The 478,389-nt window shown below is 40.9% G+C and overlaps 9 protein-coding genes and 1 pseudogene across 13 annotated transcripts; 5 read left to right on the top strand and 5 right to left on the bottom strand.

The window, feature by feature from the left end:
- Positions 1-1,091: 1,091 nt before the first annotated feature.
- Positions 1,092-6,679, bottom strand: rbp1.1 (retinol binding protein 1, cellular, tandem duplicate 1). Its single transcript, XM_033650719.2, has 4 exons — positions 6,504-6,679; positions 5,879-6,057; positions 4,069-4,170; positions 1,092-1,671 (listed from the first exon to the last, which is right to left on the bottom strand). The coding sequence occupies exons 1-4, from the start codon at positions 6,574-6,576 to the stop codon at positions 1,621-1,623; spliced, it is 405 nt and encodes a 134-aa protein (XP_033506610.1). The 5' UTR covers positions 6,577-6,679; the 3' UTR covers positions 1,092-1,620.
- Positions 6,680-10,390: 3,711 nt separating this feature from the next.
- nmnat3 (nicotinamide nucleotide adenylyltransferase 3) lies at positions 10,391-25,480 on the bottom strand. The gene is made up of 5 exons (XM_033650872.2): positions 25,381-25,480; positions 22,782-22,928; positions 20,445-20,628; positions 16,272-16,357; positions 10,391-12,283 (listed from the first exon to the last, which is right to left on the bottom strand). The coding sequence occupies exons 2-5, from the start codon at positions 22,891-22,893 to the stop codon at positions 11,880-11,882; spliced, it is 786 nt and encodes a 261-aa protein (XP_033506763.2). The 5' UTR covers positions 22,894-22,928; positions 25,381-25,480; the 3' UTR covers positions 10,391-11,879.
- A 5,604-nt stretch (positions 25,481-31,084) lies between these two features.
- On the top strand, positions 31,085-269,620 carry clstn2a (calsyntenin 2a). Its single transcript, XM_033650856.2, has 18 exons — positions 31,085-31,268; positions 132,110-132,232; positions 185,711-185,906; positions 192,402-192,513; positions 194,057-194,153; positions 205,595-205,744; positions 211,983-212,168; positions 212,987-213,244; positions 215,984-216,105; positions 239,325-239,487; positions 250,570-250,736; positions 251,676-251,824; positions 259,669-259,874; positions 260,081-260,248; positions 260,521-260,666; positions 260,936-261,056; positions 262,980-263,170; positions 263,296-269,620. Exons 1-18 carry the CDS (start codon positions 31,196-31,198, stop codon positions 263,515-263,517), a joined length of 2,850 nt encoding a protein of 949 aa, XP_033506747.1. The 5' UTR covers positions 31,085-31,195; the 3' UTR covers positions 263,518-269,620.
- Positions 265,493-269,620, top strand: LOC117272106 (plasma membrane calcium-transporting ATPase 2 pseudogene; annotated as a pseudogene). Its single transcript, XR_013492456.1, has one exon. The product of XR_013492456.1 is annotated as a plasma membrane calcium-transporting ATPase 2 pseudogene (transcript).
- Positions 269,621-284,060: 14,440 nt separating this feature from the next.
- On the bottom strand, positions 284,061-403,767 carry LOC117272262 (SPRY domain-containing SOCS box protein 4-like). 4 transcript variants are annotated; one of them, XM_078173228.1, is made up of 4 exons: positions 403,554-403,767; positions 370,989-371,047; positions 338,166-339,117; positions 284,061-287,783 (listed from the first exon to the last, which is right to left on the bottom strand). In XM_078173228.1, the coding sequence occupies exons 3-4, from the start codon at positions 338,896-338,898 to the stop codon at positions 287,656-287,658; spliced, it is 861 nt and encodes a 286-aa protein (XP_078029354.1). In that variant the 5' UTR covers positions 338,899-339,117; positions 370,989-371,047; positions 403,554-403,767; the 3' UTR covers positions 284,061-287,655. The 4 variants fall into 4 exon arrangements, with proteins under 4 accessions (XP_078029354.1, XP_033506976.1, XP_078029353.1 ...); XM_033651085.2 differs by lacking the exon at positions 370,989-371,047; XM_078173227.1 differs by lacking the exons at positions 370,989-371,047; positions 403,554-403,767 and adding an exon at positions 354,340-354,781.
- On the top strand, positions 309,515-315,350 carry LOC117272261 (GTPase IMAP family member 7). The gene is made up of 2 exons (XM_033651083.2): positions 309,515-309,710; positions 310,245-315,350. The coding sequence occupies exons 1-2, from the start codon at positions 309,680-309,682 to the stop codon at positions 311,354-311,356; spliced, it is 1,143 nt and encodes a 380-aa protein (XP_033506974.2). The 5' UTR covers positions 309,515-309,679; the 3' UTR covers positions 311,357-315,350.
- Positions 403,768-408,948: 5,181 nt separating the features above from the next.
- slc25a36a (solute carrier family 25 member 36a) lies at positions 408,949-434,758 on the bottom strand. Its single transcript, XM_033649678.2, has 7 exons — positions 434,305-434,758; positions 431,617-431,781; positions 427,748-427,825; positions 423,096-423,196; positions 416,062-416,128; positions 415,664-415,953; positions 408,949-414,128 (listed from the first exon to the last, which is right to left on the bottom strand). The coding sequence occupies exons 1-7, from the start codon at positions 434,343-434,345 to the stop codon at positions 413,935-413,937; spliced, it is 936 nt and encodes a 311-aa protein (XP_033505569.1). The 5' UTR covers positions 434,346-434,758; the 3' UTR covers positions 408,949-413,934.
- A 12,291-nt stretch (positions 434,759-447,049) lies between these two features.
- Positions 447,050-454,438, top strand: LOC117271409 (E3 ubiquitin-protein ligase MARCHF2-like). The gene is made up of 5 exons (XM_033649540.2): positions 447,050-447,330; positions 449,631-449,931; positions 450,036-450,231; positions 450,646-450,855; positions 453,089-454,438. Exons 2-5 carry the CDS (start codon positions 449,747-449,749, stop codon positions 453,242-453,244), a joined length of 747 nt encoding a protein of 248 aa, XP_033505431.1. The 5' UTR covers positions 447,050-447,330; positions 449,631-449,746; the 3' UTR covers positions 453,245-454,438.
- A 2,634-nt stretch (positions 454,439-457,072) lies between these two features.
- LOC117271439 (ras-related protein Rab-11B) lies at positions 457,073-466,224 on the bottom strand. The gene is made up of 5 exons (XM_033649588.2): positions 466,013-466,224; positions 461,228-461,423; positions 459,423-459,616; positions 458,302-458,382; positions 457,073-457,787 (listed from the first exon to the last, which is right to left on the bottom strand). Exons 1-5 carry the CDS (start codon positions 466,050-466,052, stop codon positions 457,642-457,644), a joined length of 657 nt encoding a protein of 218 aa, XP_033505479.1. The 5' UTR covers positions 466,053-466,224; the 3' UTR covers positions 457,073-457,641.
- A 1,127-nt stretch (positions 466,225-467,351) lies between these two features.
- LOC117272294 (mitochondrial import inner membrane translocase subunit TIM44-like) lies at positions 467,352-478,079 on the top strand. Its single transcript, XM_033651139.2, has 13 exons — positions 467,352-467,453; positions 470,946-471,050; positions 471,261-471,428; positions 471,605-471,685; positions 472,260-472,409; positions 472,985-473,118; positions 473,806-473,891; positions 474,156-474,248; positions 474,508-474,632; positions 475,233-475,283; positions 475,612-475,701; positions 475,916-476,026; positions 476,938-478,079. Exons 1-13 carry the CDS (start codon positions 467,424-467,426, stop codon positions 477,055-477,057), a joined length of 1,344 nt encoding a protein of 447 aa, XP_033507030.1. The 5' UTR covers positions 467,352-467,423; the 3' UTR covers positions 477,058-478,079.
- The last annotated feature ends 310 nt before the right edge of the window (positions 478,080-478,389 follow it).

Raw genomic sequence — 478,389 nt, 5'->3', positions numbered from 1 at the left:
TGCTCATATATCTCCCTAAATCCTACTCAATAGACTTTTTACAGCTGGACAGAAGATGTCTCCTACTCACTGTCCACTCTCTGTGTACAGTATGTAAGTGTCCATGGAACCATGGTTTATTCTACAAGCAAGTTGTGATGTCACAAAATGATGCATACATGCCTTAAACACAGATTTAAAGTGTGCCCAGAGAAACTTTCCTTCTTTCAGCAGATAAATGTGAAAGCAGTCTCCTTGTGTCACATTCTGCACATACATCATTCTGTACAATAAAGGTCAAACACGGAAGTGAAATAGCAATAAGAAAAACATAATTTTCAGCAGAGTTGGACCAAAATCAATGGCTGAAAATCCTCTGCTGTATTGAGCTGCTAGCCTGTTGATTGCTGATAAAAATAAGAGTTGAGTTACTGACTTTCCGCCAGACCACCCCTGCACTTAGTGGAAACGTTTTATTGAGAATAAATGCAAATGCAGATTTTACCCTGGCGCCAGACTCCGTTTCGACCCCTCTCTGAGACCATAATTTTTTTCAACCAGCCAAAGCAAGAGCAGGGAGAGATCAATAACAACCCCCTGGGGAACCATAAATAAACAGAGCTCCGCAGGTAGACACAGGGGTGGTGGTGGGGCGTGAATGCACAAGAAGCGGCAGGAGGCTGAACAGCAGGGTGAGCAGCAGCAGCAGCAGCAGCAGCAGCAGTAGCAGCAAAGAATGAGCAAGTGAGTTGGACAGTTTATACAGACGGCCCAATTGGTAATGGCAATGCACAAAGTGAGCTGACAGATAAGCTGATTCAGAGCACAGCGTGGCTCGAGTTGTCTGGCCGAAGCTCCACAGGCTTCACTTCACTCACTGAAATTCTTAAGAAGAGGCCTTCAGATTCCTCGTGCATGTCTGGAAAGGCATTTTGTGATAAAAAGGAGCTTCAAACAGCTGATCTGTTGGCCTGTGAAACTTAACATCAACCAGTCATTTAAATGGTTTGCCTCTCTATGACTGAGCTGCCAAACAAATCATTTGCTTTCCCAGCAAGTCGGTTTAGCAAAATAAATGTCAGGTTTAAACTTTCAGAAAAAGACAAATCAAATTATTGAGCACTGCTTACTTTATTGGTTGATTCACTATCAATGGCACATTCCCAAAGCAATTAGGACGGATAAATACGCACATCATATCTGATATACATTCTGGAGACTAAACATCAGCAGCACAGATGTTTACAGCCCTCAAACACTTTCATTTTTCCATTCACAGCATTCAAAGAACTAAAACTGGACTAACCCACTGCTCTCTTGACGTCACTGCCATCCTTTACTTTCCCAGTGGTCACCCGTCAGATCAGCTGCATGCATCCAACACATCTAAACTTGTTAATCAGAAGAGCACCCACCCTGAGACAGATATACAGTACTGCATGTTACACACAGAGTAGAACAACAGTCTTGATGGAATATAAATGTGTGCTTCATGAAAATAATATGCATAACAGAAAACATGGGTGGACGGAGAGGTGAAGGAGTGTACAAATGAACCAAATGGAGGTTGGATGGTATGTGTCTGGTGTTTCTTTAAGTCGATGTCAGCCGGGAGCACTGTCTCGTCCAATAAGACCCATCTTAAGTCTTCTTGAAGACCTGCTTGCTAACAACTCCCGCAGCTCTCAGCTCCTGCAGAGAACAAAAGACAATTAGAGTTTTTAGACTGACACATTCTTAGATTCAAACAGACTCAGACTGTAATTTTGACTAATGGGAATGATCAGATGGAGGATCCTAGGCCCTACTGTCTTCCCTCAGTCATACAATCACTTACAAAGATTTGTCTGACTTAGCAACAGTTACTATGGGTGGGAGGGACTGAGCATTGGTCTATTGTTGGTAAAAGATGCATAGACACTAGCTCAACAACATGTCCAAACCCAAGTACGACACTGAATATATTAAACTGTGTGGACCTTGAACTAATGACCAAGGAGAAATCTGGACCCTGTGACTGGACCAGTTGGGTCAATCTGGACCTCTGATTAGGGTACAAAAAACAGCAACAACTTTCTATTGTGTTCAGATCCCCCATCTGTTCCAATGGATGTAACTTTTCCAGGACTTCTAGATCTATAGTTACTGTCCTCTGACTCAGCTCAAGTGTACAGACTTCTTTGATGGGATGTCTGTAAGCCAATTGCAGTGTTCCACACCAGCTAAAGTGGAAAGCAGTAGAGTCACACCTCCTTTTTCAACAAGCATGGCTGACTGTGAGGCGAGGAGAAAGCGCAAGGCTCGTTTCTGGCTGTTAATCATGTTAAAGTATATAATTTGTGTTCATACATGTGATATTATATTACTTATACATGTCAAAAATCATATGAAAGAGCTTTCACTAAGGATTTTTTCAAAAATATTTGTACATTAGAATGAACAGGAGTCTGAATGTCATCGAGAAATAGAAAGGGAAATACTGTTCAAATACGAAAATAGTGTTCTGATTACATTTTCTAAGAATACACTCAGGTTATAATGTATTCTATGGATTATGTCTACAAAATACAATTTTTTTTAACATACTATTTCTGTAGATAGTTCAGAAATTGAGCATATTTTGAGTTGTGATGGCAAACACAATACAAAATTAATATGCAATGTGTTTAAAATGATCACTTTATTTATTCATTCATTCACTTTCCATAACTGCTTATCCTGTTAGGGGTCGCAGGGGGGCTGGAGCCTATCCCAAATGACAGGGCGAGAGGCGGGGTATACCCTGGACAGGTCACCAGACTATCACAGGGCTGACACATAGAGACAGACAACCATTCACACTCACATTCACACCTACGGACAATTTAGAGTCACCAATTAACCTGCGTGTCTTTGGACTGTGGGAGGAAGCCGGAGTACCCGAAGAAATCCCACACTGACACGGGGAGAACACGCTGGGTCCGCACAGGACCCTGGGGTTCGGGCCCCCCACGTAGGTTCGAGCCAGGAACCCTCTTGCTGTGAGGTGACAATGCTAACCACTGCACCACCGTGCTATCCACTTCATTTTATTATTATTTTTTTTTAATTTACTTTATTTGTTGATATGCGTTAACCATTCATGAAAAATGAATAAACTCTGTTAGGGTGGGTGGGTCTGTTAGGCCATTTATTGTCATTTTTACTATTTGTTGATTTCTGCATTCACATTCTCCATTCATTGAAATGGACAGAAAAAACAACACATAATAAAGTATCCTAATAATGTTTTTTATATATATATATAATGATTTATGAGTGCATTTAGCATAGAAATCCACCATTAAAATACATTTGTGCTTGTGTGTGTCTGGGACACAATTCTTTCATCCACCTTGCAGTGTATTTCCTGCCACCAGAGGCCACTGTTGCTCCACATTCAAACCCTCCTCCAGCTCTTGGGAACTTCCAACTAATAACTAATTTCACGGCCGCTGATTGAAAACATCTGTTGGCATCACTTAAACCAAATAATTTGGCAGATTGTTTTGCTTATCTTTGATAGCAGTAATCACACAGAGGGAAATCTGATAATGCTGAGCTAATGAAAATGGTAATGTGCTAGTCATTACTTTAAAGTCTTTTCAGATGCTAATGGTTTCATTACAGGCCACACTGGGCCACACTATGAATTTCACAGAGGAGAAAATAAAAGTTATTGAAGTACTAACAGAAATGAGATTGAAAAAGTCAAGAGAATAACATGGCAGTGTTAGATGTTGATATGTGCCGGATCACTGGAGGTCTCAGTTAGTGGTGACAGACAGAAATACAGAATAAATGAGTTGCACTTAAGAAGCAAAATACTTAAGTGTGTTTTACCTTTAGAGGCAGTTCCTTATGCAGAAATAATATGATTTCCTTGGCAGTAAACGAGTTACACATGTACCTCACACGGTCTAATGTTAGTACCACCGGAGCTAGTGGGCCAATTCTCACACATAAAAATATATGCGCTGCACATACAGTGCTGAGAGGCATTTTGGATTTGGATTAAAGTGTCCAAATTGCATACATTAATATTCATGGCAGGAGCTGGTGTTTTCTTACCAGATGAAGCTCATCACCATCCACCCAGTGGGTCCAGCCTCTTCCTTCAATCTCTCCCTTCTGCACGCACACCAGCTTGTCTCCCTCCCAGGTGATGGTGGTCTGCATGAGGTCACAAGTCACAGAGAAAATGGGCTTATAACACACGATGCAACATTGGAGGCTTTAACAATGTGGATGCGTGAACATATAGATTCAAACATTTATATGCCGAGCGAGAGGCTCCGTATTCCTGCACCCTTATTAAAAATAATTACCGCGATACAATCTGCACATACAGACGCACATGACCCTTTTTCTCTCATCCAAACAGCTTATAGCTTATCTATAATCAGCCTATCAGCATACCAAAAAAAAAAAAAACCTTTTTCAAGGGGGACCACAGATAATCTTTGATCCTATTCAGTATTCAGGGACACAATCTGATTAAAAGAATGTGAGTCTTGACTCATTTCTTTGGCTCCCCCACTTCTTCTCGTGCAGTATCTGACACCGGTCTTCATTACATCAATTCACTGACACAGGTGTGAAAAGTTTGAGGAAAGTTTCGTAAGTAGAAAGTTTTGTATAAAACCTCAGCCCACCATATGCTCATTATAATCTGGAAGGACGCCACAGAGGAAAAGTTAGTTTACAGGGGTTTGCACTAATGGGAAAACGTGAAGGTTTAACAGGTTTCGTAGAAGTTTGAAACAGTAATGTATCACGTGTTTATTCATTAAAGGTCTCATACTGTGAGTTAGATATTACAGCAGGTTTAGGTGCTATATAAATACTGTGAGGATATCAAAAAGAAATGCACAGGCCATACTTAGAAACTGTTGGACCTTCCACATCCAGATACAGCGTGCAAGGTACCCTGGGTACGTTGGTTGTTGATGTTCTGGGACGCCATGTCAAGTTCTACCTCTCAAATGCATTGTCTTCTTTCAAAATACACTTCCATTTTCACAGGAAATTTACCGTTTACATACAGTCTCTTTCAAAATAGACGCACTACATCAGTACAACAACGCAAATTGACCTTTTTTTTTGTCCAAAAACTAACGCACGTTGTTGGGTTTAGGCAACAAAAGTAGGTGGCTAGGTTTAGGAAAAAAAATAGGGTTTGGCTTTAGAATCTTAAAGGACACAAACACTGCTCTCCCAGGTGACAGTTCGTGTTTGTTGGGCCCATCCACCACCCATCACGCCTGCCCTACTCTGACTTTCGTCGCCTTAACTTCCGTTCTTTTCCCGCCGTGTTTCCGCCCGACACTGCCGAGTGTCGTTAAATTATTATGGTGACCAGCTGCGTATCATGCCAACGTTAAAGGACCGTTTTTCGTCAGTGTCTGACACCGCAAGTCACTGCCCATGTATCGGATTTCGCTGACTTCTGAGTGAGACCAGGTCGCCATAAACATGCCGTCAGGACTTCCGTGAGGTTGTCATGCCACAACCATACTGTATAAAGGTAGAAACTGCTGCTACACTGTTGTTACTGTGATTACTCGGCTGCAATGATGGTGCAGAGATGCTGACACATGCAAAAAAACCCAGTAAAAACTGACCAATCGGAGCAGAGTGGGCTTTACAGGAGAGGGGCTTATAGAGACAGGAGCTAAAATGGAGCGTTCCAGACAGAGGGTGAGTACAGGTACATTCAGACCGACAGTATGAGACAAATATATTGTTTTATGAACATTAAAGCATGTAAACATGTTCTAGTAGAAACCCCAAATACAAGTGTGAACCTGAAAATGAGTTCAGTATGGGACCTTTAAATTGTATTAAATCCCCCCTGGATACATCAGCTCTAAATGCTCACCATGCACTTCCTGTCGTCCACTCCAGACAAATCCTCCTCAAACTCTTTGCCCACATAGAAGTCCATGTTGTAGTTTTTGAAGGTGCTGAGGGTTTTGATGATTATGTGGTCCCCATCGTGGGTGATGTCCTTGTCAGGCTTCAGCAGGGTGGCAATTTTCCTGATGGCAACGTTTACATCTGCAAGAGGAAAATGCATGAGAAACGTGACAAGAGACTCACACATGTATGCACAGATTTTTAAAGTTGTGTGATGCAGCTGTGTTGATATGACATTTTTCAATCCAGCTTGTTTATTTTGAGGTAAGGTAGAACATTTTTGTTGGGTTAAGATTTAATAAATGCCCAGTATTGCTGACAATAACTTTAGTTATTGCGTAAAAGTAACCGGAAGATATTAGGTATGTCAATAAATTTGGATGTCTCTCGTCATTGTGTGTATACAATGTGAGACATGAAACATAACACAAGATGGCTGCAGTCTTGTTCTACTACAGTTGAAATATTAGGATTTTATTTATCTAAAATGCCAACTTTGCTTTTAAGAGCTCTAATGATGGTATGTTTGCTCCCATGCTTTCATCTGTACCAGGCCTATCCTCCTTTATCGCCTCCTACAAACTCACCAAGAGCCTTCAGGTACTCCTCGAAGTTCTCATTGGAAATCATTTTCCAATATCCATTCAAGTCAACTGGCATGTTGGCTGTTGCTCTGCTGCCTTCCTTACTCCCAGTGAATGATGAAGAGGTCCGCTGTGGATGGCTACTTGTGACCGAGTGCAGAACCTGCTGTCAAAAGCCTCAATTTGAACCAAACTCACTTTAATCCGATTACCTCCCACTTCCCTCCCTCGGTCGACTCCACGTAACCCCTCAATCCTCCCCACGCTTTCCCTACATATTGTGTGCAGGGATACATGCGGCATGCATACATAATGTCGAATACACTTGTGTGCTTTATGTTGGAGAGTGCTTACTCCGCCTGCGTAGGATTAGGATGAATACACTTCCTTTATTAATTGACACAGGCCCACTTCTGCAGAGTTCCACGTGTGGCAGATTTGGCCTGCTTCTGTTGTATAAGATGAGGTTTTAATTTTGATGCAGGACGATCAACAATCAGCCTAATGGGGTAAAATCCCACAAAGATCTATCAAAACACAGATCAGCTTGAATGTGGCTGAGTGCAGCACACAGCGCAGATGATATGAACAGTACAAAAGCAGAATCACCTGAGCTTAAAATGATCCGACTGGAACAATTAAATGCAGCACAATAGGACTGTCATATCTTTTGTTTTGCCTAAATAACTCAATTAATTTGATAATCTCTCTTTTGGACCAGCTGCAGCAAACCCGCTGTCTAAATCCTTCAATGACTGGGACACAGACAAAGACACACACATACACACACATACACACCATCTTTCAAAGGATGCCAGTCAGTATCAGTCACAGTGGCGCTTTCAGCCATTGGCCTCAGCGAGAAAACACCTCCTGTAGCTGAGCAACTGTCAGGATTACTTTAAATCCTTTGGTGGAAAAAATACAGGCTCGCAGACACAGTGTGTGGATGATAATGGGGGAACTGAATAGATCCACAATGAATTGCTGTTGGGAGGCTGCTGCAGAGTAGACACACCAACAATGATCTTCATACGAGAGGAAATTTAAATCAGGATCCAGCTTAGATGTCTACAATTAAAATCCTACAAATGGGGCGGTCTGGTAGCCCGACGATTAAGATGTACACCGTCTAATATATATCATATATATACACACAAACACACGGTGGTTTTTTTCAAGTGTGATTCTCAGATTTTTACACATAGGGCCAACAAAAAATGAACACCTAATTAAAGACTTCAATAGTTCCCCACAGCTTTAAACAGCATATAGACCGGGGGTGTCAAAGTCATCTTAGTTAATGGGCCTAATTTGACCTCAAGTAGACGGGACCCGAGGGCACAGACAAGCAGAAGACCCCGCTGCCTTTCCTACGAAGGAGCTAAGACACAGACTTAACAGTTGTTTACCCTCTTTTTGTTGTTGTTTTGTGTCTCTTAGTAACCGTTACGCATCTCTCTGGGGTTTTGTGTCTCTATGTGGTACTGTTTCCGTTTCTCTGTAGTTTTTTGTGTCTGCGGTTGGTTTGTCCCTTTTGTAATTGTCACGTTGTGTCTCTTTGTCGTCATTTAGAATGTCTTTGTAGTTGCTTTGCATCTACAGTAATTTTAAGCCTTTTTCTGGTCATTTTGCATCTCTTTGTAGTTGTTCTGTGTCTCTTTGTGGTCTTTTTGTGTCTCTTTTTAGATGCTTTAAATCTCTTGGTGGTCATTTTTTGTGTCTTTGTGGTTGTTTTGCCCCTTTTTGAACTCATTGTGAGTCTCTTTGCAGCTCTTTACAGTCATTTTGTATCTCTTTGTAGCTGTTTTGCATCTCTTTGTAGCTGTTTTGTGTCTCTTTGTGATTGTTTTGTGTCTCTTTGTGGTCATTTTGTGTCTCATTGTAGCCATTATGCATGTCTTTGTAGCTTTTTTGTGCCTCTTTGTAGCTGTTTTGCATCTCTATGTAGCTGTTTTGTGTCTCTTTGTAGCTGTTTTGCATCTCTGTAGCTGTTTCGTGTCTCTTTGTAGCTGTTTTGCATCTCTTTGTAGCTGTTTTTTGTCTCTTTGTGGTCACTTCGTGTCTCTTTGTGGTCACTTTGTGTCTTTCTGTTGCCATTTTGCATCTCTTTGTAGATTGTATGTGTCTCTTTGTAGCTGTTTTGCATCTCTTTGTAGCTGTCTTTTGTCTCTTTGTGGTCACTTTGTGTCTCTTTGTGGCTGTTTTTTGTCTCTTTGTGGTCATTTTGTGTCTTTCTGTAGCCATTTTGCATCTCTTTGTAGATTTTATGTGTCTCTTTGTAGCTGTTTTGCATCTCTTTGTAGCTGTTTTTTTGTCTCTTTGTGGTCACTTTGTGTCTCTTTGTGGCTGTTTTGTGTCTCTTTGTGGTCATTTTGTGTCTTTCTGTAGCCATTTTGCATCTCTTTGTAGATTTTATGTGTCTCTTTGTAGCTGTTTTGCATCTCTTTGTAGCTGTTTTTTTGTCTCTTTGTGGTCACTTTGTGTCTCTTTGTGGCTGTTTTGTGTCTCTTTGTGGTCATTTTGTGTCTTTCTGTAGCCATTTTGCATCTCTTTGTAGATTTTATGTGTCTCTTTGTAGCTGTTTTGCATCTCTTTGTAGCTGTTTTTTGTCTCTTTGTAGCTGTTTAGCATCTCTTTGTGGTCTTTTTGCATCTCTTTATAGATGCGTTGAATCTCTAAATGGTCCATTTTTGTCTTTTTGTGGTTGTTTGCCCCTTTTTGAACTCATTGTGAATCTCTTTGCAGCTGTTTTGCATCTCTTTGTAGTTGCTTCGTGTCTTTGTGGTTATTTTGTGTCTCCTTGTAGTATCTATGCATTTTTAGTAGGCATTTTATGTCTCCTTTTTTGTCCCGTTTCATATCTGCTCTGAGTCTCTTTGTGTCTCTTGGCAGCTGTTTTGTGTCTCTTTGTAGTTGTGTTGTGTTTCTTTGTGGTCTTTTTGTGTCCCTTTGTAGATGCTATGCATCTCTTGGTAGTCACTTTATGTCTCTTTATGGTTGTTTTGCTTCCTTTCATATCTGTTTTGAGTCTCTTTGTGTGCTTTGCATTACGTAATGGTCATTTTTTGTCTTTTTGTGGTTGTCCCTTTTTGAACTCATTGTGAATCTCTTTGCAGCTGTTATGACTCTTTGTGGTCCTTTTGTGTCTCTTTTTTTTTTTAAGATATTTTTTGGGGCATTTTAGTCTTTAATTGACAGGACAGACAAGTGTGTAGGGGGGAGAGAGAGGGGGAGTGACATGCAGGAAATGGCCACAGGCTGGAGTCGAGCCCGGGCCCCTGTGGCAACAGCCTTGTACATGGGGCGCCTGCTCTATCCACTAAACCACCGACACCCCCTCCTTTTGTGTCTCTTTGTAGTCATTTAGAATCTCTTTGTAGTTCCTTTGCATCTTTGATCATTTTAAGCTTTTTTCTTGTCATTTTGTGTCTCTTTGTGGTTGCTATGCATTGCTCAAGAGTCATTTTGTGTCTCTTTATGGTCGTTTTGCTCCCTTTCAAAGCTGTCCTGAGTCTCTTTGTGTCTCTTTGCAGCTGTTTTGCTTTTCTTTGTAGCTGCGTTGTGTCTCTTCATGGTCTTTTTGTGTCTCCCTTTAGATGCTTAGTGGTCATTTTTTATCTCTTTGTGCTTGTTTTGCTAATTGTAAGTCTCTTTGTGTTTCTTTGCAGCTGTTTAGCATCTCTTTGTAATTGTTGTGTGTCATTTTATGTTTCTTTTTAGTCATTTTAAGCCTCCTCATGTGTGGATGTGTTAATTTGAGTGACATTTTACAGTTAAAGGTCAGGAGGGCCCCTGACATTTTGGGTCCCTGGGCCTGTTCATTTATCCATCCATGACCAGACCAATAAAACTACCAAATATCAACCTATAAATAACAACACCTCCCAAGTGTTTCCTTTTTTTAATGTAAAGAACATTCTGAAAATGTTCATCCATCTACAAAACAATGAACAGCCTGAGATGTATTAAGAAACATATGTTCAGTTTACAACAATATGTTTTAGTTTTACACATTCAGTCAGTCTACTCACTATCATTATGTGCACATTTTTCCACACATTTCCTCTCCTGTGTAATAATACTGGTATTACTAAACCAAACTAGAATGGAAGCTAATGAGGAAGCAGATTCTTGTCCGCCAAACATTTTGGCAATGCCGTAGCAATAGGGCTCCAACAATATTATTTTTAGTCTGATAAAGATTCTTTTGTACCAAAGCTGCTGATTGACATGACAACACTTTGCACAATGTTCAACATCCTTAAAAATAACTATAGTAAGTATTCATTGTTTTCATGTATTCTGGTCAGGGTGAAAAGCCTCTGAAACAGTATTTTACATGAAGTAGCTACTCACTGTTTCTTTTCCTGAAACCTGTCCACTCTTAGCCTTCATAAGTACATCAGTGTTAAGTGTATAAAGTCATGATTGGACCCTTTGGAGGGCTGGGTCTGGCCTGCGGGCCACATGTATGACACCCCTGAATTAGACATCATGTCACTCTTTAATTACAAAACATCTTAAGGGATATTTGCACCTTGAACTATGTTTCATAACCATTAAGTGATTTTTCTTGGTTGCTTTTTTACATTTTCTGCTTCTGAAAATAAAATCAATTATTTGCTCATATGACTCAGTTTTAAAGGTCTTTAGCTTTTATTTTCTAACATATCTTAATGCCAGGAACTGAATTCCTGTCTCTGTTTTAATAAAGGTTGGTCGACTGTGTAAACATCAAGGACAGAGATGAAAAAAAAGTCCAGGACTTTATCTTTTTATCTCTGACAAACTCTGATATGTATTTTTAGAAATATATTAGAATGATGTCGATAAACTGAAACCCTAGTAGTTTCTTTTTGTGTGTTTTTGTGGGTGGGATGTGGGTTGTTGGACTCATAACCTCATTATTTCTAAAATCCTGATTGTGGTTATTATTTCATATATTTATTCAGGAAAAGGAACAAACGTCAGTCAGTCAAAAAGACTTCAAATATACATGATATTATAAATATATGTATATACTACTATGATGTGAAATATGTAAAACTACAAAGGATGAAAACTTTTAGCAAACAAATGTTCATTGACACTGTGGCACAAAGATGAGGCTCAGTATTTGCAACACTCCATGAGTATGATTCAAAGACACCACAGCACTGTGTAGATGCTTCCTACTGAAAACAAGTGATGCTTTAAAAACACGTGATATGTGTTTCTCTGCATGTGGCGCAAACCCCTATCACACGGCAGTCCAGTCGACGTTAACAGAGCTTCCAGTCCCTGAAGAGACGCACTGATCTGTGAGTGACTTCACACTTCGAGGGCCAGCGTCCAGCTCAGCGCTGTAGCAGCTCATCTATCAGTCATCAAGACTCTTCACTGGCTGTTGTGTTGTTGTTGTTTGGTGAGCGGCCTCAGCACTGTGCCCTCATTTTTCCTCTCGCTGTCCTCCGTGTAGAGGTTGTGCTGGTGAATATATTCTATCACAGAGTCTGGGATCAGATATTTCACACTGTGATTCCGTCTCAGAGCCCGACGCACCTCGGTGGCGCTCGTCTCATTCCTCACCCATTCCTTTACGAAGAAAATGTTTTGCAGGTGGTGTGAGAGCATGTCCGATTCATTCACGGCTTGCTCGGGCTGTAGCTCCCCTCGACTGACGCAGACAAGGCCAAAACGTCCGGCCACCTCCTCCACATGGTTGTCCAGCCACATTCCAGGGATCTTGAAAGTGTTGAGGAAATCAGCTCCACACAGGAGCTTCAACTGGGGACGGGGGCCTGCGGGGAGAGGCGGAGTAAGACAGTGAAGAGGACCTTTGCTCTTTACTAACCAAGCTATCTTTTAATATTTCAAGGGCCGGTGCGAAGGATTTAGTGGCATCTAGTGGTGAGGTTGCAGAACTGAAACTTCTCCTGTGTGCCAAGTATGTAGGAGAACTATGGAGGCTGACACGACGGGCAAAAACATGAATGGCCTTATCTAAAGCCAGTGTTTGATTTGTCTGTTCTGGGCTACTGTAGAACAACATGGCAGACTGCATGAAAGAGGACCCGCACCGTGTGCAGATATAAACAGCTCATTCTAGGGCATCGAAAACAGATATTCTTATTTTCAGGTGGTTATAAACTAAAACTAACTAAAAACATAGTTAGGATCATTATACACCATTTCCGCTGATTGATGCCCCTAAATCCTCCACACTGGACCTTTAACATAAAAACTGTAAAACAATAAGACATGGCATGACATAAAGCTGAGAGAAGAGTTAATATGTAGTGAGGGGTTGCAGCAACTGCTTGATAGTACTCACTTTTAGACTAAAAAAATACACATACACTGGGCATGCACGTGCCGACGTAAACAGGAAGAAGATTGTCTGCTTTGAGGCTGGTTACTTGGTTATAGAAAATACTACGGAAATAGCAAAGCAAGGATGAAATCACCAAAGGTATAAAGCCCTAGCTATAATGTTCTGACTTGACATGTTGTGACTGTCAAGTCGTACGTGTCGGCTTCATCATTTCCAAAAAAATCCCCACCTGCTCGTCCAAACCGAAGATTAACCCCAGAGCTTTCAAGCAGCATTTTCAAAAGTCTCCATTTCAGGGTGCAGCTAACACCTGTGCATTGTATTGTTCAGCAAACCTGATGAGGCCATGGGCGAAACGCGTTGTTTGTAACGTTTTAAGTGAAGATTTAATTAAAAGAAGCAATTCAGCCCTCTTGCGTGTGAAGCATCTACTTATTCCTGCCATCACCTGCACCAAGTTACAAGGACTGACAGTGCTGTGCACGGGGCATGTGCCTTTGAATGAGCTCATATCCATTTTAGGGGTTCGGAAACACCAGAGAAGTGTGGATGCTAGGTGTTAACTTAGCATTAGTTAGGTGTTTCAAAACTAATATCGTTAGAATATCAACAGGTTTGCCTCATCTCAGTCCTCTTAATCCTTTTTTTATCCTCAACAGGTATTCACTCATCAGTCACTGGGGTCTGGTAACACTAATTTCCTTCAAATGATTTTACCCAAAAATAATCATTCTGTGATCAGCCTGTGCAATAAATCGTTGATATTTTTTTCTGAGCAATTACAATGGCAAAGAGTGACATAATCCTCAAGTGGTGCTTAGTTTTTAATTCCTGGAAACAGTCCAGTGGATGTGTGCCAACTGGCTAGTTCACAATCAAGCTAAAAAAAATTGCAATCCCCTAAGAAATTATTGAACAGTCTCTTCAAAGAGTGCTCATACTGCTGAGGAGAAAAAAAACTGGAGGCATTAATGATGTGAATATGGAGGAAAATAATTAGTGAGTATTTTGAGTCTGGAGCAGGCAAATGAAAAGTCTGAACATCACTAAAATGGACTCACTAGTTCTAAAAATTACACAACCAAGATATTCATGGTGCTCGAGGCTACATCAAAACATGGCAACACCAAACTCTCAGGGAGTTCAACCTTTCCCAATAAAACTCAAACTGAACTGTGACTTGACATAGGATTAACTAAAAATGAGACTAAAACAGCAAACTTTTCTTCCTAATTTTGGTTGCATACATATTTTATCCACTAAATTCACAACAGATCTCACAGTGACTCTTATTCACAATTTAATTTTTATTAAAGTTATTATGCAGTGTTGTGTTGGACTCAAACAAACATCCTTGTAAATGAGTTCAATAAATCATAGATAATCCTGAAAAACGTTCCTGAATACTGATTGGCTGGCTTCCAGTTACACAACAATCATCATGTTAACACATACTACAGCTATGCATTTGTGACTTTGTCCGTCCTTTGAGCATTTACACACACGCATGCATGCATGCATACAAAGTCTTCAAAGTATTAAACCTACTCCTAATACCCTGTAACCACCATTAGCCAGGTCCACAGAGCACCATTTGGGCCTCTACTTTGAACGTGTTAAGCACAGGCACATTATGTGGGAATGGTACAAATCCTTAACCCTAACACTGTTAGAGGGCTTGTTAAAGACGTGATGAAAATCAAGCAGTATGTGATTTATACATTAAAGAATATCATGATCATCTATACTCTTAGAGCCTACAGCCTATGACACACCATTTGTACTAGCATTTCCACAGACTATTGCAATGGAAAAACAATTCAACAATCTTAATATAAGAAACTGAATTTTAAAATATTCACAACTTCAATTCTGCTTGTCAAAATTAAATTTCAGATATTGTTGCATCTATCCATAATTCAGTTCTTCCTTGTCAAAGAGAACATTTCAGATTTGCTCATTGTCATTCTTCCTTAGATACATGGCATCCCTTTTAAATATTCATGTGTATTGAGCTTTTAGTGTCAGACATCCACAATGTCATTAGATATCCAGAATAAATATTCAGATATCTGCAGTAGAATTATTAGAAGGAAAAACTCCCATCAAAATATCTATTGTCCAATTGTTACTAGCCATATTTTTAATTTCAGATATCCAAAATAAAAAAACATTCCAGATATCCATAATGTTATTGTGAATATTTGAAAATACATTTTTTACTAGCAAAAATGTCATTACGTATATCCAAAACTGGCATTATGAAAAGTAAAAATGCCATATCTACAATTAAAATTAAGACTTGTAACAACGCAGATATCCAGATATGTGATGTGGGTGTCTGTTGGAATTACATTATTGATAGTTAAAATGACATTGTGGATATCTGAAATTAAAGGCCCAGTACACATGAATGGAAGTCCTTGGAAGGATGTCATTGTAGATATCAGAAATGTTCCTTTTGACTAGGCAGAACTCCTAAAACAGCTTGCCTTAACAGCCACGGCAGAGCAGTGGTTCTCAACCTTTTTGTGTCAAGGACTCCTAAATTGATCCACATTAGGTCACGGACCAATATTTGATAAGACTTCACTTCAGGGACCTCCATCTGAAAATACTAGTATATTATTAGTCAGATATGAATAAGACCAAAATTTTATAGTTGTTAACTACAGGAGAGGAGACAACCATGGAGGAAGTAAAACCAGCGTTCAGAATAGTCCTTTTATGACTCTTACCTTTATCAAGCTCACCTCTATAGTGAATTAAATAGTGAAAATAAACTTTTCCCTATTTTTCTGGGGACCCCCTGGAACTCCCTCAAGGACCCCTTTGTGAGCCCTTTGTCACATTTGTCACCAATGTGGACGACTCCAGTGATGAAACTTTGCCGTCTGTTCAAGACACCCAAGGAGGATCCTTTTGAGGTTTTATTGAGGTGGAAGGACCATGCTAAAATGTTTCCTAACCTGGCAGTGACTGCGCAGAATATTTTTGCATCTGGGCATCGAGCACAGCCAGTAAAAGAGACTTTTCCTCCGCTGGATTTGTAATTCAAAAATTGATAACCCAGCTTAATGTGAGCGACTGTAGCCTGTGATTGTTTAATCATGGCTACGGGTTGGGTCACGGCACTTTTATTAACAGGTGCGGGCAGGTGCAGCTTTGACTCAGACATAATGACGGATAACAGGTCGGTTCTTGTACTGAGCTTTACGGGTATGGGTAGGTTCAGGTTTTCAAAAATGGACCCGTAGGTTAGAATTTATCCTCTGGTGACCATGAATATCTGAACAAAACCTTTATTTTTTAATTATATTTGGACCAAAATGATAGACCAGCCAACCAAAATGCATGCACTTGACCACCACATATTAAAACCAAATATTAAAAGCCTGAAAACACTCAGAGGTCAAAGGGTTACTGAGCTGATCCCAACAGTAGGAGGTTCTTACTTGATAGGGGAGGGGTGTTTCCAATGGATTCATTGTGCGTCCCTGTGCTTTGTTCGTACTCCTTCAGAATCCGCCCATAATGATACCTGCCCAACAACAAAAGGTGTGAAAGAGTGAGACTTTGTTCCTTTCATTTTAGAAATGGTAACACATATTTTTCCTTATTCTGATTTTGAGCATCTCCATACTCCATGTATCTTCATGCATAAGCAACATGTTTGTCAATCTAAACATCAATCATGCCAATAAAGCCTCATCCAACAGAACTGATTTAGGAAAGAGAAATATCTATGAGTCACAGAGGAACTTGTGTAAAAAAACAACAACAAAAAAAAACCAAACTGTTTTCAAGTAAAGCTTCTTAGAGGTGTTATTTCTGTGTGTGAGTGTTGGGGAGTGAAAGGACTTGTGACGTGGCCTGTTCACAGCCTCTGGACAACAACAGGCCACTTCATGCCTTGATCAGCACCCACATTGCGCAAACACTCATGAGGGGATTTGTGAGAAACGAGAAGCAGGGAGGAAGGAGAGTGAATGAAACGGAAAGAGTTGAATGACGCAAGTGTAAGAGACCTTTCTAAAATAAGCCTATATACTCCTCACATACAGTAGGTGTGTGCAGTAATCCATTCATTCCTTGGGGTCAAACTCTTGATAAGGCCCGGCTGCAAATCCATTTCATATTTCTGCACAGTAAACTGCGATATGGAGCGAGCCAATCCTCAAAAAAGATGTTCCTTACTCACAGCACCTATGCCTGCCTCTCTTCACCCATATTCACGTCCAAGACTGCCTTCTGCAACTCCACCATTCCCACTCTGCCGGTAAATTTAACAGCAGGTGCCCCTGATTTCACCTCATGAAAAACCAGACCAGACATGAGTCCAGTCTAGTCTGGCAGCCCCAAGAGGCCAGAACCTGGCAACACTCTGTTACATAAGTAGTTGAAGTTGGTGAGAAGCCGGGCAGGCAGAGGAGCAGCAAAGGAGAGTACATCCCTGTGAGCTCTGCTGGTGCCGTGGTAAAACTAGGGCATGTCAGCAAAGTTCTACATCACTTTCCCAAAGCAAGACTGGCTAAAATATACCCTAAAACGGACGCAAGTGAAGACAGATGTCAAAATACCCCTGTTAAATTAAAGGGACACTTCACCCCCAAATCAAAAATACATATTTTTCTTCTTGCCTGTGGTGCTAGTTATCAATCTAGACTGTTGTGGTGTGAGTTGCTGAGAGATGGAGATATCGTCCTTGGAGATGTCTGCATTCTTTCCAATATAATGAAGCTAGATGGCACTCGGCTTGTGGGGCTAAAAAAAGTATGTTTAAAAAACTCGACAGCAATGTCTCTTTCCAGAAATCATGATTTGTTTACTCAGGATAATCCAAAGATCTTGTTGTGAGCAATTTCACGTAGGAACTATCTTCTTTCTACCAAACTGATATGGTGATACGGTTGGTGGGTGTAGGACTGCCCCCTAATAGTCGACCAAAGGTTAGTCGACCAGAAAGTTCATCAGAGTTTTTCAAATGTATTTTGTTGATACTTGGAGCACCACAAGCTGAGTGCCATCTAGTTCCATTATATTCGAGAGAAGGCAGACATCTCTACAGCTGACATCTCCCACACCCAGCAACTCACACCAAAACAATCTAGACTGATAAATAGCACGACTGCCCCTTTAACCCATGTTTGGCAATGCCCTGCTCTGGCAACTTTCTGGTCTGTGATCTTTAAAACAGCGAGGCACTTAATATTGATTTCCAACCCAGCAGCAGCCACATTTGGTATCACAGATAGAAAACAATCTATATTAAGGAAAAGACATAAAAACACCATTGCTTTTATGATGCAGCAAGTACGCAGAAGAATATTGGAACATTGGAAATCAATAAATCCACCTAACCACCATGTGGCTGAGTGATCTGATGTAATTCATCCAGTTAGAGAAGACAAAATACTCTCTTAGGGAGTTCAGGGAGAGACTTCTCCCCAATGGAGATCCTGTTTTAACATATCTAGGTAAACTTAAAGGAGCTATATGTAAGAAATCTAAAGCAAATAGTCGTAAAATCATCCTAATATGTCACAGAGACTAAGGAATAATGTTCAGATAACATACTGATCTCATCGACAACAATAGTACAGCCAGAATATTCACATTTAAAAAAAAATGTTTACGGTCCGCAAATCATGTTTATGTTTTGAATTTGTGTTTTGGCCTGTTGCGCCACCCACCGCCGTCTACCAGTCACGCAGTCAGTAGAGTCTCAGCATCAGTTACAGTTACGACTGAGCTACAGCAGCATGGCAAGCAGCATTAGCAGTGTCCCAGTACATAGCATTAGCAGCCGGCTTCTCCTCCGCTGTATCCCGGCAGCAGCGTTAGCAGCAGAGAAGCCGGACTTGCTCGAGTGGTCTGCTGGAAGACTGAAGATCAAGGACGTGGCGACGCGGCCCTGCCACGGCAGCCGCCCGTGGGCAAACAAATCAGTCTCCAGCGTGCCGCTGTCCAGCAACCTCAAATCTGTAGGGGAGGGGGGGCGGACACGACTCGTGGCAGTATTTTGAATTTGAGTGCAGTAACCGTTTTGGCCACATTCTTACATACAGCGCCTTTAAAACTACGCCTACTCTGTGTTCGTTTCGTCTGTATTTGTGCATGTTTTCTGAAAGCTTACGGATATGCACAAAACGGAGCAGTACCACCATAGGTTGTGGTACTGAGACCACAAAGACATTTAAAAAATGTCACAACAGTACAAATTGGTAATTAATTGGCCTCAAAGACCACTGCTGTCTGCAATGCTTCCTCCGTTAAAAGGTACATTATTATGACCTCCACCTTCGCCTCATCTGTTGTGCCAAACTTTTGACTCTGTCCTCTAGTGCAGTCTATTGGCTGTTGCTATGCTATCATAAAGACCCCATCGAAGTATGAGTCCTGTGACATTAGCAGTGTTTGAAATGGGGGTATCAATTTTAATACATAAAGGGAGTTGATTAAATAAGCTCTTACAGACTATGTACACCCCCTCATGGCAGCAGCACTCTCTGATGCCACACTGCAAAAACTACACAGCAATGGCCAAAGAAAGGTTACAGAGAGCCAAAGATATCGACCTGTCCCCAAAAGTCCCTAGATCCCAATCTGATTGTGCACCCGTTGGATTTGGCATCACCCCAGAGGTCCTGTGTTCATGCCTCGACAGGTCAGAGGCCCCACTGTAGATCGGAATTGGCTCTAACCTGTCGAGGCATGAACACAGGACCTCTGGGGGTGTCCTGTGGTGGCTGGCGCTGGGGTGTTGGAAGCAAATCCTTTGAGTCCTGTGGGGTGCGAAGTGGGGTACCAACACATCCCACGGATGCTCAATCAGATTGGGATCTGGGGAATTTAGAGGCCAGGTCAACGACTTGAGCTGCAATGACTTGTCACGTTCCTCAGGCCAGTCTTGAGCAGTTTTTGCGGGGTGGCATTGTCCTGCTGGTGGGGCCACTGCCATCGGGGAGTGTCACTGTCATTAAGTGGGGGTACTTGGTCCGCAGCAGTGTTTAGGTGGGTTAAGCACGTCAAGTGGCATCCACATGAATACAAGACCCAAGGTTTCCCAGCAGAACTTTGCACTGATAAGATAATCAAAGTTATTTACTTCACCTGTCAGTGCTTTTAATGTTTTGGCTGCTCGGTGTATATATTTGTATTTACATAATGACACTGGGTACAGCTAAATGTGACCTCATTCATTGTTTCTGTTTCTGCTCCTCTGGGTTATCATATTATGATTAGACAGGTACTTGTTCACTGAATTTGGTGCTTGTCAACATTTCCAAATAAAACATTTAAGAGGACATGTCAGCAAAGAGAAAATATTTCTCCCATCAAGAAAGAAGGATGTAACAGAGGACAGTTAAAGCTAATAAAAACAAATAGCACCTACTGAGTGGTGATTATAAACTGTGAACAAGATGTGCTTGGTTCTGTTGGCACAGAAAAACAAATAAAGGTACGGACACCTATTAATATTAAGATCCCAATACTTTGTCTAGCTGCAAACAAATTTCACAATGACAGCCCAGAGAGGCTTATATTCCCCAACATGTTCTTGCATGGAAACCTTTTTTCAAATGAAGCAGTGTGAACTCTAATGCTGCTATAAACTTGTTTTATACCTCATGGTGACCACAGTCTCCGTCCAGTCTGGCTGCTGGCTCTCCCATTCATCAACCGTGACCCAGTTGGAGCTCTGGAGCGCCAGCTTTGCCATTGCAATTCGGTGCTTAGCCAGTACCAGGCCTTGCTTTCCATAGCCGTCACTCACTGGAGACACGATGCCACCCACCACCTGGTACTGGCCTGAGGGGAGAGAGGAAGATTAATACAGTTTTTCTGGGTCATGACAGCTGATACAGAAACAGAATATAAATCAGCAGATAAAGTAATATCTGAGATACTGATGGTAATATTATTCATGCTTCGTCATATCTCACAGTTGAGGACAAATGTTACAATTGATCTTCTTAAAGGGACAGTTCACCCTGAAATAAAAAATACAGTGTGGGAGATATCAGCTGTAGAGATGTCTGCCTTCTCTCCAGTATAGTGGAAGTGGATGACTTTTGGCTTGTGGTGCTCAAAGCACCAGTAAAATCAGTTTGAAAAACTCTTTAGCAATGTCTTTTTCAAGAAATCTTGGCCCGCTCACTCAAGATAATACATAGTCCGTGTTGTAAGCAGTTTCATGTAGTTGTATTTTCTTTCGATCTAACTACACCAGCCAGCTATTTCCACAATAACTGAAATGCTCCCCTACACTTCAGCTGATAAACTTTGTCTTTAAATGCTGCCATTTTCTCACCAGTGCCCAAATGATATTGGTATGGTACAGAGATTAGAAAGAAGTGAGATGGCTCACTCCTTCGCTACTTCCATCATCAGCTCTAAAAATAGGTAATCGGGCAATCCCCATTGGTGAGGTCTACAATGCATGCTCCCTTCTGCACGGCGATATAGTTGGTGGGTGTAGTTTGGTAGAAAGAAAATAGTTCCAACATGAAACTGCTCACAACATGGTCTGTGGATTATCTTGAGTAACCCTGTCATGGTTTCTGGAAAGAGATATTGCTGTTGAGTTTTACAAATGTATTTTTGGCACTTTGAGCACCACAAGCTGAGTGCCATCTAGTTCCATTATATTGGAGAGAAGGCAGACATCTCTACAGCTGACATCTCCTGGATAACCTAGTTTGATAAAATAACACTGCAGGTAAGAAGAAAAACATGTACTTTGATTTTGGAGTGAACTGTCCCTTTCAAACATGGTGATGAGGGGCATCTTATACTGTGTAATCAGTCTGAAGGGTTTAGAAACTGCTTTGAGCAATTAATCAGACCAAAAGTTTGAAAATTAGAATTTGGATGGGGAGACACGGAAGAAAAATGTGCTACTTCTAATGTTTGAAAAAAAGAAAACAGATTAAAAACAGGCGTATTTGCAGTTGTAGCACATTCAGTTGCAGGAAAATAAAAACAGCTCCTGCACGCAACTTAATTTTCTGCTGGCTACCCTCAAATTAGTCAGGTTATGTGTTGTAGGTGAGAGGTCAAAGGGAAACTGTAAGAGCATTATTTATGTTCCTGCCCTCTGAAGTGCTGCACTGTGCACGGATTCATAAAGCATCTTAGACTCAAAGAGCTGACTCAGGAACAGTGTAAGGTATAATGATGTTGTTGTAACCATGTGACCGGGCCAGTACTCTTATGCAGAGCAGCTTTGGAAGGTATCTGCTGACATGCTTGTTACATGGTTTAATGGCAGCACATGACAATGCACAAAGCATAGGTTGACTGCGTCATACAAGAAGAGAACAAGGAGTGCAACCTAGGTCTCTGCAGCATCACACAAAATGGCATATAACTCTTTATGAACAATCAATGAAGTGATTTTTATTGATTATTCTTCTGTAGCTCAGCAAATGGACGAGAATGTGGAGCGTTTAAAGCTGCGTAAATTGATATTTGGGCCACTAGGGGGCAGAAGGGCTACACACCTATCTATCTATCTATCTATCTATCTATCTATCTATCTATTCAACTTTATTCTCTGGCTTGTCTCTAACTTTGTGCGCCTGCTGTTTGGTGCTGTACAGGTCAGAGACAGAAGGTTTATCTGGGTTTGATTTCTGGAAGGAGCAGCCTGCTGCTGCTGGAAATGAGGCTGATGAAAGTGGGGAGACAGAACCAAACAGTAAATTTTGACGCCATAAAAGAAAACCAATGAGCAGGAGCCTTAAAAAGCACCGTACAGCTGCAGGGTTGGGTCATAATTCTCGACAGGTTCATCACTGTGAGCTACCGCTGTTAAAATACACACTCGTTGGATTCATTGTTAATATAAAGAATAATAATTTTACTTTTACAGGAGCTTCTTCGGCCCTAAAGATTATCGAGACAGTCATATTAAACACACAAACAATTAGGAGGCACAGTGTGTGATGTCTGGATCTGACCTGTGCTGTGCATGTGGTCTCTGGCCAGCTCAAACAGCCTCATGTGCTGGTTGGTGATGGGATTAAAGGAGCCGCAGGCTAGCAAGACTAGTGGAACACGGCGGGTGACCATCTTGGTTGACTTCCTCACACCGCTGTCAAAGAACGCTGGAGGACAGCAGAAGACAGCGTTATTAGCATTGTTGGAAATTTGGATGCAAAGGTGAGAAGACTGAATGAAGCTAGCATCTAGAACATTCGACAGGGTACTGTGTAGAACAACTTCATATATCTACAAGTCATTTTGCAATTTAAGTACCTGCCACACTGTGCAGAGGTGTGCCTTTGTTGAATTTACCTTAATAACCTATTTGTCATGTCGTGGGAGTTTTTTTTTAATCCCAAAGCACCTCACAATATATGAGCACAGCGTGAGTATAGGAGGCCCCAGTGAGCAACACGTAGCATAGCCGTTCTCTGCTCATTCATCAGCGGGACACCCAAAGCAGTTAGAAACACTGGCAAGAATAAATGAGGCGGAGTCAGACACTGGAGGAGGGGAACAACCGCAGTGGCATTTTTTTTTTAATGTGTACATGAATGTGCAGAAAGCCTAGAGGGAAATTAACACCAGCCTCAGTTCACACATTGGTTGGAAAGATGGTTTATTGCAGCCAGCCTCTTGGGCGAGTATCCAGCCATCATTTAAAGAACTTGTTGCACTTTAAACATGGAATTTGTTAGTTAAAGGTCCAATATGTAGGATTTAGGGGGACATATTGGCAGAAATGGAAAGTAATATTCATAACTATTAGTTTAAGAATTGTTGTGTTTTGTTACCTTAGAATGAGCCTTTCATACCTTCACGCGAGCAGGTCTTCTTACAACCCAAACACAACTCAAACACTGGCTCTAGATGCCTTTTTACATTGGCCAACGAAGTTTTCCTACACACTTGGCATGTGGGTGAATTTTCATTTGGTTGCAATCTGCCACCTCACCACTAGATGCCACTAAAGCATACACACTAGACCTTTAACTGGTTACCTTCATGTACACCATAATGCCTTAAAATTACTTTTTTTATAGTGTGGTCTTTCTATGTGACCCCCAGGTTGAAATGATTCCTCTAAAATAGCTGATGTTCGTTAAGGTGCTGGATTTGCAGGGACTATGGACTATTTAAACTGTTTACCTGCCCCTTTTGATTTATCTATCTCTTTTTTTTTTTTTTAACAATAATTGGATTTTACATCCTCTCTATGTTGTGTTATAATGTCCACATGTTGTTTTAGTGTCCACAGGTCAGTCATGTGCAATATCAGTATATATCAATTCTACAATATCTACACTTTATTCATGCAATAATGTGAATCTAGTCTTCAGCCTGTTTATTATATCTTGCTTTTATTTTTACTGTTTACAATCATCAATCAGATGCAATATCAGTACATGCTAACTGTGCAATACCCAACGTTCATCAGCCTGCCAATTTATTATATTGCCATTTATTTTACTGTTTACTTATTATATTGCTCCCTGTTTTTTATTGTCAACTTATTATATTGCCTCTTTGATTTTTTACTGTTTACTTTTTATATTGTTCTTTTTTTTTTTTAAAACTGTCTACTTATTATAGTGTCCTGTTTTTTTTTAACTGTTTGCTGATTATATTGCTCTGTGTTTTTATTTTTATGGTTTACTTATTTAGTTGCTCCATGTTTTTTACTGTTTACTTATTAGACATATTAGAGATCTTTTTATTTGCATTCCTATTATATTGCTTTGTGGGGTTTTTTTGTATTTTACTGATGCTTTTTGCTTGTACTAATCCCTTTGCTGCTGTAAAGATGCCAATTTCCCCACTGTGGTTCTATTAAAGGATTATATTATCTTATCTTATGACTGTTTTAGTTGCATTTTATTCATTTTATTTCTCACTTCGTGCTTGCTTCAAAAGAGCGATACAAAGAAAAATAATTATCTTCTTTATTTAATGACAAATCCAAGGATTTATGATCGCTTTGCATTAGAGACATTGCTCATCTACTGCATGCAACTGATGTCTTGACATATGGCAGACCATAAACAAACTGCAATGACAGAAACACAAATTAAGTTTGTATGTTTTAACGTACTGTGACAACATAACTACCTGGCAATATGTGGACTTTCACTCATAAATAATCTCCTGTAATAAACCAAGAAAGCTATGTATAATTACCTTTTATATTCTAATTGTAAGAAACTGGATAATCCCTTAACACAGGGTTGTGACAGGTGCATGAGACATGCAGCAGACCTGAGACTGTCGCATTTCGCAGTTCAGCTGTAAGTTTACAGGTTTGATGCTATTAAACGTAGAAACTATGAGTTATACTGTGGTTTCTGGCAGTTAAAGTCAGATGACAGCAAACGAATTCCAATATATAAAGGTCAATGAAGCCTTGACATTGAACGAGCAGCTAACAGTTATTAGCTTAACTGACCAAACGACGTACAAAGCGACGAACTCGTATTCAAATTAATGTATAAATGAAACTGTAAAGTTGTCAATTCAAAGGGCCGTATTACAAATAACATAATATCTAAAGGTAGCAATGATAAATCATTTATTTACCTTCTTTTCACATTGTTACGGCTACTGTTTGGTGGTGTGTCACACTGTTACCATTCCCCCGCTCCGCAGAGCTACAGCTCGATGGTTCCGCTGAGAAAAACCTGCAGAAGCGCGACCCCTGCTGGAGGAAGGTTACTCTGAGCAGAGTGTCAGAGCTCTCCGTGGTGCTGAAATACACTGTACAAGAGGTTGGCAAGTCCTTTTAATCACACACAGTAAAGATGCCTAACATTGTCATTAATTAGCTACTTGTTTCCGACCAGTATTACATTGCTGCACTTTTATTTTAATACCTTCTTATGCTTCTGTGGGTACGGCCGCCTTCCCAGAAGAAAGCCACTATAATCATAAGCTGACCTTTACAGCGGTGCAGCATCAAACACCTACGTACTCCTGGTAACCTTTCATTCCATTGTTGTTAACTGCTTGTCAGATGGAAAGGAGAAGCTTTGTCGAACACTAATTGACTGTCTGACAAAATGGCTGTACAGCAAATGGTTTTTCCAATAACTGCTGTGTCGCAGGGGGGAAAAGAATAACATTAAAATAATACAAAGGTTCAAGTAAGTGCTGTGGCATTTCACAGACCAATGCTATATACCACTACAAAATACATTAAACTCTGCCCAGTAAGGACAGCTATGGCTACAGGAACTGCACATATGCAATGTATTTCACCTATTTTGTGGCACAGTAAATGCTGTTAATGTCAGTGTTAAACCCAACAATGGCCTTCTTAAGTCTGGGTTCATCAAACATTCCTTTAACAAGACATTAAGATAAGAAATTGTGTGCATGCATGCCCCGTATTGTCTGTGTGAAGAAACAAGCCATCATATTTCTGGGCTCAAACTTGTTATTGATTTGACTGCTCAGTCTGTATCAGTTAAAATCCACAACTCTCCTTATACCAGCAGAGAAGAGTTTGTCTCACCCAATAATCTGTGATGCCACACCAGAGTAAGTGCAGATAGACAGAAACAGAGCTCCAAGAATAATGTTCTTAATGCATTGTTTTTCCAGGGGTAATACCACTATAACATGTAACTTGGATGCATAGGCGTGGCAGGTGAGGCAGGGGACATGTTCCCCTCATTATCTGGGCAAATTAATAGATTTACGAAGTTATGGTCAAAATGGATCCCATATGTACGACAATCACTGCCACATTTTTGGTATTGACAAATTGATAGATCCCTACAAGAGTGCCTGGTCTCCTAACCAACTTAAAAATAATGTACTGGAACAACTCCCAATTTGATAATGTATGCCTTTAACATCCCTTTTTCACAATGTAAAATAGTTAGAGAAAACTTTACAGGGTACACACTGTTTAAAAAAGGATAATGAAATAATTTGGTAATTGGTAATCTGCTTGCAATTAACCCTTTAATAAAATAAATAAAAAAGAAAAAGAAAAGGCACAAATTGGTGCATAAAAAAATCACCCAAATGGATGAAATTAAGTCTTAAATGCTCTAGTTTTTTTGTTTGCCAGAAGACCCCCAACCCTCCATTTCAGAGATGCAAATGTGGAAATGAAACCTAAGCTCTTCTTTGGATGTTAATTTTGAGTTGTGAGAGTGAGACTGATTTTGAACTGTCTGGAATTTCAGGGTTAACATTTTTCAGTCCTGTGATTTTTTGGCTGTGTATTTTGTTTTTGGCAAATTAATGTTGTCATCACAGTGAGGATCCAGTACCATCAGTAATTACTGTATTAGTCACATGAAAAACTCAGCAGTCAAAACTGTTGAGTCATTTAGTAGTCATAAACTGGACTTAAAAGACAACAGGGAAAAAGTGGAAGGGCAAAAAGGCAACCAGCCTGCTTCACACAAGTAGGCTTCATGCTTTTGTACATTCTCAGTTATACTTTTTATTGTTTCCTCAACAGGGGTAGAAGAAGAAGAAGAATGAATGAATGAATGAATGAATGAATGAATGAATAAATGAATAGTTAAACAAGGTACATTTACACAACAGGTTCTCTATATTTCTATGATCCTGCTCCAGCTTTAGTTCACCTGCACAGGATAGATAAAATAAATAAAATATATATGTAGAAAAATGAAATACACAAAATAAAAAATAAAAAACTGATACAAATAATAATACTTCCACCCCCCATTCCCTGGAATGTATCAGAAATGGTTCCCAGATTTCCAAGAAGATGTCCAGTTTATTGTGTATCTTATTAATGAGGCACTTGTAGGGAAGCTGATTGCACTAGGGTATTAGGCCATTCTTGATACATCTCTTTCCAGTGTCTGAATCTGACCCTCTTGGCAGTAGCGGTGGCAACTTTTAACCATTTTACATACTTAAGGCTCACATTTTTCATATCTTTCGTAATGTTCAAGAGGCAGAGTTATCTGTGCTGTCACACATTCCCATATGTACTACTCCATATGAGCTTGTGTGAAACATTGAGAGTAAAATGTATATTTGTCAATAACAGAATGAGCAATTATTCAGTGACGCCACAGTGAATCTCTCCTTCTGTCCCCTGTCCTGAATGATTGCTGAGCTGATGGCTCGGTAGAAGGACAATCTGCTCATTACACCATCTTTCTCCCGTCACTGCTCTGCTGTAACTTAGCTGGCACTTCCCATGGAAACAGCCAATTGGGAGTATATGTGTGTGTAAGTGACCGTGTGCACATGTAAATATGGTCCTGCGTGTGTACATGTGTGTGTGTCGGTTCTATCTTTGTTATCCTCTTAACTCACTTGAGGTCTGCCCTCTCTCCCTCTCTTTCTCTAATCCCCAGAACACACACCCACACCCAACAGATGAAGAAGCATGGGGGAATAATTGAAGAACATACGGCCGTTAGAGAAAACCAGTCATTCTGCCACAGGGTGAAAACTGAAAGACTCAAATCTGTGAGGGGGAGTATAGCTTGCACTGCTCAGGCTCTTGTTAGGAGGATACAGCTGGAGAAACATCATACTCATACTGTAGCAGCTGCTTCATTCGATTATGAAAGGAATATCACTGTGAGAAAAAGAAAAAAGCACTGTTCGTGTTACTCCTTAATTAAAGTGATATATATTTTTCCCAAATGCAGCCTATTTTACACGGCAATTAATGGAAGGTAACAGCTAAGCTTTATCTTTTATTATTATGATAATGAACAAATGTTGAGCAAATGTTAGTCTGAAGATAATTAAGAACAGATATGTAGTCATACAGTCAGATTAATTATCCAGACTTCCCTTGAATCTTTGCTTTTTTTCTTATAAAATACCAAAGGCCATAGCCATGGAGTCAACGCTGGTGGCAACCAAGTCTGCCCCCACCCCCCTGAAAATGTGAAACAATGAACCATATGAATATAGCTTTTAATTTACTGGTCCATCCACGTCCTAACCATCACCTGTGGTCATGAGCTCTGGGTAGTGACTGTAAGAATGAGATCGCGAATACAAGCAGCCGAAATGAGTTTCGTCCATAGGGTGACTGGGCTCAGCCTTAGAGATAGGGTACAGAGCGCGGACATTTGGAGGGAGCTCGGAGTAGAGCCGCTACTCCTTTGCGTTGAAAGGGGTCAGTTGAGGTGGTTCGGGCATCTGACCAGGATCAGGGCGCCTCCTGTTAGGGGTGTTTCGGGCACGTCCCACTGGTAGGAGTCTCAGGGACACTTGAAATGCAATACATCGCTCGTGCAGTAGGGGGTAGCAGAGTCACCGGTACATTCCGGCTAGCTAGTACTGCTGTAGCTAGCTAGTACTGCTATTTTTTCTCTACAGGGCACTAGAACTGTCATATAAATGGAGGTGTGCCCATACAAGTTCACAAAGTTTTTCCTCCTCTGAGCCATATTTCATACCTGCTTCTTCTATGAATAACAAAAAGTGGTTAATTTCAAGTACGTCGCTTGCGTTATCACCCCCGCTGGCAATGTATGATATTACATGCGTTGCTGCCTTGCGTATCAAAAAAATGGACAACACATCTTGAGACGCAAACAGGCATCATGGCGGCCAATGCGTCTCGATGCATCCCTGTGCGTTTGTGTCTGCGTGCCTTTGGGCCGACTATGACTATAACTGTTCAGACAACTAAATGATCTGTATCGTATCATGGGCGGGGTTTAATCTGGAAGTGGTTGTGGTTTAATTTGAAAATGGGTCGGACTTAATCTGAAGGTGTTATTGAAGCCTGAAATTGATATGGGTTGATCAGAAGTTTAAATACTTATTATTTACTAGAAAACTATTTACATAAAAAATCTTAGATATGAGCTTTAGATCATTTTTGATCAGAAGAGTAATAGTTCAAACACAGCTACCCAAATGAGGATTTTCCTCAACGAGGAGTGCCGACATTGACACATTTTAATGGATGGTGCTTGTTTAAAGTATATTATCTGTACTGGATACTCATTTCATCCAAGTATGTGGCTCAACCCTAATAAATTACACATGCAACACAAACTAAATTATTGAAACTTAACTCAGCTTTCACCTGGGCTATCTGAAGAATACAACAAATATGCTGCAAATGTAACAAATCCACCATCATACTGTAAATGTTAGTAATAATAAAGGCAATTTATGTTTATTTATGATTATCATTAAGATAATCAAGAGGCTTCCTGGTTCAAACCCAGGATGGGGTTGTGGGTTTTATTTTCCGAGTACTCCAGTTTCCTCCCAGTTTAATTGGTGACTTTAAATTTGCGGTAGGTGTGAATGTGAGTGTGAATAGTTGTCTGTCTCTATGTGTCAGCCCTGTGATAGTCTGGTGACCTGTCCAGGGTGTACCCTGCCTTGCACCCAATGTCTGCTGGGATAGGCTCCAGCCCCTCCACTGACCCTTAACAGTATAATCATATACAGAAAATGAAAACGCTAATGCTTATTTTGGACAGCAGCGTGTACTTGCATATTTGAATATATATTAAAGCCTGATTACTGCCTTGGAAATACCTCCTCAGACAGTAGCAGCAGTAGACATCGCTTCAAGGTTGGAAGACACTGATTTTGAAGCTGTTTCCTGTGTTGAAAAACTTCTATCACCAGAGCATTAATGCTCCCTGTGTGCTCATGTCACTGTGCTTCTCTACCTCCCATAATAAATCAGTCATTGCTTCATTTTCTGGGCTTGTGGTAAGCCTCTGGTGCCCTACCCTGCCATAGCTTTGGGTTTATTGAATTGATTGAATAACTGTAGCTGTATTCCTCTGGAGGAATGCAATCTCTGACAGCAAATTCTCGGTTGCAGCAGAGCTCAAAATCAATCCTTTCCCCTCTTAACACCAAACTACCGACACACTCACACTCATCCCAGACAGATCCCCTCCCTATATTCCCTCCTCTCTTTCACTTGCTCCTTCTCATTAACAGATACACGTCAAGTTTGCTAAACAAAGCTAGATTTCCCCCGAAGAAGAAACCTTTTATTCTTCAAAATAAATGTATACGATTAGTCATGCTTGTGGAGAAACCTTTTTTTGAGGCAAAAATAACCACTAGTGTGAGAATGCACTTCATACGATAATTCATTTTTTATTCTGTATAAATGTAGCCTTGTTTTAATGCCTTTATTTGACATTATTTTACATTATCAGTCGATTGTTTTTTTTATTTTGAAAACCACAAACCGGAAGCTTTGTTTTATTGACGCAGTTTAAACGTCAGTACCCCTCGCTCTCTTTGCTCACAGTGCCCCGTGGTTGTCTCTCCACCGTTCGACTATCCCTCGCGCGCCCGACCACTTGAAAACATCCTCGCGCTTGGGAGGTGATCCAGGATTTCGGGAAGAGGAGAGGACGGGGAGACATCACCCACACACTGAGCGACAACCATGCAGACACTCGGGGTCCCTGTTGTGCTGCTCTGGCTCATCTGGGGCCACTCCTGCGCTCTCGGCGGAAAAGGTAGGAAGATGAAAAAGAAAAAGATGGACAAAAAAATCAACTTGGCTTCGGCGTGTTTGACCGCTTTATCGCGTTTGAGTTGCTCAAGTTGGCGAGGAGAGCACCAACCGTCCGTCCAACAACTTCGTCGCCATTTAGTTCTGTTTTTTTTTTTTTTGTCTTTTTTTTGTGAAGTTCTCCTTTATATTCAGAGCTTTTTTTCCGTCGCTAATTACTGCCTAGTTACTCAAAGTTCGTGTAATGGCGGACAGGGCAATTAACAGGACAGGTGTTCAGTTTACAGGGAAGTTACAGCTGTGTTGTAAAGCTAGGTAGTCTCACTGTGAAACGATGGGCGGAGGGATAAATGAAGAAAAGCTGTCAAATAACCGCCAACAGACAATTAGGGCTGCACCTGAAGATTATTTTAATCAGCAGTTAATCGATTAATCGTTTGTTTCAAACAATAGAATGACAGAAAATAGTGAAAATCACCCAACTTTCGAAAAACATCTCCATTTTGTTTTAACCTAATATACTCAATTTATACATTACATAAGTATCACAGATGAGTGAATCATTGGTATTTTAACTTGAAAAATGCCTTAAAAGATTAATTTAATAGACATAACTCACCAGTTACATTTGCTACACAAATAGGGGAGATAATCACTAGAAACAATATGATAGTATCACAGTGCTTAAGTCATGATACAGTATTATTGTGAACATATATTGCGATTTATTATCTTGAGCTTCAGCTGTAAATTATGTCCCAAAAAAACCCCCAAAACACTATGTCAGCATCTGATAGTGAAAATCACCTCAAACCCAAAGTGATATCTTCAAACTACTTGTTTTAACATGATAAAAGCAGCAAATACTCTCTAATGAGTGAATCGTTGCTATTTTAGCTAAATGACTTAAAAGATTAATTGATGACTAATAATTTCAGCTTTGATGATACGCATAACTCACCACAGTTACATTTGCTTATCAAATAGGGGAGAGAATCACTAGAGACCCCATGATATGATAGTATCACAATGCTTTAGTCATGATACAGCGTTATTGCAAACATATATTGCGATTTATTACCTTTTTTCAACTGTAAATTATGTCCCAAAAGAAACACTATGTTAGCATCTGTTTTTTATTTAATAAGATAGGGAAAATCACCTACAACCCAAAGTAATATCTTCAAACTACTTGTTTTAACATAAGAAAAGCAGCAAATACTCACTAATAAGTGAATCGTTGGTATTTTAGCTTGAAAAATGACTTAAAAGATTAATTGATGACTAATAATTTCAACTCTAATATAGACATAACTGACCACAATTTCATTTACTTATCAAATTGGGGACAGAACCACTAGAGACCCCATGATATGATAGCATCACGATGCTTAGCTCATGATACAGTGTTATCGCGAACATATATTGCGATTTAGTACCTTTTTTCAACTGGAAATTATGTCCTAAAAGAGAAACTTTGTCAGCATCTGTTTATATTTGATAGGTTCTCAGTAATTTTTGCAGCAAAATGTATCTCGTAGACTGAAAAAGCAATTTATTTAACTGTTATTATAGGCTACCAAAAGTTTAATTTGCATTGACAATATTGAAAATTTATATAATACCATATTGCCATGTAAAATATTGTGATACTCTGCTTTGTTGCCCCCCCCCCCCCACCCCTTTAACATATTGTAGGAATTCACATACTAGCAGTACATAAGTACTTATTTCACCCTCAGGTTGCGGGGAAACTCTTCCTCACATAACATTATGTCTCAGAGGCAACCTTACATGCCCCAGTTGCTTTTGAAATGATAAATAACACCATAAACATGACATTTATTGAAGATATCAGCGGTTATGTTGCTGGTCATGATTGGCTGGTTGGTCAGTGATCTGAGGATGATTTCTAACTATGATAATCGATTGGTGCTCGGGGAGGGCAGCCACGGTCAGGGCGTCGTATTCAATCACATCCTCACCCTGTGATACTCTCACATCTCTCTCTCTCTTTTTTCACTTACTCACACACACTTACTCACACACATACACTGCGTCGACTGGTATTGCCTATGAAGGGCAGCGGCAGTTTACAGTGGTATTAATTGGGTCTCTGGAGTGAGAGTGTTGGGCTGACTGGCTGTCTGCGCTCAACCAAACATTATCATTATTTTCCTTGTTTATGAAAGACCTCCATATGGCTGGGAGCCAGAGGGAAGGCTAACTAGGTTTAGATTAAGTTTAGAGAGGAGGCAGTTTTCTGTAGAGGCTTAAATGACTCATTCAGTTTCCAAAGGTGAATGTGATGTGTGAACTCTGCTTTGACTCAGTTAAGGAGTCATTGTAATTTCCTAGGATTTTATAAACCTCTGTATTGTTGAGTGAAGCCATTTCCTTGTAACATTCGAAAAGGAATAGATTAAGTCCTCTGTGTGCAGACTGGGTGTTTTCTAGCTATATAAGAGAGACAGAGTGAGTTTTTGTGTGTGTGTGTGTGTGTGTGTGTGTGTAGATTTTTGCATTTACAAGCTCTACAAGCTCAGCAGAATACAGTATATACATGAGACAAAGGCTTGCTGCTGAATACCTTTACATAAGAAGTCAGGAAATAGACCAGAGCAGATGAATGTCTGTTGAAAGGATTTGAGGGGTGCTGAAAGAGAAAGAATCGGGCCGAAAAAAAATCGAAAACAAGATCAGATTTATGGGTGTCTTTTCAACAGAGCCGTCTAGCTGCATTATCCTCGCCGGAACATAAATCGTGAAAGCGATGTGGAACGCAGAAGCATAACTCAGGTTCTCCTCTTCTGTGCAATGACTGGTGAAACAATGTCTGGCGGGAACTGCTCTGCGCGTCCTGTCGCTCTTTTCCTCTTTACTGTCATTCATGCCCTTTCTATTCTCTTTCTTTCCTCGGCTTTCTCACTTGTGTTTTTCCACCCTTTTTTCTCTCACTCTCTCCTCCTCCGACTCTCTCGCTTTTTGTTGCCTCGCTCTGTTGGGCTGATGCCATTCAGAGGGCAAATGTCACAGCGAGAGAGAAGTGTTTCGTCACTCCTCTTCTCACTTATTTTTCCAAGCTCGAGCAACCTTCATTCTGATTTCCAGAGCTGCTGCTCCTTCTCTCCACCGCCCTGGATTCAATTCCAAAGTTTTATGGGCTTAAGTGAGTTGTATAAATGGTGAGGCAGTCTTCTTTCTGTCTTACTTTGCCTTCTCTCATCTGGAGTGTGTGTCACATTCTCACTCTATCCTGGGTACCTGTATTACCAGCCCCCTCCTCAGTCCCATTTATATTCCCTCCCTTTCCTAGCTTGTCCAGAATCTCTCTTTCTTTTACTCCCCTTGTACCTTTTCTCAGCCTCCTTCCGCCTCAAGCCTTCTCTCTCCTTTGCTATCACCAGTTTTTGTTCTCTAATACCTCACAAAGGAGAAAAAAATACATGTTTGCCAAATATAAAAAGGTGTGTGCATGAGTTGTGATGGCAGGCAATTGCGTTGCAAAAGACTGAGTACCCTTGTGTTTTGTACTGGGATTTATAAGCGTGTGGAGGAATGTCAGGTATGCGTGTTGCTGGAAGTATATGCAAATGAGGGCATATATGCAAATGAATGTCCTAATTTGGATGTTAATTACTCAGCACGGCTAATTATAATATGTCTGATGAGGCGTAAGGTGGAGGAGAGGAGCGAAATGGAAGGGCTGCCATAGGATGATGTATGTGTGGTAAGGAGAGAATGAGTGTGTTTGTTGTGTGTGTATGAGAGAGAGAGAGAGAGAGAGGTGTTTGTGTGGGCTTGTGTGTACACCAGTATCACACCAGCTGGTCCAATGGCCCTGGTGGGGCTCTCTGGTCAGCACTGCTCAATATGTGGCGGATAAACATTGCATGCAGTGCTGACTTCTGAGAGACACCCTCTCACACACACACACTGCCCTGTTCTCTCGCTGATGCATGGTGGACACACATTTGCACACTTGGACACTGCTGTACGTCAAAACTATCTGAGTAAACACTTTTTTATTTCTTAATAAAGACACACACATATTTTTCTCTTCGCCAGGTGGCAGGTTGTCAGTAAAATGACTGAGGTGGTGCTGTTGAAGAGACAGACAGAGTGAGAGAGCAGAAACAGTAATGGAAAAGGAAAGAGCAGAAAGAGGCAAAAAAGGAAAAACATGATTCGAGAATCTGATGTGCAAGTGGATTCTCTGTAAGAATTTTTATCATTTCCCTTTTTACTTATTTTTATTTTTTGATTTGTTCATCATTTCCCACTATGTCCTTTAGGAACACAAATGTATGAGGCATAATGAGAGATAGAAACACAAATAATGGAACAGAAAGAATTAGACAGAGACAGAATTTCGTGTAACGGAAGATTGGGTTCATGGGTCAAGGCAGGGACGCATCAGAAGTGTTGAGCTGATAATGAAAATGATTTGGGCCTGATGTATGACCAGACCAACTTGGACCTGGTCTGTTCTAGTCTGGACCTCCAGTCGTTAACGTAAAGATTGTTTAGAAACGTTTATTTGGAACCGATATCGGCAACCGATGATGTCACTTGTGTGTTGTTGAGGAAATCATACTGGTAAAAAAACACCACCACCACCAACAACAAATGCATTACCTTACCTGAGGTCTGCTTTGTTTTCCAAAGTTCACTCAGCTCAGTTCTTTATGTAGACTAAACAGTCCTCCTTGCCAGGTCTGCCAGACGCTGTGCATTTTTCCTCTTTTTTTGGCCTTTTCAGTGCAATTGCTGCTAGTTGCCACCCATGTTTGTTTCGATACGAGAATGAAGGCTATCTTGCAGGATTTGCGAGGTCATCTACTGCCAGACTTCTAGTCATTAGTGACCATTTGTTCAGTGTGTTGTCTAGTGTATACTCAGTTGTCAGTAGGGTTGGGTGATACTGAAATTCCCCTGCTGATCATATTGCAAACAACGATATATGAAATAATCGCCCAAAAAACATCAAAAATATAATTTAAAAATATCGTCAATTACGCACTCTGACTGACTTACCCTGACATTCTTACACCAACCCTAACCCATCTCATTCCTCATGCCTAAACCTAACCAATCCAGCAAAAAAAAGGCAATGACTACTAGCCAATCAGAGAGACAGTAGGGTGAGCCATGCTCCACGCTGCTGCAACTCTTTTGAAATCGTACTTGATTTTATGATGCTATATAAACAACATTTTTATTATTATTAATGAAGAACAAAGACTGAAGAGAGAGAGGTATATAGATCCAAATATCTAAGGACTGAAGTTGCATATGTTGGAATACCCATAAGTGGCCACAACATGAAGGCAGTAAGTGCTATTTCGCAGAGAGATCATTTATACTCAACAGCATGTGTATCAGCTTTGATGTATGGAATGAGGATAACACAGATGTAGGCCTACTGCCTTTGCAAAAGCCCCGATGATTGACGGTTGATTGCTAGCCTTGGGTTTTGTGCTTGTGGCCCAAAGAAACACGAAACAAGCTATGAAAAATGGATTCTGAAGATAAATAAGTGGCCTCCATTGATTTTCTTTATTAAATATATGAATGTGGTCACCCAATGTATAATTTTACTAGTTTCATCATCTTCTTTAAAAAATCTTTGTCTCTGAAGTAATGTCTTACAACATTTTCCCGATGAGGCCAACTGATTCTTTTGTTTAAATTTAGCTCAATTGCTCTCACTGACATTACAGTAAAAACATTGGAAAATAGCTGTAGTGTTGGCAGCAAGAGCAGATCCAAGGTCAAATAAGAAGGAGGTTGAGTGCCCCTGGAACTCTATGGAGGTTTTTTGTTTGTGAAATCTTCTTTTGAGATATTCTTTTAGTATACAAGACTACCAATTTTGAAAATGTCTTGTCCTCAGTCAGAGTTTGGCTGAATAGAGCAACATTCAGCAGCAAGTTTTGACTAGACTGAGGCGCTGTGCCTCTGCTGTGTCCCATGAGCTGGTGTCATTGAAGCGTTATCTTATAGTCTCTATGTACACAAGCCTAGCAATCCTTTATTAAACAACAGACTGGGGTCTGTTGTGACTCATGATAAAGCCTGAAGTTATGAAGACATGCACCACTGCACACTGTTTTAATTATAATTCCAATACAAACTTATTAGCCTGCTGTGTATTTGTACACCTAATAAAATGTGTTAACACTGTAGTGTGTGCTCATTTCTAGCCAAATATAAGAAACACGCACAGATACACACGCGCACCCACTCACACATGGATTGAGTCATCTCCTTCATCTCCCTTTCAAGTTGTCCTGTGTGGGTTTCTTGTATAGTCAGTCCAAAGCCTTGCTATACGCTTTGAAATGGCTTTATATTTGATTTTTTTTATTGCTTCTTCTGATTCCCTCCAGTGGTAATCATGAAAGAGCCATGTATTTTCCATCATGAGATATGATTCTGGAGATGTTTTACAACCACAGGTTTGCGTGAATATTGGAGAGGTAGGCTACAAAGTGAAACTACATAGTGTAACATCACAGGTGCTACGGCAAGTCATGCCAAAGGGAATTCTTTTAAGTTTTCTAATACTTTGCCTACAAGGCAACTCAGTGTGTGACTGAAAAACAAATCACAACAAAAGAATATCTTGCGAGGAGACTGAACATAACCCTGTGTCTGTCTGCGTGTGTGTATGTGTGTGTGAAAAACAGACAAGAAAGCAAGTCTGTGTGGTTTTGCTCATACCTTCAGTCACGTCCGCATGCATACACAGACGCCTGCACCTGGTGTACCTGAAGCTACAATCGCTGCTCAGGAATAAAGGAATCACAGCAGGGAGGGAAAATGAAAGCATGTCCTCAAGAAGAAAGGTTTTAATTTTCACGAGTCATCAGTCAGAAGTGTTATCTCTGTTTCTCTCTGTCTATCTTCCTGTTTCTTCCTCCAGGACTCTACCACCCCACCTGTCTCTGTCTGTGTCACTGACTTTGTCTCTCTTTTCTTCTCCCCTCCTGGCAGCAGCACATTAGATATGAGGGTTTGGATTTGCGTGTGTCAGTGCAAATACCCCTGTTTCTCCTCTCTCGGATCACTTTCATATTTTCATCTTCTCCTTCCTTTGTAAATCTGCCATTCTCAAGCTTCACCTCACGACAGAGAGTATGTCCTCACCTCTGCCATCGTCCTTCATGTCTCCTCTTTGTTCTCTTCCTCGTCTACTCTCTATCCCTCACTCCCCGCACTCCTTCGCTGTAGCATTTATAAATCATTTAAATGATGTGGTTATGAAGTGTAGCTGTGTTTTGAGGTGACATTGCTGTGTCCAAATCTGTGTTTTTGTGTCTATCACATTTGTATATCGCGTCTCTGTTGTGTGTATAATGGATTGTTTGTGCAAAATCCATCTCAGTAGCTTATCAGGTACCAATATGCCTACCTGAGACACCTGCTAATTAGGTGCTTCATGCCTCTCGGGCTTATATTACATTTATGATGTGATGTTACATTGCATGAAAAGAAATGGAAATTTCTATTACAGGCATATTACAAACAGATTAGTTTGAAAACCAAACATATACTTTTATATTTTCTGTTAAAACAGCCAAGTCAAAAATTGTATTTAATTTTTCCTAATGTCCTGTTTTAATTTTCTCCTGAAAAATGACCTCTTTGATGGAATAGCAAATGAGTACTTTTTCATTTATTAAAGCCTTGTCAGGTGCAAAAACATGTGCCTGACATACTCAATGAATCCACACTGAAGTGCCAGAAGTTTTCAAGTTACAAAATTAATAATTATATACTGTAATAAGAAATGGGCAGTATTTCTTTTTTAAATGTTCTTGTGTGGAGATATTTGTTGTTTAATTAAAATTCCCTAGTGGGAATAAGAAACACACTTTCTTCTTCTTCTTTCTTCTTTCATGTAGCGTGTTTCGTGTTTTTTCCTGCTCACCTTGTCAGTGCTCTTCAGCTTTGATTGGGTACAGCACAGGTGAGGAAGTTATGACGTGTTTTTGGCAGAAATTGAATATATTAAATATGAAGGGACATTAAAAGGAGCTTTCTAGACTTTATTTCTTTTTGTTGTTGCAGAATTCTAGGTACAAATTAAAATAGTCTGAACACTGTATTTGTCAGGTCTTTAAAGGGAAACTTTGCCGATTTTTAATCAGCTCTGTGTCATCGCAGCGTGGGCAGTGTGTGCAGATGAACAGTGTTGGAACACCTGGAGCTCCCCGTCTATCAGCTGGTGAACGAAAGTCTGTCCAATGACATAAATAGGGTTGCAACGGCATACTGGTCTTAAAGTATACTGTGATGTTAAAATTGATAGTTATAATATCTTGTACATTTGCTTATCTACAATATTTATTTTTTGCTGATATCTGATATGCTGATATATAGCAATTTATTTGGCCGATAACTGATACCAATATCGATATATGGAATTAACATAATAATGTGCATGCATACTCTTATCGTGATGGCCCACCAGCAGATGGACACATGAAATACAATTCTTTTCAATGTATGTAATATTCATTCTTGTGCTGTATCGTGCATCCCTATTTATTTGAGTTATTTTGAAAAGGGAGACTTTGTACACAGACTTCCATTTAAAAAAATGGTTTCAAGTTTTAATAATATAATAAAACATGTGTTGAACCAAAATAACCACTCCGTTCTCATTTCTTTAAGGGTCATTTTGACTTGCAATAATCAATTCTGTAATACTGGTATATCGTGAAACCGTGTTATTTTCTGAGATGGTTATCGTAATTGTATCGAAAATCTCCTACCATCACAACCCTAGACACAAAATGTGTCACCAGTTTCACTTATTGAAGGTGAAGACGTTTGGCATACAAACACCAATCACCTGCACATGTTGCACACACTGTGATGACACAGAGCTTTTTGAAAATCAGCAAAGTTTTCTTTTAAATAAGTGTCCTCCTTGTATATTTACTCATATATTAGATCTCCCAAATTCCTGCTTATTTATCAGCTTTGTATTAAGCAGATCAAAACCTGCTATAGTTTAGCACATGCACAAATATTGACTTTTCCGTGTCACTAGTTATTATAACAGGAAGTGTTCCCCAGGGACTTAATGACCTCATTTGTGTTATCCGCAGTTTTGTTTATAATTTCAAAGTGTAATTTTTTGCATGTGTCCGCAGACGATGAACTGTAGGTATAGGGCGTATGAGGCAATTTACACTGTATTACCGTGAGTCACCTACTGCATGTTTCCCTGATCCATAAATTTGGATGTGTCAGAACGGAGCCTCAGTTTCCGACTTGTAATTTACTCTCCAGCTTTGCCTTTGTTTTTTCCATTTGCAGTGTTTTTGATGTATAGTCTGTTGCTGCCCTCGGAGTCATTTGGTCCTCCTCCTCTCTGCGCTCTTGCTATATACTCATCCGACCTTTCAACCTGAGTGCTGACTACTCATACGCAACCCCCCTGCTCTCCACCTTTCTTTATCTCTCTCTCCACCTCTCCCTCTGTTTGTCCCGAAAGGAATGGGTGGTATTTTACCACCCACAAGTCTTGTGTCAGCATAGCAACATTTCCCATCAAGTCCATGTCACAACAGATGAGTTTTAATTTTTACTTACTCTGGGGTAATGACATTTTCTGTTTATTTTATTCATGGTCCACAGCGTTTGCTATTACAACTCTGTTCCCTGTCAGCAAAAAATCCTATTAATCTTTCTGCAATTTCAGCATTGTTTTTGCACACTGTGATAATGGTGCTTACCCAGGTTTTTCAAGCTCATTATTGTTAATCGATTGACATTCGTCATCGCACAAGGAAAATGAAACATCCTTTTTATCAGCGAATGCTCCGCTGGGCCTTTGTGCATTCTAATGTTCAAATGTACAGATAGCACCTACTCTCACATACGACAATGACATTCTTTTTTTGGGTGATATTTCCTCCTGGGAGGTGTCAAGGAAAGACTGAGAAGAGGGTATTATTTACAGTTGATCGCACACAGTGTTCATACTGCTCTGTATTGTATTGATATGCAATGTGTGAGTGTGTGTGTGTGTGTTTTGTAATAGGTTAATTGAGGGTTTGTCATGAAAAGAAACTTGGTCTTTACACTGACAGTCATGTCTTGTCTGAGGGTTTGTTGAGTGCCTATATGAAGTACTGGTGTGTTGACTTGAATGATTGTATTCATTTTTTATTTGTACAATTCAACACATAAATGTCACCATTTGATGCATGGTGCCAGATTATAATTTTAAGATAATTTGCATCTGTAGTCCCTTGGCGGGTTAAAACAAAGAGACAGCCTAACAGAAAACAATACAGAGTGAAAATGTACTTTAATGTTACACACAAAAGAGAGCACAAGACAAGCAATAGAAAGCTACACACAATGGCAAATCACCAGTGTATGCCTGTCAAATAAAAGCAAGTCATGAAGACAATAAGATAGAATTCAAGGTCAGTGAGTGCAGAGCCAAGTAGCTTTTAACAGACTTTTTTAAGTTGGGTTTGATAGCGATAGAGCTGCTGCTCCTCAGGCTGTCAGGCTGGGTGTTCCACTGATTTGTGGCTTTTACAGAGAGAGCTGATTGCCTGAATGCAATGCGAAGAAATGGTACGGTACAATCTCATATATAGGATATTCTTGAGGATCTAATACTGAGTGAGTATGCACAAAGTCACGTAATTGAGGAGGTGCCAGACCATTTAAAATGTTATTAAGTAGGCACAAATTTGTGCAATCTGAAATTCTCAGAGGTCAGTGAATTGTATTTCTCCCAAGGTTGTAGCTATGGAGTCAATATTGTGGGGGGGCAAAACTGCTAAGGGGGTCTGGGGCTACCACCCACCCCCAAATTACATAAATTGAAAACTCATTTACTATTTTATTATATTATTTATCATAAGTAAATAGAGCTATACAGTATGAAAATGCAACGCCCCGAAAATTGTCATTTTCATAACACAATCTACAGTGCTAAAGCATTCTTTTACCAACATTTTTAGCCCCCAGTATATTTTAGAATTACAGGATGAAAATGCAATGGCTTTTTGTTCAAAGTTTTTAGAGTTTGTTTGTATAAGAACTCGAGGTCTGCCCCCACGTAATGTGGTAAAGCATATATGGGAAAGGATCCTCTAGAGAGAGACAGTTTCAAATACTTCTAAAGTTTGCCAAGTTGTACTTAATGGTGTTAACTAGGGCTGCACAGTTAATCAAATTGTAATCACGATCACGATTTTGGCTTCCCACAATTAAATGACATGATCAGCTGCGATACTGACATTTAAAATACTTGCTCTGCTCATAGAAAGCTCTAGTGCATGTCAAAAAATGAGCTCCCCAAACGAACAACCAGCCTCCACTTTGGGGGAGCTGCTTGCTACGTTCACCCTGCAGCTGCAGCCTGTAAAAAAAAAAATTCCTCAATATTGCAACTGCAGATGGGCTAAATGAAAATCATCCATCCATTAACTATCCATAGGATATCCACTGATCAAGGCGAAGAAGTACCTCATTTTGATGCAAGGATTTCTTTAATTAGCAGGAATGTAGCACTCTGTTGATTTAGTTTCGAGTAAAAAGTTTTGCCACCGTTTTATTTGTATTTTGCTTGTAGCAGATGCACTGAATTCAGGTGACCTGTCCTGTTAACATTTAGACTCGAATGAATGATCAAGCCAATGTGTGTTCCTTTACAATGCAGTTGTTGCTTGACAGCTGCTAACACTGCTGTTTTTCCATGTGTGTATACACTAGTGTCATCAGTGTACATTTGCAGTCCCACATAAGGGGGAGATTATTGATTTAGGGACATCATTGATACATAGACTGAATAATAGAGGGCCAAACACTGACCCTTTGTCAAATGAAAAGGTAAATACAGGAAAATAAATTAAAACAATTCTCCCTCCTCTTTCTCCGTCTGTCTCTTTTTCAAACACCGTCTGTCCTGTCTGATTAGACGGAGGCAGTATGTTTTGCGAGACAGTGAAATGACTCCTTCGTGTTAAATAAACTTTTATGCATTGTTTTTCGAAAGTCAAAGGCAGTCAGATCAAAGAAATGACGGTCCTCCAAACAAAAAGCCTGGCAAGAAGAAGCAAGAACGTCCTCATCAGTCTACCTGTCACAATTAACCCACGACTGAACTGTTAAATTTCTATTAAAATGCCAAGGCTTTGTGTGTGGATTGCTCACCCCCATATCTCTGTGGCACTTTTCCTCCATAATTATAGTCAATTTTCTTCACAAGCAGACAATACTTTATTGTACTGAGTTGAAAAGACAGCGCCACCACACTGGCACATCAGATTGGTGTGCAGAAATTACTTTTGGTAGTTGAAAACAAGGAAATACTTGAAACACCCAGCCCCCTTGCTATGGCAACATACTCTCAATATCCTTCTGAGACTAAATAATTTACTTTACACCAGAACACTATAGTCAGAAATGTGCTTTTCTCCTCCAGATTATTGGATGAGTAAATTTAACTCTACAGGCAATAAAAACTTTACAGCTTTCATTTTTCCATTTATGCAATCCACTGGCAACATCGACTATGTCACTGATATATGTTGTACATTTGTAAAGCGATGGGTTGACCTGGAGCACATTGCATTGATGAATGTGTCATTTAAAAGCCTGTTAGATCGTGTCGAATATCATCACCATTCACCTTTTAAAGTTCTGATTGGTGGTGCTTTGAACCTGTGATTACGCTTTATTACATGTCACAGGCGATAGATCTTTAGTGAGAGAAAACAGGATGTTTTTGTGAAGGAAAGCCAGAGCCCCAGAGGCAGTGGTGTGGAGAGGGAGGGGAGTAGAGGGGATGAGAGGGTCACAGATGAAATAACCAGAATGGAAGTGTATGGAAGTGAATAAGAGAGCACTGATCGCGCTGCTGATGTATTGGTTTGAGATGTATTAGCATTAAAACACATCATCAATCCTCTCTCCTCTCTCCCCTTGTGACCGCTCTCCCATTATACTTTATTTAAAGTAATTGACCAGAAAATGGTTCTGAGTTGTCATCAAAAAGGGAAGTGCTCTTTTAGCAGCTATGGCAGCTCCAGGCTCGCAACTTAGTGATGTAATGGCTGTTTGCCTTTATTGGACATTAGTGTGTGTGTTCTCTCTCCCTGCTTCCTTTATACCTTCCCTCCTTTAGCTGCCCTTTCCCCCATAGCCTTTGCACTGACATCCCTCTTTCCCTCGTGCACATTAAATGCACACATACACACACACAGGCGTACACATTCACTTAGCAGCTCCTCAGCGTCTGTAATAAGGCTGCTGTCCTCCCCAGTAATAGGGATCAGCTGTGAGCGGAGTGGTCCAAGATGGCAGCTCCACAAAGGATCTGACAGATGCTTGGGGAGGAGACAAATCAGGGAGAAGATGGCCAGCTAACTCCTCTTGTTAACCCCCTGACCTTTGTCTCTCTTCCCTCTCACTGCCCACTCGGGTGACCGATACCGCAAGATTGCTCACGTTGGCACTCACAGAGAGGCTGAGACGCCATACAGTATTAAAGAGCTACACTGTTTACCTTTCAAGGTGCCGTTTGCCTCTCAAGCATCATTTCTTTATTTAGACAGTAGCCTAGAGGAGCAAAGTGAAGGGGAAACACTGGTAATTGCCCGGGAAATCGTGACATAAATTCTCCATCTCGCATTTTACCAGCTCTTACGGGCATTCTGTCGAGTCGTATCATTATATTCGGAGGACTTTCTGCTTTTAGTTCTGTGTTATTTTGACTGTCTTTGAGAAATGAGGCCGATTTTGCAGCAGTGGTGTGATTTGGAAAAATCCAAGGCGGTGATGCTACCCTCTTTGTTTTTGCAGAATATGTAATTCATCCCCGTTGTCATGTATTGATTTTAGGAGAAAAGTGATGATAAACAGTGTTTTCTTTCCCACCCGGATCCCTGTGGTAGATTAAAACAAACTGCTGAGAGTAATGTGGCCTGGCTTAGTATTAAATTCAGAAAATGCCCTCCACAGTCTTCTTTCTCGTGACACGATGGGAGTATAATACTCCAAATATATCACATTCACCCCTGTAGCGACCTCACCACCAAAATTTCTTATGCTGAGAGATGACGTCGAAAACAAATGTCATGAAGAAAATATTGGCAACACTATGCAATTTCACATAAATGGCTTCCCTGCCTCAGAACTACAGTTCATCTGGAAAACCACAGATGTCTGAAGTCTGGTATCTTATTACTGGATGTACTACAGAGCAGAATAACGACGGTTCACATTGCAGCAGACTGACATCATTTGCCACTGAGTTATTCAAGAGCTTACTAGAATTTTTAAATATCAGTTTGACTATTATTGTTCGGTCTGTCACATGCAGGCGTAAGTCACCTCCAGTGTCCTTCGATGTATTGAACCTCCAGCTTTCTTTCTTTGGTGTCTGCCCCCCTTGAAGTTGAAAGAAGAGATGGAGGACAGAGATGCATCAGAAAATACAATAGAAAAAAAGAATCAGACCAGGCGAGAAAAGGAGGGTTAGGAGAGAGACGATGTGTAGAGGGAACAGAAGCCAAGGACAGAGGAGCAGCGAGATGTTAGAGAGGAAGAGAGAGGCAGAGATAATGAAAAAATGAGAGCATCATGACAGAGAAAAGAGGGAAGATAAAGGAAGAGAGGCTGCGTGGTGTGGTGATGTTTGCCATTGCCACTCATTGTTTGGCGGTGTGAGCGGTCGGCGGCAGGCCCCAGAGCGATTCATCATGATTATGTGGTGGTAGGCAGGTAATGTCACAGCAGGCAGGGCTGGGCACACAAGAGGCGGAGGCTGCTGCTATTTCTGGGCATCTCTTTGCCAGCCAGGATCTTGTTGGTCACATCAGCCTGGGTTGGCTCTCTGCTGTGCCCTCTGGATATCCCTCGGTTTGGCTCTTGAAAATGTCTGGTATTGGGTAGTGCTATTTGTTCTGCAGGCCTGTGTTGCTTTTACATTTTCAAATTGATGGTGTATTTTAGCTTCCTATGTCAATGTTTTCGGTTATTTTTTCCTCCCCACTCCTGTCTGCCGTGTCACATGTAGCGTCAGTGACTCATTAAAGACATTTAAAATGTCAAATGTCAGTTTCTGTCTCCATCTGTTTAGCTCTCTCCCTCACACCCTTTTTCTGTGATTCTGTATCTTCACCCTTCTCGTGTCTCTGACTTCCTCTGTGGCATTCGCTGTCATTTCCAACCTCGATCATTTACATCTCTTTAATGTTTCTGTCTTTACTGATCCCAGTCAGCCACCTCTCACTTCGTCTAAAACAGCTCACACTGTGCAGTGATGAACTCTGCTTGTTTGTCCAAATGTCAGCAGTTTTGTATATAAACCCAGTGTGTGTGTGTGTGTGTGTGTGTGTGTGTGTGTGTGCGCGTGTGTGTCAGGAAAAGTCCCGAGTGGATGTAACTTTTCGTGTGTATGCTTGCAGCTTTTCGTGTTCATCACATGGTTGTGGGTGGGAGTTTCTGGAGCAGTCAAACACACACAGTCACACACATGCATAGACATTTAATGTCATGTGTGCTTCCTGTGCACTAAGTCTCTAATGCACAGTGTGGTGGTAGGGAAGTGTAAATGATTAATGATTGCCTCTGTGGTGTGTCTGCCAAGGCTGCAGCTAAAACCAGTGTCATTCTCTCTTACTGCTATCACTCCATGAATATTGTATAGGTCATGGACTTGCTTGCCTCAAAAATAACGCCACCAGTTGGTCGTGTTTTAATCCATCCAATTGCCTAGCCGATTGTTTACTTAACCAACACAATAAAAGAAGGGATCTAAAACATTTTCATTGAAGCAATGCTCCTCTTTACCGGTCCCTGCTGCCAACTTATGTCCTGCAATATTAACTCAAGTTATACTCAGCTCATGAAAGCTTTTTACATTTTCTGATCTCTCCTGGAAAAAAATCTTTGGAAAGAACAAATGGGCTTTTAACTGAGAGGAATGCAGACAAAGTATTATGAGACTAGGCATGTTACGATAACACGAGTTTAGGAGTCAATTCAAATACCAGTGAAATTCCACAATTCTCAATACCCAATTTGATACCGTGGTTAAAAAACAAAGATAAAACAATAATTCCCATGTACTTAAAGACACTGTCTGTAAATAAAAAATATTTTAATTGTATTTTATTTAAATAGATGATTCCTTCTTGAATGCAAGGTACTAGTTGATGTGGGTTGGTGGGGATGTCACAGTTTGTCTTTGCAGTAGGCTATTTGTCCTGCCACTCGTCCACATTGGATGTCTGGTTAAAAAATGACAGTAAAGAGTGCAGCATTTTACCTAAAGATAAACATGCTTTTGCTGACCAGAAAAAATTCGCCAAACATGCAGCGCTTGGCGCCTAATACACGCTCAGTGCCTCATAATGCTGCCGGCGTTTGTAGCAGAGTGTAAATACCCTTTTCAACGAGTCGAGTTGGAGCTGTAGCTCCAAAATATTTCCACTCTGCTGATTTATTCCCGGGTAAATAATGTCGTCAGGCGTTCTTCTTCTTCCTTTGGCATTCAGTGGTGGACTAGAACATTTGTAGGCGTATATACAGCCTCGTTAGGTTCAGATGAATTGCATTACCAGTATCTATGGTACTAGAGAAAAATGAGTACCATCACATTTTCAGAATTTTGGTATCGGTTTCATTTACATCTCTACAAGAGACGCATCTAGGGTTACAATGATGTGAGATTTTCACTCTAAGATAACCATCGTAGAAAACTTAGCTGTTTCACGGTGTCATTGCATTACAGAATTTATATTATTATCAGTCAGAATGACCCTTAAAGGAATGAACAAGGAAAGGTTATTTTTGGTCGAACAAACATTTATTGTATACCCTGAAACCAGTGTATCGCTACATAAAATCCATAAAAATAATTCGCTAAAAGGACAAATTCTGAATTGGTCATTTAATGGAAAAAGCCCTGACATCCTCAGAGTTATTTTTTCAAACATCAGAAGGCTCCCTCAAGAGCCACACAATGCATCCAGCAGGGTGAGTTGGGCTCCTGTTGACCAGTAAACTGAATTTAATGCGTCAAATTGATCCACTGCCCCTTTAAGACCAGTTATTTATAAAGGTGTTGCAGTTTTGAACTCTGTGTTGACTGATAAATAATTCCTGAACATGCAGTGCATGGAGATCATAGTGATGAACATTTAGCACCAAAGAGAAAACAGAGATGCAGCAACCGCTTCATGTTGACAATATCTATTAAACCATGTGTCTAAACTAGGCAGGTACTGTCAAAATCATTATCTGCTATAATCAGTCAGTTGATAGTCTATATAACTGAGAGTGTTAGTGTGTTAGCATGCTGCTATGTGCCCTCAGGTCCTCCTGAATATGATTACTTGTCTGCAGTGTTGCTCTGTCAGCACAATCTTGGAGGCAAACAGAGCAGAACGTCATTTAGATTTTTTTTTTTTTCTTAATCCTGACATACTGTGCTTGGACAGCTGTTTAGCTGAATATGTGTACTGTGTGCTTCTCTTCATAATATTATGCAGAAGTACTGATATATGTGTCTTGTATGCTCTGTTTTACTAATTTTTCTATAATTCTGCTTTTCAAGTTGGTGTTCACTCTAAGTTCTTAATTGCATCACACATAAACAATCGCAATTAACACCCTCTCACTCCCTATACTGTCATCAACACCTACAGTGCTCTCACTAGCATACATCTCTGGATAACATTTGAGATAATGAATAACGATTGCACTCGAGGTGAGAGTGATGTATGACTAATTGTTCCAATGAACAGTAATATCACAGTTGGGTTTGGGTTTTTTCCTTCAAATTTCCGTTTGAAAATGATTAAGTGGCCTAGCTATAACCCACATTATATGTAAGTGATGAAAAGTTTTATTTATTTCTGTAACTAGGTTGTCTGTGATGTTATTTAGAGCATCTTAGTTTCCAGAGAGAGAGTTTCCTACAGTGTTTTTAGTGTCTCCCAGTTCTCGTAAATAGGACTTTTCATAGTGTTTGGGTAGTGTCCCACAGTGAGCTGTATAATTTTGTGGAGGGTAGAGGCAGGCCAGTGGTGGATTGTTTGAGGATGACTGCCATCGGTATTGGAGAGTTAAAAAATCCATCTGAGATTTATATATCTGCCAACATTTCAGGGCTGTCCTGAATACCATTTTTTGGGCTCCGGAGCTGCAGTACTAATCAACAATGAATAACTAAAGCTTCGGCTGGGGTGGTTGCTGACGGGTTATAGTAATCATAATAGTTATAATAATCATAATTGTAGGCTCTGAATCCAAGACAAAGCCTGACAGAGCTTTAAAACAGAAGTTCAGAAATGGCATACTAAGATTTGATATTTGCATATTAAGGATGCGCACAAGTAGTGGACCAGATGATTAAACATTGCTCCCCTCGCTTGTCAGTATCAGAATTACCTGTCGGGTGAGCTAATTATGAAGATACCTAGAGGAAAGTGGGAGGAATTTGAATCAGCACGTGAAACTAACCAGTGGCTCTGATCATAAACAGTTCTCCCTGTCTCCCTTTACCAAACACACGTGCGCTCTCGGACTCAATGCATGGAAACGTGTGCATGTGATCGGTACAGGTCTGCAGCTGTCCGTGGACATTCGATGCGTGAAGTATATGTTTGATCCTTAGGCACTCTCGTGTCTTTTGTCTTCTTGCTAGGCTGAAAGAAAGAGGTGCTTTTGGGCACATGAGTCATTGAAAAATACAATTAGCCATTTCAAATGGCTCTTAAGATGTCGAAATATTTCTGCGGAAAATGTTTTAACCTTGTAGATAAAATTGTGCCCAATTTGAACTGTTTTCTGCGGGTTTTCTTGCTTTTTTACTTTCGACTAGTCCAAGTAAAAAATTCCTTTTAAACGTTAGGGAAATTAGTCATTAGGAATATCCCTAATATACTGTATATAGTATTTGTAATTAGGTTAGATGCAGTGCTGAAGGACCGTCTCTGGAGCTGTTCTCCTTTCTGTGGGTGATCAGTTCACTGTCTGCCCAGATAGCTTGAGCTAATGCTATGGCTAACACCAAGTTGTTAAATGCTACCCTACCCAACAAACATTCACCTACACTGAAACAGCTCGACACTGTTGTTAAAGCCATTAATAACAATTCATAACTACCCAACAACTGTTTTTTCTTTTAACATATTCACAGTACACAAACATATGTAGATTATGATCCCTTACATTTAGTTATTAAAGAACATTTAACACTGGAAACACTGTTTTTAAATTACCTAAAACTTGTTTAATCTCTGGCATATCTTGACTAGAATTTGCCAGCATCAATATAAATGTGATAAGATTATTCAGCTGATGTATGCACCATGTCTATATATTGGAAGGGGGATCTTTGTGGCAAAAAATTAGGCATGTTAAAAAAAAAAGAATCCAAATTGAAGGGATCAAAAATGTTTGTTCATGTGATGTGTTTATACATTAAAAAAACCTCTTACATTGATATTGGTACAGGCAGAATCCAATATAAATTCTCTAGTTTACAGCATTCATGACTTGACGTGTTGGGCCCTGTGATAAGGCCAGGCCAACAGATGTTTAAATATATGACTAAATTATACCCATTTGGGACCCCTCAACACTTCCAGTTCACCACTTTAGAGTATTTGGAAGTCAGCCATAGCCTCCACTTTGAGCTAAGACCATGAAAAGGTCCAAGCTTAACAGAGTTTTTAATAGATGAAGCACATTTGCCTTAAGTGTCTAAAAACTGATTAGCTATTCATCGCGCTTCACCCCTGTTTAGGCTTCAAACACCAAGCTGCATTTCACTGATGCAAAACAGTTTGAGAGACAGGCTCACGGTGCAGCTGTGGCAAAAACTAAAACATCTTTCAAGTCATAATTTGAGCAGATGCTGAATTAAAAACAGTATCACACCAGTGCTATTATTTCTACAAACACAGCTGAAAAAAAACAACCCTGCAGAGCGTCCTTTCTTTCACTGATAATGGCATCATTTTATTTCAAACTGTTAATGGGCTATTTGGACATGGGAATTGTTGTGGAGAATTAAAAGGAAGCTGCTGTGATTACCTTGATCACAGTTATTTCACTGAACAATATCAGTCAGTTTTTCCTCAGAGTATCTGGTCAACAAGGGACATTAATGGAGCCTGTTTCCTCTAATGCTTAGGTGAAGGGAGGCGGCAGCTTTCAGATAAATAGCTTGTAATTACTTAAATATTGTTCTCTTTTTATGCCTTCCTCTCTTTAAATGTTATGACCTTGGAGACGCACAAAGTCTCTGTGTTTTTCAGCCTTAACCACTTACCAACAACAATAAATGGAGTCAGGAATGATTCGGTTTGTCCACCACTGACATTGACCACTAGCTTTGAGAAGCTGAGCTATTCCTCTTTTATAGTGTCACATTATTTAGAAAATACAAGACAGAAATTACTCAAATTGAGAATCTGATTACATAAAGTAAATATGAGTACTTTGTAGTAATATGTGTAAGTGCAAAATCACTGTCACTCTCTCCTTATTTTACCCCATATACTCATCAATCTCTTTCAAACTCTCATTCACTCCTGAGTCCTGTAAGACCATTGGTAGATTGATACTTAACAGTTGGCTGCACATTTTATTAGTCTGAATAGTCTGAAAGGTAAATTCTTTACTAATGTGACTTTTTCCCTCACTTCCCAAGCTTTAATGTCTGGTCTCGCAGTGGCCCTTGAGGTGACATTTATTTTGCATAATCAAGAAGAATTAAAGGAGGTTAAACTCCAGAATAATGTGAAGCATCAGTGGCCACGCTGCTTTAAATATATGATCCACTGCAGACAGTACGGCCTCTGTATACAGATTGGGAGACTAAACTTGAAATGAAATGAAAGCCAGCCTCCAATTTCACATTCACTGCAGTTAGGGATGTCACTTTCTGTTAATTTTGCTTTCGATAGCTGACATCCATTAACTCGTAATTAACCGGTTAATTCAAAATGAAGTGAAATACAAGAGGCCTTTCTGTTTTGGTCGGGCGCTCCATTGAGAACCAGTGGGTGACAGCCTTAATGAAAATACTGCCAGAAAAATACATTTACACCCATGTTATGTGGTGTATATGTACTTCCTTTTATTTTATTTTCTGTTGGCTTTGCTGATAGACAGCAAAATAGCTGCGTTACGATGCGGAAACACAGTGCCACTGCCCTGCCTCTGGTGTCCACTGTTCAGCCTTGGCAGCTTTGTACTGCGCACAACCCAGGTTGGGTGGAGCTAGCTAGCTGTGTTATTCCAGGGTTTTCCCTGGGTTTTTTCGAGACCAAGGTGGCAAAGACCTGTGGTGGGGGGCATCTTGACAGCTGTACTTTTAGATACAGTCACCCCCTCTATTAAATATGAAAGGACGCCCCCACATGCTTGAGCTTTACACTGCTGACTTGTATAATCAGAACAGATATGTCCTGTGATTTTCAGCCTTCTATGATTATATTTACCCTTTACAGCAGGGACATCCTGACAGCTGAGAAAATTACTGTCAGGTATTGTCCCCCCTCTATTGAATATGAAAGGAGGCTGAAAATCACAGGACATGTCTGTTCTGTTGATACAAGTCAGCGGTCCTGAAATGTGTGTTTCTCTTCTATAATACACATTCTACGTCTCGGAGGCGACATCTTTCCACATACATGGGGGCAGAGCTCCGTGGGAAACAGTAGGAGAGACACAGCCTGAGGGGGAACCGGGATCTGACACAACACCGGAGGGAGAAGCAGGTCATTCATTACAGGAAAGTAATGGGTTTGTGTGCGCAAAAGACGCTACATCTGAACGCCCCTCATGCACACAGACACACTTTAACCAAGGCGGCGGCCAAAATCACCCAGGCGGCTCGCCTTTGTCTTTGATAGGCAGGGAAAACCCTGCATTCATTTGCAATAACTGCTGGTATCGCCATCCCAGTGTCGTAGCTTCAGAAAAATGGTGGCCAACCTCCAGTCTCGCCCTCAGGTAGCCTCAGTGAGTTAGCAGCTTCAATTTGAGGCGCAAAACCCTTGTAGAATTGTTAACTATATTTAAACCACTAGCCATGTTGATACTGCATAACAATGCTAAAGGGGGTTAGAAGCTCAAAATTGAGCCGCTGCACTGTTGTTCCAGGATGGTGTTACTAGTGGTAATTCTTGAGTGAGCTGTGCCGCTGGCTTGCTCCCACCCAACCCAGGTGGTGTGCAGTGCAGTAAATGGAGGAGTAGCAAAATTAACCTACAGGCTGACATGCATAACCAATCAAACATAATCTTGTCAGTTTACCGATTGACTGTAAACCGTTTATATCCCTAATTGTAGTAAAAAACAAACAAACAAACACATAAAACAGTCCAAAAGTCATATCTGGAAACCATTACACCCTCTCTGTAAATCAGTTATTTGTTCATAAAGTGTAATAACTGAAAACAATTGTTTGCTGCCTAATGTTTGTGCTGCCCAATGCTTGTTTTTAATGTCAGATTTAATACATGAACAATTTCCAGCGCAATTTGTTGAACCTTATCTGTGCTGTAGTCTTTCATTTTCCTCCTTCCTGTGGGATTTCAGCGTTGTCCTGCAGTATTAAATTAAATGTCGATAGGCAGCAGAGGAGGAAGGGAGGAAATTGACATTGAGCTTTCAGAAATCCTCCCTAGAGCGATTCTGTTCGGTGACAGTATTGGATGAGTGTGAAGGTTTCAGACTCACACAAGAGCTGTATCACTTCAACCGTGCACACTGTGCACACGTATGCACAAAACAGGCCAACAATTACCATAATGTTACAGCAGACTGACAGACTGAGTGAGACACAGGCGGGCCAGCAGGTGGTGGGAAGACAGACAGCACAAAGTCTGAGCGGAGGGGAAGGGCAGCCAATGTTTGACTTTCAGACAGTTAGAAGGACAGAGAAACAAGCAGATGAAAAGTTGCTCACAAGCTCAAACACACAAACAGATCGGCACACTTCACGGATAGGTATTCCCATTGGAGTGATATGGGGCAGTAATTGCTTTCTCTTTTGATCCAATGCCAAGTAAAAAGGTGGAAGTATTAGATTTTTTTTTTCTGTAAAAGCTTTTGAGTAAATAAACTGTTAGAATCTTTGCAGTCTGCTCATGGATTTTACAGACCTAACAGAAACATAACAGGCTTATTGATGGGTATTAATAAGCAGGCAAAGCTTTTTATTTTATATAACCTTAATTAACTTACAGTATATATAAAAGTGCCTTAATGAAGCACCATTTATCACATATTTTTGGTCTTCGAGCCAAACTGGAGGTATACTGCATCGGCCTCCAACCTGTTTTTGGGCTTGCCCTTGTCAACTGAGGTATCATCCTGATGGATGGAGCTGCTGGTTTATCTGGAGTATGTGTTGTTTTAAAGAAAAGTTTCTCTCTAATTATTCACCATACTTCTGTTTCAGACACTTTCAGGGTAATTTGTGCTGCATAATTTTGACTATAGGACCAGTTAACAAGCCTGTTATTCTGGCAATCAACGATTTTGCATTAAAAACTTAATGAAATATAAATGCAGGTCATAAATTTGATGCAGCATTCTGGGGAAAACACCACCTGTGTGGATTTATAATAGACTAAGGTTAATACAAGGGCGGTGGGCAGGATGCTTAATTTTCATAACATGTGCACCTCATCATTTATATGACCTGATTGTTAAGGGAATTATCTGTGGTAGGGGAAACACTGCCTGTACGTGCAACTCAGGTGTCTCTACAATACTCAAAAAGATGTGTTTGATTTGTCATGGACATCTTATAAGTAAGATAAAATGTGATTATATCTTTGGAAACAAGAAGTCTCAGTTGTATTGTGTGTATGTCCATAGTGGTTTCTCACCTCTCTGTCTTTTTGTCTTTTTTGGCCGTGTGTTTTCTCTCTCAGCTCTAACACAAGATAAGGGTAAAATACATTATTGGACAACTGAATGAATCCTGATTTGATTTCACTTCCTGGAAGAATGAGTCAGGCAGACCCAAAACAGCCTGGGAGACAAAAAGAAATAATCCTTCACTCCCTCTCCTTATTTCATCTCCTTCTTCCCAAATTCCTTTCTTCTCCCCTTTGTCTCCCTTTGTTCCTTCACCCTGAACAACTTTGTTTCTGAGAAGTGGGGGTGGGTTGTCACATTTAGTATTTCTGTGATGAATGTCTTTCTGTTGTAGAACTCGCAGATGCTCTGTTTTACTCTGCTCATCATTCAGGTTGAATATTCTGGAAAAATAAGACAAAGAATCATCCTTATTGTTCCTTAGCAGGCTACCACTGCCTATGTGCTATGGAGAGGTTGCATTAACCAAATATTCTCCATCATTGGCTGAATTCTTTTTAACAATGATGTTAAAATCTGAAGGATATCTGTCATTTTCAGGGATTAAAACACTGAGGGCAATCTACTTTAACCTAAAGTAAGTCACACCCTGTCCAATTTGGAGTGTGTGCATATTAATTAACTATTGTCTAAGCTTGTTTTCGATCTTACATGTATGATCTCATTGTCTAGCTGGCCTTAGCCATGGCACTGGTACGCTATAGCTGAGTGTCAAAAACTCAACTTTTCTTCCTATGCCTTTATAAATTTGTGTAAAAGTGCTGCCAGAGCACACTGGAACAATGTTTTTTACAACCCTGTTCATAGTTTTGACATCAAGAAAGTGTTGTGAAACCACTTGGTGCTGTATAAACTTAAACTTTAAATAATTTAACATTAGTATCTTGAGAATTGACAGCAGTGAGTTAATTATTATTGTACATTGAGCTATTTCTTTGAATAAGCCCCATGACATTAGAGATCAGCTAATTTGCCTCTGACTTGAATCAATGAATAATGAATTCCTAATTGCTGGACAGTGTATGCTCATCAGCGCTGCATGACAACATTTTTCTGTTCTTGCTCAAGAGTTGATGATGATGATGAAATGCCCTTATGTTTTCAACTTGATATTCTACATATTTTACTTTTAGCTTATTTTTTGTTTGTTTTTTTTTTTGTTTAGCTTTTTTCCCCCAGATGTATCAAAGTGTGGAGAGGCATGAATATTGGAATGGAGAGAGGTCCAGCCCAAATTTCAAACCCAGTATTACATGTCTAGACTACTAAGCCTCCACTATGCTTATCACAAACACTTATCTTGCAATGTCAAATGCACCCCTTTTGCAGGATTTGAGTACTACCCTCATTTGTCGTGTTTGTCTGGAAAAGGACAAAGACTCAACGTCAAGATGGTTATTTTTCTAACTCATCCCTCCCTCTTACCGACCCCTCAATCCTCTCGCTTTCTCTTACGAAAGCTGTCAGTTATCTTCTTCTCTTACGTTCACGCTTCTCTCTGAGTGTTTGATTTCTACTACATTTATTGTCTGCTTTGTGTCTTGGGTATACATTTTCTTGTCATTAGTCTGGAAATGGTTTTGCAATTATTCAGAAGTAATCCTGTTAGATGGAGGCCCTTCTTGCCTTCGAGTGTCACTACTTGTAAGAATGATAGGTGGTTTAGATGTAGCATCTGTGTGTGTGTTTGTGTTCGTGAAAATCTGACTGACACTCTGTGCCCTTGTTAAAATGGGTGGTTGGAATTGCAAAAGGATGAAATTGAAAATTCTGTGTCTGTTTGTGTGTAGTGGACGTCACTCTCAGCAAGCATTGTAATTTGGTGATGCATTGCCACAGTCCACTTCACAAAGACGCATTTCAATACGGTGAAAACATGAAGGAGCTTCGAGAGAATTAAATCAAGTCCTTCTGTGGACACATTTGTAGTCTGTGACTGTTTTTATAATTTTAGAAAATTTATTAAATCCAACCACAACTGTATCTTAATTTATACAGTGTTTGGTTTAAATATGAATGTCAGAATTTAAAGTCCCCCTCCAGACACGTTTTAAATATGAATGTATGTAAAAATACTTTGCTGTTAGTAATATTTTGTTCAACATGATTTTCCCACATGAAGTGGGGAAAAAAGGTTGACTGGTGAGAGAGCAGTGAGCATTCAGATAGCTAATGTTCTGAGAAATTCAGCGAAACATTAGCCTCACTCAAACTCAGATGAGGAGGCAGATCAGAATGGTATGTGTTGTTAGCATCTTTCATTTGTTTACGTTGTTTGTTAGCTTGTAGGCTAATTGGCAGAGACAGGTTTCTTTGCAGATATTGTGTCGAAGTCTGTTCTAATGTCGATATGTGTTCCCTGTATTAGACAGTGATTGCACGGGGTACGTTTTATTCTCAGAAATGCACAGACATCATCCCTAAAGTAGAGGAATGTGAAACCACCTGTACACCTCTCTAGTGACAAACTTTGCACAAATACAAGTCAGTATGGTCAAGGTCAGACATTTTAGACATAAACATCAGAACATTTTTGACTGGAGGGGATCTTTATTAAAATTCAGCACAAAAAGCACAACAGTGTTACAGTAGAAAATGTGTTCTTATGTTCTACCTCTTCCTCTCTGCATTGATCTTATTGATTGAGAGATAATGACTGTGTCAATACAGCTTTGAGCTGAAATGATTAAGTGTCCGAACAGACAAAGCTGCACAAAGCTTTGAGCTATTACTGTAAAAAGAATGTCAAAACTAACAATTGACTTCTCCATACAGAGGTCTGTGCAACTTTTTTCCAAACTGAATGAAAGTAGCAGCTCACATATTTTCCTCTTTATCCTCAAAACCTTCTCAGACAGAATTATTGGTATCAACAAAATGTCTTTATGTCTTCATTTTTACATCTGGACCACTTTAAGGAGACAGCAGATTCTCCTCTGATGGAAGAATGAAATGAAATGAAGTTTTTGTAAAGACAGAAACATTCAGATTCATCTTTGCGTCATATGCTGCTGTAGTATAGCTCTTTACCACATCTTTACCATCTTTACCACATCTATTTTTAGCACTCATATCCTTAACTCACGCTTTCACTATGTCTGATATGACACTCGTATTTATGTGTCTTAGAATAAGAATGATATGATAGAAGTTTAAGTCAAGTCCAGACAATGGAAATGTATTTTGTGTTATTATTTAAGCCTTGGGTTGTGAGTGTGTTGGTCGGATCAACAAACTTTTTTTGCATGTTTTTTTTTTGCGTGTGTCCCCTCTCTGGATTCAAAGTTTTCTGCGGTTACATGAACACAGCACAGGCAGAACTCTTCATGAGTTTTTGTTTTCTCAGCAGCAGTTTGTTGAGTTTGAGTGGTTTAGTGGAGAATTAATTGTCGTTCAGTTTGTGGTAAGATCAGTCAGTCAGTGCTGATCAGATTGATGGTTTACATTAGAGGAGCAGCTGCTGCAGAGGTGAGTGAAAGCAAACTTTTAGGCTTTGGAATGTGGGGTGCGCAATTTCCATGGGAATGCAGCTGGTTTCATCTAGATTAGGTTGGAAAAGCAATGGACAACTTCAAAATGAGAGCGCTGTTGTTCTAAGAAATATGTGAATATGAATTAATGTATGATTGAGTTTCACTTCTACAGGGCCTGGTGCTCTGCTGCTCTGTGTGTGCCCAGAGTGCGCTCTGCAATCTGAGAGTGTGGTGCTCTGAATAACCGAATGGTAAATATATATTAGTGGTGGGACACAATTAAAAAAGTTGATCTAATTAATTAGAGGCTTTGTAATTAGTTAATCACAATTATTCACATTTTTATCAAGCTGGGTCAGACGGCGCTATTTGTAGCACCTTTCCCAGCCTCTTATCCTGTACCACCGAGAGTGGTCTACAGTCCACTGCAATCCATTTCGCCAGGGAGTTTGTTAATTTGTCAGACGTAGACTTACTTATTTTGGCTCTAAAACCTGTCATCTGGTCTACTGTGGGCTGGCTACACCGTTTGCCTGTACTAGGAGTGTCATAGCTAACGTTAGCTCTAGTGTCCGTGCAACATGTTTTGCATTGAGGTGATACCGTAGGCTTGAAGGCCAGGGGAGAGGTCATGGATGTACACAGAGAAAGGCAGGGGGAAAAAGAGGGACAGTAAAACAGAGCTTCTGTAGCAATGCTGACAGGAGGGGTGTGTTTGTTTGGGTGCTCAGTTCAAATATCAACAATCTTTCTCCAGAATTGCAGACTCCACAGTTAATAACCTACTATAAATCTGTATGAGCTACTATCATAATTATTTTCTGTGGCATTACGACTTTCCCCTCCTTGGTTGTTGGATCCAGTTTTTTAATGGAAGCCATTTATTCATTTGGGCTAAAAATGGGCAGGTTGTTGCACGTTGGACAATTTCACTTGTTTCAAGTTGTCAGGCAATCTGTTCTGGAAAAGTTAATTTGATCCTTTGATTGAATCTGTTTAACATTCTGATCTCGCCCAGGTGTGTGAGTCATCCTGATAAAATCCCCTCTCATCCTTTCTCGATGACAATCCACACATGCCATCAGCCCAAAGTTAATGTTTAAAATGTCTAATTGAGACCCTTTCAAAATTAGAGGGAGAGAAAGGGTGACGAGACAGGGAAAATGAATAACACAAACTGCAGGAATGTAAAGCAGGGCCATTGATCATTTCAGACAGTTGACTTATGCATGAATAAATGATCGACAATGAAAAATACAACATTTACAAAGATAATGTAATCACTTGTCTTGAAATATGGTTAGAGCTTCTCCTGTTTTGAATCATTGCAGACTTTCTAATGTTAACTTACTTTCTTTATTTAAGGCCTAAATTTCTAATCCTTCACTGCTCGCCATTTTTACTCAGAAATCCTGCCTGTTATAACAATATTAAATTAAGAATATGACCTGCTAAAAACTCCCCACATTAGTGCTCTATTCCTTACTTACTCTTTTTTTTTATCCTTTTACCATCATCTACAGTAAAACTTAGTTTTGCCAGATTCACTTATGTGTCAGAATGAATAGCACTCTCCTCTGCACATTTGACATGTTAATGCAACGTCTCTCAATTATTCCTTCCACTCCAGTACTTGTCTCCTTTTCCTCCCTCTGTCTATCTGTCCACACGTCTTCAGTTGTTAATAATTTGGAGCAGTAACCAGAGCTGGCTACAGAATTAGTGACTACATCTGGAACAAAATTACTTTAAATTGGGACGAACTCCTTTTTGTGCTTCTACTTTCAACATCTACAAATATTAAAACAAAATACTTATTCAGAATACTGAGTGTAGCTGTTAGAAAAGTAGTTACAAAGACATGGTTTAAGCCAGACACCCCAATAATAGAGAACTGGTATGATATTGTTTATGAAATCTTGTGATGGAAAGAATAACATGCTCAAGGAGGCTTCTGGAAATTTAATTTGAGGAAGTTTATAATGTATATTTCCCTGAAATGCTCTAGTTCTGTATGGATTTATTTCTTTACTTTTTTCATTATAATTTAATTAAATCAAATTAAAAACACACCATATGATATTTTTGTGATATGTAAGTGAAATAATTACTTTGTATTAAGTACCTAACTTAAGAAGAATGTGTGAACTGCTGCTGTTATTTGTACTTTTTTGGGTACATTCTGAAGCTACCAGAAGTTCCTCAACTACTTTTAGAAAGGCAATAATTACAGAGAAGCCTTAAATGCAGTTTTTCTGTTATGGCACAGTGAGGAAGACATTCAATTTAAGTTGCTTTAAACTTTTCTCTGATAAGGCAGGGTCGTTACTGAAATGGAGATGAACCGGTTTGCAGTGTATAGTCTTTAAGAATAGTCGCAGTCAGGATGCCACATTTGCAAACTTTTCCCTGGAGCAACTCAGTAGGCGTAACTTACAGTAGTCTTCAAAATATGAAATTAAATGAAAAGTAATCTTGCGTCTAGGATGTCCTGGTTCTCTTTCCACCTTTGCAAGTGAACAGAAGGGATGCTTCAACTGAATGTGAGAACAGAGTCTTGCTCTTGAGGTTGCAGTCCACAGTCACGCGGTCCTGATACCCATGAAAGCTGGAGAACCCTGGCTGGACTTAAGTGGTATTACAGACTTAAGACACGAGTGTCCCTAGGTGCCCTGGAGGACTATCTGACAATCTGTCTACGTGACCTCACAGCACCTCCTCACCTCTCCTCCCCTTCCTCTGTCTTTACCTCTTTATCTACAGTTATAATACCCTTAGCCATTTGTGTCAGTCACAGTGACACTAATTCAAAAGCAGGGTGCAGACCAGTATCAAAATAATACTGTTGTTGAGAAGGTTCAGAGTGGCAACATGCAAACATGTGGTGTAACAAATATGTTGCCACAGATAAAATAATATTTGTGGAGATTCTAAATGTCTAGCCATGTTGCATTATTTTGTAGCTATACTGACAGTATTATCAACCATGTACATTGCAATGCCTCCTACTAGCAGTGCCATGTACATGAAATATCTGTCTTGTCCCACCTGGCACCATGCACACTGACTACAAAAACACCAAAGGGACTGGTAAGGTCAGGAATATAAAATTTCAAGGTCAGGAATACACACAGCACCACATAGACTGAAAATTGTATGTAATATGACCCTGATAGCCTGATATTGGGAGTACCTTGCCATTTTGTTTTACATTGATTTTGCACTTAAGTGGGTGACACATCTCTCCTGCCAATATCTTTTTCTGTCAACATGGAAGCTGCGTGAGTGATACTCAACTTGCACGAAAGGGTGTCAGGTGGCCCGCTGACCATTTTCTTATTCACAATTAATTTTAAATTGATTCACACTGAGATTTTTTTGTACTTTAAATGTGAATAAGGTGCCAAAATGCATAAAAAGTATTAAAATAGATTACAAAAAAAAGTGCCAGTGGAGGATTCCCAGGCCCCCCAACAGAGGTCTGGGCAATGATTTATTTATGCTTGTTTATTAAAAGGCCCCTGGCCTCCTGGCATTTTGTAAAAGTGCCCCCCAGGCAAAGCAAGTTAAGTATCCCTGAGTTAAGTTAATGTTTCTTACAATGATTGAAGAAATTTACTGATACAAGAGTTATTTCTGAAAGTCACTGTTCTGTTGGTGTCATCCAGGGCTGTGACAATAACTGCTTAACTGTAAGTCATGTGATGCCTGCTGTGCTGTCATCTGCACTTTAGTTTTTGGATAAAATAAATTAACTGAAAAATGCACTACTTTTGGCTCTGAAGTTGCCGCCTGTCTCTGTCTGCAGTTGCCACTCTGTAGCCTTGCTCAATGTCCTGTCCACAGCACTGCCTGATTGGTTACATGTCACGATTAATAGCCTATCAACACTGATGGCTGCTATGCCCCAAATGGCAAAGACCTACTGGAAGTGCTGCTCCTGCGAGCGAGCTGAGCTGTGTGTCGAACGTAAGGCAGCAGATATTCTTGCCATTGTAACAAACATCACTGTCCTTTACGTTGAAAGTTTACCCAGTGTTTCTGCTATTAACATTCTTTTGTTAGTAATAGTAGTTTCTAGAACTTCAGTTGTATGAGTATGACATCTGAGAGGGGGAATGAGATAATGCCTGCATGGTAGAGTTTGGTCAGTTTCTTGTTTTGACAGTCCGATGTACGAGCTTAAACCAGTTTGATTTTATGCAAACTGGCTGAACTGGCATTTGTCATCATGGCAAGCTCTGGCAAATTAAAAAGAAGCCTACATTAGCAACCTGTGCTGATGGCATCACAGCGCTAAATCCAACTCATATTGGATTAGTAATAAGCAACATGACAACATGATTAACATAATATTATGTTTATAAATGGCCTCAGAGAGCCACTAGTGTCTGATAGACTGTCCGCAATTTACTGCCGAGCCTAGGCTGGTGTCAGCAACATGAAGGAGATTAAATTCAGTAGAAGTGGGAGGAGGAAGAGCTGCACATACTGTGTTTGTTTACTGAAATTCATGTGTTTTTTGGGTGACGAGAGGAGACATGGCAGAGCCAGTCTGTCAAGAAAACTTTAACTGCAGCAGTATGGCAACATTTGGGATGTGAAGCCGATGAAAGAGGTATTTCAGCTGGTTGCAAGTGCTGTTTTGAGCTTAACTTTTGTCAGACATTGTGTTTCTGTTTTTATTTGTCGCTTACTTTAAAAGTGTTGCAATCGAAGAGTAACGGCTGATTCATGAAGTTGAAATAAGGAATCATCTGTATGATTTCATACACCAGACGTTTGCGTATTTAACCTTAGTTTCATCTTACCTGTGCTTGTTACTAGTTTTCACTGATGTAGCCATGCTCAGGCCCTCATACAAAGGTGGCTGAGTGGTTAATATTTATCCAGTGGGGCACATTTTGTGTAATTTTTCTCTCAGGACATTAAATTTGAAATTAAACAGTGACTTTGAGATTAAAGTGCAAAGCTTCACCATTAATTTGAGGGTGTTTACTTCTACACCAAACAATCAGTCTAGGAATTGTAGCCCCATGATACCCCAATTTTAGGGAACTGAAGTAGTCATATTTAAGATTATACAAACATGTATTTTCACGTATCCAATATTTTTGCTATGCCCCTTGTTTGTTTATTCAGTTTGTCATTATTGTTTTTATGCCTCTGTGAGACAGCACCAACAGAGAGATGACATGAAATAACGGAGAGCGAGAGATGCAATAAAGGTCTCCAGCCGGACTCAAACAGAGGATGTTGTGGTTCATGGTTGGCATTTTAACCCCTGAGCCACAGGGGCACCCCATTTATTTTGTAATATCAACAACCTTGTCATTTGCATACTTTCATGCTTTCTCTTAATGCTGTCTCTTAGAAAAAATAATGAGATAATCCTTTGTGCTGCTCCGCTGACACCAAATAATAGCCGGAGATGAATGTTTATTTGAACTTTCCCACCACCAAAATCACATCTTCCCTCCAAAATAAGCCTGTATGCCCCAAAACTAATAATCTCTATCTGATTTTCATTTTAAAAAAGCATTTATCCACCATAGTACCATTGAGCTCCAGGATATATTTTCCAATGATTTTTTTTATATTTTTCAGAGTGCATACAGCCACTTTACTGATAAGAGGAGCTTGTTGCTTTTTTCAAAATACAGGCAACAGCTACAAATGTTCACTCAAACTAGATTTGGGCACAAGTAAAAAGCATGCATTATTTACATTCACATTACTATTCCCTATACTATATTTAACTTACTTTTAAAACCCTCCTCTGTAAGTCCAGGTTCATTAAAACTGGTACTTTTCTTGCGCTGGAAACCAGTGTGCTAAATCTGTGACTGGGCTGAGTATTGAAAAGATGGGTTGAACATGCAACTGCATGGATCTATTGCTCATTAGAGTGTTAAGTTTCTGTCTTCATTAAAATTTAAATTACCTTCCCCCAGAAACCAGTGCTCCATTTTTACTTTTCACTGAGCTATGCATCTTCGACTGCACACACCTTCACTATCTAGGACAATGCACCCCTGGCCATGGAGTTACTGTAAGTGCTATATAACAAAGAAGCAAAAACTCAAATACACGCACACATAACACACGTACACTTTAGTACTATATTTGTGAGGCCCCTCACTGATTAATTGTATTTCCTTGCCCCTAACCCTTACTTTAACCATAACCTAATTCTAACCTTAATCCTAAAACCTCAAAGCCTCAGAGTACCTTATGAAGGAATCTGATTTCCCTCAGGAGAACTATTGCATCATGATCCTTACGCAAGATTTACTTTTTTTCCTTAATGTGATAGGGATGGGAATTGAGAACCAATTTTACTTGAGAACTGGTTCCAAATGATCCGATCCATTGGAATTGTATGCCTCAAAACATATCAGTTCCTTTTATTAATGCTGGCATGTTATTCTGACCGTTGCACATTGGAAAACAATGATGTCATTTCATCTACATTGTGTTCAGACTCAGATAATAAAACAGTTGTGTCCATGCTGAAAACCTGTGTAGGTCTACGTATTTTTTCACACAGAAAATTGGTCAGGAAAGAACGAGGGATGTGATAAAGACTTGGACTGATAAGCAGAATCGATGATGGCATATGTATCAATGAAATCTTATCAGTGCCCTTCCCTGTGATGTGATTTTCTAAAGTTATGCATTTGTAATTCAGCCAGTAAAAAACACAGCATTACAGTTAGACTTAGACTTATTTCCATTTATGTGCAAAAGACTTTCATAATGCCCAAGGTTGCAGCATTGTAATTCACATCTTGACGGCACCATGTGACATTTCGCCAGTGAAACAGTATGAAAGTATGAAAACAGCATAGTTAAGAAATGTAGGCTGCTTTAGTCACCAGTATAATGACAGCAAAGAATTGTCACTCATGACAAAACTAAGTTTGTAAGTGCTGCTGTTGGTTGAAAGCTGCTCTTGAACTATATTTGTTCATGCTAGAAAGGCTGTCTGAATCCAGTCCAAATAACCTTCCTGCCACAACAGATCAATAGACCTACAGACAAATTACTACAGGACACTGTACAACATATTATGGGAAGCCATCTGGAAATCCTGCGCTGCTCGCAATAATTAAAACAAAAGATACCATGTTCCCTCCTACTCAAGGCCTAAAACTCAAACTGGTCCTCACAAACATGGACATACACACACAAACACACACGCACGGACAACCTGCAGTGTCAGCTGTGCTGCTGGTAGTGCCAGCCAGACACGGCCAACCCCTCTGTCTGGCTGTGTGTCCAGGAATAGCTGTGTGTGTGTGTTAGTAAATGTGTGTGTGTTTGTAAATGTGCATGTGCATTGTCCCAGTAGAAACAGAATGTGTTCCTATCCAGGAATAGATCACTGCTGGATGCAGGAGCTTTATCATCTGCAGGATGTTTACTCAGAGTCACCCATACACTCCATTAGTCTACCAGAACCCCCAATACATCACACTGGACTATAACAACACGCAGGGTAGTCCAATAAAAATGAATGCGGTGCCGCATGTATGACACACCAATATTTTAATACCCAGGCTTAGGCTGTGTGATATATTCCTGCATGTATTGTATCTAGTGTTATTTCCTCTTGTATTGTTCCACTAATACTAAGCTATTTTGCCAATTTCAGCCATATACACTGATATGTTTGTGTTCTCTGTCACACATGCAGGTTCACACAGCTTCTTTAGCAACAGTGTAAGACTTTGAAACCAGGGCATACTAAAGGCTAGGTATATGCTAGCGTGGTAAATGGGAGGATCGGCAGAAATTGTGGTGGTCAAGTTTCACTGTTAGACCGATAACTGTGGGCTAACTAATAACGCTTTGCCATGACCTGTGTGGAAGAGAGTGCACTCACAGGCCCTAAAAATGCAGACATACAGTACTTAAATGTTGCAACTTAGTCTACATTTACAGAGGTATAGTGTATATATATATATATATATTGTAGATAAACACATATTTTGCAAAAAAAAAAAACAGGATTCAGGAGACTCCTAGTGAATACATTTAGCATGTTGAACTGTTGCAGACTATTTTCTATTTAGCTCAGAAGTGAAGACTCCTCAGGTGACAGTTTTGTGAACCAGAGAGTGGGGTATAACTGGCAGTCAAGTACACGTTGTACAGACGAAGTAAGGGTACTCTGGGTGACTTTGTGGCTGCAGGCAAGTGGTGCATGCATGCACATGGAGACAGGGTGGAATTAGAACAATTTTAATAACCTCACATGATCAGTCAGTGTCGGTGCAAAACAGTGTCAGTCTAGACATCAGAAAAACAGTGTGCAGTGTGCTTTCAGACCTAGAGTTGTCTTGCTTGGTCTGAATCAGGGACTAATGACAAATGACTTTGTGACAAAGTTGCTGCCTAGAGTTGGTTCGTATTCTCACAGCAGCATTTACAAGCGGACCAGATCAAATGCCTTGTGCGACAAAGCTGCACTTGATTGGTCAGAATTTCCATACAGGATCCAGGAAGTAAACAAAACGTTGAAGAAGAGTACACTTGCAAGATAAATGTGACACTTTCTAATGTCACAATGGAGGGACAACTATGCAGGTTGATTTTAGCGCTGCTCATCGTGGACTATATTGCTGTCATTGTTCATTTTAGTCAAACCATACAGTTTGAAAACGAGGTGCGGCTCCAACTAGAAAACAATGTTTTGATGCATTGGATGAGCTGAATGTGCATATTAAGGCAGTACAGGAGGAGGTGCACATTAATAATCCTCCAGGACTGTAACATCCCATGTTTAACCCAAACAATGTGTAATGTCAGATCCAGGTCAGAACATGTTCTCACCACAAACGAACCGCACCAAATTTCATATGTAACCGAAGACCACCTCTTCAAGAAGGTCTCGGTCCGGTTGTTTTGGTGCACACCAGAATGCGATTTCAGAGTTCACACTTGCCCAAACGAACCGCAGTTAGGGGGCAAACAAACTTGAGTTTGATTGAACCGAACCATGTATTACTGCGTGGTTCTAGTGGGCACAGGCCAAAGGACCCAACATGTCAGGGCCCTCCTGGCCTTCACTTGCAAAATGTCCCTCAAATTAACACGTGCTGGAGAGGAAGAGACTCAAAACGACCATAAAGAGATACAAAGGACACACAAAATGAGTATAAGGCAACACAAGACAACCAAAAAAGACAGAATAACCTCAAAGAGACATAACATTACCTCGATTAGACACAAAATTACCTCAAAGAGACCCAAATGACTACAAAAAGGACACAAAACAACCACAAGGAGACACCAAGGAGAGGTGTAAGAAAGGTTCTGGTGGGGCCCTTTGTATATCTGTGCCTAGGGGCCCATTGTCTCATAACCCATCCATGGTCACTTCCCCTGTACAGTGCTTCTTGCCCCACACTGTGAGATACACAGAAAAACAGGTGCAGGTTAGTGAAAAGCGCTGGCTGCTCCCGCACATGTCCAGTCAGGATTTTAACTTAATTTTGGAGAAAATAAGATTGAATGCCATTGCGTTTTTTTTCCTTCTTGTCACAATAAATGCGAAGTTACTTGGTGTCACTTCAGAAGTATGTAATCTCTTACTTTTTTCCAAATTTAATGTTGTACAGCTGTGTCCATGACAGAAAAAAAGATTCAGCACATTTCCAAATCTCACCTGCTGCCAACAGTTTGGTTTGATTGAACCTGATTTCTCTAGTTCAAAGACTGGCAGAACTTCAAATGACACCCATCCAATATGCTGTACTGGTAGAGTATGTGAAAATTTGGAACTGAACAGGAAACCAAAATTTTTTAAATCGGCTTAACAGCAGTCAGTACATGTATTTCAATGAAAGTATACAACCTAATGTAGTAATGTTGTTATACTTTTTTCAAACACAATTTCTTTGAACACATTTTTTTAGCAAATCACTGCAGCTGGCTTTCCAGAGTGGAGTTTATACATTCAGATGCGCAGATGTTTTTCTCACAGCTGCAGCTGTTTGATTCCTGTTTCTTAACTGTCATTTTATAATGAATGTGTCCAATGCCCTACTGATAGTGACATCAAATCTTAGCGTTTGTTAAAAGAACTCTAGATGGCTGATGATTCTTTCCTACCCTCGGGTGTACAGGTATAATCACAATCACAACACAACACTAATACCACTGCAGAAACATGACATGCTATTTACCTACCCCTTCTCTCCGGTGTATTATATCTACAATACTGTCACATTCTGTTAAATGTTGTCCTGACAATAGCTGGTATGCTGTTTGACAATACAGTCTGAGCCTGGCGGCGGTACAAGGACGATAAAGACTATCAGCACATGTACACACAAGATGTTTACTAATGTAAGAAAACGGTGCGGTCAATCCTGTGTAGCAGTGATCATCAACTGGCGGCCCGTGGGCCACATCCAGCCCACCAAGGCTTACCATCTGGCCCACGGAGTGTTAATTAACTCAGAAAATTTGAGGAGAATCCCCCAAATAATTGAGACGGAAACAGTTTTATTAGGATTTACCAAACCCAAATATGTGAGTTTGACCCGCAGGTACTAAAGACGTAAATAAATTCATCTGTCAGCTTGTTATTAGTGGTAGTGATGCGGCAGGTTCTATAAGCTTACTAGAAAAATATCAAATGATAAAAGGTGACAAAGCAGCACCCTGAGTAACTTATTAATGACTTACAGGAACATTGTATGCAGTAGTTCACCTTCCACCCTCTCGTCCTCTCTGTGTGCCACTCTTTCTCTCTCACACACACACACACACACATATACACACGCTGCAGCGCTCAGCCTGCATCTCAGTCAATGTCTCTGTCCTCAGTCCTGACAATTCTGCTACTATAATGCATAAAGTTTGTGATTTGCAGGTCAGGTTAGGTATGGGTGGTTGATTAACCCATATTCTGCCAGTATGGCAGTGCGGATTAGATAAGTGGATGCTGCTTGCACCATGTCTTCATGCAAAATTGGGGACAAACTCATAGCTCTCACTTAACATTTTGTTTTATTTTTTACATATGAACTTCCATCAATCCATCCGTTTTCATAACCGCTTATCCTCTTGAGGGTCGCGGGGGGGCTGGAGCCTATCCTAGCTGACATTGGGTGAGAGGCAGGGTACAAGTCACCAGACTATCACAGGGCTGACACATAGAGACAGACAACCATTCACGCTCACATTCACACCTACGGCCAATTTAGAGTCACCAATTAACCTGCATGTCTTTGGACTGTGGGAGGAAGCTGGAGTTCTTACTGTGGGGTGCCAATGCTAACTACCGCACCACCATGTGTTTCATTATTATAATTATCATTATTTCCATTATTAAAGTAATTTGAAAGTCCGGCCCCCACAGTGTCTGCTTAGAAAAATTTTAGCCCCGGACAAATCTAGTTGATGCCCCCTGCTTTATAGTGTCCGTGTAAGTGTTTGTTTGCCTTTACAGTACATGCCTGCACATACATAGAAGAATGGCTGGTACAGAAGCTGTTTCATGTTTCAGCAGTTATTCTTCTGTGTTTGTATGTGTGTTCGACCTAAAAAAAGGTCCACTTCGCTTAATTTGTTTGTGATTATGAATATGTGCTGACTATGATTCATAGAAAAAAATTCTCAATTACAACCAAGTTGTAAATGTAAAATATTGTTTTCACACCAGCAGTACAACTTTGCCTAAATAAAATAGTCTGAAAATTAATTCACTTGCAAGGTATCAAAGCTGAATTACAAATTTGCTGAGACGCCTTCTCAGTACTTGACAGTTTTCTGCTTATCAGTACTTACAAACACATCGCTGTTGGTACTAAAAAGGTGTTGAGACCTAAAAAGTTTGAAAAACAAACTAAAGACAGAAAATTACTTTTATTATCACGTTTCGTTTTTATAGTTTTTAATCCTTCAGTGTATCCGGAAACTTAATTAACATGCACAGTTTCACTTTGACAACAATGGTACATGTGTTTTTACAATGAACAGGCCTCAATTAATCCACATATGCACGCCAGCACGTGGGCACACACACACACACACACACACACACACACACACACCATTGGCCACAGTTAGCCCCTCAGGCAGCCGTAGACTAGAATTTGATATGGCAGCTTTTAAGATAATGTCTTGGAACATTAGCCTTTATAAGTAACATCACTGCGTGAAAGTAGAGCTGCAAAGGCAGGTAGAGAGACACAACACTAAAATCATCATGCTCCATGAAAACTGTGCCGCTGGAGTTTAATAACATTTTCTTTTCTCCAGTTTTCATCCCAACAGGGAATCCGAGAAACTCACTCCTCTACTCTGCAGCATAAAATCTAAATTAAGCGTAATATCCAAGTAGTGCCCTAAATCCCTGCTAATACTTATACTTCAACTACTACTGCTCTACTGCTGTATCCATTACCACCAATGATAACTATGAGGAAAAAGGACCTAAAGGCATATTAATAAACCCTGCGTCACTTGTAAATCATGGAACAAGCTTGGTGCTGCAGTTTTATGTTTACCATACTCATAACAGAGTGCTGACACTCTGAGCAGATTGCTTGGAGTACTATGTCAACACATCTTCTTTCATTTATAAATGTCGACCTCCTAGTGTAGTGCTAAATGATAAAATTGTCTTTCTGTCATCAATTGGTTTTAGTGTCTACCATCCATCTATCCATAACCACAGCCACTGATGATACACGCCCCTCTATTGAGTTAGACGGGTCCAAGTGGTGATTATCATTAGCAGAAGCACTCCTTTTGTCAGGCAAGGAGGGATAAAATCCAGCCATTTCCTGTCACTTATCTGAGTCCAAGTAGCTGTGGCAACATGGTAAGTGAGATAGCCATGTCCTCTAGCACATATTTTGGGATCCCTCCGAGATCCACCTTGTTGTGGTTGAGGGATTTGGATGCCCCCGTGATCCTGGGAGCTGTTGTCGTTTGGAGCTACAGTACAGTTGGTCTCCTGAGGCAAAGTGGTCCTAGAGGGGGGCCAGGCTGAGAGCGATTTCAAGACCCCTGAATAACTGCAACCTTTGGAATGATCAAGCTCACCTGGACCAGGCAGAATGGGGCCCTCTGCTGGAGCCCGACTCGGCAGGGGAGTTTGTTATGACTATGAGTGTTTGGGATTGTACGGCAGCCCAAAGAGCAGCATGGAGCTGCTGCCATATGGGCACACCACCTGCAAGGCAAGGTGCTGGGATCTGATGCGTTGCCAATCAGGCAGCAGACAAAGGCAGGGGTCTTGGCATACTGACCCATATCACCACAAACAAGCATATCATGCTGGAAATTGCTGCTTGAGATGCAGATGCTCACGACCGCCAACAACACTGATGACTTGGATTAATATCGTTATAGTATGCAGGATTTTCTCTAAGGGAAAAAAACACAAAAAAAATCTCATGTTTTGCAAGTTTATGGTGACTTTGACCTTTGACCAATTTCTAATCAGGTCATTTTTGAGTCCAAGTGGACGTTTGTGCCGAAACTGGGGAACTCCCTCAAGGCCTTCTTGAAATACTGTGTTCACTAGAATGAGAGGTCACAGTGACAGTCACAGTGAGTCTATCATAAGAATTGGTAGACTAATACAAAAGTAATCCCTCTCAATCATCACTTTTGACCAATCAAAGTGTGTAGTTGGTGCGTTTGTCTGCAGAGACTCTGCCCTTTGCCCTCTGCCTGTATTGTCCTATTTTTTCATTGCTTGCTGTGTTGTTGACATTCTTTGGCACAGTGCACAGGCAAGGTCAAGGCTTCATGAAGAGATAGTGACCAGGTTCAGGTTCATCCAAGAGGAAGCTACAAAAATTGCAGTTAGAGTACCAAAAAAACCCCACAAATCTAGCCAAGCAGAAAAAGCAGCTTAATCCCGTGCGGACCTGCCTTGTTCATAATTTGCCAAGTAACAATTCCACCGCAAATTGCCTACCATATTTTGTCAAATGCAGTGGTTGTGTGATAATAGCAGTTCCCTGTGAATTAACATCTTTTGTGATGTGGGGTTGTTTTTTGGTTTTCTGATTTCTCCACGCCTCATTTCTGCCTCTTCCCTGGTTCAGAGGCAGGGTTGGCAATCATAAATAAAGGTTTTGACAGCATTTTGGCAACAGGAGGCTCATCTCGGTACACAGCATGGAGACCCATTTTCGGAAAAAGCAAGCTCAGATCAATCAGAAGAGCGAAATATCAAAAGATAAGATGGATGACGTGACAATGTCTAGCAGAATTGGTTATGTTAATTTAACCCACATTTGAAAGGAAAAAGGAAGCTAACATTGTACACCACCGCTAGCAGTGCTGTGTAGTGTTTCTGCATTAGGTAGAGTGGAGTTGCTGAGGATAATGTCAGTAAATTCTAGTAAAATAGAGACTTAAATAATCCTGTGTGAATGCACTGCAAGAAACACAGATGTGGGGGGTAATTTCTAAATCACACGAGGTCCCCTGGTAATACTGTTCCCATGTGAACAGAGCTTAAGTGAGGATAAATTGCTCTGAAGATATGTAATGAAAAAAAAAAGCCTGAAATGGATTATGATCAACAAGTAGAGGTAACTCTTATTTCCATTTGTAGTTCCAGCTCTATAAGGATCTATCTGCTTACCTACACCCATGAGCTCCACATTATCTTTTTAAATGGAGAGTTTAGGGTGGTTTGTCCTCTTTTGATCTTGCATCACTGCTTTCCCCCTGTGGTCATTGAAGTCAGTGAGTGACACTGACAGCCTTAACGCATCAATAAGCTGCTGCCTGAACTCTGCTGAAGCGTGACCCACCACCGGCTACAAAACTTTAAAGCTACTTTAGACTGTTGATGAGATGCAAGAAAGCATGAGTGCAATAATCTTTTCGACAAATACCACATTCAGAATGCTTTGATTATTTGCAGTGTTTAATTTCAGGGTGGTCCTGCTCAAATCAGGATTATTTTCTTTATCTAAACGACCCATTACAGTTCATGCAGACTGATTTTCAAGGTGAAATGAAAACATAAATTTCTTCTATGTATGCATGGTTGCTAAGATGATATAATGCAGGTTTCCTAATTAAGCCTGGACAAAACACACAGAGCTTCAGTATCTGTCTGCAGCTTAGATGTAGTAGATCAAAACCAAATATACACACATCTACTTTGTCATATCGGCTCATTTAAATGTCACTGAGATTAAAAGACAGGATTTGAATATATTGGGAGACTTAAAAGAATGTTTCTTTTTACTTGTAGATATAATTCAGGCTCGTTAAAACAAATTAGGGCATGGAGATGACGGAACACTGCATATCCAACATCTGTCCTTTTTACCCAGTGTGGACAATGTGGGAGAGCCACGTGAGCATGAGGTGATAAGGCTGTGCATGAATTTTCGCTTAAGCCATGTGGTAGAGATGCCCACAGTCACGCACCAAAACACAGCCTTGGAAAAAAAGACACTGTGAAAAACTCCAAAAACAGGCTGGAGAAACTGGCTGCTTGAAGAAATTGGAGAAATTGACATTTGGTTTGGTGCAGAGAGATGATAAGGCATAACACTGTTGCACAAATCATCGCTAATGGCTGTGAAGAATGCAGCCATCCCAACGGCCGTATACCGGTGAATACTGGAAAGAACAGACAATTGGATTGATTTCTGTTTTTAGTGAAAGTGCCAATGCCACTGTCAATTGCTTTTGTTAATGTTGTGTTTTTTGTAGAAAATCTAAAGAACACAATTTGACAACGTGATCTAATATTCAGTGCCAGAAACAAACAGTGTAAGCTTTTCACCAAGATGCTTTTAAGCTGATTTGAATGTCTTATTGAATCAAGGAGCTGGTGGCATGCTGCCAGGATGTAAGGGGATTTTAATTTGCTTTTATTGGTGAAAAGTGGAGGAGCGTTTCTGTTCCACTCAGCATTGTGAAATACCACCTATAAAATCTTGTTGCGCTGGTGTGTATGTTGGTTGTGTGTGTGTAAAATCGTGCAGTTTCCCCATCTAAATACCCCGGAGGCTTCTGAGGAGATGAACAACAATGGGAGTTACAGTACAGGGATATTAGTGAGAGTTATAAGTTTATTTTACAGGGAAGGTACAGATAAACATTGTTATGTAAGACATAGGCTTGGGTACATGTTTTTATGAATTAAACATGGCTCTGTATACACTCACATATTGGTGTGAAAGTTTGTGTGGGTGGCTGTAAACATGTGTAGGCATACATGTACTGCGTGTGACAAGTGGATCTATTCAGAAGACATTGAAGAGACTGTTATGTTTAAGATGTAGTTAAATATTTCAAGTCTTATTGTTTTGGGGGATGGTGAGGCGTTCTGTAGTTCTGTGCCATTTACTCGAAAAGGTGAATAGCAAAAAGGGGTTCTGTGCCTTCAGTTACAAATTGTTGCTCTTCTCATGGTGACTCTTTTGCTTCCTTAGACCATTTATGCACCTAAATAAGTTCTACATTTAATAAGTTCTGCATTTTTTAGGGATATTCATGGCTTCTGCACTACATTTCTTAATTACCTTCCTGAAAGAAAAGGCAAATATTCTTAATACCTTTGAAATGGGTTGTAATTTAACATCTGGCTATGGATTAGGGATGGGCATTTTAAGTAACGTCCATATTCATAGGGTTTTCTACACATTTATTTATTTGTGGTGGCTCACCACGATCACAACACTTGCCACCACAGATAGATTTTCTATTTTTGTAGGTGGGCCATTCATTAGGAGCACTGTTGAAATATATGTACTGTTAAATATAGCACCACACTGTTGGAGCACAGAGCGTACTCTTTGCAACAGAGCAGCAGTACGTCATTGAAAGTGAAACTTAATCATTCATTCTACTGGGTCTAACTTGCCTCTGCATACTTTGATAGTTCCTGTTGCTGTCATTATTGTCTGTTATGTAGGTTAGATGCACTGCTTAAGGAGTCTGGAGCTGCTCTCTTCCCGGTCAGTTTAACTTATGCCCCATTAACACTGCAGCAGCGGCTAACATCCGACACTGAGCCGTTTAATGGTCCCAACAAACTCACTTGGAGACCGAAACGGCTGGACACTGTTAAGACATTAACAACCATTATCTAACCTTAGCTGTGTGATGCTAACGGTTAGCCCTGTCCCTGTATGTGTGTGGGCTGACCAACCACTCATTAGCTATTCCCCGGTGCGGAGCTCACACTCCTGTAGCAGTAGTCTCATGAAAAACAGTGCCGACAAGGAAAGGAGGCGTTGAGCGAAGCAATACAGTGGACAAAGCTCTACAGTGAAATAAGATTTTTACCATTTTGAATAGAAAAAAATCTATATAAAAGTCATGTTTACACGTGGGAGGTTCGGAGGCCATTACTCAAAGTTTCTTTTGAAGAGTTTATATATAAATGTGCTCTCAACAGTACGGTGGTCTAAAAGTGGATCCAACCTTTGCATGTATTTGCATGTAAATGCATAGAAACAGAACATATGTGTGTCATGTATGTTGTCACAAGATAAATTTAATCTTCCCACCATCCGTTTACAGCCATATCATCCATATTTCTACAGACAGTACTGTGCCTATTATTACTCCTACTACTACAAGTGAAATTATTGAAATTTATTGTGATGAAATAATGTGGGTAGATGATGTAATTAAATGGTTTGAAGGAGGTCTTTCCATCTCGTAAATTACACACTAAATGTATGCTGCTTTCAGATGAGTGGGCTAGTTTTGTACAGGAGGTCCTTTAAATGTGTGCACATTAAACAACAGAGGAAATACAACTGTTGTCAGTAATTAATACGAATTGTATTTACTAATGAATCTGCCAGATATAAAGACATTTTATTTAAAATGATTGTTGTGCTTTGAGAATGTAGGTGATGACATTAACCCTTTCTATACATGTATGTCAGGACACAATCTAACATTTCACTTAAATGAAAACGATCTGCTTATGTGTTCACCAAGAACCTTGTTCGGCTTTTCTACTGTATGAAAGAAATACAAAAGTCTATATGCGACTGAGGGTGGGACAGTATTTCATCACACAAGGGAACATTTCGTCATACACAATGAGATCCTCTTTCTCTCTGCTCTGTATCTGAAAGGTCAGGACAAGAGCCATTTTTTTTAGAGCAATGAGCTTTGCAGCTCTCTGCTTCTTGCTATTTCCATCCAGACTTATGAATCCATGCTTTATCATCTCTAATAAAATTTGCCCGTTCTCCCTATTGCATTACTTTCCATCCCTGTCCGCTCTGTAAGACGACGCCAGGCTGATAGGGCGCTATCAGACCACAGCAAAGGCTGGGACAATTATTCAACCATTAGACCAAGCAGGAAGTCTGATTAGCTCCATCGTCAGACATCTGCCATCCCACCTGCAACTCAAGGTCTAAATAACCTCAGCTCCAACACAGAAACATCTGAAGAAGGATTGCTTTGGGGCCTTTATTCTTATCGGTCCCCAGAAGAAATTCTCTCTACTTATGTAGGATCAAAATAACATTATTGTTATTTTTTATTGCATTGTTTGCATTATTGATCCAGTTTCAGGCAGTTTCGGGTGCTATTGTTTTGCCTGGTGAAAATGAATAGGATTTATATTTATTTGTTTACCAAAATGTTTGTGCAGACGATCGATTACAGGACTCCTAACTTTTTTCATTGTGGCTTTAAAACTGTTCTGTTCAGTGTAAGTGAAACAGTCCCAAACAAAGTGAGATTTGTCCTTGGACATACTGCATATTCTTAGAAATAATGTGTCATTTAAACACGTGTGTGTCTTCTTTTGGACAGCATGCATACATTACTTCAACAAATGTACACTAATGAATAATGCATGTTGTTTGCGATTTACATATTTTGAATTATCACTAAAAAGACACGTCGAAAATGAGATATCCCTTTTCTCAGTGTAATTTGAGTCAGTTAATCACTTTACATCCTTTTCATTTTAGATGTTCGAGGCGAGATCCTTTATATAGTCAGAAAACGTATGTCACACTTCAGTGATCTATTCGTGGGGCTGGTGTTGTCAGCCACTCGAGCAAAATTGCAGCTCACCTCCCTGTGAAGTCAGTCACTGACTTAATTTAACTACTTCAGTTAAAGTTTAATTAAAATGTTTTTTTTTTCTTACAGTTTGATGGAAAACAAGTAAAAATCATTCAACTAAATCACTAAAATGAAAGCTGCTATGAGGCAGGAAGCAGAGCACAGAAACCTGCTGTGCTGTCAAATAGGAAAACCGTTATGATGAATATGAGACAGAAACACCAAAGAAGATGCCGTCACTCTCTATATAACTCTTTATAACTATAAATCTGTCATTGTATAGGGGTTTTAACCCAAGCATTTTTTCTTGTTCAGCGTGGCCTTGTGCAGATCAACAGGATATGCAATAAGCCAGCACATTCAGAGACTACAATACAGTTCACACTGTTTTGTTACAGTGCGCGGTTTGGTGCTGTACGACTTTACAGATGAGCTAACCCACAACAACAATTTGGAATTCAGCTACCCAAGCAATTTTACACAAGCTACTCATCTTCCCCTGGAATGGCTGGTACAGCTAAAGAATATGCACTGTAGGTACTTTTGAATGTGCATGTCCTTTAATCTATTCCCCGACTATATGGCTCACTTATAGGCTAAATGTTCGATGAGTTCATTAGAGCCTGCTTCTCCCAAAGACAATAAACACAGCCAATGTTATGAAGAGACCGTGCTGATCCCCTGCATTTCTATAATTAACCAGCAAATTAGCAAGCGGCAAACGGGGAAGGAGGGTAAAGAGGACAGATGGCAGGGTTGCCACCCATGCCGATGCTATATGAGTGTGTGAGTGAGCAAGAGACTGAAAATAGACAGATCAATAAACAGACTGAAGGAGGTAGAGAACAAAAACACATTATAGGAGAATGAGAGGAAACTAAGACCACAGACAAGGCAGATGTGCAGTACAGGGCACCACGTACTAGAAGAGACTGCACGGGACATTGCAGACAAGTGCAGACACACTGGGTGTGTGCTGTAAAGAATACACAAGTATACACAGTATAGCCGCCTTACTTTTTAATTGCCAGCAGGGTACATTTTCACAGCACCACTGAGACACAACAGAAGTGAACCCTTTAAGTGCCCCCCATGAGCTCCATTTGACCCACCTCAACATGCCACAGAGGGTTAGACGTTTTTGTGACAAATCAATAACAGACCCAATTCTCAAAAAAGCAATTAAGGGGAGATGATACATCAAATCAGTACACATGTAATAAAGGAATATTAAAGTGAACGACGAATCACAAACTCTCACACAACTCGTGCAGTATAGTCTCATTTTTTTTTTTTTTTTTTAAGATTTGTTTATTCAAAAAAAATGTTCAGTACAGCATTGCTTATAGTAGAGTACAATACGAATGTCTTTTTTCTTTTTTATAACCTAACCAAAATATAATATATATACTAACATGTTATAGAGCAGTATAGTCTCATTTATCAAGTTGTATGCTCATTTTTTCCTAACACATGCATTTTCGCTAAAATGTTAAAATACAATGCACTTACGCCTATGAGTAGTGTGGCCTGAGCGTGTCTGAGCTACTTGGTTACTTGACCATGAGACTGTTTGTATTGACGTGTTTTAAATTGTAAGGTTTTCAGTAAATGTTTGTGTTAGGGACGTACTGAGCATACAACTAGATAAATGAGACTTGGGCTGCGTTTTGAATCACATACTTTTTCTTTTTACTTATAGTAAGTACTGCTGTTGCCCTTACAAAGTATGTACTGTTGCATGCAGTACGCACACAATCGAGACATACTACTTGGTCATAACATTATAGGCTTGTCACGATACCAGAACCCCCCTTGACGGCGCCACTGGCTGCGCACATGTGAGTGATCAACGGTGACAACGTGTGTGTCGGCTTCGTCAAGTGTACCAAGTGCAGCGCGATGCTGGCATATGACATCAAAAAGACGGGGACCTCGACACTTAAGAGGCACATGACGAAGGCTTGCCATGGACAGAAAGACGAGAGTCAGTCTTCAATGTCCATGTTCGTATCGTTAAAAAAAGTCGGGTTTAAACTGGGCTCGGGCTCGTAATTACAGTTAAAGTGAACATGCATGGGCTCGGGTGGGGTCGGGCTGGATTTTTTGAGCCCAATCTAATCTAGCACTTGTAGAAGCCATTGTTTCTAGCGAAGACGGTGGAGAACAGGCGTTCTTCTTCGGCACTCGTCCTCGGCACAGACTGATGCGCGTATGCTGCCCATGTCAGTTCCAACAGGAATTGACACGACACACTGAGGTCAAAGTTGTGTCCGGTACTTACAGTACCGGAAAAAAAAAAACAGGTACCGATGTGTTTTTTTGCGTTTTGGAATTGACTTGGTACCGAAGTATCGGTTCTCATGACAACCCTATGACATTATGCCCTGAACTTTGACCCTCTTGCTTATATATCAGTTACCTTGGAGATAAAACAAAACAGCATTTGCCAAGCTTGCAAGAGACAGAGGTCATCCATGAGAGCTCTGCTGTTGTTACATTGCAGTGTATCTAATTTTAACCTTTAAGTTATAACTGCATACATTGTAGATTCTAACATTACATCACAACAGGGAAATTACATAGGCTATGCATTTCTCCATCATTGTTATTTTCAGGGTTATGTCTTTGTGTTGTAAGTTATTTTTATGGTTATTTTGTTAACTGTAACAATTAATATTCCTATTATTACTATTCAACTGGTCTTAGGACACTTGAATGCGCTGTCATCTGTCACTGCAGCTTCTGTCAGCTGTCAATGAGCTGTCAAGTTGTCATCTGTTTGCAGCTCAGTCGGTGTGACGTGTTTTCCACTGCACAGATTCCACTGATTGTGGGTCAGAACAGCCAGAAAAGCATGTTGCCTTGCATACTGCAAAATCTGACCTTAAACAGTAGGACATCCTGGTCTTTTTTGGCAAACTGCATCTGACATACAGTACAGGCCAAAAGTTTGGACACACCTTCTCATTCAATGCGTTTTCTTTATTTTCATGACTATTTACATTGTAGATTCTCACTGAAGGCATCAAAACTATGAATGAACACATGTGGAGTTATGTACTTAACAAAAAAAGGTGAAATAACTGAAAACATGTTTTATATTCTAGTTTCTTCAAAATAGCCACCCTTTGCTCTGATTACTGCTTTGCACACTCTTGGCATTCTCTCGATGAACTTCAAGAGGTAGTCACCTGAAATGGTTTTCCAACAGTCTTGAAGGAGTTCCCAGAGGTGTTTAGCACTTGTTGGCCCCTTTGCCTTCACTCTGCGGTCCAGCTCACCCCAAACCATCTCGATTGGGTTCAGGTCCGGTGACTGTGGAGGCCAGGTCATCTGCCGCAGCACTCCATCACTCTCCTTCTTGGTCAAATAGCCCTTACACAGCCTGGAGGTGTGTTTGGGGTCATTGTCCTGTTGAAAAATAAATGATCGTCCAACTAAACGCAAACCAGATGGGATGGCATGTCGCTGCAGGATGCTGTGGTAGCCATGCTGGTTCAGTGTGCCTTCAATTTTGAATAAATCCCCAACAGTGTCACCAACAAAACATCCCCACACCATCACACCTCCTCCTCCATGCTTCACAGTGGGAACCAGGCATGTGGAATCCATCCGTTCACCTTTTCTGCGTCTCACAAAGACACGGCGGTTGGAACCAAAGATCTCAAATTTGGACTCATCAGACCAAAGCACAGATTTCCACTGGTCTAATGTCCATTCCTTGTGTTTCTTGGCCCAAACAAATCTCTTCTGCTTGTTGCCTCTCCTTAGCAGTGGTTTCCTAGCAGCTATTTGACCATGAAGGCCTGATTCGCGCAGTCTCCTCTTAACAGTTGTTCTAGAGATGGGTCTGCTGCTAGAACTCTGTGTGGCATTCATCTGGTCTCTGATCTGAGCTGCTGTTAACTTGCGATTTCTGAGGCTGGTGACTTGGATGAACTTATCCTCAGAAGCAGAGGTGACTCTTGGTCTTCCTTTCCTGGGTCGGTCCTCATGTGTGCCAGTTTCGTTGTAGCGCTTGATGGTTTTTGCGACTCCACTTGGGGACACATTTAAAGTTTTTGCAATTTTCCGGACTGACTGACCTTCATTTCTTAAAGTAATGATGGCCACTCGTTTTTCTTTAGTTAGCTGATTGGTTCTTGCCATAATACGAATTTTAACAGTTGTCCAGTAGGGCTGTCGGCTGTGTATTAACCTGACTTCTGCACAACACGACTGATGGTCCCAACCCCATTGATAAAGCAAGAAATTCCACTAATTAACCCTGATAAGGCACACCTGTGAAGTGGAAACCATTTCAGGTGACTACCTCTTGAAGCTCATGGAGAGAATGCCAAGAGTGTGCAAAGCAGTAATCAGAGCAAAGGGTGGCTATTTTGAAGAAACTAGAATATAAAACATGTTTTCAGTTATTTCACCTTTTTTTGTTAAGTACATAACTCCACATGTGTTCATTCATAGTTTTGATGCCTTCAGTGAGAATCTACAATGTAAATAGTCATGAAAATAAAGAAAACGCATTGAATGAGAAGGTGTGTCCAAACTTTTGGCCTGTACTGTATACATATTAGGACATATGAAATCTTTTTTCTGGCTCACTAAATAGTATGATAGTATGGGAAGACACAGTCAGATTGTACTGCGCATGTGAATTTAACATAACATGTGGTGAATATACACAAATGTCATTTTGTGGATGAAATATTCCTTTAATCAACAGCCACAGTAAAGACACAGATCCATTTACACTGTATGATTTGATTCAAAAGCAGACATCTCCATATAGTCAGAAGCCAGAGTAAAGTGTTCTGGGAAATCTGTACCATGTCTGGTCTGTTTCAGGCCTGGGGGAACACAGCGTGATAAAGACAGACAGCTAATGGTCCTATCCCCCAGCAACATCCTTCTTCCTGATTCTGAACAGCTTGTATCAGTTTATCTGGACACCATTGAGGAAATGCTCAGAACAGAACAGAACAGAACAAAGCTTTACTTGAGGAAGAAATCTTGGGTAACAATGTAGAGAGAAATGTAGAAGTGCAAATCATTCTTTACACTGGATGCCTACATCATTTATCACCTTAACACATGTTAATTAATTCACTTTTTTGTGTCCATGAACACACATGCACACACACGCATTAGCATTATGGCTGTGACCTTTCCTGATAACAGTCTGATGGCTATCTGCTGACCTTGCTGTGTTAACAGTTTGTCCGCTAGCTATATTTTCTCCCCCTTTAGTTTGCACCTAATGGACCTAATGTGATCGTTCCTAAGTGGGAGAGAGAGAAACGAAACGAGCGGTAATACAGTGTATGAGAGAGAGCGAGAGTGGAGGGATGGAGAAAATGTGCAAAATGAGCTGAGCTCTGACTGAGAGATGACACTTATGACTGCATCTTGAAAGTTAATGCTATTTTTAAGTACACTCTTAGAAAAAAAAAACAAACAACTAAAAATAAAGCGTGCAGCTGTTTCTAATTCTCCGGCTAATTTAACAACACAAGTGCTGTAATTGGCACAACCAGTTTTGCAGTTGTCACAAATGGAGGTCATGACTTAGCTCCTTTGTGTTTTAACTATAGGCTTCATGAGTTTGAATGTTACATCCTGTAGTCTTTAAAAAAAAAAAAAAAGAATCTAGGCTTTGCGTGCGCACACACTCAAAAAACAAGGCCTGTATGATTTGGTCGTAACCTTGGAGCTGTACTCTAAAGCACATGACCTCAGTGACCTATTATCACACCACGGGAACTGCACAAACAACATGGGGTAAGATCCTCAGTCCTGATTGGGTGAGATTTAATTAATGTCAGGACCTATTGATGATGAAACCAACAGTGTATGGAAAGAGAGCAGGGAGACGTTTTTAAGGTTCCTATGTTGCTTTGGTGTATCGCAGCTCTTCAGGCATATAAAATACACTGTATGCGTTTGAAATTAACTCACTTGAATGATTAATACACACTCAACAACTAACAATCTGAGTCCTCTACTCGAAAAGTACTGTGACTGTTCTTAGAGTGTGTCAGGGGGCAACAAGGAGAGGATGATGAAAACATGAGAAAGATAGCAAGTATGTAAAACAGCAAGAAGTGGTAGCATTTTTTGACAGTCACCTCAAGGGAAATCTACGAGTTTAGTTTTCTACCTTGGGAAATTACCTGCAGATGATTAGTGTCTATTGTATTCATGATCGCAGTAGCTGCAAAAGCATTTGAATTCGCCCATGTGAAAATGAAAGTATTTGAAGACACGCAGGGAAGCATCACAGCGCTCAGTATGGGCTGATGGAAGAGAAGGACTGCCCAACTGATGTCTTGTAATATCAAAGCAAACACAGAAACTGAAGGAGGTTTGTGTACAAGTGGATGTAGGAAAAAGGCAACTTGGGAGACGGGGAGTCGGAAATTCAATTTGATTGTAATCTGATGTACACATTCTACTGTTTGTGAGTTAAATTAGATTTTAGATTTGTTTTCTCTGTCCCTCCCATCTACCCCTTACAGTATTAGAGTGGGGGATTTATCTGGAAAGATCTATGGTTGTGTCTGATTGAAGAATCATGCCGTGGGAATACTTGGCAGATGGTAATCTATCAAACGGACAACAAAATGTTTTATTTCTTCGCAAAGGCACTGAAGAACAAACAGTCTTTTTTTACCCTCAATTATAAAACCTTTGGTTCATGGACAGACTGTTGTCCGTGTCACTGGCTTATTACACCAAAAGCCGGGCTCAGACTACAGGAGTTACGGGCAAATTTATCCCCAACTCACCCCTCCCAACAATTGTAGAAATCTGGTCTGGGACTTTGGGCGGTCCCGATGTTTAGCCTGGATTATTTAGTAATATGAGAAGTTCGCAAATCCAGTCCTAAACCTCTCAAACTGCTCACAGACTCATTGGGGCTGCCCTGATAATTTCAAACGTGTTTGATGTTTAGGAATAAACATATAGGAAAATAGGAAAAGTCTGGATGATTATAGTTATGATTTATGTCAGTATGCAGCAGCTGATGGTGCTGCCAAGCAATGGGCTGGGCAATATGTTGATATTATATTGATACTGTAATATGAGACTATTGTCTTGATAATATCATAACTGTTGTCTTTCCCTTGTTTTAAAGGCTGCATTTCAGCAAAGTGATGTCATTTAATGAACTAGCCAGACTGTTCTAGCTGCTCTATTGCTTGTCTTTACTTACTTCATCATTATATCCACATTATACAATGAGATTTTTGATAGATAAACATCAATAATAATCAGTAAATATTTTGTGAAAGCATCAAAAGTCGAGCCCATAGTATGACCTTCTGCTTTTGTTTCTCTAACTGTAAAGCACTGTTATCGTTACAGCAAACTGTCACACAGTCCCTGTTGGTTTACATCTGCTCTCACATGAGATCACATGAGGTGGTGCATTCACACTCCTTCACACTTGGTGCAATAATGTTAATATCCTGTAGTCTGTAGGGTTGGGTACACATTTGAACTGAGAATGGTATCTGTTCCAGTACATGTCGTCCAGTACCGGTACCCAACAGTAGCTCTTTTTGTTACTTTACTTTGTTTGTAATAACAGAAATGTAACTTTTGAACAAACTGCAGGAGTGGCGTAGTAAACTAAAAAACAATTCTACTACTTTGCTCTTCACCAGTCACACATAGAGCTGTCTCGCGATGGAAGGCTATTACTACAATAATAAAGGAAAGAAAATACACCACACGCTGAGGCTATCGCAGCAGATCAGCGCTGCAGCGATAGCTTTGGCCTACTGGAAGCTAAAGGGAGCTGGCCTTTTCCTGTTTGAAATCAAATCTGGCAGATCCACGGAGCTCCGTTGCCGGTCTTGGAGGTTCATGACTAGCTTCCAGGTTTTAGGGTGCTTGACAGCGCTTATGCCTCTTGTCTAAACCTGGTGTTCTTACCCAGTTGTGCTCTTAGGTACTGAAATATGGCCCTGATGGATCGATATCCTGTAGTGACGCAATTCGGTTGCTATTCTTTATAGTACCAAGTTTATCACCCAGCCCTAGTTGTGTGTGATTCCCCATTATTTCATAACTTGTGATGTGTGCATGTGTGAGCTCAGAGAGAAGAACATCTGTGACGATGATGCAGCCTGTTTTCTAAATTGGTTAGGACTTGAAAACTCCTGCATCGTGCTTATGTAACTGTTTCATACATGATTTTAGTTCATAGAATGCACCATAGTTCAATATGTTTACCATAGCACTGTTTCTTATTGTTGGTTTCACGCCTTCTGCCTGTCTAATTCTTTCTCTGTTCCATTCTCTTATTAACCAAAACATTATTCTAGATGCACATGGCCCCAATGGCGTTTTAGCGTGCATGATATGCAGTATTTCTGTGGTAATTTCCCCTAAACTTATTGATTCAATATGTTCCAATTAACTGCTTAAATGATGTGCTCTGTACAGCGATGTGGAAGCTGTGGTTGGGCATGCATTTTACAATCAAAATACTGAATATTAAATAGCTTTTTTTTTTTTTTAGCTTTTTTTTAATATTTTGTACAAAGAAGACAGGAAGTAAATTGTTTTTCAGATTTGCCTTGCTCTTGTTCTTGTGTGTTTTTTTAGCCTAGTGAGCCCATGTTTGTGTTGTGTTGGGTTTGCAGTACACACATACCGACTCACACACCCTAGTTGCCAGAGAGAAAATTGATATTGGACAATTCTGCAAAACACAGGATTACGTCCAGTGACAAAGCTATTCAATGTCCAGTGCCAGTGATTTTAAGACCTTGCTTTCAACAGTTTCTGCAAATGGCATCAATGTTACAGTTATGGAAAGATTGTAGTTATGGCAAATGAACAGGTTATTACAGTTAAAGTATCTGAAAATTTCTGTAACTTCACAAAAGTAGCAGTCCTACAATAATGCTCATTGGCTAAGTGTGTGGTGTGAGAAAGTAAGCAAGGTTTGAACTTCTCTCTCAAGGACTCCTCTTTCATTCCTGAATATTTTATTTCGGGTTAAATTTTTTTTTTTTTTTTTGTCATTTTTGTCATTTTTCACACAACTCATGTCACAGTTTGTATGAGTGCAACACTATGAATACTGTCCAAATGTGTGTGCTCTTATCCTTGTATTTGTACAGTTATTGTTTGCCATCCCTCTCTAAGACACTCTTAAGCTTAGGTTACTAAAACCCATGGTTAGGGTTGTGGAAAGATTTTGGTTACATTAAGAAAGCAAACATTTCCTGCAAGACCGTGACAAGACAACTCCAGTCTCCTGCACCAAAGTCTAATTTACTACATGCCCACGCACCACATCCTTACTTTACACTTTGCTACATTAAGGGCACACTGCATTTTGCATTAACACTGCATGTTGGCACTGGACATAAATCATGCTTTGCACATCTGTGTTTCATTTTTGAGGTCTGGCTGCACACACACATTTGTTCCAAGTATTTTTGGCTTTTAGTAGATAGTAGAGAGCTGACAGGAAAATGAGGGCAGAGATGGGGGATGACAGGCAACCAGGGTCCCCAGCTGGACTTGAACCAGTGATGTTGTGATTACATAATCAGTGTCTTAAACCCCAAGGCCACCTGGACGTACAAACCTCTACATTCCTTTCTGTTTCTGGTCCGCCTGCTGCCCGGCTTGGCTGGAAAAAACTGAATTGTGTCCCTCTGACTGAGTCCAAGGGTAGTGAGGACAAATCACCCGCCGTAAACCTCAGCCGTGCACTCTGCTCACTGTTCCCTGTCTAAATTCAAATCAAGAGCCAAAAGCCAGAGAAAAAGTGATGGGGCGGAGTGCAGGGAGGGACAGGGGGGCAGTCAGAGTAGGGCGAGAGGAATGTTATGTGGAGAAATGAAAATTACCTGTTTCATCTTTTCACAGTCTGGTTTACTCCCTCCCCCTATTTCTTATGTCTTCCTATTTTAAGTTTTCTTTCTGCCTCTTTCTCTATGTTTGTCTTTCACACACACATGCACACATTTCACCACCTCCATCATCTAAATGGTTTGTCTAATAAGCAGTTTCCTCCTGTTCTCTGACCTTGGCTGGTGGTTTGCTCCCTTCTCTCACTGCCTCATGCTTTCTCTGCCCCTTCACATGTGTGTCTGATGGTGTTATCCATTTTCATCCACCATGGTTGAAGGCTTCATTTCAGAGGAATTTCTTGTGAGTTATTTGACCTGGAGTCACACTGCCACTCGTTTAGCTTTCACGGCACAGCAATCATTTTTAAATAATTGACACAGCTTATACAAAAAGGGACCTGCTTGAAAGAAGAAGCTTTTATTTCTATAACTCCTCAATAAAAACGTATCTCTTTACCTGCAAAGGTAGGAGTGATGTAATGTAACGCAATGAGTAGTGTTCCCTCAGCTAGCCCCTGAATCCCTCGCTCTCTTTTTTCCCTGAAATTCTCTTTCAAAGTGAAGTCAAACATGACTTCAGATTGTCTTATCTGACTTAAGCCCTTACACAGCATCTCAGTTAGCATAAATTGAAGCCAGCCAGAGATGGATTTAAAGACCTCGGTGCTGTGAGACTAAAACAAACACAGATGTCAGACTTAAAAGCTTGATGTGCAGTCACAGTATTGGAATAAGTGAGCAGTGTGTTGAATGACTACACTTCTGCACTTGCTTGAGATGCAGTTCCCCAATGAGGGAATCCTCTTATTTGAAAGACCTGAATTGACCTCTTATCAATGCAGCAGACAGCATACACATGCTATGCAACTTCCAAACCATAGCCGCAGCTGTAAGAGAGGCTGGACTCCCCTCGTTAGACATTGTGAGTCATCTGTTCAGTTTTTCAGTTTCAGTGGACTACGAGTACACACAGAATCACAACTGCCGCACCACATAACATTTGGTTCAAGAAAACTCGAGCCTTACTCGTAGCTATTTTGCATTCTGGCCCTGATGCCTTTATCAAGTGGCTGTGAAGCAGTTGCCATGCAGTGATGCTGTGTAGTCTTTTTGAGCACAAAGGCCTAATGACTGCTGCATAACCACTGTGTCGCTATGTCAGGAGCGCCGAATAAAGCAGCAGGCCAAGCATAATACTAGAAAGTTGCATAGGTAGCAGCAGCATGAATACCAGCTAAAAAACTTTGTTTTGATTCACCTTATTGTTCCCTTTCCAGTTCTCTTGCATTTGCAGCCAATTACAGTGCCAACAATGTGTAGTGCGGAGAGACAGCAATCTGCAGCAGTTCTGAGGTTCTCCTACTTCGTGTCCTGCATTTAAGTAGATATTTCTGCACAGTGTTTAATTGACTATAGATTAAAATGATAGTGGCAGAATACATTAAGTGTATTGTGTTTGGCTGAGTAGCTTTCGTGACTTGCTTTTTGTACAAAGAATCAGTGTAAAGCTGAATAGACACAACTGCCTCATAAATTGTTTGACAGTTTGTTAAACCGTCATTTATTTGACAGTTTGAGAGCTGAATTTGAGGTTGCTTAAAGCTTAGTTAGGTTTCAAGAAGTTTTTTAGATTGCATATAAGGGTTAAACATTTTGGGGGGAAATGTTTAACTGAGATTTTTTCTGACCAGTGCTGTGATTGCAATTTAAATTGACAGACTTACTCTGTTATCTTATTCTGTCTAAACATTTAAACACTCTGATAAAACTAGAGACCATCTTCTGATTGGATCTCTACAGCTGCAATACAGCAGTCCGCTGGTGTGTGCCAGGGGTGTAAAGTGAGGCAGCCAATAGTGCCTTCCCTACTTCCTACCCCTGAACTTCTGGCCCCCTTGCTCGGACCACATCCATCTTTGAATTCAACGAATTCAGTGCGACGTGTTTGACTGTGCGTAACAGCAGCCTTTTGATGGTCATTTACACACTGCCCATATGTGATCACCGTAAACAGACAAGCTGGTAACAATAACTATGTCAGGTTATAAACTTCATCGGGTTCGGACCGGGCTCAGTTATAACTGTCTCGGACTCGAGCCGCGCTCTAGTTCCAGCTACAATTAGAGTCACAGGTCTGGACCACATTTCGCCATCATGACACACCCAGACTAGCATACACACACACACACACACTCACACAGATTCACAAGTTGTAAACTGTACCAGCCATCACGATGTTGTCGCAGCTGACAGTAATGCAGTTGTTGTTGAGGCCATTCCAGGGTTCCTTTTTTTTTACGCAGTTAAGCCGATTACTGGAACGTCAGAGTCATTCAGATGCATCTGTCACATATTCGTATCTAGTGACCACATACAAATGACACACTGAGTATGCTCTCACCACATCTTTCTTCGCACATCTCTACTCTAAGCCAGATTCTCTTCCGGGTGTCTGTCAGAGCACAAAGGAAGTGAACAGAATTCGATAGGAAAGATCGGAGAAAGAGCAACGAGCAGCTGCAAGCTGAGAGCTGGCTGATCCCACGGTGTGAGCTTAGAGTCTGCCGTGCCAAAGAGAAATACAATGACTTCAAAACACTCGTGTTTCCCTCAATGCTGTAACTCCTCTGGATAAAGCACTCCCTGGTGATGAACACCGTCTCTATGTGAGCAACTCACTTGTCACTGACTTTGCCTCGTCTGTCCTTCTGCTTATCGGATTATTGACTGGTCTTCACACCATGCTGTGGTCCCTTTTTGCTCTCACATAATGTATCAAGGCTGAAGCTACCGCTGAGGACACCAAGGTCATGTCCATGGATTTTTTTATTGCATGTCCATTTCCATTTTTCAATCAATGATGAAATTCGTTTTAAAGGAAAATTCAAGTCTTATCGTGTAGAAAGAAATTCAATTTTGTATCTCAACCCCTCTGTATTTTTAATGTCATGGCTACAGCACTGTGATATGTAACTGCCACCACACACCTACAGGACAAGTCATTTTTTTTAAGTCAAAGCCTTTTATACACCTTTTATGAGAGAACACACAGTCAGAAGGAAACTTTTTTGTTTGTTTAATGACACAGAAAGGAAGCAAAAAGACTGAGAGGAGGTGTTGGTTAAGAATTTCCATTTCCAGAGGTTGTTAAACCAAATACAACCACAGTTTGTGTTGGTTCAGGGCGCTCAGTGAAAGCCCCAGTGTTTGTAGCCAAAACTGCATGTAGGGATTCAAATATTGCCTATATTTTTTATAACAACATAGAACTAATAAATTTGGACAGTTGCCATAATGTATTTCTGTACAACACATACAGATAACAGGTAACAATTGCATGGCAAGGATGATTTTAGCTTAAAAATTTCCCACACAGCAGAAACACAGCATCCAATTGATCATAACGTAGCATCGGGCCAGCTTAGACCAGGGTCCGTCAACAACACAGCTGTGCTCCTCTGACTCTAATGCAGTTGTTTCAGATTTTCTTCATTTTCAGGATGGTTTTGTGGATTTGGAGCTAAATGTTGGTGCTTGGGGCACGTTGTGTATTAATGATACTTGTTACCTGGAGAGGTTGGAAAAAGATATACGTTTCTTCCCTGTTCCAAAATCAGACCCTGAAAAGTGTAGGGTTAGCTAGCTAGCTACTGAAGATATAGCCTACTGAATGTATACACATGCTGCTTTTGCTTTTTAATGATTATGATAGTGAAAAAAAGACCGACCCTGCTGTACAGGAGCCAGTGAAGGGAAGCAGGGAAACTTTGCTGATATTCAACCAGCTGTGTGTCATCACAGTGTGCGCAGATGAACGTTGCTTGAGTTCCCTTGGAGATCACTGCCCGTCTGGCAGCGCAGGCTTGGGTGCTGGCAGCAGCACGGGGGCAAAGCAAACCACCATTCATCTGCACACTTTGCGATGACACACAGCTGGTTCAGTATCAGCAAAGTTTCTCTCTATATTCATTGTCTTGTGTGGAGATCACCAGTGATGTGGTGGTTCACCTTTAGCTTGTGATCTGTAGCTGTCAAGCATTAATGCCAAGCCCTGGGTTTTTTGAATTGTGCGAATTTGGTTTATATGGTAATTCTTGCAGTTTTTTATCACTCGTTGGGTATATTAGTCAGGATATGACGATGCACCTGCTGGTATCCTGATGATTATTTTTTTTGTAAATGAAGCCCTAAATTGTACACATTATATTTCATCTTGATTTTTATGTAAACCCCTAACCCTAAAGTTCAAACTGCACTGATGAATGCAACCATTATCAAAAGTCATTGTGTCCTTTTTTTTGATAAAGAACTCCATTATCAGTTCAAACAAGTTATAATCATTCAAAAGCAGAAACAGTGTCTTTTTTTTTTTTTTTTTTTAACAAAAGTCAGTTATTATAACAGGATGAACTAATTCCAGAACATTATTAATTGGTCGTTTCAGCAGTGACAGTAGCCTCAACAGACCAGAATTTAACACAGCATGTTGTATTTTTTGTAAAGGGTGGAGAAAGTGCAAGAGAGCTGGTTAACAAGAAGTCATATTCTGAATGCGGAAAGGTCAGGCATGCTCCATGAGGGTTGTTTGGGGAATGTTGTAAATTACACAATAGAGTTAAAGTAGACAAGGCAGGGTAGCCTGCGCTCACAATACAATTCTTAAAAAAAAAGAAAAAAAAAAGTTATTGAAGAAAATTCTGTAACATCAGTCATTATGGACTTACACCAGTGTGCTGTATCTGGATGGATTATTCCTTTTAACGCTACACTGTCTCCAGGCACGTTTGTGCAGAAAGAGGAAGTGGAGAGAGGATGGAGGAGAATGATCGAAGGGTGTGGAGTTGGTGGGAAAGTAGGTGAGAGGGGGAGAAGGAGAGGAGAGCAATAAAAAATTAATGAAGACCTCCAGCTTTCGTGTAGTGTAATCTCATAACCAATCACTTTATGAAACGACAGTATAACAAACAGGAAGGGTCGGACTTTGGTGGGATTCAACACTTGACTTAGCAGCCATTTCTCAAAACCAAATCTTTGACTGTTAGAGGAAACAAATACAGGCACTTAATACATTTTAATGTGATGGGAATTGTGGCAACATTTCTACCAAACACATATCGGTAACAATTTGTAACATTAATCCAATAGAAGTATTCAAAAGTGTTTTGAAGTGACTTGAAATAAGGTAATAGAACACGCAGATCAATGACATAAAATACATAATTTGACCGTCTCTGATTTTATCATGAGAAACATCATGCCCTCACCCCTGAGAATACATTGTGGTGGGAAAGCGAGGCTGTTTCTGCCCGAGGGGTGGAGTTTGAAAACACTGCTCTTCCTAAATGTTTCATGCGAGGATGGATGTGTGTGTGTGTGTGTTTGTGTTTGCATGAGAGTGAGAGAGAGAAAGATATTTTACAAACTCATGTTGTAAAATATAGTAGTGCAGCACTGTGTGGAGTTGTGTGTATTTGTGTGTTGTATTTGTTGTGTATCACCTTGTAAATGTCCCGCTGTTCCTCATTCGGTGTGGCTGCTGTTGCACTTGCAATTTTTGCAGTAACTTATCAAGATGTCAGATTTTTGTGTCTGCAATTCCTATAGGAATTGTTACATCTTTATCAAAACAGAGCTAATAAACAGCAGTCATGTTCAGCTGTGGATCATGGCAAAAATCATAATCACGATTATTTTGATCAAAATTAAAATCACGATTATTTAACATAATTACTCATCAACCTTGGAAACAGCATGCATTCATTAAACTTAAACAAACTGGTCTTTAACTTTAAATATAATTCAGTTGTAGGTGGCTAATTGGCTGTGATTCTGACTGCCTCTGTACTCAAATACTGACATTGGGTCAGTTTGAAAAAAACACAACTCAAATGCAAGTAACCTAATTCTCTGTCATAAAACTCTGCCCTGTTGATCATTCTTGAACTGCAGCTTGCACTCATTTATACAGGCTCAGGCACAACTGATTGACTGAAATGCACATGTGAAGGCACATTGTAGCAGAGCCAAAGCACTTTGACCATAATCATGCTTTAATTCAGTGTTTACTCTGATGTGCAGGATTTGTGAGTGTGGTTTGATATCTGCGGTGATTAACACTCCATGGCAATAGTTTTTAATTTGGCATGGTCTGAATCTGCAGTGTGAGGCTGCCTGAGCGTTGTGGGGAGAAGGACTTGCCTGCCATTCGGTTTATGTCTTGTTGTGCTAATTGACGGATGCAGGTGATGCCTGATTGAAGTGTTGTGCACTCTAGCTCCATATGCATTTCTTTTATGTTGATGATGTTTTGGCCTTTGGGCCTTCTTCAAGATCAACAAGCAGGTGGATGCAGGTGATGCCAGTGTAAATTAATTGTTAGCAGCCATCCTGAGAGCTTCACCTTGTAGCTAATGATGTAAATCTAGCGAGGAAGTCACCAAATTGGCAACACTAAGTGCACTGCTGTAAAGGACAGGGGTATGCAGGATTTGTAACACAAGACAAAATAAGAGCACAAATTGCAAAATTATTAATTTTATCTCGATTATCTTGTTTTCATAATTATTGGAAGCCAAAATTGTAATTGAAAATCAAATTTGTGTAATCGCTCAGCCCTCCTCCTGACTCTTTTTTAAGTCTTAAAAAAGTGAATATGATGAGGCAGAGACAGAGGAGAATCAGGGGGTAGAAAACAATGAAATTAGATATTAACATTTAAATTAATTTAGGAATGATCAATATAGTATCATGCTGTCACAGTTATCCTCGCCACAAGGCTCTAGTTTTTGATGCCTTTAGTTGCGGTTATTCAGACTCACGTCTCCCCTCTCAGCTTCAAAAGAAAAATCCCCCGAGTTGTCACCCAGTCCTCTGACTCCTCTCCTCTCCTCTGCTGACATCTACACAACATGTCTGAGTCCATGAGCCTTATAAAAGTTATTGTAAATATACTTGCACCTGCAGTGTCATCATTTTGACAGAAATAGATCTTCTTTATGGCTTCACAACACTACATAGAGAACACAGTGTTTTTTGAAATTTGTAAATTTGCTTTTGTCATGACATAATGACCAAATGGTTAGTGAAGACAAAAAGCAACTCAATCGCCAGAGTAAATGTTGCCATAGTATGTTTCTGCAAACCACAGATATATAACATTTGCACATGATTATGAAGCACATATATTAAACTTTATGCATCTTTACATTCCAGCGATGCAGTGGTTAACATGTGGTTATTTTTAGGCACAAATATTACTTAGTCATGTTAGGAATGGATCTTGTTTCGGCACAGTCATGGCTGAAAAACCCCAACCACGCTCTCCTCTGTCTATAACAAAATCTGCTCATATACATGTAATCAGAACTATGTCACTTTAGAAATGTTGATTTAATACATATGAAGTGTAAAAATGTAACATATCTGTGGTTTGCAGAATTGCCAATGCCAACATTTTCTTCTGCCAACTGGTCTGCATAAAGGAACCTCACATTCCCCTGTTCCAGAACAAATAAATTACATTTAGAGACTAATTTTTCCTCACCCTAAATAATAATTGAGCTTAGGGTTATTTAGACCTGCATGCCTGCTGGTATGTAGCCGTTTTTAAGCAGTGGCTGCACAGAACAGAGACAGTCAAGAATTTTATTACAAAGTGAAAAATGTTCATGTAGAAAATATAATGCTTTGAAGCCACCACAATAATTTTTAAGTTTAATTTGCAACCCTGACCCAGGCGTTGCTGTGGCACGACGGAAACCTTTGTGTTTGAGCCCAGAGGGAAACATGATGTAACATTGCATAAAACTTTCTCACTGTTACTGCAGGCAGTTTTCACTATATGACATTAGTTCAGTTGAGTGTTATTCAGCCTCTCAAAACTTATTATGTGAACCTCATGGTTCCTCCGAGTAGAGGCTCCCTAATTAACTCTCCCTATTTCTGTTCCTTCCCTTTCTTTGTCTTTTTACTTTTACGCCTCTCTCACTTTCTTTTGTTTCTCAAAGCTTCTTGCTGTTGGCAATTGTTACCTCTCTCCCGAGCACCCACAGCTCTCTGAGCAGCTAAACAACTTTTGAAAAATGCCAGGAGAATGAAATCACACTGGGAGGTGTGTGGATGTTTCATATGCCCATGTCAAGAGTAGCTGCTGTTTATAAGCAATGTTATACAAGCCCTGACAAATAAATGATGCCAGTCATGGCTCTAATGCTTTTTTGGCACTGCATGCCCATGAGAGTTAAAGTTTTTGATAAATGTGTTTTGTGTGTGTGTGTGTGTGTGTGTTTAAAATGCATGTACTCAGACCAGAATCCACTTTAGGGTGTTAGTTAGGGTAAGGTGATCTATGTATATGGCCTCAAAGTAGGGCTGGATGATATAACATCTATGTACGATATATCGATATATTATTAAAGCCGCTACAAGAACTTTTAACTGGATATGCAAAACTTTCTCGTTTCTGCTGATGTCTGTGCGTGACCTACAACAGCAAATGAGACCATCAGTGTGAAGATAAGCTATTTCTATTTAGTGTATATCCATACCTCTAGGAAACTGTCTCCGGGTCCGCCCCAGGTCGCTTCCAGGACGAGGCGATTTACGGCACTCGGACGGCACACTTCATCTTACCTAGCTGCTTACATTTAGTGACTCTTATAAACAGTCGCTATTCCTCCTCCTCGACCTGACATCCACGGGGAGTTAAAATAGCAGCAATCATCGGATAAAAGTTCTGTGAAAGCACTGGACTCACCAACAGTTAGCCATGTCTCAGTCACACAGAGAAAATTCAATCCTCGGGAAGTCAGAAAATCCTTCAGGATAAACATTTTGTTTGCTAGCAATCTAGCATTTACCAGCCCAATCCTGGCAGGAGCCGGTGGATCCACGGCGGTAGCTGTCCGGGGAGCCGCACACAGAGGCCGCAGGTTGCGCAGATTCACCCCACGCCAGCAGGGATGAGGAGAGCAGGGGCCGCGGGGCTGGAACACCTCATCCGGGCCGACGACAGGTACCAGCCAGGTGTCGACAGGGTCCAGCGAGTGCCGAGAAATAAAGAGGCGAGGCACCGCTCCATACTCAGTCCAAGAAGCCGTGGAAGTGCTCGTGAAACAGGCTTTCATCCTTACCAGCGGACCGCTGCGTTTACCCCGGCGGCATTGGCGCCTACGCCGGAGAGGTGGAGCTGGGGTGCGGCAGAGGTGAGCTGGGATCCCCGATAGGAGCGGGGGCAAAGTTTTCCCTTCTTGTTGTTTCATTCATCCCCAAAACAAACACATGCGCGAGCCAGGTAAGTGTCTTTACGACAATACGCGCTGGAGCTCATGGGAAATGTAGGCTTTATTCTGGCAAAACACTACCGCTTTCGTCCACAGGGTCGCCAAAATCAACTCAAAATGAAAGTTCCTTGTAGGGGCTTAAAGCAAGACATAAGTTAAGACAACACCGTTAATATCTATACAGGATCAAGTTGCTTTACATAATGCGTACCAGTGTGAATCTCTCCTCTCACACACACTCCTCGCACCTCCGCCCCACTCAATCACAAGTTCTACAGCAACACTAAGAGAGACACAGAGCTGCTCCACTGTTAAAGCTGTCTGTTAATTAGTCTACAGTCTGACTTTGGTCTCTATGTTGCACGTGCTATGCTAAATCAGTCTGTGAGATGAATGACATTAGTGCAGCAGCACAGGTGCAATCCAGCGCTGCTAGTTTGTATGTGAGGTGGATCACAGCGTGTCGCCGTTCTTCTTGGTAGTTGCAGGTGACAGATGTGCTTAAAAAAATGCAGTGATGACGTTTCATATGCAAGACGTATATAACACGGACAAAATGTCTCCTTCCCTCCCTCGGCCTCTCTGTTGATGCTTTGTGCATAAATAAGATGACTAGCCTAAATAAATACAAATATTTAAATAATTTTCCAGCACTAGATTCATTGGAAAGGCCATGAAAACGACTTTTTAGCTCCCCCACAATGACTTTTAATTGTTCCAAACTACAGTGGATTTAGACCTACTTAATAATTTTATAGTCATGTTACAGTTTTGTGTCCTGTGCTGCAAACCTTTAAACCTTTGTAGCTCCACTGCAATGTACAAAAATGTGAACATACAGCCCTGCTTTTTATTTTATATAACTTTTTATTTACATTGTGCAGCTGTATATTTTCAAACAACCGAATAAAATCCCAGTCTTTGCATTTTATTTACAGTCTGTTCTTGTTAAAGTGCTTGTGACATCTCAAATGTGGCTGACTTGCAACTGAAAGCCCATTTTGTGGAAAATACGGAGCTATATATTGTGTATCGCCAGTGAGCCTGTAAATACCAGGATATGAGTATTTGTTCATATTGCCCAGCCCTACCTCAAAGTTGGACATTCTTATATCTAAATACAGTCATTTTTCCCTGTAAGATAAATGTGACATGTGGTAATGTAAGCTAATACCAACCAGTTTCAACCAATAACATCACAACATGCAACCGTCAATCAATCTGCAGCTTTTAGCCACATGGAGGTAAAAAGAACTAAGCTAGCTAGCAACAGCATGCTAAGTAGGTGTGTCTTTGTTTCCCCAAGATACTGTGGTTTCCGGTCGCTGGATAGAAATTAATTCACTTTGAGGAAACTGGTATCATTTACAGCTCAAGATTATGGGCAAGGCATTTTACAGTGGACTGCTTCAGCAACTAGTGCTACATGGAGTATATGATGGGCTTGGTTTCTCTCTCCTTGATGGATACTATAATCCTGTCGGTGTTACACCACCTCACTGTTACGTTGCCCACTTTTCAATGATCCAACCTTTGTTTTTTTATTACCAAAATGTGTTGAAGAAGGTCTAATTTGTTCGTTCATTCATCTCTCACTTGTCATCATCCTCATCTAATGTGTGTGGGAAGTGTGTGTGGAACCATTGGCCGTAGCTCCGCTAAACTCTTAACGCCCACTTTTTAGCAGTCTGATCAAAATCAGAAGCAAAAGAATTCGATTTAAATCCGTCGTGTAACTGTACACTGATCGAATATTTTGTTTCAGTGGGAAGTACGTCACAGGCCAAAAGCTAAAGATTCTCTAACTTCCGTTTCACTGGGACTTTAAGGAATACTACTACCCTATAAAAAGGACATTTGTAAATTTCAGTGACTCATGCAGATTTATCAAATCATGCCAACCACTGGTGATGTTTTGGTTTCAGTAAAACAAACAGAGTCGTCCTGAGCAAGCTGTTTGGAGCAACTTCATGCTCTTGTTTTGAAACAAAGCCACACATAACTCACAATGTGTTCTAAATACCATGTTGTTTTAGCAGTGTGTTTGAACAGACATGTTTTGACAGAGCTGTCAGAATATGCTGTTTTTCACCCTCTGATATTACATTCCTGCAATATGTAACTTTTCCCTGGGAGAAGAAGCCTTGAGGCAGTGAAGTGTATTGTTGTTTCCCTACTCTTCCTCCTCAGTTGGTCAACTTCCCCCAGCACATGTTGCCTATCCTGATACTGTAGCATGTAGCCCGAGGCAGAGATAACCAGCAGCTGTTGTTGAAGGAGGCAGTGTGTTGCCTGCTGCAGGTTTCTTTTTTACAGAAAAGGATTTTAAGACAAATGTTGGGATGTAGGCATGTTCACAACAGAGTCACAGAGCAGTGTATGCGGCCTCTCTTGTTGTCTTGCAGTCCTTTGTTTCATGCTGCTTCTTGGACATGTGTTTTCATATGAGCTCCCAATGTGTAACAATTATTTGAAACAATGCTAAGATGTTAAGCAAAGGGAAGCTTTTTCTCTTCCTTTCCGCCTAACTGGATCCAGTATTAGAGGGCTGCCATTGGATTGCAGTCATTTATCTTTCCTATGTGTATATGGCATTATGAGTAATGGTACTTTCACGCTTTTCAGCTCCCTTGATTACTTTGGCCCCCACTTCTCCTCCCACATGCCTTTTTATTCCAATGACATATTCTTTCATATGTAATGCAGACAACTTTGACAAAGTCAGATGCAAACTGCAGAGGATTGAAAGTGAACAGAAGTCTGGCAGTGAGGCCAGAGGTTTTGAAAATCGCATAACTATAGAGCAACACGAATGAAAAGGATTCACTTGCTATTTTTAACTGCATTTTCTTGAATTTTTATCCTTGAAGTCAGCCAGTTTACATATTTCAGAATGTTGTCTCATTCTCCATTCATCATGTTTTTGTTGAGAATTTATGGTACGGTACATCCTCTCACAGTCTCTGGTTTTCCCTGTCTGCTGTTTCCTTTTTGTCTTTTTAACAATTATTCCACCAGGCAGCTTGGCAACAACTAAAAGGCAAAAAGCCTTTTTGAGCAGACACAGTTTTCAAAATAAGAGGCACAGCTAAGATAACAACAAAAGTTTGAAGCCGTTGGTACTCGATCTGACATGTCATTCTTTTTAAATAATCTGACTTCTCCATTGTTATCACTGGGTAGTTGAAGCAGTGCTGTAGCCATGGCAGCCCACGGTGAGTTGGCTGGTCGGCTGCCGGTCAGTGCCCAGTTCTTGGTACTTCTCCAGAGATGAATGCTGCCGGGGAAAGCCTGATTAGTGTTACTGACAGCCCATAGATCTTAGCTGGCTCGTCCCCGGCCCAGCATCCCTGCCTCTCCTTTGTCTCTCTAACTATCTATCCCTCACACACATGCACACAGCAGGCCAGCGTAAAGAATTTAAATTCAGATTGATCAATATTAGGTATTAGGGGTTATTCAATTGTGTTACATTTCAATCTATGAGGTCTCCTGACAAAAAGTCTTAACTCAAGGTCTAACGCTTTATTTAAGTTTTTATTACACATTACTGCAAGTTTGTATTTTATTAACTGGAACAAATACATTTGGTCCCCTTACTATTCAGACAGATTTCTAGCCAACCTGGTCTGGGTCAGGACAATCACAATCTTTTATCTAATATGGGGTGTGTTTGAGATGATGGCTAGCAACTTGCAGAGTGTTCATGCTTTGCACAAAATGCCTAATGATGTCAATTTTAGCTTGCACAACCTCGCACCAGGGACAGAAGCACTGTTTCTTAAACAACTCAGGTGGCTGCAGCTGATACTGCTACTATTTTGAAATTCTGATGGCAAAGCAACACACTCATTCACAGACATATTGATGCTACGCCATCTCAGCTCATATCTGAACGTTGTAGTCTGTTAACATTTGTCCATCGCTCAGTGCTGTGAGCTATGATGAGTATCAAATGATGTACTCTATGGGGCGTCGGTAGCGTAGTGGATAGTGCCGGTGCCCCATGTACAGAGGCATCGCCTTGCTGCAGCGGCCGCGGGCTCGAGTCCGGCTCATGGCCCTTTGCTGCACGTCAGTCCCCACTCTCTCTCTGTCTCCCCATTTCACTCTCTGTCCTGTCAATTAAGGCAAAAAAGCCCATAAAAATAATCTTTAAATGATGTACTCTATTTGTATAAGTGTCACTTTAAGGGTAGTGGTACTGGTACTGGTATTGTAATTTTTTTTAAAGGATACCCAGCTCTAGCTATGACACAATTGTTGCTCTGATTGGTTGTTGGTCTTTCCAAGTAGAGGCATATTAATTAAAGGCAGTTGATAACATCCACTGGCAATCAAAAATGAACTGAAAGTTCCCAGATTAACTCTCATTTGCAATTTGGCTAGGCGATGTCAGGCTAGCTTTCCACCACATGTCATGGTCTTTCTTAGCAGAAAGTTTAAAGGGGAGGAAGACTGTGACATACAGTTTCAATAGCTGTGATAAAAAAACTAGTTAGAGGACCTTAAGTTTAATTTTCTTTGTCTTTTGTTTCCAAGGTCAAAGTGATCTTCCAGACTTGTGATTTTCTGATGCACCTGCCTTTTCCCACATTCTAATAACACGCAGCTCGATGTGATATTGTGAAACTTCGATTTTTTTGTCATTATGGAGAACAGGGTTGTTATTTTTACTGCTCCGTCAGCCAGGGACACTTGTATATGAGAGAGGAGACACAGACTTGATGTCCTGGAGCGTGACTACTGAGCTGTGCTGGAACCTGCCTCACTGGGCATTGCTTCACAAGGAAACCTTGTGTTAAAAGATGAAGTACAAGATGTTCAGGATCTGTGAAAGTACTTCTTTTTGCTCACAGTTTTTTGTGGGATCCAAGATTCTGCAGCGGTCACCCTTTCTTCTTTTACAAAGCTGCCATTTGCAATTTATGACATTCACAATGATAAAGTCTGCTGTTTTTGTACAATATTTTAGAGCAGTACTATGGATGTCACAAGAACTGATACGTGGGTACCAAGTTGATGCCAAATTTTTCCTCCATTCTGAGATGCAATTCTTCAGGACCTGATGGAGCAGCATAGATATCAAAACTGTTTTTTGTACCAGGCTGTAAACATGTTTAAGTTTGGCATTTTGATATGGGGGTCTGTGGTGACTGACTGGCTTTTGGAGCCAGCCTCAAGTGGCCATTCAGAGAACTGCAGTTTTTGGCACTTAACACATTGGCTTCATTTTTCAGCCTCAGAGGTTGCTGCTTGGTTTTAAATAAATGGGTCTGTGCTTAAGTACATGAGATCTATTGTTTTGTTTTTGGGATTCAAGAATTGTGAAATTGTACTGCCGTTGTTATCAACTACCAAATTTCTGGTACCGTGTCATGCCGAGGCAACACCAGTAGAAACAATTACATTTGCTGAGGATTTGCTTCAATTGCCTCGGGAGCTAATTGACCTTCAGTAGATAAGATTAGTCAGACATCCAAGGCCAAACCTGCTGAGAAAGGGAATGAAAAATGACAAATGTACATCTCACAGAAACACACACTGTACACACAGTGTGGTCTTTTATCACTGACATGGCCGTGTGCATTCAGCAGTCCATCAGGATTCTCTTCTGTCTTCTGTTTGTGCCTCACCCTCTGTTGCAGAAAAGGCCCTTATGGTGTCCGCTCTTATCTGTCTTGGTACTTAAGGGTAAAGGAAGACAAGGCGGAGGAGCAGCATGTGCTCATATGGATTAAATGTATCAGTGTGTCTACTTAAGATAGTGGAAAAGATGAAAGTCTCTTACCATCATGACACTTGCAGCTTAAGGCTAGGTTGCCTAGCCTTTTTAGGTTCCTACTCTTTGCTCTTCTTTCGAGCAGCCTCTTGACAATGACTGATAAACTGGATCAGTCGCAGTTTGAGGTAGCGATGGCAGTGGTGTCAGTGTACTCTAGATGCCGGTTGTCATGCCACTGTAATGTTTCCTATGTCGATTTTTATATTGGAAATTTAGCCATTTCCTCTGGATCAAATCTAAAAACATGAGGGATACATTCAACACCCACCCTCTCCTGGCGCCATGAGATGGTGGTGATTTATCCACTGCTCTACCTCTCAGGCTGTAGCTAATCCCTGATATATTTGCGCCATCTTTCTGTCTCATTGGACTTAAATTCACTTTCATTTATCTGCCTTTTTCTTTCTTTGTCCCCCTTGCATTTATTCCCTGAGCTCCCATCTACACATGAAACACACAACGCACACATTTGTATAACCTACACACACCTCTACAGCCCCTGTGCTTTGCCAACCCCATCACATACATGAATGCAGCATCCCATCCCCCTAAATCCCACACATATTCAACTTTTATGCAGAGTAGACAATGTGTTCTGTCTGGCATGTTGTTCTTTTAAAGCCCACTGCCTCCACACTGTTGGCTGTTGGTCCAGTTTATCTTCACCTGTCAGACATCCTCCCAGTCACTCTCACAGGCTTCTGGGAGTTCCATTGGTCCGCAGAAAAAACACAAGCACACAAATCCTGATACACACAACACACACAGTGGGCAGGAGCAGGTTGCCCAAGGCTGTTGCTGAAATGACTGGCTAACCACCAAGTGTTACATGGACTGCTTGAACTCTATCAGTCAATAGACCATCACCCCTCGGCCTCTCTACCATGGTGGTTTGGATATAGCCTCGGGCTGTGTGTGTGTGTGTGTGTGTGGGACTGTGCGTTTGTGATTCTGGAGGCATAGCATGAAGCGGTAAAAGAGAAAGACTGACAGTTAATCACAGAGACTGATGGATACCTTAAAATATTTATTAACAGATTAAGAAAATAGTTTTCCAATAGTAAGAGCCTCATTGCAGTCCTAATGGCTCCACACAGGCTCGGTATCAACCATGATTATCTTCAGACCACAGTGAGAGGGGCCATCTGAGAAACAAGTGCAATAGGAGTGAAGATGAAACATTTACAATGTTGAAACATAACAAGTTCTCTCTTGGTTGCTGATCATTCGACTAATAAATAACATCACGGTATATGACTGATGTCTTTAGCTCTACAGAGACCTTTGCTCGCAAAATACACACCTACGCCAGCACTAAGATATGACCCACCATCTGTACATACACACACCAGTCTCTGGCCGTTTAATCAGGCTTTCACACACACACTCTGGATTCAGTGATGCCAGGTGAGCCAGGCAGTGTGCACTGTGACGTGTTGGATTACAAACAATTTCAAAATGTTGCATCTTTATTCTGCACATACATGCAAACATTTATCTGTGGGAGTATGTGGGCTTTAGTGCTTCTCTGTGGTTGTGTACACTTGCATGTGTATATTTCTTATTATGAGGAGGTAAATGTGCATCAGTGAGTTACATCACAGATGGTTAGGACTGCAGCAGTTGGATTTTTCATGTATTGTAATTGGACGGTACTGGATGATGCAGAACATTTGACTGATAATATACTGTACGTAAGATTTAGGCTTAGGCTGTGTACTTCTGAGTTCTCAGAATGGACTTTACAGAAATTAATCTAGTCTCTAAACAGTTGAACGCTCTTTTTAAAGACTTGTGCTGTATCTCAAATTGGATACCTCCGTTAGCACCCTTTAATGTAGTACACTGCGCACACAAACAGATATAAATTTTGAAATCAAACACATCTATTGCGCACTTACGGAAATGAAAACCACAAGATCTGACAGCTTTTCTCCTGCTTGATGAATTGCATCCAGATGGAGCTCACTTGTCTTCTTTTGTATTTATTTATTTATTGTATTAAAATTAATGTGTTTTTTCGTTGCATGTTTCCATATCTTTTAATGTCTATGGCTGATACTGTCCGGCTCTATTATCAGCTGATCTACAGAGTTAATGATAGCTGCCGCATTTAGCAAATATTTACAGCTTGTCAAACATCTGACCACAAATCTAATACTAAAATCTTCTAAAGTAAAGACAATAATTTAACACGCTGATATCCGATATCCACAACGTAGATATAACTTTTTGACCATTATGAGTACACCATTTGGATTGCCTACTCATAGTGCACTGCAATTTGTCATACTTCACAGTGTAAATGCACCTATATAAATTTAAAATATATTAAGTACTAGTCCATACCCATTGAGTGCACAGTTGCCCATGTACGGTTTCACATGGTGTGTGTTTGGGATACAGGTCATAGGAAATTGCAGATTAAATAGTCAAGTGAACCCATTAAGAAGAGCAATGTATTCAGACAGTTTTTGTGAATCTGATAGTACGATTGCTTTATTGAAAGTACAGTCTACAGATTGACCACGTCAGTGAGTAGAAAAATGTGGGACAGACAGAATGACTGACTGACAGAATTACACACTGACAGTTTCCGTGATTATGTACAACATACCATGCCATGACTTAGTCATACCAAAAATTGGAAAAAAAAAAACATTCCACCACAGGGGGAGCCACAGCGATCGGTCACATTTTAGCCATTTTAAAGCATTTTTCTGTTGTTATAGCGCCACCCAATCGCCAATTAGAGTTAAATTTCTCTAGTCACCTTGAGGCGTCCTGTTCTACATATCTACCAAGTTTAGTAAAAATCGATTTGGCAGTTAGGCCTAGATAGGAAATTAGCTCTGTAGCGCCCCCATTTTGTTTGATGGGGTCAATAATGGAGGGGTCCCCTCAGATTATGTGTGGTCATATGCCTACAAAGTTGCGTGGTGATTGGTGAAACCCTTGAGATGTTATACACCTTTATGTGATGAGCCACGCCCTCTGCAATATTCATTGCCTTATAGAAGCTCAGTTTTAGTTTTCCAACTTTTGCCAAGAGGGAACTTCAGATATTGGTCCCTCGATTATGTTCATCCAGTTTCATGCAGACCGGTCAAACTTCCTAGGAAGAGATCCATTTGAAGTGTTTTTCAAAAAATTCAAAATGCGGAAAATCTATATAACTGGAAGTTATGGGTTCTTGAGGCAAATTTGTTCCTCATGAGGAGAGGCATCTCTTTGCAAAGTTTCATGTCTCTACTAGAGTTGGGCGATCTTGTCCATATCCTATCGTCCTATCGCCATCTAGTGAAATCGCCGATGAACGCTGTCTTCGCCCGAGGGGGGGGGGTCATTACGCGTCGCCGCTGAAATGTTCACTTATATATAGCCTCTCTTTGGCGTTTGAGCAGCTTTATAAAACTCTTGAACATGTAATGGCTCCTTAATTAGCAAGTTGACTTTACATAGACGGCATATCTTTTCAATTTCTCCTGACATTGTGTTGTTTGGTTTGTTCACCGCTTGGCCCAAACATACTCGGGCGGAACATACGCGGAACGGACTCCGCGGAGGTCCGCGCGGACTCAAAGCGGATGTCCGCAAGCCCTGCGCGCACAAAGCTCAGATTTTACGACCGCGCGCACCAGTGACTGCTCGGCATGTATTTTTCACATCGCGGGGATTTTTCACGGACATTTTTTACAGGAAACTACAACGCGGAAGTGCGCTCGACTATGACTGCGGACATTCCTCGCGGAGTCCGCTCCGCTTATAGTACGTCCGAGTATGCTTGTGTCGAGCGGGCGGAGGCGTTGATCTCCCACCCCCCTCCCCCCACCCTCCGCTCTCTCACTAAGCAGCCTCCCTCTGTCTCCTCTCACTCAGCCTCGATCTCGTCAGCATGCTCCACACACGCGCTGTCTCCCCCACACACCTCGCGATTGCATCGTCATTTAAAAAAGACATCGTGAAACAACCCTTCTATCACCGATGGGTGATCGGATCGCCCATCTGCACAACCCTAGTCTCTACGACATACGGGGCATGAGATATGCCCATTCAAAGTTTGCAATTTCAGTCGGTTGCTGTAGCGCCCCCCTTTGGCCAATTGATGTAATATTGCTTCATTCACATCCTACCATCACCCTCTACCACTGTGCCAAATTTCACATGGATTGACCAAGTCAGTGAGGAGAAAAACGTGGAACAGGCACACCCACAGACATACCCACAGACAGAGTTTTCGTCATTATATACTCAGATAACAGACGTATCTGATTTGAGATACAGCATAGTACTCTCACCTGACGAATTCAGTAATCCAGGCTGAACAGAATTAAGGCTACAGAGAGGATGTGGCAGACTGGTGCATATTCCATGTTCATACCAACTGTAAGATTTAAGCTGTGAGCTAGGTAGCAGTGACTTTGTTTTAAACCCTCATATCAAGTGCAAATGTTTCGCAGTAGTTGAAATGATTTATACTCTGCCCAGGGTCATGTTGCTCCATTGAGACTCAGGCTAATAGGGAGCACGTGTGGAGGCTATTGATTGGTCAGATGTTTGTAAACGGAGCAGCATGACCTAGAACAGACTGGAAAAATATCTGATTTAAATTTAAGATATTAAACTGAATTCAGTTTCATGGAAAATTAGGTGCACTTGCATGTTTCTTGTATGAGCCAAACCCGCAGTGTGTCTGTTCTCTTGAGCATGCTCATAAACAACAGAGGTGAACATGTTGTTTTAGCCCTTCACTACGAGCATTGCTTTGAAATTATTTGTTCTGTTTAATCACCATAATCATTATGATTTATATTTGACCAGTTTTGAATAATGGACACAGTAAAGACCTGAACATACTCGGGCGGAATGTATGTGGAGCGGACTCCGCGGAGGTCCGTCCGGACCAAAAGCGGATGTCTGCAAGCCCTGTGCGAACAAAGCTCAGATTTTACGACGTATATAAAAAATGTATTTTTCACATCAAAGCGCAAGAATTGTGGGTAATGTAGTGTGTTTCACAGACATTTTTACAGGGAACTACAATGCGGAAGTGCGCTTGACTATGGAAGTGACTGCGGACATTCCTCGCGGAGTCCGCTCCGCTTATAGTACACCCGAGTATGTTCGGGCCTTAAAGGGGCAATAAGCGAAATCGTTTCACCGCTAGGTTCGCTGTTGTGCACTGCCTGTAGAGCAAAACAAAGCGTGTCATGAGCCACTCCTCCCTCTACCTCTGCTCTCCATGTCTTTCACTCACTTTCGGTCTCTGCTGTGTTTAGCTATTTCCCTGCTTTCCTGTTAGTGTTAGCACTACTCGGCTACCACGCTAACGCTCCAACTCCAACTGAGCCGGGAGCCGGGCTCACGGTCTCACGGAGAAGAGTTGGAACGTTAGCATGGCAGCCCATTAGTGCTAACGTCCCCATGCTTCTCTGCCAGGCTCAGTGAATTGGAGCCGAGAAGCGTGGGGACGTTAACGTAAGCACCAGTCAGCTGCCATGCTGACGTTCCGGGAGCCTGCTTCTCGGCTCCGGCAAGCTCTAGCGTGGAGCCTGGCAGGCTCATGGAGAAGAGAGGAATGTTAGCATTAGCTCCCAGAGTTAGCACTAGAGCTACTACGGCTATTGGAGTAGCTTGCAGCTATGGAGCGCTTCTACCAGCTCTTCTAGTCACTGAGCCTCGCCTCCATTTCAGCAAATATATTGCATTTATTACAGGGACCATCATCATTGAAGTAGGCAGGGGAATAGCTAAACACAGCCGCCAGGTTGCACGCCGGGCTACATTTTACAATGCTAATTGAAAATGTTAGCTGAGCTGCCGGGCTACTCAACTAACACAACTGAAACGCCTGACCCATTGCTGGGACTGAGCCACTAATAACTCAAGCTCCGGACATTAACCCATGCTACGATTGTAACATTAAATTTAATTGAATCGACATAGCGACATGTGCCTAACGTTACTGTAGCACTAAATAAAACAGACATTTGACTTTATGTTGTACCTGTCCAGGAGAAGAAGAGATAGCTCCGAGTCAGATTGTAGCCCCTTTAACTCTTGCAGTGCTCTCCACCTTGGAAATGCAAGGCCAATGTTAATCCGAGTTCTGTCCCTTTCTTTATCCAACAACTTCTTCGCCAACAACCGTTGTTTCTTTAGAGGTAATGTCAGATCCTGGTCGTATTCAGGTGGACGTTCCGCTCTCTGCCATTTCATTTCAAAAATACGCGCTGCCATTGCTCACCGGCTGTAGCCTTTTATAGGGAGGGAGGGCCAAGGGCTTCGAGAGGAGGAGGAGGAGGAGGGGGGGTGGGGGGGGGATTCACATGAACGTACATGAACGCACAGCCGGACCGGCTTGTAAACAATGGGCTGGAGATCAACACAGAGAGAGGGTGTGTGAGGTCATGCTATACTCCAGATGAAATTACACCTCTAGTTCTTCACATAGCAATTTTTTAATTCCTTCAATCTAGAAATGATGAATTTCGCTTATTGCTCCTTTAAGACAGACTGACCCTTCACACTACACTGATTATGTTATAGGAAATGAAAGGGGAAATGAAATAAGTATTGAAAATACAAGTATTGTTGATCTTAACAGTGATCTACAGTGTACATTTAGTGTATGCACTTTTTCCTTAGAAGAAGAAGAAAGAAGAAACAGCTCACCCAAGTGAATTGAAATCCACATTATACCGTAAAAACACACACATACACACGATTCAGCTCATTTGAGATCACAGTCCAATTACTTCTCACTGTATCTTTTTCAGCACCAGCTCCATCACTCAGGAGTCAGACGGTAGGATTTATAATACGGTTTCTTTTACCTTTGAGTCCTGGTGCTCAAAAAAGACACACACCACTGTGCACATCATTGTGACCAGAAGACTGTTGAGACAAAGTACTAAAACGGTACTTAAAAGCTCTAAACCCTCATTCCCAGTGGTGCAGTACTTACTTATTCTGTCAGTGTTGTTGGGTTACTGTGTGTTGGTGTGTTTGCATACACAGCTGTGTGCAGTAAATGAGTCTGCTGTGGAAAGTAACTGTTTTTTCATGCTCATACTTTTCTAGAGGGGCTTATAGGCCCCTTCAGCCATGACTAAAGCTTTTCTCCCGCTTTAAAAATGCCTCTGCCAGCAACTTTAACCTCCCTGGAGTGATTTCCCACTCTTTATCCACAGTACCATACGTGGATTTACAACTATTTTCCAGCCATATGTTATACCTTTATATTTCAAGTTCTTTAAGACATTATTCACTTTCTGAATTAATTCCACTACACATTTTTCCCCATCGAATGAGTTCACAGAATGGTTAAATATATAGTGGTGTGTGCATAGATATATCTTAAGCCATCACAATATGTGGAAACTCTGTTGAATGTGATAACATTGTTCAGTATTACGATGGTTTGCGATAATTCAATTCAAATCTTTATTGTCATTGTGAGTCAAGCAACCAATGAAATTGAGGTAGCAATCTCATGGTGTACATAAAAGAAAACAAAACGGACAAGAGCACAGGACAATAAAACAGTTATAAAAGACATAAGAACGGCAGTAATGTAATAAATAGATATAAAAAGTGCATTTAATAAAGTGCTAAAATGAGTAGCTGAGGTGCAAGAATGGCAGTGTAAATAAACAAATACTGAAGTGTGCACATTCCTATGTCTTTCTGCTTTAATAGGCACACTGTTAATATTGACCCCAAACATTGAATAGCTTACATTCACTGAAAGAAATTAAATTAAGTATTTTGAGCATGCATATTTTTACTTGCCAAAATGTATACATATTAGGTATGATTATTTTTAAAAAAAAATATTACTAAAATATTGTTTAACAGCTTGAAAATGATCACAGAGGTACTTGGAGACCTGTTCTACAAGAATATTGAGTTTACTGATAGCAAGTTGGACAATGAATGGAATATAGCTGTAATTTTTAGCATCTAAGGAAAGTAATGAAAGACATCACTAAATGACCAAGTCATGAGTGAGACCAGAGTGTATTGAGACGAAGGCAAGACCAAGACCAAACCAGTGCGAGTCCCACACTGTGTGACACACTTATGATAAAAACGGGAACATGCAAACCATAGGCACCCTCAAATTGATCTGGAAGATGATGATGATCATGATGATATATTGGATTTTTACAAACACATGGGAACTGAAATCAACTTTAACATCTTTATTCAGCGCTCCTTTTATGCATAGAAAGTTTAGTGACGTAGCCATAGTTGTGGTCTTGAAATAAAATCTGTAGTCTTCTTTGTCCAAGAACGAGTAAAAAATGCAGTAAAGTCTGAACCAAGACTGAGACCTCCAAAAAATGGTCTTCAGGCTGGTCTTGAAACCAAGGTCGATCTTGAATACTGCAACTTTAGATTCCTGAGTTTAGAAGGTGCACTTGAATTCACCATGAAGTCCTTGCCGATGCTCACATGCTTTTCCATACAAAGCAATCTAGATTTGTACAGTTGACATGCACCTGAATGCACCATGAAGTACTTGTTCCTGTGTGAGTGTCAATTATAACATAGTGTAATATAACAGTACCCTATTATTATTGGGCTGATGAAATTGTAGTGTTCTAACAACACATAATGATAGCCTACACTTGCAAACTGTTAGAAATGAGTAGTGGTTAATTGGAAAGTTAGGCAACCCTATTCATATATTTGCTTGCCAATGTGGCACAGACACCAGACAGCACAGGACAGAAGCAGAGCAACTGTAAATGGCATCAAAACACAGTAGAGACTCTCGGCTTAGTTTTTTATTACATGACTATTTTGGTACAAACATACACTTACCCACGGGGCTGATAGTCTCCTGAGATTTACTCAACTAACAGAAAATCTACCACATTTGGTGCGCCAAATGTGGCAGATTTTCCATGAACAGTGTTATCGCACATTGCAGGTTTCCACCATACTGTGCAGACCTCAGCTGAAGAACTTGTTAAAGGATAACTTCGGTATTTTTCAACCTGGGCCCTATTTCCCCATGTGTATGTGTGCGTATGATTCATAGGTACAACTCGTTTTAAAATTGGTTCAGTATTGAGGGAGGCAGATGCAGCTGGCAGCCGCGAGGTAGATATGGGGGCAAATGCGTCCCGTACAAGTTTGTGCATTAAAAGTGCTTTTTTTCGCCACTGACTGGTTCAGATCGCCAGTGCTATCTCTGTAAATAGCATACTAAGCGTTTCCCTTACCCTTCACTTCCTCTGGGCTGTGTGTGACATCATCTCGCGAGAGCCATGCTGAGCACCGCTCAGAGTGGCGCTGGTTGTCCCTGAGTACAGTTGAGAGTTTTACTGCATCGATTGAAAACAATGGTTCGTGTTTGTGCTTATCCAAATTGCAAGAACAGGATGTCGCGCAACACCCCATACAGCTTTCATAGGCTGCCTTTGTCGGACAGCGAGATGCTGAAGTTGTGGCTAGTTGTGCTACAAATGGATGCTAACACTCCTGTCCAGAAACTACGCCTTGCAGACCATCGGGTCTGCAGTGCTCACTTCTCCCAAGATGACTACTGCCAGCCGAAGAAGAGAAGACATCCAATCCCGAAACACCTCTTCTTCAAAAAAATGGCTGTCCCATGAGTAGAGAGAGCTACAGACACAGTGGAGGTAATGTTATATAAACAATGTTCGAAACGCTCAGTATGCTATTTACAAAGATAGCACTGGCGATCTGAAATGGTCAGTGGCAAAAAAAAAGCACTTCTAATGCGCAAACTTATATGGGACACATTTGCCCCCATATCTACCTCGCAGCTGCCGGCTGCATCCGCCTCCCTCAATACTGAACCAATTTTAAAAGGAGTTGTACCTATGAATCATACGCACACATACACATGGGGAAACAGGGCCCAGGTTGAAAAATACTGACGTTATCCTTTAACTATGAGAAGAATTAAGTTTGTTGTTATGGGACATTATGTGGACACAAGTAGTTCAGACACAGCGATAACAGCACCCACATGGCCTGTGACAGCAAATTTGATTGTGTTTATGGTAATTATTTGTTATGGGCATAGTTAAGTGTGGTCAGCAGCTCTGAAGACATATCCATACTTACACAGGAGGTTTAATGTATCAGCAGCAGTTGCAGTGTGCAGCAGTTTTTCTAATTAATTGAGTATCTTTTAGACTTTGTACATTATATTTCTTATCCTAAAAGTAATATCTGTATCCTGTTTTTTCAAAGAGGGAAAGTGGCAGCTTCAGGATGTATTTTCGTGACAGCTTCTTCACAAAGGGAACAGACTAGCCATTTTTAGACCCTCTGATGTAGTCACTGTGCTCGGCTATGGGCTCTGTTGAGGACACCACAGAGGAAGTAATTTCCTGCTCCCTTCTTGTTAGAGCGCTATTGAAACAGATTTTGTGCTGTAATTGAATCAGACATCTTGCAGCTTGGACAGATATAACAGACTTCCTGCTCTTTTTACTCCATTATTCCTCTGGTGGATTCGTAGATGTTAGACATTGTCCAGGGGAAACAGAACTGAGAGGCCAGGAGGAAGCAGGTCGCAAGCGGCTCGGTCTTTTATCTGTGTTAATCTCAAATCCACTTTCTCTGAGTTGGGACTGACTGTTTGGATACACAGTGTTTTAGTGATCAGAATACTAGTTTAGTAGAGGATTATAGTATTAATTTGATTTACAGTGCCAAGAAAGTAAACAGCAGCCCACATTTTGAAATCTGCTAATCCTCATCTGTTAGCCCACATTGGCCACGTCCATCTTTGTCATTATTATCATCTGGATCCAATATGTGCTGAACATTTCTCCCCTGTTTTAAGCTATGTCGCCTTCACTGACACTTCACTGTCACTCCTCGATTCTTTCCAGCTTGGTCGTTCAAGGGACATTTAATATAAGTCTTCATCGGGAAAAGTCCCAACAAATTGTCAGACTGACAGTTAACACCTGTTACCTGATGCCACTGACAGGTAGCGACAGAATGAGAGAGAGAGAGAGAGAGCAAGAGAGAGAGAGAGTGCAAAAGAAAGACACGGGTAAATGGCTTCAGATGACAGATTTACCATGGCAGACAGTGACAGACAGAAGATCTGAGACAGACGGCAGGAAAAGTCAGAGACAGTCAGACTCACAGCTGGTTCAGCTGCGATGTGAATCGGCAACAAAAAGGATAAGAAGTGCATCAACCAAACAGATGTCTGCCGGAGTACAACTTTCATGACTGGAGTGAATTGAGTGATGTGTCCCTCACCTGGCACGATGTCTTGAATGTCAAACTAAGCAATATGGCAGAGCAGTGAGACTTCTGAGCTCATATGACAAAATAGAAACATAAAGTGAGGTAGCCAGTTAGTTACCCAATTAGCATTTCATCAAGCTCAAATCCAGCATCAATTCTGCTCATTGAATCACTTCAGGCAATGAATCGAGTCAACAGGCTCAGCCTTCAACCTTTGCAAGTATAAAGTTATAAATGGCAGAAACTGAAAGATGTGCACTGGCTTGCACCAGCTTTGTGAATAAAACTTGCAGTGTACAAGAAATGAATCAATATTTGATTTAACAAAAGGCAGCAGCAAACAGAAACATCTTCAGCCTTGCTTTTAAAGAATTCAGAGTTGCAGCAGACCGACTGTTTTGTGGAACTTTGTTTCAGACATGTGGTGCAAACACTAAATGCTGCTTCTCCATGTGAGTCTTAAAGGGAAATTTCGGTTTATTTCAACCTGTTTCCTATCGTCCTAAATTTGTTTCAAGTGACTAGTGACATAAAAATAATAGTTAGCATGTTAGCCGTTAGCCTAGATACAGCCGGGGTGCATAGTAGCGTCAGACCTCTTAGGGGTGGGATAGATAATACCCCCAGGTGATCTCATACCTTTTGTAATCAAAACAGAAATTGAATGGGAGAGTCTAAACATGCAAAATAAAGTGCATACAAATAAAATAACACATAAAAGTAGGCGGGCAGTTACATTTAAATATCCATTGGAACACAAATTTATAAGGTTATCATAATGTGGTTGTAATAACGTTACAGTTTTATCTGCCCAATAATAGCAAACAGTTATATTACCCTATATTGCAGTTGACAGTTTCACCACTTGTTGTATAGCTAGCATCATAATTCTTTGTTATAATTTACAGACCTTATTGTTGTTGTGTGGGGATTGAGGATAGCTATTTTTAGATGTTAAACAGCATAGTGCTTTTCAATAATTGACCATTTATACAGGATCCAGGATACAGGAATTTATCGACTCCAGTTCTGATCAGCATTGATGAAAACACAACACCTTGGTAAACATGCTAACTTAAGCCCCTTAACCGGCGAGATGCAATGCGCACCACCACAGAATACCCCCTGTTTCCACCCAAGCAGCCTTCAAACATCCTACCGAAGTAGTCTGCTCCGAGTTTGAAAGAGACTCTGAATAGGCAGGAGATATATAAAAATAAGTTACCACCATAAAGCTTTACAAGCCTCCGTGCTGCTTTCTACTGTTTACTAACCTGTTTTCCGGCTTGTCTGTGACATCTAAAGTGACACACCCACAGAAAAACGCAGAGTCATCCGCAGCAGAGCTGTGTTACATGGTGCTGTTGTTGTCAGTGTTATTAAAGTTGCCTGTTTATTTATCTGAAAATTTCTGGACGGCATACAGGACTCATAAATATCTATCTACTGGCAACGGGAAAGGAGTGCATCAACAGTTATAGCTGGTTTTCCCATGTGGAAAGAAACCCCTATGTACATGTGCTAATTTTGATGGAAAAGGGGGTCTGAGATAAACCTTGTGTGGTCTGTGGTGCACCGAACATCAAGACAGCTTTATGATCAAACTTGTTTCAGCACATCGTTTAGTGTGGACTTTGCACTCTCATTTAAGAGAGAAGTTACTATGTATAGCTGGTGCAACTGGCCGCTGTTAGCACCTTCTGTTGAAAAGCTTTGAGTTGAAGCCAATTAATGTTGACTACAACCTGGAGATGACAATTAGCCAGGATGACAATTTATGAAATTTTGGTTTTCTAAAACCCTGAAGCAACAGCTGTGACCTACTTACTTTTACACCTTTTCCCACCACAAGTCACTTGTTTCAAATACTGGAGGTCCCAATGCACAAGTCACCAGTCTGCTGGTTGTTAACTGATGCTGATAGTGATGTTACTGTTCACTCATAATTGATATTTGGCTGAGCAGAGACACTGACTGTCAGAGAACACATGAAAATTTCATTTTAGTCAATATGGAATTGACAGTATCTGCTGCCTGTGATTATTATTATCATCTTATAAGAGGTCTGGTATTTTGCCAACTGGGACCCAGATCCCAAATGAAAACTAGTGATTGGAACCCATTCCTAACCAGGAAATGGAGCGTAGCTGACAAAATAGTACACATGGGCCAAAGGAAACAAATTCATTCATGAGTTGTTGATGAGCATCAGTTAATTATCAATGTTTGGTAATGATTTAATTCATAAATTTGACGGTACTGTAAGTTAAAGCACTTTAAACTGAAAGATATTTCAGAGTTACTGATGCATGATTAATTCTGTAATTTTGTCACATTGACATAGATTCACATAGCAGCCATTTCAGCAAACTTGAGGTGCATTTTATTTTCTCACCTCTTAAAATATTCGCCGTTTAACAGTGCAGCATTTCAATGAAACCATAAATACTGACAGTTACAAAATGGAGTCCAGATTGCTCCCTGTTGGTGTCAACACATATTCGGTGTAATTGGAGATATAAAGAGCTTCTTTTCACCCCCTCAGAGGAAACAGTCTGCTGCAGATCATGTTTGTTCATAAAACAACTTCAAAAAATGTCCAAAAACCTGAAACCAGAACTGAAACTGCCTGATTGAAACTGCAACAAAACAAACATTATCAAAAGATGCATCATGAAAATATTTTTGATTATGTAAACAAAATGCAGACAGCACTAAATAGATTTAAGTGTTTTCCATTAACCGTTCATTTGATATATCATGTGATGAACTGGCACACTCATTGTAGTCTTGTCACATATGTCTTCCTTGCTGGGGATTATAACCCTTCCACACTTTATAAATTTATTCAAACTGTCAACATTTGTTCTCATAGTCTTTTATGTCTGCTTTGCATTGAAGGTGTAAAATAGTGTCACTGAATATATGGTGCAAAACTAGACATAAACAGATGGAGGAATCACTCACAGCGGCCAGTCAGGGCGTGGAATTTCCATTTAAAGTTTTTTTGACACTCAGCAGATTGTCGTGTTTGAAGTGAGTTGAAATAAGTGCAAATGGTAGGCTGTTTACGTTGGTTGATCACCACATGAGGCTCAAGTCTGCAGAGTGGAACTGTTTCTTATTCAATCCAGTCAGTCACACTGCCATCCGTTTCTCCTCACCACAGCTCCTCTCGCCGCCTGCTGCTTTCTGTTAATGGAGATATCACCTCCTCCCTCCTCCTCCCTCCCGTCCCCTTCTCTGTTCTCTCTTTGTTGTCCTTTTCCCTGCACTCCACTTTCATTTCGCTCCTTTCAAATCCTTCTGTTGTGCCCCTTCATTGGCCCACTCAGTGAAACTAATTGACAGTAAGCCATCACTCAGAGCACTCTGCATCTCTTTTTCTGCAGAAACTAATCAGAGCCATTGCTGGTTATCCAAGACACGCGCCCTCCCTCTCTCATTGTACTGTAAGTCAAACAAATGGTTCATAACAAGTAGGAGAGGCAGACAAGGAAGAAAAACAAATAAGGTTTATTATTGAGTGCAATTCTGGAGGGCAGGCACACTGAATTTCTCTCAGCAGGGCTCAGTCTTTCCTTATAGTGAATGCCAAGCACTCTAATGGCAAACAATTGACATTTTGAGACTCCCCGGGTATCGCTTTGGCTCTGGCGTCAGGAAATGCCACCACCAGAAAAAAAGCCCTAATCAGGGAGTTAAACAAATTGCAATGTTTGCTTAAAAGTGTAATGATGGCAATTATTTTTCAAAGAATTGGTGCAATGCAATGCAAATAGCATATCCGTTGAATCAACCGAGGTGTCAGACTTGTCTTCTGTCTTAAGTGACATCGAAGCTCTCATAAGTCTTTCAGATGAAAGCCACGCTTTCATAAGCTGAAGGTTACCCATGCTGATGATGGTTATGTCTAGTCTGTTATGTGTTATACAGTTATTTTATGCATCGTGTCTTGGTCCTCAAGGTGAGCCTTCAATCTGTGATGTACTGTGGCCTGTCTGTTTCTGTGTGTCTGACTGGTAAATCCTGTGTGTCATATAGTAACCGACAGCAGGGCACAGATTGCCCCTCTCTGTGTTTTGGATGTGGATAATAGGTTTTTTTTCTGGTTCAAATTGTTGTCATTTTCTGTAACAACTCCACCCACTCACCCTCCATAGTCTCCATAGGGTTCTGCTGACTCATCAGATCCACCAGAATTAGAAACCTGCTGAGTTTCATCTCACGCTCACGAGGAGATACAATACCACCACAGACCATTAACTTTCTACCCTATATCCCCTCTTCCTTCTTGCATTCCTCTGTGATTATATGTATTTTTTTCAGCAGTAGGTAAATCAGTTCTCTCATTAACTTCTCCATGTGATTCTTTAATTTGTTCTCCATAGGTTTTGTCCACGGCCATCTACCGTATAAGCACACTCACACGCTTGCACTGTGTGTCAGCGGTGAGTTGGGTACTGAAACCCAGTGCCAATGAGGCTCCATTTCCTATATGACCAGTACCCACTGGACCGAATCACAACCTAGATTACGGTGCAGGACGTGTGTTTGACTGTGATGCGTGACAGTGAGGCTGTGGCGACCGGAGCAGAGAGTGTGAAGTTAAACTGTGTGGCTATATGTCAGCGAACAAATGCAATACACCCTCAAGAACCAAACCAAAAATGAAGTTAGCAAGTGGGGTTAGCCTCTCATGGAAACCTGACCTGGCTCACTTAAGGTGGACTGTTAAGGTGGACCAGCTATTCTCCATGTAGTGACAATCTCAGCTGCTCCTAAACAGATAATGGAGGAATGTGTGGCTGCTGGGAGACAGCTGATCCAAACTCCAAATGTATTTTGCTGTCATGTTACGCTGTTATGTCCTGTTATGTTATTGTAGTTGGGTTAGGTTTTATTTATTAGGTGAATTTGTTAATAATCAAAAGCTTCAGTCCAGCATCGGTTTAGGAAAAAACCCAAGTGATACCCTAGTCCTCCTTTATATCTCCACATTTTTTCTCACATGCCTATAGACGTTGCACTTGCGCGTGTAAAAGATTTGATGCCAATTAAACACAGTGGCTTTGCTCCCCTCCTCAGTTTGTTTGATGCAGTCAGCACCAGACTGGAGAAAAGCAAAAGGAGGGAGTTGTATGTCGCAATGCAATTATGGCACTTCTGTATCTCACACGTTGTTGTTTGGATAGGAAAGCATCCTCTGAATTGTCTTGATGGGATTGTGGGCAAAGCCAAATTAAATCAAAATCTCTGTAAACTAATTGTCTTCACAACTGGGGGGGGGGGCTTTATGGCTCGTGGTTGGTGGAGATCAGAGTTTATGGCCCTTTTAATGAGTTGTTAAGAGGAAAAAAACCCAACACTTAAAAACAACAACACTGCCTGCAAATCTAACTGTACAAGGAGGTAGGGTCCTGGGAGAGAGTGAGTGGGAAGACTTTATGTTCTGAAAATGACCCACTGGCCAGCTCTAACCTAGTTCTGTTTAAAGTGCAGGACTTATTCGCAGCAGTCAATATGCCTAATTACTCTGTTCTTGCTAACTGCATCTTACACTTCAGCGCTGGGACTGTAAAAGTCAGTGTTGATGCTCATAGTAATTATGGACATAATGTAATGATTTTGTCCCCTTCCTCTCCTGGGTGTTGGAGTTTCTCATGCCTAATCTACTGCTGTTGTAGTTTGCTCCCTTCTCAGCCATTGCTGTGAATGCTTTTAACAGTTGTGTTACTGTATATGTTGGTGTCTTCGAGCGTGTCTGGAAACCCATAGATGAATGGTCTATAAATTGTTCAACTTGCACCAAATACTGTATTTTGCGAGCAAGTCGTCGCTCCAGGTAGGAATGCTTTCTGGTCCCTGAAACAAACAAATCAATGACGGTGTTCTGAGAGAGAAATCAGGACAGTAAAGATAAAGTAAAGAAGCTGTACAAGGCTGTCCTGAAGATTAGTTTTGGGCATCAAGGAGAAATGTTCTTGATGAATTGAAGCTTAGATGCACCTTAACTAATGTCTCAATTAGCCACTTTGTTTGCATGCAGGTTTGCCATTAGCCATAATAGCCAGAAAAAAAAATACTTTGCAGGATGGCTAAGCTGTTACCCAACGAGTTCAGGTGAGTTGCCAAGCTCGATGTGGGTTTGTGACACCAGTTTCCTTTGGCATATCTGGCACTTGAGGTTCATCTTAGCAAATGTTGAAACTGATGTTTTTGACATCTTGCTAGTGTACCTGTAAGCCTGTCTTGTAGTCAGACTGTTCATTTTCAGCTGACGTTAGATGACAGCAAGTCGGAGTCAAAAAACTATCACTTAGTTTATACGTCCTTGTCTGAGAATAACTAAAAATAATTAATGCTGATTGGTACTGAATTATGTCGGATAACTATTTCCATATTTATGAGATTTTTGGGGGGTAATGGGGCAGTATATATATTAGGGCTGTCAAAAATAACGCCTTAATTTTGCCTAATTAATCACAGAGCATGTTATTAATTAGATTAGTTTTTTTAATTGCTTGACAGCCGTAATATTTACATATGAAAATAGAGCATACTGATTTTTACGTCGATTGTTATGGCAACAATCGAAGCTTTGAAGCATTCAGGTCAGCCTTAAAGTAGTAAAATTGATGATGATGTCTTATTTCCACTTTTGAAAATGGGAGACAAAAGGAGACAATAACCCAGCAATGAAATGATTTGAGGAAGTCAAAGTTGAAGTGAAAAAATCAAAGTGATTTATTTACAAACTTAGCAATCTTAACACAGTGTTCTCCAAATGTGGTGGAGGATGGGACAAGGGGGTTGGGCCAAACAAATAAAATCAATGTAACAAAACCAGGCCTAATTAAGCTCTACCAAAACAAATAAAAGGGTGGCACAAACCAATAAACCTAGTGTATTTAGACACAAAATAACTACATGAGTAAAAATGTATAGGGTACACAAACTCACCTGTTGTCCTCAACCTCCCACCACATATGTTTAATATTCTTAACAAGTTTCTTAAACAGTGCAGCAGCAGCTCAGACAGTCTGAGAGCAGAGGATCAGAGAGAAGGAACGTTCTAGGCGTGCTCCTTTTATTGAGGACCCCGAATGATGATTGGCAGGCTATAAACAGGAGGAAACCAATCAGGGTTTTATTTGGTGAAAGCTGCGTTAATTTATAGACACCTGACGTTGAATATCCCTGTAAAGTGTTTCTGCCAAATGCGTAAACCAAGTTGCCTATTTACACATCCAGTGGTGGGTAACAGTACTTGAGTAAAAAAAGATTTTTAAAGAAATTTTTACAACTAAGAGTAGTTTTGATAAAATATATGTAATTCTCGCTACTTATGCTAATATATTTAGCTGTACATGTATATAACTTTTAAATTAAGCTGAGCTCACACTCACAACAGTGATTGTCCGACAGTGAGCTTAAGATAACCTACTGTCGCAGCACGAATGAAACAGAGGATTTTGTTGTGGACACTGAGACAAAACACGATGCAGACTGTGTTAAAGCTTCTCCTTTGAGGATTCAATAACACCTGGATTCCACCGGGCGCAGCTGCATCGCAATTCTGTTGTGTCAAAGACTGTTTCGCTGTCAGCATGCATTCCCCCCTACCTAAATCTGAACACCAGAGCTCATCGCAGCCTCTCTAAACGATGCTTATGATTCTACCAGACGCACTAAAGCTTCCCAGAAGCAGCTCTCTGCTCTGCTTCACTCATGATAGAAGTTTTTTTGTGGCTGATTTGTTTGAAGAGATTGAACCGAGCTAAACAGCATGTATTCTGTCATTTGTCTCTGGGTATGGCACATTAATGGCAATTAATGTAATTCACTGATGATAAAAATTGCATCTAGTCAAATTAAGCCAAGTCACTTTACATAGTGTCAAATCATAACAAAAGTTATCACGGGACACTTTCCCTGTAGAGCAGGTCTAGCACCATACCCTTTAATTTCATTTACAGAGACCCAACAGTTTCCCCATGAGCAAGCACTTGGCAACTTCAGCGAGGAAAAACTTCTTTTTAAGAGACAGGAACAGTGAACAGCACCAGGCTCTAGGTGGGCAGCCATCTGCCTCCACCAGTCGGGTTGAGAAAGAGGGAGGGAGAAAAGATCTAGTAAGGTTACTCACCATTTAAGGCTTTTTTACCAGATGCTTTTTTACTTTTCTTTTTGTTTATACATTAACTTGTGCTTGAGTTCATATAATCATAAAGTAACAAAATATTTACTTGAGTGCAGTTTTTGTTTACTGACCACTGTGCACATCCAGCATACACATTAGCCTTCATTTAGAGTCTGGATCAACTGATGTATTTGAGAACAACATGTGGCTCTTTAGCTGCTGAATGCTACACTATGTTCTCCAGCTACAGTCGGCAAGCAAAACACTGAGTGATAAGATGCTAAAAGGCTCCATAGAGCCGAGGGCAACTGCAGATTTGGGTGATTTTCTGTGGGTTTGTCACTACAAGCGAACCCTTTTACATTACCCTTGTTAATATGAAATATATTGTAGATCAGTGCGGCTTTAAAGAAAATATATAACTCCCCTCAAGGAATTACTGAGTATCTAATTGCATCGTTGATTGGCAGCAACCAGAAATATAAAGTTGTTGGAGGTGTTTTTCTGTAAAAACTGACATCTGAAGAGTTATGCCGAGTATATTTTCAGACACACTAACGTCTTGTATTAATCATATCTGCTCATGCTGTATTGTAACTGCTACACATGATAAAATCCTTAAATCCTTAGGTTAAATTGCTGTCAATTAATGGTAGAGGTGCAGTGCAATAACAATCACTGTTCACCACTGAAGCAATTATCACCCACATGTATATCCACTAAATATCCTAAATGAGCTGAATTGCTTTGAATCTGCAGTTTTATTCTCTCTCTGCTTTTACTGTTAAACTAACAGCATCATAAACACTTCCCCACACGGACACATCCATATAAGAGACGAGTCTTGAATGAGGTTATTTGTTTAAACTGCCTCATTAGAGAAACCCAGGATAAAAGATATGGTTTAATATTGTGATAGCCGTCAGGGTGTCATGGGAGACTCCTGTTTTCTCAAATGTAGCAAATGAATGTGTAATCTTCTTTTGCGAGATAATTCAAATTGTCTCTCATGCTTTGAATTTCTGTGAAATTAACATGCAGTCAGTTAACAATAATTGAATGCAAGTCAGTAACTCTTTATTCTTGTTCTGTTAATGAAGCCAGAAATGAATAGAAAGAAGAGAAGGGCATTATTTCTGAGCTTCATGTCTAGACGGCAAAACTGTGGTTGAAATTAGATTGCATGAAAACAACACCAAAACTGATTAATATGGAGTTGTTTTACTCTTTTTTGTAATGATTGTATTTAGTTTCTTCTGTAATTTGATAACTGGCACTGAAGAGTGACAAACATCCATTACCAGACTCCAATCAGAGACATCACATTTCAGATCACATTACATCAAATCACTTTGAAGGACTGACCGATTTATTGTTTGGGCGGAATAATTGGCGCCAATAGGGAGTTTACAAACTGTCAGTATTTGAAGAGCTTGGCTCCGGTAGTAGCTGATGGTTAGCTGTGTTAAAGCAGGTCTCCTCTGCCATGTGACTGTGTCTAAGTGTATTGCTTCTCATTTTAACATGTATTTACATTAAGCTGACCTGGAACAGCAGGTCCAGCGCAAGAGCAAAAGTCTGTGAGTCTGACTCAGTGAATGCTGCCACTTCCTGTTTCAAATTAAAAGCTCTTGTTTCTCATTAAAAGCCCTTTTGCATTTCATACAGTCCATCCATATAGGTTTTGACTTAGTCTTGTTTTTTATGTTAAATGGATCATTGAGAAAGTATTTTAAAGAAATAAGATGACTCCACTCTATTTTTTTTACAGTCAGATATCATTACAAAATACTCAAAAGTAATTGAAATACATATTTCAAGTACAAGTGCCAGACATACTGCCCGTCTCTGATCACTGTTTGCATGGAGGCTTCGTACACAAAGTCGGAGAAGTGTTATTTTGTTCCTAAAAATCTTAGACTCACTTTGAGGAAAATTAATAGCTTAAAGAAATAAAAATCACTCTCACCTAGTTTTTTTTAATGTTCAGTACCATATTTATTAATTACTTTCAGTTTGATATTCTGTGATCCAGATTTATTTAATTATTCAGGTATTTATTAGGGCTGTAATCAACCCAAAAAAAATCTTGTTGACTGAAATTCTACCAATCGATTGGTCGATGGAGGAAAAAATGTGCACAGGTTATCTCTAAATTAACTAAATTGCCCCAATGCACTGACTGCACTCTACCTGGTAACATTGTGTGTCCACAATAACACGACATTGTCCGACCAATGAGACTTTGGTCTGACATGAGCATATTGACAAACAATCGACCAACTGACTAAAAGTTTACAGCCCTAGTATTTATTAGTTAGATGTTCAATTAACAGTTTCTTAAAAAGTCAAAGATTTTTCATTTCCAACACTGTCAAGTTTGTTCCGCGGGGTGTTGGGGGGTTGATATTGGCTTTTCCCTGTTCCAAACTATTGCTATTATATTGGCCTTTAAAAATCCAATATCTGTCGACCTTTTGTACTGTCCATCCAAGTTCTCACCCAAAGCTTGTTTTTGATATGAAGGCTACAGTGATAACACAAACCTGATGGTGTGATTGTCCTTCCTCCTGTGTCTTCAGTTTTTTTTTCTTCTGCTAACCAGGGGGGATTTTATTATTGGGACCTCATCGTCTCATCACCATCAAAGCGTTGGCGTCTCAAAGTCCTGTCCTAAATCATTATTTTTGGAGGCCTCTGCAAGGTCTTTCCTTACATGAAATGGCATGGAGCCCCCTTGGATCAGTGCTATTATTTGGTGATGTGTGATCTTTCCATTAGAAATTCAATTTAATATTTTAACAGGAAAATAAATTGGAGGATTTGTGAGGTCCTACAGGCGGCAGACTGTTCTTCATACAGGAAGTGCCTGCTATGCCTGCCCTCCCTTTTACCCTCAATTGCCCCATTTCCTCTCTGATTCCTTTCCGCCATTATCTCTCCCTACTCATCCCATCCCCTCCAGTATGGCTGCTTCTTATGTTCCCTTCCTCTTTGTTGCTCTCTTCTCCTGGTTAACCCTTTCATGTCCTTCCTTTAAATCACTTCCATCATGTTCTTTCACATTTCCCTTAGTGTCCTCTGTTGCTACTGTTAATGCAGTAAATCCATCTTTATGATCTACTTTTGTCTCTGGTGTTGAGTAATCGTGGCGTAGAGGTCCACAATCACACAAATTGTGTCAACAAGTCACCCATTAACATCAAGATGTATCTTTCTGAGGACACTCGTAGGTAAGAGAATAAGAGTGTGTGTGTGTTGGGGCTCACCCAAGTTTAATTACTGCTCATTCTAGCAGGGCACAGGGAGGTCACTGTGGATTTGCACATGCTCAGTCTGCTGCCTCATCTTTCATTAGCACTGAGGTTTTGTCATTATTCTGTTATATTACTGAAATTGTGATGCACCCCGTGGGACTGTTTTTTCCCTTATTTTTCTATTCTTAGCTCCCTGATCCACTCCACTTCTTTCATCCGCCTCTCACATTTTTTTTATTATGTGCGTAGTGTACATTATCTCACTTTCCCCTCCTGTCGAGGGATATTTATGATTTACACTGCATTAGAGAACCTCTAAATTCTAAATAGATTGTCAAGTGCCTCATGTAATTTGCATGAGAAGCAGAGAGGTTTTCCATTGTACTGGTTTTTCTGTGCAGGTTGTATTACCTCACCATTAGCAAATTTGCAAGGTTGGTTGCTCAGGAAAGATTCCTGGTTGTTCCAAAATCTAGGGATAAGTCTTGGCTCCTCAGCTTTGGCATGCCATTTTCTTACTTTCAGATAACATCTATTAAATCTCATCTCAAAACTTTCAGAGACAGAATTTAATGTGATGTCTTCTTCCGTCTAGCTTTTCATTTTTATCTTTTTCTACATCGTCTTTTTATCCCTAGTTTTAAAAGTTTCTTTTTGTCTTTTTCGTCTCCGCTTCTTTGTCTTCTAGTTGTTATTTGTTATTTTGCCTCACGGGAAGGGAGGGATTACATCTGTTCCACTGCAACATCATGTTATCAAATAAATGCTGCAAGAAATGGATTTGACATGACTTGAAATTGATCATTACATATCACAGTAATGCAGTGTCTTTTTGGATATGAGCTGGGACCCAAATTAAATATATTGTAGATTATCAACCGCCTGTGTCGCTACAGTAATATGTTTTCATGAGCCTCAGTCCCAGGGGAGGACACTAACAGATATTTTGATTTCAGTAGCAGGATGGACAAGCTGACAATCCCCCGCAGTAATGTTATTTACAGGAAAGCACAATCTTGTTTCTGGGGTTCTGTGCTGCTATATTACTGTCACATCAGATTTTATCCAGTGCTGTACTAGAGCCACTTTTGGACTGTTTCTTCTACTAAATGAATTAGTCCTTCATAATGTGCATCCTGACGCTGTAATGGCTGCAGATGGTTCTTAGGAAATGGACAAAGACGCCTTGAATATTACATTCAGTGGCACTTGAGACCTCAATATCGCAGGAACCATATGCTGCAACAATGGTGTTTATACAGCATGGCTCCACAGATGCCGATGCCTTTGTGTTGGTTGCTCAGTCCACTACTTTGGTCTAAACATCTGAACTACTGTCACATGGATTGCCATCAAATTCTGTCTCGACATTCATGGTACCCAGAAGATTATGACTGGTGACTGAGGTAATCCTCAAACTTTTCCTCTAGCAGCAGCATGAGGTTCAAATTTGTGGTTTTAATAAAACATTTCAAGAACAGTTAGCTTGATTGTTGTGAAATTTGGTACACGTGTTTGTGTTCCCCTCAGGAAGAATATTAACATCTTTGGTATTACTCTCACTTTTCCTTGAGCATCATCATCGGGACAGTTTTTAAAAATGTATCCAATATTTTGGTTTAGGATCAAATACCTGCAAATGAATGACCATCAGCCTTAACTGTACTTTTTATTAAGTGTATAGCAAGGCTGTTAAATGAAGGCTGGGGCGTGGTCTTTGATCCCACGAGAGCTATGGGATAGGACCATAGACTGTATAAATGATGGACATGGCTACCGTGACGTCACCCATTGGTTTGTAGGTTGATGTTTTGAAGCCTAGAATTTGGCATTTCAGCCATTGCCATCTGAAATTTTGGAGCCAGAAGTGACCATATTTGGACGAGAGGATGGAACTGTAGATAAGCAAGGGATGGAACGGACTCTTACACTCCTTTTCCACCGAAATTAGCACATGTATGCAGGCTTTTTCGGCAGGAATAGGCAATAGACTCTTTTATCATTGCCAGCAGACCAGAGTTGTGTTCATGGCTCTGCTGCAGAGGAGTAGGCTACACCTTTCTGTGTATGTTTTTTTTTTTTTTTTTTTATGTTATGTTTGGTGTCACAGACATCCTGGAAAACAGGTTAGTAAACAGCAGAAAGCAGCATGGAGGCCTGTGAAAACTTCAGGGTTGTTACTTCTTCTTATATACTGTATCTCTTAGCTATTCAGTCTCTTTCAAACTAAGCACAGACTAATTTGGATTAATGTTTGAGTGCTGCTTGGGCAGAGGTGGATGGTATTTGATTGTGCCATGTTATTGCATCTCGCGCTAAATTAAGCACTTTTACCAGGGGTTGTATGAGTGTGAATCCTACTTGTAACCTTTCCCATTACGTTAAAAAGCCAGATGTTAGCAGATTCTAGTACTTTTTTCTGCAGTGGGGCAGAGGCTATAGACTGTAATGATGCCTTACAGACAGCCTGTCACTCAAAGCGGCCCCACCCTCAAACAAGCGGAACTTTAAGCCTTAATAAAATGTAAACAGGTGAGTTATAAAATTTACCCCCTACAGTTAGAAGTTTAAATTATCCATAGAGACCAAAACCGTTTTTTGTACCAGGCTGTAAGCATGTTTATTTCTGCTGTAAAGTTAGGCATTTTAACATGGCCATCTATGGGGATTGACTTGCTTCTGGAGCCAGCCTCAAGTGGCCATTCAAGGAACTACAGTTTTTCACACTTCCACATTAGCCTCATTTTTTCTTTAGCCGCTTAGGACTTGTGCAGTGTAACCAGAGCTGTGGAGAGGCTCATGGTAGACGACACTAGAAATAAAGGTATGGTTTCTACTCAGGTGGCTGACTGCTAATATACAATAGGTTTTCAAATAGGAAGCATTTGTTTATTGTCTTTTATTAATTAAAGATCTTCTCAGTTACTGTGGAAATATAATTCTCACCCTTATCTTTTGTATAAAAATAGTCTAACAACATAAGCACATTAATTTAGTGAGGCCTCACAGAGCATGGCTGTAGACTCTTAGTTTCAGTTTCAGAGATGATCTTATGGAAAACCATTTAGCAGGTCTGACTTTGTTAAGGCAGCTGCTCCTGGCTGCAATTTTTCCTTTTCGAATGCAAGCGTACCTCAATTTTTGTTTCATCGCTGTGGCTCAGTAGAAGGATGTCAAGGATGAATGCCTTAAACGCATCACTAATGGCTTTACAGCACTACATGTCAAGAAAACCATTTTGGAAATAGCCCATTTCCATGGTCTGATGTGTGCTCTTTCTACAAAAGTGCTCTTATATTAGAAACCCTTTAAAGAGTCACAGCTCTGCTTCTGCAACCACCACTACTGTATTTGTTCGGGATAAATGTAAGACCTTGAACCAGAAATTGAACCTTCTCCATCCATGAGTAAACTGCAGTAGCTTAGGGCTGCTATTAGAGTTACTGAAGACATCTCCAAATGTAAATGAAATGCTTTGTGAGCACAATGGATTATTATGTATACCCTGGCAGGTGCAAGCGCACAGAAACAAAGACTCACTTGAATAATGTCCATTTTTATAGTTTGTTTTATAGTCACCTCAGTGCCGCAGTCTAGTATGTTCTTGGTTTTGAAGAGTCTCTTCATAAGATTGTTTCAGTTCATTTCACGTCTGCTTTTGGGTGGAAATTTTTACCGACACAGACGAGAGAAGCTGTACCTACAGTACAATGCAACCATAAAAGTGTATGTGCTAGTAGTACGCTTTAATGCACCGACTTTCCTTGATTGCAAGTAAAATACCCCAGGTGTAAAGATGCCTAAACACCAATCTAAGACAGACCTTCGCTCTCCACTATCCAGCAGAGCAGTGTCATGCTGTTTGCTGCAGTGCTTTCTATCTCCTGCATGAGCATGAGATGAAACTCCTTGTATGAATAATGTCTTCCCTTGTGGTTCTCTCTCACTCCCTATAATCCACTCTCTACTCTGTCTCAGCGGGGCGAGAGTCCCATCTAAAATAATCAGTAGGTCTCTGTCAGTGAATTGAAGGAGTAGAAGGCAAGTGTGAATGTGGAGTAATACAAAGGCACAATCGTTGTATTTTGGTAATATTTCATCCCATCGGTATATTGTGTTTTATGTCAATAAAATCAATACAAACCACTGAAAATAGTTTTGTCCCCAGTTGATAGTAAGTTGCCAAGGTTATTTATATTTTCACATTTCATTCCTTCAAAGAAATATTTTCTTTGTACAAGCTTACCTCATTTCTTATTTTATTATTACTATTTTTTTTTTTTTTTTAACTTTGACCCCTTTCTTTATACTGAGTATGATGACACGCAGGGAGAAAATGGAATAGTGGGACAAAACTACTGAAATTTGTCCAAACAGATGAAAAGCTGTGAGAAGGTTTTAGGAACAGTTTGATGCATTTTAAATCGCTGCCAGCTGGACATGTCATCTGCTCATTGGCATGAGACAAAGCGTTCCTCTTCAGTGGATCGAAAGGTCAAGTTGACATCCCAGGTCCCCACGGAGAGTGACACTTGTACACTAGAGATATGTGTGCATTTATGTGTGTGTGTCTGTGTGTACACAAAACTGCACATGCACATTTGGTTGTTGTGGCTTGTACACCGGTCTCTATCTACATGTGCAGCTCTGCAGCGGGAAAGTGGGAGGAAGTTTAATTTACAGTGCGAGTAACTACATGTGATGCTGATCTGCTTTAATCTCCGGCTCATCCTCCCGACCTTTCAATCACATTTATTGCAGGGTGGTTGAATTCTCCGTGTTGTAGAACACTAGCACAGACACAGAAACACCAACAGAGAGAGAGTGAAGGAGAGAAAAAGAAACAATGAAAATGCACTATAGAGAAGGATGATGGTGCTTGAGGAAGGGCAAAGATGTTGAGGTCAAAACACAGAGCTCTTCACAGAGTTGGATGGCTCCTGTAGTCTAGAACTCTATCTAAAAATAAGTGTTTATAGATGTAACAAGGATTTTAAAGATTTTCTAGCCTGCTGTTGTTTTCCCGACTAAGTCAAGGTATTAGAATTTCAGGCTTTGCTGCAAAGACTTGATTCAGTCCTTGAGTTGGTATAAAATGCCCATTGTGTAGCCCACTGTAGCCACTGGTGAGGAGACACATGCCTTTCTTCAACCTGCCCAGGCCAGCAGAGAGGTTAGCGCGACCAGAAATGACAGCAAAACGTGTCTCTGCATAGTTTTTAAGTTAGCGGTATAACAATATATGTATTCATTTCAAACCGTTTGGTACTGGGCTTTCGGTTCGGTACGCATTACCACCCAAATGATATGTTTAACTATCCTCTTAGATTTGGAAAATAAAATATACAGCTAAAACTGTGTTTATTACAATGTTTTCAGTGCCACTGCACTCAACAAGGCTGCCCACATAACGAAATAGGCAACATGCTGTCTTCCCCTCCCACCTCCAAACTAAAACGTTCTACTGCAAAGCTAACATTAGCGCATTGCAAGATGGTTAGTAACACCATTACCAGACCAGAAATAGAAGATCCTTGGATTACCTACAAGTTCTGATGCAATTTGATTTTGCTGTGGAAAAAAAACACACTGAGCCAAAGAATGAGCCACCGCACAGCTACTCTCCTCTTTTCAGCAGCTAACCCAGTAGCAAAGTAACATACGTGACCCTCAAGCCGAAACACGAGCTGCTGTGCGGTCACAGATTCTCTTTAGTTGCCGACCCAATCCTCACAAGCTCCTGTGTTGTTGGCCTGTCCTCGCAGCCTGTGGCAGTATGAACAAAAATTTTGAGTATTCTTTTTGATTTGGTCTCTTGTTTGAATTTGCACCATCTATCATCTGCTGATCGAATCGATGTGCATTTTTCCTACGCAACCTGAGGCGTGCATGCCTGCGACCAGCCGACCACACCAAGGCAGGGGGGGCATGTTGTCAGACAAGAACGCCTTTCAGTGCTGGAAATTCAACAATATTTTCCTTGTATTAGAAAAGGGCTCTAACATTACTGTACAGTGTAAGCTTATTAATAAGCAGTGAAAATGCAACCACAAGGAAGTCCAACATTAAATTTTGTGGGCAGTTTAAAATATGTTTAGAAAAGTAATCAAAGTAATAAGATGTAGTAAGTAAAATTGCTTATTAAATTTTTAACAGGGTAAAGAGTAATTTAAAACCTATTACATTTCAAAAGTTACCTTCCCAACACTGTCTGTTGGAGTGTCACGTCTTTGTGTTGAAATATTTAACACACAGCATGTGTTATTGTAATGTGCTAACACACTTACTATCTCGAGAGTGAGACAAAATGTGTTGTCCTTAACTAGACATGCTGGTATAGTGAAGTTAGCCCATGATGTGTCACTTTTAACATGTTTGTTTCGAGAGTCTACAGTGTAGGAAAAAGGAGGAAAAAACAAGTGGGAATACTAATGCAAAAGGCTTCTCGTCTTGAGGAATTGTGTTGTTTGTGCTCTCTAACAAAGCACTACAGAGAACCACAGAGTAATTTTTAAAGCCAGACAGTCACAGATGTAAAACTATACAACAAACATCAATATTTTTCCCCACAATGTTCCCACACAAACTTCCATTAGTTTTCCTGTCATGTGTAAAAACCTCAGAGATCTATCACAACCCACAGACATGATCACACAACATTATTTTTTTTAAAAGTTGGAGGTTTCCTTGCCCTCTGTTTTGTCATCCTCAGTCCTCTTGGAGTGACTCTGCACATTTCAGATACAGTAAGAAACAACAAAGCATGTAAAGTATGGTAACACGCCTTACAATAATGCTGTAAACTGTAACGTGCATTTCCTTCTCTCCCACAGTGAACAAGCACAAGCCGTGGATAGAAACATCATACCATGGTGTGATCACAGAGAACATGGACACGGTGCTGCTGGACCCTCCGCTGGTAGCTCTAGACAAGGATGCCCCAGTCCCCTATGCTGGTAGGAGAAACAAAAACACACACACACACACTCAGAAATAAAACATCCACTGTACAGTATCCACACATTTATAAAGTATAGCACATACATTATACACAACCTCCCAAATGTACGTTGACTCACACACACATTGGCACAGACAAAGATGCTTCTGTACTGCGTGCAGGAAACTGTGGCAACCTAACACCACGAGACAAAAACAGATGATCCAACAGTCCTCTGTGCTCACCGTTTGTCATGGAGACTGGATTCCATTTATCACCCTTAGCAGTGTAAAACAAATGTTGTTTTTTAGGAGTGCTTTGTTCTCATCATGTATAGAATTGCCCAAAAAACTCAAAAGAAAGAGGGTTTGTAAATAATTACATTTGTACCACAACTTTTTGATCCTATAGTGGATGGATATCAGTTTGTGTGTGTTAATTAAGATTAGATTACCTGAACTGTTTGAATCTACGGAGTTGCTCCACCACACGTATATGATTAAAATCAAACCTTCTAAATTGTTGTAATACATGAACGTCAGACCCTTCTGACTTAAAGGGATAGTTTGGATCTTTTGAAGTGGAGTTGTATGAGGTACTTTTCTGTAGTCAGTGTATTACATACAGTAGATGGCAGTCTACATGCCGCCAATTTGGAGAAGCAGGCAGGAGTACTGCCACGGAAGCTAAACAATGTACCACTGTGGACGGGCAGCAGCAAAATGTCTGAAAATGAACAAAAAATTATTTTTAGTGTTTTTACCTTTCCCTCAGACAGCCCATTATGCTAGGTAAGGAGCTAACAGTTTCAGTTCCCCATCTATGCTCTTATCAAATCCACCAGACTCGTTTGATAAAAACAGTAATTCAATCAGGACGACTTTAGTCAAAGAAAACTTAATGGCGCTGCTCTGGGAGCAAACCTCTCCACCCTCCCCACGCCTGTGTGGATAGCTTAAGGTGAAGAGAGCGCCTCTCTCTGCCCTTCCTAGGGTTGGGTCGGTTCTCGGTAATACCAATTCGGTTCGGTACTCCGTCTTGGACCGGGTGTTTTTTTTTAGACCGACCGGACCGCATACTCGGGCGGAACGTACGCAGAGCGGACACCACGGAGGTCCGCCCAGTAAAAGTGGACGTCCGCAAGCCCTGTACGCGCAAAGCACGGCTGCGCGGACTCTGCTCCGCGCACCAGTGTCACACAAAAGACTGTTGGGCATGTATTTTTCACATCGCGGGGATTTTTCACGGACATTTTTACACAGAGTCTGCTCCGCTTATAGTACACCCGAGTCTGTGGGCACCTGTGTCTGCCTCTTCGCCAAGCGCACAGCAAGCAGGAGAAAGAGGGGGTGGGGGTGGGGGTGGGGCGGGGACTGAGCTAGGGGGTGTGAGTGCGCATGCGCCGAGGCCTCTACTGTAGCCTGGAGTTTGTTTAATAGTGACGGGGAGTCGATAATGATGAACAATTTAGTCTCGACGAAATCAAAGAATGCGCCACTATGGCAGCACTTTGGCTTTGAGCCAAACGAAGGAGGCAACCCTTGTTTGCACTGATTGAGTAAGCTGCAAAATTTATTTCTAAGGAATAAAAGAAACAACTTGTTACTGTCACTCTGTTCTGTCACTCTGTTGTCCTAAGGTCGTTTTTATTTTAAATGAGTCAGTTGCGCCCCCAAGTGGCGAAAATCCGATATTACCAACTTGATGCGGGTTTTTTTTTTTTTTTTTTTTTTGTTTGTCATACCGACCCAACCCTAGCCCTTCCACACGCTGACTTCGAAAGCCAAAGGCAGAGAGAGCACACCTCTCTGTCCTCCATGCGCATGCCAGGAAAGCCTTAGGCAGAGTAAGCCAACCTCACCGCCCTTCCATGCGCCTACATGGAAAGCCTAGGCAGAAGAAGAGACCCCCCAGGTACAGAACAGGGGTGGAGGCGGGTTGCGAAGAGGCTTGCAGAGGAAGCAGCGACAGTAGGCAGGCTAAAGCAGTCTAAACAGGGTGCCCTGACTGAGATTTGGTTGTGTAGAAAGGAACCAGCTTATTGGCTGTTTGCGATTAGTTGATGTAGCTCGGATGTAAACGGAGCTTGACAACGTAGCCTGCCTGAACTAACGCTATGCTCAATTTGTAGCTTGCTGAACACAGGAGCTGCTGGTTACCGCTGCCTCAGTCAGTTAAATTGTATTGTTGTGTGACTTAAGTGAGTCTGAACTATCCCTTTTAAACACCAAAGTCACACAATAACATTAACAAAGTGATCAAAGAAGCGGTAGCCCAGGAACTCCTGTGTTCAGTGAGTACAAATAACTGCTTTTTTTAGTCTGGCTTTAACGAGAGCAACATAACAGCTTCAGATCACTGTTGGACAATGCTGTCTGACAACAAAGTAAAGTGGTGACAATATTCTAAACATAGCGTACACGTAAACTGATATTGATTTGTTCATGTGGCTAAAATAGGTTTTGGTGATGCCCCTGCCCCTGTGGTCGTATTGCTGCCTGCTTCTCCAAACTGCGGGTGTGCCAACTGCCAACCACTGTAACAAAACAAACTGACTATGGATAAATACTTAATTCATAAAATCCAAACTATCCCTTTAAGTGCTGTTCTTCAATATAAAACTTTTTATATGAGTTTTAGGTGGTTTAAATACACAATAGCAGGGGATTTGAGCTGGATGGTGGGAAGACAGCTGACTGATTTAAGCTTACGAGGGTTTATGAAACTGCATTTATTTTCATAACCTTGTTGTCAGGTCTCGAGTTTAGATACATCCTCTTCACTCCCCCTGACAGGGATCTATTCACGGCGGCTGCTAATTGAAGCCATGTGTCATCCTTTTTTCTTGCTGTTGAATTGCCCCATTTAACCTGACCGAGAGATTGTTCTCAAGAGTGGAAGAATATATTGCTGAGCTGTGTCAGCTTTTCATGATGACAATGCTCATGTTTGAGCCTAAATCTTAATCTGACACCGGGGAGCTGTTTTACAAGCTTGTCTACGATGTTAAAGTTACACTTTACTCGAAAATCAAAAGTTTTCTCTCTTACCTGTGGTGCTATTTATCTTTCTAGACTGTTTTGGGTTGTTTGGTGTGAGTTGTCAAGTGTTGGAGATAATAGCCTTAGAGTTGTCTGCCAAGAAACGGATTTGAAAAACTCAACAGCAATGTCTCTTTCCAGAAATCATGACCCGGTAACTCAAGATAATCCACAGACCGTGTGACATTACTGTTGAGCTTTTCAGATGCCTTTTTTTGATACTTTGAGCACCACAAGCTGGGTGCCATCTAGTTTCATTATATTTGAGAGAAGGCAGCCATCTTGACAGCCAATATCTTCAACACTCAGCAGCTCACACCAAAATAAAATACATTAATAAATAGCACTACAAGTAAAAGGAAAAATATGTATTTTGATTTTGGGGTGAACTGACAATTAAAACAGTTACAAAGCGCAGTTTTCATTTACAAAAATTGACATTACACAAGAAGCAAGACCATATTTTTTCTCTTTGTAACCCAGCTTGAGTTTCACTCGTTTATAAGATATAGTACTTTTTTTGGTCCTAGCCACAGTGCTATTCATTTACTGGTGTTCTGACTTCATAAATTAACCTCTAAATCTGTATAATTCTTCAGAAATGTATCATAATATGTCACACATAGCAAAAGCAGCAGTATTTGGTTTGTAGATGCTCTCCATTCACTGACAGTTTGGTTACTGTTGAACTCACTGAGGCTTATTAAGAACAAGTTATCACAGCCTAGTAGGCCAATAAAAAATCACTGAGAAGTCCATGAAAAACAACTCCAGGACAACACTTGTTTGTTTCAACTTTTTATGCTTCTCATGTTTGAGGCAAATATGCCACACACAGCCTATAATGGCTTTCCATTACACCGGGTGCTGGGAGCGTGGTGCTCAGTGAAAGTTGTCTGGTTGAGTCACAGAACAGGTACACGCTCAATAATAACAGTACGACATCATTATAAACCTCATCTCCAGATGATTGTTTCGGGTGCTGATTATGTTGTCTAACAAGAGCTGGAATCAGACAGCCGTCACGCAGGTACAGCAGAGCTGACAGTGACAGGAAGGAGAGAGACAGAGAGAGCTATTATAATTGGACAAAGTATTCTGAGACTCAAAGGCAAACGAAGAGGCTTTTTGGCAGCTAACACTTAACAGCTCATTATGGCGAAATGGCTCCTATTAATCCCAGCTCTGACAACCATGGAAAAATGATACTCAGCTATTTTTCTCCCTCTGTTTCCCTTTTTTGTGTTTTTTTGTTCTAATGCCACAGTCATAATTTAGTGTTTTTCACTGTTACATGTGAGCTGTTCTGTAAATAATGGATAAATATAGCTGACCTTGAGGAGTGTGGAAAAGCCTGGATCCATGTTAAAGGCTCTTTTGTTCTGCTTTTGCTCGTGGGGCTTTTAACTGGCCTGTATTGTACATATACTGTACAGTGTAACCCAAATACTGTGGAATATTTTACTGTATATGATGATTTAATGATGCTTCGGAGGGGTCTAGGAAAATGTAATTATCCAAAACATGAAACAAATATACAGAAATATTATGCAAAAATGCATTCATCTTTTAATTATATCGCAAAAGTGGAGATGCTGAAGATTCTCCTCACCAACATTGTTCCTCTGTAATCACGCAGTACTGACTTACAGTAATTTACAGTACATTGCTTTCCCCAGCAACCAAAATCCATGATGCAGTGACGGTTTAATTACTCTGCAACGAGCACCCAGACAAAAGAGGAAATTCATTTTGATTGTTTTTCTCCATGATTAACACTTGGTTTGTTGACTTGAGAAGGTCAAACCGGGTGAAATATGGCCCGAGAGGAAAAAGCAGCACTGTGCACTGGCTGCTGACTGGTGATATTTCTCTCCTTGTTTTTCATTGCATGCGGTCTAATGAATGAAACCCATACAATCGCTACCAAGGAGACTCTGAAAAAAATGGCCATCAAAAGAGCAGCTCTGTCCCAATTTATCTCCCTTTGCAATTGTCTACTGCTACAGCTCTCCCTGTGTTTTGCACACATACCTCCCCCTTCTCTTCTTGGACTCTAACTATTCTCTTGAATCTTTATCCCAATCTGTGCCACTGTTTGTGTCTCCACCAAGTGCCACATTCCTTCTTTCTCAACCCAACTATCCTTCCTCCTCCTCTCTCTCCATCTCGACACTTAGCTGCTAGCGAGGCCATATCCAGGCAGTCACTTATGCATTACAGATACTCTCATCAATACTGGTTTTGTTTTACTGCAGAAAAGAGTAGGCTGTCCTTCTGGCTCCACATTAATTGCAGTGTGGAAACATGGACCAGGATTGTTAAGTACTCGTCTGTGCTCTTCTCTCTTGTTCTCCTCTCTCATTCTTTTTTCCCTCTTCCATACCATGGCCCTCCATCACTCGTGCTTCTCCGAAGGCCTCATATATATCCCCTCATCTTTACTTTTTACCTCACCTCACCTTTTTACCTATATATTCTTTTTCTCGTTTCCTTCCTGTCTCTCGCTCAGTCTCGCCCTCTCCTGCGGCACCACATTTCACTTTGATGTAAACTACCCACAGTGGGCCTAACTTGAACATTATATGCTGAGACAGGCATCCTGGAGATAAATTGTTATTACTGCATGCCATGATGGCACCCTCTATCCTCTGCCCCCCTTCTTCAACACCTCCCTTGGAGCAAAGGTGTGTGGGTCGAGGAGTATGTGCTGATCAAGCGTTCTCAATCAAATTAGCATGAGGAATGGTGGCAGTGGACTCTAGGGTGCTACGAGGCAGGCAGGCAGTTTCATTTGCTTATTCTTTATCTCGAGGCCACAGTCAACAGGCACAGATTCTCCCCATTCATCATGGTACCAGAATAATGTGCTACGGTACATTGTTTCCTCTGCAGAACTCACACAGGGTAAAGGAACAAAAGTAGCTGGGAAAAAAATGTAGGAAAAAGGAGAATGGATTGCTGAGAGAAAAAATAGCGGAGACAGATGGACAATGAAAACGAGAGAGGGTCATCACAGGCAGCTGCCGTGAAAAAACATGTTTGATTTTCCCCGTCCGTTAGTTTACATTGTGTGTGTGTGTGTGTGCGCACAGGGGTGTGAATGTGTTTGTCGAAACTACAATTCTCAGCATTTATTACAATAAGTCCAAAGTTAGCGTCTTTTATGTTCTTGAACGTGTTTTGAGTGTGAGCCTGACTGCTTTGTTGGTACTCTGTGCTCTCTCTAGCTCATCATCATCATTATCATAATTATCAGTCGTATTATCTCCTAACAAGAGCTGATAAATTCTGTATCCACAGTCACTGTATTGTGTATTAAGTCCACCATCAGTGCAGTGAAACCTTTTTATTACACAAGCTGCAAAGCAAAAGCAGCATCTCACAGTGCAGCAGCAGAATCAGCTTCAGTCCTGCTGTGGACTCAGACCTGCCAATACACAATCACTGCAGTTATACCATCAGACTCAAGACAATACATTTTAATCCTAAACAGGGAGGTTAGGCTGCAGTTATGTAGAGTGAGATCCATTATGTTGTCAGTAGACAGCTGTATTGATTAGAATTTAAGTGTATCTGTTCTGTCAGACAGTTGTTGGCTGAAATGCCAATTCTGTGACAGCATTTAAGTTCACCCAGCCACCCCACAGAGGAATCACATTTTGGCTGCTTGTATCCGCAGTCTCATTCCTTTGGTCACTACCCAGAGCTCATGACCATAGGTGAGGGTTGGGATGTAGATGGACCAGAGAATCGAAAGCTTCGCCCTTCGGCTCAGCTCCCACTTCACCAGGACAGTCCAACGCAGCACCCCCATCACTGCAGATGCCATCTCACGCTCCATTCTACCCTCACTCAGGAACAAGACTCGAGATACTTGAACTCCGTTGCTTGGGGCAGTAATTCACTCCCAACCCGGAGGGGGCCATTCACTGTTTTTCAGAAGAGAACCATGGCCTCAGATTTGGAGGTGCTAGTTCTTATCCCGACCGCTTCACACTCGGCTCTTAAAGAGCTGAGTGTCCCATCAAATACATGCAAGCACATTTTCCTGGTGGATTACTTTGTGACATAGTATATTTCATGTCACAAAGTAGAGTGTTTATACTGTTAACCTCAAAATTATAACAACATTAGATAAAGTGGTAAAATTATGCCTCAAACTTTTCTATATAATAGTATGAAATGCTGTCCAATGATTTGGCAGCTGTTCCTCAAACTGGACTCCCTGGATTGTATTTTATGTCTCGCCAGCGACACAGCCCCGTGTTGTCTAATTGCAGGGCTGTTCTCAGTCTGAATGCACGCTTTTTAACAGAATTTTAATAAAACACTCCAGCTGGAAATACATATCTGGTGGTGAGAACACAAAAGCTATAACATCTATTTATTTGCATTGCTTGCTCTGATTATGATGACTATTTCTCAGTGGAAATATAATGCCCCAGGGTACCTCTATCAAAATTCAGCCAGCATCAGGCCAAAGTTAAGATGTTGGATTTTGGAAGGCTCTCACATATCTCAGTGGTCTATCAAATATATTTCGGACAACTAAAATAAAACACAGTGTTTATTTTGTCAAGAACACTTTATTTTATCCATGAGAGTTGAGCCATTCATCACCGTATGTGCAGGGGGCATGTTTGAGATGCCTCTGCTGTGCCTGTTTAACAGGATTTCTTCTATCCTCAAAACCTCTTGGTCAAGACTTAATGATGACTTCAGTGAGATAATATTTATATTAGACTTGATTGTTCCAGTCAAACTGTTGTGTCAATGAAGCTGACATATATTCCAAACCCCGCAGTTTTCCACTGTGGAGAGTTTCCTCCAGTTTCAGTCTGACTTTGTTGAGAAAAACAAAGAAAGAATAGACATAATTTAAATTTTTGTCAGTGACACTCATCCTATTTTTACCACACACACACCCACACCCACACACACACAGTCAAAATCTATTTATTTCTTGTAGTATGATATAGGACTTATTATCATAAGTTCAAAGCCAGTGGCGAGCAGAATTTTTTTGTAATGAACAGTATGCTATTTGAATTATATGAGCATGCAATATTTACAATACCTGACTCGGTAATGAGTCCAAGTGATGGATGGTTGAATAATTTCAAGTGAGAAGTTTTAATATTCCTGCACTTCTGTCAGGAACAATCACATCTTTTTTTTTTTTTTTTTTTTTTTTGCCAGCTGATGGAATGAATACCCGACGGGAAGTGGTCCATAGCTCTCCAAAACTTTCTCCAGTTATAATTAAAACTGCCAGGTGGATAGACAAGTTTTCATCACTGCCTAAGCTTTGCTTAGAGTTGTATTATCTTTTTCTTTTGTACAGAAACAAACCATGACAATAACAGCCTAAAATCTTTTCCATCTGCACAGGAACAGCAGGATGGATCATCTGAAAAGAAAGGCAGGACACTAAGAGTAGAATTGGAGTGAATAAAGAGAAACTAACGGCTGAATTGCATTGAAGTGCAGTTTTACACCAGATCATGACTATAATTTTGGCTGTGTTGCAGTTAAGCATCTTCACATGCTAACAATAGTGCGTTTCACTTTGCCAAATCCCAATCTACCTGCAGTGACTACCTGAGAGCGGAACTGCACCAAGGTGACAAAAGCAGAGGTGCTAATTAAATCCAACAAAGCAGCAGCTATGACAAACTTCAAAGGTGTGAAGGCAAAAAGAAAAACAAGGAGGGAGAGAGACAAAAAAAAAACCGTTAGAAAAAGGGATGAAAGAGAGACACAAAGGTTGAGGCAGGAAATAGGGATATGCAGCATGTATGTGTGTGAGGGAGAAAGAGAGACATAGAGGGGGAATAGAAAGGGATGATGTGATGGATCATCAAAGGATAAGTGAGAGTATTGAAGGGACAGTCTGATCAAACCACGCAGGTGTCTATCTGTCTACCCCGAGGTGAAGAGGAACATATCACTTTGCCTGCCTCTCTCTGTCTTTTTCCTCTATCCTCTTTGCCTTTGTGCAGCTCTTAAATTTCTGCAGTGGGTGCTTAGTCGTTAGGTAATAGTGAGGCAAGTCTGCAACATGAAACGGTTGCAGAACATCAAAGATTCTGTATGCTCTTTAGAGAGTTGACACCTACCTGCAAACCTGATTTCTCTCTACTGCAGTCAACATTAGCAGACCTGCACTAATACCTTGCTATATTTTGTCAGCATCTTGTCTGTTCATGCTAACCCATAAATAAAGTACAAACATCACAGCATTACCTTAAAGCACTAATTTATATTTTTATATTAGCAATGATTCAAATTACTGTGGAGTGTGAATGGTGTTGCTGATAGTAATGATTCCACAAGGAATTATCACCCAGCTCCGCTGTTCCTCTCGGCTCTACAGAGCTTTTCTTTTTTGTTGTCGTTCAGTCTCACGGCTCTCATCAACCTTGTTTCCAGCTGCAGCAGCCAGCTGTTTCCAGGGAGAAGCCCCTGTACACTAATTGTACTCTGCCTGCCCAGCACCAAACAGCATGCAGACAAAGGTAGTGACTAGGTGATGAACATAGTAGAGCATTTAGCAGCTCAACAGCCACATGGCAAGAATGCTAACACACTGGGCTGGACGATATGGCAAAAATATACTCTCGATTATTTTTTCCATGTTTATCAACGTTGATATTAATCACAGTATATAATAATAATAATGTTGGCAGTTTGAGAGTATCCTGATAATGACTAGAATATTTTTTTTTTTTTGGTAAAAGAATATATTGAATAACATCCAAATGTGAACATTTAACTTTGCAAGCATGCTTTATGTGCCTTAAAAAAACAATACAAATAAGCTTGCCTTTTTTCGGTGGCATAATGGTTGGCACCGACTGACAATATATTTTGCAGACCGCAAACCTTTGTTGCTTTTGAGATATCCAAACTACTACTATTGGCACTGTGCTGTCAACAATTTTCTCAGCTTTGGAGGATAACGTAATCAAGATAAATTCACTTTCAGCAGTTTAGCATAGTGAGATCCATGGCTGTGTAAAACAAAATGGTAGTGGATTAAGAGGAGACATCAAGTTACTGGGGACACAGTTTATGTTGCGCTTGTTCAACAGGTGTTCGATAAATTGATCTCACTGTCTCCCTCCCTACTGTTGCATTTGCGGATAATATGCATCATTGTTGTTGACTCCAGTAAAATATATCCTAAACTTTGTTTAATTCCCTCCACTGTGGGCTTTTGAAGTTACACTGCTATCCACTATGAGTGACGAGCATAGTCCCACCATCCTGCAAACCAGCAGCGAAACACAAAGGTAAAATGTCCAAAGCTTAACATTGTCATAGACATCACTTGTATCACATTTCCCGATCAAGGTTGTTTTATTGTCCAGCCCTACTAACACATTTGCTGCAACAACTTATACGATATCAGTGTTGTGCTTTGAAACCTGAGCAAACTGGCTTGGTTTCTTTCATAAACATGGGAAGAAGGCAGCATGCAACGAAAGAAGAAATGGCCCAGAAAATTTGCAAGAAATTGGAAAAAAGAGAAAATTTTAAAACAAACAAACAAAAAAATTGTTTAAAAAAAAAGTCAAAAAGAAACCAACAAGGAAATGACCTGGAAAAAATGCTTAAAAATAATAATTATTTTATTTTATTTATTTATTTAATTATTTTAACAATTTAATATTATTTTAAATATGTAATAATAATAATAATTATAAATATAATTTTCCTTAGCCTTTTGTCTTTTTTCTCTCCAGTTTCTTAAAATAATTTTCTGAATCTATTATTTATTTATTTATTTTATTTATTTTTTCTCCAATTTGTGGGACGTTTCTTACCAACTTGCTCATTGCCTTTTATTCCATGGTTTTTTTTTAAGAAATCAATTTTCTTGGGCTTCAAAGGTTTAAATACTTGTGAAAGGCGTATGAAAGCAGCACAAGAGTGATGTCGCTCCAGATTTCAAAGGGTTAAAAAAATAACCAAATTACGACCGCTTTAACCAGATATTATTACTGTATGTTGTTATGACCGCAAATTTTTTTTACATAAAGGTCCAGTGTGTAGGATTTGGGGACATCTATTGGCAGAAACGGAATATAATATTCATAATTACTTTTTCATTAGTTTATAATCACCTGAAAAAAATAATTTTTGTGTTTTTGTTACCTTGACGAAGTATCAAGTATTATCCCTTTTAAGGAAATTAATTTTTTTTTTCTTACTCAGATTGGATTGAATATACATTATGCTACACTTCCTACAATACCAGTGGTGGGTAGAGTATTGAAAATCCACGCTCATTTAAAAGTACAAGTTCTCCCATAAAAAAATCACTCAAGTTAAAGTTAAAATTGCCATTTTAAAAACCTACATAAGTAAAAGTAAAAAAGTACCTGGTTAATAAATTACTCAAAAGACATGTTACTTTCCATTTTTATATGTTTTTAAGGGTGTGGGGGCCATTTCAAAATAATGAAAAAACAGCACTTGTGCGTTATTTGTAATCCATTACCCACCCCTGTACAATGCTGTGAGTGTTGGATGTTCAGGAAAACGGATACATTCACTTTTAAAACTTTTGGCAGCCCCTGAAACACGTCCGCTGTGGTTTCATAGTTGTAGTACAGTTTTGTCTGTGCAAGGCTTTTTCTCCTCACACTGTCTTCCTCCATTTTTACTGGCTCTCCGTGAACTGTCAGAGTGTGTGTATTGATATTTCCTCCTTGCCTTAGGACATGAGGTTCAGCGCTACGCCTCCACACCTATTTCTCTGTGTTTGCTCCCAGCAGGACAGATACATTCCCCTTTTTTCCTCCCCCAGTCGTCTCAATCCTTCTTCTGGTTTCCCTTCTCCCCCACTGCCTTTCCCTTTCTCCTTCATCACGGTAGATCCTCATTTGAACTTTTCCACACAGTCACGTGCCGCAGACAATAACCTCCTTTCATTTCCAACCAGAAAGTTACCATGTTTATTACATTTTATTGATTCTGCTCTCGGTCGACCTTGTATCTGACCTGCACGCTTGGCCCCATGGTGGTTAGCTTGCCTGCTGTCCTTCTCCCTGCAGGGTCTGCTGTTTATACATGAAGAGCTTTGAAAGCTTTAAATTTTTTATTTAGATCAAATCAATGTTGGTTCACTTTGCCTCAGAACTGAATATAATTAAAGGAGAAAAGTGTTCTTCATCAGCAATTTTTGCTTCACGAGTTTCTCCAAATTATTCGCATCTCGTCCTAAATTTCATTCAGCTTTTTAAGGTTTTAATAAAGGACATTAAAGTATTGTGGGACAGTGCAGCAAATTGAAAAACACAGAGGGAAAATATAATGAATAACTCCTACATAATCATTTGCTTTTGCCTTTGCTATAGTGCCGCTGTTTTTAATTACTTAATGACTTCAGGTTAATGGAATTTCCACAAGTTTTATTAGCGTGTGGTCGACAGTGTTTAAATGTAGTCAAGGTTAAAGACAATGTGTCAAAGAGAGGAAAGCCACTGTCTTGTTTGACAACAATACTACCACATTCATGTTGCAGGCAGGTGAAATATTTACTGCTCATTTATAGGTTATGACTGTTGCTTTCTTCAGCTTATCCTCATTAGAATTGGAAATGGAACAGAGGATAATGTAACCTTGTCACTAAAAGCAGAAGGGGGATAAAGATGATCTAATAGATGCTGGAAAAAAATAAACATCTGTCCATCTAATCTTTAAAAATGTGATGTAAAAATGTCAAATCCTATTAACTCTGAGCTGAAATTATGTAAAATCACATCTGAATTATATCAGACCAGCTTTAAGTCTTATCTTTACATATTTACCCTGGATCAGTTTTGTATTGGACTATGGGCCATTGTATCTTAGAAATGTATGTAATAATCAAGGGAGAGAGACACACCCCTGATAAGATATGCAGCAACAAAGCTCATTAAATAGTTTTGTTTTTGGAGTATAGCCAGTGGAATCTTGTTATGAAAAGTCTTAAATAAAAACCCAATCGTTAAGATGCTTTTTAAAATATCAGACTAAACAATTGGTCTTGCGACTACAAATGGGAATCGAGGACTGATTTCAATTGAAAACTGGTTTCCTGTTGCACATTGTAAAATAATGACATCAAACTCCTGTGTGTATGCTGCAACAAGTCATGGCGGAGACGAAGAAACGCTCCAAAACTTGGCTTCATTTCACAAAAAAAGATGACAGCAGTGCCGCTTGTAGTGTCTGTAAAATGATAATTTTAAGTAAAGGCAGTAACCCACAGCAATATATTGAAACATCTGTCCACACAACATGGGCTTAAATTACAGGAATACCATTTCTTTGACACAACCGAGCAGCTCGTCCATTACCGGGGGGAAATATCTTGTTATGATAACATCAGTGACATGCGGGCAGGCAAAGTAGATGTTCTGACTCAGAGATTATTAAACGGTGGTGTTTGATGCTGAAAACCTGTGTAGGCCTACGTGGTTTCCACACAGACAGTTGATCAGGAATTAATTAGGGAATTGAAAACAAATCGTAATGATAAGCAGCGATAATGGCATTGGTATCAATTAAAGCTTATCAACTCCCATCCCTACTTGTGGCCACTTGGCCTGCAGGTGTTGTCTGTGTTTTTTGTCTGAGTGTGTGAATGTGTTTGTAGACTGCCTCCACAAAATGTTGAAATTAGTTTCATTCAGTGTGTAGCCTTCAGCTGTCAGCAGGCTGTGAAGGATTACACTCCATCCCTTTTAAAATCTGTCTGTTTTTTACTAGACTATTAAACTACTTAACTATTCTGCTGTTAAATCCCTGCAGTGTCGCTTTGCTAATTTACAAGTTGCACTCAAAAATGATAAATTAATTCTTAGTGTTGATAAAAACTAAATTCCTGTTGTTTCTTTAACCAGAGCCAAAAATCTTGATCATGACAATGTGAATAAACTGGTGAACACATTAAGGGGCAAAAAAAGGTTTCCTCTGCATTGTAGACGGTCACATATTGAGGCAACTTTCTGATCATACTGGAATTATGGTGACATTTTATACATGCATGCATCAGCTGCCACTTTGAAGCCCCTTGATGCTGTTTATCACTCTGCGCTAAGATTAATTAGCGGCGATAATTAAAATACTCATCATTTTGAACCACATGCTGAGGTTGGGTGGCCCTGTCTCTCTGTAAGACATGTTAGACACTGGAGTTTATTTATTTATATATTGGTTCTTCAGCCCCTCACGTCACTTTGTTGGTTTTTAATCAAACATGCTGATATGATTTGATTATGTGTGGGGTGCTGGCTGTTTTATTGAGCGGGGAAAATACTTGGAAAAGTTTTTCTCATTGTGCACCTGCACCTGCAACCTAGAACAATCTAAAGCTTACCTAATTTTTGTTCTTAGGCCAATTAAAATTTTTATTTTCATCCATTTTCACTTCTAGCTATTCTTTTTTTCAGTTGATACATTTGCTTTAAATTTTAATTGCTCATAATGTTTTATTACTTTACTCATTTCTTTTTATTATTTTTGCCTTTTTTATCACCATTTTAACTAAGTTTCTTATTTGTGTTCTTGGTGCCTATGATTTTTTATTTTTTACATTAGTGTATTTCCAAGTTAAAATAAAGGTTGAATTAGTCTCACACAGAGTCAATTAAGGTTTATTTTTTTGCATTCAGTGTATTACTTTAGACAGATGGAGTATATGACCTTAATTGACTATTGTTACGATGTCATCTTGTGTTCTGCTTTATTGAGTCATGCTACTCTCAGCTGACACTGATTGCATCCTTGTCATGTTTCAGTGAAAATACAGGATAAGTAACAAGGCAATTTCAACACCAAGAGGAAGGATTTTCCTACTATCTGGGAAAAATTGCACGCATCCGGTTTTACTATAATAGATACATGTAATTATCCAACCGGCTGTCTCAGGATCAGAGGAACTTTTCCAAAATAACCCGCATATAACGAAAAATGTCAAATAAGAAATTAAGCCATTTCCTGTCTCTGAAAAGATACACTAACAATTTAGTCTCGTTTTCCTGCACACTCTGACAAATGGGGGAAACCCATTTATATGATGGGAGTCACCATGCCTCTCCGCTGTTGAGGCGAGCTAATTGGATCCATATAAGATGGTCGGAGTAATTACTTGTCCAGTAATGCTCCACTGGAGCTCTGTCATCAATGCATTGTCAAGTTGCTCACAGCGTCAAACAACCTCTTAGCCTCTGATTGATTTTCCACAGGACCCAGTCCCGTCCCTTATTACCCTATTACCCCCTTTTTCTATTCTGCACTGGATCTATCTTTCATTTCTTGACACCATGTGATGATTTTCAATTTCTAGAATGTCTCACTTTTTGCGTGTGTGCGTCCACTCATAATGAGCTAAGGCTGTGTATGTGTGTGTTAAGGTGTGTCTGTGTCTGTAAGGTTAGAATGAATCCCCTGAACGTGGTCTACCATCTGTGGCAGCTTGTTTATTAAATGAAAAGGCATCATTTTGTATATATAAATCACTTTGTCCAACTGATGCTCCTACTTTTATATTCATGCTCTGGGGCAGTGTCCATATGACCATTATGTATTTTACCGCATACCATAATAACAGCCGTACAGAATGATATATCAATGCATACAAAGCACAGATTTAACATCTGTCAGACAAAACAGCTCACTACATTACGGGGTACAAATTAACACCTACCAAGCACCAATTGCAGGTAGATTTTCTGTTTTACAAGTAAATTTCTGAGGTCTACCTGCCACGCTGTCGGGTAAATATTTGTACCAAAATAGTAATGTAATAAAGAACTACACTGAGTCTCTGGGGCAGTTTGCAGGCAAGTGTAAAGTGGTCAAGATGAGAGTCAGCACCTCTAAATCTGAGGCCATGGTTCTCTGCCAGAAGACGGTGGATTGTTACTGCTTCATGCGAAGGAGTTCTAGTATCTCTTGGTCTTGTTCATGAGTTAGGGTGAAATGGAGCATAAGATGGACAGGTGATTTGATGTTGCGTCTGCAGTGATATAAGTGCTGCGCTGGACCATCGTGGTGAAGAGGGAGCTGAGCTGGAAGACGAAGCTTTTGATTTCCTGGTCTACATCCCAACCCTCAGCTATGGTCATGAGCTTGAGTAGTGACCAAAAGAATGAGATCGTGGATACAAGCAGCCAAAATGAGTTTCCTCTATGGGGTGTCTTGGCTCAGTCTTGGAGACTGGATGAGGAGCTCGGAGTAGAGATGCTGCTCCTTCACCTCAGAAGGGGTCAGTTGAGGTGGTTTGGGCGTCTGATTGGGATGCCTCCTCAGCGCTTCCTGTTAGAGGTGTTCCGGCAATTACATATTTCATCTGGCCTGGGAACGCCTTGGGGTTCCACCAGAGGAGCTGGAAAGCATCACTGGGACAGGGATGTCTGGGGTGCTTTGCTTGGCCTGATGCCTTCGCGTCTTGGCCTCAGATAAGCGGATGAAAATGTATGAAAGGATGGGCTAAGTCTCTTCCACGTTTTGGTGTTATTTAGGGGCATGCTGCTCTGCCACTCCTCTGCTGCTCCTCTCCTGTCAGTGTCTGAGTTTCAAAGACACATACACTACAGATGATTTTTTATGTGCATCTAAATAGTGCAACGAGCTGATCATTTCAAGCACTACTAGCTTTGCAGCACTGTTCAAGGTACAGGACACCAGCTGATCTGCTAAAGTACCACTTCCTGCCAGTCTGCTGCTAGCTTCCGTTAGGCTAAAATGTAGCTGAGGATTATGAATTGCCCTCACACTTACGATGGTAATAAAATGAAGACATGGAGGTTCTGTAGTCTAAACCAAGACCTGAAACTCTTAATGCCTCCAACATTGGAAACAGCAGCGCATTCTTAGTACTTTAACAAAAATTGCCCCAGACATAGACACTGCATCACTGCTTACCAGAGAAAACTTATTCACATACTGAGGCTGCCTTGAAGAGTTGGTAAATGTATTTAAATAATTTTGCTTGAAATTTTTCTCTGTCCTCTACATTAAGTTTTTATTTAAGGTAATACCTTATTATCTCAATGAAATGTACCGAAACAAATGTATATGTGACACAAAAAAGCAATTCACTATTTTATTTTATTTTATTATTGTGATATTCTTTTAATCCAAAAGGGTCCAACGATCAAAAGAATCAGTTTTTCATAAAAAATGTATTCAAGCTAAGAATATTTCTCTGAAGATGATAAAGAGACGTGTTGTGTGGGTAAACTGGTGCTGGTAAAATAAGTCGTTACGCAACTGTGCATGAGCTTGGCCTTGATGTGTTGCCATTAGGAGCTAGATTACATGAATATGAGTAACTGATATGTTCTTAGATAGCCTAAGTTATATTCTATCTGGTTTAAATCAATGATAATGACTATATTTCCTATCTTTGCTGAGCGAGAGCGTTGTGCAAAAGGGATTAAAGGCCTGTTTCATATAGATGCCAGTGGAGTTCAGTGATTGAAGTAAATAAAAGCCCAGGCCATTAATTTAAGTTCTACGGTGTTTATCTTTTAATAAAAGATTGAACTTGTATTGCCTCAATGTCAATTTTCCCTGTGGTATTGAAAATGGTTTCGAATACTGATAGTTGTCAAGGTATTGTATTAAAGTTAGAAATTCAGTATTGTTACAACACTGCTACGTTACGAACAATCTCGAACGCTAAATCTGCCATCATAATCACTGTAACTTTTGTATGTTCTGTGTGAGAACGGAAAGCTTGACAGGCGAATCAAACTGGAGCAAAGAGGGAGGAGGCTTAGCAAATGTTAGCACACTTAAATTCACTACTATAAGTTAAAAAGTAAATACTGACCTGAATTTGAATCTTGATTTAAAAATAGCACTTTGTACACAGATGTATTCCTGTTTTAATATTTTGTTTCATAGTAGTTTCTTTTCACCTCCTCTGCATTTAAATCTGTCCTCCATGTGCCATCTGCAGAGGAGGGAAGCCAGTGAAAACTTGTTTACTGGCAGAGTCTGTGTTTTTGGTAGAAGGAGACAGACAGGAGGTGGAAGGTAGAGCAGTGATGAGACGTGCTGCCTCTCTTTTTTTCCTCAAAATGGCGACTGACAGAACCTGCTCTTCAAGGATAGAGCACTGACCCATGGTCCTGATGTGAGCTGAAATTACTTAATGAAATGTGCAGTGAATGGCAGCTGAAACTAATCCAGTAATTCTCTGTGTTCTCCCGCTCGCGCCCGCTCTCTCTCTGACAGTGGGTTGACAGGGCCTCAGTATCCTGACAGGCCAATTAGACAGCAATTTGCATATCTTCCTCGCTCCATTTGCCTTGTTCATGTGAGCATAAAATAGGATAATCTGGCTTTTGGACCTGTGTACAACATCAGAGTCACACAGACTAACTTTATCCTCCATAATCCATGACCCCTCCACCCTTTTAACTCCACCCCATCTCTCTGTCATTGCAACTGACTCAGACCTCTGTTGTTCTGTCACCTTTTTCTCATCATTCCCATTCCTGTTTGTCTTAGCCTCTACTCCACCCTTTCAACCTCCTCTCCTCTCTCATAATTGTCATCATCCAAATTACACAAAGTAAACAGGGGGACAGCGCTTCCTGACTGAAGTTAATTGAAGATGTTAATGGCTTTTTTTCCCCTCAGTTACAATTGATATGTTACGCTCATTGTGCCATCTATGGTAAACTCTATCAAGATCATGTGTACAAACATTTGTTAGGAACTGATGGGCAATGGTGACAGTTTGAAAACAGCCAGCTCTTTCTTGAGAAATATAAAATTTAAGTGATAAAACTCAAACAAAGTCCCTTATTTAACAAATACCAGTCTTCATTTCCTGTGTATAAAATCACTGTTAATAGTCTGTGCCAATATTTGTGTCCACAAAAGGCGATGTTTGAAGTTAGTGTAATGTACATATTTGACTCTGTTTGTTCAAATTAAGTCTGTAGGGAAGACACTGCAGATGAAAACAGTCTTTTCATGCACTAGTCAGTTTTGAGATTTGGGGCTATTCTGCTTCAATACCGTGTCTTCTGTCAGACTAGTGGAAAGAAACATAAACATTTAAGTGTTTATTTAGGTTCAGATTTCTGCTCTGGAAGTTTAGGAAAAAGGGACAAAATTAACTAGATACTGTCGCATTTGTATGTTAAAACATAAAATTCCTTGTCTTAATATTGGTCTAAAAATGTATGGAATTTTACACACACACATTTTTTAAGGCCAAACTCTTAAAATGAGTTTTCTCTCATACTCTGAGCCTGAAATATCCACTTCAGTAGCACTTACTTCCACCAAAGTTTCCAGTTGAACTCCTCTGATCTATATTCTGAAGGTTTTTACAGAGGTGTTTTTGTTCATATATCATTCATAGCCTGATTTATATGATATCTTATTCCTAAGAACATGGATGAAGCTGATTTTTATCTCCACCTGGAGGGATCATACGTTTGGTCATGTGTATGTGTGGTTGTATCTGTCTGTCCACAGTTAAACTATTGGACCAATCAGCCTTATATTTTGCGTGCACTTTTATGAATGTGTGCTCAAGAACCTCTTGTGGTTTCGGTGATTATTATTTGTTAAAAACCTGCTGTATTGACTGTTTTATACTGTCATGGATGAAAGGGACATTTCCACTAGGCACAGCTGCCTAATTTTGTTCCGTCCACTGCATGGTGTCACCAGGAGCTTTTCAGAAACTGAGCTTTTGCCTGCCTGATTTTTTTGTAGACTTGCAGATTTTGTTGATTTGGTCATTTTTCCTAGATATTGTGCTCCTATCATAAGTAAGTAAGCAGGCTATGTAGTTAAATAGTTTCTGTTTTTGTTTGTTTTATCGGTATTTATTGTTATTATTTCCTGCTTTGTTGTGCAGTAACCTACGGACAAAGTTAATGCTATTAGTCATAATAACATCGTATCTATATTTCACATATAGTGCCTGTTAGCAGGAGAAATTGATCTGCTCTGTGAAGCTCACTGCAGCTCCATCAAAAATAGACGAGGCGTGTATTTGTATCAGTTTCTGTGACAGAGAGATGTGCACTCTTCTCAGTGCCATTTTCTAGTTTTATGGCTGTTGACAGTTTTTTCTGATTTATTGGGTGATAAAAAGAACTATCCAAAATTCCCTCTGTAAAAACCTTTGACTCTTAATGTGTCAACAAAATCAAACAAGGGTTTTAAACCTGGATTTATCCAATTTTTGGATTTCTGTTCTTGACATTTTTGTAAATTAGTGCATATTAATTAGATAATGCCTCATTTGCATATTTGAAGACAACATTTCTGCAACTTCTCATGCAAAAAATACTTGTCTTAATGTAAGCGAACAAGCGAAGTTTCATGGTGATACCTATTTAACATTTTACCATATTCACCTGTTGTGTCTCCACTTGAGTTTCTTTTACCTTACTGGCTGACATGAGTTGGTGCAGTTATAGTAAGTCCACGTCCATCTGATGCTGTTTTTTTTATGTTCTTCGCCATTTCATCACTACCACAAATGCACCTGTAGCCAGTATCTCACGGTCACTATCCTCATTCATATTTTAAGAAGCTACAAATTATATTCAGCCACAAAATAAGCCTGAAAAGCTGGAAATCAGAACAGAAGTACAGAGAGTTGTTGCATAGAGATGATACCCTGTCTCATCTCGTTGCATTGGTGTGAACCAGCAGGTTTTTAGAACGATGCAGAATGGCCCACCGCATCTTGTTGCCTGTTTCACCTCGTCTCTTGGCAAATCTTTGGTTTGAACTGGGCATTAGGACTCTTAGAACTTACAGGCATAGATCTAAATACATACAGCATTATCATATTCTTATTGATTTATGTAAAAAACATCCTGTTTGGTTGAGTCTCACAACAATCAGTCAAGCGAGTTTTTCATTACACTCGAATCAGTAAATGTTTAGAGATGCAGTTTGGTTTTGACAGTGTACAAGCTGATTAGTATTCAAGTCAAAGTAGAATGAAAGAAGTGCAGATGGACTCTTTTAAGATGTGATTTTTTTAAGTTGCTTTGTCACTGTATAAAACAGGCACTTTCCAGATGATGAACTATGGTTAAGACACGGGGTCACAGACCGGATTTGAAAAATGCGGTTTAAATCTGATGGATGTCTTGCAGTTTTCTGTCAAGGTGAAAGAGACAAACTGCCTTTTTATTCAATGATGCTTCAGCCTGAGAGACCTTGAGATTATATATCTGTGTTGGAGAGAGAGACAAGGACAGGGACAGAGGGAGACGGAGAAAGAGAGAGGTTAAATGAGGACTAATAAGTGCAAGAGAATGAAAGTGATGTTGACTATTCTGCTATATTCTTTCTTACTTTGCACATTTTCAGGATATACATCAAGTTGCAGGAACAAATGTGGAAGCAAAACAGTTTACAACTTGATCTTCACATTGCTACATAAATGTTATCTCAGTAATGATCCCCAAATGAATTGGATTATAAAAGTCACACTATTTTGTTTCAGGGAACACCACCATAACATTCAACCCTAACAGTTTCCATCACATCATGCTGCTCATCAAAGCCACCCGTCTACCTGCATTGTAATTAATGATGCAGAGCTCAAGGCCAGACTCATTAAAGAGATGACGCATGCAGCCGTTCCCCCTGTTTACCTGGTGTTTTGGATGCACACGCCAGGGACGGCCGGTCCCGGGGGAGTTATTAGCGGACAAAGAAGTTTTAATTGATCTACCTTTTTTTCACGAAGCTTTGTTTTCAATGTGTCCTCAATGCACCTGTTGACTAATTAATGATAATGACACGTTTAATGTGCACATAAGCAAGGACATCTCTGTGGTTATTTTATAACAGTCTGGTGCTGGTTGCACAAACTTTAACCAGCGGATTCGCTGTGTGTAATCGTGGCGTGGTAGAGCAACATCTTTCCAATTAGAGACAGAGATAATGCAGACACCTGCTGCCTTCAGATGGCTGTAAAAAGTAAAGAAAGGTTTTTTTTTCCCCTCTTCCCCACACCATCATCTTTTCCCCCAGCTATTCTTTTTGTACTCTGTAAAAGCATCTCAGCTATTCACCTCTCCAGAATGCTCCCAGTTTACTGCCAGTCAACTGTTGGATTGCTGCTGTTCAATAAATTAGATTTTATCCTCATGGTCCAATCTCCTCCTAATTAAGTGCCTCAAACACACAAACACACACATAACCTTAAGGCAGAGTGTGTACTGCTGGACATGGGTCTCCAGGGTTAATTATGGCAGTGTAATGATTGTAATTGGCTAATTTTCAGCCCATTACCCTATTTTATGTCTCATGCAGCGGGTTGTAATTTAGTGAAAGAGTGATGGCTGGTCTGGCTCTGGGTGATAGATGATAGTCAGTGCTAGAAAAGGGGAGCTCCGTCATTAATAGTGTATAGACATGAGCTGTCATGTCACCAGGCCCACACACAGGCAAAGAGTGGAGGGTGAGAGGCAGGAGAGACTACCCTTGACGAATGTGAAGGCTGTGACTTTAAGATTACAGGCAGAATACATGTATGTTTAAAGGTCCAGTGTGTGCAATTGAAAGAGGATTGCAGATTACATCCAGCTGAAACTTCTCCCAGTTAGGATTCCTTGAGTGCTTCAGAAGGTTTTCACTTGGAGCCAAATTATCTACAGAAATATTCTGATTTTTAAAACCATGCATACGCCAGACAGTGCGTGACAATTTCCTTTCATAAATCCCAAATCAACTTGGAATTTTCCACACGTGGGTCCACCTCATATCCCACCCTCTACACGCTCACATTCAACTATAAATGGTCAATTCAAAGCACCTCATGAATGCTGATGGATAGAAATGAGCCTGCTGATCAACTGGTCTTTACGGAGGAATCACGGTATTAGCCGAGTGTCGCCTCAGTGTTTATATTTTTACAGCATTTGGAGTGATTGCTTCACACCGTGCCAAAATGATCATGACAATCAGTGTATCCCAGACGCTGAGATATGAAGATGAAAGTTTGATAGGTGATCACAATTTATTTTTTCATCTAAACTTGTTATGGCGATTTTGGCCTGCATTATGATTAGGACTCAAAGTCAGGATATGGAGTCTAATAATTGTGCGAGTGCTAGCATTGCTTTTATTTCCAGACCTTACTCATTTACACAATCCATATGTGCAGGTGGTGAAAATGTACGTAAGGGGACTGGAGACAGAAAGAGTGAGTGGCAGCTACAGCAATGTCTCCAGTGCGTTTTGTGCTCGCGCAGTTGTGATCACTGCAGTAGTTTTACTCACAAAAATTATCTGAAAACCACCACTGTGCTTGGTGATACGTATTCACAGTATTGAAAGATATTATTGGAAACCGTTGATGCTGTGCTGTGCAATTATTTAAGCTTATAATCTTTACAATTAAAAGATGTTTATGGAAAAGTTCTGGCTCACTAGGACAAGCACTAATATTGCCGCTGGACCAAATGTTTATGGTGAAGTGCATCTATAAGTAATGTGTGATATGAGAGACATTATTATATGTATAATGATGCCTCTCACATTTATTTTCTACAATTTGACTTTAGTTCACCACCTTACCATCTGCATCGCCAATTTTCCACGTCTCTAAAATGTTTGTACACATGGGTGACAGTTTCTGTACAGGTGTGCACATTGTCCCATAGATCACAATTTTTGCGTGGGAAGTGGCGTACACAGTGTTTATAAATGAGACCAAGGTGATTAAAACTGTTGAAAACACTGAATAAAGCAGTTTTACGTTATAAATCAGTGTTTTTCCGATGCTCTTTGGCACATCGCATATGGCCCGTTTGCAAAGCACCTGCTAACGTGTGGCCACCTGTTTTTCTCTGATAACTTAATGTGTGCTAACCTTATCTCTGATCCAGATGTTCAGAAGGTAGTCAAATGATTCACAGAGGTCTCCTCCTTTCCAAAACAAACAGACCTGTTGGTTTAAACTGGTAAAAACACTGAATTGAGCAGTTTCATGTTGCAAGTCAGTGTTTCTCTGACACTGTTTGGCATGGCGGAAATGGGCTACTAGCCTAGCACCTGCTGCTTTTTTACTCTGATAATTTAATCCAGACGTTGAGGAGGTTTTTTCTGGGAGCCGAATTATCTGCAGAGGTCTCTTCCTCTCCAAAACAAGCAGACCTGGGGCCCTATTTAGATGGTCTAAAGCGGACGGCGGAGGGTGCATAATCCATGTCGCAATTGTCATTGCTATTTAGATGCAGGCGCAGTTGTCATTTTCACGCCCTGCGCCCTCGTCGTCTAACTAGCAAATGAACTTGCGCTTCTCTGGGTGTGTTGGTTTAAAAATGAGGAGTGGTCAGGCGCAGTCATGGCGCGTTGCTAGTTAGATGACGTAAAAAGCAAATGCGCCAGTGACCAACAAAAACCTGGTCTAAAGTCAACGGCGCAGTATTTCGCTGTTAAACAAGTTAGTAATATGTGTCTCTAGGCGGGTGCACAACGCGCGTACTGTACACTCTGCTCAGACACACACGGAGCAGCCACACATATGCAAAAGATAACAAATAAAAATATGATTACAATGTGAAAGGTTATTATTGTGCACATTAAAATATTTATCAGAAACACGTCTTAATGGTCAGTCATTAATCAGTATGATCTAATCACAGTAATAATGATCATCATAATTTGTAATAATGACAAATGAAATTGTGAAATTATCTGACCAATCAATCATTTTTTTAATTGAAAACAAAAGCCCACACACTGCATTTATTTTAACATGTTATACTAGGCTACATTATATTATTATATTGTTATCTGAGTGTAGAGAGGACACACAGGCAAATAAGAGGCAGAACACAGCTCTAGGAAACGTGAAAACAATTAACAAAAGTGGGTGGAGGAGAAAACGCTGAACAGGTCCTAGCTGCAGGAGCTCTGCGGCAGTCCTGACAGCTGTGCTCTGTTATATGATGAACAGTGTTGGGGAAGTTACTTTTAAAAAGTAGTGTTTGCTCGTTACTAGTTACTTCTTAAAAAAGTAATCCCTTACTTTACTTAGTTACCCTCTGTGAAAAGTAACTTTTTACGTTACTCGTTTCTTTTACGTTACTTTTATGGTGCTTGACTTTGGGTAGAACCCCATCTCATTTCCTAAATGTGAAAAAATCCAAGTTTCCCACTGGTATTTACCACTTTGGTGATAAAATAAAGATTAAAGAGTGAGAGTTAATTTGTGTTAACTAGGCTACATGAATTTGTTACATGACAGATTACTATTACTAATAGCCTATTTGCCAGACCTGCTGCATCACTGAATGAGGAAAATATTAATATTCACAGACACTATCTTTGAACAAATAGTGTCATATTCATGAATAAATCATTTTCTGTTCTGTTATTACGTGTGTAACTGTGAGACTGTGTTTGTGTAACAGTCTCATACTTTGCAGTAAGCTACAGACCTGCACGAATAAATTAATTCATTTTCTCTTCTGGTATGGTATGGTAGGTATTTTATTAACCCCTCGGGGGGATATTTCAATGTCACAGCAGCAATTTAAAATACACAAAATAGGAGCTGCTGCAACAGACTGCCGTTCACACAGCGCCAGGAAGGTAGGCAGGTTATGATTGTTCTGTTTTCTGTTAACACAATGCTGCATTTTATTGATGTTTTGGGGGTCGTTTTGATTTCCTTTGAGGTTCCGGGGTCGTATGTTGCCCATGTCTGAGGTCTGACTAGCGAGGTTAACGTTACATTAAACAAGATTTACCCAGCCATACAAGTGCAGTTCGCTGTCAGTATATAGTTGGTCGATTTGTTCAGAATCGCCCAGGTCTTGTACATTAGTTAACGTTACTGTTTTGTGTCCTTGTCGCTGGCTCGGCAGTACTTCGGTCCATAGAGCACAAAAACCATCAGATAAATCCTGGTATTCAATATCCTGGACATGACGGCAAAGTACAAAATTATACACATCAAGGGATTTATATGCCTTGAGTTTTTCATGCGTATAAATGCTGGGTTCCTCCACAAGATATAAAAAAATGTCCGGCCACTGTAGCTTAGGCCATTTCGTTGGGTCGGTGACCCACTGACCCGACATTAAGTACGGGTCAGGAAACCTCACTCCGTTGCTAATTGTTAGCTTATTACAATAAGCTAACCTGTCTTCGGTTGACACACCTTTAAAATAATCCGAGGAGGCGTGTGTATCTTCCATATTCCTCATACGATTCTTGATTTTGGCACTCCTGTCTGTACTGTTGACATGGCAACTGTCACAGTTCCTGCCTAGTGCGCAGCTGAGGCAGACAGGCAGTGTCACCGTCAAATCTGTCCCCGGGAAATGTAACGTTGTGCCCAACTGACAAAGTAACTACGTTCCGTTACCATATTTTCAGTAGTAACGCGTTACACTACTTTTTACCAAATAAAAGTAGTTACGTTACGTTACTGTAACGCGTTACTTTGTTACTTTGTAACGCGTTATACACAACACTGATGATGAAAACAGGTTTGAATAATATTCCACAGATATTTAGTAAGATCTTTCTTGTATTAGTGATCCCACGCCTGCTTTACCTCAGGGAGCTTGGGTGCTGTCCCCGTAGATCTGGTTCTGACGGGCCTTCACCTCCCGCACGAGGAGATCTGTCTCCTCAGCTGTAAAACGCTCACTCTTTCCAGTTGGTAGGTCCGCCATCTAACTAGCTTTCCGCCATGTGCTCCAATCGCGCCTCTTTTAAAGGGAATGAGAGGTGACACTCTGATTGGCTTATTGAATGATACGCCCAAAACACACCCATGACTAATTCACAGAGTAAGTCCAACCCTTTTACACTCTCCGCCATGGCGCACAGTCTAAAAACCCGCTGTCTAACTAGCAAGTGACTGGGACACGCCCATGCGCCGCGCGCCTGGCACTTCGGATTTTAGACCATCTAAATAGGGCCCCTGGTGTTTTAAACTGGTAAAACCACTGAAAAAAGCGGTTTTCCATCAAAAAGTCAGTGTTCTTCCAACACTCTTATTGCGGAGGGGCTCTTAACTACAGTGGCCAATGTGAAAATGCAAATGTTCTACCTAGAACCAATGTTTGGTTTGTCCATTCTGGGCTACTGTAGAAACATGGTGATTCAACACAGTGATTTCTGTGGACGAGGACCCTCTTCCTATGTAGATATAATGGCTCATTCTAAGGTAACAAAAACACGGCACTTCTTATACACTAAACAAGGCATTTATTATACTTATTAATTTATACTCCATTGCTGGCAGTACATCCCCCTTAATGCTACACACTGAACGTTTATTTAGGTTTAATGTATTCAGAGGCATAACATCCACATGGTTAGATTCAAAACTCTACATAAAGTCCAGTATTCTATAAATATACATTTCTAGATCATTCCTTTTCCTCAGTGCCTACTCACACATGTCATGTCGATTTCTAACACCCAGTCAAAAAGAGGGAGTGTAATGAGACCTTCACTTATGTCCACATTTCTCCTTGAGAATGTCAGTTACGTGTCTCCTCTAGTTATATTTCTGCAGCATGTATCTGCTTTTCTTTTTTGCCACTGTCCTTCCTAGCTTCTTTGCTCAGTGAATTCTGTTCACATTTTGGCATACCAATCACACTGCAGCGCTAGATCACCTCTTAAGTGGTCCCACAGGACCTGACAGCAAGTGAAATAAGATTTTTGTGCATCTTCACCTGCCACTCTGCCTTCTTTCAGCTATCTGGACAAAAAAGAGGAGTGCTCACTTTTCCATAAGTGCCAGAATGTGTGGAAGGCAATTCCAAACGAGTGACAGAGTAATGGATGAGGGCAGCGAGGGCCATCAGTCAAGTGCTGAACAGAACTAAGTCAGAGTTCTAGCTAACATATACTTACAGCCACTCTTATGGCTCGCCACTAGTTGCAGATGACTCCAGGCAGACCACTGTAGCAGGAAATTACTTTTCACAATACAGATATATTGTATGAAAAAGATATCTGTTAAGTTTTCTGAAAATGCTGTTATAGTGTCACTGTGATGCTGAACTGGTTTTAGAAAAGTCTCTCAAAACTGGTTCTCTACGGTGTCAGCGGCCATTTTAAAAGAAATGTGAAGAACATTGTAATGGCAAGCCCTTTTGACATTTTGACTAGTAGTGATTTAGTTTTTACAAGTGGAAATCATGTCAAAAGTTAAAATGTCAATGTGGGATATATAAAATAATTTTCATGTTACAAATATATTTTCACATATGGAAATTACATGTCTACCAGTCAAAACTGATTTACAAATAGCTTAAGTTTAATCATAGATCAGGAATTCCTCTCTCACTACTAGGAATAATGATTACAGATATTAACAATTCAATTTCCATATATTGAAAAAGGATTGAGACTAATGTCAATGTAATTTCAGTTATCAACAGTTGCATTTCCAAGAAAACCACTTCAGATATGTCGCCCATATTACCATATTCATTTCCAGTATGTCCAGCATATCAACAAACCATTTAGGATATGCTGTCCAACTTACCATCTTCATTTTGGATGTTACATCAATCACTAAAGACATATAATGACAATTTGACCAATGGAAATTCCTTTTCTGATATCTAAAACTTAATAGAGTGTGCCAGGGCTGACGTCAAGACCCGGAAGTTTAGCATCGCACTGGTTCCCGAAAGAGAAAGTGAATGTGATTTTTGCATTGTGTTTTGGATTATGTCAGAAAATAAGCTCTGTGGCTAACACAAGTTTATGATACTTACAGGTTTTGTTCAGTGAGATAATCTTCACATATAAACACTTTTCATACCGCATTTGAAGCTTAAATGCGATCGCCAGAAGTAAAAAGCTAACGTTAGGCTTTAACGGACTACATGACTACTCCACGGTCGCATGACTCTTGATGTCACCGCCACTAAGCTTTCAACTGATTTCGGCCGCTTTATTTTAAAAACATTGTATAATGGGGAAATCGGACTGTTTAAGCTAAATAAGAAGCTGTAATGGCGGACTGCCAGCACTCTCGCCTGTCCCCGACAGGGTTTGTAGTCGTATTGAGCAACTTGTTAGCAACCGCCTTTTATACGTCACGTAAAAGCTTTAAAATTCACAAGTAGGGTATTTACTGACGTGTTTCATGTCATAGAACAAAACCTGAAACTCGCTTAAGCTTTTGTTAACCACAGACCTTATTTGAGGCATTTTACCAAAATCCCATTCATTTTTAGACCATTCATTGACTTTTAGATGAGAGAACCGGAAGTGCTAAAAGCGCTAACAGAGTTTTGGGTTTACTGGCACACTCTATTCTGGCTAGTTATAAAAGAAATTGTAGATATCTCAATTATTGTGACTAGTATTATGTTCCAGTAGTTACAGTTGTATTTGAGATATCTGAAATGCAATTCTAGATATCTGAGATTATATTCTTACAATTTGAAGCCAACATATTAATTTAATTTTGATGCATCAGAATTGAGTTTTAAATATCAAGAATTCCATTTGTATCTATAATATAAGAACTATTGTAGATATCTACAGTGAACATTGGCAATAAGAAGAACTGAATTGTTGATATCCATAAGTGACATTTCCACTAGTGAGAACTTAAATGGAGATTTCAAGAATTAACATGTTGACTTGTGAGAATTAGGTTTTAGGTAGTACTTTTTATAAGAATTGCAACTAGCCATAATTACCTTTCAGATATGTCGACTTGGAATTATAATGCTTTAAAACTGAATCATAGATATCTGTAACTGAGTTTGAATAGAAGTCAATGGTTAAAGCTGACTAGTTGTACTGAAGTTACAGATATCTACTGTACAAACTCCATTTACACTGGTAAGAAATTAATTGTTGATATCAAGAATTAACATTTTGACTAGTGAGAAATAAATTGCAGATAGCTTTAATTAGAATTGCTACTTGTCAAAATTACATTATGGATATGTCGACTTGAAATTCTAAAGCATCAAAATTAAATCCGGCATATTTGATATTACATTCTAAGTTATGATTCCAAGCCGATATATCAACGATTTATTTTGGACTACTAAGTATCTCTGGGTCTTGTTCACGAGTGAGGGTAGAATGGTGTGTGAGATGGATTGGCGGTTTAGTGTGGCTTCTGCATTGATGCTGCACCTTTGTGGTGAAGAGGGAGCTGAGCTAGAAGGCAAAGCTTTGGATTTACTGGTCCATCTACGTCCCAACCCTCACCTATGGTCATGAGCTCTGGGTAGTGACCGAAAGAATGGGATGGCAGATACAGATGAGTTTCCTCCATGGGGTGGCTGGGATCAGCCTTAGAGATAGGGTAAGGAGCTTAGACATCCATAGGGAGTTCAGAGTAGAGCCGCTTCTTCTTTGCGTCGAAAGAGGTCAGTTGAGGTGGTTCAGGCATCTGATCGGGATGCCTCCTTGGCACCTTCCGTTAGAGGTGTTCTGGGCACGTTCCACTTGGCCTGCTGCCTCCGGGACCTGGCCCTGGATAAGCGGATGAAATGGTTGAATGGATGGATAGACTAGTAGCAATTCTAAATAAAGATATCTACAAATCACTTCTCACTAGTCAGAATGTAAATTCTTGATACCAACATCTATTTTCTTCCAGTGAAAATGTTCTTTGTAGACATCTTTACCTCAATTACAATTTGTAATTGTAATTGTGACTTCTATTCAAACTCTATTACAGATATCTGCAATTCGATTTTGACATGTTATAATTCCAAGTCGACATATGATGTAATTTTGACTAGTTGTAATTCTATTTAATGATATCTACATCTCACTTCTTAGTACTGGAAATGTCAATTGTTGATATCAACAACTGACTTGTTAATGGTGGAAATATTCATTGTAGATATCTACAGTAGTTCTTACATTACAGGTATCATAAATGGAATTCCAGATATCTAAAATTCAATTCCGACTAGTCAAAATTACATTATGGATATGTTGACTTTGAATACAAACTAGTCAAAAAGTAATTGTTGATATCTACAACTGCTATTACTTTTACTGATTAGTTGCGAAAAGGGCTTACCGTAACATTGCTGTACAGACATCAAGTGAAAGTGAAGCAATTAAGGGCCATTTTTCCTCTGTTCACATCCTGAGTGGACGCTGGAAATAACAGTAATGATATTAGCTCAAAGTAAATATTGATCAAATGTCCTTTGAGTGCTTTGCTTCCAGTAAGAAAAAGACCAACAGGTATTAGAGTATAATACTTTGAGCAGGGAGGTTTATGGGAATTTTATTGATAATTAGCGAGATAGATTAAGATGTAGTTCACTGCAGTCTGATGTGCTCAAGACCTGTATTAGTCATACAGTCATGATATGTAAAGCATGACACTTTGAGCTCTACAGCACTGCAGCTGCTGAAATTTCCAGTAATGTTATTGGTATTTTTCACAGGTTTTTAATCTAGTGTTACACCCCTGAGGATCTCTGTGTTTCTGCTAATTGTGTGAGAGAAAGTGAGAATAAAGGCACAAAGAAAAAAAACAGTGAGAAGGGGGAATAAGGAAAACTCTCTTATCTATGCTCCCCTACCTCCCCTGGCACCAACAGATGAAGACAGGCTAATACCAACCCCTTTCTGCCCTTCTAAGACCTTTAGTTGACCTTTTTGTGTCATTTAACTCTATCACAAGCGGGGCTGTCGCTATGAGGCGAGGATTTCATCAGCTCTCAGTCGATATGGGTGGGGTGTTATGCGGTGACATAATGTGTCTCATGAACGGAAAATAGATCTGTCCACTTCCAAAGAAATATTCACTGCACCGTTCTTTGATGGTTAAAATGGCCTCTGGCAGTCTGGCACGCTGACCATATTTGAATTGTCTCTTTCATGTGGCTGTATACACGTGGTGTTCCCAAAAGCAGGTTGAGGTTTAAAGGCTCGGACACATTAAACCGACATCAGAGAACTAGTGGAGACAAAGGCAGAATGTTGCGTTACCTCACGCCACCAGCCTCAGCCAAAAAGTTGCTCCTGAACATACCATAAAGATTACAGCATGCAAGCTCTGCACCTGCAGGAGAGTAAATAACTCTCCATAGCAGCAGGTAGCTGTAGTCTTATATTTGTCATTCAAAAAACTGGGAGCCCGACAGGATGAATGTAATATGCCAGTTAGCACACAACCCAGTAGACCCTTTTAGGCCTGATGTCACAATAACGTCAGTTTGTTAGCTGGAGGCAAAACACAACTCACCACTGCAGGGTTGTAGGCTACATAGGAGTCTTAAAATGTCGTCTTGTTGTGATTTTGGGTGCTAGAAAAGGAGTCATGGCTCAAAACTTAAATTTGAACACATACCAGCCACCACTGCCTGTCATCAATCAATCAATCAATCAATTCAGTCAATCAATTTTATTTATAAAGCCCAATATCACAAATCGCAATTTGCCTCACAGGGCTTTACAGCATATGACATCCCTCTGTCCTTTGGACCCTCACAGCGGATAAGGAAAAACTCCCCCCCACCCCCCCCAAAAAAAAAAACCCTTTAACGGGGGAAAAAACGGTAGAAACCTCAGGAAGAGCAACTGAGGAGGGATCCCTCTTCCAGGACGGACAGACAATAGATGTCGTACAGAACAGATCAGCATAATAAATTAACAGTAAACCGTATGACACAATGAGACAGAAAGAGAGAGACAGAGAGAGAGAGATGCAGGACAAACGGTAATGACAGTAGCTTACAACAACATTAATGAAAGTAATAATATTATAATTAATAATAATTTATTAATATCTGGTAGTATACATGTGTGACAATAATCATATGTGTATAAAAACAGTAGAAGTATGACTAATGACTAATGATAACAGCAGCAGCAGGGGGCATCTGGCAGGACCACGGCAGCAGCACAACCACACACGTCACACTATCCAGGCACCGCTGCAATATGAGTTAACCTGAGAGACAGTGGAGCACAAAGGCTCCGGAGAAGAAGCCGAGTTAGTGACAAAAACAACAACAACAAAAACAAAGACAACTATCGTTAAATGCAATAAGACAAAAGGACTGGACGGAGGCGATCATCAAAAATGCTCACATGTGCAGCGGACACTTCATATCAGGTTAGGGAAAAAGTATTTACTGTTGTTGAATAACGTGTATTAAGGGTTATCATGTCCACCTCATCAGAAATTGGGGAGGTATTAAGAGGAATATTGGATTTCTATGTAACACTAACTTCTTAGTGCATTAGCTAACGTTAGCTTCAATAACAAAACTGATGGAAACTGTTCCAAGTGTCGTCTTTTTTTGTTTGAAGAATGGTATAGTAATCAACCACTAAGCTGGCCATCCCACCTTCAGCAATCTTGTCAAATCATCCGTCCACTGAGTGAGAGCATACGGATCGGCCATTCTGGTCCCGTTGGTCAGTGTTAACTTTTTCAAGTAACACTGGCAGTCCCAGAGAGTGAGTGACCTGACATGGTGTGTTCGTAAATTTAGTCTGATGCTCTACACTAAAATGAGAGTCCTTTTGGTGGCAGAAACAAAAGCATTATATTTCTATATGAATTAATGACTGGTTAAGTTAATCACACATTCACTCCTCTCTGCACTCTAATGCTCTGTCTCCTCCGTCTCCGAGTGCTGAGAGTGCTCTCTGCCACTCTAAGAGTGCGGTGCTCCGGATAACTGAACGGTATATTCAGACAGCGTTCTGGATGAGTATTTCTGAATGTACCACCTTTATCATCTTCCTCCATTGTCCAAAACAAGCAATGAGAACTCACTATCTAAGGCTGGCTAATGTCTGTAGAGAATTGTTTTGCCTCTGGCTAAGCCCCGCCCACCAGAAAAGACATATAGTTTACTAACAGTAAAAGGGTCTATAAAGAGAAAAAAGGATATTTATTGTGCACTAGTGAACAGTAACACAATTACAAACTGTTTCTGCTGTAGAGCTCAGTGGCTAAAAACATCATCTTACCTGATAGTACACATTTGTTTTGATCTCACACCCTCTTCACTTTAGTTGTTTGTTTGCTTTCCTCACCTCCGCTTCTAGTGCACTGAGCTAAACACCGAGCCCCACCGTCTTCAACGCTGACTCAACATGCGGTATCCGCACAAAAGCCGCCAACAAAGGCCGACCGGGGTAAACGATGCAGGACATGCAGCAAAGACTCGGGTAACAGATGCTCACCGATGGCTGAACATTTACTGACACCTGACAATCGGCCTGGTGTGTCATGGCCTTTACAACGACAGAAAGAAAATATTGTTTACCAACAAGCATTGCAAGTAATTGATGCTCAGTATCTGCATCCGTCACAGATAGGTTCATATTCCAAGATCATGATTTCCACTCAGGTGCTTTGTGTCTCCAGTATGTTTTCTTTCACATGCATGTTTAATGTGATGTTATGTCCCCATCCTGCTTTGTAAATGATGTTATCACAGTATATTTAGGAGACAAAGTAAATATGACAGCTTAATGTGTACTAGGACTGAAATTCATTTATATGCACACAAACTGGCTGCTCATTTCCAGACTCACACTGTGATTCAAGATGGGAAATCAAATGAATGGAATTTTCTCTAAAAACAAAAAGACACCTTTGCATTTTCCTCAGCTGAAGAGCTGACAAATGATCAAACATGACAGCGACGCATGCATGAGCTATTGCCTGCCGTCTGTTATGACAAACATAACTAGCATGCAGAGATCAATGAGAGATGACAGATTAGGTTATCTTAACCTCCACAGCATATCAAAACTATTCTGCTCATTACCTCCTCTCAAGATGTTTTCTCTGAATTCACCTGATGAATGCAGCATGCGGTCTCACCCCACAGCCCACGCCCCTGCTGGCCCCCCTGACTGACAGCTCAGTTATGTCATTTCACTAAGCTTGCATTAGCATGCAAAAGGTCTCCTGGGGTTCTCAAATGCCACCTGTCAGATTCATTGATGTTTTTTTTGCTTTAACTCGTGCTTTAGTTAAACAACTATAAGAGATAATGTGAAAATGATTGTGTACCCAAGTTTTCATTAGAAATGTAGGAAACAAAACAGAGGACAATATGAGAGAGAGAGAAGAAAGAGAGTGATACAAAAGGGCCAGATAGATTTGTTTCAACCTAGCCTTGCCTGGTACCGTTTGTGAACTGCATACTGACACAGCAGCTCTATTGACATCTAACGTAGCAAATACCAAATAATTCTAAAGCTCCATTAAACTACATTTTTAAGATAAAAACTGTTTTAGGGAAAAATGAAACAGTGATTCCAGAGAGACTCTACAGTCTGTGTTTGAAGGATATATCCAGGAAGTCAAACTGACTCAGCAGCAACAACAGGTTAAAAAGACAAAGATAGTTAGAAGCTAAAGCCGAACTATAGGCTACAGATCACAGTGTAAAAGTGAACCACCACATCACTGCTGATCGCCACACAAGACAATGAATATAAAGGGAAACTTTGCTGATATTGAACCAGCTGTGTGGCATCACAGTGTGTGCTGATGAACGGTGTTTGGCTTCACCCGGGATGAGCAGGGATCTCCGGGAGAAGTCAAACAATGTTCATCTGCACACAATGCTATGTCACACAGCTGGTTGAATATCAGCAAAGTTTCCCTGCTTCCCTTCACTGGCTCCTGTACAGCAGGGTCGGTCTTTGTTTCACTGTTATAATCATTAAAAAGCAAAAGCAGCATGTTTATACATTCAGTAGGCTATATCTTCAGTAGCTAGCTAGCTAACCCTACACTTTTCAGTGTTTGATTTTGGTTTTGGAACAGGGAAGAAATGTATATCTTTTTCCAACCTCTCCAGGTAACGAGTATCATTAATACACGACGTGCCCCAGGCACGACATTTAGCTCCAAATCTACAAAACCAGCCTGAAAATGAAGGAAATCTGAATCAGTGGATTAGAGTCAATGGAGCACTGCTGTGTTGTTGTCGGACCCTGGTCTGAGCCGGCCTGATGATATGTAACGATTGATTCTACGGGGATGGGACTTAGTGAAGGGTCAATTGTGTGGTCATTTGGAGGCGCAGCTTGTGGTGCTGTTGAATTATTTTGCATCATAGAGAGATGTTCCTATTATTTTGTCCACTCTATTTATATTAATAAGGGTAGGCCAGCCTTCACAAAGGTACAGTAAGACTTGCTGCATTAGTTTGAGCTGTGTACTAATAAACTGCTAATAATAAATGCACAGCAGTGTATATTTATATGTAGTGCATATCTGTCATGACTTGATGTAAACCACAGCCCAGATACACTGTGGTTTTACATTTAGTCCTCCTAGATCTTTATAATGTGGGATGTGGTTCCATGATTCGTGGAGTTCGGCAGCTGGTCCGTTGTCAAAAAAATTGGGCAGTCATACTAGTTTTTCTTACCATTAAAGTAACTAGGCAGTAACAGTACCAGAGAGAATTTAATACATAGCCGAAGCCGTGGGCTGACATGAGTAGTTAAACAGGTCATTTGCATGGCTAAGTTGTCAAAATAAAACAAACTCAATGCTCATCAGAGGTGTACAAGTATGCATTAACATGTTAAACACTTACACATGCACTTGCAATGCAGTCACTTTTATGTCATTAATGAATGCGTCAAAATAACCCACACTTGAGCAGGCAAGTCAAGTCACTTTGTTTATATAGACTCAAATCTAATGTATGAATAAATAATTGGATCAGCAGGTAGTCTAAGAAGCCATCACACTATAATGGTCTCACCTCAGGGACTCTGTCTTCTTTTAGTTATTGGCTTTTTCGCCGTAATTGGACAGTTGACAGCTCTGTCGTGGTTCAGTAACAGACATCCTTAGAAGTTTGGTCTCATTTTGAACTGGAGCCTCTGCAGATTAATTCCATACTTGACATGTTATGATCCACTAAAGTTAGGCATGATGAGAGATGAATTAGTCCCTGTATTTATGGTGGGACAATCACAGCAGGAGCATTTCAGAAGCAGAGTATTTGCCTGCCCAATTTTATAAACTTACACATTTTTCTTGATTTGTTCATTTTTCCTTGATATATGTGCCTCTACCATCAGTAAGTAAGCAGGCTGTAGTTAAATGGGTTATTTTTTGTCTGTTTTAGTTGTGTTTATCGTTGTTATTTACAAATTTGTTGTGCTGTTCCCTACAGACAATTTTAATACCATTTAAAATCCAGTTATGAATGACATGGATCATAGATTTCTATTCTGTTTTTTTAAATTAAAAATACATTCATCCACAAAATTATATTGTATCTATTGATCACATAGGGTGCCTGTTAGCAGGAAAACTAAATTGCTTTATGCAGCGTACTGTAGCTCCATCGAAAATAGATGGGTGCGCATTTTTGTTCTGAAACATTCTGCGGCACGTCTGTTGAAATTACAAGAATTGTTTCCCCTGTACTATCACTACTTTGGCATGTGTGTGTGAGTGTGTGCATGTTTGTATATTTGTGTGCAGTGAAGCATGTGCATGAGACAGAAATTGTGTTGGTGTTGGTGTGTGTATATACGTATGCATGCGAGTGTGTGTCTTCTGTAAACCAGTGGGCCGTGTCCTTCTCTTCTCAGTGAGCTGCTGAGCTGACACAGGTCATAGTCAGAGACACTGTGACATTTACAGCTCAGAGGCTTATGGAGACTCCCTGCTGTACCTGGCAGTCTGTGATTATCTCAGAACCAACCATGCCGGCCCGCAGTGCAACAGGGGAGTGTCGAAAATGTAGAGAGAAAAAATCACAATGATATCACTGTCACTTAGAAGAGGAGAGGTGTGATTGTGTTGGAAAGATAACGAACAGGTGATGTTGGGTATGAAAAGATTGACTAGGAGAGCAGGTTGACCTCAGAGAGTGGTTGAAGTGGGGCTATGTTAATGAAGTGCAGAGCTTTTTTCTGTTTCCTGTGGAATTTCAAAAATGGTCATTGAAAATTACAAATGTTGATGCAGGCAACAAGCACAACCTTAAACAGACAAAGTCTTGGTTTTATTTGGCAGGAAATATTGTCCAAATGTTCTTTCCACTGCATGTAGACGGAAAGGACTGTTCTTTAGTCAAGCTAGTGGCATGACTGAGGATGCTGATGTCTGCTTGTTTGTCTCATCCATAATTGCATAGAAATAAGATTACATTTTGTATGGACATTTTTACATCTCCACATCTAAAGCCCCTCTCACACATGCAGTCTGAAATGTTAAACATAATTTCCTGCATGGGGTTGTGTGTGAATGGGAGCAAGGACTGATATTCAGGGAAGTCTGTACTGCCAATTTGCCACCTTAAGACCTGGTAACATTTTGGGGAAAAGGCCGCTATGGCCTTGTTGTGAATGAAAGCAGTAACATTACAGGGACAAGCACATAAAAGGGAACGTCCGACTGACCAAGGACGCGTTAATGGAGAGCAAGCAAGTTAATCACAAGACTTGAGAAGATGCTGATGACGTATTTGAATTAGCAACTTGTTTACAGTTTAGAAAAAACAACGCTTTTGCAGGTAAAATGTGATTTGACTCAATAAATACAAGAACACTGAAAAACAGCTCTTCGCCCGCAGCCTTGCCCAAGCTTCTCCTTCTGTTTAGTTTTATGGCGGTCGGCATCCACAAGTGTTGCATCACCATCTCCTTGACTGTCCCCTGCCCCATCTATTCCTGAATTGCCATGGCATGTGTGAAAAGGCACAAAACGGAAATGTTCCTGAAAAGTGCATGTGTAAATCATAGACTGTAAAAATAACGGACTTAACTACTGTGGCGTCACCTATTTGGCATTTTCACTGTTGCCATCTTGTTTTTTATTTTTAAGCCAGAGGTGACCATATTTCGGCAAGATGCTGGCGTTTTGGAAGACGCTATCGGCAAAGTGGTCTGCCCTTAATTATGCATAACTTTAATAATTTTAATAACTTAATAAAATGTAAATGGGTGGGTTGTATAAGAATTCAGCCTCTGTACAGTTGTCATGAATAGGGAAATTAGAGATTCAAATTGTTTTTTGTACCAGGCTGTAAACGTGTGTATTTCTGCTGTAAAGTTGGGCACATGGGGGTCTGTGGGAATTAACTGGCTTCTGGAGCCAGCCTCAAGTGGCTATTTGAGGAACTGCAGTTCTTGACACTTCTTTGCTGGCTTAATTTTTCAGCTCTGGAGGTTGCTGCTTGGTGTAAACAGTGAAAATCACTAGTGGTCCCTGAAAAGTAATCCCAGCAGGGCTCGACAGTGCGAGCGTTTCACTCGCATTTGCGACTAAAAATAGGTGTGTGCGAACTGTAAAAAATATTTAGGGGCACATGTGCGCATAAAAAAATCAGCCGAAGCAGCCTATATTTTTGTCAATAAAAAAATATGATAATCTAACCGCAAATGTTGGAGAAACTCCAGCCGTCTTCCCTCTTCCCTCTTGTCCGTGTGACACAGTTATGGGCGGTCCGACTCCAGGTCCAGTAATTTCCTCTTTCGTTGGTGTCATGACTGCCCAGTAGTACCTGGACAACCAAGCCATGGCGGCACACAGGTATGTGGCGTGTCAGAGGAGAACCGAGCCATTCACATTTCTCTCTTTGCTGGTAACAGCCCACAAACCTCACCACACTTTAGGGACTGTTCTTTACTTATGGAGGGACTGTCAGGGGAGGAGGGTGGCTGGTTGATTTTTATTTTATTTATTTATTTTATGTTAATCACTTATTGATGCAGGTAGGGACCGTTCTCCACGGCCAGGCTGTCGGCTGTCGGGCGGGAATAAGTCAAAGTGTGGTGGAGAAGAGGGACCGGGAAAAGCGGCGGACCTCCGGGGAAGCCTGCTCCGTTCTCCCCGCAGTTAGGGACCGTTCGCCACGGTACCGCTGCTGGGCAGGATGGAAATAAGTCCTGCAGAGTTTCGGAGGACCTGGAGAATGTTTTAGGATAGTAATAACATTATATAAGATAATCATATTGCAAAGATAATATGTATAAGATAATAACATTAAAGACAAAATTAAATTGCAATACTTTTTCAAAACTTGATGATTTTACCTTTCTGTACATTTTGTTTACAAATTCATTAAATAATTTTGCATGTAAATGTCTATTTGCATCACGTTTATTACGGAAAAAACATGATTTGATCAATTTACATTGTGCCCCTAAAGTTCTTTGTGTGCTCCTTACTTTTTCAACTTAGGAGCACATGTGCTCCTTGGGAAAAAAGTTAGCGTCAAGCCCTGCCCAGTACTTTAGCAGGAACTATGTGTGAAAGAGTTTTGAGAAATGGATTGAAATTCCAGGCATTTGTGATCCTATAGTGCTGCATTAGATAGACATTTATGGTTTTAAGTGAATCGCCTCAATGACTACTGAATGGATTTCCATGAAACTTGGTGTATACATTCATGTCATGTAATGTCAACACAATGAACTACAGTGTGTTAGCATTCAGCTCAAAGCACCACTGTGCCTAAGTCTAGCTCTGTGGCTCCTCGTGGCTATAGAATTGTCTTCCTGTTTAAATCAGTAGACTGAAATGAACAAATTGGGAAATAGAAGAAAACAAAAGAGATTTATGGTGTGCATTGATTGATGATACATTATTTGCATACCTCAATAATGGGGAGTCTCTCATTCTGATTTATTTAGTCTTCCGAAGCATAAATACAGATGAACTTTGAAAATACATCTTATATCTTCATGACTTAACAAACTACTAGTATACTTCCTCTTTCAGATGTAAGACAGCATATCTTTGTGTGCTTTTTGCTCCTTTACACCTCAGTTCAGAGCCAGCAGCAGCTCTCAGTGTGCCGCCCTTTCTCTTTTGTGTGTATTTTTATATATGTCTTTATGAGAGAGCACCTGCACACACATGCATCCTCAAACTGTAAAATTCCCCGTGTTCAAGAAGCCATTTAACTGTCAACTGGTGACCCTCGGAGAGCAGTGAACTGTCAGCTACGTAGAACAGCAGGCGTCTGTGGAACAGAGGAGGAAGGGGAAGGTGAGAAAGAGGGTAGAAACAAAGTGTGTGAGGCGTGTCAGGGGTAAGGTAGGGCAAGGTTGAGCGTTGCATCTGAGTGCCAATGTTAAGAGCTGAATAATTGCTTACCGCTGTGAAATCTGCTACAGAGGAAGAGAGAAGGAACATGGGGAGGAGAAGGTGAGGAAGAGGAGGGGAGGCACACTGAGATACTCAAGAGGGTGATAGTGATATTTATACCTGCATTAGTTATCTCCCACACTGTAGTTATCTCTTTATATCCTTCCTCCTTTTCCTCCTCCTCCTTTATCACCCCTGCAGCTTCTCCTTTCCTCTCAATCACCTTTTAATCCTCTCCTTTGTATCTCTTTGACCTCTCCGTACCACATGTCAGTGGTATCCTCTACAGTGATCATGTCTCTTGTGTTCTTCTGTTTTTTTTTTTTTCTCTTTCTCTCTATGGTCGTACCTGTGCCCCGGCTGTGATTTTTTTTTCTTTCAATTCTTTGAACAGCTGAAGTGAAAAACAAGGCTTGCTTTGTGGTCCAACGTTTGATGCACTCTGCCAGATCCCCACACACACAATTTGCACAATTTCCCGCTTAACTTGATAAATAACCTCCTGCCTCATTTACCTTTCTCATATTTTCACAGTAGCAGTTTGGGGTTAAAGGGACAGTTCACTCCAAAATCCAAATATCCATATTTTTCCTCTTACCTGTAGTGCTGTTTATCAGTTTAGATTGTTTTATTGTGAGTAGCAGAGTGTTGGAGATATCGGCTGCAGAGATGTCTGCCTTCTCTTGAATATAATGAAACTAAATGGCACTCAGCTTGTGGTGCTCAAAGCGCCAAAATAATAACTCAACAGCAGCGCAACCTTCCAGGAATCATGCACTGGTTACTCAAGATAGCCCACAGACCTTGTTGTGAGCAGTTTCATGTAGGAACTGTTTTCTTTTACCGACCTACACCTGCCAAACGCATTATCACGCAGAAGTAACTGTGTATCCACTCGTGGACAAGAGACTTGTGCTTGTAACAGTGCAAGATGTTAACAGTATTTGCTTCCTTGTCGACTGGGATGTAGGTGAGCTAGCAGTAGATGCATGCTTCCCTGCTGTGATAGGGTTGGCAGGTGTAATATGGTACAAGGAAAATAGTTCCTACTAGGGCTGGGCAATATGGAGAAAATAATAAGTCATGATATTTTTGACCAAATGTCAAGATATCGAAATTGCAAAAGTATTGCATGCGTAGCAGACAGCTCTTCCTAAATGGTTGATATCTAGTCTCATATCACGATATTGATATACTATCAATATACTGCCCAACCCGTTATAGAGAAGGCAGACATCTCTACAGACAATATCTTGGCAAGTCACACCAAAACAATCTAGACTGATAAATAGCACTACAGGTAAGAGGAAAAAAATATGTATTTTTGATTTGGGTGTGAACTGTCCCTTTAAGCACTGAGCTGAAGAGTTATTTCACAGTCTGTCATGGCACTTAAACTCAGGATCTTTCAGCCACAAGTAGCCTCTCTGAAACTATTCATTGTTATGTCTGACTCCAGCAGTTAACACTCCACTCCTTCGTATCAGTTTTGAACACTTACAGCCCAAAAGCTTTGCAGAGCTCCCCTCTTCAGCATTTAAGTCACACAACTACATCTTCACGCAGTTCAATTAACAGGCAACACTGACAGCCACAGTTCATCCGTTGAATTCTAATCCCACAACTTCAGAGGCTGCAATTAACACTAATTGCATAGCAGACCACCAAAGCCCCCAGCAGAATGAATGTGTATTGTCTGCGATATTGAATTCTCCCCGTTCCTATATTGTGTTGTCCAAGGCATCAGCGGTCCTGGGTGAATAGATAACCTGCAAAGTGTGTGTGTGTTTGCGTGTGTGCATGTGCTTCCCCTCTGTGCGAGCTGTTGATTTGTCACCCTGAGGTCAAGTGGATAGTGCGACAATCTCCCAAATGCAATTAGGAAGTGGCCGGCTATCTGAAGGAGCCCAGTGAGACTGTGATGAATTGCTCCTGCATGTCTCTCTTTAACTGACTGTGAGCCTGCCGTGACTGCGCCGGTCAACAAATGCATGCACCCGTGCGCACAGACACACACACCTCATAGAATACTAGCCTGTTCATTAAATTTGAGACTGCCAGACATACTCTAAAGAAACTGACAGAGACTGATATTTCTTTACAGTTCGACTTTTCATTGCAGTTTTCAGGAGGGGAATGAGACGGGAAAATAGATGCTGGTGTCGTTGACAACACTGAGTCATTAGACAACATTTCAGGGGTTATTTCCTGTTGTAGCTCGATTCTGAAGAACTGTAAATTATTGGTATGCTGCCTATAGGCTTTTCTTGATTTATTTTTGTGTGTGCGTGTGGGCATCTGTGTAAAGAAGTTTTTTCAATCAATACTGTATGTATTCTTCTGTGTTCAAAGAGTGGGAGACTATGTGGGTGCACATCCAGAACTTAAAACAGATCATGCTATGTAGCTTTGTAGCAAACACATTTTTTTTCTCAGTATTGACCTTTAATTCTTTTGTCACGAATTTCTAATCAATTAAATTTGCTTCTTGCGATGTGTCTCTTTTTATCAGGTTTCTTTAGTGTAGAGTAAAGCTTTGAGTGTAGATTTAAAAAGCCATGGAAGCCAAGGAAGTGACAAATCTACAGAGGCACCGCTGACATTTGACAACTTATCGTCAAATTAACTGCCTGCCGCTTAGTGTCCTCATCGTGTCCTCACCAAAAACCTTGAGGCAGTAGAGAGTAAATCCCATTAAGCCAACAGGAGAAAGGCATAGTGGAAGGCCATGAACCCTCATTTGTTTCTATCCTCATCCTCTTCCTCCACCCTCACTCATACAAAACAAGAACTGCAAAAGTAGAGAGAGGAAGTCTTTTTCTCATGTTTAGCCAGTGTAACTAATTTTTACATTTTCAGTCACTGTAAGGTTAAGAGCAAATTCAGTATATAGTAGATGTAATATCAGGGTTGGGCAACATGATAAAATATTCCACATGACCTGAGAATAAAGTCTGGACATCGTCTGGAGTTTCCTTGTCACACGTAGCACACAACAGGACATTGTCGTTGTCAGAAGCATTCTTCAGAGTTTGGTTCAGATGAGGCTTGAAATCAGAAGAGTCTCTTGCTGTTTCTTTAATTGGTCCGTTGACATCGGCTGCAGCCCTCACCCACAAAAGTTCCTGAATCACCTCATCTCTCCAGTTTGACATTTTTGTTGCCGTCTTCATGTAAGTGATTCTCTTCTTCACCTGCGGATGTTTGTTTTCTTCTGGTGTCGCATGAGCCTCATGATACAAACGTCATAAACGCCCCCTCGCTCACTGTAAATTCTCCAGATGATTATTTGCTCTATTCACAGATGGGTTCAGTTGGTCATTACACAGAGTTTGTATGTGGGAGCTGGCAGGATACAGTTTGTTTAATGTCCAGTTAAACAGATTTGGACATTTGCATTTTCACATACAGCTCCTCTGTGTAATTTCTACATAAATTCAATTTCACAGGGCATTTGTGAAAGTGCTTTTTTTTTGGTCCAAAATAAACTTGCAAAATGTCAAGAAAGGAAACATATTACACCTTTTTCTTTATTGAACAGAAAACTGTGCACCTCCTGAATTCCCCGAACTAAGACTAGCTTAATTGCTTGTTAACACACTTTGTTCAAACTCGCCAGAACAAAATTAAAACTCACAAAAAAAACATCTTGGTTAGTCTTGCCACTGTTCCAACAATTGCAAACGATAAACTCTTATTTCACCAAGTTAGATATGAAAATATTCTGGCCTCTTTGTGCTACTTGGCTGCTTGCTGAGTCTGTCGCTGAGTAGTCTTGCATCGCCAGACTTGTCTTGACACCTTGTTTTGGTGCTTTGCCAGCTGTGTGCTGAGCAGTGGGTCTCACTTGTTCTTTGAAGGTGGACCATTAAATAAGAAAAATAAAATTACAACCAGCAGCACCCTCCAACCGGCGATACTCAGCCGAATGTTGATAGTGGATATAATTTTCCAGTCGCCCAGTTCAATAAAATGGTGCCTACAATCAACAGCAATACAATACAACTAACAGAGCACAACCTATATTACCAAAAGAGCAAACCAATAACATTTTTTTTTCTTTTGAAGTATTTATTTCCATCATGCAAGTCATTTTTTGTGTAAAGTAGTCATCATAAGTCCACGTAATTTTAAACATACAATCAAGACTGTAAAGATTACTTAAAATTGGTTGTTCTTCTTAGATGGAACTTATTTTCCATATTCTTATATTTACAGTTCTTATTTTTCTCTGCCTCTCTGTAACATTATGTCACATGAAACTGTGTTGATTAGTGCATCCAGCCAGTTAATGAATGATAGCATAATTTGACTCCTATTTTTGAGTACCAGCCTAATTACTGGTTGTTGTTTTTACCCACATTCAAAATGCATTAAACTGAAATATGAATGCACAGAAGAGTGTTTTTTAGATGGCTGCTAAATCAAAATGAGAAGGTGACTGTTAAAAGGGATGACTAAATGGACTTTAATTAGGTTCATCCGCACAATCTAAAACAGTATAATACAATAGTCTTGTTACTAAATTCTACCTGAAGCTTCAAAAGTTCAGTTTGACACTTTGTTTGTTGACTCGACTGAGGCTTTTGTTGTTGTATTAGACTGCATCATACAGAGGTGTTTTTAATATTCTGTCTCAGATATATATGAATTAAATTAGACTGTACAGGCCTACCTAATAAAACTTGTAACTCAGCAGGGACTGAAACATAATGTCCATAAAAGCTCAGTCTGAGGCTGCCATAACAATGCAAAAAACACTTTCAGTCAGGCTGGAGGAGGTTTTGGAAGCTGTGAAAAGTTTTTCCTTCAGTTACATGTTCTTTCTTCGGCGAAATTAGCGGGGACAGCTGGAGTGTTTGGAGCTCCAGAGCAGGGGAAGACTTATAACACATGCCCTTGTTTGCTCAGTCACACACAGCCATGTGCTCCATATGCCACTGGGGTATTTAGAGCAAGGTGCTTCTTCATGGTGAAAATCTCTTTACACAAACATGTCAGCAAAGATTCTGTGCCACTGAAGACTGCAAAGTGAAGATATTTTTGAGTGTAAATTTTAAAAATCAGAGATTTTTTTAATAGAATATAAATATTTTCAATACCCTGCCGGCTACCTGAAGGAATCTTCCATAAATTTAGCTCATTTTTTTTATTTTCAACATGAAAAAAGCAAAGAGCAAAGCATATTCTCCGTCAATAAAGTCTCATTTAAATTTTAGCCAGTGTGATGAAGCCCTTTACCCTCTAAGAAATTTTCATTTTTACCCATAATGTGTTTTTTTGGAGCTCGCTGTGCATGATATACAGTATGTGTCTGCATGGAAGTCATGTATAAGTGTGTGTACACATGCTGTATATTGTGTGTGTAGTCAGGGTGTATCTGTGGGTCAGTAGTGGGATGAAGTGTAATCCAGTGATTAATTAAACGAGAGGAACGGGGGTGAGTGTGAGCTCAGTGCTGAAGGCAGGAGAGTGAAGGAATCAGGGCTTAAAACTGCCTGATACTCTGTCTGCTTAGAAACTCACTTTAATCAAGGTCTTACAGCTCCCCTCACCACACACACGCAAACACACACGCACACACAGAGTCAAATCTTGATTCTGAAGCTTTTATGTCTTATGCTCTACACAGAGACAGACAAACGGGCACAGACACACCAGATGGAGTCACAACAGTATTTGATTAAGATGAGGAATTAACATGATTGAATTTCCTCTTTCTCTGTTGAGGCCTGACTAAGAAAGCGGGCTCACTGGAGGCTTTAACCACTTTGGAAGTCACTCCTTAGATTTTTGCCGTGCAGGTCACAGAATCACAATCACGATGCAAGGTGATACATCACATTGTTAACTGCTAAAATCTAAAGAAGACGGATGTTTCCTTTTGTAGCGCGCTAATTGGTGAAGTATTAACTTGTCACTCCGGATATAAATTCAAGGCTTCATCCCTCGCCCTAATTTGTTTCCACTCGTGTTACCCGTGGGTCACATTATTGGACAGCATGACATATTCTTTCATTTTCATGCCGATGATACACAATTGTACCTCTCCTTTAACCCAAAGGACTTTTAACAGCCTGTCTATTTTACATAATTGTCTTCTTGGCATCAGGGGGTGAATCGCCCAGAACCTCCAGTTGAAGATGAAGACAGCAATTTAAATCACAGCTCCAGACCCCAGGTTGTCTTTTTATACTGTATGCTGGGTCCTGCTCACATTTTAATGAGTATGTTGTTGGCTTTTCTGAAGATCAGACCTGTAATTTTAAAGGAGCTATCTAGGCCTTTGTCACACCCTGATCGCATAATGGTTTACCTGCAGGTTCATCATCCTCACAGTATGTTATTCACATCTTGACTGATAATGCTGCTGCTGCCAGACTCTAGTTCTCAGTTACAGTCTTTGTCATTTGTGCACTGGTTCACATTAGATTTGGTACTGGTTTTTAAATTACTGAAAAGGCTTGCATGGCAGAGCTCCAATGTTTTGACCTGTCTTTATCACAAGAGTAACCTTAATGAAGTATTGGTTTGTGTGTGTTGGTGTAATGAAGCGCTGTAATGGAGCAGAGTCCTCGTTAATCTTATGAGCAACACCTGTGCTTTTTCTGCTGTGTAAAAATGACTGCTGAGAAAAAGATTTTCATGAGAATGGCTGAATTCATCAGTGTTGTTAAAGGTTCTGTATGCAACAAACAGCTATTTGCTTTGTAAATATGTAGAGTAATGGCGTCCTGAGCAGAGAATGAAATCATGTTACCTTTGTGTGTGTTGTTATCCAAGCTTCTCTGTGGTTTATTGTAGTAGATTGTCTGACCACACATGCATGTAAGTGTGTGTGTGTATCCCACTGGCTAGCTCATTGCCAGCACTCTGCTCTGTGCTCATACCTTATCTCTGCTATCTGGATGGTGCATTCATAGAATAGTAGCTCCCACCCTCCGGTTCTCCCCAGTTAACACCGTTAGCTCTGTCAGTCCTGCATAATATATCTTAAGGGCTTTTTAGAACTTTCTTTTATTAACAAAGACAAACAATTTCTTACGAGCTCAGTGATGGTAATAATAAGGCTGATTTGAAGTTTTTATCTAATTTTGTAGAAGTAGAAAGTTGGTCACTTGTGGATAACTACTCCATCTGTTTCCAGTGTGATTAAATTAAGATTAAAATACTACATAACAGACATTGCGAGCCACCAGAGCCAACAATATGTGAAAATATTGCTTAAGAAAATGCAACTGATGTATCTTCCGTCTCCAAAAAAACAAAATGCTGATCAGTAAACAGGGTTGGGTGTTGAATTTGGTACTTTTAAGAGTACCAACTGATTAACGTCGCTACTATCGTGTACCGATTATCGAGTACCTGAGGGCACACCTGGGTGAGAATGCAGAGTTCAGACATGAGGTTAGGGTTAGGGTTAGTGCCGCAAAGTGCCCCCAAGCCTGGAAGCCAGTCACGGCACCCCAAGGCCGGCAACAGAGCTCTACTGAGCCACCGTACAGGACAACTTCTGTGCCACAAAGCTGAGAAGCTACATTGACTTCTCAGCAAGCTGAAATGCCCATCTGCCACAGTAGTTTCAGCGTCTTGTCTATTTTACTTTCTATATTATATTAGTAAGGGACTAATATCACTGCTGTATGAGCAAACACACACACGCACACACACATACACAACTTAAGCAGACAGGCAGAGTAACACGTTTTCATTATTCATGTGTTCATTGATGTTAATATATAAATCAGTTTGGTTTCATTTGACACTTTTTTGGAAGCCCTGATTCATTTTTAATGACATGAAAATGAGTTCAGTGGAACCAGATTGTGAGCAAAATGCAAATATTTTATGTGGCATAGATTATTTGCTAAAAAAGTTTATTAAAACTTCAATAAATACAAGCAGGCACACCAACTCAGGTCACAAACACAAAGTACTTACACAAATTTACAGACTAATCATAACAGCCAAGTAATACAAATTAAAGTATACCCAAAGGCAGCAAAAATATCTATAAAAATCGGCCTCAGGAAAATATGTAAAGCTGATTCAGCCAGTTGGACTTTTGGAGTTTTGAGATTAAATCCTTGTTCTAAATCCGATTTTTGACATAGCAATTTTTCTACCCTTTAAAAACAGCCGTGGATATTAAAACTGAAGTGTAAGCAAGTGTAAAATCCAACAAGTATAAAAAAAATTGTAAGAAATTAAATGCTGTCAAGTACTGTTACTTACAGTAGGAATAGACAAATTTGTTTTGGCTCCTTATGATAACGTGTTTGTTTGCAGAGCATCATTTTCTCATTAACTGTATTCATCTTGGCCGTCTCCATTATATCGGCAATTTAACATCCCGTGAATTACATGTTCCCTGACAGCTTGACATTTTCGGTCGATGCCGTTTATGCCGCTCAAGCTTTCTGTGGAGTACCATCTATTTAAGATGAATGTTATTATCGAACCATTTTTTGCTGACTCTTCCACTTTGCTCTCAATCTGCCATGGCAAGAGGCCAACTCCCCGGAGCAAAAATCTATGATGTTTACTTTGAGACGCGACCCCTTTCCCTCATGACGTATAGGCCAAGAGATTAGACTCCACTTCATCCACACACCACAACAGGGTGAAATTATAGTGTTCCCTCCGGTTTGGGCTGGTGAGAAACTAAGTGGCAGGAAAGAAAATGTGTGCGTAAAGTACACATTTGCTGACACAGTAGGAAACCCCCTGAAATCTCTGTCATTACTATTTACATATACATTGGCACATCACATTCCTCCTCATCTCTCCCGTGTCTCTCCTATTGCTCTCGCTACCTTCCCTCCGCTCCGTGACTCTGTTACATTCTCCTGTAAAATGTAATCCAGAAAAATGAATTTGCCACAACAGATGGAGCGGAAAATGGATTTGCATCCAACCCCCAAACTGTTAAGTGGAAGCACCTTTTCCTGCTCCCCACCGCTAAGTCAAGGTTTATGTATAAAGGCTGCAGCAGTATATTATAATCACTGGTATTTTCAGACCAGATTCCCCTTCCTTTGGTCCCATCTAAGACCACATTTGCTCAGTTTGTATATACGAATGTGTGCGTGCAGGCGGGATCAAGGCCGTGCTTATCGCTTTCCCTCCATACCACCTGCTGTGTTCATTACTATTTTGCGGTACTTACACATTACATACCACAGCCATATTGGGGAGCTTTTCATCTGGGTGACATCTCAAAGGGGCCGATGTGAGGGCCAGGCGTCTTAAAAAAAGATTTGGGATCAAACCTTGAGGCCCACTAGGCCTTGCAGCATCACTATTTCACAAGGAAGGGTGTGTGAAACGTGTTAAAAGGAAGTCAGAGAGAGGAAATAAAAGACTGTGCGCATAACAATAGGATATGAAGATGAGGGAGGAGAGAAGTGGAAAGAAGCCATAGCAAGGGAGAACTTTGTCTTTGTATTTGTCAGTGGGGCTTGAGCATGCAAGAATTCCCATAGCTAGGAAGCTTTTTGTCCCCACTGTGTTCCACTATGTTCTGAGAGATATCAGCCAGCGCAGGGTCAGAGCGCTGCAGCTTTTTGTCTCCTGCGCAAGGAGATTTCCCAAATCCCTGAAATGAACACTTGTGCAGGGGATGAACACCACAGATGATTCAAGACTCACAAGCACATCTACACACAGAAACACACACTCACGTTAGGCAAACACAATGCACTCAGTGTGTACTGTAGAGCATTCTGCGGACACGACAGATTTCATCTTTTGTTGAGCTGGTACAGTTTGACACGTATCAGAAATTAGTTTTCTCTTCACTACACCCCAGGAGCTGCATACTGTGTTTTCGGGAGCAGCTCATGCTGACAGATCACTGTGTCCAGCAATGAGACTTAGACTGAAATATGAAGTGATAGCTGTGCTGCAAAGAAAATGTCAGCAGTGTGTATTGTTGGTTTTTACTTCATTAAACATAGTTTGATTCAGCCTCAGCTATCTAGTAGCTACTGCTGGGTTTGAGGAAATGACAGGGAGAAATAAAGGAAGAAACAAACAAGGCAAAATAAAAAAGCTTTTACCAGCAATGGCATGAAAGAAAAATGAGTGAATGAAAAAAAAAATCCAAATGTAAATGTTTCCCATGCCCATGTTTTTTCACTGTTTGTTCATGTGGTGTTGATGTGAAATTAAGTGCAATCTCAGCCTTTGTCTCTCACTGTGAGAGTTGTTGTGCTGGCTGCCTCCATATTAAGCACCCAGAGTCCTCGGTGTCGCACCATTGATGAACCACATGCTGAGCAACATTTTCACCCTCTGTTGGGGAACAGACATGTTGAAGACCGTTATGTTTCTTCTTTAGAGCTCACATGGTTCATTTCTCTTTTTCTCTGGGATAAAGATCAGGGATATTCAAGACGTCTGACTGATACACAAACTACTTTTCTCCTCAATATCATCTAAAAAAATCAAAGTGTTCAGTGTGCTGGCGCTTTTTAATTTTCACTTGATGGTTATCTCTCCCCCTCTCTTGCACTTGTCTTACCACTGTTTTTGTTTGTCTTTCTTAGTTTTCACTGGGTGACATTGGTGCTTACAAACTGAAAGTGTTGCCTTCATTTTTGGCACAAAAGCAGAATAAACAGTTTTTGGTGACACATTCTCACAAAGTGTGCCCAGTGAAGAAAGTCGAGCGTGGTTCCCTGCTACAGATAGGAAATACTGTCTAAAAAAACCTACAGTAGCTGTATTCTGTATTTTATCAATGTAACTGTCGAAGTAAAACATTACAGCCATGGCCAAAAGTTTTGAGAATTACACTAGTATTGGTTTTTACAAAGTTTGCTGCTTCAGTGTTTTTAGATCTTTTTGTCAGATGTTACTATAATATACTGAAGTATAATTACAAGCATTTCATAAGGGTCAAAGGCTTTTATTGACAATTACAGTAAGTTTATGCAAAGAGTCAATATTTGCAATGTTGACCCTTCTTTTTCAAGACCTCTGCAATTCGCCCTGGCATGCTATCAATTAACTTCTGGGCCACATCCTGACTGATGGTAGCCCATTCTTGCATAATCAATGCTTGGAGTTTGTCAGAATTTGTGGGTTTTTGTTTGTCCACCCGCCTCTTGAGGATTGACCACAAGTTCTCAATGGGATTAAGGTCTGGGGAGTTTCCTGGCCATGGACCCAAAATTTCGATGTTTTGTTCCCCGAGCCACGTAGTTATCACTTTTGCCTTATGGCAAGGCACTCCATCATGCTGGAAAAGGCATTGTTCGTCACCAAACTGTTCTTGGATGGTTGGGAGAAGTTGCTCTCAGAGGATGTTTTGGTACCATTCTTTATGGCTTCTTCATGGCTGTGTTCTTAGGCAAAATTGTGAGTGAGCCCACTCCCTTGGCTGAAAAGCAACCCCACACATGGATGGTCTCAGGATGCTTTACTGTTGGCATGACACAGGACTGATGGTAGCGCTCACCTTTTCTTCTCCGGTCAAGCTTTTTTCCAGAAGCCCCAAACAATCGGAAAGGGGATTCATCAGAGAAAATGACTTTACCCCAGTCCTCAGCAGTCCAATCCCTGTACTTTTTGCAGAATATCAGTCTGTCCCTGATGTTTTTCCTGGAGAGAAGTGGCTTCTTTGCTGCCCTTCTTGACACCAGGCCATCCTCCAAAAGTCTTCGCCTCACTGTGCGTGCAGATGCACTCACACCTGCCTGCTGCCATTCCTGAGCAAGCTCTGCACTGGTGGTGCCCCGATCCCGCAGCTGAATCAACTTTAGGAGACGGTCCTGGCGTTTGCTGGACTTTCTTGGGCGCCCTGAAGCCTTCTTCACAACAATTGAACCTCTCTCCTTGAAGTTCTTGATGATCCGATAAATGGTTGATTTAGGTGCAATCTTAGTATCAGCAATATCCTTGCCTGTAAAGCCCTTTTTGTACAAAGCAATGATGGCTGCACGTGTTTCCTTGCAGGTAACCATGGTTAACAGAGGAAGAACAATGATTTCAAGCACCACCCTCTTTTAAAGCTTCCAGTCTGTTATTCTAACTCAATCAGCATGACAAAGTGATCTCCACCTTGTCCTCATCAGCACTCTCACCTGTGTTAACGAGAGAATCACTGACATGATGTCAGCTGGTCCTTCTGTGGCAGGACTGAAATGCATTGGAAATGTTTTTGGGGGGATTAAGTTCATTTTCATGGCAAAGAGGGACTTTGCAATTAATTGCAATTCATCTGATCACTCTTCATAACATTCTGGAGTACATGCAAATTGCCATCATAAAAAATGAGGCAGTAGACTTTATGAAAATTAATATTTGTGTGATTCTCAAAACTTTTGGCCACGGCTGTATGTAATTTCTTCATCTGTCCTTGTCTTTTTAGGGGAGATTTGTGCCTTTAAGATCTATGGTCAAGATGCTCCGTTCGAGGCAGTTGTGTTGAATCGCACATCAGGAGAAGGAGTCCTGCGGGCCAGTCACCCTGTGGACTGTGAGAGCCAGAAAGAGTACACCTTCATAATCCAGGCCTATGACTGTGGGGCTGGACCCAGCGGGGCCGACTGGAAAAAATCCCACAAGTGAGTCAACCAGTGTCTGTTAATGTGTTGTTGGTGTTGTTGAACATGTTTTTTATGTGCTGTGTTGCCCAAACAATGTCTTCTGGTCTCCACATTGCTGCCATACTAGCGATAGCCGTGGTCACGTTTTTGGGTTGTACATCCATCTGTAAATATGTACATACTTCTGTCCCATACTTGTGAATGTAATATCTCAAGAATGCCTTGAGGGAATTTCTTAATTAATGATCAACTGATTAGATTTTGGTGGTCATAGGTCAAAGGTCAGGGTCACCTTGATGGAATTTCTTCAGATTTGGCAAAAACATCCACTTGGACTCACCAGTGAACTGATTAGAACTCGGTGGTCAAAGGTCAAGGTCACTGTGACCCTGCATCTGTCTCATTCTTTTGATATCTCAAAAGGACCTTGAGGGAAATTTCTCAGATTTGGCACAAACATCCCCTTGAACTTAAAGATGAACTCATTAGAATCTTGTGGTCAAAGGTCAAAGATCACTGTGACTTCACAAAACACGTCTTTGGCCATAACTCAAGAATTCATATGCTAAGTATAACGATATTTCCACAAAAATGTCTAATAGAATAAAATGATAATGTGATGATATTTTAAATACAGAAGGTCAAAGGTCAGCTTCACTGTGACATCACAATGCTCTGCAAAAACACTTTTCTGGCTTTTATGTAATGTCATAATTCAGAAACAGAAGGAGAGACATTTGGTCACAGACTAAACTGGTGACACTAATCTTAGGTGCTCGACTTGAAGCAGTGCTGATTGTTTAGATCTTCTGTGCTGCTGGGTTTAAGATGTGTGTGAAGAATCCATGTTTTTTACAGACATAGACCTAAATTGTAAGTTGATGTGTTCGCAGACATATAACTGTAAGGCGGTGTTTCTGGTTTTGGTGTGAGTTGCCAAGTGTTGGAGATATCGGTGTCAGATGTCTGCCTTTTCTCAAATATAATGTAACTAGATGGCACTCAGCTTTTGGTGCTCAAAAGAAAAAATACATTTGAAAATACATTGAAAAACAGCAATGTCTCTTTCTAGAAATCATAACCCAGTGACTCAAGATAATCCACTGACCTTGTTGTGAGCAGTTTCATGTTGTAACTATTCTCTTTCTACCAAACTACACCCACCAACCGTATCACTGTGCAGAAGGAAGTGTGCATCTACTCATGAAAGAGAGGCTCGTGCTCTTGATAGGCTGAGATGTAACTCTAATGACATCCGCCTTGGCTGAACTGTAACGTCAGCCAGCTCAGTGGTGCTAGGTCTCATGCACACTTCCTTCTGTGTGGTGGTATCATTGCAGGTTGTAGTTTGGTAGAAAGAAAATAGTTCCTACATGAAACTGCTCACAACAAGATCTGTGGATTATCTTGAGTAACCAGGTCGTAATTTCTGGAAAGAGATATTGCTGTTGAGTTTTTCAAATGTATTTTTTGGCACTTTGAGCACCACAAGCCGAGTGCCATCTAGTTCCATTATATTGGAGAGATCGTAGACATATCTATGGTCGATGCCTCCAGTGCTCAGAAACTCACACCAAAACTAGACTGATAAATAGCACTGAGTTACATGGGTTGACAGACATAGTACATAAGACATAACTTAACTATTTCATTTATAGCAGTTTGCGTTTGAAAAATATTTGCGTTTGAAAAATATGACCAAGTATTTGTTGGTTTAGTGAATCATTTAATTTATTAATCAAAGTAAAGTAATTAAATGTACAAGCAACATGTAACATATAACTGACTCTTTAGCCACTGACTGTCTGACATGTTTGTATCTCTGAAACTTTTTTTTATGCCGCATTTAAACTCTGTTATGACAATGGTAATTGTCAGAAAACATGACATACAAACATTGCTACAGAAACATGACATACAAACAAATATTAACTTCAGAGTGTACAAATGAAAGTTTACAAAGGCAGCTACACAAATGAGTCACATAAGTTCTCAAAGAGTCCTGACACCATTTGAAAAGAAAACGGAGGACAACTTTTATAAGTTGAGCTTCAACAGCACAAACACAAAGACAGCAGGATATTTATAACTATTTTTTTTTTTTATCACTTGAAATTAGCTACAGCTTTGAAAATGAGTTGAATTGGGGCGTTGGTGGCTTAATGGTAGAGCAGGTGCCCCATGTACCAGGCTGTTGCCGCAGTGGCCCGGGTTCGACTCCAGCCTCTGGCCCTTTGCTGCATGTCAATCCCTCTCTCTCTCCCCCCTTCACGCTCATCTGTCCTATCAATTAAAGGCTTAAAAATGCCCAAAAAATATCTTTAAAAAAAGAAAATGAGTTGAATTAACAGCTGACAGTTTTAATTAACATTGCAATTACAATAGAGTACACCACTGTGCTAGTCTGAATTACTCTGATGCTCTTGTTGTATTTCCTACCCACTGTTATACAAATGAATATTTAAAAAAAAACAGAAATCAGATTTACAGAAACTGTTGCTTGCTCAGGTTTTGTGTCATTTTCAAGCACGACTCTGGTGGATCTGAACTTGTTGACCCAACTCCAAAAGTAATTTGTCCACCTATGGTTTCAAGACCCTGCTAAATAGAAACTGGGCTGGAGTGTACTTTGGAAACTGTTTTTTTTTCTGAGTGCTTTTTTGTTTGTTTGTGCTCGTAGGACCCAAATAACCCAATCGTGCTGCAAGAATTGAGTCACATTTTTTGTGTCTGTAGATAGAGAAGATGCAATCATAGTCCAATACATGACAAGCAAACACGCTGTAACTTGTTAAGATTACTATATAACTATATCTCTCATTGTATATACTGTACAGTGTGTGCAATTTTATGTTCTCTTATCGGACCAACAGATGATGCCGTTAGAACAGCTCCTCACACAGCCCTTACACTCGTCAAGTGCTGCCTGTAGCACCACTAGGAAACCTCACACTACAGCATGTCAACAGAAAACCACACACAGTTATTACTACTATAAGATCTGTACTTTTCCCACTTATGCATTGTGTTAAAATCATGTGAGCACACCCACTAATTAAACTTGATTTCTCACCTGAACTGCCATTCTCCAGTTCTGTGGCTCACCAGGCATTACCTTTTTTGCCATTGTCTTATAATGACAGGATTGTGGGTCGTATAGCTCGAGATATTTCTCAGCCTTTACAGTTAGTCTCTCCTCATCTATTCTTTGACACATGACATGAGAGAAAGGGACAGCGAGAGGTGAGAGTTATCTTAAGTGGGGAGAGGGAGCAGAGAGGAAGCACTGCTACGGAACCTGGGATTTGCAAGCTGTGAGCGAATAGGGAAAAATTGCGTTTTTCTCAAGAGCGGCAAGGCTGGAAATAGGACAGTGACGTGAAGTGTCGCCGAGCGGCATGTCGACAAGAGCCACCAACCAGGAAGCAGCTACCGGCGTGCAATTGCACATAGAAAAAACTAGCGGTGGCTGTATTGACACGTGGTGTTTGGCCCAGGTATGTTTTGGCCTTTGCAAATCTAGTCTAGTCTAGTCTATTTTAGCTCAGCATTTAACACCATTATCCTGCACAAACTGATCCAAAAACTGAGCAACATGTGCTTGAACAGTTCACTGTGCTGGTGGATACTGGACTCTCTAGGCAACAGACCACAAAATGTCAGGATTGAAGGTCTCAACTCTGGTCTCGTCCACAAGAGCACTGCACGCGTGTGTCCTCAGCCCCCTCCTCTACTTCCTCTTTACAACGACGGTTCCTCCATTCACCCCTCCAACACCATCGTCAAATGGACACCACTATAGTAGGACTGATAACAGATCATAATGAAATGGCCTACAGGGAGGAAGTTCAGCATCTAACTGAGCAGAGTTCCCATAACAACCTTGAACTCATCACAACAAAAACTAATGAGATGATAATAGACTTGAGAAGATCAAGGCGAAGTGAGCACTTGAGAGGAGGTAGAGAGGGTGGAGAACTTCACATTCCTGTGAGTCTACACCTCAGCAAACCTCACCTGGTCTGTAAACATCTCTCACAGGGTGAGGAAGGCCCAGCCGAAACTATATTACCTCAGGATAACATTTCCACCTTCCACAGCAGCCACTGGTGAACTTTTACCTGACCACCATTGAGAGCCTCCTATGCTACTGCTGCACAGTGTAGTATGGCAACTGCTAAAGGACAGTTACACTGGTCGACTACAAAGAAAGCCAGCTGTATCATAAAATACCCATCCCACCCTGGACATGGTCTGTTTGTCCCCCTACCCTCCAGAAGAAGGTACAGGACAATGAAAAGCAGAATGAACAAACTAAAACAGCTTCTTTCCAAGAGCTTTTACCTTTTCACTCCCAGCCCAGACACCAGAACAAAATGTTCGCATTGTACGTTTCTGCAAACCATGAATATTACAACATTTCTAAGTGACGAGATAACTTTGTCAGTGGGAGGTGGAGGGATGGTGGATGGCATGTCACCTTGGCGAGACGCCTGCCAAGCTTCAGACCACTATTCGAGACCAACAAACAAAAACAGGTTGTTTTGGCGATACTTCACAGTGTTTCCCTCAGTGTGGCACCAAACCTGGTTGGAAGACAGTTCTGCATTCGAGCCCATTTCCCAGCCTCAACCCTTCTCTGTGGAGTTTACATGTTCCTCCCATGTCAGTGTGTGTTTTCTCCGACCTCCTCACAGTCCAAAGACATGCTGAATGTGAGCATGAATGGTTTCCTGTGTCTATTTGTCAGCCTTGTGTTAGTCTGGTGACTTGTCCAGTGTAGAGTGTAACCTACTTCTTGACCAGTGTCAGCAGAGATAGGCTCCAGCCCCTGCTGGACGTCGCAGCGTGTGAGCCACCAAACGTGGGCATTTTAAGCCAGAACATCTTTTCCAAACCATGACCAAGTGGTTTTTGTGCCTAAACCTAACCACAGCTTCACCACAGCTTTATTGAGAAAAGTGACGTTTCAGCATATACAAGTTTTTTGCACATACCACCCCATGTCTCTTTGTTTCATTCTTAACACCTGACTTTGTGTATATTTTACTTGTCTGTATATTTTCATATTTTTGCTTTTTTCTTTATTTTTGTTTGTTATTTGTTTGTTATTTGTTGACCCTTTATGCTACACAATATGCAAGAGCTGCTAAGCGTATTTTCATTGTTCTGAGCACAATGCCAAAAAAATCAATTCTATTCTCTCCCTTTCAATTAATTTCTAAGTAAAAATACCAACATGGTAATGGTTTTCAGGTGTTCACTACAAAAATAAACTTTGTTTACACTCACAGTTCAAAGTTATGAAGAAAAATAACCTTAGACTTTAATTAGATATTGTCTTCACTGTTTCTATGCTCTCTTCTTTCTTTATATAATTTTTTTCTTTTTCCCAAGATCTATCGGTACGGCAGCAGTGACAGCTGAGACTTGAAGTTCTGCTCTCAGGATATGTCCCCCTAATGGCCCATCAATATGTCCGCATGTGTGTGTGCGGCAGTGCTATGTGAATGAGATTGACAGTCAGGCAGAACGGCATGGACAGCAGCAAATCAAACCCTCTGGTCCTTTATTCAGAGACAAGGAGCTGCTAAAATAAGCTGCTGCAGGCCTGGTACCAAAAGGAAGGAGAGAGAGGGAGAAGTTTATCAGCTCAGGGATCTGTGATGAATTTCACCAGTGGATGATGAATGACACACAGTGAGTGTGTGTGTGTGTGTGTGTGTGTGTGTGTGAATGTGACATTATCACTGCATGACATTCTAAATAGGCCTCATTAAGCTAATGTCATTAATTAGCCAGATGTGCTTCTTCAGATACACTGCAAGTTGTTGTCAGAGAAGGTCACCGGTGAAGAAAATTTCATGATATGATCTGAATTATTGCGTCATTTATATACCTTAGTGCACAAATGTTATCAGAGTGCATAGTTAATAATAGCAGTCCCTTCCAGCAGATGAGATTGTTTATGTGTGTGTTTGCATCAGACTAAGTGGGGAAGACGGGGAAAAAAGGTAGAAAAACAAGAACCATGAAAAACAATCTGGCTTCGCAAGATCTGCCTGGGATGTGTCAGCAGACAAGGCTGTTAAATAAAAGTTCGATTGACATTAGATGATAATTGGAGCCCATTTCACACAGAAATACAGATAAACAAGACCTTATGTGAAGTACCTTTAAATCAACTCTTCTCAACCCTGTTTTTCTCGAATGAATCTATTTTCCGTATAAGCAGAGGAATTGTTTTCCTCACCCTCTCCTCTGGTTTTAACTGTCCTTAAGATAAACAGTGAAATACTTTAGGTCTTAATTAATTTTAATCATCTCTAATGACTTAAAGAGATGTTTCCCTCTCTTCTCTCTCCCCGCCTCCATCCATCTTTTCTCTCCCTGTGTCCTTTCTTTACCTTTTCCCCATCAATTATTTCCACTCCACTTTCTCTGCATGCTTCCTACTGTGCACCCTCTCTTTTCTCCCTGCGTCCTCTTTCTTTCATCCCTTCCTCCACTCAGGGCGGTGGTTCACATCCAGGTGGATGACGTCAATGAGTTCTGCCCCATGTTTCGGGAGCCGCTTTACAAGGCATCGGTAACAGAGGGCAAAATCTACGACAGCATTTTGCAGGTATTTAGATGTTATATCTTAAAGTTAGTATGATTTATTTGGCTCTGTTACATTTTGCATTGTTGTTTCATTGTTAAAATCAACCTGACAAATTAATGCATAGCCAAAAGAACCTATTGTGCTCCTCTGTATTTTCTGTCTAATATATAGTGTTAAAATGAAGGATTAACAAATTTTAAAACTGAATTAAATGTGGAGTAATTCCTGTGAGCAAAAATCTCAGGTTTCCTGCTGTTCTGAACACTCTGTTTCCAATAGTTTTTTTAGTCTACTTTGGCTACAGTATGATGTCATTGTGTGCTGAATTTCTTTATATGGTCATCTGCTCCAGGCACGCTTCGGCACATGTTTACATTACTTAGCCTACACCCGCTAAATGAAGCTACATGCTAACGTCAGGGATACGTTTAAACTGCGCCACAGATGTTGTAAATTTATTCCCGATACTGGATCATATTTCTGCTGGAATATGTCAGTTTGTGTTTAGATGCTTTTATTGGTGATTTTTCACGGTAGAAAGTGCTGCTATACTCTGTTCCAGTCTTTTTACAGCTGAAATGACAACGCAGAGACATAAAGATGTGGGAAAACACTGACTAATTAAAGCAGACTACGCTTTTTTAGGCAACCTTGCCTCACTCCCAACTCCTCAAATATCAATGCTTGGTCAATGGCCTGTCAGTGTTAGACAGTGACACAGAGAGGCACCCTGTTGCTGCAGTATGAGATGACCTGGGCAGCAGCATTTGTTGATGCTCCGGGCAACTGCCCAAGTATAATAGAAGTCTGAATAGGGTGAGTGGGAGGGGAGGTAAATGGGTCAAACAAACTCTGGACTTTCAGCCCAGAGCTCACTGTTCATGCCCAGTGTGAAACCAAGAGTCAATTGAGTTGTTTTAATATGGATGTAGTGTGTTAGTATGGTCGGCATACTATGCTAATGATAAATGTCACGTGACGTTCATGTCATATTATGTCATTAACAAGCCTACTTACTTTAAGTAAAAGAAGTACTTTGAGTTTAAGAAGTCTCTTACCTACATTCTAAGTTTATTTTGAACAAGACTAAGTATGTAAAGAGCAGAAACTGTACATTTCTTGTGAAAGGATAATTTTTTGTGTAAAGATACGATGCATGTAACAAGTCTATACTGACATGCTGTCCCAGAATGCAGAAGGGGTACCTAGCACATCATATTTTGATGTGACACACCACTAACCAAGCGTCTATATTTAAAAATTTGGGAGTGAGACTGTGTCGTTTTGGGAGTGGGGCTTAAAGACACAGGTGCTAAATGGAGCATCTGAGACAGAGTATGAATACAGGTGTTCCAGCAGACAGTATGAGCATATATGAGCATTTAAACATGTACTAGTACAAGTATAAATACAAGTATGAATCTGAAAATGAGCGTAATAGGTTCCCTTTAATGATGCCGTGAAAAAAATCATTTGGTCAGAAATTTAGGATACTATGATTGTCTGTGGTCTTCTTAGTGTTGCTGGAAGAACTGCGAGTGAACTCAGTGTCATAATGTTGCAGGTGGAAGCTTGGGACCAAGACTGTTCACCACAGTACAGCCAGATCTGCAACTATGAGATTGTCACTGCAGGGACGCCATTTGCCATAGACCGCAATGGTAAGTGTGTGCGCATTTATGTGTGTGTTGAATTTGGCTTGGCTGAATGAGAGACTGGGTCGCAGTTATTCTGTAAAAGCTGATGTGATTAGGTGTGAAGTATGTGTCTGAGAAACAGGGAGAAACTGGGATAGCACAGCGAGGGTCAGTCTGCATGCCTGGAGGCTTTATTCTTGGGAAGTTTCCATTAAATTGAATTATATTGAAGCACCATTATCCGTGTGACACACACATAAAATTGTACAGTAGGTCATCCTCAAGAATGAACTTTTAAATGCTGCTTTTAAGCCAACGTGGATAAGAAGTCTTTAAAGTGCTAAGAAAAAATCTAACTTTGAACATGAGCAGCTACTTAATGGACCTTGTGTTGAGATTGCATTTTCATCTGAACCATAGGTTATTTTAGGGATCATTTACTTTACATTTGGGTTAAATTTCATTTGAACCTTACCAGACACATGGTAAGTGTCAAATACACATATAGTGATGATGCTCTTGTTTCGCTTGAGCACCAACAACACAGTAAACGTCTTGATGAAAGCATAAAGCCAATATGTGGCTAAATTCGCATATATTATCTCCACAACCTTAGTCATCTAACCCTGCTATGGAGTAGGTGATTTGTTCATTTTGTTACAGGACAAGTGTCTAATGTCTGCTTGCATTATGATTCAGTGATTGTGACAAATTGACTGATTTGAACTATTTTATTTTCTGTGCCTTTAGTTCAGATTTGAGTGGGTATGTTGGCTCAAAAGATGTTCTATGCTTTATCTAGTAATGGGACTTTTAATAATCGCCACAGTCTTAGGAACGTATGATGAGATATGCTGGTTTTGAACTGCTCATGGGAAGACTGAACATCTAAGAGTCTGTCCATTCTTGATTGAAATCTCAGTTTTCGCTGTCTACCCATCTTCCGTTAGAGCATGGCATGTGAAAATGTCTCACTCATTTATTCCTTCAACTGTTGTCTTTCGTCTCGTCTCACCAATGTGTATGTATCTCACTCACTAGAGTCACAATACTGATCAGAATCATGGATGGATTATTGAACGGATGTACCAGGCACAGGCCCAGGGGCCTAAAGTGTGTGTCGGGGGGTCCACTGGCCTTCACCTGCAAAATGTCACTCGAAGAGCCACATACCAACCAAAAAACAACCATAAGAGATGCGAAACAGCTGCAAGGAGATACAAAATGATCACAAAGAGACTCAAAATTATTATGAGACACATAATATATTCTATGATATATGTCTTATGATTGCTATTTGTGTTGATTAATGTATGTTTTCAAATTCGTTCATTTGTGTGGTCTGTAAGGTTTAATATATGTTCTTAAATGTGGACCCCAGGAAGACTAGCTGTGCTCTTGGCCCAGCTAATAGGGATTGTAACAAATGAATTAACAAACAAACAAAATGACCACAAAGAGACACAAACAACTACAAAGAGGCACAAAGTACTTAAAAAAAAAGTGCAAAACAACAACAGACATCAAAAAACTGCAGAGACACAAATCAAAGAGATGTATAACATCTACAGAGAGACACCAAACCACAGGTAGATGGGTAACGACTACAAAGCGATGCAAAAAAAAAATCAGCTAAAAAGCTATTAAGTCAGTCTTTCTTGCCTCTGTGTAGCAGAGGGGGTGGGGCCTTACGCCTGGGCCACACTGCCTGTGTGACCAGCACATGAGACAACCCTGCTGAACTGCTGTGGCTTTCACCTGTGCAATGCTCACACTGACAGTGTTGCTGCTGTGGTGCTGTTGGAGAGCTGCCTGCTGCAATGAGAACTGTATTTACACAATGAAAGGCCAATATTCCACTAATTCATTGAGCTGTGCAAGCTAAAGCATTGTCAACAAAACGGTCCAGCAAATATTTCACAATAAAAAGCCCTGTGTTATAGGGCTGTCAAAGAATATTCTAAATTCGAATTTAAATTCGAATTTGAAAAAAAATTGGACCTTCAAATGTGAAAATTTATATTCGATTGTGGAGAGAAAAAAAACACCACCGCAGCTGTCCTCTTTGCGAGTGGCCGTTGGCCTGAGCCGCTGCACTGAAAGCACTGCACAAGGCCACACTGCCCGCGGAGGTGCTGCGAAGCGCAGCGCACTGAAATTCTCGCACGAGCCGGAGCACTTCCGTTCACATCAGACGAGCATTTCTCCGTGCTGGTCGACAAGCGTTTCTGCTCCCAGCTGTTGTCTCCGTCACCCGGCTTGACACATTCGCTCGCGCAGAAAATAGATCAGAGCCGGCCACGGAGCTGCGCGGCGCAGCCGGTGTGGAGGATGACACAATCAGTTAACATGGGCACCGAAAGGAAACTGGCTTCGCTTCGAGGCGCTTCGAGGCTCTTCGCAGCGCTTCCGTGAGCGGTGTGGCCTGACGGGTCAGAGAGGGGGGGGGGGCGAGCGAGAGGTCCGCGGTCGTTTCTAAAGTAATGTTATAGATAATTGTTTTATGTGTTTTAATGTGTAGGTATGTTTTCAAAGACGTTTATGTTGAAATAAAAATACCTACAAGTAGTTATGTTTCCTTGTATTAATACATATACAAGTATGTTTCCTTGTATTAGTTTGCCCTCTTGTGGACATAATGCGAAAAAAAAAAAATTCGAATGGTTCGAACCTATGAGTTATTTTTAGAAGGAATATTCAAATGTCATTTTTGAGCAATTTTGACAGCCCTACTGTGTTAACAAATGAAGGGATTCTGTCCACAGAAGGGTTGTCAAAGGGCTTCTGTTTAAAAACCTTAGATGTAAATATTTATATTTTTTCACGTTTGTGAGTGATCTAGAACTGCAGTGAAAGGGGGTACGATGTCAATATGATTATCAAAAGACCATTTTCATTTTATTTATATTTCTGTTTTGCTGAAGAACGTGCACGTCACACTGAATAAATAGATGAGACTCCTATTCTCTAGATTGGTGGTTCCCAACCGCTGTGCCGTGGTCCAAAAGTGGATTGCGGATACATTCTGAATGGACCACAAGTGACTGGCACACATGTCAAGTTTGTAAGAAACAAATTTTATTTTCAAAAAACAATAAATTTCTGGCACAGAGCTTTTCTTCTGAAGTGCCATTTCCTGCTGTCGAGTGAGTGACTAATGGACAGCTATTTGACAGAGAAAACAATATAGCTTGATGACGTTGCCAAATGCAAGTGGACCTTGAACTAATGACAAAGGAGCAATCTGGACCCCGTGGCTGGACCAGTTGGAAACCATCCCTCTAGATGTTCTGCAGCTGAGCAGCAGCCAAGCTGCACCTGAGCAGTGCTGCTTATGTGGGCAGTGTGGTTGCTCTAACCTGTTAACATGGGCACCAAAAAAGGAACCAAGATGTTTAACGATGCACACACACTGCCCATGCAGGCGGTGTGGCCCTGGTGTTACGTCTGTGCCCAGGGGCTCATTGTCACATAATCTGCCCATGATCAGAATGCAAAGATTATATTGGCTGAGTTGCATCACATGAGATAAATAACATATGGAACAGGTCTATGAGTTTCCTGGTTGCTAAATCAGTGCCACAAATGCTATAACTCTCAATACTCTGTCGATTATAGGTCAGTGTCCGGATAGGACCATTTCGGTCATTTTGCTAACAAGGGGATGGCAACCCTCCTCAAATCGCCCACTGCTCGTATGAACATGAAGAAGTGTCTGCTAAAGATAGACATGATAGACCAATACTCATACAGCTGGCTGTGGAGATAATTTGTGGAACAAACAATGAGTAGAAACCACCTTTGTGTAAAGAAATAGTACTGTCAAGGATAGCTTTAAGTGTAGGTTTGTAAAGTGTTGGAAAATGAAAGCTTTTGTTCATTCACAAATTGCTTTAAAACTTTGTTTTTGTCTGTATGTACAGTAGGCACTTCACAGTCTTCTTTTTATGGATGTACAGCAAACAGGTCAATGTGAATACACTTAAAGAAATACAATATGAAAATGTAAAAGCGGGCAGACAACTGTGGCTGATTCTTCTTTTTACTGCAATAATGTTGTAATCTGTGAAGTAGCTTTTTCTTCAGTGCATAGCTTAGATGTTATTTGACAGAGATCCATCTTCAGTTTCAACAGATTTTAGTATGTTCGTCTGTGGCTTTACACTAGTCCTAGTTGACTGGTGGAGTATATTTTATTCCTCATTGAGAGCTATCTGGAGCGTTTCTGCCTATATAAAATTTCAGCTTTGGGATTTGCGCTGCCTTCTTCTCCCTGAGCTTCCACATCCACGCTGTGCTGATCCAAGTGCAGCATCATCCAAACTGAAGTAAGACTGGAGGGCTTTGTGTGTGTGTGTGTGTGTGTGTGTGTGTGTGTGTGTGAGTATGTGTGTTGAATTCTAGCAATAGATCAGACAGAAGACAAAATTCACTTTCTTAACTGTATCTCTTTTTGTTCTCCCTCTGAGGGTCATATTTATTATTTTGTCTCATTGCTTTCTGACTTTAACCTTCTGGTCCTTTTCTCACTGTATTTTACAGTAGTCTGGCTCATTTGATTTGATCTCCTCCCAGGCACAATAATATTTTTTGGGTGAAACTCAAAGACAGGGGGCATTGTTTAGACCTACTTTATAGAACAAGGCAATTTTGTGCAGTGAGGGAAAAAATATAGATAGAATATGGAAGTAAATTGACTGTTCTGCAGCAGTATGTATCTCTTATTGAAGTCAATTGAAACCAAAACAAACAGTGAATTAAGAATAAATGGGTACATTTAGAAACACAACTTGCTTAGAAAAACAAACTGAAGTAAACCAGGGTTCCACCTGGACCTTTATGCTCTGCCATTTCTCCTCTAATCATCACGCTGTAACCTGTGACAGGCTATTATGATACCACAACTATCGCACATTCACATATATGTAGTTGTTCGTCAAGCCGCGAGCGTCACGTAGGTTTACATTACCAAAGCTTTATGACAAAATCACTTGACGACATTGACTCCAGTGTGCGTATGGCGAGAGAGGAGAGGGAGAGATGCTGTGCTGCTGCCAGAGGAGCTGCTGAATGAGTTCCCTCTGAGTGGTAACTCGCTTAAAGAGTCCGGGGCTGTTCATAAAACATTCAGGATGCCACAGTTTATTCCACACTACTGAAGCTGCTCCTCTTCTTGGAACCACCGTGGAGTCGGTAATAATTTAGCTTTCAGTCATGCTTGTTGTTGCCATGGGTAATAGTATGTCATCAATATGTCAAGTCGAGAAATTGCGGGTATCACCATATGAATCTTTCAGATCATAATGAAAATCAAACCGGTACAGCCACTGAAGGTCTCTGTCCTCGGACCATCTGCCATTTTCTGCTTTCTCACTTTGGCTGTTTTTCTTGAAACAAATTTGACATTATGCTACTTAAATATTACCACAATAAAAGTGGCGGCTTCTTTCCACCTCTGTGTTTCAATTTATCGATCAAGGCATTAAAATAGATTTTAAAAGCTTCAAGAAATCACAGTACTTATGTGATTGATTTTCTTCCCCATCCCTAAAATTCCGATGGGCATCATAGATTCCCAGAGAGGATGATATTAGAGGTTCTCTGTTAATGAATAAAGAACAGTAGTGTGTCTTTTTAAATGGAAACATCACCTTACATGTTGTTGAAAAAGTGGTGAGTGGTTGATATCCAGTTCTCTGTTACTGTTGTTCTCACCAGCTGTGGATCAAATAGTCACTGCAGGAGATGTTTGTATGAACTGTCTGACTCTGGCCTCATCACCTTTCTGCCTCTGACATTTCAAGATCAGCTCTTCTCTTTTCTGTACTGCTGTGCTCTGAACTGATTTCTTCTGTGCTCACTGCACCTCCTCTCCTCTGGCCTCCCCTCTTTTTCTCTCTTTTCATCTCCTCTGCACTCCTCTTCTCCCCGACAGCAATCAGAGTGACAGCCTTTCATACAGCCAAGCCTCCAGATGCAAACAACAAAAATAGCTTCAGTTGTCCTCATCGGTCCGGAGACAGACTGTGATGGCAGTGACTGATGCGAAAAATCTTTGACGGACTAAGAATATGACATTGTTTTAAAGCCTGCTGTTTATCACGGGGAACATCTGTATCCGTCTCACACATAAATAGTGTGTTTAATCACCAACTGGAAAATATTTTAGTGCAGTTTTCTTTCTGCTTTGATGCTCTTCAAGCATTCGTTGCAACCATCATCTCACTCTGTAGCTGTCATTGTTGAACACGACAGTAAAGACTTCATGCACCTCTCTGTTGCATTGTTAACGTTTAGCTCAGTCAGTGAACCATACTGTAGGATTGATGCAACCAGTCTTTCTGGAATGTAATCCCAAGTGAATCAATTTAGTCCTAATATTTTTTGTGCTCGCTCGCCTCCTCAAAGCATGTGGATCTACACACTTTTACAGTTTTACAGCTCATTATATAATTATTATATAGAGTATATTTATAATCATACTGTAATTTTCCACCCACACATAACTGGCCGAGCTCAGTCTTTAGATACAAGATCAAACATCCTGAAATTATCCCTTATATAAATTCATTTTGATTAGACAAATAAAAATATTACACTACTATAAAAGTTGTTAATGAGTCAGCAAGCTTTTGTCTTTAGAATCAAACAACTGCAACGCCGTACTAAAAACTCAAATAGAATAAGGTTGTGTATATGGCATCTAATTTATAAAATGTCCAGTGATCAGTTAAAATACTCTGGAGTCTCTTACTCCCTCTGTTTGCGTGGTTATTTGTATGTGTGTTGTCTATTTTTGACAAATATCCAACCATAAGCTTGGTGGCCACAGTTGAATAGACCTCACTCCACCTGGGGCCGATCTCATGAAGCAAGACCAGTAGGTTTCTGTACCTTATCTTAAACTTTGGGTTCAGTTGGAATCAGAAGACAAATGGACATGGCCATATTGGATGCTGCAAAGCCAACCTGCTCTAGCATTTTCACATACTGGTAACCTGTTTTAGGCATCAAATCAAGTTCATTTATATAGCACATTTAAAAACAACCGCAGTTGACCAAAGTGCTGCACCAAGTTAAAAGAATGACACACAAATATATAGCAATATAAAATGTACACAAATAAAAAATAGAATAAAACCGGTACAATTACAATTACAAACGTGAAAAGATGATAAAATACTAAAATATTAAAACCACTACAAACAACCAGAGGCCATTGAAAACATGTATATTTTAAGAATTGTCTTGAAAGTGTCAGTAGAGGGGGAGGATTTAATTGAGAGTGGAAGGCTACACCAAAGCTTTGGAGCAGCTACCGTAAAGGTACGATCTTCCTTACCCACCAGCCTCCATCTCTTTGTATATATTGGTTTGCACTTTGTTTGCACCTGATTGTTCTCTAGTTTTTCATTTTTGCATGCACAGCAATTTCCCTCGAGATAGATAAAGTTCTGTCATGTTTTATCTTACATCGAAATCTGTAAACAGCCTACAAACTAACTATTGGAGTCAGCACTCTGGAAAAATTAAGGATCTCACTGTGGACAAACATTTGGCTATCACAACGTCAAGCAGTTCTAATGGTCATATTGACTCCATTGTAATATTTTTTTTAATTTTTTTTTTTATTTTTATTTTTTTTAATTAATAAGTGAGTATGACTTACTTCACATGGAGTTATAAATTAAGTTGGGGTTTAGAGTCTAGACTTTATATATTCCAAAAATAGATCCCAGATTCTTGTAAATTTATCAGAAGAGCCATTTAATGAATCTTAAGCCCCCTTTACACTGCCAGATTTTGTGGTGAATGTTGGGCCTTTTTGCCGGCAAGCTGCGAGCGTTTAGACGCACAGAGCTGGATTGGTGAGTTGATCTGAGGTGCCCAATTTTTCGCCTCATAGGGTAAACATATTGGCGGAACCTTTTTGGTTTAAAACGAACAAGGTGCCCTTCAGCCACGGGAGGAACTGTTGATGACTTGTGGGATGGGCTGTTGATGACGCCGCAAGTGCGACCTACTGGCGGCAGATAAATAGGAAACAGGTGATAGCACAAATGAGCAGCTAGTACTAGTACCAAGAGGGAAACGCAAACCTGAAAGACACTGTAAAGATGAGGAACTGGGGAGACAAGGAATTGCGCGACCTCCTTGCCCTCACAAACGAAGAATGCTGAAAGAAGACTGATTGGGCTTTCCTGCAAATTTGCACAATTCCTATTTAAAAAGGGCTTTAGTTTCTCAAGTTGGAGATGTTGCATCACTTATCTCAACCAGCTGTGGAGTCCAGCTCCACAACAGTGACTTTAATACAATAGCAGGGCTCGAAATACCACGTGCATGTTCACAGGAATGCACGTAAAATTTGAGCTGTGCACGTACTCCTCAGCTCTACATACTCTGGTAACTTGGCACAGACGATATGTTGTGCAGGGCTGCCAACTCTCATGTATTGACCGTAAGACTCACATAGATAATACTTTTCTCACACTCTCACGTCTATCTCTTCTCACACAATGAAAACCAGATTTATAACATTGCGGAATGAGAAGAGGACACTGACAGCACACGGACGAAAATACAAAACAGCTGGCCTGATCGTGTGAAACCTGGTCAACCCAGCTGCTGTTGGATTTTTGATGTTTGTCTGTTCATGCTGTTACCATACAAGTACTTAGAGCAGCCATTAAGGGCAGAGCAATATTTTATTACACATCATATATCAATAAGTCTTGTTAAATATGTCACCAAAGAATTCCTTACATGATAAAAACCATTTAATCCTGTTCAGCATGACCCTGATCCTGACTTAACTGTATAGTTTTTGAGAAATTAAATGGAAAGTTACATCATAACACATCGACAAGATCTTAGAGATGGAGGGATAAATGTACCAAATGGTGCCAGAAAAAAACCCAGTTTCGGAGCAGGATAAGAAAGTGTATGCATGTAATTTTGAAAGTAGCATTCACCCGTGAATATACGCAGAAAATAAGTATTTTTAAGGCAGCCCTCAGATGAAAGGACAGTCGCACAGGACATAGAAAGGACAGAAGCCACAACAGAGCAGTGAGATATTGATAAGCTAAAAAAAATATATATATATATATAAAACTTAATTTGTGACACTTTATTCATCCCTGTAGGTAAAGTCTGAGGTAAGCAAGTTTGCTTAGAAAATGCACGTAAACAATTCAGGGCAGCTGTGGCTTAGGAGGTAAAATCTGTTTGTTGACTCATTGCAGGGTCAGCAGTTTGATCAAAGTGATAGTTGGACAGCACTTGGCATGGTAGCTTGCTGCCATCAGTATGTGTGAATGAGAGGCAAAGTTATAACACTAAAGAGATAAGATAAAATCACTACATAAATAAAATGCATTTACCATTTCATTCATCCACATAAGGGTGATTTTATATCTGTTGTTTAGTTCATTTGGTCCGCACCAAGAGGAAAAAAAATTATTGTTGCATTTAGTTCTTGTCCAGTTCCTGTTCACTCTGACATTTTACAAATGAACCAAGAAGAGTAAACGTGAAGTTATACTGACGGACATGTAAGTTGTTGATTGGACTGTTTTAGTGATTGTCATCTTGCATCATCAGGACCCACGTGCAGGAAATCAAATTCCATTGACTGACAGTGTCATGATCCTGGGTTTTTGTTGTGGAGATTACTGTTTGTGTTCCTTGTTTCATGTTATTCATTCATGTTTTTTCCGCATCGTGTGTTATTTTGTAGATTCTCCGCTCATGTGTCGTGTCTAGTTTTACTTCCTGTCTTTGTGTGTTTTCCCGTCTGCTTTCTGTCACACCTGTCTCACTAGTCCTTCCCTGTTCCCAGAGTCTTCCCTTCACACCTGCTCTGTATTCGTCTTGTCTGTTTCAGCCTAGTGTTCCCCTCCACACCCTTGTTGTTAGCAAGTCTCCATTTCCCTCCTTTTGTGTCCCCCTACTCCACCTGTGTCCCGTTCTTATGATTAGCTTTCTGTGTATATATACCTGTGGGTTTCCCTTTGTTCCTGGTCAGTTCATCCTGCATTCATCCTGCTTTCATTCCTGTGTTGATTCCTGTGCTCACCCCTGTGTTCTTGGTGTCATTCCCTGCTCCGTATCCTGCCTGATGTTCTGTTTGGATTTTGGATTTGAGGTCATTGTATTATCCGGATTTGTTTTCAGTTTACTTTTGGTTCTTTAATTTACCTGCCACCTACAGTATACCAGATGTTTTTTATCAGCTGCATTTAAGCTCGCCTTTTTTGTTAAAACTTGTTACTCTGCATTTGGCTCCTCCCTGAACTTTATGACAGACAGAAATTTATGCAGCACTTTAATGCTTCTGATGTGTGTATTTATGTTCTTTGGTGTCACAAAGAGCTCCCCAAGAAATAACTGGTTATGAGCATTATTAGTAGGCTGCAAATCAACCACATGTAATTCGGGGCTAATTACTGTGGGATCGCTGCCACATACTTTTCACTGGAGTTAATTAACTCACAAAGAAATCCGAGTCAGATACCACAGCAGTTTTAACAGCTTCTAGCGCTGACCTGCATACATGTCACCATGGTTACTAATTGCATAAATATGTCATATACATTATGCAGGTCAGTTCTAAGATTGCAGACATATTTTGTGTGTAGTTTCTTTTGAAATCATGCTAAAATCACATGTCTGCTATCATAAAATCCTGTGGTTGGTTCATCTCCTTTAACGCCACAAACGAACTGCACTGCACTGGTGGTTGTTTGGTCCACACAAGGGTTTGATTGACAGCTCCACACCAGCCCAAACGAGCCAGACTATCCGATCAAGTGCTCCATAAGTCTTTTATTAAAACAGAACTCACAGCGCAGGTGTGAAGGCACCCTTAAACTAATCTGAAAATACAAATGTGATGATGTCAGAAATAGCTGACATACACATGGGTTAATGTCAATCAGTAGCTGACCAACAAAATATTCAAAAAGGCCCTTTATCAATGTGAAAGTTAGAACATTACCGGAAAAAACACTATTAAACACCCATTAAAGTTAGCCAGCTGTGGGTTGGACTCTTACACGATAGTAACCTCAGAATATCACCTTCCTTAAGGCGTGTTTGTGAAAACCCACAGGCCTGTAGCATCTCCTCCATCTCACACTGCTCTTAGACTGTTACCCTGGTGACAGGTGAGGATAATCCATCATTGTAATTGTACATTGTCTGTTTACAGAGAGGCTTTGATATTCAAATGCGATACAAGGTTACTGGACCTTGAGCTTCCCGTAAAAGGCTTCAATAAATACAAAGAGTTCTGTTTGTTTTCAAGGAGCAGCTTCTTTATTGCAAAGTCAGTTTCACTTATTGCTCAGTGGAAAGTGTTTCTTGCTTTATTATTGTCAAATAAGCATAGCGTCTTCTTTTTTTTCCTCTGTCAGTGAATAATCATAATTACATTTCCTCCTTTCTTTGTGTCCTCTCAGGTAACATCAGAAACACAGAGCGGCTGAGCTATGACAAGCAGCAGAGCTACAAGATTATGGTGACGGCCTTTGACTGTGGTCAGAAGAGAGCAAAGGAAGATGTGGCTGTGCATATTGATGTCAAGCCTGTCTGCAAACCAGGATGGCAAGGTCAGAGATAAAGAGACAGCCACTGAAATGCTCTCACAATGCCTTAATATACCTGGTAATAATTGACAGAAATGTACTCATTACTATGCTGGTATAAAGTGCACTGACATATTGTTTAAACGTGCTTATATATAAAGCAGCACCATCAAAATTGAAGCAGACGGTGCAGTTTTTTAGCATATCCTTTCCCTCAAGGGAATTCTATCTCATTTTAGAATGAACGTCTCTCGAGGAAATCAGAAGACCTGACAAAAAACTCCAGAGGGGAAGTTGACTGGAGTGCATTTTTTTTTCTCCTTTAACATGTTAGCAGCTTGGCATTTGAGCCAGCCCGTTTCCCCTGCTGCTTCACCTGTCAGCACTGACAGCATCTCAGGAGTCAAGCTCACACAGGAATGAAAGAGGAAGACAGAGACAGATAAGAGGGGAGAGGGGAAATGGAGGAAGGAAGAGATAAAGAAAGAGCCCCAATGAACAGGCAACTCGAGGGAGGATAGAGAGAAATAAACTTATGGTAAACGAGAGAGGTGGTGGTTGGTCTTACAGTCTTTAAAAAAATCACAGTTAGTCAGTAAAACCACAGTCCCCTGCAAAGCTGCGGTTTCATTATCAGAAAGCACGTCTCTAAAACATCACAGTGAGTAGAGCTGTTTTTAAATCTACAAACAGATCCCCTTACCGGTTTCATTCACTCTCATCATATTATTACAAAGCTCCAAAGGAAGCGGAGCCAAGGATGATACGAAACTGTTTAATCATGGACCAATTTTGCTTCTTTTTTTGCCAGATTCTACAAACACCAAAACTCATATGGATGGCTTTTTTTTTTTTTTTTTGGCATTATTACACACATCCACAGGAAACGAAGGAAACGAAGGAGAGAGTGGGACAACAAAGGGTTCCGGCTGGACTCAAACCACAGATGTGGCTCATGTGTGTAAAGCAGTGATACTCAATTTATGGTGCGCGGGCTAAATCTGGCCCATTTTCTTATTCAAGATGAAAATAGATATGAAGTATATAAAGCATCAAAATAGAGCCTGATTGTTAAAAAAAAAAAAAAATGTTCCTGACTTCTCAAATCCTAGAAACACCCCTGTGTACAGGAAATGTCGAAAGGTTAAGAACAGGCAATTCATTTATTACATATATTGATAAATATTATTAATCGTTCTTTATTAACTGGTCCCCGGCCTCCTGTCGTTTTGCAAAAGTGGCCCCAAGACAAAGCAAGTTGAGTTAGCCAGCGTAGAGCTTTGATCTGTTCAAGCCTGACCCGAGCCCAAATTATGGCAGCAGTTTTGGGCCCAAGCCTGATTAAAAACCTGAATTTCCACTGTAAATGTATTTAGTTTGTTAATATTTAAACATTCATTAAAAACTTGACAACACAAGTCTTTTCAGTGCAGTAACAGATGTTTGTGTCACAGGGTGTGCTCGTGTCACAGGGTGTGCTCGTAAACAGCCACTCTGGTGCTCAGAGTGGCTGTTTAGGTCAGGGCGCTGTTGGAATATATAGTTGGGTTAAGAGCACCACACTCTTGGAGCGTAAGAGCACCGAGCGCTTTGAAAGTGAAACTTAACTGTTTGTTGATTCACATGGAAATGACACACTCTTACACCAGGATATTGGCAAGAACCTGTCCTGATTCAAGCCCAAGGGAATGTTGAGAAATTTCGGCCTGGCCCAAACCCAGCAGGTAAGGTTGGGCCCAATCAGGTTTGGGCACAGAATCAAAGCTCTACATGGGTGGCCTCTTAAGCAGTGAGCTACAGGGGCTCTGCACGTGGGGGGTATATAAAAACTTCTATAGTGGTTGTATATATGACGAAATCTGACTTGAGAATAACTTCAGCCAGTCAGAATAAACTTTATCCAACATGGTGAAGTTTCCAAATATGGCTGTCACTACATTCAGTTTTAAGCAATACTGTGATGCACAAAATACTTGATTGCTACAAAACTGTGACACTGTGTGGTTTGGAGTCAGATACATTTGTTTGTGATAATAATCATAATAATACTGTTGAGCTATTCGAAGATATATAATTAACAAAAAAAGTACTGAACATACGACTGGATAAATAAGACTTGGATTGAACTGCACGTTTTATGTGAGAGTTTGTTAACAGATGTTTTGATATCGTTTTGCTGTTGATGTTGGTTTTTGGATCCTTCTTTTCTTTGTGATACATGACCAAATGGTCATTTAGGGATGTGAAGTATTACTCCACACACAGAGAGGCTGGTCTAAAGAGAAGTATTGTAGTACCAAGTGAAAGGTTAGTGGTGAACCTCTGGTTGACAAATATCAAAGGCAGCCCTTCTCACCATCAAATACCTACTGTTTCTTAAAATATGTGAGGTGGAGTACAAAGTGTGGTGTCAGCTGCAAGAGACGGGTCAGACAGAAATATCTCATGTTATCCCCACACCGCAGTGAAACCACAACCAACGTGATGCTTCGATATCCCAGTGTGTTTGTAAGATCAATTTAGTCAGCTATTTAAAATGAACTACTCATCAGGTTTCATTTCAGATAAAGTAATGAATAAAGAATGAAATAATGTATGATATAGAGTCATACAAAAGTATTGAGTATGTATTTATCTGCAGAGACCCTGACCTCTGCTTGGATTTTTTTTTATTTCCTTCTTATTTTGCTGTGATCTGGACATTTATGGGCACAGTGTGTAGGTGTGGTTGGGACATTATAAAAAGGTAGTTACAAGCAGAACACATCCAAGAGAAAGCTACAGAAATCTTGGACACAGCAATGGAAAAACGTTATTCTTTTTAATCTAACCAGAAAACCCTCTTAAGATTAAAAATCTCCTTTTCCAGAGTGTCCTGGCAAAGGCAGGCAGCAACATAAATTACAAACAGACACGGAACAAAACTTCAGAATAAAGATGTACAACTCCAAAACAAGAAATGTGAAACATGAAATAAGATTACTACAAAGAAAAGCCCAAAAGTATGTTAATATATACTAGAAGTGAACCATAAAAATGCAAAAAAGGGCAACTACACAAATACAAAGACCACCTAAGATACACCGTGATATCTGCATATAGGAGATTGTGTACAAAAATCCGGCAATGGTACTTTGAAACGGCCGAGAGGACTTAAAGATTCCACATATAAGGAGCTGCGTACATAAATGCTAGCTTGCCAAACTCTGAGCATACCCTAGGTACAGACAATAAAAACATGTTCTGAGAATAGATAAACATTTTCAATTTTTTTCATTTTTGCTTTTAATGTACACACATAAGTATGCTGGAAGTAGGCCAAGAATAGCTTTGTAAACGAGAGAGTACCGATGAACAGTCTGCAAAATTGTAAGGAGAGCCGACACAAGCATACAGGATACATATATAGCGAGGCAAAGCAGCAAGCAGACAAAGCTGGGTTTGGCGATTCTGTTTACAAACAGTTACTGATACTTCCTGCATAGTATACCTTTAAATAATTGATTTCACCTCCTCCATATGCATTATTGCCATGTATCTAAACACTGAGAAAATCACTCTTACCATGACAGTCAGTATCTTTGGTTTAGAGTAAATCAGTCTGTTGACTGGAACAACATATATAAGGTCTGAATGCTGTATTGCATGGCCATGATGTAATTATACATGATGGTTTAATGGATGTTTTTCAGCTACCCTAATGCTAAGTCACATGTTTGATGTCTCACCCCATGTCTAATAGCATCATGTAATTGTGTGCTATATGATGAGAGAAGATAATTTAAGAGGAAATGCTTGATGTTACCGACAAGATCCATTAGTGCAAAGAGAGCAATGAAAACGACGTGAATGCCAGTTGTTTAGGCTTTAGGGACACTCATTGAGGGAAATGTCAGTGCACATCTCAGAGGGGTGGAGGTAGACAGAGAATCAGTGCAGTGTTGAGAAAGTTGTCTGGCATTCAACTTTATGTAAATGTCATCTTCATGTGCAGCAGAGCTCTGAGGACCACTGATTTCAGCACAGTACGCCTGAAAAGGAAAATACTCAAGAAAAGAGGGGGCATGTTCAGCTTTTGATCAAAAACATACCGATTTACAGAAAATAAAACCACTGACAACAAAACAGCAGCTGGATCTTCAAGATCTTGCTCTTTGGGGGAAGAAAAATTCAATCATTTCTGAGATCCAGATGGTACCACGGGGCTATCGACTTGCAGCATTTGAATCACAAAGGAGCACTTGCTATCATACCCGGCTAATATCCTCATCAATGTTGCATGATTCTTTGCAATTTTTGGCTCATAAAAGAGGCCTTACTGCATAATCCTGTTGTAAAACCATTAACCCATAGTAACTTTAAAGCCATGAATAAAACATAATGCAATTATGCATTCAAACATCAAGTCTTTTGTACACAACCTTATTTATCATGTGTGTGTAAAGGTCAGCAGTGCGTCTGCAGCTCTTTTTTTGAAGAAGGCTCTCTGGCATAAATAGAGGCTAAATACGTCTTGCTCCACCTCACCTCTCACTCCTCCTTGCCGACCTGATCGCAGTCCGCCTCTCTTCTTGTCTCAGGAGACTTGATATTATATTCTGTAGGCTTGGAAAGAGCTGCCAGGTGTCCGCCTACACACACAAGTGTGTGCACATTCACAGTCCTGTACATGATCATGCTTGTGAATCCCTTTCTCCACTGCGATTCATGAGTTCTCGTACATTGTGGATAGATATAACACCTGGGTAATGAAAATATAACACCTGGCAACAGTACTGACAGTTACAAGGAGGTCAGCTCCTCCTGTCATGTTACCAGCCCTTTCGGTCTCCTTTTGACTCGACACAGGGCAGGAAATCACTGAGACAATACCAAGCCTATGTGGTTGCCTGTCATTCTTTGAAGACCCACAGGCTCATTATGAAACCATAAACCACCTATAGTATAACCTAAATGTTATTTCTTACATCTCTGTGGACAGGTCTAATAACAATGTTAGCAGCAAGACATTTGTGCATCCTACAGTGAGCAATGTTTAAAGATATAAATATACTAAAACAGATGTGTTTGTTTAAAATACATGTGCTCATATTGCAGATGTGCATACTGTGATTAACTAATCATGTAAAATTTCCATTTCATGTTGCTCCAAAAGATTCCTGCGTTCTCTCGATTTTAATGTACCATAATGTAACAGAAAATTTGTAAAGTTTTTGCTAAAACATTATTATTTAAAAAACATAAACCAGTGGTTCCTGACTTGTCCAGTCATGGGGTCCAGATTAGTTGTTAGATCAAGGTCCACACAGTTTAACACATTCAGCGTCATACTTGCATTTGACCGTGTTGTCAAGCTCATTTGCTGTCTCTCAAGTAGCTGTCTGTTAGTCACTTAGTCTACAGAGGGAAGCAGCACTTCAAATTAAAGCTCTGTCCTGGATATTGACCGACACATTTGCCTGTCACTTGCGGTCCATTCAGATTGGACCTGTGACCCACTTTTTGACCACGACCCACCAGTTGGGAACCACTGACAAACAATGCAGGAGTGCAAAAGTGCTTTTAAAATTCCAGTTTTAGCAAAAATGCATGCCTTTGGGAAGCACTGAACATACGACTGGATAAATGAGACTTGGATTAAACTGCACGTTAACAGATGTTTTGATGTAGTTTTGCTGTTGTGGTTGGCTTTTGGATTTTTTGTTTTTTGTGATGAGTAATTCATAACCAAATGGTCATTGAGCGATGTGAAGTATTACTTAATACAAAGGCCAAAATCACCTCCACACACAGAGAGGCTGATCTAAAGTGAAGTATTGTAGTACAAAATGAAAGGTTAGTGGTGAACCTGTGGTTGTTTCAGAGAAGACAAATATCAAAGGCAGCCCCTCTCATCATCAAATACCTACTGTTTCTTAAAATATGTGAGGTGGAGTACAAAGTGTGGTGTCAGCTGCAAGAGACGGGTCAGACAGAAATAGCTCATGTTATCCCCACACCGCAGTGAAACCACAACCAACGTGATGCCTCGATATCCCAGTGTTTGTAAGATCAATTTATTGAGAGAACTACTATGAGATCTAAAATGAACTACTCATCAGGTTTCATTTCAGATAAAGTAAGAATGGAATAATGTTTGATGTATTTTGTTATGCAATGTGAAAAAAATACTTAATACATGTTACTAAAAACAACCATTGTTAACTGTGTGATACTAGATTACCTGTAATTGTCATGACTAAACAAATTGTGACCCTTAAAGGTTGGAACAAGCGGGTGGACTATGAGCCAGGGACTGGAAGCAGGCAGCTGTTTCCCAAGATGCACTTGGAAACGTGTGGTGGTCCCCTGTCTGGTGTGAAGGCGATGGTAGAGCTACAGACTAATCACATCGGGAAGGGCTGTGACCGGGAAACCTACTCTGAGAAATCTCTGCAGAAACTCTGTGGTAAGTGGAGAGAAAAGAAATTAGTTTCAGAGGCAGAAGTTCCATGAAATGATTTGTTAAAAATAGTGAGGTGCTATTTAAGAATTGGGGACTGTGAGAGCACACAGGGCGGTAATGGTAATAAGAGACAAGGAAAACTTCAATTTAAAGCAGAAATTACCTCTTGACATTATAGCCTCTCTTAATATACCAATTTCCGGTGTGCCATTTCAAGCCTGGAGACTATTTTGAAACTTATTTTTTTAATTTTGAATTAAATTTACAGGCTGTGACGTGTTTATTATTGCTTCAAGTTATACCCTGTAACATATCTACATGTAAAACATTACACGTACAGAATATTTGTGTTGAGAAATTCAGGAATCAGTTCATTGTTTTGGAAGAAGTCAAAATCAGTTATTTTCAACTTCAATTATTTGCTCTCAAAACATACTTTGAAGTTGCCATATTATGTTTGATGTGAGTGAAGTGGAGCCTCACTGCATTAACAGTATAAGGCCCACGCAAATCTTATTTCAAATTGTGTACATGGTTCATGTTGCCTGTGGAAATCAAATACATGTTTAATTCAAGCAGATTCACTTAGTAACCATGCTTGATGATATCAACAACCCTTTCTAAACATTCACTGATTCACACACATTTGTTTAATCCACAATTCTGACATGCAAAAACAACATTAGGTCATGAACTGATATCTGCTAACTTCTGGTATAAAGGAAGAGAAAGAAGAAAGTTGTGGAAAGGTAGTTTCTCTGCAGGTTGATTTTCTGTGCAGCCGTCTTGACAGTGTCGTGTTCTCTGATTGGCACATCAAGGTGCAGCATCAGGCAGCACCGACCTCCTTCCTGCTCCCAGCCCTTCCACAAACTGGACAGCATCTCTGCTGACTGACAGCGGCCGAGACAGTGACCTCATCTACAGATTCGACGGACGACAGGCTGCTAATGTTCCAGATCACGTGGTGCCCCAGAACTTGACGGACCAGTTCACCATAGCAACGTGGATGAAACACGGGCCCAGTCCAGGACTCAGAGCCGAGAAGGAAACCTTACTGTGTAACTCTGACAAGACCGGTGAGGAGACAATTTCACACGTACTCAATGTTAAGAAATTAATTTCCTCTGTCTGACATGTTAGAAGGAGAAAATTTATTTTTCACATCAATTTTCCTGTATTTTAGAAACATTTTTGCTCCACTTTATGAGGAAACTATGAGACTCTTGGCTTCCTTTGCTCAGACATTTCGCAGTTTTGACTTGTCCTCAGCATTTTAAACATAGTATGACCATAACATGGTCAAAAACAACAAGATTAGGGCAAAACTGAAGCCCACAATGGCAAATGGTCTTTGAAACTTTAAACTTTTTCCCCACTGCATGTCTAAACCGAGTTGCCTGAACTGTGTAATTAAGCGAGCCATCTGCACATTGCACACTCTCACAATGGTCTCACAGATGGCTTATTAGCTTACGAAATGTGTAGTCTGATCTTGTAATGCAAAACTGCAGAGTGGTTCGTGTTAAACCATCAGAATCTTATAAACCCTTTTTTCATTTGCAACTGTTTGGCTTAAGGATGTGAGCGGTACCAGAAGGCTAAGTGTGAAGGCCAGATCACCAAAACTGTGTAAAAAAAAGACACCCATGTCTTGTATCCCATCACTCATCTGGCTGAGCCTGGTGACATCAAAGACAGGAAACAAGGGCAAAGTAACTCTCATTATACTAATAATTTAGCAATCATACTGACATGTTGCTATCAAGACGTAAAGCTTTAATAATTATAATTATTAAAGCTTTACGTCTTGATAGCAACATGTCAGTATGATTGCTAAATTATTTATCAGAAGATCAAAAGTTATGCTTAGGCTTCTTCCACACTAGTAGGTTTTAGTTTAAAGATGCATAACTATTGCTATGTTTACTACTCAAACGTTTTGAACCCCTAAAACAGAGACTTTTGAAAAAGATACTGACCTTGTTTCAGTTTGAAAACTCCAGGGTTGCGTTTTAGTCTAGGGGACAGAAATTGAGACTTTTGAAAATGATAACACAGACACCCATGTTTGCTTTCCATTTTGGTCTTATCAGTCACAACTGTTTAGCCAAAACATCATAGCTTGGCCAACATACCTTTTGTGATTTTATTTTTTCTTGTGTAGTACTCCTTTCCCATTGCCATGGCTTCCTCCAGCAATGGCTAATGCTTCTGGTACCACTCTAATATGTTGCTGTATTTGCTTCACAGTGACTCTGAATATGTTTTCTGCTGCCTTGACCTCCTTATATTCACATGTAACTGTTCCACCTCGTCATTGGTCCAAGCACAGAAATCACTGGTCTTTACTTTCTGCCATCTATGTGGTATTTTCTATAAATAAGCAAACAACCACAGATTAGACAATCTGTTTCCTGTTTACACTAAATGGATGGTCATGTAATATGCCTTTTTAGGCATGTTAGTATGGACGAAGATTAATTTTGGTATGGTGCAACACTTGTGTGTACGGCAGTGTTGCCATAATAGTGGAATTTATAACTCCAATACAGAACCTTGAAAAATATCAACATTCGATACCTTTTTGGGGGGGCAAAACTGACACTGAGGGCCTAAAATTTAAAATGACTGTAGTTAACATTAATAATAATTAAACCTTTTTACAGTAATCAAAACAATATCCTTGTGGTAGTGCACGTGTTCAGAAGTGTCTGAGATTTGAATACATTAAAAAAAAAAAAAAAAAAAAAAAAAAGGTGCAAGTAAAAAACAAAACCGTGAAAAGCCAATCTGCAACCGGAGCAAATGAGACAACTGATGAGAAGACAGTGCTGTGTGGGAGCAGGTGTTACCTCACTGCTGGAGAGAAGAGAGTGAGAAAGTAGTATCAATAGCAATAGTATCGATACTGGAGAACATGAGTGTTGACACCTTTTCAAATATTCAGAAGCGATACATCAATATTTTGGAGAGATTGTTTTCGTCTTAAAATGAAAACGTATTAGTGTGGATGTAGCCTTAGATTCATCCCCCTACTGTGAGTAAAATGCTTCTTTACTATTTCACACAAAAACAAAACACAAATATTGTGACAGATTTTGGCAAAAATGACAATAAATGTTAATATTGACTTATCTCTCAGCCTGAAGTGAAATGGTAAAACAACAAATGTAAACACCTTTTTCCCCACATCTTAGAAGTGTATGAAAGCTCTCCGTTAACTTTATTATTACAAACTGAATAATCTTGACATTTCACAATATTGCTTAGATGCTGTTTTGAACTGCAGTTTTACAGGCAGGAAATGACAAACATCTGTTGCCATTTTATAACACTAAAACCAAAAAAGATGAGCAATGGCTCATTATTGTGGAGAATCTGTTGCACACCTCATCCCACCTCAGACTGAGTCAGTGTACTATAAAAGCAGAACAAGTGGGACTCACCTTTCATTGCCATCTCATACAGACACCAGTCGATACTCCACCAAATAGACATACCAGCAGCCTGCACTCTGTGACCATACTCACTGGACCCTTTCTGCCTTGCTGACAGCTGTGTTTTGTATGTGGAGAACCAATTTGAGGTAACTGGAAAGAGTTCAGTCTTTGACACAGCTGGGCTGTGTGACATTTTTTGGATGGTTACAGAAAGAAATCAATAGGAAAAGCTAAAGGAGCAGGTGCATCGATTTAATGTCCTCAAAGTGGAGGGCTTGTTGATTTATGCACTTCATCATGTTGAGATATGTTGAACTGTGTGCATGCATTTATGTCAGTATGTGACCACGCATGTTGGTGATCTTCCCGTTGCAGAAATGAACCGCCACCATTACTCTCTGTACGTCCACAACTGCCGCCTGGTATTCCTGCTCAGGAGAGATTTCACTCAGGTCGACACTTTCAGGCCTGCCGAGTTCCACTGGAAACTGGAGCAGGTGAGGAGTGTGTGTGTGTGTGTGTGTGTGTGTGTGTGTGTGTGTGTGTGTGTGTGTGTGCGTGTGTGTGTGCGTGTGTGTGTGTGTGTGTCTATGTGTGTGCTTGTCTGTGTCCTATTTGAGTGCAAGCATAGATTCAGGGTGATTTTCTACAGCAGGTGAAGGGCTATCATTATTTGTGTAGTGAAAGGAGAGGCTCTCCATTCTAATTACTGCAGGCCCTCCATCACTTTCTTCTGCTCACTGCAGGAGATAAGAGAGTAGAAGACACTGTTTTCATACGCATGCACACACACACACACACACACACGCACACACACATAGACCCAAAGTGGAAAGTCTGTTTAGTTATGGGTAATAGCTCACCCAGCAGCAGATCTCTATTATCTGTCACGCAGTTCTGGAGAGTTGTTGAACTAATTTGCAGTGAAGTTACTGTTTCAGTCCCACAGAAAGCCTTTGAAAGGGAGAAATTGCACCATATGAAGTTGCTTCAGCCAGGAAGATGCATATAATAATACTTATTTTTCTCTCTGTATATTGCACAGTGCTTTTCCTACTGTAATTATCCCGCGGATCTACACAATGGTTAATCACCCCCTGAAATTCACAAAACATTATGCACAGCAAGCAGGTGTTTTTCAGAACACAAGGATACGAATTTTAAGGTTTAGTCCTCAAAGTGACATCCGTTTTTTTACCCCATGCTTAAAAGTCCAGTGTGTACGTTTGAGCGGGATATATTGGCAGAAATGAATTATAATAAGTTATTTTCTTTAGTGTATAAGCACCTAAAAAAATAAGTTGTGTTTTTGTGACCTCAGAATGAGCTGTTCCTACATATGGAGCTGGTCCTCATCCACAGAGTCCGCCATGTTGCAGTGCCATGTGTCTACACTTGCTCTGAACAGACAAATCAAACACTGGCTCTAGACAGGAACATTTGTGTTTTTGCGTTGGCCACCGTAGTTAGCAGTCCCTCTGTGTCGAGACAGACAGCATTAAAAAAACACTGATTTTTTAACGTGACACTTCTTTATTCAGTGTTTTTATCAGATTGACTCATCAGGTCCGTTTGTTTTGGAGAGGAGGACATCTGTGGATAATTTTGCTCCTGCTAAATACCTTCTTACCTGGAGTTCACATGTAGAATACGGGAGAAGTCTCAGCTGGTTGCAATCTGCAATCCTCAACATTAGATGCCACTAAAACTTACACACTGTTCCTTTAAAGACATTACGATGCAGCGTGAGAACAGTGACTGTGGAGCTGAAAAATCTTGCTCAAGGACACCACAGTGAGGTGGACGCTTGAATGAGAATCATCCGGCTGAAGGGCGTCCAGTCACTCTAGCTCACCAGGCTGGTCACTGAGCAGAGAAAATCCTACTGTAAAAAGAAAAGAAAGTCCCCGGAGTCAAAATTATTTTCATGATAAGGCAATAAACTCTTGCTCAGGAATCTCCCCTTCCCACAGACTCTCCTCAGCTCCATAATAATGGATGGTTGATGTAAATCTAATCTAATTGTTTACCCTTGGGATACAGCATATGTCCACCTCATACTAAAATTATTAAAAAATGCTTCGTAATTACAGCAGGCTCGTAGGAGTTTTGCTCACTAAGCAGATTATAAGAGATTTGTTTTTTTCCTGTATGTGTGCTTGTGACTGTGTGACCATGCATCAGCATATGCGTCTACTTTAATGACTACTTTTAATATAGATTTGTCCAATTATATCATATTTTTTATCTTTGATGGAAAAATGACACACAAGGCTGAGGTCTTTTATGTGGTGCAGTCATTCATTGTGTGCATGCACACATCCCAGTGCGTTTCCCTGGCACTATCTCTGCTGGTGCTGGTGTGTACCTTCCAACCAGGTGGTTGTTTGTTCTAGGTCAAAGGTAGATTGAAAAGTGTTTTTCTCAGTCCAGTGTTCTTTCCTCCCGAGGCCCACGGAGGTGGATGTGACAAAAAGAAGGGCAGCCAAGCAGCAGACTGCTGAGTTTTCTTAGCAAACAAGCAAACAACCTCAAGACTCAGTTCTATTTCAGTCCTGCTTCCTCTCATTCGCTCTCTGTTTCTTATTATCTTTCACTTATTCTCTTTCTCCTCCTCTCCAAAACACACACATACAGTACATGACAGGAATCCCATTTGCTCCTTAAGTTGGATCTTGTGAAGGACCATAAAGGAAGCATGCAGTGCAGTCAGAGAATACGTGATGACTTACTCATCAGTACAAATCACTTGTGCAGAGACTCTCATTAAATATAAATGAAAACTGGTCTGAAATACTGGAGGTTAATGAGGTATATGACATCATAGCAGCACAATTTGGCAGACTGAAAGAAGAAACTACTGATAACTGAACTGTGATATACACTGAAGTTTGATGTATTGACCATTGGTCAATATGCATTTTTATGGTCGTGACTTCCTGCATATTTGGACATATCAAGCAGTTTACTGCAACAGGTACAGTGGTTTTACATGCAGGTGGAAAGAGCAGAACTTAAGTGAAACTGGTTGAAACATACAACTATCGACTAAAGGCTACTGCCTTCATAGTCTCTCATAGCCAGACCTATCTTGTGCAGTGCGAGTGCTGGAGGAAGGTCTGGCTGAACACATCATAATTGACCTATGGCTAAGCCACGCCCCCTCCACTCACTCGGACAAACTATCAACATTCAGTGACCAGCGCTATGGCAGGTGTCACAGTACAAGGCATTTCGCAGGAGGCAATTGATGATTTTTGGGGACATAACGATCAGATGTCATTGATAAGTAACCAAAAGGGCCTAAACTACGTATTGGAGGGATATATTAATCATTTTATTGTTGAGAAGGTCGATGAAAAGCTTAAATTACAAGCCAAAATTTACAGGTCACAGTGCTTGTGAACCGCATCTCGTTGCCGTCGCCATCAAAGACAACAAGTTAAAGTGCCACTGAAGTTAAGGTTTTTGGCTCAGAATATGGGAAAAGGATAACAGCCTTTTTACCATCTTTGCTAAGAGTATCTCTCCATTAGTTTGGTGCTACAATAGTTACATTGAATCATTCAGCATAATGTTTGCCAACCTTTGTTATCTCTGCGATTACAGATAAATTAATGAAGCTAAGCTCCAGGGCCTGTATTCACAAAGATTCTCAGAGTCCTCTCAGAGAGCTCCTAACTTAGCCTAAAAATTCCTAGCAAGGAATCTTAGTTTAAGAGTGATTCAGGAAGTTTCTGAGGGCAACCCTGAGCAAGGAGGGGACAGAAACTTTTATCTTAGTGAGGAGGTGTGGTTGACCCTGTTGCTAGGTATGACGCAGTCTTCTTAAAGCTGTGATTGGTTGTTACAAAAAAAAAGGCGCTCCTAGTAATGAATGGACAGTGAAATCAACCGATCATAGAATTTCGACTGTATTAAGAAATGTGTAATCGTGAAAATAATTTTATGTCATGATGATGAAACTCAGCAAAATTAAATTAATTGTTACACAGTTTCAAAATGTTTGAACGTACCTCATTCACATGCCGATTATTATAGCCTATTGATTTGCTTATTGTTATGTTTACTTGCCATGCTGGTAATTTTACTATTTAATCTATTTGATATTAACGGTGGAGGCAGACTCAGCTGTCAGCAATTACTGTGATTGCTGGCCTCCTTGTAAAAGCGGTTTGATTTGGCAGAATGACCAAAACAACGAACGAAATGGAGAAAAAAAGAACAAGAAAGCCGAACTGGACAGAAGAGCAGCACCTGCTGTTGGCACAGCTCGTCGAGAACAAAGGAGTTTTAAGAGGGAAATTCGGTCCCGGGATCACGGCACAAGGGAAGAGGTAGACTTGGGAGTGCATTGCCCGACGAATCAATGCATCGTTCCCTCTCCTTTTACGCACAAGCGATGAGTGTGAGAAGCGCTGGTATGTGCTGCAATCCAAAGCGGGCGTTATTGCATTACTATGCTGGGTGGGAAAAGTAAGCTCATCCCTGATGAGGTCAACCACAAACATTATTCCTGCTTGATCAAGCTGGTAGCGTCTTATTAAATCACTGTCGTTCAATAGGCCTATACGGAGAATATCTCTCCTTCCTCTCTGTCTTTCCGCCATCTTCTCTGTTTAAGACACTCTTAGGCTTCTTAAAAGTCCTCCTCCCTCCTCTTAACAGTTTTTCACCTTAGGAGCTCTCTTAAGGCCTAAGATGCTTTGTGAATAACTTTTATCTTACCAAGGGAAAATTCTAAGAAAAATCTTAGAATTCAAGTAATTCTAAGATTTTTCTTAAAATGACGTCACTAAGAGCTACTTTTAGTCTTAGGATTCTTTGTGAATACGGGCCCAGAAGTTAACGTTAGCTTAACTAGAGCCCTTTGGACAACAGCTAACAATGATGTACGATCACCAAAGTACAAAAACTAGAACAAAATAGGCTAATAAACTCCCAGCAAACAAGGTGACATGATGAACAACGCAGCTAGGAGCTAATGTTAGGCTAACTTTAGCTAACATTATCTAGAGATGTTAAAGATAACTTTCCAGCAAAGTGACAATATGTTGCCTCAAACACGATGTTGACTTACCTTAGAACAGATGTAGACATTATTGTTAATCTTATTCACGTTGAGCTGATGTTGTGGTCTAACGTTACCACACAACTTTATCCAAAGGAGACACTTTTCTCCTTTGACATGTGGTTTAAAGTGTGAAAAATACACCCCGTCGCCCAGCCTCTCAGGATACCTTGTGTTGGAGTTACATGTACCCCATTCACACTGTTTGACCATTTTTAAATTTCAAATCTCCGAAAAAGCTCATAAAACTGAACAAAACTGACTTTCTGTAATGCATTTCAATGAACATCCAGGCAGAGAATGTCCGAGTGTATGGGAATCACTGTTGCCAACTCCTCGGTAAGAAAAGTAGCTATTGGCTGTCCTAAAAGTTGCTAGAAGACGCTAAATGACATTATTCTGTCCTCACAATTGCGTTCTGACCAAGGCAAGACAGATAGCGAACAAAACCCCAATAAGCCGTGTTCTTGAGAAAGATGTGGCTTTACTGGTGGTCGTTTTTGTAAAACTGAAAAATACAATACAAAGCATTTATCAATGTACAGTACACAAAATATATATATGCAGATATGAAATAATAACGACAATGTACGTAAATAGTTCCATGTATGAAATGCTCATCAACTGAATGTAATGAAATGAAATAAACTACTTCTTAAATGACTATTTTTTTAACTCCTTCTTTTCACAGGTAACATGGCAGGTAAGTAGCATAAATTGTACAGCTTTTTAGCTTAGCATAGACCTGCATAGGAATAAGCTGAAAAGTGCAGCAAATGACCAGCATGCGTAGCCTACATTCATCTGACAGCTAAATAACATTCTTCTTTTTAGAACAATCCTCATGAAAACACTCTAGCAGTATTTCAGATCTTTACTTACAGACATATAAACCCCAAGGCTCAGTCGAAAGGAGAAAACTGTTTCTGCATCAACACGGTAGCTTGCTCTTTGTTCAACTGAAAACAACATGGAGGATAAAACAAAACATAAGAAAAAGCACTACCTAAAGTGTCCACTAGGGGTCAGTAAAGGACGAGTAACTAAACAGGGGCCAGAACAGACGTCATCACCTAATTTGCATAATTGTCCATATGCATGTAATTGTAATGGCTGCTGTAGGAGAGAGGAATAACATCGTGGGAGACACAAAAACTGAGTAAAAAAACACCCTGAATATGTTTAGAACTACAAATGAATCTTCTTTCAGTGATTTATATTAGACAAAGAAAATTTTACATTTATATCCCGCCCTGACTGTAAACCATGTCGGGATCAGCCAGTGGCGGTTCCGCGCATGCGCGATTCACTTGCAGTCTGGACGTGGAGGGGTTAACATCTCCTGCTCTGACTGCTGCTGGGAGGGAGGACTGGGCCGCTTTTGAGCGCTTTGGGGCGAGAGAGGAGTCCACGGCAGCATCCGCTGCTCGTTGAGAAGAATAAGAATGATATGTGCTGAGTCTCCAGAAGTCTTCAATAACATCAGAAAAAGTCGCTAGATTTGTTGCTAGTCGCTTTTTTGAAAAAGAGTCGCTAGAGGGGTCTGAAAAGTCGCTAAATATAGCGACAAAGTCGCTAAGTTGGCAACACTGATGGGAATGGCTATGCGCACTGTGATTGGCTCATCGCGTTTGAGGGCGGGACTCAGCCATAGGTCAATTCTGCACTCAGGGAAAAAATAACATGGGTTGTTTGTATTTCTTCAAATCAATCACAATCACCTTGGGCCACACTAAGGCCAGGATGCAGTGATGGTGCCATTGCAAAATAGTGTCAGTAGGGAAGTGGCATTAAAATGGCAAAACCTGTTTAGATGTTTTAGTGTATAGGTTGTTAGATCGGAGGTTATTGTTGTTATTAAGTGTGGGGATAAGTCAGGCTATGCGAGACTAGTTTCACGCAGCAATGGGGATTTACACACAGGGAGTATGTTACCATCTGTACAGTCTACATCCTGTGAGCTAAACAACTGCCTTCAAGAGACAAATGTTGTCTACCTCTTATTTCAGTGGTTTTTGGCCTCTGCTCAGTGCAAAATGGTGAGTCTGGGAAGAGACCACCTCTTTTTGAAACTGAAAAACTGAAATCAAAATCTGATGCGTGCCGTGGAGAAGCACATGGAATTTATGTTAAAAAAACAAACATGCATTGTCCTTGAAAACAGCTGCAGCCCTATGCTAATACAATATTTTTATTTATTTATTTATTTATTTATTTATTTATTTATTTTTTGAAGGTGCCAGAAGGTTTAGTGGACTATAAAACTAAATTGCAATGCAAGCACATGCATTTTTTATCATTTTAAATTGATGACTGCCAACTAAAACCAACAATATGGTTATGTTTTCTCAGTTGTTCTTAAAACCATGATCAGCTTTCAACAAAAACTATTGAATAGTATTGAAAGTTTAAAACATGTATAGCTGCAAACATGTATTAAACAGCAGACATGAAATATTAATCAAATACTTGTCAGTAAAGCTTTTTAGTCTTCAGACATTTTGACATGTCATAGCAGGAAAAACACACAGGTAATAGCATTATTAAGGCTGTATCCCATTCGGATGATCCAGCTCCAGTTCCTGGTTTCACTGTAGCTCAGTTAAAGGAACAGAGCCACTATGAATGTTGTTAGTTGTACCTGTGATTTTCCTGCTATGACAAGTCGAATGCTGTGTAACATCCAACGGTAACTTATCCATGGTTTACAGAGACGTACAATGCCAGCAGTTTTTTTTTATGGCAACTGGACTGAGTTTTTGGTCTCTCTTGTTAGAGAGATCTTGAACTCAATAAAACTTCCTGAATAAATAAAAGTTAAGCAGCAAACTAAATCATGAAGCCAGGAAAATGAAAGTGAGTTTAGTATCTGGCCTCAGTGACCTATTTTCCACACATTTCTTTACATTATACATTGTGTTACTTAGTTTTTGAAATACATGTCTCTTTCTCCCTTGTTCAGTATCTCTAGAAAATAACAAGACTAAACAGCAGGTAATTTAATACTTTGAGTTTCTGCAGTGCTTTGTGGTTGATAATGAGAACAAGCTCAGAGAGTCGTGGAGACTGTTGAAAAGGAGGCAAGAAGGAGAAGAGGTGACTGTGGGGTGTCACAGCTGCTTCTTACTGTCCTTGTTCCTCCAGCACTTAGAAAGGACACTCAATGGCTTCCGCAGCAACTCCATTTAGCTCTATTGATTTTGCAATTCTCACCCCGAGTGGGGAGGGGCAGAGAGGGATGAAAGGAAGCTGGCAAAGAGAGGGTGAAAGAAAGAGGCTTCCATTTTCCCTGTCGATCGAACACACTGAAGGAATGTCACATCTGACGGAAACCTTCACACACACACACACACACACACACACACACACACACACAAGCACTTAGTGATTTGTGAGTGTGTATGTCAGCATGACCACGCTCACAAACACACACACACAGGCCTGTTTTCCTTCCTCTTTTTCAGCCTTCATAATGGAGTCGAGGATGGATCTCTTCCCTCCAAGCACATCTTTCACTTTCCTTGAATCAGTTCAAAAGATGTTCACCCACAATCAAAGGCCTAAACCCATTTCTTATTTTTACCCCTACCCCTCATTTCCGAGTGTCCCTCTGCCACTTGGAACAGAGTCACAAAGGGTACTGGTTGAAAACTTCCCCTGTGAAATGGGAAAACCCTTCAAGACCTAGATACATCATCATTATTCATACTGTCACAATGGTATTTTCTATTTTTTAGATGGAGATAGAAAAGCATGGATGCTAACAATTCGTTCAGAACTTATGTTTCACACAATGAGTCATCTAATGAAAAAGAACACTGCTTCATGACTAATCCACTAACAGTGCTTTGCAGGCTAACGTTAGCGGCTGTGCTCCTACCCTGCCAGTCTGCACTGACATTAGAAGAGTGGCAACAAGTGCAGCAACTTCGCTCCTGGACTTAAGTCAAATCTGGGCGTCATATGCCATCAAACGTGGGGAATTCAACATGGAAATATGTCTGAATAAGGGACTGTCGTGCACAAATCAGCAATAACCATGGAATGATAGCTAGCTAGATAGTTAGCTTCAGAGACGTCATCATACTAGAGATTATTTTGTCATGCTTGTTATTAAGAAAAGGAGCATTGAAACAACATTAAACCAATGATAAAACAATGGTTTTCATAATTTTTACAGCTTTATTAACAAAGAAAATACACTTATGGGTTTCTTTTGTTGGTTGTGCAGCCATCTTTCTAGAGCTCTCTCATAACACTCAGTTAGTAGGGCCATGTAGCCAGAGCTGCCCCTGACTAAGAATATTCCTAGTTGACCAATAGTCGTCATTTAGGGCCATTAGTCGACTAGCCACCTGCATGTTTACAATATCAATTTAATTATTAAATTATACAAATTACGGCGGGGCAACACAATGGTTTGAGTTGAAGATGTGAGAAAGAATAGTATCAGTAACATTGTTAACACTGTGCTACATTACAGAGAAATACAAAACCGTACTAATGAACCTTCATTAATATAGGCCTATATTTTATCTACAAGTGCACGTCACACACTGAGCGAGCTGCCTGTTAATGACGCTGTGGGCTAACGGGCGTGTAGCTACTTCCATGTTTCATATGATACGTCATGTTTGTAGTCGACCAATGAAGATGAGTTTACATATCACCTTGGGTTCGTCCTTCACCTTCTCAAAATGATCCCACACTTTGGATTTCCTGCCTGACAACGAGCCTGTGGAATAACCACAGGTACCAGCCCTGGAAATTAGGGGCCGTACACATGCTGCGTCTTTAACCGTGTAGAAAACGTGAGGTCAGGCGCTGGGCGCTACTCTTGTGCCTTTTCTGTGCCAGCTTTCAAGAGCGCCCTGGCAGGTTGTGTCTGAGGTTACTAAGCAACCTTAACAAGTATCATATAACCTATTTACATGAAACCTGATTGCAAAGCTGATCCTCTTGCAGGCGCTGTTTGTAAGTGTGTATAGGCTTATCGTCTGTGGGACAAGTGTAAAGCTCTGGGTAGCTCTGCACTAACATGATCAACTTTTCTATATTTATCAGACTGAATATTTACGGAAGAAGGGAAAGATATCTGTCGGCTGTGATTGGTTGTAACATGTCTCCTGTCTGACTGTTGAGCGTGGCCTCTTCCTGTGTCTGTCCTTTCAAATTGAGTTCCCACATGGTGCAGTCATATAGGTCTTGATTTATTTTGATAAGGCACAGCACCTGATAGAGCTTCACGGTTTTTTTTTTTTAAATTTGTTTGTTTGTTTTTTCCGACTACGCGACCAATGAAATTCTGCTAATGACCGTTCTGGTTGACTGACATTTGGTCGACTGTTAGGGGGCAGCCCTACATGTATCCCTAACACTTTACCACTCTATCCCAACAAGAGTTGGGACACCCTACCCTTATAGGTGAATGTGCAAAATGGATGTGTAAGGGCTAAGTGGTATCCAAATCAAGATTCATTCTTTATATCGTCCTGTAAGCCAAAAACGGTAAGGATGGGTAATGCATGCAAACAAAGTCACACAAACAGAAGTTAAGTGGAAAAAGTGAATAAAGAAAAAGCCATTATTCACTGTCTGGGCCTTTTTATGCTATACCTACAGTTCAAGTTTGAACAGTCTTCTAAGTTTGCCCTGCATAGTAAGATAAAGAACAAGAGTAAGTGTGGGATGTGGCATTGATTTAAACCCTTACAAATGAGGTGTTATTTACTCACAGCAGGGTCCTTATAGATAGAGTAGTAAAAAATCTATGTTAACAGAAGAGGAGGGTTGAGACAAACATAGTATTTTTCTCACATTTCTCAGCTCAGAGATTTTTTTTTTTTTTAAAAAAAAAGATTAGTCAGGGCCAGAGATTTATTTGTGTTGGCAGCTGTTTCGCAGTAATTCCCGATAACTGTACTATTGACAGAATGGATCACATGTTGTGAATCACAGATAAACTTCCCAATTTCGCCAATTACACTGCAGGAAACAGCTGCAGAACCCTGTTATTTATCATTTATGTCAGAGCTGGATTGGAGGGACTGAATGTTGGAGTAGTACAAAATCACCCTCATTGCTTGTCTGTACAGCATCTACAATTATCTGCCTTATCTGCCTGCTATTACCATGCTTGTTGTGCCATGGCTTGTTCTCTGTCTTGTGTTGATTAGAAGCCTCCCTTTGTTTCTGAGGAGATTAATTGGATGGTGTTGGTGGCGTTGTGTGTGTGTGTGCGTGTGTCTGTGTCTGTGTCTGTGTCTGTGTGTGAGTGTGTCGCTTCTCTGCCTGTTTGTTGTAGATACCAGGAAGAGATTGAAGTGCCTATTCAGAGGGTGATTTAGTTTCACCTCAAGCACGAGAGACTAACTGATAAATGTTTCAGTTCAGTTAAATTTATTTGTAATTGATCAGTGCTTATAATGTTTAGAATGCAGTTATCAGTTTATTGGAGCACATTAGAGCTTGATTTTAAAGGTCAGAGCAAAAAGCATCAGTAATGAGAGTGCAAGAGGGACATGTTTGTTTACCACACTAGTCTACGTACATAGTGAGCAGGTCCTCATCCACTGAGATCGCCATGTTGCATCACCATATTTCTAGAGTAGCCCAGAACAGACAAACCTGTCGCGACTGACTGAACAACATCTATGTTTTTACCGCTTTAAATCACTGGGTCTGTTTGTATTTGAGAGCAAGAGACCATCCATTCCATCCATCCTTTTTCATTGCGAATCCGGGGCCGGGTCATGAGGGCAGCAGGCCAAGCAAAGCACCCCAGACGTCCCTCTCCCCAGCAGCACGTTCCATCTCCTCCTGGGGGACCTCAAGGTGTTCCCAGGCCAGGTGAGATACGTAATCTGTCCAGCGTGTTCTGGATCCTGCCAGTGGGACATGCCCAAAACACCTCCAGCTGGGGGCGCCCAGGAGGCATCCTGATCAGATGCCTCCTGGGCATCTGATCCACCTCAACTGACCCCTTTTGACATGAAGGAGCAGCGGCTCTACTCCGAGCTCCCTCCCGATGTCCGAGCTCCTTACCCTATCTCTAAGGCTGAGCCCAGCCACCCCACAGAGGAAACTCATTTCAGCTGCTTGTATCTGTGATTTCATTTCATCAGTCACTACCCAGAGCTCATGACCATAGGTGAGGGATGGGACGTAGATGGACCAGTAAAAACCCGCCCTGGGGGGGGCGTGCCATAGGGGGGTGTCACCCAGGGCGCCATTTAGGCTAGAACCGCCACTGACTAAATCGAAAGCTTTGCCTTCTGGCTCAGCTCCCTCTTCACCACAACAGTCCGGCACAGCGCCCACATCACTGCAGTAGGTAATTTGGCTCTCAGTAAAAACCTCCTGATTATCTGAATCTGAAGTTGTCAGTGAAAAAGATAAGCACACATCAAGTTATCAAAGAAAAATGTGCACACGCATTAGCAGGTGATCTGCGATGAGCAAAATGGGGTCGGAAAACACTGACTGGAAACTGCTTTATTCAGTGTTTTTACCGGTTTAAATCAGCCAGCCTGTATGCTTTGGAGAGGAAGAGACCTCTAAAGATAATTCAGCTCCAGGTAAAAACCTCCTGAACAATGAACACATGGGAGAAGTTTCAGATGGTTGCAGTCCTCACCTCTAGATGCCACTAAATCATACACACTGCTCCTTTCAGTGATCTGTTAATTGTCAGAGGGCATTTTCAAAACATCTTTCTAAAATGACACACTTGTTGTTGTGTGGAATCCTCCCACAAATCCATAATTTCTTTCATCATGTGTTCTCTGGCAGTGCTATCATAATTTTCTGGGTTGGTACCGTTTGCTTTAAATCACTCTAATTTTGCAAGCCACTCTTACAAGAACTCAATATGCAGCGTACTTTAGTATAAAAGAGCACAAACTGGCGATGATGGAACGCACATTTGTTCACTTTTCTGTGAGAGCAAAACAGAAAAAGACAAAGAGCAACAGAGAAAATATTGAGCATCGCCTCCAGCTTATACATCTTCAGTGTGTGTTTATTTTTTTCTCGGCTTCTATTTTTCAAATGACCTCATTTGAGAGCTCAGCTGTACTTTGTCCGCTTTAGGCGCTTCCTGTCTTACCCTTATGTAGAGCTACCGCATCTCACTAGATGTATATGTTTTCGCAGTGTGTGTGGTGAGATGAGTGTGTGTAATAGGCAGGGGGCTTAATGCCACTATCTGCTACTTATAGACCACTCAGCCGACATGCTGAGTGACATAAGCATCCCGTCAGCATACTAATGTATTGACAGCTTGTTTCTTACATCTCTTTATTTCCCATTTTCTCTCCCTCCATCTTGACCTCTCTCTCTACATCTGTCTCACTGCTTGTCTATTCTCCTCCATCTCTAACTTCCATCTTTACTTTAGGCACAAGAGGCTTTTGGTACAACTTAAATAATTCACTGGTATTATATCACCGCATTAAGTTGTTACTGTTGAGAATTCGTTTTCAATTCAACAGACAACGAGATTACAAAAAAATCCTGCTGCAAAACACACATTCAAAGCAGACCTTTGACTTGAAGTGGCAGTCATGTTATTTAATCTCATGCCTCACATCTCTCTTTGTTTAGCTTTTTCAGTCGTCGCTGACTTCAGTAAGCTCTTGCAGATAGCTTCTTTTTATCAACATATTCTGTACTGAACCATAACTTGACCTTTATGCAATTTTTATATATATATATTTCTTTTCAAATATTACAAAACTTCAGCTTTATTTCTTACAGTTGAGAGTTATATGGCCTGCGTGACAGCCGCATCTTACGTTAGGTTTAGGTCTGCCAAACAGGAATAAGCTGCTTTTGTATGACAAGATGTGTTTTATGTACATACTGTTCAGCATGTTAGCAAAGCTCTTTTCCTTTCTTTCTTTCTTTCACTGTTCTTTTTTTTTCTCTCTTTCTTTCACTATCCTTGTCTTTCCCTACCAGCACACTGACACATAATAAGCTTGCATCAATAATGCAGTGCCACAACAGTGGCAGAGGACAGGCGAGGAATGTGAATAGGAACAAAGGAGATGAAAAAAGAAAGAGAAGAGAGGTGCAAGTTAGGAAGGAGTGATGAGGTGGAGGTGGGGAAAGTAGGAGAAGGATAAACTGAAGAAAGTAGCTCAGATAAAGGGTATGGAATGGGAAAGATGAGGAGAGGAGGAAAGGAGGGTTGTGGTGCCTCAAGGCAAAGCTTGAGATTTCCTAAAATAATCTTGCGGATGCTAAATTCACAAAAGGTAAGCAATCAATATGTTTGGGGAGGACAACAGCAAAAATGTAAAAAAAGGTAAATTCATACACCAATCAATACAAATCATTATACCAGTTGTTATAAATGATATAATGTCTAATCAAAGATCAGTGGTTTAAACGGGCATGCAGATATACATATATATACACATATATACAGTTTCTATCCATATAAAGATATATACAGTTTCTGTCCATATAAAGATCTGTACAGTTTCTATCCATATAAAGAAGTCTCCTCCCGTCCCAAACCTCTCCAGTGCATCAAAATAAACTTGACCCTATTTAAGGGCTTCTCAGCAGCCAGCAGAATGTCCTCATTATTCTGTTTATGTCAGCAGATTTAAAATGCCCCATTGCTATCTGCAAATGGGGGGTTGTGTTTGGTTTTCTCACTGCACAATAAGCCAGCCCAGTATATTACCTGAATCCTATAACCTATGTTCCGCATAAAGAAAGATTTGGGTCTCTGCTCTCCTTGTTAGTAGTTGGTCTAACGCAGGGTGGGCAGCACCTAATTGTTTTGCCAGAGATCCTTTGGGTGACAGCCTAAATTCAGCCTTCAGACTGTATAGTATTTTCTAGGTCCAATTGGCTCTTGAGATCTTTCTCTCATGCCGATGTATAAGGTGTAATAGCCTCTCGTAAATACGCTGTGGCAGATTTCCGAAAGATAGACGGGCTTATCTCTGGTGTTTTATTCTCAGCAATAAAACGCTGCTATTGCACAGTAATATACTCGACAAAGGGAATCCGGCTCTGCAAGCTGAATCTTTAACGGGATCGGAGGTGGTTACAGTAATAGAGGGATGATCAGAGAGTGTCTGGGTACCAATTGTACAATCCTTGATCTTGTCCAACACACTTCTAAAACAAGGAAGTAGTCTATCCAAGAGAATAAACCCAGAGCAGGAGATTGCATAGTCTTCTATCTGAGGGATAGAAGATCTTCCACACTTGTGTTTTCTTAGATAAAAAGAAGTAAGTTGCTGTCACTTGGAATTGTGGGATATTTTGCACTTGTCATAGCAGGAAAAGCTCAAGTGGAGCAAATTTCATTAACAGTAGCTCACTTCCAGTAAGCCATGCCAGTGAGCCAGCATGCACAATACTAGGAACCTGAAAAGAGCTCACCAAAATTGGATTGCTGTCGTTAATAATGTCATAAATTACACCAGTGCTTTTCCTTGTATGACATGCCAAAATGTCCGCTGTTGGAAAAAAAATGTCTCTTTGAAAAATCCCACAAACTGACATATGTGTTTCCACTTACTCCTGCTGATTAGACTTCTGCTTTTATCGATGATGTGTGAATTACATGTTGTCACCCAACACTGTGTACTAAAAAGAATTTTTTGACACGTCAAAGTAGTAAAAAGCACAGGTGTAAATCTGTCTGTCAGTCTGTACATGCTTACAGAGTCCTGAGAAGAGGTCTAATGAAGATACTGTAAGTAATTGAAAGCGCCTATGTGACCATGTCATGCGTGTCAAAATTCTTTGAGTCAGAAAGCTGGGTTTCTTGACCCTATGCTATTTGACATTATGCCTTTTTAAAAGGATGCACTGCCAATTTTGAACCAGCTTTATATTATAACAGTGTGGGAAATAGGTGTAAATATCCTCCCTCCATCTTACTAGTCCCCAGATCTCCCCTCCCATTTGCCAGTGAAAATCTGTCAGATGATGTGTTTCGTGTCATCCGGCAGATTTTCACTGGCTTTTGGGCTGTTGCTTGAAATTCAGAGAGTACTTCTGTATTTTCATATGCCCGCCACCACGCACACAAAGAGTATAGAAGTGGATTGAGAGAGAAAGCTGCCCTCCCCTCTCTCCTTGGAACTCAGAGCAAACTCAGATTAAATGGTAAAACCAGGCAGCGTTGATTAAGTATAAGACAAGATTCTATTACTGTATTGCCTTTTCTTACCTAAAATGGTTTCAGAAGAGTATTTTAGTGCACTGTTTGGCTGTAATACAAGACTGTGTGAACAAGACTTGGGCGCCATACTGTTTCCTGTATTGTGAAAACAGGCTGAAAAAAAGATCAGATAGTGCTGATAAAATATGAACCAAGATTTGTTGCTTCATTGCCCTTTTCTCGCCTAAAATGTTTTTATAAACATGTTTAGCTTACTGTTAACTTTAATACGGGATTGTTTGTCATCAAACAGGCACCATATTGTTCTTAAGGACAAGCCAGTCAAAACCAACTCGCATTACGTCACCCACCAGGGAAGTGTTTATTGGTCTGGGGTGGTACAGTGCACTCTGGTAGTTGTGTCTTTCTACTGCATAGACAGCCTGTTTTTTTTTTGTTGTTGTTTTTTTATGAAAGAACCATATTTCCAGGAATTAAATACTTCTTTAAGCCAGAACAGAATTTTCTGATGTTTGATGACATGGTTATTATGTCCTCTACATTAGAAAAGTCATTGCGGGTAAAATAGAGCTTTGATTCCCTGCCCTAACCCAATTAGGCCTAACCTGCCAGGTTTGGGCAGGGCCAGACTCTAATTTCTTAATAATCCCCTGGACTTGAATTGGGGCGAGATCGCTCCGATTTCCTGGTGTTTTTGTTGTTGTTGTCTTTAAATGCAGACCTTATAGTCTGTGTAATGTCATGAATAATGTATGGGCTGTGTTGCCATCAACCCATCCCAACTCCTGCCTCTCATTAAAGAGGAGAAATGTGATACAACCTCTATTTAATGTATAAAGCTTGTGGGTTGTGCTAAACATTCAGTAGGAGATGTCGCATGCCTGAGATCGTGTCACCGATGTCATTTACCACATTATTTCCATATGAATTTAATCTTGGACAGAAACTATGCTAGTTCATGTAGGGTTAAGCCTGATTTTTTTGGGCGCAGTCATAGCTTGACACGTGTTCTGTGGAAGTACAGTAACAGTATGTATGAATTCCTAGATGCATCACATATAAAAGTGTGTTCCTTTTGCTATTAAAATGACTGATCACCTTCTTCATGTCCAATATTCTCATGTTTCTCAGCATCTTCTCTTTTCACTGTTGTTCAATTGAAGCTTTTAATCCTTCCCTAAGTTCAATGATCCTGCACGTCCCCAACACCACCCTCCAGGAGAGCATGTTATGTTTGTAGTTAGCTGAACTTCTGCTCCATCAGTGTGCAGATCTTCACTGTGCTGTAGCATTCTGAGCGATAAAAAAGAAGGAGGATAAGAAGTTTTAATAGGAAGAAATGTTGTTCACATTTTCCACAACAAACTTGGTTAAAAAAGCTTTTTAACAAATGTGGTTTTATCCATCAAAACAGTAGAAAGTAGTAACTTTTGAAGTGTGAGGGCAAAAATGATCACTATCTTCTCCCTGTGAGTGCATCATGTGACCTACATGGAAAATACTTTTCAAAATATTCTGTTTTAGGTGCTGGAAAACAGCAGTATAATTCTAAAGGAAGTCCAAAATGGAGCAGAGAAAAGTATTTTAAAATGCATCCACATGGCCTCAGTGTCTCTCTGCCTCTGCGGCTGCTTGCCTCTCTCTGTTTTGGGACCCCTCTGGTGATTGCGTTCATCCTAAGCAGGCCTGCAACTTGCTCGGGGACCAGCTCATTACAGTGTTTCAGCATTCATTGTCTTATTACACTGTTGAGGTGGAGAAATACTTTCAAGCTCCCACTGACTAATGTGCCTTCAGACAGGCAATGAGAATACAAACATGCCTCAGCAGCAGCAGAGAGAGTACTGCTGATGGTATCTGCTAATGAGGTGTGTACATGTGTGTGCATTTCTAAGTGTAAAGTATGATTGCTCAAGTTTAGACAGTCAGCAACATAAACAAATTGAGTTCTGGATTGGATTCAGGCTGTTTCTTAATTACAGTAGCCACATACTGTATGTGCACATGAATGATTGCTCTGCAAACCACGCAGTGAAGCTGATGTGTAACAACATGACAACAATGTTTTATTATTTACACGTGGCATCAGGTAGTAAATGAAAACACACACAACATTTTTACTTATTGTCTGTGCTTTGATATTCATGTAATAATGTCTGACTAGTGTACTAAAAGCTCCCAGTATGGATTTTCATATATAGACGTTGTTTGTTCATGCCCTCTATTTCTGCCATTCAGTTCAGCGCTCCTCTATCAGTTATTACAGTCAAGACACAGACAGAGGGAGAATGGTAGAGCACAAGATAAGAGATTAAGGGTGAAACAATCAGTGTCACTGTGTGAGAGAAATAATGTAACTCTGTTTGTTGCTGTCATATTTCCATACAAGAGCAACATGAAAATGTTTCTTGTTTTGTAGAAGTGGAGCTTTCGTGTTTATTTGTTTCCCATGCTAGCTGCATTGCCCTGTGTGGTTGGTCCACCTCTTTGGTTTGGACTGAAATATCTCTACAACTATTGGATTGATTGCCTTAAAATTTAGTGGAGACATTCATGGTCTACACGATGATGATCCCTTAATTTTTGGTCGACACTAAAATGGCTCAAGTCATATTTTATGCACTCCTTCATGTCCACTTCGGGATGATGTGGACAGGACTTTTAAGACTTTTATGATCTTTAATGATCTACTGACTTTTCATCTAGCTCCATCATCAGGTCTAAATTGTAATGACATTCTCATCAGCCTCAGCTGTGCTTAGTGCTAAGATACAGCAAGCGAGCAAACTCTGCCGGACCGAGCGTGAAAAGATGAAGATATACTACAGTCTACAACAGTCTAATTTAGGGATCCTAAAGTCCAAGCAATGGCATGCTGTTGCTCTGAAAATAGGTTGAGCATTTTTTTTCAAACACATAACATTCATTGTCTATGTAAGCAGCCGTGTAATGCATCCATAGACATGGTGTCTGCTTCACTTGTGCATGAAGCTGAATCTCTGCTACTTCATACAAATTAAGGGCATTCAATGCGACTCGACACCTCTGATAACTCCCAAAAACCTTTTAAACAAACAGTTGTCGATCTAAAATTAATAAAGATTCAGCAACTGCATGGCTTCCCTCTTAAATCAAATGTTTTAAGAAACACATTTCAGTGAATGTTTTTGTAATATAAAGATAGATATCAGAATAAGCCACCATGTTGGTCCAGTTCAAATCTGGGAGCAGACAGCTGGCACACCCATCAAACATCCAATGCTTGAAGCAAGGCGACCCCTCACATTTAAAAATGCCCCTGTGGACATGTACCATTAGCCTGTTTGCTGACACATAGAGCAGGTTAGGACATCTTCATTGGGAATAACTGAAAAAATCAGATGTTCCCTCTTTCATTCATTTACATTGCGTCCAGTTAAAAACATGATCCCTGCTAAACATCTGCATATTGCTCTCGTCACTGTGAGCATGAAGCTCTCCATTAACTACAGCCTCACTGAGCTGGGTGTAAATGTTTTGTTTCACACACGACAATATGAATTTTTATCAGATGTCTTGTAGCTCTGGCAGCATTACTGTAGCCTACACGAAAAACATCAAGCTCAACAAAGGGAGCTGCAACTAATGTCAAAGTCCAGCAAGTTCAGAAAGATCAAGATGCCTCTTGTAAGTCTACTTTTTCAGTGTCTGTCTTTTTCAGCGACCTCCGCAGGCAGTCAGCCGGCCAGCAGCTAAATGAAAGTGGCAATTCATTCTGCCTGTCTAGTCCAGTACACATACAAACCTTGAACGCGAGCTGATGAAACTAAAACACACTGTCATTGTTAATAACACATGCTTAGAATCATCAGATATCTCAATCTGAGTACAGTGCAGGAATCTGAAAAACAGAGCAAGTTATGCTTTTCCACTTTGACATAGTTTTTATGTATTCTGATTTTAATTTTCAAACTGTTCATCCTCATGTTGGACCAAGACTGTAGCAAAAGATTGCGATTTCACAATTAATTGGGATCACACCAAGATGTCGTTTTACTGAACACCAAAGCGTTGTAGTTGGAGCCAGATAAAACTGGGCCTTGATTTGTGAAGTTTAGATCTACTTTTGGCCAAAGAAGGAAGAAAGAGAAAAGCATATAACTAGGCATATTTATCCCAGTGTTTGCTGAGAGATGTGATACTGTGTGGTGGGAGGGGTGTCTGGAATATCCTGAGGGAATTTCTGTCCCTTCACACTCCTAAAGGCTGAGACTCTGCTTTCTAAATTGAACATCCCTGGGGATTCCTGGTTTCTCAAGCACAGGTCTCAACCCCATTAGTTCATATCACAGCTAGAATAAACTACCAGCGTGTATGTTTGTGTGTGTGGCTGTGGAGCTTTAGAGAGAAATCTTAACAAAATGGAAATCTATCTATGTTGTATCTGTTCCTGCTGTTTCTCCCTGTGCATCTCAAATTAGCAGATATTCTCCTCCTCAGTGCAAATAGATTGATGTTTGCTGTTAATTCAACCGAATCCTTCACAGCAGACTGATTACAGGAAAATGCATGTAATGGCCATAAGTGGAGAAGCAATAATGTGAGGAATCCTTTAAGACTTCACCAAGTTGCTAAGAACTTTTAAAACATTTTAAAAGGAAGAATGCTCACAGTTTAAATTGAGATTATGTGTGATTCAGATAACAGGCACTCTGGCACTCATGTGCTGTTGCTTTGAGGGCCGCGTGAAGTGTCATTCATCCTTTGCACTGTTAAAACAGGTGAAAGCAACATTTAGAAGAACAAAGACTTTAGCAATCCCTGAAGGGAAATTCAATTTTTTCACTCAGTTGTCATATACACACAGGCCAAAAATACACACACATGCATAAACAGGACCTATACATGCATAAGGGGAGGGATGTCAGGTCGAGGGGGCTGCCCGTGGTTGGGCACCCCGAGCAGTTGGGGGCGCCTTGTTTGTGCCTGGGCGGCACGCTGGCGCCTGTTCAGTTGCCAGTCCATGCCCCATATTTGGTCTGGATGGGGAGTTGAGTCATTTATTTGTTGTACCTGCTAAGGCTGTTTGTGGTGTCAGTGGACTGGAGCCAAAAAAAAGTACACACTGGGCCGGTCACCAGTCAGTCTCGAAGAAAACACCACATTCATGTCATACTAAAGTAATTATAATTACCAGTTTACTATTTGTAGCTATTTACCGACTTGTCAGTGGCAATCATGTCCCTAACTCTAACCCATAATTACAACTGAAAAGCCTTGATATATTTGATTAGGCTCTTAATAGTACAGACGTGCTCGAAAAGGGGAACATCCATCCATCCATCTGTTCTCTGTAAGTGTTTATCCTTTTTAGCTGACATTGGAGTAGAGACAGGGTACACCAGGAGAGGATGGCCCAAGCCGGCCAGCAGGTTTGATCCCGCAACCCTCTTGCTGCACTTTAATTTATAGATAAAGTGCTATAATGTCAATATGTGGTATTTTTAACTCTTACACAACCATCTGTGGATTACCAAAGACATGGATATTAACATTTGTATTCAACTTGATGTAGAGAATGTCAAGACATATCAAGATATATCAGTCATTTCCAGCTGTGTTTGTAGCGACAAAAGCAGGTATTTTTTAACAATAGTCCGGGACATTTCCAGCTGTGTTTGTAGCAACAAAAGCAGGTATTTTTTAACAATAGTCCGGGACATTTCCAGCTGTGTTTGTAGAGACAAAAGCTGGTATTTCTTAATGACAATCTGGTACATTTCAAGCTGTGTTTGTAGCAACAAAAGCAGGTATTTTTTAACAAGAGTCCAAGACATTTTCAGCTGTGTTTGTAGCGACAAAAGCAGGTATTTTTTAACAAGAGTCCAAGACATTTCCAGCTGTGTTTGTAGCGACAAAAGCAGGTATTTTTTAACAAAAGTCTGGGACATGTTCTAGCTGTATTTGTAGCGACAAAAGCAGTGATTTTTTAACAAGAGTCTGGGACATGTTCTAGCTGTATTTGTAGCGACAAAAGCAGGTATTTTTTAACAAGAGTCTGGGACATTTTCAGCTGTGTTTGTAGTGACAAAAGCAGGTCTTTTCTAGTGAGAACCCAGAACATTTCCAACTGTTTGTAGCGGGTGTTGTAGTGGGTATTTTAAGCCAAAACATGATGTATTCCCAACCCTAACCAAGCTGTTTAAGTGACTAAACCTAAGCTAATGTTCAGTAAGGATCACTCATACATTTAACCATTTATTGCAACAAATGTACATACAGTTAAGCTTGGCGCTGATGGCTCCACTCTTAAGATGCTCCCTGGATTAGAAAAGCAACATGATTAACCAAAACAGAGAGCACAGTGCAGGAACCCCCCCTCCTCCCCCGGGTGTACAAGAATGGGCCCAAAGCAAGACATAAAATACCTTTTTAACCTGAACCATGTTAGGACTCTGAATTAAGAAGGTGGAGGCTGGGGTGGAGGAAGCAAACCTTTGCCAGCAGCAGCTTTGGACCGCCTTGTTGTGAGAATGGGTTGTGATTGGTGTGTGACTGATTAGAAGCAATGATCCAGTCAGCTGATTACAGGAAGGGTTTATGACTTCCGTGTCCTGCATGAACTAAGGCAAAGCTTCATTTTAGTCAGGAACACTCTCGTCATAGTTTATAGAGTTAAGCTTGGGGCTGATGGCTCCACTCTTGAGATGCACTGTCACAACATGAAACTGGAAATGTTCAACATATCTGCCTCATATGAAACGCACAAATGTAACATATCCGTGGTTTGCAGAAACATACAACGCCAACATCCACTGTAGCAATTACGTTTGTCATAGACGTATATATCGTTCACATCTTTACCCTCTATCCTATATGAAGTGAACACAGAGTTATCGTTAGTTGTAGCCCTAAAGTCATAAAAGCAAAGTGGCAGATATGTTTTAACACATTCGTAGGGGGAAGTGTGTGTGTGTTTGTGGTGGGTAGGGAGGCAGGCAGAAAAAAAGCGAGAACAGGATGTGTCCTTACAAGTTTTCAAAAGAATGTTTGTGATGGCTAATAAAACTTGTGTGGCAGTGCAGCAGCCGTGTTTGTCACTCATCGCGTGTCTTTAATGAACAGCTCATTAGACAGAAACCTCATTAGCTATCTGACGACAGGGAGCAAGTGATTCTGAGAAGTGGAGAGGAAGCTGTTGCTTCTCTTTCATTGAAGGTAGGAAGGCGGGGAACGTTCAAGGATGTGCCTTAGGTTTCAGCTCCAGGCTCGGAGTAAACATCATCTTCATAACAGCCTCCCTATAAACATAATCCTCCACGGAAAAATGCTCCTAACCTAAATAAGACCACAGAAAAAGAGATGTAGTTGCCAGAGTAATATATTTTTAAAGCTGCCCTATTTTTGTTCATGTGCAAACCAGGAATGTTTTCTTATTTAAATGCATGAAGTGGACATGTAGCAGAAAGTACTGCAGCTTAATAACACCGTAACCTCTCTCTCCTTTACAGATCTGTGACAAGGAATGGCACTATTATGTGATCAACGTAGAATTTCCTGCAGTGACACTGTTTGTGGATGGTGTCACCTATGAACCCTACCTGGTGACGGATGACTGGCCCATCCACAGTGCCAAGATTGATACGCAGCTGACTGTGGGTGCCTGCTGGCAAGGTCAGTGTGTGTTTGTGTCTATCTAAAAATACACAGTAGCTCTAAAGCCATGCAGAAATTTGTTCACTGCATTAAAGAAGCTGAAATCAGGCAGGAATGGGACACAACTGTTATTAAATTGTGTCGTTTGGGTTGTTTACAGCTACACTATACACTCTGACAGTTGCTTTATATGCCGCAGCCTTTTCAGCTTGAGGTTGTGGTGTTTATTTCCTCCACATAAAATGAAGAAAACAGTTATTTATGGGCCCATTTTTACAAAATGGGAGCCACACCAGCGACAGCACAGGAAAAACATCATCTTTATTGTTTCATTTAAAAGAACTGTCGGTTGTTCTGTTAAGTAATTGGTTTATGGCTGCATATTGATAGTTACAGCTGCTTTAGTATTGTAAATGCTTGTTATGAAACCAGATAAACAAAGGGATAAAAGAGAAATAAAACACATTAAATGAGGGAATGAAGGAACATTTTTTAATTTAGGGATTAATTTGCTCCCTTTATCTGTTTTTAAGTGCATTGTTTTGTTTTTTATTTTTTATTTTGGAAGTTTTGTTTAAATATAAAATTGTACTTTTGTACCGCATTTTACAAAATAACCTAAATTTGTACCACTCCAAAATTAGAAGGAAAAAAAGAGGGAGAGAGAGAAAAGCACTGTATTTAGACATATCCAAGTATTTTGATCAGTAACTCATACTTATTGGCACAGAAAGAAAACTGAGAACAGATGAGGCATTTAATGCCTAAAGTGTAATGAAATATAATGTTTGTTTGTTTTTTCTTAAAGGGACAGTTCACCACAAAATCAAAATACATATCTTTCCTCTTACCTGTAGTGCTGTTTATCAGTCTAGATTGTTTATGAGTTGCAGAGTGTTGGAGATATCGGCTGTAGAGATGTCTGCCTTCTCTCCAATATAATGGAACTAGATGGCACTCAGCTTGTGGTGCTCACGGCGCTAAACAAAAAAAAAAAACATTAAAAAACTAAAATGCAGTGTCTCTTTTCAGTAATCGTGACCTGGTTACTCAAGATAATCCACAGACCTTGTTGTGAGCAGTTTCATGTAGGAACTATTTTATTTCTACCAAACTACACCCACTAGCTATATCATCGCGCAAAAGGAATCGTGCATCTACTCATGGACGAGAGGCTTACGAGATGTAAACATTAATGGCGTCCTCCTCGGCTGAACTGTAACATAAGCGGGGCGGCTGTGGATTAGAGGGAGAGCAGGTTATTCACCAATTGTAAGTTCAGTGGATCGACCCCCAACTCCTCCAGCCTGCATGTCGAAGCATCCTTGAACAAGACACCCCAGAATTGCACCTGATGGTTGTTCCATCGGTGTGTGAGTATGTCAAAAGCTGAGTAGCAGGTGGCACCCCGTATCGCAGCCTCAGCCAACAGTCTATGAATGTGTGTCTGAATGGGTAAACGTGATTAGTGGTGTAATAAAGCACTTTGAGTGGTCGGATGACTAGAAAGGCGCTATACAAGTGCAGGTCCAAGTTAGTTCAGTGGTGCTAGGTGAGCTCGCAGTAGATGCACGAATGCTTCTGCACGGTGATACAGTTGGCAGGTGTAAAGAAAATAGTTCCTACATGAAACTGCTCACAACAAATTCTGTGCATCATCTTGAGTAACCAGCTCATGATTTCTGGTAAGAGACATTGCTGTTGGCTACACTTTTAGCACCAAAAGCCAAGTGCCATCTAGCTCCTTTATATTTGAAACAAGGCAGACATCTCTACGGCTATTTCTCCAACACTCAGCAACTCACACCAAAACAATTTAGACTGATAAATAGCACTACAGGTAAGAGGAAAAATATGTGTTTTGGATTTTGGGGTGAGCTTTCCCTTTAATATGCAAAGGGTAACACCCTGGCCACGGGTGGTAGCATATGGCAAACAGAGAAACAGCATCAACAAAGAGACACATCAGCCAAAAGATGTTGAAAATTACATTTGAAGCACAAACGGAGAGAGAGGGGAAGCAGGAGACTTTGTGTTAAGATAAATAAAAAGATTAAGATTTATGCCCCAGGGCTACGAGTATTTCTTCTTTGAAATGGAGAGGCACGAGCGTAGTGGGTATCAAACAGGAAATTCTGCGTGTCAGTTCCAGCGGCAGGGAAAGAAAGCGAGCAGTGATCACATTGGAATGAATAAGAGCTGCCCTGCTGTCATGTTTATGACTTGAATAATTATACAAAAGGGCTTTACAGGAGGGCAGAATGAGACAGTAGTGATCCGCTCCGCAGCGTGCCTAAATCACGCTCATAACCCTCACCAGCCTCATCCAAAGCTTCAGTCCTGATGGCATTTTGGTTGCCGTTTAAATTTCCTTTCAGCCTGTGCTTGATTGCAATTTTCTTTTTGTCGTCATCATTTTCTTCCTTGCTTCATACAGGCCTCTCTTTCTGCCTCTTTCCATGAATCTCTGATTGTGAGAGAAAGCCCTGAAGGAAGGATTAGCTAGAGTGAATGGAGGACAACTTTGCCAGCTATTACATCCCAATGAAGCCGCTTTAAGCTTCACTAAGCCGCAACTGATAACTTTGCAGGCCATTAGCGAGCAAGATTGCCTTTCAGAGTCTCTCATTTCTCCATCCCCTTTTCCCCACAATCAACAACATAATGATGAGACATGTGGGATGAAAGGCATTCAGACTGTATTTTCACTGCCCTGAAAGCAAAAAAAGAAGACGCGTGTCGCCTTACAAGGTTAATAAGCAAATGGTTTGGTTGTTGTTGGAGGTTTTTTCTAAGCAGTTTCATGTCGAAACAAGCTGTTTGGATGGGAAAAATGTGTTTGCCATCTCATTTCATGTGCAACTGGAAAGTGAGTGTGAAATTTCAGAGCAACCCTCGCAGTACAGCATACTTAACTAATGAAGCACAGAGTAGGCATCAAGAGCAGGGGTTAGTTTTATGCTGATAATGAAAGGCATCAGTCAACATATATCATCAGTAAGTTTTAAATCATTTGCAGCTAAAGTAAAAGCACACTGGCTACTATTTCAGCATACTGTTAGCACACAGTAAAATGAGAAGAGAACAGTCACATTTTATATCCAAATGCATTTCTAAAAGAACAACCAGTATTTGTTTTCAGATTGACAATAATCCACCAGACCTTTTCCATTTTGACTCGTCAAAGCAGGAGCAGCACAGGTGTAATATTAATTAGTATAGCTCTATTTCATTAAGCTAGCACGTACAATACAAGACCCAAGGAGCTGGAACACCGAAATGAACTGCAGCAATTATTAATGTTGTTGGGTACACCTGTGTGTGTGACAATTCACAGCCTTTCAGGAGCCTTGAAAACCTCAAGCAAACCAGATTTACTGACTTATAATACACAAATCCAGTAAAATATAATCACACATTGCTCTGGACCTTACACTTCATGACCTGTGTGGGAGTGTGGGGGCTCTGAATGTGTGTCTCAACAAGTAATGGGGCCTTACACCAAACGACTTTTCAGTGTTGGACTAAAATCACAGGAGTTTTACCTCAGGAGGTTCACACTCGACTGTTTAGTGTAAGGTGGTCATAAAACGTAGTCCTTGAGACAGCTCATCTTAAGTCATTCTTTTTCTTATTTTGATGTCCGGACAAAATCAAACGTGTTTAACATTAGCATGTGTTTCCAGTCTTGGCTCATGCAAAGAGTAAAGTTCAGTGACATGAACACTTACAACAACCAATAGCTGTGCTCTCTCCAGCACCAAAGAGGAAGCAGCAAACTGGGTAGACAGTAAACATGTAGGGGACTCTGAGGAGGCGGAAGAACGTTAACAAGTCTCAATTCTTTTGGACTGGGGAAAAGAAAAAGAAACTGGTGAAGATGGAGTTAACATGAGTCAGTAGCCCCTTTTACACTGCCAGGGTTTCAGCGAATGGCCGTTTTGCAGGCAAGCTGCGAGCGTTTAGACACACAGAGCCGGATTGGCGAGTTGATCCGAGGTGCCCAATTTCCGCCGCGTAGGGTAAACATATTGGCAGAACCTTTTTGATTTAAAACGAACAAGGCCCCCCTTCCGCCACGGGAGGGGCTGTTGATGACTTGTGGGAGGAGCTGTTGATGACGCCGCACGTGCAACCCCCTGGCGGTGGACTAACAGGAAACAGCTGATAGCAGGAATGAGCAGCTAGTAGCAAGAGGAAACGTAAACCTGAAAGACACTGTAAAGATGAGCAACTGGGGAGACAAGGCATTGCGCACTCTCCTTGCCCTCGCAAACGAAGAGGCCATTAACTGTCAAATGGCGGGAACGGTGAAGGACGGGCCAACTTATGAGAGAATCGCCAAAGGACTGACCAGCCGCAGCTTCCCTCGGAGCATGTCACTGTTTACATCACACACTGAGCTACACGTTTTGTTACTTGCTCATGCCCTCCATTGCCCTGAAAAAGGCGCATTCTGTATGAACAAAAGTAGGCAGGCGGCATTTCGCTGCACTCCCCGATTTTGTTTTTATACTGCCAATGCTGAAAGAAGACTGATTGGGCTCTCCTGCAAATTTGCACAATTCCTATTTAAAAAGGGCTAGTGTTTAATTCAGCGTGTATCTGATCCACCAACCAGCACTTACTTTAGTGGGAAGTCTTAATTTTTGTAATGGTTCACCTCTCATTCCCATATTCTCCTCCCACTAACATAACAGCTAACCAATGGAGGCTGGTAGCAAGTTAAGGCGACAAATCCAAAATGTAAAGTTTGTACGCAAACACAGAATATCTTTATGGATTATACTGATGCCAAATTAAAAAGAATACTGTTGAACTATGATGCCTTTAATTTTGTGTTTCGAGAGTTATATGGTTTTGCTGATATATAAGGAATTGTTAATAAGTTTCTTAGAGGAAGTTTGGCGAACTATTTTCCACCAGGGGAAATGATCTCAGAACAGAATCTAGTTTTAGTGTGCAACTGAAATCTAACATTGTACTCAGATGTGAGAGAGTGTCAAACTTTAGTCTTTTCAAAGTCTTCTGGTGTAAGGTAGGCATAAGAAAATAGCAAGGTGAAACCTGTGGGCTCAATCACCTGAGAATCAAAGGGAACCACAATGGAAAGAACGAGGTCTGTGCAGCCTAAAGCCAAAAAATTAGACAGGAATGGTTTTTATGTTTTCATTTACACCCAAGGAGTGAAAATGTGCAACATCCTGTGGCACTGATGTCTGAAATCTAACTTATTCAGTGCACAGTATTACGTCAAATCAAAATAAGAATTAAAATGTTTCATTTTATTAAGCTATTCAATGTAAATCAGCACTGATTTTTTACTTACAAAAGACCATTGTTGTGAATGCTCTGTATGGTAATATGTATGCAAGACTTGCCGTGCAACACGTGACGTGCCCTCTTCCTTCTCTTCCATCCATTTATTCATTTCTCTCTTTTGTGAATCTTTAAAAAAACAAATATGCACATCTAGACACAGGCAATCCAAGAGTTCACTCCAGTTCATACTTAGTCACTGAATCACAAAGACACAAAACCTTTCAACGATGCATTTGTCAGAGGGATGAAGGAGACTAAAAGGCAGAATAATGACGAATATTTCTAAAGTTGTTTTCTGAAGCTGCCACATCAGCTTATAAGCATGTGATGTACTTCTATATTAAAGCCATACACTTAAAGGCAACCACAGCAATTTAGTTGTCAGATATCAACAAAGCTCACTAATAGACTATCACGGTATTTTCCATTGTGTCACTATGTTTGGGCTTGTGCTCTTGATGTAAAATAGAAAGAACAGTTCAAGGTGTGTGTGTTTTTGGACTTGAGGCTAAGCTGACCCTACATACAAAGAACAAATATAGGTCAGTCAATCAGTCAGTACCTCCAGGATTTCACAGGCTTTTTTGTGAGATTGTTGCAACCTGCAGCTTGAGTTCACTACAGCTTTTGTATAAAAAAATTTTTTTGCAGTGCATCTGCAATGTTTTTAGGCATTTGTTTGCAACAAAATGCAGAAGCAAGTGAAACTAGCAAAAGTAATTGTAATATTTTTGTATAACAGTACTGTTCTGAGTCTGTGAGTTATACTCTAACGTAACCACTAACCTGCATCTTTAATCCAACTCACCTTGATTCTTTCAACACTTGCAATAGATCTGGATGCAAAAGCTTCTGTCATGGTGATGTGTCTGTTGTCTATGCTTTCCAGCTATTTAATTTTATTTATAAAGCCCAATATCACAAATCACAGTTTGCCTCAGAGGGCTTTACAGCACACAACATTCCTCTGTCCTTTGGACCCTCACAGTGGATAAGGAAAAACTCCCCAAAGTAAATCTTTAACGGGGAAAAACAATAGTACAGTAGAAACCTCAGGAAGAGCAACTGAGGAGACCTATGACCAAATGACCAAATGATACATAAAGAGAGACAGAGACTGAGAGAGATGCAGGGCAGACAGTGTGACAATAGCAACAATAACATTGATTTTAGTAATAATATAATAATAATAATAATGATAACAGTAATTGCAGTAGCATATGTTTTAAGTATATATTGATATATGATACTATATGTATGTGACAATGATAATCATATGTGTGTAATAACAGTAGAAGGGTGTTTTGTCAATCAGTGACTCTTATTTGTGTTCCACCACAACGGTGCAAACATTGCAAAACAGTTTACCCTTGTTTGCCTTGCACAGTCTTTAGCAGTAACTTTCATTAGTAAATGTGAGATGTTTGTGTCGCTTATTGGTTGAATCTGTAGAAAACTTGTGGTAATTTGACCTAAGTGCAAGGTTGTGCAGAATTCACATAGATTGGTTGATTCTGTGCTAATAGTTGCAATCATAAAGCTCGGGCTGATTTGATCCTGAAACTTTGGGACAAGCATAGGATATATTTTGACGAGCTTGTTGATGATTCTGCGTGTAGTGTGGATGAACTGATTCAAATTTCTGCTGTCCAAAAGCATACCAGATGCTGCAATGTTGTTTACTGCAAATCATATGCTGTTGCTCCTAATGGTTCTTGGAGAACACGGACTGCATCCTAAAATGGCACCATCCTTCATCGGCATCATCAGTGTCCACCCTCTGCACCTCAGAGCGCCGGGAGATAAACATGTGACAAAGTGGACCGGTGCTTTGATTAAAAGGAGACGGATGATCACAGGCAACAGAAATATAAACAATCTGTGAGATGAAAGACTAAAGTGACTTAATTATTACCATGGAAATATTGTGGAGTAGAGAGCCTAACTTTCCCTCCACACATACTGACACCAATTAAGTAGATATTATTACACACAATAAAAGACTGTAGGTGAACGATTGTATTACCTCACTCTGTAAAATGTGCAGTATCAGTCTCCTGCTGCCTACCGTAGCATGCTGAAGGCAGTTGTTTGGTGTCTCTCTCACCTCTACATGTGTACACACCCCGGTATGATTCACAGTGACAGAGCTGAAAGAGTGGATGCCTCCAGCCCCATGCTGGCTGGTACTGTAGCTGCTCTTCACAATAACGTCTGCTGTTACCGTTCCCCTGAGCCTCACTGTACAGAACAGTTGAGTACAGGAAAGGAGGAGAACATCCGGCCCGTGTTATAGTGAGTAGGTTTGTAGCCTCAAACAACTAAATTACTTTGTCAACTTTCAGGCACTTTGAAGAACACATTCAGTGTGACAGTGGGGGGATTTTGCTGCAGCGGGTTGAAATATGGTGTATAAACAATGATGCTAATGGAAAGCAATATGCATGGAAGGTTTATTTTTATAGCACCTTTCACAGACAGCAGCCACAGAGAGCTTTGCAGTCAATTAGATGAAATCAAATACAGTCAAATAAAATAAAACAATGAGACACCGGATAAACTACACCAGGGGAACAGACAAAAGACACAAGTCAAAACATAAAATACAGCATGCTACTTAAATGCCTGTCTGAGCCTTTTTAAGAGTCCACTGACTCAAGCTTATTGGAAGAGGTTGGCATCAGCGGACCTGAGAGTGCGGGAGGGAGTGTGCCGATGGAGGAGCTCAGACAGGTAGAGGGGGGCCAGGTTGTGGAGAGCTTTGTAAGTGAAGTAGATAAGCTGGGGGATCGTTGTGAGGTTATAAAGGACAGGGGTGATGTGGTCACGGGTCCCGGAGTGTTTGCGAGAAGACGAGCAGCTGAGTTTTGGTTATACTGAAGTTTCATGAGTGGTTTGGCTGAAAAAAATGTAGAGGAGGCTATTGCAGTAGTCCAGTCTAGAAGTGATGAATGCGTAGGTGAGGGTCTGTGCAGCTTAAAAGGAGAGGGATGGACAGAGGCAGGCAGTGTTCCTGAGATGGAAGAAGGCAGTTTTGGTGATGTGTTTGATATGTTGGTCAAAACAGAGATTTTGATCGTAGATGACACCAAAGTTACAGACATAGGGGGAGGAGAGCACAGTGGAGCCATCGATGGAGGGTGAAAAGTTATGGGTGGATTTGATGAGAGATTAGGGGCTGATGTTGATGACTTCTGATTTGTCACAGTTGCGTTTGAGGAAGTTGGTTTGCATCTAGGATTTTATTTCGGTGATGCTGTTGGTGAGGTTAGAGTGAGTGGCAGGAGTGATGGCTTTGGTGGAGATGTGGATCTGAATGTCATCAGCAAAGCAGTGAAACTGAAGTCCATGACGGCAGATTATTTGACCGATGTGGAGAATGTACAGGATAAAGAGGAGGGAGCCGAGAGCTGAACCTTGGGGAACACCTTGGCAAAGGGGAGCAGTGGGGGATTTGCAATTGTTTATGTTGATGAACTGATATTTGTCGGAGAGGTAGGAATTGAGCCAAGAGAGAGCAGTGCCGGTGATGTTAAGATTGGTTTCAAGGCTGGAGAGAAGGATGGAATGGTTGATGGTGTCAAATGCTGCACTCAGGTCAAGTAGAATGAGTAATATAGTGATTGTTTCATAACTGTGACATGAGGGTAAGATGTGTGGTGGTTGGGTCACTCTTGTTGGGAGTACACAGCTAGATGGAGACGGATATTCTCTTAAGCAGCACTTTACTTTTCTCCACACTTCAGCAGCAACACAACCACACTTCCTGGTTACACTTCCTTGTTATAGGTCACATGTCTCTTAATTAACCAGTGAGAAGCTAGGAGGACTTAGACTGAGGTAAATGTGTGTGAGAATCACTGAGGCAGATCCAGCAAATTATTTGAGTGTTTTTAACAATGTTGCGAATATTTTAACATAGAAATATGTAAATAACAACTGTGAACATCCATCCATCCATCAAAAAAAAACATAAATTCATGTTAATAAACTAAATTATTTTAAGTGTCCTTTATGTTTTCAGTTTATTAACATTACCAAACACTGTTCTGTATTTGCATAAACATTTTTTAATGTTATGTTTTTTCTTAGTTATTATGAACCAATATCAATATTGTAAAGAGATTCTTTTCAAAATAGAATATTTCAGTTAACAGGAAAACACAATGCTTTATAAACTTTAAAAATCTGCCTACAAAACATAAAGATGTGTAATTTTAAAACAGGCTTTTACATATTTGTGTTTGCCATTTACTGAAACAGTACAGAGTATAATTGTAGGCTGAGTGGATTCATTGCTGGTGTTATTTGCATCACGGAGTCTTGACCTGACTTGACCATCCTTTCCCAAACTTTGTAAAAGTGTTTAAGCCACAGCCGACCCAAAAGATATGCTGGAGGTGATTTGTGTTAAGTGGAGTGGACCTTTATGATTTGGTGAAAAATGACACACTACATGAGAAGTGGTAAAATTTGCACCGCAGGGCAGAGCTGGCCTTTTTCTGCAGGAAACTCTGGTGAGTTGCATGAAAAAACTGTACACTCTTAAGAAGATGTAAGGGTTGACTGAATTTGTGATGGAGCTGACCCCACAGACTGCAGTGCACGCACAGACCGTGCCAGTGTGTGGGCTCGCACTGGAGGTTCCATTTAGCATGAAAGGATGTATTTCGCTCTCTCGCTCTGTGGCAGCTGCACAACATTTCGGGTCAAGCATGCGTTACATCTGTCAAACTCGTTCGTCGAATTCAATTCATAAACCTGACAGGAAGTGTCGGGATATCTGCAGTTGTGCCAGGTGTTGCAAGTGTGTCATATAGTAATTGAGTATTGCAGACTAACTTGTATTTGTGAACCTGTTTGCACAAATCTTGTAGTATGGTCGTAGTCATACAGACAGAAAAATGCAGAGATGTGAGAATGAATATTTCCTGCATGGTAAAAGATTTTTTGTTTAGATTTAAGTATGTAATTGTTCCAACACAAAAGCAGTTTAACATTCCCATCCTAAAATATGCTAATGAAAACTTCATTAGACATTAGAAAACTGTGAAAACACAAGGTCACTGTGATTCACTTATGTTTCTTTTTTTATTTGTCTGAACTCGTGTTAGAGTTGTTTTGCATGCCTCTTGTCTTACCTCCTTTGTGAACTCAGGGAAAAATAACCTCTAAATTCTTCATAGCTCGCATCCATTGGGGTGTTGTAAGCTTTTTCTGAAGCAGATTCACAGATGTTATTTTGAGCAAACTGTGTATGCTTTTCCCTTGAAGACATACATAATATATGTTGTTGTCTCAAAAACAGGTCAAAAACAGGCAAAAGTCAAAGCCAGGCAGGCAGAGGAGATGAGTCAAATTTGTCTAATAGGGGATCAGGCTCGAGAGCACGAGTCCAAAAGGCAGGCAGAGAAAATGGCTGGAATGCAAAGGCGAGAGCACAGCAGACGATCTGGCAAGGATTAATAGACGTGGGCAGGTATATAGTATGATACTGGGCTAATGGAGAAGTGGGAGCAGGTGGGCGGGGGAGGTCAGGTGATGGGTTGGTGGGATCACGGGTGTGAGTGGCAGGATCTGAAAAGACAGGAGAGTTAGAGCATGGCAGGGGGAAAAAAGCAGACAAGGAAACGTGAGACGAGGAATTGGCTGACATTGTGACATACCCAATCTGTTTCTATCCAACTGACCTTTTTTGCCCCACCTCTCCTCTCCGTCTTTTCACTTCTGTCCTCAACCCACTCATATCTCTCTCCTCCTCTCTGTCTCTTCCATTAGGTGGGGAGGTAGGGACCCCGAGGTTCACACAGTATTTCCGTGGCAGCCTGTCAGGTCTGACAATCCGACCAGGCCGCATTGAAACCCAGAAGGTTATTTCCTGTTTGCAAGCCTGCAAAGAAGGTCTTGATATTAACTCCCTTGAAAGTCTCGCAAAGGACATCAAGGTACGTCGAGACGAGGTTTCCAATTCAGAGCACACACATTCCACTCTTTCAGCTTTTGGTTGGTAGTATAGTAACTGCTTAAAATCTTGGCGGCACTATAGAATAACTTAGACACTGTGTCAAGCAGTGCAGGCTGATGTTTTTCGTCTAAAAGTAGCATTTGCTGAGATGCTACTCCACACATAGTATAGTTACATGCATCCTTTGATATCAAAGAAATTCTTGCATAACACAGTCCATGAATCTCCTCATTTAACCAAGACATAATGTCATTGGGCCTCATTCACCAACCATTCTTAAAAGGACATCTCTTCTTAAAATACACAGTTTTTACAAAGATTCTGACATTCACCAATGTTTATTTGAGATTTGTTCTTAGGTTAGAACAAAATCTAAGCACACACGAGGACAAAATGACACACATTTGAGTGCTGACGTGCTTGTGTAAAATAATGAGTTATTGTGTTTTTTATTAATTCTACAGTTGAATATGAATAAAAGATTTAGTTACACATATTCTTATGATTTGTAATATTTAAATAATATATATTTTTATTAATTTACAAAGCATTACAGTCCTTTAAAAAATAAACACTACATTAACATATCAGTGATGTTAATTGGGAACCACTCCATCCAATAATTAGTGATTGATTACGCTTTTATAGGCCCAAAGCAGACCTATTTCTGCACCTTAGGTCTTCTTACACAATGGCATATTTACTGCTGGCACAGATGCGAACGATTCTGCAGTGTAAGAACATGTCAAGAATCTGACTTGGACTTTTCTTAGAACCTTTCTTAGAATAAATTTAAGAAAAAAACTTGGGAAGATATTGGTGAATGAGGCCCATTGAGATACAGCATAAACATGTGGTTGAATTTGGATCTCTAGAAGTTTCTTTGAGGACGAATAATGTTTTTTGTGTGTGTGTCTAGTTTCATTTTAACCCTGCCCAGTCTGTGCTGGTGGTGGAGGGAGAGGATCTGGACAGCATCAACACAGCCATGACCAAGGTCTCCTACATTAACTCTCGCCAGTTCCCTACGCCAGGCCTGCGACGGCTACACATCACCACCTCAGTGCAGTAAGTGCCCATATACTTGGAATATGTGTTTTCACTCATGCTTACACTCACGTAGTTACATGTTTTCATATTTCCTGCCTGCAGTTCAGTCCTTGTCACTGAGCAGCTCTGCCGGATCAGTTGTGAGTTAATGCTCTTGCTCAAGAGCACATCTCAGACCTTTCTCTTTGCTGTTTACAGGCTCAGAGGGTTTTTAGATTTTCTGTTTCTGTGATGTTTGAATCAATTTATTCTCAAAGTGAACCAGCCTCCCAAGTGAGAAGCCACTGAAGCTATCAGAGTTGGACTGACCATCTGGCATACTGGGCAGTCTCCCACTGTGCTGACACAACTGTCTTCTTTTTTGTGTGTGTGTGACCAGCCAATAATACAGGTAGTCCGACCCATCTGTATATTTTCTTAATTGACACTGGGCAGGCCTCATCACATTTTTAAACCTCTCCGCCTTTGCACTCAGAAGCTTTATCAAACAGCATCTGCAACGAAAAGGGTGCCAAACCGGATCATACAAAATACAAGGGGGGCCCGGAAAAATTGCAGGTCAGAAAATTACTTTTAACCCGGACTTTTCACACCCTTTTAGCAACTTGCTGGCTGCATAGAGTTACTCCATCTAATCTCTTTCTCTCAGCTCTTGCCATGAATAGGCATACAGGAGAGAGTTACTGTGGTTATGCGAATTAGCATCGGCCGATGATTTTATCGTCAGCCTGTCATAATGTAAAACTATGTTTGACAGAAAATGTGATGCAGAGGTGACACAAGTTACAGCAGGAAGAGTCAAGTGTAGTAATATATATGTATGTATGTGTTTGGATTTTAACTGTCAAGGACACACATCTTGGAAGTGACGACTAAGGCAGACAATTTTACAGGTGTTCTGTTTGAGGGAGCTGAAAAAAGCATGAGGTCTTTGACTACCTCTAGAACACTGATGTGAAATGATGCATACATAATGCATAAGACAAGTTTGTTAACTTAAGTCACACAAGTTAAAAACAGCCAGAGGCGTGGTGGTTAAAGCATGAAATCAAGGCTCCGTCAGATGTGTTGTGTCTGTCTTTGACTTTAAGCCACAGAATTCCCAGGGAGATGGCAAAGGATGGATCATTAGTATAAAAAACTATTAAACCACTAAACAGACCAGCTGGCCATTAAGGACATTAAGCCTTCGGGTGAACAGAAAGACCATCTTGCTAGTGTCTACTTGTCCTTGCTTTTCCGTTTCTCTCTGTTTTGTTTTGTCTTTCATTTAATGTCTGTTTTTTCCTCTGTGTGTCTTTCTGTGATTCCATCTCTGGATTTAATTTGATTTGAATTGACTTTGTCCACTCCCAAGGACGGTGATGTCGGTCGGTCTGTTTTTCCAACATTTGTCCAAAGCACATTATCTTGACAGGTGCTAGCCACACAGTTATGAAATCAAATTACAAACACTTTGGTCCACAATAATGTGTCATAAAAATGTCTGGCCTTCCATGCTATTTGAAGAGCTAGTCTTTTTGGTGACTCCCGTGTATTTTCTATAATGCCGTCATCAGGCCAAAATTATACTTACACACAGGAAATTTGAAAAATGTAATAGCGTTGGGCCAGTGTAAAAAAGTTTTAACTGGTTTGATATTAAGCAAAACACTGGACCAGACGACTATACCATATTTCTACTAGATCTAGTTGCACATGACTCAGCAGCCGCTCCTGAGTGGAACATAATGACAACGTGTCCTAACAGCAAACAGGCGTCCAACTATCCCATTGCATTACCAAACATTGAAACTTTCTGTCCACGCTAATCCATTGAATATGCACTTCCGTTACATCCTGTAAACAAACGACAAAACCAATTAAAACTCTGACCTCCCTGGTGTTCTCCCTCCAGCCAGCTGCCACCTTATTTTGGTTTCTGTAGTAAAATAAGAATGTATTGTATGAATAAGTCCTCATTTCAACTTCATAAATCATCCGTCGCTTGTCCATTGTGGTGCTTTCAAAGCAGCTACAGGAATGAATAGATACAGGGCGTCCAATAAAAGTTAAAGGCTCTCTAAGTCTTCCTAAGCTTGAAAAGTTTTTGTCACATACAGCAAACATCTCCTCAGGATCCGCTAGCTACATGTCATCTGAATATGCTGTGAAAAAGTCCGGTCTCTGTAGGCAGCCCAGGCTCCGCAAATGGCAACAATAACACTTCACTTCTGTTTACGTTCAACAGTGTTATCAAACACAACAGAGCTAGCTCGCCTTTTAGCCTCATTGTAGCCTCTAGCTCTAACTGCCTCTCTGGGCACTGCGTTCACGTGTGCGCGTTTGCATGAGATCGTTAGACATGGGCACTGTGTTCATGTGTGTGTGCTTGATTTAGCTGGTCTCGCACTGGCTGGTTGGTGCAGCCTGGACCACAATGTTTTTGTTGCCATTTGCGGAGCCTGGGCTGCCTACAGAGACCGGACTTTTTCACAGCAGATTCAGAGGACATGTAGCTAGCGGATCCTGAGGAGATGTTTGCTGTATGTGACAAAAACTTTTCAAGCTTAGGAAGACTTAGAGAGCCTTTAAGCTCTAAATGGCGCCTTAAATCCAAAATGTTGTCATATTGCCGCAGTTTTAGTTTTCTTGATGGACTAACTCTGCATTGTGTCCTCTTGTCACCCCAAAAAACACATGAACTTCTATTAAACAAACACAAATTTGATCGCCTTCATGTTGCCGTGCTCAGCTCACAGCCTATCAGACACTAGCGGCTGCGTTATTCTGCTTATAAACAAGCACAATATGTTCATCATGTTGTTATATTGTGTTATACTAATGCAATACAAGTTGGATTTAGCATCGTGACACTGCTGGCACAACTTGATGATGTACGCTACTTTTTAATTAGCCAGAATGTGTCATTATGACAAATGCCAGTTCAGCCACTTGGCATAAAATCAAACCAGTTTAAGCTCATACACTGGATCAGACCAGCAAAACCGGAAATCGACCCAGCTCTAATTAACTGACTCATTAACAGACTTCTGCTGGCACAACTGGATATATTTTCCTCATTGCACAGACAGCAACACATGATATAGTGATATATGTGAACTGTAAACTGTAAATCATTGAACAGCACTGTAACACCAAGAGAAATACTTGACGTCCTCACAACTGCATCACATAGAGTGTAACATGCTTCATTGTATCTGTGTGTGACGGAGTGTGTGTGTGTGCTTGCTTCTCCTCACTTGTAAAGTATTTGTTCTTCCTCACACAACTTGTATGCCCATTTTTGTGTTTGTGTGTGTGTTTAGTTGTATGCTGCATGTGTGTACGGCAGCACATGTGTTTGTTCCTGTCTCCGCACCCATCCAGCGCCTGTTCATTTGTTGAGCAGCGAACGCAGACAGGTCAAATCAGCTTAGACGTGCGCTGGTCGATAAAGTGAAGAGAGCTCAGGGAGCAGCAATACAGGCTGTCTAACTCTGAACAACACTTCACAGCACCCCTCGAGATAAAGACAGATAGATCCGCCTTTACATTCAGCTGATATGTTGAATCTGCCGTCTGTGACTGAGGCAAAAACGATAATATGCTGTCTCATTACACATTGCTGATATTTTTTAAATTCTTTCCGAAGGTGTTGTGTTGTTTGAAGGCTGTGTGTGTGTTTTTTTTCTCTGTGTCACAAGTCCTGACGAGCAGCAAGAGTAGTTTAATGATAATTGCTACTTCAGTGTTGACAGGGTCGTTGGATTTAGCATTTCAAACAAGCCTGGCTGGATCCAAGACCTTAAAAGCTGTCTTTGTCTGTTATGCTTATTTTCAAATGGATTATTTTTCCTTTCCAAGATTTATTTCTGTATGGGTGAAAGCAGAGGTCAAGGCTAATTGCCCTCACATCAAACTTATAACTGATGCTTCACTTTATTGCAATATTGTATTTTTGTAACAGTGCAATTTTTTCTGCTGTCTTGATACATTGCTGGTCCCCAGTGGCAGGGATGCTGCAGTTTAATTTGGACTTTTCAGATACTTATATAGTAATCATGTGGAAAAAGTTTGGAATTTTGTTGCTGTTAGATGCACTTTTCAGAAAGCAGATAGTACAATATGGGCGACTGAGACTGAGGTAGAGATGGTCATCCACTAGTCAAAAGGTTGCTCCCGATGGCTGTTTTATCGGAGTGTGAGTCCATGTGAATGGTTACTGAGCAGCAGGTGGCACCATGTATGGTAGCCTTGGCCACTAGAGTCTGAATAGGTGAATAAATGGGGATGACATGACAGTCACGTTTGGGCCTTTGGGAGCTACTAGGTGATATTCACATTATCCAAAATTATCATTAACATGCAGCTAAATCCTTTGAATTAACATGTATTTGTTAAGGTTGGGCCAGTGTTAAAATGTTCAAAGTGGATTGATATTAAGCCAAACACTGCACCAAACCTGTATACCGAATTTAACCACTAGATCTAGTTGCACATGACTCAGCTGCCACTTCTGAGAGGAACATAACGACAAAGTGTCCCAACAGCAAACAAACATCCAGCTATTGCATTGCATCAGGTAACACTGGAGCTGTTCATCTACACGAATGCATTAAATATGCACTCCTGTTACGCCGTAAACAAACTAATTAAATATCAGCTGTGTGTTCCAGATTAGACTGGAGATGTAACCACGTAAAAGATAGGCGAGTAGCCTACTTGATGTCTTCTCATGTCTGTATCATTACTTTTTAAAATAGAGAGATTTACTAGAAAAGACATACAATATAGGCAACAGTAAGTAGCCTAGCGTGCTTTTAGCAATGGTCATTTAACTTGCCAGAAACTTTCAGCTACCTGGCGATCTCCCTCCTGTCTTCTTCCACCTTATTTAGGTTTTTGTAGTGAAATAAGGAGGTATCATACAAGGGGCGGCTGAGACTCAGAGGTAGAGCGGGTCATCCACTAATCGGAAGATCAGCGGTTTGATCCCCGGCTCCTCCAGGCCGCATGTCATAGCATCCTTGTAGCAAGATACTTCACCCCAATTTGCTCCCAGTGGCTGTTCCATCGCTGTGTAAGTGTGTTAAAAACTGAGTCGCTTGTATGGAGGCCTCAGCCACCAGTATCAGACTGGAAGACTAGAAAGGCGCTTTACGAGTGCAGGTCCATTTACAAATAATTCCACATTTCAAATTCATGAATCAGCTGAATCATCCTCGTCAATTGTGGTGCTTTCAAAGCGAGCGACAAATAAATGTGTCATAATGACAATGCTGATTCACCCAGTTTGCATAAAATCAGACCAGTTTAAGCTCGTACACCGGGCTGGACCTGCAAAACCAGAAATCAACCAAACTCAAGTATTTGTGTGCTGATGTGGAAAATGTGTGCTTCAGCTCAGTCCTCACTTAGATGATTACAAGGGGCTCAATGAGCCTTAGTTGTATTTTCTTAAATATATAAATTTACTTCACAAATCTGTTATCAGAGACGATCTAACACTTAAAGTATATTCGCTCAGCTTTATACAATATGTCCCATGTCACGGAGTCTTGTATAATCGTGCCACCATGGGAGGAGGTAAAACAATGCTGTGTAACCTTTTGTCCAGACTATTTACCATGGGAGTTGGGAACATCAAGGTCTTCATCCTGTCTTAACCTCCAGACACCCAGAGCCTCCTCACATAAAGCATGCCAAGCGTGAAGGACTCTGAGGCCTTTCAAAATACCAAACCATCACAATGCACAAATCACACACTCTTTCATGTCTAATGCATTTTCCACTACATATGTGTTTATAAAGCGACTGGCATTTGGGAGGGTTTCATTCTTGTCAGTTGAGAAGTGTTTATCACCAGCTTGTTCTGGCATTTAACAAACCTTGGAAGTGGTAATTCCTTATCATCCCATCCTGGAAGATGATTGGACAGACGAAGTCATGCGACTCATGCAGCATAAAGGGCCTGTAAATGTATTTTCTTAATCAGGTTCTTCCAAAGAGTCATCAGGTTCTACATGAGCACAAAGCTTTGTGGTCTCTTAATGACCGTAACGTCTTAATGGTTTGAAGTGAGCAGGACTCAGCTTGCAAAAGGTGATGTCACGTATATATCTCTGCACCAATCAGGATTCAGCAACATTTACATCAAAATCTTAAGACAGTTGGTGGTTGTTTGCTAATGTTGCCAGACTACTGTCAATCAAATCTCATCAAACCACACCCACACAGTGAAAATCTCTTTAACAAGAGAGACCTGGCTGAGGTAGCAGCCAATCAGAACACATTTAGATGCAACAAATACAACATGTAATATAAAAATCCACAATAAAACAACAACTATTCAAACATAGTGGCCTCTCAAGAAAAACAGGCACATGTCTCTGTCACAACATTCTTTAAGATGTCCTTAAATTCATCGATGGATATAAGTGTTTCTAATGTTGGGTCTTTTTGAAGATTGTTTTATGTCCAAGGTGCAGAGTGGGAAAATGCAGTTTTCCACAGATCTATTAAAACCTGGGGTTCATTAAAAAGCAACCACTTGAAGGAGCGTAGCTGTTACTACCAGTGCTGACACACAGAAGGGAGCAAGGGTCCTGATAAAGTACTAGTTTGGTCGTGTTAAACTTTTAACAAGATAACGGAGGATGTTTTTTCTCCATACATAATTTTTGGTTGTTGCTGCTTTTGTTATGAATATTTAATCTTATGGGAAAATGCTTAAGAATTAAAGCCAAGTTTTCCAGGGCTTTAAAAGGATACTTTGCCGATTTTCAAACAGGTCTTTGTCACCACAGTGTGTGCAGATAAACAGTGTTTGCTCCCCCACGGGAGCTCAGCCAAATGGCAGCTGACAGGGTGCCTTAACACTGTTTATCTGCACATACTGTTCTAACAGAGACCTAGTTGAAAAACTGCAAAGTATTCTTTTAATGCTAGGGGTGTAACAATACATCGATCTGGATCGATACATCAGTTCAATGATCAACATTCCAATAAGATAAGATATTAAGATATGCCTTTCGTTTGAAATTTCCAGGCTATGTCTGTGTCACTATTTCTTTCTAAATACACCTCCTGCCTAAATATTCACACAGTGCTAGCAACCTAGTGCCAGGCAGCCAAAGAGAAGACAATGGGATATTTACAGGTATCATCTAACATTGATCACAGGCCCTGAAATCGTATCGTGGCAGACTTTTTGATTTCAAATTTCGTATCGTTGTCCAACAAATCAACAAAGTATTTTATCATGATGAAACTAGTGTTTTACTCCCCAATTTAACACGTGCTTTCTATCCGTCAATGTTGTTCTTTCATCCTATAATCCGTAGATAAGACCACTTTTCTCCACCCAGAATACTAAAAAAACTGTATTTCTCACTTAGTGGTTTTTTTTTTTTTTCATTTTATGATAATTATTTGTGACAAAAATGCAACAAATACATGGAGAAGCCAACTTCAGTTTCCCTCAAAGTACAAAAATGATTTTTTTTCCCCCAGATTACTAAGTACTAAGACTAAGTACATCAAATTTAGAAGGTCAGATTTTAGCTGACTTGATAGAGTGCTTGAGTGAGAATATAATGCTATAACTGCTAATGTTATAAGAGCGAGGCTGTAAAATGGTGATCAAATGCACTACAAAATTTTTTGTTAAGTGATTACAATGCTGTTTGAATGTACATGCAGTTATACTGATAATTTGTGCAATGATGAATGTGAAATGAATAATTTTCCAGTATGAAAATAGAAAATGAAAAGCCAGCATGACACCAACAGAGTTAAAGCAAGACAGATAAGCAGTGAAGCAGTGATACTGGTGCTGTCCTGCTCTGTAACCTCGCTCTTCTTCTCTGTCTGTGTGTCAGGTGTTTCGGCGAGGACACATGTCTCTCCATCCCAGACATCAAGTCAGTAGTTATGGTCCTGCCGCCCAGTGAACCGAGAATCACCATTACAGGATCTAATCGGCTCGTCAGGCCTGCCAGTGACCTGCGGGGCCCGCTGGGTGTGGCACCCTTCAAAGAGCTTCACATCACCAGCACAGTAATGAAGGGAGACGGCTTCGGAGGATGTGAGTTGAGAGGCTGCCTGCGTTGTCTGGATACTCTCATGTCATAGCAGCATCATAATAATGTTTCAGTTAATGTTACAGGAAATGTGGGTAAAGGAAAAGGTTTTTTACAAGCTGTTTTGTCTGAATGTGCGCTGAATATTTATCATTTTAAATCTATTTGCATACATAACTAATTTGCTGTCATTTCGTGTGCATGCATACAGCTCGCAGACCAGGTGTGATGGAGGTGATGCATAACCTGGACTACTGCGATGTGCTGGTAATTGGCGACGAACTGAATCCGGAGAGAGAGAGTCTGGAGATTCATCACAGTGTCTTGTTAGGAAAACACCTGGATGCCACCAACTCCACCTCTGGAATATCAATATATGGTAGGCGGGGCCCTGGTAAGAGGGATGATGTGTGTCACTAATGCTCTGTGGTGGGAGGACATCATAAAAGGCACCATCTTTCCACCTTAAAATCTTGAAGAATACCTCTAAAAATGCTGTGCCCTTTATCCAGCAATGAGATGAACATCCACTCTTTATAGAGTGAGGCAGCTGTAAAGGTCCCTAAAATCTGCTGTCGTAACATATTACAGATACAAACTGACACGCCATGCTACATAACATATTTTAATATAACATGTTTTTCCTGCAAGGTGTGGACTCCATGGCCCACTATGAGCAAGCACTGCGACAGGTGCGCTACAGGAACTGGCGACCTGCCACCTTGAGTGAGCGCAAGTTCAGACTCACCTGCTCTGAACTCAACGGGCGTTACACCAGCAATGAGTTCAACTTGGAGGTCAGTAAAACGCAGTATCTGAACTCTTCTTCACCCTCTTCTTCTCTCCACGTCACAGACTGTTTATCTAGTCACTGTCATCTGTCATTTATCTGTTTCTTTGCTCCTTTTCTCCATTTGCTTGTATCTTGCTTGTTATCTTTCCCATGCTCGGTTAGTTCCTTTCATGCTGCATTGTCTTGCATCATCTTTTTATCTTCTTATTTTTGTCGTTGCGCAAATTATGGTTCTTTTTCTTAAAGATAATGGTCTCTGTCCCGCCTCTGTAGGTCAGTGTTCTTCACCACTCAGCACCTGTGGAACATGTCAATCATATGGCTGCCCAACCTCAGTACATGAGACCCGTCCATCACCCACTCATGATACACACTCTCAACACACACATGTCAGGTAAGCCACCAGTGTCATTACAATTTATTCTGTAGTGAAGATTATGAGCAGAGTGTTTTAACTAATGAATCTTCTGTACCAACTGTCAGCAAAAATCTACTACTTGGAGCTATTATTTGAAAATGAAGAGTTATCCTAACAGTCCATATATGTAAACCTCCATTAGATTTGCTTCCTATAGTTTCAGCTTTGACCTACTGTACTGTTCTGAGTGTCCAGTAGCTGGACTGTAAGGCTCTGTCTAACTGCAGTGGTACACCCCTGAATCTCAGCAAACACATTTGAGAATAAAACAAAAATAAGACAAGACTTGTAAAGAGAGGAAATTTTATTTACAAGTATGTTATGCGCCGATCAGCCAAAACATTTAAACCACTGACACGTGAAGTGAATAACTTTGATTGTTTTGTTCCATTGCATTGTTCTGCTGGGAAACCTTTGGTTCTGGCATCATGTGGATACCACCTGACATCTTCCATCCACTCAAACACAGTTGCAGACCATGTACACGCCCCCTCATGGCAACAATGCTCCCCAATGGCAGTGGCCCCCCAGCAGGATAATGCACCATGCCACACTACAAACATGGCTCAGTAATGGCCCAAGGAACGTGACGAAGACCTCAAAGTGTCATCCTGGCCTCCAAAGTCCCCTTATCCCAATCTGAATGAGCATCTGTGGCACGTGCCATTAACCCACTTCACAACCCACTGGACTAAATAGATCTGCCACCAACGCACTGGTGCCAGACACCGCAGGACACTCCCAGAGATCCTGTGCCCATGCCTCGACAGGTCAGAGCCAAGTCCGATCCAAGGAGGCCCCACCTTGGATTAGGGGTACATCTGGGGTACCGGCACATCACAAGAATCCTTGAGAAGATTGGGACCTGGGAAATTTAGAAGCTAGGTCGCCACCTTGAGCTTTTTGTCACGCTCCACAGGCCATTTCTAAACAGTTTTTGTAGTGTGGCATGGTGCTTTTTTCTGCTGGGGGCACTGCCATTGGGGAGTACTGTTGCCATGAGGGGGGGTGCTTGGTCTCCAACCGTGTTTGAGTGGGTGGTGGGTGGTAGGTGGTATCCACATGAATGCCAGAACCAGAACCAAAGGTTTCCCAACAGAACAATGCATTGGAACAAAATAATCAAAGTTATTCACTTCACCTGTCAGTGGTTTAAATGTTTTGGCTGAGAGGTGTATAACATAATGTCTAAAAAAGACTAGATCAGTGTTATAGATTTTTTAGAACTGTGTACTCATTAGCCCAAACATTTCCAACTTTATTCAAACCCAGAGAAATCTGTAATTTTATTCAAGATGCAATGTGTTTCATTTGGTCCCTTTTACCTCCCACTGCACGGCAAGCTGCCATGCAGTAGCTATAGAAAGCTGAGGCCAAATGATTCTGCTGCAGAGTGCTGCAAAACTAAAAACTGGGGATAGTTTAATTTCTAGCAGCGAAATGCAGCCAGATAATCAGTCCCGTGACATGTTGACCTATGTTACAAAGAATTTCTCCCCATCTGAAACACGTGAACATGCCTCGTGGTCACAGAAAAATGTAGCTATTTCGTTTGATTGAAATGACATAACGTGATGTGAATAAAACGCATTAACTCGTCCGTGAACAAGATTTCTGGCTGAGTCATGTCTGATAGATTTTCTTTTGTTTCACAAGGAAGACTGCCATGATCTTCAATCTAATTTATGACTCATGTTGTTGTTTTGATTTAGAGACCCCTTGCAGCGTAAATTACATAATATGCATTTAAGACTAAGTATGTAAATTAAAGTCACACACAGACACAGTTAATATCAGGGGGTACGGTATGTGTAGACTTAGCCGTACATTCATGAATATGATTTAATATACAGAGGTCTTTTGTATCTCCTCCTCCTCCTCCTCCTCCTCCTCCTCCAGGACCAGCACCTCCAGCAGCCACAGTGGTTATTGTGGTTTGTATCGCCGCCCTGGTGGTGATTGTGGTGATTGGCGTGTACAGGATCCACGCCACACATCAGGAGGGTTCTAGAGACGACGAGGACGAGGTCAAAGACAGCGAAGAAGACTGGGACAACTCTGCACTCACCATCACTGTCAACCCCATGGAGGTTGGATGACATTTTCACCCAAGCTTCTGGGTGTTAGGTTATTTATCTTACAAATAGTTGTTGCCACTGTAAACTGGATTTATGATGTGTGGTTACCTTTTATTGAGTCATGCTTTGTTTTCTAGAACATAAGAGGAGCTCAGGCGCAAGATGAGGAGGTAAAAGAAGAACGTGAGGAGGAGGAAGAAGAAGAGGAGGAGGAGGAACAGGTGGGAGGAATGACAAGTGCCGAGTCAGACAACAGTGACGAAGACGAAGAGGGTGGAGAAGATGTAGAGAGAGAAGAGATTAAAGAGAGGATGCAGAAGGGAAAACTAGAGTGGGACAGTTCCTCCATAACATACTGACCACACATCCATGTACCTGCACATATAAACACTCTTTACATGTTCGTCTATCTCTCCCTATGAAACACACACACATACACACACGCAGACATTCCCTCACATTGGTTACATCTTCTCACACACACACACGCTCACAGCAACAAAATCTCAAAATAAAATTATTTATAATTTGTTGCTGGGAAAAAAAAAAACACTTTGAATCTTCCCACGTTGTCATTTTTAATGACACATCTCCCTCTGCTGGACAAAGTCAGAACTACAGAATCAGCTGCTGCCCTGCAGTGCTGGAAAACATTGTCTGTACGTACATTATTATTATTCACATCACAGTCAATGAGGCAAAATATATGATGAATATCAAACAAGCACAGTCTTCTCATTACATGTGCAGAATTAACTGATTAAACTGGATCTAAACTCTTGAATATAGTGACACAAATTCTCTCCAGTTCCTACATTAACACAAAGATAATGACGGCTTTCATCCCAACTTTTAATACGTGCAAATACATGTGTCCTCAGATTACTGATATATTGTTTATGTTTTAAACCCAGTGTCCACAAGATGGTGAGTTATCAGCAGACTTATCTGCGAGATGTATCCATATACATATCCATTAGTTTACGTATCCATACACTGTTTTCAGATCTAATTCCTTTGGCCTATATAGTAGGTATAACATGGCTGTACTGTCACTCGCTGTATATCCTCTGTTCTCATCTTTGACTCAAACCGTTTCGTCTGTGTGATCAGTGCTGAGTTTCTCTAAGTACATCACAGTGCTGTGCTTCTGTGGCCTGGACACTAAAGAGAAACAACATCCTGGATATCTTATCTCTCACCGTGTACATTCCACATTTTGTCCTGAATTTATATACAAAGCAGAATTATTAACTGTTTAGTATCTTCCACCTTTGGTTTCTCAGAAGTATTTTGAAGCTAAAATGATCACTGCTCCGTCAGCTAATGAGCTGATGGAAAAAGCTGATCGTAGTTCTGATACTTGTAGAAACTAAAGAGCTGTTTGTTTGCATCTGTCTGTGTACCAAATCTATCCATACTGTGGCCTATTGTAGCTCTTACTGTTTAGGGTTAGAACAGTTATCTTTCTTTTTTCAGCAGATGAAATTATACAGAGATGTTGAATGCTACTGTTATACCGTCTTTACGTTGTTGTTTTTAGTTCCATGGTAATGGGAGCCCTCTATGCAATTATGGGCCCAGTCTAAAGGACCAGTACACAGAAACAGGGGTACTCCAGCAATTTAGTGCTAATGTTGGACTCATGAGGGACAGATTTGGAAAAAAAAGGCAGAGATATCCTGACTTTCGTGCCTAGTTTGGGTGAATCTCTAAAAACACTGGATCCTATACTTCCCATGATGCAACTCAGTAGCATCTTTTCTTAGATATGCCTGACAAATGCACATGGGCCGGTTTCACAAAGATAGACTTTGACCGTGACTTCAGACTTTCAGTCCTCAGATAGGTGTCGCTTTGCATGAAGTTGTCAAGTTCTTAAACATCTTGAGCTAAAACTAATTCGCCAATTTACTAAAAACAAAACACGACACGATTGTCTTAGCTTTCAGAATATGAACCACTTATCTCCAAATTCAGATGACAAATACAATTTTGAAGCTTGTAAAGGCATGATGACAAACTAGCACCACACTCTAGTCCAACTCAACACCACTGTCCCTCCCTCTATCAAATCAAATCAAATTTTTCTTTATATAGCACATTTTACACAAAGTAATCTCATTGCACTTTTGCATAAAACATCTGTGAGTAAAACAAATTAAGTCTTGAGAGCTGCACAGACATACCCAGTCACACACACAGAGAGATTTAACCAACTAGTGAAGTATCGTCAAAGTCACACAGTCCCTGTCAGACCAGATCTGCACCTCAGGCCGACCACTGAGTCCGTATTTTTTGGGAGGCCTCTGTCGAGAGCCAGAAGACGGAGACATGGCCAACAGTTCTTTTTGTGGGTCCATACCGACGTGGCGAGGCTGACCATGAGGCAAAGTTCAGCTGCTCGTTGCAGGAGCTGCACTCACTCATGGACCAAAGAGGAGCAGAAGCAGTAACTAAGATCAAGGAGAGTTATGGAGATGTTAAGGGCTGTGTGCCAGACTAAGAATGTCACCGGTCGAAGGTTTAAATGGAAAGTGGAGTTTGGACAGAACCTCAACTCTCTTAAAAAGCCAAAAACGTTTGTGCAGTTAGGGTGCAGGATGTGACGCTAATCCTCCTGGAGGTGGCAGCGGCTAGTCCTTTCTTTCTCTACTAGTGCTTTTTTACTACAGACCGCCCGATGGTAACAGAGAAAACTGTGGCATAGCGGCTGGCAGCGTGAAGGAGGAGGGTGAGGTGGAGACTGGATGGATCGAAGGCACTGCCATCCTGCTTTCGGTGGTCTGCGCGGTCCTGGTTACAGCATTTAATGACTGGAGCAAAGAGAAGCAGTTCCACGGCTTCCAGAGCAGGAGTAGAAGTTCATCATGGTCCGAGGGGGCGGGATAATAAGATCTAAGTATCAGAGATCATCGTCCGAGACATTGCAGAAGTCAAATATGGTGACCTCCTCGCTACTGACAACAATTTCAAGATTGATGGGAGCTGTCTGACTGGAGAGTCGAATCATGTCAAGAAGAGCTTCAACAAAGACCCCTTGTTGATGTCAGGTACTCACGTCATGGAAGGCTCTAGATGTTGGTCAAGGCTGTAGGTGCGAACTCTCCGACTGGAATCATCTTCACACAGAGAAGGAGAAGTCGATCCTCCAGGGGATGCTGACCAAACTGGCTGTGCAGATCAGCAAAGCAGGTCTGTTCATGTCGGCTCTCACTGTCATCATCCTCATCGATTGTTTCCTGATCGATACCTTCTGGATTCAGGGGAGTCACCTTTGCCAGCAAGTCTCTGCCCATCTACCTACAGTTCATAATCAAGTTCGTCATCATCAGTGTGACGGTGCCTGAAGGTCTCTCTCTATGCATCTTTTTATTTTGGATGCAGAGGGATGCCAGGTCAACAAGGAGGACGCAATTTGACAGTATCAATCATACACTGCACCGTACTCTAGATCCAAGCACCTACTGTCCTGTAGGTTGAACAGTTTGTTTTGCTTGCAGTGGCAAAATCGAGATCTGTTGGATACAGGAGTCTAGTTGAACATTACTGGACAAAATGATCATGATGTTATTGATTAACTCTCTCCAGATTTTGTCACACTCCCAAATACAATACTGCATAAATCTTCCTTAAGTCCTGTTAGATTTAAAACAAGTGTCAGGTGTGTTGCAGTTTTATTTATTCAGTTGGAGAGGGGTAACATAAGTCTGTATCAAGCAATTGTATTGAAGTAGCTTTAGATTAGTGTTGGCTGTCTGTGTCCGAGCCTCCTCACAGGCTGTGTTCCAGTTATCATGAGAAATGTCCTCTTTAAAGTCTGCCCTCCGTACATCAAGTTATGATACTGGGGTCTCATTAGAAGCAGATGCGAGCCAGTTAATGAAATCAAATCATTACTATTTCAATCCTTGGTAATAATTTCTTCTAAGGATGAAAGTGCAGGAATTACCAATGCAGTTTTGCATTGACGAGATAAAACTCCTCGAATGCAGGTATTTAAAGTGATATTTCTTTGGGATGTTGTGTATTAGAGTCATTAAAACCTCCTCCTTAAAAAGGTCAGATAATTAACTTAAGCCTTTTTATGGTTGCAGGGCATTTTACTGGGAATTCAAGTGTGCAATAAAACAAAAATCTTCCAGTAGCATAAAATCTCCACACAATACAGACCTGTCACAGAGCTGAGATGCTGAGGATTAATAACGTGACAGGGCTCAATATTTCTGCTGAGTCATCAGTCAGACTCAGGAGAGCTTCTGCGGGCAAAAGGAAATGACTGACAGTGTCCTCGCTGCTGTATACTCCACTGCAGTCATTGAAGAACTCCTTCCCGTCTCATTACTCGCCCCACAACACTGTTAGCAAACCATATATTATGAGCCAAGTTCTCTTTTTCATCACTCGGCGCTGCTGATTAGCAGGTGTCACTGCTTGTTACCATGGAAACTCGGCTCTGAGTCCCGAGTTAGCCTGGGGATAGTGCGGCTAACTTCTTGAGGTGAAAAAAGTCTGTCTTTATTTTTGTGAAACTTGCATTAGACTCTAGTTTCGAACCTGGGGTGGGGGAGCCCTTCTGTGCAGAGTTTGCATGTTCTCCCCATGTCAGCGTGGGTTTTCTCCGGGTACTCCTGCTTCCTCCCACAGTCCAATGACATGCAAGTTAATTGGTGCCTCTAAACTGACGGTGAGTGTGAATGTGTCAGCCCTGTGATAGTCTGGTGATCTGTCCAGGGTGTTCCCTGCCTCTCACCCAGTGTCAGCTGGGATAGACGCCAGCCCCCACACAACCCTTAATAGGATAAGCAGTTACTTGATCTTGTTACAATCCAATGTTCTACTGGGAAACCTGAGGTCCTGGCACTTATGTGGATGCCACTTGATACACGTCACCCACTCAAACATTGTTGCAGACTAAGTACCCCTGCTCATGGCAGCTGCACTCCCTGATGGCAGCGGCCCCTCCAGCAGGACAATGCACAGTGCCACACTGCAAAAACTCTTCAGGAATGGCCCGAGGAATGTGACAAAGAGCTCCACCTGGCCTCCAATTTCACCAGATCCCAATCTGATCAGGCATTCAAGCCTTTGTGCTCCACTGTCTCCCGGGTTTCCTGCCGTGGTCCTGCCTGATACCTCCTACTACTGCTGTTATTATTAGTCATACATCTACTATTATTATACACATTATATATACTGTCTCTGTATCTCTTTATGTATCATTTTGTCATACAGATTATTGTAAATGTATTATGTTGATCTGTTCTGTACACATGACATCTATTGCACATCTGTCCGTCCTGGAAGAGGGATCCCTCCTCAGTTGCTCTTCCTCGTCAGCTGTGAGGGTCCAAGGACAGAGGGTTGTTGTTTGCTGTAAAGCCCTCTAAGGCAAATTGTGATTTGTGACAGTGGGCTAAATAAATAAAATTGCCAGTACCCAAGAGGTACCCCAGAGGTACCCCTATTCCATGGTGTGGCCTCCTTGTCTCCTTGTTAATGTGTCTCACTTCACCTGTTAGTGGTTTTAATGTTTTGGCTGATCGGTGTGTATGTAGATAAACTGTTATTTTTGAAGACAGGTCTAACACTATCGATCACCTCACTAAAATATCTTTGTGAAACCGACTCCAGGTCTTTTTGAAAGCCACGCTCCCGTTAGTAACGCAGGAATTCTGTTAGGAGTTTGTCTCATGTCCAAGCAAAGATAACCCCAGTTACATCATCAAGCTTATTTTCATAAGACAGATGACATTTTCATCAACATAGTAGTGATCCTTTTGATGAGTAAACTGAACTAAATTGGTGGAGTGCCCCTTTACAGTCAGGTGAAGACCTACAGAGCTAAATGCTGGAGAAAAAAGTGATTGTTTATCTCACTGTTGTTATCAAGTCGCCATTCCTGCACAACGTCACCACAACTCTCAGCAGGAGTGGTAACTTCATTGATATTAATTCCATTTTGTACCATCTTTAAAGCAGATGAAGTATACTTGCTCAGACAAAACTGAATCCCATTAAGTTTGTCTGCGTTCAAACGATCTTAAAGTGACTCCTCTGACATTCCCATTTCTACTCAGAGATCTCATCCTTTACCTTCTCATCATGTCCAGACGGTATCAGTGACTATTACTCCCTCTGAGCTCTCTAACTGATACCTCTCCTGTTCACCTGTCCCTCCCTCTGTTGGCCTTTAAGCACCTGTGATTGTGATGTCATCATTGTGAAACAACTGCCTTGTTTCCCTCGTCCCCCCCTTTGTCATATTGTGCTTCTGAAGGATTAAAGAGAAAAAGATTCTTTTACATATAAAAACAAACCCTGTAAAAATGTTCAAGACAGTTATTTTATATATCCGTTTCTTTTTCTTTTTGTAAACAAAATGGTTGGGATTTCTCTCTCTTTAGTGGTCATCCCACTGCTTTCTGTATATTGACCAATAAAGACTTGTTTTAGACTCTACACACGCTCCGTCTTGTTTCTGCACCAGGCCTCTGACATATGTGTGTGTGTGCTGGCAAACTGAGAGACTTACATAATTAATGAGCTGTCACTGTAGATGTTGGACAGCTGCCTGAATTCACATCACATGTTGCAGAAAGCTGACTGAGAGTTTCTTTTGTTTACATGATGAGCTTACATAGACAAAGGGGGTGTTATGTACAGGGCATTACTGAATATTTGCACAGTGGTTTGTATTTCTGATCCCACAAAGGCCTGATATGTACAGTAATGAGTTCTCTTCTACAATATGTGAGTAATGCATCATCAAACATTAACTATGTCAGAGGTGTTGAACGATCGAACAACAACCAAGGCTGCGTAATAGCATTTGGCCTCGATCTATAACATTTATAAGAGCTGCAAAAATCTGCAAATTCTGCAGTTTCACTATTCAGGCCTCAAAAGATCCTTGGCATCAAACTCTGACATCTGAAAAGAAAAACAAAACACACTTTGGTTATTGTATGGATTATTTTCTTACTGTGTACTAAAGATGACGACCAAAGTGTAAAAACATTTTGTGACGTTATTTCTTTGCCAGACTGGGAGTCTCATTTATAAACATTGCATACACACAAAACGAGGCCTGAAAGAGGCGTATGCCACTTCCCACACAAAAGTTGTGATCTATAGAAACGGACCTGATGGGAGAAACTTTGACCCATTCTTACAGATATTTTGGAGAAGGGAAATTGGCGACACAGATGGTGAGGTGGAAGCCTGATTGTACAAACTGCTTGTTAATGCAAATAGCTAATCAGCCAATCACGTGGCAGCAACTCCATGCATTTAGGCATGTAGACACGGTCAAGACGACTTGCTGAAGTTCAAACTGAGCATCAGAATGGGGAAGAAAAGGTGATTTAAGTGACTTTGAACGTGGCATGGTTGTTGGCGCCAGAGGTCAGAGGAGAATGGCCAGACTGGTTCAAGATGATAGAAAGGCAACCATAACTCAAATAACCACTGGTTACAACCAAGGTCTGCAGAAGACCATCTCTGAACCAACAACACGTCCAACCTTGAAGCAGATGGGCTACAGCAGCAGAAGACCACACCAGGTGCCACTCCTGTCAGCTAACAACAGGAAACTGAGTCTACAGTTCACACAGGCTCACCAAAACTGGACAATAGAAGATTGGAAAAATGTTGCCTGGTCTGATGAGTCTGGATTTCTGCTGCCACATTCAGATGGTAGGGTCAGAATTTGGTGTAAACAACATGAAAGCATGGATCCATCCTGCCTTGTATCAACGGTTCAGGCTGGTGGTGGTGGTGTAATGGTGTGGGGGAGATTTTCTTGGCACACTTTGGGCCCCTTAGTACCAACTGAGCATGGTTTAAACACCACAGCCTACCTGAGTATTGTTGCTGACCGTGTCCATCCCTTTATGACCACAGTGTACCCATCTTCTGATGGCTACTTCCAGCAGGATAACGCACCATGTCACAAAGCTCAAATCATCTCAAACTGGTTTCTTGAACATGACAATGAGTTCACTGTACTCCAATGGCCTCCACAGTCACCAGATCTAAATCCAATAGAGCACCTTTGGGATGTGGTGGAACGGGAGATTCGCTTCATGGATGTGCAGCCGACAGATCTGCAGCAACTGTGTGATGTCATCATGTCAATATGGACCAAAATCTCAGAGGAATGTTTCCAGCACCTTGTTGAATCTATGACACCAAGTTAAAGGCAGTTCTGAAGGCAAAATGGGTCCAACCTGGTACTAGCAAGGTGTACCTAATAAAGTGGTTGGTGAGTGTATGTTAGAAAAGAATCCCATGTAAGAGCAACTTATTTCATACAAAACAAACTGAACAAGAACCCTATAACAATGGTAAAAATGATTAAATAGAATAGAAAAGAAATATTTATGTGTCCAAATAACTTTTTTTTTTCAAACCAGAAGTTTGGAGATTTTAATGTCTGTACTAATTTTAGTTCCAGGTCAAACCAAACAAACAGATGATGAAGATGACAGAGAAGAGGCCTCAGTGAGGACCTTAATAAAGACTCCTGCAGTGTTGGCTTAGAAAACAGTGGCTGTGGTGGTGAAGACACACACTGGCACACATTTAATGATGTAACATTTTGCAATAATGTGGTGAACGGGGCCATGAAGAAACCAGTTTATAATCCGTTGTGGGCGTCTGGATCATTTACTACAGGTCCGACACAAACAAAGGCAACAGTATGAATATACTACAACGGTTGTTTGGAGAAGAGTGAGAGCTCTAACAGGAACAAATGACAAGAGAGGATATTGGAAAACACACCTCATTTTAGAAGGAGTGATCATCAGTGACGATTGATCCTCAGAGGCAAAAAAAAAAAAAAAAAAAAACCCACACATATAGCCAACTTAAATAAAGAATAAAAATCCCTGCTATTTATTTTAATATTGTGACATTTTTTGATTGACATATCTGTGTGTGGCCTCCCTTTTTGTGGCTAGCCTTGAGCCAGGTGGTAACAATATGTATATGTTGCTTCCTTAATCAGAGGAGATGATATTAACACCAAGTGTGTGTGTGTGTGTGTGTGTGTGTGTGTGTGTGTGTGTTTGGCAGAAATATACTCAGTATATCCAACAGGGTCCAACTCAGTGGTGGAGTTTTACTGATCTCTGCTGGTGGAAGGAAACATTAATAGTTACATTTCAATACCTTCGGACAAAAACCTGCAAGAAAATCTTAAATATGAAATTGATGGTGAATGAAAGCATCTACTTTTCAGTTGGGGAGAAAGTACTCAGATCTTTTACTCAAAGATATATTTCACCCACAGTTTGTAAATTAATCAGTTGTGCCATGTTACCTTGAATTTTGTGAAGAAAACTATTTCTTTTTCTTACATGCTTCGAGAGAAAACACTAACAAATTGATTTAATGGTTGATTTGGGAACAGGTTTAACAACAGCAAATCCGTATTAAATCATCTGTTTACAAGCTCTCACATCTGCTGCAGTATAATCCAAGTCTCATTTATCTAGTTGTGTGCTCAGGACTTTCCAAACATGCATTTTCACTAAAACCTTCTTTCTTAAAACTGAGAGTGAAAGCTATCAATGCTTTCTTCAAAGCCAGACTCCAGTACTAAGGTTTTATAGCAAAAACACATGAGTTTGGGAGGTACTGAGCATATGACTGAATAAATGAGATTCAGATTATTCTGCACCAGTTGTGTAAGAGAGGTGTTAGGGTATAGTTTTCTTCATGAATTCAAGGTAACACAACATTACTAACTGATATAGAAGTGGTCATATTGTGGGTGAAGTATTCCTTTACATTAAAGAAGCAACGCTACTGTGTGTACTAATAATACAAGTAAAAGTCCTGCGTTCAAAATCTTACTTTGAGTACAAAAGCATCAGCATCACAATATACTTCAAGTACAAAAAGTAAAAGTACTCATTATTCACATCAGCCCAGTGCTAAATCATGGATTATAATCACTGATGCATGTAATGTGTTCATCACTTTGATGCTGCAGCATGTTAATGTGGTGCTAATTTTGATTATTTATATACAGTTGGGTAGTTTAATTTATAACTATACATTATAACTTGATATTTGCAAAGTAACATAAGCTGTCAAATAAATGTAATGTTGAAGACAGTACAATACTTGCCACTGAAATGTAGTGGAGTAGAAGTATAACGTTGCATAAAATGGAAACACTCTAGTAAAGTACAAGTACCTTAAAAGTGTACTTAAGTACAGTACTTTTGTAAATGTACTGCGTTACTTTTTACCACTGCTGCTTTGTCCATCAAATCTGCAGGTTTAGTTTATGGAAAACATCCTGCAGTGAAAATAAATGGCACTTCTTTACCTTTAAATAATTCATGGTTTGTCATTATCCTCCAGAAAAAAACAAACTGCTTAATACTTCTCATTTTCACATAACTGTATTTGTTTCACATGTTACAGGAAACAATATTTAATTATTTAAACTGTCTGTTCTCAGAAAAAATGTTAAGTCAGAAACCCTCGTGTTGTATAAACCTGAGTATATATAGATTTTCAATCAGTCCCACTAAGCTTTTAATTGAGTTCATCTATTGGATGTGCAGCTCGTGCAGATGAAGAGTTGCAGCTCTGCTTCAGCTTCCCGCTCACGACAGTGCTGACTCTTCATTTCTGCACCCAGCCAGCAGGTCCCTGAGGATGAAGAAATACAATCGCCTAATTAGCAGCTTAATGTGCCTTTTTAACTGATGAGCACCACATGTTCAATGACACTCTGATGGACCTGTGCTGCAGAAAACTACACATGCAGTGCCACAGACTGGCAAGAAAACCATTAACTGCTATTGAGTTTGTTCAGATTTTTAGTTTGCAATAAGCCTTGAAAAATGCAAAGTGGTGTTTGTTTTAGGTAGTCACTGTTGTTAATATATTTAATGTTATCTCATTATATATTTGATGAATAGTATTATATAAGTATAATTTTTCACCATCACTGAGATGTTTTCAAACTCCCGTAATGGTAAATATCCAGAATAAATGTGTGTAAATAAAACTAGTACTGCTAATACTTCTAATTCTATGGTAACAAACTGATATATGTTGATATACTAATATATTACAAGTATTAAAACAGTACATGGTACACATCTCAATCATTTGGTAGAGGCCTATATTTAAAAAATATTTACATATATACATGGAGTCTGTTTAAAAAACAAACATTTTTGTTGTTATTGCCCCGAGGACATAAAATATGCAAAGACAAAAGTTTCCATTATCTTTTTCTTAGTGTGCACTTTAAAAGCTTAACAGTTTAGATCCAAGTATCTTGTCACATCCTATTTATACAGTCTGTGGTCAGATCTCTTGACCCAGTACAAACCTCCCAGACCTCCCAGTATGACTGGTTCTGGGTTACTGGTTGTTCCCAGAGTCAAAACTAAACATGATGAAGCTGCTTTTAGCTTTGATGCTTCAAATGTGGAACAAATTGTCAGAAGAGCTGAGACTTGAAACGATGCTGAGCACATTTATATCCTAGCTGAAGACTTAAAGATCTGCTCATCATTACTTTGAATTAATTCATTTTTAATCTCCTTTACTTGCTTGTTTTATTGTTTTTTATTCCATGTGTTTCGGTTTTACTCTTTGTGCTTTTGCCTGTTTGAATTTATGGTTTTTAATGATAATAAAAATGATGCATTTTATTTATGGGCGCCTTTCAGAGCACTCAAGGACACCTTACAAGATACACTTAATAAAAAACAAGCAGCAGTTTATCCATAGATAATAAAATCAAACAATTCTGTAATATACAATAAAAGTTACAACAATGACTAGACAAAAAAATCAAAATAAATATTAGATATAAAGATAATATGAGGTATTTTTATTCTATGTGCTTTTGATTGCTTGCTTTTACTATTTTTATCATTTGTTCCTTGTGTTTTTGTAATCTGTGATGCACTTTGGGTTGGGTTAGGGTATGAAATGTGTTAATGTGTTAAAAATAAATTTGCCTCACTTGTCTTATGAACTTTAATATTTTATGTGTCAGTCTTATATCTCATTTGCATGCCCTCTTCTTTAGATACAAACACATTTTAAGCCAAAAGGAAAAGCTGTAAATCAGGTTTAGGAAATTAACCATGAGAGGAACTGGAGGGACTCACTGCGACATAAATCAAACGCACCCTGTGAGAAGGGGCGGGATGTTTGAAGCAGCCACCTGCTGCACTGTTCACCTGAAAACATCACCGGAAACACCTGCAGAAGGTCATATAGCATCTCCAGAAACAAGCTAACCTGCGAACAGTTCATTCATGTCGCTTCAGGAATTATTTGTAGAGAAAATAAAACATGTTCAAGTGCCATAAAGTCGAGCTGAACGGAGGTTGACGAGTTTCCCTGAGTTTTAATTGGATTTAGTCTCCGCCGAGATACAGTTTCACCTCTTCACTTCTCAAAGGTAGGCAGAGTCCGCTGGTTTTCCTGACATATTGTGACTTGATGTTTTGTTGGTATTATTGTTAATCAGCATGTGCGTTATGATGCTTTCATGTTGATTTATAAAGTGGTCTACAGTGGAGGAATATAACTAAGTCACTATATTGTGTGTTAAGTGAGAGGAGTCTTCCACCCTGAGCAGGGGGCTCAGAGCAACAGAGGAAGTATTTAAATCCTTTACTCTAGTAAAAGTAACTGATGTAAAAAGTCCTGCATTCAAAATCTTACTTAAGTAAAAGTATTTAAGTATAAACAGGAAAATGTACTTAAATTATTACAAGTGAAAGTACTGTAAAAATGTCTCCTGTCACTGTTGTAGTCTTCGGCTATATCTGATCTCATTAGATGATTCTGACTCATGAATTAATTATTATTAGGACTTTACTGCTGTAGTTGGTTTAGGTGGAGCTCATTTTAAACTATTAACTAATGATTATTTTCATTATGGGTTCATCAGCCGATTAATTCCATTAATCGATTGATTGTTTGGTGTGTAAACATTCTGGAAATAGTGAGAGACAGTGTCACACTTACCTAGAGCCCAAAGTGACACCTTCATAATGTTTGTAATAAAAAGCAAAAGCAACAAAAAAAGCTGGGGTCATGAAAATGTTTTTGCATTTAAACAACTCAGATGATCCTCAAAATAATGGCAAATTTATTTATTTTCTATCGGTTCAATAACTGACTCGTAGTTCCAGCTGTACTCGTACATTTTCATATGTTTTGTGTGCAAAAATCTTAATTTGTAAAGTAACTAGTAACTAACGCTGTCAGATAAATGTAGTGGAGTAGAGGTGGAAAGTGGCACAAGAAAAAAAGACAGTCAGTGTGTGAGTGTGTGTGAATAGTAGCAGGCTGCACCTTGTATGGTAGCCTCGGCCATCAGTGTATGAATGTGTGAATGTGACAAGCAGTGTAAGTAAATTACATTCAAGCCTATAATATTAGTCCAGAGACATCATGTAGACTGTCCTGTCAGTGTAGCTAAATGCTGAATGCTGGTTTGAATCAACTAAATGGACAAACAGCAACATCTGAATATTTCATGTTGTGTCAGGGCTGATTTGATTTTTTTTTTTTTTTTTGTATAAAATTTATTTCATTCATGCAGTTTATTTCTCAGGGAGAGTTCATTTTAATAAACATTACTGTTCATATAACAACAATTATGGTGTGCTGTTACAGTTATCTGTAATAGTAGTGGTAGTGGGGTATTTCTACTTTTACTTCAGCACAGAATCTGGATACTTCCTCCACCACTGGCGGCCTTGTTGAGTGTCTTTAACCTTATAAGCTGAGCTGGTTTTTGTACCTGTTTCGCTTCAGGTCACAGCTGTTGTTCGGGGGAGTCTCTGTTCTTCTATTTACAAACTCAGGTGTCTAGATGGTGAATGTACCTGCACTCTAATTGAAATAGAAGCAGCACCACTGTCTTACAAACAGCCTGTTAGTGTAATTGTTTTACTGCAAAATCATCTGTCCGAAAATTGTTGGAGATAGATTAAAAAGATCTAGAGTCAGACGAGACAAAGCTATCCCAAGGAGGAAACCATCTTTTGGCACATATCCTTTAAAACTTGGCTTAAACACAATCAGACCTCATACCTCACCTCTACACGCTTGTCTGTTCTCGTGTGCTTGGCTTTTTGTCAGATTGCATCCCTTTTGGTTTCACTGCCTTCTGTAAAGTCATGTTTTACTGCTCGTGCTGATTGTCTGCGTGACATTGTTTTGTCTTACTCGTGCCGTTTTACAAGTCCTGATTTGCAGGATGCTGCTTCACTTCTCTGAGCTTGTTATCCTGCTTTTTAAGGTCTTCACGTTTTGATTTCTGCGGTTCTCATTTTATGTTGTGTGATTTAATGTTGTTATAATAGCCCGTTTAAGATCAGTTAAACAACAGCAGAAAATTAACCTTTAGGCCAACACTGGCACATTTACACTGATGCTGATCAACGTGCACTGCCTCTGAGAGTAAATGAATAAAAAATATACATGACTTTTCTAACACATCATATTCCTTTATGACTCAACAGTAATGTGCATCGCTCACCATCAAGACTTTTAAACCCACTGAATATCAGACAACACTAAAGGGTTACTGATTTGTGTTTGATCAACACACAATTAAAGGGTTACTCCAGGGATTTAGTATTGCAGTACCATAAAATTAGGGACAGCAACAGACTGATTTTAAAGAAAAAATCTGTGTGTATTACCAGTATGTGTGTTTTGGTTTGTCAGAAGAGGACATAGAGTATTTTCTGACTCTTTGTTGAGAACATTATACTTAAAAACTTGCACACACTAGCGTGACGCAGTCGACCATTACCCGTGATGAACCCTGCTATCAGGGCTCATGAGGGACCTTGTCCCTCTTGTTCAACTTATCCCTTTTTTGTAGAAATGAGCCACACACCTCCTCACTGCTGCTGCGTGTGTGGGAGCTATGTTTTGTCAGCATATTGATTAATTGTAGTAGTTGAGACATTGTAGCTGTCGTGTACTTCACCGAGCGTGTGTGGGGGCTCCAAATGACTAATTCTCTGAATAAGCATTATGGGCTTTCATTATCTATCATTACTTTCTGCAACAACGTGACATTTCCCTGTTTTTTATTTATTCAGGGTTTGTATTGGTAGCCTGAACGTACCACAGATGTGGCGGCAGAGCTTGAGCCAAAACAGCCCATGCAGTCCCAGATGGTCGCAGTCATAACAATTTTATCCGACAAGTGCTTTGGCTCAGTCATCTCGTAATGTTTGTTTCTCTCAGCACATTAGCCCAGCAAGTCTTTTTTTTTTTTTTGGTCAAAACCAACAGAGAGGCAAAATAATGAAGAGCATCACTGCTGTTTATTCTGATATTCCTCTGCATCATCTGTTAATCAGTAATACTTGGAAAACATCCTTGTTTTTCATCACGCAGCTCACCCCAGGAGAAGCGCATGTTGTGATGTGGACCCTTTTCACACCTCAGCTTCCTGTTAAAGGCCCAGAATAGAAGCTCAGTCCAGCTTTGTTCCTGCTCTAGTGAGCATCAGGGTTAAATGTTGGAAATGAATGCAGCAGCAGAGTCTGTGCACGGTCTGCACACAGGCAGAAATACACCATATAGTGTTTTCCTACAAGATTACTATACGTTTAAATGTGTTATTCAGTTGGTTAGTTTCTAGGGCTGAGGGGAAAAATCGATACAGCATAGTGTCACAGTATTTATGTGGGGTAATATTGTATTGTCACACAGTGCCAAGTATCTTTTTTATTGTATAAATCATTAATGTTACAAATACAAATTAAACTTTAGGTAGCCTACTAAAATAATATAATCAACTGCTATTTCAGTCCACTAGATCCATTTTGCTGCTACATTAAAAATGGCTGAGGTGAGAAACAGAATGAAAACTTAATCTTAGATTAAACAGATGTGACAAAGTTTTTCTTTGTGGATATAATTTACAGTTGAAAAAAGGTAATAAATTGCACTTTAAAGCTATAGTGCGTAACTTCTACATGTCTGTAAATGTCTGTTTCACCCAAGCCACTACTAGAGGAGATGACACAATGCTGATTAAGCCGATTGGCTCCTCTAACATCTCGCGGTATTTTTCAATATATATCATTTTTAGTTTGCGTGTCGACCGGCGACATTCCTGTGCTGGCGCACAGAAAATGCTTCCTCACAACAAGAAGGGAGGGGGAGGAAGAGCGAAGAGTGTCATAGCAAGAGGTAGAGCGCAGGTAGAAAGAGAAAGCAACATGGCGGAGAAGTGGCCGAGACACGGTTCAGAAGTGGATCCTACCACAAAGAAAAAGCCTGGACGTTCGGCTGAAGGTCTATTAGCAAAGAAGGAAAGTGACCGACGGAGAAGGCAAACAAGGATTTGTATTGGCATCACTTTTCCTCAGTGGAGAGCCCTGAAGGAAGAAATTGGGCTGAGGGCAGACACGGATGTTGCCTTGCTGCTGTTGGATAAGTAAGTGACTTGGTTTATAATTATATTATGAGTAGTATGTGTTGCTGTTACATGTACTGGACCTAGTACTTTATTATTTTCTTGGAAATGGTGCTATGAACGTAATGTAATGTTAGCAGCCTGGTGTTCGCCACGTTGCGTAGCACTGTGTACACGGTGTGTAGCGAGTGTTACTCTGTACATGGAAAGTGCCGGCTTATTTGTTGTAATAACGCATTATCCGCTGGGGGGCGACAGAAGTTACGCACTATAGCTTTAAGGTCTTTGTCACATTCCTTGGGCCATTCCTGAGTGATGTTTGTAGTGTGGCATTGTGCATTATCCTGCTGGGGGGCCACTGCCATTGGGGAGTACTGTTGCCATGAGAGGGGTACTTGGTCTGTAACGGTGTTTGAGTGGGTGGAACATGTCAGGTGGTATCCACGTGAATGCCAGAACCAAAGGTTTCCCATCAGAACAATGCATTGGAACAAGATAATCAAAGTTAATCACTTCACCTGTCAGTGGTTTTAATGTTTTGGCTGATCAGTGTATAGTTCGTTTTTTTTCCCCGTTAAAGGGTTTTTTCGTTGCGTTTTTCCTGTTAAGAGGAGACTGCGCGAATCAGGCCTTCATGGTCAAATAGCTGCTAGGAAACCACTGCTAAGGAGAGGCAACAAGCAGAAGAGATTTGTTTGGGCCAAGAAACACAAGGAATGGACATTAGACCAGTGGAAATCTGTGCTTTGGTCTGATGAGTCCAAATTTGAGATCTTTGGTTCCAACCGCCGTGTCTTTGTGAGACGCAGAAAAGGTGAACGGATGGATTCCACATGCCTGGTTCCCACTGTGAAGCATGGAGGAGGAGGTGTGATGGTGTGGGGATGTTTTGCTGGTGACACTGTTGGGGATTTATTCAAAATTGAAGGCACACTGAACCAGCATGGCTACCACAGCATCCTGCAGCGACATGCCATCCCATCCGGTTTGCGTTTAGTTGGACGATCATTTATTTTTCAACAGGACAATGACCCCAAACACACCTCCAGGCTGTGTAAGGGCTATTTGACCAAGAAGGAGAGTGATGGAGCGCTGCGGCAGATGACCTGGCCTCCACAGTCACCGGACCTGAACCCAATCGAGATGGTTTGGGGTGAGCTGGACCGCAGAGTGAAGGCAAAGGGGCCAACAAGTGCTAAACACCTCTGGGAACTCCTTCAAGACTGTTGGAAAACCATTTCAGGTGACTACCTCTTGAAGCTCATGGAGAGAATGCCAAGAGTGTGCAAAGCAGTAATCAGAGCAAAGGGTGGCTATTTTGAAGAAACTAGAATATAAAACATGTTTTCAGTTATTTCACCTTTTTTTGTTAAGTACATAACTCCACATGTGTTCATTCATAGTTTTGATGCCTTCAGTGAGAATCTACAATGTAAATAGTCATGAAAATAAAGAAAACGCATTGAATGAGAAGGTGTGTCCAAACTTTTGGCCTGTACTGTGTGTATATATATATATATATATATATATATATATGCACATAAACTAAATAAAAGAGGACATAATTTTTTTCTAAGTATAGCAATTTACTTCAGATTAGAGAGTCTTATCTTCCCTTTTAGTCTCCAATATCTTCCTAAACCTCTTCTGTTCTGTAATTAGTAATTGATAAGGAAACAATACATTATAATGCTTATAGCCTGTTTACCATTCTGATAAAATGTGTGTGAATGTACCTTTTATGGAGCGATCAGAGCATCAGACTGGATTTGACCTCTGTTTATTTAATTAAAGAAAGGTGTGAGACCCTCTGATGTTCAGCCAGGTTAGAGGTCAGTGGATCGACCTCTCGTTCAGGAAATATTGACTGTTTAAATTCTTGTTTTATTACTGCATGTTAAAAGCAGAAGACGGGGGAGGATGATTCCTGGATGTTGTGAGTGCAAAGACAGTGACAGGGAGTAATGACAGAAAAATGTTTGATAAGACAGTTCAACTGTGGGCCAGTTTCTTAAGCAATGTTCAATGGTGGGCTAGTATACTGTAGTTGTACACAGTATTTTATTGTTTGGATTGTCTGGATTGTATGTTTTTTCCCTTTTTACTTTGTGAGGGCTCTCAGGGTTACAGCAGCTTATGTTTATATACTCATTTGGCAATAAACATTTTATATACATAATGTAATCAACACTTAGTGAGATACTCAGTGGCCTGTTTTATTCATGGTTGAGTGAAAGTACTGTTGTTGTTCTTGTTCTCAGGCATTTTTATGACAAGGTCTCTAGCAGATATCTTCAACAGCAATTTTGGCAGGCTGGGTAGATGTGGTCAAAATGGTTGTTTTACCCAAATCTCTTTATCTTTCTCAATATATCCCCATACTAATGGGTTTTCTCCGGGTACTCCGGCTTCCTCCCACAGTCAAAACACATGCAGGTTAATTGGTGACTCTAAATTGTCCGTAGGTGTGAATGTGAGTGTGAATGGTTGTCTGTCTCTATGTGTCAGCCCTGTGGTAGTCTGGTGACCTGTCCAGGGTGTACCCTGTCTCTCGTCCAATGTGACCCCTAACAGGATAAGCAGTTAGGGGAAATGAATGAATGGACAAATAGGTATCTAAATTTCTTTGAGCCGGTAAACCAGTGCATATGCAGAGGAAAATCTTGCACCTTCTTAAAGTGTCAGGCGGCCTTTCCCCCCTCTTGAACTTGTTGTTACAAGGTCATGTTTATTGGGATTGTCATCTATTATAGAGAAGGTTTTGGTGCAAATTACAAAATGTAAAACTTATCAAACAGCTGTAGCCAGGCTAGCTCCCTCAGTTTTTGTTTAGAACCCTGGCCATCCTGTTTCCTATGGAAGCATAACCCATTCACCCATTCTTTATTTTTTATTATCTCATTAATTCAGAAAAATGAGCAGATTTTTTTCCCATGAAAACTTTTGTCAGAAGTCTGAGATAATAATCTTGTTAATTCAGAAGAAGAGCAGACTATTTGTCTTCTCTCAAGTGAATGCATTAAGTCTAATTTCCTGTCCAGCTTGTTTTGTTTTGTTTTTTTTTTCACGTTACACAACTAAACTTTCACCTGGCAGAATCTGGTCTGACTGCATGTACTGTGTTAGGGCGCATTCACCTTCATTTGGTTTCGGTTCACTTTCACACTGCACTTTTTAAAGCGGACCAAACCGCCTGGACAACGTCTCGCAGTTACAACAGCTGCTCAAGGGCGGTATTGCCCGAAACGACCACTGACCAGGAAGAAAAAAAGCACGAGGAAGAAGAAAACCCAGCTCATTGACTGGCCAGGAACGAAAACGGAAATCCATTGTGGGTAGCCACAAGCAACTGCGATATATAGTCCTCTGACCATATATCAATAAGCGGCTGCACCTCTTCACTACTCCACATCTGCCCACAAGACATTTTTCAGTTTTTTTTTTTTTTTCACCTCTGCTTCTCCTGGTTTGTGCTGTTGGCTTTGTTTTTTTTCTACCCAAAATGCACCGCGCTCTACGTCACTTTGGTTCACTGGATAGTCCGTTTGCATTTCCCACTGTAAGCAAACCGCACCAGGGTTCACTTGCAAGTGTCATCAGAACTCAACCCCTGTTATAAATCACACGGTGCTCTGCTGTGTGACCTTGTCAAAGTTTAGCTCCTGATGTCTGCACCACATACAGTATAATATTCTGTCAGTGTGTGGCTGGGAAAATGGATTGAACTGTTGTTGAACTCACTGCTGTCAGACACCGAGTGTGTGTTTGGTGCGGAGGCTCCGGTCCTATTATACTGTGAGTATTGGCTCTATCCCCAGTAGGATCGCCAGTGACTCGGGCAGCATCATTGCACCGTCTGTCTGCGATTGATTTCTCAAACATTCATCCTCCTGTGTGTTTGGATATGATGAGCTGGACCTGATGAGTCTGATCCCATATTGTGTGCTGTGGAAATATGAAGCCTGTAACCACGTCGACTAATGTCTGCTTTTTCGCTCAGCGGTGCCCTGCAGGTTTTCCTTTTAGACCCTGAGCGCGTCATTATCTCCCCAACTGAGTGCGAGAGTGTGAGCTGTATTTACAGCTGCAGGAGCTGATGAGCAGTGCATTAGCTGTTTACTTTCTGAAGTGGAAACTGCACACTTGACAATTGGGCGAACTTACAACCAAATACTTTACGGTCCAATTTTCCTCGCCAAGGCCTCCCTTGGTAGATTAAATGCTCCCTCAGACACAATTAAAGAAGCTGAAAATGTGTCAGCCCCAGTCGAACCATCGGGCTCTTTTGCATCTTACTGCAGCTCCAACTGTTCAGGGAAAGTGTCAGATGTACTTTGGACGACTTTATATTTTAGAAAGCATTCCTAAAAATCAGCGGTCAGGTTGTTTTTGGGCACAAAATGAGTCTCGGGTCACGAAGGAGTGAAGGGAAAGAAACACAAGGAAAACTTTGCAGACATTTTTCAAATTCACTTGGCTTTTATTCACATTTCATATCTGCTGACATCTCAACTGTCTGTCCTTACATTCCACTTCTTTTCTGAATGGTCCTTCTCTCCCCATCCTACGTGATGAAATCAGGAGGTGAGACCGCCACCATCTCAAACAATAATAAACTTAATAATAATAATAAAATAATAATAAAAGCAGCATCAAATAAACAACTGTTGATTTCTCTCTCCCTTCATCACCTGCGTCTTTGAATTAAATTTACCTGAATGTAACCATCAGTCATCCGTTAGAAAAACATAGAACTAGCTTGTGATAAACAATAATCATTATCATCGTTGTCATCATCATCATCGTCATCATCATCATCCTGCCATCATCAGAATCAGACTCCCCACTCACATTAATATTAATAATAATAATAATAATAATAATAATAATAATAATAATGATAATGTAGAATACAAACTCAAGACGTTAAAAAAAAAAGTGACTCAAGCCATTTTTTAGAAAGGAAAAAATGATTGGTCTACTGTGTGTGTGTGTGTGTGTGTGTGTGTGTGTGTGTGTGTGTGTGTGTGTGTGTGTGGTTGTGCATTGGTCATCTACATCCTATTCTGAGCAAGAAACACATCTGCAGCAGCAGTAATGTTCCTCCATCCTGCTCCAGCCTTTATTAGAGATCCAGTGAGACCAGATCTCCTCTGCTCCTGTTTGTTTTTGTTTGTTTGTTTGTTTGTTTATTTGTGGTCATTAAGACAGTTGTGCGGACAGCAGACAGATACTGTCTGGTACCAGTGAGCTACAGCAGGGTGCTACAACAGCAGGTGAGTCTCCTCTTAACTGCCAACAGCAGGTTAGCACTAGTTACACTGCGACAGGCCGCAACCTCCAGCTCCTACTGACACACTCCATGGCTTAGTATGAAATACTTTGGTTGTGACTGACATCGTAATACGTGACTTAGTGTCCTGTGAAGAGGAATGACTCCCAGTGCAGATTAACACTGTAAACAGTAAGCAGATTTGACCTGTTGGTTTCTGTGATGAAGCCCCTTTCAGACACGCAGCACGTTGCGTTAAAGTAACGATGGCAGAAGTAATATTTCCGTAACACCTCCCTATAAGTGGATACCATCAAATAATCATTAAGGCCACAGCAGCAGAAATTATGCACATAAAAGGATCAAATCCACGTCTTGTTTCCTTATTAAAGGCTCTTCAAAAGTATTTTGTCACTCAGCTTCTCGCAGTGATCGATGAAGTCCTAATGAGAACACAATTTTCAGTTAGAAGGTAGAAAAGTTTTGGTTATTTTACATCAGAGATTTATGTATTTCTTCCTCCGTCTGCTCTTCTGACTGGTTTAAATTGGGCGACGCTCATTTAGAAAAAGGTGCTTGCAACAATTTCCATCCACCAATCAAGATTCAGCAATATTTTAATTCAAATCCGATTGCGGCTGGTGGGTTGTTTGGAGTATCGTCAATCAGATCTAATCAAACCAAACCCACGGTCCTGATGAAGCAGAGTTTTTGAGCATTTTTTTCCAACTTTGATTAGTGCTTATTCAAGAGCTTTATGAGCACTTTAAACAAATTTATCACTTTAATATCGTCTCTTTTCTTTTCTTTTCTTTTCTTTTTTTAAATTAATGCACAAATAAAATACAATCCGTTTAAACAAGATTGAAACACTGTAAATGAGCCAGTGTCAACAAACTGGCAACATGATTAGGGCTGCACAGGTAATCAAAATATTATCAAAATCGCAATATGGCCAAGTGTGATGTCCAAATCGCAGGAGCTCTAATTGTTTGATTAAAATGTGTCACAACTAGGGTTGCAGCGATGTACCGATTTTTAAGGTATACCATGATATAAAAGTTAACCATTATCATACCATGCGTATTGGCTTATCTACTATATTGGGGAAAAAAGCATGCAACTTGACGGAGAATCTTGCCTTCATTTTCGTTATTTTCTAAGGGGAATTTTTTACCCATACTGCCGTTAACAGAATGGTTTCAAGTTTCAATTATAGTGATAAAACGTTTGTTTAATCAAAAATAACCCTTCCATGTTCATTCTTTTAAGGTTAAGGGTTATTCTGATTGATAATAATATAAATTCTGTATTATTGTGATACCATGAAACCTGAGACGGTTACTGTGCCATAAAAATCTCATACTGTTGCAACCTTAGTTGCAATGTACTTTTTGGTGTTGCAGGGATGCCCCGGCCTAAACATCATATTCTAGACATGAGGGAACATGCTAGTTTAGTAAAGACCCCAGCAAAAATCACATAATCATCATAATTTTATTTTTTTTTTTTTCTGTGAAAATTAAATGCAAAAATTAATATTCAAGATGAGATTGTTGTCATGTCCGATTAGACTTTGAAAAGTAAGTTTTTCTTTTTTTCCCCCCATGCAACGTGGGGCAAAAGAGGTAAAAAAAACAACCTTCAAACAATAACAATCATAAGTAGCTTCTTAATTTTAAATGCTTTAGATACAGCATATTGGCAAAAAGAGTCCCAATGCATTGTCTTGTCATTTTGTACTTGGCCATCTTAGTAGAAAATTTGCCGCAGAATAAAATAAATGTAATAAAAATAAACTAATAAAGGATAAAATTGGTAAGTGGGAATTTGGGGTGAGCGTCTCATGCTGACAGTGGTCAGTCATTAAGAAATGAATAGCAAAATTAATTTTAAAAATCCATCACTTAAGCACTTTTATTTCTTTGTATCTTCACTTTTCTAATCAACCAGAAGTTAATAAATACTAAATACTGTACAAGCATTGTGAATGAATCAGTAACAAACTTTAACGTAACCAAACAGTCATCACTTTGACTGATAGATGGAACTTGCTCCATGTCTGAAAAGGGCTTAACTTTCATCATGTGTCTGCATGAGGCCAGGAGATAAATTCAGCATTCCCTCTTACTAACCTTTGCATACACCTCACAGCCATGTTTCTGATCTACTCTGTATGCGCTGTGAGCTTTTGGTCGGGCCCCGAGTCAATCAGATAAAAACAACATTAGTGCTAAAACCCTCTCGGACGTCTGGGCTCTGCAGCCTGTCACCTGTGTCAGTGGAGACCATGAATACACACTATGGTATCCAACAGCAATGATATGGTCACTGACTGTGTGTCAGAAAGGCCTCCAGGGAAAGGATTAGTGTGCTTTCACGGCGCAGTTTTCATTCTCATCACTAGGTGGCGGTGGTCTCCTGAACACTGTCACCTCTTAATCACACCGGCTGGGTTCTCTGTCTGAATGAGTGAGACACTGATGGGATACCATCATCAATAATTTATTTCAAGTCAAAAACAAATGGGAAAGCAGCTCGAAATCCAAAAGAAGCTGGTGCTGTCTTTGTGTGAAAGCCTGGACCTCCTCCGTCAGTTCATCCACCATCTTTATCTCCACCCTTTAGTAGAGCCGTGGCGCCCTCAGTGTGGACATGCTCCCATCCATCATCCCCTCTTTGCCTCCTTTAATTATTTCTCATATCCATTCAGCTTTAGACTTCCTGGTGGTCTGGTTTGCGTGTCCTTGTACTCCCAGTTTGCTCTGCTGGTGGCAGTCACTGGTATTGGAGGTAATTTTTCAGGGACTGGGGCAGGGGGAGGCCCTCGATCTCCTGAAGCCGCTCACGACCCAACGCCAGGCGGGCCGCACGTCGACACAGGTCCATCAGAGGAAGAGGCTCAGCTGAGGGGAGGGAGAGAGAGGAAAACACTTTAGAAAATGAACAAAGCCAAACTTATGATTGTTTTAGTGTTCTGTTGGGTTTGTTTATGTTTATACCTGCACCTCTGCCTTTAATACATGCATAATACATCTTAATATTCACTATGCATGAATTAATGAGAGACAGAAGTAGAGGGGTGGAGAGAGTGATGATGCACACCTCTAAATATTTAAACCTCCTCCTCATACGCACACATACATGCTGACAACCTGCTTGTTTATGATCACATTATTCTGTGTCCAGTTTGAACACCATCTGTCTCTCTGACCTTCTGTCCTGCTGATAAACGTATTTAAAGAAAGTAAAAAATATACATCATAAATTGAAAAGATTTTGAAAACTAGTGCAAATATCTACATTAGTGTCACTTTGCTCTCTATACTGAGCAGCTGGTCAGCCTCGTCTTTGTCCTTGATCTTTACTCCAGGGTTAAGGAGGTAACAGATACAGGAGGCTGCGGTCTGAGCTGCAGGACACACAGAGGAGAGGAGGTGGAGGTGGAGGTGGAGGGATGGTGCTTTAAAGAGACCTGTGTGAATCATGTTGTTGTTGTCATCTAATATTCGTCTGCAGTGATATAAATTCCCCATGTGACTTTAATGAGCACATCCACCTGTATCAACTTGTCGTAATGACTCTGTATAAAATCTGTACACTATTGTAAAAAAACAAAACCCACAAAATCTATTTGCCACCAGAGCCCGACCAAAACATCAGCTAATTTTAGCCTCGCTTGGATACTGGGGTTTCAGTTGCCTGCTCCATTTTGGCTGCAGGTTGACAAAATACCCTGATGTCTCTGCACACTTTTCCTTTTCCTTGCTCTTTTTCACAACATAGTGGCCATGAAGAAAACATTTACAGTAGGAGGCATCTTCTTATTTTGTTGGGAACTTTGCCAGTTCCATTAAAACTAAAATTACTTTTAACTTTGGCTGCTGTCTCCACAACTGCAAGGGTGTTGTGTAGTTTAACAAGACCAACAGGGTGATGAGTCCATTTCAGTAGAATCTTTTATTCTGTATTTTATGCTTATCATATTATATACTGTATATTGCAAATGCCTTCTATAACAAAACATACTTAATTAATACTTAATATAATCTGCTGCTCATCTCAAGTTTAGTTGAGATGAGTTGTTAACATTAATGAGGCCGCCACTAGGGAGGACACAGTTTGTGGTGTCATGATAAACCTCTGTAAAATTCCACCTGTACAGTATAACTGTTTCAAATTTTAATTATCATTATAACCGTGTTTGATTACTGCTCTTTGGAAGACTCTTGGTAAATACTGTCCAGCATCAAAGTTGGCAACAGTCTGCCAGATGCAGACACCGCACACAACGTGGGTTTGTTTTGTTGTTCCCTTGTTTACAGAGTGGGCGTGCAGCAGGCAAACCCAGTGATACTGCTGCTGGTCCCTTGGTCCTCATGTATAGGAACACAAAGACTCAAGCAAGCATTTCAAAGCCAGGCTATCTTTAACGTTAATCTACATCCAATTTGGTTTTTCATATGTTTACGTAAGACATTGGCTATGTAATTATTTTAATGTTTCTGCAAACATTAATGTGAATAGTGCTGCTAATTTTAGGGGAGGGGGAAATAATTGATTTTTAGATGCATCACAATGGGCATGTGGACCATTCATCATCTAAATGTTTGTTAATAACCAAACTCAACTGTGAGGGCAGTGCAGCACCTGGAAAGTCTAGAGCAGTGGTTCCCAACGGATGGGTCACGGCCCAAACGTGGGTCACAGGTCCACTCTGAATGGACTGCAAGTGACTCATAAACGTGTCAAGTTTGTAAAAAATATACTTCTTATTTTGAAGTGCCGTTTCCTGCTGTAGAGTGAGTTAAAGAATGGACAGCTACTTGACAGAGACAGCAAACTAGCTAACTAACGACATGGCCAAAACCCAGTGTGATTCTGAATAAATTACACTGTGTGGACCTTGAACTAATGACTAAGGAGAAATCTGGACCCTGTGGACTGGACACTGTGAGGCGAACTATGCTGTGAATACTTTCTACGCCATCACCCAGAGATGTTAACAGAGCAGCGATCAGCAGTAACGTTGAAGAACGAGACCGGCTGACTCAGTATGCTCTGCTCAGTGTGTTTCACCTCAAAAACCCCTGCAGCTGGCCCGCTCAGTGTCTCCATTTTTCCCAGTAAATTTATTGCATATTTCTTTTGGTGAAATAGTACAGTATACAAACACAAGACACTACATCGACATGAATATCCCACAGTGGGTTAGCATGTGCAGCTGCAGATGGATACAATCTGACTGGCACGCCCTGGTTTAAAGACGCTGTATGCAAATAAATTAATCTGTTGTGTAATTGTGGATCATGACAAATACAGTATGTGAGGTTTTAAAAGTGTCAGTGAGAAAAATAAATCGTGTAGAAATCAAAAATTTTGATGCATCAAAAATGGTCTTATGATTGATTGTCCTCTGAATCGTAATTGAATCCTGCTCATTTTATTTGTAGTTTTCAATATTAAACTTAAAATAATATGTGAGTGTATCAGTACTTCTTGGACTTTTTAAGCACATTTTAACAATACTGTGATAATACTGGTCACTAAAAGCGTGATATGAAATTTTCATACCTTTTCATTTAAAGCCACCACTTTAAGTTAATTTCTCAGACAACAAAAACTGATGACAGATTAGTTACCTACAAATGTTGAAAGCTAAACATAGTTAAGTTCGCGAGGGATTTTAACAGAATTGTCTGGATTAAATGCTTTCAAACCTCACCCAGTGCAGATATATTGGTATCACTATATGTTGGCAGATGTGTAACAAGAAATTATGGTTCAGAAATGTTTGCGGTAACTTAGAAACAGTGCCATTACATAATTTATCCACCAGAGGCACAGAACCCCCAACTGCTCTGGGCGCCTGTCCATGGGCAGTCCCCTCTCTCTGACGTCTCTCCATTTGATACATGTATAGGTCCTGTTTGTGCTGCATGTGTGTGTATTTCAGGCCTGTGTGACAACAGAGTGGACAAATAAGGTATAGCTTCTTCTTCTAACAACTCTTAAAGTCTCAGTTCACATCTTAGTCACAATTCTTTAGTAACTAAATTGGATCTTTTACGGGGGTGTATTGGGATGTGGACAGGAAGTACAATGGTGTGAATCGCTGATAAATGTGTTGACCAGTACTGTTTTTACTGGCTCAGTTCTTGTGAACGTCTCCTCATTAGTTCTGTTATTGTTAATGTTTCATCTGGCAACAAAGTCAGATAATAAGCCTGGCTGGTCTGCAGCTCAGTAACTATCAGAGGTAGAGAAGATAGGAGGAGGATATTGCTGAAATCTGGTGGAAGAATGCTCCAGGGATTCGTTGATTTGATTTTGGTGACTGTCTGGATGTTGTGTATCTGGTCGGATGTGTTTGTGCACTGAAGGAAAATCTGACATTCAGTTTCCTACCATCAAACAATAAACAAACCCAAACTACAAACTTAAACTTGCTAATTTACTACCAATTATCTCCTCTTTGTCCTTCTCCCTTCATTGAGTGTTAACAACATGGCCTCATAGCTTCCTCCACACGCATTTTATAGTATCATCAGTTTAAATTAACAGTAATGACCACGTCTGATTGGCCTAATTACACAGCAGAGTGGGAGAAAGAGGGACACGCTACTGAAATGAACTCCATGATCCCGGCAGCCCCCCCACCATCCTCAAACCCTTCCACCTGAGGAAACACTCTCAGTCGGGCACACCATATGCACACATGGCTTACTGAACATGCAAAAGCCTTTTGAAACTAGTGACCCCCACTGACACAATGGCACCCAATCACCGGTATGCCAACTGGAAGAAAATGCAGGGAAATGGGGCAGAACAACAACGGAAGTCGTTCAGATGGAACGGAGAGGAGGGAGAAACAGTAAAAAGTAAAGAGGAGGGATGAAAAAGACAGATTTGTAGTCAAACAGGAGCAGAGAGAAGGAAATCTCCATCTCTGGATGTGTGAAGTTGCAGAAAAAGAGCTCCCATCAGTGGAGATACCCTCTGAGATAATGTCTTTATCATGTAACAGGATGTAATTAGCTGTGTGTATCTTATTTTGGAGGTGTGAAGTGCCTTGCGAGGATCTTGAGTGACATTAGAGCACAGCTAGTCTATCTGTCCGACTCTCCCTGCTGTTCATGTTAAGGAAAAAACCCACACTTCCATCAACTGTTGTAATTCTGAACATCCTCTACCACCTGCTTCTGGATCTGTACTGCTGTGTGTGTGTGTGTGTGTGTGTGTGTGTGTGTTCAAGGGTAAACCAACAGGATAAAGGACAACCCAACCTCTACACACGCACAACTCATACATCCACTTTAGCTCAACATAAGCGTGTCCTTGCAGTGTGACTGTCACATTAATGCTCGTCCACGCTCCTAGAAGCCGCAGTTCTTCACTTGCGTGCAGTCACGGTGACAGTGTTGGTTTTTAGTTTGGCCTCTGTTTGACTCTCAATTACACTGCCATTATGAGAGCTGCTCTCTTCACATTAACAGCACATACAGAAGATGAATGTGGCTGTATGGTGGCTGAGTGGAATCAAATTCAGATACAGTGAGCTGCAGACTGGTGACTCACAAGTCTTTTTTTGTGCTGAGAGGACCATGCATGTATGTTAGGGCTGCAAGGACTAATTATTTTCATTATAAATTCAACTGCTGATTATCTTTTGACAAATTCATTATTTCTCTAGTCTATTAAGTTTCAGCAAATAGTGAGAATGTCCATTGCAATATCTCAGAGTCCAAGGTGGACTCAGCGGCTATCAGTCTGATGAAAATAAGCCTCTGGGGCCAATGGGCAATATTTCAGGAGTTCTGGTGTTGTCAAGACTTCCCAATCAGCACACCTGCTATTCTTTACACTCCGATAAGCAATCTGAGACCCTATATACACAGTCCTGACACTATATACAACTAATATAAAGGTAAATCATTGTCAGTCGACAGCTGATGGCATAGACGTAGAATGAAAGTACAACTTTCCCATTCAAACCAACATAGCAGGATGGTCAGATCATTGACACTGCAAAGAGCTGTGACTGTTGTAGGATAACTTTCGTATAACCTGACTTGCGGCAAGTCTCAAACTCACTGAGGTGAGGTTTTGCAGTAACCAAACAAGCTATGAAGTTGTGCAAAACATGAAACAGCAGCTTAAGGATCATATGTACTCCCTTTACGTACAAATATAGATTCATTCGTTTCAAATGTTGTAAACGTCACTGTCCTCATACTGTACCTCAGAGTCAAAAGTTTCACTTAACAACAGATGAGGTGACAGTGGTTCGCGAGGCCATTAAATACATTGCAACATGTTGACTGAGAATTCTTTTCACTATTTTCTGATACTTTACGTTTTCGCCGTTATTTAAATTCCTTTGTCGTCTCCTAAGGCCGTATCTCATTTGAGCTACGCTACACTGCCCCCACTATCTCTGGTGGTACAGCTACGTTTCCTCATTATCTGTAAGCTTTCAAAAAACGTCCACAAATATGGACGAAGTGAACGCAGAGTACCAAAAGAAGGCTCTATCCATCTCCATATACATGTCTAATGTTGAGCATAATTGAGCCCTAACTTTATACAGTAGGCTAAAACAGAGTTCTCAACCTAGTGAGTATGACACTTCACAGACCCACTGACATGTGCTGTCACCATAACAACTAGCATCAGTCGCCATTTTCTTTTGAACTAGTCAAATGACCACGGCAAGCAGTTCAATTTCCGTTCTACTCTCTTTCTGTTTCTGTTTGATGTGCTTCGAGACTACATTGCGAACACTGTGTTCACCTCTTTTGCTCTCCACACGGATTGTTCACCTGCATGAAACCAAAGCCTGCTCGAACAAGACTGGTCGATACTTCTTGGACTACAAACAGACTACAAATGTACACCACAATGCTTCAGATACTGATTAATTTTACAATGACGTTTAATTGAGGAAAAGCAAAAAAATATTAACGTCTGACAGGCCTGAACCAGCCAACGTCTGGCACTTGATTGATTTTTTTTAAAAACAAGAAGCAGAAATACACACCACACTGGCAGTAATACAACATTGATCAGTTATGATACCAACTTTGAAACACCTTGCATATTTTCCTGCCCCACTGCAATACAGTTTACTCCTTCTCTTTGATCCACACACTTGATAAATGACTCCCGCAATTAATCAACTGTCAGAACTGTTGTTATTAATTTCCCAGAGAGTGACTGATCAATTAATAGACTCATAGTTTCAGTTCTGATGTATATCAACATACATAAACTGACTAACAAAGAGCAGCTCATAATAGTTCAGATAATTGCACTTAAATGTAGATAGAGAGTGAAAACTGGTGAACGACAGAGCAGGCTCTCATTAACAGCTCTAAATATAGGCTAGCATCAACAGAAACGGTGATGCTAAGCTGGCTTTACCACCACCCTGGCTGCTGACCAGAGACAGAAAGTGTTTACTGACACCTGCTTTCCATTCGCTAATGTCCTCATTTGCCACAAGAGTGGAACGATGAGCAAACTCTGCTGCTGCCAGAAGTATTTATCTTAATTTTATGCAGAATCAAAACTAATCTCACATAGAATTCAACAAAGAGTCTGCAAAAAACAAAAGTGTTGCGAGACCAAAAATACGATATATAGCTGTTACATAAGATTATCTACACAAACATGTTTTTACAGACGCACAAACACACACACACACACACACACACACACACTTGGCTCATTAGCTACTGAGCAGAACAATGTTCATTTGTTCTGCCAACTTCCAGAGAAAAGCAGCTGTTTGAGCGGAAGGGTCGACTGAAACCACCGCGACTACATCTGAAAATGTCAATTTGAGCTCACTGTGCTAAAATAATTTCTGAATCTTACTAAGTGAGCTCTGTGTGTGCTTGCCGTGTACATGTACCTATCGATGGGAGCAATTTTGTACCAGATCCAATTAATTTGAGCATGTTCATAGGCTCTTTCGTGCTCAGTTGTGTGGAGGTGATTTCAGCAGACAACACTGTGTTTCAGAGAGGAAGGAGACACTGACAACTCTGTTTCTTTCCCTCTGAGGAAAAACACTTGGAGAGCTTGAAACAAAAGTGAACTGTAGGAACGGAAAGTAAAAATTCACCAGATTTACCACAAAGTCTCTGAAGCCAAAATAGAGACTTAATTAGCTCCTGTTAGTGAAACAACAGGAAGACATCAGAACACCATCAAGTCTCCAGAGGCGTTTCCACTGCAATGTGAGATTATCCAAAACAGCATTGCTTTGTCTGCCAGATCATATCAGGAGCACTTTCTATGGAGCCCATACTTATAATGCATTATTAATAACTTCATAATGAAGTCTAATGATTATCTAATGTATTATAATAACTTCTATAGGCCTTTTATCACAATGCATTAAGATGTCCTGTAACAATGGCCATGAAGCATGATGTTTATAGGACTTTAACTTAAAAGCTGCATTAACTGATCTTTTGGAAACTAAGTTGTAAACGTGGGTATATTACATTTATGTTGCATTGGCATTCATCTGGCATCTTGTTTGAAGTGGGTGCTTGAGAGACGAAAACATCAGTTTTCAGTCTTTGCACCTAAACTAAGGTGACAGCCACTTTGTTAGCATGCAGGTTGCAGTAACATTTGCCATTATAGCTAGAAAATTAATACTTTACAAGACAACAGAGCTGTTGCTGACAGTTTTCAGGTGATTTGTCAAGCTCTTTTAGATTTGGCTGGGAGAGTGTTTCATAAGTGACACAACCACTGATCTAAATTTTATTTACCTTCACCCAGACCTTTTGCATGTTGAGCTGCTGCAGTAGGTGCACACTGAGACTCAAAATTCTTCATGTGATAACACGTAAGTTTTGCAAGAGAATGCAAATGTTTCTTTATTTTTCCACCCATCTGTTTTGTTTCTTCCCAATCTCCCCTTAAGGGCTCCGTAGTTTTGGTTGTCACAACAAGAGGGTTCCTGGTCTGAAGCCAGGATGGAGGGTTCAAACCCTGGGGTGGAGGAGCCCTTCTTTGTGGAGTTTGCATGTAGCATGGGTACTCCAGCTTCCTCCCACAGTCCAAAGACATGCAGGTTAATTGGTGACTCCACATTGGCCATAGGTGTGAATGGTTGTCTGTCTCTATGTGTCAGCCTTGTGATAGTCTGGTGACCTGTCCAGGGTGTACCCCGCCTCTCACCCATTGTCAGCTGGGATAGGCTCCAACCCCCCCACGACCCCTAACAGGATAAGCGGTTACAGATAAGGAATGCATATATGTTATAGGTTTGATTAGAAGACATCATAAAGTATTAAAAAAGCTTATAGCAGCAGTGTGGTATTTAGGTGTATACTGGTGTATGTAATGCATTAAAGGTGGGGACTCTACAAGAAGTAACATCCAGGTATCTGCTTATAATATTTTTGTAGCTCAGGTTGATCCACTATGCTTTTTACCATACGTCTGCCCCAGTGTTACTCATCCGCTGCCCTCCAGATGTGTATAACGACCTTGTATAGCATTATACAAGCAATTAACTGGGCTTAACAACTTCTAATGCAACACTCTGTGCATTAACAAAAAGATTTATTCTTAATGACACATTTTCCATCATGTTTTTATCCTATCAGCATCTTCTACAAGTGGTGAGAGATACTAATGAGGAGAGAAGCTGAGGATGATCAGCAGTAGGTCATTAACCCCTGGATCATTACATATTCAGTGCATTAAGAGGAATTATGCTTTACAATGCTGCAGGACTGAATATCATCTCTGGGTGAATTTCTTTACCTATAGTCCAGCACTGGGATACAGAGGAGTGTTTTGTAAGTGACGTTTCCATTAAAACACTTTAATAATAATAATAATAATAATAATAATAATAATAATAATAATATAGGTTTTCCTTCATTGATCTATGATGTAAAGTGCTTTTGGCAGTGCTGGGAATCAAACCAGTGACCTTTTAGCAACTAATTGTTTTCACCGCAATCTCTCGTGGTTGATTAATTTATATGAAGGTGGCGGACCTCTATGAATTTTGTAATAAGGTTTTACTGATGAGAACTGCTGGATTTGTGAAGTGATCCTGGCCAGTGAAGAACTTCTTCCCTGATGAGACATTTTATATGGATATGAATGGTGACCCCGGGTCTGCTGCGACGGGAACAAGAAGTAATAGGGCCACAGAGTGTGACATGACGCCTGTAATAAGATGCGGTGCACAGCAGTACAGAGCAGGATTTATTGTCTGTAGACAATGATAATGGGAGAGAGGGTGAAAATGGCAACAGCAGCATCACTTTTATGATGGATGTAAAAATTTGACCTGCGGGGAGGGCCGGGAGCTAAATAAAGCCTGACAGATGACAAGTGAGTTTAAAAGACAAAGTGGTGGAAAGTCAGCGAAAGAGAGGAAACTCTCAAAGCCAAACTGAAGCTCTTCTTTGTTGCTGTGTTAGGACACAGAAACTGTGATGAAGCTGCAGCTACGGTCCATTTTTTAATGGAGTGTAAAGTTTTTTTGGACATATCTGTGGAACAAGTGTCTAAGCTTTGGCTGGCTGACATTTTAAGAGAAGTGTTCGCAGTTGCACCTGACTGCAGCAGGGAGTGAGGCAGAGGGGCTGTGGGGTGTGTGGCTCGCTAATCCTTGTCTCATGTGTTATCTGATGAACAGTCAGAATGTTTGCATGACATTAGAGAAAATCGATTTATTGGGTTAGTCTGAATGAAACCGGACTTTTAAAATGAAAGTTAACATGTTAGTCCAACTAAAATTACTAACTAAACTAAATAGACTACTAAATACTAAATAGAATTTCTCAAAGTTGGACTAACACACCCAGATAACGTTATTGGGAGACGAATTACTCCTGCATGTATACAATCAATCTGACCCAAACTGGCCGGGGCAGTTGGCGCATGCTCCACAGTGTCTGCCCCGGTATTAAATACTAACAGAAGACGAAACCAGTAACAACATGGCGAAATCTACATTCAGAGCTGTGCATTTTTTGGAAGGACGAGCTGTGAAGTTGTCCACTATGGTACCAGTACCGCAGCTAACTTGTTCTTTGATTGTTTGGTCTGTGACGTTATAGGTCAACTGGAAAGGGGTCCAATACTAACAAGCTGAGAGGGGGCATATCGCCACCTATCATAGCCAAGTTGGACATACTACGGACAATAAATCAATTCCCCTCCCATGCTTGTAAACTGGGACAAGGACAGTAGTCCAATTAAATGGCCTAGTCGAGCTGTAACCGTAACTCCATTTAACTGTGCATGTATTCGTACTGACTGAGAGCAGGGCAAGGAGGGGTGAATCAATACGCTGCACGCAGCTCTATAATGGAATAAGATTTTGCCCATTTAAAAATACAGAAATGGAGATCAATGTTGATATTGTGACGGCTGCTACAACTAAATCAATGTGTGCAACACACTTTACTAGCCTGGTGAACAGGGGCAGCTAAATGTAGCAGTTTGAGTTTACCTCAAAAAGTATATATATTTAATTAATTCTATTGTATAAGTACGTATTAATAAGTAATTTAAGTTTATTTAATGCAGCACCTTTCCCAGAGCAAGGTCTCACAGTGCTTCACCTTGATAGACTTTTTAAAATAAGACCATAAAAACAGCCAGAATTCATTTTGCGTGTAGTATATGATGCTGCTGAAATGAAAGTGAGAAAAACTAACATCTGATGTGCATTGTTCTTGGACATATTCCTCATGATATACAGCCTCTGAAAGTGCATGATTCAAGTTTTTCCCATGGTCTAGTGAGGTCTAAGTGAGGAAAATTCCAATAAATTGTAGTATCGAAATACTGAAAATGCAATACATTTCAAATTGGCGTCCAAGATGGTATCAAATTCAGAGATAAGCCTATCATCCCAGCCCCAGCTAGTGACAATCATATCAAATTATGGTACTGTCCGTCAGTCACGACCAGAAATTCATGTCCCCTGAAGAACACTAACGTTTACTGCAGAAAAATAAATGAAACAATTCTGACCAAAGAAGTAGCCACGTTAAAAAACACTTAGGATAAATTTACTGATTTCTTAGCAAATTCATTTTACTTCCCTTTGAAGAAAATACTGAGCTGTGCAATGTCGAACACACACACGTTGCATATAGAATAGATGGCTCAGGAAAACATGATCCTCTCTAAAGTCTTCCTCCCTCCTTCTGCCACAGCTCCATCTCATTTGTAACAATACACCTCTCTCCTCTTTCCTCCTGCAACGTCGCTCCACCAGCAACTGCTGGCTTTCCTTTTTACTCCTCATTGCTTTTCTTCCCTGCCCTTCTTTCACCCTCTTCTTTTCATCTTTTTCCCTCTTTGTACTCTCCAAGGTCAGAGTGTCTGATCTTCTCTGGCACATTAGAAACCATCGCTGTCGGGTGAAAGCTGTTTTATCTTCAAAATGTCAACAAGAGACAAAAAACAGGTGTGCGTGTGTGATGACAATGCAGTTTTTATCATTAACTGGTTTGGAAATGCTTCTAAGCCCGAGAGGTTTTCAGAATTTAGAGGAGCATGTAATCCTTTAATCCTTTAATTAAAGTCAATATAATATGAAAACGAACAAAACTGCAATTACAAGGCTTTCACACGACAACAGTGGTAAAATGGTGACTAATATACAACCCAGTGCTGTGTACACGTACACAAAGTAATCAGTTACAGGTTAAAATTACCAAACGCCCAATTATGTGTTCTATTGTGGTATTTATTTCCCAATCTAACGGCACACTATCGACCCTCTGCAGGGTGGTTTCCCCTAAACGCGAAACACAAAACTACAAACATTTACAGAAAGGAAAGCCACAAACCTTGTTGTGCAAACATGTTGACAAGACAGAAAAACAGACCCAAAGAGCACACACATATGCAAGGTCACAAGTACAGGAAATCAAACCGACAAACATGCACATCTCCAAATCAAGAAAGTCAAATGGTGTGAAATAAACAAACACAAAATGCACATAAAATTCCTTGCTGTGCATATACAGAGGCTTCGAGCTAGTTAAGGGCAGATAGACCTGATAGTGTCACATGTAGGGTTACTGAACTTTTTGGTACAAACAGAGAAGTGTCTGTGGTTCCAGCTACCAAAAAAACAAAATGATATCCAGCTGTAGTCACATGAATTTGAGACGTTTTCTCCGTAGCTCACATCATGGCAGGCTAATAAAACCAGATCTCTCCAGCTGCATTGCAGATGTTAAAATAAGAGATTTAGAGGAGAATCTGAGGATTTTTTTCATGTTTTGCCTGTGTGTAACCTTCAGAGCTGCTCTGAGCTGTGTACACACTGTTACCAGAATTTCAGCTACTGTAACGTGTGCTGCTGAAGAAGAGCAAAGAAAGTAAAAACAGCATATCACAGCTAACAGTTTCCATACTGGAGTTACAGATGTTTTTTGCTTTTCTAACAGTGATCCAAGTTTATATCAGCTTTAAGGCAGTAAATCAGCAGATGAGCTCAAGTAGACATTTCAACATCTTTGACTTTTATCATCCTCAGTTGGAGACATGTCTCTGGCAGTCCCCTGGAGGCCTGCGCTCGACTCGAATACAAAAACATTTCACAAGAAAGACATAAGTTGCCTAATTAGGTAGCCACTTCAACAATCCCCAGATAAGAATACAGCTTTAATTGTCATATTGTCTTAAGAATGAGGACTTGTAGCTAAATCCTCTGCAGCAGCTGCATGCTCACTCATTACACCAAGTGTATATGTGAGCAGCTCTGCGGAGGAAGTTTGCAAAGGCTTGAAATTTCAAGCAACACGCTGATAAAGAGCGAGCTCAGACAACATCTTTATGCCTATTAAAATGAAGTAATTGGTAGATCAGAAAATCCATAAAATCCACTTTGTGCAATAGAAGTTAAACCTTATTTATTTTACTTTAACAGCTCTACTACACTACGTCCTGACCAGTGACCAACTTCCGTCAATGACCTTTCCTATAAACTCAACCTAGGTTACCACATGGGAAGCCATGTACACAATATACTTGGTGTTCAAGTGGTTTAGAAGTGAGAAAATTGCTGCTAGGCTATGACAACGCGGACGCTGCTGTCGGCCTCTCGGAGCCACCAAGGCTGACAATTTAGCAAGCTAGCAAGCAGGTCACATAATGCAGGAAATGCAAAGGCATAATGACGGGAGAAAAAATGAGACCGCTGGGAATATCAGCATTTTTCTAAGACATAAAATTACAAAGAACAACTCTTTACGACTAAAATGATAACATTCTAGCTTTCCATCCCTTGAAAAATTAACATGCACGGCCTCTGCCATTTCTGAAAATGTTGACAGACGGGTCACAACTCGTGAACTCGTAGCATTCAGAAAATTTCCACTTGCAATGTCGTGAAAACCTCAAGAGGGCAGCGTTGATGGACTCTTCTTATGAACAAGGTTAACATGACCACATTTGAAGGCAACATATGACTCTAAGGAGATTTTACATAAAGGACCAAGGCCCAGGTCCAAGTACACTTTACCACAAAGTCCAGTATGCTTGACTAGTGTGTACACTGTGTACCATACACCGAGCGGGGTCCGTCGATCTTTGCCCTGGTCCACTTGAAAAGGTGTTCTCGACTACAATTTATGTGTACTCAATTACGGTTCACATCAGGCGTGAAAACCAATGTTACTTAAGCATTGACGGACTGCTATTTAATGTCAGTAGCAGGTGGCGAGTAGACCGTACTCAGTGCCACCAGACCCCTGTGAAATCTGCATATGCACAAAGCATCTGCAGATTGCACTCTCTGAACGTGGAGTAGGAAGGCAGATAAGAGGTTTGTTCTTGACATTGTCTGTAAAATACAAACCATAGTCATAATGTAAAAGGCTGACTCCATGGTATAGGCCTGAGATCTTGCGATTGGCCCACTTTTCTACACTGTAGCGACAACATAAAGAAATTTGATAAATAACCTTTATTAATCCTTGTAGGGAAATCCAGGGGTCCGAGCAGCAACAGCAATAAGAATGAAACACAGGAAAGGTACAAGTAAGGTTATAGAGCCAAACCAAGGTGATAAGAATAACAAACTATAAGTACAAATATCTGATGATGACAGAAGTGTACTCCAGGAGCCGGGGTGTCGTATTTGGACACAGTATGAATCAAACAGTATGTAAAACAACACAATGCAGTGTAATAAATATTAGATTAGAGATTAGAGATCCACTGCAGTGCAGTAAAAACAGCTCAATAATGTTTCAAATGACAAAGTCAATTCTGAACATAAACAGCTGTATTGGGAAAGTGAGTCATTCCTCATGACACAACAAAGAGAGAAACTGAACAAAATAACCGTATTCAGACCTCATTCAAAACAACACAACAAAGGGAGGGATTAGCAGGAGGTGTGGAGCACAGTGTCCTCCTTTTCAAACACACGAGACGCTGAACTCCAAAAACCAGCGTCCTTCAAAGCCACCGAGGGAAGTTGCCGTTATCCGTAACTAATGTACCTCCGGTGGTGTCCTGTATCCTCTTCCCCAGCACATTGTGTAACACCGCCGGTTTTTAGCACAATCACACTTAAACACACACTGAAGCGGCGTGTTGTGCAGAACTAATGCAGTAATGTTGCTACAGTCCGTGGAGGATTTGTTAGAAAACCCTTTTGTACTAAAAAAAGGATGCAGCCGCAGGGTGGGAGGACTAATGGCTACAAACATAGTTGCACTAAGACCGTCCCACACAGCTTTAGGAGAGGAGGGTGTGAAAATCCCTTTTTTTCTGATGTCCTACCCGAGCAAACTCCGTCTTGAGATATTTGGCTAAAGCTAACTTTGGTGCTTAAATTGTTTGCACAGATCCAGCGGTATGAGTCATAATTTACCGGGCACATTAGTGTCACAGTGAAGGATGGGCACTGTGGGCAGAGCTGGCTACTAGAGAGGAGTTGGTGGTAATACAAGCCATGCCAGTGTTTCTTTTTAAAGCCCTGTTCTCTCTTTACCATCCCGCATTACTGTAAATCCACTGTTCACCGTCTCCTCTGGGATGAGAGGCTGAGTGATAAGAGAAACAGGAGGAGGGAAGATGTGAAGGAGAGGTGGAAAAATAAAGGGAGCGGAGGAGGAGGAGGAGGACAGGGGTGAGGAAGAGGAGAAAAGAGGAAAGTAGATGAATCAGAGAAAGATGGCAAGAGGTCATGAGATGAGAGAGGATGATGGACACGAAGAGGATGATAAATAGACAAGGAGGGAGCACAGCCGGCCCGTCTGACCCTCAGATATCCTTGACTGTTACAAACTGCAGGTAGGCGGACCTTTTCATAAAAATGTCAATATTAGAGGAAATCTGTTGGCATAATTCACTAAGCACACACTCAATTAATGTTCCTGCTTACGCACGGTTTTTCAAACATGACAAACCATCCTTCATCTCTGTGTGGGATCTGCAGAGAAACTGCTGATGTCGATCCACTGTGGCATTTTGTAAGTGTGCAATAAAAAATAACAATACTTTTCACAGTGTGACAGATTATGAATGTAAATAGTCATAGGAGAACCTTTTTTGAGATAAAATGAATAGTCCAAGGAAACATGATCGCTTAAAGCTGTGCTGATCAATACTTTTTTGTGAACAATAGAAAAGATGTGAAATATGAGAGGTGTTACTTGAAGTGACAAGCCCACAGAGAGTTATCACCAAACTCTGCAGTTCCCCTCAGCATCATGTAGCATTTCAGCATCTTTTAGCTCATTGTTTTGTTTTGTTTTTACAGCCGGCAGCTTCACTGTTTTGTTTTGTTTCTGACTTCTCTCATTAGCTTAATTTTCAGACAGCTGCATTAGCAACCTAAAGGCCCCAACACACCAAACTGAATTGAGAGAACAGTGGCTACGAGAGCCCCCTGCTGCATCAAATGTAATGAAATCATCACAAACACTTAAACCAACAGCCGACCAACATGTACGTTCTGTTCTTCTGTGAGAGGAAATAATTCTCCACACCAACAGCTGGCAGTCTGTAATTGCCATTCAAAAAGGGAAACCGAAAACCATCTTGACTGTTAGCACATCAACAACATAATCCAATGTTGGCAGGACAGAGCAAATTTACCGTGCGCTAGCGAACAATAACACAAACCATTACGAAGCATTTCTGCTAAAGAGCTCAATGGGTGAAGAAAAGTAATCTTACCTTTTATATAACAACTTTGTTTTGATCTCATGCTCTCTTGACTCTTTGTTTACTTTCCTCACTTCTGTTTCTCTTCTTGTGCACTGTGCTGAACTGCCAATCAGAGTGATTTCATTCATTGACGGATTCTGCAGTCACAAACGCTGATTCAACGTGCTGAATCGGCAAAAAAAAAAAAAAAAAAAAAAGCCAACTAGTGCCAATGTGGGTGAATGGTGCAGGACACACTGCAGTGACAAGAGCCACAGTCGCTCACCTACAGCCCAATACTGATCAACAGCTAACCCTCAGCTTAGTGTGTCAGGGCTTTATGAGCCAGATGTTTTTAAGAAGGGAGTCAGTATCTGTCAGTCAAACAAAGCAAACCTCTGGGGGGGGGGGGGGGGGGGGGGGTCTGCACATTATCTTTAGATTAACTAAATCAGTCATCTTGTTGTTGTTTTTTTTTGTTTTGTTTTGTTTTTTTTTTGCTGGCCAAGAATTGAAAAGTTCAACCATGCTGCTCTCGTCACTGTCACTTTTTACCTAGCCGTCCAATCACAGTTGGGGAGGCGGGGGAAAAGTACCACTAAGTCCAACTGTCAAACTACATGGAGAAGTCCTGAACAACAGTGGAGGAGAAATTTATATTGAACCCCCATTAACCGTCAGGGCCATCTTCTCTCCCTAAATGCTCCATCCTTTCCTTAATCTAGAGCACGTACTCCACCTTGTACCGACATTGTCACTTCTGCAGATTGATAACATGTTCGCTGTATCTTTAACGTGATAATATTATTTATGTTGTGTTAACAGGTCATAACCATGCCCCAAAGTGAGTGAAAAATAATAATTTATGCAGTTTAATGTCTGTTTACACTCAGTGCAGTACTGTATCACTTCCATATTATCTGTTCTAATGATAGTGTAAATTACTGAAATAAAGATGTAGCTGGTCAGATTAAGAGGAATAATCTGAAATTATTTGTCTTGTTTTATACATTACCGATTGAAAGCTGGTCTGAAAATGTATACTGTACATGCAAAAACTCTTTAAAAAAATCTTTTTATATTAGTGATTGCTTTAAAAAAAAAATCATATGGACAAAAAGAGGAGATCTTTTGTCCACGGTACTGTAAAAGATAAAAATAACCTTCACAAGGAAGAAACATCTAGAATTTATAGCAAGTGAATTGACTGAGGGACAACAAAACTGTACAAGGATGTGGAAATAAATAAATAAACATATCTACACACATAACCCAACATGTCCAGATGTGATGGGGAGCATCATTAGACAAGGCCGCCTAATTATATGGACAATTAGGAAAGCTTCCCGCAAGTGTGTGTGTGTCAGATAAAAGAACAAAGACAGCGGTGAAGACAAAACAGGTGAAGCTGGGTCAGATGAGGTAGAAAGGATCAAAGCGTAAAGATCAAAACAGAGCAGAGAAAAACACAGAGGGAGGAGAGAAAAGTTAAAGGTGAAATAGAGGAGAGAGACTTTAGGAAACTGCTCGTGCTACTGTAGCCTCAGTGGATTAAGTGTAAATGAAGGTGGGAAAACCACACGTGCAGTAACACGTACACAGGCATGAGCTCTCACACGTGCACACACGCAGCAGGAGGCCTCACACCGCCAACCTGACTGAGATAAAAACCTGGCTGATCTTTCGCTGGCTTTACCTGTCAGGTCAGAGTGTGTGTGTGTTTATCTGTATTTGGTCACACACACTGAAGATCAGAAAAAAAAAACAGAGGGAGAGGTGAGAGGCTGGAGGGAAGAGACAGAAAGGTGTCACTTTTCAGTGGAGTGTAATACTCCACCCCCACGGTTTTAAATTAGACATCAGCTGATTTACAGGAAGAGGTAAAAGACCTGCCTTTGAGGGCTGAATACAACTGTACATTATGTGTCATTATGCTCCCATCCACTTCCATTATAGGCACAACCTGCAGCTGAGCGCAACAAGTTTATACCTGCTGTCTGGAAATCGCCCCAAGTCATTCTGAGTAATGTCGGAAATCACCTAGCTGAAGTAAGCTGATGAGGTCAGAGGATACAAAGAGGTAAATTACAGCATTTCATCACATATGCTACACTCAAGTCATACAGTGGCAATTTAGGTGTGCACTTCCATAAAGTTCAGGGACTCACAAGAGTCTGATTTAAAATGAGAGCAGTCTGAGTTGGCATCACAGATGCTGAGGTATCCTGACTTCTTGTCCCTAGTATAGGCTGAGCTTCAAAAACACTGGCTCCTACAATTAAGGATGAAGACTGCCCAAAAACGAGATGACACATACTGTTGCACATGCATAAACATTCAGAGTAGGAGTAAACTATAATCTCTGAGGTGCACGAGCTCAGATTAAGGCAGCTGACTAACCAAACATGAGAACACTGATAATGACAGAGGGACGGACACTAGCAAACTCACACAAACAGATCATGTGGATGAGCCTTGGGACGGAAAAAGGACCACTGCTTTGAAAAACTGTTATGACAGCTGTAAAAATTGCTGGTGCTAGTAAATATGTAGCATGAGGCTACTGTGGACAACCAGGAACTCGAGATGGGTCAGATGATGGGTGTGTTTATGCTACTACGCTTCATTTGTTTACTGTGTTAATTTAACTAATAATAATTAGCAGATATTTTTTGCTGAAGTTGTGAATCATTCGTCAAAATTCACGTCAAAGTAGGGCTAGGGGATCTGGAGAAAAACAAGTATCACAATATTTTTGACCAAATACCTCCATCGATCATGTGACTTAACTGTTGGTTTGACTATTGGTGCTTTCACAAAATATTTTCACAATGAGATTTTTGATAAATACACATCAGTATTGAGGATATAATGTCTTTAAATGGATACAGGCAAATATAGAACAACTAGAACAATCTGATAGGTTCAGAAAATTAAAACAAAGTAATTTAGCCTTGAAAACCAGGAATAGACAAAGCTTACAGTACTACAATGTCCAAAATCTAAGAAGATGTCTCATGCCACAATATTGATATATAATATGAATATATTGCCCAGCTTTACATCAAAGTATTTCACACCTGCCCTGTTTGGTTCGGTTCAATCGAACCCAAGTTTGTTTGCCCACTAAGTGCGGTTCTTTTGGGCAGGTGTGAACACAGCAATCGCACTCAGGTGGGCACCAAAACAACTGGACTGAGTCCTTCTTGAAAAGGTGGTCTCGGTCCGGTTATAAACAAACCGGTGCGGTTTGTTTGTGGTGAGAACGTGTTCCGACCTCGATCTGAACCAACTGCAGTCCCATGACACATTGTTTGGGTTAAACATGGGATGTTACAGTCCTGGAGGATTATTAATGTGCACCTCCTCCTGTACTGCCTTAATATGCACATTCAGCACATCCAATGCATCAAAACATTGTTTTCTAGTTGGAGCTGAGCCTCGTTTTCAAACTGTATGGTTTGACTAAAATGAACAATGACAGCAATATAGTCCACGATGAGCAGCGCTAAAATCAACCTGCGTAGTTGTCCCTCCATTGTGACATTAGAAAGTGTCACATTTATCTTGCAAGTGTACTCTTCTTCAACGAAATTCTGACCACTCGAGCAGCTTTCTTGCACAGGCATTTGATCTGGTCCGCTTGTAAATGCTGCTGTGAGAACACGAACCAGCTCTTGGCAATTATGCTGATTCGGACCAAAGCAAGTGAACCCTAGGTCTGAAAGCACCCAAAGCCAGTGGTTCCCAACTGGTCCGGCCACAAGGCCTAAAATTCTCCTCAGTCATTAGTTCAAGGTCCCACTGTTACATACATTCTGCGTCATACTTGTGTTTGCCCATGTCGTTGAGCTAGTTTGCTGTCTGAGTTAAACAGCTGTCTGTTAGTCACTCACTCTACAGCAGAAAACGGCACTTCAAAATAAAAGCTCTGTGCTGGAAATTTGCTGAACTTAAAAATAAAGTGTTTTCTTGGCTAACTTTACACGTTTGCAAGTCACCTGCAGTCCATTCAGAATGGGCCCGCAACCCACCAGCTGGGAACCACTGCCCTAAGCTGCTGCACTGTACCCAACCTGCCATATTCATGCATACAGTAGTATCATAAAATACACTTGCTGCAACCAGTTACCTGCAATCACACACACACACACAAACTATGAGCATGTAAGAGGAATTATCTTTGGTGTTCAATCCAAATGACTACATGTCTTTGTAATTAACACATTAATTACTCCATCATGTAGTTATTAGTGTTGATCACTTTCTTCTCAAGAGTATTACATCGGACAATTAACTCATTGGCCCTAAATTAACTGCCTATAGTAAAGCTCTGCATGATGAGACTTACAGAGCTGTGATTACCATCACATCTACAGCAGGGCTGGGAAACAACAGCAGTTTCCACTTCACAACAATATGGTTCAAATTGTTCAATCCCTCTGAGTCGTATGCCTCGGAGCTTATTGATTCTTGTCGTTATGTTTTTCTGACTGTTGCAAAACAGTGTTTGCCAAACTCGTGCATCTACACTGCTAAAGACTTGCAACAAGAGGGAGTCATGGTAGAGAGGAAGAAATAGTCTGAAGCGAGGCTCCATGTCACAGAGAAAGATAACAATAGTGCTGCTTGTAATGTCTGTAAAATGATAGTTTTAAGTAAAGATAAAATCACCGGAAATATGTTGAAACATCTTTCTACACAACATGGCCTTCAGTTCCAGTAATGCTGTATGTTTCACACTCTATGCATGAAAGCCACTGCTTCCCAGCTGATCAGCACATCCAAGGGTAAGGCAGGCAGGCTTAGCAGATTTCTTCTCTGACTAAGAAACCTAAATGACAAAGAATGCTGCACAAATATTTTCTCTTTTCATCTATTTCAGATGATGACAGACAGACTGTTGCTACGGCTACAGCTAGCTCGACTCACCCATTAGCTCCCATTTTCACAAATGAGCAAAACGAGGGTGCAAAAGTGTCACTGCCATGATTCTCCACGCAGAAATTGATCACTAATTAGTAAGGGAACTCATTAAAAATTATTAAATAAGCAGAATCATTTTATTAATGGTATCAATACAATCTGATCAATTCCCATCCCTAATCCACCGTAATATCAGGATGAACCAGAATGTACTCTCACTGCTTTGACTTCTAGATAGAAGACTGTTGTGATGCAACTAACCATCAATACGACCTCCCTAAATGAAGACTAAATGAAGTCCCACTGTTGTAAAAAAGCTCTGTCACCCATTAGTATGCAACACTAGTTAAATAATGACAGACGTTGACAACAATCTTCAGTCTCTCTATAAAACAATAAAATGTCCAATGCAGTTTAAGCATTGAGAGTTGGACACCTGACAGGAATCATAAAACTTGTGATCGCTTTATGTTTCTAAAGAATGCAGAGGCAGCAAAAAAACCTGGGAGGCATGTCGGTCAGTGTTTTTATAAGAGGAAGGTTCACCTCAGGTGCTCAGACATCTAATAGTACGTGCAGAAGAAGGTTCAACTAGAAAGACAGTTCTCAAACAAGACCTATGTGAATCTGGTTTCAGTAACATTACTGTGGAGGAATATTAACAGCTGCAGCCTCTAGAAATCATCAATAAGAGAGAGGCACAATGGGAAGCTGGAGCCCACCAGGAGGTGTTGGTATGTTCATTTTTAAACCTCAATTACAAATCTGTTGAAATGATCTCAAATGCTGGATATGATTGCATGCAATTTAGTCAGAGATAAGGTTACATTTTGCCAAGCATATTTTACACATGTCCAGGATTCATACTTTTGATCCATGCTAACTATCAGGAGGTGCACGGCTTAGTGCCCTGCCATCAGCTCCAGATCAAAGACCAGTTCTGCAGTCAGATACAGCAGCGTGAATATGTCGGGAACAAATGTTTTCTCACTAAAGTATTGCTTATAAAACATGCAGTGAATTGCATCCTGTGTGACAAATACTGCAAGGAAGAGGAGTAAAAAAAGCCTAAAGATCACAGTAAATCGTTACAAGGTAATGAGATGGATAGATTCACTTCTATGTCTTTCTTTGCCTTTTATGACTTCAGTGAATGAGCAGATTCTGTAATGAGCATACTAGACAACACCAAATGCACAAGTGTTTAGACTCAAAGAAAGCTGAAGCCATTGGCTGCAGATTAAAAGCTTCTTCTCTTTTTCCAACAGCCTCAAGTGACCTTCATATTTTGCTGGTTGGTCCCAGACGTACAGGCAAGAGCTCTTCTGGTAACACCCTGCTGGGCCGGGGGCAGGTCTTTGAAACCAGAGGAGGCGGGGCCAACACAGCTGCCAGCGCCGTCACCAATGGACGTCACATCACAGTGGTGGATGCACAAGGTTGGGGTTCATCTGAGGAATTTGTGCCCCGAGAGGAGAAAATTGAACTGCAGAGAGCATTTTCTCTCTGTGGACTCGGAGGACCTCACGTTGTTCTGTTAGTGATCCCTCTGCTGGACTTTACTGAGCCTGAGAGGAGAGCGGTGGAGGGGAGGATGGAGATCATGACCTCTGCAGTGTGGAGACACACCATGGTGTTGTTCACATGCGCAGACTGGCTGAAGAGACGGGGGTGCAGTGTGGAGGAGCACATCAAATCAGGAGGCCCTGCCTTGCGTTGGCTGATGGAGAAGTGTTGCTACAGATATCATGTGTTTGATAACAAGGCAGCCGTCATTGGCGAGCAGGAGCAAAGGAAGCAGGAGGTGAAAGGAGGTGGGAAGAAACAGGAAGGGACTTGGCGGAAGAAAAGTGACAAGAGGGCCGGAAGGAAGTGCAGAGGAGGTGAGGCAGATGGGAGAAAGGGAGGAGAGCAGGAGCAGGTGAGAGAGCTGCTGCGTAAAGTGGAGGACATGTTGCAGGAGAACGGTGGGTGGCACTTCTCCCTTCACATGTACCGAAGGCTGGAGGAGGAATGGAGCCAGAGGGAGCAGAAGCTGAGAGCTCGACTGGAGGCAGAGACAGATGCGGGGAGCGAGAGGAGACAACAAAAGACAGCGGAGACAAAGATAAACATGGAGCCACAGCAAAAGCAGGGGTTAGAGACAGAAGAAGAAGAGCAGGGAGATAGCCTGAGGAAAGAGCAAGAGAACAAGGAGGAATGTGCAGAGAGGAAGATAAATAGAGGGGAGGATGAAGAGGAGAGAGCCAAGGTAGAGCTTAAGACACTGAGCAGTGAGGAGGACGCGTGGGATACAAGCTCTGACAACGGAGGAGGAAGGGAGGAGAGCACCGAAGCAAAAACTGGAATGATGGCTCCATGTCAGCCTAATGGGGGTTAAAGGTCGGCCTTTAGTCCTATCAGATGGCTTGCCTGAAGTTACTGTGATCACAATCACTGTTTTTGGTCCAGCTGGACAGCTTGGCTGACACGGCCATAGTGACTCCTCCTGAGAGTGGAAACAATTTTCTCTTTTGACTCTCAGCTAGAAAGTGAATATTTCCCTAAATCTCAAACTCTTCCTTTAAAGATACAGATGGTGACTTTTATTAAAAAATAAAAAAAGCTTTTAGTCATATTTGCTGTACATCGAAAAAATCAGTTTCTTCCTCCCACTCCTTGAGCTTCTAAAGGCTCAAACACCATTCTGACATCAAAGAACTTGTGGCAACGCAGGCTGTTGTGCCACCTCGTGTCGCCTGTGTCTCAGCCAAAAAGTTGCATTTGCACATCCCGCAAAGCTAACAGCTAACATGCATGTACGCTATGCACCTGGGTGATAGGAAATAACAATACCAGCAGCTAGCAGTCGTTTTTCAAACGTCTGTCAAAATGGGAAACCTGAAGACCGACGGGACGGATTCAAGAGCTCAATGGCCATGATCTCACACCCCCTTCACTTTGGCTGTTTGTTTCCTTCCCTCAGAGCTAAAATTTCAATCTGAGTGGTTTCACTCGCCGACAGGCTCAGCCAGCTTCGATGCCGATTCAACATGCTGAAGCGGGTGCCAACAGTGTGATACACGCCACAAAATCTAGGGCGACAGACGCTCATCAACAGCCTGACATTGACTGATGGCTGACCATCGGCTGACCATCGGCTGACCATCGGCTTTATGTGTCAGGCCCTACCGGCATTTGCTAGAATCTACCGCAGCTCACGGAAAACAAATGTAATCAAATATGAATTAAGACTGTTACTGCATTGCTTATTTCTCACCTCAAATATTTTCAGGAACATTTGTTGTTTCTGTTTCTGTTTCGCTATAAAATGAGACAGTTTGCTTGGTTTTTGGCTTGAGTGTTTCCAACATGGGTCATAAAGCTTCTCATTTTACAGCTAAACAGTAGACTAAAATATGTTTCTGAAAACATCTGAGGAAAGAAAAAGGCAATGCAGCTACAGAATCTTGATTCATATTGATTTAACAGCTGTCTTAGAGATTCCTCTGCTCTGATTGGTTGTTAAGTTATGTGTGGTAGTGCCATTACAGCACTAAGAGAAGGCAGAGAAACATTATTTGTTTTCACAGATCATCTGTCTCATGTACTTTTGTGTGTGGATATCGTGACAGTTCCAGCAAATATTTTAAAAAGTTATTTTTTAATAAAAGTTACCCACTGTAGCGTTAATGTACAGAAAGGACTGATACATCACTTTATGTAAAGCTATTTCATGTTTCTCATCCATACTTTTATGTCATGTGCTGCCAACTTTTGAAACAGTTTAAATCTCCCATTAGGCTCCATCTAACGATAAATTATTCATGTGCACTGCATGATAAATGAAATCCTTTTCTGCTCAAAGCCTTGTGGTTGGAATCGTTACCACGCTGCTCTGTGGTGAATCTATTGTTGGTCACATGTTCAGTTCCCATGCAGGTTTGTAATTACAAAGCCTCTCATAGACAGGACTGCTTAAATTGTATTGGTTTCGCTTCTATAATTATCAGGAATGTGAGACGTGTCATCCCAGACGTCAGCCATGACATTCCCAAACGCTGGAAACGCTTGTGAAACGTGAGAATATGCAACATTCTGGTAAACTAGAGTAATTAAAATCTTCTCTTTTTGCTTATAAAAGGTGTATAAGAAAAAAATAGCCATTAAAAAGTTAAGCAATAAACTGATAAAGGAGAAAGGTTGCTGAACATGGAGGTTGTCATTATTACTTTTTTTAAAATATTTTTTTGCTTTTTCAATTTGCATAAATGAGACATTCACTGTCACTGTTTTTATGGCAGAACTGAGGGACGTGTGGTCTGCCACCCATTTCATTACATCTGAACAAACTGTCAATTGGCTTCAGGGAATTGCTGTCTCTCCTTGGTTGACACAGACAGTTAATCCTCATCTCTGGCTCACAGTCATGATCCCACACAAGGTCAGTCGTGTTATAACCAACGAGGTCAGTCTCAGCCCGGGACATCAGGCCAGAAAAGCCCAGAATACACAAAATCACATAAAACAAATATCTCTGTGCCCTCACACTGGAATTGGTTCAGTTCATTCAAACTGTGCAGTTATAAATAATCTACCAAAAGGCCCAAACGCCTTGAGCTTGTCGGTCATTATTTGCAGCAATAAAAAGATTTCCAACACAGTATTAATTTGTGAGGTGCGGCAGAGCGCCGGAGTGAAGAAAGCCTGCGGACTACACGTTTGTTTGTTTTTTTTCTCAACAGTTTCCTTTAAGTAGACATGGAAAGCTGTTGTGACACTAATTTAGATTGAGACGTCATCTGTGAGTCATTGAGACATACAGTATGTTTACAGGGTGTCACTGCAACCAAACACTTCACCAGATGCTTTCAGCAGCGGGTTCCTCCTGGTTACACTGTGAAAGCTATCAATGAATTTATTTCCAAGTGTGTACAGTAGGTATCTCAACCTAAATGCACATCACTGCATGGCATGTGAATTTGTTAAAAACGTATTCTTTTGAGGTTGTTTTGGAGCCTTCAGTCATTTATGTTTAAGTCCCTAAAAACAAATTTTGTCAATTTTTGTCAGCTGAGTTTATGAGTGTCAAGTCTATTGACAGGTCTATTTACAGTATTACTGTTTGTATGAAATGGCTGTTTGAAGCACAAAGGGTGCAGCACAAAATCGTAACAGTCAGCAGTCAAGTTGCAAAGCGGGTGATGAAGGCACCAGGTATTGGCAAAAGAAGAATGCATGGAATAAAGGTGTTTACACACTGGGGGCTTGACAAATAAACAATATGAAAATGCAAAATAATGGGCTACATAAAAACTTTTTAAACCAGCAGCGATGCAAATTTGTTGCAAAGTGTCATGTTGTGACGTGCCATCTGTTTCACAAGACTTGATCGGTTGATGCCTTTATTTGTGATGCAGAAGTTCACAAAAATCCACCTTAATCCTGACAAAAATTACAATTAATTTGCTTTTTCACAGTGTAATATAAGCATTATGTGTGAAAGTACTCATGGCTAAAACAACAGTTTGATTAAAAATATTGACGTGCGAATTAATCGCATGAAAAGGGGATGATATTTCTATTTCTGCAGCCATGTTCATCCTTTTTTAGAAATTAGGCCTGTTTCCACCGCAGGAACTTCAGGGTAAATTTACGGGGCCGGGGCCGTTAGTGTGTGTCTCCACCGCAGGAACCACCCCCGAAGGACAGAGTTCTGGAACTTTTACGGGGGCTAAACAAGTCCCTGCCTTGGGGTAGGTACTCAGACGGCCCCGAAAGACTCCTGGCTGGGGCTTGGGATTTACTTGGTGCTGATTGGATATACTCAAGGAGGGATGTGATGTCAACAGAAAGCAACAAAATAGCCGGCATTTTTAAAACTCAGCAGACGAGGGTTAGCTCGTTCATATAGCTTCCGCTGCCATGTAAAAAAAACTCACTATTTTTTCCAGCGGATATCTTAGTTACAACATGATTGAGCTAGCAAAGCAGTTTTGTGTTGATATGTGTGGTATTTATTCAGTTATGGGAAATCACGATGTCTAGAAAGCATCAGCTAACAGCAGCATCAAAGCTAACATCAGGACGTCATCTGTTAAAAGCCTCCCGTTGTCGGATACGACATGAAACTACTCCATTTAGCTCAATCATGTTGTAACTAAGACATCCGCTGGAAAAAATATTTTCTTCACGGGCCATTTAGTGAGTTATTACAGACACCGCTATCGGCTAACGGCGTCCCTACGTCCCCCAGCCAAAATGGTCGCGCAACGATTACATCACATCCAGAGCCCGGTAACTTTACAAGAACTTTCCTCCTACTCTGCTCTCTCAGTGGAGACACGGCGGTTGAGAGGGCCGAGCGAGAGGACGTTCCTGTAGTAGTTTCTGCCCCCCAAATAGTATCAGGAACTTCTTCAGTGGAAACGGGCCTATTAAAGTCCATCTTGAGTCTGACAATGTTGTCAGAGTGCAAAGCTAAATCACTCAATAACTCTTTATATTAGTTTTAAATAAAACATGTCATTTTGCAAATTATACATCTAATTGCTGCTATTCATCTATTTATTTTATTAAATAATGAATGTTAAAAAGACAATTTTAAGATCATGTTTTCAGGAGCTTATCATTTCTAAGAGTTAAAAGGTTTTCAACCTAGGCTAGGATAAAACGAGTCTGCCTTTTATCCACAGATTTGACTTTACAGTATTAAAACTGACAAACATTTATAAGCATTTATTGTTGCCTTTTAAATGTGCGTCTATCCACCACACCAGAGCAGTAAATCTTCCCCCTCAAGGTCTTTGTCTTGACTCCTCTGACATAACTATGGATCAATTGGAATTTGATATCATATTCTCATTTTTATTGGGCTTTATTATGCAAGATAAAATCTTAGAGAACATGGACAACTAATACTGTGCCCTCCTTATTATCAGATTTATATCTGCTGTGAAAAATATGTACGCTTATGACACACACAGAGCACAAACTATCATGTGTTACACAATATTTACAGCAGTCATGTGGGCTTATATGAGGGCAAATTAAATGACATTATTATCAGAAATCTGTCTTATGTAATATCAATCACTGTTTGTCAGGAGTCCACTTCTCTAGCGTATCAAAAGAAAGTAAAAGTTAACTTACTAAGAAGAAGAAATGCCCATCTTGCATTGTAATGGCTTTCCCCTTCAAACAGCGAGCTAATATTAACAGAATGCTCTCTAAAGAAATTCACAAGAGCTAAAAACAACTTGGCTCTAAGATCCAGAGGCACCTTTTATCTATCTGGCAACGCAACAGCTGTTTCGGGGAAGCGCTTGTCATGGCTACTGCTGTTGCTATGAGACAACTGACAACCCATTTGATGTGTGGCATTCTTTGACTAAAAGCTGAGATGTTTTAACTTTTGGTGCTAAGTGCAAGAAATGTTCTCTGCTCAGAGCTGCGACAGGATGCACATCAGCATGTCTTTGCCCTTTGAATGCTCAGGATGAAGGACCCAGTGGTCTGGACACAATCCAATAAAGCGTCACCCATTCTGGTGTCACTTTTCTCACTTAGGTAACCTAGCAACGTGCATCTATCCCCAAGTTTCTGCATGTCTGTGCAATATCAACAGTGGTTTTTTAAAAGCAGTTCAAGATGACTTTAGTTGCTACAGTTCAGCTTGCAATGATTAAGTTATGTAGAATCATATTACTGTATATCCTGTGTGTAATACCCTTACATTATGCTACCGTCATCTAATGTGTTGCTGAGAAATGAACTCCTGAGCCTCAGGAGCCTTAGTGAGCAAGGGAGTGAGGAAAGGAAAGAAATCTTTTGCAAAAACAATCTTGGAGACTTACTTCCTTTCACCTTCCTCTCTTTCTTACTTACTTCCTTACTCACTTACCCCTCCTTCCTTCCTCCCTCACTTACTTACTTACTTACTTACCCCTCCCTCCCTCCTCTCGTTCGTTCATTTTTCTCTAAAATTCACTGAGCCTCGATAAGGATCGAACTTTCAACCTTATGATCTCCAAGCAGCCTGAGCTATCAGTCCTGCTAGAAACACCTGCCCCACAGCAAGTCCCTCAACAAGGACTGCGTCGGTTAGACCATGACTGGTGTCAGACATACAATCCTTCTAATTTCTACTCATGTTCATGAGAAGCAACAATTTATTTCATTAAGCTACAGCTCAATGAACTGATGGTGATGTCATGGTAACTACGTCCAATACCTTATACAGTCAATTTTTTTTTTTGCTGGCCATGATATTTCCAGTGCAAAGGTCTGCAAACCAAAAATATCGTTGTCATGTATTCTGTGTAAAGCTGCAAGGCAATACAAGTTGTCCGTCACTGTGTTAAACATGCGGCATATCAGATACATGGTCGTGATTGGTTTAGACCCGGGCCAGGTCGGTTTGAGATTCATCTGAGCAGGAGAAGGACCTGCTGCATCTGCCAGAATAAACAAAACATGAGCTCGCAGATTCATTTGGTTTCCAGGCTGACTCCTTTACATGTGAGCTGTTGCCATCAGCACCAAGGCCAAAGGAACCAACTGACAACATGAATCTGTGTGTCTAAACAAACAAGATGTGAAACACAAAAGAGTGTGTAATTATTGTACATTAACTGAGCACTTTTCCAGTCCATTTGTAAGGTGAAGTGTTTTGTTTTGAGAAATTTAGTTTTATTACCTGTTATGTTGCCTTTTTGTTTTACCTTGGTTACTGTTCAACTGTTATTTGTATGATAATCCAACACTGAACAATATAAAGTGAATGTGTCCCTATTTTAACTTCTTTTATATGTTAGGCCTGTTTTCAAGCATGTGTATAATCACGAGACACTCAGCACAGTTACTGAGACACAGTTTTGCATGATCACATGACCCAGTGGCCTAGTAAACCACATCTGTGGGCTACAAACATAACCTTGAGTAGTTAAACCCAGATACAAAGGTTGAACTGTTTTCTCAAGTTTATGTGAAGCAGCTAAAACAATAACGGATCGCTCAGCTTCAACAGGGGAAAGGAAGGAAACTGTTTGTCTTGGACGATGAGATCGATTTCAATTTCTTCGGTGTGCGTGCAGAACAGAGGCGGCTCAAGGACATGATTAGCCCAGCTTAGCACAAACACTGGCAGCAGGGGAAAACACAGAGCCCAGATTAATCAAAATTAAAAAATATAGTCCTAAGAAAATACTCCTAACAACTCCAAATCTGTCTTAATTACTCATTATTCTTTAATTTGCATATCTGATGTGTTTCATTGCTTCTGGGTGGATGATTTAACATGCAAATTAAACAATTAAAATGTTGTTGGAGGACACTTACTCGCCTGCTTTTTCTATTTTTATGCCACACACACACACACATTTGTAAAGTACACAGGATGTTCTTCATCATCAACTCATCTGCGTGAATCAATCATATAAGCTGTTCTGTGAGCCTACTCTTTTCAACAGAGGACCTGAGCTAATAATAGGAGAGGCCTTGTGTGTTTTTTAAGTATTTCATTTCAATGCAGATATTGTTGTCATTTCTGCGTGAGACTAGAAAGACTTACAACACATTAGAGAATCTACCTCTACCTTTGGGCTCATAAACAACTCGTACGCTATTCACCTTAGAGCCGTTGAGGTGAGACGACCTGCATTGCAGCTACATCCTCTGTCTGTGATGATTCACTGCAAGGCGACGTCCTCTTCTCTTTTATTCTCGCACACTCCACAATGAATGTCCTAACTGCATAAGAGTCATTCATCTCACAAACACAGCAGATTAAAGCACTTTGATGATGTTTTGTCACAATCAAGTCTTCGTAAGGTGAATGGTCATGAAAAATAAACATTAAATTAAAAAAAAGTACACGGGGATCAGAATGAGTTTTAAAGAAACTGATAATATCAGTTCAAAGGGAAGTACTGTAGACTTGTAACATCTAAAAAACCCACTAACTATGACTAAAGTACACTGTGTTGAAGATTAAAGCAGGATTAAAGATCTCTGACACAACTTTTCTTTGGTTCTTGGTAACTTCAGCAGTCAGTGTGAGACAGAGGACAGGGCAGGCCGTGACAGTACCAGCCAACAAAGCGAACTACAGGAGCTGCCTGGGCACAGCGGCCAGCAGTGGGTGAGGGGACAAAGGGGCAACGTGAACTAGATAGAGAGATGAAGTGATGGATAACTAGAAGCAGAATGACTGATAACACAGGGGAGGTACAGTAGGATGAAGGGACATACTGAGAAGATCAATGACTGTGACCTAAGAGATAAAAAACTACAAGGAAGATTGAGTCTTGAGATGAAAATGGCATCAGCAAAGAGATTTTACAGGAGATCATGCCATGCAAAAACAGCACAAAAACAAACACGAGATGATTAGGGCCAATATAGGTAAAAATAGAATAGAACAGTAATAGTAATAGGGGGTAATTGGGGTTTAATATTTAGAGAAAAAAAAAACTTAGAATTTCCCAGATTAAGGTCAGAAATTCATGACAAAAAACTTGGATATTTTCTGAGATTAAAGTGGAAAATTAACAAAACAAATAAGTCAAATTTATGAGAAAAACTTGCATATTCTCTGAAATTATTAAGTCTTAAATTTGCGAGGAAAAAACTCACAAACTGAGATTAAAGTCACAAATTCAGGAGAGAAAAAACTTGAAAAATAGTGTGATGTGTGAACCACATTGCTTCACTTTGCAAGGTTTGATCAACCTGATTTTTTTTCTTCATAAATTTATGACCTAATCATCTCAGAGAATATTTAAGGTTTTTTTCTTGTGAATTTGTCACTTAAAAAAATAAAATAATAAAAATAAAAATAATAATAAAAATTCTGAGTTTCTCAGCTGTTGCACACTCTTTTATCTCTCACATCTTTAGAAACGAGATTGCGTGTGCAGGATCAACCACACTGTGACCTTTGTATTTTTCCTTTGTGTCATAGTGTGTTTCAGAAAAAGACTAAGCCGAATCATTTAATGTGACGTACATTACCAGCAATATAAGACATGAACTGAGTAAAAAGGAAGCTCATCATAGGTGTTAGATCTTAATTTAGACCTTAACCTTTAGGTCATGTCTGACTTCCTTAATATGTGCAGGTTGAGGACACGTCAAAATGTTACAACATTTTTAACTACAAATAAAATGACTCAAGTGTTTCACATATTGTGAAAGAACTGATTATAGAAAGAACACACTGGTCTTTTAAAGGGGAACAAAAGGACAGGAGAGGCTGTTTGTGCTACTGAAGAGAAATGTGACAGAGGCCACATTCAGCCCTGCACACCACTTTGGTTTACTGGTCTTCAAGGTTACCACATGCGAAACTGCTGTAAGAATATTCACAACACTAATTGTAGACTTTAGTAAAGATTAAAATCCTGTGTGCATAATGCATGTTCATCAAGCTTTCAACACAGAAAAAAAAAACGATACCAGTGGAAAATGTTGGCCAGCTGCACTCTGAGTCGCAGATGTTTTTTCTTTTAATTACATTGACTTGAATATTAAAAGCAAAATATTGAAATGTACTATTCGCAACACATCCACATCCTGGCCTCATTAGGTTTACAACATAGCTACAACAGCAGGTGTCTGTGATTCATCGCAGTTCAAATAAACCTGATATGCACTCCATTATTTTGCTTACTTTGTGAGAATAAAAAACACCAGCCTGAGAGTGGTTAGTATGCTGTGCAGCAGGAAGTGGCTTACAGCTTACAGTCACCAGGTTTCTGGGTAGGGGATTGAGAAACCTGTTTTCCCCAGCCCAGATTCTTGGCTTTGTGTGTGTTTAACCAGGTTTCTCATCAGCTTGTCACATGTGCGCATGTGCATGACTAAAAACTTACTGTTTTAACATTACAGTGAAATGAAAGCAGTGTCTTACATCACCACAAACTGGTAAAATAACTAAGTAATAGGGCTGTGAATCTTTTCTCAGGATTTGATCCAAAGAAAATTCTCGATTTAGTACATAGGTGTGCTAATTTCAGGATCTACTTCAGACCACTTTGCACTACAAAAGGCAATGTGTCAAATTAGGGCATGAAAGCAGAGTAAAGTATGTACAAGATGATGACATTTTTATTTTTGAAAAGTTAAACCTTGCTTCATTTAGCTTCCATTGCTCATTTTAGACTCTGAGAGCTGATGTTAGCAGCAGTTGACTAGCCAGTAGCCATACTACTTACTGCAACTTTGCTTCCATAGAATTGACACAATATGCGGCTATGTAATCTTAAGCCTTTTTACCCAGATATCCCACAATAGGTCCGAAACAAAGACCCTTATTTACACTGGCTTTGTTTTTCATACAGAGCCAAATAAGGCAGACATTATGCTGCCCAGTGTGTGATTTTAGAAAGCGTGCTGGCGTTCAAGAGGCAAAAGAAGCATGACAGGTGTGACATGTAACAAACTACTATCAGCTTCAGTGTGACATATAAGATGCATGTTAGGCAGCACTCTCTAAACGATAATCATTTATCATCCTTGTTATATGGTGGCTGATCTCGTCCTTTGCTCGGAGGGTAAGAAAGTCCTGGACCTCACTGTCTCCCCAATTTGTGGATATTTTCCATCGCTGTTCTTCTTCGAGTTAGCTGCTCACTGCCTCTAGCTGCCATTTAAATCTCCCGGTGGCAGTTTGCAAACATAATACGTGGTCAAAACCTTGCACTTGCCCCGTCCTGTTGGCTGTCACTGGTACTGTTACCACCTCGGCTGCCAGCTAGAATGTGAGACACCTCTCTACCCCCATTCCAGCATCGTACCCTTTATAAAGAACGGCAAGGCGAAATAAGAGGGGCTTATGTAATCTACTAAGGAAGCCAGAAAGGTCTCACAGCAAGTCAACGTTGCCAGATGAGGAAAAAAAAGGTTTTAAAAGATCAATTTTTGGAAGTTGTGATGCAATTCAGAATCACAGACAATAAAAATCAAGATCCTTACAAGAAGAACTTTCCTGTCCCTAGTGCGTAACACTTTCAAAATAAGGTTGAGGTTAGGGACAAATCTGAGTACTGCACAGCTGCACGTACCTGTGGGCTTACAGTCACCAGGTTACAATGTACATATATGCATTTACCTGTGAAACAATTTTTCTGAATAACCTGGCTTCTTGTGAACTCACTGAATTAAAAAAAATGAAAAAGTGCATGAACAAGGCCACTTGGTTAGAAGAGAGTGTTGAGATGCCTTTGACGCGGCACTCTACCTTAAACGGCTCCAGCAGAGCTGCTGAGTGGCAAACAGCAGAGGACTACCCATGTGTGAAGGTGGGAAGGTGAGTGTGAACTAGGAAATTGCTGGAAAAGAGCGAGAGAGCTTTGTCAACTTTCCATGATCAAAAAAAGGTTAAAAGAAGGTTTTCTAAGGACATACAAAAAAACCCATTACGTCACGTCTCTGCTCTCTGCTGCACAGGACAAGATTCCTAAACGCTAAGACAAACCCTGCTCACCTGTCTTAAGTCATGACATCATTGTCACAAGATGTGCAAACAGGAAACGTTAAAGAAGTGTTGTCATGGAAATGGAGCAACTTGTCTCCAACACTAACACATGGATACAATTCAGAAAGAGTTCAGAGACAGACTTAAGTTCCCCTTTATGTGTCGCAAGAGAGACAACAGCAGCAGAACGGTCAACTCTAACAGAAACACAGTGTTGTTGACTGACTGAAGGTCTCAGTGCCCACAGGTAGCTCTGACTGAACTCTCTGCTTGTAGCGCAACAGCTCATGTGTTCACTGACAAAACTGAAAACACACATCTAATGTAACAAAGCCACAGAAGAGGGAGAAGTGAAGCAAAGGACGTTGAGTTTCCTTCACTGGGCAGAAGAATGCCAAAGAGAGGCCTAGAGAGCTTTAAATAGAGCTGAATCTATGAGAGCACACAAAGGAATCCAGCCTGTCGGCAAATTGGTGATGTCAGGAGGCCAAATTGAAGTGTTGATTAGAGGCCGAGCCAGCGGCATCCTGAACAAAGACCAAGGGAGACAAAGATTGGGGATGATTATCTTGCTCTCATTCATTACTGCCCACAATCATTACAGGGACCGAGGGTGATTGGATCAATCCGTTAATAAATCTGGACCTGTGTGTGTTTTGGTAGGTAGTGGATTTAATGAATGAAAACAGCGGCCTTATGAATCCATGGTGACCAAACACCAATGACAAACATTACATGCCACCATATTTTTATGCCTCTGTTCCATCCATAGCTGTGGCCGGAGGCATAGGGGGCCGTACACATGCTGAGTTTTTTGCGCCCTCAAATTCACTGTTTTCAATGTAGACACGTGGCAGGCGCACTCAAATGAGCGCCCATTTTTGAGGGCAGCTCTGAGATAAACCGAGTTCAACTTTTGGAACACAGCAGCGTGCGTGGTAGGAACACCCAGTCACAGCCGACAGATATCTTTCCCTTCTTCTGTGAATATCAATCTGTGATAAACACGGAAAAGTTGATCATTTTGGTGCAGAGCCGCCCATAGCTTTACATCTGTCCCACAGATGATATGCCCACACACTTATACACAGCGCCTGGAAGAAGATCAGCTCTGCACTCAGGATTTCAGGTAAGTAGGCTTTGATACAGTGCTTGTTAAGGTTGCTTAGCAACCTCAGACGCAACCTGCAGCTGCGCTCTTAAAAGTTGGCACAAAAAAGGCACGAGAGTAGCGCCCAGCACCTGACATCATGTTTCCCAGGCAGTTAAAGACGCGGCATGTGTACAGGCCTTAATGTCTGCAGGTTGTCCCTGCATCCATTCCTTCTTGTGAACACGCTATCTCAACACCTTGAGGGAATTTCCTCCGGCACAAACATCAACTAGGACTCAAGAATTAACTTTTGGTGGTCAAAGGTCACTGTGACCTCACAAAGCTTCAAACAAATGTCTAACAGGATAAAATGATGAAGTGATGACATTTTATACCCAAAAGGTCAAAGGTTAACTTCACTGTGACATCATAATGCTCTGCAAAAGCAATTTTCAGGCCATTATCCAGCGTCACATCTCGGAAACAGAAGGGGACATTTGGTCGGATGCTGAATTGATGACTCTAATCTTGGGTGTCCATCTTCAAACTGTGCTGATTGTATAGATCCTCTGTATTGTCACGTTGAAGATCTGTGTGAATCATTCATGTTTTAGAGTCTGCTTCTTTGCAGCCACATCCATACTTGAAGCATTGTTTACTGTTATGGCTACATACGAGTCTGGACAGACATGAATGTAAACTGTGACCTGGCTGGTTGGCTGAGGCTTACAATCCTGAAGCGGTAATTCTAGTTTTTCCAATGCATGTCAAACAGGTAATAGTCTTTTCCTCAGTCTATCTTTATAAAAACCCTAATCCAAAGAAGGCACTTACGTCTGGGAAAAGCGTGGCTCACAATCATAGTCTAGTCTGTGGCGGCGTTAAACGTGGGATTTATGGGTTCGTAAAAAGCGACTGCTGAGCTTTCAAAACTGATTTCAGCTCCTCAGCTTTCCTCATTCGCATGAATTTCTTTGAATCTGTTGTGGCTGGTGTTGTCGTGCATCAAAAGGTTTTATTGCTGTGTGGAGTGTATTTTTGGAAGTTAATTGCATTCAAATGAGTTTCCCACAGACTGACCTGCTCCTAAAAATGACACAGCTCTCACGTCCTAATACAGTGAATGCAGTATCTTTCCACCATGCAATGAGTCTGGATAGATCCTCTTTCCCTCTGTACTTTGGAAAAGATGAGGGGGAAATGGATCAGTCCTGACAGAGAAGGGGATAAATTGGGAGATAATCAGGTGTGAAATCACTCTGGTTTTCTTTCTGCAGTAATTCAGTCAGTCTCTCATCTTCTCTCTGTGTCTCCAAACACACAGGGCCATTTCTGTTTTACACAAAACTAATAACACTAATCACAGGGCTTTTAACACACTTACTGGTGATACAGTAGGGAAATGTGAACCGGTCGGCTCCCACAGGTGTGTGTCTTCTCCCAGGGGAGTGCCAGCATTCACCATTTCATGCTTTTTCTCTGCCTTCTTCTCCCTTCTTTCTCGGCCAATGAGCTTTGTATTATTCCCCCCCTCATGTTGATCAGTTGTTGCCTATCCATTCTTCTGTCCGCTCATCCCTCTCTATTCCTCCATCTCCACCCCTCCTTTTTCAGTCACTCTGTGGCTCAGGTTTTATACAAGCACATTAATATGAATATTAATGTGTTAGACGCTAAAGGGAGATCTTGCAATAAATGGTAATGTCAACTAAAAAATGATGCAACGTAGAAATACTTTCAATTTTTCCCCGAGGGTGGTTTTTTTTTCTGAAGTTCTCATTTTAAATTCAACAATCCAAAATTTGGGGTAAAAATATTCAGTTGACAGTTGGTAACTAAGCTGGCGTGCCTGCCACCATCTAGCTGTTATCTGGCAGCAGACTGGCAGAAAGCAAACAGTAGATTTGGTGATGCACATGGGCTCCTTGGAGAGTTAAAGCGTGTTTGCATGGAGAAACAAACACACACAAAAACACACAAAGTCCATCTAATGAGCTCTGCTGTTGCAAAGAAATATATGAATGTTGCTTAAAGTTAAAAATGTTTAATACACTGTATCTTGAATTGTGTATCATCTGAGAGGCATGGCGTTAAAAGCAGCTGCTGTAACAGATCACAACTGTTGTTACTGTGCTTAATTAATATATCAAACAATGTGTGCAAAGGTCACAACTGCCAAAACGAGATCTCTGGTTATCTGCTCACCAAACTTATGCTGCTATCATTGCATGATCTGTACTGAAACACAGAAAAAACATCTCTATTGTCTTGTGGTGTACACAAGCCTCCAGCATCCAGTTTTCATTCTCATCGAGGCACTCAGGTGAAGGTGTTGGCAGTTGGGTTGCTATAGAGACAGCTATATCTCTGAATCACCATCGTAATGATGCCAGTGGTTTCCTGTACAGGGACAGGGAGTTAATCTAGAGCAGCTCATCCAGGTTTCAAACACGGCTTTCTGAAACAGTTTCTCCAAATGTTATTCATTACATATGTTAAATGTGATTAATGTCAAGCACCTGTGTTAGGGCTCATTACTGAGAGCAGGTGCTCATGGCTCTGGCCTCGGGGCACTTGTAAAAGCTGGAATGGATCAATAAAAGTCATGTGGTGGAATCAATGAGAAGAAGCAGATAAAGAAATAGAAGCAGTACAAGAGTGAAAACAGAAATAGAACTGTATTGTCTGGCCACCAAATCACTGAAGATGAAAAGCAAATATATGGAGTCCTGTTTCAGGAAACTGGTTTAGTTAATCCAAGACTAGGTGGCATCAATTTGAGAAAACCAATGTCACTTAATCTGGTTTTACATGTATACAAGTGGTCTGCTGCACGTGATCTGGTTTAAAAATGCTAGTCTGCTAGCCTAGAACTTACTTTATTCTAAATCAGATCAGTGAGTCTATGCAACAGTCTATACTTGGCCTTAAAATGGGATCAAGTACAACAATTTACTTACTGACTTATGTCACTGAAAGGCCCAAGGCACACCATAGGGGCAAGCCAAAACCTCAAGGCATATCTATATTTATACCTGTGCACGATAGCATCTATATTGCGTGTTATCACTTTTATCACGACAATAAAAATACAGTAAAATAAGACTGGTAGCTCTTGTGATACTGTCTACCGTCGTCTTCGCTGGTGCTTTGTTGTAATTTGCACCGTACAATAAAGCAATCCATTGTCCCGCTCACAGCTTTATCCTTTTAATTGTAATCATCCCTCACACTGGCTGCCTATCAGGGCTTTTAATATGTCACACACTTATAAATCCCACGTGCAAAAAGCAACTGATAGGTACATTTTTTAGCTAGAGTTGCCTTTTTATTAGGAAATTGTTGCACACAACATACTGATACAGTCAATTTAAAATTCATTCATAACTTTTTGAATAGGCCCAGTTGAATATTGCGATAATAAGGTGTGGTTATCACAAAATCTCACAGCACATCTGATCAGTGGTTCTCAATGGCACACCATTTGAGAACCACTGATCTACATAATAAATACATTTATTGTTATCATTAAAACCCATTTGAACTTGTCATCTGATACTCCAACCCCCACAGTTGTTGTGAAAACAGCAGGTGGACTCAGTTTTAGATAGCGTGGAGATAAAAGATGACAGAACGCATCTATTGGTACCAAGCATTTCATGGTATCTTGTCCTAAGGGGCTAAATAATGCTCCACAGATAAATTGTGGTGATGGAAAAAAAAAGTGGCATTGTCATTTTTCAGAATGTTGTATTTGAATATTTCTGCACACTGGGGTTCATAAACTGTCTTGGATTAGCATAATTTAACATATTATAAACACTGGATTATATTAGACTAATAAACTATATTTCTTCAATAAATGTGTGATTTTACTTTTCTCTAATCCTTCATTGGAGGGCATTTTATTCTATCTTTGTTTGTTTTAAGGTAAAAGGAGGATTAAAACTGTCAGTCTGATCTTAAAGGGAAAAGAATCTATGAAATAACTGTCTTGATCCTTTGTATTTTGTCATTATATTGAGAATATGTACGCACAACAGAGCATGACCTGCATGGGTCTGAAACACCGGATTTGGAAATGGTTGTTATAGACTCCATCTCAGTCACCTCCGGGGCTAATGGCCGAGAGCTTATTTGAAATTGCCCATGTTGGTATTAGAGCTAAGGGTGGGTGTTGGTGATGCTGGAGTGGCCAAATTTGTAAATTGTTGTCCCCCTGTGTAAAATCCCTAATGGCTATACTGGCTGTACTTTGTGCTAATTAGCTAATGTTAGCATGCTACCTCGCTAAACTAAGATGGACATGCTAAACATTCATATATTTGCTATTAGTCCTGTAGTAGAAATATTGGTGTAGGCATTTTTAAATTCCGTAAGTGTGTGAATATGTGTCTAAAACACTAATTCATATTCCAGCACTCTTGCCTTCACTAATCAATCAAAGTTTTGCCCTGCAGCCGTTCATTAACAGCTTGTTTCTGCTTCTCTCGTCTCTGAGCAGCCCTCGTCCTTCATCCTTTCATCGCTGATCACTTTATGTGATCTCCACACAACTGACACCAGTCACTTGACATGACTTTCAATTTGCCCCTCGCTCACTCTTCACACCGCTCGTCTTCTTCATCTCTAATGTCTCCCCTTTCTTTCTTTGTCTTTTATCATCCTGTCTCTGTCACTATTTGTTCTGGCTGCCACACTTTGATCAGTCGCACATCTCACTGTTGCCTCTGTCTCACTGTTTGTTTATTGTGGTTTGTTTATCTTTTCACATCCTCTCCATTTTGGCCTCTCTTTCTCTTTACTCACTCTCCTTCTTGCTTTATTGACACCTTCTTTTTGTCTCTGAAAGCTACAGTGCGCCACTAGACAAAAATCACTATCTTCCCTTTTTAGGCTTCCCATGTAAAACATGTTTCTCTGTCTTCTCTTGCATGTCACCAGTTTCCCCACTCCTTTCCTTTCTCTGTTGTGTCTTATTTGTTATGTTTTTCTTTGCCTTTTTCCCCCTCTCCTCTATTCATCTCTGCTGTTAAATATTTGATTATGAGCGCGCTGGCATGACACCACTGTTCCCTGCTGGAGCTGGGGGTGTTTAGATCTCAAAGCAGAGGATGAAGAAGAAAACATGAGGCACTTTCAAACGTGCATCTGAGCCTTTTCTGTGCCACATAATCTTGTAGTGCAGCTTCGGAACACGCAATCGAAGACATTTAGTTAGATTATGTCAAGAAGAGCGAGGTCAAAGACACATAGAGGCATCAACACGGACATTAAAGACAGGGAGAATATCGGTTGATGTTGCTCCCACTCAGACGTTTTGCAGAAGCTATTAAGTAACTGCGTAGGCACTGTAAATTATCCACTATTAAATTAGCATAATCTGCCTGTAGGGTGTTTTGTCTAATGCAGGTGCAGACACAAACTGCTTTTTTCAATTTTAGGGGAGAATTTGCGTTTTTAAATATCGATCAAATCCGAACTGAATTGCTCTAAAACTTTGTGTTGCAGTCTCTCAAAATCAGGGTAAGAAGAACACACTGCATATACTTTTGTGTGTCTGTACAATGCGTGGGCACTAGAGAGAGGCTGCTGATGGCTTGTCTAAATGTGCTGGAGCCAACACTTGAGGAGGGAACCAACAAGAGAGAGAAAAGAAAGCCACCAAAGGGAGACAGACATGTGCATGTGACAGTAAAAAGCAAAGGGAGACAAATCAGGGAGGCATAAAAAGCAGAGTGTGAGCCGCTCTGCCTGCAGCGAGCAGCTAAGTTAAGCTAAAGAACTAACCCACTGACCCACATATCACACAGCCAGCAGTCAGTGCGAGACTCTGAGTACTAGCATGCTAACACTAGTAAGCTGAGTCACTCTGTCTAACAGGAAGATTTATAATTCAAACACATGGACGCACCTGTAATGGAACAGAGTGAAACTTAAGTGCACTGAACCAAGCAGAGCCGAGGTAAACACGACAGAAAACCTTCAGGAGATAAACTGATATGAAAGGATCACTTCACACAAATCAAAACATTTTCCTACTTACTGTAAGTGGCGTCTAAATGTATAGTTTCTAACTGTGACTGAAATTTCACAAACTTTGAAAAAGTTTCACAAGATTATCTACACACCTCACTGTAGAAACTTCTATGTGGGACTATTTCTTCAGAAGAAAGCAGTGAAAGAGTTTCTCTTTGTTCACTGTCACAAATTAAACATTGACTTCATTGTGTTGCAGTGGCAGTGGAAGTTTGAGAGATGAATATCTCAAAAAACCTCAGCAAATAAAATCCAAAATATCTGCGCTTAATATCACAAGGGCCAACTGAGAAAGTGTTTTCCTGTGATTCAGGTGACGCAATACTTTAACCCAAATTCCTATCTAGAACAAACACTGGATGAAGATGAATATGTGTAATGCACCGGGGAGCTGATACATTGCATCAGCGACAGGAAGATCTCATTTCAGATCTTTTAATGTCAGATAAGATTTTTGTTTTTTCAAACAGTTACGTCAACTAAACCAAACTTTTATACTGACAAATCTGCAAGAGGAGTAAAGTATACCAACAAAACCAAACTTATGAATAAAGAGCAGCTTTTAACATACACACCTTTTAAGTAGGGCTGGGCAATATGGCCTATAAATTATATCTTGATATCTTTAGGCAATGCCACAATATACAATACTGCTGGTTGATCTGCCCCTTTGATGCATATGATTATACCAATGTGACCATTCTAGTTAACAAATCTGAATTTAGAAGAAATCCTATCCCAGCTGACATTGGGCGAGAGGCAGGATACACCCTGGACAGGTCACCAGACTATCACAGGGCTGACACATAGAGACAGACAACCATTCACACTCACATTCACATTCACCAATTAACCAGCATGTCTTTGGACTGTGGGAGGAAGCTGGAGTACCTGGAGAAAACCCACACGGACACATAGAGAACATGCAAACTCTGCAAAAAAGGCCCCCCACCCCCCACCCTGGGTTCGCACCAGGAACCCTCTTGCTGTGAGGCCACAATGCTAACCACTGCAACACCGTGCAGCCAATGATTGATGTTAAACTGGTGGAAGTGGTTGATCAGTTTGGGGGGTCTGTGTGCGTGTGTGAAGGAGAGCAAGTCTCTTGCATGTAAACAAGTTCTGCTTTTAATGCAGAAATGAATTAGTAATATGCACAAGGCATATCCTGATATAACGATTTGGTCATCTGCCATATTGTACAAAGAATAACCATTATCAGCATCCATCGTTATCGCCCACCCCTACTTTTAAGGTGTAATGTGACAGCATGTTACCAGAACTTACCTGGTCTGGTATTTGTCTGTACTCTACAGGGTTAAGACAAAATAATCATAACACTGCAGTTCAGCCCTCCATACTGAATAAAACCAAAGCTTGGTACCTTATAATGCTATGATCTCATATTAATTTCATGAATGGCTCTCAATGTTCTTTAGTTTGTGTGAATGGGTGTCTGCATGCAACCCAACAGCTGGATCAGGTCTGATCTGGAGTATGTAAGCTCATGTGGCGCAGAGACTAAATAGTAGGTAAGAGGGAGGTCAGGCCAGCTTTCAGGGAGAAAAAAAAAGTGGGTCACTTCTCGTTGACAGATCTGCTGGAATGTGACGCCTGAATAAGCCTGCAATTGTGATTTTAACTATGAAGTATGAATTAAACCTTGCCAACAAAAACCCAGCGTTAGTGTTTGTGTCTGCACACTGCAAATGTTGCATTTCTTTCAGCAGAGTTGGAAGTCCAGCAGCCTTATGGTGTGTGTTTGACATTTTTCACACGGTGCGGTTAAAATAGACAAAGTGACGGTGCAGAGATGTGGGAGTGAACAAACGGTTTTGAAACTTCTTTGAAAATATGACATTTTTTCTGTCCAGTGTCTGTGTCACACTGCTTCATTCACATCATCCCACACAACTGCACGGCTCCGCTAGCTCTCTACTTTCTGTCCTTATTGTTCACACCCTCCCTCTCACTGCCTTTTGTATTCTGGCTCCATCCTTCTCCTGATAAGATTTCTGTGTGGTCCATGGTACATTTAGGATCTTATTCTGGTCCACATGAACACAGGTATATTTCAAATCTAGCTTTTTCTATGCGTTAGAGCCTTTCGTCCACACACAAAAACCATTATATGTCACAGAAACTCCATTTTCAGTCGCCCAGAGATCCTGTGATGAGGCTGCAACAAAGACCCTTCATTACGTCAGCTTTGTTTTTTTATACAGACCCAAACAACGGCAGCATAATGCCATCCTAATGTGTGATATTAGAAAGCATGTTGTAATTCTGGAAGCAAAAGAGGCGTGACGGGTGTGGCATATAACACAACTGCATCAGCCTCTTGTGTGTCAGATAATATAAGTGTCAGGCAGCACTTTCATAACAATAACAATGGAATAACATAGCAATAATTATCATTTACTGTCCTGGTTACATGGCGGCTGATCTCATCCTCTGCTCAGACTGTAAGGAGCTCCTGGACTTGATGGTTTTCCCAATTTGCGGACATTTTAAGCCGCTATTTTTTCTCACTGAGTTAGCTGCTAACTGCTATTAACTGCTTTTAAATCTCCCAGTGATCGCACACATAACATGTACGCTAGACGTCCCACCTGTTCCATCCATTGTCCCATCCCTTTTGCCCAGTGCTGTTACTACTTCCACTGCCAGCTTATAGGTGAGACAATTCTGTCCCCCCATTTCGCGTTGTGATTTTACCTTTTATACAGAGGAACGAGGCAGAATAATGGCGTGACATTCCTGCCTTGAACAGGCAGTGTAAAAGGAGCTAGTGTTGACTTGTAGACAAGGAAAATTGAGGTTTTAGCTTGAGCTGTCACAGATGAGGCAACATTTCAAGCAATGGCGGATGTGGCCAAAATAGTGCTTACTCTACACATAAATGTATAGTTATGCTTCCACTACATTCAGGAACAGGGCCAGGGAGCCCCCCAGTGATAGCTTTTGATTGGCCTTCTTCTTCTTGAAATTTTTTCTTCCGCTTGAGAGCAAGGAGGAGGAAACCCCCCATTTTCAAAAACACCCATGTACATGCAGACTAGGCCTTATTCTCACAGTAACTCTCTGTTTTTCTTCCATTCTGTCACCGTCTCCCTCGTCTTTTTTTACTTGTCTTTCCTTCTTTTCAACCCAGCTTCCCTGTTCCACACTGTTTTCTCCTCTCTTTGCTTTGCTCACAGCGTCTCAGAACAGTAATGATTGGTCCTGTCATCCGGTCAGCTACAGTAAACTGTCTGAGGCTGAAACTGGTTTGCGCTGGTGAATCATATCACAGCTGTTGGATAATGGACCTTTAATGTCAACTTTTCAGCAACTGCAGGGAATGAAAAACACACCAACATTGGCTTTACTACCAGGAAAGAAATATAATCCTTCAACTGAAGTTAAAACCAATCTCCCAAATTGGATTTACAAGGTCTTCACCTCATAAGAGTCGTATGTGCCCAGCAGTGGCCTCTGATGGTTTAGAAAGTGTCTATTCCGGGTGGTTTGTGCATTGGTTGATAAGAAAGGCAACATGAAACTGCCAGATTTCGCAGTGGAGTTTGGTGTGACGTATGTGTGAATACAAAGAGAAAAGAGGAGGAAAAAGAGAAAGAGAGGAAGTGGCACATATCAGGGCCCAAGCTAAGACAGCTCCTATTGTAGTGAATCAAAGCGCTGCTAATTGGTACAATTATAGAGACAGGATGAGGGAGAATACAGAGCTGTGTGTGTGTGAGAGAGATATTATGCACACACATTAGAGAGAAGCAGATGAGAAAATGCTTCAAGGTAGCAAAATAAATTAGTTACACATGTTTATGTAATTCAGCAACAATTAAGTGAAAATACACTATCTGGGAAACAGGGATCTGTTCACCTCTCAGTGGAAGAGGAGAAAGTCCTCACTCAGAGCGCTGGAAGGATGAATAATTTACATCACATTTACAGGATAATGCAGTTTGAACCTTGCTCAGCATTTATTTGCATTAGCACACGTACTTCCCTGACCCTGATTGCTTTGCGTGATCTTCCCAAAACTACCATAAACCTGCAGTGCTGCTGGTTATAGGTCTCACCGGTGTGTGTGTGTTGTGTTACTGCAGGAATGGGAGCAATGATCTGAGGTGGAGCAAAGTGATGATCAACTGCTGGCGGTGCAGCGGGGCCTGAGCCGGAGTGATGAGAAAAACAAACAGTTTGTGGCGAGGAGACGCCACGTCTATAAATCTCTTTTTAATACCCTGCAGTCATGTTGTTTCCCCTTTCAACGATAATTCACAAACAATCCAATAGTCGCTTCTCATGGGAAGGCCTGTTAGATAAAGTCATTACCGAGCTACCGAGAGGATTTTTTTTACGACCATACACTCATAAACACACAGAACAGATTTATATGATACATTCATTGAGATTTAAATGCACACACACACTTCACATTTGATACTCTGAGCAATTACCAAAGAAGACGGCATTAAAAGACAATTATATGATACAGCGTCTGTTATCTGACCACATCCAGCTGTACTGCCATTCACACACTCTCGGGCAATTATGACTTCATTCTCAGTATCCAAGTCATCTGTGGGGCAGACAAGCTGATTCAATTCAAAACTGATATTGAACGAAGCTGCTACACACACAGGCTGTAATCACACTCTGTTTGCCCACCCTGCAACAAAGAGAGCACCCCGAGGCTACTTACTTCACCTCTGAACCTGGAGATATTACTCTCATCGCAGTGTTTGTTTCAGCTTCAGAGCAACGACTGGAACACTAACAACCCAAAAAGACCTCTCAGCTACGAATGTGGTTATGTGTCAATGGAATGTGAAACCAAAAGCATTGTTTCAGGTTTGGTGGTCCAAGTGGGTTTCCCCTACCTACGGCCTGTCTCCCAAGTCAGGCATTGTTTTGTCTGTCTGCGCGCATATGATTTCATTTATTTTGTTTCAGTTTTGGGTTGCATAGCTGCATAATAATGTACCCTTTTAGACTGGCTTCTTACAGGAAACAGCAGTTTTACAGCTTGGTCAAACAGCAAACTACTGTGACAGTGGATTCGCTTGTGGGGGCTGAGTCAAATTTTGTATTTGGTGAACTTGTACTGTTGACCAACAACAAGCCATCTCAACAGTGTTGTCCTTTTCAAAGAAATGAGTTCAGGAGACTCCTAAATAGAGGAAGCTATCGTAGCTTAATTAGTTGTGTGTCACCTTCCACTTTTATTTTTTTATATATTACCTCTTCGGTCGAGGTATAAACTGCTCCACAACAGTTAGGAGACAGAAGTCAATAGTACAAATACATTTTGTTGCCTGATATTAGGCAGAAGGGACAACAGCATTAGTCCCTGCCATGGCACTGACTGGCTAATTGAGTCCCCCCAGGGTGCTTGTTGGATCGTTTTTTATTTCAACTGAGGAAGCCCCGTTTCATGTCAGGATGCCAGACGAATATGTCAACTTAGTGAAGTGGATGAATTCCAAGGTATGGATTCAGGCATCATCTTTTGAATAAAGCGTTTGAACTTACTGACCTGTTAGCAACAAGCTTATTAGTGACCCAGCTAACAAGCTTGCTGACAGACAGTAAACAAGTATTTTTCCCATCTTTAATATAACTATTTATTGAATGAAATTATGTGCAATCCCAGGAAAGAAGCTCATGGGGCTATCATGACTGTCTAGCATGTTTCTAGCTTCCTTTCGTGCTAGTAATTCGCTTACCAGCACGAGTAGCTCACCTAGTATGGTGAGTTGTCACTATGTCATCAACCTACGAGAAATAAGTGTTTGGCACAGACACAACAATTAATTGTTCTGTGCCACTAAGCTGTAACCTCAGCGGCTAAAAATGAAGCCAATGCCGAAGTTCCTTTTAAGGCCACTTGAGGCTGGCTCCAAGAGCGAGACAATCCCCATATGTCCCAAATTTAAATGCCCAACTTTACAGCCGAAATACAGGCTGGTACAAAAAAGAGTTCTGGTCTGTGCAGGGGTGAACTTACCCCTTTCAATTTTATTAAGGCCTAAAGTTACACATAATTAAGAGCGGGGCCCCTCTGCCTCAATCCTCTCATCCAAATATGGTCAACTCTGGCTCAAAATATCTCAAATGGCAACGGCCAAAATGCCCAACTAAAGGCTTCAAAATGGGAGTCGACAAACCAATGGGTGAGCTACTTTCTAGTGTGACAGACTTTTAGTCCTTTTCATTATTTTATGCTCTGATCACAAATCTGTATTTTTAAATTCCTTGGCTTTCTCGCTGTCTCACACACATCCCCACTTGCCTCCTTTTCACCACTACTCCCTCTTTTGCTATTCCATAAGACACACCTATCAGGACGAGCCTTTCAACCTTCACTCTCCTCCATGCATTAGGCTGAGCCCATTTTCAACAGTCAAACCTCATTTCACAGCATGAAGCATGTACGCTTGTAGAGGCGAGGGCTTTGAACGCACTCAATATTCTCCATATTCTCCTAGGTGGGCCATCACACAGACTCGCCATGAAATCCAGCAGATGGCTCCATAAATGGGAAGTGAGTGCGAGAGGTGCTTTCAACAGCCAAAGTATGTACTTTGAACTAAGCCTGAGTGTAGGAGATTACCAGACATCACACATACAGTCGGGCAGGACTTAAACCAGAGGTTAAGAATTTCAAGTCTTAAAATTCACTGTTTTATGTTTCATTCTGATTCATATTCTGGGTGGCCATCTGCAGTTTTAAGACCAAAAACATCCAATTTAAAGCTAGGATAAGGCCTGGGACCTCTTAAAGGGTGTAGAAGACAGGCTCTTGATGTTGTGGTGACCATTAAGAGCACAGAACTCCTAAGAAACATTTCAAAGTGTAATCTGGGGTGATTGGACAAAGAAAAAAATCAGACGTAACAAACTACAAAGAGAGAGATGGGTCTCTTCTCAACTTTCTGCCGGGTAACAGTCAAAAACACACCCTGTTGTGATATCAAATAACACCCATGGGGCTTTGCAAACACAGGGGGAGAGAAACGGACAGAGTCCGATCATAAGCGTGTTTTCATAACACACACTTTCCCTTCCTGGCAGGTGTGTGTCCATGTGTGTAGGTGTCCATGATGTGTGTCTAAGAGCTTTTCTAACAAGCTGTTCAAAGAGTTAATGTTTAGACTGCGATGGGAGGAAAAGCCTGTCTCTTCTCTCATAACACACACATGTGGATAGACAGACGGAGTCAACCAGAATGTAGAGTCTCCTGGGAACTAAACATATTCAAATACCTCAACCCCACATCCAGTCTACTCTTTATGAACTCATCTCCCTCTCATATCACCGAGAAACACAGCTGTTCTACACAGACACAACAACCTCCTGATACATTTATAATGCAAGATGTAGTGTTGCTACTATGTAGTGCTGAACAAAACCCTTCTAGCCATGACAGTGACCCAGAAGACTAACACTGAAACAGCCAAAAGGACCATGGTAATGAGGTGTTGATACCTGCAGGTACCATTTGTAAGACTACATTAGAAATTTATATTATTTCTTCCTCAGGCAACTAGCCCAAGAACTGCTTTGTAATATCTGAAGAAACGAGTCTGAGAAAAGCTCCAACATACGGAAAATGAACTCTACATTCAGGAGGTCAGCCCTGTACTTCAAGAAGTATTATAATGAAGTCAAAACAGAGGTCAGTCAAACACCCATCATTAATACTTAAAGGAATACTTCACCCCCCAAATGACCATTTGTATATCAGTTGCTCACTCGGTTTTACCTTGAATTTGTAAAGACAACTGTTTTTCTCACATGCCTCCATGGTGAACGAAGAATCCAAAAAAGAGAAATTATTTACAGATTAAAGTCATAGGGGTCTGCATTTACAGCCCAGTTCACACCAAAGATGTGTGGCAAGACGAGTTGTAACAGGCAACTACTTGCAATGCATCATTCTGCAACGTTCTTAAAACCTGCAAGTTCACACCAATGCATGTTGAATGTTTCGAATTAAATTCGTTCTGAGCTCTGAAGTTTTAAATGTCCATAAATGGATTCGAAGGTCAGCCCTAATGTTCGGTAGAGAACAAATTCCTATCTCCACCTTTTTAATACTGCCTTAACCAGAGAACCCAAATTCACAACAACAAATAACTTCTTCCACATATTTGCTGTTAAGGTAAAGAGAAAGCAGTGGCATAGAGAAGATTTCTAGAGAAACACAGGCCACACACACTTTCATATGACGACACATGATGAGCAGTTTAACTACTGCCTCATCGTTTCCAGTAGACAAACTGGTGTCATCACTCTCTTGAATATTGCAGAACATGTGAATTTCCTGTCCAACTTTCACCCTGTTCGATATCAAAGAAAGTGTGTCACTGTACAATCTCGACTTTACAGAGTTACATAACAAACTGAAAGTCTTACTACAGCCTGGGACGTGCGGTGACATGTTACGATTGGGCTACCACAGTGCTGTTTTTCTATTCTTGTGTTAACAGCCATCTTACCAACTACTGTAATAGTGTCATAAAAATTCCGCATTAAACACTCTTCATCAGTACTTAATCATAATGTGTTGTCAGTGTAGGATATGGTACTTACGATCCAAGCCGTTGATGTACTTCATGGCTATCTCACAATGTCCCCACACCGCGCTGACAACAGGATACAGCTTCTTGCCTTTCAGTCCTCTAAATGCAACTCCTAGATACTGTCCATCCACCATAAAGCTCAGCGTCCCTTCGTCCATGTCCAGAATCACTAGCAGAGAGTCCGGCAGGTTGAACGTCTCGTCTGACTCCAGGAAAGAAGGGTAAGTGGGCAGCGAGCTGTGGGCCCTGTTCTTACTGTCGTGGTAGAGCCTGTTGCGTCCCAGATCCCAGCCCCAGGATTCACAGTCCGACCCCACCAGCGCCGTGTAGCCAACAGAATGTAAAGCAGCCTCTGAGGTCGCCACCCCGACCACGGCATGGGTGCCCCTCTGTCGGGAGGGCCAGTGGATCCTCCACACATGCAGACCCCTTGTGTATCCAACCCGCCCCCGGATGCAGTCCGTGCTCTGAGCGACCGGGTGGCGGTGAAAGGTCAGTTTATCATCGTCTTTTATGAAGATGTTGAGCGAGCGGTCGTCAGGGTTCCACGCGTGACGGAGCTGGGTCTCCAGTCCAGCACATGGCATGTCCAATAGGAGATCTAGCCGTGGTGGTTTTGCGAAATCTGGGCCCCTCAATTCTGGGTGCTGACGGCGATGCGCTGAAGGCCGGTAGGACGGGGAGCCACCGCTTTCCCCGCGACCATCTACCGATTTGATGCCGCCAGAGATCTTCTGCCCCATGGCTGTGATGGAAAGGCTCACAGAAGGAGGGGAAGGAAAGGTGGGTGCTGCGCTGCGTAGAGCTTGACGTTACCTCATCAATGCGGTGGAGCTGAGGTGAGAGCTCCTAACTGAAGAGTGGTGGAGGGAGATGAAGGAGGTGGAGGTGATAAATGAAAGATGTGTGCGATTCAGTTTCATGCCACAAATGTCTTCAGAAAGACAGAGCTGCTGCCCCTCCTGTTAAGAGAAGAACAAGAGAAAGAACCATTAAAAAAAGAAGAAATTAACTGCTAATTACTAACCATAACTAGTTTCAGCAAACTAAAGTCTGAGCAATGAGCCTGAAAACAAACAAGGGCTAAAAAGAGAGATGATGATTGAAAGAGAAAAGAAAATTACGCCAGCGGCAAATGTTGGCGAACTCTTTGCTTCACAGATTTTGTGTGGCTTTGTTTTGAATAAACAATGAACAGGATGAACAAGCGCACGCACACACACACACACACACACACACACACACACACTGGCACATATACACACACACACACATTTCCTCTGACTCATCCTGTATCCTCCTCACAGAGTCATACACCAATACCAATACATGCATGCAAATATTTCCCAGTTGTGCAACATTACTGAGATTTGAACCTGGCACGCTCTCATTTATGTAATGTAATTTTAATGAGTATTGCCTGAATCTGCAAAGGCATCAACACAACAGGGGGAAAACAAAAACACCAGGTAATAATTTATCTCCATTCCGCAGAGAAACAAAGTTGAAAAGGTCAGCCTGACTTATGCTTACCCTCACACTGACTATGTTTACATGCATGGAATATTCCAGTTTTTGCGCTTATTTCAAAAAAGAAGACAATATTCCTACTAAGCTGTTTACATGGATACTGAAAGTGAATATTTCACTAGTGTTCCTGTTAACACGCATCCGTGCATACACCTATTAACATGCCCTTACATGTCGTTTTTTTGTCACGTCAAACTATGGAAAAGTGAAACTGCTGTGACTTGCTGTGGACAAATCCTCCCTTTTCATTTCTATAACCACCTTCTTGATAGGGTTGGTGTTACGATGTCAGTGCATATCTAAGAAGCTGTTGACAGAGAAGTCCTTTATAATGTTTAAAAGGAGGTGTGTTTCTCCTTCTGACCAGGGCTTTTCTTTCGGGCGTGCATCTCTAACCAACAGACTTACAAACTGTTGGCGAGTTGGTTTGTGTATAACACAGAGCTGACTGTAAACAGGCAAGAAGAGGTGTGTCACAAACTGCAGTAAAATTCCCCAATTAACCTTTCACTAAGCCCTGCCCCTTTGTGATGGTCCAACAAGCTGTCGGAGTGGAAAAATCAAAGAGTGATTCCAGAGAGCATGACATATATTCTGAATGCGCTGTATACACGTCCAAAGAATGTTCCTAAAACCCAAATAATGCTGGCTTATCATGTCTCAATCAGAAAGTGCTACATTCAGAATAAGGCCTAACTTATGTAGAGTATGCGATGCACGACCCGCATCAAATTCAGAATTCTATCATATTTGGAGTTATAGAGGAATATTAGTGTGCATGTAAACGTTCCCACATCATATAGTACAGCATATGATTCATGTTGTAAAATGTAACAGCAGCAGGGAGTTTATGTCCTGTCATCTACGTGTGTGTGTGTGTAGCCAATGAACCCAGATACCAGTGAGCAATAACCACTGCTGATATTCTGGTTTCATGTTGAGAATGTTATTTCCACTTTTGTCATTTTCAGTGTAATGTTCTTAGTTTCCAGTGTGGGCGACACAGTTTTAGTTCAGTTTTTATTCACTTTCAGTTTAGTTTCTCAAGTTTTGGTTTATTTGGAGAATAGGTGACACTGTGTTAAAAAGAACAGATTATAATCTCATAAATGTAAATTGAACTGCATAGATACAATATACAAATTTGACCTCAATTGTTTTTACTTTCCTGTCGTAAAGTCGGTTTTACGAATAGAAAAAATAAAGTGAGAATGAATTTGTTCACATATTTACTGTTAATTCATCCGTCTTGAACACCGTCATACAGCATAGAAAAGCAAGATGATCTCAGTCACATATGCACAGACAGCTCTGTGTGGTTAAACTGACGTAGTTATCTCTTCCAGGAACAGCAGCTGGTGCTTCCTGTTCACAGGAAAAGAGTCAGTGACACCTCGGGCAGACAGGGAAGTGGATGACACAACTCTCTGTGTGCCTCACGTATCTGCTGCATGTCTTTATCTCGCCCGCAACAAGCAGCAAAGCACCCGTTTATTTTTATGTGTACGCTGAGCTGACGCATCTTCTGGTAAGAGTGTCTGTCTCGCACCTCGATAGGGGCGATGCTTATTTACGTGTCAACACTGCACTGTATTACAGGGGGAAAAAAAGAGGTTAAACCTTGTTCCTCTGTTGACAGTACAGTACTATCATGGGAAATCCAGGTTAATGCTTTGTTGGTGGATCTCTGGTCAGTCTAAAGTCTTAATTTATACATGAACCAATTACTTAAGCCTGTAAAGTCAATAATATTGAGTTGAAAATACACTTCAGAAAGTACAATTTTCAGCAAGGCCACTGTTTGTGTTTCTCTGAATGTAAACTGCACTAAAGTTAATGTGACAATTTGTACACTGTTTTTATTTTTAACCACAGACTGATGATGCCAGCACAAATATTCCCACCAAACCAGTCAGACGCCGCACCACAGAGTGAGGTCATGGTGTAATTCTGTGTGAAATCTCTATGCCCTCCACACACACACCTCGTCTCATTTTGGCCGCTCGTATTTTCCCATTCTCTGTCTTTCTCTTTCTGTCTCTCTCGCTGTGAATGAGGTCATGGCAGCTGGCAGCCAATGTGTGCCACCACTCAGTTCACTCCTCAGCATGAAAGGGTTCAATGCTCGGACATACACACACACACACACACACATACAGCTGCCTCAGTGTGTGTCATCACGGCTGGCAGGTGGGTTAAGGGTGGACGCTGCGTGGAAGATTCCAGAGTCCTCGCTGCCAAACTTCAGCCAAAGAAAACACTATTTAACACTGTACAAACTCTCAGTGTGTGTGTCTCAGCTGGCTCAGTCTGGCACAGCATGTGGATGACAATCTGGTATTTTGGGGCTGTCATCAAGGAGGCACTTGACATCTGACCCTGTGTCGTCACGGTCACTGTTGCGTAGTAACCTCTCAAGAGGCTGGTGGTGGGCTGGCGCAGCGTCTGCTGCTGCGAAGTACAGCAACATGCTTCAGCCATCTGTTGTTTACTTTGCCTCCATCTCTCTCTGCTTCTACAGCCAACTCATTGAGGATCGACCGCACTCAACCCCCCTCCGTTCATCTGTACGTTCAGCTGGGTCAGACGAGACAGGAGATCACTGGGTGCCACACGTATGCAAAACGCAGGTGGTGCTATGACTAAATGTACCATTTGAAGTCAAAACTAGTAGAAAAAAGGCGACATTTCCTGCCTTTGTCCACCAACAGTCTGAGGCTACATTGACATGACAGGGCTTGATGTTCAATTCCAAATTTTTCCATTCATGTTTGAAGTGACCCATATCTGACACCAGTGTAAACGGATCTCTGCCCTGAAACGCGTCACACGCAACCACACACATGCATGTTGATACAACAACACAAAGCCTCACAGCTGCGTGAAAGGCATTTGGTGATAAAACAAAACAAAAGAATGACATAATGAAATAGAGGTACACCTTCATCTCCTGAATGATCTTCTTAAGAGGTTGGATGACAAAATATGTTGAGGATGAGGGTGAGAAGACGAAGAAACACAAGAGCAAATACTAGCCAATCAGAGGCACAGTACATCAGGTCATGCCTTCGCCATATTGGCCAGGTCGGGTAATGTCATAACACATTATAATTAGCCATGTGTTTCTGTTTGGTGTCAGATAAAGGGTGCTTTGGATCAATGGGTGTTTGTTTTCTGGATCGGACGGGCTTTAGGTCCGATGGGACATATTTTGGACTATTGGGGGCTCTGAATTATGGACCATCAGAACGCTGGGCAGTGCCCAACAGGGGTACAGCAGCCTTCTGAAGTTTCAACGGAGCGTTGTAACATTGAACAGTGAGTCATCTGCACCTGTGCAGTGAAGGATGACATGGAAAAACCATGGATGTTCTGGAAAAACACACATTAATTCCACAGCAGCTGCATGGCCAGTGATCGGCTATGTCTCGGACTTAGGACCACATATGAGAGTGGCCAAGATCTGATTGGGGAAAATCAGTTTTGCTTGTACTGTGAATGTAGCCTAAAATCCACAGATACTAAGCTTACGATGACAGGAGATGAAGAAAAGCAGGAATTCACAACTTTTAGAAGCTGAAACTAGAAAATGCTGAACATTTTCTGAACATTTTCTGTCACCTCTTTGATTGATCAGCTAATTGTTTCAGCTCTACTGTGATTTTAAAGCCCAGTTATTGCTTTGTAAATATCAAATTACACAGTAGATTCTACAGCTGATGGATTTTAGAGCAGCAATTCGCAGGAATCTGGAAAAATGAGATACAGGAAGGAAAAGGAGAGAGACTGAGAGCAAAAAGAGAAAATGGATAAACTTGGCGACATGTACAGAAAAAAGTGAACTGAGAAAAGTTCAGCAAAAAGTTTTGCAAATGTGACACAAAAAGGAACCGTCAAGTTACATTAAAGGAAAAACTTGTTCTAAAAGCCTTGTCAAAAAGCTGGAACAGGATGCGATAAGGAAGGAGAGGACAGACAGACAGAGAGCAGCGTGCACCTGGTATGTGGGCTAGCTTCATCTGGCTTCTCCTGCTGTACTACTAACAAGCTGCAGTCACTAAAAAGCAAGTGAGGGCGGTGTGTGTGTGTGCATGGGGAGGAGGACACAGTGTGTGTGTCTGCCTCAGACTGTGTTTCATTTACTGTCCAACAAGCTCTGACTGGGCAGACAGGCTTTGAAGTCGCACACACACACACAGATAGTAAGCTGCTGAGGAACCTCTCACTCATACTGCACCACCCTCGGAGAACAGACCCCGTATGTCTGTGAACTTTTCCTCAGACATTGAGTAAAGCTCTCCTGAGGATCCTAAACACCCATGACTAACAGAAACCACGCTTTCCAAGTAATGCTGGGTACAGTAATATTTACTGTACATGTGTCATTCTGTGTTTGTGTCTGATACCTCTTTTCCAACAACTTAAACTTAGCCCTGGTTTTGGGCTGGTGGCGATTCGCAATTGGTTCAACTCATGAACCTTCTAAGAACCATCTCGCTTTTCCACAGGCCAGTGAGCCAAGTCATTACATCACTGTGTATGGCTGCAGTTTCATAGCAACGCTCACGCCAACTTCAAGCACGAGACCACATGGTCACTTTACAAGTGTTACATGACTTGTCCAACAAATTTGTGCTGCTGGTCGTAGGGTTGTTACAATATGAAATTTTCAAAGTACAAAAACTGTCTCTTGGGGCCAGTGTCCACAAAGCAGTTTTTGTTTTTCTTAGCACCAGCACCTTCTTTCACTTATTCCCAATGAGGAAAGAGCGTATGCAGCTGCTTAGAGAAAACTTTCTAACCGTCACAACAAAGACAGAAAAGCCCATTTTTTGGGTGCAGATCAGCCGCCAGACACTGGAAGTGGCTGCTGAGTGCTTTGCTTTTATTACCATTCGCAGTTTAGGGGTGTTGTCAACTGAGTAGTGGTAGAGCAGGCACCCCATGTACAAGGCTGTTGCCGCAGCAGCCCGGGTTCGACTCCAGCCTGTGGCCCTTTGCTGCATGTCACTCCCTCTCTCTCTCCCCCCTTCACGCTCATCTGTCCTATCAATTAAAGGCTTAAAAAAGCCCAAAAAAATATCTTAAAAAAAAAAAAGATATTGTTGCCATAGAAACAAACCCGCATGCGGCACGTCATTAACAAAAAGCACCACAAGCACTTTTTTATGAGGCGCTGAGATGAAGCTCTGCCCAGTAAGGTTGCAGTGATATACCAGTTTGAAAGTATACTGTGATATAAAAGTTGACCGTTATCATACCGTGTACATTTGCTTATCTACGATACCGGAAAAACACAACTGAACGTTAAATCTTCCCTTTATCTTAGTTTTTTTTCTAAGGGGAGACTTTTTACACATATTTCCAATAACAAAATGGTTTCAAGTTTTAATTATAGTAATTAAATGTTCATTCAACCAACAATAACTGTTCCGTTTTCGTCCCTTTAAGGGTCATTTTGACTGATATATATAAATTCTGTAATATCGTGATACCGTGAAACCGAGATATTTCCTGAGACAGTTATCGTATCGTGAAAATCTTATACCCTAGTGCCCTGCCACCACTTTTCTGCTGAAGAAAAACACTATGTGGACACACACCCTTAAAGGAATTAAAACAGAAAGGTTTTATTGGTTGAACAGATGCTTGCTTATAACAGAAACTTTTAGACGTTTAAAACGTAGGCAGACGAGAAGGAGCGCACACACCAGTGAAATTCTCCATCCAGGCTGCATTGTTTAATACCATAGATAAGCAAATGTACATGGTTTCATACAATGGTATACTGTAAAACCAGTATACTGCTGCAACCCTAGCCGGTTGTGATTGGCAGTCATTGCATTCAAAAAGACAGTTGCCCAACATAATTCAATTCTTATTGAGATTGAACATAAGATGTTAATGTTATCCTTGAGCTAGCTAAATAGCTATGCTTACTCTGTGAAATAATAATCTAACCCAGCTTGTGATGTACGTAGTTTGCGGTTCTGGTTTTCCTAACCGAGAGCCTGTTCCCAGCAAGCTATAGTCGTGATTTAAAGGTATTGGCTATGTTTAGCTCTGATTTAGTCTAGCTACATGTAACCCAAATCTAGCCAATTTAATTTTGAAATTGATTAAATGTAATTTTTGCCATTGCAGATGGCGTGCAGTATGATATTCAATCACGTATGGAGAGTCAACAGTAATTAAAACATGTTTATCTCCATTTTTTGGACATGGTCTCTACATAGCCGTATAATTGATGACGTCTACACTTTGGCTATGGTTAGACGTCTACCAAATTTTCACTGACAGCCCAAATTCAGCCGTGATTTAGCCTAGACGTCAGGTCTTCATGCAGACGGCTATTAGACGTTTTTTTAAACCAAAAAAATGCTTGCTGGGTTCTTTCACTGTTGAAATGCACAGAACTGGTTTAAGATTTGGCTCCAAAGCCCACAGTCTGCCTTGGGGACAAACGTGTATGAGAGAGACAGTCAAGTACAGCCACTGACCCACACAGGATCTGAATGAATAGATAGCCAGTCATTCAGCCTTCCTGTTTCTGTTTTCATGGATGAATGTCTGGCCTGGGAGCATGCTTGTGTGTGTTATTATCCCAGCCACCTGCAGACACTGACAGCAGCAGAAACAGCTGTTGTCTTGCACCACAAATACGACATGCGGAGACAATGGGCTTTGTTTAGTCGCATGCAGTCACATGTTTATGAATATTCTGTAGACCTCTCAAAGGAATAGTCGAGGAATCGTATACGTTCTTGCTGAGAGCTGAATGAGAAGATTAATACCACTCACCCATCTTGTATGTTTGCTATAAGGCTCCATCCAGTTAGCTTAGCTTAGCATAAAGGCTGAAAACAGAGGGAAACAGCTAGCCTGGCTCTGTACAAACATGGTATTGATCTTTCTTTCTAACTTTTGGCAAGAATAGTTAATAAGAAATGTCTCAGTATTCCTTTAAGAAATGTTCACATGACTTGCCCCCCAGACCCCGAGGACATTTATTTGGAAAGACAGTCCACGCAATGAAACATTTACTGAACTGCAACTAAAACATTTCATGTGTCTTTCTGTTTCGGTTATGGCATGAGAAATTCAGCAGCTCCCTCCTGAAATATTGAGGTGTCTGTCTGTTTCTGGGGGAATAGCTATGAGCCTGCATTAAAATATGTCAGCACTGTGCAAAATGAACTTCCTGACTCACCTTTCAAGGGTCGGTGAACTCGATTTATTCTGGCCGTGGTGAATTCTGACTTAAGTGCAGTATTAGGGAGTGCGTTAATTTAAAAGTTGCTCGCTCGCTGATGGGTTTGTCGAGCCTGAAATTCATCGCAGAAGGAAACATTTGTGAACAGGCAAAGGCCAAACTAATTTTCTGTCTCATTTTAACAGATTTTGCTCACCTTTGTGATTCAGTTCCCTTTTTTATCTAATCTCTGACCATATGACTTTTTACCATCATCACATAACAGATTTTAAACCACTGCGACCTTATTTGAACCTTAATTGTCATGCTGAAGCAGAGCAGCTTTGCCTCCTTCCTATGACGTCTGAAAAATGAATCACAAAGCGGTCACTTCTCACACTTTCCACTCCTTGGGGGGGCGGCATTTGGACACAGAGTGTATAAAAACCGAGCTCACAAACACACAGAAAAACAGACACACACATTTATATTATATCATCTCATGGCAACAGTTGTACCCACTAGATTAAACAAACTACCATCCTCGCTGCATTGCTGACATTCATTCCTACTGAGGGAATCCCTGGGTAGCTGAAGATGCCGGAGCGAGACATAAACTGTACCGTCTGGCTCCTAACAGGATGTCAAAATACGGAGAGAGACTCCAGACTGGGACTTTTAACTTATCTTACAGCTGATGAGGAGAAGTGGTGCACTCATATGGACGTCTCTGGACTTATTAGGCAATTGTAGAAGAATAAATCACTGCTATTTTACCACTGTCTCTTTGTAGGTTTGACTTTTTAAGGTCCTAATGAGACAGAGTGCGTCTTAGCAGCCTGCAGCAGCTTTCTGTAATTGTTTTCGGTGAGACTGGAGCATTTTGTTTGCTGCTTTTGCATTGCTAGGCACCTTGCGGTCTTCCTCTCTATGCGCCTCACATTTTTGCAGAAGCACCCTGAACACCTTGAGGTTGAAAAAACTAATTTAAAGCAGAAAAGGGCCCAATGTAGTTGGTGTTTATGCCCATAATCCAGTTGGCTGAATTGAGAGGTAGGCCTTCTGTGGAACAAGTGGTATCATACAGTTCACAGTTTGTGTTAAGCTAACATTAGCTCATTTTCAGTGTCGCTCTAGGAAAGCTGCAAGACATATCTGAACAAACTGTAGCCTCAACTGCTTTCTAACATAACGGTTTCACATTCAGGAAGTATTTCGCTCCTGGGAAGATGGTCTTTTCATAAAACAGGGCTGTCTATGCAGTAGAAAGACACAAATACTTTTGAAATTGGTGCTACATGACCAGAGAAAACAGAGAAAAAGGGCTGTGTCATTCGCTTTTGCCCAAGAAGTAGAAAACCTACAACTACCAGAATGCACAGATCCACACCGGACCAGGAAACACTCCCACTGGTGAGTGATGTCCATTTGACACAACGGTGGTCAGCTTGTAGCAAACAATCTTGTATTACAGTTAAACAACAAGCTAAAACACATTACTGAAAACATTTAAGCTGAGGAATAGGCAACTTTTCAGCCTCCTTTTTAACTATGCAGCAAACAGTATGGCGCCCACTTCCTGTTCACAAGCTCATTGCTATTACAGCTAAAAAAGGGCACTAAAATGTTTCTGCAGAACATTTTGGGCGAGAAATAGAGTTAACAGAGTTAGCGGAGTTAGATTTAAGAAACAAGACAAGATTCTTGGTTTATATTTGATCAAAGCTGTCTAGTTTTAATATTTGATCAGAGTTTGGGGGGCAAGTCCGTCTCTTGATCCACTTTCATACTCTTTGTGTCCATGGCTTAGGTAGCGGGCAATACAAAAATACAGAAGTGGCGCATTTTGCGTCATTCTGTGGAGTTTCCCTGGGATTGAATGGTAAATGGACCTGAACTTGTGTAGCACCTTTCTTACACTTTCTTACACAGGGTGCCACCTGCTACTCAGTTTTTAACACACTCACTCACCCATGGAACAGGCATCAGGAGCAATTAAGGGTTCAGTATCTTGCTCAAGGATACTTCGACATGCTAACTGCCGATCTTCGGATTAGTGGACAACTTGGTCTACTTCCTGAGCCACAGCCACCCTAGAGAAGTTAACCATAGCTCATTCACACCTACTATCCACATCGTTATGATACAAAGCTGGTTGAAAATTGGCAAAGTACCCTTTTAGGCAACCAACTAGCTGTTAGCTAACATCGTTTTGAGCCTGTGTTGTTGGAGGAATGCAGACAGAAGTGGAAGTATCTCTCAGCAATCTGAAAAATGTGCTCTGTCTGATCGGGCACTAACTCCTCATACATTTCAATTTTCCCCAACTTTCTATCCTTTCTCCCATTTTTTTCCTCTACTTTCTTCCTTATTTACCAAACCATTTGTCTCTGTCCTCATCTCTCTCTGTCGTACTATACTAGTAAATCCATGGGGGCTACAGCAGAGCTGACATCCTATCAATTGGTACAAATTATCTCAGGCCTGCCACCGAAAATGCCCCAGTGTCCACCATGCGGCAATCAATGCGAGCTCAGCATGCAGGAAAAGCACGGTCTGCAAAACACAGCACACAAGCAAATTCACACGCAGCTGCATGTGAGTACACGTGCTCACTGACAGGCATAAACCCCATCACACACACAAAGATGAAATTGACTGTATCATGGGAGAAATGCCCTTTATGCAATAGTCGTTGGATGTCTTTCGTGAAATTTCCCTGATGCATCACTTTTATGCATTCCCACCCCAGTCAGAGAAGCACTCCCCTTCTTTCTTCAATAAACTCTTTTTTCAAAGTAACTCCAGTCACCGTCTCCCTAATGAATTATGTTCCCTCTCCCACGTCTTCCTCATATGCTCACATTAATCTGCTCTTCTCATGAAATGAAAAATTCCCTCTTAAAACTCCCTCGCCTTTTTCCTTTTAAATACCAAACATGCATCGCTGGTGATCCAGGAATTGAAACTAAATAGTTTCCAAAAAATTAAACACAGTGTATTCAGACAGACTGAAGTACAGACGATGTATGAACACACACACTGTCTGCTCCTAAATTCTTATATTCCTCTCATGCTTGCTGTGTCACCTTAAAATCCATGGTGCCCTAAGGGAGGACCATTAGTGTTACAGTGATTGAGCACGCCTTTACAGACACCTACGCAAAACCTATTCATCTCTCTCTCACATACACATATGGACACACACACACATACACACAGAAGGCCTTGGCGGTGCCATCCATAAAGCTCTCTCTGGGGTAGCAGCAGATTCAGGTGGCAGATTCACAACCCCAGCAGTAATGAAACTGAATCAAAGTCTGCCTGAATATGACGCACTGCTGCTGCCTCGCTCGTTTAACATCTGACCCGCTTGCACAAGACTGTGATGAAACGCGTTACACCCACACGAGCCGAACGCAACCCATGAATAATTTTTTTTTAACACTCATGATGTGATGACATCTAAAGCAACACTTGGGACACTAATTTTCGTTAGTTTCACTAGATGGTTTTAAACATTTAAGAGAGGGAGACTTAAAAGCTAAGAGTTCAAATCACTGTGACGTCCCGGTAATAATTCTGGGTAGACACCTGGCAACTGATTTGAACTGTGAAAATATGTGAAATCGACAAACATTATTTATTTGTCTTGTCGTTTTCAGCTGTAAATGTAACGTTCAGAGATATATAGTGATACACGGTCTGTCCTGTCTGACGTTACTGCGGGGCTTATTTTATGTACTGTGTTGCTTTGCTTTTGTCTATGGTGAACCACAGAAGCTGAGCAGTGTACTGCTGTGGACAGAGGCTGCAGCAAAACCTATTTTAGCCACCTAACAAAATCAATATCAGTATAAGTGTACTCTATATTTAGTATACTTTCACTGCTTTACCTTAAAAACGAATTGATCGAGGCAGACCAGCAACTCCCGTGTTCTAAAATTACTCTTTTTGTCAATGGAGTCTGGTGGCTTTGAGATAATGGCTTCAGTTCCTCCTTTCCGAAATGACTGTCTGACAAGAAGGTAATGAGGTGAAAATATGCTAAATAAAGCATACACTTAAACTCATATTGATTTTTTTAGGTGGCTAGTAACTAATCAATTTGAGCCAGTGTTTTCTTGGCACTGTTTCATTTAGTGTACGTGCTGTGGAGGGTTTGGAAACAAACATTTTGATTTGGTCTATTAGTGATCTGGGAGAAAATTTACAATTGTAATAATCAATTAATTGTTTAAATCATTTATCAAGTAACAACACAACAAATCTACAGCCATACATGCAGCTCTAAGGAACGGTGATGCTTTAAGCTAAGTGCTAATGTCAGCACAGTGTCATATGCTGGTTTTTGTGCTAACATGCACAGAAGTGGATGTAGCCACTGTGACATCACCCACTGGATTGTGGACTACTGTTTTAACCTTCTGGAGTCGACGGACGCGCCGGTGCATCCAAATCACATGACCGATTTAAGATGACATAGCAGCAAGACCCAGCCTCACTGAGTCTCCGTTTCAACTTATGTCAAAAGTGTGAACTTCAAACTATATACCATTTTTTAATTGTGTTGATAGGCCAAGTAAAACCTAGACTGACAAGTCAGTCTTTAGACGCTTTGCTTAACTAAAGACTGATCTTTCTCCCTGATTTTGTGTTTAGATGGGCGGACACAATTTCAGAGTTTAAAAAAACTCCCTACGTTGCAGAATCAATAGTAAATCCGCAGGGCGGTCCTTCAGTGGCTCGCTGAACTCTTGTGCTCGTAAACATAGTCTGACTGCGTTAAAAGTTTTAAACAAAGTCGCTGTAAGTCCTTTATTTCCACAATCTTGTGGACTGAGCACACGTTTGATAAAACGGAGTTAAATCTCTTGGCATCCATTTTCAAGCTCTCTGTGTGTTTGTTTCCTTGCGGACGAGAAAAGGAGGAGCGCACATTTCCGAGAAGGCGTGTCCTTTTCAAAAATGCAAGAGGCGTTGCTTTGTTGCCGGCCGTTTTCTCCGGTGTGTTAAACACACTTTAGAAAGGAGTGTCCCAAGACTATCAGAAGGCGGAGATCTCTGATTGTCTGGTGGCGAGACTAAGTAAAACCAGGCTTATGATAAATAATTTATGCCATGCTTTTTCCTGAATATTGTTGTCACGTTTGGTTTGCGTTTGGTGTAGGAATAAATGGTAAAAATGGGCTATTCTAAGGAAAGTGCTCGCAAGCAGAAAATCCTTTCCTATTGGTGGTGTTTTTTGTGTGATTTTAGGTCCAATGTGTTAATGCAGTATGTCAAAATGAAAAAATAACTGTAAAGTCACACGTGTGAGGTTGTGCTGAAAAAAATGTCACCAAACAAGGCAAAGTAAACAGTTTTTAAGGTGAAATTTAAAGGTAAAATCAAAAGTAGTCAAAAACGGCCAATTATATCTTGACCCCAAAGGGTTAAAGCCTGGGGCTTGGCATTTTAGCCATCGCCACTTTGTTTTTTGAAGCCATAAGTGACCATATTTGAATGAGAGGGTGGACATGTCAGCTGTCTGAGAACCCAAGGATACAGCTGTAATTGCAACTTGTCAAGCATACTCTGCTTTCTCGTCTATTTCACCCTAAATAGGACCATCATTTACAAAATAAACATCATGCGGTATTAAAGAAGACTTCAGGCTATCAATTGAGACCATAAACTAATTGGAAAAATGTTCACTGAGATAATAAGTTAAGTGAGAAGCAGGATCATTCTCCCACAAATGTCAGTACAATCTGACTTTTTGTTCAACCAGTGGAGTCACCCACTGCTGGCCATTAGAAAGAATGCAGGTTTAAGGCACTTCTGCATTGGCTTCACTGTGCAGAACGAGAGAAAACCCCCTGGCTGCTTAGCAGGCAATGCCACAACATATTGACAGTCTTAGCTTAGTGTTAGTATGCTAATGATTGACAATTTATGAACAAAGAAAAAGCATAGAAATGCAGTTAGTTATCCTGATACTTGGTTTAAAAATATTCAACAAATAATTACTTTGACCATATGATGGCCACCATGAATGTCTGCACAATATTCTATGTCGGTACAGTCAGTGGATGGTTGAGACACTTCATCCTGAATCAAAGTGGTGAACAGTCAGATTGACATTTCAATCTCAGTAGGCGTGAAGATAGCATGGCTAAAAACTGCCCAAACATTTCCTGCTCTCAGATGTGAGGATTTGCTGCTTTCCTATTTTTATACCATTGTTCATTAAACATATCTGGGATTTGGACCAGTGGTTAAGCAAAGTGAGCAATCAGAAGGTGTCACTTTGTGCTCTGGAAGCTGGCAATTAATAGAACCAGCAATCGAACGATAATCGACAGTTCGTGGAAATAATTACCTCTGTGACACACACACACATAGGTTTTTTGATTGAGGCACTTGTCGGTCTCACCCAATGTTCTCCAAAATTGCCCTGTTCAAAGTGGAACATTGGGTGCTGTGCCAGGACATTTGATGGGGAAAAGTACATCCACACAAGCACACACACACAAACAGCGTGACACCGAGAAACCTCCCCGCTGTTCTCGCATTGCAACCAGAGAAAGGCAGAAAACAAAGAGAAAACAAGGAAGGAAATTAAAAACAGTGCCTAAAAAAGAGCTTATTTAAATAAAGGGACTAACTATAGACGGCAGGCAGAGAGGCTGCGGTGGAGGAAGGCTGTATGGATGTGACAGAAATAAAGAGAACACAAACAATGGGAGAGATGGAGAGAGAGAGGGAGAGAGAAACTGAGGTCAGCAGCTGACAAAACAAAGGATAAAGTCAAAAAAAAGGAGGTCTGCGATCTCTCTATCCCAGGATGGACCACACAAATACACCCTCCCACCCCAATCCATAGACTAAACACACACTGGGAGAAGAGCTACTGCAGGCAGTGCGGAGCAGGGCGTCAGATTAGGGGTGTTTGTAACATATAGACAAACAGTGTGTTTAAAAATAGAGAGCAGGATCTATCCTATTATTGTGTGTGAGCGGGGGAAATCCTCGGGTAGCCTATCCCAGAAGTCTCAACTCTGTCTCTCCCAAACAAAAGCACAAAGACACACATACACACACACAGGGGCATCCCAGTTGGCCAGCTGGGGCCTCGAGATCATTAAGAGAATTAAAGGCGACAGGAGATGAGCCATAAGGGGGGAGAGAGGGAGCGAGGAGGAGAGGCTGAGTGCCTGGTAGCATCCAGACTAAAGAAAATGTTGAGTGTATCTACAAAAGGTAAAAAAAAAAAAAAAGCAGCTTGTGTTGTCTAATGTAAAAGATTTAAAAACTAGTCATATTTAGAGCCACTTTTAACCCACATTCATGCACATAAATAAGCACAGAGCATCACATACTGTAGCCGCTACTCTATTTCCTCCACAAATACACACACACACTCCTGAAATAGTAACAATCTTTCAGAGAGACATATTCCAGTGATGACACACTACACCTTGTAGACAGCACAACAGATCAAGCCGCTTACAGTGAATCTCCAGTGACTCTTCTCCTGTCTCGCTGCATGTAGCTGCTCAGTCCATGTTCACATCCAAACGGCAGCCAAAACAGCAGATAAACTCCTCCGGCCAGCCACCGGCAAAGAAGAAGAACCCGAGCAGACAGGAGGAAGAAGAGACCAGCAGCCGGCAAGTCTGACTGAGAGAGACAGAGAGAGAGCTGCCCACCTCTCCCTCCCTTGTTCCCTCCCTCTTTTTCCCTTCCCTGGAGCTTATCTGTCCCGAGGCTATCACTTCTTCCTCACCACCCCACCTTCCCCCGACACACTTGGGCTTCCAACTCTGAGGAGTGTTTCCAAGGCAGCGCCGTCATGACATTCTCCGCTGACAACTACAGCTCTGAACAGACTTTCAGCCCCACTCCAGTTTCAGTTCCACTTCAGTCTTTCCGAGAGAGAGAGAGAGAGAGAGAGAGAGAGAGAGAGAGAGAGGGAGGGGGGGGGGGAGAGAGAGAGAGAGAGAGAGAGAGAGAGAGAGAGAGAGAGAGAGAGAGAGAGAGAGAGGGGGAGGGAAGGAGAAGAGAGAAGAGGGAGACATGAAGGGCTGAAAGCCGATCCCCTCTGATCTCATCAAGCAAAGTTACCAACAGCAACCAGACCGACAGGCAGCTGAGAGAAACACCCGGTTCACCTCCCTCCCACCTCCCAACTCCCCCCTTCTTACAAAGAGCTCACACCGAGCCAACCAACCTCCCCCCTCCCCCCTCTGGCACACACCAACACACACATACACGTGCCACAGACACTGCACGAGAGGAGCACGTTGAAGGCATCAAGGTGAAAATACCTGTCCTGTCATGTCAGCAAAATGTGGAAACTCTTGAAAGAAAGACGCACTCATTGAGACTCTTCACACAGTGTTAAAATTATTGTTGCAGAATCCATTTCCTACTTCACATTTCTGCTACTGACTCACAACATCCAGCGCTGTCTAGGTGATGACCTGCTCTGTTTTGTTCTGCTCCATTGCTCTCTGTTCTTTCCTGTCGTCAGATCTGCACATTACCGCATAACTTGGCTCTGAGGTGATGTGATGACTAAGTTCATTTGTCAGCCTTTAGCCGTTAGAGCTTTTTCCCGCAGCATCAGTCATTCACAAAGTCGGGGAAGTGAGGGAAGAGTTGGGGAGGTCACATCCACACGTTCCAAAAAACCTCACATATACACTGCTCTCACACTGTACACACAAATGGCCATCTGTTCCTTTCACTAGTAGAACTTTTCACCTCCATGTGGCATTTAAAAATAAATCACGCATGCATAAACATCAACACTAATGCAGGACTACTTGTGTGTGTGTACATGTGTGTGTACACTTACTTTTTCCATACATACACACACATGCATTGCGGTGAGACAGACTAACAGTGTTTGCAGTCATGCAGGACTGAGCCCAGCCAGCTCACTTCCTGTATGGACTTCCTTTTCCCAGGGCTGCAACGACCACCGGGGAACCAAACTCCACACAGCACCACCGCTCCCACCATATCATTACATCACGTGTGCAGTGGCATTGAATGTAACATGCAGTACGAGAGAGATGCGGGACGGTAAATCGTGGTTTTGTCTGACTTTTGCTCTCAGACACCTATGATTAAAAAAGAGAGGATGCATTTAAGTGGGAGCTGGTGCACACTAACATACAGACACACAAATGCACACTGCATGTTTAAATGACTAGTTTGACACTTTGAGAGAAACGCTTTGTCGCTTTCTGGTGGAGAGTTACAGATTGATACCACTCCCATGTCTACCCTTTAAATATAAAGCTGGACAGCCAGGTTAGCATAGCTTAGCTAACTGGCTGCTGGTTAGCTGCCAGTTAGGTTTAATACGCACAAAAAACAAATTGAAATACAACTTCCTGTCTCCGCAGGTTGCCTGGAAACAGAGTCAAGAAACACTCGAGTTGCCATTTTTACACTTGGTGTTTTGTAGTTCATGTTGATTTGAGAGCTTTAAAAGTATGTGGACAGAGCAGGCTAGCCATTTCCAGTCTTTTCGCTAAGCTAAGCAAACCAGCTTCTGGCGATAGCCTTTGCAAGTCTTCAGACCAAAATCAGGTCTGCATTAAAACAACACTAGAGACTGGAGTGGCGACTGGTGGGGTCGTTTTGCTTAAGGTGCAGCTGAGATACAATCCAGGAAGTCCTAGTTGGATGACCCTGTGTCACTGCACAAGCCTCTTTTTCACTGCCTGCTCGCTGTGGGAAAGTTGCGCCGTTATTCTGCCTCACTGTTGGGTATAAAATGTACAAACAGAATGGGAGCAGAGTTGCTCCACTTTTAATGCAGCAGCAGAGGTAGTTAACACAGTCGAATCTACATCTGTGTGCCGTTTTGATGACATCTTATGTGTGCAGCCCACCACCTGGAGATTTAAAAAGCAGCTAATAGCAGTTTGCAACTAACTCAAAGAAGAACTGACAAAAATGTCTGCACTGGGGGGACAATGAGGCTCGTGAGCTCCTTATGCTCCGAGCAGAGGGTGTAATCAACTGACACAAATCGGGCAAGGTAAATGATTGTTATCAGTCAAAAAGAAAGTCCAGAGTGCTCAGAAGGTTCATCTAATCATGTGATGAAGGTGCTCTTTGGTGGGAATAAAGACGTCAAAAAAAGGAAAATCCAAGGCACTCTTCTTTAAATGTATAGAAAGCCTTTATTCAAAAAATGGCTATTTCATTTATAAAAAGTTAAAACATGATTAAAGTGGTTGTTATCGCCATTTAATGCCTCTGTTATTGTTTAGAAAGTGTAACACATTTGATATATGTCACAGTTCTTTTGTGTTAGGAATGCTGGCATGCTATCTAAAAATCACCCATTATACCAGTGTTGTTGCAGTAGTATTGCAGGATCTCTGAAAAAAAAGAGGGCCTCCAAGCTGCATTATTTCACACAGAGCTTCCCAGTTTAAGCTTTAAACTTCTACTTTAAAGTCAGATCATTTGTGCAGACTATGGAACTGACCTACACTTAAAAGCTCTTATAGATGTTGAGAAGTGAAATAGGCATTTAAAAAAACTTTTCAGCACACACAGGAACACACACACACACAAAGTCTGTCCACATAAAGCGGGTCAATTGGCCTCATTCAGTCTGGGAAGCTGGAAAAGAGGAAATGTGCAGATCTGTACAAACACACACTGGCGGCCATGGATCACCTGACGCAGACATATAGCTTTGACACATTACCTTTGCCCCGCGCACACATGGAGTTCATACATGAGCACACACACAAACCTCAACTTCCTAACTGACTCGCCGTTATTCTGGACACCCGCCGATGTAGGTCAATGGTTTTGAATGTAAGCAGTCAGTGTAGACTTAACATAACACACACAGGTAAGAAGGAAGGGGCTTTGAAGCTGGGTTGAAAAATCTGCCAAAAAATCTGAGGTTCTGTTTCCTCTAAAGTCACGCTGCTGTGAGGCCAAGTTCAGGTTTTATGGTTTGGAGAAATATTTCACTGATGATTTTCCCAGTAAAATAAAGATTTGCTTAAAAAGTGATGCTTTATTTGTATTTTTAAGCAACTGTGTGCTCATGAAATAAGTTTAAATTCTTGGCTGTTTTTGTTAACACTGGCCTAATTGCTGTAATCCAGTCACTTCTCTTCTTTAATCCTGTTTGCAGCAGAAATCTGTCAGTTCTTTCAGAAAAAAAGGCAGTTAAGAGTCGTTCCTTCCCAGTCCTGGAAGATGATTCTGGATTTGTAATATCACCACGAGACATGACCAGGTGATGGTGCACTCATAGTAAAGCTTTAAAAACTGTGTGCCTGCGGACAGGTTGAATTTCAGAGTCTATGAGGGCTCAGCTCATTATTTTACTGCTGCTTATTTACAATTTAATTTGCATGCAAAATACAAACCCACAAACTCAGCTGCTGGATTAGAGGCTTTTCCGGGGTTTAGTTTTGGGAGGCTTTGCTTCAAACCAGTGGTCACCAAAATTGATTGTGTTGTCCAGAACCATAGCAACAACACACTGTATGTTCAGGTCCTTTGAGGGCACATGTTTAACACTATATATATTTATTATTTGTTTAATTATACAGCTCAGATCTAAATGTTGAAATCGTTTTGACCTGATAACTGTTTTGGTTTACAGTGTGTGCACAGAGAAATTAGAAGGCAGGAAGTTTTCTGCAAATATGCAAAAAAAATACATCTAGTGTACAGTTTTTAGGGCCCATACACATACAGTGTCTTTAACTGCACGGAAAACACGAGGTCGGGTGCTGGGTGCTACTTTTGTGCCTTTTTTGAGCCAGTTTTCAAGAGCGCAGCGGCAGGTTGTGTCTGCGGTGGCTAAGCAGCCTTAACAAGCACCATATCATAGCCTATTTACGCTGTTTATAAGTGTCTGGGCCTATTGTTCTATACCTATGGGACAGATGCAAAGCTCTGACAGCTCTGCACCAAACTGATCAACTTTGTCATATTTACCACAGACTGATATTTACAGAAGAAGGTGATAAGTTGTTCCTTGTCACATGACATGTGATGCACTCTGCTGCATTCTCTTCATTGAAAACAATGAATTTGAGGGTGCAAAAAAATGGCATGTGTACAGGCCCTTATGCTGTCTGTACCATTTTCTGCATCAGAGCGTCAGTAGCCCCTTTGACACTGCCTGTTTAAGGCAGGAATGTCGCCCCGTTACTGCGCCTCACCGTTGTTTATAAAGGGTACAATTGCGGAATGGGGGGACCAAGTTGTCTCACCTTTAAGACGGCAGCAGAGGTATTACCAGCATCACAATGACATCTGTGTAAAAGGGACGGCTGGCAGGACGGGACGATGGACTGGACAGGTGTGGCGTTTTGACGAAGACCAGGAGTTTTTAAAAGCAGCTAGAGCAGTTAGCGGCTAACTCAAAGAAAAACAGCATCCGAAAATGTCCGCAAACTGGGGAAACAATTAAGTCCAGGAGCTCCTTACCTACCAAGTATGGGACGAGATCAACCACCACGATAGGGACGGTAAAAGATTGTTTTTTGTTATTGTTATGCCATTGTTATTGTTTAGAAAGTGCTGCCAACACATATGTTTCATGTCACACTAGAGGCCAACACTAGTATTGCACATCACGCCTATCAGGCCTCTTTTGCTTCCAGGACACCGGCATGCTATCTGTAATCACACACTGAGGCGGCATTATACCAGTGTTGTTGGGTTTTATTTAAAAAAGCAAAGACAGCATATAGAAGGGACTTCGTAGCCGCCTTATTGAGCGATTCATGTGTAAAAAGGGCTAACGACCATGTATCACTATGTGAATTATCAGTCCTGCGTAAATCCACTAAAACAAATTCTTGTGCATTTTGAAGTTACTGTACTTTCTAAGAAAGGGATTCAGACGCTCCTCTACAATCCTGAATACAAAACCAAAGATACAGTTTGACATTAAGGCTTCAAACGGAGCAGTGAGCCTGTGGTACATCCCCCATCTTCTCTGCTGGACCCTGCCGTAAATTGCCCCTTGATTTTCTGCCTCAAGGCACATTCACACTTAAGGGACCCCATGGGGTCTAGGGAGAGTTTGTGTGTGTGTGTGTGTGTGTGTGTGTGTGTGTGTGTGTGTGTGTGTGTGTGAGATAGAGAGAGTTAATCTGCAGGACAATAGGGGCCCTGTCCTCACCCCCCACACACAGAATTAGGGCTAGGGGGCTCACAGCTGAGCAGCTTACTGACAATAGAAACTGGAAGTGTGTGTGCATGTGCATTTGTGGGCGAGTATATGTGTGTCTATGTGCATGCGCGCACTGCCTCCTGCCAACACACGTGTCAACCACAAAGCCATCCAACTGTCCACAAGGCCCAGGGGAGTAGAGGTCGACAGAGAGGGAGGGATAGAAGGATGGACGGACGGATGGATGGAAGGGTAGAAGGGGAGTACAGAAGAAAGGAAGTGGGAGGAACAGGGGTCTGAAGCCTCGGGGTGAAGGGTGAAGACAGTTACAGGGAGAGAGGAAAGTAAAAAAAGAGAAACAGTAGATGGTCGGATTACTGTGTACAGATGGCAGAGAGAGGGTGACAGAAGCTCGTTCAGTTTGAATGAGGTAATAGTGAAAGGGGGATGACGAAGGACACACGGGCGGATTTTGTAATCAGACGATCAGCTGTTGTTTTCACACGTGGACCCAGATACACTAAAACATTTATATTCCCATATTTGTGAGGACCCTAATTATCTACTCTCACCTAAAACCTGGGGTATTTCTTTGCCAAGTGCAGAGATTTCTTGGAGTCTTACTGTTACAACAAGGTTGCCAAGCACATTGAAAACTCCAGGAAGTCACAGCAGCCAGCCAAGAAAAAGTCCATACAAAACCCCTTGAAAAACCAAATCCTGTCCTTTTGACATTTGGGTTTTTTGTATGGATTAAACGAGATGTATCATGTTAAGGAGTTTCTCTTTCTCCAGTCTTTATTCAAAGCTAATCGTCACCTGGCTGTAGTTTCAAGTGTAGTGTACAAACATGAGTGTTGTATTGACCTTCATATCTAGTGGTAAATAAAAACTGTTGAACTATTCCTTTACACCTACATCTTAACAATAATCTAACATCATCAACCACAAAGAAATATTCTGCAAAATTCATCCTAATTCTTTGCCTTATTTGATCATTGCTTTCATGTTTTTTGCACCAGTGTAAGGTTTTCAAGAAATTCTCCACTGCAACTGCAAAGAAAAACCAGCATTGTACATCATGTACATCACTCTTCATCACTCTTCATTGCTTCTTTTCATCTTTAAGTTAAAGCTTTTTTTCTTGCAAAGACAACTCCAGTGTTCCCTCTGGATTTGGTTCGGCCACTTTCCTTTATAGCACAATTACCCTCCCCTGAGTGATTGACTTGTGTCTCCTTTTTGAATCTTCTGTTGATGTAGTAGTAATTTAGGCTCCATCAAAACTAAGAAGTTTTACATTTTTTAAAATGGTGTTTAAAAACAAAAATGATCTCCATACACATGAGTGCTTTGACAGAAATAATCTCTATCCATACTAACACACCTGAAAACGCATATAACATGACCATCCACAAACACTGGGCACGCACCTGTTGATGTTAACGGGAAGCAGATTGTCTACTCTGTGGTTGGTTGCCAAGGGTACATTCACACCAGGATAGTCCGGGAGACTTGGTTCGATTGGGCAGGGAATGCTGAAAAATTTCACACCTTCATTTGGTTCGGTTCACTTTCACACTGCCCTTTTTAAAGCAGACCAAACCGCCTGGACAACGTCACAGTTACAATAGCTGCTCGTTTGGGTGTGGCATTGCCTGAAATGACCACTGACCAGGAAGAAAAAAAGCATGAGGAAGAAGAAAACCCGGCTCATCGATTGGCCAGGACTGAAAATGGAAATCCATCCCCTACGCCAGCTTGGTCACCACAAAAACACCAAACAAACGAACCAAACTATCCATGGAAGCAGACCAGGGTTCTTTAAAGTGGACCAAATAGCACCAGTGTGAATGTGTCCTTAGTTACAGTTAAATATGACAGAGGAAGCATAGCAATGGCGAAAATTAAGACCTGAGATTTCTTTGCTTGGACCAATGACGAGGTGGAACTGTTACTGAACTGAAAGTAACCTGAGTATAAGGCAATCAAGGCGGCACAAAACAACAACTGGGAGTTGTTGCAAAGCAAATACAGCGACATATTAAGGCATTACCAGGAGCTGAAGGAAACCTCGACACCAGGAAAGAAGTATCGACACAAGGGATGAAGGGATGAAGCCACAAAGTGTATGTAGACCCAGCTATAATGTTTTAGCTCGACATGTCATGCCTGATAAGACCCTCCGGAAGCAAACGTGAGTGTTTTTTACACAGTAGTATGTGCACTAGGCGTTAATGTACCCAAACTGTTGTTGCTAAGGCAGAAAATATAAAACACAATTCTAATCCTTACACTTTTCAGTTCTCAGTTCTCCCCCTATAATAGCCTCTTTGAGGAGCAATGTCTTCGTATCAGAGGGTTGTCCCCATGCCCCTCGGCCTGTAAGGACATCCATACAAACACCAACATTCAGCTGTCATAACGTGTGGACACAAAAGAAAGGCCAAGTGGAAACACAGAGCCACTCCACTCCTTTCCCTCTCACACGCACGTCGATACAGATGCTGGCCATTGGAGTACAGCAGGTAGGCATTAACTCAGCCTGGCTGCATAATCAATGATGGTAAATGGAGGTAGCAGGAGGGACAGACAGCAATCTGCTGCTTTCATTTCCCCTCTCTCCCTCGCTCTCCATTAAAACACAACCTTTCCATGTCTTGTTTCATTATAGGAAAGCTCTCTAAGTGAGTCACAGTCTCGCTGCGTATAGCACACATGCAGCTTTCTCTCTCTTTCAAGCTCTTCAATTACACTGTCACAGGGTATCATATCTGCCCCTCGCTCTCAGCACAATATACAGCTCTCTCTTTATAAAGGACGTGTCTTCAGTGCTGCAGATGCATCTGAAAACCTTGTTTGAAGTTTTCCATCTGCACTAGCATCGCCAGAGTGTTTTATTATAGTAGCTGTTCATGCTCTTATCCAGCTTTTGTGAGCCACTTAAGCCCAACACTTACACCAAATCTGTATTTCAGAAATTTTGAAGGGTTGTTTCTTTAAAAGTCTTCAGAAGGGAGCGAGTCAGCAAGTCTCAAAAACACTTCACATGACAATAAGAGGCACATGACGATCATCTGTGAGTGTTTCCTGTTTACACTACATCATCATTTTCAAAAATATCTATTTTCAACACTGGTGCACTGTGTGTGCGATGTTTCAGTTTTATATCAGTTGAATTTATGTCCCTCCCTTGCTCTTTTACAGCTGCCTGCCTGATGGCTTCTTTCTCACCATCCTCCTCTCCCTCCCTCCAGCCCTTCACCTCCCTCTCCCTGTGCTCCACATCTCTTCTATCTCTGTTCATCCATCCATCAATTCAGCACCTCCCTCTCGACTCCTCTCCTCCCACAATTTTTTCCCCTGCCAATCCTCTTCCTCTTGTCTCCCCTGAGTTCTCCCTCACTGTGCCCTCCCTTCTCCGCCCGCTCCTCCTCCCTTTTTTTTCCAACATCTGCTGGTCTGCGTCTGTCACTGCTGACCCCTCGTTGCCACGTGCCAAGTCCTCCTATCGGTGTCCCACAGAGACCCTAAATCATTAACACACACACACACACACAAGCGCACACACACACAGTTCGGCTTGTGATAGGTGGCTGTCTCCCACCCACAGAGAGCGAGAAAAGCCCACGATTTTAACTTCTGATTGCAGACTCTCATTACACTGCTGTATCATTTGTCAATTAAATGTCTTACAAAGGCCAAATCCTTCAATTAAAAAGGGGCCTGGACAACATGCGCGCGGAATCTCAACAGATTTAAGATCATCGCTCGGAAGTGCTGATTACACTACAGCTACAGACACATCAGCGCTGACACTGGCATTAAATGGGTTCTAAAACACACAAGTTTAAAGTCTCCCCAGCTAATGAGAAAGTTTGTGCTGTTCAGCAAAAGAAATGGGTCACATACAGCTAAAAAGTTAGAGAAGTATTTCACTGCGAAAAAGATGGTCTTTTCGTAAATCTGGGCTGTCTGTGCAGCAGAAAGATACCAATACTTTTGAAACTGGTGGACCATGACCAGAGAAAACAGAGACAAAGAAATGTGGTATTCGCTTTTGCTCAAGAGGTAGAAAACCTGCAACTACCAAAGTTTGTTGTGCTGCACCTCACCAAAAAACGCTTCTGCTGGTGCGTGACATCAGGGCCTGTGTCCACATTTTCTCTCAACACCTTCATCTTTTGTCAATTGTTCCCAAAGAGGAGAGAGCGTATACGGCTACATGCAGCCGCCTAGAGAAACAGCGCTGCACCCAGCATCTTTTTCTAGAGCGCTCCGCAGCTACACCGAGCTATTCTAGTTGAAAATTTCTGAGCTTTTTAGAGAGGCGTTTGTGATGTCATTGCCGCTACTTTAGCTACTGTATATGTCAGTCAGAAATGATCACAACAAAGACAGATGGGCACTGAATGTTCACCGTACGTACACCTTGTAAGCTTGTTAACTGTGTAGTCAACCCTCTATTAATGTAGCCTTATGTTAGCTATCTAGCTAATATTAGTGTCAAGATATTGTTGTCATAGAAACCACAGCCCTATGGGACTGTTTTCCTGATCGCACTCCTGCCCACTCCTGCTGGATATCTGACTATTATCGCCCGCTCCAGCAGAGTGTGTAATCTTTTCCCATCCATTACCAGAGGGTGTGTGTCAGCTTTGTATGGCAACTGCTGCAAACAATTTCCCTCGGGATAAATTATTTTATCTTATCTTAGCTTTGATCCATATCCACAAACATTCTGATCATACATGCCTGCACAACAGATTAATTTTACTGTTGTATTAATAAGGATGTGCATACCTGTAGGTCAAAGTAGCAAAATTACACTCTAGTGCATGATTACATTCATAATTACAGTTATTTTGGTATCTCTAGGATTCAGTGTTGTTATTATTATCTGTAATATTTCTGAGAAATTCCTCCAAACATCTGACTTGTCTTGTTTTTCTTTTGTGCTGTGCTGTCCTGCTTTTACCCTCTTTTCCACTTCACTTGTTTACACCAATCCTTCATGTTAATTAATCTCCAGGACCTGAATGCTGTTTTGTCTGCCTGCTACCAGTGGCAGCAAAGAGAAAATTGCCCATTCCTGCAAAAGTTATTTTAGATGTTATCTTTGTGGTTAACTTCAGACTGAGTTGCCGTCATGTTCACATTCATACGGCGCTAAGTGTCTCGTACTTAAGCAGCATTTAAAATCTAACATGGTTTGTTGAAAATTGTGATTAAAGGCTTCAAAGGGCTCTTAATGCACACAATATTTTTGGGACAATGTTTCAAATACTTAACAATAAATTGTGCAAAATTCTGAGTGTTTTCCTTTTTTAGACTAGTCAACTAGTCTTCATTAAAATTTTCATTTAGTTGACAGGGAAATAAGTCGCCAGGAACATCCCAGATCAGAACTGCTTAGTTTTTATGTTTGATCTCATTTTTTTTGCAGCCTTCATTTTTCACAATACAGGAAACAGTATAGCACATACTTTCTGTTCACAAACTCTCGCATTACAGCTAAACTGTACACTCAAACATGTTGCTGAAGACATTTTAAGCAAATAAAAATGGGCAACGGAGCGGTAGAATCTTGGTTTATATTTGATCAACACAGCTACAGTTTGATCTAAATTTGAGGGAAATTAAATTTTCGCTGGCCAATGAGCAGGGAGATCTGAGCACTGGTAAGATGGAGGGAAGTTTACCACAGTTCATTTACACACACTACCCACATTGCTATGATACAAAATTGATTGAAAATCTGCACAGTGTCCCCTTAAGGAGTCAGTGTCTGTATCAGCGGCAGTAAAGAAGTTTTGGTAAATCTCTTTTACTGACCAATCTGAAAGGCAAGAAGTCTGAAGTGTCGCCTTAAAGGCACACTGTAAATTTAGCTTGTGCTCAGGCTGCAACAATAAGAACATTATATGGCAATATACAGCAGCTTACCACAGGAGGATGGAGAAAATATGTCCATAACATCAAATTGCTTCTAGCACACTGCCATCTCTCCCATATATACTGTTTTACAGACTTTACACTTGTTTTTTTTGCGGCCCACGGCATTCTAGACTAGTTTTTATTATCAACATGATTCTGAACATGTCACACCCTGTGAAATCAGCTTTTCTTTCATATCACTTCAAGGTCCAGCAACTCTGAAGATAATGCAGGAAACAAATCTCCTCAGAGAGATCTGCTAGCCTTTGTGTCTGGACCTCATTCATTAACTGTGTCCCTCGATCCCACATGTATACTGTAATGATTGCCCATGAATGTGCCGATTGTGCGATCTGGGTAGAATAGTTATTTTTTTACTGAATCAACCATTGTTTCAGAATCTGAGTCATGACTTCAAAACAGTCAGGCAGACAGACAATCAGATAAATACAGACAAATACAGATAAAGAAAAATAGAGACGGAGACAGAGGTAATCGCCGGAGACACAGATGTATTATCTCTACCCACATACACACACACACTTGAACACGCTGCTGGTCAGACAAGCAAAAGGAAAGGCAGTCAGGCTTTTGGGTCTTTCACTATCACAATGAAACGGCAGAATATAGATTTAGTTTTATCTCTTGTCAGACATCGTTAAATGTTGTCATGAAAGATGAACACACTCACCACACAGTAATGGAATTTCTGTACAGCAAAATGTGAGTTAATGTGTGTGAGTGTGAAATTAACACCGGGCCACTAAGTCATGACTCATTCATGCATTCATCAGACTACTATAATTGCTCATGGGTTCAGCTACTGTACTTTAAACTTCTTTAAATAATGGTTAGGACTGAAATCCACCTTATTCAGTGTTGAGTCTACATGGACATGTCTTTATTCTGTGTGTGTGTGTGTGTCTGTACAAAAGTGAAAGGTCAGTGAAATACAAAGACTATAGGGCTGCCTGTCATCAATAAAACACACAGATACTGAGTTATCAGGGCTACATACACAGACACAGACACACTCCTCAACTTACACAACACGTTTAATTTCCTCACTGCCTTTTTCTTCATCTTTCTGGTGTCATGCATTCAGAAACCGTGTCGCAGTGGGTCATAAAATCCGTCTGTTACAGTGGCGTTTAAAGTTCCCATCAACCCCCAAGTTGCATGTTTTCCATTTACCGAATGTCACGCTGTGCACAGAGGCCCGTTTACAAAATGTGACATTAGCCTTGTCACACAGACTGACATGCACTGTGTCATGTTGTCATACTGTGATGCCGCCACTGCCAACGACCACAAAGAGGGCCCGCCCCCCCACCAAGTTTGACGTGTGTTGCTTTCGTCTGTCTCTCTCGTTGAGTTAACATTTCTGCATGTTTATGTGTTACTCAGCGAAACAGAGGTGTAACCATGTCATAATGAAACATCATTTGTACCCATAATTCACGGCTGGAACACCTGCAGCACATCTCGTCCTGTGAAAGTGAACAGGCTGCCAACATGTTCGTGGCCAGGTGGTGCTAAAATAACAACATTTTAACTATCAAGTGAAAATCACAAACAAAACAAACAAACAACAAACTAATTACAAACTCTGAAAGTCATTAAGGTTTGACATTTTAAAAATGGTTGTGAGGAGCCTCGAGGTTTAACATTTCCAAAGCTTATTTTTTAAAATATTTTGAAATTGCTTGCTAGTAGTTTTCTTCTTCCTGCTATTCATGGCATGTCGCTTTTGTGTTGCATCACCACCACCAACTGTCTGTCAGCTGGGTCTTCAACACGGGGCCTGCGACCCCTAAGAGGGTCCTCAGTAGGCTTGGGCGATATCATGGTATTAAATTTCACCAGGGTATTTAGAAATCCTTTTAGAAAAACTTTAGAAAGTTTGAATGAAGGTTGTTTTACCGTGAGTTAACAAGGCATTTAAGCCTGGCATGGGGGGGGGCAGCCAAATTATTGTTTGATAATTTGATTAAAGTTTTAAGTTGTTTTTTTTTTGTTTTTTTAATTGAAATATGCCTGAAAATATACATTAACATGAATCTAACACGTTAATAGCAAAGATAAATCGGCCTATTCGTTAAAAAAAACAAACATTTAATTTACAGTACACATCATTACTGATTAGCTTACTGTTATCCATGAATTCTTATGTTATCGTGTCAGCTAACTGACGCTACATCACTGTGCAGCATGTGTCCAGGATGGTGACGTGAACTATTTGGCCAACATTTATGCACTATTGAAATATATTAGGCCATTAGCTATACCATTATTTCAAGTGTACAACATTCATGTCACGTGGATCGTTTTGTTACTTCTTAAACTAGAGATTCAGACATACCATCTACCTCAGGAGGCACTGGTGAAAGTGCCATTGCCTTTCAGATTCACCCACTCATCAAAACATTGCTCCATAGCACCACTAGTGGCGCTAAACTCCACAGGGTCTCTAAAGAAAATCTGCATCCTATGTGAAGCATTTGAAGGTCTTGTATGTAGAATTTAATGGCACCTAGTGGAACTGAAACTTCTTCCATGTGCCAAGCGTGTAGGACAGGGGTGTCCACACTTTTTTGAATGGGGGCCAGATTAGTTTATGTGAAAATTATGGAGACACACGCAACTGTTCCATCTTTAAGTGAAAAAGTACTCAACTTTTCACTGCTCCTGAAAGAGGTGGCACTCACTCAGGAAATGTCTGCTGCTAGGTAACCTTTGTTTGTTTTGTCTGTTTATGAAAACACTTAAGTTCCTCCTTCTTAGTTCCTTCTTGGTGCATGTCTACAAACTGTGTGACAGTCATGCTATCATGAGGTAAAAAGAAAAAATGCAAAGTAAACTTGCTTGATTAACCAATACTGTGTGGCAAGCCACAGATGACATATTTTGAAAGACAAGCCGCAGGCTGTTTTAAATTGGTCTGTGGGCCAGACTGGGCCGGACTTTCGACCTACTCAAAAATGCAAATCGCCCTATCTAGAGCCAGTGTTTAATTTGTCTGGTCTGAGCTACTGTAGAAACAACATGGCAGACTCCATGGAAGAGGACACACACCGTATGTAGATATAAACGGCTCATGCTAAAGTAACAAAACACAACTCAGATGATTATAAACTAATTAAAACAGAGTTATGCATATTATATTCCCTTTCAGCCAATACATCACCCTAAATCCAACACACTGGACCTTTAAGCGTGACATTTTTTATCCGCATTTAATCTGAGGTTTCCAATTTAGTCTTTAAGTTTACTATATTATGACTATTTGATTATCTCTGTTGCCATGATGGCAGAAAACTTAGAGCAACAAGAGTTGTTTGAAGTATGTATTCACTTATGATACAATTTAAGCCTATCTTGCACCAATATGTGTTGTACTGCAACTTTGAAATTAAAATCTATATATAAAGAAACAAGTAATATTGCTGCACTTCATGCTAAACTGTAACTAGCAGCCAGCAATGCATGTACAGCATGTCCACTTCATGTATGAATAGTGTGTATAAAGATATAATGTAAATGCAAAAGTAAAGACAAATGCAAAACGAGAGACATAGAAAACAAGATTAATTGTCAAAATGAAACTCAGAAATTTGGAAAAGGACAAGACTATGTTTAGCAGGTCATTAACTTACATAAACACAACTTGTTCAATAACTCAAGGGTTCTTTGTGTTAGTAAACAAACACACACACACACACACACACACACACAGCAGAGCAGAGCAGAGCAGAGCAGAGCAGAACAGAGTGACAGCAGCCACACAGACAGACCTTGTACGACAGCAGGCCTCTGCAGAGCAGGTAAAGTGACACGCAGGAGATGACAGACGGGTTAGAGGAGAGTCGAGGAGTTCAGAGTGGAGCTGAGTGATATCGAGCAGCATTCTGGTCAACACAGCAGCACGGCCAGCAGTTTCTCAGCCCGTAGCAACTTAGCAGCTTATAACAGCTCCATTTCCTCCAGACAGACTGGGGGGGAGCACCAGGACGCTACTGTAATCTACTTTACTTTCGGGATTAGAAGCCCTCTGCAGGTGTCACTCACTGTCTGTCAGCCTGTCCGGCTCCATGTTGACCTCATCCTCACTCGACCACTAGTTCCCTTATGTGTGTCTGGCCTGCTTTTATTCTTGTTCTGCATTTGCATTCAAGCCAGTGTTCTGATATTAAGCTGGTGATGAAGCTTCATTTTGATTCGTCTGCTTTTTAAGAAAGACGCAGATATCATCAGTCATTTTATGAATGATTGTTGATTGCCTTATTAATGAAGCGTTTCACTTTTGATTGTGGGAACATTTTTATCACATGGGGTATAAACAAGAAGATTAAAAGGGGCCGTTCACACGGCTTGTTTTTTGTGCCCTCAGATCCACTGTTGTCAGTGTAGATGCACGGTAAGCACGCTCGATAGTGAAAGCTACACCGTTGCAAGCTTATCATTTTTAGGGTGCAATGGCTACACCCTGAGATAAACAAAGTTAAACTTACAGAACATGCACTACATGTCATATGACGAGAAAGAACCAATCACAGGCGGTAAATATCTTTCCTTTCTTCCGAAGGTATCACCCTCAGGTAAACATAGAGGACAAGTTGATCATTTTAGTGCAGGGTTACCCAGAGCTTTACCTCTGTCCTATGGATAATATTTCAACATACACTTAAAAAGACACAAGGCCTGGAAGACGATCAACTCTGAACTCTGATTTCTAATAAGTAGGTTATGGTCGCTTAGCAACGTCAGGCACAACCTGCCTCCGTGCCCCCGAAAGTTGGCACAAGTCGCAGCCAGCGCCCAGGCTTGTGTTTTCCCGGTGGTAAAAGACGCAGCATGAGCCCACAGACGGCTTTTAAGAACACAATGCTTAGCTCATGATGTCAGAGCTGAACAAGGCAAAGCAACAGGTGTGCACAGCAGCAGTGTTTCACCTTTATTTACATTACCAAATAAGTGGTTTAGATAAGCAGGTTAAACTGAGGACTTACTGCGTTTAAAACCTGTCTGGCTGCTCATGTCTGTGACTCCTTGTCTGACAGTACTTGCTCTATGAAAAAGAAACATGAACACGTTTGATTTCTGCTTTAAAAGTCTTTTTCACATAAACGCAGCTTAATAACTTTTTCATGAGATGTTCCACAAACAAGGATGAGGATAAAAACTTAAGGGGATGCTGCTGATTTCACACATGAAAATCAGTTTACTATTCACCCAGTGAATTATGTAAAATGTTGTGTAATGTTTTTGTGGCTCCAAAGGAGCTTTATAACGTCTGAGAATAAAACCCTGATATCTCTGTTTGGGCTTGAAGACGACAAATGTTAAACAGAAAGCCTGAATTTCAAACTGGGGCAACAACTGAGTTTCAAAGACAAAAGATGTTACAGAGTTGTATTATGGAAGATGTAGTGTTTTTGGAGCTTAACTGATACAACAAAGGCTGATATAGTAACTATAGTTAGCTGATTAATTTGCCAATATCTCTCCGCACCCCTGTCAAATTTTTTGACATTGTCAAAAATTACCTGAACTTCTAAGCATAAGTAATACATAATCAAATAAATATATAAATCTGAAACTGAACAATGTAAATTATCAAGATGGGGCAATTTTTTCATTTTCTTAGCTGATATTTTTCCTCAAAGTCAGTCTGAGATTTTTAGGTACACAAAAACATTAGCATGACTTAGCATATGGAGCCTTCATGCACAACAGTGATCATGGATTGGCAGCATTTCTGTTACTTTTATTTTCAGTATGTTTTTCAATTACTTTTGAGTAACTTCCAGTTAGTAAAAATCTAAATCTAATGAAATTTGAAACAAGATACTTTAGGTTGGAGTAATTCTGTTTAAAGTACTCAAAATACTTTCTTAATGATTTATAACACATAAAAAACAAGACTAGGTCAAAACTTATTCTATGGCTCGAGGTCTTTTATTTTGAAACAGACGCTTTTAATTTGAAACAGGAAGTGGCGGTATTCACCCAATAACACACTCACAGAATTTCGCTGTAGCACTAATAGCACTAGAGCGCTGGACCCTCAGTCAAAGTCAAGCCTAACGCTTCATGTACATGCATTAAAATAAAGAACAATACACTGAGACACTCACACAACAGAGGGGACCTACTTTCTGTGGAGCTGCACACATTGATCAGCTCCATTTTGCTTCACAACCCTCCCCCTTCAGCTCCAGTTGGTGATGTAAGTCCCAGTGGGACTGGCGGAGGCTGCACAGCCCTCGGCCACTATTGGAGGCAATTTCTGCAGATGACGATAGTCCGTAAAACGTCTTACTGGCACCGATTAATCGGCCAAAATGACTGGAAGAACTCTAATTTTGATCACTTTTCTGTGTAAAATATTTTGTCTCGCCCTTCCAGTGTGAAAATTTGCATTTCCTAGGATAGCGAAGACATGACCTGGCCTACTCTCCCTCTGACTGGCTAGTACTCTAGGGGCAGCTATGGCTCAGGAGGTAGAGTGGATTGTCCACCACTAATTGCTTGTGATAGCTGTTCCATCGGAGTGTGAGTGTCTTTAAAATGAGTAGCAGGTGGCACGTTGTAGGGCAGCCTCAGCCACCAATATGTGAATGACTAGGTGAATGTGACATGTAGTGTTAAAGCGCTTTGAGTGGTCGGAAGACTAGAAAGGCGCTATACAAGTACAAGTCCATTTTTTATAGCGTAACCCAGCCCATACTCTACTGTGGAGGGAAGTTTTTAATGTGCCTAGTGTTATTCATGCTACGCAACATGAATACAGATAAATATAAATGGAATTGTTATTTACACAGCTTAATTAGCCCATTGTTTCATTCTGAATCTGAATAGGGACTGCTAATCGGATTATGTGTGCTTCTAACTCACTGTCTCTCCTTTCCCACAGGCAAATAAAAAACAGAAAAAGTTAACACTAGCGGTGGGTGATGTGAGCGCCGGTAAACATTCAAACACTTAAATACCAAGCGATATGTTCAGTTTTGTGCTGACGAGTCAAACGAAGCCAGACCTCTCTGAGAATGTGAGAAAAGACTTTACAAACAAGACAACTGAGTAAAACTCAACGCAGCAACTGAAACAGCAACATACGCTCACACAGCTTATCTGCTCCGGTGAGGGGAAAGGTCAAACTGATGAATATCTGCCTCTGAAAACAAAAGACCTCGGCTCATTATACATCAACCTCACCGAAAACACCCTCATATGTCAGACGATCTAATGTTGCCATGACAACCACAGAAGTACTGAGGAGGCTCACACATACATATAGACAGACAGACAAGCATCCAGGCGACAGATCTCAGTAGGCTGTAGGCTTACACGGAGGGTGTCTCCACTGTATGAGTGGAGAATATGGAGAGCCAAATATAGGAACAGAATAATGAGCTTCTTATCATCTGCTCCATCGTTTCCATATCTCCTCTGCTCTCCTCATCGCTGCATCTCCCTGTCATTTCCCCCCCCCCCCATCCCCCTTGAATGGACCAAATATTTCCCTCGGGCCACTCTCCTGTATAAAAGAGATATATTACACCAGGAATATTCGATTATGTGACAGCGGCAAGCTTTTCCTTACAAAATAAAAAAAAAAATCTCTACAGGTACCAGCAGGATATTGGACAATTTCCGCACCTCAAGCGCAGACTGTCTGTCAGATGGTGGCAGTTCATGGATCCAGCTAACAATTAAATCAGCAAAGTCAAAGACACACAGAACATATTAATTAAGAGCTTTAACTCACTATGTTTTAAAATATCTTTGTTCTTTTAAATTGGCTGCAAATCCTCTTATCCAAAAATTAAAGCAAAGAGTCCTGTGTGATTTCGCTTTTTGGCTGGTTAATAGGAGCGCTGTGTGAAATCCAGAGTGTGTGAGCTGTCTGGACTCGGTTCTCAGCGAGGAGGTGGTTGAGTGACGGCTATCAGCTAACACTGCTAACTCCATAAACACAGTTAAAAAGTAACAGTGCAAGGGCGCCCACTAGCTTACCTGGTAAAACAGGAGCCCCATGTACAAAGGCTGTGTCCTTGCTGCAGCAGCTGCAGGTTTGATTCCAACCCACAGCCCTTTGTTGCATGTCATCCACCCTCTCTCTCCCCCTTTCACACTATATCTGTCCTATCAAATAAAGCACCAAAAAAAGTAACAATGCCTACAGAGCTAACAGTTAGGGATGCACAATAATATCGGTATGTCGTCACTATTGGCCAATATCCATCCATTTTTGTAGCTGCTTATCCTCTTGAGGGTCACAGGGGGGCTGGAGCCTATCCCAGCTGACACTGGGCGAGAGGCAGGGTACACCCTGGACAGGTCGCCAGACTATCACAGGGCTGACACATAGAGACAGACAACCATTCACACTCACATTCACACCTAAGGACAATTTGCTCACTTATCTTGGGTGGGGAAAAAAATGGATGTATCGATATCTGTTATCGGCCAAATGAGTTATCGGTTATCAGATATCAGCAAAAACTCCAATATCCTGGGTCCGCACAAACAATGTTACCCAAAAACTGAGTGTGGGCGCTATGCTTCCGTGACAACGCCATCCCAATATCAGCAGTAACCACCACATGAGTGCACTGCTAGGTGGTGGCCAAATCTGGCCTGCTAGAGGGTACTGGGTGGCCTGATGACCATTTTATAATTCACAAAATAAACTGATTCAGATTTTTAGTTTTTTTTTCTTTTAATTTAAATAAGATGACAGATAGCCAGATAGCACAAAAAAACATAAAAATAGAGCTTGTTTACTTTAAATTTGTCAAGAAAACTTTGTTTTTCCTCGCATGCAACCGATATTGATTCATCTATTGGTCGGGTACTACATGTAACAACAGCAAAACTTTATCAAAACATCTGTTCAAAAAATCTCACACAACTCTCATACATTGCAGTATAATCCAAGTCTCATTTATCCAGTCGAATGCTCAGTACTTCCCAAACACATGCATTTTCATTAAAGCCTTACTATTCAAAACTGAAGTGAAAGTAAATCTTAAGCATGTGTTTGATAAGTACTGAACAAAACACTGGAGAAATGAGACTTAAATTATACTGCACGAGTAATGTGAGAGTTTGTAAACAAATGTCTTGACATAGTTTAGCTGTTGTTAGATGTGGCTCCCAATCAATCAGTAAATCAATATGTTTGCCATTTTCAGTGGAGGCATACAAGAAAAAAAAAGTTTTCTTTTCAAAGATCAAGGTAACACTGTGTGACTAACTGATTTACAAAGGGTCAGTTTGTGGGTGAAGTATTGCTTTAAGCAAAACAGAAAGAAAAAGTGAGCACACACACACACACACACACACACACACACAAAACAAGAGATAAAAAAAAAGCTTGCAGGAGCTCTTTGGCCTCACTCATTCAGGTTTTAAGGTGGACAGGAGAATCCAGGAGTAAGCATGTCAAACACATCCTCTAACCACACACACCTGCCCACACTGGACTGTGAGCAATGATTATTTTCCTTTTGTCTGTCTCTATGTGTCAGCCCTGTGATAGTCTGGTGACCTGTTCAGGGTGTACCCTGCCTCTCACCCAATGTCAGCTGGGATAGACTCCAGCCACCCCCACGACCCCTAACAGAATAAGCAGTTATGGAAAATGAATGAATGAATGAATGTTTTGCTTTTAAAATGTGAGAAAATTGTGAAAAATGTCCATTACAATATCCCACAACAATCCAAACCCCAAAGATATTCAGTTTTCTGTCATATTACAAAAGATAGAACCGGCAAATTTTATCATCTGAAAAGCTGGAAGCAACAAATATTTGACATTTCTGCTTGAAAATTGGATCAAACGTTTAATTACTTATCAGAATAGTTTAATAGTTTCGGCGACAACTGACTAATGGATTAATTGACTAATTGTTTTAGCTCTAATCTGCACTCTTGCTGTCTCTATCTTCTCCTCACACACACAAACACACACACACACACACACACACACACACACACACACACGTTGTAAGATGGACGTACAGACTCTCCAGTTTCACCGCCACCTCCTGTTTCTTTGACTAATTCAAGGCCATCAGTCAGATCTGTTACAGGTGCAGATAAACCAGCTCAGAGGCCGAAGCCCTGAAGCAAACCCATGCTTCTCCTCTTTCTTGCCACTAATTGTTGGCATCTGCCGCCTGAATACAAACACCTGTTAGTTTCCGACCGAGGGGCCATGGAAAGGAAGATGGCAAACAGCTGGCTCACATATGTCTGTCTCTCTGAATGCCCGTCTGTCTTCGTGTCACTGTACCTGTTTCATATCCTGCATCTGCCAACAGCCTCATCTGTCCATCCAAACTGGCAGAGCTCAGTCTTCATTGTACAGAAACATCTGTCCTGCTCTTTATTTACTCTCCTCCCTCTTACACACACACAAACATGCTGCTGTGTCTGACCCAGATCCTTGCTTAATGAAAAACAAAAACGAATGAATAAATAAATCATAAGGGGGGGATGCTCTCTCTGTTATGTGAACCCTTTGCCCTTTCCATCTCTTGCTACATGGCTTTTTACTCCTCTCTTTCTCCCACACATACAAACATGCCCTTCTACTCGTTCACACACATTTGTTTCACTGAGTCCTCATCATCTCTTGTAATCCCCCACAAGTGGTGGTATATTTCCTCTAGGGATGCACCGAAATGAAAATTTGTGGCCGAAGCCGAAGCCGAATATTATTAAACGCTTTATTATTAAACCCCGAATACCGAATACCGAGTACCGAATACCGAATGCCGTTGTTTAGTTTTTCATTAGTTTTTGCAGATGAACCCCCTCCAGATTAGTGTTGTCACGGTACCAAAATTGGGACCCACTATGCGATACCAGTGAAAATAGCATGGTTCTGAGTAGTATCACGATACCACAGCAAAAATGAGGCAGATGTGCCTTTTGTCATTTATGAAAAGATAAATCGCTTTTCTATAATACATCAATGATATTTCAATGGAATAAATTACTTTTTGACTTATTCATACTTCAAAAACAGTATCAATAAGTGATTAACATAGGGGGGATCAAAATAAAATAAATAAATAAAATAAAACTCAACTAGCCACCCTCCTCCCCTGACAGTCCCTTCATAAGTAAAGAACAGTCCCTAAAGTGCGGTGAGGTTTGTAGGCCGTGAACGGCTCGTTTCTCCTCTGACACGTCACATACCTGTGTTAGGCTGGCTCGGCTGTTCAGGTACTTCTGGGCAGTCATGACACCAAGAAGAGGATATTATTGGAACCGACTTCTCCGTCGCCCAGTAAGCCGATGGCCGCCGTATTTGACAGGAATACATTAACGTTACTGTCTGTGTCTGTGACCCCCGTTCAACCCACAATCGGTGGGATTCGCCTTTCATTTCTGCTGCTGGTTGAAATCTGTAGGCTGCTCGCACAGCGTGCTGAATGATTTAAGCCTATTTTGCTCGCTCAAAACTATTTTTAGTCGCAAATGCGAGTGCCGTGACGGACGGATCGCCACACTGCCGACATTTTACTCCGCCCGTCACAGCACGCTGTTTGATTGCGTTATCAAAACGCCGCTATTATTCGGCCTTGATTTTAACTTATTCCACCAAATACCGAATGTGTGTTTTTTTGCAATATTCGGCCGAATATATTCGGTTACCGAATATTCGGTGCATCCCTAGTTTCCTCCTTTCCTCTCACTATCTCTATCCCCCTCTCACACACACACAGTGTTTCAGTATCCAGTAGTAAAGCTCAACGTGCTGATTGAGCTTCTATTGTAACTGTTCTCCGAGAGCTCCCGTACACTCATTTTGAAATTGAGTTTTGGAGTCTGCTCAAAAGCTGTCGAATGTGTAGTCGGGTGCAAATGCCACGCTGGAGGTCTCTACTCTGAGATGAGATGATGCTGGAAATAATTCTGGTGGTGAAATCCAACACAAAGACAAAGTCACAGCTAATAATACAGGAAGAAGCAGCTCCTTTAGAAACGATTCAAGTACCTTTTTTTACCACAACAAAAGCAGCAGACAAAAAAATTGTATGTTCATTCCCTAAACCAAACAAAGAGACGGGCATGAAGAGAGGGTCCTTGAGCAACAGATAAGGTGCTAAAGACTAAACTGGTGCTGTTTAGTCATCATCGATTACGATTACTGAACAATTGTTTTGTTTTTGTTTTTTGTCTCCATAGTTTACCAACAAGGTTTGTACTAGGGATGCACACGATTAGTCGTCTAAACAATTTAACGTCAAGGGCAATGTTCAAGGGCGCATAACTGTCATGCAGCCACCCACCACTAGTGGGTGCTACAGTGCCGTCAGACAGCAGTCCCCCTCCCCACGGTAACGCTCGAGTAGACTGGAGTTTTAAAACAGCACAGTGGGAAATTGGAGAGATGTCCTCTCGCAAAACCAGCGCGGTTTGGCAGTGCTTTGATGAAGAAAATGAATTCAGCAGCAATTTATCTTTTTTGAGATGTTATATTATTTGTTAACTTTAAGTGAATGTTGTCAGATAATGTGCAGGTTTACATTCATACTGCACGGCGCAAAATGCCTTCTTTCACACTACATTCACCTGGTGGACACAAAATCAGCTTCACATGAATCATATTCTTGCTTCGTGACTGCTGGATGTATAAATATACAACTGTTTGCCAACAAGTTTGACATATCATCTTGAAAGCTGATGATACATCAGTGATAATGTATCAGTTATGGCCTCCGAGGGGCCAAATCAACTGCAGGTTTAATGAGTCAGTGTCCATAATAAATCATGCCAATACATCTCATCATGACAGATTTAGAATGGCACTTAAGAACAAGTAACATGATTTCTTTACAAGTACAAGATTTCTAAAAACGTTCTTTGGGTGGTGTGACAGAAGCTCTGTGACGTACAAAACAACAGTCGTGGTAGATTTCTGTGCATCAGGGAGCTTTGTCGCTCAAGTCATTTGAAACAGAGTTTGTTTCACCAGATGCAGACGTTGGCTATAAGCCTGCCATTGCCATTCTCTCCCCTTCTGCTATCTGCATGTTACCATTTTCAAGATCCCATTTGCTACTGGAAACAACAAGAACAACAACCTCAGAGCTAACAGGCTACACGCTAAACATGGCGTGTTTTGACGAAGAGTTGGATCGTGCAATAAGGCATACCCACCTTGTTCTTTTTTATGAATTGTTGCAAAGATCTACAATGAATAAAACTTCTGAACGCACCTCACATGACTCTCATGCCTGTTGGTGAGTGAGTCAAAGTTGACTTGCCACATCTTCTTACTTTGACCATTACTTTAGTTTTTATTGTCTCTCTTAGATGACTTTAGTAATGAGTGTATCTTCAAGTGTTCAGAAAATATCTATATTAATTTCGACAGGGTTATGTGAACTGCATATATTCTAATCCATTCATGTGGGCTACGTCAACACTAAACCTCTGAGCTTGTCTGAGAGGGACTGAATGCACAAACCAGCTATTTTTAAATATCCCATAGAGAGAGACTCTCACTGCAGCTTTTTTAAATTTTGTTCTGAAAATGTCTACTTCTGTGGACAATAAACAAGGCACAGACTTCCATGTGTGTCACCAGTGATGAGGAAATGCTGGACGGAGCAGTGAGTGACAACAACCCCGCCCACATTTAAGAGTACTGTTAGCAGTGGAAATGCTAAATGGACTTAGGGTCTATAGGTACCATGTCTGAAGGGCTGCTTTTGGTTCCAAAGGTATCATACCAAAAGTTTTTGGTGGACTCGGGGCTTTTTTTGAAAGTCGCTGCACCCAGGGCTTAGCGCTGTCCAAGACATCTGTGGTTGGTTTTAAGAAATACAAACAACACAGTCCATTTTTTCCACAATGGCAGAATGGAAATGTGCGCTTCCAAACCTTTCTTTCACGCTGACACAGCACTAGAGAAAGGTCTGGATAAGTGAGACTACATGAAACCATCAGCTATCAGCCTGGTGACAATAAACCTCTGGGAGCAATGGTAAATATTTTGGAAGATCCAGTGTAACAAGCAGATATCCAAGACTTCCTCTTTCATGGACCGGTCATTTCAGCTAATCTCTATAAACACATATCTGCAGATGAATGCAGGTAATTTAGAAAATAAGCAAATATAAAGGGAAAGAAGAACGCTTCCAATACCAAACTCTTGTCCTGTTGACTACAAACTCAACGAACATCCGCAGATAACTGTTTGCAGAGATTACATGACACTAATTAATCTTGGTCTCACATTGTGTCCATCTAGCCAGTGTGGAAAACTGCAGGTAAAAAAAAAAAGGAGAAACCAATCACACAGTGTCCACATGAGCCACATGATGCTTGAGCAGACTCCTGCACACACTGTGGCAATCAAAGCCCACTGCAGGGCTTGTTTTCTCACTATATTTATTGCCTGTGAGAACACGCCAATTTCCATTTTCTTTCAACTGCACTGACAGCCTAAATCGCTCTGTGTGTGACAGAGAGTAGTATTTGACATTTTCATTATAACTACTACTTTTCCCTCTTTGGGTTCACAAATATCCACCGACTCGGGTCTAAAAATAGAAAAAAAATAGTGGCAAAAGCCATCCATCACATGTGAAATAACGAAAAAAAGTGTGAAACCTCAGTAATATACAGCGCCAAGGACACTCTAAAACATTTTGAGGGCGTTGTGACAGACTGCATGCTACACTGGAATAGTTTATTCATTTCAATTCAAAGCTAATATGAAGCATGCATAAATAAATATAAAGATGTATAAATAAATACATTATTTCCGCCTCTCCTTGGCAGCTGAACATATACATGCACGTAAATATTCATAAACACACAGCTGCTGAATGACATTATAAGCCCGTCCAGTGCAGTGACTGTGTGGAGTTGGTTGATGGAATGTGATTGCTAGGATGTGATTAAGTGATTTCTAACTGCTCACCAATTCTCACACAGACGCAGAGAGTGGTCTCCACTCCTCTCAGACTGGTGACACACCTCATCAAACCGTGGTCCATTATAAGTGGTGCTGACACGTGTGTTTGTGTGTCTGCCTGTGCTCATAATCATACCAGCGTGTGTGTCAGTGTCTGTGCGGTGGCGGCGGCGGCAGCAGCGTGCCTTCACAGCACGTGGTGGTGGTCTGGTTTCCGCTCGCAGGGCTGTGAAGTGGCCTGATGAAAGCTCACACATGGTGGCGGCGAGACGAGCCTCATCTCCTGTCGGGACCGCAGCGCTCAAAGAGCTGGACGGTAGAACTTCCCAGTCTGTCGCAGATATTTAACAGTGACAAGACAGTTTGCGAAGACCTGAGTCATGTGTTGTCATGGAAATTAGTTAGTCTTTAATGTCTGGATGCCACCGCCTTGAGCAAAAGAAGTTTCACGCTTAAATTTCCCCCACACTGACCCCGGAACATTACAGCAACGAGCTACATCAGGGCTTTTACATGGTGTGGATTCACCCTCTGGATATTGTTATCATTAATCTCTATTTTCTACTATCCTCAAATTAAATGGGTACTCCAGTGAAATAATACTGCACTTCCATAAAGTTGGGTGACTCACAAGAGACCAGTCATAACAGAAGCAGCAGATATCCTGACTTTAGGTCCCTTGTATGGGTCAAGCTCCCAAGACAGAGAGTCCTTTATTTCCCATGATGCAATTAGATATAATCTTTGTTTATGCCTTGTTCCTGTCATATGGGATGGAGGGTAGCGCTGGGAAAGATTCCCATGTTTACAAGTTGCAAGCATTGACGTCACAGGACGACTCGAGACTGTTAGTTTGTCAAGTGAGGGTTATAGCCACTGTGTACTGACAATATTTCACTTTATCTTTTGAATGTGGGTTTAATTATTTTTAACAACCAGCGGCGGCATCTCTAATTACCAGTACTCTTATATTATGAAGCTGCAAGTTGTGTATCTGAGCTTTCAAAAAGGTCCCAAGGTTCTCTGTAATTTTTAGGGATACTGAGGTGAACGTTTTCCAAGTTGAAATCTCATGATCACAGCAACTTTTACATGACTTGAATGCAGCATTTGGCCCTTTCTAACTGGTAGACACAGATGTCTCTCATCTCTCAATTGTAATGCAGGCTTTCTGTTAATTAATTTAATTCTTAATTTTCGTAACTGCTTATCCTCTTGAGGGTTGAGGGGGGCTGGAGTCTTTACCAGCTGACATTGGGTGAGAGGCGGGGTACACCCTGGACAGGTCACCAGACTATTTGCTGACACATAGAGACAGACAACCATTCATGCTCACATTCACACCTACGGACAATTTAGAGTCACCAATTAACCTGCATGTCTTTGGACTGTGGGAGGAAGCCAGAGTACCCTAAGAGAACATGAGAACATGTGAACTCCAGTCCACACAGAGGGGCTCCCCCACCCCGAACCAGGAACCCTCATGTCAATTAGTGTTACCCAAGGCCCAATATGATCTTCAAATGTCTTAGAGGAGTAAAGAAACAAAAAACATTTACATTTAAGGAGCTGGAATCACAGAATTTTGACTAATCGATTAATCATTGCAGCTCTAATCTGAAGTCTCCAAGCCCAACTCAACTGTCAACTGACATCATCATGGAAGTGGAGACTTGCATTGCCAGGGTGAATTTGATAATACCATCACTATGAGCATCATAGCTGACATTTTGACTACACAGTGGCATTCAACTGACACCTTACTGGTATAGGTCAATGCGCATCAGCCGACCATGACCCTCCTACTGATCAGTCCTTGAAGCAGGGTGGAGACTGTTCAGTTTCAGTGAACTGGTGCTCCGTTAAGGAACACAAATTAATGAAATTACAACATTTAAACACCATAGAATGCCCCAAGAGCGAGTCCTAAAACCTGCCCTCCCACTTGCCTCGCCTCAAAGTCAATAGGTTTTTGGTTAGATGCCTAAATAAGGTCTGTAGTTAACACAAGCTTAAGAGACTTCACCTTCTAAATAAACAGCACCACAGGTGAGAGGAAAACTCTGTATTCTTTATTTGAACGGTCCCTTTTATAGTCCTGTCAGACAAGTATAAACCAGGTAAGACATGTGACATGCAGCTCTGACTTTGCTCTTGGTTGCGCTTGGGAGGAGGGTTGCGTTTACAAGTCACAAGTGTCAGACAGCCTACGTTAACTATACAGCTGGGTGACAAATTTAAGGACCAGCCTGAATAAATGAGTGCTTAAACATAACAAATACAGATGTTTCCACAGAGGGCAGGAGGGGTCACTGAATGTATATAGGAGAGTGAAATTGATGTGGATCATGTGGTGCAGCCTTCACAGTCACCAGATCTCAGTTCTATTCAACAACTATTGCGCGTGTTATGAAACTTTTATGGTGGTTTGTCCTTTAATTTGTCAAAGTACATTTATGTAATTCGGTGATCCAGAGTCTGCGGCTGACTAGCTGTTAAATTTGCTCTGATCTCACAATAAGAAATGCTAACGTTAATGGTAGCCTGAAGGGGCCATTTTGAACTCTTGATCTCAGTTCGGCGACAGTATGTGAGCATAATGAATTTATAGAAACAGTGTGATGCCTAACAGTAGCAATCATTTATATTATGATGACGTAAGCACCGACACTTACAGTCTGTCTGGCAGCTCCACTTAATTTGGGTTAAATTTATGCTCTTATGTCTTTTGTGCAAGCTCTCCTTCTGCTGATTTCTGCTAACTAGCCAGGCAAGGTTTTCAAATGTAAACATCTGTAAACATCGAGAAAGCATGGAGAAGAATAAGCACTAGCTGAACTAGCATGATGCTCGCCATTGCACAGGTGGTGGATAATAAACTGGACGACCTTCGTGCCTAATCAGTTTCCAAGAGGATATCAGGAACTCTAATATCCTTTGATTCACCAAAACTTGGTTAAAGCCTGGACGGCGCCATTCAATTAGGAGGCTCTGTTTCTGTATGTCAATTTGACAGAGCAGAGGATCATGGTAAAAGAGATGGAGAGGAGGTGTGTGCTGAGGACTGGTGTGACTGTGGGATTGCAAGGTGCTTTCCCAGTCTTACTGTGGCTACAGTGCAGCGCTGCCCATGTCCGGGAGGAGCAACCATGCGGCAGTCTTGCTGTACTCAGGATGAGTTGACAGTTAAATCACTTCACAATAAGAAACCGTGGATTACCAGAACCATCTGGAACCATCGATGATTGCTGACCAGAAAGTTGTATAATTGCCTAGAGTTGGTTTGTGTTCTCACGGCAGCATTTACAAGCGAACCAGATAAAATGCCTTGCGCGAGAAAGCTGTTCTTGATTGGTCAGAGCTTCCATGCGGGAAAAATCCAGGAAGTAAACATAACGCTGAAGAGTACACTTGCAAGATAAATGTCACAATGGAGGGACAACTACGCAGGTTGATTTTAGCGCTGCTCATCGTGGACTATATTGCTGTCATTGTTCATTTTAGTCAAACCATACAGTTTGAAAACGAGGCGCAGCTCCAACTAGAAAACAATGTTTTGATGCATTGGATGTGCTGAATGTGCATATTAAGGCAGTACAGGAGGAGGTGCACATTAATAATCCTCCAGGACTGTAACATGCTCATGTAAACAATGTGTCATGTGACTGCAGTTGGTTCGGATCGAGGTCGCAACACATTCTCACCATAAACGAACAGCACCAGAGTTCGTTTGTAACCGGACAGAGACCACCTCTTCAAGAAGGTCTCGGTCCAGTTGTTTTGGTGCCCACCTGAGTGCGATTGCTGTGTTCACGCCTGCCCAAACGAACCGCACTTAGTGGGCAAACAAACTTGATTTCGACGGAACCGAACCAAACAGGGCAGGTGTGAAAGCCCTAAATTACAATGCACAAGTTAAAGGTGCTGATGGGATCACATTTCACTGGACTAACTTGTATAACTCCATGTGAAATAAATGATTGATTGATTGATTGATTGATTGATATGACACTTCATGATGGTTTATCCTTTGTTTTGTCACAGTACATTTATGTAATTCAGAGATCTTGTATCTACTGCTGGCTGTTTAATCTGCTCTGATCTCACAGTAATAAATGCTAATGTTAATGGTAGCCTGAAGGGGCCATTTCTAACTCTTGTTCTCAGTTCAGCGACAGTATGTGAGCATAATGAATTTATAAAAACACAGTACATGCGCCTCACTGTAGCAATGAATCATTTATATTATCATGCTAGTCTCTATTCTGGGACTAAACATGTTGTTTTTAAATTAACCACCCTCGCTTCTCACCTTTACAGAGACATCACCATCTGCAGCGACACGCTCCACTGTCCTCCCTCTTCTCTTATCCTCCTCATACTGTTTAGGTCTCGCATCTTTCTCCCACATTTCCTCACACCTCTCTTCTCACCAGTTACCTCTACCCGTCACCAGCCTCCCTGTCTGATATGACTCATTAATAGACTCCTTCAAAATGTTAACCTCTTTTCCTACCTGTGTTCTTTCTCTAACACTCTTTTCCTTCATCTTTCCTCTTTTAGTCCAACCAACCACACCCAAACTCACTCCCCTCATTTTTCCTTCCATCACATCAGTTTCATCAGTCTTTTATTCCTCCCTCTAACTTCCTGTCTTCCTCTTCTCTCACCCCTTCTACTCCCACTCCATTTTTAGCTCTAATCGGTCTTTGATAGATGACGTAAAACACGCTACAACCAAAGTGCAATGTGGGATTAATCGCTATTTTGGAGGTCATCTGTACTTTCCCTGCGTTCACTTTTATGTCAAAGCATATAGCAGTAAGTAAGTAACTACATTAAATGAAAAGGGCTGTAGACAATTTTACTTCTTCCTTCTCCTTTTTGAGCAAGCGATTTCTTTAAAAGTGTTAATTTGTCAACTCCTTTTATTCCACAACAACGTGAATTTAAAAAATACTGACAACAAAAAATATGGCAATAGCTGTGTCTCAGTTCAGGGGCTGCAGCCTTTGAAGGACGCAGCCTTCACGCTCGACGTTGGCCTCTGCCTTTGAAGGCCGCACCAACCAAACCGAACAGTCTCCGAAATGGGAGGTTCTGATCTGCGGACGATTTCCTTGTTGCATCACTAGTTGTTCTCGCCCTGACCTGTTGGCGTTCCTCTTACCTAGCAACCAGCTACGCTTGACGAAAGAAGAAGTGAGCTAGCAAGTTGGTTAGCCCTAAATCAAGGATCAAGAGATAGAGATACTTGAGGAGATGATTAACCGCCAGAGACACCCCCGTTTGATATATGTTAGGCTGATGGTTTCAGATAAACCTGTTGGTGATTGTAATAATAATGTTAACAGCAGTTAATCGTGAGCTAGTTAACAACTGTTAGCTAACTTAACTTACTATAAAATCGTCACCAGCATGCAATGCATCTTGGGGATAGCCTGGGCCACAAAGGATTGATCTGTTGCATCCTCCAAATTCCGGGAAAGAAGGCTGCATTTCTCGACTGCATTTGAAGGATCCCTCAAAATGGGACAGCCTTGGTCGCACCAATGTGACGCAATCGGTCTTCAAATGCAGCCTTTGAAGGCTGCAGCCTATGAATTGAGACACAGCTAATATCGCTGTTTATTATACACTGATGAGTAAATATGAGACAATGTATGAGCTCTGTTCAGCTAGACAAACTAAGTTACATCACAGAAGTCATCTTTTTTAACAAATTGTGTTTGCAATCAGTTTGCCTTGCTCAATTAGCATGTTGTTAAACTGAATGAATCCTACCTCCAACAACAAACATCTGCTCCTTCTACAAGATGACTTATGCTTTCTTATGACTCATAAACAGCTCTACCTCCTTTGGTAAACATTTAGCATACTTCTGTTTTAATTTTAGCTCCATGTGAAGTGAAGCTAGAATCACCGCCTCACAGCTGTATGTCTCTGTGCACCAGTCAAGTTACAGTTAAGGCCCGAACATACTCGGGCAGAACGTACGCGGAACGGACTCCGCGGACGTCCGCAAGCCCTGTGCGCGCAAAGCTCAGATTTTACGACCGCGCGGACTCCGCTCCGCGCACCAGTGACTGCTCGGCATGTATTTTTCACATCGCGGGGATTTTTCACGGACATTTTTACAGGAAACTACAACGTAAAAGTGCGCTCGACTATGGAAGCCCGAATGACTGCGTACGTTCCTCGCGGAGTCTGTTCCGCGTACGTTCCACCCAAGTATGTTTGGGCCTTTACAGTTTACATCCACGTCCGTCCAGACTCATATGTAGACATGACAAATGACAATGTTCCAAATGTTGCTGCAGATAAGCTTCACACACATCTTCCCCCCGGCAACACAGAAGGCCTACACAATCAGCACAGTTGGATGGACACCCAAGATTAGTGTCACTTATTCAGTATCTGACCACATGTCCCACCTTCTGTTCCTGACCTTAAGTGATCACCAGAAAAGTGTTTTTGCAGACAATTATGATGTCACAGTGAAGTTGACCTTTGACCTTTAGGGTATAAAGTCTCATCACTTCATCATTTTATCGAAGTAGACATTTGTGTGAAATTTTGTCGTACTTAGTGGATGAATTATTTAGTTATGGCCACAGACATGTTTTATGAGGTCACACTGACCTTTGACCTTTGGCCACCAAATTCACATCAGTTTATTGTTGCGTCCAAGTAGACATTTGTGCCAAATATGATCCCTCAAGGTGTTGTTGAGCTTTTGCGTTCGCGATAATGGGACAGAACGACATACGTAGGTACATACAGAGAGCTGTAAAACCTGAAAACATAATTCCTCTGGCCATGACTATAGCCAACACGGAGGCATATAAATGCTTCCTAGCGATGCCTGTCTATATTAGCAACGCAGTTTACACGCTATTATAACTGATGATTTATTAAATCAAAGTTATCAAAGTTCTACTGGGTAAAACATGACGCCAAAGTTAGCAGACGACCTCGGTAATATCAGTAATATAAAGTAATAGTAATATAAATAACTTTACGTATTCATTTATTTATGTTATGAAAGAAAACAGGAAGTCAGTCACACGTTCTCATCTTAGGTAAAAATGTAAACATATTCTGCAGCCAGCCATTTGTGAAATTTATAGTTTCTGCAGTGCGCATGCATTCCTAAGCGCCCATTTTTCGGGGCAAGACTGCTGCCATCTGAGATAAACCGAGTTCAACTTTTGGAATGCAGTAGCGTGCACTGTGTGTCATGCGACGAGGAACCGTCAATCCCGGCCGACAGATACCTCAGTCTGTGGTAAACATGTAAAAGTCGATTATTCTGGTGCAGAGCTGCCAGAGCTTTACATCTGTCCCACAGACGATATGCCCACACACTTTTAAACAGCGCCTGGAAGAAGACCAGCTCTGTGAGTTTAGGATTTGATGTAAATAGGCTTTGATATGATGCTTGTTAAGGTTGCCTTGCAACTGCAGACGCAACCTGCTGCGCTCTTGAAGGCTGGCTCAAGAAAGGCACAAAAGTAGCACCCAGCGGCCAACCTTGCATTTTCCAGTCAGCTAAAGATGCCCTAGATGACATTATACTGTAAACAAAATAGCTGATAATATTTCAGTATGAGGTTGGAGGCAGCAATGCGGAGTCAGCACACCAACTTCTTGATGTCATATAACATGGATCAGTGTTGCTAATAGATAATGATTCAGCCAAATAACTGTACCTGGCGTCCTTGCTGAGCTTGTCTCTGTGTGATGTTCCCTCAGTTTGTTTCTGCCTCTCATGTTTGACAACTTAATGGGTTCGATAACGTCCTTATCTGTGTTGTTTACTGTGCCGCTCACTGTAGCTATACCTCCAAAACGGCGCCACGTGTGACTAGCATAGACCGAATAAGTTCTTGTGTGTGTGCATAGTTCTGTTCATGCACCCCGTCCCTTCCTCTCCGGCTTTCTCCAGCAACAGTATGACGCCCTCCTCCTGTCATCCCGACTCAAAGGTGCCCATCACAGAGTCAATGAGTCACACTTCTGCGCATCCCTGCCATGGTTTAGCAAGACATGACATCAAAAGGAAAAAAAACTAAAAAGCCCCCAGAGTGCTAGATACAAAGACACACACACACTCACACATTTCCCTTGACTAATCTCGGCGGCTCGTGTCCATCATTAGCTCACTATTAAACAATAGGGAGCAGAGAGAACCAGCTGCAAGCCACAACCAGCTGTGCTATTATTATCTCCCAGTGTGTGTGTGTGTTTAAGTGTGTGAGTGCATACATATTTTTTTTTCAGAAACCTTTGTTTAAGCTTATACTAACTTTCCCCCAAATTGGCAGCTTTTGATCATCTTCTGGCCTTCCTCCCTCATTTAAAGTGCGTGTGTGTGTAAGAGAGTGTGTCGAGGCCTATCTCCATAATTAGGGCAGACCAGCCACACATGGGTCTCCCCTGACACTTCCCCTCCAAGACCTAAATATTCATGAGACTCTAAACGCTTTCATGAGCTCTGTAATTATGGCCAGAAAATAGACGGAGAGAGACAAAGACAGAAAGCGGGAGAGCGCGGGAGGCAGGGAAGGAAATGCCCTCACACTTTCTAAAAGCAGGCTGTCCCGTAGTATCAGCAGATAACATCAACAGTGGCGTGCAGTTCTGCCAACCGAGAGTCATCATTGCTGCAACATTACTTCAATAATAACAAAATTTTCCTTCATTTTTTGCATTTGCCGCACCACGAGTTGCTTAATTTGACATGGAGCGCTGACTTCAAGTGTGAATATTAAAGTAAACAAACTGATGTACAAATTACTCTCCACTGTTAAATGGAGCTGTAGTGCCACAGAGGCAATTCTCCTCAATGATGAACAGTAGAAGGAATCAAAATCAATACTGTTATGGCAGTGCTTCTTTTTGTGATGACTTCAGAAAACAGACTTCCTCAATTTATTCCCCATTTGACTTGTATCTGCCAAGTAGCGCTGGGCAAAACACCAAAAAATGTACTGAGGCTGACATCAGGAGTCGACCCGCAAGTGACTGATCTGAGTTGGCTCGTGCAGGTATGTCAAGTAAAAGCTTTTCCCCAGATGATTTAGTGAGTGATACGCTAAAAAACTACAACACCTACTCATCATCGAGGCATATGTTGCTAACTCCTGCTGCTTTGATTCTATATACAAAACAGTGATGAGTTTGAATGCTGAAGGTCTCAGTATGTTTCCAATGAGGCAGAAGTGTTTATAGCTATTCCAAATAGCCACACTGACAGATGAGGCAGGAAAACCCCACCACAGAGTGGGCCTCTCCTCAAAGGCATTGACGGTGCTGCCTTCCATTGTGCATATAATGATGAAAGAATACAACTTAAGAAAATACATTCAAACCCTGCCTGTATGCTGAGGGATACTGTTAGACTGTTGGTTTCAGAAAGCTTTAAAAAAAAAAAGGGCGGGGCAACATAATAGTTTGAGTTGAAGGTGTGAGAAAGAATAGTATCAGTAACATTGTTAACACTGTGCTACATTACAGAGAAATACAAAACCATACTAATGAACCTTCATTAATATAGGCCTATATTTTATCTACAAGTGCACGTCACACACTGAGCGAGCTGCCTGTTAATGACACTGTTGGCTAATGGGCGTGTAGCTACTTCCATGTTTCAGATGATACGTCATGTTTGTAGTCGACCAATGAAGACAAGTTTACATATCACCTTGGGTTCGTCCTTCACCTTCTCAAAATGATCCCACACTTTGGATTTTCTGCTTGACATGTTATTAACTAGCCTGTGTAATAACCCCAGGTACCAGCCCTGGAAATTAGGGGCCGTACACATGCTGCGTGCAGAGCTGATCTTCTTTCAGAGGCTGTTTTTAAGTGTGTAGGCCTATCATCCGTGGGACAGTTGTAAAGGTCCGGGTAGCCCTGCAGTAACATGATCAACTTTTCCGTATTTATCAAGCCCTTTTTAGATAGGAATTGTGCAAATCTGCAGGAAAGCGCAATCAGTCTTTTTCAGCATTTGCAGTATAAAAACAAAATCAGGGAGGGCGGAAAATTGCCGCCTACCTACTTTTGTTTATACAGAATGCGCCTTTTTCGGGGCAATGGGTGGGCGTGAACAAGTAACAAAACGTGTGTCTCAGCGTGTGACGTAAACAGTGACGTGGGAGGGAAGCCGTGGCTAGTCAGGCGGCGATTCTCTCGTAAATCGGTCCGTTCTTTACCGTCCCCGTCATCTGACGGTTAATAGCTTATTCGTTTGCGAGTGCAAGGAAGGCGCGCAATTCCGCATCTCCCCAGTTGTTCATCTTTACAGTGTCTGTCACGTTTGCTACTAGCTGCTCGCTAATTCCCGCTATCAGCTGTTTCCTGTTTATCCACCGCCAGTGGGTCGCACATGCAGCGTCATCAACAGCTCCTCCCACAAGTCTTCAACAGCTCCTCCCATTGCAGAAGGCCACCTCGGTCTGTTTAAACTTAAAGGGTTCCGCCAATATGACTATCCTTCGAGGCGGAAAATTGGGCACCTCAGATCAACTCGCCTTTCCGCCTCTGTGTGTATAAACACTTGCAGCTTGCCGGCAAATCAGCCCAACATTCGCGGAAAATCTGGCAGTGTAAAAGGGGCTTCTAACTGAATATTTACGGGAGAAGGGAAATATATCTGTCGGCTGTGATTGGTTTGTAACGTGACTCCTGTCTGACTGCTGAGCGTGGCCACTTCCTGTGTCTGTCCTTTCAAATTAAATTTCCACATGGTCCAGTCATATAGGATTTGATTTATTTTGACAAGGTGCAGCTCCTAACAGAGTTTCACATTTGTTTTTTTGTTTTTTTCTGTAACTAAGCAACCAATGAAATCTTGCCGACTAATGACCTTTCTGGTCAACTAACCTTTGGTCGACTATTAAGGGGCAGAAGATAGAAGATTTTATTTTCAGGAGACCCTGATGTGACCTTAATATAAATCTGGGTTTTTTTGTTGTTGTTGTTGTTGTTGTTGTCAATTTTGCTATCATACTATGTTAACATTTAAAATAATTGATATTTTGGCCTTTTCCCAGCCGAAAGACTGTGTTACAGTAAAGGTGTCCTTGGTCGGGTTTCCCATAAGTGTTGAAGCCCTGGGATCATCCCATTCCTTTAAAGGCCTGAGGATAAATCTAATATCACATCTAATATTAGCGCGAATATGATGTGTGGTAGCCAGGCCTTAGAGTGCCGTCTGGTCTATTTTTGGGTTTATAAGTAAATCGTCGGAGAAGCCAGCGAGGATTCCTGTTACAAAAACACTCTGAGATGAGACGTGAGAAGACTTCAAGGCTTTTAAAGAGAATCTCTGGCAGGAAATTCTGTTTTCCATTTTTGTCAAACAAAAGAATTATGCAACATCCATCCAGACAATCAGAGCAGTGAATGCACCCTGTTAGCTTTCATTCCATTGTATTTTCCTCACAAGGTTTTCGCTCGGGCCAAAATGATCACATGCCTGCTTTAAAACCCAGGATGAGTCAATTGATTTTATCTAACTGGAAAAGTCATCATATTGTCTCCTGGAAGCCACAAAACCACAGGCAGACTGCAGCATGAGGAAGCTGATTCAGAGCTGATTGTCCCGCCACTGACACATAATGACACTGCACTGACACACAGGCGCAGAAAAGAGAAAGGCAACACTACAATATTGAGGAGAAACACACACACATAGACAAACAGTGAATCACCACAAGATGACAAATGAGCGGGAGCACAGCACCTCAGACACTGCTGTCATTTATATGTAAATGAGCACACCGCTACTTCCTCCATGCAGCCATCTTTACTCCGCAGAAACCAAAAGATAGAGCAAACTTCCGATCAGATCAGACAAGGTGTCAGGACGAGATGATTGGGAGCGATGGGAAGCCAAACGATTCCTGACAAGATGGGACACAACAAGGTGAGATGAGCGAAGATGACGGGGTTTATGAGGAGCGGACATTAGCCGTAACTAAGGTCTGTTTGTCACAACATAAATGATTTCATGTCCCCTGTTGTCTCCCCAAGGGCTCCAACTCCACTGCTGACTTGTCAGGCTGTATTCCCCGTGAGGGGAACTTTGACTAACGACTCACTGCTGCAATCTTTCCTTGGTAAACTGATGAGTGTCACATGGGATGACACCAAAGATGACAAGCAGCATCAGCCTCGCCCTGATAAACTGAAGAGCAAGCAAAAAGCACGAGGAGATGCACCAGGGAAGTTGCACACAGCTGTGTTTCGGGAATACATGACGCCTCTGCCACTCATTGGACTGACAGGAACCAGGAAGAAATCCATTCATATTACTTTAAAGTCCACTTTTTTATCCTGTTATTGTAACGGCCTCAGTGAGTCACCAGTGCATCAGCAAGCACATCGCACTGCCTGCACACACACACACACGAACACACAGGTGTGCACACACAAGTTGTACACTGCATTTAGACACTAAGTACCTGCCAAGGATAAGAGGAACACATCGTCTTCCTGTTTGTGTTTCTCTCTGCAGCAGGTGATGTCATGGACTTCAGAGCGCAGCAGTGCATCAGAGAGCCCTTTTCCCTGAGTGATGTCTGTGTATTTGTATATGTGTGTGTGTGAGTGTCTGTGTGGATTTCTGTGAGCTCAGCAGTCTATCACTGACTTAACAAAAGGCTGCTGAATATAAATCCGTTCCCACTTCCATCTGCCAGTCAAAGATTCATACATTTACATGGATGTCCTACAGAAATATGTAAATGGCAACGCCAAGAGTGAACCTGACATACTGACAGACAGACGGAGCGGAGGATATACTGTACATCTACCTATCATATAGAGAGCTGAGAGAATTAGTCAATCCACAGATAATTAATTAGCCTACAGCTAATTTAGCAGCTCAATAAGGCTGTGCTGCTTTCCAGAAAAGGATTAAAGAAGTATTTCACCACTGGGAAGATGGTCTTTTCATAAAACTAGGCTGTCTTTGCAGGAGAAAGACAAAAATACATGACCAGAGAAAACAGAGAAAAACGCCTGTGGCATTCGCTTTTACCCAAGAGGAAGAAAACCTACAACTACCAGAATGCGCAGCACTGAACCAGATCAGCGCTGCTCAGTTTTACCATTTGATCTGTTTTTTCAGCCTTTTTTCACTGTGCAGGAAACAGTATGGCGCCCACTTCCTGTTCACAAACTCTCGCTTTAACAGCTAAATAAGACCCTAAAATATGTTTCTAAAGAACAGTTTAGGCAAGAGATAGGCAGTGCAGTAACAGAGTCTTGGTTTACATTTGATCAGCACTGCCTAGTTTCAACATTTGACCTGAGAGAGAGGGGCATCCATAAATATGCAAGACAAAGTGTGCAAACAGCAATCAGGTGATGACAATAACCCCCGAAAATCTGATCTACTCCTTCAAATATATATACATGCATTCTTCCTTTGCACAGAATTCATAAAAGTACTAAAGAAGGCAAATTTACAAGGAAAAAATGGGAGAGGACACGCTTTGAAAACATGGAATGGCAACATAAAGTATGCCCGTTTCTTAATCTACTTCTATACTCTTTGTGTCGGTGGTAGCGACATGGGTGGCGGGGTATATGGAAATGTGGAAGAACAGCCTGTAGTTCAAACAACATTCTGAAAGCCAGCTTAACCGACCGTCGTCCGACTGCTGACTTTGACTGGAAGCCATCGTTACGCATTGTGGTGCTTCAAGCTAAATGCTAACATCAACATGCTAACAATGGCAATGCTAACATCCCTGTGCTTAGTAGGTTTAGCATATTAGCATGGTAATATTTGCTAAGTACAGCTGAGGCACATGTACTTGGGTATTAATTACGGAGAAAACAGTGTGTGAGTCCTTCCCTCCCCTCAGGTAAAGAGTATGGGTGTCATCCTGGACAGAACATTGTCCTTTGAGGCACACATCAATGATGATGCTCCGTCTGCATACTCTCATCTACATAGTATTAATCCTCATCACCCGTCCCTACACCGAACAGCACTGCTATCCTCGTTCATTCTTTGATTACATCCTGTATTGATTATTGCAACTCTGTCCTCTTTGATCCTCCTCTCAAGTGTCTTCGTAAACTCCACCTGGTCCAGAACTCACCCGCCCATATCATTACCAGAACTCCCTCCATAGATCATATCACTCACACAGCAACTTCACTGACTTGATTTCAAGATTCTGCTTCTCTCCTTTAAGACCCTTCATAACTGGGCCCCTCTGTATCTTTCTAAACTCCTTCATATCTCCACACCCTCCTGTACTCTTAGATCCTCGTCTGCAATCCAGCTCACATCAACATCTGCCTGATTGACTATGATGGGTTCTTGAGCCATCAGCCTCTGGAACTCTCTCCCAAATGACATTTGCAATATTGACTCCCTTTCACCTTCAAATCATGTCTGGCATATTGGGTCTGATTTAATGGTGACACACATATTAGGACTTTCACTGATAATCATTTTATACCTGGTTTTTACATCTATGGTTTGTTATAGTTAAATTATTAACCAATCACTGTATATTGACGATTTGTTAGACTTTATGATCTATGGATACCTTGCTGCTTGTTTTTTTTTAAAACTGTGACATGTAAGGTGTCCTTGAGTGCTCTGAAAGGCACCTATAAATGAAATGCATTATCATTATCAGTGTTCAATTGGCACGTTTCCAGTGAATTAATTCAGATTAATTGCTGGCATAACTTTGACTGTATTTTGATCAGGGTAAAGCAGGTCAGCTGAACATGTAAACAAGTTAAATTCGTCAACAAGGAGGCATACAACTCAACAAGCATGGAGTACAAAAACTCCAATGATAAATATGTAATGAATTAATATTTACTTGGGTTTATACTGAGCTTTTTTCATGGATGCTCCCATTTACGCATGGATCAGCACCAAGTTACACTTTGGAAATGATGTAGAAATAACAGGCCCAAAAAGAGAAGTATTACTGATAGATTAAAAGTTAAGGGATCACCAAAGTTATTACAATTCATCCTAAGGGGGGGATGAACGTGTGTAGCAAATTTAATGGAAATCCATCCAATAGTTATTAATATATTTCAGTCTGGACCCACCGACACTGCCATCCCTAGAGCCACGCCGCTAGCATGGCTTAAAATGCCAAACACTTGTTCCAGCTTCACAAATGTGAGGATTTTCTGCTTTTCCTTGTCTTAAATGACACTAAACTGAACATCTGTGGGTTTTGGACTGTTAGTCAGACAAAACAAAGCACTTCAACATGTCACTTTCAGCTCTGGGAATTGGTTTTCACCTTTTTCTGACATTTCACAGGCAAAATTACAGACGACGGATCACTAAAGCAAATGATTGCTGTTTGCACCCCGAGACAGACACATAGATGGATCAAAATCATCTCAAAGCACCAATTCAACACTTAGCTCATACTTGTTAAAATGTGACTCTCACCATTAGAAACAGAACACGTGTGATTTATTTTGCACCTTGATTTAGGCTAATTTTAGGCTTCACAGGTTTAGATCTCTGAGCCTGCTTCCTGTAAGCGCCTGCTTCCTGTGGTACTCTGCTGTGGCACACAAAAAACACACAGTGGGGGGTGGTGGGGAAATAAAGCAATTAAAAATAATGATGGCTGATGGAAAACAGCTCACGGTGACTACAAAACGTTGGCCATCTTATTGCCAAATTGCCTCGTGTGACTGAATGATGAGCGAGGTGACACACTGGGCACTGAGCAGAATGCAGATGAGCAATATGTCTGGCAACTGGCAAGAAATTGACCTACAATCTAATCTAAATTTCTACTCTGTGACCAAGATGTTGATTAATTGATGCGCAATAACACTGAGTCAACTTCTCGGTGATTGTTGCCTTTCAGAGCTGCCCGAAATAGTTGCCCGTCTCTGCGTCACTGCATTTAAATTAGTGCTCTGACATCACTGGCACCCTTCTATACAAGGATTATTCCAACATGCTTCAGGCAGAACTTCCACTATCTCAGTTTAAGGATTTTTACCACTCTATACATAATACCAGTCAGTATCTGTTCAGTTTAAGTAGCAGTGACAGGGTGTGATAAGACGCAGCCGAGTTAAAAACCCTTATCTGGCCTACGAGCTGAATCCCATCTGCCTCTCTCCTCCGACTGACTCATAATGCTGCTTATTAGTCCCTCTGGAGGGATAAAGGGGACAAGGGGAGATTTTTAAAAAGGGAGGGAAAACGCAGGAAATCAAGACAGAGCGAAAACAGATCAGGAGGGAGACGGCTGAGCAGGAGGAGAGAGAAAAATGCAAAGAATGTGCAGGATGAGAAAAGGCTACATTTCACGAGCATAGCGTAAGTGTGCTCGCTGAAAATTGCAGGTGTGAACAGAAAAAAAAGGATTTGAAAAATTCATAGTGTTATTTGACATGTACGAGTCCAAAGCAGCTGCAATCAGTTGAAGAGTATTTGCTGAAAGCATTTGAAAATTTAATTTTGAGTTAGGCACTCCAGTGGTCAGTGTGTACCTCAGTGCTGAAAGTAGTGGAACAAACGTTTGAAGAGGAAGCACTGAAAGCAGCCGAAGTGTGGGAAAATAAAAGCAGTTACACTAGGGACGTCAGTTTCAGTTCATTTTGCCTTCGACAGCCCGACACCCATTGACAGGTAACTGATCTGTTACACAAAATGATGTGAAATACAAGAGGCCTTTCCTTTTAGTCGGGTGCTCCATTGACTCAGAGCTTTGCTCCACATTTTAAAGCACTCTCTATTTATAGGTGGTGAAATTTTAATGTTCTGTGATGTAAATGTTTTGCCTTTTATTCCAGTTTCTGTTGGCTTTACTGACAGACAGACAGACAGACAGACAGCTGGCTTTGTTAACATGCAGAAACAGTGCCCACTGACCACCCTCTGCACCCGGGTCACCCTAAGCATCACCCAGGTCATGTGGGAGCTAGCTAGCAGCACTGCTCATTTGCAATTACCGCTGGTAATGCGAAACAGTGTTTCCCACAGAATAAGAATGTATGTGTGAAAAGGACAGGGGTTTAAACTCCTGTTTTATCATTCTGTGTCTGAGGTTTCTGCAGGTCCGTGAACACAGTGCAGGAAGAACTCCTTCCTCAGCAGCAGCAAACATGGTGGCCACCTGTCCGTCTCCCCCCAAGTAGCCTTAAGCTGAAAACATACTGCCGCAGCGCATCATCTCATGTGACGCGTGTCAAGCACAAACCGGAGACATTGCACTGCAGCTCGTTAACAGACGACCACACAAAGTTATTACTACTTTGAGTTAAAGATCTGTACTTCTTCCACCTCTGCATTGGCTTAAAATCCTGTGTGGAGAGCCCCTAATTAAACCTGATTCCTCACCTTAAGAACCAGTCACCATTGTCTTTATAATGACGGGATGGTGGATCGTTTAGCTTTTGATATTTTTTGACCTAAACAATAACTCTCGTCATCCATTTTTTGTCACACACGAGACAGCAGCAGCTACAGACTTGTCTTTGCACATCAGTGGTGAGGAGAGGAGTCGAGCTGCCATAGGAGCAGAGAAAAAGAGCTGCTACGTACAAGCAGAGAGCGAGTGGAGGGAAAAATTAATTTAATTCCAGGGGTGGCAAGGCTGGAAATATGACAGTGGCTTAAAGTGCCACAGGGCGCCAAAGAGAGTCCATTCCAGAGCATGTGAGCAGAGCGGAGCGGGGAGCGGGAGGATTTTGTGTTGAGCAAGGAGCGGCTATTTTTTTAAAAAGGTGGAGCGGAGCCTTATCTCTCGCTCCAATTTCGCTCTGGTTGCTCATGCCCCATCCAGAATGCATCTTTGCACCTGCGCACACCCACACTATTTTCTTTCAAAACTATGGAGTTTACTGTGTACTTCAGAAAAGAAACTGAGAAGAGAAGCAGCGGAGAACGGTCCCTAACTGCGGGGAGAGGCGAGAGGGCTTCGGAGGTCGGCCGCTTAACCCGGTCTGTCTCCTCCACACTTTGACTTATTTCCACCCTGCCAGCGGTACCGTGTAGAACGGTCCCTAACTGCGGGGAGAGGCGAGAGAGCTTCCCCGGAGAATCTACCAAGCTCATGTTTTATTGGTGCCGTAGCATTGTTCCGACCTCTCATTAGTCCGACGTCCCGTTGTTCCGATATGTGATTATTACTGTATTTGTGTACCATAGAGGATCAGCAACGCAACAAAAGTAGGCTACTGGTCGAGATACAAGTGTCATAGAGAGGAGAGAATGAAACACCATAACCTCCTGTTATTAATTCTGGGGTCGGGGTTGTGTGGGGAGCTCTCTGCGGTGCTCCCGGCGGGCGTATTTCTGCCTTGATGGTGCGCCCTGACCAGCTCTGGGTCAGCTGGGAAAGGCTTGAGGTGAAACAGGCTCACGGCTTATGTGTTTGCCACTTTCTTTTTCATTTTAACCAACACCATGATCTTTTCCTGACCCTAACCAAGTGGTTTTTGTGCCTAAACCTAACCAGACCTTAACCACAGGGCATCATGATGATTTCAGAACAACGGGACTTCGGAACAATGGGTTTAATATTGTCGGACCAATGGGCTGTCGGAAAAATGGGCAGACCCCGTTTTATTTGTGAATAGAAGATTACAGGTTAGGGTAGTAAGACGCAGTTGTTTTGAGCGGAGTGGTGAGTGAGTGGAGCGGGATAAAATTTATGATGGAGCGGAGCGGAGCGAAGAATGCGCAGAACCAAGCGGAGCGGACGAGCGGCGCAAAGTGACAGGTCTGCGAGCGAGGAGCGGAAATTTTCACCCACTCCGCTCCGCTCACATGCTCTGGTCCATTCACCGCCGGTGTGTTTTGGCTTTTAGAGAGTCCAGTACAGTTCAGTTAAGTTCGAAATGCTTCTTTTCCCATTTCCACAGTGAAAAGTTGTGGTTACCACCCACAACTTTTCACTGTGGAAATGTGGAAACTGTGGAAATGGAACTGTTTCTAACCGTCCCCATTTTTGGTCACCTCTCTGTTGGGGTACCGAGCACACAGATCTGGTTTGAAAAGGTGTTTGTGGTGGAAACGCTGAACAGACCTAGGGTCTAGGTACCATGTCTGATGGGTTACTGTTGGTTTCAAAGGTACTATATGGAAAGTTTTTGGTGGAAACAGGGCTTAAGCGGCTTCAATTTGAGCTGCATAACCCCTTTAGCCTTGTTAACTAATGTATGTTAGCACCACTAGCCGTGCTGACAGTGCTAACATTGCTTACAAGGTTAACAGTGATCACATAAGCAAAAGTAACAATGTTAAAGGGCATTTGTGGCTCAAAATTGAGACCAGAAGGTGGGCACAATGTTTCCACAGCAACTCTGTTAAGTCTGGATGCCGTTACTTGTAGTAATTGCCGAATCAACGGCCAGCTGGCTTCCACCAGACCTGGGTGGTGCACAGTGCAGTTAACTAAAGAGTAGCAAAATAAACCTATAGACCAACATGCATAAATGTCAGAAACACTCTCGGCATTTAAGCGATTAACCGTTGGACTGTCATTTAAAGAGTAAACAATCAATGCATCTGAAATTTCAGTTGAACTGAAGTGTGCTGAGAACAAGTGAAATTTCAGCTGAAGTTGAAGCGCCTGAGATAGTTTGGAAGAAGAAGTGCACTGTCAAGTTGAAGTGTCAGTCGGTATGTCAGGAATGGCAGCAGCCGAAATGTCAGCTGGAATATTTGAGCTGTCAGTTGAAATGGTAAAAAAATTAGTTGATGTGTAGCGGCTGAACGCACTTGAAATTTCCACTGAAGTTAAAGCGTCAAAGACAGTTAAAGTGTCAGTAAGTTCAAGAGCTGAAGAAGCAGGAAAGAAGAGCAGAGACAAAACGTTGTGGAGAAAGACAGGCGGGGAAGATGTACGCAACATAGCGTTTGAGAAATGTGGATACCAGGGGAAGCGCCGTGGAAGCAGAAGAAGAAAGAAGGGAAGTAGGGATAGAAAATTAGAGGGAACGACACAGAGACACAGGCGGTGCTGGTGAGCAGACTGATCTCCCATAGTGACCGACTGGTCAGATCCAGCAGACAGATAAATGACCCCCTGTCACCAATACAATGCCCCGTCCCTCCTCCTCCTCCAGCTCTCTCTCTCCCCTCCCTTATCTCGACAGGTCATCCATCAACCACCAGACTCCACCCACTCATGCTCTACATACACACACAGTTTTTTTTGCCTATTACTCGTTATTAAACTAAATGAAGCGATGCTGCACCTGGTACATGTGAGGAGGGAGCGACTACCCTCCTGTTTCCACTGTTCTCTCTCTTCTTACATTCCCATCCTTCTCCTCTCTCCTCGGCTCTTCTGTTACACTCCATCTCTCTCTCCTCTTTCCTCTCCTCCCCTCCCTGCTCTCACCATCTGCTCTACATTTTCCATGTCTTTGTCACCTTAGCCATCTTAGCTGTGTAAATGTCAAGGTGTAGCCACAGAGAGAATTGATCACTGTGAGGAAAACTGCACGGAAAGGCATCGTTACCTTACAAAATAGTACACAGGCTAACTATAACTGCTGCTGTAGAGTCAAACTTCTTTCGGCTTATACAAACAGCCAATGTTGGTCATTAGAAGTAAACAATTTTGAATCAATACAGGGCTGCAAAATATATCTTTTTTTGTTGTTGTTTTGTTTTTTATCGTCACCACAATGCCAACTGTGCAATAAACACATTGTATTGATTGAGGGTTGAAAGAGGGTGTCAGTACAAAATTAAATTTGAAAATTTAATTATGATTTTTCACTGGTGCCTTCTGTGTTCACATTAACCTTCAGTTTGTTCAATAAAATAATTTTGGAAATAATTTCCTTTCATTTTCTTTTTATCCAACAAGCAATTTTGTTGTTGTAGTGACACACTGAAAGGCAGAACTGATTAACAGTCCAGTGACCTCTACAGATAATTCCGCTTCTGGTAAAAACCTCCTAAAAGTCTGGATTTTAAGTTATCAGAGCTAAAAGAGCTAAAAGTCTGTCTGTCTGTGATGAGCTGAACAGCATTGGAAAACCATTGATTTTTAGCGTGATACTGCTTTATGTTGTGTTTTTACCAGTTCAAATGACCTGGTCCATTTATTTTGGAGAGGAGGAGACCTTTAGTGATAATTTGGCTTCTGATAAAAACCTCCTTAGAGTCTGGATCTTAAGTTATTAGAGATAAAAGCTGAACACAGATTAGTGCTGAGCTAGCAGTCTGTCTGCGATGAGCTGAACAACATTGGAAAAACACTGATTTTTAGCGTGATACTGCTCCATTCAGTGTTGCTACCAGGTTAATTTACCAGGTCTGTTTGTTTTGGAGAGGAGGAGACCTCTGTGGATAATTCAGCTCTCTATAAAAGTCGTCTGAACATCTGGATCTTAAGTTATCAGAGGAAAAAGGTGAGTACACATTAACAGGTGCTTGGCTAGACAACTGCCTGCAATGAGGTGATAAGCATCAGAGAAACACTTATTTTTAACATGGAACTGCTTTATTCAATGTTTTTATAGGCTTAAATTACCAGGTTCATTTGTTTTGGAGAGGAGGACACCTCTGGGAATAATTCGGCTCCCGGTAAAAACCATGTGAACGTGTGGACCTGAAGTTATCAGAGAAAAAACATCTGTGACGAACTGTACAGCCTCGAAGAAACACAGATTTTTTTAACCTGACTGCTTCATTTGGTGTTTTTACTGGTTTAAATCACCTGGTCTGTTTGTTTAGGAGAGGAAAAGACCTCTGCAGATAATTCAGCCTATGATAAAAACCTCCTGAACAACAAAAACTGAAAGAATCCTCATCAGGAGTTCACACTTGACAGATGGGAGTTCAGCTGGGTGCAATCTGCAATTCCCACTACTAGATGTCACTAAATCCTACACACTGGCCCTTTAATATCTGCTGATTAATCACAAGTACTCTCATCATCGTGTTATTCCACAATGCTTACGCATATTTTCCTCATATCTTGCCGCCCTAAAACAATGGTACCTTTATTTTGCGAGCAATTTGTTTACCTCAGGAGCCCCTAAGATGTCACAAGATGAATCAGAGGGGATACAAGATGTTCATGTTTTGCCTCTTTAAGACTTTTCAAATTAAACCATCTCAGTTTTGGTTTAACTATTCACATCATAGATATAAAGCAACGTGTGACAAGGGGTCACAGGTAGAGATTGCTTCACTTTAAAGGATCATCAGCCATAAATGATAAATGATGATATTCCATATTTCTCTCATCTATCACTCAAACACACACATCACATCCCTACAACACAGATTCAGTCACCCTTTCCATCGCAATACTGTGTGACCTGGTGACAGACGAGGTGCCATCAGTGTGCCCAGGTGTAACTGTACACATACATCATGCAAACACCTGGATCCATGCGCGTTCAGGTACCGTGGGTCAACGTGTCTCTTTGAATGTTTCTGTCATAACCTGTGATAAATTCAGCAAGAGAGGTGAGAAACTAAAAGTAATCCTCGCTTCAGAGAGGGAAGTAATTTTAAATTTAAATTTCAACAGTGAATCAACAGAGGGGACTTTTTTTTAGCGTTCAGCTCACATTAACCTACTGCTCCAGATCTTGTGGTCAGCTCATCCGGTGTAAACACACTCACCGAACACGAACTCAACTCGGCTCCAAACGACACTTCTCTCCGAGGTTGTCTCCGCCAGGTGAGAAGAACCAAGTCCCCTCCTCTCCTCCGCTGATGACAACAAGCGTTATTCCGGCGCTGTTACTTTTGTTTGGCCGATGTAGCGACGGTTTCTTTGTTGCAGTCAACTGCAGCTCGACACATCCAAGCAGCCAGAGACCCGATGCTGAGTGTCCGTTTACTCCGCACAGCGAGCGCTGATTGGTCGCCTCACCACAACACAGCGTTCTGCTCTGACGCGATTGGCTCAGGCACGGGCGGTGCGTTCAGGAGCTGCTCGTACATTTAACCCTCATTGTACCAATGAATATAGATGTACATAATTAACACCACCACTACTACTACTATTACCATTAGACTCCCACTACCACTACTACTACTAGACTTCTACTACTACTACTCAGAATCAGAATCAGCTTTATTTGACAAGTACACATATACATACAAGGATTTTGACCCCAGTAGACTTGCTCTCAATGTACCAGAATTGACATAAGTACTCAAAATTTGAGAGGAATATACAGAAATATAGGCTACAACTAATATCAAACTTAAAAAAACATACAATATACAAAGGTGCAAGTGTTGTTTGTCCTGCCACTCTGTGACTGTTAGGAGTTCATCAAAGTGACAGCCTGGGGGAAGAAACTGTCTTTGTGAAGGGTAAATTTGGCAAACAGTACTCTGTAAGCGCCTAACAGAGGGGAGGAGTTAAAACAGTTTGTGTTCAGGTGTGAGGGGTCTGCAGAGAAGTTCCCTGCCCATTTCCTGACCCTTGACCGGTACAGGTCCTGGATGGAGGGAAGATCAGTCCCAATAATCCTCTCTGCCGACCTGATTGTCTGTTGCAGTCCAGTCCAGTTTGGTGGCAGATCCAAACCAGACGGTGATGGATGTGCAGAGAACACACTGGATTATGGCGGTGTAGAACATGATCAGCAGTTCCTGGGGCAGGTTGAGCTTCCTTAAGCTGTTGCAGGAAGCACAGCCTCTGCTGGGCCTTTTTCCAGGCAGCGTCTATACTACTACTACTACCACCACCACCACCACCACCACTACTACTACTACTACCATTACACTTCTACTACCACTACTACTATTACTACAACTCCTACTGCTACTACTAGACTTCTACTACTCCTACTGTTATAGCTGTCACTACTATTACTATCATGACTTTAACTTGCACAAGCTCTAGGACAGCTGATCCCAATACTGTTACAAGAGATGGTACATGCATTAAAGCGACACTTACATTTCTGGAAATGTTACGCTTTTCTTTGTTTAGGTTAAAATGCTATTACTAAAGTGTAAGTGAATTCCACCAGAAATAAAAACTCATAATTATACCATTCTCATATGGTTCCAAGAAAACTCTGACCAATCATTGTGTTCAGACTGAATGCATCCTGTCTGTCTTCCCTACATGGAGGCCTCTGACTGACGTAAACGCTCGCGTAACATTAGTGCAGCCTCATTCTTACTTAAAAAACTGGATTCTACATATCATGCTGCATTACATTTGTCATAAATGCACGCTCATGCACTCACCATTGCATTTTATATGAATCTTTAGCTCTGTATCAGAGGAGAAAAATGCAAACGTTGCTATTCATTGCCAGGGCATTGTTAGGTTAACTACCTACTTATATCTCCTTTTATACCAGGAACTATTGCACTGTACTTCAAATCTTTTACATGTCCTCAGGGTGTGTTTAGAGCTCAGCAAAACTACTTTCTCTTCTTTTGCACCATGGGTTTGGAATAAGCTCCAAAATGTTGGTAGAAGTAGCCTTACACCTTTCCTTTAACATTTTAAAGGTCTTCTAAAAATTGTTGGAAACATGTCGTTGTTTTATGTTATGTTGACTTAGGTGCATTGTGTATGGACATCACTGGTAGGGCCTGTATATACTGTTCATAATCAACTTCTCTCAGTGACTGTGTTTCAACAGCCACCTTAACTTCAACATCTTTCAGTATTTTAACTATTTAATATGTTGAAATTATACATTTTCAGCATCAGACACATGTATGTGTTGTTGCTATGCTGTCCAGGACAATCCTGTGAAATGCCTTTTTTAAAATCTGATGAGCACTTTATCGATTGGACAGAAATATACTGTATATATTAGCATGAAATTCCCATAGTTAGCTTCTATTTATCATTTCAATCAATATGATTCATACTCTGCTTGTTTTTTCTCTCAGTAAAAAGCCATTTTCACAGTGAATGCTGTCTGTAAGATTCGCCACAGCACTTGGACGCATCATCATCCCCACGCGTCCTCTGTTCCTGTGTACATCCACACTGTGGTCTCCAGCAGAATATTCATCACTAAACTAATCAGCGGGTTGTTAAATGGAAGTCAATTCAGACACATAACCACAGGATCGATGTTGTGATCTGCTGAAATATGCAAAATTCAGCCTGTTTAGTTTCAGTAAAATCAGAGCAGAGCTGATTGATCTGCATCGACTCTTATCAGAGGACAGTCACAGTGGGTGCTGTGTGTGCTGTTTGTGCTGAGCTGCAATACGAGATCAATAAGTGCTCATGTCGTATGGCGATTTTTAACATATGTCACTGAGTCCAACTGGGCCATGTATGGTGATGGATTATCCCAATTTCCATTTACCCACACACTCATTGATTAATCCTGCTGTGGGTATTACACGTGCATTAGAGAAAACTAAATAGAAATCAATGCCTTTATTGGCCTATAATGTTAGAGCATGAAAATGATCATGAAGGCATGTGCATGGTGTGATTCTGATTCATTTCAGGCAATGAAAACAGACATCAGTGAATTCAGTAAATTGAACTTGTGCGCTGGTGAATTCTCTCAGGAGCTATTTGGCTCCTCCTAGTGGTGACACCAGGTAAATACAAACAGTTTGTGGACTTTTTCGGGTGTCACATTTTAGTTCATGGGCAACATACAGCTCAGTTTGATCTCAGATGGGACGGACCAGTAAAAATATCACACGATAACCTTATCAAGTACATTCTGTAGACTTTCATCCTTTCACAAACAGATGGACAGCCTGAGATGTCTCAAGAAAATTAAGTTCGGTTTCAACAGTATGTCTCAGTTTTTCCACATTCAGTCAATCTATTTTCCCTTTCATTACATGTGCATTTATCCATACATTTCCTGATGCAGATTCTTTTGAACTGAAACTACTGATTTACAATATTTTGCACAATGATCAATATCTCTAAACATGGTAACAGTCAGTATTCACTGTTGTATCAGAGGGCTGTATTCTGGTCAGTGTTGAAAAGCCTCTGAAGCTGAATTTTACATGAACTAGGCAACGCATTGTTTAACTTGCTCCTGAAACCTGGCACCTCTTAGTGTAGTCATCCAGAGAGCCAGATTGGACCCTTTGCGGACTGGTTCTGGCCCACAGGCCCTATGTTTGACACCCCTGATCTTTACTTTTTTTGCTTAAGCTCAATCTTAGATAGAATGTCATAGAGTAAATATGAAGCTCCAGCCAGCAGTCTGCAGTGGAAGGGGACGTACTCACACTGCAAAGTTACAGGAAGTTACCATATGTAACTGTTATATTTCACAACAAATTACATTATTATCGCCTCACAGGCTTTTATTGTGATATTTCACCAATTTCTGAATTTTATTGTTAAATTCATGCAGGTAAATATAGCAATTTTAATTTGAAAGTACACTGCTAAATCACAGTAATATCCTCCTGAGACCCTGTGTCCTCATATGTCGACATCTACTTCATCCTACTTAACTTAGACTTGTCCTCATTCGTGGACACTTTTTTGTGCCATCTAGTGGTAGTAAGTAAGTAAGTAAGTAAATTTTATTTATATAGCACTTCTTACAGAGAGGACTCACAAAGTGCTTCACAAGATAAAATACAAAAAATACAATACAATAGTAGTAGTAAGAGCACAATACACTAATCCATGTAAAAACAAGATGGCAGCCATCTCTGCCAAGTCAGTCTGCAGCTGATCCTGACACAAAAGTGGACAGGGTCCAAAACCTGATCACATTTTATGGTTGAAACTTGTTTGTTTATGATTAATAATGTTTGTAGTTTGATGTGATAACAAATTTGACCAATTTTAGCAACAGTAACAAGCTGAGACGCTGTTAATTAGGAAGTACTCGTTTGAAGACACTGAGACTTTATTATCATCTCGTTTGAGGACATTGGAACTTTATTATTGTCTCGTTTGAGGACATTGGGACTTCATTACTGTCTCGTTTGAGGACATTGGGACTTCATTACTGTCTCGTTTGAGGACACTGGTGCTCTATTATCGTCTCGTTTGAGGACATTGGTACTCTATCATCGTCTCGTTTGTGGACACTGGAACTTAATCGTCTCGTTTGAAGACGGGGGCTTTATTATCGTCTCGTTTGAAGACACTGGGACTTAATTATCGTCTCGTTTGAGGACATTGGGACTCTATTATCGTCTCATTTGAGGACATTGGAACTCTATTATTGTCTCGTTAGAGGACATTGGAACTTAATTATCGTCACGTTTGAAGACACTGGGGCTATATTATGGTCTTGTTTGAGGACATTGGGACTTAATTATCGTCTCATTTGAGGACATTGGGACTTAGTTATCGTTGACAATATTTAGTTTTTTATACTTATCAAGTCCTACTGATCCCAAATAGCTAGAAATTAAAAATTTATACCAAACAAAAGTTCAGGTTATGGAAATCAATTGCGATATTACAGTGAAATACAATAATTCTGTGGGAGCATACTGCTAAATCACAATAATCCAATGTACATAATCTACATAAATTCAGTAATTTACAGGAACACGCTGTAATATCACAGGAACATAATGGGCTTTAAGTGTGAGGTTACAGTTAAATGTAGTAATTTTACAGGAGCATATTGTTAAATCACAGTAATACACGGGTGTACCTACTGTGAGAGTATACAGCTGTCATTCCACAACAATTTACTGTAAAAATGAACAGTAATTTACTGTGGAAGTAATGCAACTAGTGGCCAGTAATTTACTGTAAATGTAAAGTAAAATATTATACGTTGCAGATGCAAATTCTGCACTTAAAATTTCAGTAAAGTGAAAAAGTATTGGCAACTGGAGAGTTTTTGAGCTATATTCTTCATTAAAATTAGACTGTTTTATGATAATATTCACACTAACAGAAGCCTTTTATTACTATGTAGAGTTTTATCAGTCAAATATTGTGCTTTGTCATTCATAAATTACTCCAACATCCAATAAAGTGTGTCCCTTTTTAACCCCAGGCTAAACGTCTGCGCTAAAATCCGGAAAATACATGTACAAAACAGAGAAAGAAAAGAAAAAGCTGATATCATTTTAGTTGCGAGTGGATTTTTATTTACTTTTGTGTTTAAAAAACAAACAAACAAAAAAATACATCAATGATTGAGCTGGCAAAAAAAACAAAACAATCTTCCAGGTTTCATTCGATCCTGCTGAGGCTGCGTCCTGTCAGAGCGTACAGGAGAAACATACTGAATTGCGTACAGACACTGAAATGAGAGGTAAAAAAATAAAGTGAAATGTTTGCACTGTTTGTCCAGTTGTCTGTTTGTTTCACATTTTGGTAATTTGACCTCAAGTATTTCTGCAACAGCGCAAAAGACATAAAAGCTATTAGTGTTTTACAGGAGAACATGGACATTAAAATGAGACAGCTTTCTTTTTCATATATATCAGCAACGAGCTATAGCAACATTTAGATGGAAGTCAATAACTGTTACAGGTAACAACACAGGGCTGAGTTTGCCCCTGAAATTATACTGGAACAAGGGGAGGGAAATAAGAGCGTTCAAGAACATCGTGCATGAATAAACCAGATTTTCTGTAACTGATGAAATGAACAATACTGTGCAGACTTTATCAGTTTGTTATGGAGACTGAGTGTGTGCTGAGACCACAGCAGCCAGGTCAGAGAGGGTGTGGAAGGAGGGCTTTTCTCTGTCATGGAAAAGGATGTTTTAACTCCAAACAATATAAAATAATTCAAGAGAAAATTTGATAAGGTGCTTGGACACAATTTGAAAAAGTGTGTGCCAAATTTTCCCATAAGATCCTTCTTTTTGTCTGCTATATGAGTTTTTTTTAACTGATCATTTACTGTTTTTACCAACAACCCTCTTCATTAACAGATTAGCCTGGCGATTTCTGACTTTTTTGTTTTTCTTTAACTACACAGTCCAAGCTTTGTACAATGTTGTAGAAAGATGACTCCAGTTCTTGAACTCTCACATTAAAATACTTCATATTGATATTGAGAACATGTCACTAGTACCTCTTTTCCACCAAATTAGCTCTGGTTTTTGTAACGGTTCGGTTCAGGACTAGACCTTTGCGTTTTGAGCGAACTAGCTTGCTTGAATGGAACCGCTGTAATCACAGGTGCATCATCAGTGGAAGGTGCTACACAATGGAGCAAGATGGCAGATCACACTACCTGCAAGCTTTTGTTTTGTTATCGCAGGTATTTGTTTTATCCGAGACCACTGCTCGCTCTTCTTTTACAGATGCTTTCTCACTTAACGTCTCTATTGTTGCCTTCTCCGTCCTCTCTTTTAAACTTGTAGTATGTAACACACCTACTGGTGTCGCCACAGGAAATCCTGACGTTTATTTTTAGAGCTGGAAGCCAAATTTTCAGTTTCCAAACAATTTATTTTTGGTCGAAATTCTCAGAAGGGTTCAGAATTTGGCGCTAGAACCAGAACGGAGCCCGTTGGTGGAAAAGGGGTAAAAATCTGACAGATTAACTTCTGATTATTTTAATAAACTATGTAAACTCTCACCAATGGCGGAAACATCCAAACTATGTGAAATGGAACACAAGATGACCGACCAACGCTCCAGCACAAATGCTTACGATAAAATATTTGTCCTGGAGCGTTTGTTATCTTTAGCGTTAGCACAAATGTTAACATGATAGCTTGCAGCAACATACAAATACAAAAAACAGTTTATACTATAGGAAAAATCTGTCAAGCGATGTCAATATTAATGTCAACAGTCAAACAAGGTTAAATTGCACATAAATGAAAACAAACAAATGCAATCTACAGCTTGATCATACAGGGGCCTAAGAAGAAAAAAAAACAATAGATGATATGCATATACAGTATCTATATTATATACACACATTTGGACATCCTTCACAACTACTGAGAACTCTAATCTGTACAATATATCTGTTATAAGAACAGTTGCGCAAAATACCATTTGGATATACAGTAATACTTCTTTTTCTTTTACAATGTACAAGTTCAAACTGTCCACACAATAAAATGCAAAGCACAAGCCCTAAAAGGCCACAAACGTGCACGTTATCGGGTCAGTTGGAAGCCACTGGAAGGAAGGACTGACACGAGAGTGGGAAATGAAAGCTGCCACTGTCGTTCAGGAGCTTTTCTCCACACTCCCAACCGCAGTGTCGTGAAAGATTAATAGTTAGTGGAGGGAAATCTGGAGTAGATATTAATTATACATGCAGGCACCCATGACCGCAGATGCACAAACACACCCACTCACGCACATTCCTGAACATAGGTAGATCGTCAAGGTGAAACTGACGAACATGTCAGACACACGCGCTCACACACAAACAGGTTATGGGGTGATGATGAAACTCCATCAACATTCTCGCACTCCAACATTCCCCCACACCATCACGTTAGATTCAAGTAGTGGCACTCCAATAGCAGATATTTAAAGCAAAACTTCAGTAATTGTCAACCTGGATGCTATTTCCTCATGTTTTTGTGTCTAAGTGACTAATGGAGATGACAATTTTGGAAACTGGTCTTATTTTGAGTGAGACGGCTGTGGCCAGCAGAGGCGAAACAGCTGTAGTGTAGCCACTGGGGGCAATTATGCACTGTCAATGTACATCCTCTGAGAGCTTGTTTTTGCCACTAACAGGTTCAGGTTGTTATTAAATGTCTGACAATATTATGGAAAGAACCCTACAGAGAAATTAATGTCTTTCATGTCATGAGTGAATATTTAGCTGATTTCCACAAAGGGAAAAAGTCTTCTGCTTGAACAAGATTTGATTAGACACAGTAACAAACAGACCAGATCAAGCGAAGGGTAAAGAAAAACGTTTTATGTCTTTGTAGGGATCCTTTCCATGATGTGTCGGACACTTATAATAACAATCTGAGCCTGTCAGTGTCAAAAGCCAGCGCTTTAAGTTGATACAATGGCGGTGCACTATTGCCTTAAGTGCTTACAGTACAGCTTGCTTCGTGGCAGCTGGCTGCAGCTCTGTCACTTAATACAAGACCAATTTCAAAAATGATTGCTCCCATTAGTCATTTAAGGCAGTGGTTCCCAACTGGTCCAGCCACAGGGTCCAGATTTTTTCTTCAAGGTCCACACTGTTTGGCATATTCAGCGTCATACTTGCATTTGGCCATGTCTTCATGCTAGTTTGTTGTCTCTGTTAAGTAGCTGTCTGTTAGTTATTCACTGTACAGCTAGAGGCGGTACTTCAAAATAAAAGCTCTGTGCTGTAAATTCACTGTACTTCAAAATAAAGTGTTTTTTTTTAACAACTCGCAGGTCACTTGCGGTTCATTCAAAATGGACATGCGACCCACTTTTGGACCATGCACCACCAGTTGGGAACCACTGATTTAAGGGGCTTTCACATCAGTGACCCAAGCACAGTTGACCCTAAAGTCCAGATTGTTTAATTAGTGTAAATACTGTGTACCGTACCTGGGAACAGTATGCCGACTTGTGCCTGGGTCCACTTCAAAAGGTGGTCTAGAGTTCGGTTCATGTGTACTCTGATACAGTACGCATACAGGGTGAACACCAACTGTACAAAAATACAGAAGCAGACTGCTATAAAATGTAACTGCAGGGAGTTTGTAACCAGTTATGAAACAGTCTAAATAAATGCTAATGCCTCTTGCAGCTCAGCCCACAGCAGAGAGACCCTGATCCGGCTTTGTTGGTGCCTTGGACCTGCAGTCTGGAGGCAGAGAGCTCTGCACCGGACAGCGGCAGAGATCCACCTTACTGCTTCACCTTTTCTACACTGTAGCAGGACAAAAATGTCACATAGATAATAAGTGCACTCATGTACAGAACATTACTAACGGAGAGGAGGGGGCAATCGTACTCAGGCATACTAATCAATCGTACATAATTTGAAAACGCCCTTAGAAACAAAAACAATGTTCCAGGTTGACAAATACTGAAGTTTCCCTTTAACTCTTGGTACCTTTTGGACAATCACACTTCACATCTCAAAAAGGACACGCTGGTCTCATGTCTTCACACAAGATTTACAAGTCCTGAGCAGCAACCGGGCGCTGGGAGAAGCTGGCTTTGTGTGCCGATCTTATTTCAGTTTCAACAAAGAGAATCTGTCGACACGCAGAAGGCCAGCTTCACCCGAAGCATGTCACCACCAGGCACTGAGTTATAGAGGGAATAAAACACTGAATGTCAGCTTTTCAACCTACTCTTCATAACCACAAGCTGGTTTCTGAGGCATGTGTTCAAGTGACAGGCCGTCACAAGCTCATTGTTGTGTGTGGCCAGTTAACTGTGTATGAACTTCAGGCCTTCAATGGGGGGGTTGACTGCAGCGTTCAGAGGGGAATGCTTGAAGCCACACCTTCTGTAGTGCAAAGATGAGTGGCTCAGGTGACACGTTGTTTAAAATGCCAACTTCCTTCTGACATTCAGCTTTAATTAAGCACTCCATACTGCCAGTTAGCTAATTATACAGTAGTCTCACAGCACTGAAACAAGACCAGTGCAGAATAATAGTGCCAAGTAGAGTGAAACTGACCTACATTTAATTATCTGTCCTTTTAAATTCAGTTGTCTCCAAGCATTCCCCTTTCACAATATCGTCTCTATCCAAGAGTGAAAAAGGCTGTTTTTCACTCATCACTCAAAGAGACACAAAACCATTTCTATTAAGGCCACTGAATTGTGCTTAAAATCCTTCAGAAGTACCCTTAGTTTAAGGTGCCAAATTCTTTCTGTCTCCTCTGTCAGTGCCTCCTTTCTCATCCTACCCATGTTACCTCATCTGTGAGCTGCAGCACCCTCTGTCTGTCACAGCACTCTGATAAAGGAGAGGTGATGATGCTGATATGGTAACAAAGGGCTTTCCTCCCTCCTATTTCTTCATCTTTAATCCTCTTCTGGTCCGCTAGAGTATTTTCGGTTTTCCTTTGGTCTTCATTTTGACATTTTGTCTTCACTCCTTGCCAAAGGGCTTCCTTCTCAGTCATTTCTGGACGTCTCCCTCTTTAAACAAGAAGGAGACACACCTGATGGGCTAATGGCCAAGTAGGTAGACCACCACCTCATAGGTGCACATCATGATGGCCGTGTTGGGGATCTGTCTGACGAGGTGGGTGGTTAGGCCGCGGTACAGCGCCCGGTATCCTTCCTCCCTGGGTACCGTCAACAGAGTCTGGAAGAAAGAGCGATACTTGCTGCCCTCCTCTCGTAGCCGTGTTCGTATCACCTCTGCGATTTAAGAGTAGAGGGAGAAAATGTGTTAAATACACCATTAGACACTTGTCAGACTTCGCCTATGTGTGTTGTGTTGTCTCCCTAAAGCTAAATTTCCATATCTGACACTGTGAATACTAGTGATAATGAGTGTCTATGCCCCTGAATGACTTTAGACAATCCCAACAGAAGGTATCTAAAATGTTGCACTCAGCTGTGGGCTGCAGGTAGGCGGAAAATGATAATGATATTTATAGTGTGAGTGGACCATGATATTTTCCAATGAGAAAAAGTGAGTCACTGCCTCACTGAAAATGGAACATGTCTCAATGCTTCCTCCCCGCAAAACTACAAGTAGTTGTTTTACATTTATGTCTGGTAAAATTAAACAAAATATGATGTGTTAACAGAAGAGCTTTAAAAAGGTCTTCACGCTAAGCTGAGCTAATTGCCTCCTGCCTCTGGCTCCATACTTAAAGGGCCACTTTGGTAATTTTCAACCATGACCTCAGTTTCCCATGTTTCGTGTCTAAGTGACTAATAGGATCAGCAATTTTTGAAACTGGTCCAGTATTGAGCAAGAGGGCCGCTGCTGGCTGCCACAAAACAGGCTGCAATGTAACCGCTCAGGGCAATTGTGCACTGTCAATTAATGTCCACTTCAAGTGCTTGTTTTTGCCACTGACAGGCTCAGATTTTTATTGTAAATGTCTGACAACGTCATGGAAAGGATCCTTACAGAGATAAACCTTTCTATTTAACTAGAAATAGCCCCAAAATTGCTATTGTCAAACCCACCAGACTCCATGTAGATAAAGTTATTTTATCATTATAAAAACTCACTTAATTTTAAGTCCACAGAACCAAATGAAAACTCACAAAGGCTGTCTTGTTTTGTCTTTGAACTATTCCAACAATCACCAAATCATCTGGTTTGGTCAAAATCAACCCTTAATTCACCCAGTCAGGTGTGAAAAGATGCTGGCTCTATACATGCTAAAGTCACTATCTGTTTAAATGGAGTCTGGTGGGTTTGGTGATAGCAATGTCAGGGCTGTCTCTGTTTCTTTCTTAGACAAATAGGATCTTAATATTTAACAAAAAGGTGTATCTCTGTAGGGATCCTTTTCATAATGCTGTCAGAATCTAAGAGTAACCACCTGAGCCTATCAGTGGCAAAAACAAACACTTGTAGTGGATGTACATTGATGGTGCAAAGTTGCCCTGAGTGGTTACATTGCAGTCTGTTTTGCAATCGGTTGCAGCTGTCTCACTCAATAACTGAGACACAAACAATCGTAAGTGCTATATGGTAGGCAACTGGAGTCCAGCGTGTCAATTAAAGCGTGGTTACTGAGTAGCAGGTGGCACCTTGCATGATAGCCTCGGCCACCAGTTTGTGAACGAGTGTGTGAATGGGTGAACGTGACTCAGTAGTGTTAAAGTGCTCTGAGTGGTCGGAAGACTAGAAAGGCGCTATACCAGTACAGTCCATTTACCATTTACAGTCTGACATTAACAAAAGAAAGATGATCAAAACAGAATGTTACCGTGAGGGTAGGCAATGGAGGTGGCACAAGTTTTTGAGGTGGCTGCTGCAAGCATCATGCCCACAAAGTCCGACGCATCTTTGACGGACTCTTCCTCTTCGTCCATGCTGGCGTGGGCCTTCCATTCCAACAGTTTACGTTTGATGCTCTCATAGATGACAAAATGGATAACAGTCTCAGAGATACCAGCGTATGAGGCTGACATGCCCCTGTAGAAACCTCGCAGGCCGTCCATCTGGTACACCCGCCGCACACACTCGAATGCATTCATTCGCCGCTCCCCCCGGTTTCTGTAATAGCACAGAGACTTCTAGTTTAAGTCCAATAACAATAAAATTAATACAGTCCTCTCTCCTGTAGCTTCTAGACTTATGACATAAAATTTTGGGGTTCCTCACCTGGTTTCCAGCTGCAGACGAGTCTTGATCAGCCAGATGGGATTGGTGGCTGTGATGGCGGTGAACCCTGGGAATTTCAGAGGAATACAGAGGTTCAGACAGATGCAAAGACATCTGGAAAAACACAATCTAATCAACTGCATTAAATATTCTTTACTGCACAAGGACAATGAGAGAGCACTTCACTAAACAGGATCAACTCGCTTCATTGTTTTACTTCACTGTGAGATATTTTAATACAGTCATAGAGAGTTATAATACAGTCATAGAGAGTTATATTATTCAAAATAATGTCGGTATTGATTCAATCTTTTTTGAAACAGAATTAAAAATGCATGCTTTTTCATTTCCACATATTGATCCTCTTCATGTGAAATGCTGCACAGGCGTATGTATACAACAGCTCTATTCCTGAAACATCTCAACTATCAACAGTGCATGAAGGCGGCAGCTGTGAGCGCTTTCTTTTTCCATTTGTCATCTTAAGAAAATATCTAACTGAAAACGCTGGGAAATGAGGCCAAGCAGCAAAGTCATTTTAGGCCCTTGAGTGCAGCAGATTGTTATTATACTGCAGTCAGATTCATTTCTTTGAAATGCTAATGAGAGCTCTTGTGTTTCTAATAAAAAGCATTTGCTATTAAAACATAAGCTCATTTTAAAGAGCTAAGGAGCGGAGGCGGTCTGTTTTTTTTAATATCATTACTTTAAATGTGTTTTGAAATACACAGAAAAAGTATCAGGAAAATCTAGAAAAGAAAACTTCAAGTCACAACACAGAAGGTTTGATTCTTAGTTTTGTCACTGATCTGAATTTTCTCTTATTGTTGCTTCAGCGATATGAATGTGTCCTCTTTATTAGACATGCATAAACATCTTTATGCTTATTCTGTGACATTGAACAAACCAGTAGTTAACTGGTTCGACACTAGAGGCTGTTGGCCTGATACGAACACAACTGCAGCAGCACAGTGAAACAAAATGGTGTCTGGAGAAGATTCTTCAATTATTCAGCAGGACTAAAGTGGAAAGTCTCTGACGTGAAATTTACTGCGGACTTTACATCCCAATGGCGATGGGACACCTGGTTCTATATGTCCATCTGCTTTCACAGCCTATCTTAGTTTGAAACTTGATAACGAAATGCATTAAAAATGCAGTTGTGTGTGCAGAGTATATGTCAAGCAGATGTGAGTGTGTGCATGAGCTTGTTTGAGTTATTTACAGGAGATGATACTTTGTGTGAAGTTAGTACAGTGTTCTTGTGTTTTTGTTAAAGGGGTAGTTTGAATTTTTTGAAGTTGGGTTATATGAGGTACTTATCCATAGTCTGTGTATTATACTGTAGATGGTGGCCGGCATGCCCCCAGTTTGGAGAAGCAGGGAGCACGGGAGTTAAGCAATGTACTGCTGTGGATCGGCGACAACAGCAAGATGTATTTGAGCCACTTAAGAAAAGTTCCCTCTAATCAAAAAAATGTATAACAGTTCAAGTGTACACTATATTGAGAATATTTTCACTGCTTAACCTTTATAAAAGCCTATTCCAACGGGGAAGCCATTAACAGTTTCAGTTCCCCATCTATACTCTCATCAAAGCCAGCAGACTCCATTGACATAAACAGTCATTTTGGCTTGCTGAACACAGGAGCTGCTGGTCTACCACTGCCTTGATTAGTTAGTTTGTTTGTGTTATTGTGTGACTTTGGTGAATCCGAATTAACCCCTTTAAACGCCAGTGTCACATAATAACACAGACTAACTGATCCAGGTAGCGGTTAACCAGCAGCTCCTGTGTTCAGCAATGTAAAATCACAGTTTTTCTCTATGGAGTCTGGCTTTGAAGAGACGATATAACAGCTTTACTTCCCCCATCGGAAATCAATGTCTGACAGCAAGGTAAAGCAGTGAAAATATTCTAAATATAGTGTGCACTTAAACTTATAATGATCCTTCTTAGTTTTGAGGTGGCTAAAATAATAAAAAAAATAATAATGTTTTGCTGCTGCGCCCTTCCACAGCTGTACATTGCTTAGCTTCTGTGTCGGTATTCCTGCCTGCTTCTCCAGACTGGGGGCGTGCCGACAGACATCTGCTGTATGTAATACACTGACTATGCATAACTACCCCATACAGCCCCACTTCAAAAGATCCAAAATATCCCCTGATTTAGGACTTTAGACAATAACGTAATGTTTGATATGATTGGTGTAAAGCTCCTAATCAAGCACTTTGCATCATTATGAAATGACACAAAGTCTCTCTAATATTTTCTGATAAAAATTACGTAACAGAGAGAGAAAAAACATGGCCATTTGCAGGAAACAGCTAAGACAAGGGCACATCTAGAGAGAGACCTCAGTCACATCTAGTGTATCAGCCCTACGTTAAGGCAACTGCGTGAAGAAGAGAGGAAGACACAGGTCTGTTGAAGAGAAGAAGAGAAGAACAAAAAGAGGAAGAAGGAAAAAGAGGGAAGTAGAAGGAAGTAGCGTCTATGGCGTGTACTCACGAGGGAGGGGCAAAGCTCCTCCAGCTCCTCCCCGCTGCAGCTAGTAGCCTGCAGATATGGGGGGCACAGATGGCGGGGGTCTCCCACCCAATCACGCAGGGGTGAAAGCTTTACAGTAAAGCCCTAAAATAGACACAGGCTTTTCTGTACCACAGTCACACACAAGCAGCAGTCACATCCACCCCCAACCCCACCAACCACCCACCCAAACCCACTGGTGCTATATAGGTAGTTGGAGAAGAGATGGGAGGTGAAGGACGGACCTCCCCCCATCTTTCCCCAAACTCCAACTCTAAGCCCCATTCCCTTTAATTTGCTCTAGAGTTAAAGAGTTTAACATTTCTTTTACTGTCACTTTACAGTATATCCCTCCCTTTACTCCTTTTAACAACGGGCATAAAGAAAATGTTGACTGAACAGAAGCCAACCCAATCCAAAGCTCCAGCTCCATCTCACCAGAGCGAGGTAAAACACAAGTACAAATACAAAGGCAGAAAATTATATAGAAGATGTATTCTACATAATCATTGTGCCATTATCAGTTTATCATCTACATATTAAAATCAAATGCTATCTTAAAAAAAGGTAGAAAATTAAGAGAGGCAGGTGGAAATGCTAACCTTGTCGTTGTGTAACTCGAAGTGGTGGACAATGGTGATGAAAGGAGAGCATTTTATGAGTATGTGATGACATAAGGATGAAGTGAGATGAATCAAATGAGGTGGAACAATGAACGCAACTCAGCCACCTGTCTGGGCCAAACCTCATTCTGGAAAACTGGGATAAATTTAATATTAAGTTGTCCTTGCACGTGGAGGAAAAAAGTGTCTCCAGAGAGCCAACCTGCTTCTAGCAAAAAGAAACTGTGCTCTTATGTCATACAAAAGGACACTTGAGAAGGAACCTCAGAGGGTAACAGTTTTCCACAGTATTGCATGTTCAAGAAGTCTCAATGTTTAGTGCGAAATTAACAGCTTAATGTTCATAACCGCACATAATATAGCCTGTTCTATGTAGCTGCTCTGATCATGACAATTTAACTCTTTGATATGAAGAGGTTTAGTTGGATTTGTTAATTGTGGGTGCTCATCTGAGTCCTTAGCAGCAGCACCCAACCCTAACCAAAGTTCAGTTCTAACCTGTGGCCAATTTCTATATGTCATCTCCTCTTTCCTTCTCCTTTTCCTGACTATATTCAGCTATACATGCTGACTAGACCTGGAGCTGCAGCTGCATGTTTGCATTATGACCCTTCCATAGGCACATAATCTCCGTGCGGTTTCTCCAGAGGAGTTTGACCTACATTCAGAGAAGACAAGCATGCTTTAGATTAACTGCTACAAGAGACAATAAGTCAAAGTGAAGGAGTGGAACTGGCCTCCCTTCCCCGAAAGCAAGGAACCCCACAGCTCACAGCACAGGGAGGCCATGAGAGGCATTGACTCCACAAAGTTACTTTTCAAAACTGGAGGCATTTATCCAGACATCGGGGTCAAATTTAGCTTCAGTTTCTGAGGCTTTCTTTAACTCTGCTATTTCTCAGTGCTGACAAGACTGAATATGGAATATGTGGGGATGTGACGAATATACCATGCAATGGTAGAAATGTGTATATCGGTAAAGGTTTGGCAATACCATTTCTACTGCAGGACATAGCAAATTGAAGCTGGAATCTCCCTTGACCTTGTGATTCTCATGACTCCAGCTTCCATTTTGAAAGAATTTAGGTTTCACTTCTTTTAGTCTTTTTCTTTCAAATGTTTTATGACCATACATGAAACTTGAAACCATTTTCAAAAATGGAAGTATGTGTAAAAACTCTCCCTTTTGAACATAACTAAAACAAAGGTGGGATTCTCCGTCCAGTTGTATTTTTTTTTTAATATATCACAGATGAGCAAATGTACATGGTAGAATAACCCTCAGTTTTCATATCACCTATACCGTGAAACCAGTATAACGATGCAACCCTACCATGATATAAAATTACATTTACTGTAATACAGGATTTTGAGATGAAAGCACATAGTATACAGTATAACTACAAAAATATTTTGTTCAAGGTACTCTAGATAAATAAATGCAACTTCCATCTGATGAAGACATGAGTGCAACATTAAGATAAAATCACTATTCTCCAAGAGAAACTCACCGGCTCTTTTATATGTTGTAATAAAGTTCACCCAACTCCATTACTCCAACTCCTCCATTTAATGAAATAAGTGCAACTATCAATTGTATTTTTATAACATATATGTGTGACTATTTATATCTTTAAATATTTCCTTTTATAGTATATTCATTTATGTATGCTGCTAAATGGAGTGGATTACTGTCGAGCAAATTTCACTGTGTTTTAATATGCAATGACAGTCAAGTATCTATCTATTAAATGTCTCTGCATCTTAGCCACAAGTATTAATTTTAGAAAATAGGAAGTCATGTCAAGATAGTGCCGGCCTTTTAGATGATGTACTGATACCGATTCTCCTTGAAAAGAAATGACTGAGGCACTAAAGGTGATGATGGATGATGACAAAAGACAAAATGGAGCACATCAATAGCAGTGACAAGGTTAGCATTTCTTTCAGTGTGGACGACATAAAATCCACAGAAGTGTGTGTCATTACTTTACCTTTACTATGCTGATGGAACACGGCAACAGGCTAAGGGGAAGGTGGAGGTGTGTTTCAAGACTAAGCAGTAACAAAACCTTATGATAAGAACCTAGAACTACAGTCCAGCAGCAAACACATTGCCATGAGCAATGGTAATATCATTACAAATGAATAACCATTATGAACTTTCTAATATTCATAAAAATCACCATGGTTTTCATCATACCAGTGTAAAGAAATGGGATGCTACCTGACGTGTCCGCCCGAGTGCCAGGGGCCCCGGTTGACCTTTGGGGGCCGTGCTCTCTCCTCTATACACACAGAGCAAAGAAGGGGGCCCAGACCACACTGTTTAAGTAACAACTGGGATGTTAAACCATTTACAGAGTCCTCTGGAGAGGCCTCAAAATGAAGAATAAAAAGAGGGGGAAAAGGGGCAAAGGAGGAAATAAAAAATAATGGAGGACATGGGGGACAAAGGGGCTAGGAGAGGAGGAAAGCACAACCTAAACTTTGAGGACCATGTGGTTTTCTTCTTTTTGTCAAACAGCTGAAAATATATACAGCTCAGTCATGGTGTAAATGCCAGCTACGGCACATTATAGCCTGAAATTGTCTGGTTGCTGTGTCTCATTTGCATTAAAGTCTGACACTGCTGATATAAGGATTTGCCTCCTTAACTGTATGTGGGCTGACAAGACAACGTACTGTACATCTGGGTGTATTTACAGAAAGGAAATGGTCAGATAGAAGCTGGCAAGAGTCAGCAGTGATGTGCTATGTGACTGGCATGATTTCAAGGTGCTTTTGTAACCATCTTTGTCAAATGTCAGACAGGAGATTATCTCTCTTTTTTTTTTTTTGAATAATGTGACTGTAGAAAATACAGTGTTTACAACATGGATAAATGTATCTTTCATGGTTTCACAATAAACTAATGGCTCATTTCCACTGCATGGTACGGCATGCCTCTACTAAACTCGATTGGCTCTTTTTTGGTTTTCAATTCGCAAAGGTTGCGGATAGTACTTGGTTTTCTTCTTGGTACGAGTCGAGGTTCCAAACGAGCTGAGCCGATATGCAAAAAATATTCATTTAAATTGTCTTTCCTGATTTACCTTTGTTTTAAAATATATTATCTTAATTTCACATATATGAAAAGGCCCAAAACGATCACTTTAAACTGCTGCCCAACAGTATTACTTAAATGGTGCATGGTTTCCATAGGGTTTACTGTAGCAAGTTGGGCCACAGAGCCTGCATCGATGTGTCGAGTTAAGGACCTAATTGGTTGTACGTGCGGAAGCGGTGCAGGTGCGGTATTGCCTGTCACACTGCTGGTTTGTAAGTGAACCTTAAAAGTCAGACTCATGCAGAACCATGCAGTGGAAACGTTGCATGTGTGAGGCTGTGTTCATTAGAACTACGGTCAAGGTCAGTTTGATCCTGAGAGTCTTAAATTGTGCTTTCTGACAAACCCCCTATTGTTTAAATTTCATATGTCTATACATGAAACAGCTACGTAATGCCTACTTATAACAGATATTATCATTCGTTAGCTTTGGCATGCTTTAGATATTCACAAGCTTTGAAATTTGTGAAAATCCCACCATCCCACACATGTATATGGAGAGGGGGGTAAGGAGGGGGGGGGTGAAGTGAAACTCTGGGATACTTCAAATTGTGAAAATGATGAAAAGAAAAAAGTAAAAGGAAATCCGTCTAATGAAGACAAACTGAATAATTCTTTAACATGTTTTTTTATATATAAATATAAAACCCATCAGTGATTTACACTGCCCACACTTACACTGACAGACAGACAGACAGACAGGCAGAGATAACACTCAGCGACAGACAGTGACAAACAGACAGAAGGGAGGGGGAGACGGAGCCATCATTACCTGCCATCCCAGCTGACACCATGTGCACTTGGGTTGAGTCCGGCTCCAGCACTCCATTTAGCTTCTCCTTAGCTGTTGAATAGGCTGCAAAGTAGATCGCCCTGGAAAATAAGACAGAGGTTAGTAAGAAGATATCAAAAACACTGGTTAAACTGACTAAGAAATGAAGAAGTATTTCACTGTTAGAAAGATACTCTTTTCATAAAACTGGGCTGTCTATGCAGTAGAAAGACACAAACATTGTGCCTTATTCGCCTATGTTCCTTCTCATACCCTGAGATCCTGAAATGCATCTTTTCTTGTTGTTCCGAAGTCTAGATTAACTCACAAAGGTGACAGAGCCTTTGCAGTCAGAGCTGCAATCAGGGCTGCAAACTCATTCTCATCTTTTAAATCACCTCTGAAAACCTGCTTGTCTAAAACTGCCTTTCAGTGACTTTAACTGCTTTATTATTGTGTGTTTTACCCTGTTATGTGTATTCTGTTTTTATTGCTTTGATCCTGTTTTATTTGCTTTGTCTTTTATTCAGTTTTATAAAGCACTTTGTAACTCTGTTTTATTATTATTATTATTATTTGAAATTGTAGCTATAAACCAGAGAAAACAAAGATAAAGGGCTATGGCATTTGCTTCTGCTCAAAAGGTAGCAAACCTACAACTACCAGGATGCACTGTGCCGCACCAGACCAATATGCACTGATGATGAGTTGCGCAATTCAGGTTTGTGCGTTTCACACAAGAAACAGGAAACAATATAGCAGCCGGCTGTTTTTAAACAATGTCACATTACAGTTAAACACTAAATTAAAATATGTTTTTGAAAACATTTTAGGAGAGAAAATTGCAATGCAGAGCTGGGAGAGGAGCAGTGAGATCTGGTAAAATGGAGGGAAGTTTACTACAGTTTATTTACACATACTACCCACACTGATATGACATAAAGCTGGTTGAAAATCAGGAAAGTATACCTCTGACTACAACTGACTGGTGAGGAAACACCATTGATTAAATACAGTTAACAGATATTAGTCGCCAGGAACATCCCTAGTATCACCACTGAAAGTAGGGACATCTCAATCCAGTCTCAAAGACCTGTATCAGGTCCAAACAAGGCATCTTTTTAACTGATAAGGATCAACCATATTGAGCTATTTAGAGCCCGACCCTCTTCTTTTTTTTACGTCAGCTGTCACACAGATGTTCTTTTTTTTGCAAAGCTTTTATGCACAGCCGTCATCACCTCTCCAGCTCTCATTCAACAGCTTGGAGGCTTTTTTTTCTTAATGCATTGCAGAGCTATTCAACTGTCAAGCATATACACTGGATTGATTCGAGTAACTTTAATGTGCTTGAAGTGGGCACTGTGCAACTGTTTTATCTAAGGATAGTAATAGAAGTATTGGATCGGGACATAAAATGACTTGGACTGGGATCAGAGGCAAAAAACTTCATCGTGACATCATTAATAGAACGTGAAAATGAAAGTCAACCCCAGATCCACTCTTGATTTGGAAATAACTTTGTCTGCTTTGCATTTTGCCTTTCTATATTTTCATTTTTCGAGTGCCATGTCCGTGATTTTCGTAGCTTCCTCTTGGATGTGTGCTGCTTACTGTCTGACACTTGGACGATAAATAAGAGGGAAATAAGAACCTTCAGACAGAGGGCAGAGTCTCTGCAGTCCACCACCATACACTTCTAGTGGGTCACAAGTGATGACAGAGATGGATTACTTTTGTGTTCCTGCATAGTATGTCTTTAAGTTAGCCGCTTTAAATATGAACACGTCATTTCAATTGCCTGTAAAAAACTACTACCTAAATTGCAGAGCTAAGCCAAGCTAATATGTAGTCTAAATGCAAGCCACTGAAAGAAGTTGATCTCTGCCTGTGTGTGTATGTGCATGCAAGCGTGCGTGTATGTGTCTCAATCTCATAGCACGCTTTAGTAGCAGATTTATCTCCCATGATTCTCCCTGCTCCTCACTAAATAATATCACAGGATTTAGTCAACATTTCTGCTGAGTGGAATTAAACCGGCTGACCTTCCCTCCCTGCCTTCCTCCTGATCTGAGAGCATGCACAATATAATCATGCTGCTCTGCAGATGAGAGATGAATTATGTGAGTGGGTCTGAGTGTGTACGCGCATCCCTCATCCGCACTGACTGATGCAAGCTGTTCTGTATGCATTTGTTATGTGTGTGTGTGTGTGTGTGTTGCTAATGAATGCCAGCAGCGAGCCCAGTGGACTGCGCCCTCATTAGCATCACAGTTTTTTTTAGCTTTCCAGCGTCAGAGTGCTGTTTCCTAATTATAACAGGAGAGATTAACTCTGTAGCCCAGCAACCCAGACCTTCCCTTGTAGACAAATAAATCTTTTAATTCATTCAATTATATTGGATCTGATTCTTAAGCTTTAACTAAATCAGACTGCGATTAAATTAAATTGGAAATAATATCTTACGTTGCCATATATCTTCAAAATTGGAATTGCCTGTCATATCTATAATAAACCATGCAGACATTGATGGTAGCATGTTGCTCAGTAACCCAAAGTAATTTAGCCATTTTTATCTCAGAATGATCAGTAACATTTTACAGCCTGCAGCTGAAAGCTAAACTGATGTATTCAGCTGCTCTGATTAAGTGACAATCTAAAAGGTGTTGCTAATTAAAATGATTTAAAACAAAACAAAAAAGTTATCCTGAATTATTTATTTGATGTGGCAGTGGAGCCATAAAAAAATGGTGTCTTTAATTTTATTATTTCAGCAAAGTTAAATGTGATACAGCTTCAGTTAGGTGGTGGGACAATCACATACTAAATATCCAGATTCATCTAAATTTGGTACTCCATAAAAGTAATTTTTAAAAGTCAACATTAGGCTTCAACTGGTTCATAAAACCGCACATAAGAGAGCCGGAAATCTCATATGTTGCCACTGAGTTCATCAGGCTCACCTCTTATGTAACAATATCTTCCTATAGCACAGTTTGTTAAAGCTGCCGTGACCAGGAAACAAGCTGCCATGTCCACAGCTGGACAGCTAGCCCACGGGACTGACACACACACACACACACATGCAAACCCAAGGGCATTTTTCACCCCTCAGAGAGTCTGAGCCAGACAGGGCGAGACAGCATAGACGGTATAGGACCCAGAGGACAGAACAGCTCTGATTTAATATAGGCAAAGAATGACAAACATGGCGAGAGAGACAGAGGATAAGAGAATGGAACGGATGACTCAAACAGAGAGACGGGGACCACGACGAACCAACGGGAAGAGGATGACAATTGCCATGTGATGCGCCGGTAGCTAGGGAGAACTAGACAAGTCAGGGAGGGGGATTAGACACAACACAATTCTCTCAGTATACGAACTCCATTGTGATAACACACAACAACATCAGCAGTCACATGACAAGGGGCATCACAGCTGGACGCCGCCTGCTGTTGTTGATGTTCCATTCAGACGGTGTTTGAGTTCAGGCTGTTATGCAACCCTATCCAGCCGAGCTAGGAGAGGGGGAACCTACACATTCCCTGTAGGATTTGAAGCACAGATTTGCATTGCATTTCTGTGAGTTTAAGTCACATTCATAACTGTATTCATGGCCAGCTATTATTACTGCCAAAATAAGCTCTGAATGAGTCAGACAGAAAAGGCTAAGAAGATCGAGCAGACGTAAATACATTCCTCAGCAAATATGTGTGTGTGTGCCCAGGTTTGATGTAACATGTTAAGTAAATGACGCAGTAACGCGTTTATTTTCTGATAACAGGTCGTGCTTGTGCTGATAACACTGATTCATTCTAAAGGTTTCTAATAAATGTCAAAGACTGCTGTGACCTACTCTCCTGTGTTGGTTATCAGGTATGGCTTCATTCTGTATGATTTTGGGGACTTAACATACATTTCCATATTTGTGTCCTATCTATAGCGTTACAATGAAGGATGTTCACAGTTTTCACATAATAAGGTAAAGGTATGTAGATGTAATCCCGTGAGCAAAATCCTCAGTGTTCCTACCATCCTCAACACTCCGTTTCCAGCGTTTTTTTCTACTTTAGCTTCAGTATGACATCATAGTGTGTCAGATTTCTGTATATAGTCATCTGCTCCAGGCACACTACTGCAAGTGTTTACTTTACGTAACCTACACTGCTAGATGAAGCTACATGCCAACGTCAGGATCATATACTCATATAATTTCAGATCATGTTCCTGCTTGAAGTTATTCACTTGTGTTTAGAAGCTATTATTGGTGATTTTTCACTGTAAAAAGTGCTGTTATTCTCCATTACAGTCATTCCCTTGCTGCAATGACGGTGCAGAGGTGCCAAGACATGAAGACCTAGAAATGCTGGCCTATGAGAGTGGAGTAGGCGTTCTGGGAGAGAAGCTTAAAGAGAAGGGCGCTAAAATGGAGCATCTCACACAGAGAATGTGTACAGGTGTTCCAGCACAGACAGTCTGAGGAACATAATGTGCTCTCTGACCATTAAAGCATTTATATATGTTCTCTTAGAAAGCTTTAATACAAGTATGAACCTGAATATAAGGATTATAGCTCCCCTTCAGGACATAAGGGTAACAGAAGAAGCCATGCACCACACCCAGAATATGTTGTATAACACTGTACATACCTGGAAGGTGCCACACCCACAAGGTTGGGTCCCAGTCCTCTGAAGAGTGAACGGGGTCCCTCTCTCTCTAGAATTAACCTGCAGAAACAAATTGAGATTTAGAGTCATGTTTTCTTATATTACATGATAATCATATCATAATACAGAGCAAGCATACAGTACATTTGACATTCATTTAATATGCTTTGTATGAATGTATTCCACTGGTGAATAATTATGTGACTGACTGGAGGTGAGGTGAAGTCTCCTGTAGGTTTAATCTTGAGCTTAAGGCAAAGATTAGGTTAATTAACATCGTCTTAGTGTACAGTCTCCCTAGAGGAGCCAATGTGACCCAAAGAGGACGCACATTAGGGAACACTGTGTACGATGCAGGATGTAAGGCACCGCCCAGAGGTAAAATACAAAGTTTTTAGGGAGTCCCGTGCATCCAGGTGTCCAGAACCAAAATATTGGAATGTTTTTATTTTCAAAGCCAATTAGCTTAGCACAATAAATGGAAACAGGAGGAAACTACTAGCCTGTTTCGGTACAAAGGCTAGCGCTAGCTTCATATTTATCGTACAAACACAACTGTATCTTCTCATCTGACAAACAGGAAGCAAGCTAAAAAGCGTATTTCCCAAAATCTAAGATGATTTCTTTAAGGTTGGACAATAGTTCTTTATCTCACCATTGTATGTAAAAAAAACTTGCATTCTGTTTGATAATACTTCACATTAAAGTTTAAAGGGTACCATGGGAAACATAAAGGAAGAATCCCGTAAATCCTTAAGTAGCCTCAGCAAATGGATCCGTAAATTATAACATTTTGGGCAGTCTGCCTGGACCTGACACTCAAGACAGCCTGACATTATACACCGGGTCATTATCAACATACTGACAGACCCAAAATAAATAAAATGGCAGGTGTCCTTGCTATGGTGGTGTTTAAAGTAGTGATATCACGTGTTTACTGTCTGCTCTTACCCGAGTTCATAGACTGTTCATCCATCTCCAACCTAACCCAGAAACCTCGTTCAGAACGAGTACAGCTTCTAGTTCATTGGTTGCATATTTACACATAAACTGTGGTGCAAAGTACATCAAAAAAACATCCTGGGAAGAAATTAAGAGATCCAAAAGACAAGGCAGTGGTCCTTTGGGCTTGATAATAACTGGTCCTTTGGGGGTAGATTAAATTCTCTAGCCTTGAGCTGTCCCATACAATTAAATAAGACATAGCCCATATCTTTCTTGGAGCTGCAGCTGTATTTTGTTCAGATTGTGGGTTTGTGGGCTGTGACTTCCTACCCTGGCTGTGAGAGTTTTCCAACCTCTGTTCATAGCTAAATACTTTAACTCAAAAATGATCTACAGCGTACAGAATCTCCTCAAGAGTAACTGCCCAAGTTTACACAACACACAGAGCTTGAAGTGACAGCCTCCTCCACAGTCAGACAACTTAAATTATAAGCTAACATACTGTTCCAAAATGGAACAATGCCTGCACCTCAGTGCACGCTGACCCAGTTTGACTTGTGTGGGTTTTTTTCCTTTCCTTGCTGTACTGCTCTTCCCTTTCTGTCCTGCTACTCTGGATCGTGCAGTGGTGTACAGTTTCTGCTCGTGTCCGTTTAGCTCAACGCTGACATAAGAAGCTGCTTTATGTTGACACAAGTCCAATGTTTTCAAGTCCAAAACAAAGCTCTGATTAACTGCAATCGAAAAAGTCATTAGTGCAATGTTATTAAATGAAATCCTGATGAAAGCAGAGTTAACAAAGCCTTGTTAAACAGGCAAACTGACAGAGGAAACATCCAGAATTATTGCAACAGCCAGTGAGAAGAAATCATTTCTTTAGCCAAACAGATGTGAGGAAAACAATTTCTGGTTAACCACTTTGGTGACAAATGAGGATTAAACATCAGCATTTTGTCTTAATACCCTGGCAAATCTAAATTTCATGTTTAAAAAGGCAGTATTTTACCTGTGGTATGCAGTAAAACATGACAGGTTTGTCTACGATTCCTCGCTTGCAAAATAATTAATGTATCTGACTGTGGAAAATTCCACACACAGCAGCTTGTGCATTATGCAATATGTTTAACCGTGTGTGACATGCTCTGTGATGGTCTGGAAATAGGTTACCAGAGAACAAGAGTGGAACACTGTGGCTTCGTTGACCATTTACTTTAACACTGTTAATCTCTCAGCGACCGACGGTAATTACGAGTATCCAAACAAACTGGCTTTCGGTAGCTTCCAAATAAACACCTAACCAACGTTGGATTCCCCTTCACTCTCACTTCCTGTCTTTCTGCTAACTTCCCACTGTCTAATGAGAGGATGAATGACATAGCATATGGCACAAAAAGGAACAATTTATTGTGTATTTCTTACACTGGTTTCCCAGAAGTTGTTTTGAGAAAGTACCCAAAACAGCCACAGAGCGTTAGGGTCAAGATATAATTTTTCCCTGGATGCCACTGATTAAATATGCTTGAGGCTGGACTCTTTATCTGTTGCAATGCTCAAGGGTCTCGGATGTAGAGTCTAACAACTAAACCAATATTTTGCAAAAGAAAATTCACCAGAAATCCAAAATAATGTGACACCTAGTACTCCCCAGGCAAATTAAAGGCTAAATACATTATTGGAGTGATTTTACTGTTTTTTTAAAATGATCTTAAGTCTTTCATTACGGTAATGTAATTTTCAGTGTCATGGAGTATTCAAGTTGCCATTTTGAGGCAAATAATTATCCTCTAAAAGCACATTTGTTCTTGGGAAAAAATGTAAAAGGGGTAGTGTATAATGAGAGCAAATTTAAACTTGTGGGAAAATGACAATGATACAGAAAAAGGACAAACAACCAGTTTCATTATTTCTGTGGATTCACTTTAGAGTACCAGAGACCAAATCTGGGTCTTAAGGTCATAGACAGCCAAAGAACAAGTTCACCAACTGACATGGACATTTGCTGTGACAACAAACACAGAGTGTGTGTTTCACAGCTCTGACAGGTTTTATTAGTACATTTCAGGCAGTCTTCCCTCTGCTCCTGTCTTCGCACATTCAGTAAAGTAAATTTTCTCCTAGGCTAACATTTTTTGAAACTGGCCAGACATGCCTTTGCCTCAGTGCATACTGCAGATTTGCATCTGTTAGCCTCCATTTGCATCTTGCCATAGAATTGCACAGTATGTATTTAGGCTGTCTGCAGGATTGCAGGATTTTCCTTTAAAACAATGTATAGTCTCATACAAAAGTAATCACTCCTTATCATCACATATAACACACTATAAGTGTTGGCAGGAAGCTACCAAAGCTGAGGACACAGCGTCGGAAAAATGCAAATATAGTGAGGCAGAACACCGAGCAGAGTGAATCTGGGGTTAGCTTTCACTTTCGCTGGCTATATAGTTCACAAACCATATTGACAATTCCTGCGTGGTGTCGCTTTACGTCTAATGAGGTAATCATGCCTTTACCTGCCTAAATTTACACACAAACTTTTTAAGAAACAATCACTACTACTTTGGATATGGCAGTATTAATATTCACTTTTCATTTCACACATCTAGAATCATCAGGTAAGTTCAGATATACCACTCAGCTAGGACTAAGACAAGGAAATGACAAGACAGAAGCTATATCACAAACAAAAAGAAACAAAATCCCACACAATATTCATATAATAATATTGGTTCACCATTTAACATATACTGCAACTAGAAATCTGACCAATTACTCAGAATCAGTTAAGATAAGTATTCTACGCCCATATCCTGCAGCTAATCTAAACTAACCTCGGTATGGTGCCTTTTTTAAATGATCCCTAATAAAGTAAAGGTACTAAAATTAAATTGTTGTGTAATTCTCCTTACTTGAGACAGTGCAGAGGCCCTGGTGGAGCTACACGGGCCACACTGGCTCCGTTGACGGTGCTGAGCTGGACTTCAGAGATGTAGAGAGTGATGGAAGAGGACTGCAGTCTGGTCTTCACAACCTCCAGAGGACACGTCAAAATTGCACCCACTGTGCCACCGCATCTAGAGGGACGTAAGGAAGGGTTTGAGGATGAAAGGGTGCAGAAACAAAGGCATGGTCGAAGAAAGGGATAGAAAGGGGGAAAACATGGTGAGAAAACACAATACCCTGTAAGCACTGACATTAGTCAAAAAAGACAAGGGACAGATCAAAATAGTGACATGTAAATCAAAAGCATCACATGTTTGCGGCGTGCTTGCAACATGTTTTCATTTTGCTCATTTAATTTGAGCTGTGCATCGAGTATCTTAGAAAGCGCTCCATAAATAAAATGCACTATTAATGAATTTGAGCCAACTCACATCTATTATCATTTTTTTCCTCTGCAAGTTTTCTTTTTTTAAACCATCCTCTAATACTGACCACCCCAATCATTGGTAACACAATCTGTTATTGCCTTTAGCTCTAAAATTATCTAGGAGCAGGCACACATCCACACACCATGAGGTGGTGTTGTGATATGCAAGATACTGCACATGCATGCTGCACGCTAAGAGTGTTTGAGTGGTTTCATGATGCAGTTCAGAGGAAACTGACCACGGTTCAGTGGAACCATAACCACTTTGCTGACTTTTGCCATCTGAGAAGGCGAGAATGAGCTGTCATGAAAATTAGACTGTTGTTTGGCTGTCTTGCTAAGCTCACACACGTGTGCAAACCGTAAAGAAAAACCTGACTACTTATAAATGAAGCAAAGAAACTTGTGTTGGTTCGACTATGGCCTCTACTTTGACTGAAGACATCAGCCTGTAAACAAACTAAAGCTAATTTAACTGTCATCAATCTCCTCCTCATTAAATATCATTGTACACTCACTTTCATTAATATAGCATAAATCAGTACTTTTAATCTTATGAGTGACCACACGTCATCTCAAAAAAATGTTCTGTCCCCATGCCACACATGCGTGTTCACTGATCCTCTCTGCTTTCACCAAAGGCTTGGTGCTTTCCACAATAGGACTTGTGCAGACAAAGCTTCACAATCAAACCATCCTAAAGCTGGAAAGTACTTGATGACTATCATAGTTACAAACCATACGAATGCTCTACAGGTGAAGTGAAAACTAGCTGTAGCCCATCAGTGGCGTGGGTTGACATCGTGGCTTTTGGCAGTGAATTCCTCAAGCTGCAATCTCTTTTGAGTAACACCAGTTATATTTACCTTTCAAAGGGCTGACCTACATTCACGCTCACAGGCAGCTGTGACCCTTGGCCTACATTCAGCGCTATGCTGTGTGCTGCATGAGCATGTCTCACAGCAGTTGTGAGAGGAAATGCTGTGCTGAGTGAGGCCTGCAGCTTAGGTTTTTGGGGAAAGCAAATCTGATTGTGTTTATTCAAGCTAGCAATGTTTCTTGTGTTGTTCTTTGATTTTAAATCCCTGACGAGACAGATAACAGCAGAGCTGTGGTGTGATGAGATTAACACATTTGAATGTCAAAGGTTTGGTGCAGAGATGAAAGACAAGGTAACAGACAACAGAGAAACTGTAGACAATAGATTAAAATAAGAGAAACTTCCTGTGTATACAAACAGTTTCATTTTAGATCTATGTTGACATTTTCTTTAATGAAAAAGTTGTTGGGTCTATCTACAGTATTGTGAATAAGAATGGTTGCTCAACTATTATATAGGCCTCCTGTGTAACCTGCAGTACTGCTTTTGTGGCTTCATTTTGAGGTTTCCAAAAGATCCTTAGAAACAGCACCCGCATTTCACACCGAATATTACTTTTCACCTACAGTTTGGACAGGTCTACAATACAGAAAAAAACTTCAGATCATAGTTTTTTGGGAACACATATTATCAGATGGATGGATGTTTGCAGGGTAATGCGCATCTGCTAGATTAAGGGGCCCTTGATACACATGAAAATGTGTGGGAACCCCTTAGTAGCCCCTAAAATGACTAGTTGTGATTTTTGCAGTCGTTAATATCTATCAATAAATACACAAGTATAAATGCTTGGAAAGTTCATTGACCCCACATTTAGTTTCATTCATCTAAAAATCTCTCAGGGTTTTAAAATGCAAAATCTCTGGAGAAAATAGGCTGCACTGTTGTGGCTGCTGCAAAAGTTCATAAAGTTATCGAGGGAAAGCAGCAACGAGACCGGAAATGGGTTGAATGTGCCTTCGAAATAAAAGCCCAAAATATTGTCGCTACAATGAAAGAAGTTTGTAATTTACAAACATCACACGATGAAAATACTCCGCGGTATACCCGTAGCCTCACCTAAGATCAAACGCGCTCTCTGTGTCGTATTTATGTTATTATTTTACTGTTTAAGTACTCGTATTTTGAAAAGTTGACCGAAAGAGTACTTTGAACCAACGGTTTTGACAGTGACGCGCGCGCAGCTGACAGGGTTGTACGTTACATGCACGCGCTGCATAGAAAAACGGCCCTTGCTAGCTAGCTTAATTTAGTCAGATAACACAGACGATGAGTTACGGTTAAATGCGGACACTATATGTAAAAAAACAACCCCAATATCATAGTGAAATTCGTAGTTTGACTTACCCTCCAGCGAACAAATGAACCAGTGTGTCCCTTTGGCTCATTATTTAGCACGCCCTGCCAAGCAGCGCACCTCGGGGCTGCGGCAGAGGGTCAAACACGGGCTTACGTCCCGTCCCTTCCAGTTGCTTTCTGCCTCCGAGAGGATGCGCACGTAGACCGTCAAATGTCGTCGATGATGAACCAGCGGTGGGGCGAGTCTGCGGTGATTCAGACTGCAGTGGGCCGACAACCCCCCCTCTGTCGTCTTCGGATCACTTCAGATTGCCCTCTCACACAGATAGCGTCGTATCTTCGACTAAACCACCTAAGAGCTCCGAGCTCACCCGGCTTCACTGCTGCCAGAAGAATATCTCAGCTCTAACAAGAGGTTTTATGGCACATCCACTGGTTTGTCTCGGTTTTCACCTCTGCTTTCATCGCTGCAGCGAGAGGAAAGGAGGCAGAGCGCATAGTATTTACTGTATAATCATAGGCTGAGAAACACGCACTGCTATTTGTCAGCCTGGTGCGTGACGTCACGCAATCTCCGCCCTTATCATGCACTGTTCACATGCTCAGCATTGAATGAATCAGAGCTTCATTATGTTGAACAGCTTCTTCTCAGGGCCAAAGAGAAACAGCTGTAGGTGTGACACACTTTGGTCTGAAGGTATTTGGACAAGAACAGGTTTTAGTTTGTTATGGTTTTCTCATTGAGTCCAAGATCTCTTTTATAAGACTGAGTTGACAGGGAAAAATCACACAGTGAGACAGAGAGAGAAGAGAAACAAGAGCAGTCTTTACAATATTTTTGGGTTCATTAAGTAATTGTGGGTAATTGCATACCAATGCTAATGCTGTGGAATGGCAGTATGGATTTACAGGATTTTTACATCAATGGGATGAGTTAGCTCAGTCAATTCCCTGGATTATCTGGTTGTGCGGGTTTCTCAATTTCTCGATAACCTATCATATCAATAACTAATACTACATAATTTACACAATTTGTCCTCCTACCTGTAGTGCTATTTATCATTCAAGATTGTTTTGGTGTGAGTTGCTGAGTGTTGGAGATTTCGTCCGTAGAGATGTCTGCCTTCTCTAGGATATAATGGAAGTAGATGCCACTCAGGTTGTGGTGCTCAAAGAGACAAAAATTACATTCAGAAGACTCAACAGCAATGTCTGTTCCCAGAAATATCCACTGATACTTCAGACAGATGATTTCAGATGAATTGCAGACAGATCAGAGCAACTTCCTACAGGAAGAGGAAGTTGGACAAGTTCATGAGTTTAGTTATGACATTACCTTTTTTTGCAGTTGCAAATAATTGATCTCTGTTAATAACAGCAGCTATGTTTATAAGTCTTAAAGCTTGTAAGGTAAAATCTTAAAGTGACAGTTCACTCCAAAATCAAAAACATATTTGTCCTCTTACCTGTAGTGCTATTAATCAGTCAATATTGTTTTGGTGTGAGTTGCTGAGTGTTGGAGATATCAGCCATAGAGATGTCTGCCTTCTCTCCAGTATAATAGAGATAGATGTCACTCGACTTGTGGTGCTCAAACAGCCAAAAGTGAAAAATTAAAAAAACTCAACCGCAATGTCTCTGTCAGGAAATCATGGCCTGGTTACTCAAAATAATCCACAGACCTTGTTGTGAACAGTTTCATATAGGAACTATTTGCTTCACACCTACTGACTGTATCACAGCGTGCAGAAGCATCTACTGCTAGCTCACCTAGCACCACTGAGCTAGCTAACATTACAGCTCAACAGTAGAGGACACTATTAATATTTACAGCTTGCACTATCATGAGCATGAGCCTCTCTTCCATGAGTAGATGCAAGCTTCCTTCTGCAGAGTGATATGGTGTAAAAATTGAAAAGTGGTGCTAGGAACTATTTTCTTTTCATCAAACTACACCTAGCAACTGTATCACCGTGCAGGAGGAAAGCTGTTCTCAGCTGTGACATTAGCTAGCTCAGTGGTGCTAGGTGAGCTAGCAGTAGATGCACGCTTCCTTCTGCACAGTGATAGACTTGGCAAGTGTAGTTTGCTGGAAAGAAAATAGTTCCTCCATGAAACTGCTCACAACAAGGTCTGTGGTTTATTTTGAGTAACCAGGTCACGATTTCAGGAAAGAGACATTGCTGTTGAGTTTTTCAAATATATATTTGAGGACCACAAACCATCTAGTTCCATTATATTGGAGAGAACGCAGACATCTCTACGGCCGATATCTCCAACACTCTGCAATTCACACCAAAAAAAAATCTAGACTGATTAATAGCACTACAGGTAAGAGGAAAAATATGTCCTTTGATTTTGGGGTGATCTGTCCGTTTAACACTCTCAAACAGTGGTGTAGTGGTAGTTGATGACCATTGCTCTTAAAGATGGAAGTCATCTTTTTAACCTCACTCATTCAAGTTTCAAATCCAGTGTGATAAAATACAGAGCCAAGCATTTGGCTCCTTAGACTCTTACCTTTTCCCTTTGACAAAGCCTTTGCCTAAGCTCCGATGCCTGGATTTAATGCCAAAATCTTTAAGTACCCCAATGAATACTTAAAGTGATCTTAGTTAAAAGCCTGTGTAACAGTAAAAATGTCCGGATATCTTCAGTCATTTCTACTACACAGTGACCCATTTTAATCTCTAATCTAACAGACAGTCTGTCACTGCAACACTTGTCTTAAAAATATTGAGTATTTAAGTAACTTTTAAATAAGAAAATGCTCTTAATATGTGCTTAGCATTTTAATATTGGGTGCAGCCGCAGCAGCTGCAGATTCACACCAGTGTTCAGCCATGTCTGGCTTGTTCAAGTGCACTTTGATATAAGTGAGCACGGCAGGCAGGGGACCCACAGTTTTATTCTCCTTCCTCAGTGAGACGGTCCTTATCAAAACTGGATTTTTTTTTTCTCTTTTGGAAGCTGATACTCAATCAGCTGACTGCACTCAGAATAGTCAATTGGAGATTCAATAACAGAGCTGAACGACTACACACAGTTTTGTAATTGGGAGCATGGTAGACAAAATGGAGTCATGTGCATAGTTTCACTCTTCACATTTGCAGAGTTAAAACCAGTAAAGTCATGTCCTGCATTAGAGAAGTTATGGAGATCTCATGACTGGGATGGACGAGAAAAGAGTGATTCGGTGTCAGATGAAAGAGTACGGTGTGACTCTTGTTGTTACACAATACCAGGATGAAATGAATGGGTTAACCTTTGAATAAAGATTATACAGAAAAATAATGCTCAAAATGATACTTCTGACCACCATCTCTTTTGTTTAAAGTCATCAGCAAATTATAGTGATGATTAAAGCAGCTTTGTGTTTTGTTTTTGCTGTCAGACCATACCTTGAAAATCAATACTGTCAGTCAGTGAAAGTCCAAAACATAAAAAATAAACACTGATAGACAGATAATCACAGGCGAGTACTCAGAATGGCCCTGAATAAAATTCTATGAAATTCCAGTGCAGTTTTGTGCTTGACTGGATGTGAAACTGGAAACTGAATGAGTCAGTACCACCCTCAAATCTCACAAAATAACCCCAATTGATGAACGGTAACTAAACATTGAAAGACAGACAGCAGTTATTAGAATGGAATCATTGGAATTTACAGTGTGTATTTACCTTGAGAGTATACTTAAACTTAAGTTGCAAGTGACACTGAACGTGCCCTGGCACCTTCTCTGCAAGCAGGGAAGCTAGCAGGATGCTGGTTTATATGGCCGTGCATCTCTGCGACCATTGGACACTGCAAACAGAAGTTAGACATTGTTCCCTGCGTGGAGTGTGTGGTGCTGAATATGTGGTATTGCAAAATGTGAACACCTCCAATACATGGCACTAGAGAACACACACTAATTATGCTTCATGTAGCTGTAAATCATATGTGGACCACACCATGTAAATTTCATGTAAATCAGATGATCTTTGTGACATAAGGCTGACTTCCTGTTGTCAGTAGGTGGCGCTGTGACTATGAATCAATATGAGCATGTAGATGTCTTCAGCTCTGGACTCTTATGCAGGATGCAGAATTTGGGGCAGATTGGATGATGTAAAGTCAGGTTACAACAGCTTCTTGTGCTATGTTGAAACATTGAAATTTGCCATGGCGTCACGGCAACACCATTTGACCAAAACTCACAACCTTCACAATAAAGCATCATCAATGTCTTGAGGCTTTTCGAAAGAGATTTGAGGTGGATCTGGTCAATTTGCCAAGAGAAGTACATCAAAGTATAAAACATGTAATTTCCTGTACGCAGTGGGTGATGCCATGACTATAACTCAATATTGGCGTGTAGGTGTCTCATAGACTGTAAAATGGACATAGCTACCATGACATGAACTCCTGTTTTGAAGCCTCAAATCTGGCATTTCGGCTGTCACCGTCTTGTTTTTTTCTGGAGCCAGAAGTGACCACGAGAGAGGCTGGCACTGTGGAGGAATGAAGGGTGGACTGAACTAAGAAGCCAAGGACACTATCGGCAGAAGGTCTGTCACTCAAAATAGCCCGTCCTTAATAATATGTATTTTTAAGCCTTAATGAAACATAAACATGTGAGTTATATAAAAATCCACCCTCGTACACATGAAGGGCAAAATTAGCTATAAAGACCAAAACCGTTTTTTTGTACCAGGCTGTAAACATGTTTGTTTCTTCTGTAAAATTGGGCTTTTTAATATGGAGGTCTTTAGCGTTCTCAAGGGATTTTTTTTTCAAAATCTAAAGCGATTGGTTTAAATCTCTCGAAGAGTTCCTTAAAATACAGCCTCTTTAAGTGACCAAAAAATGCCCTGAAATTGCTGTGCTATTTCAAAATGGTTGACTTCCTGTCAGGTTTAGAGTGTACCTCCAAGAGGCTTTTTTTGAAAAAGTCTGGACATGTTACATATACCTTAAAAATGTCATACCAAGCGCGAGACCCATATCAGATATCTTTTTTGAGTACTTTTGACAAGTGCGTAAAGTTTCATGAGTTTCTGAGCAGCCCAAAAATGTGTTCTAAGATGGCAAATTCCTTCAATTTCACTAGGGTCCTCATGCTCAGGCCCTAATAAAGTGGTCCCCAGGTCTATCAACGCTGCTGAAGGTGACACAATATATCCAGAGCACAATCTCATACTAAGCGGCATTAAATAGCTGGAGCATGTTAAATGACCACCAAAGCACCCTATTAGACAGTTGGACGTTGAATTTACATCTCCAGTGTGAGAAAGGCAGCAGGATCAAGTTAAGTCTCACAAGGACAAGCGTGCATCGGAAATTAGAGAGACTGAATTATCGCCTTCTGCTGGTGCTCATGAGGACTCCTGCTGACATTTAAAAGGATCATGAGATGGAACTGCAACGATCGAATTATAGTGTTATTGAAGGCCAAACGCTGTGAATAAGTTTCTCAATTTGTCTGTCTACATCTACCTGTCTACATCTCTGCTTCAGTCTGTCTCACTCTCTCTCCATTTCTCTCTGTGGTACTGTAGATAAATTATGTAGGAATATAGCATTTGTATGTTGCTGTTGTGTATGTTTGTGCCAATCTTCACACCGCCTGGTTCAAAACTTCCAACTGTGATCAGGGATTTGATTTACAGTTGGCAGCAACACTGTGACAAAGACATGGAGCATGCAGTTTTCTTTGCCTCATCAAAGTTGCTGAAGAGAAAGAAAAGCAGTACAACATGCACCAAGGGAGTAATGTGCTTAATGTGTATAATTGCTGCACTTAAGCTGAGTCAGGTTGTTCTCAGGCATCATGATAAGAAATTCCTGCAGCAGCAGCAGGCTGGAATCATGACGCTCCAACGCTAAAATTAAACAATGAAGTACTATTGTGATAAACACATTGTCACAACTTGTTGAATCTCTGCTATGTCCTCTCAACAGTTTCGAACCTTATCTACCAGCCTCAGAAACTCCTCTGTGATGGCAGCAATGGATCATGAACCCAGTAACCAGTGCCAAAACACACACCAACAGACACATATTACCTTAACTGTACTGCTAAATATTTCAAAAATACTTTATGTTTAAGTTGTTTTCTCACATTTTTAAAGGTATGACGTGTAAATGTATTGCGTATGCATTTGTGTGTCAGTCAGTGTTAAAGTCCACTAACGCTCATATCTCATGATATCACACACACACACACACATGCGGAGAGGTAGTGTCTCATGATTCCTGTTGTACTTTGACCAAACAGACGAGTGGATAGCTAATGAGAAGCATGCTCGCAGTGTGTGTGCGTAATGTACCCACCATGAGTCGACCCTTTCTTTATCAGTGTTTGGGTTCAAAGGGAATGAAAAGGAAGAGACAGGGGTAGAGGGTAAGGCAAAAATAGATATTGTTTAACTAATGGTTAAAAATTACATATACAGGTTGCTATTTTAGGTCCTACTAAAGGAACAATTCATGAGTGGGTAAATTTGAAAAGTCTCCAAAGTTTTAATGTTTCGGCATAAGGCAGAATAAATTGGAATATTAATTTTGCATATTTAGTTGCACAAATTAGTGGAAGGAGTATTTCCAGATGTTTTACTTGAGTAAAAATAATACCACACTTTGAAAATACTTCACGACAAGTAAAAGTCCTGCATACAAAACCTTACTTATGTTTACTGTCTTACTTGCTAGCCCCTTTATTAGGTATACCTGTTCAACTGCACGTTCACGTAAATAGCTTATCAGCTAATCACATGGCAACAGCTCAATGCATTTGGGCATGTAGACACGGTCAATACGACCTGCTGAAGTTCAAACTGAGCATCAGAATCGGGAAGAAAGGTGATTTAAGTGACTTTGAACATGGCATGGTTGTTGGTGCCAGAAACTGCAGATCTACTGGGATTTTCACACACAACCATCTCTCAGGTTTACAGAGGATGGTCCCAAAAAGAGAAAATATCCAGTCGAAAATGCCTTGTTGATGCCAGAGTTCAGAGGAGAATGGCCAGACTGGTTCAAGATGATAGAAAGGCAACAGTAACTCAAATAACCACTGGTTACAACCAAGGTCTGCAGAAGACCATCTCTGAACCAACAACACGTCCAACCTTGAAGCAGATGGGCTACAGCAGCAGAAGACCACACCAGGTGCCACTCCTGTCAGCCAACAACAGGAAACTGAGGCTACAGTTCACACAGGCTCACCAAAACTGGACAATAGAAGATTGGAAAAGCGTTGCCTGGTCTGATGAGTCTGGATTTCTGCTGCCACATTCAGATGGTAGGGTCAGAATTTGGCGTCATGGATCCATCCTGCCTTATATCAACGGTTCAGGCTGGTGGTGGTGGTGTAATGGTGTGGGGGATATTTTCTTGGCACACTTTGGGCCCCTTAGTACCAACTGAGCATGGTTTAAACATCACAGCCTACCTGAGTATTGTTGCTGACCGTGTCCATCCCTTTATGACCACAGTGTACCCATCTTCTGATGGCTACTTCCAGCAGGATAACGCACCATGTCACAAAGCTCAGATCATCTCAAACTGGTCTCTTGAACATGACAATGAGTTCACTGTACTCCAATGGCCTCCACAGTCACCAGATCTCAATCCAATAGAGCACCTTTGGGATGTGGTGGAACGGGAGATTCACAAACAAAACACATTTGGTCCATTCTACATTCGTTCTTGTTACTCTTACTGTTCAACTCCTGGGGAGGGACACAGGGGACAAATCCTCCTTAATACTTAAAACATGCTGAGCATTCGTCACCCCAAAATAAAAACATGAAGTAGCAAAGGATTTTTATTTCTACAAAGGTAAAGACATTTTCACCATAAACTGATGCAAAAAAGGCAAAAAAAAAAACAAAAACGAACCATAGAAATCCACCAGAATGCAAGAAATTAAGTGAAATTATGTGCTTGATGCTCACAATTTTCTGGGGAGGTCCCAAACAAACCCTTAGTTTCATATGTGGCCCCTCCCGGTGTTGAAATTAAATCTGTGCACTTGCTGTTATATAACAATATGCCTGAAGAGTGTAGCTGATACAGCCTGCTACCCCCAAGTGGCCATAGACTCAATTCTTGCAGGTTTAGAATCCGCTGAGTCTGCAAACCATAAGGCATTAGCTGCATAAACTTTGTGATGGTTGCGTAATATCTGACAGAACAAGCTTATTATTACAGAAGAGCCTTTCATTTGTCAGCAAGTTCCCCATGACGTCCACTGTGTAAAAAGTAACGCCATGCCCACAACTCCCCAATATCATCAAGACACCTTTTGATCCAGTAGAAGCTCAGCAATTACACAATAATCTCTGTTGTGACTGGCTGTCAACAGTGTGTTTTGTACATTTTTCAGGGCTTTTTGTCTTTATCATATCATAGCCGAAGGGTGACAGGAAAGGAGGGAGAGAGAGGGGGGATGACACGCAGCAAAGGGCCACAGATATGAATCAAACCTGAGCTGCTGCAATGGCCTTGGCCTATATGGTGCATTCACAGTTCACAGGCTCATGTCGAAGTCACTGCATTAAACCCAACTTAAGACAGGCTACATGTATATTTTGCTGAGCATGGTTTCCTTTATTTTTCTTCTTCTTGACTTTGTTTCCTGTCTTTCTAAATACTTTCTGAGAAGCCTAATTCAGTGTGTGGTGACCTTCAAAATAAAACTTTTAATACCTTTAGGGCAAATTCCACTCTGTATTCTGTGCCAGGCTAAATTAAAGGCAGATTCTTAGTCATCAAAACTGTCCTTTGTTGCCATTGATAAATCACCTCAATCAGATCTGCCCTGGAAAGCATATTTGTGATGCTGTATAATAAATGTGGGGTGCTTTATATTCATATTTATGGTGCTGTATGCTAATATGTAGGGAGGTTTATATTTTTGACTTTGAATGTTTACAAGATCAGCACATTTCTGTGGCTCATCAGAAAATGTTTCCCTTAACTCAACAATGACGTGCAACTGACTCAGTAAGTCAATACGAAGCAAGTGTATGAGGAATTTATATTTGCTGATCATCAGCTCTGTTTGTACAGCATATTAATGGCGGTGGATCATAGATGAGGTATTAACATCAGTTACTAAAATAAAAGTAGCAGTACTATAATGCAGAATACACTGTATATAGCCTGTACGCCATTATAAGAAGTCCTATATTCAAGACGCTCCTTTTATTAAGGTATGTAATTGTTATCAACACAATGCAAAATGCACCAACGTATCACAAGTAAAGGCCAGTGTTATGAATAATATTACTTGACTATTATCACTCATATATTAACACGTAAGCAGCATTTTAATGGAGTTGTCTGAGATAATTTTATGGATTTTACCTAGGCTACTGTTGGGTGATTTCTTTTACTGTACAGGAAAGCATATAATATTTCATAGGATATTTTATCACACTTTATATGCTCATTATAGGTTTTAAAAATCTTAATCTACAAAGTAATAACAAACTGTAACAGCAAAAGTAAAGACCTTTCATCAGCTAAATGCATGCAGAGTAACAAAAGTAACATTACTGATGTTGTAGGAAGATTAATCATGTGAGTGTTAATATATATTATATGGTTCTAGGTTATTATATTATACAGTCAGGTCCATAATTATTTGGACAATGATACAGTTGTCGTCATTTTGGCTCTGTACACCACCACAATGGGTTTTAAATGAAACAATGAATACCTGCTTAAAGTGCAGACTCTCAGCTTTCATTTAAGGCTTTTTTCAAAAATGTAGTATGAACCGTGTAGGAATTACAACCATTTCTTCACACAGTCCCCCAACTTTAAGGGCTCATAAGTATTTGGACAAACTAACATAATCATCAATTAAACAGTCAGTTTTAATACTTGGTTGCAAATCCTTTACAGTCAATGACTGCCTGAAGTGTTGGACACATAGGCATCATCAGATGCTGGGTTTCTTCCCTGGTGATGCTCTGTCAGCCCTTTACTGTAGCCGTCTGCACTTCCTGCTTGTGTTTTGGGTGTTTTGCCCTCAGTTTTGGCTTCAGCAAGAGAAACGCATGCTCAATTGGATTCAGGTCAGATGATATGACTTGGCCGTTGCAGAACATTCCACTTCTTTGCCTTAAAAATGTCTTTGGTTGCTTTTGCAATATGCTTCAGGTCATTGTCCATCTGCACTGTGAAGCATTATCCAATGAGTTTTGAAGCATTTAATTGAATCTGAGCAGATAATGGTGCCCCAAACACTTCAGCTTTCATCCTGCTGCTCTTGTAAGCAAGACAAGACTTCACTAGAATAAATACAGAGGGTTTATCACAAGATGCAAACCATTGGTTAGCCTTAAAAATGGAAGGCCAGATTAGAGTTTGTCAAAAACCATCTAAAAAGCCTGTACAGTTGTGGAACAGCATACTATGGACAGATAAAACAAAGATCAACTACCAGAATGATGGGAAGACAAGAGAAGGAAGAAGGGAAGGAACTGCTCATGATCCAAAGCACACCACCTCATCAGTGAAGCATGGTGGAGGTACTGTTATGTCATGGCCATGTATGGCTGCCAGTGGAACTGGTTCTCTTGTATTTATTGATGATGTGACTGCTGACAAGAGCAGCAGGATGAAAGCTGAAGTGTTTGGGGCACCATTATCTGCTCAGATTCAATTAAATGCTTCAAAACTCATTGGACGATGCTTCACAGTGCAGATGGACATTGACCTGAAGCATACTGCAAAAGCAACCAAAGACATTTTTAAGGCAAAGAAGTGGAATGTTCTGCAATGGCCAAGTCATATCATCTGACCTGAATCCAATTGAGCATGCGTTTCTCTTGCTGAAGCCAAAACTGAGGGCAAAACACCCAAAACACAAGCAGGAAGTGCAGACGGCTGCAGTAAAGGGCTGGCAGAGCATCACCAGGGAAGAAACCCAGCATCTGATGATGCCTATGTGTCCAACACTCCAGGCAGTCATTGACTGTAAAGGATTTGCAACCAAGTATTAAAACTGACTGTTTAATTGATGATTATGTTAGTTTGTCCAAATACTTATGAGCCCTTAAAGTCGGGGGACTGTGTGAAGAAGTGGTTGTCATTCCTACACGGTTCATACTACATTTTTGAAAAAAGCCTTAAATGAAAGCTGAGAGTCTGCACTTTAAGCAGGTATTCATTGTTTCATTTAAAACCCATTGTGGTGGTGTACAGAGCCAAAATGACGACAACTGTATCATTGTCCAAATAATTATGGACCTGACTGTATTAGCCTATAAAATTTAATTAGAATCACTGACGCAGCATTTTCATGCTGTAGCTGGTTGAGCAGGAACCTATTTGAACTACCTAACATACTGTTGGGTAGTTAAGCATGTAACAGGATGTGTATTTTATAAGATGATCTTATGTTTTGCATGTAAAACTTAATTAGTAAAGTAGCCAGCTTATTATACCTGTAATAAAAAAATAAATTGAGCATAGAGTATATTTCCATCTGAAATATAGTGAAGCATGGATGGACTACTGAACAACCTACTGGCGGCCCAAATTGTCAAGGTTCAAATTAACACATGTGGAGACTCAAAAGACCACAAAGAGGCAGAAAAAGACAGAAAAGAAATGCAAAGCGACACAAAATAAATACAACAATGGGCATAACTACAACAAAGAGACACAAATGACTATAAAAGAGACTAAAATCAACCACAAGAGCACCCAAAACGACCAAAAAGAGACATAAAACCACAACATATTTTCCATAATGACTAAAAAGAGATGTAGAACTACCACAAAGCCTGTGTATCCTGCTACTGTGTAGGAGAGGTAGTCGGGCCTTTTGCATGCTATGCCCAGTGGACTGTTGTCTCATAATCTGCCTATGAGTGGGAGTAAATACTCAAGTACAATACAAGTACCTCTGAATTGTAAGAACAGCATATGAGTTGATGTATTCAGTCACTGTATACCACTGGTGTGGCTTAAATTCTTCAAAATGTTAAAGGAACATTAGACACAAAACTCTATAATAAGAATGAACCATCATGGTTGTACTGTGTCGTTGTCATAATGTCTAGTGACTGTAACCCTGGAACCCTGTGTCAGTCTAACTCCTAAAGGTCCTTGAACCTCACCTGTGGAACATCTGTCCCAGCTGTCCCTGAGAGGGTCGACTAAATGCTGCCATCAAGCGGTAATATTTTGACATATCTTCCTACAGATGTTTTATCGACAGAGAATAATGGTCGTTTCCTTGTTGCAATCAAACTAACACTGACGGGGAATAAGAGAGTGAAACATTTTAGCCACAGTTTATCCAAACAGACAAGATGACACGGTTTTCAGGTATTGTTTGCACCGTGCGCTGCATTCAGGCATCCTCGTAAATTGCTGTTGCAACGGTTGGAGACGGTTTCTGTGTTACTGTAACGTTTGGAATAGTGGAAAAATACAACACAGAAGAGGTGGTTTTTATGACTGCTTTGTTTTAGGGTTATGTCATGCCTTTGAGTTGATGAGTAAATAAAATCATGAGGCAAGTTAAGTAATTACTCGTCCGCAGTTTTCACTGGAATATTTACTAACTTTAGTTACAGCATATTTGCCAATAGAAAATTACTGGAACTTATCACACAAGTGGTCATATTTCCCACTTTTTTGGTGACTGGTGCGTGTATGAAGTGTACGTTATTACAACATCACCATTAGACGCCAAGAAGAGGAAAAGGATCACTGAGGGCTATGAAGGCAGCATTGTGTCACATGACCAGTGCACAGCTGAGGGATGCCGAGGTAGGCTTGCCCATTGCTAGCCTGTTAGCCGCGTTAGCTGTGTCTGGTAATCCTGGCAGAGAGAGCCGTCTCTTGTCACCGTTTCGATCCAAATCACCCGAGGGAAATACGCCACCAGCCATGGAGAGGATACAGCGCGTGTGGTCGTCTCTCGTATCCCCTCATATCATCGGCTTTCGGTTAGATGTCAATGTCATAGTTTGTAGCTAGGGCTGCCCAGTTAGCTTAGCTAGCTAGTGTCTGGTTAACGCAGGGCCAAGGCCAAGGCCAAGCGAGAAAAGGGAGGCCGTCGGGTGAGTAAATTCACGCTAACATCTGTTTTCACCGTGTCTACCTGCTTTTCTGTTCACCAGCGGTACATATCAGGCTGTCGGCTGGCGGCTGTTGAACCGCTTAACAGGGCTGTTGTGTGCTGGGATGAGTATAGCCTTTGTTGGAGGTTGTACAGTAACGACACTGTATCAAACATGAACATATCGGGTACAATTTAATGCGATTTTTTAACTGGTAATCATCAACTATAATTGACAATGTAGAGGAACAGTGCTTACATAATCTGGCAGTTTGAGGTTTGTCTATCTTGGTGTGTAATATGATGATAACAAAGCAATGCATTAATTCGCAATGGCATTGATTTGGTTATTTTTGCTTCATCGTCTGGGGCTTTAGATACACGAATATGCCTCAATAATTAAGCATTATTAAAGTGCTTGTTTCATAAGGAAGCTCAAGAGCATATTGGTGACAGCATTAGTCTGGCAGGGGTACACAGTTTCTTCCTGGTACGACCATATGAACACATGTGAACATGATTTTCTCTGCATAGCAACATCCTGTATTCTGTATCATGCTTCTTTACTGAAACCTGTTCACCTATTAAAGGTCCAGTGTGTAGGATTTAGTGGGGCATATTGGCAGAAATGTGCCATATTAGTCAGAAGTATGTTTTCATTTGTATATAGTCACCTAAAAAATAAGATATGTCCTCACTATATAAACAAGTTTTCTTTACTTTACATTTGAAAGAGCCGTTCATGTCCACATACAGAGCGGGTCCTCTCCAACGGAGTCCACCATGTTATGTTTTTTTTTTCCATTCCTAGCCAAGTATGGAAAAATTAAAACACTGAGTGGAGCCTTCCACGGTCAGGCACCTGTGTCCATTAGTGATCTCCTCTATCCATATATTGTCAGTAGATCCCTTAGGTCTTCAGAACAGGACCTACTGGCTGCCCCCTGCTCCAGACTGAAAACAAACCAATAGGTTTTTTGTTTGTGGTCACTTTAGAAAGTTTTTTAAAAAAAAACATCTGAATACCCATCTCTTCAAAATGGCCTTTGTCCCACCCTAAATTGACCGGTGCTTGTTTGCTGGAATGTTTCTGTATTGGGGCCTCAGTAGCCTGTATTTGTTATGTTTTACTTTATTTTTGTTGCCTTGTTTTATTTGTTATATTGCCCTTGTTTGTACTGATTGCATGTTTCGTTTTTGGATTTCTTGACTTTCATCTTGTGAAGAGCTTTGTGACTTTAATTTCTGTGAAAGGTGCTATATCAAATACATTTTATTATTATTTATTAATCACATTTTAGTGTTGGCCACCGTAGTCGTCATACACCACGCCCACTGTTTGTCTCTCAAAATATACTATATATGGCCTGTGACACAACACGACAATATTGGCTCATGGCGCATGTTTACTTTGCATGTTTTAATCATGATGGCAGCACTACAGTTTGCAGACATGCACCAAGTTGGGACAGTTAACAGCCAAGCAGCAGACACTTCCTGTTAGGTAGCAGCTGTGGCCACAGCAAAGAAGTGTCAAGTCTACAGGAAGGGCAAGTGGCGGAAAGTTTAATAATTTTCTACTGAAAGACGAAACAGTTGTGTTTATCTCACTTGAATGTGATGTTTTGTTGTCTTTTAATAACCCATAAGGTATGAGAAGCAGCTGGGCCCCAGGTGTTTTCACATTATCTAATCTGACCCCCATTTAAAAAAGTTTGGACACTACTGTCTTACATACTTTGGTGTCATGCAGGAGAAGTTACAGTTGGTTAAAATCTGGAACTTCACTACTAGATGCCCCTAAATTCGACACACTAGACCTTTGATTACTTTTATTAAGTAAATAATTTAATCATAAAATGCAGTCATGTTTCTGACATCACTCTAATTTAAAAGTTCTTGATACATGTTTACACCTGTCCCTGCCTGCACCAGGACATATTTGGCATTTTCAGTAACTGTGATACTTTTTTTTGTTTGTTTCAATTTTCTGTGGGGCTAAGCCATAGCTTTGCCTTCACAACATGCCTACAGTGATGGACTTGTTCAGTAATCAGGGAGGATTTTGTGTCTCGTTTCGGGACGTTTTGAAGGTTGCGTGTGTTGTTTATTTCCAGCAAACACATTTTCTACCTTTTTTGAGACCCAGAGCTTGAGCTGACTTCATCCTCTCTTGTGTGAACATGCCATCACTAAGACTTACATGGAATCTTACAAGAGGCTTGTGAGGATGACATCATGTTGCATTTATGTTGTCATTTCAAGTCACCCATACTTTCTCTCTTGTTCATAATCCACCAGGCATTTGCTCTGTAGGTGGACAGAGGAGGAGAGAAGAGGAGCAAGACGTCGGCTTTTGGATCAGACCTCCTTATTAAGTCGCCTCCACTATCAACTTCGCCACCCTCAGCTGAGCCATGTCTTCGTCAGGGTGCTGCCACCTACCTGGCTCCCTTTGTGATTACTCTGGGAACGCCGAATCTGATGCCTCCAAGGATTCGGAGGAGTCTGACTCTACTGCGCAGGCTCAGTACATTGCCAAGGTTACGGCTAAAGATGGCCGCCCACTCTCCACTGTTGTCAAAGCGGTGAGCTTGCAGAGGTAAGAGAGGGAGGAACTCATATGGGGGCCCTAATGAACACACTGTAATGACATGGTGCTGTGATTAATCATCACATTGTTGTCTTCTGTACTTCGCTCCGCAGTGATGTGGGCATGTGTCGGATTTGTCATGAGGGAGCTGGAGGGGAGACGCTGCTCTCACCCTGTGACTGTACTGGTACGCTGGGTAAAGTGCACAAGAGCTGCTTGGAGAAGTGGCTGTCTTCCTCCAACACCAGCTACTGTGAACTCTGTCACACAGAATTCACTATTGAACGACGACCACAACCACTCACACAGGTTAGAGGCTTTATAATGAACAAAGTTTTTAGGACCTTCTGTTTTTGGTTTTCAAAATGAGAAAGACTAATTCATTCACGGCAGGGGAGGCCTTGTAATGAAATTTTAAGTATTTTATGTGTCTGTTGGAGTCATTTTAAGCCATGTAGAGTGTGTGCCAACAACTAGTTGCATCAACAGGATATGAGATGATTTGCTCATAATAATATGGTTGCCCGACCTTGTAATAAGAGGTTTCTATTCACAAGACTTGTTTTCAATAGCATCAATTCATTCGTGTTAAAGAAACTCACACTAAACATTTAAATAGTTATTGCTAACTAAGAGACACCCTTTAAATTAACACTTCAGTGATACTGTAGAGAGCTCTTTCTCAGTTGAGCCAACTTAACTCTTCATGTTGCTCTTGCTCAGTGGCTGAAGGACCCAGGCCCTCGCAGTGAGAAGCGCACGCTGCTGTGTGACATGGCCTGCTTCCTTCTCATCACACCCCTGGCAGCCATCTCTGGCTGGCTGTGTCTGAGGGGAGCCCAGGACCACCTGCAACTGAAGAGCAGACTTGAGGCCGTTGGCCTCATCGCCCTCACCATCGCTCTCTTCACTATCTACATCCTCTGGACACTGGTAATTAATGCTTTACTTAAAGCAGGACGATAAAGCGGCCCCTATTTTATCATGTTTTTGTGACTAAGTGACAAATGGAAACAACAGTTTTTTTTAAATTTGTCCAGTATTGAGCAAGAGGGCAGCAGCTGGCAGCAGTGTAACAGGCGACAATGTCAGTTAATATCCGTTGAAAGCACTTGTTTTTGTCAGATTGGACTCAGATTGTTTTTCTAAGTGTCTGAAACCATTATCAAAAGGATCCCCTCAGAGATAGACCTTTTCATTAAAGAGTAAAATCCTTTTAGTTTCACCTGAAACAGCCCCAAATCACAATCATCAAAGCCACCAGACTCCATGTAAATAAACAGTTATTTTAGCGTGTATAGAGCCATCATATTTTCAGGTGCGGTCCGTCATTTAACGTCCATAATACCTGCTTGTTTTTGCCACTGACAGGCTCAGATTGTTTTTCTCAGTGTCTGAAACCATCATCAAAAGGATCCCCTCAGAGATAGACCTTTTCATTAAAGACTAAAATCCTTTTAGTTTCACCTGAAACAGCCCCCAAATCCCTGTCACCAAAGCCACCAGACTCCATATAAATAAACAGTTATTTTAGCAGGTATAGAGCCATCATATTTTCAGGTGTGAAAAATCGATACAGCATGGTATCACGATATTTTTGTGTTGCAATATCATATCCTCACACAGCCAAGTATATATTTTTTTATTATATAAATTATTAAAATGACAAATACAAATTAAACTTAAGGTAGCCTACTGAAGTAGTATAATCAATTGCTTTTTCAGGCCACTAGATACATTTTGCTGCTGCAAAAAATTGTCTGAAGTGAGATGAACAGTCTGGAAACTTTATCTTATTAGATAAAACAGATGTTGATAAAGTTTTCCTATGGGAACCTAATCAACAGTTGGAAAAAAGGTAATAAATCGCAATATATCACAATATATTTTATCACAATACTCAGCATATCACAACATATTTAAAATTGAGAATTGTGATAATATAGTATTGTGGATCCTCTGGTGATTCCCACCCCTAAGAGTACGGTACACTTTCTGTACGCCCAACACTATAAACTATTACCACCACCACTCTCTCTCCAACCCTCACCCACATGTCCACCATTTTCGTCCTGCAACAAGTCACCTCTCATGAGATTCAAGACTTGTTAGCAAGACTTGGGCGAAAACAGGCAGAACAAGCAAAAGGTGTGGAAAAAAGTTACATTTTTCTGTAGGGTTGTTTCTGTAAGATTGTAAGACACTCATAATAACAGTCGGAGTCTGTTAGTGGTAAAAACAGGCACTTTTAGTGTACGTAAGGTGAAGGGGTGCACCTGCCCCAAGACGTTATGCTGTAGCCTGTCTGAATTCTGAATTCTTTCAGTACTGGACTAGTTTCAAAAATTCTTGTTCCTATGAGTCACTTAAACACAGAAACATGGAAAAATAGAGTCCAGGTTGAAAAACATTAACTGCGAATAAAAATGTTTATGAAGTTTTATGTACTTGTGTTGAGCTGCTGGCACAAAATCAATGTTTGTTTTTTTTTTGTCTCTGGCATCTTCACACCCACAAGCCGGTTCTAGTAGTTATTTTTTCAGTGTCCCACATAGATTTGAAAAAACAAAAGCGAACTGGCACACAGACACAATACAAAGACAACCACACCCACAGATCCAACAGATCTATGCTCTGCTGTTGATTATTGTTGGGATTATGTGACTGTTTTCTGGTCCCAGTATGACCTTGAAAAGCACTTGAACACAGTCAGGACAGATAGACGCGAGGGCATGTGCAACTTGATAATCTCTGGCGCAGAGCTCTCATTTGTTTGACAGTTGGCCAGGTGGTTCATGCAGGCACATACATGCTGATCTCATTGAGAAGAGTAAGAATAAGCTGTCTTTTACTCTGCTCTTTTCCTTAACTGGACGTAACTGGAGCATATACTTTTAAAAATAGGTTGTATCATGAAACTTTCCTCAGAAACATAACCCTTTAATCCTCAGGGAAAGAATCATCAGAAATGTCAAATTGTGAAAGATTAGCTCTTTTGCTCGCAGCTTGAGTAGCAGTCACAGCTTCAGTCAGCATATCGTTCTCGTTCTGCAGACATACTACTCTGTCTCAAATATCTCGGTGTCAGTGTTATTGACGTCTGTCTTTCCCTCCCTTGTCACCGCCTGTGTCACCCCCCTCCCGCTTTTCTCCCATTCAATCTCAGGTGTCATTCCGGTATCACTGTCAGTTGTACTCGGAGTGGAGGAGGACCAATCAGAAAGTGCGCCTGCTCATGCCTGACATGAAAGGGGCGCACACCACCCAGCGTTCTGTGCCGACCAAGTCGACCAAGAAAATGACTGACGAGACCATCGTATGAGTGCAGAGCGGTGGCAAGAGGAATATTTAAATATAACGCCCACTGAAGCACTCTCTAAAAACAAGATTAATCATATTAATAAACTTTTGCACTTCATAAGGACCATTCTGAGAGGGGAGAGCTACTTTCCCCTCCTCTTTTGTTTTATTGAAGCACTTGATGTAAACTACTACGGTATTGGCCGACCACAAAAGTGGTTTTTGGGAAGAACTCATTCCGGAGTCATAGTCGATGTTGAACCACAGAGTTGTCACCGGACAGCCAGTGCTGGGATTTGAACGACTGAACACATGGATGATGGACTAACCAGCCCAACTGAACGTCCGTGACACAAACTTATGAAATACTAAGACACAAGCTAATGTAGCAGGATATAACTGATTCAGCATGCTACTACAGTATACTATGAAACATATTCACTACCTATAATTCCCCCATGCCCCTTCACAATGTATTTAGTCGTTTCTGAACAATGGGCAGCCAATAGCCCAGCAGAGGATAATAACCGAAAAACATGATTGACTAAGTCTATCTGTGAATATTCTTTCTTGACAAGTAGAGTGACAGTCGCTCACACCAACGTTGATATTTACAATCTGAACCCCTCTGAAGTTTCCTGGTGAAGCTTTATCGTTGCTGTCTGAACAATGAAAATCAAATTCCTGTTTAGACAACAGGTAAGGCGTCACATATGTACCACACTTGTCACGGGGTCAGTGAAGATTGTAGAATACAAAGCAACATTGACTGAAGCCGTTAAACGGCAGCGCAGTAACACACAAGGCAACAGTATTAAAGGTGTGGAAAAGTGTTTACATTCTAATTGGCTAATGTCTCTACTATTATCATAAAAGTGCATTAGCAAACAGCCCTGCTCCACGTGTAAATGCACCATTCATTGATTGAGCTGCCTAGCAACGACCAGTAGTTACGTCCTACATCACAAGAGATGCAAATAGAAGACATACAGTGTTCAGAATAGTGAGACTACAGACTTTTGTCCTATATGAAAACAGATGTACCAGAGCAGGCTGGTACTCCGTTAAGGTGCAAAAGCAAAATGTGTTTTGAGATGTCAATCAGTGTACGCAGCATATGCTTTACAAAGTATTCTGTGTTATTGTAGTCTTCCTGCTGCATCCCCCGGAAAGTTGGGTTATTGTGCAATAAAACACGAGGGACTCCTGGACTAAATCAGTGTGAAATGTGATTTGTCTGTTGGTTTTAGTCATTTCTGCTTCAATCACTGCGGGGGCCCTGAGATTTAATAATCATGTTTTCCTATCTGATATTATTTTGCCGGAAGACCTGCAGTCATTGTTTCTAGGACGGTACAGTGAACACTACAAACATGACATTCACTCAAATACTGTATTAAAGGTATACTGTGCAGGATTTTCCTACAACACAATGTATAGACGCATACAGAAGTAATCCCTCTCAGTCATCACTTATGACCCACTGTTAGCATGTGGCGGTGTATTTAACTGCAGATTCTGCCTGTATTTTCTGTGTTCAGGACATTTATAGGTGTGTTCCCCCACAGCACTCAGGTGAGGTCAGGGTTTTGTAAAAAGGTCGACCAGTTGCCAAACCGTAAGCAGCAGGCATCCAAGAGACACAGCACTAAAAAAATGCAAAGCGAGGCAAAACACCAAATGAAAGTCAGTGTGGGTTTGGCTTTTACTTTCCTTTTCACTGGCGGGCATGTTTACAAGCAGTACCTGACAATGTTGCATAAGAACTTTTTAAGGTATTTCTGCTTCTAATAATTTTTATGTAGTGTTGGGCAGTATATCTAATGATCAATCACTGTGGAGGCCCCGATACTCCATACTCATGCTTTCCAATTCAATATTTTTGTGCTGGGAGATCTCTGTCGTTCATTGTTTTAAGGATACCACGCTGTGTGTTCCAGTACCCATACTACCATACTTAATAGTGCACCAGAAAAAGATTGATGTAAGTCCCAATACATAGTATGTCAAATGCAGTATTCCAAAAATACCAGGATGTCCTACTACATCTGATTTTTGCAGTATGCAAACCAACATGCTTTACTAGCTATTCTGACCCACAATCCTCTGCGCAGTGGATAGGTCACATTGACTGAGCCACAAACAGATGACAGATTGACAGCTGTCAGAAGTTGCAATGACAGAAGATAGCGCATTCAAGTAACTGATGACCAGTCAAATAGTAACAAAAGGAATATTGATTGTTTAAGTGAACTAAATAATCATAAATATTACAAACAACAATAGGATATAACTACAAAAATAACTGACAGAGAACTGCAGTGTTGCAATCTACAGTCTATGCAGTTATAACTTTGAAGTCAAACTTCATACACTGTGGAGTAACAACAACAGAGCTCTCTGGGTTTATCTCCGTCTCTGGCGAACTCTGTAAGTGGTGTTTGTTTTACCTCCAAGGTAACAGATAAAAATTATATGGTCGCAGTTCAAGGCTTAATGTTATGAGAAAGTAGTATGTCCTGATTCTGTGCATACTGCATGCAACAGTACGTACTTTTTAAGGGCAGCTGCAGTACCTACTAAAAGTAAAGCGAAAAAGTATACGATTCAAGACTCAAGTACAGTAACTGCATTAAGTACAATTTCAGATACTTGTACTTCACTTAAGTACTGCGATTTCAATCTATTTTATCCTTCTACTCCACTACATTTCTTGAGGGAAAGTGCACTATACTTTATTTTACAACAATTGTTCCCTTAAAGTTTAAGAATTAACATAAAACATCTAAGTTCATAAAGTACAAAACATTGCTAATACATTGTTGGTGCCCATTATTTTTGGTTTGCAACATCTTACAAAAAAGTTGTATCTAGTTGGGGTCTTGTAAAGAGTTGATACTAGCTGAGTCTCACATTGCGAGATTTATCTCCACAGCGCTGTTCGTGTCACCACCTCCACCAAAGAATAGTTTCCTCTTTAAGTTGGCGGTTTCATTTGAGACCTAAAGAGATCAAATTATTAAATTTTTCACAAAAAGAGTAACGATTCCACTCTGCACCACTTTCCTTTAGCTTTCCCTACCCCATTAATCTATACTAACAATATGGCATTTACTCAAGTACTGTATTAAGTACAATTTCAGGTACTTGTACCTAACTTAAGTACTGCCATCGTATCTATATTATACTTCTTCTCCACTACATTTCAGAGGGAAAGTGTGCTAAAACTTACTACAACAATAGTTGTTTTTCAAATCAAGATGTTACAGAACACATGTAAATGTATAAAATACAATACTTACAATGGTTGTACCCATCCTTTTTTGGCTTGCGACACTTTATAAACAGCGTCCGACAGGTTTGAGGTGAGTTGTTACCAACTCCACCAAAAAATGAGCTTCTTAGATAGTTTCATTAAATCCACTATAAAGAGATGAGATTCTGTGATTCCTGTGTAGCACAGCTTGTTTTTCTTTTCCTGCCCCATTAATCTTGAGAGCCCCTAAAGTCTTGAAAGGTGATATTTTTTATTTTGTGCACACAAGTTAATTATCTTATGGGACCAAGTTATTATCTTGTATGCACAAGATAAACTTTACAGGCTTTAGGGGCTCCATATTAATCATCTCAAAACTCCCCAAAGTTATCTTGTGACCCTGACCTCTACAGTGGGACCTGAAGTGATAAAATGATTTGTGTTAAAGTAGATCAAACTAACTTTAACTTGACCCGAAACAACAGTAAAAAGCTTATCAACAATGGTCCTGGCGTCACTGTGCAGGTAAAGTATGTCATTTTGTGTAAGTGCTGCTAAAATAAGACCAAGAGAAAAAAAGCAGACTCAGCAACATAATATTGTAAAATTTAATTTCATGGCATTAATATAATGTATGTGAGCGGACAAGCTATCAAAATCAAAACAAAACAAAAAAAAAAAAAAAGAATATATTTTACACAAAATGAAAAAAGCATCAGCAGCGTCACAACCACTTTTGAGATGATGACTGAACGAGGAAGAGGAAAGCCCAAAAACAGGACTGCTGGTACGACTGAAACAGGCAGGCCTCCAACATGTGGCAATAACCGTCTACCAGGGAGATGTCTAGGCTTACAAGGTCTCAGGCAAAGCTATTCTGCTACGCTATCATGGGTAACTGTGGCAGCTACGTACAGTAGGCGGTACCATCAGTCCTGTTTTTGCACTGGGATGTAGCAGATTGTGCCTGGGTCAGATTACAATTTGAAATCAATTCAAACACTTCATTCTGGAATTGATCGTGTGCGGCAAAACGGAACTGACTCCACTGATCCAAAAAGTGCAGATTCAGACAATATTGCACCCCAGGCAGATGGAAGCACACCAACACTGCGGATTTCAATTAATAATCGACCCAGGTGAGGAGGGACGGTTGCCATGGGTTACAGGTTCTGACAGCACTGCAGTTTGCTCCCCCTCTGGCCGTCCGTGGTGGGTGGCACGCTGATGTCCACCACGTTGTTTCCTGGGGACTCGTCATGGGCAGACCGCTCGGCAATCTGTTTCTGCGAGACGATGCGGTAGATTTCTGTTTTTGAAAAGATGGAGAAGAACCACATCAGCCTTTGTCCTCCTAAAGTCTTTCGTTGTTTTGGGTGCTGATACTGGAACTCAGGGGTGAAAGTAGTGATGAGGTATTTGTTGATACTTCAGTTTAGATTTTGCAGACAGATCAGAAAAACCTCTCACAGTAAGAGGAAGTTACACAAGTATAGTTCAAGAGTTAAGTTATGACATGACCTTTTTTGCAGCTGCAAATAGTTGATCTCTGTTAATATCAGCAGCTACGTGTATAACAGACTTTAAGTTGATGTTTAGTGTCTGAACACGTCTTAAAGCTTGTAATGTAAAAACTTAACACAGTTTAAGGGCACAGATTCATCTCAGAATTATATAATAATGGTGTGTTGATCAACCAGGGTTCAGGAATAATTGGAGTACGAGAAGTTAAGTTGACAATTTAACAGTACTTTCATTTCTTATAATTCAAGTACAATATCAACAGCGCGGCTCTGACATCCCACCTCTCTTCACATGCGTACCTGTAAGGATATTCTTGAAGGCTTCTTCAACATTTGTTGAGTCCAAGGCTGACGTTTCTATGAATGACAGATTGTTCTTCTCTGAGGGAGAAGAAAGAAAACGTTCATTTAACAGCAACAGAAGCTTGCAGTGAAATAAGTTGATATCAGAAAAGGCAACAGGAGAACTGAGTATATTACTTCTTCTATATGTTCTTTTCTCATCATACTCAGAAAAACAAGAGACACAGTTTAAGATTGTCTTTGGTATTTTTCGACCTGGACCCTATTTAGTCAAGTTTTTGTGTCTGAGTGGCAAATGGAGACAACAGTTCTTTAAATTTAGAGCACTGCAGCTGGCAGCAGCAAAACAGGCTGCAACACCGTCAATTTACGTCTACTGAAAGTGCTTGGTTTTGCCACTGACAGGCTCAGGTTGGTATTATGAACGTGTGACAATGGAAAGGATCCCTGCAGAGATAAACCTTTTTGTTTAACAGTAAGATCTTTTTATCTAATAAGAAACAGACCCGAAATCGCCATTGCCAAACCCACCAGACTCCATTTAAATAAAGAGTAATATTATCATCATAAATCACACTTTATTCAGAGTCGAGAAAATCAAACTAAAATGAACTAAAAAAAAGTCTCAATCCCTCCTTCCACTGTTGCAACAATAACACATTGGTTTGGTTAAAATTAACCCTTAATTCACCCAGTTAGATGTGAAAATAGCTGGCTCTATACACTATGGCATTCTGGTTAAACAAAAAGGATCTTCGTTTCTAACAAAGAGGTCTCTATCTGTGGGAATGCTCTTCATAATGGTGTCTGACATTTACTATAATAACCTGAGCCTGTCAGTGACAAACACTTAGTGGACGTACATTGGCAGTGTGAACATGCCCTGACAGGTCACACTGCAGCCTGTTTTGTGGCCTCTAGCGTCAGCCCTCTTGCTCAATACTGGAACAATTTAAAAAATTAAATTTGGAAAGAAGATATGACAAAAATAAACATCAAATATCTTCAAGAACTATACACAATATACAAATGTCTATAACTTAAAAAACAAAATCTATATAATGCCCCCCTGCACACCAATATTTAGCCTTTCCTGTGTCTTTTTAAAGTTCCAGTACCTGCAAAGGCCCGGGCCTCATCTGTAGGCACGGCCCTGAGGTGGCGCAGGTCGCTCTTGTTGCCAACCAGCATGATGACGATGTTGTTGTCAGCATGGTCCCTCAGCTCCTTCAGCCAGCGCTCCACATTCTCATAGGTGAGGTGTTTGGCTATGTCATACACTAAGAGGGCCCCCACTGCTCCTCTGTAGTATCTGTAACAGGACCAGACACACATCAGTTACAACACGTAACACTAGGGATTACAAATATGTTTGTAGGTTCATAAAAAGGTTTGGTCTTTAAAATCATTCTTTGGTGTTCAGTTCGGAGGAATGTGTTTTTTGAGACCAATATCTTTCTGTTGCTTGTACACAGACTAATCCAGAATATACAGTAGTTAGTACAAGCTGCTTTCTCTCTACTTTACTAAACACTGTTAGATTTAAATTGATCTTTATTACAACTACGGTCCCCGAGTCTCATTCAGCCAGTATACATTTTTAAACCTGTAATGAGATTTTCACTTGAAATGAACTCACATTCTACTTTATTTAAAGTCTGCCTGCAGACATGTTTTAACATATGTAAAACTATGCTGCTATGATTAATATTTTATTTAACATGGTTTTCTCAACCCACTCATTCTCCCTCATTGAAAAATTCTGGATCTGGCCTCCACCCCACCCACCAGTGCTGCTGCAGTAGGTTTCACTTTGTGCTTTCTGGAGCATTGGCACGACTCCAGCGCTAAAACAAAGTATGGTATAGGTCTGGCTATGCCACACCAGCTACGTTGACTGGTGAGACAGCAGTGTGCATCAAGATGGCTAACATTAGAATTAGAGGAACATTGGAGAGATTCAGCCACACTTGTTGAGCTCCAGTCAGATGCAAACTCAGATGACTCTGAGTTTGCTGTGCACCAAAATTGGTGACTAGCAGGCATATCAGAATGGCAAGTTTAGTTAGCATCTTTTATTTGTTTATGTTGTTTGTTTGTTAGCTTGTAACTGGCAGTGGCTGACACAGCGTTAATGGCTGTGATATATACACAATAGTATCTGCTAAAATGTTACAGTGTGTTCACATTAGTTCGATTAACATCCCAAAACTACACAGTCTACCATGTTTGATGTACTATGCTAATGCTAACTCTGCTTTCTGTACTACCAAGTCGCTCTGTGCTGGAGGTTTCAGGTTTCTTTGCCGGTGTTGTGCTGAAGTCTGTTCCTCTGTCGACATATGTTTCCTGTATTAGACAGCAATTGGCTTCCCTATTGGTGACCTATCTAATCTAGCTTGCCTGATGTACGGTTGAATCTCAGATTTTGGGGAAGTGCACAGACATCACCTCTTTCAGCAGAGGAATGTGAACACCTCTCTAGTGACAAACTTTGCACAGACACAATTCCGTGCAGTCAAGGTCAGACATGTTAGGATCTCAAAAACATAGGAAAGCACATTTTTGAGTGGAAGGTTGAAGTGAACTTTTGGTCGATGATATTCTGGATTTACATTTTACATGTTCGACCTTTATCAGATGCACTTACTGTCGGTATCTAGGGCATCAAGAGAGCTGCCTGGGGTTCTGTGTCTAACTCCAGACGACTAAACCCACTAGCTCAAGTCTTGTTGCAAAGTCCCTATAACCATAAATCAAAAAGCCATCTACCTCTTTAAGTAAATGTTGCAGAACGTATCCAAAAATCTGTCTCATTTTAAGAGATGCAGTCTGAATGATAGAGTGTCACTTGTGAATGCACTGCTGAAGTACTTCCCCACACTGAGGTGGGACTATCTGCAGCAAACAGACATGGACTCACGCCGAGGTGATGGCTCTGTAGCGCTCCTGTCCTGCTGTATCCCAGATCTGAGCCTTTATCGTCTTGCCGTCCACCTGAATGCTGCGCGTGGCGAACTCCACCCCAATGGTGCTCTTACTCTCTAGGTTGAACTCATTTCGTGTGAACCGAGAGAGCAGGTTGCTCTTCCCGACGCCCGAGTCCCCGATCAACACAACTGTGGAGAGAGAAAGAGGAGGGGAGAGGGAAAAGATGATAAAAGTGTGTTAGTATACAGAATGTGTGCTGAGAGAGGTAGGGGCTATATATATTAATAGATCCAAGAAATGTTGATATTGCATAAAGCAGCGCTGCTAAATGCTGGTTTCAACAGAACTCAGGGGCTTCGTATGTGTGTGTGTGATTTATGGGACATGAAAAACACAGACTTCTACAGTACAGCAGAAGTGTAACAAATTACAAAACACGAGGCTTGAGTCAACACAGAATGTTCGTGTTACAACTCCATAGTGCTTCAGAATGTGTCTCTCATTTTAAATTTATTGTAGGAGTCTTGAAAATTAAAGAAATTAGTTTGTTCCTATTTCAAGTAGTATGTCACCAGCACCAGCATGTGACACAGTGACAAAGCAGCTACAGCACAGCATTGTTTAAAGGGACAGTTCGGCCCAAAATCAAAAATATATTTTTTTCCTGTTACCTGTAGTGCTATTTATAATCTAGATTGTTTTGGTGTTAGTTGAAGAGTGTTGGAGATATCGGCTGCAGAGATGTCTGCCTCCTCTCTAATATAATGGAACTAAATGGCACTCGGCTGGTGGTGCTCAAAGTGCCAAAAAAATACAAAAATAGCAATGTCTCTTTCCAGAAATCATGACTCAGTTACTCAAGATAATCCACAGACCTTGTTATGATTCTTGTAGGAACTATTTTCTCTACACCTGCAAACTGTACCACAGTATAGAAGGAAGAGTGCATTTACTGCTCATCCACCAACTGTATCACCGTGCAGGAGGAAGTGTGCATGTACTCATGGATGAGAGACTAGTGACAGTATGTGTGGAAAACATTAATGGCATCCTCCATGGCTGAGCTGTAACGTTACCTAGCTCAGTGGTGCTAGGTGAGCTAGCAGTAGATGCACTCTTCCTTCTGCACGGTGATATGTTTGGCGGGTGTAGTTTGGTAGAAAGACAATAGTTCCTGCATGAAACTGCTCACAACAAGGTCTGTGGATTGCCTTGAGTAACTGGGTCATGATTTCTGGAAAGAGGCATTGCTGTTGAGTTTTTCAAATGTATTTGTTTGGCACTTTGAGCACCACAAGCCGAGTGCCATCTTGTACAATTACATTGGAGAAAAGGCAGACATCTCTACAGCTGATATCTCCAACACTCAGCAACTCACACCAAATCAATCCAGACTGATAAATAGCACTACAGGTAAGAGGGAAATATGTGTTTTTGATTCTGGGGTGGACTGTCCCTTTAACAGACAAACTATGCAACCAATTGTTTTATCATTCATGTATATTGTATTGAACAATATGCTACAATGAACTGTGTGTCTGATACTGACTATCCTTTTTCTTACTGTAGGTTTTGTCTGACTGTGATTAACCTTATAAAAGACCATTCTTATAGTTGAACTGTTATCCAGCCTGTTTTGGGTGTCACTGTCAAGAACCACTCACATAAAGCAAAAGGGTAGGGCTGCTTTTAAAAAAACAATTGTGTCTGTTAGTAGCCAACCACCAAAGACCGTTAAGAGGAACGATTATTATTCATGCCATCAAATAACCCAAACAAGAATTAAAGCTTCGGAGCGCCTGAAGGATTATCCACTAAATAAAGAGGTGCTTTAGCTGCTGATGGTTCTCTGCTGAGCAAGGAAAAGGCTAAATAATGGTGTACGGGGGGGTTCAGAATCGTTTTTCACTGAGCAGAATATGCTCAAATGAACAAATGAGGGTTTTTGCTGTTCACCCTCCATCTTTACTGTAGACTCTACATGCCTGACCTTTCAGATCAGGAGTTTAGCCTGACCAAAACACCCTGAGGGTTCTGATATTTAGTAAATGGACTGCTGAAATCTTCTGATGATGCACGCTTCGTCTGGGCAATGATGCGGTTAGCGGGTGTGAGAAAATAGTTCTTACATGAGACTGCTCACCCCAAGGTCTGTGGATGATCGGAGTAATCGAGTCATGATTTCTGGAGAGAGATATTGCTGTTGAGACCATACTTAGATAGACTTTACCATCTAGATAGACTTTAAGTTTATGTTAAGTGTCTGAACATGTCTTCAAGCTTGTAAGGTAAAATCTTAAAGGAGCATTCTGATCTAGACATCTTAGCAAAAGAAACAAGCTTGTTCACCCCAAAATCAAATACACATATTTCTCCTCTTACCTGTAGTGCTATTTATCAGTCTGCATGGTTTGGGTGTTTGTTGTTCAGTGTTGGAGATATCAGCTGTAGAGATGTCTGCCTTCTCTCCAAAATAATGGAACAAGATGGCACTCGGCTTGTGGTGCTCAAAGATGCCAAATAATTGAATTTGAAAAACACAATACAAAGATCTCTTTCCGGAAATCATGACCTGGTTACTTAAGGTAATCCACAGATCTTGTTGTGAGCAGTTTGATGTAGGAACTATTTTCTCTTTACAGAGCCACACCTGCAAACTGTATCACTGCACCAAAGGAAGTGTGCATCTACTCTTGGATGGAAACATTAATGGCGTCCACCTTAGCTGAGCTGTAACATTAGCTAGCTCAGTGGTGCTAGGTGAGCTAGCAGTAGATGCATGCTTCTTTCTGCAGGTTGGTATAGTTGGTGGGTGTAGTTGGATAGAAGAAAATTGGTTCCTATATTGAACTGCTTACAACAAGGTCTGTGGATCTATCCATCCATTTGTATCCGCTTATGCAGGGCAAAAGGCCAAGCAAAGCACCCCAGACATCCCTCTCCCCAGCAACACTTTCCAGCTCCTCATGGGGGAACCCAAGATGTTCCCACGCCAGATGAGACATGTAATCCCTCCAGTGTGTTCTGGATCTGCCCCAAGGCCTCCAACTAGTGGGACTTGCCCAGAACACGTCTAATGAGAGGCACCCAGGAGGCATCCTGATCAGTTGCCTGAACCACCTCAACTGACCCCTTTTGATGCGAAGGAGCAGCAGCTCTACTCTGAGCTCCCTCCAGATGTCCAAGCACCTTACCCTGTCTCTAAGGCTATGGATTCTCTTGAGTAACCGGGTCATAATTTCTGGAAAGAGACATTGCCGTTGAGTTTTTCAGCTGTAATGTTTTGGCACTTTGAGCACCACAAGCAGAGTTCCACCTAGTTCCATTATATTTGAGAGAAGGCAGACATCTGTAAGGCTGATATCTCCAACACTCAGCAACTCACACCAAAACCATCTAGATATATAAATAGCACTACAGGTAAGAGGGAAAATATGTGTTTTTGATTTGGGGGCTGAACCATGCCTTTAAATATAGCTCCTTTTTTTTGCCAAGATGTCTACATCAGAATGTCCCTTTAAGATTTTACCTTACAAGCTTTAAGACATATGTTTAGACACTAAAAACAATCTAGACTGATAAACAGCATTGTAGGTAAGAGGAAAAGTATGTCCTTTTCATGACATCAACACTGAGTATAAATAAAGGACTTATATTGATGACATCTTTGGGTGACTGTGGAGAAGCAGCTATGGGTCTAAATAACTACAGCTTAGCATCCACGGTATAAACTAACAATATTGGCTGATTATTAACAGGCCATCTTGTGTTAAGCTGTGTTGAGAGAAGCGTGATTGATCAGGCTGGTGGACCGGGCTGAGCCGGGCTTCTGTCCACAGCACAGCAGCAGAGGTGGAGCCTTTTTGTTTTCTGCTCTCCCTCGACAAAAGGAAATAGAGCCGAACTTTGTCCCTGTCGACATCGCGCTGGTACGGGCTGCAGGAAGCTGATAACAGGCTTCATCAAAACCTGAATCGACAGTTTCAGGCCGCCTTGCCCTTCCTGTTTCGGCCGGGTACACAGACGATGGCTCGGGTGGAGGGAGACGGAGAGGGAGAGAGAGGGAGAGCACTCGCCTCCGGCAGATGCCCTATTCATCCCACAGAGGATACTTTGTTACATCTAAATGGCCCTTTGGCTTATACAGGCCCAGGATGTTAATGTGCCACAGGAGCTGATATCACGATCAAAGGAAGTCATTCTGGATCCAACTGAGCACCAAAGATAAACATGGACCTGAGTCTGGCACCGCTTAAATCTGACTCAACTGACCAGGCCTAGTCACAATAACACAGATACACAAAGTTATGAGTCGCAGCATTCACAGAGCAGGCTGAGAAACAATCTGAGCAAGATTATTGATCAGGAGAGGCAGAGGCTAATAGGCCCTTAATCAACCTCATGAGGTGGAATAAAACATCATTTTGTCATTCATTACAGAAGGAAACTGTTCAGTCAGACGAGCAATCCTGCTTTACGAGTTGATGAAAGTTTAATACAAAGGCAGAGCACGGATAGGGTGTTGCATCCCATACCTATAAATATAACTGCAGGCGTTGTAATGTTACAATGACAGCACTATGTTGTAATAACATCACCCGATTATCATCCGGGCAGCTCCTGACAAAACATCAGTCTGTTACCTTAAAGAAATACAGATATCCGAAAAGCGAAAACGACACAATAAGAAATATATAAAGCATAGCTGTGTCGGTGTGAGCTTGTGTAAAGGGGGAATGCAGTCATCTTTTTTTTTTTTTTTTTTTTTTTTTTTTACCTTTGAACAAGAAATCGTATTCATCGTCTCGGTTCCCCATTCTAGACGAGGCCGCTCCAACGTTTGTCTCCGGAAGAGGATGTGAGAAAAGTGTATTATGAATTGTCGTTATAGGCCAGAAAAAATATGGTAAAGGTTTGCACTGAGACTCTGCGCCAGTGTTGGCTGTCAAGGCGAGCTGGCCGCAGAAAGGGAGAGCTCCCAACTCTGCAGCGGGAGGGGAGGAGTCCCTGCACTGCACATACCTGCCTCACGGGGGCGCTCCATACTGACATGCCAGTAGAGTCCACCCAGCTGGAGTCAGACTGTCATGTAATTCTGAATGAAGACAGTAACAGAGCATGGTCACTTCATTTATTTACACTCACAAGTGTGTGTAAAATAGTAATCGAAATAACATTCCCAAAAAATATGCCATTTCTTACACAGCAAAATTTTATCAGGCAGTAATAAACTCAAGGCCAACAATGAACCTACTGAACTGTTTTAAGAAATATGCTCTAGAGATAAATAACAGACAAATATAAAATGGTGGAGATATTTTGCACTATGCCAGAGACTGAATTCAAGACAGGAAAGAAGTATATAAAAACAAAGGAGCAGGGTGCATTTAAGTTATGAGGGAACAACTGTATGAAGGAATATGGAGGTAAATGGTCTTATTATTGAAATTATATGATATAGGCTATAATTTATACTTTTGGCATAGTCAGTCTTTGTTTATGTCATTGATAGCCATTGTTATTTTGTATGTCTTAAAGTTTTACACATCTGCTGTTTTTATGTTTATATTGTTTAGTATTTTTCATGTTTTTTTTGCTGGTAAACTAAACTGGTATTACAATAATTGAAATTAAGACTTTAAAGAGAAAATACAAACTAAAATATACAATAATATATGTCATTTTTTAAAATGATATTGTAACTGTAGTGATTGTGTCTGAAGTCAAATCCTGGATCAAAACTATTCTGTGCCTTTATAACAGCATGAAACAGTAAGTAACTCCAAGGCCAGCATATGCACCAATGGTGATTTATTGTGATATATTGGGGACATTTTCTGGCTCATAACTGCGCATTCAAATAAACTAACTGAAATTAAATAAAATTAAAATTAGAAGAGCCCACTGATTCAGTCTCGGCTTCAGCTTGAAAAACTATTAATACGTCGGAGCATAAATCCAAGTTTTAAATGCTCTAATTCTCTGTTCAGGCAGACATTCTAGTTTATGGTTAATTTCATCTTTATAAAAGCACATTGTGTTTTGGTTTTAGGGTGGATTTTCCCTTTAAAGTCGTGCTGACAGCTGGCCCCGCCCCCAGCCCATCAAGCTCGCCTCCTATTGGCCGAGCGGAGGGTCAGCTGCTGCAGTGAGGATGCACGTGCGGCTCCGCGCATTTCAAGATCAAGATGGCAGCCTCCGTGTGTCGGTGCTACGAGGTTAGACAACCATTCATGTCCTTCATTTCATCTCTCGGGCTTCTATCAGATAATTTAACGAAGGGAACAGGCATAAACGACTTGTTATTAGATTTACTCGGGTCCGGTTAATGTCACGGGGCTTCCGTAGGTTGTTTTAAATGCAGCAGGAACTCGAGATGTCCGTTAGAAAAGGCCTTGTTGCATCAGACAGACGGCAGAGATCTTAATGTTCTTGTTTACCAACTAACGTCTATAATTAATTGTTTGTTTTAGGTTTGTTGGTGTAAAGATGTGTGTGTGTGTGTGTGTGTGTGTGCGGCGGTTAAAGCCAGTTATATGGAGTTGAATAGTGAGCCGTTTAGACTCATATACATGTAGCCTGGTACTGTCGCATCGATTCAGTTATGAAACATTACAGGATTAATAATGGTGGTGGTCTGTAGTTTAAGTTATACCGGTGTTACATAAGATTCTGTGACCTGACTGGGAATTTTATCTTGTCAGTGCAAATTTGATCATAGTTCACTCACAGCTGTCAGTAAACATGGTGTCCCTATGGTATTTAAATAGGGTTTCAAATTGTGATTGTTTTATCTTGGTGAACCTAAATCTGTGACCCTTTAGATTGTGTGACATAACTGTTGGAACAAATACGCGACAAAGACCAAATACTGGCAGGTTAGGTTTGGTACTACTGGGACACCATTGATGTAACGCCAAGGTTGGACATTAACTTTTATGTCCACCTGCCTCTGTGGTTGGTGGATTCCCAAATCTAACAGCTGGTGAGTGAAGCAAATCTATCAGCCACTTGTGTATTTTACCAACGTTTAGCTGGAGTCTGGTGCTGATTACAACCCTGGGTAACAACAATCAAAATTAAGTATGTTAAAAACCTTAGCAGAAATACTATAGGGGGAAATTCCTATTTGAATCACAGAAGTATAAAACTGGCACACATAGAATTACAGCCACAGAAATAGTGCCACTTGTACTCATCCTGTTGTGCCCTGTGATATGTATGAAAATGCTCAGCAAGGTCCATTTCAATTGTTTTTTGGGGGATCAAGATTACATGAAGAAAACTTTTTTAGTGACTGTGACAGCTGTTCGTGATGGACCCTGTTGAAACCGTCTGTTTCATGCAACCTGACAACGATTTGTTTAAAGCAATAGTTCACCCCCAAATTGAAAATACATATTTTTCCTTTTACCTGTAGTGCTGTTTATCAGTCTAAATTGTTTTGGTGTGAGTTGCTGAGTGTTGGAGATATCAGCCTTACAGATGTCTGCCTTCTCTCAAATATAATGGAACTAGGTGGAACTCGGCTTGTGGTGCTCAAAGTGCCAAAACATTACAGCTGAAAAACTCAACGGCAATGTCTCTTTCCAGAAATTATGACCCGGTTACTCAAGAGAATCCATAGCCTTAGAGACAGGGTAAGGTGCTTGGACATCTGGAGGGAGCTCAGAGTAGAGCTGCTGCTCCTTCGCATCAAAAGGGGTCAGTTGAGGTGGTTCAGGCAACTGATCAGGATGCCTCCTGGGCGCCTCTCATTAGACGTGTTCTGGGCATGTCCCACTAGTTGGAGGCCTTGGGGCAGATCCAGAACACACTGGAGGGATTACATGTCTCATCTGGCGTGGGAACATCTTGGGTTCCCCCAGGAGGAGCTGGAAAGTGTTGCTGGGGAGAGGGATGTCTGGGGTGCTTTGCTTGGCCTTTTGCCCTGCATAAGCGGATACAAATGGATGGATAGATCCACAGACCTTGTTGTAAGCAGTTCAATATAGGAACCAATTTTCTTCTATCCAACTACACCCACCAACTATACCAACCTGCAGAAAGAAGCATGCATCTACTGCTAGCTCACCTAGCACCACTGAGCTAGCTAATGTTACAGCTCAGCTAAGGTGGACGCCATTAATGTTTCCATCTCACGCTGTCATAAACACAAGCCTCTCGTCCAAGAGTAGATGCACACTTCCTTCGGTGCAGTGATACAGTTTGCAGGTGTGGCTCTGTAGAGAGAAAATAGTTCCTACATCAAACTGCTCACAACAAGATCTGTGGATTACCTTAAGTAACCAGGTCATGATTTCCGGAAAGAGATCTTTGTATTGTGTTTTTCAAATTCAATTATTTGGCCTCTTTGAGCACCACAAGCTGAGTGCCATCCTGTTCCATTATTTTGGAGAGAAGGCAGACATCTCTACAGCTGATATCTCCAACACTGAACAACAAACACCCAAACCATGCAGACTGATAAATAGCACTACAGGTAAGAGGAAAAATATGTGTATTTGATTTTGGGGTGAACGAGCCCTTTAAATGTAGCTTGTTTCTTTTGCTAAGATGTCTAGATCAGAATGCTCCTTTAAGATTTTACCTTACAAGCTTGAAGACATGTTCAGACACTTAACATAAACTTAAAGTCTATCTAGATGGTAAAGTCTATCTAAGTATTGCTGTAGAGAGGTCTGTCTTCTCTCCAATATAATAGAGCTAGATGGCAGTCAGCTTGTGGTGCTTAAAGCGCTAAAAAATGTTTTTGAAGAATTCAACAGCAATGTCTCTTTTTAGAAATCATGACCTGGTTACTCAAGATAATCCACAGACATTGTTGTGAGTAGTTTCATGCATTCTAATTAAACGACACCTGCCAAACTCAGCACCACACAAAAGGAAGCGTGCATCTACTGCTAGCTCACCTAGTACTACTGAGCTCAGCCAAGGAAGACGCCATTAATGTTTAGCTTCTGTGCGGTGATGTGATAAGGGGGTGTAGTTTAATTAGAAAGAAAATAGTTCCTACATGAAACTGCTCACAACAAGGTCTGTGGATTATCTTGAGTAACCAGGTCATGATCTATAGAAAAAGACAATGCTGTTGAGTTTTTCAAATGTAATTATTTGGTGCTTTGAGCACCACAAGCTGAGTGCCATCTAGTTCCATTATGTTGGAGAGAAGGCAGACATCTCTATGGCCGATATCTCCAACACTCAGCAACTCACACCAAAACAATCTAGACTGATAAACAGCACTACAGGTAAGAGGAAGTACGTGCTCTTGATTTTCGGGGTGATCTGTCCCTTTAAATATTGCTCTGTTTTGGCCAAGACATCTAGATCAGAATCAGAATCCAGTTTATTGCCAACTACGTTTTCACATATAAAGAATTATCTTTGGATTAGGTTAAATGTGCATAACATAATCCTATTAAGAGAAAATTAAATTAACCATAAAAGCAAGTATTGAAAAAATCAAGACATAAAAACAGAAGATGCAAATGACCACAATAAATAATAAACGGGTTCTTACAAACAGCGTCACGTCAACATGACTCGTGTTTTTCTGCCACTTTCCCTTTTTATATTCTTGCTCATTACTGTGGGAGCATGACTCATTAGTATCCCATTAATAACCACCTGTCACTCATTCTCTTTCCACTGCAGTGTTGGCAGAGTTGGTGCTTTCATTACTAACAGTGGCTTTCTCTCCATTGCAGCTGGTAGGCAGACGTGCCTTGGCCATCTGCTCCAGGCCTCTTGTCTCCTCATCGTGGAGAGGAGATGCCTACACGTTACGTAGGAGCCCAGCTGCAACTGTGCAGGTACACACTGACAGTTTCCATTTACTTCTAAGTGATGCATACTTATTATTGATTACATTATAGAAACATTTTTAGTTGTTCATGTAACTTAAAAGAATTCATTTAAGTTAGAAAATGTGTTTTACTTGTTTCTCTCAGCGTCACAATCATCTGTTCACTCTAAGCGTCTGTCTGTTCGACTCAAGTCCTACTTTGTTTTTGTCTTATTAGGTGCGATATGCTTCAGGACGTAGTAAAGGTTTCCTGGGGGAGTTTGTGGATAACCTGCGTCAGGAGTTCAGTAAGAATCAGGAGATGAAAGAGAACATAAAGAAGTTCAGAGAAGAGGCCAAGAGGCTTGAGGAGTCTGACGCTCTGCAACAAGCCCGCAGGAAATATGTAAGAACGTTATTTGGTTTGCAGCCTCTGTGATTTTTTTATTAGACAATGTCTCTTTGAGTTATAAGTAATTTTTTTTAACGTATTTTATTTGCATCAGTCAGGCATTTGACGTTTTGACGCTTTACATTATTTTTGCAATGTGCAAACAGTATATCTTTTATTTCCTTCATTAGAAATCTATAGAGTCTGAGACAGTGAAGACTTCAGAGGTGTTTCGCAAGACCTTTGGCTCCCTGTCAGAGACCGTCAAGGAGGTAAGGTATCAGGACTTCCTCTAGCTTACCAATAAAACAGTCATACCTCTACACTGATGCCTCATTAAAATTGCTGGACCTTTATGTCCCAACATACTGACTGTCTTCTCAAAATTGACACAGATTACCATGTCATGCTGGAGTTATATCTGTGATCGCTAGTTACAGTTTGGAAATTTGGCCCTTCAATCTAAAAACACATGCCTCAAATGGAAAATAAATGTAGTACTCACCCCATGTTATGTTGACTTGTGAAGAAAATGTTCTTCTTGCATGCCTCCACATTGAATGAAGTATCCAAATTGAAAATTCTTTATGAACTGGAATAACAGGGGCTGCGTTTAACAACCACAAAACTATATCAAAACCTTACTAATAAAAACACTCCTGCACTCCTGTCTCACACAGACAAATAGTACGCCTGAACATGTGCATGTGTTTGGACAATACTCAAATGCAGAAGTGATTTAAATCGTTTTCAATAGGTTTTAGCACTGAATATCGAACCATGTTGACTAATTGTATCTGTCTTTATGTGTTTGTGTGTGTGCCCGTATTGCCATCCTGGCCATAGGGTCTTGAGGAGGTGAGCCGCACTGACATCGGGAAGAAGATCAAGGAAAGTGTGGAGGAGGCTGCCAAGACAGCCAAGCAATCTGCTGAGTCAGTCTCCAGAGGAGGAGAAAAACTGGGCAGAACCGGAGCATTCAGGGCCATCTCACAGGTCAGAGGAGAAAACATCCTCATCCATCCTCATCTTTGCATTGTTGTTGGCACACGTATACCTATCAAAATCCAGGGTTTGATACTTGAGATTTTCAGTCATGATTTAATATTTTTTGATATAGTGGGAAAAACAAAAGGTGTAAAAATGACTAAGCAGTGATTCATGGGCCGTAATTCTTGCAGTGTAAATTAAATCGCTGAAACATCTGCATAGGTCAATATGTCGCTGCTTATGTGTCTACTTTCACTCGGATAAGTTGATACATTCTGAAAACATGTTGGCTGCTGCTGCAAAAGAGTTAGCATGTTTATTGTAGCTACTTACAGATGAATATAATAGACTGAGAAACCACAACAATCTCAAGCAGTGGATGTCGTAGCTTCTTCTAATTCTGGCTTTCGCGGTCAAACAGTCAGCAGTTACCACCCAACTAAAGCATTCAGGTGAAACTTACTTTTAATCTAGAGTGCAGTTATTCAGCTCATAAGATGCAGTGAGCCAAAAGTCCTGTTCTAAACGGTTTGGTAAAATACACATACTTAATATAATACAACTGTGTGTGATCTCTGCAGGGTGTGGAGACTATGAAGAAGGAGATAGATGTTGGGGATGCTGGCCCTTACAGAGCTCCCTCTCAGCTTAGAAAGAGGAGCGATTTCTCCTCCAAAGGAGCCGACAGCGACTCCAGAGTGTTCGAGGCCAATGAGTGAGTAACTGTTGGAACTACTGAAACCTGTTTCACCTCTCACCCCCGGGGTTCTGCAGATCCTTAAAAAGTCTAAAATCCTATAAACCTGTATTTTAGGCCTAAAATAACAACAAATTTGGATCCATCTGGACCTTGTCCAAGAAAACACTAAAATTAGGAACTATGGGTATAAAGGCTTTGAAATCACATGGTCAGAAAAACATAACGCCCCCGTAAAAAGCCACCAGAAAACACCTGCCATCACCCAATGTTGTTCTGTATTCACATCGGAAGCATCATCAAAGTCTGGACCCAGCATGACTTGTTATGCACTCAAACCGTTAACTCCTACAGCTCCAGTAAAAGGACCTCCAGACAGTGTTTGGATCTTCTAGGCCAACAGTAAAAGTGGAGATGCTCTGGACTTGACACTCGGTAGTTACGCATCAGTCAAACCATGTTCCCTGATTCTGACATCACTAGTATGAATGGGAAATAGGTCTTAAAATGCATTCAAAATGGACTTAAAAAGATCCTAAAAAGTCTTAAATCTAACTTCTTCAGTCCTGCAGAAATCCTCTCACCCTCTTTTCTAATAAGAATGTATCTTCACTTGGACAGTGCATGTTCCCTATTAATGCATAACCATACTTGTTGTGAACATCTCTAATCACAGACCTGATTTTCTTGTATTTTGTGACGCAGAGAGGCGATGGGAGTTGTTCTCCACAAGGACTCAAAGTGGTACCAGCAGTGGAAGGACTTCAAGGACAATAATGTAGTTTTTAACAGTAAGGAAATCCTCTGCATTTATTGTTAGATGCTGAAGAATTAGACTTATGTGTGAGTGTGTGTGTGTAATTTCCTTTAAAGGCAGCAGGTGGCACCAGATTCTTTACAGTAGAGTGCATCAAACTGATACAGATCAGAGGTGTTTATCTAGTCCACAGTGCTCTCACAGGTGCAGGTTTTCTCCACCATTAGCACTGAAAAACATGTTTATATATCTTTATATTAAACTGTTTCTCCTAATATTCCCTTTTTGTTCTCTACAGGATTCTTTGAGATGAAGATGAAATATGATGAAAGTGACAATGCCTTGGTCAGAGCATCCAGAGCTGTGACTGACAAAGTCACCGGTTTCCTAGGTAATGCTCCTCCAGAGTTGGTTGTGATTTTGCAGTTTCTGGTCATTGTCATAATCTTTTATATGATTGTCCTGGCCAAGCCCCTCTATATACAATATAAATAACAGTTTGTTCCGAGAATAGAATAAAATCTGAAACCTCATGTCTTGATGTACTTGCACATCTCTGCTTTTTCTCATCGTTCTTAATGTCCCATCTGTTGTACCCACAGATCTGTTTGTTGTTCCTACTGTTGATGTTGTTGGCATTTGTTTTCCAGGCGGTCTTTTCTCTAAGACAGAAATGTCCGAAGTGCTGACGGAGATCGTGAAGGCGGACCCCACCTTTGACAAAGACTCTTTCCTCAAACAGTGTGAGAAAGACATCATCCCTAACATACTGGAGGTAAACAGACTCTGCTACTGTCTCACGGTTTGTTCTCAACTCTGCTTCATTCACACTCCTCTCTTTGCTCAGTACCTGAGGGTATTTCGTTAATGAGGCTAAGAAATGACCTACTGATGAAGGTCTTGCTTCATTAAATGTGAAATATTACTCCACCTCGGATCAGATTAAGTAACTGAATTTGTGACATCTCTGGTTAAAATTAATAAAGTCAGGCTGGAGCTGTCAGATTTTAGAGAAAGTTCTAAGTGAGCAAAAGATGCAAGTCGAATTACTGAAGGCAGGGAACACTTAAAACAATCTGCTGTCTGCTTCCTAGTCACAGAACAAGGGCTGATGATGCAGTTACAAGCATATAATAATGACTAAGATATACATTTCTAGCCTCATTTGGCAGCCATATCAGATTGAGAGTGCTCTACAGTCATCTAATCGCATTTAATTTGGAGAAATAGAATGAAAATCTGTCACTATGACTGCAAGACAACAGAAAACGGGCAGGATTTCACAAAATAACTGGTTTACTGGCTCACTTAGTGAAATACCTTTCTGATGTTGTAAACAATCATTGTTGATGCAGTGTCCCTGTCCTTTCTGCAGGCTATGATCCGTGGAGAGCTGGATGTATTAAAAGACTGGTGCTATGAAGCTGTAAGTTATATACTGCTGTCTCTACATTTTGCATCCAGTTAAATGCTAAGTGAATACAACATTTAAGGTGAAATGGTTTTCAGTCTGACCTCAGGCTCAGCAGCTTCTCTTTATATTTTTATAGATCCTGTAATATATTTACTTCAGGCACTTTTCACTTTGTCAATGTTTTGATGTATTTGCAAATGGGCACAATGACCTTTTCATAGAAATAGAAATAAAGACCCTCACAAATGAAACTATGCCGGTCCATCCAATTTAGTGAACAAGCAAGTATGTGTGAAGCTTCATTTTCATGCCAAGAGTGTTTTTGTGTACCTGTTCTCAGACGTACAGTCAGCTGGCTCACCCCATCCAGCAGGCCAGGGCGCTGGGGCTGCTCTTCCAGTCCAAAATCCTGGACATTGATAACATAGATGTAAGTCACACCTGTACACCAGTTGTCACACACATTGTGTTATACTTTACTGTGTTCTCAAATGTCTAAACCCTCTCTCTATTCAGCCTCTTTCCTCTCAGCAAACATTCACATCATTTATTGTTTGCATGCCATTTGCTGCAGAAAGGGAAAATAACCTTTATTAACTGTTTTCTTCTCATTGAATTTGCTCATTGTCTCTTTCTGTTTTTAGCTAGCAATGGGCAAGATGATGGACCAGGGCCCAGTGCTGATTATAACCTTCCAGGCTCAGGTCGTCATGGTGATCCGCGGCCCCAAAGGAGATATCGTGGAAGGAGATCCGGTCAGTGAACTCATAATTACTTGCACCAGAGTAGTAAATCTGATAGAATCGGTTATATCAAGGAAGTAAATGGCTGAAATTAGATCAGCACTCTATAACATGCTTACCGTTTGCGTCTGTCTTAATTACTCTGAATTTCATAGGTCTGATGGAGCAATAGGACTCTGGCTTGTTTTACTTCATGCCACTAATATGCTCGGATTTAAACTGCTGACTATGAAGATATCTCATATGAGTATTAATATTTCTAGTCTGTCTGGAAAGTTGCATCATACATCCTGAAAGATATTACATAAGTTATGGTTGTTCATAAGCCTGGCATCGCAGCACCAATTCACAAATGTATATTAGTCTGGAGCCTCTCAGTTCATTTTTGAGGGGTGTTATCAACAGATGTACAGCCAAATGCCTCTGGATGCAATTTAATAGGCCTATAGCTAAGCAAGAGACTATGGTGTAGCATCAGTATGTCCGAATTTGAAAATATTACTTCAGCAGAAAGCTACAGCCATCTTGCTTGTTTTTGAAAAAGCCTCAACAGGGCTCCTCTTTACCAAGATAGGATTATGCTCGTCATATTGTGAGGGTGGGTGAGCCAAAAATTATGTCATCATGTATGTTGTGTTAAGCGCGAATGCTCTGCAGGTTGTTATTCATCGAATCAAACCTGCTCCACATTAGATGAGAGGTTGTGATTGGTTTGAGTGTCGGGTCGGCTGGAAATCAAAGAAGGGGAGGGAAACCAGATGTATCTGCCAAAGCTAATAAAACATGAGCTCAGATTTGTCTGGTTCCGAGGCTAGTTGTTCGCAGCTCCAGTTCTGACATTTGAACTTAAGTCTAGAGGAGCCCACTACCCTCTACATACCGTCTCCAGGGGACTGATCTTTGCTCTTCTCCTCCCTCAACAGGAAAAGGTGATGAGGATGATGTATGTTTGGGCGCTGTGTCGTGACCAGGAGGAGCTGAACCCCAACGCAGCCTGGAGACTCTTGGACATCTCTGCCTCCAGCACTGAGCAGGCTCTCTAGGAGGAGGAGGAGGAGGAGGAGCACAGGTGAAAAGGCAGAAACTGTGATGAAGGGCAGAAGACATATGGATGTGCCTGTAACACCTGCACGCACTGACTCACACATGTATATTAACACCTGAGTGCAGAGTGCATCCATGCTCCTGTGTCACGCCAGAGACTGTATTTGCACACACTCACATTTCCTATTGTTATTCAGAGGGTTTATGTGCACGTGTATATTCATTCACTCCATGTTGTGAAGATATACATGAACTTAACCCACTGGTATATGATATATCCATAGAAAACTGTGCATCCACCAACATGTGTGTGCTGTCTCCTGCACTGGTTGGCTCAGTGTTTGGGTTTCCAGATGGAGAGTGAATATAGAACATTTACATTGATATTCAAATGGATTGGACCGACTTCTTCACCACCTGGCTAAAAGAGGAGCGTGTGCCATTACCCTCATTGTTATATCCATCCATACATGCCTGATGGCTACATCCATGAGGATCGACAGAAGAAAAGGACATGGCACCTGTGGCTTTACTTGCTGGTCTCGAGAGGACATCTGAAGTCTTAAACTAGGTTTACTGTCAACACTGTCTTTGTCAAATAATGTCAACAGGAAATTAAAATGTGCAGCAACCAACATAGCTGAGTGGGACAGCATGAGAGACCTTGTTGATCAAGGCAAGCATGCTTCAAGTTAAAGGGGCACTCCACCAATTTTACACATAAGGATCAGTTTACGTGTCACAAGGATTCTGCCCAACCTGTGTAAACAGCTCTGGAGGGAGCTTTTTAAAACCTGATAAAATAACACTGATGATGTCATCAGTTACCTCAGATTGGGCTTTTTAACAGAAAGCTTGTTCATGTTACAGACTTGAGATGTGGAGTTTGAAAGAAGTGAATATTTACCAGGCAGGTAGGTTCTCATGGAAGATGTCATTGAGTTTCATTACAGGAAATAAAGGATCCAGTGTTGTTCAAGCTCAACTCATACTATGGAATAAATTAAAATATTTAAGCCTCTACTGCTTCTATTTCAACCATTCTTTTTATAATTTATCTCTTGTGAGTCTCAAAACTTTATGGAACTGCAGTACTAAATGGCTGCAGAGTACAACTTTAAGGCTTTACTTGCAAATTGTTCTTTCCGCATAGCTGCAAGGGTCTGTGAGATTTAATAATACCATCATCTGCCTGTGTCTGTGAGGCTCTGCCAACACTTTCCCTATGCAGATGCCCAATGTAATATAAACAGAAGTTAATGTCCACTGTCTGGAGTGTGTCTGGCCCTTAAATGTCCTCTTAACAATAAATTCCTTAAAGGTCCAGTGTG

The sequence above is a fragment of the Epinephelus lanceolatus genome, chromosome 12, assembly GCF_041903045.1.
Source record: "Epinephelus lanceolatus isolate andai-2023 chromosome 12, ASM4190304v1, whole genome shotgun sequence".
NCBI lineage: Eukaryota > Metazoa > Chordata > Actinopteri > Perciformes > Serranidae > Epinephelus > Epinephelus lanceolatus.
This window is presented reverse-complemented; position numbering and strand designations above follow the sequence as displayed.

Excerpts from the sequence above, each read along its gene's own strand:
- rbp1.1 (XM_033650719.2), bottom strand. The coding sequence starts at position 6,576 with ATGCCAGTTGACTTGAATGGATATTGGAAAATGATTTCCAATGAGAAC. Across the intron at positions 6,058-6,503 it reads GGAGTACCTGAAGGCTCTTG|ATGTAAACGTTGCCATCAGG; the intron begins GTGAGTTTGTAG and ends TTCCTCTTGCAG. Across the intron at positions 4,171-5,878 it reads TGGACGACAGGAAGTGCATG|ACCACCATCACCTGGGAGGG; the intron begins GTGAGCATTTAG and ends GACCTCATGCAG.
- nmnat3 (XM_033650872.2), bottom strand. The coding sequence starts at position 22,893 with ATGGTCACCCGCCGTGTTCCACTAGTCTTGCTAGCCTGCGGCTCCTTT. Across the intron at positions 20,629-22,781 it reads AGACCACATGCACAGCACAG|GCCAGTACCAGGTGGTGGGT; the intron begins GTCAGATCCAGA and ends CTCTCCCCTCAG. Across the intron at positions 16,358-20,444 it reads GAGACTGTGGTCACCATGAG|GTATCATTATGGGCGGATTC; the intron begins GTATAAAACAAG and ends GTTGTTGGGCAG.
- clstn2a (XM_033650856.2), top strand. The coding sequence starts at position 31,196 with ATGCAGACACTCGGGGTCCCTGTTGTGCTGCTCTGGCTCATCTGGGGC. Across the intron at positions 251,825-259,668 it reads CACATCACCACCTCAGTGCA|GTGTTTCGGCGAGGACACAT; the intron begins GTAAGTGCCCAT and ends TCTGTGTGTCAG. Across the intron at positions 261,057-262,979 it reads TCTCAACACACACATGTCAG|GACCAGCACCTCCAGCAGCC; the intron begins GTAAGCCACCAG and ends CTCCTCCTCCAG.
- LOC117272261 (XM_033651083.2), top strand. The coding sequence starts at position 309,680 with ATGGGAAGCTGGAGCCCACCAGGAGGTGTTG. Across the intron at positions 309,711-310,244 it reads GAGCCCACCAGGAGGTGTTG|CCTCAAGTGACCTTCATATT; the intron begins GTATGTTCATTT and ends TTTTTCCAACAG.
- LOC117272262 (XM_078173228.1), bottom strand. The coding sequence starts at position 338,898 with ATGGGGCAGAAGATCTCTGGCGGCATCAAATCGGTAGATGGTCGCGGG. Across the intron at positions 287,784-338,165 it reads GTACATCAACGGCTTGGATC|CTGAGCCTCTTCCTCTGATG; the intron begins GTAAGTACCATA and ends CCCTCCCCTCAG.
- slc25a36a (XM_033649678.2), bottom strand. The coding sequence starts at position 434,345 with ATGAGCCAAAGGGACACACTGGTTCATTTGTTCGCTGGAGG. Across the intron at positions 427,826-431,616 it reads GGGCCTCTGCACTGTCTCAA|GTTAATTCTAGAGAGAGAGG; the intron begins GTAAGGAGAATT and ends TTGTTTCTGCAG. Across the intron at positions 414,129-415,663 it reads CTCCATTGCCTACCCTCACG|AGGTGATACGAACACGGCTA; the intron begins GTAACATTCTGT and ends CTTAAATCGCAG.
- LOC117271409 (XM_033649540.2), top strand. The coding sequence starts at position 449,747 with ATGTCTTCGTCAGGGTGCTGCCACCTACCTGGCTCCCTTTGTGATTAC. Across the intron at positions 450,232-450,645 it reads GACCACAACCACTCACACAG|TGGCTGAAGGACCCAGGCCC; the intron begins GTTAGAGGCTTT and ends GCTCTTGCTCAG. Across the intron at positions 450,856-453,088 it reads TCTACATCCTCTGGACACTG|GTGTCATTCCGGTATCACTG; the intron begins GTAATTAATGCT and ends ATTCAATCTCAG.
- LOC117271439 (XM_033649588.2), bottom strand. The coding sequence starts at position 466,052 with ATGGGGAACCGAGACGATGAATACGATTTCTTGTTCAAAG. Across the intron at positions 461,424-466,012 it reads ATACGATTTCTTGTTCAAAG|TTGTGTTGATCGGGGACTCG; the intron begins GTAAAAAAAAAA and ends CTCTCTCCACAG. Across the intron at positions 457,788-458,301 it reads CTTCAAGAATATCCTTACAG|AAATCTACCGCATCGTCTCG; the intron begins GTACGCATGTGA and ends TTTCAAAAACAG.
- LOC117272294 (XM_033651139.2), top strand. The coding sequence starts at position 467,424 with ATGGCAGCCTCCGTGTGTCGGTGCTACGAG. Across the intron at positions 473,892-474,155 it reads CAATAATGTAGTTTTTAACA|GATTCTTTGAGATGAAGATG; the intron begins GTAAGGAAATCC and ends TGTTCTCTACAG. Across the intron at positions 475,284-475,611 it reads AAGACTGGTGCTATGAAGCT|ACGTACAGTCAGCTGGCTCA; the intron begins GTAAGTTATATA and ends ACCTGTTCTCAG.